Consider the following 454,111-nt stretch of genomic DNA (forward strand, 5'->3'; position numbering starts at 1 on the left):
CATGGTACATGTACAAAGTGCAATTGGAAATGACCACTGCATATTTTTGTTGAAAAACCAGAAAAAGCCCTTAAGCAATACAGAAACAGGGTTACTGTAAGCAGATAACCTGCCCTGTGTAGCCTGGTCTAGCTCCAGAAGTAGTCCTGCTTTGAGCAAGGTTTGAATAAAATACCTCCAGTCTGAAACATGTCCTAGCACAACTTTTGTGCTAGGCTGTCCTGAGGTGGGTCCCACCGTGGGCCAGCAGTGTGGTGAGACACCTGACATGGGGGGTTGCTCAGTGGTGGGGAATGCTGAGGTCTGACATCTATCCTTCACCTCAGGAAGGGCAGAGGCTGGCCGAGGACCGGGATGGTGTGCTGAGCCTTCCTGTCCAGTCTTAAAATGCTAAATATGCAAATAACTGTGAACTGGAGGTGGAGTCTGAGAGACACAGGTCATGATGCTGCCTGCAGGCCAGTGTGAGTCATCAAGGAGCACTTTCCTCTCTGTGTCAGTCCCAGCTAGCAGCTCCAGGACCTGCAGGGAGTCAGCAGCAGGGGCCATTTACCCTTTGTTGAGTCAGTGCTGGCTCCACGCTGGAGAATGATGCCCTGGAGTGCCATTTGCCTGCCCTTCACTTTACTGTGCTGATTTCAGTGTCCTACTGTGGTAAAGTCAGTGACAGGCATATGGGGAGTGTGCTCTTCAACAAAAATTGCCCTTCCCCATCCACCTGTGTTGACATCTGTGTCATGAGGAGGCTCCGGCATACATTTGAACCCCAAAGCTTAAGCCCTCCCTGCCTGGTGTTAAAACTTTCCTAGCATTTCATAGCAGTGGTGAGGTGCCAAGGAGTGTCTGACTGACTTGACTGTACTCTCTGGGTTCAATTCAGCATTCTGTGGCTGTTTCCAAATAGCCTTTGCCTTGTCCTGTCCTGTCCTGACTGGACACGTGGGAAGTCTGCACTCCTTTGAGGGCAGGTAGTGTCCCCTTGCCCTGCTACTGGCCAGCATGAGGTGGGCTTGGAGACTGCAAGTGGCATTCAGGGCTGCTTTGGTTAAGGGGCGAAGGGTAAGGATCAGCACAGGCCATTTACAATCTTCCTGTCTTTACAAATCTGTCTTTGAGGATATGAGTGGGGTGAGGAAGCTCTGCAGGGCTGGGGAAGTTTGTGCTGCTATTGCAGTACCACCTGCTGGGACAGCCTAACCAGAACAGCTCTCCCTAAAACCTCCCTGTGAGAAGGTTTTACTACATCCCCCTCATGTGCATGCAGAGGATGTGGAGGGAAACAGCTTGGATCAAGTAAGAGTGGCCCTAAGATTACAACATGGGTCTGTGTGATTTTACCTGATAGCCCCCATAGTTGCTTGGTGATTATGGTTGTTTTCCATTTTTGTGCTTTTTTCCCCACTCCCCTCATTCCCCCTTCAAAAGAGGGAGATCAGGTGCATTCATCTCACTGGGCGGAGTAGCCAAACTGAATTCAAGGCTGTTGAGAGCTGAGTGATCCTTAGAACTGGAAATGAACCATGAAGAATTGCTTCTGTGGGGATGTGTTATGTGACCACAACCTTTCCATGCAAATCCCACGCGCAGTTTATCTAAGAAGGTAAACGTCACAGCCCTGCCTCTGAAACAGGCCACTGGGATCTAATCAGGACTTGGATCTGGCCCAGGTTTGAAGTCAAATGTGCCACTGTGGCAAGCAACTGCAGTATGTGGACCTGATCTCCAACAATTTCTGGCCTTAAGACTTGTGACTCAGATCCAAAAGAGGAAGGGGGCAAAGGTGCAATGTTCACAGTAATGGCACAAATCAAATTGTGAGGTAAATGTACCTGAATGTGTCCTCAGTTGGCTTTGACTGGAAAATTTATTACTTAGGGGAAATAAATATATTTTCTCTTCTGAAGAAACAATCCTGTGTTAATGATGTATGTAAAGAGGTAGACTGGGGCTGCTTATCTCTTTGAAGATTCCCTGGATGCTGTTCTTCTTTCTGTTATTCTTTCCCTTGTACCTGGGGAATTTTGGTAGCCTATCATCACAGCCGGACACATGACTTTCCCAAATCTGACTGAGTTTCAGCTCTCTCAGCTCACATAATTTTGGAACGTGGTCTCTTCTGCTTGAAAACAGCTCTCACTAAACTTGGCAGAGATGTGGGCAGGGGAAAAATGCAGAAACACTTTTGAGGTGGAACAATTCTTTCTCGTCTCTTCTACTTTCCTTTCACCATGTTCTGCATGGTACTGTAACCATGGCATTTTGGGAAGCTGCTGGTCTCTGTCAAGGTACTAGTGTCACTCTAGGTGGTTTTGCTCAGGACATCGCAGTGTTGCTGCTGACTCAGGCCTGCCTGTGGTGAAGTGCTGCCACCTGCCAGAAACTAGTGTGGCTTCACAGTGCTGCCTTCTGCTGAATCCATCCCAGGCATTGCTCTCGCCTCCCTTTCTCACTGTCCATTCAGTACTTCCCTGTTTTCTCTTCACCCCTGGATGCTGGCTCAAATGTCCTTTTCCCTGAGTTTTCATATAGACCATTTTTTCCTAGTTCTCCTGGCAATCTGTATGGAACCCTGATTCACCTTCTGTGACTGCTCCTGCAGTAAGAACTGCAGTATCCTGTCACCTGCCTTAACCAGTTCCTTGCAGCAGGGTACACATGGGATCATTTGTTGCTAGATTCTCTCTGACTAGCCAAATCCCTCAGGGGCTCTCAAGGAGTTTTCACTAACTCAATCCCTTTCATTAGGTATCTGACCTCCCATACTAACTTCTCAATATGTGGCCCTAGGTCCCCATTTTCTGTGCTCCAGTGCCTTTTTATGCTCTTCCCTTGGCTGCTCTGCTCTCCCTGTATTACCTCCATGGCCTTAATCTGTAGAGAGAAGCAAGGTGGTCTGGAGAGGGAAAACCAATAAGGTGTCATCTATTCACTTCTGCCTCTTTTCTCACACAGGTGCAGGGACAAAAAGCTGGGTTTTGGTTTAGGCTTTTATCTAAGTGATCTGATGGACTGTGCTGGCTTGAGGTGCCATAAGAGCAGATGATGGCAGGACTGTCCTATCAGTAGGCAGAGAGGGTCCAGGTGAGATCAGGGCAGAGATTTATGGAAGGACTGGTGTGCGCTCTTCTTGAATAAGGTCTTGTGGGAAGGTCTTATGGACTCTGTGCTCCATTCAAGAAACTAAACAAAACCCCACCTAAGGCTGACTGATGATACTTAGTTTCATGAATGACAGTAAATGGAGAGAATACCAATTGGCTAGAGAAATTGCCCTACTTCTGTCTTTCTGCCTTTCTTGTTCTCTGCTTTGCTTTCCAGAATGCAGCAAACTGCCTTCCCTGTGTTTGTGCTCAAGGGCAGACCCACAAGTGATATAACAGCAGAGCTGTTCTCCCTGGAAGACTGATCTTTTACCAAAGGTTGCCCCCCAGCAGCCCAGCTGGCTAGAGGAGCTAAAACAGACTCAGGATGAGTCACATCTGCACCACCCTTCATGCTGCTGGATACAGAACCTCAAGCTGTGCTCTCAGCATCTGTCTCCACCTGATGGATGCTTTAGACAAATCATCTAAGAAGGGCCATACTGATGTCTGTACCTAAAGAATAAAAACAGGACAAGCATATAAGATTCTGATTTCCTTCTTTGCCTCATCCTGTAATCAAAATAGGAACTTGCCAAGTAAGGTATGGTTACTTTCTGTTGAGTTAACCCCCAGTGAATTTCTCTACCATTATGTTTTCCCCAGTTTCCACCTTTCAGCTAGGTAAGTTTCCAGGATGCCCAGCATCCTGGCTTAGGGAGTCCATTTCCACTTTCCACCACGTTGCTCAGAGCCCCATCCAGCATGTCCTTGAACATTTCCAGGGCTCAGGTGTTGTTGTTACAGTAAAATCAAAAGTGAGCAATTCAGATCTATAGAAAACCCTGTGAGACTGAGCTATCAGCCAGAAGCAGCAAAGAGCTCAGCTGCTGCTGGCTGATAGGGAGGTGGTTTACTCCCCAAGAATTCACATAGTGGGAGTTCACAGGACTCTGCAGGTGCACGAAAACAGCCTGGGTGAAATAATATAAACATGGGACTTGTGAGAGATAGGTTTTAACCAATTGAAGTATCTGGCATGGTGGTGTGTTAACTCCTTTAGCCAATAAGCTGTAGTCCTAACCCCATATAAACTGTGTGCTTTGTGTAATAAAAGGTCTTCACTATAAACTTCATAAGCTTGTTGGTGAAGTCCTTTCTCTAAGCCGAAAATTGTTTACTTTAAGGTGTCAACAATTTCTCTGGGCAACTGTGCCAGTACCTCACTATCTTAATGTGTTGGTCATTATGTGGAATTCATGATACTTTTTTTTCAACTTTGCCTTTCTCTGAATCCACTGTGCACTTCTTGGGATCATATGAGTTACGAGGGCATAACAATATACTTCCATAACAATATTTTCTTTTCTGTGTGCCTTTTTTTCTCTATTCCTGTTGTTTGATTTGCTATTCTTTCTGCCTCTGAACTCATACAGCTGCTGTAATCTGACGTTTTTATTTACCTGTGTCAATAGTTAGCTCAGACCCCATTATTTTATGTGTGAAGTTAGGACTGATTTTCCTAAAGTGCATTGCTTCATTACCCATTTCCCTGAAAAGCATTGCTTGCCTACACAGAACTGTATGTCCTTCTATCACCCTGATGCTCACTCTCATCCTTCTGCAATTCTTTGTGACTGGGTCTTGAATAACTGCCCAGAATGATTTGGTATCATTAGTAGATTTTGTCACATCATTCCTCTTTGCCATGTTGTTTGCAAAAATCTTAGTGTGTGTCCTATTAGAGGCCTGGTCGAGTTCTGTCTCCAAGGAAGGAACTGACTGTTAATTCCTACCCACCTTTTCTGTCTGCCTACAGTGAAAAGGTCTGCCTTCTTATCCCATGGCTGCCTGCCTTCCATGGAAGTGTTTGCTGAGGAACTTCACAGGTAGCTAGATTATTCTCATGCATGTGGTTATTGATCCCTTCAAAGAGATACAAGAAGCAGGATTTCCCTATAAGAGTTATATTGACTCTCCTCAAAGTAAATAACAATTCCACAGGTGTCCATTAATTTCATTCATTTGTTATATTAACCTGGCTACTACAGATGTCAAATTTTTAACTCCTTAAAACTCCTTAGACTTTCTCCCTCTTTGATATCTTCTTTGTCATCTTGTGATTTGTTGATTTAAAGACAGTTTAAGGCAACATACTTGACAAAACTAGTAATATACCAGCTAAGAGTGGGGACCCTGTTGGCACATGACCCTGGATGGGTCACTTAAACCACCTTCTGATACTGTGGGCTGTTCAGTGGGGTCCCTTTACCAGGGCACTGACAGGCTGGTCAGGCACAAGGGCCTCATCTTCCCTGTGGTTGCTGATAGATTGATAAAATATAAAGGGCTCAAGGAAACCCACTCTTTAACCTGACATGTTTGCTTGGTTATGGTTTTACACTTACTGGAGGTCATGATAATTTCAATTTTCCTCATTTGGATGTGAGGTCAGCTTGTTGAAAAATGAATACTGATAATCCATTTGGGTAGACATTTTAGCCATGTCAGCTTCCTTTTGCTTTTTGTTACATCTATACAGGTTCTAGGTATCGACTTCGGGCTGCCAATGTGATGTCACTGTGTAACCTCCATGTTACTTGTGATGACTCACAAGCCCTCAGCTCAATCCTCTCATCTGCACCTTTTCCATTCAAACTGATTTGTAAGAAGCATCTCACTTCTCTGCAGTTTCCAGTTTAGCTGTGCTCAGCTTCAAAAGGGGATTTTTTTTTTAATCTCTGGGATCACAGCTTTAGGATTCAAGTCCTTTTCTTTGCTTCTAAATTCAATTTTAACTCAACTGATTCAGCTGGATTTTCAAAAGAAGTAAGGCATGTGCAATGGCGCTGTCTCCTCTGCTGTGACATGGACCTTCTTGCTGAAGTGAGTGACACCAACTGTGTGGTGAAAGGCTTGCAGATGCCACCTTATTCAAACCTCACTGACAGGTAGGGGAGAAAGAGCATTAGTTCCTCTGTGCTTTGTCTTTGAGTCAGCCAGCCCCATGGAGCTTGCAGAGCAACCAGCAACTGGAGCATGAGTAAGCAGGGAAAGCAGGACTGTTGAGATGAGCAAACACGAGAGTCCTAGAAAGGAGCTGGGAGAGTGGGGGATATGTAGCAGTGTGAAGTAGGGTGGACCTGGAAGGTGTCTGTGGGGAAACACAGGTATTGTAGCAGGACAAGGGTGTGAGCAGAACCCAGACGGGGGGAAAGGGAGGAACTGAGGAGCAGCAGAGGGAATGAAAAGAAACAAATTGAGAGTTTTGGGGTTATTTTTAAGCAAGGTGTTATTTTTCTTCTTTTTTTTCTTTTGTTTTTTTTTTCAGCACCACAGCGAACTGCAGGGCCCAATTGTTCCTATCTCCCACCCATTTACATGCCATCAGTGCCCGTGGAATTCAAAGGACAAATTTTATCTTCAGGAATATCAGCTCACTGTTGTTGCACACTAGCTTAGCACTGCATCCTATGGAAGTATGATTCAGGCTTGAATTTTGATAGCAAGCAACAACTGTGATGGCTGAGAAAGAAGAATTGAGCTGTCTACTGATTTTTGAGTGCAGGCTAGTGTAACATAATAAAAAGACCAGCTAGAGCCTGAATTTGCATTTAAAATGCCTCAACTGTGTTTGGAGATGTGTTTCAGTGGAAAAAGCTCATGAAGCTACTCTGTGACTTCCTTTTCTGTCTGCTGATTGTATTTCCTGTTTCTTCCCAGTGGAAATCTTGAAACCCTGTCAGGAAGTAAGCCTTTTCCCCACAAGACTGGATCTGTTGAGACTGGATTGGGTAGGGACAGGGGGAAGCATGCAGAGGATTGCTCTGATATCTCAACATGAAATTTGAGGGCTTAACTAGATTTCAGCAGACACTCAGGGAGACTTAATTCCAGTGAGAGGGCAAAGCTTGAAGGCAAAGATACTGCTCGAAAGATGTTGGAATAAAAAGCAGGCAACATGCATTTCTCAAGGGACCAGGCTTCTGTCCTGCTACTGTTCTTATATAAAAGTCACCCTCTATGCACACAATACAAAAAGAAGTAAATCCAGCTTAGAGCACACAAGACATGAGGTAAAAAATCAAGTTACATATGCCCCACTCTCTTTAGGGGCAATTCTCTGTAATTTGTGTTCAGATGTCCTTTACCTTCTACAATATTGTGGTCCTCTGTTGTCTGGTGCATGTCCTTCCTTGTACTGCCCTATCTCACCTCCAACTATTCCCTGTGTACTGTGTGAGCTCTCTAGAAGTCCTGTGAGCATCTCATCTGCTCTGCCTTAAGGAAATTCCAACTAGCCAAAATAACCCAACAAAGCTTCCTTCTTATTCCTTCTGATTGTTTAGGAGACCTTGTGGCTTTTCAATACTTAGTTGGGGCTTAAAAGAAAGATGGAAAGAGACCTTTTACCAGCATCTGTAGTTGTAGGATAAAGTGTAATGGTTTTAAACTGAAAGAAGCCAGATCTAGATCAGATGTAAGAAACAAGATCTTTGCAATGAGGGTGTTGAGACACTGGAACAGTTTGCCCAGAGAAGTTGCTGATTCCCCTTAACTGAAAATGTTTAAGACCAGGTGGGAGAGGTTTTAAGCTGCCTGATGAAGTGAAAGATGTCCTTGCCCATGGCAAGTGGGCTGGACAAGATAGTCTTTGAAGGTCCCTTCCAACCCAAGCCATTCTGTGATTTCTAGTTCTGCTGATCAGTGAAACCTTCTCATTCTGCCTGACTCACTGGCATTTCTTCTCAGAAGTCTTTCTGATCTAGCATGTATTTCAGCAGCCATTTCCCTTAATTGTCTCCTTTCAAGATCTGCCCCAGCTTGAAATCACACTAAACAGTAGACTGTTATTTTGTCCAAGGTAGTATCAGAGGCCTTTAGCAGAAAGCAGATAAGGGAGATCATAAAATCATAGAATCAATTGGTTTGGAAAAGACCTCTGAGATCATCAAGTCCAACCCTTTGTCCAACTCCAGTCCCTTTACCAGATCATGGTACTCAGTGCCATGTCCAATCTCAGGTTAAAAACCTCCAGGGATGGTGAATCCACCACCTCTCTGGGCAGGCCATTCCAAATGACAATGTTTTAGCAGAAAAATATAAAACATTCGTTTTCAGCCTCTGAAATGGAGCCTGAACCAAGCATTGCTCTGAACTTCCACAGGCTGTGAATCAGGTTGTGATAGAAAGGTCTCTGTGTGTGGTCTTTCCAATAACCTCTTAAACTATCAACTAATTTATTTTTTTAATTCCACTTTGCTTCCACGTCTTATCCTTCTGTTTCTCCTTGGATATATCACACTTCTGATTATTTTTATTCCTCTGCCTAAGGCTGCAAATCCCTAGTCTCATGTCTAAGTTTGAGATTTGTTCTAAGTGTTAGCTCCCAACTGGGACTGACTTCCGAGAATGAGACATAGCTGCAACATTTGATGTAGCAAATGCAGCTTAACCACAAGGGACAAGTGACGGCAGGATGCATTTGAATGGGACTGCAGGTTAAAGTGGGCTAGGACCTGTGATTGCTGCAAACCTAAGAACAATAGAAGAATTAAAAACAGACAAAGGAAGCCATGAAAATATGGGATGGGGAGAAAGTTAAATAAGAAAGGTAAAAAAACTAAAAGAAAAGCCTAAAAATATCTGTAAAAGGAAGCCTATCAGCTGAGAATTGGATAAGGGGAAGGAGAAGTGCAACTTCCTTTTCAGTTGCTAGCTTCTCTTTTTCCTTTTTCTTTTTTTTTTTTTTTTAATGTCTCGGAAGTCTCCATAGTGCCACAGCTGTATTTCTCAGCTAAGAAACTGGAGATCCATTTGGAGCATTTCTGAGCTCCGAGAAATTCTGAGGTTACTGCCAGTGTTCAGCACAGCCTTCTTTTATGGGCCTAAAAAGACCACGTTTTATGTGGCAAAATTAAGGGCGGGGTCAGTTGTCACGCTGTGATTAAATGGCATCAGAAATCACCTATGCTGAGGTGAAGTTCAATAATGCATCACCAGCTGCAGTGGTTGAAGGTAAGGAATGGATGGGTTATTCAGGGGAAAGGGAGCTGGTGTGAGGGGGGACTGAAGAACCGGGAACAGAGGCTTTTCCTTCTGTCTACCACTAAATATGCAGGAGCCTGGAGGAATTTTGAAGTAAGAGGCTCAAGGAATGTCTGCAAGAGTAAAGGTGAGTTGGAGCTGCAACATGAATAAGGATGAGTACTGGGAGCACAAACAGTAGGTTTCAAGTGAATATTCATTAAGAAACATATTTGGGCTCTCTCAGTCCCCTGGTTGCAACACCAACAGTGGAGAATGGTAGTGGGTGCAGAATAGGCACTGTACAGAAATAATGCCTAGCCCTATTTCCATGCTAGTGGTAGCTGCATCCTTACACATTATGTAGTCTTGAATGAGTAATTTTTGGACAATACTGAGTACCAACAATAGAGGCTGTGGTTTATTACAAACAATCTGATCTGTCACAAAGGTGGAAGGGCTCCCAAAGCAGCCTTGGCTACTATTGCCCTTGTCTCTGAGAGAGTGAGACTACTGATTCTTGCTTATGGAGAGGTCAGGTGTCTCCTTACAGTAGAGCAGTGAGTTGTACTCTGCAGCTTTGTGAGAAGTGGTACTGGCTGCAGAAACTCATAACCCCATTGTCCATGGCTGATTGAGAAATGGCACTTGGAGAAGAGACCCAAAACTTGAATGGAACACCCAAAAATATACAGAAGAAGAATTATTTAAGTTCTGGAGGAAGATCCAACTCTGTTATTGATGCTTGCCCCTCTTGAAAAATAATTAGCACACCAAACAAACAAATTTTTATTGCTCTTAAAAATTACAGTGGTAAAATGTTTTTGGGTTTTTTTTGGTTTTTTTTTTGTTGTTTTTTTTTTTACTGGACTTTGTGTAAATGTAAGGCGTATTCTGATCAGTATGTATTCTGTAGTCATTATGCCACAAGTAGGGACACACACACAGAGGTTCTGTGTATGGCTCATTGCTTCTGCCCAGACATACAGGATCATGCACAACAGCAGGTTTCGGGGGGGTGAAAGTGTGTGCATAAATCAATGAATTTTTAAAAATTAATTAAATAATTATTGCTGCTAAGGAGAGTAGATTGCTTATTTACAGCTTTGCTTCAGTTTTACAACCCCAAACAGAGCAGACATCAGTTCCAGGCTATTCTTTGCCTACTCTGAGTCATGGAAATAATTGACTGTCTTGAAAGCTCTCTGTTTTTGATGCACCAAGATGAGTTGATTCTGGATACAGCTAGCATTTCCATCGTGGTGAGGTGGGAGTAGTGGAAATTCCCCATTGTGTTCCTAATGCTCTATTCCAAAGACATCTGATTCAGCCATGTTTGCTTGAGCTGTGGGTGCCAGGCTCATACTATAGGTTTGGGTGTGTGCTCAGGGTCTGATTTTTGGTGTGCCTGTTCAAGTGATCTCACACTGGTTGTAGCTTCTACTTGGAGTTCAGAGGAGTGGCCAGTAGTACCACTGCACACAGTTCTAACATCTCTCACAGCCTCACATTATGCTCATAAGGTGAGAGTTATGATTGAAAATTAATGAAAGATTGAGAGAGTCTTGCTGCTCTGTTCTGAGTGATTGCTCTGGCCACGCAGAATCTATGTTGGAAATGGCCAAGCGCACCTGTGTTTTCCCATTTCCCAGTCTTCCAGTTGGGCTCTAGAGATACCGAAACTGGCAATCAGGAAGCTGGAAAGGAGAAGGCACCAGCTAATCAAAAAATACATGAACTCCGGCAGGAAATGGCAGAGACTATCAGGGTGTGTTTCACACCACAGTGCAGTTGAAGTTCCGCATTTCCAACCAGGATTTCCCAAATAGAAACACGGGCATCTGTGCTGCACCACACTTACTGCCTGTGACAAGGAGATGTTGGATTTTCACACTGAATAACCAGCATATGCTCATCAGGTTGGTTGTGTTGGGATTATGCTCCACAAGTTACAAGCATGCAGAACAACTGTTGAAATCATTTTGCAGGAGCTCAACCCCCTGAGTGTGCACAAGATTACTAGTTGTGCTGCTGAGGTGCATGGCATGCGGTGTCCCTGTGCCACTTGGGTGTGAGTGTGGAATGCTCAGACCTGACTGGGCACAGGTAGAACAGTCAACCTCTGGATGTGCTGCACATCAAAAAAATAATTTGGATTGATTAGATCCATTGTCTGAAGTAGGTGGCTGGGACTCCAGATCATGAGCCAATTCCTTGTTTTCACTACAGACAAAAGCTCTGTCTAGAAAATCATTATTTGACCAAGAAAATCTAGATCTTGTCTGTCTATAAATGTTTCTTCTCCAGATAATAGAAGATGTTGCCTTTTGCCCTGCTGTAGCCTTTGCAAAGTAGTTAGAAAGCTTCCACAAAGAGCAGGTTTCTGGAAGTCTTGCTTACTAGGCATGGCTTGCAGGTACACATGTCTGCTGACAGTCTTGAGAGTTTTCACGTTGAACAAAAAAAATTTGTCATTAATATCAGTCTCTCCCAAAACTTCTTTACTCTTATCCTGCAGTGAGTGCTGCTGTCTCTTCATCCTCTTATTTGCTCTGTCTGCTGTACCTGACACTAGCTAGAACAATCTCCTAAAAAATGTTTGCTTCTCCTTCCTGGTGACCCACTCTCCTGCCTACTCTCAAATCTCCTCAGTATTGGCAAAATCCCTCTGCACAAAAGTTAGGTCCTGGAAAGTCCTAATCTGAGTGTGTGACTTTACTCAGGCTGCTGGACAGAGCCTTTTTCCGCCCCAGGTATCCAGCCTAGCACAACCTATTACAACAAGTCTCTCAACTCTGGATTCGAAAGCAGAGATGGAAGGGAAAAGTGTATCTTTTAATCTCCCAATGATTATGAGTCATCATAGCTTTGCACGTTTTTGTCTCCTGTCCTCATTCATCTTACACCAACCTTCTGCACAGAGAATCCAAAAAGCTAAGAAGGAACTAAATCAGTCATAAAAAGTTTTCTGGGGAGAACTCCACATGGAATCTTTGTGTGAATGTCTCTAGTATTAGGGATAGAGCAATGTTGTATTTGGCAGCTTTGGGATCACTGTAGAAAAACAGAGGCCGTGTGAAGGCCTCACCCCCAACCAACAACCATTAGCATTGTTAGCTCACCAGCTGGGCTGGGACTGGAAACACTGTCACTGAACCTGATCTTCTTCAGAAACCACAGAGGTCCTCTGCTCTATCCCAGCCTGCCCTTCTCCCCAGCCATGTTAACTTCCACATCAGAAATGAAATTGCTTTTTTATTTTTCTGAGGAGCTCTCTCTTGAGTATTGCATCCCTGGTATGTGGACTGTGAACTGTGGACTGACTGAAGCATAGTTGACTGTCCTATTTTGTCTGGTGTGTTCCTTTCCTTTTAGCACCTCCTGAGATGAAGAAGAATGACCACCATCCCCAGAAATACCCTCCATGGCTCCCATGGCTGATCTCACTGCTACTCCTCTTGGCATGCATTGCCCTTGCTGTTGTTCTCCTTGGTGAGTATGTGCAGGCTGGTTACAGGAGAGAGGTCTGGGGGAAATGCTGGGAGAAAAGCAGAGAAATCAGAGCCCAGAGGGAATATCTTGCAGCCAGGGAGGGCTTTTACTAAAGAACTATTGTGTCACAAGAAAGGATGCAAGCACCAGCATCTGGGTTCAGAAAACCCAAATGCTGAACATTTGAAAGGTGTGTCTTGAAGCAATATCTTTCCTGACTACTTAAACTTTGGGGATTTCAGGGTACAGTGGCAACATGACACAAACTTCTCTCTTGCAGGCCAGCCAAACCAGAGGTTATGGCCAAGTGCCATGTAGGAGTTAGGACTACTCCAGCATTATGCCAGGTGGTTCTGTTATACCCACCTTCTTTCTGAGAATTACGGAATGAGTTAGGCAGGAAGGGGCTTCTGGAAGTTTCTAGGCTATTGCCCTGTTTAAAGCATGACCATTTTCAGAACTTGTCTGGGCTTTGTGTAAAGGTCTCAGGTTTTCTGCCCTGACTTTGTATATGTCTGTGTATATCTCCCGGATCTTCCACTGTTTACTTGGGCCTTTTCAGTGAGCCAGATTGTACATTCCCATCTTTCATGGCCTCTTTGGAACTCTGGAACAATTTTCTACCTTCATACCACACAAAAAGAACTTAGTTACATTTAGCAGAGGGGGAAAAGTGGAGATGGAAGCACAAGGGTCTATACAGACAGCTGAATCTGCACTTAGGCTCTCTAAGGTGCTTGGACACACTCCATGTCCTAATGGAAAAATTGTGGAAAAATGCCACAGACCTGGCATCTCCAGGATAAACTGCACAGTGCTAACTCTCACACCTGTTTAGGGTTAATTGCAGAAAAATTAATTAAAGGTTATTCTTGCACATGCAGTTTGTGGAGACTGTGATCACTGTTTCATTCTCATTTTCTGTTAAAGGTCATTCATGGTATGTTTGCACAAATTGTCAATAAACATGATGGATTCTGGAAGAGGGCATATTTTTAGGATAAATCACTGGCTTTCCTTTTCCTGTCATTAGTTCCTAAGTCCTGAAAGTTTATATTGCTTTGTCTCCAAATGTGTAACTTTTCACAGTACTTGGCTGAATGTTTGGGGAGTATTAGGGTGCAATGTTAGAGTTTGATACCTTCTAAAAAACATGGAAGGTTTAGTTTTTAGTGGCAAATTCGCTCACCCAAGTTAATTGATACTACATAGGATTTTGGTTTAGCAGAGTGATACAGCAATGTATTGCAATGTAAACTCCAGTACAAATTGCACGTAGAGAGTGGCAATTGCAGTGCACAGATGAATCTCAATATAACCATGATTTTCATTACTGGTCATACAAGCATAGAATCGTAGCATCATTAATGTTGGAAAAGACCGCTCAGGTCATGTAATCAAACCATTAACCAAACACTGCCAAGCCCACCACTAAAGCATGTTCCCATGTGCCACATCTACAAGTTTTTTGAATGCTTCCAGGAATGCTGATTCCACCACTTCCCTGGACAGCCTCCTCCAGTGCCTGACCACCTTTCAGTGAAGAAATTTTTCCTAATATCCAAACTAAACCTCCCCTGGCACAACTTAAGACCATTTTCTGTTGCCCTGTCACTTGTTACCTGGGAGAAGAGACTGATCCCCACCTGCTATAACCTCCTTTCAGGAAGTTGTAGAGAGTGATAAGGTCACTGCTGTTCCTCCTTTTCAACAGGCTACACAACCCCAGGTCCCTCATTCACTCCTTGTCAGACTTGTACTCCATAAGACTCACCAGCTTATTTGTCCCTTTATTGTTGTTATGAGGGGCCCAAAACTGAACACAGCTCTGCAATGTGCTTAACATCAAGGCATTGACTGTCCCCACAGACCAAGACAAAATAAAGTGAGTTAAAGCCAACTCAGGCCCAGTGCATTCTTCAGGTAAGTTTTTGGTAGTCATTCAGTATTTTACACTATTTTGGACCAAGACACATATACACTCATCCCATGCTGCTCTGGCTGACTTAGGAAGACACTGCCCTCATTTTGATCTTTACAGGCATGCACAGTTACACAGCTGGTCAATTCACTCAGCTGAGCTAAAACAAAGACTGTCTGTCTACTTGTCCCCTTTTCTATAGCAATAAGGTCACCTTTCTTTGCAACAGTGGTGGTCAGTCCCTCATCACCCTTGCCCTTCTCCTCCAAGCATTCTTCTATTATAGGAATTTATTAATCAGGCACTGAGGGCACCATGAGGCATCACCTTGAGTCCCATGTGCAGTTTGGGGCACTACAATATAAAAAGACATTAAGCTATTAGAGAACTTGCAAAGGATTGTGAAGGGATAGTGAAGGGTCTGTAGGGGAAACCTTATGAGGAGCAGCTGATTTCACTTGGTTTGTTAACCTGGAGAAGAGGAGCCTGAGGGGAGACCTCACCGTGGTCTTCAACATCTCCCTGAGGGGAAGCTAAGGGGAAGGTACCAAAGAAGTCCTTGGGGTTGTGGATGTGCTGTGTGAGGAGGCAGGAGGAAAGGGTAATGCTGCCGCCTTTCCTTTCTCTTTCCAGTGACTCCCTTCTCCTGCAGCAGTGACCAGCCCACAGCCCTGCAGGAGAAATTCACAGCGTGGCAGTGCGACTCAGTGATGTCACAAGGCAAAGGTCAGTAGGGCTGGCAGGGCTACAGGAGGTCTTTGGGATGGGGGCAAGGAATGGTGGGGTTTGCCCTGACATCAAGTGGCATCAGGAGAAGACTGGAGATGCAGCCTCCAGAGAAGGGAAAGCAGGGAGAAGGAGAGCGTCCTGCTGTGAGCTTAGGGGGAGGAGAGACCCATGGTAATGGAGTGGGTCCAGAGAAGAGCAGCAAGGCTGGTGAAGGGACTGGAGCATAAGTCCTATGGGGAGAGGCTAAGGGAGCTGGGGTTGTTTAGCCTGGAGAAGAGGAGGCTCAGAGATGACCTCAGCACGGTCTAGAACTACCTGAAAGGAAGTTCTAGCCAGGTGGGGGTTGGTCTCTTCTCCCAGGCACTCAGCAATAGGACAAGGGGGCACGGGCTCAAGCTCTGCCAGGGGAAATTTAAGTAGGATATCAGAAAATATTCTTTCCAGAGAGAGGAGTCAGGCATTGGAATGGCCTGCCCAGACAGGTGGTGGATTCCCCATCCCTGGAGGTTTGTAAATGCAGATTGGACGTGGAACTGAGTGCTGTGATCTAGTAAATGGACTGGAGTTGTACCAAGGGTTGGACTTGATCTCGGAGGTCTTTTCTAACCCAGTGGATTCTATGATTATATGATTCTATGTCCTGGAGGGCAGCGTGGCTGTGAACTCTGACAAAACCATGGGGACAGCATACAGTGGCAGTGGGGAGACTGACAAAGGAGCAATAATCAAAGTGCAGCTGCAGTCAGGGAGAGAAGCAATATCCCCTGTTTCCAGGGGGTAAAGGCCTCAAGGAGGGTGTACAGGAAGAAGTCTAACCAGATCACAAAAATAAGTTAGTCATTACTTGAGATCATCTTGCAAGGAGATCACCATGGCTTTGTGTACACAAACCTCACTGGTGATCCTGAAAACAATGGGAAGAAATATCTGCATTCTCCTTACATTTTCAAGCCCTTTCTGTCAGGAAAAGTGACTAAGGGGAACATAAGCACTGCCCTGGGAGAACTTGGATCTTTGCAATCACCATCTCGCTTGTTATTCCTTTCTGTGGTGTCTTCCCACACAGGCCGAGGTTGGATGTGCTGCCCAAAGGGCTGGAAAAGGTCTCAAAAAAGCTGCTATTTTCTGTCCCCTGATGCCTTGTCCTGGGTTGAGAGTGGGCAGAACTGCACTGGGATGGGTTCCCACCTGGCAGTGATCAACAGCAGGGAAGAGCAGGTATGTGCACAGGGTTGAGAGAGAGGCAGAGCAGCCACAGACACAGTGCTGGGCCCTGGAGGGGACTCAGAGTCCATCCTTGTCCTGCAGGGAACAAGGAATGTCCAGTCTGTGCCCATACAGCACTCTGCCATCAGCCTCACCCCACAGGGACTCTTGATGCCTCCTTCTGCTCAGTCCTGCAGCTCATGGACATCACACTCTCACTTCCAGGTTTTCCTCTCTGACCAGATAAGAAAAACCTCAAAATATGTGAATTTCTATATTGGTTTGAGAGCAAGGAGTGCGGACCAGTGGCAGTGGGTGGACAAGACTCCCTATAATGCGTCAGCAACGTGAGTATCCCCGGATGAGGGGTGATTGCTGTGGCTCCCGGGAGCACAAGAAGTAGGAGAGATGTGAGGGTTCCTGTTGGTGCATGAGAGGGAGGTGTCTCAAACTTGCCTTGGAGGCAGACATGTGACTCTGATGGGTGTGAAGTCCATGGGGTTACCAGTTCTCACTAGCAGGATGGAGCAGGGTCGTGTTGTGTTGGAAGCCTGTAGGAAGAAGGCAAGTTTCCGCATGACATCGGTGCCAGTGAGATACCAGACTGAGGAGAAAGGGTACTGCTTCTGCCCATGAATCAGCATTTCTCTCCTTCAAGTCTTGCATCCCTCTGTGTCTTTTTCCGGCTGTGCTTTACAGTGAAAGCTGGAGAATAACATGTCTGTCTCTGTCTCAGATTCTGGCGGGAAAATGAACCAAGTGATAGTACGGTCGAGCCCTGCGTTGTAATGCATGCACCTGAAAAAACCCTCAAAAACTGGAATGACATCAAATGTGAGAAACATAATCGAATTTGTGAAGCTGCAGCAGTAACTGTGTGATGGAAACACACTCATCCTGAGTAAAACTGAGAGATGAGCAGTGGGCTGGGAATAGTGCAGCGCTGTGCTGGGATGGGTGGGGAGCTCTGAAGCCTGCATCCTCACTGTGCTGGGTGGGACAAGGTGAGTGGAAGTGATATGACCCTTTGTGCAGCAAGCCCAGTGCACAGACTGGCTCAGGGAACACATGAAGGCTCAGGGTCCTCAAAGCAGGTCCTGTGTTCTTGTGTCCTCTTCTCTCTGAGTGGGTCCAGTGGCCACTGGCTGCAAAGAGATGGAGTTCTCCAGGAAGAAGACACAGGAATGGAAGACAGATGTCCAGAGCTGTACATTGCTTTGTCTCCTTGATCATGGATATCTGCTTTCTGTTGAGTCACAAACAGAGTGTCCTCTGTGTGCACTGGTTTTGCTGAACAAATTCTGAATTCTTATACAAGAGAAAACACAATATTAGACCAATGAAAAACGTCTCCGTGCTGTGCGTGTAGATCTCTCTCTTTCCATCTCTAAACTGCAGGGGTATAATCCGTTGTGCTGGTTGAAAGGTAAACTGGCAGGAGAAATGAATCCAACTCAAAAACACATTACAAGTCACAGTTACAATTTAATAAAAAGATTACAATAAGTACAATGATACAGAGAAAAAAATTGTTTTAACCCACAAAACCCAGGTGTATAACCCAGCCCCCTGGGGCACGAATAGAATGGTGTTTCTCAACCACTGTGATGAGCGCCATGTGGACCTGCTGAGTGCAAAGGGAAAGGAAAGAAGAACCTGTTGGTGATGATGATGGTAGCTGTCTGGTCAAGAGTGGCGGTCTCAGTCCTGTTGAGGTTCTCGTCCTCTGAATCTGACTGGTGGTACCAGAAGTCCCCAGACCACAAGATTATAATTGCTTAGGTTCAGATGGGAATGCTCAGTACCTCCCCTGGGAGGGGGAAGTTCCACAATGGGGTGATCTAACTCTGTGAGTCATGGGATAATTTTGGAGTCTTTGATGGCTCATTAGCAGACATGACTACTCAGGCTGGATGTGAAGGTGCTGATGCCTCCCCAGAGGGGAGTTATTATAGCTGAGACACTGATGTGAAGACAGGAACACTTCCAGATCTCACAGGTTTCTGTAACACCCAGCTTGTAGCCTGAGGGGTCAGGTGTGCCCTGAGTAGCTGCTGCACATGATCCACCATTAACAGTCCATGCGACATGATCTCGAGGGTGTAGAATACACAGTTTTGGTTACATCCATACAGTGATAAGCTGGTCCCAGATGCTCTAACTAGGACATCCTTGAATCATAGAATGATTTGAGTTGGAAGGGACCTTTAAAGATCGTCTAATTTCAAGCCCTAAGTCTTGAGCTGGGACACCTGCCACTGCAACATGTTACTCAAAGTCCCATCCAGCGTGGCCTTGAACACTTCCAGGGGTTGGGCATCCACAGCTCCTCCGGGCAACCTGTGCCAGTGCCTCACCAACCACACAGGAGAGAATTTCTTCCTGATCTCTAATCTAAACCTACCCTCTCCCATTTTAAAACCCATCACTACATGCTCCTGTCAAAAGTCCCTCTCCAGCCTTCCTGGAAACCTCCTTTAGGTACTGGAAGGCTGCTCGAAGGTCACCATGGAGTCTTCTCTTCTCTAGGCTGAACAAACCCAGCTCTCTCCGTCTGTCTTCAAAGCCAAGGTGTTACAGCCTTCTGTCTCCATTCCCAGTGTCTTCATCTTTGTGGCCCTCCCTGTGGACTTGTCCCCATGGCAGAAGCCATGCACTCTGGGCCTTGAGTGCCACCTGGAGGAAGAAGTCCTCTTCCCAACTCCCAGCTGATGCCAGGCTCACCTGATGCAGCAGCACTGCTGGAAGGCCAAATCCTCTGGGGTGCCCTTGTAAGGGCATGCCTGCCCAGGCCAGGTCATGCTGCAGAAGAGGCGGGAAGGGGCAGGGCTGCTCATGCCCATCAAGTCCCTTCCAGAAGTTCATTGCCATTTGAACAGCCTTCCTGGCCAGGTGCAGACCATATGCCACCACTTATGGTGGATCTCACTTTTTCTCCACTCTTTCCCACTTCCTGGACCCTATATCCTCACTTCTGTTTGCCCCAGGAAACATCATCTGCCTAAGCTTGCCTGACCAGTTAGTGCCAGCTCCCAGCAGGGCATTCAACTGGATGTGCAATTCCTGGCTGTGCAACTCTGTCTTACCTGTGACAGGGAATCCTGTCTCTATGTGCCAAAGAGAGGGGAGAATTCATACCGGAGACAAGGGGATTGGGAGAGTTGGTTTCCTCAGCCAATCACTGGCAGCAGTTCTAGGAACAGCAGTGTGTTTTCTGCAGCTCCACATCTGTAGCTCCAGACATTAGTGAGCATGAGTGTGTGTATAATATGTACATATAGAGATGCATATGGGAGTAAAAGGATATACACATATTAAAATCACACAGGTCAGCACAGGCAGAAAGCACTGACACCAACTCATACAGCAGCCTGGTGCTGTTCCCCTCCCTGGCTGGAGCAGCATGAAAGCCTGCCAGCAGAAAGATGTATGTTTACACACATACGATATGGACCTGTCCAGCAGTCAGGTTAGTCATTCAGTCTGTCTGTATCTTGCCCCTGCGTCTCTTGGTCTTTCCTACACTTGGTCTCATGTCAGGCACGAAGAGAAAAAGGTCTCTCTGGCAGCTGGTCAAGACTTCTGGACTTTCTTAGAAGGTGCCTCTCAGACTGCATGGTCTTCCTGGGAGCTGGCTTGGACACCTGGGCTCCTGCTCCATTTTCAGTGATGTGCTTCCTGGAGTTCATAATTGCCTGATGTTGTTCTGTCAAGTGGGAAAGAGTCTGAAATTCTTTTTTGAAACTAGCCACCCCCACTGGTTGACAAGGGCATTTCCACAGATATAAATTGATCTTTTTAGGGATTTGACATAGTTCCACAGGATACAGTCAAGAAGAGAAGAGGTTATGAAGAAGTGTCTCAGATAGCTGTGAGAAACCAGTGGTCAGCAGAGACCTGTGGTTGCATCAGGGAGCTGGAGAAGTGCAGTGCTGCAAATAGCTTCCTTTCCCCTTTGTGGTGTCCTGGTCCTCTCCAGCTTCACAGTGCAGATGTGCATCTCATGGAGAACAAAATCCTTCTCTGCTACTATTTGAGTTAATGTCCTTTGGTGTCCTGTAGTGGGAACACGACCACTGTGCTCTTAATAGCCTGTTTGAGGCTGAGATGCTTCTGTCTTCCAATGGCTTTTTTCCCAGTGCCAAGCCTCCTCTTTCCTCACAAGTCCTGCTGAACATATTCCTTTACACCATTTCTCTTTCTTTGCCTCAGACTCCTCCCATTCCCCTCTGGCACTGCCTAAGCCCAGTGCTCTCACATTTACCTCTCTGGCCCTATGTCATACAACAAGCCGCAGAGTTAATATGCCAGTCCTGGAGCGCTGATGCTGGAGAAGGACTTTCCTCTTCTGTTCAGGGAGTTTTATGAGAGTTGAGGCCATCCCCACAAAGCAGCGTTTTAGTCCCTTCTCCCAGAATTTATTTCCATGGTGGTTTTCCTCTTCATGGTGTAATCAAGTCCATCTCCCATCTCCCTTGCAGTGATTTTCTCTTCTCTGTTTTGAGTTAATTTCTCTACTTTCCAGATCCCTTGTCCTCCCACCTTGTTTCCTGGCCTCTTGAAGTGTCCCATCTCAAGTACACCCTCCTGGCCCTGCAAGTGAGGGCCTCTCCACCTGCAGCCTAAATGCTGTGCTATGTAGTGTCACAGCTCTTCCCAACCCCATCCTGGGCTTAGGGCTGCCTGGAAGTGACCTCCTGGCCTTGGATCTTAAGCAAGATTCCCACTAGATTCCCACAAGACTTTTGCCATGCAGGAGTCCCTGTTAGCCCTCTCTGTGTGATAACTCTTGGCACACAGGGATGACAAGGAGCAGATTTCCTTTCTTCCCTCCTCCAGACAAGAGCCATACCAAGACAGGGAGGGTTAGGCTTGCAGAGGTAAAGCCATCTGGAGGTGCAGTGCCCATGAAGGACAGAGCTGACCAGCAGTTCACCTGGGGTGGGCGTGCAGTGAACAGCACCAGCTGCCAGCTCTGAACAGGGCCCTCTCATCTTGGCTGTAGGAAGAAAGCAAGTTTCCATGTAGGACTGACACCACAGTCAGTGGTGAAGTAGAATTACAGATGTGATTCATCCAGGAGGCTCTGGATGAATCAGCATCTGGAAGAGACCATCCCCATGTCCCCCTGTCCCCTGAAAACACCAAGTCCTGCTCCTCATCTTTTGCTGCAATGCTTGACTAGGTCATACTGGAGGGTAACATGTTTCCAGTTCTGGAGGCTTGAAGATATGGCTAATATGAATGATGAAGCCTATATTGTAATCCACCAGAATGCACAGGTACAACAGAACTGGAACAAGCTTCTACAGGAATGAGAGCCATTATCTCCAAATTCATGAATCTGCAGCACTAACAGTCTGATGGAGGAAACCTCATCCTGAGGAAAACTGGCAGACCAGTAGTTACCTGACAAGAACACAGGAGATTTTTGAAATGGTTGTGAATGGTGGAGCCTGCACTTTCACTCTGTTCTCTGGTCTGAACAGTTGTAACTCACTCAGCCTCTCCTCTTATGAAGATGCAACCAGAAGATGTTTCATTTGCCTTTTCAACAAGAGGGAACAATCCAGCATTGGCTCCGTGCCTCTGGTGACTCCCCAGAAAAGAGGCCATATTCCCACTCCTGCCTTGGACACAGTCACTTTATGTCATGTTATCCCTATCAGTGCAATGCTGGATGTGCTGCATGATGGGCTGGGGATGCTTTCAAAAATGTTGCTACCACATACTGGCAGAACAGATGTCCAGGAATGAAAGCAAGGACACAGGCTCACACACAGTGGTGATCAACACAGAAGCAAATGAAGTAAGCGGGAGTCTTCCCATAGGAGTCTTCCAAACAAATCCTCAAATCATCGAGTGTTTGCTATCCTGAAGACTCTGATTGTGATCCTGAATTTTGCCCTGCTTCCTCCTCACAAGGTACTGAATTCCAGCATCTCATTCTCACCAGACAAGCTTTCCCCAGCATTTACTTCCCAAGCAGCTCTTCCTCATTGGTAATTGTGAGACCCAGCACAGCACATCTATTTTTGGATGCCCCATTGATTTAAAGAAAATCTCAGTATTGATAGTAAAGCACCATTTTATTACGGCCTGGCCACGGCTGGGGTCATGCATGGGGCCCATGCCCCCAAGTACGTGTCCACCAGATGTACAAAATTCAGCCCTTTTAAGCAGATAGCTCTAAATATTATCTATTACAGGCAGTCTGTAGATTTACGTCATAGAATTATATATTTTGTTGTTGATGCCGTGAATGACCCTTCCCCCAAAAACAGGACTTCGAGCCACGTTAGTGTAGGGTAAGATAAAAAGTAAAGGTCCTTTAATAACACAGGGCCTACAGCCCACAGGAATACAGGATGACATGCATGTGTCTCAGTTCTTGTTTCCATGGCTTTTATAATAAGATCCTCCAATCATTGCTTAACACGTTTCTCAGTTCAGCCCCAGTCCCACTCCTGGTCCAACCCCCAGAATTGGGTCTGGGGTCGTCAAGACCCTCTGTCTTCATCAACTTTTCTTCTTCAGGCACACAAAGGTCTCTTGGAGTTCATCCAATTCTGGTTTTTGGGTCACTCTGACCTATGTTTATGTTTCATTCTGTAGGCCTTCTGATATCCTTCAGCTCTTTACCTTGGAAAGGAGTCTAAACGAGATTAATTAACTAAAGGAATTTGAGTTCCCTGTTCTGGGACAGGGGTAGTAATAGAAAGGCATTAAACTTAAACTGTTAGAAATATTAACCCTCTAAAAATCTACAACTACTGTGTTCCTAAAATCTACAAAATGTGAAAATCAGAACAAAAACTCCTTTGGCATCATGTTTATGTCTTATGTTGTTAACTATTCTTCACCCCCCCTCTGTCTGGGTTCTGCTTCCCCCCTCTGTGTTAGAAAGCAGTTCTCATGTGCTTCAAGCTGCTTCTCCATTCAAGCAAGTCCTCTTGTCTTCGTTGAACATACTCAGGTTAGCCCTAGTTCTCTTTTTTTCTTAATTGCCCACTGCTTAGGCTGGCCCTACTTGCAAACAATTACATTACATTACATTTTGCAAAGTCTCAACAAATTCGAATGCTAGCAACAGTATAGTTAAATTTTACGCCATATTATTTTGTCTTTGTTTCACCATAACCTGTGTCAGGAAATTTTGGTAAGGAGCATTCCAGGATCCTCCTGGACTGCTTGTACTTTACTGCTGAACACAGCTCAGAAACTGCAGCACAAGCTGCTAAGCCTGACAGCTGCCTCTGGGAGCTGCCCTCACACACATACTGCTGGGGCTCAGCGCAGTGGAGCTGGTTTTCAGTCTGTGACAGTGTAAAGCACCCAGGCACATTGGGATCCCACTCCCTGTGGGGTGAGTTCTCTGCCTGTATTATCACAGCTTGTAGCACTTCCTCACTGTTTTCTGCCTTTCTCTTTGTTAGTATTTGCTTCTAGGCTACTTGCCTTTATCTGACCAGTTCAGCTAAGTCTTTCCCTTCAAATCATTCTGAATTCAAGAAAACTGGAAATCAGGACTGCCTGCAGGATTCAATGGATGGAGAAACTGCCATCAACCTAAGAGAAAAAGAGAACTAGATCCAGCAAGTTAAATTCTGTACATGAGCACACTTGCTGTTCTTCGTTGGTCCTTGCAACCCTCTCAAGCATTCTTCATCCTGCTTCAGGAGGCTGGTGCCTTCTAAACCAACGCACCTTCGCTGCTCCCAACATGGGCTAGGATCTGTTTCTGCCTCCTAAATAGGAGCTCCAACTGATTTATTACATGGTATAGTTTGGCAGAAAAGCTGATGAAGTTTTATCTTCCAGCTTGTGGTTCTCAGTTCTCAGATCCTGAGTTCCTCTGAAAGAAGTGCATTCTATGCCTTTTCCTGCAACCTTGAGTCCTGGAAGACATCTTGTAACTGCAGTATTTTCCATAGCTCATGTCCCTTTGATCTTGTCTGTATCATGCCATTCTTGTTGACTCTTGTCTATACTGCAAGGATCTCTGGAAGTAGATTCAGGGTTCTCCTTTGCCTCCTCTAGGAGGGCACTTTTAATGATCAAGTAGCACTGACTTCAGTGTTTCAAGATCATGGGTTCCTGGCAATTCTGCACTGCCAGGTGCCACTCTGTTGTGCCAGCACACTGATCTGACACATAGATTTGTAAAGTGAAAATATCAAGGGTCACTCATGAAGATCTTCATGACTGGAACAGATAGGAAACCACAGAGAATCTTTACTTAGACAACTGAGGAAAGATGCACAGGAAGATAGAGATCACTGGTACATGTTCTCCGCAAGCATGTTGCCCATGTTTATGCAGCAGGACAGAGAAAGAAGTCACTGCTATTTTGGAGACATTGCATTGGTTTCAGATCCTTCCACCAATGAGGTAACCTCTCCCATCACTGTTCTCAGCTGCCTGCCAACAGGACTAGTAAGGAATTTCTGTGCAGTCTAGTGCACATTTTGGTTACCTTCATCACTTTGAGACTATTTCCAAGTTAGTCATCTGAATGCTGTAAGATCAGCTATTGATTAGCTGAGAAGAGCAGATTGGTTTCTGATGCTGAAAAGGCAGTCCTTTGCTGTCCCTCTGCTTTAGAGCCTTTGAATACACCCAAATAAAATTTTGTGGAGCTGTTTCAACAGACCTTCATGTTGGTCAAATGGTCTGCATAGTAGCAAGGGAGAAAATAGTAATGTAAGTGCAAAAGGCCATGTGAATTGAATATCCCAAACTAGTCGAGGGGGCACAAAAAGCACTGCTGTTAAAGAAGTACAGGACTACCAGGTTAAAGATAATCAAAGAAATAGCAAAAGACTTCTGGGACACAGAAGGAAGTTTGAACACAAAGTTTAGAGCAAGCAAAAACATTATTAACACTGAGAAAATAGAGAAAAGGAATAAAGTGTCAGTCAATATCAGGCTGATCTGCAACTTTGCAACCTCTGTCTGTAGCAGAGCACCCTCATCATGGATGCCGTGGGTGACCTGCCCTCATGGCTGTCAGTGCTGCGACAGGTACAGACCCACACCTTCAGTGTGCCTGTGTGACCCTGTGCTGTCTCACTGGCCTCTGGGTCAGTGGGCTGTAGGAAGTGCTGTGCAGACACACAAACCCTACATCTCCAGCAGGGAGTGTGTGAGACTAGTGCAACCGTGCTTTGAGAAAAGAGGATGTGGACCTGCACTTCCTCTGGTGCTTGTGGTCAGAGACTGGAGACTGCACAAGGAGATATGTGAATGTGTTTGGAAGGGTTAGAATTTTTGGCCCTTAATTGCGTAAAAGTGTTTAGAAATTCAGGGTTTAACTCTGCCTGCAGCCTGTTGGGCACAAAAGGCATACCCAGAGTATATCTTCTACACACAGATTAAGATTGTCCTCACTTGTAACCAATTCTGTGCCCTGATCTTTGACGCTTCAGCCCACATCCCTCTGCAATTGTTACGAGCTGTCCCATTCGCTCCTCACTGCACCCAGCCATGCCTCTTCACACAGAGAAACCAGCTAGTGAGACAAGGGAGAGCAAAGGCTGTGTACCCGCCTCAGTTCATTAGGGTTGCAATGAGATTCAGTGGAGATTCTTTATCCTCAGATGTATCCCTATGACACTATTGTGCATGATTTTCAAGTTGCCTTGAGCAGTGTTAGAACAACGATGTATGGCTGTGCCTTTTGTAGTCTTGACCAAGTAACCCTGCATGCTCTGTAATGCACAGGGTCTCTGGCACTGTCTAGTGATCCTTTCTGACCTCCAGCTTCACAATAAGAGGTCATATGCAGCCCCTCTGCTCAGAGCTCCATCCTCTTCCCTGAGCAGTGAGTTAAAAATAATGTTGGCAAGTTCTTTGTTGTGCTCTGGGTTACTGGGCTCAGACTTCATATGGGCACTGCCCAGACTGAGTCACAGATATGATTTCTTGCCATTTATTTTACTCTCCTTTGCAGCAGATTTAGTCTTTTGCAAGCAAACACCAAATATACAGACTAATATATGTATTTTCACACACATACTCACTGATTGGGGAAAGAGCAATGACCAAAGAGGGAAGGCCACTACCATGTCCTGTGAAACTGCTTGAGTATTTTCAAATGGAGGTTGTTTGAGCTGGAATGATGCTACTCTTCATCTGTTTTCTTCTGCCTCTGTGACCCTGAGATTAGTTTTGTCGGTTAAAAACTTGGTTGCAATAATGACAAGGTCATGGGTTCAATCTCCTGTGTGGGCCATTGACTTAAGAGTTGGAGTCGATGATCCTTGTGGGTCCCTTCCAACTCAGAATAATCTGTGATTCTGTTTCTGTGTTGCAATGAACATTTTGTGAAATCTTCTTGCATTGCCATGATGAAATGCCTCAGTCTCCATGTGCTGTGGGGAACACCCAGGATATGGCTTTTCCTGCACACCAGATTAGAAACTGTGAATACTCCTCACCATTGTGGGTGTTGCCCTGTGTAGGAGGAAGACTGCATTTGTGGCCACACTGGTAATGTGGACACTTGGAGAAGAGTGATACTGTGGTGGGGATAATGAATTGCCAAGGAAGAGTCAGTCCTGGAACTGCAGGTAACCACCTCCCTTCCTTCCTGTCCTCCTGTAGAAGAATTAAGAGGTGGGGGAAAATACAGGGCAGGGATGGATAATAGACATGGTATGCTGGCTTTCCTGGTATTAGGAGAAGGGGCTTAGGACGAGAGCAGTGCAATAGATGAGGGAACTGTGAGTTTGGGGTGGGAGAATGAGCTTTTTTCTTAGAGCCAGGGGAATGAAAGTCCACAGGGGCAATGATCTGCCATCCTTTTCAGATTTCTTTACTGTAAACAATGAGACTGAAGAGTGCTATCCTACTATTATTACCCTGTTAAAGCTGTCTGCATCAAGCTGAGCACAAGTCACTGCTCCCATCTCTGGTATCTCTAAGGAGAAATAGGCAGGGATTCACCCAAGAGCTTCTAAGTGCCTTTTTTTAACTGTAGAAACAAGCAGAGTGCAGTTCGGACAGAATACAGGCAGGTCGTATGACAAGCAGTGAAATAAGAAAGCAGCTTCAGGCTACCCCCTGTGTTGCTCTGCTCTGTGGATCTAACCCACTGCTACTGACAAGCAACAGGATCTGCTTACAGGACTTGTGGGGCTTCACAGTCCATGCAACAAGGGTACCAGCCAAGTGTTGGGGTATGGAGCCATCTGGGTTATGCCTGTCCTAATTCTGGGCTGGAGGATTCCCACTCTTGCTTTGTGTTTTTCAGCTCCAGTAGAAGAGAGAAGGTGTTCCTGGCTGAACCTCTGGCTCTTCCTTATTTCTATTGTTGTCATCAAAACTACCTTTGTGATCGTTCTGGGTGTGTTCCAGGGTCTCTTTATTACTCGGGGATGAATTGAACCATTTCCACACTTATTAAGCCTATCCCATGAGTTCTTTGTCCCTTTCTTGACTCCATCCAGAATTGATGTCCAAGCTGGATTTGTCAGCTGGGATAATGAGTCTCTCAGCCTGCAGAGGTGAGAGAAGCTCATCCAAGGGTGGGAGTGACTGGTAATGGGAGAAATGGCCTGCTGTTTCTCACCTCCTTCCTCAATACAGATTTCAGAGCTTGGTCACACAACAGAGTCTCTGTGGGGTCTCTAAGCCAGAAGGTGGAGGATGAGAAAGGTTGCCTATGAAGGAGGAGGAAAGGATGAGAGTAGCACTTACCTTCTTGTTCCTCTCTTCCCAGTTGTTTTACTTCATGGAAGCCATGGCCAGTACAAGACTCTGCTCCAGAACTCTACTGAATGGCACTGTGTTCCCAACATTTCGGCAAACAAAAGTGAGTGATGTTGAGAGTCTCATAAGCAACACAAAGAACTTCATCAGCATATAGTTTGGTGTCACTCAGCCTTTGAGGTTGGGATTGTCATTGTCAGTTAAAACTGGATTGTTTTAAGGCAGGAAGCTGGGGACTTGAGGCATAAAGATGCTGTACTGCACAATTTTACTATAGGATGCCATGAAAACATGTTCTGAGGCTGTGGAAGAGGGTGGGTTGTTGCATACCTGCCTTAGACCAACCTTTCCACTCTTCTGCTCCCACAATTCCCCAGCTGCTGCTCTGCTTCCTTAACTAGATGAAAGTGCTTCATCCTGGATAAATCCAGCTCCAACCTCTGTGCTGGCTCACTGCTTGTTCACACAAACATCATGGTTGTTCACCCCTGAGCCCATGGGGTAGTTCAAGGGTACTCATGAGCCCTCAGCTCCCTCAGTGACTCCTCATCAGATTTCTGCTCCAGATGTGTTCCAGTGTCCTTCTCTGGACACCTTTCATCACCTCAATATCTTTCTTGTTATGAGGGGCCCAAAACTGAACACAGCTCTGCAATGTGCTTAACATCAAGGCATTGACTGTCCCCACAGACCAAGACAAAATAAAGTGAGTTAAAGCCAACTCAGGCCCAGTGCATTCTTCAGGTAAGTTTTTGGTAGTCATTCAGTATTTTCCACTATTTTGGACCAAGACACATATACACTCTTCCCATGCTGCTCTGGCTGACTTAGGAAGACACTGCCCTCATTTTGATCTTTACAGGCATGCACAGTTACACAGCTGGTCAATTCACTCAGCTGAGCTAAAACAAAGACTGTCTATCTTCTCGTCCCCTTTTCTGTAGCAATAAGGTCACCTTTCTTTGCAATAGTGGAGGTCAGTCCCTCATCATCCTTGTCCTTCTCCTCCGAGCATTCTTCTATTATAGGAATTTATTAATCAGGCACTGAGGGCACCATGAGGCATCACCTTGAGTCCCATGTGCAGTTTGGGGCACTACAATATGAAAAGACATTAAGCTATTCGAGAACTTGCAAAGGAGGGATATGAGGATGGTGAAGGGTCTGTAGGGGAAACCTTATGAGGAGCAGCTGATTTCACTTGGTTTGTTAACCTGGAGAAGAGGAGCCTGAGGGGAGACCTCACCGTGGTCTTCAACATCCCCCTGAGGGGAAGCTAAGGGGAAGGTACCAAAGAAGTCCTTGGGGTTGTGGATGTGCTGTGTGAGGAGGCAGGAGGAAAGGGTAATGCTGCCGCCTTTCCTTTCTCTTTCCAGTGGCTCCCTTCTCCTGCAGCAGTGACCAGCCCACAGCCCTGCAGGAGAAATTCACAACATGGCAGTGCGACTCAGTGATGTCACAAGGCAAAGGTCAGTAGGGCTGGCAGGGCTACAGGAGGTCTTTGGGATGGGGGCAAGGAATGGTGGGGTTTGCCCTGACATCAAGTGGCATCAGGAGAAGACTGGAGACGCAGCCTCCAGAGAAGGGAAAGCAGGGAGAAGGAGAGTGTCCTGCTGTGAGCTTAGGGGGAGGAGAGGCCCATGGTAATGATGTCCTGGAGGGCAGCATGGCTGTGAACTCTGACAAAACCATGGGGACAGCATACAGTGGCACTGGGGAGATTGACAAAGGAGAAATAATCAAAGTGCAGCTGCAGTCAGGGAGAGAAGCAATATCCCCTGTTTCCAGGGGCTGAAGGCCTCAAGAGGGGGGTGTACAGGAAGAAGTCAAACCAGATCACCAAAATAAGTTAGTCACAACTGGAGATCACCTTGCAAGGAGATCACCATGACCTTGTGTATACAAACCTCACTGGTGATCCTCAAAACAATGGGAAGTAATATCCGCACTCTCATATTTTGAAGCTCTTTCTGTCAGGAAAAGTGACTAAGGGGAACATAAGCACTGCCCCTGGAGAATCTGGACCTTTACCATCACCATTTCTCTTGTAATTCCTTTCTGTGGTGTCTTCCCACACAGGCCGAGGTTGGATGTGCTGCCCAAAGGGCTGGAAAAGGTTTCAAAAAAGCTGCTATTTTCTGTCCCCTGATAAGATGTCCTGGGTTGAGAGTGAGCAGAACTGCACTGGGATGGGTTCCCACCTGGCAGTGATCAACAGCAGGGAAGAGCAGGTATGTGCACAGAGTTGAGAGAGAGGCAGAGCAGCCACAGACACAGTGCTGGGCCCTGGAGGGAACTCAGAGCCCCTCCTTGTCCTGCAGGGGACAGGGAGTGTTCTCTATGCACCCCTACAGCACTCTGCCACCAGCATCACCCCATAGGAACTCTTGATGACTCCCTCTGCTCAGTCCTGCACCTCATGGACATTCCATTCTCCCTCATTTCCAGGTTTTCCTCTTTGGTCAAATAAAACAACCCTCAAGAGGAGAAAACTTCTACATCGGTCTGAGAGCAAGTAGTGTGGACCAGTGGCAGTGGGTGGACAAGACTCCCTATAATGTGTCAGCAACGTGAGTATCCCTTGATGAGGGGTGATTGCTGTGGCTCCTGGCAGTGCAAGAAGAAGGAGAGATGTGAGGGTTCCTGTTGGTACATGAGAGGGAGTGTCCCAAACTTGCCTTGGAGGCAGACATGTGCCTCTGATGGGTGTGAAGTTCATGGAGTGAGTGGTGGTGACCAGTTCTCACTAGCAGGATAGAGCAGGGTTCTGTTGTGTTGGAAGGCTTTACAAAAAAGGCAAGTTTTCACATGACCTTAGTGCTATTGGCATACCAGAGTGAGAGAAAGGCTACTGCTTCTGTCCGTGAATCAGCAGTGGGAATTTTTCTCTCTCTCCTTGAAGTCTTGCATCCCTCTGTGACCTTTTCTGGCTGTGCTTTACAGTGAAAGCTGGAGAATAACATGTCTATCTCTCTTTCAGGTTTTGGCGCAAAGGCAAACCGAGTGATCACAATGATGAGAATTGTGTTGTAATGTATAGGGATTCAGAACTGCCTAATAACTGGAATAATGTCAGATGTTTGATCTATCATCGAATTTGTGAAGCTGCAGCAGTAACTGTATAATGGAAATAACCCCACCCAGAGTAAAACTGAGTGATGAGCCGTGGGCTGGGAATAGTGCAGCACTGTGCTGGGATGGGTGGGGAGCTCTGAAGCCTGCATCCTCACTGTGCTGGGTGGGACAAGGTCAGTGGAAGTGATATGACCCTTTGTGCAGCAAGCGCAGTGCACGGACTGGCTCGGGGAACACATGAAGGCTCAGGGTCCTCAAAGCAGGTCCTGTGTTCTTGTGTCCTCTTCTCTCTGAGTGGGTCCAGTGGCCACTGGCTGCAAAGAGATGGAGTTCTGCAGGATGAACACATAGGAATGGAAGACAGATGTCCAGAGCTGTACATTGCTTTGTCTCCTTGATCAGAAGTGTCTGCTTTCTGCTGTGTCATGCACAGGGTGTCCTCTGTGTGCACTGGTTTTGTTGAACAAATTCTGAATTCTTATACAAGAGTTAGTTCAATATTAGACCAATGAAAAAAGTCTCTGTGCTGTGAGTGTAGATCTCTCTTTCTCTTTCCATCTCTAAACTGCAGGGGTATAATCCTTGAATCATGGAAAGGTTTGGGCTGGAAGGGACCTTTAAAGATCATTTAGTTTGAAGCCCTAAGTCTTGAGCTGGGACACCTGCCACTGCAACATGTTACTCAAAGTCCCATCCAGCATGGCCTTGAACACTTCCAGGGGTTGGGCATCCACAGCTCCTCCGGGCAACCTGTGCCAGTGCCTCACCAAACAGACAGGAGAGAATTTCTTCCTGATCTCTAATCTAAACCTACCCTCTCCCATTTTAAAACCCATCACTACATGCTCCTGTCAAAAGTCCCTCTCCAGCCTTCCTGGAAACCTCCTTTACGTACTGGAAGGCTGCTCGAAGGTCACCTTGGAGTCTTCTCTTCTCCAGACTGAACAAACCCAACTCTCTCCGTCTGTCTTCAAAGCCAAGGTGTTACAGCCTTCTGACTCCACTCCCTTTGCCTTCATCTTTGTGACCCTCCCTGTGGACTTGTCCCCATGGCAGAAGCCATGCACTCTGGGCCTTGAGTGCCACCTGGAGGAAGAAGTCCTCTTCCCAACTCCCAGCTGATGCCAGGCTCACCTGATGCAGCAGCACTGCTGGAAGGCCAAATCCTCTGGGGTGCCCTTGTAAGGGCATGCCTGCCCAGGCCAGGTCATGCTGCAGAAGAGGCGGGAAGGGGCAGGGCTGCTCATGCCCATCAAGTTCCTTCCAGAAGTTCATTGCCATTTGAACAGCCTTCCTGGCCAGGTGCAGACCATATGCCACCATTTATGGTGGATCTCACTTTTTCTCCACCCCTTCCCACATCCTGGCCCACGTGACCTCACTTCTGTTTGCCTCAAGGGACATCACCTGCCTGAGCTTTGTTAGGGCCAGCTCTCTACTGGATGTGCTACTCCTGGCAGAGCACCCTCACGATGGATGCTGTGGGTGACCTGCCCTCATGGCTGTCAGGGCTGCGACAGGTACAGACCCACACCTTCAGTGTGCCTGTGTGACCCTGTGCTGTTTCCCTGGCCTCTGGGTCAGTGGGCTGTAGGAAGTGCTGTGCAGGCACACAAACCCTACATCTGCAGCAGGGAGTGCGTGAGGCTAGGGCAACCCTGCTTTGAGAAAAGGGGATTTAATGAATGGATTTAGCCCTTTAGTAGGAAATATCAACACCCTCGTGTGTACTTTCACCCACATACTCCCACAGCAGGAAAGAGCAAGTACCAAAGAGGGAAGGCCACTACTACGTCCTGTGAAACTGCTTCAGTATGTGTAAGGGGAGATTGAGCTGGAACAATGCTACTCTTCACCTGTTTTCTTTTGCCTATCTGAGTCTCTGTCTTTCAACGAATATTTTGTGAAAAGTCCTTGCATGGAAATGATGAAAGTGCCCCAATCTCCACGTACTGTGGGAAACACCCAGGATATGGCTTTTCCTGCACACCAGATTGGAGACTGTGAAGTCTCGTCACCAGTGTGGGCGTTGCCCTATGTAGGAGGAAGACTGCATTTGTGGCCACACTGGCAACGTGGACTCTTGGAGAAGAGTGAAATCTTTTCATACTGGTGGGGATAATGAACTACTAGGGAAGAGTCAGTCCTGGAACTATAGGCAACACATCCCCCCTCCCCCCCCCTTCCTTTCTGTCCCACTGCAGAAGGAAGAGGTGAAAATAGAGGCCAGGGATGGATAATGGGCACGATAAGGTGGCTGTCCCCATACCAAGACAAGGGGTTTAGGACAAGAGCAGTGCAACAGATGAGGGAATTGGGAAGTTCCAGGGCTGGGAGAATGAGGTTTTTCCTGGAGCCAGGGGGAATGAAAATCCACAGAGGCTATGGTCTGCCATCCTTTTCAGGGTAAACAATGAGACTGAAGAGTGGTATCCTACTACCATTACCCTGGTAAAACTATATGCATCAATCTGAACACGAGTCACTGCTCTCATCTCTGGTGTCTCTAAGGAGAACCAGGCGAGGGGTCATTCAAGAGCTTCTAAATGCCTGTTGTCGCTGTGGAAACCATCACTTTTGTGTGCCTGGCTGTGCAAATACTGAGCTGGACAGTCACTCCATTGGGTAATGTTATGCAATTGCATGAAGAAGGTCATGCTATAGAGATACAGTAAAGGTAGCTGAGAGAAAGGATCTCTAAAGGGAGGTGAAGAGGAGAGAGGTACTGAAAGAGCATTCATTGAATGACAGGGATCATGGGGGGAAACAAGGAAGATGTGTTGAGGAGAAAGGAGGTGTGATCATACAAAGGAGGAGTGAAACAAAAAAGCAGCTTCAGGGCAGCCCCTGTGTTACTGTGGTCTGTGGGTGTGACCCACTCCTACTGACAAGCAACAGGACCTGCTTACAGCACCTGTGGGACTCCCCAGTCCATTCAACAAGGGTACCAGCCAAGTGTTGGGGTACAGAACCATCTGGGTTATGCTGGTCCTCACTGTGGGCTGGAGGATTCCCACTCTTTCTTTGTGTTTTTCAGCCCCAGCAGAAGAGAGAAGCTGTTCCTGGCTGAACCCCTGGCTTTTTCTTATTTCTGCCCTTGTCATCAAAACTGCCTTTGTGACCATCACCCTTGGTGGGTTAAAGGTCTCTTCCCCCAGTATGCAGGGATCATTTCTCTGCCTTTTCTCAGATGAGAAAAGAAAAAATCCTAGTCTCTCTGCCAGCACACAAATCTCCTTAGCCAAAATGGCACTTTTCAAACTCAAGCCAGAGATCTGTTCTCACACAGCCTCATGCTTTGTGAGAAGATATCTTTCTGCTTTTCACTTCATTGTTTGACTTTCTGGTTATGAGCCACACCCCATGGATAACTTGGCTGCATAAGGAACTGTTCATAGTGGATCCAAGGGTGTTAGGGCAGTTTACTGTATATCTGTCAGTCCACATGAGTTGAGAGCTTGGCCAACACCACTCTGATAGATGTGTTTCTGGAGGATTGCAAGACAACTCCTTCCTATCTTGCTTCCTCAGAAGGGGTAAGACAGAAATTGTGTCTCTCACCAAACACAGGTTGCAAGGCTAACTTAGTGATCTTTAGAGGAATAAATTCTGCAGGTCAATTCAGTCAGGGGAACTAAAACAAAGGCCATCTACCTTTTTGTCCCCTTTGTGTAGTGATAAGGTCACCTTTATTTGCAAAAGGGCTGGCACTCACTTATTGTCCTTGCCCATCTCCTCTGAGCCTTCTTCCAATAGAGGAATTCATTAATCAGGGACTGAGGCCGCTATGATTACTCTGCTCTCTGCACTAGTAAAGATAGGTCTAAATGAAATGATTGATTAAAATAGACATCTGTATTGCTTACTAAATCCTGATCAGTTTCCAGTCAATACCTCTGAGTGCCTGAGTCAGGAAGAAGTCCTTCAGGTTGTGGATGTGACCATTCACCAATACTGCATTATTCCCTAGAAACTGGGAGCTAGGAATTGTAAGGATTTAGCCTCCATCCTGGTTTCAGCAGCTCTAGCTGTATGTGATCGCCCTCACCTGCACTGTCTGTTGCTGAAGAAACAGGACCATCTGATGTGCTACCCCTCCAAATTCCTGTTGATGTCTACTTTAGGAAGTAACAAAATTTGACACTAAAGTGCTGCTTTTTCTTGACTGATTGTACAGAGGTTTAAAGGGGTAGCTTGGCTGCAGGTATGTCCATGGTAGAGTGGCTGTGGTTGGCTGCAATCAATCCTGCCCTGCCTGACATGTCCTCAGTGTGATGTCCTTCCAGTGGTCCTTGTGCTGTGTGACTTGGAAGATTGTCTCTTTCTGGCTAGGAAGGAAGCCCTGCCACTTGTTTGGGCCAGGGGAGGTGATGAATGGCACAATTCTGGTGGGGAAAGGGAGGAACGAGAGTGAAGATGCTGTGTGAGGAGGCAGCAAGAAGGGGTAATGCTGCCACCTCTTCTCTCCCTTTCCAGTGGTTCTCTTGTCCTGCAGCAATGACCAGCCCACAGCCCTGCAGGAGAAATTCACAGAGTGGCAGTGTGACTCAGCCATGTCACAAGGCAAAGGTCAGTAGGGCGGGCAGGGCTACAGGAGTTCTTTGGGATGGGGGCAAGGAATGGTGGGGTTTGCCCTGATATCAAGTGGCAGCAGGAACAGACGCTGGAAACGTAGACTCTGGAGGAGGGAAGGGGCAGAATGGGGGTTTCCTGCTATGAGCCTAGGGGGAGGAGAGGCCCACGGTAATGATGTCCTGGAGGGCAGCGTGGCTGTGAACTCTGACCAAACCAAGGGGACAGCATACAGTGGCACTGGGGAGATTGACAAAGGAGAAATAATCAAAGTGCAGCTGCAGTCAGGGAGAGAAGCAATATCCCCTGCATCCTGAGGCTAAAGGCCTCAAGGAGAGTGTCCAAGGAGAAATCAAACCAGATCACCAAAATAAGTTAGTCATGACCTGAGATCACCTTGCAAGTAGATCACCATGGCTTTGTGTACACAAACCTCACTGGTGATCCTCAAAACAATGGAAAGTAATATCCGCACTCTCCTTATATTTTGAAGCTCTTTCTGTCAGGAAAAGTGACTAAGGGGAACATGAGCACTGCCCCGGGAGAACCTGGACCTTTACCATCACCATTTCTCTTGTAATTCCTTTCTGTGGTGTCTTCCCACACAGGCCGAGGTTGGATGTGCTGCCCAAAGGGCTGGAAAAGGTTTCAAAAAAGCTGCTATTTTCTGTCCCCTGATAAGATGTCCTGGGTTGAGAGTGAGCAGAACTGCACTGGGATGGGTTCCTACCTGGCAGTGATTAACAGCAGGGAAGAGCAGGTATATGCACAAGGTTGAGAGAGAGGCAGAGCAGCCACAGACACAGTGCTGGGCCCTGGAGGGAACTCAGAGCCCCTCCTTGTCCTGCAGGGGACAGGGAATGTCCTTTCTTCTCTCCTACAGCACGGAGTCCCCTCTGCCATCAGTCTCACCCCACAGGGACTCCTCATGCCTCCCTCTGCTCAGTCCTGCAGCTTATGGACATCACATTCTCCTTCATTTCCAGGTTTTCCTCTCTGACCAGATAAGAAAAACCTCAAAATATGAGAATTTCTACATTGGTCTGAGAGCAAGTAGTGTGGACCAGTGGCAGTGGGTGGACAAGACTCCCTATAATGCGTCAGCAGCGTGAGTATCCTTGGATGAGCAGTGTTTGCTGTGGCTCCTGGCAGTGCAAGAAGAAGGAGAGATGTGAGGGTTCCTCTTGGTGCATGAGAGGGAGGTGTCCCAAACTTGCCTTGGAGGCAGACATGTGACTCTGATGGGTGTGAAGTCCAAGGGGTTAGTGGTGGTGACCATTTCTCACTAGCAGGATGGAGCAGGGTCTTGTTGTGTTGGAAGTCTGTAGGAAGATGGCAACTCTCCATGCAACACTGGTGCTAGTGGGATACCAGATTGGGAGGAAAGGTACTGGTTCTGTCCCTGAATCAGCATTGGGAATTTTTCTCTCTCTCTCTCCTTGAAGTCTTGCATCCCTCTGTGTCTTTTTCCGGCTGTGCTTTACAGTGAAAGCTGGAGAATAACATGTCTGTCTCTGTCTCAGATTCTGGTGAGAAACTGAACCAAGTTATGACACGAACGAGCCCTGCGTTGTAATACATGCACCTGAAAAAAACCTCAAAAACTGGAATGACATCAAATGCGAGAAACATAATCATATTTGTGAAGCTGCAGCAGTAACGTTGTGATGGAAACACGCTCATCAGAAGTAAAACTGAGAGATGAGCAGTGGGCTGGGAATAGTGCAGTGCTGTGCTGGGATGGGTGGGGAGCTCTGAAGCCTGCATCCTCACTGTGCTGGGTGGGACAAGGTGAGTGGAAGTGATATGACCCTTTGTGCAGCAAGCCCAGTGCACAGAGTGGCTCAGGGAACACATGAAGGCTCAGGGTCCTCAAAGCAGGTCCTGTGTTCTTGTGTCCTCTTCTCTCTGAGTGGGTCCAGTGGCCACTGGCTGCAAAGAGATGGAGTTCTCCAGGAAGAAGACACAGGAATGGAAGACAGATGTCCAGAGCTGTACATTGCTTAGACTCCTTGATCATGGATATCTGCTTTCCTGTGAGTCACACACAGAGTGTCCTCTGTGTGCATTGTTTTTGCTGAACAAATTCTGAATCCTTATACAAGAGAAAATACAATATTAGACCAATGAAAAAAGTCTCCATGCTGTGTGTGTAGATCTCTCTCTTTCCATCTCTAAACCATCTGTTGTGCTGGTTGAAAGGTAAACTGGCAGGAGAAATGAATCCTGCTCAAAAACACAATACAAGTCACAGTTACAATTTAATAAAAAGATTACAATAAGTACAATGATACAGAGAAAAAAATTGTTTTAACCCACAAAACCCAGATGTATAACCCAGCCCCCTGGGGCATGAATAGAATGGTGTTTCTCAACCACTGTGCTGAGCACCACGTGGACCTGCTGAGTGCAAAGTGAAAGGAAAGAAGAACCTGTTGGTGAGGATGATGGTCGCTGTCTGGTCAAGAGTGGCGGTCTCAGTCCTGTCAGGTTTCTGGTCCTCCTCTGGATCTGACCGGTGGTATCAGAAGTCCCCAGACCACAAGATTAGATATGCTCAGATGGAAATGCCCACTACCTTCCCCAAGGGCAGGGAGTTTCACAATGGGGTGATCTAACTCTGTGAGTCATAGGATATTTTTGGAGTATTTGATGGCTCATTAGCAGACATGACTCCTCAGGTTGGGTGTGAAGGTGCTGATTCCTTCCCGGAGGGGAGTTATTATAGCTGAGACACTGATGTGAAGACAGGAACACTTCCAGATCTCACAGGTTTCTATAACACTAAGCTTGTAGCCTGAGGGGTCAGGTGTGCCCAGAGCAGCTGCTGCACATGATCCATTATTAATAATTCATAAGACATGACTTCGAGAGTATAGAATACAGTTTTCGTTACATTCATAAAGTGATAAGCTGGTCCCAGATGCTCTAACTGGGACATCCTTTGAATCACGGAAAGGTTTGGGCTGGAAGGGACCTTTAAAGATCATTTAGTTTGAAGCCCTAAGTCTTGAGCTGGGACACCTGCCACTGCAACATGTTACTCAAAGTCCCATCCAGCTTGGCCTTGAACAATTCCAGGGGTTGGGCATCCACAGCTCCTCCGGGCAACCTGTGCCAGTGCCTCACCAAACAGACAGGAGAGAATTTCTTCCTGATCTCTAATCTAAACCTACCCTCTCCCATTTTAAAACCCATCACTACATGCTCCTGTCAAAAGTCCCTCTCCAGCCTTCCTGGAAACCTCCTTTACGTACTGGAAGGCTGCTCGAAGGTCACCTTGGAGTCTTCTCTTCTCCAGACTGAACAAACCCAACTCTCTCCGTCTGTCTTCAAAGCCAAGGTGTTACAGCCTTCTGACTCCACTCCCTTTGCCTTCATCTTTGTGACCCTCCCTGTGGACTTGTCCCCATGGCAGAAGCCATGCACTCTGGGCCTTGAGTGCCACCTGGAGGAAGAAGTCCTCTTCCCAACTCCCAGCTGATGCCAGGCTCACCTGATGCAGCAGCACTGCTGGAAGGCCAAATCCTCTGGGGTGCCCTTGTAAGGGCATGCCTGCCCAGGCCATGTCATGCTGCAGAAGAGGCGGGAAGGGGCAGGGCTGCTCATGCCCATCAAGTCCCTTCCAGAAGTTCATTGCCATTTGAACAGCCTTCCTGGCCAGGTGCAGACCATATGCCACCATGTATGGTGGATCTCACTTTTTCTCCATCCCTTCCCATATCCTGGTCCATGTGTCCTCACTTCTGTTTGCCCTAAGGGACATCATCTGCCTAAGCTTTCTTAGGGCCAGCATTCCACGGGGAGCGCAACTGATGTGCCACTGCTGGCAGAGCACCCTGATCATGGATGCCGTGGGTGACCTGCCCTCATGGCTGTCAGTGCTGCGACAGGTACAGACCCACACCTTCAGTGTGCCTGTGTGACCCTGTGCTGTTTCCCTGGCCTCTGGGTCAGTGGGCTGTAGGAAGTGCTGTGCAGGCACACAAACCCTACATCTCCAGCAGGGAGTGTGTGAGACTAGTGCAACCGTGCTTTGAGAAAAGAGGATGTGGACCTGCACTTCCTCTGGTGCTTGTGGTCAGAGACTGGAAATTGCACAAGGAGATATGTGAATGTGTTTGGAAGGGTTAGAACTTTTGGCCCTTAATTGCGTAAAAGTGTTTAGAAATTCAGGGTTTAACTCTGCCTGCAGCCTGTTGGGCACAAAAGGCATACCCAGAGTATATCTTCTACACACAGATTAAGATTGTCCTCACTTGTAACCAATTCTGTGCCCTGATCTTTGACGCTTCAGCCCACATCCCTCTGCAATTGTTACGAGCTGTCCCATTCACTCCTCACTGCACCCAGCCATGCCTCTTCACACAGAGAAACCAGCTAGTGAGACAAGGGAGAGCAAAGGCTGTGTACCCGCCTCAGTTCATTAGGGTTGCAATGAGATTCAGTGGAGATTCTTTATCCTCAGGTGTATCCCTATGACACTATTGTGCATGATTTTCAAGTTGCCTTGAGCAGTGTTAGAACAACGATGTATGGCTGTGCCTTTTGTAGTCTTGACCAAGTAACCCTGCATGCTCTGTAATGCACAGGGTCTCTGGCACTGTCTAGTGATCCTTTCTGACCTCCAGCTTCACAATAAGAGGTCATATGCAGCCCCTCTGCTCAGAGCTCCATCCTCTTCCCTGAGCAGTGAGTTAAAAATAATGTTGGCAAGTTCTTTGTTGTGCTCTGGGTTACTGGGCTCAGACTTCATATGGGCACTGCCCAGACTGAGTCACAGATATGATTTCTTGCCATTTATTTTACTCTCCTTTGCAGCAGATTTAGTCTTTTGCAAGCAAACACCAAATATACAGACTAATATATGTATTTTCACACACATACTCACTGATTGGGGAAAGAGCAATGACCAAAGAGGGAAGGCCACTACCATGTCCTGTGAAACTGCTTGAGTATTTTCAAATGGAGGTTGTTTGAGCTGGAATGATGATACTCTTAATCTGTTTTCTTTTGCCTCTGTGAGTTTCTGTGTTGCAATGAACAATTTGTGAAATCACCTTGCAGAGAAATGATGAAAATTCCTCAATTGCCATGTGCTGTGGGGAATACCCAGGATATGGCTTTTCCTGCGCACCAGATTGGAGACTGTGAAGATTCCTCACCAGTGTGTGACCTGCCCTGTGTAGGAGGAAGACTTCATTTGTGGCCACTTTGGTAACGTGGAGTCTTGGAGAAGAGTGATACAGTGGTGGGGATAATGAATTGCCAATGGAGAGTCAGTCCTGGAACTGCAGGTAACCACCCCCACCCCCCCCACCCCCCTTCCTTTCTGTCCTGTAGAAGAAAGAAGATGTGGGGAAAAATAGAGGTCAGGGATGGACAATGGGCCTGGTATGGTGGCTGTACCCATACCAGGACAAGGGGCTTAGGACAAGAGCAGTGCAACAGATAAGGGCATTGGGAAGTTCCAGGGCTGGGAGAATGAGGTTTTTCCTGGAGACAATGAAAATCCACGGAGGCTATGGTCTGCCATTCCCTTCAGTGGTTTTTCTGTATAATATGAGTGCTGTCCTACTATCATTACCCTGGTAAAACTGTATGCATCAATCTGAACATGAGTCACTGTTCCCATCTCTGGTGTCTCTAAGGAGAACCAGGCGAGGGCTCACCCAAGAGCTTCTAAATGCCTGTTGTCCCTGTGGAAACCATCACTTCTGTGTGCCTGGCTGTGCAAACACTGAGCTGGACAGTTACTCCACTGGGTGATGTTTTGCAATTGCATGAAGAAGGTCGTGATATAGAGACACAGTAAAGGTAACTGAGAGAAAGCATCTCTAAAGGGAGGTGAAGAGGAGAGAGGTACTGAAAGAGCATTCATTGAAAGACAGGGATCATGGAGGGAAACAAGGAAGATGTCCTGAGGAGGAAAGAAGTCTGACAGTATAAAGCAGGAGTGCAGTTTTTGGAGAGTACCAGCAGGTCTTGTGATAACTAGTGAAACATAAAAGCAGCTTCAGGGCAGCCCCTGCGTTACCCTGGTCTCTGGGTGTGACCTACTCCTACTGAGAAGTACCAGGATCTGCTTACAGCACCTGTGGGGCTCCCCAGTCCGTGCAAGAAGGGTACCAGCCAAGTGTTGGGGTGTGGGGTCACCTGAGTTGTGCTGGTCCTCACTCTGGGCTGGAGGATTCCCACTCTTGTTTTGTGTTTTTCAGCCTCAGCAGAAGAGAGAAGCTGTTCCTGGCTGAACCCCTGGCTTTTTCTTATTTCTGCCCTTGTCATCAAAACTCTCCTTGTGACCGTCTCCCTTGGTGGGTTCCAGGGTCTCTTTATTCCCCTCACATTAAACCTTTTGTCAAATGGAAAACAATATCTTAGTCTCTCTGCCAATGGAAAAATGCCATTCATCCAAACAGCCCTTTCCACCTTTTTTAGCTTTTCTTGTCCCTTTCCTGGCCCCATTTTCAAAAAATGTCCAAGCTGGATTTGTCAGCTGGGATAATGAGTCTCTCAGCCTGCAGAGGTGAGAGAAGCTCATCCAAGGGTGGGAGTGACTGGTAATGGGAGAAATGGCCTGCTGTTTCTCACCTCCTTCCTCAATACAGATTTCAGAGCTTGGTCACACAACAGAGTCTCTGTGGGGTCTCTAAGCCAGAAGGTGGAGGATGAGAAAGGTTGCCTATGAAGGAGGAGGAAAGGATGAGAGTAGCACTTACCTTCTTGTTCCTCTCTTCCCAGTTGTTTTACTTCATGGAAGCCATGGCCAGTACAAGACTCTGCTCCAGAACTCTACTGAATGGCACTGTGTTCCCAACATTTCGGCAAACAAAAGTGAGTGATGTTGAGAGTCTCATAAGCAACACAAAGAACTTCATCAGCATATAGTTTGGTGTCACTCAGCCTTTGAGGTTGGGATTGTCATTGTCAGTTAAAACTGGATTGTTTTAAGGCAGGAAGCTGGGGACTTGAGGCATAAAGATGCTGTACTGCACAATTTTACTATAGGATGCCATGAAAACATGTTCTGAGGCTGTGGAAGAGGGTGGGTTGTTGCATACCTGCATTTGACCAACCTTTCTACTCTTCTGCTCCCACAATTCCCCAGCTGCTGGTCTGCTTCCCTAATCTAGATAAAAGTGGTTCATCCTTTTGTACAGGTTGTTTCGATGATACTCCATCCTCCATGCTGGCTCAGTGCCTGTTCACACAGGTGTCATAGACAGTGGGAGGGACAGAGGTTGGAAGATGTTGTTAAGTAGTTCAGAGTAACTGGAGAGCTGGGTTGCAATCACACATGAAGTGATGGCAATTTCTAGTGCTAGAATGCCTACAGTGGAAATTCCCAAACTCAGATCAGAAATCCATTCTCATGTAGACTCATGGCTTTTTAATCCATCATGTGACTTTCTGGCTAAAAGGCAGATCTCTAGGATAACATGGATGCATAAGGAACTGACTGTGCTTTCAGCAAGGTTGTCAGAGCACTTTACTGTATATGTCTGTCAGTTTGCATGAGTTGAGAGCTGGGAGAATACTTCTCTGATGGAAAGATTTCTATAGGAGCATAAGACAACCACTTCCCATCTTGCTTCCTCAGGAAGGATAAGGCAAAAGCCACATCTCTTGCCAGAGAGAGGTTGCATGGATGTGGCAGAACAGATAGGGAAAGGGAAAGGCCCTTCAGGCAGGGGCCTTGTGACAGAAGCCTGTCAGGTTGTAGACATCTTCACTTGGGGAGTGCAGAAGAGAGCACTGATCTCTGTCCAGACTAAAGGTGTGGTTCAAACCCCTCCTCAGACACCTGGGACCCTATGCTGAACTCACAGAGATGAAGGACAGCACACCTTGTTCAAAAGCAGGATTTTTTTTCCCCACAGTGGAAGGCTGGATGTGCTGCCCGAAGGGCTGGAAAAGGTTTCAAAACAGCTGCTATTACATGTCCCTTGATAAGATGCCCTGGCATGTGAGTGAGCAGAACTGCACCAGGATGGGCTCCCATCTGGTCGTGATCAACGGCAGGGAAGAACAGGTATGTGCAGAGGGCTGAGAGAGAGGCAGAGCAGCCACAGACACAGTGCTGGGCCCTGGAAGGAGCTCAGAGCCCTCTCTTGTCCTGCAGGGGACAGGGAGTGTTCTATTTGCACCCCTGCCACGCTGAGGCCCCTCTGCCACCAGCTCACCCCACAGGGACTCCTGATGCCTCCCTCTGCTCAGTCCTGCATCTCATGGACCTTGTATTTTTTTCCAGGAGTTCCTCTTCAATTTGGCCAAAGAAAAAGTTACAAACGCCTATGAAACAAAATACTATATAGGCTTAGCTTCTTACAGAAACGGGCAATGGCAGTGGGTGGATCAGACTCCATATGAGAAGATACCCACGTGAGTATCCTGGTGGAGTGGGAAAGGTCCTGTAATTCACTCCCCCTCTGTCCAAGTTACCAATACACTCTGTAAGGTAGGTATGTATCAGATGGGGATTTCTGTCTCCAACTGCCCTGTAAGTCAGAAAATTTGATTTTCTAGGCAAAACTGTGGCTCCTGATTTCTATCACAATAACCTTTCCTTTCTCTTCCACAACTGTTTGAGGTGACTTCACTTCCACTGTCATGCATGGTAATGTATTTTCAATAGAAGAACTTTCTTTTTCAGGTTCTGGAAACCTGGAGAACCCAATTTACTCTTTGCAGAGAGATGTGCTGCAATTCATGTTAAGGGAAACAGAGACTCCAACACTTACAGTAACTGGAATAATGTTCTTTGCTTCACAAGTTGCTATCGCATTTGTGAACTGGCAGTCAAATTTGTTTGAAGAAGGAAGCTCCACTTTGGATGAAGGATCTGAGTGAGTATCCTTGAGAAAGGCCAGCTCAGGAAAGCTGACGAAAACAGGGCCTGAACTCACACGAATACTTTATCTTGGAGTATAGTATGAGCAAGCCTGCCATAAAATCCTAGATCTGAAGGACTTAATTCGCCAGGCTGTACTTCTGCATCTCTTTCCACCTGAAGATCAGTCCTGGATGAAATAGCTCAGTCTGATATCAAGGCCCCTTTAGACTCTCCTTCTTCATAGATGAGGGTCCTGATTCTGCAACACTTCCCTTGACTCCTTGTTCGGTCAATATCTCAATGATGTGGAAAAAGCCATCTCTGTTTCATGAAAGGATACTGGTTCTTCAAATCGCTGGAGCAGAATTTGAAAGAGGAGGATTCAGTGGAGTGTTCTTTTCTCTCCTCTGAAGGGAAAAATCACTCATAGCTTATCTGTAATGTTCCCTTCTTCCTTCAATGTATTCTGTGTTGATACACTAGAAAGCATATTAATAAATGTTAATTCTGCGCTTTGAATGAGGATGTCCTCTGAATGACATGTACCAGATTTCCACAGCCCAGCCTCCCTGTATGGAGGTTTTAACTTTTTAGTGTGTTTGGCACCTGTAGATGAGAATACTGCTGTGAGTGAGCTGGACTGGCCAGGAGCATAACCAAGTGTTCATCTGCAGAGCTTGTGAGAACAGCTCTGGACACTTCTGGAGAATCACATGTGAAAGCAACAAAGCAGGCTGTATAGTATTCAATGCCATCCCTTGCCCAGGATGTAACAGAAAGGAGATAGATTTTGGATATTCTGTTGAGATGTGTGGCAGGATGGAGCATGGCAATGAAGGGCAGAGAAGGCAACTAAATATCAACAAAAGTATAAAAGCCAGAGTCCCCCAAGTCAGGATTTCTAATGTGAAAAAGGGCAGAAGACCCATATCAGAGGCATCACTGCAAATCAGACTCTCAGAAGTCTTGATCAAGTGCTCTGCTTCTCTCAAATTTTCCAAACCTCTGTCTGTATGTTCCTCCCCTTTAATCAATGATATCCACCCTCTTTGAAGAGTTAGTAGTTTCCAATTTGGGAGTGAAAATATATCCTGAAAAACCCATTATGGGTCATTTTTTCCCCATCAAAATCTGAATACAAATTTGTGTTTTTCCTACCTGAACTAGTGTATTTTCCACGTTTCTGGTTTAGCCCGCAAAAGTTTGGCTGTTGCAAGGTCTTGGCCTCCTACTTTTTAAAGTTGCTGTGATACTTTCACAATGGAGAAAACTTTTTTGTCTTGTTCAACATGACAGCAAACACAAACATTGCAATGGACTTCTCTTTTTTATTTCCCCAAGTCATTTCTGGAAATTACAACAGCATGGGTTTGAGGAAGAAAAAGGGACAGATAAGACACACAGAGTAGCCAGTGTTTTATAAGAAGTTTTAGTGGCAGCTGCAATTCTGGCTCCTGGAAGGTGGTATGGGACAGAGCAAACTCACACGATGAGACTGGTTTGCAAGAAAATGTTTCTTGCTAGAAACAGTTTCCAGGCTCAGATTTGGGACATAGAGTTTTTCTTGAGATGTCATGGCAAGAGAGGGATTTAGGGAGTTGATGCTGGGTTTGCCTGCAGAATTGCTGAAGGGAGATTCCTGATCCCTTCTGTGATACAGATTTGTCTGAAAGGGGTACCTTTTTCCAACATGTGAGAATCAGTCTTTATCTCAAATCTGTCTTGATTCAGGAGGCAGCAGATGTCATAGCAAGGGGCAGAGGTGAAGATACACAGTCAGGTACAGGAATTTCAGAAAGCTTCACAAGGACAATCCTACATACTGAACCAGGAGATTGGGTGGAAAGGCCAAAATATTTATCAGATTAACTTACTTCAAGTTAACACCTGCAGTCCTTTTCAGGTGGACATCCTGGCCACATACCAACTGACCATCAGAACAAGACATGGATGCTCGCAACTCCTTGGCACATTAATTTTTCCTCTTAAAAGGAGCTCAGGTCTGAGGGAAGGAGCCACAGTGACATTCACTTCTGAGAATACATACATCATGGAGTGTATGTATCCTGACTGCAGCAAAAAAAATTTGTTATGGTTCAAACTTGAGCTAGCTTCTGCTTTTTGTTAAGAAAACTCATGATGCCCAGCCTTTGAGATGTTGTCTTCAGCTGGAAAAACATCCTTAGAGCCTGGCCATCATTAGGACAGCCTGGCAATATACCTCATTCCCCTGCACACTGCTTCTTTTTGCAGAAGAAAGCACCGCCATTTCTCCTCACTACCTCAGTCCCACTCCGCAAGTCTTAGAAATTTCCCAATGGGAATCTTGCTGTGGGGAAGAAGATGATGTATCCTGCTGGTTTTGTCCTACCTGCTCGGATTACAGCCCAGGTAGAAGGGGGGTTGGTTTCCTTTATGCTGTTGTCAAACACTATATCCACTGATGGCATCATCAGCAAGAGATGGAAAGAAAATGCCAGGCATTACTAGGGAGAGAGAGAAGTAAGAGTGGGAAAGAAACAGTACTGCATCCTGTTTTCAGAAAACATCTGATAAAAATGTTTATACCGTATGGGCGTGAATATTTCTTCTGGTGCACCTATTAAAGAAGACATTCATTGTGTCCATAGATGGCATTAAGCAAGAGAAGACAAGACCAGTGCAGGTGCCAACATGTAGCTCACAGGATCACATGGAAGACGAGTGGTGGTGGTGGTGCAGGGTCTACCACAGTAACAGTGCATTCACCCTCTTAAAAAAATTCCCTACTGCCTTGGCAAGCACTGGCATGTGCTGGCTTACCTTCCTTTTCTCTTGCTGAGAGATGTGAGATCAAGCAGGTAATACTGACATCAGTTGGGCAGCAGACATGTAAAGCTGTCAATGTTGATATTTCCCCTGCTCAGATTTATTAGTTATGTCTGTGCACTGCCCATACTGCTTTCTCTATGTCTAGTTCTGACAGCTTATATATTCCTTATAGGATTCACCTGACTTTCTTTAATAAATGATGATCCTTGTTGAGCCCAAAAGTGAAATGTATGTGCTTTTCATGACAGTACTATTTTTTTAAGGTCTTTTCTATAAAAATTTCCTCCAAGGATATCTGTTCTCTCTTTTTTTTTTTTTTTTTTTTTTGGCAAAGCAGATAATTATGCCCCTACTCTTTCTCTTTTTCTGTTTTATCCAACCTCAGATTCTTTCATGTTCCCTTACAACATTTCTCCACTTCTTTATGTTTCTTTGCACTCCTGCTGTCTCTCATGATGTTTCCCTCTTTACTCCTTTTTTTTAATCCTTTAAATTTTGCTTCCTTTTACCTTATCTTACTAGACCACAGATGAGGACCATACAATGTTGTTTGGGGAAAATAAAAGAGAGAAATGTCATTTAAAGAAGTTCTGACACTGAAATAACATTTGTTCTGTCTTTTAAAATTTTATATTTAAGAAACCATTTCCTAATCCATCTTGCGTTAGGTATTAGTAGTAACTCAGGTACTGCTGGCCTTGCAAGGTTCTTGTTATCCAAGAGATCCCCAAACCTCTCTTCAGCTGTTTAGTTCATGCTACTTCCTCATTGTTTATCTCACATATTGTCTAAGACAAATACTATGACTTTAGCCTTTATGTCTCCACCTGGTTACAAGTAAATGCAAACTTATTTTGTATTTTATATGCAATCAGTCCACATACCTGAGCAAGTTTTTTTTCTTTCTGCTGCTTAATTATAAATCACTTATCTTGACTTGCTTTTGGTTTCCTGTTTTCCTATTTTCCTGAAAATAACTCAGCTGAGAGGTCCAGCACTTCTCTTGCTCACAGCAAGTCACCTGCCACTCTTTCAGTGTCATTGTGATTGATCATCTGAGGGAAATGTACATATGCTGGGGAGAATGAGTGGTGGAAGACTTTAGTGGTGAGGGATGAAATACATTGTAAGGGTGTCCTAAACAGCAGGGACATTTCTACCATTCTGTAACCTCAGGGCTTGATCTTTGCCGCACTCTGGTCCTCCACGCTGCCCATATTGTCTCACGTCACCTGGTTCACAATGAGATGGCTTCTTTCCAGGAATGAACTTGAGAGGAAGAGACAGGAATAAGCCAGTATCTACCCTAGCAGACAAAAAATGAAATGTTTGAAGCTCTTAGTTTTGCAGACTAAGTTGGATTCTAAGCTCAGCTGCCAAAGGCCAGTGTGGTATCCAGCAAGAACACAGCAGCAGTATCAGACTACTGTAGTAAGAGTGAGTTAAGCACTGTTTTGCCTCTAGAAGGTCTATTGATATTATAGACAGATGACATCCAGTCATATCTCTCAAAGCAGCCATGAAATCTGAGTGATGTTTGGCCAAGAAATCCTGAGGATGAGGAACCATAGTGCCAAAGCAATGCAGTTTCTTTGGGAGACAGTTGCTTTGTAAGGTGATTTCTTATCTACAGGTTCTGTACTGTGAGGGTACAACATGAAGCTGTCCTATTATTTGGTACCTTTGATGGATCCTAGAGCACTTTAGGTGAGATTGCACATCTGGATGTGTTTAGTCCTGCCCACTGGTAACACCAGGGCTATCTTCAAAACTACATGAAGTTGTTTAGGCCATTTTACTGTTAACTTTGGACAGTCTCAGGGATGGAGATCCCACAGTCCCTCTGGCAACATGATCCAGTGCCACACCACTCTCAGAGAACAATTTGGGCTTTTTATCTAATGCATCTTTCTTTGGCAGCAGTGCATGAAACTGCTTTTGCTGTTCTTCAGCGTACTGACTTGGTCAATGTGGGGGAATGTATGGGTTAATGAGCTTATGGAGAAGGGGTACCCATATCCTGAACCTTCTCAGCTCTACTTACATGGAGCCATCAACACATATTTCCTGAATGTCCAAATCTGTTCACTATTTTAGAAAATGAAAAGTCAAATAAAATAAAAATATTTTTCTCTCTTCAGCCCAAGAAAATATAGGAGAAATTCACTGCACATGATCAATTGGAATTCCAGGATCCTTTTCTTCCACCTCAGAAAGTCAGTTAGTTCAGACTTTTTACAGTGCTCAATTGCTCCAAATTAGGACCACTGGATAAAGTAATTTCCAGCTGTGTGAAATTATAAGCTCAAAGCAATGACCTAAGGTACAACTAAATTTATCTTCCAAACTAAAATGAAATAGCTGGATCCTTACAGCTCTTCCAACAAGGACTATGAGTCTCTGGGGAAAAGGGACAAATACCTTGGCTAGAAAAGGGTTTATATAGAAGTTGGGACATTGCCAAAGAGATGTGAGGGGCCCAGAGCTAAGGGAGCAAGTAGTTCACAAGGCAGAGTTCTCTTGGAGCACAGAAAGCAAGAAGTCAGTTGTCTGCAAGGGCCTTTGGCCAAGGGGCTGGCATGCCTTCCCCTTGAGCTGGATGTTGCTGCCCCACAACCCTGCCTGGGGCGTGGTGGCCAAGGCTGCCCTACAGGGCTGCGACACACCTGTGCTCTTATGGGGCAGGTGGGGAGGAGGTGGTGGAGCCTGGGTGGGATGTACTTGGCAGGAGCCATGGGAGAGGCTGCTGGGGAACAGGAGGAGCTGAAGAAAGCAGGGAGGGGGCTTGTGAGACCTGCAGCTGTGCCTGAGGAGAGACAGGGAAGGGAAGCAGGGGTGGAGGTGTCTGACCAGGATCTGCAGGGTAGAAAGACTCCCTCCGTGGAGGAAATGCATCTTCCTGCTTCCAGAGTATAGAGACAAGGATTTCTGTCTCCTCCCTCCACCCTTTCTCAGCATCTGCCAGCCCTGGGCCATAAGCCTGTGCCAGAGGGTGTAGAGGGCCAGTCAGGGCTGAATGCTGGTGCAGCTCAGGTTGTCACCGGGACTGCTGGGCAGCTGTGCCACATGGGGAGCAGCTGCAACTTGTGACATGAGAGCTGTGATGCAGAAAGTTTCTCCCACAGCTCATGGCCCTGAGGAGACAGCTTTGCAAAGCTTCAGCAACCAAACACTGCTGCTTCACATCGCCAAGTTACCCCAAAGAAGTCCTGCCTCCTCAGCAGGAACTTTCGTTCACAGAGGATAATCACAGAACCTTTCCCAGGCTTTAATTTTCCAAGGTTTAAGCAAAGTCTGTTTAACAAAACCATTATTAAGGCTATTGCTTCACTCCTCCTCCCCATTATCTCCTGATTTATTTCAGTTTCAGTGTATTGTAAGTTATTCAAGTTACTAATATGCCCAGATATTTTCCTCGGTGCTGTTTCCCATCAATAAGCTCTTACCTTAGAAAAGAAGCTCTTGATAAGGAGTTCAAAACAGTTTTTCCCTTTAAAATTTCATCTTATGTCTCATACTACCATCTTCAATTACATCTGATTATTTTCAGGTAATATTTGTACACTCTGTACCAACAATGCGCATTTTTATGGCATCAATAAGTCTTACTAGCATGAGATCATGATGAAAATGCTAAATGAAATTTGTGCCTAGCATAGTTCTTAACACTCTGCTGGTGTATTATGAAGGAAATACTTCTAATACCTTGGATATAACCACTGATGTGTTAACAATATGTTATCTTACCGTGTACAAACAGATAGAACAATCAAAAAGCCTTTATTAAAGACACCACAAAACACCCAAGGCAAAGAGAGATTCTAAAGAAACATCAGATAACAGTGTTAAAAGTACAAAATTTGAAAGGACATCCTTTACTGTAGAAAAGGAAGCAAGTTCAATTTTCTGGGATACTTAAAACTAGCTTTGTGGAAATTTTGCAAACATTGGGGTTGAGGAGATAATAATGCACTGTTAGTTTTCAATTCCTGGGAATCAAATCATAAAGTCATTGTCTCTTTCTCACCTTAGAATCCCCAAAACTTCAAAGCAGAGTAGTTGTGGGACTTCAAGAGAAGAAAATAATTGTAGCATCATTTGGCTTCAAAGTATAGAATAAAGATTATCAGGGTCAGGATGGCTCAGTGATTTGAGGGATCTTCCTGGGTTATTGGATGTACATGTGAGCAATTTGTAGTGTTATTAGTAGAGGTCACTTCACTGACTTTGGATTATTCATAGATTTGACATATATTTATCTGGGTACAGTGAAAAGAAATTATTGATCCTTATATCTCTTACTTCCCATCTCTTTTGATGATGAATCTGCTCAGCTATGGCCTATGAGATCAGGAGGAGTTGCAGAGAGTCTGACTCTGTCACTGTAGTCCCTTGTAGTGCATCTGTGACCTTAACAGCAAGCTCAAGAATTCTGTAACATTCACTAGAAAAAGAAAGCACAGCCATAAGATAAGCAATTGCTTGTCTCAGGATCCTGAAATGCACCATAAAAATTGGCTTGTGCAATAGTCTGTATATTAACACTGGAGAAGTTCAGTGTAGCATTTTAAGAATAGGCCACTGGTCTGATTATTTAGATAGAAGATCAAAACAAACCATTGTGAATATACTCCAGTGCCGCTTTCTTGTCATGCCATTCAGCCCTGTGAGGTGCGGCACCTACTGCCTTGGATCTGCAGGTAGACTGAGTTGCCATGATTTTAGGTTCACTAGAGGTCTGCAAATTTACTCTAGCTGAAGATCAAGGAGGTAAGTTCTCTGCCAGACACTCTTTTGCTTCTGACATGACCTAAAGCTACCAATCCTGAAAGCAGAGCATGAAGGCAACCCCTTTCAGAACACTAAATACCAATCAAGGCCTTTCCTATGCTGTCCATCAAGGTTTTTCTTTAAATGATTATTCTCATTTCTTGTTGCTGTAGACATAATTTTACCTGAGTTCTTCCATTTATTTCTAGATTTATAATTTCCTGACATGTCTCTATTTTTAAAATTACTTTTTTTCTCCTATTCCTGCTTGGATCCCCGTGATCTTAATTAACAAATTTTGCATCCCTGAAACCTGAGTAAGTCTGGAACAGAGAACCTACTGGAGATAAGGAAACAGAGAAAGAAAAAAGTGGGAAGGGGTGTCTTTGCTTCATAGGTATTAAGACAGCAAATGTTTCCCCTTCTGTGGTTAAAATGACTCCTGTTAGGAAAGGAAGTAGTGGGACTCCAACACAAAAAAGCAGACTTTGGAGGGAGCCAAGAGCAAACTCTTGTATAACTTGTACAACACAGAGCTACTTCTCAGGTTTCTTATGATACCATACTATTCAGACACCATTTAAAAGTATTGCAGAGCACTGGCCTTATGACAGACAATCACATTTTCATCAGCCAAAACCTGCTTAGGAGTTATATTGCTTCATTGGATCATCTGACCAGCTGGGAAAAGAAACAGCCAGCTGCTGGGGAAGGATTCTCCTTGATTGGATATCCACAGGCCTCAAAGAAAGGAGTCAAATTCCTCCTAGCAGATAAGAAAAGGTTTCTGCCTGCAAATTCATTTTGGAACCATCATCATCTGGAAGCTCAGGAATATTTTGGTATTTAAAACATATTTTAACAAAGCTTCCCCACCCAAAGGTCTCTTGCAGTTATGAATCATAAGAATAGAGACATGGGACAAAATACATGTGTGGAAGTTTAGAATTACTCCACCTGAATTTTTAACAAAATCTTTTACTAAATTCAGTTACTGATCTTTTTTACAAGGTATTTTTCTTTATTTATTTAATAAGTGAAGCTACCTCAATAATTCTGTCTACTGAAGAACCAGAGTAGCCCTTTAACACCATAAGACTATTCAATATGCTCATCTTTTAAAAGTCCCCCAAAACCAAAAATCAAGTGTTTATATAAGTGCTTTTCATCCTGAAGGGCATGGATGTGCTTACAGGCCTGATCTCTACTTTCTTGTTTTACAATTGTTACGATTGTTCAAAACAACCCACCTCTGCATGCTTCTAAGTATGAATATTTAAAACATCTCTATGTACTTTTAGTGCATAAGACTCTTTTCTCTCAGCACAAAATACAGGCTCCCTGCTTGGTGACTCTGAACACTCGGTGTTTGTACTGTTATTTATTCCTAGGTGCTACTGAATGAAGTATTGTACCAACAAAACTGAAAGACTGGCTTAAATTTATTATTAAAAACAATAAAAAGAAACAATTTTCAGTGATCAAAAGTCATATTTGGGAATATCCAAAAGCTGTGGTTTACCATTACATCCCAAACTGGTACATGCCATAGACCTTTGCACTGTACTGAGATCACAAATCATTCAAAATAAGTACATTTTTTGAGGACTGCTTCAAAAACTTCTCACTGCAGCCCTGGGTCTGAAATGTGCTACTCAGAGACAGATCAGGACTGACTCATGTTGGTTTGTCGAATCCTGTGAGCTGGCACACACACGCACTGCTGCAGACTAATAGTCAACAGAGGGACGTAATCTGGGGTAGGAATCAAGTGGTTGCAAAAAATGAGGAAAAGGAAAGAAGCTGCCCTGGATAAAAACGATCAGTTTAAAATCTATTGCAACCTTAATTTGCCTGCAGATTACCTGCAGGTATGTCTCAAGGGCAGTAAATACTTTCTAGTCCTTCAGCTGTGCTCCATTTTCAACGTAATCTTGAATCCTCTTCTTTCTAAATTCTCGTGCAGGTGCATCATGGGCCTTATCTCTTTGGATGCCCGACGCAGTCCCATCCACACAAACAGACCAGAGACTGCAGGTGGCTTCCGTGGTGTGAGGAGAAAGCTCCCATCCTGACCCAGCTCAGAAGTGGCATTCCAAAGGCCATCAGCTTGGAGGGACTGCACATCTACCATTTCTGTCACTGACTCCAAATGATGTGTGAATGGGTACCCACTGTGCCTCCATCCTGTAGGGAAGGTAAACTACAAACAGTCTCGGCAATCTATCTGCAAAAGCTCATGGGATGCAACAACACAGAGAGAATAATACAATTAATTCTCTTTATGACTCATCCTTTGAGTTGTTTGTCACAAGTGAATGCTGCTCATTATGTGCTTCCACTCCCTCTGCTGGAGTATCAAACATATTGACCACAATCAAAAGCTGAATGTGTGTGTCGTATGCCTTTCTGCTACACTTTCAGTCTCCAGTGCCAAGAGCAAAAAAGGCCAAATTATTTTGCCACAGCTACAGGCATGGCAGGTGACTGTACTTGCACCTCATCTTGCAAGAACAGACAAGGAAATCTAATTCTGTCAGTAGAAGAATTTTCTGTTGACGCTGGTGATTTCTTATTTTCAGAACTGGCAATAAAGATGCTGTTGCCAGGACAGTTTGCATCCTTGTATAGTTAAATAACTGTGAGGTTTGCATCGATGAAAATTACCCCAGAACCCTATTCAATTCACTCTAGAAACTCTGCAATCTAAGTTCTGACTCTGGAGAAAATACATGGGTTAAAACTACCTCATGATAAACAGCAGGCAAAAATAAAATGGAAAATAGATTTTTTTCCTTGAAGAGCTCCCAAAGAAGCAGCAGATTTTCACCTTGAAGGCAAAGGACAAAAATGTTTCATTGTGAAATCCTGTGTCAGAGTCCTGAGTGGAATAAAAGTCCTTAATGGCCTTGAGCAGCCTCACCCAGGCATTCCACCTACCCCTTCTGTGGATGGCCCCAGGCATCACATTTCAGTTCAGCCCTAGGCCATCAGTCCCTGCCTGAGTATGTTGAGGGTATGCCTGTCTCCAGCTCTGTCATAGCCATGCCTGTGTCTGGCCACAGACCCGGTGGATCTAAACCCTGATCCATGGCCTGACTTTCTTACTTGATTTCAGATGTTTGTCATCACAATGGGCCTGCCTGGTAATCACTGGACTATGTCTGACCTTGGTCACTGTCACTGGACCTGACCCTGACCTGAGGATTGATTTCCTTGCTTGACCTCAGACCTGTCTCATCCCTGAAGACTTGTCTAGCAATCCAAAGACACTGCTGAGCAGGGATGTTGTGCCAGATCTGCCCTGCTTGTCTCACCCAGGTGTTGTGGGATGGCCACCAGCTGGTAAGGCTCTGTCCTGCTGGCTGTGTTACTGCAGCTTGTTCCTGGCCACCTGACCCTCAGGGAACAGTCAGCATCCACTGTGCCCTGGCAATGTCTATTGCACCAGAAAGCAAAACATGAACTGGGATTTATTTTAATTTTTTAAATGTTTGTGAAGGCAGATTCTTATCAGGGGTTTTAGTAAAGCAGCCCTTAACTATTTGTCATGGATGCTAAAAGAAAAAGGGAAAAAAATTCTTGCTTGAATTTCCCCCCTTACCACCATGGAAGGGGGAAGGGAGGGGCTGTTATTTTGCCCCCTTGCAGTAAGCAGGGTCATCTTCAAACAGATCAGGCTTCTCAGAGCCCTGTCTGACCTGATCTTGAATATTTCCAGGGGTGAAGCATCTACTACTGCTCTGGGCAACCTGTGCCAACATTTACACTTGAGCCAGTCCCACTTGGCCAACTGCAGCTACACCATGTGAGTTAAGCTGCTAGTGCTGTGGATTATTTGACAGAGTGACAGCCTGGGCAGCTGATGAATTTATCAATTCAAGTGGTAGAAGACACCTCTAGTGCTGCAGTCAAGTAGAGCTGAAAGTACCTGCCAATTCTACTGAGAAAAAACGCAATACTTGAATAAAGACTGATTGAAAATAATGCTAAGGCTTGGCCTTTTGGAGCCTTCTGACCACCCATAACAAACTTCAGTTCCACTGGCCTAGTGAATGTTTTGAAACAGCATGTTTCTTAAATGATACATAGAAAAATGCTGTTTGCAATAAGCGCTTACCCCTATCACTGCCCTCACTTCCCCACTGATGTAATGGCTATGCCTGCTAACATCACAGTCTTATTGTACAACAGGTTGCTTGTGTGTCTGTTACATGTCTTAACTTAAGTAAGTTTCAAAATCTCATTTGTCTTGCCTAAAACAACTAGCTGTGTTTCCCTTCTTTCTGTTGCAATTAGCACAAACTGATTCCCAGTAATAAGGCCAACACGACACAGAACACCACATGTCATTTGGTGGCCAGCCTGTCTCCCTTAATTGAGTTTTACCCTGGGAGGGGGTCAAATTTGCAGAATATGTTATTTTTGCAAACAAGCTCTAAAAATTCACAGGAGATTCTTGCTCTCTCCAGCAATCTTCTTGAATATGGTGCAATTAATCTGCTGATATGAGGATCTGCATGGTCTTGTGACGATGTTACTGCCTTGTGTATTACGAGTATTCACCACAGACAAAGACAAAATGTCCCAGTTACTATATTTGCCATGAGATATGTGGACATCTGCCACTAGGCTTTGTGGCCTTGGAAAAGTTGCTGGAATGGCTGCTGGCTTGGCTATTGCATTCATCATCTTGTTCCAGATGGAAAGCAGACTCTCTGGGTTGTCCATGTGGTCTACATCAGCAACTGGTACTGTTAGGATGATGTTCTTGTCAGCCCAGTGGGGCCGGTGCTGACAAATGGTTGACTATCAGGCAGAAATGTCAGTTTCCCCTAATTCAGCACTCAGGTGAAAAATAGCCAATTTTAAAAGTTTTAAGTTTGAAGAAAGAGAAGAATCACCATGGCTAAAACTTTTTGCATAGCCTCAGAAATAATAAAATAATCTAGATGTATCAGTGTTTTACTGACTCATGGGAAGATCCTGGGTTCTGTCAAGGGGTCCAGTCCTCTTTGGTGGTCCCATGTCCGTTGCTGCTGCAAGGAGTTGATTATACTCAGTTTTTAATATCAAGATTCTTTAAAGGTGTCTCAGACATGCTTATACTGGAAACTTGGAAAGATATTAATTCTTAAATGAAAGTCCAATCAATATACTTTCAGTACTGAGAAATGCAAAGTTTTATGCAAAGACATTCCTGGAACATTACATATTTTGACATTTTCTAAATACATGACCATAAAAAAAACCTAAAACCAAAAACCAAACCAGGAAAATATGGCAAGGCATAAATACAGAACTGATTCTTTACTGCCCTGCTATAGTTAGGGTTTGGGACCATTTACCAAGTCCAAAGAAGGGAGCCTGCACAGCTTCTTTGATTGTGACTGATACTTGGCCTAATGTGCCTCCTTTGGCACTATGATATATTGGAGGCCACACCACAGACTAGAGACTTCCATGGTCATTTTTTCCAACTTTCAACTTTCACGTCAGCTCTGCAGAATAGCTGAGGTCATTAGTGTGACAGCAAGGAACAACAGTCACCAAAAGGTGCTGCAACTTGGACAGGCTTGGGTAGCTCCACTCCAAAGTTTGGAGCTACCACAGGCAAGAAGACACTCCTGTTTCAGCAGGGAAAGGCAACAGTGTACTTCCCTAAAGAATATTACTGTTCACCTCGGCACAGACATCAATCAGAACAAAGTAGCTTGAAAAGATTCAAGGACAGACTTAAGCCCTATGAAGAAGAAAATGGAAATTCTGGATCAGTTGTCAGTGAAAATAGGTTTCTCTTTCTACAGCTCTGTTCGAAAGGAGGGATTTCACTGGGTTTGAAGAAATTGTGAAGCTGGTTGGTCCCAGTTTTAGATTCCTTACTTCCCATCACAGCTACCATGGCTGTGCTGATCTAACAAGATAGCATCAAGGTGAAAAGCAGAACTTATCTTGATATGAAACTAGTGAGAAGAAGCTGAGGAAGAGGATAATGTCCCCATTTATGATAATTCACCTGCTTTACATGTACTCTCTGAAACACTGTAATGCCCACACAGGCCAGCCATCAGTGGCTGAAGACACATAACTCCCTTCTTCCTAGTCTAGTTCAGCCAGTTCATCCCAAGCTTGTCCTTATTGTCCCCAAAAAGCCAACTCAACCTGCTATGTGGATCCCAACTTGCTGTGATAGTACTGTTTAAAAAATTCCCTCTGCTGTAGTGTTTATCCCTAAAATTACACAGCATTTAGTTTCAGAGTCAAGATACAAGCCTCATAGTGTGGGTGTTCATATGTTGAGATGAGAAAGGCAATAAAACTTGAAAGAAAAGAGCTTAGAAGCCTTGAAATGAGGCAGCATGATAGCAGAAGACAGCAAGGTGGGGCAAGTAATATATTTTTATAGTGGGCAGAAATATCTATTAGTCTCCTCCACATAGAGAGCATTCAACCTTATTATTTCTCATCCTATTCACTATCAATATAGGGATTATTCTTTTAATCTTGAAAGCAGCAATATAGGTATTTTTCTTTTTTGACTTTTGCCTTCTCTAACGGAATGGAGGAAGGCACAGAGAAGGTATGAGACCAACATGAGATGGTCTTACCAGAGCAGATGAAAGTCAGAGGTGTGTCCATTACAGCTGCAGTGGTCAGTCATTTTTTAGGACAGAAATGAGAGTATCACTTGAGAAATGTAGAAAGAGGTTTATGATAGGAGAAACTTTGGGAGAAATTGCTTGTGATTCATGTCTAAGTAAGACCAAGATGAACCTCAAAGAAATGGGAATGGAATCAAGGAAAGTTCTGATTGTAATGAGAAACAAAGTCAAATAAATGTTCACGTCCAGATCAGCTGCAGAAGTAGAAGCAGCAAAATGTAGAGTGGCTGTACTTCTGCACCATCTATGGACTTGGATTTACAGACACAGCCATGTACTTCGGATAGGAGAAACCAGCAGGAGGATGCTTCAAGCTGGAATTTGCTCTGACATGCAAAATCATCTGTTATGGTTTAAGCCACCTGTCACCAGGTCTTTTATACTATATATGCAGCATTGTCAGGGTCAAGCATTTCCTCTCAGACCACAGAGTTTTGGTAGGTGCCTGACTTATTCTTGTACCCTTCCACAGCACAATGACAACCATGCTTCTCCCCTCTGAAGCTGCTGCTATTTGACACAACCTTGACCCTCTCTTCTCTGTGAACATTCTGGGACACTTCAAAGCACAGCTTAAAATATACATAGAATATACATCTCAGTTGACTGAGGTCTAAAAGTTCCTTCCTCTCTTCTACAATATTAACATGAGAATGTCCTTCTGTCCTTCCACACTGTTTCTTCACTGAGCATTTTAATCCATTGTGCAGTTTGCAACATTAGTTGTTTTAGGTGCTGTGGTAATTGCAGGGAGCTCTGTTTCAAAAAAATTATGGGGTGTGTGTGGAAAATGCTTCTTTACAAAGTAGCTTAAGATTAATCTCTTGGCTACACTGTAGTTTTTATGGGATAATTTCCTCTGTTTCACACTCACATATGTTTATTTATTTCAAACCATGAGACATTCAGACACATTAATTAATCCCAAACTGGTCATGGGATTGCTTTTGGACTGGTCTAATCCTTGAAGTTAGGAGCTTGATCCCAGTTTAGTACATCCCACACATACTTTTTTTCATTCTGTAGAAGCAGCAGCAGCTTATGGATGATTCTGCACCTGGCCTTGTATTTTCCCATTTAAGAAATAGCAGTAGCTCTGCACTCCAGCTCTGTAGGATTCAGGTACATTGTTGAACCCTTACCATGAGTTGGACCACATTCAATTTTGCCTCGTGTTATTACCAGCATTCCCTCAAGCAGAATTATTAATTTCATAAAATACTGCACTAAAAGAAACTATATTTCTCCCCAAAATAGAGCTATTCCTGTATTCCTGAAGAGCTTTATATGGGGAATACAGTGGCTCATTGAAACTTCAGTTTGCTCACATAGCTTGTGCTCTCCACAGTTTCATCTGACTGTCCAAAATCTCTGTATCTGCAACAGCTTCTTTTTTTTTCTTGTGTAGCCTTAGGCTATCAACTACTAAATCCCTTGGCAATTTTTTTGTTTGACTCCTTCTATTCCCATAAAATTCCCTGGGCCCCTAGCACCTCACTGCTCTGCAATGGAAATTCCACTTATGCTCTGCTCTGGCAGTAACCAGCTCATATTTCAAATGTCACTTTCAGTCTTTCATCCTCTCCAACCATTATTCCCCATTCTCACATACATTCAGCTTTCCTATTATTATTAGCACCATTTCACCACACAAGACTGAGAGGGAAAAGTCTCCAAGTGCCCAAGACAGGTGCACGTAGCACTGAACACCCGAGGAAAGTGGTCAGAAAATCATATATGTGACTGCCATATGCAGTGCAGAGTTCACTTCCTTTCATGCTGAGGTGGTGGTTCACCTAATCCACCTCAGAAGCAGGCAAAGCCTCTGCACTCTCTTAGGGGATGAATTGCCCTAAAGGGAGCCTTAGGCGAGCAGCTCACATTGAGATGGCCGATACTTGGAGGCCAAACCAAGGCAGATGAATCCCACTTTATCTGTTCCTGGTTTGTGGATTACTTCCTAAAGTTGTTGCCAGAGAATAAAAGGCTGAAGTAATCAATACAATTAGCAAAAATTTCTCTAGTAGTCCAACTAAATTTTGAGAAACAAAATTAGTAGAGCCAGTTATTAAATCAGCAGCTCCTTCAATACCACTGAGTTCTTTACTAGTAACAGAGGAAAAGCCATATTTGAAAACAATTTGCTGCTAGCCAGAAAGCTTATACAAGAGTAGTTAATAGAATTGTCCTTGAAGAGGTATTGTGCCTCAGTGTGTTTCTCCAAGTGCCTTGACAAGTCTGATATCACCCTTAGACTGATAATAAAAGCCTTCATCAAATCTCTGTTGGGCTTCCAGCTCTCTACTAGCAGGAGGGATTATATAGCAACAGCAACTTTCCATTAAAAGCAAACTGACTGTAAAAATGAAGCCACTGAGTCTATCTGAAAACATCACCACTGAACCCACTCATTTTTAGTTTATCACAGCATGAAAATCTGCTGCTTCTGGTTTTATTTTTGCTAAGGTCCATGTGGCCTCCTAATCTAATTTACTTTTTTTCCACTTCAGCTCCTGCTCAGGTCAGTCTCAGATGTGTAGTAGGATTTTCCCAGACTGAATTGTTCTGTAACTGCTGCTTGAACTACAATTTCACAGAAATTATTCAATGTTTCCTGTGTGTCGTGGTTTAACATGAGCTGGCAACTAAGTACCACATAGCCACTTGCTCACTGTCTTACCTTGGAGCAGGTTATGGGGTGGGATGGAGAGGAGAATCAAAAAAAAAGGTGAATGTCATGGGTTAAGAACAGTTTAATAACTGCAAGTAACATATAACAATAATAATGATGATAATAACAACAACAATATTTGCAATCAAAGGCTGAGAAAGAGACACAGAGAAGAATAAAGCTCAAGAAACCTGAGTGGTGCACAGTACAGTCGCTCACCACCTGCTTGCCAATGCCCAGCCTGTCCCCAAGCACTGATCAGTGGCACCTAGCCAGCTCCCCTCAGTTTATACACTGATCTGATAACAGATTTGATAATACTTTGATACATTTTGTACATTTTTTAAGTGGACATAAGCCAAACCTTTAAATCATAAACTCATTAGGGGTGAAATCTGCTTCTGTAGGCAGGGTCAGGTCTAAATCTTTATACCATGTAAGTTTTTTACTGAATCTCTGAACCAGTACTGAAACATTGTTAAACCATGATTAGCCACTGCATTAATCTTATTGGGAGATCAGCTCACACTAGTAGTGAATAATAATGGAAAAACGTTTGAAAGACAAAGCAAAATATTAGGCTGATGAATCATTGGGAAATCAGAACCACATCTAAGTCAACAAAAATAAAATGAAAAGCTATTGTAACAAGCCTTTGGGTAATTTCTATTCTAGTCTTTTTTTACTGTCTGTCTTCATGAACTGTTGCCTTCCTTCCCTCTGCTCTCTCATGCTGTCAGCCTGCATTTTAACCTGTGATGAATTAAACCATTACTGAGTACTATCAAGTCACACCCCCCTATCTCCATTGGCATGTATCTCATTGTCAAGCTGTGGTTAAGTGTAACAGCTACAAGTTATAATTGACTTATTCGCTAGGAAAAAACCTCCAGAATTTCAGTATCAGATATATATTTTATAACCTGTATATATGCATTACAAGGTCTCTTTCATGATAGTAGGTGTGGAAGTTCTGCATAATTAAGGGAATTAAAAATTAGGGATTTTAGGGGAACAAAAACAATAGTGAAAATCTCATGTCACTGAGATTGTAACTGAAGAATACAACATTGTGGAGGCTACTATTTGCTTTAAAGATCCATATTCTCTTGATACAGTCCTCGAGACTGTTCCAGTTACTGCTCCACCCTGAAAACTTCCCTTTCATCAGAAAAAGGTTCTGTAGGAACTATATTATTATATTCGTCCTGAGATGAAGAACCCAGAACAAAGCTCACTGATTATTTAACCCTTCAGAAGATAGCTGAGATGGTTGCTGATCTGCAGACAAGTTCCTGTTGAATTTCTGTTGGGTTTGGCCTCCACTGGTATCACTAGAAAGAAGAAAGGAAAAAGGAAGAAAGAAAGGAGAAAAAGGTAGGCCATAGCTACTGCAAGAATCAAGATGTAGATAGTTTTCCTTTATGGTTTATAGGATCTCATCGGGTCCTCTTCCCAGCTGGGTAAAGACGACAGTTCCACAGAGAGCTCTTTCTTGATAGGCCATCCCCAGGCTGTGAAGAATGGAGCCAAATTCTTATTAACCTGCTGAGAAAACTTCCGTGCCCACAAGTTCATCTTAGAAGCATTGTCTTTTGGGATGGTGGACATTTTCTGGTAGTCAGAGAAGAGGTGGGTGAAGGGATCCCAACCAAACCCTTCCTGCAACTGATGAAGAAGAAAATAGTGTAAAAACAATTAAGTTATCGTTTCACTGGCATTATACTGTGTTACAAACAATAGAAGATTCCATATTTTCCTGCAGTGTCTCTTAGAATTAATGTAAATTTATATGAAAGCTTCCAACTTTCAGGCTTCAGAACATAACCAGAGTACAGAAAAATACCTTCCCATTACAGTGGCCTCCCAAAACAGAGATGAAAGATGCATTGGGAGCAGCCAGAAATGTCAACAACAAGCTGCTGCTTTGGAGAGAGGAAAGTTTCTTGTGCAATGAAAAAGCATTAGAGAGGACACTGAGAGGATACCTAGAAAGGAGTACAGGAGAACAGGGAGTATCAAGAAAACTGGAAGGAGAGATTGTGAGCAGGGCACGCTTTGGCTGGGAATAAGAACAAAGGGGATTCATACAGAAAAGCTGCTGTTGCAGAATTGTAATTGTTGTTTCATGTCACATTTATTCCAGCAGTCCTGTTAGTAATGAGACAGGAGATGGAAGATCCCAGCCTCTAAGTGTGGATGAGGCAGGGGGACACTGGCTAAACTGCCAAGGTATTGTGGGAAAATTTCCCCCTTTGAAACTGCTTCACTCTGTATAACTATTTTGACGTTTGTTGCACCAGAAAAAAACAAAGGTTTACTCTTCAGGTTGATAATTCAGGTGCTTCTCTGGGATGTGGAAAAATCAGGATTGATACCTAAATATTTGGTGCTCATATAAAATGTGAGAGCTCTCAGACAAGGGGGCTGAGAGATACTGACCTCACAACAGTCAGTATTTTTATCCATCACAATGGACATCTGCTTTACAGTCCCCAGTTAAAATCAGGCTGAGTGCTCTATCCATTAGACTATTAGTTGCTAAGAGGATTAAGGGAAAGGAGGAAATCTCTCTTGCATGCTTCCCCAGAGAATGCCCTTTAATTTAGGACAGCGTTCAAGTTCTACAGTCATAAAATCATAGAATTATAGTGTCACCTGGGTTGGAAGAGACCTCTGAGAACATTAATTTCAAGCCTTGATCCAACACAACTGTTATTACTAGATCGTGGTACTAAGTGGTGCCACATCCAGTCTCATCTTAAAAACCTCCAGGAATGGCAAATCTACCACCTCTCTGGGCAGGCCATTCCAATGTCTGATTACTCTTTCTGTAAAGAATTTCTCTCTAATATCCAACCTAAATCTTCCCTGGCAGAACTTAAGCCTCTTGTTCTACTGCTGGTTGCCTGGGAGAAGAGACCAACCTCCACCTGGCTACAACCCCCTTTTAGGTAGTCTCATGTTTTAGCTCTCTTTGGAGCTCAACCCATTGTCTTCCTACCTGATGGACTACACTGGCTCCACTCAGTGCACTGGCTGATATGAACTCCCTGCTCTTTGCATGCTTTTTAAAAAGGAACCTGGCCATGTCACTCACCAGGTTACTGCTCAAAACCTGGCTCTTCTAGACACTTTACAATGTCAAGAGCTTTTTTACCAACTAGCCCAGTGTTCCACAGGACATCTGCAGTAGATTAAAGAACGGTGTCCAAGTTTGATCACTCTTTTCCTATGCCATATAACAACCAACAGTTCCTGTTTCACTTCTAGGGAGTAAGATTAGTATATTGCACTAAGCTATGTCCCTGAGTGGCTAAGACCAAGTCTGTCAAGGGAAGGTTTCAGGAGACACCAGCATTGAACACTCTGCCTATATACCTCCTTTATGCTTTCTGAGTCCAAGATGAACTCAGAAGAGCAAACACAAGCCTTGACAGCTACAAGTCACCAGTCTGCAGAAAACTCTCTGACACAGGCTTCACTGACTTCACTAAGAACACACACACTTTTCCCAGTTACCTGCAGGTATGTCTCCAGAGCAGTCCACACGTTCCAGTCTTTTAATTGAGCCCCTTTCCTCAGATACTGTTTTATCCTTTCCTTCCGACACTGTGACTTAAGGGCCTGATGGGCCTGATGCCTGGGAATCCCCAGCACTTCCTCATGAACATAGACAGACCAGAGGTTGCATGTGGCCTCTGTGGTATGAGGGGGAAACTCCCATTCTTGCTTCTGTTGATTGTGTCCCAGCTCATGGATAGGACCCCAAAGACCAGTAGTTTTCATATGCTTCACATCTAACATCTCCTTCACTGAATCTAGGTGGCCCATGATGGGGTAGCCAGCATGCATCCAGCCTGCAGGAAAGACAGGTACCAATACATGTCACTGATTGCTCACCTCAGTGCCTCTCAGACATAAATGACTCTTTTCTTCTTTATGTCTTAGTGACTTTCCTTTATTTCACAAACCACAGTGTATTACCATGAATGACCAGTTTTTCTCTTTGTGAGATAAGGAAAAACATCAAGTTTCACCATAACAAGTAGACAAATAAGCAGTGTAAAGGTAGGACTACCAGTTAAGCACAGTTTCAGCTGCTTTTCCTCTTTACACATAAACATACACTTATGGTTGGACTGAGGTTGAGATTTTAGGATGAGGGGAAAGGCCTGACCATTGCCCAGAATACTCGTAAACTGAACACTGTTGATGCTGACACAACCATGTGATCCAGCAGTCTTCTATGTAGAGTATGGGTACTGCAGATCTGCACTCCAGTAATCAGTGGTGTGGATGAGACACATAGAAAACACAGTTTGTCCTGCAAAGCTTGTCGTACTTAAGCCTGGTCTTAACCTTGCAGGATAGCTGTTCTATAAACAACTTCCCACCATGTTGCTAAGTAAGAATCTTGCACTGCAAGGGATTTTACTTATGTTTCCTTCATGTCTTCATCCCTAACTGGTCCTCCTTCTTGAAAATTCCCAAAACTTCATACAGAGTCATGCCCCTAAACACGAACACCTGTTGTAACAGGGGATAAGCAGCCCTTTACACTCATTACACTGGGTGCCTACACAGCTGACTTTGAACGTGCAGTTTGCAGACAACCCAGGTTGGAGAACAGGAATGGCAATTCCCTTCCTGCAGAAACCTGAATGTTGAGCTTCCTCTTTTTTTAACAAGAGGGATGCATGCATTTAGCAACCACTGGCACTCAAGAAGTTCTAGTCCAGAATGTGAATGAAACCATTTAGTCCACTCAAACCAGAAAGGAATTTTAAGTTTGTAGACTATGATCTTTTTAACTGTCATTACCTCAGGACAGCAGAACTTAACACTCCCAAGATGTGCCATAAATTCTTTCCATGTGGCTTAGAAAAGGGTTAGAACATCAGGGTTCATGCCAAGCCCTTGTCTCTTTGTGGGATGATAAATTTAACCAGTATATTTTGAAAAACAACTGAACAATCTTTTTATTACAAAGTTCCACATTTACCATATAATTTGACTCTAGAACAAAAGCACTCAGTTCTCAACTGGAAAAGCTGGAGTGGGGGAGCATCAGCTGCAAAAATACACACTCATGGGCTTTGACAACAATTCCAGTTCTACTCCTCCATTGCCGTTCTCTCAGGCACACATTTTTGGGCTAAGCTTTGCCCACAGTAACATTTGTAGGGCTACTCCAGCAAGTAGGTACACAAAGGCTTAAAAATTGTCACTGAACACATAAAAACGATCCTGTGGCTGAGGCAGAGAAAAAATAGAAATCAGGTCACTGTCTCCCAGCTGTACTGGCCCTGCAATACATTCAGGAGGGAGAATGAGTAACTCCATGTGAACTAAAGCCACTTCAGTCAGCAGCTCTGCATTTTAACACACCAGACAGAAGAACAGCTGAGGAGACAACACCACTTTTGAGAGCAGGGAGTCATCTGAAAAGGTCAGCATGTTTTTCAAGCCCTGTCTTACCACAGTTCCATCCTGATGGAGTAGCTCACAATTATGCAGGGGTTCCAGTCATTTAACACCTCACATATGTTCCCTGACTGCTTTTAGCAAAATGACCTTGAAGGAACAGACACTGCTGCTAGAGGCCACTTGCCTCCCAGCCCTTAAGAAGGTCATATGGCAATGGACCTACCACAGGAGATCTGGACATCTGTTACAATCCTCTCTGGCCTTGGGAATTTTGTTGGTATGGCTGCCAATTTGCTTATTGCCACCATGATCTCATTCCACAGGGTCAGCAGCGGCCGTGGGTTCTCCATGTGGCGGATGCTGTCAGAGGGCACTGTCAGGATGAGATTCTCAATAGCCAGCTCTGACCAGGGAGCAGGGTAGTGCCGGATACAGGCCTTCCACTGGCTTTCACAGGTCTCCCCTACATCAACAACACACAAGAGAGGTTAAGAGCAGCTCTGACTTTTGAGCACACTCATAGAGGTCAAACTTGGAGAAGGAGATCATGGTCATGAAATGTTAATGGAAAACAGTTTGTAGTAGTTGCATGACTGGGGCTGGTGGCTGTTAAATAACCCATCCTCATTCTGTGCTTGGGAAGTCTCCCCAGGCTCTCAATGGACAGGAAGCAGAAAGACAAGGACTGGCATGTAACAGAGTAGAATGGCAAGAACAGATCCCTGTTTTTCATCAGAGAACAAGAAGCATTAAGTGTCTCATTTCTTCTTCTCCAGCAGAGAATTGCTGTTTTACAGAACAACCGTGGTTCTGTTCAGCCTGAGGAAGGAGAAGTTGCATCCAGGAAGAGAAGAGAACTGTTGGAAACACAGGAAATTCAGCAGAGGTTTATTGTAGGGACTAGAGGTGGCCCTATGGGGGCACCGTAAAGCAGGCAGAGCACAAGAGATGCTCTGTTGTGGCAGAGATCAGTCTTCCTCTCTCCAACACAACCATTCCATCAGAAATGACAACTCAGCCTGCAAGAAATCCTGATATGGTCAAAATCTGCTCATTTTGTGAAAGTTCTTTCACCTACCTCCAGCCACGCAACAGGCTCAGAGTGACTCAGTGACTTACCTAGAAGCATAGATTCATAGAATTGTAGAATAGTTTGGGCCCAAGAGGCCTTAAAGGCCATCTAGTCCAATCCCCTCGCTATAAGCAGGAATATCTTCAACTAGATCAGGTTGCTCAGGGCCTTCCCCAGTCTCACTTTGAATGTTTCCAGGGGTAGAGCATCCATCACCTCTGTGGACCACCTGTTTCAGTGTTCCACTGTTCTCACTGTAAAATATTTCTTCCTTATATCTAGTCTGAATTGGTCCTCTTTTAGTTTAAAATGATTACCCCTTGCCTAATTGCAACAAACCTTGCTAAAAAGTATGTCCCTATCTCTCTTAAAGGCCCACTTTAAAGGCCACAATAAAGTCTCCCAGGAGCCCTCTCTTCTCCAGGCTGAACAATCCAAACTCCCTCAGCCTTTCCTCATAGGAGAGGTGCTTCAGCCCTTCAGTAATCTTCATGGCCCTCCTCTAGACCCACTCCAACAGGTCCGTGTCTTTCCAATTTTGAGAGAAGGATGTTGTGGGGGACCATGTCAACAGCCTTAGAGAAGTCCAGATAAACATCGGTAGCCCTTTCCTTGTCCACTGATGTAGTCACTCCATCACAGAAGGCACTAGGTTGATCAGACAGGACTTGTCCTTGTTGAAGCTGTGCTTGCTGTCCTGAATCACCTCCCTGTTCTCCATATGCCTTAGCATAGCATCTAGGAAGATCTGTTCCACGATCTTCGCAGGCACAGAGCTGAGGCTGACAGTTCCTGGGGGCCACCTATCTACCATTTTTAAAAGTGGGTGAAAAAATGGGAATCCCAGAGGACAATATTGTAAGGAAATTAAATCTGGATATTCCTATACCGAAGCATTTCTAAAACAGGACCATCTTTACTTTCAATCACAGGGATGGCAGCATCTGTGAGCAGCCCTAAGGAAAAAAACACCAAGGTAAGCAAACCTACCAAGCTTGAAGAAAGGAGCTCTGACTGCCCCTTCCACTGTGATGGGCACATTCCCGAGGACACTCTTTGCTGGTACTATGATGTAAATCAGGCCACCCCAGAGGCAGGAAACAGACTGCTTCTGGCAGGCAACGTCGCAGGTCCGTATTACCATCGGTGCCCGTTTCAGCTCTTTGGCATGAGAGAGGTCATCCGAGTGACAGCCAACCTGCACCTGCCAAACAGAAGTGTAGGAACAGCTGGTCACATGTGTCCAAGTGTGACCTGGCAGACTGACCTCAACACCCTGAGCTTTCTGCTGCAGCGCTGTCCCTGTAGACCACGCACACAGAAGCAGCCTTCTGACTCCAGCCTAATTCAAGCTTTCAGCCTGTGATGACCAGAAGCAATAAATACAATGAAAAGAGTTGATGAAGTTCAGTGCTATCCCAGTCTCAGACAGTTACAGCTATACTCCCATTATTACTGGCTCAACTGCATCTTTTACCAGCAGGTCAGGGTACTGCACTACTCTGTACTTGCACTGATCATTCCTTCACCTTTCACCAAAGTCACATCCTGTAACACAGGAGTTGGAGAGATGTGATCACAGCTGACTTCTTTCATTGTGCCTCTTCCTTGGACTTCTTGCAGGAAAACAAACAGCATGTGGCTGCAGGATCAGACAGATCACTTGAGTTAACTTTGCATTTCAGCTTCAGGGAGGTCACCTTAAATAATATTCAAGCAGGTTAACATTTACCTGTGTCAGATTTTGCGGACAACAGGATCCCAAATAACAATGTATATCTGATCTGGATACATGTACATGAGCACTAGTGACAGCACTGTCGAAATAATTTACGAGAAGTCTGAAGAGACGGAATCAAGTTTGGTGCAGAGAAGTGTCCAGTTCTCTTTGCACAGTAACAGCAAAACCACAGCTGCCCTGAGGCAGCAGCCACACTCAATTATCCCTCCAGCACACAAAAGCAGGAGGAACGCAAAAGAGAGTGAGGATACAAGGTGAAAAAAATAATGACAAAGCATGGGAAGTGCCACAGGGTGGCAGCAGCAGGAAAGGACTGAAAAGGTACCAAAAACCGTTGGGGAGAAAACCCTTCGCGCTATTTTTGGGCGCTCACGTGACAAATACACAGGTGTAAACAAAAGCCAAACTAGAGAGAGTTTACCTTCAGACCAGCACCAACCACTGGGCAAGGACATGTTATAACTGCTGTGTGCCCTTCAGGGAGGTAGAGTCCTGTACTCCTCCAGGCTGTCTTACCTAAGAGGCAAGAGAACACAGTCCTGAACAGTAAGGTGCTTCTATGTCCTGACTGTTACAGATTCTGGAGATTTCAAGTTGCAACAGGGGAATAATTTTCCATCCCTTACTTTTCCCTTGCTCTACACTCACAGAACCATCTTGCATTTTACCCAACCTGTCATAAATACAGTTTCAAAAGCAATGGGGTAGCAGCATGAACAAGAACATTGCACCATTAATAAGCAAGCCCATACAAATTTGAACTTCTGGAAATGCCAAGCTTGAATGCATTTACTAGTATTTTTTAAATATAATAAATAATAATAATAATAAGGAACACAAAACTCCTCCCCCACTCAGATCTTCCCACCCTAAAGCCCCCCTAAGAGATGCCAACTATGGTGGCATTAAACATCATTGAAGTTGAAATGGTCATAAAATATTTCCCAAATAACAGACGGACACTCCCCAGTTTTGATATTAAGTTTACTTAGGCCTGTTTCAATACAAACACCAAAGTCCTAAAAAGAGTTAAATTGTCAAAAAGTACCCAAATTACAACCTTTCCTGTCATTCAAGAAAGCAAGACCAGTTTTGTCAAGCAAAACCCAATCCACAGAAAAATGCAAATTAGACTATATGACAGTGTTTTACCAGTTCATTTCAGTTTTGCTGAATTTGCACCGAAGGCAGTTTTGAAATGGTGTTCAGGGTTTGGTAGCATTTCTTTCTTTTGTTTTTATGTGAAATGACACAAATACTGAATATTTCTGGCCAAATAAAATAGTGTTCAAGCCAATCCATTCAGTTCAGCCAACCCTAACATTTTCCCCTTTTGTCCTGACTCATTAGTGCTAAAACCAATGAGCAGTTATTCCACAACTTTTCTCTTTGCATAGCCTCTGCACTCAGTGTTACTCCAGAACAGTCTCCTTTACCTCATTAGAACAGTTTGGAAGCAACTCTTCTAAATCACATTCTAATACTAATAAAAAAAAAGTAAGAAAAATCAAGTTTAATCTGTCCAGGGGATAAAACCTGACTAATGGAATTAGCCTCGAGTATAAACATATCAGTTGTGAGCAGGAATCTCAGCAAACTTTCAGAGATACAAGGCCTAAGCTTAGACAAATCATTCATGATGTAATTACCAAGTATCTTTGCTTCAGTGGTGGTGTCAGCCCAAGAAGTTCTCACCACACTTCCAGCCTCTTGTTTTCACCCCCCAAACCAGATCTTCACTGCACTGACTGTGCTGATGCAACAAGATGTGAGACTGTGCTACAACTCAGGCTGAAATTTTCTAGGTAACTCCTCTCTCTTTGTAGGATAGCTCCATAGGTGGCTGTATCAGCACAACTATGGCACCAGCAACCTGCAGTGTAGAGCATAGGGCTTCTCAAAGAATCTTTCCTGCCAAAGCCATTGACTGTGAGTACCCTGAGGTACCACTTGTTAGGTGGTTCTTCTCCCTCAAGTGCCTGTGCACCAAGAGTGAGGAAGCAGGACTTTCACAGGGTGTTTCAGAGTGCTGAAATCAGGGCTGGTCACAAAACAAGCCTGTCTGCCACTACACAGAGGTCAGCCTCCTCTCCAGCCCACAGTGAAATTGCACATCTATGCCTATGTTCAGACATACACAGACAGATGTGCACTGAGGCAGCACACCACACTGACCCCAGCAAGAGGATGCAAGAGGAAGGGTGATAACACTGCTCACCTGGGTTTGTGCCATCAATTTCCACAGTGATGGGAAGGGCACAGATCTCGGCAACAGGTTTCTGCACCAAGGCTGCACTGTCTGTCGTGGTGAGCGACAGCTCCGTTGCCATGCACAGAAGGAATGCCTCTTTGGAGTTGCTCTTGACAGGGCAGTGCCTGCTGACCTGGGGGATCCCACGTCTCTGAAGCACTTTGGTCAGGATGCGGTGGAGCGAGGCATACGCTGGGCAGTCATGGGCTGGGATGTGCAGAAAGGCAGTGCAGTCCTGCGCTAGAGTGTGCAGCCAGTCCTTCAGGGGCGCCGTGAGCTCCTCACAACTGTGCACCTGCGTGCTGAAGAGCAGCAGTGCCCTGCGGAAGTGGTAGTGCTCCCCAGCACCCACGGGTCGGTACTTGGCCGCCCGGCCGCTCTGCCCTAGGATACTCAGCCCAAAGCGGTTCAGGATTTTGTTGCCGGGATATTCTGCCACAGCAGCTTTGCCACAGTTCTTGGAAGCCCAGTGCCAGGCCTGTCCTCCCATCAACAGGCCACCTCCCTCTGCCACAAAAGCGTGAATCCTTTCTGCATCTCTGCTGCTGTAAGAAGAGCAGCAGTACACGCTGAGGTCACCTGTCAGCTGCGACACCTGCGATGTCACCCCTTCCTGAGAGAGGAGGCTGAACAGTTTCTTCACGCTGGGATCCACACCCACCAGTCCCTTTCTCCCAGCATCCAACCAACAGACAGCATTAAGTAGGAATTTGGCCAGCTTTGGGGAGAACAGGTGGCTCTCGTGGGTTGCCACCACAATGCGGCCTCGGCCGTAGCGTGCCGCAGCCAAGAGGCAGTGGTGTGAGTTGTCCAGGCAGAGTGGGAAGGAGAGCACACCATGCACCAGCAAGGTGGAGGGTGTGCCCCCCGTTATCAAATCCAGCTCCGACACACCACGCAGAAGAAATTCAGCATCAAGGCTGAGGTTGGCCTGGTGCCTGCAGAACCAAGACAAGCCCAGGTTATCCCCCATCCTTGGCTCAAAAGCCAACCTCATCCATCCTTGCCTCTTCTTCCTTCCCCATCCTAGTATAACACGTTGTCAGTACTTTCATTAAAAAAAATTCAGCAATATCTCTTTTTTTCCCCTTTTAAACCCTCAGTTTTTACAGCCAAACAAATCTGTAAGAAACCCAGTACTCATTTAGAAAAAGAATAGGTAAAAGGAAGTTTCTATATCTCTGATTTTGAAGAGCCAGTTAAAAATCTAAATACATTGTAGAAACTCAAAAATCAGACCCTTCATATTTTTAAATTGCAGGTTTAAACTGCAAATGATGTGGGAAGTCGAAAATCTCCCATAACACAAACTTTCTCCATTTGCGCCACCCTAGTCTTTATCAACTAAACAAGCCCAAAAGATTTCTCTGTGCCTTTTCCCAGCCTCTGCCCTTGGTGAGAACTGAAAAAAGGACAGCTGGGACAGATGAGCTAGATGGATTGGCAGACACACAGCTAGACAAAGAATGAGTGACTAGACATTGAATTAGAGCCCTAACACATAGACCTCACATTACCTCACATTGTTGGTCTCCACAATATAAAGAGATTAGGCTGAGCAAGGCCCTCTTATCTCTGCTATTTCCATATAACTACCTTATGTCACTGTGGAGATAGAAATGCAGAATGACTCTCATTTGCCTTGTGTGCACTTTCTCCTGAGTCTGTCAAATATAGTTTTACCCCAACACCTGTAAAGTATCTGTTGTTAAATGGCCATTGTAGCCAACTTAAGAATAAATGATGTGGGCCTTCTGCACAGTCATATCACAGGAATTAAATCTGCAGCCCTCCTTTGGTTACTGCTTCACTGAGACCCTTTGTCACACGGAATATGTGCCCTGGCATATGTCACAGCACCTGCCTCAGACTTCAGGCTGATTCTCTGCACACAAAGCTGGCAGCAAGGCATGAATGCTCAGAGCTGTTGTGTTACATGGAAATTAGAAATCCAAATTTCTCTGTGGCTCTGGATTGAATCAAAACACCACAAAAGCAACATATACAAGGTATATTTCACCCTTAGTTGCCATATAAAGTCCTGTTAATTGCACTGTGATTTTTCTCTGCTGAATTCTCCACCCCTCTACATCTTCTGTGCACTGTGCACAAAGCAGTGGGAACATGCCTGTACAATGCAGGTAAGAACAAGAATCAACCAGCAAATTTTAATAAAAACTTTATTTGTTAGCTATGTTCTAAGGACCTCACTGAATTCAAAGGGTGAGATTTCTACTACCTTTAATGGCAAATAAATTGAGCATCCAGAAAATACCAAATCAAATGGTTTGAAAACATTAGAAATTTAGTACTATATATCCACAAGAAAAAGGCTGTGAAGGAAAGACTCGCAGGGAATTTTATTGCAATTGTGGCTTTCACTACGGTGCAATGAAGCTGACACACAGCAGAAGCACAGCAGCATTTATCCTCCTTGGAGAACCTGCTGCACCTTGTGTAACTGAGCAGGAAGTGGCAGGAGGCACAGCCTGGCACAGTCACTGGCAAAGGGAGGAAGATGGCAGAGCAATGCCCAGGACCTCAGTGCCTGGTCAGCTGTGTGATATGATTCATAACAGCCCTGATTTTTACACCTGATGCTCCAGGACCCAAAGGGCCAGGCTTGAATTCCAAATAAACCCAGTGAGCACTGAGATTTCCTGTCCTCAGCCTGTGTCAGAACTGAGGAGGGAGATGGCACCCAGACTGCCTCCTCAGCTCTGGGATGGTCCCAGGCTCTCAGTGCAGAAGCTGAATTCCTACAAGTAACAAGCTAAACAGGTTTAGCCAGAGTCTGGCCCAGAGGGCTGGCCTGGTTCTTCATCTCCAACCTGGTTTTCAGCTGTGGGAAGATCATCCTGAATGTACACAAGTGGGGAGAGGGAAAGGCGTTCCTCCTCCTATCACTGCTCTGCTGTGTGTTGCACTTAGGTACACTTAATCAGGCAGAATGCTCTAAAAGGTAGCTCCCGTCATTTCCTTCTGCTTGAACGAATTCCCTGGGCCTGGCCCAGCTGCCCTGGAAGCAGTGGAAAACCCCATTCTTTCCAGTTGCAAAGAGTGGGAAAGTCCCCTTTAAACTGGAACATGCAAGTTGCATCCCATCCTGGCTATTAAAGAACCAACATTCACCATCATCATCACCTTTCACCTCACAAATCCGTAAACAATTCACCTGCAAAGTCTGATGAGTTGTTTAAATACAGAGCAATTCAGATACTCACGGGACAACTAATGGGATCTTGGGAATTTTCTTGGCAACTTTGAAGACGCCTTTTTCCACAGTGTTTCCTGTGAAGTACACACCTGCCACGCTGGTCACCTGATTTCCAGGGAATTCAAACAGCACCTTCTCCTTGCCATGTTGACTAGCCCAGTGCCAGGCTTGGCCACCAATGAGCAGCCCTCCACCCTCTTTCACAAAGCCAACCAGGTCTTCTGCCTGTGAGCTGTCATAGGCATGCACACAGTACACCCCCAGAGAGGGGATGAGCTCTGCTCCTGTCTGTACTTTGGTGCCAGCCCCTAGCAGCACCTGGGAGAGGGAATCCAACCTTGGATGAACCCCAACCACGGCCTCAGGGCAAGGCTTGAGCCACTCCACAGCATTTTTGAGGAACTGGGAAAACTTGGAGTCCTTCAAAATTCCTTCATGGGAAACAATCACCATCCGGCCCTTCCCATACTGCGAAACAGCAATCAGAACCTGCTTCGTAGCACTCAGGAGCACAGGGTAGGCATCCTCTCCAACAAGTAGCAGCTCACAAGGAACAAAACTGCCAGTGAAGTCCCATGGCCCAACACCATCCACTAACAGCTCATAGGTGGCAGAGGGTTTCATCTTCAGGAAGGTCCTGTCTGGTGGAGAGAAGACCAACAGCCTTTACAGCATGGCTCAGTAATAAGGTACAGCTCTAACAACCCTGTGGAGTGATTTAGTTGTCTAGTAGGAACTCCAAACAAACAGGAGTCAGCTTTGTGGACACAACTGTTTCAGGGATTTGATAGTTTTTTTGTTTGCTCATTTGGCTTTTTTATCACAGTATTTACCATTTAGATATAAGTGACAAGTATATCAAGAAGATAGAGGCAAAGAAAATTACTGTTTCAACAAATTCTGCTATGCACTATGGAGGAAAACAGGGAAATAAAAGTATTCATTTTTCCATTAACAATTTATTTGGAGAGGGAGAGTGCCAGAGGTTGCAGGAAGTCTACTAGGAATTTGCTTGGTAGAGATGATTCACATGGAAACAGCCATAAAATGAAGACTGTATCAACACAAAACACAGCATAATTCAAACATGCAGTTCACATTTTAGCTCCTAATTGCATATGTACAGGGCTACACATAGTTGCTGGAACATGCTATTCCAAAGTTGTACTTTTCTAGTCCCACTTAGGCACTATAAGCCCTTGCTTCATATTAAAAGGTGCTGGGAGGGGGGAGGGGCGTCAGCGCAAATGATGGAGACAACCAGCTCCCCTGGAATAACTCAGTTTAAGTCACACAGTACTGAGGAGAGCAGGTCTGGGCACAGGAGATTCATGCCCTAGTTCCCTGATCCAAACTGCTTTGCGATCTCAAGAAAGTGATTTCCCCTTTCCATAGCTTTGTTTCATCTCTTTTCCCATTTTCAAAGTAAGGAGAGTGGTACTGACCTTGATTTCCAAGCCCTTTGCGGTCTCTGGGTGCCACGTACTCTATTAAGCCTTCCTCAGTTTGAAATTTTGGCTTAGCTTTTCCCTGAGTTTGTCTTTTGTTGAGCTGGAGCAGCTATGACTGTGCAAATAGGAAGGCTTTGAGTCAGGGAGTACAGCCCAGTCCCACCCAGTTTCCTCATTCCGGAATCAGAAGAGTGACTTGGAGCTCAACCCCTAAGGCAAGGAAAGATGCTACTCCGAGGGGGCGTGGCCCTTTCCCCGGCAGCATCCTGTGCCAACACTAATCTTCACATGCATTTCATATTTGGCTACCCTGAAAGTAAATCTGTGTCATGCAAACAGGAAAATGGCAAGCCCTGGGTTAGCTGCATCCTTGATTTGGATTTGCCACAAGCCCCAGGGTGCTTAGAAACAGCAACCTGATCAAGAATGACAGTATCATTTCCATTTCTTATCCTCTGGACATGCCTGGAAGCTCTGGTTTTCCACTCAAACTATCACGAGACTCCACCGATGTTTTATGTTACAAATATTAGTCAAACTTGCTGATTAACATAGGATAAAAACTACACTGCCCATTGTGCAGTAGGAAAATTAGCCCCACTCAAGTTGCCTTCTTCCAACAGCAGAGGAAACACTAGGAGAGGCCACAACCTGGAATCACAATTGTACTGAAAAAGTTGCAGTAACCACAACAATATCAATAATAGAGGGCACAGAAGAGAGAGTGCTCTATCCACAAAAGTGTATGCACCACCAAACAAACAAAAACACTTCCCAAAGAGAGGTGTGGTTTTCTCAAAGGCAAGGTGGCACCTGGCCCTCTCACCCCCTGCTGGACCATGCGGCTTGGGGGAACAAAAGCAATGGGGAAAACAAGTTTCTGCAGTTTTACGTCCTTACCCCAGCCCAGAAATAATAGAAAACAGGGTCAAAACAAGACCCGGGAAGCTATTTCTTCCAAGTAAGGAGTGATGCTGCCAAGCTATTCACTTCACTCCACTAGACCAGGTGCTCAAAGCATCATCTAACCTGGCTTTGAACATTTCCAGGGATAGGGCATTCACAACTTCTCTAGGCAACCTGTGCCAGTGCCTCACCATCCTCTCAGTAGAGAACTTCTTTCTAACATCTAATCTAAACATGCTCTCTCTCAGTTTAAACCCATTCCCCCTTGTCCTGTCACTCCATGTCCTTGTAAAAAGTCCCTCTCCAGCTCTCTTGTAGCCACCTTCAGATACTGGACAGGGCTTTAGGGTCTCCCCAGGGCCTTCTCTTCTCCAGTCTGAACAGCCCCAACTCTCTCATTATGTATTTATAGGGGAAGTGCTCCAGCTCTCTGATCATCTTGGTGGCCTTCATCTGAACTTGTTTCAACAGGTACTTGTGCTAGGGACCCCAGAGCTGGACGCAGTGCTCCAGACAGAGTCTCACAAGAGTGGAGCAAAGGGGCAGAATCTCCTCCCTCGACCTGCTGGTCACACTGTTTTTGATGTAGCCCAGGACAAGTTTGGCTTTCTGGGCCATGAGTGCACATTCCCTGGTCATGCTCAGTTTCTTGTCAACCAACACCCTCAAGTCCTTCTTAGCAGGGCAGCTGTCAATCAGTTCTCCACCCAGCCTGCATTTGTGCTTGGGATTGTTCCTCAGGTATTCTGAATGAGGATTACCCTACAGGGCTAGGTTTGAGGTAAACTCAGCAAACTCCTTAGCCCCCACCTTTCTTATTACAGGATCTGAAAGCTAACTGTTGTCCTGGAAGGACTGCTGCTCCCTGGTATTTATTCAGAACAAGGTGTGGCTGCCTTGGGAAGGATTTTAACTCTCTCTTAACTGAAAGCAATTGTCACCATATAACAGAATTCCCAACGTATGTATAATCACAGTTTCTCTATTCCAAGTGTATTAAGCATTTCAGTATGGAGAGAAGGAAGTGCACTCATTAGACCAAGCACAGACAAAACTACAGATATCTTTTTCAAGAGTGAGAAGTGAGAAAAAACAGCAGGGACAGAGAACAAACATGGCTAACAAAAAGGGAAAGAAGCTGCAGAATACTGAACTGTATGTCTTTCATGTCAGTCAGGAGGAAACAACTACTGGATCTGGGCACACACAGAAGGAAGGGGAAGATCTTGGCTCCTAGCTGCCTTCCTTCTTAACGTGGAAGTACAAATTCTCTATGACAGTGTCTCAAGACAGATTCTTGATCCCTTGTCTTCCTTCCTGCCCCTCTTACCTCTCACCTCCAGACACCTCCTACTCCCCGCAGAGCTGAGAATACTGAAAGTAGGTATTGAAGCATATATTTTAAAACCTGCCAGATTACTAATTCTCTCCTAGCCTTTCTGTCTCTGGAAAAGGGACAAAAATGCACCAGGAAGGTAATTGTGTTTCATTAAGTTCAGACTTGGGATTCCATCATCTACTGTCCAGAAGCCATAGCACACCAGCAAAAGAGATGTGTTACAAAGAAAGGAATACCCCTTAGCCCACTCAGCAAGAATATCTGTAAGACAGATGACCTGGGGGAGTTCTAAGGGTGAATAAAGGGATAGATTTTATGTGTCAAGTTGTCAGTCACTTTGGGGTGAGTCTTTAAGGTCCCTGCAAATCCTGTAAGGAGGTCCATGAGTCAAAAGTATGGGATTGTGGAGCACCTGTGAGGAACAGGACAAAAGACACAGGGCAGTCAGTGGGGTGGATCACCTGTTAAGAACACAGGCAGCCTGAATGAGGAAGACACACAATTCCTAGGGTTTTGGCTGTTCTTCCTAAATAGAGTGGACCCATGGCTTTCCCAGTCTTTCCTCTCTTTCAGATTTACAGTCTAGCTGCCTTCTGCATAACAAAAAACCAAGTAGGCTGCAAAGTCTGTAGGCAGTAAAGAATTGGTAGAGTCTTACTTCTTCAAGTTTATTGACAAATTGAGCAGTGAAAAGAATGCTGGCATTTGACATTTGCTGAAGAGACAAAACCACATTAATTATATCTGTTCATCATCCAACAAGGTTTTAAACTGAAAGAGTGTAGATTTAGATTGTCTAACATAATGAAATTTTTTACGGTGACAGTAATGAGACACTGTAATAAGTTGCACAGAGAGCTGTGGATGCCCTGTCAGTGAAAGTGTTCAATGTCAGGTTGGATGGGGCTTTGAGTAACCTGGTTTAATGGAAGCTGTCACTGCCTTATAACAGGAGATTGGACTAGATGATCATTGAAGGTCCCTTCCACCCAAAACACTCTGAGATTCTGTGTCTCATGTGCTGTGTAGCACAAATACAAATTTAACATAAAACCTGCAAGGATACTTCAAAGTTCTATGGCACATTCTTATAAAGAAAGGCAGTGTCTCCAGTGCAAGACTAAGCTCTACAGCTGGTCAAAGCACTCACGTGAGAGCCTGGGTTGATGTTAGGGTTGTAATGTGCTCAGGCTCTGCACTACTGGAGGATCAGGAACTTGGTCTTAGCCAGAATGTCCTCCCACACAAACGGCACTATGAGGGTAGCCCAGTTGTGAATGGGCTCAAACTTATGTTACCTGGACATGACAATTCCCAGAACCAAACATTCTTTGCCCTTTTCAACATCTGTGAAAGTATAAGCACCCTGAAGCTCAGTAAGCTAAAGCGACAAGCTGTGAGATGCAAAGATCAAGAAATGCGCAAAAAAAGGTGGTGAGATGAAGCAATGAATTCAGGTGCGGTTGACTGCACACAAAAGAGAACACAATAGTTAAACTTGGACAACAACCTTTCTTAAATAACTGCTCAAAACTATGGCAAAAGAAGGCACCTAGTGCAGATCATAAAATCACAGGACACTTCAACTTGGAAGGGATCCATAAAGATCATCAAGTCCAACTCCTTGCTTCTCACAGGACTACCTAAAATTAAACAATATGATTAAAAGCATTGTCCAGATGCTCCTTGAACTCTGACAGGGTTGGTGCCTGACCTAACACCGAATTTGAACTTTCCCTGATGTAACCAGAGAAGAGAGATGGAGAAGTTGGAGGCAACCAAGCAGGAAAGTTTGCAGGGGAAAGGAAAAAGTAGAAAAAACATACATTAAAAAAACACAAACCTTTCCAATGTTATATAATAAAAGTAAAAAACCAGAATCCAAACACATCTAAGGGAAATAGAGTCAAGGAAGTAGATTAGGTTGCAAATTAATGAGAATTCTAAAATTAGATCGAGAAAGCAATTAACAACAGACATTATTGTATTTATTTATTTATAACAATTACAATCCTAAGAGTAATTATGAAAGAGATTGAAATTAATAAAACCTAAAAAAAGGTATTTTTTAGTAAAAGTACAGCAGAATAAATCAGGCAATTGTCATCTCTAGTTACTGTTATTGGTGTTATTTTCATATGACACTTCACAGCAATCAATTACAAAACATTATAATTTCTAAGCCTAGTAAAACATTGCTGTGCTTTAAGAAAAAAACAAATATGAATTATCCATCCTTTCTGGCGGTATTAATATACACACATTAGGGTAGATTCACAGGATGCAAAGAAATATAAAATATGAATGCCTAAACATACATTTGTCCAGTAATCTTGATTGCTTTTAATGCAAAAAAAGAACAAAATGAAAGCAGCTGACAAAACATGACTAGGTATTTTAAAATAATTTTGCATTTGAAAAGGTAAATAACATCTTGATTAAAATTAATTTTATTACCTCACTATGAGCTGAACGCAGGCTGATGAGCTATGATCAGTAAAGACAGGGATATGCTGAATCAGAACAGATGTCTATACAAAAAAATTGCTGTTCAATCTTTTTGAAAATCTACATCTGTGATCAAAAGAGGACAGTATATATACCACATAAATGAAATTACTAGAAGACAGAAGGTAATGTACAGAAGCACAAGAGAAGAAACCATAATCGTACTAGGAAACAATTTTTTTAAAAATGAAACCTTGTCTAACTGCAAGTCCTATGGCCAGTAGTTTTAGAAAAATGTTGACATCTGTTGGCGAACAAGGAGCAGAGCAGCTCAGAAATGCCTGGGAAGTGCAGATACAGAGCCCTTTTCCAATCTGGCACTGGAGGGTTGAGTCTCATTTGCATGTCTGCTACACAACAGCTCAGATCGCTCCCCTTGAAATGTTGCTCGGTTTTAAAGCAGGGGATGAGTGTAATGCCCTTTTCATTTGAAAAGGAACAGAAAAGAGGTCTGATGTTCTTTGCCTACAGGCCACACCAATCTGTTACAGTCTGCAGATGTGGTAAAGGATAAGGAGAACCAACAACTTCATCCCTCCTAAACTAAAAGAATGGTGCAGGACTTGGTTTACTATATACTGTCTGGAAGCAAGGGAAAGCAGGGATACTGGGACAGCTCAGTGAAGCCAACGGTATAACTCAGGCTGTAAGCAGCAGCTGACATTCTTAATGGCCTGCCACAGACATGTCATACAAAACAACACTGTAGGATTAGGCTGATGAAGGTTTGTGCCTTACTGTGGACTTCAAGGATAGCACCACTTACTACAAGAAGAAAAAGTGCAATTACATACCTTGAGCATCACTTCCACCTCATAACTGTTATCTTTTATAAAGGAACAAGCAGAAGTAACTACAAGCTATTCCTGATCTCTTAAATCATACTCTTTTCCAACTCAGTATTAAGTGTTACACACCAACACAGAAGCATCTTGGGTTTCTTTTGGATTCTGAGATTTATCAAACAATCCCTCAGAAGAAATGTATGCCAAGTTAAAAAGCCTAGCAAGTTAGATCTTCATTACTGCTGCTAGATAGATATTTACAATCAATCAATGTTTTAAAGCCTTATTTCAAATAACACGGGTGCACAAATTTTCACTCTCACCGATGTCTTCTGAGCTCCCTTTTTGGTATTCATTTCCCCAGGAATGTCTTGACTACACTCAAGTCACACTGGGTTCAATATTGTCTTCCCTTGCAGCTGGCATCAGGGGTGCCCCTACTAATGACTAGGCTGTCAGACCATCTACAAGCTGGTGGCAAGACCAAGTCAATACAGAGTGTGTGGCTCCTGCCTTTATTTCTTTGTTACACCCTGTGCTCAGTGCTTTCAAGACAGTCAAGCGTGAACCCAGTGCTCATGATGCACTTTGGTTCAATTCCTGTTCCAATCACAAATGAATAGCCAGGGTCATTCCTTTTTTGGTTATTCTGTTTGCTGTTATCTCATAATGCCATCTTTGAGCTTGTACAGACAGACATTCCTCACTCCTTTTCCCAGTTCCAGTGAGTCTGCAGTGCCAGCAGGATCAACACAGCTGGGCAAGTGAATTTCCAGGCCACAGCCTGTCTTGGTGGGGCTTTGGTCAGCACAGTGACTCGAACCATGACATACTTGGGAAGTTGACCCTTTGACAGCAACTTAAAGGTCATCCCTTCTTAATGGGCTATTGGCCACCTCAAGTCCTGCCCTGGCCTGTGTAGGACCTGCCAACAAAGTCACAGCTGAGCTGTGTTGTCTTACACTATCTTTTATGTTTTATGTTCAAGCCTTGTTATCTCTAACAAGTCTTTGTATAAGCCTATTCATAAATCTAGCATGACGCTGACCAGCTTTAGATTGGCTTCATGTCCTGGGAGGCTGTTCCAGACTCTTGCTGCAATTAGGTATTTTTCAAGATGTTTTACTGTTCGCTATTCTTTGCTGCTTTAGGCAAACATCTCTGAAAACTATTGCCAGAATTTTCATTTTCATTTCGTCTAAGCATACCCATCAAGTTCTGAAATGTTTCCTTTAAAATCTCCCCATCTTGCTTAGTTACTGTCTTTAGTTTCAAAATTGTCTCTACAATGTATTTTCTGAGAACAGGCCTGACACGAGACTCTTTTACAATGTTGTGGCACTATAAACATGCCTTGAAAGAGACTTAAGGACAGAGGAGACTTCTCTGACCTACCTTCCCCCCATCCATATCCTAACAAAATCATTGTGGCATTGACAACACTTCAAACACTCACTGTCTTTTTGCTACTGTCTTTGCCCCCTCTTTCATAAAGTATTGAGCCATACAGTGCTTAAGAAAGACCTTAAACTGTATCTAAGTAGTCTTTGAAAAGTTACTAAGGGCCATAGCTTGCAGTACTTGCCTTAATTATGTTTAAGACTTTGCAGTGCTATGCTGAAAACAGGGAAATAGCTGAAAATATTAACTATATAACATTTGCAAGTGGTCTCCACTGAAAGATCTCCTTTCCTTTCTACTATTTATCAAACATCCTAGCATGTTTGGCACTTGTAAATAATTTGGCATAATTCCTACATACCGCAACTATTAAATGCTGGATTATGACACGTACAACATGGCTGAAAAAATACCAGTCCTAAACAGGAACTTCTTTGCCAAACAGAAGGCAACGATAGTTGGTTTGTTATTAGAAAATTTAGATGAAAAGGAAGATCTGATGAACTGGGAATTGCAGGGAACTTGTGCCTTAGTGCTGACTGGAGAATGTAAATTCAGTGCCATACAGACTCATTAGATGAAGAAGTATCTCCTGTGATTTTGCTGTGCCTCCCCTAACAAGACCTGCTAGACCTGCTGGACGAGAAGCAGCTTAGATGCTCCTCTCCATGTTCTTCAGTTTATCAGGGTCTACAGTGTATGCATAGAACCTCCCACTGATCTAATCTGCAATCAAATAACTCATCCATGTTAAATTGCAAACTGAAAGCAGCTAGAAGCTTCTAGACCAAATGTACACAGAAACTACTATTCTTTCCTTCTCCACCTTCCCCCTACTTACTCAATATGAAAGTGCACTAAAATTTATGTTTGCCTGGGGTTGAAAAGCATGTTCTTCCTCAAGGGAAACCTGCAGATTTCACAGTTTACAACCACCTGCTGAAGTAACTACAGGTTCTTTATTTAGGCTCTATTGTTTCTACGTTCCTTTGGCATCAGCAGAGCCCACCTAAGGCTGCTGGAGTGCACTGTGCACAGATACAGGTTTATGCTGGCACAGACCAAATCCAGGTTGTCTGCAGCCTCAGGACAGGTGCTACATGCATACTCGCAGAGCAAGCTCACACACTGCCAAACTTGCTGCAGCCTTTCCAGGGGTCCCTTCTGAACTTAGAGGTCTGCACTGTACAGGCCCGTGCCACAAGACGACAAAGCATTTTGGAAAAGCAACTCTGAAACACTGCACGCTCTCCTGCGAGCCTCTTTCCTTTCACCCTTAGTAACCGCTTTTGTTACCGAAGGCTCAAACATCAGGTTGAAGATGCAAAGGTGGAAAGCGTACAAGATGCAGTCGGCTGTCCATCGTTCCACCGCACAGGGAGCGTCTGCGGTCCAGACGCATTTGAGCAGCCCCGGCGCTTTTTTGGAGCCAGAGGCACGGAGGAGAGTCTGCAGCAGGTTGGCAGGCGGGGCTGCGGTGCCCACCCAGAGTCCAGCACCCATCGGGAAAGCGGAGAGAGAGTGGAAAGTTCAAGAAGCGCCGGGAAAAGTGCCACCCTGTGCGGGAGGTGGGCAAAACTGCACGGGGCGGGCGTTCTTAATGGCTTGGAGTGAAAGGCTGAATTCATTTAATGCTCTTGCTTTAGTTATTTATGCCCAAGAAGATGGATAGGGTTCTGGTCTGATTTTACATCACTGGAGCTTGCAAATGATTTGGCCAAGGATACCATACCACTAGTGAGGCATGTACGGATGCCGAGTAGACAGGAATTAGACTGGTCTGTTAATCCCTGCACACGTGCACTCATGTTTTTTCATATTCACAGAGAGCATATATTTTTTATTTATGCATCCTCAATTACTCTAGCAGTGAGTTGAGGAACAAAACGGTGCTAACTTTATCCAGATGGACAAACCCACAGAGCTTACACTCTGCGCTCTAGGCATGTCTTCACCTTTTCTGGTCCTGTGTAACAAGTTTTCAAGTAGGTGACTCCTAACGTGATCCCCAGCCCTGCAAGCCAAGGGATGTCTGAGCTCTCCAGGTTGCAAGCTCGCTGCCGCCACGGTGCTTCTCTGCCCGCTTGTACCTTTCTTGTGACCGTCCACGACCGCGTGGTGGGCGAAAAGAACACAAGCCAATGCATCTGCACGGGGCAGGAGGATTAGTTTCACTCTAAGTGCAGCTTACAGCAAAATTTGCCCAGGGCAGAGCAGGGCGCAGCAGCTCCTTCCCGGTGTCGGACCGGGCACCCCTGCATCACCTACGAGAGGTGGGCGTTCCAGCCCCGCAAGTCCAGCGCTGTAAAAGCGCGCCCTCCCTCCTGTCATGAATAATCTATTCCGCTTCCTCCTCCTCCTCCTCTTCTTCTTCTCAGGCCCTGCCGCCCCGGGCGTGTAACGCGACCAGGCGGCTGCCTTAACCCTGTCCCGCCGCCGATGGCCTCTCCGTCCCCGGGGGCAACGCACACTTTCACCCCGGCCCCTGGCACGGCCGGGCGCTTTGCGGCAGCCCCGCGGCTGCTCTAGAAACTTCTCGGTCCCTCCCTCTCCCCTCCCCTTCCTCCTCCTCCTCCCCCCCGCCGACCGAGGGCCGGCGCTGCGGTGAGAGCAGCAGGGAAGGAGAAGGAGGCGTGCGGCGCCCGGAGCCGGAGGTTTGGCGAGGCGCTCCCCCAGCCCCACTCCCGGTGCTCGGCCCGGCACTGACCCTGCGGGGCGCCCCTTCCCTGCGCAGCGGTGGCAGCGGCAGGCGGGATGACGGCGGAGGAGATGAAAGCGGACGGGGCTCCCCTAGAAGGAACGGACATCACCCCCAAGCAGGATGAGGGCGTCCTCAAGGTACCAGGCGGCTCTTCTCCATCCCCACCTCCCGCGCCAGCTCGAAGGGATCCCCGCGCCGCCGATGGCGATGGGGAGCGTTCCTCTTGGCCTGCGAGCGGGTGCTCCCCGGGCGCCCTGGCCCCGTTGTGTCCCTCGCGGGGAAGGGGACGGGGCGGTCCCCGGGCAGCCCGGCGGGGCTGACGCAGCACGGGCGATCAAACATCGGCGGCGGCGAGCGGGGATGGCGGCAGCGCCCCGGCTGCGCAAGCGCTGCCCGCCCGCCCGCGGGGGCTCCCACGCGGCGGTTCCCCGCTCATCCCGGCGGCTCCCCGCTCATCCCGGCTCATCCCGGCTCCCTCCTCCCCGGCCCGGGAGAGTAGCTGCCCGCCGGGAGAGCCCGGCTCGCAGGGGGGCTGCGCAGTGAAGAGAAGCTTTCTCGCCGCGTTCCCCGGGTCTGCGGGGTGGGGATGCGGGAGAGGGGACCAGGCCGGGCTCCCTGCCCGTCTCGCGTGGCGTGGCTCTGTCCACACGGCAGGGTTTGGGGGTCCGGGTCCACCGCCCGCCAACACGTGTTTGGGGATGGGAATTAAAGATGGAGCCCCGGTAGGGCACATGGGCTTGGTGCGGGTCCCCGCTGGTGCCCGGGCGGTCCGTGGCCTCGGTGCGGGTCCCTACTGGTGCCCGACCGGTCCGTGGGCTCCGGTCACGGGTCCCTGCTGGTGCCCGGCCCGTCCGTGGGCTCGGTGCGAGTCCCCACTGGTGCCTGGCCCGTCCGTGGGCTCCAGGCACGGCGCTCTCCCGGGGCACGGCAGCTCCCGGGGCCGCGCGTTCTGACGGAGCCGCTGCTCTCCTTTGTAAGCCGGGAAGCGATAAGGGCAGCAGAATTTATACCGTGAGGGGGAGTTGCACGAACTTCCTCTGTCAGACGTCGCCTATTTCCATATCTCTAGAAACTTCCCTAGTCTCTGCTAAAAACCTTTAGCGATCGTTAGAAACGTTATTCAAGCGCACTGAAATTTCGGAGCGATGGTATTCCAAAGAAGAAAGTGGCGCCACAGGAAAGGCAAAATTCTAGTCTTAACCTTTAGAGCCCTCTGGCTTTGAATTTTAGGTTCGTCATGAAGGCGCTGTCTCCGATTCAGGAGAGGTATCAGGGACCAAATTGTAGCTATTGGCTTCTATACTGTTGCATTCCCATGTTTCCTGCTAGCATGCTTTGGTGAGAATTTCTGGGTTTGCACAATAACCAGGCCAGAGTTCTCATCTGCAAGGCTGCCCAGAAGGTGTCTGCAGGTCTCCCACAGCTCAGGTTCCTCGAGCATGGTGGAAGGCAGTGGCCTTCTGCCTAATCCATGCAGTACCTGTTTTGATGATGGAGAAGCAGCAAGTGTTTTGGGGGTTTTGTTTTTTTTTTTTTTTTTTAATTTACTTTAAACTTTTTTAAAGAAAATACTAGTAAAAGAACTGAGGTTGTGAAAACCACAAAAAAAGGAGGGATTATGAATTGATATGCAAAATAATGTAGAGCTCATTAAGTCCAGCCTTTATGGCTTTTATTTTTCTAGTAATTTCTGGAGTGCAGAATGCACTCATTGAAACCAACGGTCTAATTCTGAAGTAACCTATACCAATTTTGTACTGCTATCGTTGCACTTTTTCCAGGAGTGTGTTTATATGTTCATTAGCTTTGTATCAGAAAAGTATCCACGGGTTTTTACCTGATATTGTTGCATGTGCTTGCACTATTTCTAGTGTAACTACTAAAGTTTAGAAACAAACTGTTTGAAATCCACAATATGAACTGAAAAATCCTGTTGCTCCATCTGAAAGGGAGATGTCTCACAGAAAATAGGGTTGCTATATTGAGAATATGAAAAAAGTGAAACTTGGGTCTCTTAAACATGAAATAAGTGCAAAAGAGTAATATTGTATAAATAATGAAAACAAACTATTCATTGCTATAGGATAGCTTGGTACGACACTACAAGAATGTGGTATTGGGAAAAGCTTAGGAAATTTCACTTAGTCAGTTACTTTTTCAAAGTGACTTCAGACTGGCTGCCTTAAAATAACTCCTTTGGATCCACTTTACGTAGATACGTATCTAAGCGTTATGTACGTTAGGTTAATTACCAGATTCACGGGTTTTTTTTCATAGGTCTCTGTTTCCTTGTCTCTGTTTCCTTATCTCTGTTCGAGTGGTTGCTCGAGCTGTTGCTTTCCTTGGGAGAGATACCAATAGATTAGTTTTGTAATGCTAAGAGCTTCTGTAGCACTGAGGCGCTGAGTTGGTGCAGGGTAAAGGGATGGTGTGCTATGTGAGGTCAGGCATCCTTTTTCAACACTGAGCATTCTCTCTTTAGGAACGAGCAGGTAGTATTTTTTTTCCGGGTTTTGTTTGTGGATTTTGTTTTATGCAGCCAGTGAGGTGCTTTCAGCTTGTTAAGAGTCTGACACACTGTCAACATTTCCTTGCTTTGGATGGAGCATCTGACTTTTCAGTTGTATAGTCAGTTGCAGGGATGGTGGGATGCAGAGTAGGAGATTGACAGTGGTGGGTTGCAAGAAGTTGAAATTTGTGAAGAAGACTCCCAAAGGTTTTCTTCCTTCAGTGAAAAACATCGTTAGTGTAGAAGCATGACACTTTTAGAGCTTTTCTTTAAAGGAGGGATGCCAATCCAACTCCTACTTTTGAGTAAGTCCTCTTGAATGAACGTTTATCTTGTCTGAACAGTGTGTTTTCAAGACCTCCATGATCCAAGCAAATAGGGTTCTCCCTTGGTCCCCTTTTGCCTAGTTGAAGTAATGCAGAACTTTGGCTTGGAACTAGATGGTTTCAATCAGTATCGGGAAAAATTAAAATCTGGACTTCAGGAATCCTGTTACGGGCAAGGCTTCACCTCCTTGCCTATGAGGATGTCACTATTATTCTATATCTTTATACACTTTTCAAAGGAACAACAAAGAGATTGCTTTTTGAATAATGTAGATTTAGTTGATACCAGTCTTGCTTGTCAGACTGGGAAGCCTCTAGGAGGAGATCAAATCCTTGCAGCTGTATGTGAGATAGGGGTACTGGCAATCCATGTCAGATTTTTGTGGAGACAAAATTGATGTGCTATAATAGTTTTTAAGTGTTGCTCTGTAGGCTTATAGAATTAACCTGTTCTAGGGTGAGGTTCTGTTAACCTTTGTTAAACTGCTTGGTTTAACTGAAATAATCTCAGATTACATGTCAATACAGACTTTGCATGAAAAGAACCACCCTGTTTTCTTCCTGAAATCCTTTGCCCGGGCGCTGATCTCTGATGTAATGGTAGAAAGGTGGTGAAGCAAATACTTGAATCAAGCAGAAAAAACTGCCTAATAGTTTACCAGTTTTAAGATTCAATAACATTTAAAATCTTACAGAGGAACGGTAAGTGACATGGCTAACTATAGATGCAGATATCTGTAAGTTGGTGCCAACTGTTGCCAATTAAGTTCTTGTATCACAGCACAGCCATCTTGAGGTTCTGCATTTGCAGCATTGCTGATCTGCAGATGGAATAGTCAATCCATTTCCACATAACTGGAGTAAACCTGCAAATCCTTTATCTACTGAAGATGGTAATGCATGTATCTAAATAAATGGAAATAATGTCCAATAGGCAGACTTAGTTTCCATGATCTTAATGTTGTTTGTTTAATGTTTTTTCTCAGGTTGTCAAGAGAGAAGGCAGTGGGACTGAGTCTCCGATGATAGGTGATAAAGTGACTGTCCATTACACAGGATGGCTTCTTGATGGCACGAAATTTGACTCCAGTCTGGACAGGAGAGACAAATTTTCATTTGACTTGGGGAAAGGTAATATCTTGCATTTGGTATTGATCAGTTTTGGTAATAGCTGAGTTGGGATTTCCTTGCATGTGTGTCTCCTTGCCTTTTGAAGTTACTTCTTAAACTTGTTTTCAGAGTTTATTCTCTCAGAATGGCCCGGTCAGAAGGTCTTTGAGATTTTTCTGAATGAGAAAACTGTTTAGCCCCTTTAGAGGCTTGAGGAATGATTTACAGGCCTTAGACAAAGCACTGCAGGGAAGCAAATCTGCCCTGAAGCATAGTGACAAAGGATAGTTAATAGCAAGAATACGCATTTTGTTGGTTGTTTTTTTGTTGGTTTTTTTTTCAGACTCCAGTTCAAGAGTATTTAATTGTGACCAGATACTGGGACAGGGTGCACAGAGGCAGCTGTCAGCTGCAGCACGATGAAACACTGCCTTTTCCACAAAGTTCCCAATTTAACCTAAATATGAGTCTTTGAGCAGTGGATTTCTTCATTATCAAAATCCTACATTTTTTGAATGTAAAAATCCAAGAATCCTTGTTCCAGCAGATCTTATTACTCAGTCTTGTATTTTCCCCTGTCATTTCCTTACCTGCTGCTTTTAAAAATGGATAATATATTCTTTTTTAAAAAGAGATTAATTTATTGTACTGAAGTTTAAGATGATATTAAGTATACCTATTAATGCAAGACTGGTATAGCGTTCCTTGATTGAGTTGAAAGGAGCAGCAAGTAGGAGAGCTTGAATAAGAGAGATGATTTTGTTACAGCTTCTACTCCCTTTTTGGCTTCAGAAGGAATACTATTTCCACTTTCCTCCCTCTTCTGTTACAAATGTTTGTAACTTTTAGTTACCACTAGTGCTGCTCTTTGCCAACTGATAAAGTACAGAGAGAAAAGGCTGTTGGTTTGTATTGTTTTCAAAACATGAGCAGGCAATCTCTCACCCTGAGACCTTCCTCTCGGAAGAGTTTATTGTTACTTCCTCGCGCTTGGGACTGTGCCAGGCACTTCAGTCTGTGTCTGAGTTCAGAGGGCTTGTATTCTCCATAGGGAAGGAAGTACAGTGTCCCTGCTGCTGGCAGCAGGGTTGGAACTAGATGACCTTTCAGGTCTGTTCCATCTCAACCTGTTCTATGAGTCTATGAAAAGAGTTGCTAGACCTGGAATGAAGACGTATAACCAAATTTGTCCCCAGGAAACTTTAGAATTTGATTAGGCTTAAAACTGATACACGCAGAGGAGAGTGAGCACAAGTCCTTCAGTGTTTCTGCTGTCTTAGCTTTTGTGTACCAAAAGTGATGATGCTGAGTTTCAGCTGATTATGCCTTTCATGTACGGCTTGCAATCGTTTGATTGACGTTTGACTTGTGTAGGTGAGGTGATCAAAGCATGGGACATTGCTGTGGCGACTATGAAGATTGGTGAAATCTGTCGGATTACATGTAAACCAGAATACGCCTATGGCTCAGCTGGGAGCCCCCCAAAAATACCTCCCAATGCTACACTGATTTTTGAGGTAAGTGAGAGATGGTCACTAAAACCGTATGCTCAAAAAACAAGCAAAAGTCATATTTCACAGTAGAAAATGTGTGATGCAACATACTTTCAAAACAGGATTGTTTGGTTTTCTAAAGAAAATAATACAGTCAGTATTGGGTAGTGTGGGCAAAATTTTAGTCTGACTGCTACTGATCTGCAGTGGCTTAAGTTCCTTGGGGGTTTTTTTTGAGTTTTTAAAATAACTTGAATGCTTTCCATTGTTCAGTTTTCATGTTACAGTTATGGAGTGATTTGCAGTAGGAAAGTGCAGGTTGGAAGGGTGGACTCTCTCAGTGACAGACCCTGAAGTAGTGGAAAAAATTAAATGGAGCCACTTACCATCGTTGGTATCTGTTAGTTATCCTTAGGGGGATGGGGGAGAACTTGTTTCCTACTGATCTTTAAATCATTTCCCCATCCCCTTCCCAAAATGGGTGGAAACAGCAGCTCTCTCTTGTGTGTTATTTCAATAGTGAGAATCGTTGCTCAGAATGTTGAGATTTGTGTTTGATTTTTCCCTGGAGGATGATCTTAAAGCTGTTTCTGGAGCATCCTCTGATAATCTCAAGTGTTTGGAGAGGAAATATTTTTCATACTGTTGAAACAGTTCAATTTTCCAGCAATTACTTTAAATTCTACCTGAGAGAAGGCAGATTCTTTGTAAGTCTGATTTTTAAAATTACTTTGCTCTAAAATACTTAACTGAATGGACTCCTACACTGGGGGCAAAAGGAAAGTTTTAGAACCGATGATTGCTCTAAGATTGAATGTTTTACTAATATCTGAGGAAGGTAAAACTAGTTCATGAAGTAAAGACTGAAAGTCTATTTAGATTTTATTGGAAACAATGAGCTTGTGTTAAGGGTAAGTTATGCATAGAATCATTGAATCATTTAGGTTGGAAAAGACCTTTAAGACCATTGATGCCAATCTTAAATCTTACAATACCAAGTCTAAGTGCCACATCTACACCTAAATACTTCCAGGGACGGTGACTTAACCGATTCCCTTGGCAGCCTGTTCTAATGCAAATATCTGATCCAAACCTCCTGTGGTGCACCGTGAGACCATTTCCTCTTGTCCTCTGACTCTACTTAGGACAAGGGACTGACCCTACCTCACACTACAAACTCCTTTCTGGTAGTTATAAAGTGCAAGAAGGTCTTCCCTGAGCCTCCTTTTCTCCAGGCTGAACACCTCCAGCTTCTTCAGCTGTTCCCCATAGGACTTCTTCTCCAGACCCCTCACCAACTTTGTTGCTCTTCTCTGGACACCAGCACCTCAATGTCTTTCTTGCTGTGAGGGACACAAAACTGGACACAGTACTTGAGGTGTGACCTCAGCAGTGTCCAGTACTGGTGAACAATCACTGCCCTGGTTCTGTTGGACACATTATTCCTGATACAAGCCAGAATGCCATCGTCCTTCACACAGTTGGATATTGTACATTTTTTTTACATATGGATAGTGTATTGGCATTTCCTTTCTTTTTCATGGACTTGTGAGTAATGTGATTAAAGATTTTATTTTTTGCAGAAGGATTTAAAAAATAGCGTTGGCATAGGTAGCGTCCACTTAAGAGGTGACAACTTAATAATTTTGAATACATCATAATTAGTGCTGTTATTTCTGTAGCTGGCTGTTGAAAAATAGGATCTTGTAAAGCTGTTTGTAAACAGCACTTTCGTGTGTATGAATCTGAAGTTACTTATGTTTTACTTATATTCGATCAAACTGCACATGTTGGAATGCCATGTGCTTCTCACACATGCAAGTGATACTAAGTCTAATCAGGGCAGGATTAGAGGTAGAGAAAAAAATACTGAGCTGATGATTGAAATGAAAGCTAAAAGCTCAAGACCTTCTACCTTGCCAGCCCAATGGAGCATTCTGAAAGGCTTAGCACTAGTACACAGGAAGTGCATGGACAGCACAAAGCAGAAGCTTTCATTGACCTGCAACCCATTGTTTTGATAAACAAAAACATGAATAGAAGCAAGATGGGATTTGTTCCATCAGACTACTACTGAGTCTATCTGAAGTAGTCATCCAGGTTATTCACTTCCCACTGTTTCTTTTTTTAATGATGCCAGTCTGACCTTTCCATCATTTTCTGGGTAAGCGTTTCATTCAAAATCCTTGATATGCCCTAATGCTTTCCTAAGCAGTAACGTGAAAGGAAGGAAGGGCAGCTTTGGTGATTCTTTTTCTTTTTATGACGTTTTTGTTCTTCCCTAACAAAATAGCCTGGAGCTGACTGGCTTCAACAAATAAGTAGTGCTGGGTGTGTCCTAATTGAGGGTGTAGGTTGGAACTTAGATCCAGAAAGTTTTCTTAAGTGTCATTAGGTAAAAGTAGTTTCTGACTAGTATGACTCTCAGGCACTTAAGTCTCCAAATTATCCACTTTTTTAGTTTTCCTTCCAGGTTTCCTTTTGATAATTTGAAACATTGTCAGCATGGGTCCTCTGCAAGTGCATAACAACGTCTGTACAAGTTGCCTTAGAAAGGATTCTGTAAACTTGCATTAAAAAGTTTTGTATCTGTGTCATCACATCAGCATTTCTTTGCCTGAAATAATAGATGTCCTATGGTTTGTCTTTTTGATCTGGTGGTATTTTGTTTTTTTTCTTTCCTCATGATTGTTTTTGCAGAGCAATATAAATAGGTAGATTATTCCATAGAATACTGTTGTTCAGGTTAAGAAAAAAGGGGGACACACACATACCTGTATGGGCATTAGTAGAATGTTCAGAAATTACTTTTATCAGACAAATGGAAGAGAGAGACCAGAATGTTATCCATTAGTACGTGTCCATCAAAATAAAAAGTGTAAACACTCTTTGTTGTAGTGGATATTCAATTCTTTTTACATTCCAGGTATCTTAAGTCTGGCATCAGGAACCTTCAGAGCATTAGCCCTGAACTTTTTTTTAAAATTATGTAGTCTAAACAATGCTGATTATAATGGCTTGCTCTTTTATGCTGTTTTTACTATTGTTTTACTCAAACATAGGATAAAAAGTAGCAGCAACAACAAATATCTTCTGTGACTAGACTGTTTTTCCATCACATCGTGGCACTGCTATGTGAAACTATGATTTACATTAGAGACTTGGGAGGGCATGTGAAGATTCAGACTGGATAACTATTTCCTACATTAACACCAGCTCTTAAAAATTCTAAATAATTCCTTGAATCTGAGTTTGGATTAAAGTGGGCTGGGTCATGGTTTTGTTGTTTTCTCATTCTTCTGGAATTATTATTTTTTTAATGATCCCACAGTACACAGCGACATGGCAAGACTAGAAAGGAAAATGTAACAAGTAAAAAGAGAACACTGGCTCTGTCCAGGCATGCAAGGGAGAATGTCACAGAAGTTTTGAAACTACTGTCCTGTGGCACAAGAGTAGGAGGACCTAAAAATGGCTAGGGAATGGCTAAAGTTTACAAAGTTATTTTTGAATTTGTTTTAATGTTGCAGGACGAGCATTTGGAATCAATTCAGGCCCTTTAAGGTTGATGTGAATTTGACCATTGATGGAATTAAGGGTCTAACTGTGAATTAAGCATAAGGATTACATCTTTGTTTTATTGTCCTGCTCCTTTTGTCCTTGCATTACTTAAAAACCTTCCTGGCCCATGGATGCAGTGACACTACTGGTGATTCTACTTGACTGTAGAGTAAGAGGGTGTCACAGCTGATCAGTGTGGTAGCACTGCAGAGTGGCAGATGACAGCAAGTTCTTCCTGGTTTAATGTGTTCAAAAGGCATTTTCCCTCATATTAGAAAAAGACAAACCTCAACCCAGAAAAACAACTATCCATACTTCTGCCTGAAGACATTAGCAAAAATAGTATTAAAGAAGCCAATCTTTTTTTTTTCAGTCAACCCTCAACATTGTGGCTCATGTACGGTTTATTCAGAAATTGGGTCACAGTGCTTTCATTTAAAGGATCTAATTTTTAGGGAGACCAAGATTGTTGGAGAAAAATAGCTGAGAAGACCTGAATATAATCTGAGATTTGAAATAGGTTTCCATCCAATATCATCTTCAGAGCCTTGGCTATCCAGTATCTTATAGGACATTATCTAAGATGGTGACTTCCTGAATAGATGTAGTTTCAAAGATTGCTGGAGAACAAATTCTGTGAGTTACTGAATCCATGTAACAAGAATAAATGGAAGGCATTTCTTCCCTCCACAGATAGAACTTTTTGAGTTCAAAGGGGAGGACCTCACTGATGAAGAAGATGGTGGCATCATCCGAAGAATCCGTAAAAAAGGGGAGGGCTACTCCAAGCCCAATGAGGATGCACTTGTAGAGAGTAAGTTTGTTGTTACACAAATGGTAACAATATTTACCATGTGGGTTGGCAGAACCTTTTTCAGTCTACAACTCGATGACCTGAGAGAGAAATACGTGGCTGCTCTTTCCTTTACCAAGTAACTTAACAACCTAGAGTAAGATTTCATTCTCTTATTTCTAACAAGGTTTAGATTTTCCAGCAGCAACTGTGTTCTCCAGAGATGCTGAATCTGTTAAAGTGCTTATCTGATCACAAAAGGTAGATGAGTCTAATAAAGTATTTCCGTTGGCTGAGGAACAAGAGGGGAATTTTTCTGGACCTGTCGTTGGAATGGGAAAAACAAACTCTTAGATGAACAGACAAAAACTTTAACAGCAGAAGTTCTGTTTTCCTGCCAGTAGCCACCACACATAGGTAACTCTTAAAAAAGAGTGTTTAGAAGGCCTTGGCACCCTGTATGTACTGCCTTCCTACGCAGAAACTCCCTGCGTACTCCTGTGCTATCTGCCCCTTCCCATACATAGGCATCTTCTGATTTTAATCTGTGTTGTGCTCTTTTTTGTCACCAGTCCAGTTTGAAGGCCGATATGGAGATCGTGTTTTTGACAAGCGGGAATTGCGGTTTGAGATTGGAGAGGGGGAAAGCTTTGATCTTCCTCATGGTCTGGAGAAAGCAATTCAAAAAATGGAGAAATCTGAGGAATCCGTGTTCTATCTCAAACCCAGGTATGCTGTTCCTGTTCTTTTCATACTTCAAGGGCCTTTACTAAGAATCTCTCAAGAATGTAGTGTTTTGTTATGATGCTTTTCAGCTTTTCTCAGTGCTGTGGTAAAAACTTGTATCAGCCCCAAAAAATTGATGTATGAGAAATATCGAACTAAGATCGCTTTGCCACTTCATAATGAAGTAGTAGCACTGCAAAAGAAATAAGTTTTACTTCAGTCTCTATGGTGTTGATTTCTGTGAAAGTTTAAAAATATATTGTTGCTCTATAACAGATTTTTGTGGTCCTTCTTAGTTAATACTTACTGTACAACAGTGCATATGTAGTTTGGATATAAGCAGAATCTTCCCTTTACAGTGAGAACACATCTGAAAGAAGTGGAGTTGCACAGATTGTTTTCATCAAATGTTAATTTTAATTGAAATTTTTATTTTTTTTTTAAACTGGAACTGAACCTGATGAGAGCAAAGCAATCTGATCTTGAGGGTTTCCTGCTAATATGCAGCTTCTTACTGGAGTTGCTTCACAGAACCTTTCTGTAGGCATCTCCTGTTTTATCAGCTTATTAGCACTATGTTAAGTGTTCATTTGATCTTAGTATTTATTGTCTGTCTTTGCTTTTCTAAGAATGGTATTAAAATACAGGTGCTCTGAAGGAAACAGTCAGTTTCAGACCATGAATATAAAGCAAGATGTATATAAGTTGGAAGTTGGTTGTTTCATTTGTTTGGATTTTGTTGGAAAGATAACTTACTTTTCCCTCACCTAAGCTAAAAATGCCAGTAAAATAATAGGCACTGGTAAGAGATTAATGAAATCAATGCTAGGTTTCTCTTGCTTTCTTCTACCCTATGCTTGCTGATTTTAGAACTGTATCTAGAACTCTTGAAGTCTTTGTTTTGTAATAATGATATATGGGCATCCCAGATTTGCATGGGGTTTTTGTCTCCATCTTCCTATGTAGAAAATATAGCTCGGTGGACAGTTCTGAACCCTTTCCTTAATGTTTGTTTCTCCCTCCCCACTCCACCTCAATCTTACAGCTATGGTTTTGGAAGTGCCGGGAATGAGAAATTTCAGATCCCTCCAGATGCAGAGCTGCAGTATGAAGTGAAACTCAAAAGCTTTGAAAAGGTGGGAACAAGAGATAAAACCCCAAATTGGTACTGGGGGGGCAGGGAAAAAGTATGACTGCAGCATAAACAAGGACGGTGGAATCCTTGACTGACGGTCTTAAATAAGGAGGCCACTGTTGCCAGAGATGATGACATGCTGGGAGCTCTTGGCTGAAATGGCCCTTATTCTCATTGTCCCTGTCTGTTGCTGTCTGTCGTGCACTAGGCTGGTTTCCAGTAGCAGTGCAAAGCTCTGCAAAGTCAAACCTATCTCTGCCTCTCTGTGGGAAGCAACATAGCCACTTGATTTGCCTAGAAGTTGTATTGTTGTATTGAAGTTCACTTGAACTATTCCTCTTTGGGTAGGCTAAGGAGTCTTGGGAAATGAACACTGATGAGAAGTTGGAACAAAGCTGCATTGTGAAAGAGAGAGGCACTCAGTACTTCAAGGTAAGTTACAGTCCCCAGGTAATAATCATAGCATTTCTTAGTCCATATCATGAGCTGATAATGATGATTACAGCTTCTGTCATTTCTGAGTGGTGTTACTCATATTCCATAAGATTTTACAGGGAGAACTGGAGGGGAAGTTGTCTTAAAAAAAAAAAGTCATTTGGATTATCCAAAGAACTAACTCTGCAGGATGTTCTCTGTTAAAGCTGTTTGCTGTACCTACAGATAACTTTGGGCCATACGTGGAATAGTAGCAAGGTTACAGTAGTCAAGTTTCTGCTGTGGGATAGTGCTGTGAATGAACAACATTCATTTGGGTAGAGATGTGTGGAGAAGGTGTTTCAAACAATTTGATCAGCTAAAGGAAGACTTTCCCATTTTCTTCGTAACACATTTTGAAAATGCCCAATCTTCCTTTTTTTGTATCAAAAGTTGAATATAAGGTGTGAGTTCAGAGAGAAGTATCAATGCTGGTATATACCCCCAGCTTTACTGGGGAACCAGCAGGTATTCTTAAAGATTTTCTGATCCTATGCAGGAATGGCTTTCAGAAATAGTATGTTGATGATGATAGAAGTTCTTTTCTGATCAAATGGGTTTTTTCAGGTCTATTGCTCAAGGTAAGCAGAAGAGGCAAGAGGGATATAAAAGTTACTGTGAGCTGTGTGGTAATTGAACTGCCCTGTTTACAGGAGGGAAAATACAAACGAGCAGCATTACAGTATAAGAAGATTGTGTCGTGGTTGGAGCATGAATCAGGACTCTCTGATGAGGAGGAATCAAAAGCCAAAAGCTTGAGGCTTGCTGCCCACCTTAATTTGGCTATGTGTCATCTCAAGCTGAAGGAATACTCCCAGGCTTTGGAGAACTGCAACAAGGTAGTAGGGGTTTATTTGTTCTTAAACTGTTAGACTGCTTGTGCAGTTTATCTTCTGTTATAGAAACGTGAGGGACAACAGGCCATGTGGTGTTGGGCTTTTCTTATCAGCTGGCATTTGGATAGTACTGAATACACTAAAAAATATCCAGCAGATTATTTTCATAATTACTATCCTTTGAATATATTTTTCTAACTCACTGCTCCATGGAGAATATTCAAGTATTTAGAAATTAGAAACACTTGGTGGAGGTAGTCATGTTGGCAAATGTCTTTCAAAGAGCTGAATTAGAGCCAGGACTAAATCTTAGACTTGCTGGTTCTCTGTCAAATAGCCTACTGTATTCATTCCTCTATGTACTAACTTCTACTGTGTTCCTCTCACCTTATTAGTAAGCCCTGACAAGACTCGTAAGTCTATATCAGAAGGTACAGTTCCTAGTGGTCTCTGGTGGTCTGACTGCATGTAATTTTTATAAAAGAGAAGTAATTGTTGCATGTGTTTTGGTTTTGTTGTTTTAATGCAGGCACTGGAATTGGATAGCAACAATGAAAAAGGCCTCTTCCGGCGTGGAGAAGCCCATTTGGCTGTCAATGACTTTGAACTGGCCCGAGGAGATTTCCAGAAAGTGATACAACTTTATCCAAGTAACAAAGCTGCCAAAGTGCAACTGGTAACTTGTCAGCAAAAAATACGGGAGCAGCATGAGAAGGAGAAAAAGATGTATGCCAACATGTTCCAAAGGCTTGCAGACAAAGACGTAAAGGTAAGTAACAGTACTCCAGAAGACTACAAGTGGTGGTGTCATGTGTTAGACCAGCAAAAGTGGTTTAAGTATTCAGCTTACTTCTTAGAACAGATAATTATAGCAGGAGAACATTCAAGTAGACTCCTTTGGGGAGCAGAGGTTGAACTCCAAATAGCCAACAGTCCAAATTGTTAGACCATCTTGTTTGAACAAGGAGGTAGCAGTACTGAGCACTGGACAGAATGCTTTTACTTATGTTAACTGAATTTGCAACAAATGAGTGTTAACCAGAAAGCAATTGAAGTGATGAGATACAAACATGATAACGTTCCAGCTAAAAAACCTGTTCTCCTTGAACTAGTTGTTCTAAAGAGCCTGTTCTGGTGCCTGGGTGACCCATCTAGTGAGACCTTAAGTCTACCATACAGATGATGCTGAGCACCATTTTGCTTCTCATGGAGGCTCTAAGATGTGGTTGATGGTCTCCATTTCAAGTGTCACAAATTGATTATGACGTGTCAGAAGACTGATTATTCTAGGAATGCATGGTTTTCCTGATAAGCTTTCACTAGAACTTCAGTAAGTACTAGTTCAGTTAATAATGGCAGTATGTGAATACAGGTTATAACAAGATTGTTTCAGCTAACAAGAAACATTCCAGGTTACTGATGAAAATCACATGTCCGAAGGAAACCTTGTTTCAATTCCTTAAATCTAATGGTGCAGAGGACTAGGTAGACCTGTAACTTTTAAGATAAATCTGGGATTTATATCAAACTCAAATTTCCTTAGTAACATGGGGAGTGCAGAAGCTTGCATCTTGTGAGTTTATTTTCACAGATCTTTGTGTCTACCTTTCCAGAATATGCACGGAGAATATAAAAAATTGTCAGATGTTGGTATGCCAATTGCCTGTGGTTAGCTGTGTCATTGAGTCTTTTAAGAGGCCTGGTGTCCTCAGATGAGTGCATCCTGACAGTTCAGTCATCTCAGACTGTCAGCTGACGATTTCCTACATGAAATGCTTCACAGCCATCTCTTGTTTTTTTGGCTAAAGGCAGCCTGATGTAAACAGTCTTTGCTTACTGGAGCCTGGAATAAAGTATCCTGTCCTTCTAGGCATAGTGAGGTACAGCTACATGGTATCTTAATTTTGGTAGGCTTTAATGAAAAGCCTCAGGAAGATAAAGATACAACTAAACTAGAATTATTTCACTTTTAGGCATCTTCACTTTTGAAATGAGGGATTTAATTGCCAGCTGTTGGGCTTTGTTGTGAACGTTCCTTTCAGCTAGCACAGCTGCTGGGAATCTGTCTTCCTCCGCTAGGATGGGACACAGCAAGATCTGCTGTAGAGAGAGAAAGAGTGGATTGCTGAAACAAACTATACCCAATAAAAGTACAAAAGGGCTGCCTCTGTGCTTTCCAAAATGTGCACTTTGGGTCCTAAGACAGATAATTGGTAGAGTAATATTCTTGGCAAAAGGCAGACTCAGCCTTTGCACTGCAGACTGTTTGAGATGCTGAAAAGACATGGTACTTAGGTCCAATTTCCCTATCTGCTTGGGCTAGAATTAGCTTAAAGTCGTAAAATCCTTTAGGTTGGAATCTAACCAAATGTAAATGAAAGATCTCAGCCTAACACTGCCAAGTCCACCGTTAACCCACATCCCTAAAAGTCACGTCTACACCTAAACACCTCCAGGGATGGTGACTCAAGCACTGCCCTGAGCTTCTGTGAAAGTATTTTTCCTGGTATGCAGTTTGAGCCTCCTCTGACACAATTTGGGGCCTCTTCATTTTCTCCTGTCAGTAGTTGCCTGATAGTAGAGTCTGATCCACACCTCGCTACAACCTCCTTTCAGGTAGTTGTAGACAGGCTCTTTTTTTCTCCAGCCTAAACACCTGCAGTTCCCTTAGCTGCTTCTCATCAGACTTGTGCTCTTGACCCTTCCCCAGCAATGCTGCCCTCAGGACATGCTCCAAGCATCTAAATGTCTTGCTTAAAGTGAGGGGCCCAAAACTGGACACGGGACTCGAGGTACAGCCTCAGCAGTGCCCAGTATAGGTGGACAATCACTGCCCTGGTCCTTCTGGTGCAAGCCAGGATGTCACTGGCCTGGTGAATTCTTTGCAACAAGTGAGATGATCTTGGGAACGTGCATTGTTGGGTTTTTTTCTCTGAGCCATCTAGCCTATTTTGAATTGATATAATTTTGTATGAAATGGGATTGATAGAACTCTAAAGGACACTTACTCTGTAGGTCAGTCTGAAGGTCATTTTCTTACAAGAAAAACTTGTTTTCCTGTTAATGCATTTAGAATTCTGCTTTACTCTACTTCCAACAGTTTCTCCATTAGTCCTGGTAATAGAAGTTCAAAGTTCTGGAGAAGAGGGTTTGTTTACCAGATGTCTTCTGATTGGTTCTGAAATTCCTGACGCAGTGTATCTTACACAGTCTATTGAATTCAATATACACTCTTGTATCAGTAGTTTGTTTCACAAATTCAAATAGTTCACATATGTAAAGTGTGGATTTTTAAAGGTCAAGGATGTTTGTCACCTTATGTTAAGCCCAGGATTGCTAACTAAAAAGTGTTCTGTAAGAGAAGATTTGGCTCCTATATGCTTTACAGAATGCTTCTAAGGATGAAAGGTTAACCTGTGATGTCTGGAAGTTCTTTTGATTGTGGTTTCTTGTTGCAGCCAAATTGATGTAACATTTAAGGATTCTGCCCCTTCTTCCTTTCCTACTTACCTCTCCCAACATTTCATGCTTAAGACTTTGCTTGGTTTTGTCTGGTTCTCATCCAACATCATAATAAAACAGATGGTTCAAGGTGCTAGGCTGACAGGTGGAATAGCAATTTCATTGCACTAGTTTTTGAGATGAGAAGGCCAAGATATTTTTACCTCCCTTTACTGTGTTTGAAAATTTTTGCAAGATCAGGATGTGCTGGTTATGTCCTATTGTAAAAGCTAACCTTGGACTCCTGCCACATGGCACTCTGCCTTCCACACCTTTTCATGTGGACTGGAAGATGCAGCAAGGAGAGAGGGCTTTAGAGCAGCCACTCTGTCAGATCGTATTTTCTTCCAGCTAGGCTCTTACAGAGGACATCCAAATCAACTGTTGTTGAGTTGAAGTCACTCTTCATGAAACAAGTTGTCCAACAAAGATATTTCTTCACATGCTAAGTCCAAGTGTGCCTTGTACAGGTTGGGGGGGGGGGTGTGAGCTGTGGGAATGGCTCAAAATAAATCACATTGAAGTTGAAGCAGGACAAAAGCAGTTCTGTGCAGAATCTTCATAAATGAATTTCAGTTAGAGGACTTTTCTAAGAAAGTGTTGTGTGGCAAGCGTGTGCAGGCGTTATGAATAATGCCCATCTAATACCAGTATTATATATCAGTCTCTTTTAAACTGCTTCTGGTTTCTTAGATGCATGAAAAATGAATAGAAATTTTGGGTTTCTCTTGGCTGAAGATCCTAATACATTAATTCAGTCTTACAGGGGAGACTAGGTTTCCTAGTGATAAGAATCAAACAATGTTTGTGCTAGAAGTTTTATAATTCTATTATATTAATATATTTTCTTTGTGTCTCCATTTAGTCAGCTGCTACTCTTCAGACCAGCCACACTGAAGATGCAGAAATGAAAGATGAGCAGAATGGAGTTGAAGATAAATCAGAAGTTGAAGCAGAAGCATAAAACCAAACCCTATTCCATTAATTTTGTAAATGAAAGAATTTCCAGTGAATTAGACCTTTATTTTTCTACCTGATTGGATAGTGGCTTCAACGGAGCAGAGGCTGAAGCCACCATGCCACAGTCAGTTACAGCTTTATGGGGCTGTTCAAGAAGCTGAGTGGCAGCATAAATCTGGTTTAACCCTAGTGACTTTATTTATTCATTCAGCCTCTGTTACTGTTTGGGTTCTGTCTGGATTTACTCTGCTTGCTTTATTTGCATTTTCATAGAATCGTAGAATGGCTTGAGTTGGGAGGGACCTCAAAGATCATGTAGTTCCAGTTCTTCTGTGGTGGGCAGGGACAGCTTTCACTAGACCAGGTTGCTCAATGCCCCATCCAACCTGACCTTCCAGTGATGGGTCATCCACAGCATCTCTGAGCAACCTGTTCCAGTGCCTCACCACCCTCACAGAGAAGAATTCCTTCCTAGTATCTAACCTAAATCTATTCTCTCAGTTCAAAGCCATTCTCTCTTGTCCTGTCACTACTTGTAAATAGGCTCTCTCCATGTTTCTTTTAGGCTCCCTTCAGGTACTGGAAGGCCACAATTTGGTCACCCTGAAGCTGCTTTTCCAAGCTGAACAATCCCATTTCAATCAGCCTTTTCTTGTAAGGAGAGGTGCTCCATCCCTCTTGGTGGCCTCCTCTGGCCGCCAACAGATTGTTTTCCTTCCTTTGCTGAGGACCACAGAGATGAATGCAGCACCTCCAGGTGGAGTCTCACTAGAGCAGAGCTTTTGATGCAGCCCAGGACACAATTGGCTTTCTGGGCTGTGAGTACACATTGCTGGCCCATGTCCAGCCTCTCAGCCATCAGTACCCCCAAGTCCTCAGCGGGACTGCTCTTGATCTGTTCATGCCCAGCCTGTATTGACACCAGGGGTTGCTGCAACCCACGTGCAGCAACTGGTACTTGGCCTTGTTAAACCTGATGAGATTCCCATGGGCACACTTCCCGAGCTTGTCCAGGTCCCTCTGGATGGTATCGCGTCCCTCACATGCATCAAGTGTATCACTCAGCATAGTGACATCTGCAAATTTGCTGAGAGTGCATTGTCCTTTCATCTATGTCATTAATGAAGATACTAAATAACACTGGTTCCAATTTGAACCCCTGAGGGGCACCACTAGTCACTGATGTCCATCGGGACTCAGAGCCATTGACCACTACCCTTTGGATGTGACCATCCAACCAATTTTTTACCCATTTAACAGTCCACCCATTGAATCCATCTCTCCAATTTTGAGAGAAGGATGTTGTGGGGTACTCTATCAAAGGCTTTACAGAAATCCAGATAAATGACATCTGTAGCCCTTCCTTTGCCTACTGATGTAATCACTCCATCACAGAAGGCCACTAGGTTTATCAGGCAGGACTTGTCCTTACTGAAGCTGTACTGGTTGTCTTGAATCACCTCCCTGTTCTTCTTGTGCCTTAGCATAGCATCTAGGAGGATCTGTTCCATGATCTTCCCAGGCACAGTGAGGCTCACAGGTTGGTAGTTCCCATTTTGTCATTGGAGTTTGTTTCTTTCTGGTTCCAGCTTACTTGAACCCCAGCTTCTGCTTTCTACATTTATTGCCTTGATTTCTTTCAAGTAATCAGCTTTTTCCAGGAGTCCTCACATAAGACTAAAGAACAAATTGGCGCTCCCAGTTCTTTTGCCTTGGTGTTGCCCTCTTTCCCCCTGTTCAGTAGGGAGTCCCTTCCATTAAATATTGTAACCGTTCTTGTATGCCTCCTCTGCAAATTGCTGAAGGTGAAGACTGAAGTCATGGCTTAAGTAATAAAGCTCCAATTAAACTCAAGAAAACTGAACTTTTTGTGGGTTTTTATTGGAATTTGCACAGAATTCAGAGAATTTATTGTCCTTCGATCATTCAGCGTTTTCTCATCCACATAGCCACAGTGTCTTGATTATTTTTCTATGTTGTTTGTTCATGACCATTGAAAATTCTCACTATATTTGATAAAATATTTACCCATATATTGACCAGAGGAAAAAATACATTGGAGAAAACTGTTCAAAAAGCAAGTCTGTAACCTATGCATAGAGCTTATTATCTGTTCATATTGCTACCTTCCTCTTTGCCCACCAAATTGTAAAACTGGACCAGAGGAAAAGAAACTCAGTATTTATACCTGAAAGTGACTGGCTTTGAAGAGAAAGTAAGTGATAATGGTTTACATATTACAAATACTTCTAAATCCTAATGAACTACAAACTCCTGAATGATTCTAGTGTCTGCTTATCCCCATCTCACAAGAAAGCTATTACTTGGTATTCTGCTTCTTTCTGCAGTTTGTGTGTCTTATTTGGGGGTGGGTGTGCTTTTGGGTTTTGTGGGGGCTTTTTTTGGGGGGTGGGGTTTTTTGTTTGTCTGTGGGCATGGAGTGTAGTACTCAGACTCTGCTGTTCTGTTTATCCTGTTGTGTAGTGTTAAACTCAGCATATCCAGTGTCCTGTTCTAAGACCATTCTAGCAGCAGGGGCACTTTTTGCCTGCTCTGCAGAAGGAAGGTCGATAATCTGTTCTGCTCAAATTAAAAAAAAATGGTTTTTTTTTTTTATGGTGAGAGAGATTTGCATGGCATGCAATGAGCTGGAAGTATGTGTATATTGCAGAGAGTATTCTTGTTTTAACATGAATTATGTTGGAAATCTTAGTTTGAATTCCCGGTCTCCTTTCCTGAGACAGAAGTACTGCAAAAGTGCTTACTTGTGGGGTTCTTACAGGCTGGGGTGTTGCCAGTGCCTGCCCTGCAGCAGTGCCAGGACATCTTGGGCCCAGCAGCTGTAGAACTGGACTGTCACCAAGGTGGTAAGAGCTGCTTGACATGTGCTGCCCCTGGGCCTGACATAAATTCACCACCTGCTGCTGTGCTGGCTCTGGCTTGGGGAGCTGTGAGCTGCACTGCTCTCTGCACGGTGTAGCAATGCCCTAAGCTCCAGTGGGGTGGGGGTGGGATATGTAAGAGGCAGGATAGATTGCTTTGTAGGTCATTGTATATTAAGAAATGCTGATTTGATTTGCCTAATAAAATCTTAGCATTGCCAGGTAATGCAGGTGATTTTCATGAGTTCTGACTTGATAGTAACAGCCCTGTGTATGTGAAAAACTTGTACCAAAGCATGACCACCTCCTGTGAGAAACAACACAGTGTGTGTCAACTGGAGTTACAACAAGGGCTTAATGGAGCTGGAAAAGAGTTAAGGGAGGGCAGGAATACCATGCAAGGATACTTTTTCTCCAGCAAGTAAATACTTTGATTTGTTGGTAATTATTTCTGGAAGTAACAGCCTTTGACTGAAACTCTGTTGCTGGTGGAGTAAGTGTAGCACCAGGTCCTATTGGTAACTTGTTGAACAGCAGTTTTCACACATCCTCTACAGGAGTCACAGTTCCACCTGTTTCTGAAAGCAAAAAGTGAGATGATTTTTGTAGCATATCTGAAAAATTCTAGAGTCTGTGGTGGGTATGTTAAGTGTGAGCAGTCCTGAAAGTACTACTTTTTGCCCTCGTTGTTACTACATAACAAACTATGAAATGTTTAAGAATGTGAAGCTACTAAGGACACTAAACACGCTTTATTCAGGCGGCTGAAAGGATGCTCCGTGGTGTCCTTGAAAGAGGGTCTAGTTGCCAGCAGAAAGTGGCTACTAGTGTTTGTGAGGTCATGCATGTAAACTTCATATATAAACTATTCGCTATGTATGTCCTTAAAGAAAAAAAAATGCTTAAAATAAACAACTACGATACTGACTTTGTAAACCACACTCATCTGTCTCTCTCGGTTTATAAATCCTTTATGCTGCGCGGCGTTCCGGCGGTGTGTTTGGAGCGCCGGGAGGAAGAGGAAGGGCCGGGCCTGTCCGGGCGCTCCTCCCCGCGCTGCCGTCACTCCCGCGCTCCAATCGTTCCCGCGCTCCCGTCACTCCCTCCCGCGCTCCCGTGATCCCCTGGCACCGCTCCCGTGGGTGTACGCGGCCGGGTTGGGCCGGAGGGATGCGCTCGGTCAGCTACGTGCAGTGTGTGGCGCTGGACTTCGCCGGCAGCCTCTTCCCGCACGCCATTTGCCTGGGGGACGCCGACAACGACACGGTGCGGCCCCGGGACCGTGTGGGGAGCCCCGGCGGTGCCCCCGCGCTCGGGGGTGGGCGGCGGCGGCGGCCTCAGGAGGCAGAACGGGGCTGAGGGGAAGCACTGAGAGGCTGGAGCGGCCCCAGAGAGCTGGAAGGGCTTCCACTCCCGGGAAACAGCGTGGGCTTGGCCGTGTCAGAGGCGCAGAGTTAGCGTCAAATGCCCCCCTCGCGTTCCCCTGTGAAGGAAATGTTTCCGTGGCTCGGGGATGCGGCCAGGAAGGGCTTGCATCGCCGCCAGAGTCTGGTCACCCCTGGCGTGGGGCCTGGATGGTGTTTATCCAGAGGAGAGCTTAACTTTTGGTCCCAAAGAGAGGCCGTCGGGGTGGGGGGGACTTAGGGATGTGGGGAAACACTTTGCTGGGGCACAGCGGGTTACAAACAAGGCAAAGCCTCAGTGCCTCGGATGGATGGATGGATGGATGGATGGATGGATGGATGGATGGATGGATGTGCGTTGGGAATGTTGCTATCAGCCCCCACAAATCGTTGGTTTTGGTGTGGCTGATTTGCCTGTACCTAGGAAGAGGTTAGCTTAACTAGGGATGTGCAGACTGTTTCTTCTCAACAGTCAAATTTTATTACAGCCTTACCCTCAAAAGGGCCGTGGTTAGTAGTGTGGGAGATGATTAAACGAGTTTTTCCATAAGAAGTTATGTTATATGGGATAAGGTGTGCAGGGAATTATGAAATGCACACGATTTTAATACACAGAGACATGATGCAGGAAATGGGATGATGGGAGCAGGCTTATCAGCAGGGGTGGATGATGACTTTTAGCAGTCATGTTTGAAGAAATAATTACCATTCTGAAAGACCTTTGCTCTGTCATCAGTACATGGAATGCAAATCTTATGTTAAGTGTTCTTGCAGCCTCTTTCTGAGTGGTTACATTTTCCTCATTGCCATCATCTTACTTGGGTGATTAAAGTCAGTCTGGGTTGGAGGATGGAAGATGGGGTGATGATGATTAGCGGAGCAGGATGTTAAAACAGTCAGTGTCATAACTCTGAAACAGTGGCTAATGGGATTTTGCTCTAAGAAGTCACTCTCCATGTCTTTTATCTGCAAAAAAAGTAGAGCTTTTATATTTTCCCAGACCTTCCCTACTGATTCAAGACTGCCTCTTTAACTCTTGTTTTGTTTTGCTGCTTCTTCCCACTGAGTGATTTTTAGATGTGCATTCTGAAATCATTATTGTAGAGGAATTGTTACTGTAATTGTGGACTTCTTCCTACTAACCCAATTCTCTTGTACAGCTGAATGAACTGGTGGTGGGAGACACCAATGGAAAACTCTATGTTTACAAGAATGATGACAGCAAACCCTGGACTGTGCGATCTTGCCAAGGAATGGTCAGTTCTCAACAAAATTTCTGAATGGTTGGGCCTTTTGGTGTATGTGCAGCCAGCTATCCTTGTCCATTGCCTGGGAATATGTGGGCCAGATGGGAATGGCAGCCTGAACTGGACCTGCTGCCTTTCATGTAATTATGCAGGACCCTGCTTTTGCCTGCAGCTGGTCCCATGGGCTGGAAGTAACGAGCTGAACAAACATAGAAACTGGGCTCCTGTCCCACCTCGATCCTGCTCTGTGCGCTCTGGATTTTGACCCAGGGCTCTGACCACTTGTGTGACAGATACATTTCTGCCCCTGACTCTGCTCTTCTTGTCCTTCAAAAGGCTGTTTAGAGTTCAAGAGATGCTTTATGAGAGAGGAGGGGTAAGGCAAAGGCTTATCCCAAAGTGCTGGTTTGGGTTGCCATTTCTCATGTATGGCCTTCTTTTCTTTTGCAGCTCACCTGTGTTGGTGTGGGAGATGTATGCAATAAAGGAAAGGTGAGAGAAGCCAAACTCTTCCTAACTGTCTGTAGAACATGGTGCTTAGGAGATTAGGGTCATGTCATGTACTGAGTGTGGAGGACCGTTTGTAGGTGCTTTCTCACCAGGATCTGGCCTTGCTGGTAGAATTTTAGCACTACTGTTTTTAAACTATTCTGTTTACATGTAACTGGTATCTTTCAGTGAGCCATATGCAGGTTTTAATGAGTAAGGAAATCCATCCTATATTCAGAGAGTATTACTGATTTCTGTGTGCCTCTGTGTGAGCTCCACAAGGCTTTGGTGGTTTGAGGGTTGCTCCTTTTGCTCAGTGGCTTTTGCTCTGCTTGGGTTGGTGCCTGCTGTGCACCATGGCCCTTCTGCCATTTGGCTGTGTGCATTTAAGGTCATCTAAACATGACTGAGACACAGAATAGTCTGGACTCCCAAGCAAATTCCATTGGCTTTAATGTGACTTCTTTTGTTGGATTTTGTTTCTGGGGGTCCAGCCAGGACCAGTGAGTCTGAAGGTCCCAGTTTAGGCACCAAGCCCAAAATACTGTCACTGTGTTTGCTCCAATGGGGAGCAGTGCTGACATGAGCATTGACAAAGCCACATATTATCTGGGGATTGCATACACACATCAGCTTGATAGCACAGTCTGACAATGATGGACCAGAAGTTTGGACCCTTCCAGTACCTGAGGAATTTGTGTGCTGGCCAAAAACCTCCTGTTCGCTCTACAGCAGTCATTGATCTTGATGGATCTACCCTTGTATCTGCCCTTGCCCTGCTGTGGGACAACCTCTGCATGTTCTAAAAGAGGAAGAATCAAGAGGTTTTTCTCATCCCTCACAGAATTTCGTTGTGGCAGTGAGTGCAGAAGGCTGGTTTCATCTTTTTGACCTGACCTCTCCGAAACATCCAGATGCTTCAGGCCACCATGAGTTGGCAGCAGCAGAAGAGCAGAAGCCAGTGTTCAGGCAGCACATTCCTGCCAACACCAAGGTCATGCTGATCAATGACATTGGTAAGCCACAAAGATGGTGTGGAAATGCAGGGTGAGAGAGTTTGTGTGGGGGGCGAGAGGGAGAGAAATTGTGGAGAACTTGCAGAAGGAAATTATTATCTTGCTGAAATAGATACTGTAACAAACCACAGCCAAGGCACGGAGGAAACAAGCAAGAACTTCAGGAATTGTTCTGAATTGCAAGTTTTCATTACAGGATTGGGATCCTCTCAGGGATGCTACCTGTAGAAACCAGCTCAGTGGTTTCTGAATGTCAGGCTCTTGGGGCTATGAAAGCCTGAGAGAGTCCATCTGTTCTATTCCCTGCAGATGGAGATGGGAAGTGTGAGTTGGTGGTGGGTTACACTGACAGGGTGGTGCGTGCCTTCCGCTGGGAGGACTTGTCAGACAACTCAGACCACGTCTCTGGACAGCTGATCCTGTTGAAGAAATGGCTGCTAGAAGGTCAGGTAAGGAAAAGGGATGTTCAGAGCAGCACTTGTCATACAGTCTTTAACAGGTGGCTCTTCTAAGGGAAGAAGCACAAAATCTCAGTCCTGTGAACAAAACAACTGTTATATTGATGGCTTGAAAGGGGATTTGCCCAGTGGTTGTCCTGTACATGTGGAACAGCTGCTAGGAAAGTTATTCTAGCCCAACTAGAGGGCATTAGTGGAAAGTACTGGTGTTGTTGTTCTAAAGTGGTAGTTGAAAGTACTAGTGTTGTTCTAAAGTGATTTTTTGGTAGGGAAACAAGTACTGAACTTGGACGTTTTGCTTCTAGCTGAATTTGTTCAGCTTCTTCTCAGATCTTATCAGAAGGTTTGCTATATTCAGATTTAGGTTGAAGGAGCATGGTAAACCTTTGGGAGGTGTTTAAAGTTCTCAGTTCTTGCCTCTATCTGTGTTTTGTCTCTGCCAGTACAGGTGGACAGCCTCTCTGTGAACCCGGGCCCGGATGGCTCCCCAGAGCTGATGGTGTCACAGCCAGGCTGTGGCTATGCCATCCTGCTGTGCACCTGGGACACGGAGCAGCGGGACACAGCCGCGGGAAGGGACAGCTCTGCCCCAAACAGGTAAGGGGTATTCCTGTGAGGGCACGGGAGGAGGCCCATCACAAGGGGGTGCCACCACACCACTGTAATGAGGCAGCAGTGCTGTCACTGTCCTTGCTTCACTGTCCTGCTGTACTGCTGGCAGCTTGTCACTTAAACCCACCTGCACCCAAGCTTCCATGAACACTCTTCATGTCTGTCACAAAGATGAATATACTACTGCTTTCTTCTCTTTTAGATTGGGCAAAGAGAGTGGCAAAAAGAGATCACTGAGTGGGGTGTTACTGGGAGCTAAGGCAGGGGAATGAGTGACCTTGATCTCCAGAGAAAGGGCAATATGCAATCCAGTGACCTATCTCATGGTGAGAAGGGTAACAGCTGAAAGGCTGGGCAAAGCCAAATTAGTCTGAAGCCCAGAATGAAACTCTAGCTTTGTTCACTTGGGTTTTTTTCCAGGTGAGGCAATTGGAGCCTTACCTAATGAGACCTCTGCCAGCCAGTCCTATAAATCACAACCAGAGCAATCAGAATGAGTAGTGAGGTGTTTGTTATTGTCTTGGTGCTGGAAGAATCCCAATGGGGAATTGGGATGCTTTTGTGGTGTTCTGTAAGACTTCAAGGCAGACACAGGAACCTGCAGCAGGAGGGGAGCGAGGCAAGTCTTCTTGATGTCTTAGAGACCTCAGTGGCATGGTACCCTCCTAGCCAGAAGCCAGGCCCAGACATGGTCTCTCACCAGCCTGTTCAACCCTGTGCAGGTGCTTCTTGAGTGAAAAGCAGCCAGGGTTATGTGTCAGTAGTAGAATTAAAATTGTCTTTTTTTTTCCTTCATTGAAACACATGCTTTACTTTTTTTTTTTTGAGCTCTTTACAGTTTTTTTGCTGCACAAAATCATTGTGATTTTGGATCTTTCAATATTAGCATTTTCCTTTTATACCTTGAAGTGGCTCATACCCTTTTACTTAGCCCTTACCTTTAAAGGGTTAACCTGTTCACAAACTGTCAGTTTCTGGATTTGTAGAACCTTGGAGAACACTGCTCTTGAGATTGTTCTGGCACAGACCAGGCATGGTTCCCTAACCTTTCCCTGATGTCTTTCCCTTTTCACTAGTGAGGCCCCTGTTCGAGATGTGATTCTACACCAAACATCTGGACGGATTCACAACAAGAATGTCTCCACTCATCTAATTGGTAGCATTGCCCGAGGTGAGAGATTAGCAGCCTGGGGTCTCTGGACCAACAGTGGCTCCTGATTTTCAGGAGACAGTTTTTCAGTATGTCGGTCCAAGATGAAATCAGATTTTCTGTAGTTGAAAAATAACAGTGGGAGGCAATTGCAAGAACAGAGGGATCTTGACTTGTCTTAGCTAGCTCTCAAAGAAAGACAGTTGGATTTTTGCATGTGAGCTTTTTATAGCCTTTGTCCTTCCCTAGGTAGCCCTTATTCTTCACCTAGCACAACAGTTTCTCTGCAGATTCTGCTGACCTGCATTTATTCAGTCTGAATGGCTGCTGTACCATGCTCCTACAGATGTCCTTGATCTTTGCTTTTGCATGACTGCAGCTTATACCTTCTTCTTATTCCCTAAATGCATCTTGTCCTTCCAACAGCCTCATCTTTGTTACTGCTTTTTAGCTTTTGAATCTCAATACCTGACAGTTATGTGCTGCTCCTCCTTCCCATATGCAGTCCCAGCCTCTCCAGAGCTGCTTCCTTATTTCATTTTTATCATTGTCCTCTGTCCCCTTCCACTGTGTCCTATTCAGTTGTTGTATCTGAACTCTCCACAGCTGTTGGCTTCTCTCAGCCCTGACACTCTGCTGTTGTGTCTGGACTTTTCTTACACACTGCCACTGCTTCCCTCGTGTAACTGCTTTGTGCTCTCACCTGTTCCTGGTGCACCTGCTGAACCTTCTCTTGGTACCTATGGAGAACAGGCAGCTTTCCCTCCCCCTTGGAGTGTGCGGGCATAAGAGAAGGCAGAAAATTCCAAGTGGAGATCACTTTTTCTTATTTTCTGCCCAAGTGTCGCCTCATGCAGTGATGCCTGAGAATGATATAGGCTGTCCAAGGTAATTAGAGCTTGGGGAGAAGAGCAATCCACTGCACCCCACCCCCTTCCCCTTCCTCAGAGTACCTTTCCTCCGTGATTCCTAAGTTTGCCATGTTTTCAGCATCTCTGATGCTGCTGTGAGCAACACAGTCAACAGAGCATGAAATCAATTATTTCACTGTATGCAAAGCCTTGCATTTATTGAGAGATGTCTGTGAAAAATGAAGGCACACAGAATGAGGGATGAAGAGAAGGTTGTATAGAAGCCCACTGATGCTGGACCATCAGTAAGGAAATAGCTGAGGAGTGCCATGTTGACCAGTTTATAAGGGAGACATGGCAGGTCTTTTGGATCAGACCCTGTCTGGGTGAAAAAGCGACAAGGGGCAATTGAGCACTCAACCAGCTGACTTTGCTTTGAGCTTATCTGTGGAAACAGGGTGGTTTGCAACCCAGGAGTGTGCAGGGGGCTGTAGCTTGGAGCTGTCTGTGGGCAGGGGAGGTAGGCTTGAATAGTTAAGTTATTCTGGGGAAACTCCCTATTTGCTTCCAGCTCTGCTGGCATATCCCTGACTGCCAGGTATCCTGGGTTCCTGCAGATCTCAGGGAGCCAGTGTCTCTCCTGTGTTGTCACCAAAAGGATTAAATGCATCTTTAGTTGAATACAGTTCCAGTCCTCTCTCTCCAAGTGTGATAACATTTTTAAAACTTGACCTTGCATGTCTTTCCTGACTGGTAGCTAGGCAGATTTACTGAAGGGGTAAAGCAGCCCAGTAGTCAGGGGAGTCTCTTCTTCAGATTTAACTAGTCACAATTGTCAGTGCTGTCCTGCACACAACTGGGCAAAAAAAAGGAGGCAAGATGCATCAGCTTGTTCTGGATATATTTCATTGTTTTCAGGAGGTAGAGGGGACAACGCATATAAAATGCCATCAACTCCAGCAATTTTCTTTTGCACTTACAGGTGGCTCTAGTGAGAACAGTGGCTCAGGTCTCTTTGCCCTCTGTACTCTGGATGGTAAGTCCTACCACTGTCCTGGAAGAAAGGCCTGTGGGGTGCACAAGGCCTGTCACTAATTCAAAGCTAGAAACCAGGCATTCAGTGCTTTTGGTCTTTGAAAGAAGGGGAACCTGGGCTTCAGAAACCCTTCCTGCATGAGGCAAGAGAGTTTGACCCAAAGAGTCCTTCTGCTGACATATTTTTTTATGTAGGCATAGAGGGCACTATGAGGGTAGACACATGTTTGTGTTTCACCCCTGCCCAGTACTGTCACAGTATATCTGGATAATAGAAAAATTGTAAGTAAAGTGAAGTGTCCAGTATGGATTCAGCAGCCAAGAGACTGTGCCAATGCAATTAGCAGCCAACTCTCAGCAACCCTGACTGGAAGGAGTGTGTGGGGCCCAACATTAGCAAACATCTTCCTCCCTTTTAATGTTTTCAAGACTGCTTGGGTTTTTTTTTTTCTTCAGGGACACTGAAACTCATGGAGGGAGCAGACAAGCTGCTCTGGTCTGTTCAGGTTGATCATCAGCTGTTTGCTCTGGAAAAGCTGGATGTTACAGTGAGTATCTGAATAGGGCTGGAAGGTTGAAGATAAAAACTCATCATGCCTTTGTATGTATGAATTTAGGAAGGGCAGAAGGAATATGACTCAGCTGAAAGAGGCTGAGATTATCTCAGCATGACACAGAGTGCTCTGACTGTGATGATACATTCTGTGCTCATGTCAGTCTGTGTACCTGCAAGAGGTTGAACTGTGCCTGCCAGTTAGACCTAGTGAGCCCAGTTTCCATGGATCCATTCATAAGCTTTTGTCCCCCAGCTGCTCTTCTATCTTATTGCAGAGTTGAATGGTTTTGCACACTGCTAATACCCTTATTGTCTACAAGCACTTAGGATGTGTAAGGATTGTCATAGAGAAGAGAGGTGATCTCAAAGTCCAGAATGTCTGGGGCAAGTGTGAAATGTCTGGACACGATGTCTGAAAGTGACCTCTTGTTCAGACATTAGTGTTCTGTTTCTGAACAAGGAAGAAAGATTCTTGACTCTCCCTAGGAATAGGTGATGTCTGTGCTAATATGCAATCTTATGGTTTCTGCAGGGCAATGGGCACGAAGAGGTGATTGCCTGTGCATGGGATGGTCAGACGTACATCATCGACCACAATCGGACTGTTGCCAGGTTTCAAGCAGATGAGAATGTCAGTGCATTCTGTGCAGGTGGGGAGCCTGACTGCAAAGCCAGCCCTCAAAGCATTTTTCCCTCAAAACTACTACTCCCATCTGGGAGACCTGGAATCCTTTGTCTGCAGTGGGGAATAGTTTTACTTTGTGTATACTGCAGAAGGCCCAACTAGTCTTTCCTCTGGTGGCATCTGGGAAATGTAGGGGTTGAGAGGAGGTGATGCCAAGGTTTGTCTTGATGGTTTGTGGTTTTTTCCTGTCCTTTTTGGAAGTGCTACAGGAGTCTCTTGTCTTTCCCACTGCTTTTTTAATTTACAGGCTTCTAAGCTGTTCTCAAGTGGATGTAAAGAGCCCCATAGAACCAGCCTGAGCCTTGGCTTTGCTCAGTCCCCTCTATCACACCTGCAAGAAACAAATCCCTAAGCTTCATGCAGTTTAGAGACACTTCTTGGATTGTCTCAAAGGGACTTTGTATTCCCAAGCCCATCTCTGCTCAGGTGCTTGCTGTTTTCTTCTAACAACTTTGGTACCTAATAACGAGACATTAACTGTTTGCTTTCTCCATCCTTTTGGAAGTAGTCAGATCTCCACACTTTGCTTTTTGCAGGCCTCTATGCATGCAAAGAAGGAAGCAACAGTCCCTGCCTGGTTTATGTGAGCTTCAGCCAGAAGATCTACATCTACTGGGATGTGCAGCTGGAGAGAATGGAGTCCACCAACCTGTTGAAAATCCTGGATGGTGACCCAGAGTTTGGATATCTCCTGCAGCAGCTGGGTGTAGGTGAGTGCAGAAAAGTTGGAGGGTGTACAGGAGGAAAGAGAGGGAGGGCTGCTGGCAGGTGATGGGCTGGGAACTAGAGCTGCAGGTATTTTTTGAGGTAGAAGCTTTCATACTGCCTGTTGAGAATCCCTAACAGCTGTTTTTCTCTCTTTTCTGCAGATAGAAATGACGTTTCTGCTGTCAGAAGTCTGATTCACAAAACACTTTATTTTCCTGAGAAATATCACCTGAGCAGCCCCTCAGAGTGTCAGGATCCTGCTGGAACAGATTCCTCTGCCCACTGCAATGTCACCCAGGATCCCTTATAACAAGTCACGTGGAGTCTGACTACCAGCGCTGGCTCTTCTGCAGCTGGAACGGGACATCTGATGAAGATGACTGTTTTTTTCCTATCTCTGTCAAAACTTCCAAACAGGAAAGGGTGTACAGGCTGTGGAGGGATGTTTTTGGCTGTAGGCTTGAGTGCGGGTGGTGGGTTGATTTGCTGTTAGCAGAGGGAGCTACCAGACACAAAGAGTCAAGGGTCTTGCTTGTTGGCCTTCCATTACCCGTTTCCATAGTCTTTGCTACCTAAAGTGCTTTATGGATCACTGTGAAGGAGCACTGAGGACACAGATGGAGAGAATAGCTGAGCTCAGTCTCCATTCTGGCTCCAGTGATTACTTCGGAGTTCTTAGCAGGATTACAGTGCAGGAATTGCAGATGGAGGAATTGAGCTAGGGAGTGTGCAAGGGCCTTCTCTCACACTTAGGTGTGTGTTAAAGTAGACCTATGCATTGATTGCTCTACTAGCAAGCAGCTTATCACAAATCGCCTGTTCTGGGAAGCTGGAGACAGATGTGAGGAGAACCACAACTTGCACTAATAAGGTGTGGAGAGGTAACAGCTCCAGCAGACTCCATCTGTACTCAAGAGACATTGCTTGTCTTCGTCTTCTTGGGCTGGGTGATCCTAGAGAAGGCTGTGACTTAACAAAGCAGCTGGGAAGTGGACTGTAAGAGGAATCTGACTTAAGCATGGACCTGTGGTGCTGTGAGAGCTTGGCCAATCTACAGTAAACAGTGGAAATGCCACACTTGCCTCTTGTTGTGGAGAGTGCCATGCTGTTTTGAGTCCTGCATAACTGAAAGAGATGGACTGGAGTTGATGTTCCAATGGCTGGCATGAGGAGTCTGAAAAAGGGCTTTGCTCACACGGACTGCTCATTTGCAAAGGGCCAGGCACGAACCTTCCCACATGCTGCTGGTGTTGTGCTTTTCCCTGTCTTGCTTGCCTTTTGCCTAATTCAGCAGGCTCACCTGCTGGTTTGCATCTATTATCTCCTCTCACTGTGTGATGTTTTACTGGACATGTGCAATGGAGGGAGCTGTCCCTTCACCCTTATGGCAGCCTGAGTCAAACCAAATGGAATTCAGGGATCTGTAGCAAATGGCACCATTTAAAGATCTTACAGGCAGTTGAAAACCTGCTGTGCTGTACTCTGCAAAGGACAGCCCTAACTGGGGGAAAATACTTTGTATAGAGGAAGAAAGTGTCTTGCCCTTGGGTCAGAATGACTTGTTAGAGTAGCCCTTTGTGGTGGAAAGGCAGGATCTTTACATAATAAGCCTTAGGTATTCTTTACAGTTTCCATCTCTAGATTATATAAGCTTTATAGAGGACGAATGCTGTCCTCTGCCTTTGGTTAACAGTGAAAGTTAAAGCGTGGAACAGCAAAATGGTATGACCTGCTCTATATCAGCTGGCTTGTATCTCAGGCTACAGTATCCTCTGACTCTCTAACTGCAGTGGAAGTTTCTCCATTTTAATGACCTCACTGAGGAGGATTTTGAAATGTTCCCCTGTCATACTAAGTGCAGAAGCTTTCAAGTCATAATAGAGCTTATTAACAGTGGTGTTGAGAACAGCAGGGCTTGAGTCTGTGAGCTGTGGAGAGCTGATAGCATAGGGACCATCTACTCATAGGTTAAAGCAAGGAGTTGTCTTGAAACTTATCAGATCTAGACTAACCTTAACAAATTGTCAGTTTTCATGATGCTGAGATGTGCAGCCACCCACCCCAGTAGGCAAACACCATTGTTTCCGGCAAGAAGTCAGGGCCTAGCAAGGAAACAGGATTGCCTACACTCATAACAGAGAACAACTCAGTGCTGTCTGTCCATGCCAAATACAAACCTTTATTAGCAACACCAAATATAAACCTTTATTAGCAACACAAGCACGAGGGTTGTACGAATGGCTGAAACTGTTTTGTGCAAGACAAACTTGGCTGTACAGGTCAAATGATTGCCAAGGAAGGAAGGTTGAACTGATACACTGTTGGACTGTTAATTGTTGAGAAAGATAGGGAAAGGGTTACCAAGGAAGAGATGTCATTTTTTCAAACAACCATCTTTAAAAGAAAATGGGACAAAACCACTGTGAATGTTGGGCAGGGGCACATGTGCACCCTGGCCCTCCTTTGTTGGCCTCAGGATAACACTGCTGTGTGCTGTGCAAGCCCAGGCAATGTGCACTGTGAAAAGCAGAGGTGCGAAGATATGGACACTACAAAAACATCCATTCCCCAAACCTCTTCAGCTCTTAAAAACCATTGGAGAGGAAAAATACTAACGTTTAAGGGTTTCCCTGACAGTTTTACATTGTGTGCAGCACATAATAACTAGCAGATGCATTTTGCTCCTGTGCCCCTTGTGCACATAGAAGAATGAAAAGTGTCTACAGAAGAATTAGTTGAAAATCTGTACTGTTCCTTGGCCAAAAGGTGACTTCTTTTTTCCTGCCCTGAATTCAAAAGTGCCAGATAGACTGGCTACAGCCAATACTTCCTGAAGTCAGTGCTTCAGGCAACAATTTCCTGTGAAGTCTATATTTTCTCAGGAAAGGGGCCAGTTAAGGCTCTGTCTTTGGACTGAGTTACATTGTAACTAATTCTTCTTTGTCCTTGCCAGCCGACGCAAGCCACAGAGTTGGAATTAGAAGTGGTTCCTTCCCACGCAGCAGAAAATGTTTGCTGTATCCTAATCCGTAGCAGATTGGCATACCCACTGGTGCTGGGAAGCTTTTCAGCAGGGCAGGATTTGCCAGACACCTTAGTATGTCCCAGTGCCAGCACGCAGCATGTGAGGAGTCTGACAGTATTCTTAGGCACTGGGGGTATTTGCAGGTAAATGATTAATGGCTTTGGTTGTGATGGTCAATTTACTAGCAAGAAAATAAAGAGAGGGGTTTGCCTTATTTTCCTGAGACATAATAAACCTGCTGGCCATCCCTGCCCTCGTTTTATGATATTTTTGCTGAATTTGGTTATTTTTTTTTAACTCTTCAGTTGTATGTTGGCATTTGCCAGTGGAGTCTTTTGAAAGGAGTTGCTGCAAACATACATATGTGGTTCAGTGGTCTTCATTTCCATAGCTTGCCTTCTAGTACTGAAAGAAGGAGCAGTGCTCTGGAAATATGAATGGCTGGAGCTCTCATTCTGTTCCAAACCAAGTGACCTCAAGCTCCTGGAAATGGTCCTGATTATGGCTTTGGCAGAGTGCATAATGTGGGGATAGATTTACCTCTTGCACACAGGCCTTGGAAGGGGCCTTAGAAGTCCATCTCCCCATCCCTGGGCAGTTCAGCCACAGGTATCTCACAGTTGCTTCTCTATTTCAGAGATTTGCTTTGACAAATGTTTCGCTGCAGAGTGTTCCACAATGGGTAAGCCCACTCTGATGGAAAGTAGCCCTAGTAGAGGCTGATCACCAAGGCAGTTGAAACATATTATCCCTCAAATAATAACATTCCATTGTTTATATTGAAGGGATGGGCCTCATAATGAGAAAGCCGGAGTTGGACACATACAGGATGTGCCTATGCCCTGCTCTGAGCTGGCAGTTTGTACTGAATTTCTACTTTCCTTATGAAAGTAATAGTATTTTTCATCTTCAGTGGAAAAGACCTTTAGATAGCTCCTTAATTCCCTTGTCCATCAAAAGCAATAGAGGTGACTGGGATTGGGAATAGGGAACTCTATAATAGGCTTTCCGAAAGAAATGGCAATTGAGACAATCTTCAGCCTTGCCAACCCACTCAAAAATTGCTTACTGGGCTCCCCAGTGCTGGAAGACTTTTAAAAATTACCTTTTTTGTAGATGGGATTGAGTTGACTTCTTTGAGATGCTGCAAGTTCTATATTCTAATCACATTTTTTAAAGCCAAGACTTCTTTCTTTCACAGTGGAAGCTGAGATTCCCATGTAACAACACAAAAATGCTGGTCTTTGGAGAAAACACCATTTGGGCTAGAGTATATGCATCAAAAGTCACTACCACCATGTCATTTAATGCCAAGGAACTTTGGGAGATAGAAACCTTCCAGAAGTTCTGTTGATGATGAAAGCAGGTGCTGACACTGTAGGATTAGACTGTGATTTAGGGAATGAGTTTAAGTAAGGTGTTTTTATGGCATTGTCACCTGCAGTTCTCAGTCATGTAAGTGTGTTTTTCTGCAAGCTCTGCCTGCAGCAAAGCTTGATCATAGAGTCACAGAATGTTTGACTTGGAAGGGACCTACAAGGATCATTGAGTCCAACTCTTAAGTGAATGACACCTACGGGGATCAAACCCACCACCTTGGCATTATTAGCACCACACTCTAACCAAATGAGCTCATCTCAGGGAGATGGGGATGTTCCAGGATAACTGTTGGCAACAGATTCCTCAGTGTCTGGATGAAAAAGACCTTTACTGTGTGGATCTGCATGCTCAACTAACATGGACAGGAGGAAGGTGAAAAGCATGTCTTCTGCCCTGGAGCTGATTTTAAAGCTGAGAGGAGAACTCTCACATGCTAATTCAGTGTTTTCTTGGAAACATCCTCTCTGTGACTTAGAAGTGGCAACCAGGGTACAACAAAGTGTTAAAAGGATTATCTAAAAAGGAGAGAATTCCTTTGAAAAGAAGCAAATTTGTCACTTAGTAGTGTGAGAGGAAGGAAAGAAGGATGCGAAGAAGGATTCATTCTGCAGAGAAGAGAGAGACAGGGCTGGGGATTTTCACCTACTGTAGCACATTAATTCACAGAGGAACCTGAAAGTGATTTGAAAAATGAGGTATGGGAATCACAGAAAGGCTTCAGAAGGACTGGAGGATGCTCTGAATGTGAGCAAAGGCAGAGTTATCCCAAGACAGACATGTAGGAACAGCACCTAATGAATTCAGATGGCAGCTAGTATGCAAATATCTGCAGGGCTGTGGCAGTCATCAAAATAGAACTGTTAACTCCAAGTCATGCCAATTTTCTGTAGAATCCCATCCAACACCCTTCAAATCATTGGCAAGATTCCTGTTGGCTCCAGTCTGAAGACTCCTACCAACCTACACCCTCGTGTAGTCAGAGCCTAGCTCCAAAATGGACACCCGTCAGGCACAGCTCTCACAAGAAGGTGGCCAGGATTGAATGCTATCATTGACCCTTCCCTTCCCGTGACAGCCACTTGTGAACAGCAGCAAAGCCCAGCAAAAGCTGTCAGACACTTTGGAAGGCAGCAGAGACCTGCCTGAGCATCAGCAAAGTCCAGAAAAAGCCCTGCCACACTCCAGAGGGAATTGTGATCCCATATAAACCTCACAAAGGCTGGGAAAAGCCCCAGGACACTGGAAGGCAGCAGCAGGCCTTGCAGGCCAAAGCAAAACCCAGCAAAAGCCCCAGGGTACTCTGGAGGGAAGCAGGGCCCCTTGTGGGCACTGACAAAAGCCCTCAGATAGCATTAGGTGGGTGGGGTTACGTATAGGTTTAGGGATATGCTTAGAGTTGGGATTAGGGATTTGGTTTAGTTATACCATTTGGGGTTTACCGTTAGGTTTAGGCTTTAGGTTGAGGGGTTGGAGTTAAGGTTAGTGATTAGAGTTTAGGGCTGGGATTATGGTTAGGTTCTGGGACTGGAGTTAGCTCCTTCACGACTAGCTTTGTGTTTTGAGTTAGATAGAGCTGGGATTACAGGGTTAAATTTAGGCGTCTGTGTTTAGTATTGTTTTATAGTTAGGAGGTAAGGGTTTGGTTTAGGGATTAGGGTTAGCATTAAATTTAGAATTAGGGTTTGATTTAGAGCTTGTTTAGGGTTAGGATTTAGTGTTATATTTAGCCTTGTGGGTTAGATTTAGGGTCATTGTTAGGATTTCGTGTTTGAGTTAGGGCTAATGTGAGCTTTAGGATTATGGTTTAGAGTTTGCCTTTTTTTTTAATGGATCAAAGAAGTTAACTGATAATAAGAATTTCAATAGTTATGGTATCTGTCAGATAATTAATATTATTTGTCCTTGTTCCACGTGCCGTTTTTAGATGTGAGTGAGAGTTGGAAACTGGGTTAGTTGCTGCACATAGGAACAGGCGTTTCATCTATCACAAACAAGAATTTTTTCAGCATAATTGATCCAGGTGCAACATAGGTTCCAGCAGACACACAGGATGGTTTAGTACAAGTCTGAACTGTCATAAAGACCCGTGGGTTTGAGAAGCCAGTCAGTCATGCAAGAGATACAAATCCAGAAGGAATTACTGGTACTTTGGAAGACAGGCTCATCAAGTAGGCGTGTTTCCTGAACAAATGAGAAAACTGTTGGTGCCATTCAGGAGATTCATGGAAAGAAGTTCATGCAGCCAGAAATAATCAGATGCACAAATATAGGAGTGGCCAAAAAGTCATGGAACAGGTCAGAAGCTGCAAGATATCAAGACTAACAGTAAAAGTCAGTAGTCTGATGCTCCATGTAGGAGCAGCAGATGCCAGTCACACCAACTAACACTGGTGAATCCCAAATCATGTCAGCCAGGCTGTACTCTGATATTCTTAGCATATTATTCTACAGCATACAGCATCTGATGTAGGAAAGAACTTACAGGGAAAAAAGCAAAAATGCATGCACAACTTCTTTGAGAAGCACACAGAAACAATGAGCAGTTTGATAAAAATGGAAGAGAGTTGGCAGTATTTAATCTGGGTAAGTAGGCAAGATTGGGATGTCCTGACATTTTAAGGGTGGAAAAAGGTACATTGTGCAGAGTTTGGATAGTGAATCAGTAGCCATGAGGCACAGAAAAAACCCTGATCTAATGCATCTTTCCTAGAGCTAGTAAAGAATAAATTATATTTATAACGCAGTTGCACTCTAGGATGGAAATTACTAAAAAAACCCCACCAAACAATTATTAAGTGACTTAATAATCACCTTTGACATCCCAGATGAGTTCACAGTTCTCTGACCTGAATAGATACTGCAAGGAAGTCTAGTTATTTCATGCAGGAGTAGCAAAGTTGATGGGCTCTGTGATGCCAGGACTTGAGGCCGATGATGTATCTGTCTTCAATCACTGGATTTCAAGTTGAAAGAAAGGAGCTGACAGAGCAGGAGACTTGATGCTGTAATTGATTGCAGCATTTAAACTGAGCAATAGTATCTCTGAGGAAGTAGCAGAGGTAACAGGAATGTAGCTCTAGCAGCTGGAGTGCAGAGAGGAAGGGCCTGGTCAGAAGAACAGGGTCTGCTAGTCTGGGTACTGTATAACACCAAGAGATGATAAGCATTGCCATTCATATAATATAGCTTAGTTCCCAAAGATGAAGTGGCAAAGCTCAAGCCCCTGTGTGTACTTTAGGCATCTACACTTGGCATTTCTGCAAAGGTTTTCTAGAACTGAGAACTCTTAAAGTGTTCTTGCTGCAAAGTTTTCCCAAGAAAATACTTCTGCTCTGCTCTGAGCCTGCAAAAAGTTACAAAATCCAGCTTCCCAGAGTACAGGCGAGGGGAACAGAGCCCTTCCCACAAAGAAATGGGAGTGGTGTCCACTCACATTGAGGCAAAGAGAAGGGAAACATTCATGGCAATCTTTGGAGGTTTTGGGGGAAAGCTCCCTCCTCTTGTCCACAGAGCAACTACAGATTGTTCACAGAGACTCTCTTGCCTCATGAATAGAGGGTCTTGTCACTAAAGGGGTAGGGTAAATTTACTACAGAAACAGAAACTGGAGTGACTAGGGACAAATAGAAAAACAAGAACAAAATGCCCACTTGGCACATTGGGACAAGCAAGAGGGTCCACTGAAAGGAGGGGCATCTCTGAGGCACTCCCAGCAACAACACCTTCCAGCACTCACTTGCCTTTTTCTCACTCCCCAGTGAAGGCCTCAGCCTAGAACTCCGCAAGGTCAGGGGCATGTGAGCCTCACCCTCATCCTTCTTTCATGACAGCAAGTCTCCTCAGCCCCAGACATGAGGAACAGCCAGTCACTGGCCAGGCTCTTCAGAGGCATGTAGAAAAGGAAGCTCTTGACTCAGTGCTTTAAATCTCAGGACTCCTTCCTCCAAGTCGATGCAACACTAAATAAGGGGAGAGCCAGTTACTTGCTGGACATTTCAGATAGCAAATCTGATGATGTCTGTGACTGGCGAAAACCTTTAACAGCACTTTGGGCTTGGACAGACTTTAGTTTCCCTCTCTGCTCCCCATGCTGCCTGCTTGCTCCTGTTTCCTTTAATGGATTCCTCTCCAAAACCTTCAGAGCACCATTACCCTCTCTTCTTCCTATGACTCCCTCTGAGCTGATGTCCTCACATGACTCAGCCATTCAGCCCAATGCTTTTCCTATTTAATGAGTCTGACATATGGCTGCAAATACGTGACAGGCAGGAGCCAGGTTGCTGCACCATATTCTGAGCCACCCAGGAACCAGGCTCGGCAGAACATTAACCCTGAACCAAGCTGGTAACAGGAGAGGACTCTTTCCACTCCTGTCCAGCTAGTGTTGGACAGTGAATGAGATTATACAGCTCATATGGCTTAAAGCAAAAGGAGAGCTTGTTCACATCAGCTTTCAAAAGGCAACACAGGTCTAACTTGTGACAGTGTGCCTTGCATTTTCTTGCCTCTTCTTCAGTTTCCTCTTCCTGTTTGCAACTTGTATAGTCAGGAATATAAAGAATGGGAGATTTTTTAGTATCCTATTAGGAGTTTCCTTTCTTAAAAACTTCAAAAGGGACTGGAAAGGAATCAATGACTCAGAGCATACTGCAGCCAGTCAGGCAGCTGTGTGACTGGCATTTCCCTGAAAGACCTGGACATAAGTATTTCTGATGCCTACAGCAACCAGGTCTTGGAGAACTTCTCAGGAGGAGCCCTGCAACAAGCAAGGAACTGTTCCTTACCTTGAGAGACCACAGAGTCTGGAGACCAATGCAAAACTCCAGCATTTCATCATCTGAGAAGAGAGAAGAGACTGATCAGGCTTAATAATACTGCCCCTCTGAAGAAAGTGTGTCTCTCCTGTAAGAGGGTATGGAATACAACAACATCTGATTCATAAAGTTATGTGGCTGTGGTCTCTTCAGTATAAAGTAGATAGCAAATAATAAGGAAAGTGATGAATTTAACATACATTAACTAGCAGGTAGTAACAATGACAATAGTAAATCAACACTCTCTGGCACTGACTGATAAGCCATTAAAGGAGTTATTTCAGCACAGATCTAAATATGGTCAAAATTAACTTTTGTAGCTGATAAGAGGAGGATATTTTTATTATCTTGACTATTATAAGATACTTGAGGAGGGTTGTGGGCTTGTTTGAAACTTAGCATGGGCTGTCAGAGGGGGGTTGTGGGATCCCGTAAAACTTACTATGAGCTGTGTAAGAGAAGGACCAAAGTCAGGAGAAGGCAAGCAGGAGGGTAAATCAGTGAGAATAAGCATGGAAAAATGGAGAGGAGAGGGAATAAAGGGGCCAGTCACATGCAATCAGACAGCTGCTCAGTTCAGTTGCCTGACCAAACCCTGCACCTTATGGCCACAATCTATCCAATCATCTTATTAGATGATTTTACTAAGTAATTTTTTTTTCTGTGTAACTTCCCTATCCTACATTTGACTGGTGCAAGTCTTCAGTGTCAGTGAGTGTAGAAGATGCGATGGGTTAAAGGGTAAACAGCTCTAGATGTCCCTGAATTGAAGGACTGGCAAGGGAGGTGCCAGTAACTGAAGGGACTACAGGCCATAGGGCTCACAGGTGTGTGTCAGCAACTGGAGTGAAGGATGTAGCACACAGGTGCCAGCAGAGACACCACTGTACAAGAGTCTGGGTGCCATAGTGCTTATACATCTGGGTGCCAGCAACTAAAGGGATTGCGATGTGTGCTGCAAGGTCTGAGTTCAATAACTGAAGAAGCATTATGTGTCACAGATCTTGCAAGTCTCCGTGCCAGCAACTGGAGAGTTCAGCATGCACAAGAGCTCTAGGTAGCAGCTCTCACTGGGTTCACAAGAACCATACGTTTGTAATTCGGCAACTGAAGAGAACAGGGCATGTGTATGAGAGGTCTAAATGCTACTAACTAGAAAGACTTGGATGTGTTTATGTTTCCCCAGGGAATTTGATCCTGTGATGTTGTGGCTTTGCACATACAATTAGCTCCCAAACCTCAGTCTGGTCTAGCCAGTGAGTGGAAAGAAACCTGCACCTGAAAAGACTCAGGGTCTGAGTCAGTGGCTAGGCAGGGTGCCTAGGGTCCAGACGTGGGTATAAGACAGACCTAGAAGCTGTGCTGTTCTTTGAAGACTCAGTGAATACAAGTGTGCTTGTGAATCTAGAGCCTTAGGATGTGTGAACTTCTGCTAGTGAACTTCAGTCAGCTGGAGAAGAGGACCAGAACTGGGCTATCTGCTGGTGTTTATGTGCTTGCTGGTAAAGGCACTGCTCGGCATGTGGTCATCTGTGTGACTGGCCTTGTCTGTGTCCTTTCTCTATTCCTCTCTGGAATATACATTCAGCCTTGCTACTATCCAAACCTGACACTAAGAACATGCATTGGACTGGGGAGTGACCTCCTGGGTCTTAGAGTCACCCATCTGGACCTGAGTGGCAGCAACGAGGAATCCACAGGTCCTGGAGTCTGCATGAATCGGAAGCCACCAGTAACATCATTAACACCTTCCGTGTCTCCTGAATGCCTGCTTGCCCTGTAATGAGTGGCTGTAATTTATAATTTTTTTATAACCACATAAGCGAGAGCACTGTGTGCACAGGCACATGTAAGACACAGGAGAAGCAATTCTACTGCTTCCAGGCAGCCATTTTCACATCCCAGCAAATGAATAGGTACTACTGGGCTAAACTCATCCATGCTGGTGCTAATACAGATTCCCTGTGTAGGGCAAGAACAAGCAGAGGGAAAAACAGTAGAGAAGAGTGAGCTGGAGTGCGTAAGAGGAGGAAGGTCTGTCTAGATGACTAGGATTGTGGAAAGAATGGACATGAAAAGAGGGAGCAAGGGAGGCCTTGGAAGGTGAATAGTACTCATCAAAGAAGAGGAAACAGATAAAAGCGAGAGGGAAAAGCTGAAAGATTAATAGGGTTAAAGAACAGGGGAAAAAAGACAGACAACTAAGTTGTTTTCAGCATATGCACAGCTTGATGTGAATGTGAAACATGCAGCCTTTCTGTTTTCTGGGCATGCCTCAGTGGCTGCTGACTTGACCTTTTCTTCTATGGCTCCTTCCTTCAACGGATCCTGCTTCAGGACACTGTGAAGGAGGGAGACTCGGCACTCTGTGGCTACCAGGTTCTCTCAGGGTGCTCCCTGCAGCAGAGGCAGATGAGTACACAGAGAAACACTCTGGGGAATAAGCTGTATGTACCCTCTGTTGCTTTCTCTGATGACTTCCAGCCAGCCAGAGATACAAGTGCCCATTCAATAGGAGAACATTGGGCACTAGAGGGCTAATCAGGCTGTCTGCATAATTTTGAGAAAAGTCCATTTTAGAATGGAAATGAGAATTTTTCACATCCTTTGTTAAGACCAAAAAGCAAATAATTTCTCCCCACTTTCAATGTCTTCTGTGTTCTCCATACTCTTCCTATGCCCTTTGCCTTTGATTAGATTGAGGGTATTCACAGCACATAATGATGTTTGCCAGCAGTGGAGGTGACCGCAACACCAACCTCCCACCATGTCATGCTTTTCCTAAAGGTCCTTCTATATGCCCTTGGCAGGGTGAGAGGGACACAAGAAAAATAGGGGAGAGGAGAGTCTGGCACTCACCTACAACCAGTGCTGAACACAGCACTGTCTCCTGACCAAATTGCAACTCCATTTCTTCTATTCGGCCAACAACACTGGGGATGGGAAGAGAAAGGTCTCCACAGTCCATGGCAGACACTTCTTCCAGCCTGTGGGACACAAAAGGTGTTATTGCCTTGAGTGGAGGAAGAGGAGGAAACCCAGGACTTCTCACTGATGGCAGTTCTTCCTGGTCTCACTGGGAACAGGCCCACAAGAGGAGGAATCTCTTCCATACAGTGTGTCTGGAGGCAGATTCAACAAGCTAAACCTCACCACTAGCCATCAGCCAGACAGCTTTGCCTTGTAAACACACAGACAGGATGACACAGCTCTACCTCCCAGTCTGGGGTCTACACACAACTTTGCCAACACTCCTGATGCCTTACCCTGTATCCCACCCTCTGCACCTTCTCCTAAACAGCCATGTACACATGCAAAACTGCTAGTAATTATCATTGGGACTGGGAATCAAGAGTGCCTAGGTTCTTGTCATAGGTTTTCTTTTAGCCATCTCTCCTTTTCTACTGTGCAAAGACTTACCCCAACTGGTTTAAACAGCTCTTGGAGATGAGGTTTGGTAGACACCCAGTGTTAACAGTTGCTTTCAATACCTGACCTTGGCACTAGAAAAAACAACAACAGGTAATTACTGTGGGCTCAAAATGGGCATACTCACTCCTCCAACTTTCTGAGCAACACAGCCAAAGAGGTTGTGTTTTAGAAAGCAGTCAGAAGGCAGGAGACTCATCCAAGACAATGATGATCTCTGCAAACCTCTGCCAAAGACTTCTTTTTGAATTTGTCTTGTTTCATTTGTATTTGATTGCCCAGACACTTATCTGTTATTAGTGACTTTATCTTAGCAGTGTTCCAGTCAAGAGATGCATAATTAGTGAATCTGTTCCGAAAACCCCCATGGGGCTTTATTAGCAGAGCAATAATTGATATGACAAAAACGTCTAAAGGAATGCAAGCATTTGCTACAGTCGTTGTCATCTTTCTGTTGCACGTAGCAACACCAGTTGCAGGTAACAATCAATGTTCTCAGGTGAAGAGCTTCCAGAGGGAGAAGCCTGAAACAGGAGCACCCAGGACAAATACCCCTGACATGAGCTGACAGATTCAAGTGACTCCTGAATCCAAGCCACAGCCTAGTCTAGAGGTGTCTGTTTTCTGCAGGGCTTACATTATATTCCTATACAGCTCTTCAAGGATATATAACATGGTACTGCAACTACAACATTCACAGCTGGTGTCACTCAGCAAAGGGAGAGACTGAATGCCCTGCAGCCCAGTCACCTGTGCATGATCTTGCTGGAATTATTTCCAGTGCCTTGCTCACTTCATTTCTTCACCCCTTTGCACTTGAAAAGGAAAAGGAAATGTGGTTGCCATGTGTTTTCTGTTCCCTCTATACAGAGGTCCTTAATAGCAGGCCAGAGGCGATGAAGTGACAGCAGGTCTCACATATGTTAGGGGTCTGAAAAAATAGGGTCACCAAGGACATCAATAAGAATTATATTCAGGGGAAAAAAATAGGAATTGGACTTAGTAAAGGAACTGAAAAAGACAGAGTAACTGCCCTCTACAAAATAGGTCTTTAACATACCTATAGTGCCTAATACCCATTCTTGATGACCTAGTTCTTCAAGGCTCTGTCTTGCACAACACCCAGAAAAACCCAGGCACAAAGTTTCCCTTTTGGGAAGCTCTTTTTTCCCCCTATTATCATTTGTGTTTTTCCTGTGATTCCCTCTCTTCCATCCTCTGTGGAGCTCTGCGACATGAGCTGCTCAGAAGCAGCAACAGACCTCCCACTGCTCCTCTACCTTTATACTAATTTCTGACAAGTTTAAATGCTTAAACACCTTAAGCAGATGGGTATTACTATGAGGGACTCAGTGCAGCACCAGCAGGGTCAAGGAAAATGTCTCAATTTCCTGATTTTTAACTGAATTTGTCTATGATTACTAATCATCACAGAGCGCTACATCCAGTATTTCCAAGATTTCATTTTCAAAAATGAGCTATTTGTGGGTAGTTAAGAAGAGAAGAAGGATAGCAGTTGCTAAGGAATCACTTTGGGAGCAGACAGACCTGAGATGCATGAGCTGTTGTTATAATAAGCCTAAACTGCATCACTAGGCAGATTCTTAAATTTTGTTTCCGAGCAGGCTGGGAAAGTTGCAAGTTAGAAACTTGCTAGGATATAACAGGGCAGTAATTATTCTGTAGAAAACAACATTTAATCTCATTCAGTGTAAACAGCCCATCACAGTTATCAGCTCCAGCAGCCTCACAAAATTACACCACTAACCTCACCTTCAAATTACACCACTAACCATTTGCACAGAGAATTCACCAGGAGCCTGAGGAAAGTCATGGGTCCAGCACACACAAATACAGTGCAAATGTGGTAAGGAGTACACAGGCAGCTGGTGAGCACTGCAAGCCTTCTTGGACTAAGAAGACTTTTCGTCACATTACCCACTCCTATCTCTGTTACAGAATTTTCAGTTTGTTACTACCAGTCACCATTAGTCTTTATCCAAACATCAGTTATGAGGATTTCTAAGAAAGAGGGGAAGGGGAATCAGTAAGGATCACCATTTATGAATAGCTGTGTGTTCTGAAATAATGTCAGTTCCAAAGTCAAGAAGCTGCTTTAACAAACAAAAGGTTGATTAACCCCATGTTGCTTTAGCATAGAGGAAAAGTAGCCGGGCAGCAGTGGAATCTTTCAGCATTTATTTCCAAGTCAACAAGAGATAAGTCCCACAAGAGAAAAATAACAGCTTGATTTTATGATGCAGCTACCAGTCATGATAAGCTTTCCAAAGTGCTTTGCAAAAACTGTCACAAAAAGGGGCAATTCTGCTAAAATACCATGTGGGCAACCCATCAAGTAAATAGAAGGGTGAGTCACTCTGCAGTACAACTCTTATAGATTGGGTCCATCTCTGATCTCTGAGACTTCAGGAGGCCTCAGGCACAGGGCAACTATAACCTGTTAGAGTGAAAACACTTACTGCCTGAATCTCCCTGTAGCCCTGAAGTCTACCTATATTTGGGCTTATTCCCTAGGCAAGTTCAGTTACAAGTTAGTTGATGCATTTGTTACCACTTTGAAAATTTCAGCGTGTCTGTCTGCATGTAAATGTCAGCTTTATTCTGCTAGACCATCTTTTCTCAGGAGATGCTGTCAGGAAAAAAACACTTCACTGGGGTCGTGTTCCATTTCTAATAAAAATTGCATCATAATCAAACAGCTCTCCAAAAGGTACCAGCTCACCTCTCTGGTTAAAATGAACTGGCAGCCTGAGTTCTATTTCCTGCCACAGATCTGTTGCTGACAGGAGAGGCTTTTTGAAGTTCACAAATGAGAACATCAAAAGCAGCAAGACTAAAAAGAAGGGGAGGAGAGCTTCCTTCCTTCAGTGTAAGAAGATTAAGTGTGACAAACAGTGACTGGCTCTTAAGAAGGGCAGAAAAAGACAGAAATGCCTATGCAGAATTCAGGGAGAGTTAGACCTATTTCCTTGACTGTGATGTTCATTACCTGTCCTCTGGGAGGGAAAATAAAATGTGTGTGACAGCCAGCATTCATTCCATTAGAAACACAAAAGGGAATGACTACTGGCCCCTGATGCTGACTTAGCTACTGCTCCTGGGATACAACACCTGTACATGCCTGTCCTTGCTCAATGTACATGCCTGGAAAACCCTCACCATTTATCACTGACTTTCCTCTTACAGAACAATAAGGAGTGGTGATTAAAGAAAAAGAAACACCTTTATTTGCTCAAAACCAGGCTTCAGGTATTTGAAGAAATTACACTGAGAGCCATTTATCCTACTAGTCTGTTCCCAAGTACAGTTATGTTAACCTAGCTACATTAACATCTAAAACCCAGGGTAAGCAATGTCTGACTGCAACAGTAAAGGCTGCAAAAAAAACCAGACAGTGGCTTTGCTTGGTATCTTTCAGATACTTGCTGCCAGGCTGTGTTCATATTATAATTTATTGTGCCAACTGAATTCTAGAGGCGTATGTGTTTTACTTTGAAGTGTAGCCTTTACACTCTAATAGGAAAGATGTTCTTTAGAACAAGTAACTGAACTAAAAACAGCTTTAAAATGTATTTTGTATCCATTCTGTACCAGGTCTTTATCTTGGTGAGTCTCATATCTGTCCTTTTACTCCTGAGAGAATCAGACCAGATTAGATCCAGTAAGTGTAAATCAACTATGGTCACTTGTCTTCAAGTGATAAGGAGACATTCCTTGCTTCTGTATACAATTATGAAATACCTCCTATCATGGGAAAGCTGGCCTTCAAAGGAAGGAGATGTGATTTAGGTAATTTATCCTCAAATATGAACAACTAGCAGAAAGGCTTTCCTCTGGCTTTTGGAAGACCTGAATCCAGACTCTAAGAGAGGCCATGCATGAAATCTGCTGTCTCTGGCTGCACTGGCTTTGCAATTTTTAATTCAGCATGGCCCTTGGGAGGGGGGCAGCTGGCCTCTGAGCTTTTGCCATCACTGTGAAATCAGCAGCACTGTGTTGTTGCCTTACCTGGCACTGTATTAGCAGAAGTGAAGTCTCTTTTCTCCTGTCCTCTCCCTTTTCCATCTTTTCCTCCTGGTCTTTTGCCAGCGGAGATTGAACCCATGCAGACTGAACCCTGGTCTCACCCCGCAGTTTGTTCAGATTGCCTTCCAAGAGCCGCCGCTGGACCACACTGTGTGGCTGCTGTCTCCATCACAAAGAAAGAGAAATCCCAGCTAAGTATGGAGCTGAAGACAAGGACATTTGCTAGCTCAGGGAAGCAGGTTGCAAATGCTTGACCCAACTGATCATCCTGATGAAAGACAGGCTTACTCCAAAAAACTTCCTTAAATCCCAAGATTTTTTCTGTGGCTACTAAGGTGATGTTGAAGTGATGGAACATCTGTGACAGGCAGGTCTCTTGGATGCAATTACTGGAGGAGAAGAACATGCCTGATGCATGCTCTGCCCACACATATCTGTTCCTTCAGCTAAACATGCACTTGGCAGTCTCACACCTGTTCAGGTACTGCCGTACACTACTTGGTGGGTGTGTGCTGACATCGAACAAGGCACATTCATACCTTCTAATGTGGGAGGGGACAGGGAATGCAGCATGTGTGTTATGTGTACCTGTGGGCAAGAAGGCAGGATTCTAGAAATTTTAGGTGTACAAACAATTATTTGTCATGAAGCAGGAAGCTTCCCCTGAAGAAGAAACTAAAACTAGCCTTTAATGTTCTTTAGAGTTCGTCTCTGCTCCCCCCCATCAGACAATCTAGCTTTGGCGAATATTGGTCCAGTATCTCCACTCCCTGCACAGCTACTGAATCAACAATGGGCAACACCAATGAAATAGCCTTGTTGGAGAAAGCTTTGTCCATTCTCCATGTATGTGGCTCCATGGCCTTCTCCAGAAGAGCAGCTGCTCAAACCTGACCATGGCATTCTCATTAACTGCCTAAGTGAAGAAAGGCCAAGAATTTAAAAGGGTTAATGTGCTACAGCATAAACTGTTGCTTTTATCTTTCTTTAAAAAATAAAAGATAAATTAAATCCCAGATGGTGCAGCAGCTTGATGTAGGATCTTGTCAATGTGCAGGCTAAACACGTGGATAACACCAAACGTGCCAATGAGTTGGGCTGTATTAACCCCACAGGGTATGTGTGCTTTGGACTAGCTTCATGCTTGGTCAGAGGCTGACACTGCCGGGAGGAGTGTAAATTGCCACTTGAAGCACACTGACTTGTCAGATATGCCCAGTGGTTGGAGCAGGACAGCTGTTATGGGCTTTTTGGTTGCACTCAGTGTTGCTCTTTGCAAGATCCCAAGTCCTTCATGCCTCTGTTTCCTTGTCACTCAAGAAGTGAGAGTCAGATCATTCACATGCTGCTTGAGAGACACTGCAGTAGTTGAAAAGTGAGGTAAAAATATCCCTCTGTTCCTGGTCTTTTCCCAGCCTACTGTGCCGGCCCACAGCACAGCTGGCCATGGGACTTAACTCCCTAAATACTCTGAGCACAGTGCCAGTTTGGCTGCCAGCTAACATCTGGGCCATGGGAAAAGGGCAGGGAATAAACAGCAGGTCTCCAAATTCCCATCCTCCCTCCTATCTCACACAATCTGGCATGCAAAGGACCTTTCCCTCTCCCTGAAACCTTTCCCACAGAAACAGCAGGCCCTTTGCAGCTACCACCTCTGTCCTCTTCCTATCACTCAGGCTGGGAGATTAGCTGAACTTTGGGATTGTGGAAGCATCTGATCAAAACCAGACTCCTGGGGCCCTCCTTATCTTCTGTCTCCCCAGCAAGATGGAGAAGTGAATACCGTTTTCTCTCTTGGACTCAGTAACAATTAGATTTAGAGGACAGCGAGGGAGGATCTGAAGGGTGTTGTGGCCAGCAGCTGAAAAGGAGGCCCTCTCAGGGCACTTAGAAAGATCGAAGCAGATTCCCATTGCAATTTGGGGAAGGTTCAGGCTCTCCAGTGTGAAATCTCAAGGCCTTGCTATGATTAGTGACACTGTATGAGCTGGAGAACTTGATTACTGGGAGGCAAGAAGCCAGCTCTTCAGACCTTTTTGGTACTTTCAGAATATGTAGCTCATGTAGCTACTTGCTTGTTTTGCCATTAGGAGAAAATAAATCATGCTTGTTGTTACAAAGCTAGAAACATGAGGTCTCCACCGAAATGTATAATTAATCATTTTTGGAGACATGATGAGTCCATCAAATCCTAGACACTGCTGGTTGTATTGCATAAGCTTAATGCACACCCAGAATACACAGAGAGGAATGGCAAAAAGTAACAGCCTGTGCCTGCAAAAGAAAGCATGTATTTAGTTTTAAATTACATGGGGCCTTGCTCTAATTTTAGGACTTTGGGGATGGCCACAGCTGAAGTAACTGGCACTGTCAATGGAGACCTGTTTTGGAGAATCAGTTAAACTCTCCTCCCAGTGTAAGTGCTATAGGACTCCAGGGTGTTTTGCTCTCTCTCCAAAATCAAACTCCCCAGCACTTTCTACTGCTGCTGGTTTTAGTACATTCCTTTTTTTGTATGCCTGTCCTCCAGGAGGGATCCAGATCAACTTAAGAAACATATATGGGGTTTTCATAGGGCTGGAGGAATGCCTGGAAAAATATGCCAAAAGCATATTTTGAAGTTTAACTTGTAGTCTCGAAAACATCACAGCAATATCACAGTGTCCCATCAAGTTGCGGGAACTGCTGAATTGCTCTTGGAAATCTAAGGCCTGGTTCTCTTCTTGCTCCAAGGTAAAGCAGAAATGGAGGTATCACATGAATCCCATGTATGTAAACTTTGCAGAGGGACCAGACTTTGTTTTGTGCCCTCTAGTGCCAGAACAAAACCTCAGTGCCAGAAAAGTTGCTATGCTTTATTTACTGCTCCCTAGTTCCATGGTAAAAATGTTTCAGCTATTGTGTTGTGGTTCAAACATGAAGCATGCAATGTTTTGCAGTGACTGAATGCTGTCTGCACACAAGGAATTCTCCTTAGAGTGGTTAATTCAACCAGGAGAGATGCTCGTGGTGAGAAAGCACGAGAAAGCATTTGTGGCTTCAGGGTGCCAGCTGTCACTCTGGGGCATGGTGTGACAGGAGTCAATTCCAAAGCAAAGGAGATAGATGTGTTTCTCTCTGCCTTTGTGGCTGGGGTCAACAAACGTGCACTAGAAGACTCAGAAGTGGCTCCTCCCCAAACCCTGCCGAAAACTGTCCTGGGACAGGCCTGGGGTGCGTCTGGCCATGTCATCCTGAAAGGATGTTTGAGCTGCAATGCCTCAGGCCCTGAGGGTCAGTGCCTGCCATCCTGTGCCACAAGTCTGAGCAGAGCCCTCCGGGCTCCAGTGTGGCCAGACCAATTTCCCTGCGGGAAGGACAGTCCCTGTTCCTCACTAGGGCAACACTTCTGTGACTTGCCTCTCATACCTCAGCAGTGTGCAGGGCCAGAGGGACACTCAAGACCAGTCCCTGCCCACAGCCATGTGTGTGCAGCTGTGAAGGGCTGGCAGGACATGAGGCGACAGCTCGGGGTGACTTTGAGGAGTCACCCTTTACCGTGTTGAGACAGGGACTCGCAGCATCTGCTGAGGCAGCTGTGGGGAGGGTGGTGGGAGGCAGGAGAGTGTGCCAGCATGGGTATGTGGCACTGACCCCTCATCTGTAAAGGGCAGAGTCACTGCACCCGAAGTGTTCAGCAAGGAGGATAACTCCCAGTCAGGCCACCCAGTGCTGAGGACCCTCCCCGTCCCACACACATGTGCTCCTGTGTGCCTTGCTGCCAGCAGCTGTGGGAGCTGGGAAATTATGGGAGACAAACACACATGAGCATCTGCGGTGTTGTGACTGTCTGATGATACAGAGGGAAGCCCAGACTGTAAGGAGGGGCAAGGCTTTTATGACACCCACAGGCACAGATGCAATAAGTGGGTTGTGCCCCCACCACAACCAGACCCAGGCCCTCTTTTGGGAAAAAGGTTTAGACCTCTGCATCCTTGAGCAGTTAAATACCACAGCAGAGAGAAGAAATTGGACAGCAAAACTGCCAGAGCAAGGGGATTGTGTGTGCAGTTAAGCCAGCAAGAGATCCCATGGGGAAACTGCTTCCAGCCTTGGGGAAATCCCTCCAAACCACAGACTGCCCAGGCTCCTGGAACAGATCTCCCTCCCTGATGCTTCCTGCTCCATGTCTCCACAAGGAGATTCCCATAGGCCTCATTCCTGTGCCTCCTCCCCAAAGGTATGATCCACAAGTGCCAGGCACTGCATCTGCCTGCATGCCTGGCTAGTGATCCTGCCCTATGTTTGCCTCTCCGCAAATGCAGAGAGTGGGTTAGAGAGAATAATTCAAAAAGGTGACAAGGTCAAACATAAGCCTATCTGAGAGTTTCATGAATTGTTCTTCCCTGCCTGCTGAGTCCAGGAAGCAGTCTGCATTCGAGCTGGATCATGCAGGAATACATGGAGGTTTTCAGAGATGTCCCACATGGAAACATACATGTCACATGAACATAATATAGGTAATGGGTGAGTGGAAACTTGGATCCTGGAGAGTCCTTCCAGTTCATGGCTCCCTGCCCCTGTGAGGAGTTTAGTTCCTAGTAGGATGCATAAGAACATAAATTCAAATAAATAAGTGATTCATTCTTTCCCTCCACCTGACCTGCTCCTAGATGATCCTGAAGGGAAGTTTCATCTTGCTGAACCCAGGACACTTTCACAAAGTCTGACAACAGTTCTCAACTGGGATGAAAGCTATTAGGAGGACTCCCTTCCAAATGGGGTCCCACTGGACTCACCAGATCTTTGGAGGTGCCAAGCCTTGTCAAGCCATCCAGGGGCAGCAGATCAGCCGAGTCCTTGTGCACAAACTGGGTGGCCTGTTTAAGCCGCCTCTTCTGTTGCAGAATAGCTTTGTTCCTCAGCTCCATCTCACACTCCTGTCGCTCCAGGTCGGCAGTACCCTCATTCTGCTTTTCCTCCTGGTCGCCTTGCCCCAGTGGCAAGGGGCAACTCTTCCTTGTGCTCATGGTGAAGATTCAGACAGAACAGATCCTCCTTGGTATGCTGGGGTGTTCCCTGGACTCGTCTCCCGGTGTTTGCCCTCTGGAGGCTGACTCAGTCTGTGATCTCCTTTCCTTTCCCCTTCCCCACAGCTCTCCTTCTCTTCCTTTCTCTGACTTTCTTCCTGCTCTCTTAGTTATAACTCACCCATCTCTGAAGTGTCTCCGTGACTGTTTCTCGCCCTGCCCTCTCCCTGGCTCTGTGTCCCTCCGCTCCCGGCCTCTTCCTCTCCCTCACTTCTCGTGCCCTGACTGCAGCTCTGCCTCCTCCAGTCCGTGTGTCCCTGTCGTAGCGGAAAAAGCCCAGCGTCAGAAACCGATTTCCATAAATCACAGCAGAGCCGGCAAGATGCTCCGGCTGGAAAAATCCAGCAGTAGAAGGATGATGACCCGCTGTCGGGGGCCGGACTTACCTCCTCGGGCTGCGCGCACGCACCCGTGCGTGTGCCCGTGTGTGATTCCCGTATTCCCTGTCCCCGGCACGCTGGGTACACTCTAAACCTGCCAGCGGCAGCGTGCGCGGTCTAGCGGCTCTGCCAGGGGGTTTGACGCATCTCAGGGTGCCTGTAAATACTGGCAGCAACACGGTTCAGCCTGAGAGATGATGCAGTGCCTTGGTGAATGGGAGAGAGCATCCTCCTCAAGGCTCCTGGCAGGCATGCCCAGTCTCCTTTCTGCAGAGAGTGTCATGCGTTAGGAACAGGCTGCACTGAAGGATTTTTCTGTGTAACTTGGAACAAAATGCTGAAGGTCTGGTTTCTCCTTCCAGCCAGGGCAAATGTATTGGGCCTGATTCTGCCCTCATTTTCACCTTTCTCCATCTAGAGCAATACTCTCTGATGTTGCAGAAGCCTAAAATCACTGGCTTGTCAATAGAAGTGGACTTGACTCCCTGTATACACCAAGGGAGTGCTGACACTGCTTGCAGTCTGGGATGTCTGGACTAGTGCAGACATCCCTCCTCTCAGAGCAGAGAGGACGTGACAGAACTCACTTTTTCAACTTCCCACCTCCATATTGTCCTGCTTGAAACAGAAGATTTCAGCATGAACTGAAGCTGCTTTATTTTGATTCCTCTTCACTGGTTAATACACTGCCCATTAAGCGCCAGTTCTGACATCATGTACAGAGGAAGAAACAAAATTTTACTCAGCTGTGAAGCTGAAGACAGCACTACGTTTCCATGAAAGCCAGCAAGGGGTGAAACAGCTTTCATGTGCAACACAGAAGGAATAACAGCAGCTGACTAAAGTTACCACAAAAGAACTTCTGTTGCTTACTTTGTTTTGTTTTCTGGTTTGGTAGTATGTAACATTCTAATATTACTAATACCAATTATCTCTATGTTTTAGATTCTATATAAAAGTATAACAGTGAGTTTGCAATATTAGGAAGTAAATCCAATACGAAGATCCAAAGTTAAGTCCTGTCAGCGCACTGCAAAACCTCACTTGTTTAAAGCTTTCTCTGCTCCTTCATGCCTTCTGCTCTTAAGAGCAAGTTGTTTAACTTTTTCTATCCTGTGATGTGTTGGTTCCAAGATATGGCAAAAAACCCTTAGCTTTTTTATGGACATGAAGTCAGCTATCTTCTCCCTTCAGAGGCTTGCTAGGTTCTAGGTCAGTTTTTTTCTATTCAGCTATTACTTTTTCCATCCTGTTCTTCTTAAAAAGAACCCATTTACTAAGTCGGTTAGGTGTTTTCTGTTGTGGTTTTTTTGTGGGTTTTTTTTTTGTGTGTGTTTTTTTTTTTTTAACAGAATGGACTCTCTTAAAGCTTTTCTATTGGAATATCAGATCACAGTGCAGCAAACTTAAGGATTTTTTGCACCAGTTATTCCTTTCCCAGTCATCTTTTGTAGGCCCTGAAAAAATAGTCTGACTCACCAAGAGCCTGTGTTAGAAAAATAAAACTTATTTAGATGAAAGTATTGATACACAGTCCCATACACACTGGTAGATTATTTTCCATTCTTGATCCAGTCACATACAATAATCATAACCCATTATACCTCACCATTCTGCACACTTCATACAGAAATCCTTACAGAATGTGTATCAGTGCTGTTCAGACAATAGAAGGACCCCACTGCCTCCACAGAAGACAAAAGCCCTTCTCACTTCTCCATCCAGCAGCTTGGCCTTCTAGCTCAAACTGCGACAGATCTGGGGCAAAAGGTTCCTGGTTGTAACCACAAAACTACAGCACTGTATCCATGTTTATGGATGTTGGTCCCTGATCCTGACCACCTCCCTGTCAGAAACACTGAAGAATTCAGAAGTAGTGCCAATATATCTAAGAAAAAACACTGAAAAGCAGCATTTCCCAGTAGCCAGTTTGCCCAGCCAAGAAACAAGAGAGGATCAATACTCCAGTCAACTACTCCTTTGTTGGAAGAAATTCATGAATAGTACCTGGAGTAGTGAAGAGGAGAAATGGACTCCTTTGCAACATGATCAGCAACTTACAGATGAAAGAAAGTGGCACCAATATTTTATTGAGTACCCCTGTTTGAGGAGCTGCTCTGATGAGGGCTTTCATTGGTTTGACTTTAAATTTCACAGGCTGAGGTTCTTTCACCAGAGATTTTCCTTGTATCTCACTTCTGGGAAACTTTACCTGTTTACTATTTTTTACTTTTTTTTTTTTTTTTTGATGACTAGGTTAAATTATCCCCTCTATAATATTCTCCTGCTACTTTGGCAACTTCTAATGGTTGTTTTTTTTCTTAGAGATTTCTCTTCAGCTTTGAATTTTCCTCTTTCAACGGTTTGGAAACCATTATTTTGTTCTCCTGAGAGCTGACACACTGCAGGTGCAAGGGTGGATTGTGGATAAAGAGATTTACATTACTTTTGTGACCAAGCTGGGCTGTTACAGAGCTCACAATAGCTCCCACATAATGTAACCAGCCCAGAGGGTGTCTCTACATTACACCAGTTTCCAATGCACTGTCTCAGTTTGGTAATGTAAGCTTCCAGTGGGCATGAAAGTGACCCTGGGTGTAGCAACTGTGTCAAGGGCAGGAGATTTCTTGTGATGGCCCAGCGCAGGGTCAGAATGAGGTGACTTTCTGTTCATTCTGTTTCATTGTCACAGCCTGTGCACAGTCTGTGGATGCACAGATGGTGCAGAGGAGTGATGAGAGGACAAACCTTACTCAGGCAAATCATGCCTGCTTCTCTCTCCCTTTCCCTCTTTGAAAAAACAAAAGCTTCCTCTGCTTTGAATTCCCTCCAGTTTGTCTATTGGTATAATAAAATATCTTCCTATTTTAGAAATAATAAGTAATAAATTACAGTATTTGTATCAGTGAATTTGAATATGTCTGGCAAATTTCCTTGAGATAAATGTCATCTCAGATGTACATAATATTTAGCTCAGCTGCTGGATAGGGAAGTGTGTCCTGCCAGTAGGGTCAGCCAGAAAATAAAAATTTCCTTAATTAGGTAATTCAGGGTAAAATCTCTGTAGTCATCTGCCATATGGGCTAGAGTTACGCTTACACCATAGCAAACTTAAAACAACGTTGTCCAATATGAAATCCCTCTGCTGTATAAATATTGCCTGTAATTGTTTCTATTGATTTCCTTGCTTGAGTTAAACTGCAATGAAAAGCGGCCTTTTCTGGTTGGTTAGAATAGTTAGCATTGCCACAAAACAGTTGCCAATCATGCAGCAGGCAATACAAAATTCTCCCTTCCATTACACAGCTTCATGAATTACACTAGAAGATTTTGGCTTTGTTTTCACAAGGGGAAAGAATATCCATTTCAGAGTGCTAATGCACATTGCAATGGCAACTGTCTTACTCCTGCTAGAGCTTCTCTGTGCTCTTGAAGAGGTTTAAAGCACACAATAATTTCTGGCAGTAATATGCTTACCAATAAAAGTATGTAAGAATATGAGATGAAGGATAGTTGTGTACTTAAGGCCAATAGCAAGTCCTTGGAAATATGCAGTCTCAAAGATGTCTTCAATGTGTGTCTCTGGGTAGTTGCTTTCACTTCACTGTCCTTTCACTTCTTATCCATAGGGAGAAGAGTGCTTCCATTATCCACTTAGCTTGAGGCTAAGAATGCACTTGTTGTTATCAAAAACAATTTTTAAAAAGTTTCTACATAATGCCATAAAAATAATAATGAAAATTTTACACATTAAACTTCCTTTCAGAGGATGTCCTCAAACCTGAATACTCAAAGAGTAAAACCCAGCACAGTTAGAGCTGCCTTGAAAAGCTTAATTGGGTATGTGTATGTATGGGTCTGTTACTAAAGTCTTGGCAAGGTGCTTTGAGTAGCTGTCCATGGATTCTGCAAAAATCTACTTTTTTCATATAAAACAACAGCGAAGAAAATTTGCAACCACCTATACACTTTTTGCCTGTGTCCAGCTAGCTGTAGAATCAGAGCAGACTTTGTCTTGCTCAAAACGAAGTCCAGTCATAGTACTTGAAAGGTAAGAATCTCTGTTGGCTGCCTTTGCCTCCAGTCTCATTTCCCTTGGAGACAGGTTTTACTTTTAGAGTCCACCATCACACACTGCAGAAAACTTACCTACCAGCAGTTGCTAGGTGTACAGAGGTGTTTCCTGTCATGTTTGTTTGTAAATCACTTGTTTTGTATCTTACAGCAACAGAGATCAGTCAAATTCTTGGTCAGCAGTATAATTTGCTGAAATGAACTATTATCACTTAACCAGGTGTATTTGTCGGTATACACAGTTGAAGCCATGTATATTTATGGGTGTAGCATGTCTCTGGTTGCTGCAATGTGACGAGCAGTTCCTGTGTAGCAGGGCTTCTCAGACACACTGTTCTAGGGGCAGTCAGCTGCTCTAAAGGGCATTGCAGCCCACCCCTTGTTCTCTTGTTCAGGCAGGCTCTTATTTAGAGATGCAGTTACTCAAGCGTTGGTGCCTGCTGACTAAATCTTTAGTCATGCTGAGGTTGTGGATGGTTCTTCAGCAACAATACCTCAGTACTGCTTAGGGAATCGCACCTTTTTCACACTGTTTTCTCCCAAGGCACTGGACCCATCCCTTGTAAACCAGTCAAACCCAAGACCTGAAATAAGTATTTTACATCTGTTCTGTGGTACCTGTTCATTTTGCCCCAGCCTTAACTTGAGAACTGAAGAATCTATGACTGTGGTGGTCCTTATCAAGCCTTCTTCTGTTCTCTGTTCTCTCAAACAGACTCAAGTTGTTTTAGGTGAGGTTTAAAATGGATATTAGGAAAAATTTCTTCACTGAAAGGGTTATCAAGCATTGGAAAAGGCTTCCTTGGTAAGTGGTTGAGTCACCATCTGTGGAGGTATTTAAAAGATGTGTTGATTGTAGACATTAAGGGAAATGGTTTAATGGTGGGCTTGGCAGTGTCAGGTTAATGGTTGGGCTTGATGATCTTAAAGGTCTTTTCCAACCTAGATGATTCTATGGCTTTATGATTCTTTGTCTTATGAACTCACTCTCTCTTTGAGTCTTTGAGACATCTTCTCATCAAGGTCTTTCTTTACATTATCCACCCCCCAAAGCCCTGTAGAAGTCCCTAGGACACAAGAGAGCTCATGTTGCCCTGCTCAGCTGCTAGCAGGCATGAAAAGCAAGTTCAGAAAGAAATTTCCATACACTCCAGCAAGTCTGTGCTAAGAACACTCTGTACTGAATAAATCTCTTCTCAGACTTCAGTTGCCAGCTATGGCTGGGGCTAAGGATGTGAAAGAAATTTTTAAAAAAAAATGTTTATAGCAGCCAAAAATTGAAAAATTTTCATTCAGCTTGCAAAAAAGGAAACATCAAAGCCAAGAAGGACACCCTGACAAAAGCCTTCCAAAGCAGGGAAGCCCTCGGTCTCTTCAAGAAAAGATTTGGTATAAAGGGTATTTTCATTCTGAGCAAAACATTCTTCTGCTCTCATTTATAGAAGTAATTGGGCTGCTTGAACTGCCTTTCCCTGTGTTCCCTGCCCCTTCTCTCCCCAGTGGAATAACTCTACCGGAGGCTGAAATTCAGCGTGGGTATTATCTGCTCAGACAATTCAGGATTTTATGATGGAATCATCATCACAGTAGAACTTTTAGTACAGAAACAGCTTTGTGTACACAGTGCAGTTACAGTGTCAGGAAGACAGAGGGATGTGTTATCACCTCAAGGATTTGATGGGTAGCAATGATGCTTTAACAATGTAATTTTATTTTTGATTATATAAATACTGATTGGGGCAGTCCCGTGGTGTAATGGTGAGCACTCTGGACTCTGATCACAAGGTCGTGAGTTTGAGTCTCAGTGGAGACCATACCGGGCAGTTAAATGCCACTGAGTTCAAGTCTCGGTGGAGACTGTACCGGGCAGTTCAATGCGTCCCTGCCATCCGATCCCATCAGATCTTGGATGCTCAGTAGGGTCAGACCTGGTTAGTACCGGGTGCTGTGACAGTCCTGAGGACTTCACTGTCACCGTCCAAGCTCACTTGGCCGTGGCAGATGGACCTTGGGACTTAAACGGTGGGGCCAGTTCTGTTCACACTGTGCCTCACCTAAAAAATCCACTGTGCAGGCTCGAAGGACACACACCCACGTGGGGAGAGCCCTTCCCAAATCTTCGTTCGCGAAGTTTGGCCATAGATAAATACTGGTTTCATTTAGTTTTGTAGCCTTTAGGATGCATTTGTATGTGCACCAGCTGTTTGTTACAATCTTGATAGCTAGGCCTTGGCATGATTTGAATGACATTATCTCATGATCTTCTGACTCCAAGATTTTCATAAAAACAACAAACAAATAAAAACTGAGATTCAGCCATGGGAAATGGCAAAACAGCTCTAGCCACTGTGGCATTCCAATCCCATGGGCATGCTTGCAGAGTGCAGACTGTCAAGAACTAGTTAGCTACAGATTAAAGCTCCAGATCAGACCATGCTGTGTCATTGACATCATTACTTGGAAATACTTGGCAAAACGAATTGATGTTGAAGGCATCTTCAGTGATCCCACGTTCCAAGTGATGTGCTTTATGGTTTCAGTTCTGCTGCAATCCTGACCTTTCTTCCCCTCCTGGAGGGATTGGATTAGATGCTAAATATATCAAACACTGTTAATTGCCCAAAACTTAAAGACTGTCATGACAGCAGGCAAAACTTGAACTGCTCCAAACAGAAGCTTTTGTAAAGCGAAGCTTAAAGTGGAAAATGCATCTTGATAACTCAGGACAGATTAGACCACAAGACTTATATAAATACTCCTAAATCCATGTTTCTCTTTTCAAATTGGGTGCATTAAAAAAAAAATAGAGGCAAATGGGGAGGATAAATAATTCTGATAATTTATCTTCCATGCATACTGTTCATCAGTATGACCTATATAGTGACTTCCCACAGATATTGAGGTGGAGAATAGAACCTGCTTTGCATAATCTTTTGCCTGCATTGCCTGTAAACTGTGTATCATGGTATTTATGATCTTTATTTTTCCAGGTTGTATCTGAAACTCTAGGACAAATGCGTCATTTGATCTGAATCAGCAGTTCAGAATCATGGTCTTTGCATTCTAAAACTCTGCTTGTTTCAAAGCAAGAAACCAGTCTGAGATGACTGGTAAAGCAGGACATTTTCTTAATTTCAGGCAGCTAATGCTTTGTTATGCCCTACCCAGTTGTAGCTCACCCTGCCTGAAAAAAGGGGAGGTGGGATGGAGGCTGTTTCTGTTCAGGAACCAGCTCACATTTTTCAAGCCTGTCATTTTGCTCTCTGAGTCCATAGTGCATTAAAAAGAAGTAGTCAGACATTTTACTGAAAAAGAAGTTTTCACCTTTCTTTAGAGCTACTCTGCCCTCTGGTAGAAATAAAGGCCTGACACTATCACAAAAAGACTGCTGCATTGTAAAAGATGTCTACTCTTCCATATGGGAAAGAGATTGAGCTCTCCTTCTACCAGCCAAGATGCAAAAGCAAAGGTGGCAATCATCCTTGCTCACCTCCTGTCAAGGGGCATTCAGTCCTTTTCAGCTGATAAAACATAGTAGGAGGAACCCCACTGAACCAATGAAGGATAATTACCTTCCCCTTTACATCTGTCACACTTCCTGCCAGGTACAGAGCAGAATTTTCAGAGGGTCAGAGCATCCACAGCACTTGCTGGCTCCCTGCAGACTTGTGTATCCCAGGTCTCTTAAATTAAAATTGTATCTTAAATTAATGTTTACTTTTACTGGCTAGAAAATGTTAAACAGCCTTCTCTGTTATCAGAACTCAAGGGAACTCTTGGATGCTCCTGGTACATTAATCAGAGAAGAACTATGGAGTGCTACGCAAAGAGTGTGAAAAATTGTGCCTACAGGCTCTTGAGCTGCAACAGGTTCATGAGAAGACAAAAACTATGTCTCTGCTTACTGAAAGAGAGTGGACAGAGACATCCACTGTCTCACAAGATCACAGCTCTACCCTTTAATCCAAATACTGAGCCTGCAGAAGGACAGGTGATACCTACCTTTCCTTAAGGAAAGGATACAGGCAGAAGATTGGGCACAGATGGAGAAATAAATATTTTGTGAATAGAACTTCATCAACTGAGGCTTTGAGCTGTGTTGGCCAAAACAGTGGGAAATTTGTTGTGGGAGCAGGAGGTAGATTTGCGTATGGAATTTTTTCTGTTGTTCCCCCCACCTTTTTCATTGAACTGCCTTCTAGCAGTGCTCTCACTGGAATACTTAACAGGAGGGGAAACTCAACTTTGGCACTACTATGTTCAAAATACAACGCAAGGTGGCTATCAAAGTATCTCAGCTGACAGGGATAGCAGGGGTTCACCTGCCTAGAACTGATACCAGGGACAAGAACATTTCATTATTTGCAGGAGACATGACCCTTAGTTAGCTGGCTCTCAGATGTGTGCACACACCGTCTCAGGAGCAAGAAGTGAGATAAAAGGGAGAGAGGATGCCTTGAGAAAGCTGAGTGTTGACAGCTGTGTAAGATGTACCAGGAGAATGTGTGCCACAAACCAGGCCTCTTCTTCATAACCATAGAAAAACTGAAATAATCACCATTAAACCAAAGTTCTTGCAACATCTGAGGGCAAATAACCTCTTAACAAGCACCTGAGAGAACTGCAGTTCTGAAAACCACACCCATCTAATGCTGCTTTTATAGGGGAAGGTAGAAATACAGAGACTAGATTAAGGTTTGTTTTGCGTTTACAAGATAGAGAAACTAGTCTGGTGGTGGTGGTGTGATGTTTTAGAATAAGATCTGACCTTTAAAGTCAGGATTTACCCACAAATAGCAGGAGAAAATGCACTATATAAAGTGAGGGGTTGAGTAACCAAATCTAATGTGGTTTGGTCAACATGGTCTGAATAATACTGAAAATGTCTTAATGATCACTTACTCAGTGACCACAAAACACACACATGAGATATGCAAAATGGGTTGCTCATGCCATGGCCCAACCCAAGCACACTGCTAAGAGAGGTACAGATAATACTCAGCTGTGTTCCCACGGCAGCTTTATTGAGTATGTAGATACAGGAGTCACCATTTGTTTGTAAGCAGAAGCATCAGATCTTTTCCATGGCAATGTCCTCTTTGACATAATGAGAGAACGGGGAGGAGTTGTTCTGTTGCAACAAGTGATAATATACCTTGTGTTTCCAGAGGTCACTTTTCAGTGGAAATATCAGCATTTGCGTTATTGGTTCTTCTTTACAATTTCAACTGATGACTGTAATGAGAGGAGCTTTAACCATTTAATAGAGGTCTATCTTACTGCAACAGTGTCTCTACCTAGTTCTCTAGTACATAATAGGACTCTGGAATCAGAAGAGCTAGATGACCTGATCTGAGCTCTTCTCAATTCCAGCCTGGACAGATGAAGCCAAAGCAAGATTTTATGCTGCAATCCAGATAACAACCTGTTTCAGTTTGACTTGGGTCACATAGAGGCAATTTTTTATACCTTTGCCCAGGCAACCTTGAGAACAATCTAGACCAATGTGTTTCTGAATTAAAAAAAAAAAAAAAAATTTGAGTTCTTATCGAGGGTAGAATCCAGGAGGTGTGGAACATATGGACAACACTCTAGGTCAATTCCTTACTGGTCCAAATATTCCCATAACCCTATAACAATAAAATTATTGTTATAATTAAGGGCTAATTTAAGAAATGTACAGTATTTACAGCCATTAAAAATAGACAAAAGATACTAGGGGAACAAAATAAAGGAAAATTAGGACAGAGCTAGGATGAGGTTCCCAAGCTCTTTCCTGAGAACACACTGAGGAAGGAGTGTGTTCTTTTTCCTCTGATACTTTGAGTAGCAAATGCCATTCAGAGCCTACCTAGATTTCTCTCGATAACCTCTCTCCAGGAATTCTTATCTCTAGCACAAGGTTAGAGAAGTTCTATGTCGTTCCCCACGAAGTCTATAGCATCTTATAAAGGAAGCTCATAGCAGCTGATTTGCCTGTCTCCCAGCTTGGCAGGAGTCAGTAATGCCTTCTGTTCCCATGGATGTGGGAATCAGTCAAAAGCAATTGCCTTAGACTACACAAATGGATCTCAGAAGAGTGCTTTCTGTAACATCAGAGCAAGCTAAATTCAGTCCTCAGGCCAGTTTACTTCAACTCGGGTATCAGCTGAGACCAGCTAATATCTGTACCTAAATTTTCATCCTCAAGGCCAGGAAAGCTGATATCTAGAAGGATTTTGCTCAGGCTGTCATTCATGGTGTCCAGGATAAGGCCCTCCATGAATGACCGGTTTTCAGTAAAGCCAGAGGCTGCCAGTTCAACTGATGATTGCTTAGCAGGCTCACGAACAAGGGCTGGAGAGCTCGCGAGGGGGTCATGAACCATGTCACTGGACTCTGTATTAAGCAGTTCCTGAGGAGAATCAAAGAGCGAGTTTTTAAGGGGTGTGCAGTTAAAAGCCAGCAAATCCTGGTTATCCTGGAGGGGTGTGAATGGCAACTGAAGGGTTTTCACTGGACTGAAGTCCAGCTCATGACTTCCCTTGGCTAAGGAAGCAGACTTCCATGTGTCAAGGCCCTCTAGTGAGGGGGTAGTAGTGGCTGAGACTTTACTGGGAGTGGAAGAAACTGGCAATTTGGTGAACACCTCCTTGACTGGTGTTTTAAAGGCTCCCTCTTCTCCCTGTGAGCAGCTGAGCTGTGATACATTTTCAAGAGGCTGGGTTTCCAGCGGGAAGGGCCGGCCTGCCCCTAACCGGAAAGGGTCAAAACTGTTACTTTCTGGCAAAACAAGGACAGGCTCTTCTGAGCAAGGCAGTGCTAGGTGTTGTTTCCTTCTGGATCTGCCCATTTCCCGCTTTTCCCGCCTCTTTATAACTAATGAGTCAGAAACAGCCTTAGGTGGGGACTTCAGCATGGTGAAGTGTTTCTTCTGCTTTGTGGATGAGTCTGGGAGGAACAAACCTGGCTCTTCCTTTACCGTTATGCTTGAGGCAAATGGGGACAGCCAGTCATCTATCTGGGAGGGTGCTTCCTCCTTTATACAGACATCCTCAGGGTAGGAAGCCAATTCCTCACCAGGCTGGGAACTGTTTTCCTCTAGGGAACGGGTTGGGGAAAATAAGCCTTCATCACATTGACTCTCTTCCTTGATAGCAGCTGTGGGTAAAGAGGGTGACTCTTCTGTAGACAGTGACAGCTACATAGAAACACAAGAGATGTGCAGTCAGTAAACAAGGATCTAACCCACCCAAAATCCAAATAACAGTGAAAAGAATAAAAGAAAGATTGGCACTTTGGGTCAGCAGATGAGGTAAGAGGAAGAACTTCAGAAAGCGGTAACTATAACAACAGATAGAGATTGATCTTGATAAAGTCGATAGAAGCCTAAGGATCACATGGGAAGGATTTTAACTAATTGACAAAGTCATACCCTTCATAGCACTACTGCTATATGGAACTTCTAGAAGTACAGGCAGAAAGATAGCTGAATATTTCTGGGAAAAATGTAACGCCTTTGATTTCTTCTTACACTGTCTATATGTGAATAACAAAATGAATGAGGACAACTTTCCGAGAAACCAAGGAAAATGAAATGAAAAAATTGAGGTTACCAAAACAAAAAGAGCATAGGAGGAAGACAAATCATGGTAGGAGAGAACATAAAGCAGCAGGCACACAAAGGAAAATAGGATTATGGTTAGATTGAAAAAGCTAAAGCTTCACAATGTCTAAGCACACAAGAGCAGTCAGTGAGATGCCAAGAGAAAGATTTGTTGAATAGCTGTATTTCTTGAGCCCAGAATAACTGGGAACTTCAGAGAATTAGCAAACAGCAGATATAGAAAACCTCTGGGAAGAAACTACATGAAATAAATACTCTTTCAGAAGTTCTTTATGTTACATGTTGCTAGAACTGTCAAAAATATGAAATGTTTAAGCATCAGAACAAAGACATTTCTCTCACTGTTCTTTCTTTGTATCCAAGCACTAGAGAAAAATTGTCTTGACCAATTCATAAGTCCCTTCCTCTAGTGAATTATAGATGCATCCTTATAGCAAGCAAAGTATTAGGTAACAGTAGCTTAGAGACAGTAAAGGATAGCAAGGATTACCACTGTTAGTTCTTTAACACAGAGTTTCAGAGCACCTAGAAAAGATACACAAAGAACCATACAAAGAACAGGTCCACTGAAGGTAAAAGATAGAGTGGGGGAGGGGGAGGAAATCCAAAGAAACAAACAAAAATCAAAACCCACACCCTCCCTACCCACCCCCCCTCACCCCACTCTCCCCCCACCCCCCAAAAAAAGAAAGCCTCGCAGAAACCGACCTTTGGAGCAATGCGCACACGCTTGTTGCTCTGCAAAGTCTCTGAGCTGCTAAGGGATGCTCCCTGTGCCATGGATAGAGGAACCTTCATAGAAGGCTGCAAGACAAGAGGCTGACTCAAAGGAAATTGAATTGGAACAAGGTAGGAGTTGACACGAGGAAGCAAAGGCTTCATCTTTCGGCCTGGAAGGGAAAAGAATGGACTCACTCTTGTTCTCTACTGTTACCTCTTGAAACCCTGGCATCTGACTGAAAGTCCTTCTAAATACCCCAAAAAAACCATTCGATCAGATAGGCTCACCTGCCTTCTCTGAAAATTTTGAGGATACAAATACCAAGCCAGAAGGCCTCATGAACATGAAAATAGTCCTTCATAATGATCCTAGCCCTCAAGTTGGAGCTCTCACTCCATCTGAATACTGAATCCTCACCATCTCCTCATCACATCCTCTCTCAGATACAGCAATACTGTCCTCAATTTCAAACCTGACAGTAGGGAGGATAAAAGTTGGCAAACCTGGATAATAAATTCAACTGGTATTCGTAAAGGAATGTGGGAGAGTACCCCAGCTTTATTGAACTGATTCTCTTTGGCCTAAGATGATGTAAAGACTTACGTGAATTCTGGGGTTCAGTTTTGCTTCCTATGTTCTTCAGGGGATCTGGAAGACGACTCTTTTGTTGCTGCAGTAATTGTGACATAAGTAAGAGAAGAAAAGGAAGAGATTAGAAGAGAAGAATCCACATTTTTTCTTCTGCTTCATTCAGACTGAAATCAGAAGTCTGGGCTGTGCTAATGCAGAGAGAGCACTTATGCCAGCATTAGGTCTCTGTTGCTTACTCTTTTGCAGCAATGCCATCCCAAAGCCAGTTGTCAGCCCAAGGCTGTGTAGAAAAAGCAATGACATGACAGATCTGCTTGAGCTGCAGATTCTACTGCAGAAGGTTTTGGCGTCCTCAGTGTGTGAGGTACAGTGAGTAGAATGGCTATAAAGCCATTGGACATTGGGTCTCTGTACAAACCACAGACCAGGTAGATGTTCAAATGGAATACTAAAAGCAACAGAAAAATCAGAATTCTGAGCAGATGGAAAGAAGGTCAGGGTTGTAGCTGTAACAGAAAAGTGTTTGACCAGATGCTTGCAAACCCATCACCATTAAAACCTGCTGAATGCAAAAGCAACAGCAAACAGGTTCATCCTTCTGAAAGTCACAATGCAGTTGATTCCAAAATGAAAAGGCAGCACAGATAAATACTATTCTCTTTAAATCTGAGCCCCAGAACAGACTGGGACTCCTGCCATGAAGGTGATCATTTTGCCATAAATCTGTTTGGGCTGGTTCTCTGAAGCCTATTGGTGTCCATTGCAGCCTATTTCAGCAGTAGATTTCCAAGCTGCTCAAGGCTGTACAGCTCTACCAGCTAGAGAGAGAGAGAGTCTTTTATCTGAAGGTAGTTAACCTTTGGGTCAACCTCTTTCCCCAAAAAGGGTGTGCATGGGGCTGTATGACTGGTGCCACAGTGACCCAGTCCCCCTCCCCAAACCCCCTGTGCTTTCCTTCAGTGACTGGCAATAAGAAAATGAAAGATCAAGCCCCAAACCAGAGCATAATTCTTACTGATTCAGAGCACTCAGGCGATGTTGGTGACCCCAAGTCCTGTGGCTGGTGGCAGAAGGCATTGAGAAGGAAAAAAATTAAGATATGTTATCAACCAGAGAGGGGGACAAAAAGGACATTTAAACTTGTACAATCTGAGCAAACATAAGTCAATCTGCCCTCTCAGCAAAATACAAAGGAGTCTAAACACACTTATACCAGGTTCACGCGCTCTATTTCCCCCTCAAAATGGCACTTTCTAAAACACCTAGTTGGGATAGGACAATTCCATCCTCTGGCTGACTTATCAAACAGCATAGGAACACCTGGTTGGTTTCAGTGAAAAGTTTCTCATTAGGAATTTAAATCAAGCCCATAGGAAGAAGTTGAATGGGCTATTACATTTGTCACAGCACCTGAATCATGAACATATCCCACAGAAGCTCCAGGTCAAGAGCACAGCCACAGCACCTTTTCTTTCATATGCAGAACTTGTGTATTCGTCAAAAAAAGCGACTGAATACAGCTTCTACAAAAAGGCTTATGTCAAAGCAGCTTAACTTTACAGTTAAAATAATGTTCATCTGACTACTGTGGCATTTTGAAACTGGATAATCTGTCCTATTTTCTTTGCATAAGGCAACTCACCTTAAATACCTGGTCCAATGTTAGGCAACGATTTGCATCAGGGTGGATAGTCCAGAATGAGATTTTGCCATTAGCAGATGTCTCACGGACAAACATGTCATGAAGGGACAGGTTGTGCCGAATGGAGTTCTGGGGAGAAAGCATGAGGGGAGGTTGAAAAGCAAGGCCTACTTCAAACATGACTGCAATAGCAGAGGGATTACATTCCAAAGTGTAGACAACATTGAACCTTCATATTCACAGCCAACCTTGCCATCAGTCTCTTATCTATTTACTAGTGACATCCCTATTCTTACTCCAGTGATCGAACATACCATCATCTTGCCCAAGTGAAATGAAACAAGGGATACAAGAGGTGGAAGAATGAACACCTGGAATGAGAGGGTATTTGGGGTGGGATGTTTAAATGAATTTCCATCTTGCCCTGCAGGCTGGGGAACAACTTTACATTTTGATCCAAAAGGCTTATAACATCACCCTGTGACCCACAGCAACTTGAGGGCCTGCTTGTTACCTTCCAACCTGGCTTAGCTATATGTTTAAAATAAGGGAAATGATCCTCAATCCAGGTATAGATGTCCTTCAAAGTCATACGCTTCTTCTCGGTGCTGTTGATGGCAAACTGGATCATGGCCATGTAGGAGTAAGGAGGTCGTTCTGACACTGAATCCTGCCATGATGAGGAGGCAGCAGCAGCAGGAATGGCAGCAGCACTTTCTTCTTCAGACTAAGAGACAGAAGGAGGGATACATGAATACTCACAAATTTGACAAGAAGGCCCATGGAACACGCCTGGATCCTCCAGGTTCTGCTATTCAAATCAGTAAAGGCCAAATTCAGGTTACACAGAGATAGTGATGCCTACTTCTTGCAAGTCTTCTGATCCACATAGACTACTTCCCTATCAAAAATTTTAGCACATGCTCTTGTCTTCTCCTACTTACCTTGATTTTTTCCTGTAGAGGCATCTGGTTCTCTTTCTCTGTGTCTTGCTTCACAGAAGAGGGATTCAGCCCATCAGATCTCATCTTCCCCAGCCACTGGATGTTAGTGAGACTATTGTCCAACACAGAGCTTGTTGTCTCACCACTGCCTGTTGGGATAACAAGCCCATATTACAGAATCACAGAATCATTTAGGTTAAAAAAGATCTCCAAGATCAAGTCATACCTTACAACAAACACAACCATGCCAATTAAACCATGGCACTAAGTTCCACATCCAGTTATTTCTAGAACACCTCCCAGGACGGTGACTCTACCACTTCCCTGGGGAGCCCATTCCAATGCTTGACAATCCTTTTAGGGAAGGAATTCTTCATGATGTGCAAACTGAACCTCCCCTGGCACAGTTTGAGGCTATCCCTTCTTGTCCTGTTGCTAGCGGTCTGGGAGAAGAGGCCAAGCCCCATCTGGCTAGAGCCTCCTCCAGGTAGTTGTAGGGACCTATAAGGTCTCCCCTGAGCTTCTTCTTCTCCAGGTTGAACAACCTGTTCCCTCAGTTGCTCCTCATAGAGCTTAATCTCTAGACCCTTTATCAGCTTTGTAGCCCTTCTCTGAACACACTCCTGCACGTTATTGATCCAGCCTGTCCAGATCCGTCTGTAGAGCTTTTCTACCCTCCAGCATATCAACACTCCTGCCCAACTTAGTGTCATCTCTGAACTTACTGATCCCCTCATCCAGATCACTGATACAGATATTAAGCAGGATTGGGTCCAACACTGAGTCCTGGGGAACTCCACTAGTGACCAGCCACCAGCTGGATTTAACTCTCCCACCCTCTGGGCCCAGCCGTCCAGCCAGTTTTTAACCCAGTGAACTCTGTACATGTCCAAGCCATGAGCTGGCAGCTTCTCCAGAAGAATGCTGTGGGACACAATATCAAAGGCTTTACTGAAGTCCAGGTAGACTACATCCACAGCCTTTCCCTCACCATAGCTCTGCATACTTACAAGTAACCCTCTTAACCCTTCATATCAACTGTCAAAACGAAGGCACTAGTCACACTTCAAAAAGACAGTAATGCAATGCTAATGTTGTGGAAGGAATTCATCTTGAATTCCTAATTTCCTGTGAAGTTGCCCAGTTTCTGAAAACAGCTGCAGCTTTAAAAAGGAATACCCAAGCCAACTATTGCTTTCAACAAAAACAGGACAATGTTGATCTAGTACTTCAAGAATATCTTTAGCTAAAGAATGAATTTAGTAAGCAAAGGCCAAGGATGTTGATGACAGACTTTAACTGAAAGATGTAGCACTGGACCCAAGCTGGAAGCTCAGATGTCTTCCACCAAAAACATATGCAATAGAATCCTTCGGGTTTCACTATGTATGCAAAGCTATGCAGAATATTAGAGTCAAATCTATAGACTATTTTGTAATTAACAAAAATATTACTCATTACAGCACACTGAGATCAAAACACTACACTCATTGGCCCACTTTAAATGTCTTTGTAAAGACATAAAAAAAAAAAAAAGTAAAGACCACATACTGTTGCTCTCCTGTTCCTGTCCAACTGCAGAATCAACTCCTGAATGCCAGAGTGATGTCCTGCCTGCAAGACCAACTGTCTGTGTAACATTCTTGTCTCTTTCTTGACCACCTGCAGCCTTGATTGTTGCACTGGCTTTCTTCTCCGATGGGAGATGCTGCAATGGTGCTGGACCTGCTGAACGGGATGTGCCCCCGCTGCTAATGAGAATAAACTTGTTGGGTCCATTGTTGCCACATTCTTTTCCTTTTGCTGTCAATGCCTCTATAATGCTCTGGATATCAGCATTTGTAGGGATGGCCACGACTTGTGTGTTGGGCATGGTAGGATGGTCAATTATCTTTATTCCTGCTGGGAATTTCTGCAGGCTACAGTCCTTTTTGTCTCTGGGTTGTCTGTTGTGCTCATCCTCCTGGCTGTGTTCCTGCTTAGGAGTCCTTTCATCCCAACCTCTCTTCTCATCTCTTGCTGAAGTGCTGGATTCATCCTTCTGTGGGAGGGTCAGTTTCCGCCTTTTGAGAATTAAGGGCCTGCGAGGACTGGTCCTCATTATTGATCTACACTGTTGCTCTCCATTGAAAGGGAGAGGAACAAATCCTGCAAAACAAAAGATACAATAAAAAAAGTGCAGCAAATCATCACAGGCCTCCCACAGAGCACACATTCTCAGCAGTAGATACAAAGCCAAAAACACACAAGGAAAATAAAATTGGAAACATTTAATAAATTGATAAGGCTACTGAAAAATTTTACCCACACCTTGTGCAAGCAGGAGAGGAGATACATTTGCAAGGTAGATAATTTGTATCACAAAGTACATAATAATGAGGAAAATGTGTATATGTGCTTTACAGAAAGACTTAGCTATAAGACTTCACCTGTATCAGCCAGCAAGCAGGAGTGGAGAGAAAGTAGAAGGTAGAAATAGCAGTCCTAATTCCTATAGCTGATTGCTATAAACAGCAGATTGCACAACCTGAGTGAAAAGGGAATTTACAGATGGTTTAAGATCTGGGAAGAAAAGATTATTCCCAACACTACAAAGGCACACAATAAATGCAACACAAGTTAGGTACTTTAAAATAGGTGTAAAGTTAATGCTCTGGTCTTTCTTTCTGCAGATTGATCTAGAACCAGACAAATTCATCACTGAGCAGAATACTATTTAAATGTCAAACTTTTGGACAACAGGCGATTTAGACTATAAATCAGGAAGCAGAGAAAACAGAATTCATGTATACTTCTTCCAGGGTAAGATGCAGCGAGAGTACTGCTTGTAATGCCATCAAGAATTAGGTGAAACCTGTGCCTTTCAGCAAACTGTAACAGAACAAGAACACACAAATTGCACTTGGCGTTTATGATTAGGTATACCAGGCAGAATAGCAACAAATACCAAAAAAGCAGAGGCCTTTCCCACTGCCAGGCTTGGCTGGGCCAGCACGTGAAGGAGGTGACTCTCAGTAAGAGCCACCTGCGCTGACACAAAGCAGATGCCGGCAGAGAACAGGCCGACCCGGCGCCTCCCGCGCCGGGAGCAGCGGCAGCCCCGCGGCGATGGGGACGCTCCGCACCCCACGCGGCCCTTTGGGGCCTGTCCCGCCGCTTAACGAGACGCCCCGGCGGGGCAGAGCCCAAGGAGGATCTTCCCAAAGGCCGCGCTTTCTCCGGGAGCACGCGCCGCTTCCCAGCCAGGCCTCGCGCCGCCGCAGGCCCGGGAGCGTCCCCGAGCAGGCGCGGTCCCGGAGTCGGCGAGAAGGGCAGCGCCAAAGGGCTCCCCGCTTAGTCCCAGCCCCCAGCGCTGCCGGTAAGGCCGCCTGCACCGCCGGGGTCCCCCCGCCCCGGGCCGGGCCTAAGCGCTTCCCTCTCCCGGCCGCACTATGACTTTAGCGCGGCCCTCCGGGGGTTGTCGACCCTTGCGGGGGAGATGCTGTCGGGGGCCCGCACGCAGGTGGCGACTCACCAGCCCCCGGGCCGGCAGGGCCGACGGGCGGCAGCGGCAGCTGCGGTGCTCCCGGGGCGGCCCCGGTTTGAATTTGGCGCTCGGCGCGGCCCCGGCCGGATCACGTGCAAGTCTGGGCCAGTGAGCGGCGGCGGGGGCGGGGTGACGGCAGCGCGGGCCAATGGAGGGGGCGGGGGCGGGGCGGTGGCAGCGCGGGCCAATGGGCGGTGGCGGCGGGCGATACGGCTGTGCCGCGGGACCGCGACCGGACTGAATCGCTCCTCCGGCCCCGGCCTGTCCCTGTCCCTGTGCCGGGAGAGCCGCTTCCGCCCCGGCCGGGGCAGTCCCGGCAGCTCCCTGCCTCCTGTCGCTCCCTGGCAGCAGTGCTACGTTCCCGGGTCGCTGGCCCTGCGCTGACCCCCGCGGAAGGGCCGCGGAGATCCGCCGTTTAACGCGTGTCGCGGCTGTACCGGCCGCGGGGCCGCAGGACGCCCCGAGGAGGCTGCGCCTCTGGTAAGCTGCCAGGCTGCTACGTTCGCATGCATTTCTCGTTAAATATTCTACTCAGAGTTCCTGTTCCGAGATGACCTCAGGCCGCCTGAGCGTGAGCCAGCAGTGCCCAGGGCCAAGGAGGCCAAGGGAATCCTGTCCTGTATCAAAATGGGATGAAGTTCAATAAGGCCAAGTGCCGGGTCCTGCACTTTGGCCACAACAACCCCATGCAGCGCTACAGGGTGGGCACAGTGGCTGGAGAGCAGCCAGGCAGAAAGGGACCTGGGGGTACTAATTGACGGGAAGCTCAACATGAGCCAACAGTGTGCCCAGGGGGCCAAGAAGGCCAATGGGATCCTGGCCTGAATCAAAAATAGCGTAGCCAGCAGGACCAGCGTGGCTGGCAGGACCAGGTTACTTGGTACTTTGTGTTGGTGAGGCCACACCTTGAGTATTGTGTTCAGTTCTGGGCCCCTCAGTTCAGGAAAGATATTGAGGGCCTGGAAGGGGTCCAGAGAAGAGCAACAAGGCTGGTGAAGGGACTGGAGCACAAGCCCTATGGGGAGAGGCTGAGGGAGCTGGGGTTGTTTAGCCTGGAGAAGAGGAGGCTCAGAGGTGACCTCATCACTGTCTAGAACTACCTGAAGGGAAATTCTAGCCAGGTGGGGGTTGGTCTCTTCTCCCAGGCACTCAGCAATAGGACAAGGGGGCACGGGCTCAAGCTCTGCCAGGGGAAGTTTAAGTTGAAGTCAGGAAGAAGTTCTTTGCAGAGAGAGTAATCAGGCATTGGAATGGGCTGCCCAGAGAGGTGGTGGATTCACCATCCCTGGAGGTTTTTAAACTGAGGTTGGCCATGGCACTGAGTGCCATGATCTGGTAAAGGGACTGGAGTTGGACCAAGGGTTGGACTTGATGATCTCGCTCTTTTCCAATCCAACTGATTCTATGGTTCTATGAAAAATAGATAGTGAGGCCAGCAGGGCCAGGACAGGGATTGTCCCTCTGTGCTCAGCACTGGTGAGGCCACACCTGGAGTGCTGTGTCCAGCTCTGGGCTCCTCAATACAGAAAGGACACTGAGGTGCTGGATCATGTCCAGAGAAGGGCAATGGAGCTGGTGAAGGGTCTGGAGCACAGCAGTTCAGAGGAGCAGCTGAGGAACCTGAGATTGTTCAGCCTGGAGAAGAGGAGGCTCAGGAGACCGTATCGCTCCTGACAACTCCCTGAAAGGTTGTTGCAAGGTGGTGCTTGGTCTCTTCTCCCAGTCAACGAGTGACAGGACAAGAGGACATAGTCTTAAACTGTGCAGGGAAGGTTTAGGTGGACACTAGGAAAACTTCCTTCATAGAAAGGGTGATTAGATATTGGAATAGGCTGCCCAGGGAGGTGGCGGAGTCACTGTTACTGAAGGTGCTTAAGGAAAGATGTGGCACTTAGTGCCATGGTCTAGTTGACATGGTGGTGTTTGGCCTCAGGCTGGACTTGATGATCTCAGAGGTCTTTTCCAACCTACCTGATTCTGTGATCCATTTTTCAATGAAAAATTCCATGTTGATTCAATTAAAATTTATCCATTATGTTAAAAAAAATCATGGAAGATATGTAGAATACAGAAGGGAAATGTCAAGTCTGTTCTGTTTAAAAAAATCTCAAAAAACCCCCAACAAATGCCACAACCTTAAAAATTCCCGAAATTAAAATATATTTAATTAAAAAGTAGTCAGCAACTAAAAATGAAAAGACTTCTGGTTACCTTGGCCTTACAGTATCTTCTTGGAATTACAAACCAGATTAAATAGAAAAAGAAAGCAAGTTTTTCTGATTGTTTTTGATAGCTGATTTGATATAGCTGGATCAGAGGGTTGACTGCTTCAATTCCTGCTGTGCATTTCTAGATCTACCTGAAAAGCAACAAAAAGTTCAAAAACTACTGGTAGGAAAAAGTCTGCCTAGAGACTTAGAAGCTCTACTGTTGCACAAATGTTTTACTTTTATTAAAAACTACATCTGAGGTTTCCAAACAAGTCTATCTTCAAATCCATTTATTTGCCTTCTACAGATTTGAGAGCCCTTCAGCGTCTCCTTGGGGTGCTTCCCTCTTTCTCCAACGGGCTCGAACAAGCATCATGAGGTTTCTAAGTGGTTTGACCATATCTTTTGATGCCTCCAAAGAAGAAATGTACCCACAAGGCCAGGAAGGCAGAGCTGGTGTTCGTTGAGAGGCCGCAGGTGGGACCCACCCATTGCTATGAAGCTCCTTTGCCTGTGGCTCAGAAGCCCAGATGTGTGCCTAGAAAACCTGTGGACTGGAACACCTCTGCTGCTTGGGTTGGTACAGATTATTCTTCCTCCTGCATTCCTGTCTCGGTTTGAGGGGAAAAACCAAAATGTTTTACCCACAAGCAGGGGAGGGGCCTCCTCCACAATAATCACACCACTCTTTATCAAATTTAAGAAAAAGAATTTTAATACAAGAAGGATAACTGCTATATATATATATATATATATATGTAAACAGACTAGTGCAACCCACTTCCCCAACACCATAAGAGAAAAAAAAAAAAACAAGAACAAAACCCAGCAGGTTTTCCTCCGGGAGAAAAGGTTATACTTAAGTGTCCTTGTCACAACCCGGCTGGCTGCAGAGTGAGTTTCAGTCCCTCTCCAGCGAAACAGACGAGCAGTGGGCTTTCAGATGGACTCAGTCTCTTCCCCCTGTGTTCCCCGTCCAAGAAGCAGAAAGGTACGAGCAACCAGCAGCAAATCCAAGGCAGGCAGCAGCACGGCAGGAAAAGGTAGTCCGAAGTAGGCAGCGGCAAGACAGCCAGGGAAAACCCCAGCAGTAACCAGCAGGGCAGCCTGCCTCCTTGGAGCCCCCACTCCCCCGTTCCGCCGAGCCAAGACTGAGGAGAATATCCAAAAAAAAAAACCAAAAGAGACAAACCTGCCCCCACCCCAGCGATCACAGTTAACTGCTTCTTTTGTTAACCGCTGGCCTGGGCAGTTAAGTGGCAGGGGAGAGAATTTACATAATAATCCCAAACTACAACATTATCCACCCCTAAATTCTCTTCCATGCCGATACTCTACATTAAACTTAAATTTTCTTTCAAATAATTAAGTGTTTACAAGTACAGTAATATGAGTCGTTTACCCAGAGATAAGTTCCCCTTGAGGTACACATCGTGTCTCTCCATCTTCCTGCATCACCCACCAGGTGGAACCAGATCCTTGAGCAAAGACAACCCCACGAATGGGTTTGCCTTTGCCTGAGGCAGGGTTGATCCAGACTGTTTTCCCTAGCATACCTCTCAGGTGTATTACAGGAACTTTGTCTCCATCTACAGTGTGAAGGGGTTCTGATTGGGCAGGGCCGGCTCGATTGACAGAGCCTCTAGTGTTGACTAGCCATGTAGCCTTTGCTAAGTGTTGATCCCAGTGTTTGAAAGTCCCTCCACCCAACGCCTTCAAAGTGGTTTTCAACAGTCCATTACACCGCTCAACTTTCCCGGCAGCTGGTGCATGGTAGGGGATATGATACACCCACTCAATGCCATGTTCTCTCGCCCAGGTAGCAACTAAGCTGTTTTTGAAATGAGTTCCATTATCTGACTCAATTCGTTCTGGGGTGCCATGTCGCCACAGCACTTGTTTTTCCAGGCCTAGGATGGTGTTCCGAGCAGTGGCGTGAGGCACTGGGTGTGTCTCCAGCCACCCTGTGGTTGCTTCCACCATGGTGAGCACATAGCGCTTGCCTTGGCGGGTCTGTGGCAGTGTGATGTAGTCAACCTGCCAGGCCTCCCCGTACTTATACTTATCCCAGCGTCCACCATACCACAGGGGCTTCACTCTCTTAGCCTGCTTAATGGCAGCACATGTCTCGCAGTCGTGGATAACCTGAGAGATAATGTCCATGGTTAAATCCACCCCTCGGTCTCGTGCCCATTTATAAGTGGCATCTCTGCCCTGATGGCCCGAGGCATCATGGGCCCATCGAGCCAAGAACAGCTCTCCCTTGTGCTGCCAGTCCAGATCTATCTGTGATACTTTCACTTGCGCAGCTCGGTCTGCCTGTTGGTTGTTGAGATGTTCCTCATTGGCCCAATTTTTGGGCACGTGTGAGTCTACGTGGCGGACTCTCACAATCAGCTTCTCTACTCGGGTGGCAATATCTTGCCATATATCGGCAGCCCAGATGGGTTTCCCTCTGCGTTTCCAATTGGTTTTCTTCCATCGGTCTAACCATCCCCAGAGAGCATTGGCCACCATCCATGAGTCGGTGTAGAGGTAAAGCTTTGGCCATTTCTCTCGTTCAGCAATGTCCAGGGCCAACTGCACGGCTTTAAGCTCTGCAAACTGACTCGACCCACCTTCTCCTTCAGTAGCTTCTGCAACTTGTCGTGTGGGACTCCATACAGCTGCTTTCCATTTGCGATTAGTCCCTACAATGCGACAGGAGCCATCGGTGAAGAGGGCGTAGCGTATTTCCTCTTTTGGCAATTGATTGTATGGTGGAGCTTCTTCCGCACGTGTCACCTGCTCTTCCTCTTCATCTGCTAGACCAAAATTTTCACCTTCAGGCCAGTTTGTGATGATTTCCAGGATCCCAGGGTGATTTGATTTTCCTATACGGGCGCGCTGCGTAATCAGGGCAATCCACTTGCTCCAGGTAGCATCAGTGGCGTGATGTGTAGAGGCAGCCTGTCCTGACAACATCCACTTCAGCACTGGTAGTCGAGGTGCCAGAAACAGCTGTGCTTCTGTGCCAATCACCTCTGAGGCGGCTTGAACTCCTTCACAGGCGGCTAGGATCTCTTTCTCTGTGGGGGTATAGTTGGCTTCAGATCCTCTGTAGCCTCGGCTCCAGAATCCAAGTGGTCGGCCTCGAGTCTCACCAGGCACCTTCTGCCAAAGGCTCCAAGACAGGCCATTATTCCCGGCGGCGGAGTAGAGCATGTTCTGTATGTCTGGTCCTGTCCTGACTGGTCCGAGGGCTACAGCCTGAGCAATCTCATGCTTGATCTGGTCAAAGGCTTGTTGCTGCTCAGGGCCCCAGTGGAAATCATTCTTCTTACGGGTTACCAAGTAGAGAGGGCTTACGATCTGACTGTATGCTGGGATATGCATCCTCCAGAACCCTATGGCACCCAGGAAGGCTTGTGTTTCCTTTTTGCTGGTAGGTGGAGACATTGCTGTGATCTTATTGATGACTTCTGTTGGAATCTGACGGCGTCCATCCTGCCACTTCACTCCCAGGAACTGGATCTCTTGGGCTGGTCCCTTAACCTTACTCCGTTTGATGGCAAAGCCAGCTCCCAAAAGGATCTGGATGATTTTCTCTCCTTTCTGAAAAACCTCTTCTGCTGTGTCCCCCCACACAATGATGTCATCAATGTATTGCAGGTGTTCTGGAGCCTCACCCTTCTCCAGTGCAGTCTGGATCAGTCCATGACAGATGGTGGGACTGTGTTTCCACCCCTGGGGTAGTCGGTTCCAGGTGTACTGCACGCCCCTCCAGGTAAAAGCAAACTGTGGCCTGCACTCTGGTGCCAGAGGAATGGAGAAGAACGCATTAGCAATGTCAATAGTGGCATACCACTTTGCTGCCCTGGACTCCAGTTCATACTGGAGCTCCAGCATGTCCGGCACAGCGGCACTCAGCGGTGGGGTAACTTCATTCAAGCCACGATAGTCCACAGTCAATCTCCATTCTCCATCAGACTTATGCACAGGCCAGATGGGGCTGTTGAAGGGTGAGTGGGTTTTGCTGACCACCCCTTGGCTCTCCAGTTCACGGATCATCTTATGGATGGGGATCACAGCATCACGGTTCGTTCGGTATTGCCGACGGTGCACTGTCGTGGTGGCAATTGGCACTTGCTGTTCCTCAACTTTCAACAGTCCAACAGCAGAAGGACTTTCTGAGAGACCTGGCAATGAGTTCAATTGTTCAATCCCTTCTGTCTGTACAGTGGCTATTCCAAAAGCCCATCTATGCCCCTTTGGGTCCTTAAAATATCCATTCCTGAGGTAGTCAATGCCCAGGATACATGGGGCGGCTGGACCAGTCACAATGGGGTGTTTCTGCCAATCTCTCCCTGTCAAGCTCACTTCAGCTTCTAGCACAGTCAACTCTTGAGATCCCCCTGTCACCCCAGAAATAGAAATAGTTTCTGAGCCCACATGTCCTGATGGCATTAATGTGCATTGAGCGCCAGTATCAACCAAAGCCTTATACTTTTGTGGGTCTGATGTACCAGGCCATCGAATCCACACAGTCCAATAGACACGGTTGTCCCATGCCTCTACCTGGCTAGAGGCAGGGCCCCTCTAACACTGATCCTGGTCATAGCGGTCAGAACCTTTTCTCGATGAGTACACCTGGGAGGTGCCCTCCTGTGGGTCAGATTCTTGCCCGTGGGAAACTGGGACTGCACTTACTCTCACTGACCTTCTTCCATTCTCCTTCAGTTCTTGTACTCGGGCTGCAAGGGCACGGGTGGGTTTCCCATCCCACCGTCCCATGTCTTCTCCATGTTTGGCCAGGAAGTACCACATCTCAGTTCGTGAGGTCTGTCCACTTCCTCTGGCTGGGGGGCGTCTGGCTCTGACTTCAGAGGTTCTCATTCGCACTGGTGCCACTTGGAGACTTTCCCTAATTTCCTCTCTGATCGCTTTTACCTCTGCAGGCAGCGTCTTGAGACTCTCAACCAATGTCTCTACAGCAGAAATACGGGCCTGCATTGGGCTGTGGGTCATGCCTTCATATATCCGGAGCTTATTTGCTATAGCGCCCACTGTTTCTTGGTTCTCTTCCCTATACATGGATGCCAGGAAATCGGTGTATTCAGCTGGCCCCGAGCGTGAAAGGTTCCACCACATATGTGGTGTGCATCTGACCTTGTCAGGGTCATTATTGGCTTGCCCACCTCTTCCAAAAAGCACGTCCATCATTGCCATCTCCCTCAGACGTAAAATTCCTTCTTCCATCGTCTTCCAAGTCTTCCTAATATGATGTTCCTGCAGGATTTCTCTATAAACAAACTTCTCTCTTACACTCGTTAGAAGTCGTGCCCAGAGTGAAAGGGGCTTTGATTCCCTCACGAACACCTGTTCAATAGCCACATCCTGGGCCAGAGCCCCCAAAAACCTGGCTTCAGCACCATCCAGTTGTAAGGTTTCACCCATAAGGTCCCAAACTCGGATCAACCAAGTCAGGATGGGCTCACCCGGGTGTCGAGCAATGTCTTTCCGCAAACTACGGAGATTATCAAATGACAATGACTCAGTGATGATCTCAGGCTCTGGGTCTGCTTGCTGTGGAGGTGCAGCAGCCCCCTCATCGTCCGCTGGATGGTCTAATTTGGTCTTATATTTCCTTTTCTGAATAGGGGCAACTTCCATAGGCTTGGCCTGTCCTCCTGGTTTAGCCTCATCCTTTTCTCCCTTCACTGTGGCATCAGGGGTTTTATTCTCTCGCTTTTCCCCCTTCACTGGGCTAGGTTTCTGAATGCATTCTGGAAAAACCCTGGCCCTACCTTCAAACATTCTGTAAGCCGCAGGGATACAACCTTGCAGAAAAACCATAAAGAGCAAGATATCTCTGGCATCCAGGGAGAATTTAAACATCTCAAAAGCTGTTGTAGCAGACTTGAATGGGGAATGGACAAAGGGTTGGGAGAAGAGATTCCCCTTTGTTCCTTCCCAAGGGTCCGTACTATTATCACTGAATCCCCAGAGGTAGCAGCTTAGGTTGCGGCAGGAAAACAGCCTGGAGAGCACCACCCACATGACATCCAAAGGCATCGAATTCATGGCACCATAAATCCAGAGTAAGAACTCAATAATAATTGCGGCTATTTGAGTTTTGCTCATTGATTTGTTGATAAGACTTAAACCTGCCGCTCCTTTTGGCATGAATTTGTACCAACAAAAAGCCAATATATTATACAGGATGGTCCTGATGAACCCTAAGCTCAAGACCCACATGGTGCCACAAAATAGCAGTTATCCTTCTTTGTTTACAAGCCCCACGTTGGGCGCCAAGAAATGTCTCGGTTTGAGGGGAAAAACCAAAATGTTTTACCCACAAGCAGGGGAGGGGCCTCCTCCACAATAATCACACCACTCTTTATCAAATTTAAGAAAAAGAATTTTAATACAAGAAGGATAACTGCTATATATATATATATATGTAAACAGACTAGTGCAACCCACTTCCCCAACACCATAAGAGAAAAAAAAAAAAACAAGAACAAAACCCAGCAGGTTTTCCTCCGGGAGAAAAGGTTATACTTAAGTGTCCTTGTCACAGCCCGCTGGCTGCAGAGTGAGTTTCAGTCCCTCTCCAGCGAAACAGACGAGCAGTGGGCTTTCAGATGGACTCAGTCTCTTCCCCCTGTGTTCCCCGTCCAAGAAGCAGAAAGGTACGAGCAACCAGCAGCAAATCCAAGGCAGGCAGCAGCACGGCAGGAAAAGGTAGTCCGAAGTAGGCAGCGGCAAGACAGCCAGGGAAAACCCCAGCAGTAACCAGCAGGGCAGCCTGCCTCCTTGGAGCCCCCACTCCCCCGTTCCGCCGAGCCAAGACTGAGGAGAATATCCAAAAAAAAAAAACCAAAAGAGACAAACCTGCCCCCACCCCAGCGATCACAGTTAACTGCTTCTTTTGTTAACCGCTGGCCTGGGCAGTTAAGTGGCAGGGGAGAGAATTTACATAATAATCCCAAACTACAACAATTCCACAGCAACAGTTTTCAAGGTTTCCACGTACTTCTCAACAAAAGTTGTCTGGTGTGGTTACTGAGAATTAGTAGCTCAGAGTAGAATTCATTGTAGCAGCTTAAAACACAAGTGCTTATGATTTGCTTCACAGTCTAACAATAACCACCAAGCTCTTGGTAATTTGAAGGTGTAAAATGATGAGTACTGATTAATATGACTACTTCTAGAAAAGAATTTCTCATCAGGAACATGCTGTTTTCTATGGCAACTGAAAACCCTGCACACGATAAACATTAAGAGGTTTATTATTGGCTGCTGCTTAAAGTACTGGGTACTTTGTTTCAATCTCCTAAATTTAGACAACACAGGTTTTCACTTCAGGATTATTAGTTCTCACCTGCCCTCTGTGGCATTCTGTGTCTTTTACATGGTTTCTCTCTGTATCAATCTTCTGATGGGCTCCTTTTCTGGGAGCAGTTTCCTAAGCTACTCCTCTTATCTTGTAAGGATGGGTCACTTTTAAGCAAACAGATGCTGCAATGACAGACTGTTCTTATACAACAGTGGCCATCATTCACCTAGGGGACTCGGTTTAAGCATTACTGCTGCTTCACTCTGCTCTTCCCACAGCAAGCTCAGGAAGTGTATTTTCAAACCTGGATGAGACATTCCTTTGTTCCTGGTGACCTGGAGTTATTTTTGTGATGCCTTACCCTTGAAGTAGAACATGTTCCATCTTTTCCTCTCCAACTTTTTTTTTTTGGTATATGTTTGAAGGGATCCTGTCCTGTATCAAAAAGAGCATGGGCAGCAGGACCAGAGCAGGGATCCTTCCCCTGTACTCTGTGTTGGTGAGGCCACACCTTGAGTGTTCTGTTCAGTTCTGGGCCCCTCAGTTCAGGAAAGATATTGAGGGGCTGGAGCGGGTCCAGAGAAGAGCAACAAGGCTGGTGAAGGGACTGGAGCACAAGTCCTATGGGGAGAGGCTGAGGGAGCTGGGGTTGTTTAGCCTGGAGAAGAGAAGGCTCAGAGGTGACCTCATCACTGTCTAGAACTACCTGAAGGGAAGTTCTAGCCAGGTGGGGGTTGGTCTCTTCTCCCAGGCACTCAGCAATAGGACAAGGGGGCATGGGCTCAAGCTCTGCCAGGGGAAATTGAAGTTGGAGATCAGAAATAAATTCTTTCCAGAGAGAGTAATCAGGCATTGGAATGGGCTGCCCAGAGAGGTGGTGGATTCACCATCCCTGGAGGTTTTTAAACTGAGATTGGATGTGGCACTGAGTGCCATGATCTGGTAAAGGGACTGGAGTTGGTCCAAGGGTTGGACTTGATGATCTTGGAGGTCTTTTCCAACTCAATTGATTCTGTGATTCTGTGAAGCAGTTAGTTCTGTGGCTTCTGAATTACTAATAACTGCTGTCAGTAAGTATTCTTTTTGTTTGAAAAAGCTGGAAATATCCACACTGGTAGTTCTTTGATTCCAAACATACAATAATTTTAAAATTTGTTTGAAGCTACCAGCACTGAAACTGTTAGATATTTTTCAATTTGAAAACTGTGGTAGGTTTGTAACTTCTGGAAGCTTCCTCTGCACAGCGTCTGTCAACTTGTTTGAGTGACAACTGATTTTCTGTTCCTCTCTTCTTGATGTTATCTAAGTTTTTCATACCTTCTCAGCTGCTTGGCTCCTGCATGGGCAAAACCTTCCCTACATGTTCTCTGAAGCTGGGAAGTCATATCCTCAAAGTCAGTGATTGACCTGTGTTAAGATATGCCAGGATAGAATTATGGAATCACTTCTCTTTTCCTGCACAAAGGCTTTGCATTCAAGCAGTTCAGTTGCACAGAGGACAATGCTCTCCTTAATTAAGTGCACTTAGTTTTTTGAGGAGTTACTATGTAGTAACTTTGGAATGCTGAGGAGATTGTAGTTATTGTAGCAAGAACACAGGTTGGTGTCTCTTGGGGAAAAACAAATTGCACTTTGAAACAGAGTCTAACTCTTTGCTGATAATCAGGAAGATAAAGATCGGAGTTAAAAACGTATTTCCAGGGTTTGAGTAAGAGTCCAGAATCTTTCAAAGAAATGTAGATTCTTAAGCTTGGACCAACCTGCTATAGAAAGCTCATTTTAGAAGTGCATTTTGGATGATCTGCTACTCCAGAAGTCAGAGATTAACTATGTTTTGAAGCAAAGATGTTTGGGGGGGAAATGATGAATATTGTATTAACAATTCTAAGGGGACGGAGCTAAGTGAGTGCCCTTTAATCACTTTGTATTGCTCTCTCAGTTCAACCTCTACCTGTTCAGGGAGACTGAGAATTTGGTTCATCGAATCTATTTGGAGTTATGCAAAGACACTGAAAGAAAAAGGATTCATTTCTGAACTGTTTTAAACGTACAGGGATTACAGGAGTAGACACCAGTTAGATTTCCTTAAAAATCCAAACCTTGAGCTCTTTCTAAGTTGCCAGAGAAGAGCTCACCTGCACCCCAAAGACCTTTCAGAGAAGAATGGCAGAATGTGATGTTCATGAGGCATCTCCTGCATAGCAGCTTTCTTGGTGCCTCACTTGCTTTGCAGCAGACCAGATTACTCACTGAGTGAACACAGTGAAAAAGGGACAGGTGGGGATGCAGAATCAGGTTGGCATTATTTGTCTGGAGAAAGTGGTTGGGTTTCTACCTTATTATTTTGTCTTTTCCTACAGGTGAGCCCACAATTTGAAACAACTGAGTCAGTGGTGTTGAAAGCTTGCCAGAAAAAGCCTCGTGGTCCACACAAGCCTCAAAATTGGGATGCCAAACATGGTTCCCTTCATGCAGGAGGAGCTTCTCGAAGATCTATAGCCTGCAAATTCCCTCCTTTAACTTTTGAGAATGCAGAAGGACCTTCAGGCCACCCCTTGCATCATCCAAATCACTCAAGGAAGGACACACAGCACTCTCACAGCCAGCCCAACAAAGGGACAGCAGCAAACTCCAACATACAAGTGAAGGGTCCAGAGACCTGTGGGGACCCTGCTCCCCAGCCTGTGGAGCAACAAGTCTTTCGTCCAACAGAGGTGGAGGCTCCACAGGTGCCTTCCCTAACGAGTAGGAGATGCAGCAATACTCTGGCACAAAGCACTAATGTCTGGCATCCAGAGAAAGAGCTGGCATTTGGTACTGACCGCTGTGGGAGAGGAGAGTCGGCAGCAGTGCTGGTTACAGACACTCCCGAGCATGAGTATGGAGTAAAGGTCACTTGGAGACGGCGGCCTCACCTAATGAAGTACCTGCGGGAGCGAGGGCAGCTGAGCGCTGCCGACATCCTGGTGAAGGCAAGCCTCGAGCTGTCGGAGAGACCGGCCAGCGCCTGACCCGGCGGGAGCAGAGGCCACGCCCGAACACACATGTCACTGCGGGGGCTGAAGAGGGGACACGATTTCAGCCAGGCCCCATGTGCGGGTGGCCGGGGCGGGTGGGGAGGGGGAGCGCCTTGGCGATGGGGCTCTGTTGGGCCCGGCTTGCTCGAGGAAAGGCGTCCCTGGGCAAAGCTGCGCGTCCCACGCGGCTCCTCTGGCCCCGGCGGAGGCGGAGGCGGCGGCCAAAAGGGGGGGGGCGGCCATTGCCTCGCTGCGCGTGCGCGGCGCCGCGGCCAATCGGCGGGCGGCGTGCTCGCGGCCCCGGCCAATGGCGGCGCGCCTCAGTGCCGCGCGCCGTTGCTAAGGGCCGCGACAGGGGGAGCCTATAGCAACGGCGGGGCCGCGATGGAGGGAGCGGCGGGAGCGGCGGGTCCCGCCGGGCACAGGTGAGGAACGGGCTGCGGGGCCGCAAAGGAACCACCCGGGGCCGGGGCTGCCTCGCGGGGCTGCAGCAGCAGCGCCCGGGGCCGCGATGAGCGGCCGCAGCGGGGCCCGGGCGGGCGGCGCCGCAGGGCAGCGGCCACGCGTGTCGGCGCTGCCCCGGTAACACCCGCGTCCCGCCGCCCTGCTGCTGGTCTGTGTGTTGTTGTGTTCTGTGCGCTTCACTCTTCAACCTTGGCTCTTGTGCACCTTGTAAATAATTGTAGATTAAACGCTTCTGTGGGGTCTCGGTGCACGCTTCGTTTCTAGGCGCGGCTGCGGAGCGTTTTCGCGGTGCTGTCGAGCCATTTGGTTCGCGTGGAGCTCTTGTGGTGACACGATCCGTGTGCCTTTGCAAGGGAAAGGAGAAACATCGGAAAGGAGCTTGGCTGATGTAATAGGAAAAACAGCTGTGAACTGCGGAGAAGAGATTTTGGAAAGACTTCGTGCTTGTGGCACTTGAGTAGCTCAAACCCGACATTGTTTGAAATTAAATGTGAGTTTACAGGCTGGCAGTGAAAACGGGTTTTGACAGGATTAGTGTGACATCAGAAAACCTGTCTCTTGTGCCTCTGATGTTTGGATAGGGAGACAAAAACCAAGGAAAGAGAGAAACCTAAACTTCTAGTAGTTGAATTATAATGAACATGGAATAGAAGAGAAACAGTATTTAATACATCCATTATTACATCTTGTAATTTTAGTTGAGGGTAAAAAACAGCAAAATAGTTAGAAAAGGTCCTTTAACTGTACAGGTCCACCAAATACACTGTGAAACTCTACTGGATTAGTTCTTTGTGCAGACTTTAAAGGCTGAGGGTTGTGTACCAGTTCTGGAAAATACATATGAAAATCTAATGAGCAGAGACATGTAAATATTCTTGCATAGGTATTGGACGTTTAGATTGGACAGAGTAGGAGCTACTGGAAAGAATTCTGCTTTTCAGATACCTACTGATACAATTTCTTTCTGCTAAGAAATTTGTTTTGTGTACTTTTTTGGGAGCCCCACAGAAATAGCCCAGCAATAATGGCAGTTCAAGTGAGAGCTGCTTCCCTCCCACCCCAGTTTATTAAACAAACAATCCATTTTTTAACTTTCTTCATGGTTAAGGTAACTAAAGAACTAAAATATATGAACTTAAATAAAAGGGCGTAGTTTTAAAATAGATCCTTAAGGCTTATTATTTTTAGGGGTCTGACTCTGAACTTAGAATATAATCAGCATTGTAATAAACTGGAGGAAGACAAAAATCTATTCTTGGGAAGAATCTTCTTTTTCTGAGATGAAAACAGTGACATTCTCCCTAAATCACTGATTTAGTCACTGGAACTCTTATTTGGTAAAATAATTGTCAGTTTTCCAAACAGTGGGTTTTATAGGAGAAGTCAGTGGGATACAGAGTGACAGTTCACAGCAATGAAAACATTGCATGGAAAGCTGAAAAAGGCTGTACATGAGAACTGAGTGGCAGCATTTTTTTTGCTCTTTTTTCCCCACTGCAATGGAATATCTTTACTATTGAGCAATATGTAAGATACACATAAAGATATCAAAAGTATTTTATTTCTGGTGGATAGAGGGGAAGGGTACAAGTCAAAAATAAATGCATACAGTTGTGTAAATGTGCTGTGGGATACATGATGATGGATGAAAAGGAGAGATCTTTTTTAAGCCATCTCTGGAACAGACTGTCCACTGAAACTCCAACACTGTGTTAACCTATTTGAGTTGGCTGCAACTGAAATTGTTCAAATTCATTTTATTCTGAACTTTGATTGACTTTCAGGGGGATGTGACCCAACTATCTTAAAGCTTTAGGGAATTATAAGATTGAAGGTGCTATTTCGTAGCTTTGATAAATACTGTACTTTTTCTCTTCATTTGAAAAAGTCCATTTTGAGGCTTAACATGAAATTAATAATGTTGAATACAGTAGAAACATTCAGATAAAAGTAATTCTAAGTAATAGTAAATTTTTGAAATACTGAGAAGGAAATTTTGGTTCTTATGGTAGTATTGGATTGTATAGCCAGGGTTTGGGAATGCAGATTTGGGCAGGGCTCTCCCCATGTGCCCTTCCAGCCTGTGCAGTGGACGTTTTAGGTGAGGCACAGCGTGCACAGAACTGGCCCCACCGTTTCAGTCCTGAGGTCCATTTGCCACGGCCGAGCGAGCTTGGACAGTGACAGGGAAGTCCTTGGGACTGTCACAGCACCCGGTACTAACCGGGGCTGACCCTGCTGAGCATCCGAGATGTGACGGGATGGGATGGCAGGGAGGCATTGAACTGCCAGGGGACGGTCCCACTAAGACTGGAACTCAGGACCTTGGGATTCAGAGTCCAGAGTGCTCTCCTTTACACCACGGGACCGCCCACTCCTATGGCAGTATATATTGTAGAATCTGGGAGAACAATGGTCTTCATGTTTTTGCACACTAATTACACTGGATACAGGAATACTTAAAGCTTCCCAAGTGCTGCATTTCCAAAGTGCTTCAGCTTCTGTCTTGCAGATGTCACGTGTAAAGAACATGATTTTCAGGGTACACAAATCTTGGTGTAATCTACAGAGACTACAAAACTGGATGCCAACTGCAGCAGTCCTGCCATCATTTGGATGCATCCTGTGGAGCTAGACATGCATGAGTTTGTGGCTTTTGGTTTGTGAACTCAGGAACTCCATGATACTTCCTAAGTGTCTTCAAAAGTTAATGAAGAAAAAGAGCCTGTTAATAAGCTCAATTTCCACAGCCCACAAACTGAGAAAGGTTCAAAACTAATTTCAAAAGTAATATTGGTGTCCTACTGAAAGCCCTTTCCATACTTGAAAAACCTTCGTGTAGTTGAGATTGTCAGGAATCTCAGTGGCTGCTGGGCCTCAGTGTTTTGTATAGACACGCCATGATTATAATTTTGTGGAAAAAAAGACAAAATACTTACCTAATTATTTTAGCTGTACTTGTAATCCAGAGGAGACAGAGTAGTTTAAAATTGCTTTTAAAAGCCTCTCAGCATCTCTGCCAGTCCTTGAGTATTTTTATTTGGCCACCACTGAGCTGCTTGAAATTGGCAAGTGTTGTTTTGTAGGACTTGTAATTCTGCAAATCCTGTCCTTAGATAAAAGAGAATTGGCTTTATATCTTGTTTGCTTCCTTTTCAACTCTAAACATTATAATCAACAAATGTGTCCAAAGTGAGATAAAACTGCAAATATTTTATAACTGTGGTTTGTGTGTACTCCTTGGAGTGTAGATTGAACAGAAAACGTGTGATCTGGTGCTGCTGCTGTTGGTGTGAATGAAGGAATCCCTTCACTTCCTGTGGTGTAACAGCATTGTCCAGAGAGAAGATGGAGCAACATTGTGTGCCTAAAATTTCCAAATACAATTTGAGATTCACCTGGTAACTGCAATTACAAAGAGGTGTCTTAAAGCTGAACCTTTGAATTGTCTTTTCAGTTTCTAATAAATTCTTCTCTCCAAACTTAGATTTTAGGGTACTGATGACCCATTTTTTATAGAGAACTGTTTTATTTTTCTCTCCTGCTTTTCTGAACACTTTTAGCATGGCATCTGAAGGAGGGACAAGTGCCCTGATTTAATATAATTATGACTTTGTATGTGTGAAAACTTCTGCAATCAAACTTGCACTGGGATGGCTCCAGACTCTTGTTTTGTCCCCGAGGCACAGCTGAATGATCTCTAGAATGAAACTGTTGATTGTCTTGCAATTGGGTCATGGAATGAATTCTCTTCTTAGTGGATTTGCTGATATGTCCACAGATGTTGTCTTGGACTGCTCCAAGGACATTGACCCTTACTCTTTAAAACATATTTGTGGGATGTCTGAACTCATAATTGCCTGTGTTATTGTTACAGAAGTCTGTGGTTGCTTTTGCACTCCTTTCCAACTTTGCATTCTTATGTGAAATCCAAGGCAAAAAAAAGGAAAAAGAACCTAAATCTTGCAGTGGTATCTTGCTGAGTCACCCACTTTGGGATGGAAATTACATTTTGCTGTTTTCACCTCTTTAATGGCTTCCCCTTTCAGTCTTTTAAAACTATGAAAAATACTGGACTGACAATAAAAGTTCACAATCACTTCTAGAGTGTCAGTTCAGAAAATTTCACATTCTTTGCCTGTTTTTAGTTTGAAAGACTATAAAACAAGTTCAGTTTGTGGTGTGAAGTGTGATCCACTTATTTTCTGGGACCTTTGAGTTTTGTTGCCTGGCCTGGGTTAACCACGTGCTGTTTGACTGCTGACTTTGTTGCTAGGAGAGAATGGTGACTGCTCTACATTTCACTGGTTTCTGTTGTAATGAGGTACCACATCAACAAAGGTGACAGTCAAAGTTTAATAATTTACAAACAGAAGATCACAGGAGTCAGAATCCTAAGCCCTTGTTGATCTTGCCTTTCCTTGGGCAGAGCTGTTTCTGTAAGTGAAATGACCATGGGGGGATTCAGAGCACGTAGTTGAGAGGACATCAAATAGAAAGCTGGTATTCTCCTTGTGGAATAAATGTCTCTTTCTTTTCTTTAGGAGAAACTAAGTTTTATTAAGCTCACCTGAATAAACACGATTTTGGAACCACAGTGCTCTGCATCTGTGAGGGTGGGAAGGAGCTGGAAAGTCCTTACTGAAGGAGTCACCATCTCTGAACTCTTAAAGGAATGTGTCTGGCAGGAGGTTCCTTGTTTCCCTTTTCTTGAAAGTATTATGATAAACCCCCCGTTTGCCTACACACTTAAAGATGAGTTTGTGTGAAAATTCTCGTGGTTGTCTCAGTCTGTAACACCCTCTCAGCCTCGGCGATGGCATTAAGTGTTAATGGCTACTGTGGATCTCTGGCTTCTCTTTGCCTTCCTTCCAGAAAAAGAATACTCCTTTCACTTTAGGTGTGGCCAAATTACTTGAGACTTTGCCTAAGGAAAACAAGAATCTCCTTTCTGTTTTCCTGGTATAGTATAGTAGAGAATTGCACAGGTTTTTGTTTGCACTCTTCTTTATAGTCTAAATAGAAGATACACAGGCTTCTGTCCAGAGAGGGCTGTTTATTTTCATTGCTGTGTTCCCTCGTTCCTGGGAGGAGGAGCTGAGCTCTGGTACTTGATGAGTCAAGGTTTTGAAAGGCATGTAAAACACTAAGCAATACAGTAGACAAAGTAGTTCTGAGCTTAGAATGTAACTTTTTCATGATACTTTTGTTCTTGTTGCATTTTTTTTGTGATAGCTTGTGTTCTTTATGGTCATCTAGTTTGTTCTCTCAGACTGGAATATAAACTATCTGTGTTTATCTTGTGATCTCGAGAACAGAGATAGAAGCACGGAATCGTGAAGGGTGGAAGGGGCTTCATGAGGTAATTGTAACAACCCCATTGCCTCAGAAGGGTGAGCTGGAACAGGTTGCACAGGATGGTGTCCAGCTGGGTTTTGAATATTTCCAAAGATGGAGACTCCACAACTCCATGAGCAACCTGTTCCAGTGTTTGACCTCTCTCAGTAGTAAGTTTTTCTCGCTTTTGGACTTTCATATGGTTCAGTTTGTGTCTGTCACCCCTTGCCCTGTCAGTGGGCACCACTGCTTTATTTCCTTTACCCCATTCCATTGGGTATTTGTGTGCATGGATAAGCTGCCTCCTGAGTCTTCATTTCTCTTGAACCAGTTCTTTCGGCCTCACCTCACGTAAAAGATACACCAATCCCTCAGTCACCTTTGTGGCCCTTTGATGGACTTGCTCCAGTATGTCTGTGTCTTTCTTGCACCAAGAAGCCTGGAACTGAACAAGGCACCTCATGTGTGGCACAGAATCATAGAATTGATTGGGTTGGAAAAGACCTCCGAGATCATCAAGTCCAACCCTTGGTCCAACTCCAGTCCCTTTACCAGATCATGGCACTCAGTGCCACAGCCAGCCTCAGTTTAAAAACCTCCAGGGAAGGGGAATCCACCCCCTCTCTGGGCAGCCCATTCCAATGCCTGATCACTCTCTCTGGAAAGAATTTCTTTCTGATAATCCAGCTTAAATTTCCCCTGGCAGAGCTTGAGCCTGTGCTCCCTTGTCCTACTGCTGAGTGCCTGGGAGAAGAGACCAACCCCCACCTGGATATAACTTCCCTTCAGGTAGTTCTAGACAGTGATGAGGTCACCTCTGAGCCTCCTCTTCTCCAGGCTAAACACCCCCAGCTCCCTCAGCCTCTCCCCATAGGACTTGTGCTCCAGTCCCTTCACCAGCCTTGTTGCTCTTCTCTGGACCCCTTCCAGCCCCTCAATGTATTTCCTGAACTGAGGGGCCCAGAACTGAATACAATACTCAAGGTGTGGCCTCACCAACGCAGAGTACAGGGAAAGGATCACTGCCCTGGTCCTGCTGGCCTCACTATTTTTGATACAGGACGTGTCACCCTCCTCACTCTGCTGGCACTGCTTTTCCTAGCGCAGCACAGGATGCTCTTGGCCACCTTGGCCTTGAGGGGGCTTTGCTGCCTTGTGCCAACTTGTGCAAGGGTTGAGTGGGGCTCTCCAGGTCCTGGGGCTTAGCCTGTCACCCAGAGGGGTGAGCTCCCCTCACTGCCCCCAACCAGGTGGCCCCCAGGGAGCCCACAAGGACCATGCAGGGACCACAGGAGAGGGACAAGAGAGAGAGAGAGAGTAATGCTCTGGGGTGAGGGTTTATGTGGACCTTGGAGGGATCCAAAATCTACCAATGGTAAGAGAAGGGGGCTTGGCTTTGTGCCAGTAGGAATAAGGGGTTTACAACCAATAGAAAGGGGGAGGTAACATTCAATGAGAACACTTTTTGTAAGTTCCTTCCAGACCCCCAGATACATTCCTCAGGGGTGAGTAACAGTTCTCTCCAGGGATTTTGGGAAGGAGAAGCAGTGACTTTGCAAAAAAGACAATAAAAACCATTTTGTACATTTAAACAACATTAAAACCCTCAGTTGTTAAGGCATTAGAGGCGGCTTCTTCATTTTCTTCACCAGTCCACTTCTGACAGGACTTTTTCCATTCCAGATATTCTAAGTTGAATGCTCCAAACTTGCACACTAAGACAACAGCAATCCATTTCTGAAAAAGGAATCTCATCAAGCAGCACATACTTTATTCTTTGTTTAACCATAATTCAACTTTTCTCCTATGGACCCTTCATTTCTCAATGTTCTGTTACTTTACTAGCAGATTCCTCTCTAGTCCACCTGAGAGTTCATTCTTCCCTTTTGAGGATGTGTTTTGTGTAGGTATCTGAGAGTCCAGAGAATATCCCATTGAGTTTCTGAGATGATCATTTTATCTGTGCTTCCACAGATACCATTTTGAATCTGAAGGCAGGTGTGATCTGTGAGTGATCCTTTTACTTTGCCTGCAGTTTCATTTTACTTTATGAAATCACTGGAACAAGTACTGTGAAGAAAAGTTTGTCTCCTGTACTGGTGAATCCTCTTCTCTACATTGACTTAGCTCTGCTCAGTCAGTACCAGACCCTCATTATTTACCCGGTTTGCATCTGATCAGTCACCCCAAAATGGATGCAAGTGTGGAGAAGGATGGGTTTGGATTACATTCTCTGCTTTCTTGGATTTAGCCAACAAAAATAATTACCCTGTTCATGTTTTATAATAAAAGAATTTTTGTAGCACGACTTTCAGATTAGTTTTTTCTTGAATTCCTTTCTTTAGCACAGTATTCCTATTGCTGTGTGTTGTTGGGGCACACAATAAAGGCAAAACATATCTGTGTGTGTATTTATACAGACAGATATCTCTAGATAGATAAATGGACAAAGAATATATATGTATATAATATGTCTGGGGTTTTTTAATTTGTCAGAGCACTGACCTTTCTGAGGTTGTTTTTTTTTTCCAAGGGGTGGAGGGGTAGTGGATGTTCTAATGTGGATGTTTTTGGCATGTTTCTAGTTCATGTGGCTTTAAAGAAAAGTACCTGATAATTTCACATCAAAGGTCAATTTTTAAACCTGGACATAGGTAGCAGAAGAAATCTTAAAATACTAATTTGCCTTTTTGTTTTTGCATTTTGGATATTTTTTTGTAAGTTGTAAATTGTTCAGATGGTTGGTCCAAGTTATTGGCAGGAACATGTAGATAATTCAGGTGTATTTTGAAGTTAAATAGGACATACAGATATCAGTGCTTGTCTAGATGCTCCCTTCATCCATACTGGTCTGACATAATTTATTGTTCTTATTAGTTAATTTTATATTTATTTTCAAATATTCTGAGATAAGTCTTATGTGATCTCTATCCCGTGGGACAGAATTTCTGTATTAAAGCATATCCAAGGCAGTCTTTGTTCATAACGATTTATTGACTCATTCAGAATTGCTTCCAAAATTAAGTGTTAACTGTTGCTGTGTCATTGTTCTCATAATACATTTAGTAGTGTGAAGCTTCCAAACAGAATTTGTGAAACCTTTCTCAAATCAGCTCTTGGCATTAGTAATCTGTGGATGTTTCTTGGGGTGGGGAGATATCAAAGGTAAAACTAATTTCACTGGGAAAGGATTCTTTCTGTAAAAAAGGCAGACAGAGACTAAAATTTGCCCTTCTTGAAATATCAACTGCTTGAAAATAATTTATAAAGGAAATGTTGATGCAACCTTGGCTGTGTCACTTAGTAATAGGTGTGGCATTTTATGGCTGATCTGCAGCAGATCCATTTACCCTGGAATGCTCACTGCTAGTTAATCACAAAGCAAAGAATACCTGGTGTTTGCCAAAAAAATCCCACTTTTCTGCATTGGGAAAGGCAGAAAAAAACTGATAATCCTCACTTATGGATGCTTTTCCCAGAAATATGCAATTACAATTGTGTCAGTGGGACTCCTCCCTTTTGTAGATTGGAAGGTGCATTACAGATAAATTTTGCTCCTCGACCATTTCCAGAGACAGTATTGCAGTTTTTGTTTGGAATGTGTCCTGTATCTTTTAAAATAAAAGAATCCTTCTTCACCTGATCTGTTCTCTACATCTTCTGTTCTCCTTTATGGCCATAGTTCACATGAGGACAATCCCCAGGAAAGACCTCTGGAAGGTTAAGAGTGAAAACACTTCCACACCAGCTGACTCCACATTTCTTACTGAAGCTGCTTTTGCTTGCACTTCTACAGCCAAAAATAAAGCGTAGTGGACAAAGATGTGTGCCACAGGCCACGTTCTTCTCATTCCCTCATTCTTCAGTTCTGGAAGTCTTGCTCACAGACAGAACTGCAGCTACCACATTAATAAACTGCCCTGCAGAGGCAAAAGGAGCTACATGGTCTTCATAAGGCTCCTGGTGGAAGGATTACTCCATGAAGTGAGAAATGGAACATAACGTGTTGGGAAATAGTGGATGGAAATGGTGTTATTGTCCCTTGGAGTAGGCAAAGAAGTAGAGCAATAGAAACAACTTAAAATTTAAGAATCTTGAATATTAATGTATAGGTTCCTATTCTCATTTAGATAAAAATATTTTGTTTGTTAAAAGGATTTATGCATCAGACAGATATAAAAATACAAGCGTGTTTGTAACAAAGCAGAGTAAATTCCAGATCACTTTAAAATGAGCTAGAAATTTCTGCTGGACAGTTTCCCTGAATCCCTCTGCCAAACTACAGACTATCTGAATCTTTAATACCTGTGCACAAATAGGTAATAACTCGAGTCCAGGAAAGAGCAACAAGGCTGGTGAAGGGACTGGAGCACAAGTCCTATGGGGAGAGGCTGAGGGAGCTGGGGGTGTTTAGCCTGGAGAAGAGGAGGCTCAGAGGTGACCTCATCACTGTCTACAACTACCTGAAGGGAAGTTCCAGCCAGGTGGGGGTTGGTCTTTTCTCCCAGGCACTCAGCAATAGGACAAGGGGGCACAGGCTCAAGCTCTACCAGGGGAAATTTAAGTTGGAGATCAGAAAAAAGTTCTTTCCAGAGAGAGTAATCAGGCATTGGAATGGGCTGCCCAGAGAGGTGGTGGATTCCCCATCCCTGGAGGTTTTTAAACTGAGATTGGCTGTGGCACTGAGTGCCATGATCTGGTAAATGGACTGGAGTTGGACCAAGGGTTGGACTTGATGATCTCGGAGGTCTTTTCCAACCCAATCAATTCTATGATTCTATGAATTTCTCTCACCAAGAGTTTGGTGCACATACAGTGCTAATACAGGCTCTAAAGATGCTGAGAACAATTAAAAAGCAATACAAGCTGTCTTTGCTTCTCTTGGATTAGAGTTTCTTATGAGTTTGAGGTGGGGTCTGTTTTTATCAGCTTGTCTGACCACCCTCTTAAAAGAGGCAGGGACTCCATAAAGCCTTTGCAGAATAGTTTTAACTGTCTGGGAACGTCTAAATTTGGGAAGCCTTGTTGCCTCACTTGTTTATGAGGAAAATCTGAGTATGGTATTTCTTTAGTGGACATATGAGGAACGTACATTTTCTTGAATGTAAGAAGAGATTTTATGATGGTGTTGTTTTTTTTTAACACATTTCAAATCTGTCTTTCCAACGAGTTCTGTCTTGTAGAACATTTTCTCTCTACAGGCTGCACTTTCCTGTTGCTTTTCTTACTTTCTTTGCTTCTTGCCTCTCATTCACAGCTGCAACTGGTCAATTCCTTGCAAAACTCGTCCATGATAAAGGCAGTTTGTTTTGCTTTGGGGTTTTTTTTTGCCTCCTTATCGCTTCAGCAGTCAGTATATAAAGGGGACTTAATTGATATAACTTAAGAGAAGAATGCTGAGCTCTCCTGTTCTGTGGGATAACCACACCTGAAATCTGAGGTAAACCAGAGCCTTACTCTGTGACAGCAATTTTTAACATTATATTCAGCCTTGATTAAAACTCCTCACTTTCTGTTGAAAATCTGCAGCTATATTAGCTATCCTAATGGTTAATTAGTCAGTGTTAAATAAAAAATTTATTTGCTCTCTGAATTTGTTTAGCTTCAGTTATGGATGACTCGATTTTGTTGTCTTCTCTCATCAATACTCATTTGTGGCCTCAATTCCATGGAATACCGTGGAGTGTATTGATTTTCTTTTGAATAAACCAGTCCTTGGTCAATTTGTTCAGCTTTCTGGTGAACCTTCTTCAGAAACCTTCTCTTAGAATCATAGAATCAGTTGAGTTGGAAGAGACCTCTGAGATCGTCAAGTCCAACCCTTGGTCCAACTCCAGTTCATTTACCAGATCATGGCACTCAGTGCCACGTCCAGTCTCAGTTTTAAAACCTCCAGGGATGGGGAATTCACCACCTCTCTGGGCAGCCCATTCCAATGCCTGATTACTCTCTCTGGAAAGAATTTTTCTCTGATCTCCAACTTCAATTTCCCCTGGCAGAGCTTGAGCCCGTGCCCCCTTGTCCTATTGCTGAGTGCCTGGGAGAAGAGACCAACCCCCACCTGGCTAGAACTTCCCTTCAGGTAGTTGTGGAGAGTTATAAGGTCTCCCCTGAGCCTCCTCTTCTCCAGGCTGAACAACCCCAGCTCCCTCAGCCTTTCCTCATAGGAAAGTGGACTTTGGACAGAATGGAAAGACCATTTTCAGGCTAGTGGGTGGCTTTCTAACCCTGTTACCTACATTTTCCTGCTTCAATATCAGGGTTTTTCCTTGTTCTCAGAGTTGCATTATACTGTGAGTTTGATTTGGCTGATTCAATGTTAATTATTGCCAAGTGTTTAGAACATAACTCATAGAGTTTTTTAAGTATAACGTGTTCAGACACACAAAAAAGTTGCAATGAAAACAAGAGCGTTAACTCTGCCTTTCCACAGCTTATGTTGCCAAAATTGCAGTGTTGTGGAAAAACAGGGTGTCCATTCTGAAAGAACTGTCAATAGATGCAGTACACCTTTTTGACAGAAAGGAAAATATAAACTACATAAAAAGGAAGCCTTAATTGCATATATGAATATCTGTTAAATAATTTGTGAGTTACCTATTCATTGTGGGGGTTTGATATTCTGAAAATGGTTAGAAAAGACCAAATAAACACAATAAATTTGTCACATATTCCTATTGCAACACTTCAGTGTCTATTTCTGCAATGCAAACCAGGCTGATTCTGATTTCATCAGGAATTTGAGATGCTGTCAGTTGAAAATAAAACTTTCTGCTTTGTGTTGGTCTTTGTCCAATCTGGAAATGGATCTGTGAACCCCTTTATATGTTGCTTTCTTCTCCCGCATTCAGACATGCTGTTGTACCTTCTCAATTGAATGTTTTTCTTAAACAGTTGCTTTCCCACTCTCATTTTTATTCTGTATCCTGGATTATCATTCATCTTTTCTTGTATGTTCCATTCTGGGTCATTTTTCCCTTCTCTGTGGCACGTGCATTACCTGTCACACAGCTTTGTAGGATTGCTGGTGGATTCTGATAAACATTCCAGAGGAGTTGGGGGGTCTCTTGTGCTGTGGTGGTTGGGAAGAGGAGGATCATGACAAGCTACTTGAATACTTTAATTTCTTATTTATCAAAAGTAAATGGGCAACTGGCTTGGTGGTTATAGAGTTCCTTCCTATTTTGAACTGTGTTGTTGTAGGTATGGAATTGCTGCTTATTTTTCCTGTTCCTTCTGGATATTTAATTCTTCTTATTGCATGTAAACCCTTCAAACAGAAAAGCAAAGATCGCAGTGGTTTTGTGTGGGCACGTCGAAAGACACTGATCACAGAATCATAGAATCGATTGGGTGGGAAAAGACCTCCGAGATCATCAAGTCCAACCCTTGGTCCAACTCCAGTCCCTTTACCAGATCATGGCACTCAGTGCCACGGCCAATCTCAGTTTAAAAACCTCCAGGGATGGGGAATCCACCACCTCTCTGGGGAGGCCATTCCAATGCCTGATTACTCTCTGTGCAAAGAATTTGTTTCTGATCTCCAATTTAAATTTCTCCTGGCAGAGGAAGGAAGATTTCTGTTTGTAGCCTGCAGCTGGATTAGCACACGACTTGCATTCCTTAGCAGTGAGTTGCAGGAGAGACTCTGGAACAGCGTTTTCCTGTTAAAGTTTGTAATACCACCAACTGTGCTGTGTTGGGTTAGGGTAAGTTTTGAAGTGTGGGAAGCTCTTTTTTTCTGGTTATTATGTTACACTTTCATGATGCTCAAGTGCTGCAGGAGAGGTTGCAGGAGGAGAAAATAAAAATACTGTAAAGTTGCTTTTTTTAGCAACTATTCATAGTGCCACATTACTCATGACTTTGTTTCTTACTTTTACTCATGTGAATCTTTGCACTTCAGGGTGGGAGGGATTGATGGCTGCTGTCACTTTGTTGCCTGCTATGGGGCAACTTTGGTCTGTGTTTAACAGCAAATTGTAAAAGAGAACACTCGTGTAATCTTCATCAAGCTCTGTGACCTGTCAGAATCTTTATGTATTTCAACCATTTTGCGTGTCAGTGCAGCAGCCAGAGGTGAGTCACTGTGCAGTCTGTGTTATGCCTCTGTTACATTATGGTACTGTATTCCAGTGTGGGTGTGTGCTGGTTTAAAGGAAAACCGGCAGGAGAAAAGAACCCAATGCAAAAGAGATTGTAAGTCAGAGTTACTATATAATAACAATATTGCAATAAATGCAATGGCACAAAGAGAAATTGATTTTAACCCACAAAAGCCAGACATATACCTGGCACCCTGGTGTTTGTTGGCCCCTGTGCTGGGACTCGCGTGGTTCCCCAGAGTCCAAAGCAAAAGAAGTGAAGAACTTGTTAGTGCAGATGATGGTCGCAGTCTGGTCGAGAGTGGTGGTTTCCTCCTGTTGAGGTTCTGGTCCTCCTCTGGATCCAACAGGTGGTCCCCTGAGGTCTTCAAACCCCCAGATTATGTACCCTCTGGCCCAGGTGGGAATGACCAGTACCTCCCCCAGGGCGGGGAGTCACACAGTGGGTGATCTGACTCTGTGAGTCATGGGGTACTTTGGAATCACTGATGGCCCATTAGCAGACACGACCCTTCAGGCTGGGTATGAAGGTGCTAACGACTCCCTGGAGGGGAGTTATCACAGATCTTATCTCACAGGCTTGTTTAATACCCATCTTACACCCTGAGGGGTTGGGTGTGCCCTGGGCAGCTGCTGCAAATGGTCCATTGTTAACAGTTAATGGGAAATGAATAGAGGGAGTAGAATACACAGCTTTGGTCACACCCACACAGTGATGAACTGGTGCCACCTGCTGAACTAGGACAGGGTAGAAAATAACGTAACAGATGAAGCATATAATTTTCATTGAGGATTCCTGCAAGATGTGTATGTGAGTCCTGACATTTCAGCACTTTGTTGTCTTCCAGGTAAAAAGAAAAACTCAGAAACTTATTCCTAAAATGGTGGTGTTTGTATTTCTTTTTATTTTCTGAAGAATAGACTCAAATTGGGGATGCATTTTCTATTAGGAAAAGCAACAAACCCACAAGTAGCAGCTTTTATCTAGGCAGAACACATTTGAGTCCATAAGAATGACTATAAATGTGTACTGTTGATCAGAGATACACAGATTTCTTTATAACAAACTCTTGACTGCAGTTAACAAATATCATCTATTTCTTAAATGAGTAGGTGTATGAGAAGCAAAGGAATATTCCCCCTTGGGTTTTTTTTTCTTTTTCCATGAATATTTTAAGTGCAGCTTTCAGGCATTTTTCAGACTTTGCTCAAGATGGCCTTTTCCATCATCTGTGCTATAAATAATGTCACATTTTATGCTGAAGTTTCATGCAACAACTATTGTATATCTTGCTGCACTCAGTAGCTTCTGCTTGTTTCTTTCTTAAATTGTGGCTGTTTTCAAGTGAAGACAACTGTGTTACTGTTGCTTTGGAGATGTGCAATAGCTCTTCATCCCTCTTCAAGAAAGCCACTAGTTTTTCCATGGCCTCCATTGCCTCTAAATCTAACACATTCTGTATTGCAGGTCCATGTGACCAGTAATATCAGTGTTCAGAAACGAGATGTTTTCAAGGTCCTAGACCTGTTCTGTGATGATACTTCAAATGCATTAGAAAAAAAGTATAGAAATAAGAAAAAATGCAAAGTAAGAAAAAAAAAACAACAAAAAACCACAAACAAAAAACCAAACAGTGGCAGTCATAATAACTTCTTTAAAATACCATTAGTTGAAAAATTAGTATGAATTTTAGAGTATATAAGTTATTATATAGAATCATAGAATCCATTGGGTTGGAAAAGACCTCTGAGATCATCAAGTCCAACCCTTGGTCCAACTCCAGTCCCTTTACCAGATCATGGCACTCAGTGCCACATCCAATCTCAGTTTAAAAACCTCCAGGGATGGTGAATCCACCCCCTCTCTGGGGAGGCCATTCCAATGCCTGATTACTCTCTCTGGAAAGAATTTTTTTCTGATCTCCAACTTCAATTTCCCCTGGCAGAGCTTGAGCCCGTGCCCCCTTGTCCTATTGCTGAGTGCCTGGGAGAAGAGACCAACCCCCACCTGGCTAGAACTTCCCTTCAGGTAGTTCTAGACAGTGATGAGGTCACCTCTGAGCCTCCTCTTCTCCAGGCTAAACACCCCCAGCTCCCTCAGCCTCTCCCCATAGGACTTGTGCTCCAGTCCCTTCACCAGCCCTGTTGCTCTTCTCTGGACCTGCTCCAGCCTCTCAATCCCTTTCCTGAACTGAGGGGCCCAGAACTGAACACAACACTCAAGGTGTGGCCTCACCAACGCAGAGTACAGGGGAAGGATCACTGCCCTGGTCCTGCTGGCCATGCTATTTTTGATACAGAACAGGATCCCATTGGCCTTCTTGGCCACCTGGGCACACTGTTGGCTCATGTTGAGCTTCCTGTCAATCAGTACCCCCAGGTCCCTTTCTGCCTGGCTGCTCTCCAGCCACTGTGCCCAGCCTGTAGTGCTGCATATACAAAACTCTTTTTCTGCATATTTCAACCTCCCAGAGCAGGGCCTGTGTTGGCTGGGGTATTCTGTCTGCAAGGGCCTCTGATCTGTCATCTGCTTGCCTGGAAGTTGGATCAAATGTGGGTTTACTAAGGGTTAAAGGGACTCTGTCTCTCCTTAGCTTTTTGTGCTGTAATCCAATTTCCATGGCAGAAACCCCAACCTTTCTCTCTCTCTATCTCTCTCCATCTCTGGTTTTCCTTGTTATGGTTATATTCAGCACTGTCTGCCAACTTGTGACTTCACAGCATTGGACATTTATGGATACCTAAAGCAGACAGAATTTCCTCTTTAAACTGAAATTTTGGCTTGCCCTGCTTTTCTGTGTGCTATTAATAACTTATATGGTGTTTGTCAGTTTCCCACATTAAGTATCTTCTTCCTGATGCTTTCTCACTTCCAGAGAGGTCTTTTCCAAAGCTGTGTTGGGGGAATGTGCACAACTGTGGTAGGCAGAATATGTGCTTAATTGTCAATTAACATTCCCCTTTTGTAGGGTTAGCTGCTCTAAATTGCACTATATGAGTAGTCCATTATCATACAAAAGGAAATGTGAAGTCTGTATGGAACACAACTCAGAATGAAAAACTAGAGTTCTTATGAAAGTTATTTATAAAACAACAAAACAAATGAAGTAAAATTTTTTTATCTGTCTGAATTAATATCAGATGTTGCAGATACAGATTCTTTCAGTTATTAGCAGTAGTTCTGGGAAGTCTGATAGGAAGAGAAAATTATGTAGGTTCACTCCAAGACAAGATTGAGTTAATTTAAAATAGGGTGTCTTATGAAGAAGCAGGGACTTTACTGATTCAGATTGAACTGTGTTGAGGCTTCGGATAAAAATTGTCTCATGGCCCCACCTCAATAGGGAGTGTCTCAGTTAAAAAAAAAAAAGGTGATTGTCAAGGAAAGTGAGGAATCTTCCTGGACTAGAAAGAGAACTTCCTTCTCCTCGTGCCAGCACAACCTTTGAAATTAAGAGGCTTTAGGCAAAATGTAGAAAAGAGGATAACAGTTCTTTGCTACAAATGTATGTATCTATGGCCAGACTTTGGGAACACAGATTTGGGCAGGGCTCTCCCCACGTGCCCTTCCAGCCCGCGCAGTGGATGTTTTAGGTGAGGCACAGCGTGCACAGAACTGGCCCCACCGTTTCAGTCCTGAGGTCCATTTGCCACGGCCGAGCGAGCTTGGACAGTGACAGGGAAGTCCTCGGGACTGTCACAGCCCCCGGTACTAACCGGGGCTGACCCTGCTGAGCATCCGAGATGTGACGGGATGGGATGGCAGGGAGGCATTGAACTGCCAGGGGACGGTCCCACTGAGACTCGAACTCAGGTCCTTGGGATTTGGAATCCGGAGTGCTCTCCTTTACACCACAGGACCGCCCTTTTTGCTACAAATACATAGAACAAAAAGATCCAGAACAAACAGCACCCGAGACTTGCAGTCTCTGCGGTCCCGCTTTGTCTCTCGCTGCAGTCACAGCCACAGACAGCGGGGGCGCTGCTGGCCTCGGGAGCGCCGGGACTCGGCCGAGGGAGCGATGCCGATTCCAGAGCACCCGTGGGAATGAATGGCACAGACGGGCTGAGGCCTTTCCCGTGGGCAGCTCAGTGACCTCTCACCGCCCTTTTCCCCCAAGGCTTTGGAGGGTTAGAAACTTCTCTGCAGATGGCGCCGACCCCCCGATGTGTCTGGAGCAAATCCAGGCAGTGGTGGCTTTCCCCTGGGAAGGAACGCGGGATGTGCGGAGCGGGAGGCGGCCCTGGCAGTGCTGCTGCGGGTCCGAGCACCAAACACATGGAACCAGGGGCGGGTGGGCACCGGCGAAAAATGAGTGTGGTGATCCTTCCCCTGTACTCAGCGTTGGTGAGGCCACACCTTGAGTGTTCTGTTCAGTTCTGGGCCCCTCATTCAGAAAGGATATTGAGGTGCTGGAGCGGGTCCAGAGAAGAGCAACAAGGCTGGTGAAGGGACTGGAGCACAAGTCCTATGGGGAGAGGCTGAGGGAGCTGGGGTTGTTTAGCCTGGAGAAGAGGAGGCTCAGAGGTGACCTCATCACTGTCTAGAACTACCTGAAGGGAAGTTCTAGCCAGGTGGGGGTTGGTCTCTTCTCCCAGACACTCAGCAATAGGACAAGGGGGCACGGGCTCAAGCTCTACCGGGGGAAATTGTAGTTGGAGATCAGAAAAAAATTCTTTCCAGAGAGAGTAATCAGGCATTGGAATGGGCTTCCCAGAGAGGGGGTGGATTCCCCATCCCTGGAGGTTTTTAAACCGAGATTGGCCATGGCACTGAGTACCATGATCTGGTAAAGGGACTGGAGTTGGACCAAGGGTTGGACTTAATGATCTTGGAGGTCTTTTCCAACCCAATCGATTCTGTGATTCTGTGACCTCTCTGACCACTTCCCAAGCCAGGGAAAAAGTGACATGACCAGAAAAAACACCCAAATCTTCCCTCATCCATTCAGACCTCTCCCTCCAGTGCTTCTCCAAGCCATTAGGCTGGGATTTAAGAGACTGTCAACTACCCTTGTGTTTGCCTTGGTCACAGGCTGTCCCACGGTGGTAACGGGAAAAATTCAAGCAGGAGTTTTTAGCACCAATGACAGTAATGAAACCTTTGGTGCTTACCAAATGTTTTCAGAGCAGTTTACTAGGGGGATTTTGTCCTATTTCTGACAGAATATGAAGTATGTTTTATTTTTAATGCTTTGTATCTTGGTCTTCTCGTAGGATAGAAGTAATGTCTAACAGCTGTTTTTAAGTTTTGATGATGTAGTTGTAGTCTGAGAATGTCATGTGCTCTTGTAATGGAAACTGTTAATTAGCAATAATTAATTTGTTTCTTTCCCTTTCCCAGCATCTTTGAGGATGAAAGCATGAAACTACGACAGCTGAAACTACAGAATCAGGTAAGTGATAGTACTGAAGCTGATAAAAATAAGTATAGGAAAACAGCAATCTAGTGACTTGAGAAATGGTGGTGAAGTGCTAAAACTGCTTGGTCCAAAGAAGTCATTGCTAACATTTTTCTTTAAAAAAGTTCATGATTTTCTTTAGTTTTAGTCCACCTTGCCATAGCTTGTAGATTTCATGTATTTGATACATTTATTTTTCATATGTCCTCTTGTTTCATTGGGATTGAGTCTCCAGAGTACAGGTATGAATCAAAAGATAGGAAGACTGCAGGAAATTACCAGTTTTAAGCATCAAAGCAAAAGGAAGTTTCCCTAACCTACAGAAAGATCTCCTGTTGGGAAAGATTTACAGAACCTTTTCAGCTTTTTTGTTTCCTACAGAGAAATATTTACAGCCAAGCATGGGTGAAATGTTAGGTTTTAGGTCTCAGTTTTTGGACTGCTGGTTGCTGGATGCTTACATCATCAGATTCTTGAAAGCAATAAATTATCCATCCTTAGTGTTCTTTCTCTGTGAAATTTCAAATGCTTATAAATAGATTAGAAGATGTAAGATTATTATGATTCTCTAGCTGGCCATTTCATCTGGACCACAAATCACTGTCTTACATTAAATTCATCTTGTTCAAATTAAAGTATGGTTTTAAGAAAGGCTTTTTCTCAGCTGAGGGTTTTTAAATCCAGACACAACAGTCTTCAGGGAACTGTTGCAATGGCGAATAATCCTCTTTACCACAACTTGTTCATTATTTGGACTCTGAGTTTGTTTAGCTTTGACTTCAGACAGTGAATTCATTACCAACTTTATCTGTGTCTATAAAGGCTCTTACCTAAAACACTTCAGAGTCAAGGGGTAAAATTTATCTTTGATCATAATTATGGAAGCCAGGGTAGTCCTTTACCTGTAGACTATCAAGTAGCACTTGCTTAAAAACAAACAAAAATTTATTAAAAAACAGAAAGCATTAATTCAAGTAATCAGTAAAAGAGCAGTAAAATGCCACTTGGTAAGATGTTCCAAAACTAAGGATGGTCTGACTGCACAATGATGAACCTCAGTGTTTTAGGACGATGGTCTTGGGTGGTAATCACTGTCTCCTGGTGGTGGGCACTGCGATCAGTGTATGCTTGGTGTCAGATCTTGCCATGGGGACACATATTTGTTCCACCAAAACAAATGGCTGGGTGGCATCCCCTCAGAGCAGTGCCAGTTGAATCAGGAGATCAGTTTAAAAATTTATTCCCTTTTGCAATTTTGTTTCTGTCTTTCTTGGATTTGGTTGAGGTTGCAATCATCTGCAAAACTAACAGCTAGAAAATTTCACTAAAACGTGTTTTTAAAAGGCTACGCCTTGCAGCCTTGCAATGAGATTTGTTGAGAAATGCTCACAGTCTCCAATTTATGGTTTTGTAATTGGGTTTGAATATTACTTTTAAAGTCTACTTGTACATGAACAGTATTATGCCTTCTGAAGAAGCAAAGGTCAGTAGAAATCACTACCAGATATGGTGGACTCATTGGTGGTTGTAGCTGATTCCTTGCTTGATTAATTTGTCATAAACATTTATAGGATTTGGGATAAAATAAATGCAAAATGTTTTAATCCAGCAGGATCATGTATAGAACTTTTGGTCATAAAGGGAATCTGGAATAAGCATTTGCCTCAGCAGAGACATATTCCTGTCATCCATCTTTATAATGGGTTTGGAAACCCTGTAATTGCAGTGAAGTATTATTTGTAATAGTGCATGACATCAAGTTCCATCTGTGGGCCGGCTCTGCCTGCCGGGATGCTTTTTTTCTCCTGGACTTGAGGCAAGAGCGTGTGGTTGCTCAGGCAGAGCTTGCTCCTTCGTTAGTAGAAGGTTTTAATGTCCTTCAAGGTGCCTGCAGTTCCAAGTGCAATGCTGCCATCTCCCTGTGCGGGGGAAGCACAAAGCCTGACATGTTCCTGAATGCACCTGGTGTGGTGCATTTACTCTTGACACAAAGTTTCGTTAATGCCACACCATCATTAGCGTTGCCACTGCTGCCCCAGAGTGAGTTGGAGGAGCAGAGAGGATGTCTCCGACCTCGGATCCATCCTGTATGGCATAGAATCATAGAATCATAGAATCCACTGGGTTGGAAAAGACCTCCGAGATCATCAAGTCCAACCCTTGGTCCAACTCCAGTCCATTTACCAGATCAGGGCACTCAGTGCCATGGCCAATCTCAGTTTAAAAACCTCCAGGGATGGGGAATCCACCCCCTCTCTGGGCAGCCCATTCCAATGCCTGATTACTCTCTCTGGAAAGAATTTTTCTCTGATCTCCAACTTAAACTTCCCCTGGCAGAGCTTGAGCCTGTGCCCCCTTGTCCTATTGCTGAGTGCCTGGGAGAAGAGACCAACCCCCACCTGGCTAGAACTTCCCTTCAGGTAGTTCTAGACAGTGATGAGGTCACCTCTGAGCCTCCTCTTCTCCAGGCTAAACAATTCCAGCTCCCTCAGCCTCTCCCCACAGGACTTGTGCTCCAGTCCCTTCACCAGCCTTGTTGCTCTTCTCTGGACCCGCTCCAGCCCCTCAATATCTTTCCTGAACTGAGGGGCCCAGAACTGAACACAATACTCAAGGTGTGGCCTCACCAACGCTGAGTACAGGGGAAGGATCACTGTCCTGGGCTTGCTGGCCATGCTATTTTTGATACAGGACAGGATCCCATTGGCCTTCTTGGCCACCTGGGCACATTGTTGGCTCATGTTGAGCTTCCTGTCAATCAGTACCCCCATACTAAGCATACTAAGGTTAGGACTGTGCCAAATAGTGAGTAGTGCAGTGTTCCACCTTTGAGGGTGGAATGGTTGAAAACTTCCTGTCTAACATCTTCCCGTCATCACAGTTGCAGATAGAATACTAAACTAGTTGTCGTACTATTCTGCTAGGATATATTCATCTGACTTCTTGACATGTTGGAAACTCATTAGAACAGGAACTGGTGGGGTTTGATTCTTTAATTTTCCTATATTCTGATGTTACTCTTTTCTGTGGTGCAAAGAAAATGTTTCTGAAAGTATTTAATGCGTGGAGTTCACAAAATCCTGAACAAATCACGATATTTAATTAATGGTTTTTGTGTTCTGCTGTCCTGTTCATGAACTATCTGAATTTGGTGTTGTAATATTTTATGACTTTTGACTTTTAACACATAGCTGGAGGAAAAGGATAGTTAGTAGACAAAATGAAACAAAATACAGTTTCCTTTTTTATGATTCCTTAGTGGAATAAGGCTGGGAATACATGGTATGGAAGATCAGGCTGCCACCGTATGGAGAGGAAATGAACTACTGTTTGCTGTCCTGTCAGTGGACTTGTAGATGCTTTTTCCATCTCAGTAAGAAAAGTATTAGAAAGAAGCCTTTTTAAAATAAATTAAATTGCTCTCAACTTTTGCCACTTTGATTATTCTGAAGTTCTTGCAAGAAGAAGGTTGGTCACATCTACCAGCAGTGAACTGTATGTTTTAATATAAACTGATCCTGTTGGATGGTGAGTCCTAGAAACTCTGTGATGAAACACAATGCATAATTCTACTACTACTGTACTACTAATAATAGCCTGTGACCAGTGAAAGGTTTAAAAAACCTTATGTAATAGAAGAATCCATAAATAATTCTTTAAAGCTATTATATCCTATCAAAATTCAATTTTGCATTCTAGGAGTAGCTGTGTATTTTCTTACTGCCTTTAGGGTGTGTCTGTTTTGTTGGCTTTTTTCTTGCCTATTTGTCAGTGAGGGAAGCCTTGACAAGAGTTCTTCTCAAATCCTTATTCTGAGTATAATGTTTTGATTCTTGCTTTTCCTCTCTCCTTTAGAGATTTATCAACTATCATGACATTTCTTACTTTTCCTCAGCATTAATTTAAAAAATAAGCAACACAAATCAATGTAAATTCTTCTGGAAGGTCTGAGCATCTTTCCAGAGAATGAATCCGTAATTGGCAGTTTCTAAGAAATTGGCTTCTACTGCTTATTTTTCCTCCAGACCAATGTGATAAATGTGATAACTGTAATTTTTGCTCTGCACTACAATCCTCACAAATAATTCTCCAAAAGCAAAGACCACCTGTACTGCAGTCCAGTCTTCAAAGTGTAATTCTGAGTTTAAAGATAAAACAGTTAATTTGTTTGAGTTTTTCTTGGGTTTTGTTTGATTGGTTTGAGGGTTTTGTGTGTTTGGTTCTGTTTGAGTTTTGGGTCTTGTGTGTTTTCTGGGAGTTTTAAAATTTTTTTGGAGGGGTGGTTGTTTTGGGTTTTTTTCTTTTAGATTAGCGGTAAAAGCGGAAATAATAAAGAGCCAAGGTCTGAGTTGTGTCGGAATTCCTCAGGGAGAGGTTGTCTGAAAAACTAATCTCACTGGAGATAAAAAGTATAATAGGAGAGGGAAGAACCAACATGAGAAAAAGAATAACAGGAGCAGAAAGAGATCCAAAGGTGTGTCTCAAGCAGATTGAGTTGTTGGTACTGTTTATCTCATGAGTCCATTGAGACTCCGAATAATTTGATGGAGAAAGGGTTTCTGTCATCAAAAATAACTTCCAGAGATGTTCAGTACCTAAGAGGCAGCCATGGATAAAATGCATCTACATTAAGGGTCTACCACATTGTTTGCATAATCACAGAATCACAGACTATTCTGATTTGGAAGGGACCCACAAGGATCATCGAGTCCAACTCTTAAGCCAATGGCCCACATAGGGGATTGAACCCATGACCTTGGCATTATTACAACCAAGTTTTAACCAACTGAGCTAATGGTGCAGAATGTTAAAATACGAGTTTTTCTTCTTCATGCATCACTGTAGTTTTCTTTTAAGGATTAGGCATGTCTGTTTTTAAAATGGTGCAATGTCTCCATTTGCCTTGATTTAAGTCTAGAAGTTGCTTCTATTCTTGTTTAGTAGGAAATTATAAATATCAAATGTATATGTATCTTGGAAAATGACTTTTTATTTTTTTAACATGTGGATTTACCATTCTTCACTTTCAGTCCTGAATTATATGAAATGGTTTTGCAAGGTAGATCAATTTTCCTTTTAGTGGATCATTCCTATTTTAATTACTGTTGCTTATTTATTTGCTTGCCCTCTCTAAGTTTTATCTCTCAACATTGGTTTCTGGGAACTATTTGCTTTAAGTTCTACCTGTTAGATAACTTTTGAGACAAAAACCTTTTCCTTTGCAAGTCCTGACTATTTCATATTGGATTATAAATGAGTGCTGAATTTGTCTATTTGTATTAATGATTGCAGCAGCTTAGAATGGATGAAAGGATTTAACATTATCTACTGGTGGTCTCAGGATAGATCAGAAAATAAGCAGGTGTCCACATCACCCATCAACCCCTCGTGGAGAATCAAAGGCAATATCTCACTCCAAAGGCAGAGTGATATCTGTGTCTAGGATTTTAGGAAGAGATGACAAGAATATTTCATGTTTATTTGAGATTCTGATCAGTGACATGTCATTGCCAATGCCTGAGACATGGTTTCTGCTTCTCTAGATGTGGTTGCTCATCTCTATTTCATGCTTTTCTTTATTCCACAGAGAGCTCTTCTAGAGAAGAAGCAGAGGAAGAAACGTCTTGATCCATTGATGGTACAGCCAAATCCCGAGGCAAAGCTGCGAAGGTCAAAGCCCAAAGGGTGTGAGGAGCAGACTCCTTTAGTAGAAACTCCTACCCCTGTCCACAGTGATGTCATTTTACATGGTAAGGAATCAATGTCATTGCAACAAAGTTCCCCAAAGTGCCAGTAACTGCATTATATGTCACAGATGGGCACCTACATTGCTCTGGCAGTGGTCGAATGATAAACAAGATTGATTACATACCTTTCTGTGTACAAAAGTAGAATTGTAGTCCAGTCTGGTTGAGCAAGACTAAACTGCAAAAACAAACAAAAACCTTGCCTTGAATTTTTGTGACAGCTGGAAATCTTCATGTAAGTAATGTCTGCCTTGTGTTAGGCTAGAAGAACTGTAGAAATGGGCTAGGAATTTCTATAAAGGCAGGGAGACACCAATCCAAAGTAAGAAAATCTTCTGAAGCTGTAGGACAAAGAAAAGGAAATAATTCAGTAGTGACTGCTTGTACTTTTCCTTATGGTGTCATGGCACTCCATCTCAAGATTGTGTTCAGTGTTATGGATACTGAATTAGGTCCCTGATTGTTTTTAGCTCCTCTGTTGTTCATTGTGGGCTTCAGTGAGACCCCTGAAACATGACAAACAAGCTGGAGTGGTCCACAAAGCCACAAGCACAAAGTCATGTAAGGGCCAAAGGCAAAAACTTGGTGGTCTCAAAACAGTAAAAAAATTACAGTAAAATAGTGACCATTCTTTTAGGAGTAAAAAGAAATACAGTATTGAGAGTCGTAAGACTCCCTTGTCATTGGGAGCAAAAAACAACAATTAAATCCTTACACTCCAGTGGAGGTGTCAGGAAATTTTTTATGAGAGCCAGGATCCCATCAGCCCCTCAGAAAGTAACAGAAAACATTGTAAGGCTTTGAGATGTATGTTATTGCAGGATGTTATGATACAAGCATTATAGGAATAGCAAATTAATATGCAGAGTAGCATTTTGAAAACCCAAATAAACCAGTATTAGCTGGTTTGAAGATCACATTTGGAACTATGTTATCCTCTCTGAAATATTTTTCTCATTCTCCAGATGTCTTTCAGGATCACAGGATGGGGAGGAAAGTGGCAATGTGCATGGTAGCATTTATGTGTTTAAAATCAGGTATAAGAAAGCTTCTATTAAAAGACAGTTTCAGGTCAAAAAGAGAGTGAGGGAAAGGATTTATGTAACTTCTAAGGTGGGAATCTTCAGTAATACTGAAACAGAAACTAACTGCTCACTCACTAGCTTCATAGTTCTGAGGCTTCCTCAGTGCAAACAAATCCTGTAAAGAGTGATAACAGCACTAAACATGTCAGAAATACAATGACTGGATAAGGCAGTAAAGGTTTAGAAGGAAAACAGTGGGAAAGTAAGAAATCCAGAGCTGGAATTTACATATTGTCTGCTACACAGATGCATATTAGGTATTATGACAGACTCTGACATCAAGATGTCTCCACCAGTTAGGAAACGCATGTTCAAACATGGACATTTCATTTCTAACAAAAAGATAGAGGGCATCCATTTACAGGGTTTTTGCCTGTGGCTGTGAATATTTTATCAAATTGACTTATGATGTTCACTGTAAGAGCCCTCACTGGCACTAGAGCAAACAAAGAACATGAAGGAAGTTGAGTAGTTGCCTGTAAATAAATTGAAGGATATCAATGTGCATGACAAATACAACTTATTTTAATTGTTTAAACCCTCATAAAAAAGTAGTTACAATCACTATATTTATGTCCAGAGAAACTGATGCTTGGTATGTTTAAAGTAATAGGCAGTCTGTACCAGAGGCCTGACTCCTCCCAAGTCTTCTGACAAAAATTGAACAAATATACTTCAGTACTTTAAAGAGGTGCTTGAGCAAGGGAAGATGAAAAGAACCACTATTCTGGGATACATTCTGAGCTGTCAAAAATAGAATTCACAATTCTGTTTCATTTGGCCAGCAGGCATTGACGGACCAGCTGCTTTCCTGAAATCAGAAATGCAAGATTTGGAGACCAAGCTCCAAACTCTCTCTGCTGGATCTACTGGAACAGAAGAAAATGCAGATAAGGAAAATGATGGAGAGGCTCTAACAGACACAGCAGGCAAGCTAGATCTGCAAGAAATCTTAGAGAAACGAGGTAAGAGTTAATAATGGGCAAATGCCTTTGCTTGGGCTCTTCTACTTTTATAATGTTTTCTAGTAGCATTAAGAAACCTAAAAAAATATGAGGAATCATGGAACAAGTGTCTGTAGGATATGCCTTTTAAATGCACAGCAAGTAGATATTACATGTGAAAGTGCAGTACTGTAGTTCCTTCCTGTGATACAAATTGGAACGTACTGTTTATGTTTTAAGGGTTTATCAATGTGCTGTGTAATTTCTGGCCTTTTCCAAGGAAGTTGCTGACAAAATGCTATACTTCACATTTTGCTAAAGTTTGGGTATTTTTATTCCAGATATGTTATATCTGGGTAAGATGCTTGACTATTTTCAGAGCAGCAGAACCATCTATAGCCAGTAAATGCTGTAATTTAATACTTTATGACACTTACAGGAAGGGTATTTTTTCTGAGTCAGAGGCTGTCACAGTCAATGGGTTTAGAGCTTTATATTCAACAGTTACATCCCACTGAGTGGTTCCCTAGTGGAGTGTCAAGCTCTGTCTGCCAAATATCTTAAGTTACTGCCAGTACCACAAGAAACCTTTTTTGTTGTATGCAGCCTAAGCACTTTGCAGCAAAATATTGGTTAGTGTTTAATATTGTACACAGCTTGTTTTTGTTTTGCAGAATGTTTTTTGTCTCCCAGAATGTTTCCAATACACTTACAAATTGAGGTACTACCATATATAGAAGTACTCCCATCCAGTTGTCAGATGCCACAGCTCCTTACCTATGGACAGCAACATTAGACAAGAGTTAGGGAAGGAAGCAGGAGAGAATATCCAGTAACTTCAGGGGAAATTAGTGGAGGTAGAACATAAACACAGAATTTTGAAATTGGCTGGGGTACTGGGGTTAACGCTGTTCCTCTTCCCAAACGTCCTTTGGGAAGTTTACTGACAGGTTGTTAAGACTTGATTTTTCCCTTTTATCTGAGACTTCCAGCAGTGCCCCTTCTATGCAGTGCCATCTTGGAGCACTGTTATAACACGGTCTGTCAGAAAATAATTCAGTTCAGCAGGCTGACTGTGTTATTTTTCTGTGATGCTTTTCCATTCTACAGCCAAATTAAATAATGGAATCAAAGAACAAAATTATGCAGTTCCAACTGGAAGGAAACACCAGTGATACGTGCAGAAGTTTTTTATAAATACAGTCATCCAGAGTTATTTTAGTTATATACCCTTAGTCATCTCTACATAACTGTGCTTAGGTTAAGATTAAATTAATAAATCCTGGAACTACTCAGTCTATGTTTCCATTTTAAAAATCAACTCATTAGTAATATTTGTGAGACCTTAGTGATGTTGATATTGATGTAAGAAAAGGAGGGGCTCTTACTGAAAAATTAATGTACTCCATTTAAATATGTATAAGACTAAGGAGAAATGGTAAAAAAGGATATAAACTGTACAGAGTCCAATTTACAGGACAGACATCAGCATATTGATCTGGATTTACTTTTTTTCAATTTTCTTAAGACATGGAGGACTTTGCATGAAAATAGGCAAAATCAATGACAATGTATACTAAGCAATATGTTACATCTTGTAATATCATGTAAAATACATATTAATAAAAGCCTTATGGCTGCTTAATCATCTGCACAGTGACAGCTGCAAAATATCATTATAGATTTGAATTACAAGGCTCAGGAATCAATATAGCACATGATGAAAATCAACAGTTGAAACAACAAAAATCAATTGAATGAGTAAATAGCTATTCAACAGTAATATATGAATTAGTGATGCCATGAACTCATGACATCTGCTTTCAGAGATTACATGCTTGATCCTGTATTTTGACAGGAATTTCAGGCAGTTTGAATTTTGATGAGGAGGACACAGAAGAGGAAGAAGATGGTAAGAGACCAGCATCTCATTCACCACACCCTGAATCTGAGAGGCCCAGTTCTGCATCCAGCGAAAAATCTTCTGCAGTAAGTGTCTTGAAATCCGTTTCTGATAAGTGCTGGACACATGCTTGGTTTTAGTACTAACTTGAGCACTGGGTTAAAATACAGTAGTTGCAGTTACAGTAGCCAGCATATTAATCCCTGGAGGCAGAGGAAGGTCCTGACTGTCAGGCTGTCTGACTGAAGGGCTATTGAGTTAAACACAAAGACCTAGCAGTGATCAAAGGAACAACGGTGGGTGGAGGATCCCAAGTCCTGCTCTAATCAGTGAAGATGGGAGCACTATGGCCCTCAAAGGAGGCAGATTGGGCCATTGTCTCTGGTGCAAAATCCACCAAAATGACTCAGAGAAACTCTGAAATGTCATGCAAATTTAAAAGGGATCATTTCCTGAACGATTATAGCTTTTATTGTCAGATGCAAGGGGGAACAGAATTTTGGGATGAAACAGAGAATGCTGGGATTGGGACTACATTTTATGGAGTGTTTAAGAAAAGGAATTTAGGTGGGAAAAGAGATGTCAAGGTGAATCAGGGAGTAATAAGCATGGGAAAACAAGGATTAAAGGGTGTAAAAGGCATCAGATGCATGTAAAAAGCTGCAAGACTGTGTGCTTGCCTGCCCAAGTCTTGTGCCTTATTATGTTCCACTATCTTAATAGATTCCATCTCTAGCTATTTCTTGTGTGAATGTGTCCTCCTGTGTGTTTGTGTGTGTGAGATACATACATACATACATACATATGTTGACAAATTATATGCTGTACTAGCCAGTCAGTTGGAAGACCCAGGGTCTGAGCTAACTCAGACCAGATAAAGGGTTTGGACATGGATGCTGGACACCCTTAAAAGTCCATGCTACTATTCAAAAGACCTCTATGACTATATTTATGAGGTGACTGTGTGTATGTTGTGTTACACTAGTGAAGAAGTAGTACAAGTGGCCTGGGTGTCAGATAGGTGGGAGACTGGGCTGTGACTGCAAACTGCTGGAGTTTCGGGGTGAGGATGCTGGAGGTGGGAAGGGATGAGAGCCACTAGTGAATTTCAAGTCTATGTGCATGTGCCTGTGCTATTGACTCAGGCTTCCTGCTGTCTGTAGCTGGCAACAGGGGTAAAACTGCAACTTTATCTCCAAGGTCCAGTAAAGGAGGAATCTCTTGGGTGCTACAATTCACAAGGTTCACCTACCTCTAAGAAAAAATTACTTTAATGACCTATACCAGATTTTCGTTGATCCAACTCCTTTGGTGACCATAACTTTGCATCCTGACTGTGTGTATGGCTCAGCTTCGCGAACACAGATTTGGGCAGGGCTCTCCCCACGTGCCCTTCCAGCCTGTGCAGGGAATTTTTTAGGTGAGGCACAGTGTGTGCAGAACTGGCCCCACCCTTTAACTCCTGAGGTTCATCTGCCACGGCCGAGCAAGCTTGGACAGTGACAGGGAAGTCCTCAGGACTAGAACCTACAGCCCCTGGTAGTCCCAAGAGGTCTCCCATCCAAGTACTAACCGGGGCTGACCCTGCTGAGCTTCTGAGCTCTGAGGGGATCAGGTGTCAGGGAGGCATTTAACTTGCATCCTGACTGAACACATTGTTTTAAGGCTCTTCCAACATTTAGTTGATATGGTTCCACCAGCAGCTTACTCTGTTTCTGCCACTGTTCTGAACCAACATAATTTCAGCATTCACTTCAGTCACAGAGATTCCAGCCTGTCTTACTGCAGCATCCATCAATCCAGCTTTACCATACTGCCTTATTTCACACAGAGAGTCTGAAGTTCTAAAAGCAGAGAGGCTCTTTGCTTAGAATATTTACAGCATCTTGTCCTACCTTCCCCTTCCTAGAATTTGTCTGGTTAGTGGGTACTTTTTCGCCATTCCTCTTGGAGGGTTAGTGTTTCCTCAGAGCAAAAGTCTTCAGCCACTTTCTTCAGAGAGACACAGGTGGTGTCTTGTTTAACCTTCCTTTTCCCAGTATCTTCTGGTTATGATTATCTTGTGTTTCATCAAACCTTTATTTTCTTGGGAAATACTAGAGTCTTTAGTCGGATATTAATTTACTAATATGATGCTTCTTCCCACAGGAAACAGGTGCTTCCTGTAGTCCATCCTCTCAGGCAGATGCACAGCTGGGAGAAGTAGAGAACCTGGAGGATTTTGCATTACGCCCGGCACCCCGTGGCATTAGTGTCAAGTGTCGAATCACTAGAGACAAGAAGGGAATGGACCGGGGCCTCTTCCCTACTTACTACATGCATCTGGAAAGGGATGACAACAGAAAGGTACTGGAAGCAGCACACATTGTCTTGGCTGTTTTACTCCTACCTCAGGTTATTTTTGGTGCCAGGGAGAGCTTCTGGTAAGAAACCAGTAGCTGAGGAAGGCCATCATGCACTTGAGGACAGCTTATATTTGGATAAGGCAGTAAGGAGGAAATTAGCAGGTTTAAAATATAATAAATTGTAATATAATGTAACTGTAATATAATGAAAAATGAAATTAAGAAAGTATAAAAATGGTAAATTTTGAAAAAAGAGCAGGAAGACTGAGCTGCTCCAGAAGAAAAGAAGGGAAGACTAGAAAGGATGGTTGCAGTAAATTTAGACTGCCAGGTGAACTGACTGGAGGAATAGGATTTAAAAGTGTGCACTTTGGAAGAGATCAAAATTATGGAGACAGTAATATCAGCACAGAACAAAAAGGGGAATGGATATGAGATATGGAGAGATAACAGTTTGGATAGCAATTCCTCTGCATTCTTACGAAGCACCAGTCTTAATCAAAGTTTTATATTTCCAGACATTCCTTCTTGCGGGGAGAAAAAGGAAGAAGAGCAAAACATCCAATTACCTCATATCAGTTGACCCAACTGATTTATCCCGGAAAGGGGAAAGTTTCATTGGGAAACTCAGGTGAGAATCACTGTTGAAAACTATAGACAGGCAAGATAGGATTGTTGTTTTGAGTTATGGTTATGACTGGCATTCTAGTATCATTTGAGACATAATGAACTTGCCTTGTTCTGCTGAACATAACCTGTATTCACTTGAGTTGGCAGCCTTCTTCAGTGTTACCATTCAGGAAATTCTGTCTAGATGCTTTTCCAGGATAGGTTATGGTCTTAGTTCGCCGTGGCACTGCATGGAAGCTCCTTACTGAGCTGGGAATAGGAAGATTCAGATGACAGGAGATAACGTGTTTTCACTGTGTGCACCAATACCTTCAGAAGAGGACAGAACTTTCCACTAATGCCTGTCTTTCTCTGTTTTTCCATAACCTGACATTAGGTCAAACCTCATGGGAACTAAATTTACAGTCTATGACCATGGAGTTAACCCAACCAAGGCACAAAGTCTAGTGGAAAAGGCTCATACAAGACAGGAGCTTGCAGCTATTTGTTACGTAAGTACTGCCTCTCCCTTTTAGTCCCTCTCTTCTTTGTGCAGGTTACTGAGGAAATGGGGCTTAAAAATCATGCTTCTGTCAGGCTCCCCCACTTAACTTTGAAACCAAGTAACTAATTTCAACCAGATACAACAAAGGGCAGAGGCCTCAAAGATAAGTTCTTAAGAGTTTAATGAAAAAGAAATCAATGCCAGAAATCTTCTGTGAGAGAGAGAGACCCAAGCTAACCCCAAATGAGCTGCCCCTTGCCCAGCTGGTATCTGGCAGACATTGAGAAGGAACTGGGAGAACCCTATGAAGTAGAATTATTTTTTGCAGAACTAAAGGCATTTGGGGGGATAGGAGGGAGCTGGTATTACTGCTGTAGCAGATTGTTGTTAGTAAGGATGTGGTTCTAGGGAAATCATGATTCATTAGTTATGTCCTAGAGATATTTTCTTCACTTGTGGACCACCTCAGGCAAGGCTTCAGAGTGAGTAGATGCTTCAGGACACTCTGGAATTACATGAGGGTTCTCATGTCACATTGTTTCATATTCCAGTCTCACAGTTTGAGTAAAATTTGGGTTTCTCTACAAAATGATGGCTGTCAAGTGGAAGGATTTTTCCTTTCTTACAGGTATAGCAGCAGAAATTTAAAGATGCATTAGCCTACTGGAGCATCATCTTGGTTTTTTTGTTTTTGCTGTTGATCTTAATCGCACTTGGGGGAAAAAGAAATTGATGTGATAATTGCAGTACTATCCTGTTTACAGAAATATTACTGGATATCCTCTTTATATACAGTATTCTTCAGTTCCCTACGCAGCTGGACACAGCAAGATGTTAAGAGGACAGCAGTTAATATAGCCATCTTTTCAAAATTCTGAACTTACCTACAAGAAGTTTTGTAAAGTTTATATACGAACTAAGTCTGTACCCTCATTCTTATATGTGAAATAATAGAAGTTGCAACTCCAGAGACCTTTGTCTGTGTCTGCAAAACACACTGACATGTTAGAAGAAGCTGTACCACTTCTATCAATCAATTCAGTACTCCTGAAACACTCTGGATTTTTAATTGGTCTTTGGGAATTTTACAGGTTAGCACTGATATTGTTACTGAACACTTTAAATGGACCTCTGGATTTTGGCTGCCATTATTAAATGTATGATTTGAGAATACCAGGACTTTTTTCCTTTGCTTTTTGTACTCAATCCACTTGGAGCAGTGTCCTGCAGTACTCTGAAAAAATCTGCTTGACTTAAGGTTTGACCTTGGATAGATGCTAAATACTCCCCTTTCTGAGTCTGTTCTTAGTTATTTACAAAACAGCATAATTTGAGAGAAAATCATAGGTATTCTCTTAAACACAAATAACAGCACAGAAGATGAATGTAGTTTATTGTTCAGGAATGTTTTCGACTAACTGGTGACATACAGACAACATAGACTTAGGTCAAAGATATTTGCCTTTTAGCATATTTAATGCCTGTTCACTTGCAAGATTTTGGCATATTATTGCCTCAAATGCAAAAACTTAAGCCTGGAAATTGCACTTGTTTAATTTTGTTGTAAATGTTTCAATGGGAAAACAGATCTCTCTAAATTATTTCATACCAAATATGTCTCACAACACTGTTCTCTAAATGTGAGAGAAAGCAGTTCTCAATGACTAAATACAGTTGAAGTTAATAATTACTACTAGAGTTGTAGTCAGCAAAACTCTAAAAACTAATACAAATATGGACAAGAATTCAGTTTTGCTGTCCTTATTTGAGATGGAATATCTCATTTACTGAAAATAATGTCTTCCCGTGTCTTTCAGGAAACCAATATCTTAGGATTCAAGGGTCCCAGAAAAATGTCTGTGATCATTCCAGGGATGAACATGAATCATAAGCGAATTCCAATCCGTCCACGAAATGTGAGTTACACAGTTTGTTCATGTTTTAGATTTGAGGAAGAGGTTACAATTTCCCTGTGGATGTCTGGATGTTACTCACCATCAGAGTTTAGAGCAAGGTTGTCAATACCCACAGGTCTAGCAAGTGTAGTGGAGAGTAAATACTGTGTAGCCTAAATGTGTTGATTAATTAATTCTTGCCTTTTACTTAATCTGTATCCTTCCGATTAATGTTTTTATCCTTCTGATTAATGTTTCTATCCTTACTTGTCCTTTGATCAGCCTGAATATTATTTTCTTATCTGCGTGTTGTTGCTATTTCACCTGCAAGCCATCCTCATGGTTGTTCCCTGAGAGCTGAATGAACACAGGACACGCTTGCTTCTCCCAGGAGCTTGCACTCTCAGCCAGCATATGAATTGCAGCAGATAGGTAATAGATAAGGTGGAATGCTGGGGTAGTAGCAAGACAGTAAGTATGTTTTTCATCAGAATGCTGTCAGCCTCTTTGTAGGAGTCACAGAAAAGGAGGATTCTTTAGAAGAAAGAGGGATGAGGAGAAGGATGGAGTTATAACTATTAGAGAGTATTTCTCATACATGTGCAGGACATTATAGCCAAAAGCTTACAGAATTGTATCTGAAGATATATTAAGGTGTATGATGAAAAACAATCAGTTCCCTTAATGTGGATTTCATAGAATCATAGAATCAATTGGGTTGGAAAAGACCTCGAGATCATCAAGTCCAACCCTTGGTCCAGCTCCAGTCCATTTACTAGATGATGGCACTCAGTTTTATGCTTCATATACTAGAAGACAAAAGGCAGAAATAACAGGTGCCAGCTAAGACATGGCAAATGTTTTAGGATAGAAAATGTTTTTTGCAGCCATGTTGTGAGTAGATATGAGTAGAACAGAATGTATTTCTTGAGGTCAGAGAAAAAAATCTTCAAGAATAGAAATTCAGAGTCATGAGTACCTGGAAAAGAGACTTAATTTTGCAAATGGGCAGGAAAATTATATCTTCAAATGGTCACTTATTCATTGCCTTTCAATTGGTATTGCTATTGCCCCTGTCAGTACAGTAATGATTCCATCACCCTGCCTTTATTTTCCTCCCATATTTTCCCAACTGTTTTGCTATCAGAGAAACATACTGACAGTGGACAAGGCTGTGCTGGTTTAAAGGGAAACCGGAAGGAGAAACGAATCCAGCTCAAGAGGGATTATAATTCAGAGTTACAATTTACTAAAATGATTACAATAAATACAATGATACAGAGAAGAACTGGTTTTAGCCCACAAAGAACAGATGTGTAACCCACCTCCCTGGGGCACAAACAGTATAGTGTTTGTTAGCCCTGTGCTGAGCACGACGTGGTCTCCCCTGAGTGCAAAGTAAAAAGAAAGGAAAACCTGTTGGTGAGGATGATGGTCACTGTCTTGTTGAGAGTGGCAGTCACAGTCCTGCTGAGGTTCTGGTCCTTCTCTGGATCTGACAAGTGGTACCAGAAGTCCCCAAATCCCAAGATTATACATGCTTAGGCTCAGATGGGAATGCCCAGTACTTCCCCCAGGGTGAGGAGTTTCACAATGGGTGATTTGCCTCTGTGAGTCATGGAATATTTTTGGAATCTTTGATGGCCCATTAGCAGACATGACCCCTCAGACTGGGTGTGAAGGTGCTAAGGAGTCACTGGAGGGGAGTTATCATAGCTGAGTCACTGGTGTGAAAACAGGAACACTCCTCTGTCTCACAGGGTTCTTAAACACCCATCTTGTAGCCTGAGGTGTCAGGTGTGTCCTGGGCATTATTAACAGTCCATCAGAAATGACCTGAAGGGTGTAGAATACACTGTTTTGGTTATACCTACTTAGTGATAAACTAGTCCCAGGCCCTGTAACTAGGACAAAGGCTGAAACAGAAAGCTGTTCTGGACAGCTGGCAAAGCTTTCAGTGTAGAGGTTTAACTCTGTTTTTATCCTTTCTTCTCTGTAGTGTGATGCCACTGATTAAGAAATATTGCTCTTACTTCAGAGGAGTAAAAATGCACTTTGTTGGTGCCAGTAGTCAAAGTTATTTTGTGGATCTTTAAAAAATAAATCAAGATAAAATCAAAGATATAAAGTAACTAAACTGAACAGTAAGTTTTATTTACGTTATACTCAAAAACCCATTATCGTATCTGTGGACAATACTAAAGCAGGTACTAATAGCTGTATCAGTCAGACCTACACAACAGGTTGTTTTCTGAGCATTTTCCCCTGTTAATAACTTCAGCTTGGATTCTTTTTCTTGGGATAGATTATTTCAGTTTGAATTTATTTGTTGCAGAACTTAGAAAATTAAATCATATGTCATGTTTCATTACAACTTCAACCTCTTTGTGATTCATTGTTTGTCAAATATAATGCAGTGGTTTGGTTCCTTTTTGTAATTTTTTTGTTTTATTTCTCTGGCTTTCATACTGTGCATTGCTTGTTAGACCCAATAGGATGACATTTAACCTTACAGCCTGCAGCAGCCTTTGGACTGTGTACTGAATCACATAAGGGCCTGGCACTGTGAGGTAACTGTAGATTATTTTCTTTTATTTTGAAGTTTAAAATAAAAATGGAAGCTGGATGCAGCAGGATCAGAGAAATCTTATGACACTCAGAAGGGATTCCTGCCAACAGGATTGCAGTCATCTGTGGCTTGTGAAATGCTCCTTTTTCTGTACACACACACACATCCTTCTCTCTCATTCTTTTTCCTTTTTATGAGTGGAAATATGGTGATAGCTCATAGAGTGGAAAGAAATGCTTGGCTTGGGAATCTGTGAAAGTGTCTTCCTGGTTCTTGCAGGAAATTTTCAGTAGGACTAAGTTTAAGTGTCGTCATTGTATTTCATTAAACAGGGAGTGGTCTTCAAGCGACAGAGTGCACACACAAGAGAGGCAGTGCTCGAAAGCAGAGCAATTCCAAATCTAATAAATACGTTTCTTTCTTCTGAACAGGAACATGAGGGTCTGCTGTCAAAATGGCAAAATAAAAATTTAGAGAACGTCATTGAGTTGCACAACAAGGCTCCAGTCTGGAACGATGATACTCAATCCTATGTTTTGAACTTCCATGGGAGAGTCACTCAGGCCTCAGTGAAGAACTTCCAGATTGTCCATGACAATGACCGTAAGACTGATGGAGAGTGTGTGGGAGAACAGGGAGAACGCAAATAATTTCATGAGGGTTGGGAGGAATAGACAGTCTTCCTGAGAAAGGAAAGTGGGTGAAGGAATTTAGCTCAGGATTACTGGGGACTTCTGAGCTGTCAAGAAAATTACATAAAGGACTCCCTTTTTTCTGGGGTGGGTGCAGACATTGCTCTCCATTGCTGCAGCAAAAGATAGACCAATTGCAAACTTCCTGAAGGGAAGGAAAAGGATTAATACAGTCTTTTCAGCCTAGCAGAAGAGTCGTTTGAGCTTTGGATCTGAGAAGAAAAGTAATGTCTAAAACAGCACTAACTCTAAAGAACAGTTTTCAAGGCTGCTCTGGTGGGAAAGGATGGAAACACCAACCACATATATTTGGGACTGGCAGATGTGTGGGTATTTGTGGTTGGGTGTTTTGGTTTGTGGGGCTTTTGGGGGGGGTTGGGTTTTTTGTTTGGTTTTGGGTTTTGTATTTTTTCTTTTGACTTCGCTCTGAACTTATTCATCCCTGAATCTTCCTTTTCTCCCCAGCTGACTACATTGTGATGCAGTTTGGCCGTGTAGCAGAAGATGTGTTTACTCTGGACTATAATTATCCCCTCTGTGCTCTTCAGGCCTTTGCTATTGGACTCTCCAGCTTTGACAGTAAATTGGTCTGCGAATGAGAGACAACAGACGTGAAACATGGAACTCACTCCCATGCCTGCATCTTGTAAGAGTTCCAGATGTAGTAATGAAGAGCATATTGGAAGGGAAATGGAAGACAAACTTCTAGAGGCTTATTAGAAAGCAAATTCCAGCCCTCAGAGCAATGTGGGTGTTGACAGTAGACCATCTTGGGAGCAGTCTCTGTACACATTATGGAAGAAAAGAAAGATAGGTGATGATTTGGTCATTGATGTTGATTCTGCTTACACCATCTTTGTTTACGGATGCTGCAGGAGAGTGGGCTAAGCCCACTAATTGAAACTGCTTGCAGCTAGGATAGAAAAATAATGGCTAAGTGTTCATATACCTGGAAACTTCCACAAGACCTGGGAGATGATGTTACTCATGAGTTTCTGATCAGTTGAATTCAGAAAAAAAGAATAGCTGGAATAAGACATTGGCTGTAACACTTCTACTCTGTGAGATAATTCTCTGCTTAAGGCTGATAGTCCATTTCCTTTTCAGTATTCTAATTGCTCTTTATGCCTTGACAGTCTTTTTACCAAATAAAGAACAATCAAATCTCAAGAACTGTCTTTTCAGATGGTGATACTGTATTCATTGATGCTTCTGTTAAATTGAGACTGAATAGATGATAGAATCTGACTGAATTTGACAGAAGGTAGTACTTTAACAATATACACTACTATTCCTGAAAAAACAGTGTTGTGATTGAGTTGTCCATTGCTCATAAAATTTGCTACATTTCTAGGAATAGGTTTGTGACCAATTTAATTTTTTAATGTGAGATTATCTCAAGTCATGACATACTAAAGTAGATTTTATATAAATAATTTTAGCCTGACTATAAGGAGTTACCTCAAAAAGAGATTACAGGTATTTTCAAAGGCATCGTTAAGTTTAAAGCCATTGTATTGTGAGGCTTTGCAATGTGTCCTTCGAGTGTTCCATGGATGTACAATATGGAGACTGTAGGTCACAGCACAGACCACTTCTTGATTCAGGTGGCCTTAACTCATCAGAGTGGATTGCTGCACAGTGTGACATGGAGGCCTCGTAGTGTACACACCTGTTGTGTACTGAAGCAGAGAATAGGTCTTGTCTTGCCTGTTTCATAGATATTACACATATTCATGGTGGTCCTGGAAAAGACTGTCCCTCTATTGAGACAATAATTAATTGTTCTCCACTTTTGGGTATTGTCCTTGTCAGCAGACTAACTGTTTCAAGCTGCAAACAGCAGATATATTGCTTTTGGTCTCTGGAGTCTTTGCAGTGTATCGCTCCTTCACATTAACAAAATTTTGTGGAGACATTTTCTGATATTTCCAGAAAAAAAAAAGTTATGGTAATCACATGTAAACTCTGTATTTAACTGTCAATTATGAATTGATGCTGAGAAGTCCATCTCAGGTATCTCTCATATGATCATTCTGCATTAGCTGGTGAGCCATTGTCTTCAGATGATCTCATCAGAAAAGCAGTCAGTGAAGAGAACTTGAGTCGCGATGGATCTCTTTTGTGCCTTTGTGTACTTCCTGCTCATCAGGCTGGGGATGAGACCTGGCAGTGCTTTCCAGTTGTGCTCTTCTGAAGTCTGGGCTGATGGTTCTGCATTCCTGCTACCCATCCAGAAAAATGAAGTCAGTTTGTGTACCTGTCTGATTATTTTTCTGATTAGAAATGTGTGAAAGGAACTGCCTTATGTTTTGGGATGACCTGAAGGTAGAATGCTAGTTTCCAATTTAAGGTGACTTTCTGTATGGTCGGAAGGCCACAGTAGCCTTTAAGCAATTAGGTTTGTCAGGAGTGGCTCTTCAAGCTATTGTTGACATCAAATGATCCCGTCAGGGCCTTTCATTCAAATTATACAGACAGATGAACTGATTAAATGCTCTTTATCAGATACTGTTTTACATTAATTGTATTTATAATTTTTATATCTAAATGAAAATAAACTAATTTATATATTAAAAAATCCTTAATTCTCGATGAGCTGTTTGTTGGTTGGTTGGTTGGTTTTTTTGGGATTTTGTTGTCACTTGTGGGTGTTCTTTGTTCCTTCTGTATGAAATACTACCTCAATTTCTCCCCATCTTCTTGAATCTCATCTCTTCTTACTCTCTCTTTTCCTTTGTAATTCTCAGTTATCTTTCTTTGTGTTGTTGGTTTTTTTCCATACACTTAGAAGTCTGGGAATAAACATAAGGTTAGTTTCTTATACTGTCCCCTCCCCCATTATCAGGTCTTCCTCTGTAGTTCTTTGTTTTCATTTGATTCTATCTTGAAGCTACTTCCACTTCTCTGTCCCATGAGTTTAATGTTTCTCCCAGTGTCCAGTTAGGGCATTTGAGATGGTTTTTAATGCATTTTCCTACATTCCATCTGAACCCATTCATGCATCAAATAAGATTTTTTTTCTGAAATGAGAACTGAAGTAATACAAAGGTAGGAGGAGCATCAAGTCAAAGTGATTATTTTTATTTATTTCCACTGAGGTATGTATAAACCTCAGGAAGTGGAGATATGGTGGATCTGATAATCAGAAACAGCTCTGATTGTGCAAGCCCTATTCTTCATGCACCTCTGTTTTTTCCATGATTTTCATTTGAGCCAAATTAGTCTTAGCTAGGAGAAAAACTAAGCAGGAGATACTACTGGGCATTTGTTCTTAGAACAGCAGTATTAGTTGCACACATGCAAATGCAACATTCTTGGAATCCCAGAGAGATCTTAAAATAAAGAAGGAAGCATATTAAACTGTTAAATATGAATCCTAAAGGCAGGCCTAGGGGATGGAAACAGCTCCTAGCCTGCTATGGGCTCTTTGGCTCAGAAACATAAAAGGCAATGATCTCTTGCTCTTTTAGAGGTAAGTCTGACTCTCACTGTAGTTCTGTTGCTGAATTTGGTAGCAGTAGAATGGAGTTTTGTTATTGTTGGCGTAATTATTACTTTACTGTGCTCCTCTACTTGCTGGTATTAATCTCTCAGTTGATATTGAATTAGGTTTCCTGTTCCTGGTACAGGAGAAAAGCAAAGCCTTCTCTGTGATTTACAAGTTGAGCTGAGAGCTTGTGAGTAGTCTTGTGAAACGGAAGTATGGACAGATTCCTTTTGTGTCAGAGTCAGGAATCTCATCTTCTCTGCCACAGTGTATGTAACAAGTTCAGAACTAAGAAAGACCCTGAAGTTATCCTGAGGCCAAGAGATTTGGCCCAGGGTATAGTTTTGAAGAAGAGTAGAAAAGTAACACTGGTGTAAGGACTTCCTTCCTGACAGGGAAAACAGCCGGTTACAACTATGAGGGGTACAGAATTGAAAGCCCTGCCAGGAAAGAAGGCAGAAACCCTGTACCATTGTTAACTCTTTTATCTCTTGAACTGTACAGGCTATGGAGTTTCTGTCTTCTCATTCCATCCCTTAACATGTTCTATATGGAATTATTTTCTCACTGGAAGCTGGAAGTCACTTCTTTTGTCCCAAAATGGGAGGAAAAAACCCAAGAGCAAACTAACTTCACGAGAATGCATTAAGGTAAAGGCTGTGGTAATTTAGCATTTAATTTAGAGAATACATAAATGGATGGATGTATTCCAGAGGCTGGAATTCATGATGATTTACTTTGATTCAATTAACATTTCCAAAAAAAGGCACACCATTGCACTGTCTGCAACAAAACAGCTGACAATTATGGAGAAAGCAAATGACTGATTTTTTTCTTTAATGTTTGAGTCCTTTATTAAAGGGAAAGGAATACTAATTTACTGTGAAGAAAGGCTTTCTTTTATAAGCAGCATAACAAAATTATTCAGATAGAATACAAATAGGTTTGAGAATTAACTCTGGTAAGTTTGCCCAACTCGCTCTGCTTTCCAATTTAAGTGGAGTAGTTTGCTTCCACATTACCTCCAGTAAAGAAGAAAAACCAACCCACCACTAACAAACTTGTATGCTCCTGAGTGAGTTTCCATCTGCAATTGACTGGAGTCCTGCAAACAATCTGTGTGATGATTCACAGGAAGGAATAGGTTTCAATCCCTTCTCTTTGGGCTAGGTTGATTTGGCAAGGAAATGAGAGCAAAACAATATGTTAGTCACATAATTATGAGACCTGAACTAGAATTCACAGTGAATATATGTGATGAGAAGTGATCTACCTTTCATATATAGTTTGTATTAAACTGCACGTTTTTAAATAGGGCTTAGTAGAAACAGTGGCTAAATTAAATCATCACAGGGTTTTATATAACAAAAATTTTTCATTGAATTTTGTAACATTTATATTGTGTATATACTCTCAATTCCTGCACTTGTATCAGAAACCCTTATTTTTCTGAAGTTGATAGGTTTTGCTATTTGGTTTCTGAGTCCTTACACCATATTTAGGACCTATTTTCAGAATTTCTTTTCTTAATCCATTTGTTCAATATACTGAAGTTTTAAAGAAAACCAGTCATTACTCTTCACAGGTCGTTTAAAGGTATCTGTGAAAAAGTTACCTGCTAGAGCCATGAAAAAGTTTATTTTTCTGATGGAGCCGCATTCCCAGAGCTGCTATTAGGATATAGTTACATTTACTAAACCTGCTGGTTTACTACTGCTTTTTTTTCGAGGAATGTGGCTTTCCAACCCTAGCACAGCTCTCAGCCTGGTATCAGCATTTTCTAGCGATGCACAGGAACGATAGGAACGACATCGGAAAAGAGCAGCTTTGACGTGAGACAGAAAACCCACGAGGGACATCCCCGCGCTGATCGGGGAGTAGTTCGCCGCCGGGAATACTCGGGACAAACACTCCGCCGTGCTGGGGTTGTGTTTCTTTCGCAGGGGCTCAGCTATGCCGGATGGAAATTACGGCACATCCCTGAGTGGCTCCGAAGCCGCGCTGCCGGCGGACAGGGACCGGCTCGCAGGGAATACCCGGGGGCGGCGCGTCCTGCGCGGGGTGTCCCGGCACCGGCGCCCCCTCCCCGGCCCATCGCCGGCGTCCCGCCCCTGGGACGGCACCAGGCAAGCGGCGGCGTTCCCAGGGATCTTCCCCTGGCTGAGGCCGGTCCTTCCCGGCCGCGGACTGCAACTTCTCCTGCGGGCAGGCGCCGCGCCCGCTCTCGGTTCCCGGGGGCGGTGGCGGCGTCCCGCCCGCTCCCAGCGCTCCCGTGCCGGCCCCTTCCCCCGCTCCCGGAGTTTCCTTTCCCCGCGCCCCCTCTTCCGGCCACTGCCCGCTTTTCCCCCGCCCCGGTCACACACGGCCCCCGGCCGGGGACTGCCCGGCCCCGCAGGGTTTTGTTCCCAACTCCGCCTCGGCCCTTCTGCCGCTGCCCCCCCGCTCCCCGCCAGTCCCCTCCCAGCCCCGTCCCAGCCCCGTCCCAGCCCCTGCGCTGGCCGGCAGTCCCCTCCCTCCCTCGGCCGCGTTCATTTCATACCAGCTCTCATTCCTCGCATTCCTCACTTCCTCCTTTCAAACTCCAGGGCAAATAAAAACCCTCCCTTTTCCTCCCAAACTCCTGCCCGACCGCCCTCCCCGCCCCGCTCGCCGTCCCGCCGCCGCTCCGCTCTCCTCAGGTGAGTGTGCGCTTTGTGCCTGCGCTCCCACCGCCCCCCCGCTCCGCTCGCATCCCATCGCACCCCATCCCATCGCATCCCATCCACTCCCGCCCGCCCGGCCCGGCATTGTTCGCGTCTCCCCGCGCCGCGGAACCGAAGAAGGGGGAGCCCCGAGGGCCCACCCCGGAGCCGCTCCTCGCCAACTTTTTGTTTCTTTCTCTCCTACTTGGTGGCGGCGATGCTGAACGGGAGTCCGACCCGCCCGCTCCCCCTGTCCCAGCCCCCGCTCCCACCCCTGCGGGCTCGGGGGTGGGGATCGGGCGGGAGCGAGGGGCAGGCGCGCAGTAACAGCACTCAGTGCTCTTTTGGCAGAAAGTCCTGGAGCTGAAGGAGGATTTGAAGCCTGTCTCCGCTGCCCCTGCGGAACAGCAACCGCTCTTGCCTCGCTCAGGTTAGAACACGCTGTTCCACGGTTGCTTTCGCGCGGGGAGAAGGGGCTCGGGTGCCTGCGGGAGGAAGGCTGGAAGGGAGGGTTCGGAGCCGGTCATGTGCGACAGAGGAGGCTCGGCCGTACAAAGGAAGCGATGGAACATCCTCAATGGAGTCTCCGGTGGCTTCTCCCGTCGGGAAGGGACTGCCGGCGCTGGCACTTCGGGAACTCGGGCTCTTGTCGCATCGGCTGAAAACTGCAGCGCTAATAAGGGTGGCGGGGGGAAAGGTTTCTGTGTTCTGTACCGTTCGTAAAGATGTGCTTGTGGAGGATGGAGAGGAGGAGCAGTACTTTCTGTAATAAATTTTAATGTCAATTATGGAAGATGTTTTTGGGAAAAACAAAAAATTCCTAAGGAAGCCCATCCGTAAGAAAGCAAGTGAGTTGTTGCAGAGTATTTACCAAAAGGTGAGGGAATAATGTTTTTCCCACTTTAGTTATTTTCTGAAGTTAAGAGTTCAGTTTTAGTGACATACCGTCGGAAAGGATTTTAGAAAAACAAACCAAAACAAAAACAGACATAAGAAAACCCTCCAAACAAAAAGATTTCCCAAGTAATCCTTTATCTTATGCAGATAATTTAGTTTAAACCATTTCTTGCATGGGATGCTAAAGATCGGGCTTTGTTGCAGAAGAGAGAACGTAACTCAACATCTTTAAGGACTTCTGTAAAGTATTTTATAGTGAATGGTCATATATAAGATAAAAAAAAAAAAACAAAACGCAAAACCAACCCCCCAGAACTAACCACAACTAATTATCAATTGTTTTTACTTAACCTGACGTTACACTCATGTTACTTTCTAACCTTAAGAATTCAGTTCTGCGACTCTTCTACAAATAAACAGCAAAAATACTTTTCTAACGTGGGGGGCTGGGTGGGAGAGGAGATTTAGAGGTGGGTTTTTATTTTTCCTGTTACTGGGCACAGATCAGCTTCCCCAAGACCTGATTGCGATGTCTGTGTGCAAAATGAGTGGAACATTTATTCACCTGTCTGTCCATCTGTCTGTGTAGATGTAAGAGGTTTTATTGTTCTCCTGCAGAAGGAAGTGGGCAGTAGGACAGGACAGAGAGTAACAGGGAGCAGCGAGAGGAACAGAACAAGAGGGAAAGCAGAGTGGATATATGGCAAGTGCCAGGACTGGGTTGAAGCTGCTATATTATTACCTATGTAATTAAAACCTTTCGGATTTGATAGGTTTCTTTCTTACGGCAGAATAGCCTGGATCGTCCTGTAGTAAATACTGGGGGGGTTTCTTTATTAGGGCTGCTGGATGCTGAGGGACTTTGGTTTTCTCTTGAACTTGCTTTGGCAGAGTGAAGGACAGCCAGTCAATGGGTGCAGTCACCTTTTGGGGTTTCACTAAATCCCACTGTGGATGACTCCCTCAAACTCAAGAATGCAACAAAGTATCAATCTCTAAACTGGACTATCAGCTCATTGTTCTTATTCTTTTGGAGGTGATCTTGAAAGCAAGTAAGTGTGCATGAGAAGGGTGCTAGGAAGTTCTCTGCTGTCTTGGTTCCTGCTACCTCCTTTGATTTTTAAATAAATTCTACGGAAGGCTTTGAATTATTTTAGATTATTATTGTGGTGTTTTAATGTTGGTGTATTACAGAACATCTATTGGGGAAATGGTATGAAAATAATATTGCCAAGCTTAAAAGAAAAAAAAGACTCCATGGCACCCACTCTTGCTTTTGGCTTATACAAAATCACAGTTGCTGTTGACTTTCTTCCTCAGCTATTTGTTTCACAGAATTTGAATACAGTAAGCAGAGTTTTGAGGGTTGCTGAAAAGTACAGTTTCCAAGAGATGCTACTTTCATCTCCGTTTGGAGTGACGTTATGGTCATTCACAGCTTTCCTTACTTAGGATTATGGATACTTTTCTGATTGTACCTTTCAGCTCTTGGTTCTGTCCCAGCATAATCCAAATGGTGGGTCCTCAAAGACTTGAGGCCGACACTGCTGTGGGCAGAACCTGCCTACACAGCCTCCAACTGTCCATTTCCTTACGTGTCACACCGCTGTGCTTTGTTGCTGGCACGGACACTGGCACTGCTGTTCACTGACTCGAGTCAGGGGGCTGATCCAGATGAAAAGTAACACTTTTCAGCCACATCTGTTCGTTCTCTAGTCAAGTTAATCTTATGGTCACATGCTATAGTGTCTGAAGAAGGGGGTGAGCAATGGGGGAAGAATGGGGATATTTTCTTAGCAACATTGCCATTTTCCCCCACCTTAAGCAGTTCCTTGGACCATGTTTACAGTAGCTCCTGTGACAGTGAAATTTTTTTTTCTGGCCACAACTGTATCTTCAGAAAGTGAAAATTCAGAGTTACCTTTCTTTAAAGATCTGTTGTACTTTCCCTTTAGCTCAGGTTTGTCTTTTGTTCATTTGTTTGGTTCGGTTTGATTTCCACTCCTTCACGTTCTGTGTAAAATTTTTCTTGGGCAACTTTTTCATCATCTAATACACTTAAACATCAGAAAAGTTTTCTTACTCTGTTGGAACAGTTTTGCCTTGCTGTCTGTTTCTCTGAAATGATTGCTTATTCTGTCTCTGCATTTGCATCTTCTAAGATCTTAAAGCTACTACTGAGGCTAAAATGTTAATGTTTTTCAATGTCGATTATTCTAGTCCTAATTTTTTCTTTTATACTCTTCACTTTCTTCTGTTTATCTGTGTTCCTTTTACAGAATGAGATAGGATATTCCACGAGTTGGAAGTGATTCATCTTTCTTTGTTGCCTGAAGTGATATCTGAGCTCAGGCAGATTAAAGTCACATTGGTCATTTTGCAGAAGCATTTGCTTTGCAGACAACTCTTGCATGACTTTAGCTCTTGTTTCTGGCAGGGCTTTTTCCTTGATTTTATCTCTAGGTTTCTTTCACTGTTATTTCTTCTTTTTCTTTGCATTTTCCCCACCTAGTCTTGTTTGTCTCCCTTGCTTTTTTCAGTTGTTTTTACACTAACACCCTTTGAGGTGTTTCTACCCACTGTTATTTGTAAACTTCTTTCTGTTTCACTGACATTACCTTTATTTGGTCTTAGATCTCTAGTGAAGATGTCAAAGACAACTGGACTAGCAAAGATCCCTGCAGCAACCCAGTCGGTGCCCCCTGTACCTATTGGTTCCATTTGTATATCATTATACATCACATCTATAATATATATCGTATATATAATTGTGCTTATTTTTGAATCTGTTAGTTGATTTTGTAATAATGTGAGCAATACTCTCCAAAGCCAATTTGAAGTAATTTTTAGCTATGATTTCCTTAAGGTGTAACAAATGCTATTCTAAATCTAAATTTATTACATCTTTCACCATATCCTTTTCTTTCTCTACCTTCATGGCAATTCTATCTTCCTTTGAACACCAATCAAATTTATTAAGATTTGCAGTAATGGATGATCCTCTCTCCAACTTCTGCCAACCACCATGTTTAGTAAATACCCAAAGTGTTCCTTTGTAGAGCCTTATAAAAAAAGCTATAAGTTTGCGTGCATGAAGCTCATTACAAGATCCAAAGGTACACGCTACACGCTTAGAAAGAGTTCTTCAGGGTTTGGAGGTGGTGTTTTGGGTCTTTGGTATTTCTTAGGAAGGTTTTGGGCTTTTATGGGTTTTTTTGTGGGTTTTTGTTTTTATTGTTCCTGCCCCTCGGGTCCTCCTTTTTCTGGAGATGATGCAGTCACTCCCCTTTGTTTTTAACACCATATGAATTAGACGTTTTCCTGCTAGGGAGGGGCAGGTTTTCCAGTTCCTGGTGCCACTGGCTGAGTCACTGGCTGCCACTGGCTCTGTTTTTCTGTTCTGTTGCAGGTTTATAATTACCTTGTTCTTACCTTTGTTAGAATGTGATTGCCAAAGGGTAGGTGTTTTACTTTGCTGTATTTCTGCGCCATGAATGCCAGTGGCTTTCAGAGCCTGGGTACAAACTTTTGAAGCATCTGCTTTGCTATTGCCAAAGAGAAAATAAATCAATGGAGTCCTCAAAGTGCCTTTTCCTAACAGTATGGTAACCATTAATGACAGATGTCCAGACAAAGTTTAATCTTTTGTAACCCAGACTGCTTTAACTCAAGAAGGAAATGTCAAGAAAGCACAGAGCATGTGTGTGCTGAAATGGAAAGGGAGGATTTGCTGATGTGTCTTAAGTTCATTTTACCTGCTCATATGTCTCCATAGCTGGTCCTCAAAATCAAGCTCATTGGTACCAGATTAGCAGGATTTAGACTGGTCTTTTGGTCTGAAAATCTTGTCAGTTTAGGGAGGAAAAAACAGAGAGGTGTGAAAGAGACGTTTGCATAAGAAGATTATCTCCAAGCACACTCACTGCTCTTTGAATTATCTTCATAAATATAAATTAATAAAATCCCATTTATTTCTCTCTCCCCATTTCTTTGTGAGGGTTCTATGTGGTCAGTAGAAAACAACTGTGCAGGGGAAACAATGTAAATCTCTGTTTCTATCAACCCAGTAGGCTAACTAAAAAATAGAGAAGTAGTGTCTTTTTCCTCGGCATTTGGTCACAGGTTTTACTTGTAAGAACTTGCTTTAAAAACTAGAGTCGAGTCTGTTGCTGGCTGTGTCCCTTTAAGAATCTAGTTTTGCTTGGCTAGCTGCCCCTGTTCTCCTGTAGATTAATCCAGCAGAAGGTATATAACCTGTTGACCTTCCTGGCGAGAAGGGTCTGGAAGGGCAAAGAGATAATTTAGAAGGTTCATGCTTTCCTGTAATATCTGAGGACAAGTTTAACTGTTTTTCAGTTTTTGACATTTTGTTGTTTTTGTTTTTGATTTCGGTTTTGGTTTTTTGTTTTTATTTTCTATTGGTACTTCTCTGAGAGCTGGAGTTGTAATTACAAATTCTTATTATTTTCATTTGCTTTCTGTGAAATCTCTCTGTGTTCAGCAGATTGGAAATGACAGTGTGTTTATGCCATATTTAGAGAGAGGAAAGAGTTCTGAACTCAAAATTACACTAGTCTGAGTTGAGAACAGCTTCATTGTCCCATGATTCAAACTAATAGGAGAACTGGAATCTGGTTAAAAAGGCTAGTCCGTTATTGACTGTAAAATTTCTGGCTTTTTACAGAAAACTGAAACTGTTTGACTTTCCCCAGTGTCAGCCTTAAGAAGTGACTATGTTAGCTGTAAGCTGTAAATGTTCACCTGCTGCATCAGTTCCAGATGGAGCGTGTACTCCAAACCTGAGCAGGGGTGGTGAGTGAATACCCCAAGAGAGTGCAGCTTGGTTGGTAGCCATGAGTAGGGTTCATTCATAGGATGAAGATGTTTCATCACGTTGTTCTTAGGCATTGTCTTATCACAAGCTTCAAACTCCTTTGAGCTTATGTCTGACTACTACTAAAAGCACACGTGTAATTGGTGGACTGAAGGACGAAAAGTCAAGAGAGCACTAAGAATTGCTCCCATTGCTCCATTGCTCTGCCTGTTTGTGGGTTGCATTTATCTTGAGGCTTTAGTAGAGGGCTTATCCCTGGCTGGACAGGTAATTCCCACTAAACAGACCACCTGCAAGCACTACACAAGTGGAAATCTGACTTCATTCATGGCTTGCGTGATCACTATCTCTGTCTATTCTCTTGTAAGTCCCTTAGCCCAGGTTCAGCTATTTCTTTTCTTGGAGACTGACTATACTTTTGGAGCTAAACATTTTCACTGCTTTGGATGAGATTTGCAAACATATGTCTCCTGCCTGAGTTCATGTGCAATTCTGCCATTAGTGTCATGGGAAGCTAAGTATGTCACAGTTGTGAGGTTTTTCGGGAACATCTCCCTTTGAGTCCTAGACAAGAGATTGAAAGATGTCATGAACAGCAGGCAGGATTAGGAAATAAGGATCTGATTTGGATATCTTAAAAAGGGCATTATGAGCCACAATTCAGTGCTGCTTAGCAGTAAATACTCAAAAGATGCTCCATTTCCAGACAGTGTTAAACATGAGCCCCTCTGAAATTACACCACTTGCAATTGCAAATCTCTTTTTAAGTTAACCTTTTCTTGTCTGGAAGTTCTTGTCTAGATTTTAACCCCAGTCTGGTTTTGCCATTGGGTGTCTCACTTATGTCTTTGTGTAATACTTTTTTCCATAGGTAAAATGAGGGCTTTAGAGCCCGATAGTGAGATTTGCTGGACAACTGAGTTTTGGTGGGCTTAGGGGCAACATTTTTTTTTCAGATTGCAGTTAAAGGTTCCCTATCCTCTAATATTTAAGTGAATAAAAGTCTTTGGGAAGATGCTCAGTTTCATTTAGTTCTGTCTCTTACTTGGTTTGGTAAGACTCAAGTAATTTTAATCAGTCAATACCTACCCTTGTCTGTACTTAAAGGGACAGTTAAAATTTTAACATGTTAACAACACTACCAGTGATTCTGTGATAGAAAAGGGACATGATTATCTGACTTCCCCCTGGGTCGTTGCTTTCTAACCTGCTCTGTGCTAGATGGGAAAATGACTCCTGGTGACTGCTGCTGCCAGCACGAGGGTGACTAACCATTTTCACCCTGCCCCAACCTTCATCTGTTTGGGAAGCTGTGAAACACATGCTACATGTCTTGGAAAGTCAGGGAGAATGGGAGCTCTGGGAACAGTTCCCTCATGGGAGATAACAGTGACTTCCCAGGAATTCCACTGTTCCTTTGAGAGCTGGGGCCAGCCCACTGTGTGGCTCAATCCCAGGACAACCTGGCAGTGTCAATCTCTGCTGCCCTTGCTGGCTCATTTTTCTCTCCCAGCTGAGACATAAATCATGCAATAGTCATTTTGTCAGTCTGAGCCTGGTGGCCTTATGATGTGTCCTGTACATGGGAGCTGTGCATGCATTGCCCGTCGCTCAGGATCGATCCCCAAGCTGACCAGCCCTAGACTAGTGGGATCAGACTCAGTCCTTGCGTTTTGTTGTTGGGCTGTGGGGGTTTTCTCTCTCCTGCTTAGGGCAGCAGGGCTCTGTTCTGTTTCCTTTATCGCAAATGTAACTGATTGGATGGTGTGCAAGGCCACACACACAGCCTTATCTCATCACATCCTGTTTGACTGCATTATCCAGGGCTGCACTGAGAGAAGTTCTCCTCTATCCTTGCTTTGATTTATATCACTCTGCTGGACACTACATCCTCTCTCTGTTTCAGCCAGAGCTAGCTACTGCAATAATTTAAGAGTTGTTTTGCTTTGCTCGGGAAGTCAGGTGCCTTTTGAACAGCAGCTGCTGCAGGCAGTTTCGGTGTAGCAAACAAACCGAGCTTGATTTTGTGTTAGGCAGTGTGACAAGCATTCAGCTGGAGCCCAGCCTCATCTTGGATATGATCTGAGACTAGTGCTTGGTCCTTTGTAAACCAGTCTTATTCACGGGTGAGACAGACAAAAACCTCACCATGCAGCCGTAGATGTAATGAGTATATTACCTTGCCCAATACATAGAGGAAAATCTCAGTTTGCCTGGCACTGGTGCCAGCTGGTAGCTTTTGCTTCACTTACGACAAGTAACACTTATCTCAACTGGTTTTATTCATGGGATTATGCAGCATTACTCTGGTGCCCTGGATGTATAGGGCTATTAGCAGGGAATAGCCAGCATTGCTCAGGATTGTAGGAGGCCTTGGGCAAAAAGTGAATTATAGCCAGGCTCACCTCTTGGCTAAGCTGCCAGAGAGTGCTTGAGTAAAGCCCCCTCAAAAGGCTGAGTGAACTGCACCCACCCATCTGCACTGCTAGATCTTCCGCTGGAACTGAGTGGCTCTAGCTCTAGGCTGAGTTAATGATGGGAGTGCAGCTTCTGAGGAGCCTTAGGAACTGTTTGCTGTCTGGTGTTACAAAAGTGCTGTTACATTCCTAGATACACCTGAGTGCTAATTAGTCTTGCTACAATTGCATCTTTATTTTTCTCTGTAAACACGTCCATGATTTTTGTCCCCTTTTGCTTGTGAACTTTAACAGATCCTAGTTATCATTTAATAGCTACTTTCCCACCTTTTCCCTTTCCAGTGTGTTTTTCCTGCAGTCTTTGGGTTGAACCTTCTTGGGGCTACTCACCTACTGATTGCACTCATTCTTCTCTTTCAGAGGAACTAAGCTATTATTGTAGTGCCCCATAGAATTTCCCAGACTTCTTCCTCTGGTAAGTCTGCATACTGTCTTCTGTCTTGTACCTTGCGCAATGGGTTTCTCAGTATTCCAAATCGTTGTTTTCCAAAACCCAGATCTCCTTGTATGACTGCATTGTGTAAGTTCATTTCTTAGCTGTCCTGGATAGAAGTAATTGTTTGTTCTTGTTTCCAGGTTTTCTTACTGTTATAAACTACTCTATAGCTTGAGCAGCAGGAAATCATCTGTTCTGACTGAACTGTTTTGTTTTGTTGTTTTGGGATTTTTTAATTCTCAGTTTGACTGCTGATCAGATATAAAAATGTTGTGGTTCAGATCCTCTGTAGTAGCGGTATTTGGCTCGTGTTACCAAGTGTAGTGAGTACCGGAACTGTTTGGTTTTGTTTGCATTACAATGACACCGAGGAATACCTGTCAGGGGAAACAGTCCCTGCCCCCACAGCTTGCAATTCCATGGAATGATACCAAGGATGAAGGGATGTTCTTAGTAAAACACTGACTCTCTCTGAGCGTGGCCAGCTCAGGAGCAGGACTCCACAGGGCTGTGCTGGCAAGCGTCCTGCCAGGGAAGGGGGAGTGAATAGGGATGTCTGGTTAGTGTGTTGTGATCAATTCCAACAGGGAGAGGGGGTTGCCATGGAGTGGGGTGAGTTTTTTGGACAGAGCAGCTCTTAAGAAAACCGAACAACTGGAGACAGCTGGCTGCAATTTTTCAGATCCTCAGGAAAGTATGATTTTGTGTTGAGCAGCTGCTACAAACACTTAAGAGGGAGCTGTTACCAACAGTAATGACTGAGGGATTAATATTAGAAAGCAGATGTGTCAGACTATGGAGTCTGTTAAAGATGTGCTCACTGTCAAAGAGACCTTGCTGAAGGGCTCTTGGCAGCTGTCTAGCCCTGCAGGATCTCTGAATCTCAATGAGATACCGTGTGTGAAAGGAAAGACAGTGTTCAAATCACCAGAATTGGAACACACAAACCAAAGCTGCTGGAGCTGAAAGATTTTTGTGCTTTCTCCATGGTTTTGCTTTCCTCAGACCCAAAGCCCTGCCTTTGTGACTGACTCGTTAAGAGAAGGGCCATGGCAGAAAGAACAGGGCACAAGAGTGAATAAAAAACAGGAATTTGACAGAGGGAAACATTAAGAAGGAAATAGAGATACTGTGGTGAGGAGGAAAATGTGCTGTGAGGGGCATTGTGTCTTTGATGCTGAGACAGAACCCATGACTTGACCCAACAAAAAAAAGATCATCTCTGAGTAAAATAAGAGTGAAATTAGAGTAAGAAAAACTGTAAGGTACAATTGCAAAAGCCCAAGAGCCAAGGAATGGGGCATAAGTTCTAACTAAGGGAATCTGAAGAATACAAACACCAAGCCCTGTGACCTCTGGCAAAACTTGCTGTTATGAGAATGGGACAACATCCTCTGACTCCTGGTCCTAAGAACTGTGTCTATCAAGGGAATTCAGATGGGGAAGAAGTTGTCTGGGCATGTCTGTGATGTCTGTTTAGTGCTTTCAGAATCAAATTCCCTCCACATGAGAAGAAAGCTTTGTGATTATAAATTCTTCCAAAGGCAGAACTTAAACATAAAAGTGCTAAAATATTTAGCAATATTAGAACACTCAGTAATACAGACCACCATTAAAGCAACCAAGCTGTATGCATATAGTTACCATTGATTGGATGTTAAATGAAACATTTGTATTTTTAAAAGTATTTACTAATGAATATTATTTAAACCTTTCTTACATATAAGACATTTAACATGCTCCTGTTTCTGAAAAAAATGCTCCGTTTTTCATCAGGTTTCTCATTCTCTGGGAAGTAACTCCACTGCCAGTTATTCAATTTGCCACACTAATAAAGCCATTTACCATAGGGTTTGGCCCCCAGATTCTTCAGTTTGCTTTTCTTAGTTTAGTAAGTGTCCACTTTGGTCACCAGTGAGTTCAGATCAACAGTGCAGGAAAGAGAAGGCCTGAAGTGTTCAGTCAAAGCAGAGACCCACAGATCAGATAGTACCCAACCAGGACTCCCTGAATTACTGTTTATTGCCTCTGAGTACAGGGTATTGCTTGGGACTGCACATGGAGCATGCTAGTTAAGTAACATTATTTAAGCAAACTTTGCAGGCCCTTTAAGCCTTTGGTATCTTACTGATCTAGTGTTTTAAGGATTTTCACTGCCATTTCAATCTATGGAATTTCCTCAGAAGTTGTCAAAAAGAAGTCCAATTTGTGTTAGTGTCTGGGTGGTTAGAGAGGTTTCAGCTGAAGATGGCCATACATACTTGATGTTGTAGCCTGTTAAGTCCCACTTTTCTCATCATCTGTCAAAAAGAGTTTTAGTACCAAGAAGGAAAAGCAGGATCAGACCCCAAGGTGTAGTAAAGTTGGAACTGGCCACAGTAGCACATTTCGGTTCCTGCTGCCCTGGCTGTAGCTTGGGACAGGACTAATATTGTTGCTCAAGGCACAAAAAATAAGAAATGTAAAAAAAACATATCTAGTCACTTCAAGAGTTATATAATTTCTTTTGTCACTGCTAGTATGTTCCACATCTCCCTTGATGTACACCAATGTGAGAGAAAGCTCACATCTTCTGTCTCTTGCTTAGTGGACTTACATGAATGCACTAATCCCATCTGCTCAAGTTGGTGCAACTTTTCTTTCATGTTTGGAGAAGTGAGTCTGGAGAGTTGACACTAAACTGAATTGAGAGTGTGTTCTCCTCCAGTTATTCTAGAGCTTGGATCAGAAAGGACACAGTTTCCTTTGTCACCCAAAGCAGTAAGAGCAGATGCAGAGCCTTGTAAAACATGAAATGATCAGGCAAGGACTCCTGGGGTGTGAATGTGGCAGGAGAAGGAGGGTTATGCTTCAGATACAATTACTTAGTTTCAGCCGAGGAGAGTGCCATGGTGAAATCATCTGCTAGGTATTCATCTGTGTCAGCATGGACATTAGAGAGATGAAAATAACTGGATTCAAAGTAGGTGCTTTTTATGGTCATGATGGTCCTCCATTCCCTACATGACTTTGTCTGCTTGTATGCATTGCTGGGGATTTGGCTTGACAGCAGAGGAGTAGCTTCCAGTGACCATGACTGTGGGGGTCACACAGTTGAGCAGGCACAGAGTGTTTTCACTTGGAGTGGAGCCTGCTGGCTGTTGTGAGACTGCAGCTCCCAAGGCAGGTGGTGTGATGAATACACACTGTCACACCTTAGGTTACTTTCTGAACCTTTCTGTCTCTCAGTCATTCAGCCTGAGTTAAAACTAGTCTGTGCCTTGTGTTTGTGGAGATTTTAATGTGCATTAACTACGGTGGTCTTGACAGCCTCCAGGGACTAGGGATGCTTGGGGAAATTTTAAAAGAACGTTCGGAGCATAGATTTCTCTTTCTCTATCAGTCTCCCCGTGGAAAGCTTTCACCTCTACACTGATTCTCCAGCAGGACAGTCTTTTGAATACCCATTCAATGTTTTATTAGCATGTGTCAGTGAAAGGTGATGTGTTGGTGACAGATTCTTGGTGAGGGAAGCAACTGTTACCCTTCATTTGAGGGCCTTTTAAAGTCACATTTCCTGCTTTGGTGCCATCCACAGTGCGCTTGGGATGTCTATCCCATTGGTAAAGGCCAAGTGTGAGTTGCCCTTTTCTGCCCTCCTCACCACCCATTTTATTCTTTCTTACCATGTTCATTAGAGCTCTGAAAATATACCATGGATAAAGAAGACTGAAATAATCTAATATAGGGGCTTAAATGGATGAATGGACAGTGGTTCCTGTGTTCCAAACATTCTAACAGGAAAGAAGTTGTAGATCAGGTTTTCTAAATGTCTTTGTGAAGCACTTGTTAAATGCTGCACAGTACTATGTGTCTAGAAATTATTCGAAGGCTCAGTGTTGTCCTACTTGTTTCCTTACCTTTTGGTCTCTTATGGAGACATAAAACATGTATCTGCTGCTGTCTAAAGTCATTAAGGAGCAGAAAAACCTTCTGAGAGCCAGTGTTATCAAATCTTTTTACAACTTCAGCTCTTGAAATGTTAATAAAGGATTTCAGTTTTTATTAAAAAAATCAATCTCGTCATTATGGTCTTGGAGAAGATTTTTGTAAATACAAAATCTGAAAAGGTAAGAAACAAACAAACAAACAAATTTAAAAATCTTGATGTCAAAAAAGTTTCTGTTGCCATGACCCCTGACTTTTTGAACTTCTGAAGTGTAGTGAATGGACCTGCTTTTCCTCTTCATCAACCAGGGCATTGCTGCATCTTTTTATTTCTAGCTAGTTTTTGTCATAGACCATGGCCCAGTTTCTCCCAAGTCCCCATTTTCTCTGTGATACTTCTGAGCTAGATACTTGGCATGTCAGAGCTCTCTCCTTACTCTCTTGTTCAGTGCAAGTTTGATTCTGTTTCTCTTGTAAAAAAAAATCCTTTTTATGATTTTCTTGCTACCCAGCTCAATGTGGTGACACTCAGGGAAGTTTTGAACTCTAGGTGGATTCTCAAATGCTGACTTGTGAACATTCTTTGTAACTCAGATAAGAAAACTATTAAAATGGTAGACGAGCAGCTTTGGGATTAAGGAAGAGGAATGATCTGTGTCTTTAAAAGCCATTTCTCTCCGGCATGGTTGACTGGAAGTGTCTGTGTGGTCTGAAGTCTTTCTCAATGAGTGTTTCATCAGCTCCACTCAATGGCTTCAGCCTCTACTGTAGGCATTTATAAGTGGACTGTAATTTATTGTAGTTTTCAAGAGCTAGCAGCTGCCTGCTTAGGTTCAGTGAGAAACCAATTTCTGCTCCTGTCCAGTGGCAAATCTAATATGCTGGGACTTGTAAAGTATAGGGGGGACAGAGAGGCAGAGGAAACTGAAGGAATTTGCTCAAGGTCGATCTGAAGATGAGTGGTAGCAAAAGGATAAGCATTTATGTTCTTGACCTGCAACATAGTGCTGTTATCCCTTTACTTATGGTGCCTTCTCCTCCTGCCAGGATATGGTGCTGAGATTTGGGAGACATTGCATTAAACTCTCTGGCTCCAGGAAGGGCTTTTTAAAAGCACAGATGATCCTTGAGAAGAAATGTCAGTGTTAGAAATGACACCAACTACTAACTCTGATCCAGTGAAACAGTATCTAAGGAGATTTTAACCTCAGTGCTCAGCAATGACTAGATAATTCATCACTACTCTATTTTGTATAGTCTTTCACACAGACTGAATCCCCGTATGTGAGCTTCAGAAAGTTAAATAACAGTTACACAGATAAAAACAGCAGAGGGAGAAAGAAATTAGGAGATAAAGATGCAGACAAGAAGATGCATCTGAGGAGAATTGTAAAGTGACAGAGAGTTAATGAGCTAAAGATAGTTGGAGCAGGTTTATTTGTCAGAAGGATTTGTAGAAAAGGTTTTTGTCTCAACATAAATAGAAATTAAGCACATAGTTGAGTTACTGTTTAAGGTAAACTTGAACTAAACCCCCTCTTTACTGAGGTTTTTATTTTTTTTTCTTTAATATCTCCACATTTGCCTGGAGAGGAAGATTTCTAACTGACATGGGATGTGCTTGCCATTGCAGGTTCTGAGTCTGCTTCTCCACGTGGCACCTTGGAGTTTCTAGCTGGCACCATTACCTCCAACGAGTGGAGTTCTCCCACCTCCCCTGAGGGGAGCAACGACTCGGGGGGCAGCGAGGCCTTGGACAAACCCATTGACAATGACGCCGAGGGTGTGTGGAGTCCGGACATCGAGCAGAGCTTCCAGGAAGCGCTAGCCATCTACCCACCATGTGGTCGGCGGAAGATTATCTTGTCAGACGAAGGCAAGATGTACGGTAAGGAGAAGGAAAGGACACATCACAGCACTCCAGGCAGCCTGCCCTGTGCAAGCCACTCGTCTTGTACCAAGGGATGTTCTGAATGAATTCTCCTCTCTCAGGTGTTCCCAAGCTGATGCAGTTGGTTGCTTCAAGTTGTATTTAGGAAAGTTGGAGAAGATTTGGACATTCACATATCAGAAAGTTACAGATCTTTTTTCAGGGGACTATCAATAAGGTAGATCCCAGAGTAGGGCGTACTACTGAACTAATCTTTAAATGCATATAATCTAATGGCTTCATGATGCGCTTACTCTTTTTTATGGTATGTCTTGCTTCTGTCTCCACCTTTCTTGTCGGAGGTAAGAACAGGTGATGGTCTTCATCTCTGGTGCTACAGGGGAGAAATTCAGCTCCTGTGCCCTTGAATGGCTCAGCTGGTGTGCAAACATGTATGGTTTATTAAGTAGCTACACTTTTCAGACCTTAAGAAGGGCAGAAAGCAGACCTGTCTGTCTATTCCCTTTTGCTGTAGTCTGCCTTCTCGTTGTCCTGGCACAAATATCTTTCACCTGTGCGTTCTTCTCATCTAGCTAGCTGGGTATCCAGCCCTGAATGCAGAGAAGCACTGGCTTGCAGCTGTAACAGAATACAACTTTGTATGTGACACACATGTTTTTGACTTAGACTTTTGACCTTTTCCACGGTTGAAATTTCTCTCTTGATTTTTGTCCACGAAAAGCTGTTTTGGCCTGGATTCTGTAGTTCAGCATTGGAAGAAGCCACTTGGTACTTCTATGGCTAAAAAGAAAAGCAAAGGCTGAGTGCCCAGTATTGGGCTGAGTCTCAAGTCTCAAAGCAGTAGCAAGAATCTGATGGAAGGCAGCCCTCTTCCTAGCCAGTCAGTGCTTTTTTTTTTTTCCACCTACCCAGTCAATGCTTGCTTCCCCCCACCCCCACAATGGAATCTGCATGTCTTTGCAGGTCCCATTATGGGATGCTCCATGCATGCCTCGAAGCTTCATATGGGGCACTTCACAAGTCATTCTGCAGGTTTGTGTCCACCCATCAGGCCATTGTTCCCTGAGAGAGAATACTTTGCTCTTACTGTGGGGGCTTGGGTGGGGCTTGTTTACATGGCCTTATCTACAATGGATGGTTTTACTGGGCACACACACCTTTGTGTCTGGAAGGAGCAATGTATGTTGGGTAAGGCTGATCACCCTGAGGCTAAGCAAGTGTGTCAGTGTTCTCAGGCAGACATCAATTCCTGCTCTGGGCTAGCACACACGTTTTTCTGGTTGTGCTATGGAATCAGCCAGGGAGGTGATCCAGCTTAAAACTAGCACAGCCAGAAAGGGGAAAGTGAACTTTAATTTGGTTTCTGCCCAGCTGCCTGTGTTGGTACAAGGATGATGAGAGTGGGAATGAGCAGCCATGGTTGAGGTGAGGGTAAGATTGCTTCTACTGGGATCAATACTAGCTTGAAATATCACCTAAATTAAAACATTACTTGAGAGTGCACCCCATGATTTTTAAGCATAAATTAGTGACTTAACCCCAGTTGCTCTGTGTCTGCACTACTCTTCATGACGGGTGACTTTTAAAATTACTGGTGAAAAATGACAGTTGTGTTTTAAGACTGTATTAATTTACTAAATATTCTGCATGACCCCTGGAATAGTTCAGCTTTGCAGTGAGTATGTCAGAGCAGAGAGTGAAATGGACCACTAAAGAAATGAGTGACAGCAAACAGGAAGTACAGTGGGCTACAGAAACCAATGACACTTGACTGGGGCCTGACTAGCACGGACTAGTGTTTAGTAGAACACATCTAGCTGACTGGACTGGTGAGCTGCAGAAGGTCAGTAACCCACTTGTAGGGTGAAAAGTTTGGGGTAGGCTCCGGGAGAAGAAGTGAACAGCTTTTCTGCAAACCCTCCCCCACTACTCCAAATGGGACAGTGTCCCTGCTTGCCTTCCATGCACCTGTTCTTAGTATGGATGGTGGTTCAGTGTGCTTGTGACAGAACCCGAGGCAATGATTTATGCCCTCCTTTGCTTACTAGTCTCCAGGATCCAGTCCAAGGAAGCCCGGGCCCAGCCTGGGATCTATAGAAAGATATGATTGGGCAGGGAGAATAAATATAGTTCCTGATTTCATCTTCACTACTTACAAGCCGGCTGGTGGAACAGGACAAGCTTGGTGTGGAGCTGGCCCTGCCTCTGAAGAGGTGGTAGTTCAGCTGCCCCATTAACAGTTTGCAGAGAACTTGCTGAACCAAGGGGCAAGGTGTTACAGATGTTATGCCCCTCTTTCCCTTGACAAAACTGGAAACATTCCACTTTTTTCCACTAAGGAGTGGCTTGTGTGGTACTACTATTTTGGTCAAGATGTCTAAGGTCCCAGTATCTCTTTTATGTGCAATTTATATACTTCTCACCTGTTTAGGAAACCTGTTGTCAATTTGAAGTTAGTAGCTTTTACCAGAAAACATTCTGAACTAGCTAAAATACAGTGAGCCAATATGAAGAACTGGCACTGTTTTGTTTAAATACATTTAAAATTGCACAGAAAGATGTGCTTCTGCATATGCAGGAGCTTCGTGCTCCTGTTTCCATGACTCTTCAAGGTCAACTTGTTTACTGCTCTTCAGATGACATTGCTGAGTGGACATGATTCCTTCTTCACCTGAAAGTCAGCCATGCTCTTCTCTTTACATTGATATAAAGAGTGTCTCGATGCCTTTGTTGCCTTTGCTTTCATTATCTCTTTCCATCCTAGACATGTTCCATTTCTACATGGAGGCAACATCCTGACTGAATAAGCTCATACCACAGCACAGCTCCAGGTGCAAGCCCTCACTGTCTTCTCCAACAGCCTCTGCTTACCACCTGCTTAAAGCACAAGCAGCTGTCTTGTCTGATATGGAATGCTGTTCTTTCTCCTAATCATTGTGTTGACATTAGAAGCAGTGAGTCTGGGGCACTTAATGATCTTAAGCCTTTTGGTACCACTGAGGTCTTGCTGAATCGTATTTTATATATGTTGTCTACTAGAATAATATAGGGGTATTACAACTCTGTCGCTTACATTTTCCAAGTGTTTTTTCTCATGGGAGATACAATGTCTGCAATATTTGTATGAAATGCCTAGCACCACATTCTGTACTGACTAAGAGAAAGAAGGAAAAAGTTTGGTACCTTTGGGAGATGTGCATGGAGGTGCCAAATAGACCAGGTCTCCCAATGCTACTGAGGTTAGAGAAATAAAAAACAGTAACTTGAAAAGTGATACTTATTTTGATAAAACACTGCTGCAGCCTTGATTTACAAGAGAGAAAGCAAGAGCTTGGAAGAAATGATCTTCTGCCTTAGCTGTCCACTGTTCACTTCTGCTGCACAAACACCTGTCTTGGGGCACCTTTTTTGCAAGAGGGCTAGAACTGGTGGCTGTCCCTACGTTAGATTGCTGTTCTAAAGGAGTCGGTAGTTTAGCAGCTGCTTTACAAACAGCTTAGCCATTTCTGTGCTGAGCAGGGAGGGGCAGACAGCTGGGAGCAGTCATCCATCTCCCAGGCTGCTGCCATCTGTTTGTGAGTTGCTGATAGGAAATACTTCAAGATGTCCAAAGCTCAGAGACTGAGTGATAGAAGGAGGATACACGTTACTAGTTAAATCCTGGAGCAAGTAATGGACCACAAAGAGCTTGTAGCATGACTTAAGATGGGCTAGCAGGTAAATTTGATGCCAAAAGCTGCAATGTCATTGCTGGTCCCTCCCACCCCTGTTCTGAAATGACTAGGTAAATTTGCAGGATAATGGCTTTATCTCAAGGGGATAGGTTATCGTTTCATGTTTTGCTTGACCTCAAAGAGTCACTAAAAGTAGAACTGAAAAGCAAACACATAAACCTGAAGGAGCATAAAAGATACACTGCCTGTCCAAGTTCATAAACGGTTCTTGAGGGGAGTGAGGGGCATGGTGGCTGTCAAAATATGAAAACCTTCAAGGTGTCAGTGTTCAAATGCTTTCTTCTATATTGTAGTTTAGCATCTCACCTGATGGTGTTTCAGTCCAAGCAATTGGAACATGCTGAGAATGTACTCAGGTGGTAAATGGTATGGTCCAGGTAACTGCAAAATTAGTATTTCAGCTGTGATACCCTCAGAGAAATACTTCTGAAGTTCCTATCCCTTTCATTATTGTGACCTAGTGAATTGTAAAACAGCCCTTTATTACACTGTCTTGGTAAAAAAAAATTGAGTTCCCATTTTAAACAGCAGAATGTGGACAAAACTTGGATTCATGGACAATTGGTCAGGATGCAGACTTCTCCCTTCCCTCTGGTGGTACATGTGATGCTTTCAGACCTGCTCAATAACAAGGTTTTGTTTCAGTCATCTTTCAGTTTTGCTTTTGTGTGGTTCCAGTTCTTTGTTTTTGATTAGGTGAAGGCAGATTTCTGGAGACATTTGCAGTGGGGTGAACTTCTGCTGGATGCTGTCATGTTTTTCATTTTATCTCCTTTGTAAGCTGTGTTTAGGGTTGTTTGTGTTAAATTGTATGTCAGTTTAACTGATGTTTTCTCCATTCAAACATAAAAAGAAATATTTTTCCATGCATTTGAAGCATTTCCTCGATACTGAGAAATTTGCCACTTGTAATGCCAAAGAACCAGGAATCTGCTTGCTATTACAATTATTAGAGTTAATAGCACTGGTTGTGGCATCTTTCCTTAATATGTTTAATACTGAACATAAACAGAGTAACAACTTTATTGTGTACTCCATGTTATCAAAATTACTGTGACTACTTTTTTTGGAGCTTCATTCTGTTGTTTCAATAAAGGGCACACACTTTTTCCTGTCCCTTTTGATTTTTGGCAGCTTTGTAGCCCCATATTTATCTGTCAGACTTAAAACCAAGTGTGCTGTTTAATACTACATTTTCCTCTCTGCATTTGTTTGTAGCCACAGAGTTTTTGTGACGTTCAAGTAACTTCCTTCATTAGCAACATTGCATAATTCTCCAAGAGTTTATTGGTAGTGGTATATTATTAGAAAGGCATTTAGTCTGATTTTTTTTGCTTTGTAGATAACACATCCAGTTTAATTGATTTCTAATTTAGTAAATGAGCCTTGTTTTGTAGGTGTATCCACTCATCTGCCTTGTAACTGAGAGACCATTCCTGTTTCATTTGTCAGCCTTTTTCCTTGTTTTGCTTCTGCTCTTCTTCTGGATAACTTTACGTATTTCCAGTGGTTTTCTGAAAAGTTTAGTTTTGCATTTTAAAACCCACTGCATTCTTGCAAAATTGGGTTCAGATGTTATCAGTTGCTAATCTGCTCTTAAATATGTCAAATGTTTATTAACATTTAAGAATTTAGATTAAATTAAAAATCTGGAAACAAAATCAGACATGGCAAGTGAAAAATAATAATGTCAAGTGACTTGGGTTTCTTCTGCCTTTAAAATAAGTGCATGTAAAGCTCTTTTCTGGACAGGTTTTTGCAAACACATTACCAGAAACATCTCAAAAACATGGAGTAAGTTCTGAGAAAAGCAACAAGCATACCAGACTTAACATTGAGCTCTGGAGTTGAAGGGACTGATTTAGGAGGAAAGATTAAAGTTGCTAAATATACATAGCTTGGCTAAGCGATGACTGAAAGGTGGAGGGTGGGGGGACACATAATAACAGTCTAAAAATATTTGAAGGGTGTTAACATTTAGGAGGGAGAGGGATTTTATGTGGGACATGTGAGCATGACTAGGATTAATGGGGGAGAAAGAAGGAATATAGGATGGATATCAGCAAAGGCTTCATGACAGCATGGTGCTCAGTGCTCAGGGATCTCTAAGGAGATAGAATGTAAATGCTGTTGTTGGGGACTTTTAAAATGATATCAGACAGAACTATAAGGACTGTATTTGTAAAACTAGTCCTAAGGAATGAGGTGTGTGTGCATGTGTTCGTCTGTGTTTTATACTGAATGAAAGGTGCATGCCAGATTGGAAGTGCTGGGATTTTACGTAGGAAACAAGACAACAATGGCCATTAGGTGGCTTTACACTCTTAAGTATCAGCAGTTTTTTTCTAAATTGTTAGTGCTGTGATTCATACTGTGTTCATATCTGTGTTTTTGTGATATGAATATGTTTGTGAGACTGAATGTGTTTATTGATGTAGAAGCATTGGGTAGAGAAGGGTGATAGTACTTCTCAAGAAAGGGTGTGCATAGGCATAGAGAAAGCTGATAAGTGTCAAGACGCAGATTGTGTGGAGACTTGGCATAGGAAAAAAAAGGAGCTTTCTTACACAGTGCATGTAAGCAAAACCTATTATATGAGCTCTCTTTTAAAGTCTCTTTCAAAGACTTTCCTTAGGCAAAAGCAGTATGAGACAACATAAACTTTCCAGGTTCTAGTACCGAAAGGGATGTCCCAAAGTGAAGGGAAAGTGCTTGTTCAGAAAAAGACAATATTACAGCTAAAAGGAAAAACAATATTCTCATTCGTGTAGGATCCAGATAATGAGCACAGGAGAACTAGGACTGTCTATTGGTTTAAACAGTTGCTCATTAGCTAGTCCATAACAAGCCCTGTATTGTCTGTGTGTGGTGAAGATCTGGGCAGCAAAACTGGGAAGGCTGTGTGCAGTTTGTGCCCAAACAGATGGTCTTGTAAATCTGTTGGTCACTGGCAGAGCTGACTTAAACCTCTGGGGCCTGGGTACACCTGCTGCTGAAGGGTGCACAGCCAGCAGCTGTTCCTCATTGCTGTCACCTTGAACTTGTGACCCATCCGGGTACAACTTCAAATTCTCAGTCTTGCTCTTTGCGCATACACTGGCAGAGGTTTGCTCTGTCTTTGGCTTCTTGAAGAGGAAATGACACTGTTTTCTTCTAAAATGTCTTTAGATGATATCACTCTTCTTTCCTCTTGAATGTGATTTGTACAATAATTGCAAATACCTTTCAGGAGCTTAGATTGGACTCTGTGGGCTGAAGTGCAAGGATTGTAACCAATGCTTGATAAGGTAACCCCATAGCAATGCTCCAAGTTGTTGACTGCAAGAGCTGTAGACAGAGGCCTGCTCCTAAGCATGACAAGTACTACAGGGAAACATGTGCATGTGTGGCATTTAGCACAATGTTGCATTCAGCCTTGACTAGGGATTATGAGCATTCCTGCATCATCTTTAGTTGTAGAATCATAGAAAATTGGTTTTGGGAGGGACCTTCAAATACGATCTCGTCTCCTTCTGGGCCCAGAGGCAAATCCAGTTCTACTTAAGTTGTTCATGTCTGGTCTAATCCTTTATGGCTAAGGCTGGAGGAAAGTGTTTTGACAAATTCAGATACAACAGCTTTCATTTAGAAGGTAGTTAAAGCGCCTAGATATTTGCAAATTTACTTCTGGATCCATATGCATTATTAGGTATGTCTCTGCAGCTTAAATAGTTTTTGTCATCCTCTTGTTTCCGCTCTCTTGTCACTGCCTGAGTCGTGGTTGCCCAGCTATCTGTCAGACTTACACTGTAAACCCAATTAGGGAACAGGTGTTGTAAGAATGTGGAGCAGAATTGCACCAGTGCTAGGAGCAGAAAGAAAGTGGGGCAGGAAAGGGGAATATCACAAGCCTCTGTAAGGAAATTTCATGAGCTTGGCCAGAATTCAGTTATTATTCAGTTCCTGGGAAGTCATTCAATTATGAAGTCTGTGTTTCTGCTGGGCTTTTCTGTCCACATTCTCTTTCACCTGTTACAGAGTATCACATCTTTTACAACTCTTCTTTCTAATGTTTGGATGCTGTAAAACTGTTCAAAGTTGAGACCAAGAGCATATTTCCTTCAGAAATAGTGAGATGACCTAACAATTCACTGCAGAGAAAAAAGAGGGAGTTGTTGCTCCTTGTTTCCTTGCTCTCTCCTGCTCTGCTTCCAGTTTTGTGCTCCCACTCTTTAGACTAGCTTCAGTTTCTAGCAAACTCCTTGTGGTTCCATTTTAGCTTGCAAACTGTTGGCAAACTGTTGGCAACTGATAGCAAACTGTTGGCAAAATGAGCTGAACAGGTTTCTGCCAGATTAGAGAGTTCAACAGTCTGGTGAGAGGGAGGGAGGGAAGGGAAAAGGCAACCACTTTTTTCACGAGTGTCCAGCCATTTATTTAAGCTGAAGCTATAACTTAGTGGTTTAAAGTCATCACAGACAATGACTGGATTCTAAATTATGACGGCAAACACTGAAGCTGCATGGGAGCAGCCATTCCATTTAAAAAATCAGGATTAATTTATTCACATAAAACAAGAACTCAGAAGTCTCTGGGTTCTTTTGCTCTCCTTGAAGCTGCTGCATAATTTCCAGTAATTTGGCTGGGACTGGCTTGTGGTGTAGTTTTATGCGTTAAGCCATCACGACTCCTCACAGGAATAACCCAGACCAGACCAGATGCCTTGAGAACTGCATGGTCTGTGCTAGTCATGCAGCAAGTAGCTGCATAGATCTCACAGACCCCTTTTAGCTCCAGTTTATGACATAGCTGAAGCTTTGAGTCCTTGGTCAGGCTGTTATCTGGGCACATGCACAAAGTTAGTGCTTGGGGCAAAAATCTGTGAGGAACTCTACTATTGGTGCTGGCAGAGGCAGCTGACCACAAAATCAGGGGTGCTGAAGTTTTTGTTGTCCTTGGAGACATCACCCAAGATCACTGGGAGTTGCTTTCAGATGCCCTGCACCTATTGGAAGTTACCGAAGCAGACATTTATCGATCTAAGGAAAAATTTAGCAGATGCCCAGGTCTGTAATGTAAAACTTGGACTGATGGGAGCTGGATAATGTTGTTACAGTTAAGCATTGGCTTCAGTGCTACCTTCAACAGTCATATTTCTCTGAACCTGGGCATTAGGGAGTAAAGTATCTTTGTGCCTATATAAGGTTGTCATTCTCAGGTGATCCAAGAGACTGAAAGATGTTTGACACCCCTTTCCGTGTAGGATGGTTATTGGTTCTTTCATCTGATACACTCCAGCATATGAAGGACTCATTACTATATGAAGCTGCTTTGGTGTTATTGTGGGATTTCCCAGCCAAACTGAATCTAAACTTTTTTAGTAAGATTGTCATCAGTCTTAACTCAGGGAAGCACCAGAACAAGTCCCAGCTCTGTTTCTTTTGCTGCCTTAATGAGTACGTGGAGGAGTACTTACTGGGTGGATTAACTTACATTTCTGTGGCCTGAGGCGATAATGTGGGAAAGCACAGCTGATGAGGACATTCAATTTATGCACTGAAAAGCGCTATTAAAGACTGAGGTGCGGTGAAGAACTCCATAGCCTGGAGCTTCCCAGTAGGCTGATGAGGAGGGATTGCTGCCTGCATACATTGTTGTACCTTAGTTAAAACTCGTCTTTACAAGGAATAACTCCACGTTCCTTTGGGGCAGTAATTAGAAGGCACTTTAGCGCTCTTTAGCCTTTAGACAAATGATGCAAACGCAGGAAGTGTCTTGCCCATTATCTGACCAGCCTGTGAGAGTGAGGATTAGGTGGAGCACAGTTACAGGCTACAGTTTATCTGGTGGCAAAACTGGTTTAAGTTTTGCACTGATTCTTTCTCTATTCTCTCTGTTGTGCTAATGCAGTGGTAGTTGTGACCACAAAATGAATCGGTTCACCAATCCAATTAAAAATAAGCTGATGGGGAAAACCAAAACCAAACCAATAACAAAACTCAAATAATGTGAGAAGGCTTTATTTTTAATTATTGGTAATTAGAGTGTTACATGACAATCTTTTCCCCCTGCCCCCTCTCCTTCCATCAATTTAGTTGGTACAGCTGCACACAGAAGTTGATGGAAGAGGAATAACCAACTAGAGGGAAACCTCTTCAGATTGTTTCACTGATGAAAAATTTGTGGCTGTAAATACGTCCACTGTCACTGACTTCATTTTATCTCCACTCCTTGTTGGGAACCAATAAGGTGCTTCTCCAAACCTGTGGGGTTTGCAATATTATCCCTTAGCCATACACTCTTGTGTGAAGCCTCTTAAACTGACCATCCAGAGACAGAGGTTTCTAAATGCTGGTAGCACTTCTTGTGTTTCTGGCTCTGAGTAATTTATACAGTGGGAAAGTGGAGGAGCAAACACAACCTTTTCAGCAAAAGGCCTTTTACACAGCAGGGGGTTGCAGTGTTGTGCTGGTTTAAAGGTGAACCAGCAGGGGAAATGAACTCACCACGAGAGAGATTATAAGTCAGAGCTAAAATTTAATAATAATATTACAATAACAACACTGACACACAAGGGAAATTGCTTTCAACTCACAAAACCCCAGCAGTATAACCCAGTGTCCTGGGGCACAAACCCAAGGGGGTTTGTTTGCCCTTGTGCTGAGACCCCTGTGGTTCCCCCAAGTCCAGAGCAAAAGGAAAAGAAAAACCTGTTGGTGCAGGCAAGGGCTGTGGTCTGGGCGAGAGCGGGGATCTCCTCCTGTCAAGGTCCTGCTGCTGCTCTGGATCCGACGAGAGGTTCCCGAGGTCTTCTTACCCACCACTTATGTACCCTCAGGGAGCACTCAGTCCCTCCCCCTGGGCGGGGACTCACACAATGGGTGATTAACTCTGGGAGCCAGGGGGTGTTGAGCTGTTGATGGCCCATTAGCAGCTCCGCCCCCCTCAGGCTGGGTGTGAAGTTGATAATGGCTCCCTGGGCAGCTGCTGCTAATGGCCCATTGTCCTTGGGGAATGAATAGAGGGGGTGGAATACACAGGTTTGATCACCACCACACAGGGTTAGCTGGTCCCTCCAGCTGAACTAGGACAAGTGTTTAGACCAGTTGGTAAATGAGACAACTACCTCAGACAGACTAATCACCCGACTGCCATTTCCCCATGTGAGGTGCTTGACTGGCACATTCTGCCCAGCAAATAAAGCTTCAACTTTGTCATGTCAGAATAGGAAGGAGCTCAGAACTTGCACAGTCAAATGATGAAAACAGGTGTGTTGAGGAAAAGCTGACAATGTAATGGTGCTAATCACTTCAAGACTGTGTTTTCAGGGATGTGGCTGGATATTTTTCAGACATACTGGCTCATCTTTCTCTGATTGTTTATCTGAAAATCCCCTTATTGTAGGGACTGCATAAGCTCAGACTTCTTGTGGAAGGTTAGTCTTGAGCAAAATCAATCATGAAATAAATGATAAGAGTGAGGAAATTTTGCCAGCTGAATATATAATTCACTGGTTAGTGTAACTGCTGTGGGAACTTGAACCTGACTATTGAGCACTGAAGCTCTGCACTGGTAGAGTCAGGGATGTCATCATAGGATAAACCAGTGCAGTAAAATGTAATATGGTTTTCTATGGTCTCTTTCATGGGAAATGATCACAATATGATAATCACAGTGGTGTTCATTTATTGTCTTCTGAGTACAGGAACCTGGCAAAATCTTCTCACCAAGGCTTTGGTAAGAAGCACTGGTTTGTGAGGAAGGGAAAGTCTAATGAAGGCAGGACTAAAACTAGATTATATCAGTAAGAGCTGAGTGTCTGTGCATCTCGAGGAAAAGATGGCATTAGCTATCAGAAAGACAAAATGTGTTTTCTGACACATCTAGCCCTATTTCTGGAACAATTGATGTCCAGGAAGGCATTTAGCATAGCTGGGAAGAGGAAGTAGTGGAATGAGTGATAGGAAGTAAGGCTGTGCAGGGAGTTATGCATGGGGCAGACCAGATAGCCCCATATGCACATGCAAACACACACTGCTTTTGTTGTAAGACTTGGCTGGCAGTTCGTTTTGCTTTGTATGCACAGAGAAACACTGACATTTGGTGGACAGTTGAGGTGCCCTTACCTTCCCTCTTTTCTCTAGTTTTATTTGTCTGATACACACAGTTCATTTTGCTTATGTTGATTCTAACCAATAGTTAACTACTCAGGAGGTATCAAGTGGCAAAAAGAGATTGAAATGATGGTTGAGATGGCTTTCTTAACCTCACTTTGATAAACCTTGCACTGGATACAGCTGGTTAGTTGCTTTTGTAGTTCTCTTACAAAACTACTTATTGTTAGTTGCATATATCTGCTTTGGGTACAGAGAAGATACAGTATCTGCCAAGAAACACATACTTTCATGCAGTTTCCTATTGCAAGGATTTTGTAGAAATCACTGAGTTCATTTCTCTACCCATCACAGAAGAGAGGCTTTTGGTTCTACTTTCTTTGGCAACGGGTGTATGAGGAAGTGTGAGTCTCAGAGACACTGTTTACAAGGGGCAGAAAAATTAATATACCTTTACCAACAGAAGGCCAGTGTGAAGCTTTGAGGTAGAACTGAGAAACGCTTTCTATGGTGATGGGAATTCCCTTGATTAACCCCTTTCCTTACAGAAAGACACTTTGCTGCTATACTGAAAGGTGCACAGGTGTAGGTAGAATGGAGAATCAAAAAGCTTCCTTGCTCACTTCTTTCTGCAGCTCCTTTCTGGACAACTACTGAACACAACATTTTGCAATTTAGTATAAGACATAATGGGAGCCAAATTGATGTCCTTGGAAATTTATCTACTACTACTTTTTTTTAATGCCATGCTTCCAAGGGGAAGGCCACAGGGAGGATAAAGGTGCTGTGCTGCAGTTGGTATGTTGGCTAGAGCTCTGTGAAACCCAATGCGAGGTTTCAACAGAGGAGTCACAACTGTTGGCAGGTTCTGGTGACCGTGGCAGACCTCAGCAGGAGTTATTCTAAGAACACAACATATGATCAGATTACTGAGGGACACTTTACATGGCTCTAAAAAATGAACTATCTGATGGTTTATGACAGCTCTGCCTGTTCCAGCCAAGAGAGGAGTGCTCGTCTTTGCTGACCCTGCAGCCAAGGTTGTGAAACAAAGGAAGTTCTCTCCAGAGGCTTTGAGCTTACAGACTTCCAGCCACATAATACCTGCTTACATCCAACTACTGATAAGAAAAACAAAAGACAGTTAGGACTTGCTTTTCTTGCAGTTTTGATTCATGGTAACTTAATGCAGTCTTGCTGCAGTTTACTGAGCTTGGCAATTTGCATAGTTCTATATTTAGCAATCCCTGTGATGAATGTCTTTGTAGAGTGAGCTGTTTGTTTATTGGTTTGAGGGTTTTTGTATGTGTGTGTGTGTGCTACCAGTACTGTAATTAGTTTAATATAACCTGCTACTTTTCTGTTTGTCTCTCTCTGAGGACACACTTGGAAGACTGTATGAGAAGGGATAACAAGTTGGACGTGAATTCTAAAACTGGAAATTTTGAGGATCTACAGGGAAATTCTCTCTGTGGAGTGTTTCTTTCTAGAGAATTTCTGTGCTGGCATCTAATACCTGCAATTTTTACACCAGTTTTCTCTCCCACTAGTCTTTTCCAGTGAAGTACATGGCCTGATAGAACTTTGCAATTTTTGCTGATGTTGTCAAAGACAAATAGTTAAATGCACACTTATGGAAACAACTCCTGCTTTTCCAGGCTTGACTACAGTTTATTGTTTCTCCTCCCTGCTTCCTACCCTGTTTCCCTTGTTTTGTTCTCTCTAATACTTAGTCCATCTTAAATATTTTGCTGAGGTTCTGGATGACGCAGGAGGTCGGTATCACTGTGTAGAGGTTCTTTCTGCCAGTTCCTGCCTTTTTGTTGTTGTTGTTTGTTTGGGGTTTTCTTGTTTGTTTGGTTTTTTTTTTGGGGGGGGGGGGGTTTGGTTTATTTTGTTCTGTTTCTCCTCAGGTGCTCCTTGTTTCTTGCTTCTCCTCTTCTCTGCATGTGTTTTCAATAGGCTGCAGTCCTTTCAGGGTTGTCTCTGCTCTGGCACGGTGATGCCTCAAAGTGTACTTCTGCTGTGGGGTGTTTGTTGTGGAGCACCACATTCCAAGAGTACTTTTCCAGCCACGTCCCCAGCAATATCCTCTACCATGTCTCCTTTTCTTCAAATTGTTTTTTTGCATATCTTACATTTCTCCTTCTATGCATCCTCATGTCTGCTTTTGCAGTTCCTTTTGTATCTCCTTGTGTGTCTCGTGTCCCTACTGCCTCTTGCCCTTTCCAAAATATACTTGAGCAAATGTACCTTGTGCTTCTCTGAGTAGTTCTAATGGATTGATTGTCATTTTCATTCAGTTTGGAAATGGCTGGAATTGACTGTAATTGGCACAGAGCTGTTCGTGGCATCCTCTCACACAGATTATTCCTTCATCCCTCTGTTGCTGAAGCAGAATAGTGCTCTGTCAGACTGCTCAGTCTGTATGTTTTGTTTTTTTTTTACTTTCATGGAAACACAACAAAGCTAAATTTGCTCCTTAACACTGATTGTATCTGGTTAAGAATCCCTTGAAATTAGTTTTGCAAGGATGACCCATAACTGAGCCAATGTCTGGAGAGTTCCCATATATTCAAACTTTCAGCATAGCCTGATATGTACCCTTTAATATTTTGCCTGAAATTCTCCATATCCACTTCTTCTCAAGACTAGTTTTTCATCTCTCTTCCACTCATTCCCCTTGCCCCTCAAAGGGTCCTCTTGGTGTACAAAAATTCTTCTTGTTTCTTTGTAGATAATAGGGTTTGAGCACCGTGTTTTGTTCTTTTGTTCTGCACATTTCCCACTTCTCATGTGTGTCAAACTGTCCTTCTGAAATTTCATATATGTTGGCATCTGTGAGAAGAATCTCTTCAGTTGTTTCTTACCTTTCAACTTGGATCGATGTCTAACAGGCAGAGCCTTTGAAAAGCCATAAATACTATTGTTGGCATAGAGTAAGGTGGTGTGGATATGTGTTCCTAGTAATTGGTCTCTGCTTTGTAAAAATGATTACTTGGGTTGGAAGAGCAGTCAGGTGGGAGATAGCGTAACAGCATCTGCTCCCATCAAACTCTCCTGGACATGTCACCATGCTAATGCTGCAACTGTGGAACTGAAGAGGTCAGTGGTTACATGCTGAGCATTATGTTTCTGGCACAGAAACAGTTCCTGATTGATGTATACAGGAGCTGGAGATGATTTCTCAGCTACAGACCTTTCTTCTCCCAGGGGAAGAAGGAGAGCTGCTGTAATGTTTCCATTAGGAAAAGATTAGGAAAAGATTAAGATCTGTAAATGTAAAATGCTTTCCCGTCCCTATGTGTGCTTTGGTTATGTCTCATGCACATGGCTTAACTGCAGTCATGGACATTTGCATTCTTCTGTTTCAGAAACAGATGGAATTAGGAGGTTTGCCAGCCCTTCCCTAAAGAGTTGAGTGGTCAGTTCCAGCATAGAGTCTTTCCTTGCATAATTTTTTTCAGGGTTGAGTGAAATAACAAAAACAAGTGGCAGCTTTCCCATGGAATATTAAACTACTGGCATAAATATTGCGTCTGATTTCAATGCTTGCTTTTTTATGTCTGTGATATCCTCATGTGTAAGTTCTCCATTCCACCCATAAGCTTTCCATAGACAATACTAGAGTTTTATAATTTTTTTATAAAAAACTTCACAAGAGTTGTGGTTGCTTCCCACTTCATTCCTGTGTCAATCTGCAAACACTTGCAGATTGATATAAAGATGTCTCACAGCCTTGCAGTTCCCACTCCCATCTTTTTAGTGAGGTGTACTGTATTGCTACTGGTGTGGTCACTGTGAATATATTATTTTGCATAGCCTGCTCTTTCTGTCATGTTTTCTGCCTTGGACCAGTCAAGAGTTCAGATGCATAGCTACTGCCTTTCAGTTTCTGCTCTTTATTCCTCTGTCTCCAGGAAGAGAATTAAAATCTGTGTGGCTGCTGATACATGGGAGCCCGTGTATGGATCCTGGATAGTCTGCCTGCAAGAGCCTGAAAGCACTTGTAATTCACTGTATCATGAGGCACTGATAAGTTTTGTGTAACTGTTTCGATGTACTCCGCCATTGTTGCTTATTTTCTTGTACTTAGATTCACAGAATGACTGTTTTGCTTGGAAGGGATCTCTTCAGGTAACCTAGACTGGCCCTACTGCTCAGGCAGTGTCAACTACAGCACGCTGCCCAGGGTTGTGTCCAGCAGGTTGTGACTATCCTCCTAGGATGGAGACTGCAGCTTCTCTGGGCAGCCTGTGCCAGTGTTTAATCACTCTTTTGTTAAAAAGTTTGGGGTTTTCCTTTTTTTTTTTTTTTTTTCCTTCTTTTTTCTTCTTTTTACACAGAATTTCATGTGTGTTAGTTTGTGTCATTTGTTCCTGGTCCCATCACTGGGTACTACTGAAAGTAGGGTTGTTCCCTTTTTTCCTTCATTGCCTCCCAGACAACTTATATAATACTCCCAAGTACTTACATGCATTGATTAAAAACCTGCCGTGAGTCTTCTCCAGGCTGAACAGATCCAGTTCTCTCTGGCTCTCCTTATGAAAGATGCTCCAGTCTCTTAATAATTTTTGCTATATTCACTCCAGTACATCCACATCTTTCTCATGCTGAGGAGACCAGAACTGGACTCATTACTCCAGGTGTTGCTGCAACAGTGCTGGTAGAGGTGAAGGATTAGTTCCCTTGATCTGTTGGTAACAATCTTCCTAATGCAGACTGGGATTTGCCATAAGGGGTGCATTGATGGCTCATTATCAGGTCGTTGTCAACCAACACCTCATCCCTCAGCCAATTTTCAGTCCACTCCCTTGTCCAGTTATGTAGCCCATACTTTGTCAGTTTGCCTGTCAGGATGTTATGGAGAAACTGTTCCTAAAACTCAAACTTCTGCCATGTGAACTATTAAGTTAATTTCTAGGAAAGAAAATAATATGACAGAGAATCATCCCACTACTGATCTCTATAGATACACAATGGAATTATCCACCTTTTTCACTGGGATCATAGCCTTCTAAAATTGTATTTGCATTTTTACTTTTGTTTCAGGCCGAAATGAGTTGATTGCCCGCTATATTAAGCTGAGAACAGGGAAAACACGCACAAGGAAACAGGTAAGTGGAGTTTTCCCCATAAGAATAAGTCTCTTTGGACCACTAGACATTGTGAGGGCTAATGAGAGCAAACTCCTTATTGTTCTCTTGTTATTAGTTTCTGGCTTTGCTGGAAAGAAGTTGTCATGCTGTACTGTTTAATAAGAGTGGCAGGAAGAGCCAGCTCAGACATTTTACAGTTGGATTATAATGCTCATGTCTCACAACCACATAGTGACCCACAAGCTTTTCTACTGTTAAACAGTGCGTGATTTTATTTCCTTGGTCTACTAGTGAATGTTTCAGTGAACATCAGTGGTTCTCTACACGAAGATTCTTTGTTCCATGCAGGCAGAGAGACAACAATGCTGATTTTGAAAATACTTGGCACGCAAAATGAAAGAGGAATCTCTGATTTGAGAATGACAGTCCAGGCTATGCTGAACAAAGCAGTTAGCAACATAGACCTGCTTTGGTTAGAGAGCTGGTTGCGGACATTCAGAAGTTCCTTCCAACCTAAATTATTCTATGATGTTATTCAGCCCACATTAGATATGGAGAAGTTATGAAAGTCATTACATAGCAGCAGAGGTTTCCCCCAAGAGTAGGCTAAGATTGGAAAACAAAGAGATCAGAACTCCCAGTTCCTAGATTTAAGGATGTGTTCTTTATTTTTAGAGGAGGTTTCAGGTTTGATAAAGCCATTTGAACTGGAAAAAGCCCTTAAATGTCCCATCTTTAGTGACCCTCCACCCCATTTCCTGGCACTTTTGTTCAGAAAAGCAGTTCATTTCTACCCTCAGCACCCCCTTCCCCAACCCTAAATATTTCCCTATTACACAAGGTGCTTTAAGTATGTTTATTTCTGCAAGAAGCTACCAAGTATTCCTCTGGAATGAAGATTGATTTTGTCTTTCAATGCAGGTATCTAGTCACATCCAGGTCCTGGCAAGGCGGAAAGCTAGAGAGATCCAAGCCAAGCTCAAGGTATGATGGGTATCCTTTAACATATCACACAAGTCAGCCATTCCCCTAAAAAATCAGGAGATTAGTCACTGAAGTGTAGTAAGCTGGAGAGGAAAAGGTACTTCCCAGGAAGTGTTGTGCAAACATTCATTATTGTTGAAGCTCTCTGACGTCTGTAGCAATTCTATTTAAAGAAAAAAGCAACAATAACTTTTTAGATGTCACGTGTCTTATTTCTGCTTCTGGTTTATGCTCTTGTCATCCAAGTCTGAAAGACCCTTAGACTTATGAGTATTCAAGGAGTGCTTACCTGAGAAGGAGGGGTTTATGGTTACAAATGCTGGCCAGTAATTAGTCCTTGGTGTTGTGGAAAAGGTAGCCCTAGAGTTCCCACAGCGTCAGTTCCACCTCTATTAGAGATAATGCCATGGAGCTGTCCATGTAGCCAGCTGGCATCTTCTCAGGTAAAATGGTGCCAGCTGAATAGACTTCACCCTGTGATTAATTCAGATCTTAATTAATTTAGCTCTAAGATCTTGCTAATGAACTGATACCTCTTGACATTTCCTTACACTTGGATTTGATGCAGGGAGATGGTTTATGTGCTCAGACAGAATTGCCAAAAATATTGAGAAGGTCAAATGTGTGTGTGACAATTGCACAAGAGGGTATCTGTCCCCTGTTAGAATGTGAGCTATGCAGAAAGGTCTTGATGAGCAGGATGTGATGTCTGGGCCTTGTTCCGTTTCACTAAGACAGCCAGAGAAGGAAGGTGAGTGCTGACTTCTCTGTTTGGTATGGCAGTAAGTAATCTGGAAGGAAGAGTGTGCGCTTCCCTGATTTTCCATTCTTCAGGTGGCAATGATCTTGGCAGCCCATTCCAGCCCTGACTGTTGAGTGGATGGCTGTTGGTGTGTACTTCCTCTTGGCTGTCAGGACAATTCCTCGCTGGGCACCAGGGGAAACAGACTGTCCTGTGTGTGAACTGTTGGCACTCAGTCTTGACCAGTGCTGAAGTGCATGCAGCTTTATTGCAAGCAGTGATTCCCTCACCCTCCACATCCCATCCCCAGCCCCATTTTAGAAAACTGTGCTATGTCTGTTACTAGCCTGCTGTGTTTCCAGCTGCTTTGATAAAGAGAAGGAGCCACAAATTACAACTATCTAATTCAGTGCACCTTGGTAGGGCTGCCTAAGCTTGAGACCTGTGGTGCTGTTAAGTGGTCAGTTCAGGTGGAGACCTGCTGCAGAGGCAAGTTACAGCGAGTAGGAAACAACAACTGCCTAGGGTGTTAAAAGCTTTACTGCTGCTTATATCTGTAACCTCGATTCTGCCTCTTGCATGTCACAGCTCTGGGATTTGGCATGATTGAAAAGCCAGTCAGCCGAGCCTGTTTCCACTTAGCACACAGGAGCTGCCTGGGTTTGTTCTCAGGGAACGAAGGTGTCTCAGGGTGCTCCATGGAGCCATTGGCTGTTGTCTTTTTCCATCACCCCGGCCATGCTGTGAGCTGTGCCCAGCTGCCTGCAGTGAACCCTTCCCCAGAACCAGGCTGTTCCTTTCCGCCTGCAGAGGCAAGTTGGTAGCACTGATTTGACTCATTTACTTCTTTGTTTTGCTGGTCATTTCCATAGAGCAAGGAAATGAAATCACAGGAGATGCTGCCCTTCTTCCAAGTTCCTGCTGATAGCTGTGTTCATCTATCACTGTTCACTTTTATAAGTTTTCATATTTTTATCCTAGACATCAGAGCAGCTACCTGATGTCTTTTCAGAGCCATCACTTAATTATTCTGTCTCCACATGAATTCATGTGTCTTTTTAAAGTGTGCACTGTGTCTATAACAGATAGAGATGGGAAATAGGGTAAAGCTTGAAGAAAAATCTATTCCCTAAAGTCAGTAGGTTTTCCATGTCCTGGGTGGCTGATACGTGTCCATGTATTAAGGAAAAAGTGCAAAATTGTGGTATTATTATTATTATTATTATTATTATTATTATTATTATTATTACAAAAAAAAGAAAATACAAACATTGCAAATGTTTGGTAAAAGTTTTTATTGGATTTTTTGTTTGTTGGTTGTTTAGTTTGTTTTTTGTACTGAAAACGTGAAATGAATACAGAGTGTTACCTGAAACAGAAGGGAGATTCCTTTTAAAAAACATGCTTTTTCCTGCAGTGTGTCAGGCATTTAAACAAAACAGGAAAACACAACAGGGGTTAACAGGTAAAATTAATTTTGCTTTCCTTTTAACTTTAATATCTCCACAAGTAAATTGCCCCATAAACTCTTATATAAACTCAGACAATTTTTCCAGTGAGAAAGCAAGGGAAGGGAAAAAACCCTTTTTTCCTATGGCAACTGGGAAATGGTCCTCATTTATGTTTTGAAAAAAAAACAAAAAAATTCCCTTAAAAATGTAGGTAAGCTTTGAATTATTCCTTAAAGCATCATTTAAACTGGATTCTGAAGAGCTTTCCAATAGCTTTGGAGAATATTAGGAACTTTCTTACCAACTTAAATGTTTCCCTTTTGTTCACTTAAATAGTACTAACAGGAGTAACAGATGCTCTAAAAAAAAGAAGATATATACATTTTGCCTGTTCCTACTGATCATTCCACTTGAACATTAGCATTTATTCTTGAAGTTTCTTTATGCCTCCTCCACATGATTTTTTTGTTTTTGATGCATTAGAATCCCTGGACTTCAAATTTTAGAAAACTAGATAAATTGAAAGGGTTAGAGAGAATGGGACTCAAGGGTGAGAACTTACTGCAGGTCAATAAATGCAAGTATGAAGTGAGAATTCCTGAAAAGGATGGCAAGAGAGTACCTCCTTCAGCAGTCCCTACAACCTATGAATTCTTCTGTGCCATTGCCATTGTAATTACAACTGCACAGATAAATGTGGAGTGTTTGAAGGATGAGGATTAATTGTAGGGGATGTAGGAGGAAAGGCTGAATGTGGGGAAGTGCTTCTGTTTGTCTATTTATTCCTTGGAAGAACAAATGAAGAATGCTATCTGTTTTATGCATACATCAATCTCACTAGTTGGTGCGCTGTCATTGTCTGTAAAAATGTGTGTAAATCCACAGTTCTGTTAAAATGAAAAAGGGAATGTCCTTGCATATGTGCCCTGGAGATTACTAAGGTTTCAAGTTTCTCTAGAGATGGGAATAAAATTTTCCATTCTACCTGGTACTATTGCAGTCTCAAATTAAGGTAGTCTTTTTTTGCAGCGATGATGACAATGTGTTTTTGTGAGCTTGTCTTCAGAGGAATTTTTTTTTATAATAAAGAATCTTTCCCATTAAATAGTCCTACCAATTAATAATACACAAGAGTTAACTAGGGTGGTATTGACCACAACAAAACACTTTTCAGCTATGTGGCTGAAAGCTATGGAATGAATAAATGCTTAACAGTCTTTAAACCAGCATTTCAGAAAGGATGATTTATCACCTCTGAAGCTATAGTAATAAGTGAAAGACTTACATGATTTTCAGAGTTCTTAGGACTATTATTGGTGAATTTGCTGCCCAGGTTTTCAGAAGTGCTTTTTCCCTATAAAGAAGCTGGTGAGAATACTCGTTATATGCCATTAGAGTAGGCAACTTGTTAATCATTATAATAATCTTGATTTTTTTGTTTCTACTCTTACCCATAGGATCAGGCAGCTAAAGATAAAGCCATGCAGAGTATGGCTACAATGTCATCTGCACAGATTATCTCTGCAACTGCCTTCCATAGTAAAATGGCCTTGCCTGGTCTCCCACGACCAGCCTACCCTGCTGTTTCTGGGGTGAGTGAATCAGTGTCTTGGTGGAGTTTGGCTGAAGACTTTTGAGTATTTGAAAGTGTGTTGGAACATGCTCAGGAAAATCCTGAGAACATCAGACAGAATGGGTCAAAAGGCATTGTCTTTGTAGAATAAATCTGTCATATGGCTTCGACAGTGTGGGTCTGAGTCTTTGCTCACACTGACGTAAAATAATTGTTTCACTATATATGTTTCTTAATGATACAAGTAAGAGAACAATCATTTCCTTTGGCTTTTCATTTACCTGAAATGTTTTTAGGCATCTGTATCACTTTCTTAGTATAGGATCTTGTTGAATTAAAACAGTTGAGACCATCCTGACCCTTTCTCAAAATTGTAATTCCCAAGCTCATCCTGAGTGGTTATATCACAAACAGATGGCCCTTACACAAGATCCTTAATGAGGAAGCCCTGTCAGCATCCCCTAAATTATGATTTGGGCCCAGTGAGCTTTTGCTGAGCATTGGTATCTGCCAAAATATTTCCCAGCTCTCCTAGGGAAGATGGTCCTTTCAAGCGAGTGAGTATCATTAAAGTTTTGGAGCTGGAGGCACAAGGTACATGAACAATATTTAACATTAGAGAGTGCTATCAGTTTCTTGCATGTCAGCAGTAGTAGTGTGCAGAAAGAAAGCAAAGGTGAGTCAGTACCTCCATAAGAATGAAACCAGAAATGTAGAGAGAAGAAATACAACTCAGTCACATCTTTAAAAGTCTGTGTTCTTACAGTTTATTTCCTCAGAAAGGAACAAGCCTTGCTTTTTATCTCTGTTCAAAGAGTGATGACTTTTTGTCTGTATGTTGTTTTGTAGTTTTGGCAAGGAGCTTTGACAGGACAAGCTGGATCTTCCCAAGAGTAAGTATTCCTTCATGTGAGCACCCAAATCATATGCTTCTGCTGCTTTCTCTGCTACCTGAGGAACGCCATTAGCTATTACAAGATCTATAAAACACTAAGATAATGTAGTAAGGCAAATGCCTTGACTGTGGACCTGAGACTTAATGCCCAGGGTTGAAGATAAACTTGAGAGTCATGAAAGAATCTTAAATAGATGAAACCCTGTGTCTTCATATTGTACCTTCAACATGGGTTACATGCCTTACCAATCCCCATGACTCAGGCAGCCTGAAATGGGTTATTTTAGAGAGCTGCTGAATGTGGGAGCCTGCTAGAGGTGAGGGTATTGCAGCTCCATGCTCCCATATTCCACCAGTAGCAACGCTGAGCATGTGTCCCCAGTAGGCACACACACAAGTGTGCACACACATTGCACACACAAATTCCTGTACACATGTCTGGCCACTCAGAACAGCACAGACAACACTCAGCACTCCAGCAAATACAGCACCTGCTCATTCTGTCCTATCTGGCTGATGAGGATGAAGGTGTGTTAGTGGGAAATAAACATGCCCTGTGGTCCCATGCAACAGCTGCCCCTGAATCCCTTGTATCCCTGTGTGCTGGCACACAGGCCAGTGAGCCCCAGAGGCTTCTCACTCACACACACAAACACGTGGCCATAAACACACAGACAAACACACACTGGATCTCTCCAGTAGCTGGGCTTAGAAACACAGTCCACCCAGTAGTTGCATCTTCTCTTTCTCAGATGTGCCTCCCACAAACACTCACACAGACTCATCTTTCAGTTGACCTACAGACTCCAAAGTCTTTCTGTCATTTGGCCTAAACCTCTTGGTGCCTCTGAAAGCACTCTTACCCCCAGAGACACACAGAACTGACTCCCAAACCATCTACTTGCTGTCTAGTCTGGGTCATAATCTCTAGTGATCACACCCTCACTTGCTGTTGCCGTTCCAGAAACAGTCACACATAACTGAGAGCTCTCATGAAGGAAAACAATTAGAATTCAGTGTGAAGATAGGAAAGACTGCACTGACAAGGTGTGGGGCATGCACAGACAACTGGCACCTTTTATTGGCATGTTCTCCCTAAACATTCTCATAATGACTCTTGCACAATCCCAAAATGCTCTTGCCTTGCAATCCTAACTTGTCCCATACCACCTAGGCAGTAACCCCCCTCAGTTTACAGGGTGCCTGGTTTGTGAGACTCCTCAACTGGCTATCTAGGTCGGTTTCACAGCTGGAGACGAGCCTTTGATGCGCTGATGATTCACTAGACTTTTAAGGGCCTGAGTGCAGTTGGCCGGAATGTAATTCAGGTTGCTCTGCTTGTTGTTGTTTCCCTGAGCTCCTTTGTTTGTAAAGAGGCACCCTTTTTATCACATAACCTACCAGGAGCAATTTAAGCCAAATTTAAGAACAAGCAGCTGAAAGGGTGCATGTTCTTCACCCAAGCCATGTGTTCTTGCTCTTTTGTGATGCTGTTGCTAATGTTTGTAGAGCAGATGAGAAAACAGATACTAAAAAAAATATCTCATGGGGAAAATGTATAGTAAAAGAGTGGAAGCTATCCCAGGAGAAATAAAAAATGGTATTTATACCTTTAGCTAGAAAGCGAACATGGAAGCATCAGTGTGAGAGGTTCTTTCAAAGTCTGAAGGTTCTGCTACCCTGCTGTCAGATGATGTCTCCAGATCTTCATTTTTCTTGCAGTAGTGTAAAAAAAATGGAGCTGAGCTGTCTTGAAAGCTGTTGTGGGTGTTGAATGTCTCTAAATTTGGGTCTAGAAGTCTGAGAGGCATCGAGCCCAGACCTATATCCACCTGCATAACTTTAGTACTATTTGTAGTTGAAAGAAAAGGATAAATAAATGGGCACTAGTGTATTAAGAGGCTGATAAAAGGATCTCTGGAAAACAAATCTAGAGTGAGACACTGCTGAACACCTGCAGGGAAATATTAATCAGTCCAATCCTGGCCCCTTACTGTTTTTTGAGTCTTTCCCCATGACCCTCTTTTGCCTACACAGAAAGATAATTTCCAAAAGACACTTATGCCACTTTTTCCCTCAGGAGAAATACTTGATCTAATCTGTGGAAACAGCTGGTCAAAAATACATGGTTTTGTTTGTTTTTTTTATTGACCACCTCTTTTTGTGTACTTCTGTAGTGTGAAACCTTTTTCTCAACAACCTTATGCTGTACAGCCTCCGCTTCCATTACCAGGTAGGTAAGGAAATGTAATATTTTTGAAATTATATTCTAAATTCAGAAACAGCCAACACTGTTAAAAGTTTGAAATTTAAGTAAAGGAAATTACTTATTGAAGCATTTCAGTGAGCCAAAATTTAGTTTTTTATGATTTCCTCTTATTACCATTCTTTTGCTGAGAGAGCTGAATCTTTTTAATATTGTTATCTTTTACAAAACTTTTTCCCCCTGTTTTTTATTGGTTGTGTTGGTGGATTTTTCCCCTCCTGTTCAGCAGAAGATAAAAGTTTACATATCTCTGCTGCTCTTCCACCATACTCTTGTTCTAGACCACTTCTTTCCATCATAGCATGATTGCCTTCCTAATTTCTCAGTAAGTGGAATAACAAATGTCTTTTCCTTCTCAGCTTCCCTGTTTTGAGAGCTTAATGGTGACGCTTCATTCTGATACTACATAGTTTATTTCACTGCTCCTGTAGGGCTTGATCTAGGTCCTCTTAAAATTGCTGAACATGTTTTCTCTGGTGTCAAAACCAGGTAGATTGTCTTTTATGTCATTATCTACCCTGATAGTGCTGTCTTAGCAGATTAAGAAGACATTTAGAGCAGAGGTAGACTGAAGACCTTATGAATGATATTTTTGCATGATGAATGAAGTTATAAGAAAATATAATGAGTCGACTTTGACAGTAGGCGCTCTATTGGAAAGCTATTACAAACTTTTCCTAAATTTTGTTACATAAATCCTGTGTGTTTAGGGTTTGAGTCTCCTGCCGGCCTCTCGCCTTCCCCATCAGCACCAGCTTGGCAAGGACGAAGGGTTGCTAGCTCCAAACTTTGGATGTTAGAATTCTCTGCATTCTTGGAACAACAACAAGACCAAGACACGGTAAGAAATACACCTGAATTCCACCCCTCATTAATTTTTGGTCTTCAGGTAGCTGCTGTTCCTCATGGATATGTTACACTACTCTATGTGTATGGAAATATTTGCTTCATTGCTCTTCAGAGAATAGAAAGCCATCTTTGGGAAACACCACAAATCCTTCTCTTATAGGACAGATAGAGATAGAGCCAACTCTGTGCAATGTGCTTCTGGTCTCCCTGTTCAGGGTCAGGAATGTGCACACACCAGAGCTCAAGGCACTGAGGTCATAAGCCCCTGCTGGCCTATTCTAGTTGTCCTGTTCAGCCTTGTAAGATACACTGCAACAGAGAACCCAAAATCAGATGATAGTAAGATCACATAAAGCCACTTATTTCTCTGGTGTGCTAGCAACTTAAGTTTGGGGCAACTGGGATGAATTTGCATCAATGTGTTTCCACAGTGCCATCTGTAAAATAGAAGATTTGCCTGTCTCACTAAATCCTGTGGTACTACACCTTGAGATACACTTTGATGATGGGCTGAGATAGGAAAGTACAGAAAAGGTAAAATTATTTGGCTGGTCCCTTGCTGTGGAACTTCAGGCTCTTAATAGGACAGAAGCATTGGTGTTTGACTGAGTGACCTGTCACAGGTAACACTTTGTATCTCAGGTTATTTCAGACTATATAGCAGCAGCATGAGGCAATGCCTTAGGAGTGAATATAGGAAGAAAAGAAACAATGATAATGTTTCAGAGTAGGAAGAAGCACGGATGTATTGATAGGAAGGAAAGAACAGCATGAGCTGGTATTAACAGAGAGATTTCTGTTAATTTTTCCTGTGCTTTTAGAAAATGCTGTCAAATCTTCAGTGACTTCCAGCAGTCTTCTGTGATGAACACTAAATGTTCAAATGTACTGAATGGTACTGAACAACTTTCTAATTCCATGTTTTTCCTCTTCTTGCAGTATAACAAACACCTGTTTGTGCACATTGGGCAGTCAAGTCCCAGCTACAATGACCCCTACCTCGAGGCAGTGGATATCCGGCAGATCTATGACAAGTTCCCTGAGAAAAAAGGGGGCCTGAAGGAGCTCTTTGAAAGGGGGCCAGCTAATGCCTTCTTCCTTGTCAAATTCTGGGTAAGAAAAGGACCCTTATTAGGGTCTCCATTTGCTCTGAAGTTTCCACTTTAAAAGCAGTGACCTCGTTAGGTGCCTCTCAGTGGTTTTTCCCCTGTGCAAGCAACTTCATAAACCATGACCATCACTGGACATCTTTCTCTAACTGCACTAGGCACACTTCTTGGCCTGCAGCAAGATGTATCTTTTACATTGTCATCTGTAGAGTTGTTTTTGACTACTGTCCAGAGATTGTATTTGCTAATGGTGACTTGGGCCCTTTAGAATTTTTATTTATGTATAAGTAAGGAATTCAGAGGCAGTTATTCTCTGCAGACTCATATGTGTTCACTTCTCTCAGTGTTGTGTAACCTCTCAATCAGAAGCAGTATTTTTCCATATCTTCTCCTGTCTCATTAGCTGCATTTTGGATTTTTCAAGTACTAATAATTTACAGATGCATGTTTACTGCTGGCACTAGGACAGACAAAAGATAAGAGAGACATATAATGAAATTGGACTATGCTGATAATATATTACTGAAATGATTTCTGGTAAGTTGGCAGAAATCAGCCTGGCAAAAGCTGACTTACTCAATTTGGATTTTTGTGATTTAGCTGAAATTTGCAAAAGCTGTGCCACTGTGCTTCAGGGTACAAACAAAATAGCTTTGGTGACTGATATTATCATAAGTATTACAAAATTAAAAATAATAGCATCTTGGGGCAGTTGCATGCTAGATGACTGAAGGAATGTGTAATGGGATTTGGAGCCTTGAGTTTACTGCTTGTAAGTCAACCTCAGGTCAGAAATGAGATGATGAGAAATGAGCTTTCATATCTCATATTCTTCATACAAACTGGTGCTAGAAAGCCTCCTAACTGGTGCTTTCAGAAGGAAAAATTAAGTGCCTTGAGATGCAACTTCCCAGCTGTCCCAAGCTGGTTTCTTTCCAGGAATGATTGGAGAATGTTGGCTGGGAGTCTGCTGCTCAGGTGTCTGTGCCTAGAATGTTGATTCCCCGTAATTCTTGGAGACAATTTTACTATTTCCAGACTCTGTTCTTCTGAGCTGGGTCCCTCTTGGGATTAGCCTCTGTCAAAGTACACTGAAGCCTGCTTGGGAAGGTGAAAACAAAAGGTGACAAATCAACTCTGTTCTGCCTCAGAGAGACAGCAGCACCTTGCTGAGAATTGGATCCTCTGGCAGGGGACCTTTGAAAGGTAGTGATTACCTTCTGTGCTTAGGAAGTTTCAGGAACTGAAAGGAACAGCTTAGGAGATGTTACATAGAGAGAACAAAACACTTTAAAATCCTTTACTTGAAGAGAGAGAAATCATCATGAAATTGTGATATGGTGGAACTGCAATTTTATTTATCAAAACTGACCATGCTTTTTTTGCTTTTGTGGTTCACTTTGGGGATTGTGATAATTTCTTTTTTAGTATTAGAAGGATAGATGTGGCCTATGCATCATGTTAGACCAACCTATATCAGGCTTTTGAAAGATTTACTAGGTGGGATGTCATTAAGTTGGAATCTCTCTGGGCCCATGTGAGGTATTTGGTGTTCAGAGAGTATCAACTCACTGGAATTTGGACAAAGAGATGTGACACAGCATTTGAAACACCTGTACTCCAATGTGCAATTCTGCATTTGTAAGGACAGTAATATTTCTGGGCTTGGTGTAATATTTTGACATTCTGATTCTTCTTTTGGTACCCTTGCATTGTTGAATCCCATCTGGAGTAACATTGTATTTTATTGGTGGCAACATTACAGGTTGTCATTTAGAAATAAGCAAAGTTTACAAATCAAGTCATTGGTTGAATGGAAGCCTCTAAGGCTTTCAAGAAATAAATGAGTAAACACTTTTCACAGATAAGGCAATGTGATTTAAAAAAAATTAACAGAAGAAAACTAGATTTCAGCAGAAAATTTTATATCCCTCTGCATTTTTATAACTGTAGCAGTATGTGCTAGGGTAGCTTTTCATCTTACTGCCTGGTAGCTCTGGATAACTCTACAAATATACTAGTGATGTTCAAAGATGTATTGGATAAAGCAACCACTACACGGTTGAATTTATAGAATCACTTTAGGATAAAAATATTATCCAGAGTCAAATTACTGATAACCTTAAACTTAGTGAGTAGAATTAAATACTGGGAGGAGTGTTTTGAAACATGAAGATAAGATTGATTTTTCAAAGGTTCTGAGTTGAAGTTGTGGTTGCTGGTGACAAAGACTTTAAAAATCAAGGAATTAATAAGTTGGGTTTCTATATACGCAGTTTTAGGCTTAAAGAACCAACCTTATACTCAAACCTGCCATTGCTGCACTAAGCATTGAATATACCAGTTGATCTGTTGTGCACCAGAAGCCCTAACTCCATAATCACCAGGGTTGGAGTTTCTTGACATCACTGGTAGCACTTGGAATCTTGTATGACTGAGAAAGAAATGTTCACTGTTTGTTCACTGGTGCTTTATTTATACAATAGCTAAAAGTTGATTAGTTTGAAACATAAGCAGTGTTTGCAATTCTTCCTTGATTTTGGCACTGAAAATTTGGTACAATGAACTAACTCTTGGACTTGCATTGGCAGGTTGTGTATATGACATCTGTGTGACATTTCTCTGTGCTCCAAGTGCATTCTAGCACATGACAATGAATGTGAGACATTAGCCTCCCAACACATGGGCAGTGGCAGCTCTGCTCTTTTCCAGTGTAATATTATCTCAACCACCTGTTACTTGCTTCTCCCTGTGAACTCCTCCTATATGCATCGTTATTAATAGTTTGGGCAAGAGGCGTTTTCGGGGCTTTGCACATTAGAGGAATAGTGCACTTGCATCTTAAAGCTTTTGGTAGTTGTGAGACTCTGGATGGAGGGCAGAAGGAAAATGACAAACCAGGATTTTAGGAGAGGCAGTACTTTGTACAGAGTAGCCACATGCAGAGGAGTGGATCAGGGGAATTTTGTGGGAGACCTGTCCTGCCAATATACGTAGTAATTTCTTCTCAGTGATAGACAAGCTGAACCAGTCAAATCACTGAGTGATTTTCTTCCAGCTAAATATATTATACTTCTGTGGAAGATGCTGCAGGGGTGGCCTGGAGACTGATGTTCTGCACTTGGCTTCTCTCCTGTTGCAAGCAAATCCAGTCAAAAAAGCAGCACTGCAAATTTCCCTTGGCACCCTGCCTTGCCCACTATATGACTTCAGTCCTGACCTGGCAGATACTGTTTGGAGAGCAAGGAGGTGGCAATTTTGTCCCTATGTCTATTCTGTCCTTGGTATTCCTTCTGAGGCAGCAAACAAGACAGCAGCTAACAACAGAGGTTTTTATGATCTTTGCACACACTGATTTCATCTGCCATCACCAGCACCACCTTATGGTGCTGCCTTATGTAAGGGGACTCTGCCAATGGCCCTTCTTTCACCAAAGTTATTCCGCATAGTGTTCAACAGTATAGAGATTGCTGGCTGCAAAAAGCAGATTGAAAACAAAATTGCTGAGTGAATCTATCTTCTGGGTGTCAAAATTGCACAATCCTGCTGGGCTAGCTAAATCACAGCTCCCCATACTGTTAGTAAGGCTAACTTTGACTAGCTTGAGAACTCTTCCCTTCCCTCTTTTTTGAAGGTCTGAAGCTGCAGTGCCTCAAGTTTGGACTGTTCTTTAAAGAATTGTTCAGCATATGCCTTTCCATTGACCACATGGTACCTGTGTCAAGATACCAGCAAGCTATTGTTTCTCATGGCATTTAATGCCATTTGGACTCTTGTCTAATCATTGCTTTTCAAAGCCTCAGATAAACTGAAGGCCAGTTCTCAAAGGCCACATTTCCCTTCGTGAAGAATTTCAAAGAACTTTTGAATCACAGGCCCATCCTAGTGGGAATGAGGCCTTTCTCAAAATCAGTTGTGAAACTCACTCCCACCAAAGAACAGACAAAAATTTTGGTTTAATATGTGGTTAGGACAGTGCACAGTGTCATCTTTTCTGTAGTTCTTTCTTGGGGTTGCAGAAGTTACTTGATACACTCAGAACTGTTTTGCTGAGGGACTCAGACCACCTAAGATTAAAAAAAAAAAGATAAGTAATACCAACATGTTGAGGGATACTATGCTTTTCCCTGAACAAATCTCTTCTCTGTCATCTAGAAATCTTGTCTTGTAGGTATTTAAGAGTTCTGCTTACTTCTCTGGAAAGGAGAAGATCTCAGGTGTTGCCCTCAAAACAGGTAGATCACTCTTGCATGCAGTATGTAGATCTCTGAGACGTGCTGCATCACAGATACCTCAGTGATTATAGTTTCACCATGTTGGGAATTCATCAGGGAGGTTATGGATAAGTGTGTCATCTGTGCTGAGCTTGCACAGTAAGTTGAATACATCCCAGATGTGTCAGATCGCTGTTACGCCAGAGTGTGCACAGGTTTGTGCATCTGTAAATTCTTGGACAGAAAGCAAGAATCTTGAGTTTGTCAGATAAAGTGGTATGGTCCAGCTGGTGGCTCATAACTCAGATTTAGCTTGTAACATGCCTCATCAATTTGATTGTCTACCTTTGTCCTTAAAGAGATGGAGAATAGCTGTTTGACTACTGGACACCAACCAACAGCCTAAATGCTGCTGCTGCCCCTGCCACAGGCCTGCCCTGCTGCTAGCAGTGGCTGGTAGGAGTCTGGGGAGCAAGGCAGCTCAGCCTCCTCAGTGAGAATTTCCTAAATTCTGCCTATGTCTCCTTTGGCTGCATGGGTTGGGGTAAGGAATTTATTCAAGAGTTATTTAATTTGTTGTTGGACATATTAGTGCATTTGCCAATGAAGAGCTGAAGCACCTGGAATCTAGTCACATCCAGTTATGTATTAATCATGTCCAGGCATTCCCAGACTGTAAAGTGAAGATTAACCTTGCTGCTTGATGGAGAGCTGGAAAGATGAATTTCCTTTGAACCACGGTTGCTGTTATTCCCTTGCATCTTTGAGGGATGAAATGTTCTGGGCAGAGTAAATCAGACCTTACTGTGCTCATCCCAGGATTGGATGCACTTTGACACAAGGTTTTCTTTAGAGAAAGAAACTCTGAAAAGTGAAAAGAAAGGGAGAGTATTTTCCCAAAAGCAGCAATGTGTCTCTAGTCCTGATGGCCTAGGTGTGGTGGGGAGCTCATAGGAATCTAGGCATGAAGGCCACAGCATTTTTAGAAATTAGGTTAAATGCAGTAGCTCTTTTGGCCATCAGAGACCTCAGGGTGTGCAATAAGACCTTGTTCTCATGCAATCCTGAGAAGTTTAACTGAATCCATTCATGAATTACCTCAGTGTGCAGTTGACATTTAGTAACTAGTATAGCTATGGCAGATAATAGTGTTCTTCCTCAATTTTCTGCCCCATCTCTCTTCAAGTGGTAATCATCTCCACAGCAGGGAAAGCTAACAGATTGGAGTTCCACTCCTGAGCAGTTCTTTGGTCTCATCTTCATGTACATCATTGCCATTTTCAGTTTGCATGAATAAACTAGGTTGATGTGTGTGCTAAATAATCTCTGGTATGGGGGCAGTACCTTCCTTGAGAGGGTGGGAACCAGTAATTAAATGAGCTGTAACTGCAAAGCCAGTAGGATGTGTCTGGAGTGCTGCAGCTCCATTCTCCTTGCAGACATGAACTGCAAGCTGTTATTGTCATTCCCTGGAGTTGCTGAAATTCCGTGTGTATATTTATGATCTGAGATTTTCAGAGGTGACAGGTGTTAGGTATGCAGCTCTTGATGACTGACCACCTTCTGTCTGACAATCCTAGCCTGTAATATGGAACAAGCTTTAGAATAAAAGGTGCTGTGTAAATGTCAGGGAGTTCCAACATGATTCCAATTGCTTCACTGCAACAGGGCTTCCAGGAGTGTCATTGTACATAATATCAATGAGTGGTGAGGACTCCTTAATTCAAATAGTATTACCACAGTTTTTCCTACTGCCAAATGGTTTAATGTTGATAATTTAGTTGTTAATTGGCTATGAAATTCTAGTCCTGCCTTTTGATGGGGGACTTTTCAAATTGTGGAAGCACTCAGAGTGGCTTCTTGGAGCTAATGAAGCTTTCCTCATGAAGTGGAATTAGCCCCTTTCTGCTTTTCCTTATATTGACTCCATTTATTTTTTAATTTCCCAGTAAGTCTTTAGGAGAATGTAACCTTAACTTTACTGGCAAGACCATGAAAATGTCTGGTTCTGCAGTGAGACTCTGCTATGTTTATGTAGCAATGGTCTGACCAAGCCTCTGTAGCCTTGACCCTTTGCTCTTTTTGACTCAGTGGGAGAACTTCTTTGGAAAAGTGAAATTGTGTCCATACATTGTGTTTATCACTTCCATGGGAAATAGCTGAAAAATATTGTGAAGGACTCTTAGTCTAGTTCCTTTTTGGATAAGAAAAGGAATTAATCTTTATTCAGACAGTCAGAGTGTGGGTGAAATAAACAATTCAGTTAGTTGCATTGACATGGAAACGAGTATTACAGTTCTGCAGTACAGTATAGCAGTAACTCAATAAAACCTAGACCAGAATAGAATAGTGCTGCTGTTCTCTAATACATGTACATTTCTGGTACAAAGAAAGTAGCTGCATAACTGTAGTTATTTGATTTGATGTCAAGGTCTTCAGCATGACCATAGTAATTCACTTGACATCCTGAATTATGATGGAGTCTGTAATGCCTATGCCCTGTCTTACCAGGTAAAGCTAGCCTGGATTTGCCCACATAGGCTACTGCAGTGTAGGCAGACCATTGGAGCATAAGACTTTGTTACAGTCATTTAGGGGGTATGACAATGTACAAAGCTGTTGTTTCCAAGTTTTATGCTGTTAAGAGCCCTATGAGCAGAGTGAAAGCTATGTCCATCCCTAATGCTGCCAGCATAGATATGAAGATAGGAACATTCTGATGTCTTGTCTGGACAATTACTGTTTGATGGCAGCAGTTAGTGAGTGTTGTTGCACAGAGATGGTCTGGCCTGACTGTCTAGGGACAAAACTTTTAACTCAAAAAGAGTGAAACAAAGTGTGGCTTCTAGCAGGTTACTAGTAACTGCTGTAGTTATGCAAACCCAGCATTCACTAGAAGACGCAGTCCTGTCTTCTGCTTTTTCTATTGCTGCTCATCCTCTCAACACACGTTCTTTGTTTGAACACACACAACTGCTTCTGAATCAGGCCAAGGAACTGACCCCTCTGAAAAGTAGCTGAGCAATTCCTCAGTGAGTGTTGTAATGCAGCTACAGAAACGTGTGTCAGTACAGGAGGAATGGGGAAGCACAGACTACTCTGGAACAGTGAGACTGCTCTCTTTGTGTCAGGACCAGCCTGGCATGATCAAACTACAACTCTGGAGTGCATTTCTCAAAAGACTCAAGACAACCTGAGTAGGTGTTGCTATCAAACAAAATGGGCAATCTTTGTGTCCTTAGTTTTTGTGGTTTGCACAAAGGCAGCAGCAAGATCATGTGTCTACAAGTGGGGAGAAAGCTTGACTGGCACTTTCTAGATTGACTTAAACCTTTTGTGAAGTTGCTGCTTAAGACAACTAAGCTAACAGAGACAGAGAAGAGATAGGTATTTTGCATGGAAAAGAAAGGGGCACATTCATTATTGTGGTCCAGTTCCAATGCTATTTTGTGTCCTAAGTGCTGCTGTAGGTATCAAATAAAAAAACCCTTCACTGACATTGGCTAAGAAAACCATCCTAGAATAGCATCTAATGCTGTCCTATTTGCACTATATCCACTGTAGCAGGAACACACTTTCTTCAATTTCCTCTTCCCCTTGGTTCATCTGGAACAATAAAATAGTCTGAAGTAGCCTGTGGGAAGTGATCCTGATGTAAACTGGCACCTGGGTTTGGGGAGCACAGAGAAGCTCTACCCTTTCAGTTTTGAAAGGGAGGAAGCTGAGCTAGGCATTCCCACACACCCCTTGTGTTTCCAGAGCTTAAGGGAACCACCTCTTCTTTTCATATCTGTGGTTCGAATGACCCCTGGTGGAAGCTTCCAATAGCCAGGATTTTTAGGAGTTAGGAGGCTTTGGTTGGCCAACCGCAGGCAGCCACATTTGAAAACTGAGGCTGCTAATGGAGATGGGTTTGCATTCAGGTGAAACTGGGCTAGATCCATCAGCAACCTACATTCCTTGTTGTACCCTGTCTATTTACACAGTACCTGAGCCTAATGTATGTGTGCGCGTGTACTCACACGTTCCTTTTCTCTGCTATTTTCCCTTACTTTCGTACATACCTAGGAGGGAAAACACTTTCTTGCTGTTGCTTTACCCCTGTTTTCCTTTCTTAGTGAGGCAGCCCAGTCTAGCCTGTCTGTTGCACTGCTCTGACTCTGCAGTGCCTCCTGTCTGCTCTACATGCTTTGTGAGTACCTCCAAGCTGTGTCATATCCTTTTAATGGTAAGAGGATATTCCAACATGTGTGCAAATCCCCATCACCATTTTTTGAATGGGATTCTACTGTATACTCTTCAGATTCCCCCATTTGCTTGATGTACATTGATCTGCTTAAGGAGCTTGGGTCACTCCAATACTTTACTATCTATGCAAGGTAATGCTGATAAAATGCCACAACCATCTATTGATAACCATCTGATTTTTTTACCCCTTTTTTTTTTTTGGCAGGCTGATTTGAATACCAATATTGAAGATGAATCCAGGTCTTTCTATGGTGTTTCCAGCCAATATGAGAGCCCAGAAAACATGGTCATTACCTGTTCCACCAAAGTGTGTTCCTTTGGAAAGCAGGTGGTAGAGAAAGTAGAGGTAAGAAGCAGACACCTGGGTGCAAGGCTCTCCCTGGTTGCTATTTTGTCACTTTAAGTATTTGCATCCTGCATATATCACAAGGTAAAATACATTCCATGCTTCTTGTCAGGGAGGTGGATGCTACAGATTGTTATTTCTGAGACATGCAGGTGTAAGATCACTCCAGCCCCTGCTACATGCCTTGTCTTAGGACTTCATGGAAGTTTTGGTAGAGTTTGTTACTTTTTCCTTAAATCTCAGTTTCTGAAGACACGTAAATAAGTAAGACTCTTAACTTGATGCTTCTTTTTTAGGGAAGCAAAGGAAAGCTAGGAAATATAGACCCTTGCTTTGTAGTCCAGAAAGGTGAAAACAAATAGGCAACACCTCACTTTCATTAGTGTTTTAAACAGATAATTTATAGACTATAGCCATTAATTAACTCTAATAATTTACAGACTGTAGTGTTATGGTTTTATGAGACTTAGAGCTTGTACACTTACAGCTTATGCTGAAAAATTATTTATAGGTCTGGCATTTAAGAAATTCTTGCTGATGTCACATTCAGCCGCAAAGAGAGCTGCTTTGACATCCTTCCTGCTGCTGTAAATTCAGGAGAAGCAGCTTTGTGCAGAACACCAGGTGTTCTTGTGTCAGCAGTCAGTTCAAGCTGCATTCCTTCCCCTAGACCCATCTCGAGTCATGTGACAGACGTGCCTGAAGTCCAGTTAAGTATTTGCAGATGGGATAGGTAGGCCCAAGGACAGTGTTGTGCTGCACGGGAATGGAGGCCAAGCTCCTGGGGTGAAAGTAACAGGCATTTAAGGGTCTGCTGTGAAATGATAGAATCAGCTTCTGTTCAAAGGAACGTGAAATATACAGGAGCTAAGATGTGAATGTGAACAAAAGAACCCTCTGTGTAACACTAGCCACACCCTCTCCCAAGGTGGGAAGCAGAGATACTGTTTTCTCTCTCAGGTACCAGAACACTTTAGTCTTTTCCAGCTGAAATTGTATCCTGAACATACAATTACCATCATTAGTAGAAGCTTCCTGGTCTTGCTAAAGCAGTAATGCTTAACTTTTTCCATTTATTCACACCTAATGTTTTTCCAGTAGAGATGCAGACCATAGTATAGGTGAGAATCGGTCTGTTCCTCTTAGTTACCTCTCACAGCTCCTTGATGGTTTGCTGCTTGTAAGCCGGAACACAGTGTTCTAAAGAAAAAAGAAATCAAGCTGAAGAAATTGACTCTCAAGGGGACTGATCTTGTTGCAAAGTACTATAGTTACTGATAGTAAAATTAGTTGAAATTGCCATTGTAATTTTTCTGTTCTGAATCCTTGTCTGTGATTAATGTTATTAATGTACCAACATAACCCCACATGGCCCTTTTGTGTTTTGCATTGCAGACAGAGTATGCACGCTATGAAAATGGACACTATTCCTATCGCATTCACCGTTCCCCTCTCTGTGAATACATGATAAACTTCATTCATAAACTCAAGCACCTTCCTGAGAAGTACATGATGAACAGTGTGCTGGAGAACTTTACTATCTTACAGGTGGGACTTTCAACTGTTTTTGTTGCAACTTGGCAATACCTAAGCCCCATGCAGGAGTTCACTGTTGTGAGTCAAAGCAGATTTCCTTTTACAGCTCAGCATCTAATTGAACTTAGTATCTCTCATGGCTATTGCGCTTCAAGACCATTTATGGAGCTCTAGAGGTAGTAGCTCATGCAGAGAAACAGCAAAAGAATTTGAAAGACCTGAGTAAGGGAGGAAGAAGAAAAATGAAGAGAGAGTTGATGAGGCAGTGAGATAAATGAAGGAGAATGATGAAAAAGACAGTGAAGGAAACGCTTATTTCAATATTGGACAAACGTTGAAGTCCTTTCTGTGCCCTGGCCCTTTTTGCAAGGTAGAAAACCCACAAGAGCACTGCTGAGCGGCTATAAAACTGTTTATGGGAAGAGTTCTTCACTTCCCAGATGGGGGAAAAAAGTAGTTTCCTCAGGACAATCCTGGACCCGGAAAGAATATGGAGGGATGGAAACAAATAGGCATGTCATGATACCCTCATGAATCACTGCAGCCTCTAGGCAGGGCAGTACTACAAGACTACAGCAACTAGATTTGCATTAGTGTTTTGTTATGCCAGGAGCATTTCCAAACTCAGATGCAGCCTAAATTTGGGAAGAGGGCAGACAGCTTAAAACATGAATTTTTCTAATGGACTGAATTATGTGTTCACCTCTATAAGAGGCATCACAGATCTTCCCCCAGAGAACCTGAGGCTGGGTAAGTAGAAGAGATGTTAGCAGCTGCATGAGAGAATAGAAATCAAGTGGTCTTCATTCATTCTCTGGACACCCTGGAGAACTTCAGGTGACTAATTTCACTGCTCTGTGGCTCAGATACATCATCTATGTAATACAAGGTTAATAATATACCTCACAGGGCTCTGGGAATTTTAGGAAGTTTATTCTTTCATGAACAAAGATTTTAAACATCTGAGAGAAAGGAGGCCTATCAATACTGCAAGTTCTTTTAAATGAGCAAAAGAATGAAGGGGTCAGGGACAGAGATATGGAAGGCCTGTGTGTTGTAATCCATACTGAGGAACAATGTGACTGCTTTCTGTGTGATTTATTCCTCAGTCAGGCCAGCAGTTCCCAAAAATTTTATGAAAAAACTGACATATAGTTCCTCTGGGGCTTTATGTTTTGAGTAATCTCATGTCCTTCCCTCATCTTCTGTCATAGAGAAGCATGTCTCATGGGTGCTGGCACAGCCTTTTATACATTGCCTTGCAGTCCTGCTCCCTGAGCAGCAGGCTGAGCATTTTCCACTCTCCTCTGGGGAGCTGAAAAATGGATATTGCATGGCATGTTGCTAGTCCTCAGTCCCCACTACCAACTTCTGAGACCCTTCTAGACCCTTTTATGATCTTAGATACACCTAACCCCACAAGCATGATTTATCTTGTTTTGCTCATTGGTCTGGATATAGCACACCAAGACTTTAGTGCCCATTTTTCAGAAAAGGGTCTGGTGCCTTACCACACCAGGATGTGTATAACTCACTACAGCCTGCACAATGGAGGAGTTCAACTGCAAACCCAATCATGAAGTAAGAAAAGAAAACATAATAGACCAAAATCAGATTGCTAGAATTAATAAGCAAGTTTGACAACAATTATTTGCACAAGGACAATTGGGCTTTGGTACACTTCAAGCCTCCATCTGGAATGTTTTTCTTCTTCAGCTGAGTTGGTGCTACTGCTGATAAAAATCTGTTTCCTCCAGCAGGAGAGAACTTTAGCACAAACTCAATTCACAAGACTGTGCAAAGCAGTGGCACTAAGGGAAGCTGAGCTAGGAGCTCTGGGTGCAATATTTTGCTTGTCCCTGGCACCTAGTACATGATTCTGAAACTTGGACAACGCTGCTCCTTCACCATGCTGCTGACACTAAGTCATGTAGAGAATCTAAGTTTCCTGAGGGACCACAGAAAGAGAAATGGGTAAAAAGGAGCTTCTGGAAGAAGGCATGAATGTAGCAGCCATTCTCCTCCAGACATCTACAGTGCATGGAATGGGAGGTGTAATGGAGTCAAATCTACAAGTCTCCTGTAAAATCAGTTATACTCTATAATCCTTGTGATCTGTGTCCACCACTGACAAGCAAGAGCAGATGGAGGGAAAGAACTGTTTGCAGTTGCGATGCATCAACATGTATGTGAGCAGGAGTGGATGTGCCACAGGAGGGGACTTCTCTATACCTAACAAACAGCAAAAAAGAGCTTTATAGTGAAACACTTTCCCTTTGCTGAAACCTGCAATACCAGGAGGTGGAGAGAAGAGGACCTAGTGGACCTGTTCCACTGATGGAAGAAGGCCACAGTGGACTTTTCTCCCCAGTGGCCTCCGCTGACCTCCCTGTCTCTTCACTGCATTGTAGTTCTGATGCTGTGAAAGTGCTTTTCTTTGGTGTGTGGGCACACAGACTGGGCATTGCGGTGGCCAAGCTGCGTATCAATCCTGCACTTCTCTGTTCTTTGTCTATTACTGACTCTATGTTAAATGTGTTGGAATATGTAAGCAGAGAAACAGCAGTTGTCATCTCAGCTTCTTCTTCCTTTCTGTCTAGGTTGTGACAAACAGGGACACACAGGAGACCTTGCTGTGCATAGCATATGTTTTTGAAGTATCAACTAGTGACCATGGTGCCCAACATCACATCTACCGGCTGGTGAAGGACTAGAGACTCTGCCCTGAGTTGTCCATGGAGTGCATGTATAAGAAAAAAGCCTGTGCTTGAACAACCCCTGCCCCCTCATACCAAACTGAAAAATAAACTGCAGATATTGTGTATTTTCAGAAAAGTACCTCTGAGCTGGTTTGTGATTGATAGAGTCAAGTTTGTATCTTCAGGTTTGTGCAAATGAGAAAAAGACTTGGATTCAAAGAAACAGGAGAGTGACTGCTTAAGGGTCTCAACACAAACAGCATCCTGTGAAAAGCAGTTCCCATAGAGAACACACAGGGTGTGATCATACACGTAAAAGGAGTGGCATGCCTCTGGGTATACAGGTATGGCAATGGCAGCAACTTCCTCAAGTTTGACCACATATGGACAGATTGAAAATGTTTGTGCTACATCTGATGTGTGTGCACTCGAGTACATTCATTTGCTGGTCAACACATGCACAGACACGATTACCATACATTTATATAGATGTCAGTTAGACTGGCATGTGCATGTGTATAGAGATAGCACATATATCCTACACAGCTGTCCATCTAGCTGTCCATATTAGCCGAGGCACCATCACAGGCTCATTCAGCCTTTCTCTGTTAGAGGCTGGTTCCTTTTTCCACGCCTTTTAAATGAAGTTACGCTTAGAAGACTGGATATGTTAAATCATGTTGTCTTGCCCAGCAGATTTCCTCTTATGTATCAAGCCTGCTGACTTGACTAAAATAATGCTTGTTGCTTTTGCATCTGTTTTCCCAGAACAGCTAACAATGCTCAAGGAGCTACACTGTGCTCTTTTGTTGGGCACCAGGAAAATAATTGTTTTCTGAGATCAAATTGTTCCACCTGTTAGCTGCAGACAGTGAGGTGCACAAGCATTGTAAAGAATGCCACTTGGCCTGAAAACTGCAGGGAAAGGAGGAGGGGGAATAATGAAAGGGCTTAGCTTTTCATGTTTCCAAGGCAATCAAACACAGCCTCTCTGCTTTACTTGTAAACAGGTTGTTTACTCAAGAGTTACTGACAGGCAATATTGCTTACTACAATGCTGCTGATGTGGGGGGAAGATCCAGCCATTCATGTTACACTAAGGGAAGAGGTGTGCTGCATGATGCTTTCTGGCAGGCACCAAACAAGAAATTTATTGGGTAGCCTGGCACAGTCCCTTGGCCTGGACAAACAGTTTGATGTGGAATAGGGACTAAATGACTCATTTCCTCATTAAGCCAGTTGATCTCTTGTAACTGTTTAAGTGCAGATTTCTATTTGTGTGTCAGAGGTCTCTTATAGGGATGAGTCTTTACCAGGTATTATTGTGGAACAGCTGACAACTTACTGCCTTCAACATGCACACTGCACTTTGCTGCTCCTGGCCTGTGTCTGGGTCATAACCTGTGCTTGGACACATGGAAAGGAAAGGATATGGGTAAGGAGGATAGAAAAGATAATGCCATGAAGTCAGAGCTGGAGAAAGGTACTTTATTTCTTGCTAAGGAAAGAGGATCCACTAATTTTTTGTATCTAGTGAAGTATTTTTCCCCCCAATCCTGCAGACCCTGCACTTTCAGAGGCTGCTTTTAAGGAATGTGCAGGGCTAGTGCTGTTAACCTTCTCTGTGCAGGAGCCAGAAGTGGATGGTGAAGGACAGAAACTTTCTTTGCACCTGCTAAACAAAATCTACACCTTCGTCCTGTGCACGAAGTTTCTGCTCTGCCTGTTCTCTCCAAGACAAAGAAATGCCTTGAAGTACTGGCTTCCAAACAGCAATACAGAACACAGATGCCAGCAGCTTTCCATAAGATCTGCATGACTGGTAAGCAGAATCAGTCAAGCTTGGAGAAAGACAAACCAAGCACTTTAAACACCTAGAAAACAAAGCATCTTGAAATGCCTGCTGTTCTGTGCTACGCATGAAAAAGTCATGCAAGCACAACCTGTTCTTGCCCATCCATCAGGTGTTATTGCTGGTCACAGCCAGGTGATCAAACCACCCAGGAGTGAATTAACTACATCTCTGCAAACCAGCCAGCCCCTCCAGTTGGCCACACAGGTATGAATGGCACTAACTGGCTACAGTCCACTACTGATGCATGCTCTTGCCTACTTCAGCCCTACACATTCTCCTTCCTGACCTCTGAACTATGTGTGGAGCAGAAAACAAATCAAATAAAACCTTGCTAATATAAAACAGACTGTCTCTTGGGAAAAGAATCCTTGGTCAACGCAGACAAATGTGTTTTGAAATGGAGCCTGTAGGGAGAAAAGGCAGAGAAAGTCCCCAGGGATGGAAAATTGCTTGTGGTGTGTATTAGTACTCTCCTGCAAACATAAGCCTGGTGCCTTGCATGCAGGTTTACAGCACAACAGCAGAGACCCCACAGAGTAGTCCCTGAAGGAGATGAGCCCTAGAAGTCCACCTAGTCCATCAGCTGATCATGAATAAAACTGCAGTAGCAGTTTTAAGATGCTATCAAAACAATGAACACAAGCCAACAGGCTGAAGAACGGATGAAATCTTTGGACAGTTGATTTAGAGACACTCACGTGGGAATTTCTTTTCACTTAATAGCAATGAAAGACTCTTCCTTGGCACTATTCCTTTCTACTCTTGCTCTTGGAATTCACAGCTCCTTGGTGGTAAACAGGGCCAGCAAGAGACATCTGCCTACCTTTCAAACTCAGCAGAGAAACCAAAAGAAATTTCATGTGTCAGAAAGAACTCACTTTTATGTAGGCTACCCGATAAAGAAGATGTAAGAAATCTGTGAGGCAAAAGAAGTACTGGAAATTTTGATCTGGACTAAAAGGCTTCTGTCCCCTTGCAGAATGGGTGAGATCCATGTAAAAGTACTTCAAAGACTGAAAGGACTGTAGATCTCTGTCCCTAAGGCTTCCTTTCTTGGAATTTCACCAGAAGAAACCAGACAGTACAGCAGAAGTAAGAGACAACTGCAATTTTGCTAAAAATAAAGCAAAGCAAACATCAAAAAGCAGCATAGGTTAAAAAAGAGATAGCCTAGTTTGAACAGGAAAGGCTAAATTGAACTCTAAGGAACCAAAAACAAATGAAGATGTCAGAGTGTCTTATAAGTTTAATTTCTGTTGGGGCAGAAATACCTGAAATATTAACCTCAGCCTGTAAGAACTTGCTCTAAAATCAACAGACAAAACAGCAAAAGCTCATTCCTCTGGTCACTTTACAGCCACTAGGCTGAGACAACTAGATAAAGTGACAAAACAGGATCTAAGTAACTGTTTTTATATAAGGAAGCACCTCAAAAGTTTCCATTCAACTATGACTACTTTTTTTTTCTAATGTACATGCTTCAGTTTAGCAGCCCTAATTTGGGCAGGTACATCTTGTGGAATCATGTCAAACTGAATTGCTAAAATGTTTCCACTTAAAGATAGTCTTCTGAGATAAGTCACAACACACTATGGATCTGAACTGTGCAGAATGAGGGAAGACAGAGCCTTCCCTTTACTTCAAAGCCAAAAGAAACACTTCAGGTAAGACAAGTTTGCTTGAATTAATTAATTTATCTGTGATGAGGGGGTGGTAACTTCTTAAAGCTGACATTGCCAACGAAGAAAACATGCAGATAGGCCTAGAGGCAAAGATAGGGATTGAATTTTAATCTCTTTCTACTGCAGTATCTAGACCCAAGGTTCATTATTTCCTTGATTATTACATGTGATTTAGCTTTTAGTGCAATGGTTTCTCAGTGACTTTTCCTTCCCCATTATCCACCTCATTTTTATCTTGGTTCTTTGACTTCTTGGACAAGATAAAGGAGTTGAAGGACTTGAGTGGTAAAAGCAAAGTGTAAGAACTAATTCACACATCTGAGAACACCCTCAAATTTGCTCTAGAGATGTAGAAGAGGCAGGAAGAACACATGCTGAGCCTCCAAGAAACTGCCAGGGAGTTATGCTATTTCATTGCTCGTGCAAGCACAGTTACATCAAAACCAAGCAGAGAGGCAGCAGACAACTTACATTCTTGTAATAGTACAGCAAGATCATTGGCTACTCTACACAGCGGAAGGATAGCCCGAAGTTTATGTTGACAACAGCTCTGTCAGTGACCTCACAGACTGGGGTTTAATCCAAATCCTCTTGGGCATTAGATCCATATCTACTGCACTGGTAGCCACGTTTATCTGCATTTGGGTGATCTAACATGCTGATTCAGCAACTAGTCAAGCCTCCAGATCTGTGATCCATACCATTTTTGGCCTCTTAAAGGAGCCACAAAAGTACAGGTGCTCATTCTGAGGAGAACAGAGCATCATTAAAGAAAACGATCCCCCTCAGCTACTTCCAGTAGATGATACAGCAATAATGATGGAAAGAACCTGAATATAGCAAAGCTAGAGAGTCTAGATGATCTCATTTGGTCAAAAAGAGTAGCATAGACTTTCATTTTCAGCCTTCCTAATTTCTCCACAGTTACTCAGCACTGTTGCCTTCCTATCATTTCATCTGAAATTGGTGGCTGGGATGCAGAGCTATAAACTTGCTATTACAGTAGAGGGGGTATATCCTGTGAATCAGTGGAGAGCACGCATCCATTTTTAGATGCCTCAAATGCAGCTACTTAAAGCTGTTCTCAAAAGCTGTATGTAGCCTTTAGGTTTGCTGGTCAGATGCTATGGATTCAAGTATGCTGCTGATGAGATGCAACTCTTTCTGTTCCTCACTGTATGTACAACACCAGAGTGTGCCCATCTTAGGTTGGGCCATGTGGAAGACAACTCTTGAAACTGAAACAAAAGTCTACTAAGATTACTTTCCTAAACTTAGTGGTATAATTGAGAAGAGACTTGCAGACTAGTGCAGTCTCCTTGGCAGAAGAATGAAGCTGCAGTATCAGCCACTCTAGTCCCCAGTTTCATAGTGGTCCTCAAACTCTTCCCTTAATGATCAAGTTCATAGAAAGTTCCCATATATCTTTTATCTCCTCTATGTGGATTTTTAACCTTCTTTTCAAGGTAGACACCAAATGATGACTTGATTTCACATATTAATTTTGCTTTGACTTGAACTACAGAAATCCCATATACCTGGATATAAAGCTGCTAGTGCTTATGCCAACAGATGAACACAACGTCATGCTGTTTCTGTTAAGAGTAAATAAACAACAAAACAACAATAACATCACCACCAAAACTATCAAATGTGCTCATTTTCTGCAGACTTCCTGTGCTGCTTGTCTTTGAGGAAGATGTTCTTTATCTCCAAAGTTTGAGTTATTTAAAGATTGACAACAATTCTGAAATGAAGATCCTTCAGTTCTCAGGTACAATTGGAGTTGCTGCATTAGAGCTACAGCATCCAGGAGATGGACTTTTTTGGAGTCTACAACCAAAGAATCAAGTGAAATTCTCTCCACAGACCTTTTTATCTCCTGCTGACATATTTCCTTCATTGCTTGCTTTAAGGTAAACACACAGCAACATTTGTGTACTTTTGTACATAAATAAATGAAGAACAGAGAGCTGTTGCACATACTTCTCTTCTGGGAGAGAGAGAAACAAACATTCAGCAGATGACAGTTGTGTTGCTGGCAGCATTACCACCAGAATGCTTAGAATCTGTTGAACCAGGCAGTTTATGAAAAATACACTTAGGACAGAATGGAAGGTATGAGAAAATGTATTTGATGTGAACATGCCTTTGAATTGAGAAGAGTGACAGCAGCAGCAGCACCAGGGAAGGAAATGACAATGTACAGAGGACTGAGGAATGTGAAACAGATCTTCTGCAAAAACATTTATGGAGAAGCCTTGAGTTTCTCTTCATACACGTAAAATATAGTTCCTCTTCAAAGGCCCATGTCCATAACTGCACTGGGCTACTTCTGTAGGCATCTCCGCCCCAATTCTAGGCCATTTCCTCATCACACAATACTTTGCTTAGTAGTTCCTGACAGAACCTTCTCCTGTTGTGTTAAGAGGACTTGAGAGACTCTTCTGCTGGACACAGTGTTTGAAGCTGACTTCATTAAGTTTTTGTTGCACTTACACTGGCACCTAGGGGAAGGCAGGTGGGGAGTTTCCATATGATCTCCAAGGTTCTCATGGCCCTGTCTCACATAGCATCATAGATAAGAGTCATTAAGATTGGAAAAGACCTCTAAGATCATCGACTCCAACCATTAACCCAGCAGTGCCAGGTCAACCGCTAAACATGTCTGAGCATCATATCTACTCATTTTTTGAATACTTCCAGGAACGGTGTTTCCACCACTTCTCTGCGCAGCCTGGTCCAATGCCTGAACACCTTTTCAGTGAAGAAATATTTCCTAATATCCCATCTAAACCTCATCTGGCACAGTTCAATGCTGTTTCCCGTCGTCCCAACTTGTTACTTGGGAGAAAGGACGGATCCCCACCTGTCTACAACTTTTACGACCGCAGAAAGCTCAGACGAGCACTCTGACATGCCTACCCTCTGTGCTAGAAGCCACAGCAATATAGTGGCAGTCGTGGTGGGACCACTGAGCATCTTAGTCTGGATTTGCCGTTTGCAGCAGCGGTCCAGGCGCCAGTGGGCTACACTCACCCCGTCCTGCCCCTGCCATCCTGAACCCGGAGGAGACCTTCAGTCTCGGGCCCCTCAGGGCAGGGGGCAGCTGAGGGGGAGGTGGTAGATGGCCCCCGCTCCGGTGCATCCCGCCAGTTCCGGGAGGGTGCTCCGGGGATGTTCCCGGCGCCCACCCGGGAGAGGGGTCCCGGAAGGTCCCGCGGGCGGCAGAGGGAGCGGAGCGGACCCCGGGCGACCCGGCTCCACGCCGGGCTCTGGGAAAGGGTCTGCGGTGGGCGCAGGATGGGGTGGATGGGGCGCGCTGGCGGACCGGGCCGGCAGCTCTCCCTCCCTCCCCTCCTCCGCGGGGCTGGAGCCTCCCCTGGGCAGCGCCCCCAGCTCCTCCCCGCTCGGTAGCGCCGGTCCGAGCCCCTCCTCCCGTTTCCGCTGGCAGGAGCTGGGGCCGTGTCCTGCCGTACCTCCGCCGCTCCCCCTGCACTCGGCCCCATCCGGCCCGGCCCAGGGACGCGCGGGTGAGCCCGGGGCGAGGGGTGGCGGGGGCCGGCGGGCGCTTCCCGGCCGCGGGAGGTGGGAGATGGGGATGGCAGGAGCGGGGCGGTGGGGCACAGCCGCGGCGGGAGTGCCGAGGGGTGCCGTTCCCAGGGGCCGGGGGACGCCGACCCCGCGGCTGAAGATGCTGGGGACCGGCGTCATCCCGGCGGGATGGGGTCGCGGGTGTCTCGTAGGGATGAGCAGTGTTTGGTGGAAACAATAACTTCCCACCCCCCTCCGGTGCCAGCGTGATTTTTGCGGAAACAGGAAAGTTAGTTCAGTGGGATGAGGCGAGCCCAGCGGCGTCTGCGTACGCGGTCCTGCGCTCCGCCGGGGAGCCCGCGGTGCCCATCCCTCGCTGGAGCGGGAGGATGGCTTCGGCTGGGCACTGACTTCTCTCCGCCACCGCGGAAAACAGGCGTGGAACAGCGCTGCTGACAGGCGGGGGGCTGCCTTTCTTGTGGCTGCAGCGGGGTGTGAGGAGGTGGGAGAGCAGAGAAGCAGGCCGGGGGCGATGAGGAGCGAGCCCACGGTGGGCTGACAGCTCTCCTCGGCAGCCGCCCACGGAGGTGGTGCCAGCAGTTCCTGCCTTCCCCCTTCTTATGTAAAACTTGACTCCAGCTTTGCCTTTTCCCGTTCAAGCTTTTGGAAACTTTTCTTGCTGAATCTTGGATATCTGCCTGTCACCGCGCTCCTGATGGGAGGTGGGAGCTCCGTGAGCTCTGCCTCTCGGAAAGGCCTTCAGCTCCAGAGATTTCTGATGGGCAGAGAGGAGGAACTGTGGTATGGGGATGCTGTGTTGGGGGGAAAACTAGACTACAAGGGTGAATAAAGCTGCATTTCTCTACTTAATCCTTTTATCAACTCTTTTGTTCTGTGCTTTTACTCTGTAGTTTTGTGGTTTGGGCCACAGGACTAGTAATGGGAGCACCTGAATTTCCTACTTGACTGCACTGAACTTAAGATTGAGAGGTAACTCCCCTGAGACATGCCTGGGATAAAGTTGAATATTCTCCAGAACAGCCATGAATCACGCAGTATGTTTGGGCTGTTACTCCACAATAGGCCTAAACTTTGCCTGTGGAAACAAAAACTTAACATGTTACTGTAGCAAAGCTCTTAGTAACAGGTGCCACGAATAGTTTTAATGGTTTATTTGTTAAGCTGATAGATGGAGCTTTTTGTAGCCAGGATGTATCATTGCAAAGGTAATAGCCACAGAAGAAATGCATTCATATGAGTTCTGTTGGCATAGAATATGGGGCCAAAGTTAGCACTCAATAACTTTAAAAATATCAAAAGATAAATTATCAATGTGATGTTGAGAACACCAAGGAAAAAACCAGGCCTCATAGTTCTATGTCCTTTGCTTCTATTTTTCATTTTTCCTGAGTTCCAAGGAGCTAATATAGCTTCTGCCTCCACATCTTTCCCTTTCATAATTTTAGACCTGTGATGATCAAATTGCAAATCCTACATATAACACCTTTTCTATAATGGTGCTGTAAGTCTTACAGCAAACTTGGTTTTGCATGCTTGCACTTTCTTTAAACCTAATTCTCATAAATAAAGCTGCATAAGACCTTGGGGTCAGAACATAACTAATACAGAATCATCTGCATTACTTAGGCAAAGCTCTGAGGTTAGAATGATCCTGTTCATCTCTCTTGGGCAGCGTAGAGGGTTAACTCTGAAAGTCAGTGTTATCTTAGCTGCTGTGGTTATTTTAACAGAAAATAGCTATCAGACATGCATATCCCACAGTCTTTGCTTTCTGTGCTATTTTAAGTTATTTTCTTCCAAAGCATGCCAAACCTCAGCCTGTCCATGAGGGTATTTCCAACACAACTGGGTATGTTTAGTGTTTAACCCCTTTCTCCTCACATACACAAACTAAAAAATGGCAACGGAAAGTGAAGCATGGAAGAGCACAGATTAAAATAGCAAAACAACACTGAAGCAGCAGCTCTGTTTGGAGTAGTTACTTTCACATTTGTGTCACATATGAAACTAGCAAATTTGCACTAGAGAATCCAAAACTTTGTCTTGGTATGACTCTGTGGGAGCTGGTATGGAGCTGGTTGGGCCCTGAGCAGAAGAGACTGCTTGTTTTAGAAGCAGTGTGTTAAAAAACCTGAGGCATTGAGGCTTTACAGTTGAAAACTCATCTCAGTTTTTCACTTTTGTGATGTTTCAGAATTGTGCTGTTTGCAAGTCACTGATGCCCTGTTAGTTTTCTATGTTGCAAGAATGTAGCTAGATTTATTGATGCATAAAAGAAAAGAGATGAGATGCTTTAAAGAAGCTGAACATGAGCTGGTGTTGTGCTGTGGAAATGAAAACAGCTGACAATAGTTAGGGCTATTTTAATGACTGCAGCCACTATATGAAAGGAAGTGATTATTTCTATGTACTTGTTATACAGAGCCTAGCAGGCTGCATCCAGTTTTCTGCCTCCTCAGAGCAGAGAAAGGTGTGGATAAAGTGGAGCTAGTCCTGTGGAGGGCCACTAGGACCATCAGTGGCCAGAACATGCCAGAACAGCTGGCCCATGGTAAGGGATGGGGAGCTGGGAGCAGAGTGTGGTAACCCATCTGGCAAAGCAGGTGCCCTGTCAGCCAGTCCTGTGGTACCAAGTTTGGCAGTCAGTGCCAAGCAGGAGTCTGGATCACTAGGTGGGTTTGTGATGATAAGGCAGGCCCAAGATCAAGTTCAGATGTGAATCAGCGGATCAGGATCAGGCCCAGAGATGGTAATTAGGGTCAGACACGTTCACCACTGAGGAGCTCAACAGTGATGCGGCAGGTCTGAGGTCAAGTGGGAAGTAAGACCATGGGTCAGGGTCTGGATCAATAGGGTCCATGACCATACAGATGCATGGTTCAAGGCAGGCACACACCTACAACATAGGTTAGGCTGGCACTGAAGGCCACAAGCAGAGCTTAAATGCACTCCCTGATGCCACAGACAGAGAGCATGTGAGGCTAATAAGGGTATTTAAAGGCCTTTCAGTTCTCTCAGAGCCCTGCTACCACATGAGGATTGTATGCCGATCAGCCTGGAGATGAGAAGACTGATGGAACCTATAGTAACCTTTTAGCAATTAAGAGGAGGTTCTCAAGAAGTCAGAGTCAGGCTCTTCACTTTGGTACATAGTAGCTGCATGAGGGCAAACAAATACAAGTTGAAACAAAAGTTTCAAGATAGATGTAGTGAAAGTCTCTCCTGCAATGAGGACAGTCAGATGTAGGAACAGATCACCCAGTTGTTTGCCCTCACAGGCTTTCAAGACTGGAGTGGAGAGTATGAGAGTTAGAACCTCATAGCTGGCCCTATGTACAGTAGATCAGGATGGAACCCCCTCAGATCTTTTCCAATATGAATTCTTTGATCCCGAGATCAAACAGCCGTTTGCTCTGAGAAGGAAGAAGGGGTGTAAAACTATGTTTCCTGGGGAACATCATCACATCTTGTCTTGTGGGTCACTTTCTCTGGTTCAGTGACATGTTTCTGTGGTGTGTTTGTAATGAGGCAGGTCGTTGTTCTCCAGTGAAAGACACTGGATGCTTTCCTCATTGCATGGGTGTTTCCGGGTAAGTCATGTTTCATGAGTTGCCTGCTACCACAGTTAGGCAGCACTGTTGCTTAAACATCTTTCAAACCCTACCTCACCTTTCCTCCTGTTTTTTCTGATATTCCAAGCACTTGCATTCATTACTGTCAATGCCATTCTCGAGGGCCAGAGTTTGTAGAATAAGGTGTGATCCTTGGGTACAGCCCAGCTGCTTTTGGTTTGTCTGCAAGCACAGTAGAAAAGGAGGCATCTGACCGTGCTTCACATGGAAGAAAGAACAGATAGGAAATGTGGGATCTCCAGTAAAAAATGAGCTGCATTTTGATGCCAGTGAGTTGCATGAGGCTGTGAGACTGCCTGTTGAAGAGGGGTGAAAAAATTCTGTTATTGAAAAGCTTTTAAAATCAAGAGTGTAAAACAGACAGGCAGGCTCTAGAGATAGCTCCAGGCAGATGAGGCAGACTAAATCTTATTCATAGGCTCCAAAAAGCCTTGAGGGGAACAAAGGTATTAATTAAGCTTAATATTTCTTTGCAGTCATGTGAATATGATGTTGTAAGATTATGGAAACACCAAAGTAGTAACATAAATTTAAAAGATTTGAAGTTTGCATTAATTTTTGTTTCAAAAGGTATAACGGAAACTTTTCCAAGTTCTTTTGAAAGCATTTCCCCCTTTTGCTGTCAGAGTTCTTCTTTCTATTGCAAATGCTGTCATAATGTTCTAATGCCTGAAATTTCTGAAGGTGGAAGTGACTAATAGCTAGGGTGTTTATTTCCATGATCTCTGTTACAAATGCAGAAGAGGAAACAAACTTCATTAACTAGTGAAAAGCTGATTATATTTTTGAGGCCAAGTCGCTGCATGTCTAGAATAAGCTGGACTGTGTTAACTGAGCTTGGCTTTTACCCTGATGTTGCTCAAGTACAGCTGCCTTTGTTGTGGGCAGTCTTCACTGATTTGCAAATGTTTGGGCTGGTCTGTGTAAACTCATAGTAAGGATATGATGGAGTATATCAACCTCATGCAGACGTAGGACCACAAGAGCTGCATTATCCATATGTGCCATGTCTGGGGAGGAGGCAGGGTTAGACTGGCAAAGAAGCTCAGGGAAGAGTGAGTGGGAAGGCAGGAGTCTTGAGGAGGCAGTATGTTAAGGGAGAGGAAGTCTACATCCCTCCCCTGGGAGGAAGGGCTGAAAAGGAAGGATGAGGTGGTACACTGTACAGAGAGCTGGAATGTCACACTCAGCAAGTCTGAAACAGACTTAGCTCAAAGTTTTGAGACTCTGTCCTAGGGATCAGGGATCGAGGCAAATCATAGAGTGCAGAGGACTCTCTGAACTTTTCTGCATTTGGTGTCCTTCAAGTTCACTCCTAATGGCATTTATTTTACCTGAAGGATTGAGGGAGGCAAGGCTTGAAGCTAAAGGACTCCTGGGCTTAGGACACTGATGGGAAGGACTTGTAGGAAAGAAAATGTTGTGACAAAGCTAGACAAGGAGTACTTTCTTATTGATAGTTTTATCTCTGTTCAGGGTCTGCACTGTTCTCTATAACCTGTAGGTAATCATTACTAATTTCCAAATGAATATGGCTATAGAGGGACAAAGTCTGAGAGGCAGCGCTGGGGACTCCAGTGTTACTAACCCAAGTTCCTCGTCCTGTGCAATTGGTTAGTCAGTGCTGTCTCTTCAAGTGCCTTATGGCACTATGCTGGCAAACACTTTATGGTGATTGCAGCTATACTCGAAACTCATGTTGAGCACAGGCAAGGAGAATTTCTATTTTGATTTGCACATTTCTAAAGGTTAAATAATTCAAGAATGCTTTTGAAAGGATATTTTTCTTTCTCTGTCTGTTGCTGTTTTTTACTCATAAGTCCACATACAGTTCAGTGTAAGGTGGTTCTGCCTAGGATGTTCACACAGCTTTATTTTAGACAGTTCTTTGATTTTTTTAAATATATACTTATCCTAAAATCAGTTGTGCATTCCATTTTATTTTAAGACTGTAACCATATGTGAATGGGGGTTGTTACTTGACTTGGTCTGAAGAAAGTGCAGCTCAAGTCATGAAGGATAGAAAGCAGCATTCTAAGAATGTCTAGTGTATTGTTTCCACTGGAGGACGGTCTGCACAGTATTGTTTATATGTATTTATATACATGTGGACGAAATACCATTCAGGGAATGGGATAATGGTTCTGGCAACAGAAGAGACCTGTACTAACATGCAGATGGGAGCGTCTCCTTGTAAAATAAAAATCTAAATGGCCGGCTTAAAAGCCTGTAAAGGAAACCTTCCAAATATAAATAAAATTATTCTCTTTCATACATCAGAGCATGTGGATCTCTCCAGTGTTGTTGTGCTGTCTCACAAAGTTTTGCCAAGTAACAGTGGCTCTGAGTGTTAAAAAGGCACTTGCTGATCTCCTTCCCAGCAATGGAGAAAGCAGCAGGACAGGCAAGACTTTGCATTCGTAGCACCTGGGACATTGTGGACAGCAGCAGAGGCAGATATGGGAAGGATATAAATAGTGTTGACACCTATTACTGAACCATATGATGCCATCAAAGATGAAGAGCAAAAGGAAAGAACTGCAACTCTGGAAAAATTTCCAATGTATTCCCTTCACACCCACTCAGGATGGAAGATGGAATAAATCCTACACTCTGAAATTTCTCATGTTTCAGGTGGGTAACAGGGAAGATCCAGGACAGTATTTCAGGTGGATATGGTCATAGATTAGGATAAGAAGGCCATGGTGAAGTAATTGCTGAGATCAGTGATCCGTAGAGGGATATGATCATGTGTAGAGGAAGAGACTTCATTGCGAACAGGAGCTTTTTGGATGTGTTCTCTATTTCAGTTATAAAGAAAGGAAAGCGAAAAGAACTGTGAAGCAGAGAAGGGATCTTCTAGGGAAGACTAAGACTAGGAGGAGGAAATGAAAACAGAGTCTTAAGTTCCCACAGCAATGTAAATTCATCTGCATGGCTTTCAGTTTTCCAAGTTCCATGTTATCCCACTGTTTCCTGGTGAATGGTCATCACAAAGTATCCCCCAAAACTTACACAAGAAATTCTTCCCTTTCATTTTGTTTTTCTTAAAATAATTTCTCAGGACATCTGTTTGAAAGCAGTCAGTTTTCCCTGAAAAATTCACCTTCAGTTTCCTATTCTTCAGGGACCCCAAGAAGCCCCTATTGCATCTTGCTTCTTTTATGAAAGCAAAATGACCTGCTCGTGTGTCATCATAGGTTAGTTTTCCCACCTATGTAGTCTTTATCTTCAAGTGTTCCTTCTTATTCTGTTCTCTATCAATTCCTCTTTGAAGAGCTGAGGAAGTTCGTTCTATTCTAAGACAACCACAGATTCTGTTTCGCTGTCTTTAGTCCGTTTTTTCCTTGCTGTTTCTACATTAAACCACAGCAAGGGAAACAACCAGTCCAAGTCATTTAGATATGTGACTGTTTTTCTGAACTGCTTTTTAAAGAGTTCTTTAAAGAGAAATGTTGCTTAATGCAGGAATCCCCACCATTCTTCCTGCTTTAAGAAATAGTATTTATTTAATTCATTTTTAGAATTTTCTTAAATCTCTGTTTTGAAGGTGCTAAGGCACCCCTCTTAATTTACTCTTAAGGTCATATTCTGTGCTCAGTATTCTTAAGTCAGTAAGAGATCACTATCAGTTTCTTCTTGTATCACTAGACAGATTCTATACAGATTCTATGTAATTTCTATTTCAAAGACCTGAATGTGGTTAGATATGTAAGTTTTAATTTTGTTGATAAAATTCACCCATCCCTTCTTTCAGGTACAAAATACCCCCACAGCAAACTCAAAACTATCAATAACAGCCATAGTAGGTATTTACCTGGTGCTGAGGACACCTAGTGCTTAGTCCAAGGCAACAGACTTCACTTCCCCTTGAGACATGATTTAAAGAATTGAAAGACAAGTATGCTTTATTTTAGAGGATGAAGTATGGTCATATAGCTAACAGTTATCAGGAGAGAAGTGCCTACCAATTACTGAGCTTTCTGGAAGAGAAAAGATCTACATTTTCTTCTAGGTTTTTCTAGCCTTCTTGTTGTAGGACTTTTCCTTCGAAAGGTAGGCCTGTCTCCTACTTACTTCTGCTGCAAACTGTGGATTGGACAGGTTGCCTGGTTGCTGAGTACATTCCCTTCTCATGTAGACAATGAATGTGAAAGATACAAATTGCTGAAAGATGTGCACAGTGGCCGTTACTTACATCATAATTCGTTTCAACAACTTTGTATGCACCTGAGCCCTATAGTGAGTCTTCGAGGTTGTAAACTGACCTCTTCAGTTGCATCTGCCTGTGAATTTCCATCTTGCCAGTTCTGGTCTATCACAAGGTTCTTGTTTCTTTGAGTTTGTTATCAATGTTAACAGCAAGACCTCTTTCCTCTAACAGTATTCTTTTAAATATTTAATTTTCCTTTCTTAATTTTACTGTATAGACCAGGTTTTGTCAGGCCAATCAGTGTCTCTCTGATGTGGCTAGCACTGCTACCTGTCACAGCATTACATGACTTGAAGTACTCCTCTCAGACTATTTCTGCCTTTGCTACAGATCATGCTGTGTTCATAACAGTCTTACATCACTGATGAATGAAGTCCATCTTTAAATGTAGTTGACAGCATATTGTATGTGACATCAGTTTGACTAACTAGCCAACATCAATAGTTCCATCAGTGGAACTATGGGAAACTTGGATTATCTGAATATTTTTTTAAATTAGTTTTTAGTTTTTATGTATTGCTAAGTTAGATTTGACTTCAGTATGAGTAATTCAGTGGCTGAAATTGTCGTCACTTATGTCCTTTGGGAGCTAGCTGGGTTGGGTGGATGACTGCGTGTGCTTTACATAGTGCCTGACATCAGCAGAGAGCCTAGTGCTCACATAGTATTAGTTCCCTTTCAGGAAGATATCTAGAACTGATGTGTATGATATATTGAGGTGTCCATGTGCTCAAGCAGGTAAATAAATAGACTGTGTGAAATCAACATCAGTATTTCATTACCTTACTTGATACAGTGAAGCAGGCCAAGGGAAAGCATTCATTTAAAAAGCAATGGAATAATAGCAAGATTTCTGGTGCCCAGGTTTGGTGAATAATCACTTTTTTTTTGAATGATTAGTCTGTCTTTTTTTGTATGCAGCTGCAATTATTTTGATGGGCTTTTAAACACTGGAGGTAGCACTGTTCTATGTCTCCTCCATGTGGCTGGAGGAAGTCCTAGTCTGACTCAGCTGAGTTTGCTATTTTTGTAGCACCCTTCTGATGTTGGTGTGATGTTGTTACAGCCCTAAAAGTCCCAGTATGAACTGGAGAAGCTGAGGTGCTTTTTGTTTTGTGTGATTTTCACTCGGGCAGTTTTGTTGTGCCAGAAGCAAAGGTGAGACCAGTCAGTAACTGGTGCTAATGCTTAATTTCTGTTTTCACTGCTGTAGGCAGGTTGTCAGGTGTCATGGTGATAATAGAGGACCTAAGCTCAAAGGGGTGGAAGCACGAAATTTTTCTGACTAGTATTTCTGATTTAATTGACACACAACTTTTGTTTTTCTTCATGATCTCTGTTTTCCCTTTAGCTTCTGTAAATCTGTTTTAATATTTTGCCTATTGCTGTTATTTAAATTCAAGTTTAAATGAAATTAGTATATTTTGCCCTGGAGACCAGTGTTTAGACTTACTCCTTTTATTCAGAAGCAGGTGAAATTTGATATACCTTATCCTGGGGGTTTTTTTGTGTTTATTTTTTTTCTCTCTCTCAATCTTTTCTTTCTGTCCTCTGTAGCTAATTATGGTTGTGGTGAGAAGTGGGCCCAAAAGGCAGAAAAGTTAATTTTGTTCTTCTTCTCTCCAGGTTTGGTCTGTGACTTCTACCTTGGTGTACATTCTCAATTACCTCAAGTAAGTAAGTAATCTCAGTGCAGGATACTTGGTGTCAGTCAACCTTATCTTTAATACTGCTCATATTGACACTAAGGGGAGATGAGTTGGTCCAACACTAAGCCCTTATGAAACCTTCTTGTAAGCCATTATTTTCTTGCCACAAATGCTGAGAGTCCACAGTAACATGGTTGGTTGTGGGGTTGTTTCCAAGTGCTGCTCTAAGTACTGAAGGAAATAAACCAGAAGAGTAATTCTCTTCATTATATGAAAAATTTCTCCTTTCTATTCTTACCTGTCTGTGAAAGGAAGCAGGGAAGAACGAAACAGGGTTCCGACTAATAGCACTTTCATTAGTCCATCTAAGTTTTATCCTTTTGTGCAAGGGTAATTCTATAAACAGGTTTGGAAAAACAGACATCACGGAGGAACCCACTGTTACCCTGGGATTAGTTGTCTTAGTACATCTGTAGACCCGTTGCTTTGTGCTTTTACATTCCCTGTGTTTTTCAGGGATTTAGCCTTGGATAGAAGTGAGTGGAAGATGTGGCACTGCCTACTTTTCATTGTGTTTCTGATATAGAAGAGACAACCTTTGCTCTTTTAGGGAAATTAAAAATTGTGAGCCACCTTTCTGCTGAATGTCATGTATTTTACCAAAAGCTTCAAGGAGTACAGGTTGGTAAGTCCAAGCAATAAGAGCAACAGAGAGATAATAGTCCATTCTTGTACTTGGTTTGCCAAGAACTGTTTCATACTTCTGGTGTAAAACTTGTAAAGACAACTGCAGGCAAAGAACAGCTACTGTTGTACATTTTGGGATGAGTGATAAGAGATTATGGTCTGTGAAGGGAAAGAATCTCCTTGCAATTTGGAAAAGCTAGGCACTTGTTAGGTGAGGCTAAGAGAAAGGAATACTGAAGCTTTCCTTTACACTTGTGTAAATCATCATTACAAGTGATGCCACACAACAGCTCCATCCTGGGGATATGGCAAAGATGCATCAACCTTGGAATACTGTTTAAGAGAGAACTGAGAAATACACTGAGAGGGATTTTTCAATGTCACGGCAATAGTTTTATTGTCTAACTGATGTGGAAAATTTCACTTGTAGGACCTGTGTGTTTCCAAGAGAATTAAGGTGCATTAATATGAGGTATACAACTATCTTAAAATCAGTACATTTGATATGGGACATGGTTGTAATTTAATCCCAGTCAGCAGCCAAGCCCCACCCAGATGCTCATTCACTTCCCCACCCACAGGATTGGAGAAAGGATCGGAAGGGCAAAAGCTGAAAACCTCGTGGGTTGAAATGAATATAATTAATAGGGAAAGCAAAAGCTGTGCACACAAACAAAGCAAGGAATTAATTCACTGCCTCCCATTGGCAGGCAGAAGTTCATCCATCTCCAGGAGAGCAGGGCCCCATCACAGTAACTTGGAAAGACAAACACAGTCACTCCAACCATCACCCCCTTCCTCCTTCCTTCAACTTTATATACTGAGCATGATGTCATATGGCCTGCAATATCCCTTTGGTCACCTGGGGTCACCTGTCCCAGCTGAGTCTCTTCCCAATCTCCCATGTCCCCCCAACTTGTGACAGCATGGTAGCACAGAAAGCAGAAAAGGCCTTTGCTCTGTGTAAGCACTGCTCAGCAGTAACAAACATTCTGTATTATGAATAGCTCTCAGATATTTCTGTGGCAAGACAAAGAATGAAAAGATAGTTGGGGATGTTAGGCATTGATACAGGTAACATCTGTATCTGTAGTAGATGAGACACAATGTTACAGTATGTAAGATAAAGAACCTATGAAATTTCCTGCTGTAGAATTTAAGATTGTTATAAAGAGTCTTGGCTTAGTCATAAAATGTCTCTGCTTGAGGCTGCTGTGTATTTACATCTTGCAACGATTTTTTTTGATTACTTTTTGCATGTGTGCCATGCTCTGAATCATGCAGAGTGGTGCTCTGTTGATTTCTGCGTCCTGGGAAAGCTGGGTGATGGAGGACTCTAGGGAAAATGATAGTTGGGGAAGATTGAAATGGTTGTTACTTCTTCCAGGAATTTTCTTTCTGTTCATGCTTGTGCCACTTGAAATGATTACTGTGTTGTGAGCTCTTTCTTCTTGTTTCCACACCTTTAAAATTTGATACTGTAGAAATTAATGTAACATTATCTTTAATGTTTGAATTGCCTCCTGTTATGAAAGTGAGAATTCCCACAGCAGCTTTAACTCTGTCCCCAGAAGAGAAAGCAAATCAAGTGAGTGTCTTAAGTTACACCATTGTGTAGCACTGGGCACTAGGATGTACAGTTTGATAAATATTTACATTTCAGATCTGGTCCAAGTCCATGGGAGGAATGAAATATCATATGTTAATTATGCTAAATGATCATATTACACTGGTAAATGGGAATAAGCTTGATTCCCAGAATGCTGATCTGTGATTCACATCATCAAGGAGTACAAAAGAATCCACATCCCTTAGAGAGGGAAGATAAATAGGGTATTTCAAACACTTTTCTTGCACTGATGGTAATATGCAATTTTTTGCCTTTCCATTATATTCCTGAAATCAGTTTCACAGCAGATTGAAATTAGTATTCCATCTCTAATAGTAGTTTAGAAATTACTTCACTTTCTTTACCTTGATGATCTGTGTTTGCTACTAGATTTCAGATACTCTTTTACATTAATATTCAAGGATTTTCTTTTCAAAGTCATCCATGTCTGCAAAGAAGACAGGACTTGGATATGATGAGCAGAATGGAAAAAGTGCTTTTTGGTTTCTATGAAACATATTCATATTAAAAAGCTTGCCAGACTTGAATTTCTAGAATCTGAACAATAAACTGTTAAAGTGATTGAATGCCTTGCTAGCATGCGGTGTTGAAGTTGAGTGAAATACTGCTACTCATCACTTAAAAATTAATACAGTGTATTACAAAGCTATTGTAGGAAACTGCTCAGTAGAGAACTCAGAACTAGACTGAATAGTGGAGATGGTCTTCAGTGATATCTTAAAACCACCACATACTGTGGTTTTTAAAAAATGTCCATAAAACACGGAGCCTGAATTGTTTTCACTGTTGTGCAGTGAAATCTGAAAGGGTTTGTGAGATGCTTTGTGATGGTATGTTTTTGGCAGGCAGCCTCTCTATGGAAAATGGACATTTTAGCATACACGGTGTACTAAATAATGGGTTTTAAATGTTTAAGGTGCTCTTGTATGGGAACAAGTTGGCACGATGCCTTATCCATGTGGTGGACTGTGAAATCTTCTAGGGTGACCCTGGATACGTCATTGGGACAGGGCTGTTTTTCCATTTGTGTAGTTTATTTTGGACTGTGAGCAGGGTCATTGCTCCCAAGTTCTTTATACTGAGCTCAACAGAGTGAGGAGCAGAGAGGAGGGCCTGGAAAGTACTGCACAAATACAAACTGTAAAGTTTTACTCAAAAGGAGATTAGACTAGCAAGATGAGAAAGAGAAGTATGGGAAGAAATTTTGTTTATTTATTTGGCTGTCTTACAGTTACAGAAATACTTTAATGACCTGGTTGTGCCAAAGGTACATATTTGAAAATGTGTGAAGTGTGCTGGGGTGTTCCACAGTTGGACTAACACCTTCTTTGTGTCTGATTTGAATGACTTCTTGGTATCTGTCTCTGTTCTTTGTCATAAGAAGAGCTTGTCCAATTAAATGGATAATGTTAGATCACGCTTTCAGGAACATTATGAGAAATTATGCTAAAGTCGCTTGAGGAAAAGAAAGTTGCTGTGTACAGTGGCCTTGGGGCTGGCTTTTAGCCAGGTCAGGATAATTTTGTCTACAGAGTTCCTGTTTAAAACAGAATCTCTGTTTTAAACTGGATTCTGGGGCCTTGAGGCAGAATTGTAAATGATCCTGTTCTGTAAGTTACTAAGTAATATGATATAGCTAAACTTTAATGTGCCATAAACTTAAATCCCCATATATGAGAGCACCCTACTGGCAAAAGATAAATTAGTTATGGAGAAAGGAAAATTATTTGTCCCAGAGATACAGCTGAATTAATTGCTGGCTCTTCTCAGGTTGCTTGAACCTGGAATATTTGTCCCAGTCATTAATTAACATGTTTTCTTATTACTTCTGCTCTCTTGAAATATCAGATTTCTGGCCTTCTCCCATGAGAGGATTTTTATTTAGTGTTTTTAAAACAGAGAAAGATTTTCACTTGAGTCCTTAGTGGCATGTGTAACCAAAACTCTGTATGAATGATAGGGTGAGGCTGTTTCTTACTTGCTTATCATGGGAGAGAGGGCATGGAGGAAAGTGATCACTGGTAGAGCACAATTTTCTGCTCTTCCTGAGCTTGTTGTCCCTATTGCTTGACACCAAGCTCCCATAGAGCTTGTGATCCACAGCTGCCTTCCATAAGGCAGTTCTTGGGAATGGCAGCCTCTGGAAGCAACTGGGGAGTCCATCTGTCTGGTCTGAGGTGGTCCATGGTACCTGTTTTGTTGCATGCAGCATATTGTTCACATCTCTGTGATGAAATGAAAACCCCTCATTTTTAATAGTGATGTGTATATGTTCATATCATAGCCTATTGGAGAGCTGTGAACTAAATTCAGTTTCTTAAAGCAGTAAGTTTCAGTTTTTCTATTATCAGGCCTTTAATATTTTCTGCTGGAGAATCTCTGTATACTAAATTCAAATCCACTTGGATTTCTGATTTATCAGCTGCGGTATTTAAATTGTTTACTCAGCTATTAATTTCTGCTTGGTATATCATACTCATGTAGATCTGCTTCAGAGGCTGTGAATGGTCAGGCATTTGTCTTAACGAACCAAGAAAGTGAACTTACTAGAGTACCAAAACTTTGTCAGTGGGTTTTCCTTTTCCTTTTTCTTTTCCTTTTCCCTTTCTTTTCCTTTTCCTTTTCTTTTCCTCTTGTAATCCCTGAACAGTTTCTTTCAGTGCAGGAGAGAAATCTGTAGATTCATGTTGTTGTAGGTGGGAATTTCAGGAGCTGCACTACTTTCCTTGCTAGTATCCCTGGTCTCCCCCATTGTTTGCAAAGGGATACCTCTGGCACTCAGCAGAGGCATTTGTAGTATCACAGAGGTTAGAGATGGCAGTGAGGAAAAACCACAAAACTTTCCAGCCCTCTGTAGAACCAATATCAAATTGCTCTTTATTAATGTGTTTCTTGGCACTTGGGTTCAGTTGCTGCAGGTTTTCTGGTAGCTGAGTACCCCTCAGGCAGGTGGGTTTCCCCGAAGCAGAGACACAGAAGTGCATTCCTAATACACTCGATACTTTTTTTATAGTGTATCATTATGGACTGGAAAAATTATTGCCAAGGCTATTGCCGAGCCCATTGCTTAGGCTGATAGTTCAGTGCTTTTGAACAATAGTTGGGGATGTATGTAGGTACCAAGGATAGCTGTTAATCCTCTTTCTTTTCCTTTAATCCAGCTAATTACTCACTCCTCCTCTTTGTGTTCCTACCATGGCAGTACTGGGAGGCTGTTAGCTTGTTCTTGATTAAACTATGCTGCTCAGCTGCTTTATATTTGCCATCCTGCCAGTTCCTTCACTGCCTGCCTCTGTATTGCCCTCAGGCTGACGTGCAGATTAATTGACCTAGTAATGTTTCCTTTTTAAAGTCCCCACTCCAGAAGTGTTGAAGAAGGAGCATGGGGGAGTTAGGTAACAAAGAGTTGGTTAGCTGGCGTTTGATGTGCAGTATCTGAGGACAGGTAACACAAAGCAATATTGCTAATGGGAAAAGTATGGCATAAATGCACTATTGCTATATGGAATGCAGGATGTGAGAGATGGAAAGCCTGTTCTATTTCCTCTAATTTCTCCTCAGTAGTGGGTTTCAGAGGCTCATGCAAAGATTCCCTGAGGTAACTCATCAGGAAACTTCTATCTCTAAGTGGTCTGTATCAAGGAAAGCCCAGAACCTTACCCGATTCGATTATTTGATTGAATTGAGGGCTGACAGAATCTATTTGGAGCTTGATAAGGTATTCCGTAACAAAACCAGATGGAAACTGAAAGGACACACAAACTGACAAAAGCCTGTCAAATGGACCGAGAGCAGCAAACATTTTGAGGTGGCCTCTGATGTTATGCAAGAGGGGTAAAATCTGAACCCAAGGCTGTTAGCATTTGGTTTGCCTTCATATGTTTATTTTTGCCTTCTGTTCCAGGGAAGCGCATTAAATCAGGCTTGACTGTACATTGCTAGCAGTGGTAAGAATGACAGGAGATGCTGTGGGCATGGAGAGTGAACCATGCATGGCTAAGAACAGAGATGGAATTTGATGCCTGTGACTTGAGCAGGACAGATAACACAGATTTGTCTGGAGCAGTTATGAAAGCACCAACTCATCCTTACAGAAAAATTGGTTTGAATTTAGGAAGAAAGTAATCTTAAAGCACACGGGCTCTGTCTCTGACATGAGTGTTTATACACGGAGTGCTGACACTGTAGTTATTTTAGATTATTTAGAGTTTAAACGAGCTAAAGGATGATAGATTTGTCACATAACACTGCTGAAAATAAGTATGTTAATACCATTTTCTCAACAGAACACATATAATCATGTATATCTTTTTGTCATAATGATTTTTCTAAACTTCTTAAAGTGTTTGTGCTATTTAAGGCGAAAACAGGAAACTAAGTAGTTTTAGATATCATTTTTAAAAGTGGTTTTGATTTTAAAATGCATTTGCTTTTTTATAAGCATACTTCAAAAGTATGAAGTCTAGCAGTTATATTGTCTCTGGAGATTCATTTTTAGGCAAAAGTGTTTACGTATCTTATTTAGGTTTAGGTTAGGCTTCTCTAACAACATTGCCTGCTTGTTTCTTACATGTCTTTCATATTAAAAAAATATAGAAACAGTCGAGAAGAAATTAGTGAAGGCTGCATGTTGTGACATGTATGGTCTTTTCACTGTTTCAATGTTAATTTTTTAATGGTTACGATACAGTTTAAACGTAAAGCATCATAAACAGCGTTTGTTGAAATATGTGTTATTAAAGCTGCTTTTTTCTTGTGGCTTGTGATTGTAAGTTCTGTTGACCTGTTAGAAAGTAAAGATGTGCCAAGAGCCGATTTTTGCATTGGATGCCTCACACAGAAAAAGTTTCAAGTGTGCTCTTTGTCCAGCCACATCTAAGATAATGCTCTTTGGGTCATTCCAGAGACATGCAAGATAGAAGGAGGACTCCAGGAGTAAACTGAATATTGATATTTTGCAGCTTTTAATAAGTAAATCAGTATGCTAGTAACCTGCCTTGTAATTTATTATTATAACCTTGTTACCTAATTAAAAAATAAATTCTGGAAAGCCAGTGAGTATGGCTGTAGATGATATTAGTTTTTGCCTTTTGCATTTACTGACATTTGTACAGATCTGGCCTTCAAAGCTAATGGCTGATATAAAAATCTCAGGGACAACAGTGACCTTTGTTAAGATTTTTTACTTGTCACAATTGTTTACTGCTTTAGTCTTCAGTCTGCTCCGCTGTTTTTTTTTTTTTCCTTTTTTTTTTTTTTCCTAGGGGAGGTGTCTCATCGGTTGGTTTGGTTTTTGTTTTGTTCTTTTGTTGTTTGTTCTTGCTTTAAAGCTGCTCACAGTGCACCTTTTATTTTTTGGTGTGATACACTATGCAATGGATACTTGAGCTGGCAAAGAGCTGGTGCCACAGAACGCTCTTTTTTACTGTTTCCTGCTTTTGTGTTTTCATGCGAGTGCTTCCTTTGATAGCAGCACAGAACAATACATAGCCTAAACTCTAATATTTTTTTTTAGCAATTGTTACTTGTTCAGGAACAGTAGTTTACAGTTGGCTAGTACCAGTCATCCACAACTGGTGGATGAGGGTGCAGTTGAGGGAATCCAGCCAAGCTCAGACAAATTCCTGTTTGTTAAAGCATTCTGAGCTACCCAGTTTGAAATATATTAAAGAAGGCTGATTAACCTTTGATGAATATAGAAAAAAAGAAAGTAGTTCGGGAATGGAAACTTTCTCTTTTAAGGGAGGGTGTGTAAAGAGAGAGAAAAAGACTAATCTTCAACATTTGTATAAGTCAAAATACTATAGTGACTTTGTCTGCTTTTTCCCCACTCAGTTTATGAGCTTTAGAAAGCTGCATATCTCTTAGGGTACCCTTGTTTCAAAATAACATCTGTTAATTCACCTTAGGCACTTTTATTTGTGTTATCATAATTCACAATTAAAATGAACATATGAAATACTTAAAATTGAAAATATATAGTATTATTATACATGTCATCCTGCCTTTTAATTTGGTAGCCACCCAAGATTCTTAAAAGAAGGATAGGGAGGGCCAGTGAAACTCAAAAATGGGAAAAACAATGAAAGAAAATTGTGTGGTTCTTGTCATGCATTGTATCATCATTATGGACTGTAGAAATCATCATCGAGGTTGATGGCAGGGCTGTGAGTTTAGTGCCTTTAAAACAGTTTGGGAGTAAATTAGGTAGTGAACACCAAGTATAACACACAAAAAATCCTACATGATGAGAGATATTAATTACCCAGTTTCAGCTAAGTCTCTTCTCCACCTATTAAGTTCAATTAGGGATTTTCAAGTGTGAACAATTTCTCTTTTTACTGACTCCTCTGAGATTCTTATCCCTTCCTGTTTGAGCATAGAACTTGGCACTTCCAGACTGTACATGATCTAATATTTTCTTAAGTGAGGCACCAACAGACTGTACATCACGGTGTGTCTGCTCTGATCTGACCACAGTGCCCACGAACAGGAAGTTTGTGGGATCTGGTGACCTGGTGCTGTAAGGACACAGAACATGACTTTGTCACCATGTGATAGGAAGGTTGTCACGTTCAATTGAGGCATGCTTATTATTCAGCAAAAATGGAGGCATTTTCCTCCCATTTCAGTAACTGCTGTCATGAAATGATATGGGAGTGTCAGGAAAAAGAGAGCAAGGGAACAGACTGCAGGCCTCTGGGGAATTAGTCTGCCCACAGCTGTGGGATGGTCAACAAAGATGATGGGAAATTGCCTTGGATTAGATGAGCTGTTTTGTAGAAGTGGATGGATGCCAGACTAGATGCTGTATGAACTCAGTGACTCCCAAAGGATGGTACGTGTGCTGGTTGTGGTATCTGAGCATGCCCATGTAGCAGAATTGTATAATCATGCTGAGAATGTGCATGAAGCAACAGCACTGCCATGGAAGTATGTAGCTGACCAAAGTGATTTTGAAACCTCTGTATTTTATGAACTCTGGTCTTCTTTAGAGACTTTGACATTCCTATCAAATATTTATAAACATCATTCTCTGCTTTAAAACTGTATTTGTCTTTTTTCCTAAATATTTAACTGTGCTTCAAAGATCCAGTGTGCTTGCTGTGATGTAATGCCTACTGCTGATACTGGTGTGGAACAGCACTGAATTTTTTGACAGATTTCACAAAACTGCTGAACAAAAGTATCTGTGTAATGTGGGTGACTGTTACTGTATGTGTAACTGAGAGTCATGGGAGCAACTGGAAGCCAAGCATTACATCAGACTCAACATTCCAGGCACTGATTTGGTTTGGCCCTGCTGGATTATTGCTGCTCTCAGAGTTTGTGTCAGCAAGTTTACTCATGATTGACATAAAGCTTTAATTCAGATTAATGATATTAAATGTGGGCCCTGTCATTGCTTACTGTGATGAGATACTTGACACTACTCTACGACTGCCTTCATGTTACTGATGGCTCTTATGGAGCAGATACAGTGAGGATAATGGCACTACAGAGGTGATACACAGGCCAAGGGCAACCATCTGTGTCATGGAAGCTTTCCAAAGACTTACTTCCAACCTGATTAAAAGTTTGTGTCTATACAACCTCTTGTTTCTTGGTATCCGTAGCAGTATGTTTGTACTGAAGGGAACATATGGAGAGAGTGGGGACACCATTGTAAATTTTCCTGAAACAAATGCGGCTAACTGAGCACAGAAGCTGTGGGTGAGCAGCTCAAACATTCCTCAGTGCTGCAAACATATGCTAGCACTCCATGTGCATTGCATGTAGAACAAGAAACCCTGGTACAGGCGTATGTCAGATGTTAAAGCCGTTTCAAATACCATTTTATAAAACTACGTTTATAAAAGCAGTTGCTTCAGTGGTGAACTCCCAGCTGTAAATAAATATTGATGTTTATGAAGTTACTATCAGAAAGGGCATTGATTCTATGATACTACAGACTCCCTTGTGCTTGGGTTTATCGGGTGATGTCACTTGCAGAATCATTCAGATTGGAAGGAACCTCCAGGGGTCATCTAGTCCAGCTCCTACCAAAGCAAGATCAGGACTGACTTTAGATTAAGTTGCTCAGACTTTGTCCAGGTGGTTCTTGCAAATCTACATGGATGTAGACGCCACAGCCTCTCAGATACCTGTTCCAATACCTCAGAGCAGTGATTTTTAATGTCCTGTGGCAGCTTCAATTGTCTCTTGTTCTCCAGCCACACACTGATGAAGAGCCTGGCTTTGTGTTCTTGGTAACCTTCTGTTCAGAACTGAAAGTCTGCTACTATGTTTCCCCAAAACCTTCATAGGAAAAACAAGCCCAGTTTGGTAAGCCCTTCCTCACAGGCCCAGTGCTCTTTACTCCCTGAGCAACTTGGTAACCTTTTGTCAGGAGTTGTTCAGGTTTCTCAGAATAGTTTGAGTTGGAAGGAACCTTTTAAAGGTCATCTAGTGCAGCCCCCTGCAAGGAGCAAGGGCATCATCAACTAGATCAGGTTGCTCAGAGCCTTATCCCACCTGACTTTGAATGTTTCCAGGAATGGGGCACCTTCCACCTCCTTGGGTAACTTGTGCCAGTGTTTTATCATTTTCATTGCAAAAAATTTTTCTTCTATCGAACCTAAATTGATTTTCCTCCAGTTTGAAACAATTTCCCCTCATCCTATCACTGCATGCCCTTGTAAAATGTCCAGCTTTCAGGCTCCCTTTAGGTACTGGAAGGGTGCTATATCTCCCTGAAGCCTTCACTTCTGCAGGCTGAACAATCCAAATTCTCCTCATGTCTTCATCAGAGAGGTGCTCCATCCCTCTGATGATCTTCATGTCCCTCCCCTGGCCTTGCTCTGACAATTCCACATCTTTTGTCAACGTCTTTCTTTTACTGAAGGCCCAGAACCAGATTTAGTACAGTATTGAGTAAAGGAAAACAATCACTTCCATTATCTACTGTGTATGCTTTTGTGGATACAGTCCAGTAAGCTTTTAGCCTTCATTGCAATTCTGAGTCCTGTTTACCCTTGTCTCCACTGGTACCCACAAATCCTTTTCAGCAGAAGTCTTTTCCTGGTGCCCTGTTTCTCTGGCCTGTCTAGGTGCCTCAAGATGGTAGCTCTGCCCTGGAGATTATTGACTGCATCCCCTAGTTTATTATCTGCAAATTTGATGAGTACTGTCACCTTCTCCAGGCAACTGATAAAGGTGTTAAACAGGATAAACATCAAGATAGACCCATGTATTACTCTACTCATTGCTGGCCCCCAGCAGAGAGTATGACACTTCAACCACTATTCTTCAAGTCCAACTTTCTAAGCAGTTTTTTACCTGTCTAGTTGTCCACCCATGCAAAATGTGTGTTGTTACAAAGGCACTGTAAGAGACTGTTAAAAGATTTGCTGAGGTAAATGACATCCAGTGCTCTCCCTTTGTCCACAAATCCAGTTGGTCAGGCATGATTCATCACTGATTAATCTATGTTGACTGTTCCTACTCACCAGCAGCATCTGCATGTGCAGAAATGTGTTCCAAGAATGTGTACCTGCTTCATGCACCAGTACATCCTGTGGGCTGACCCTCTGGAAAGCAGCTCTGCAGCTGATGCCATTGATGACAAGCTGACCATGAGCCAGTAATGCACTCTTGTGGCAAAGGCTGCCAATGGCATTCAGGACTGCATTAGGAGGAGCATTTCCAGCAGTTTGAGGAAGGTGGTTCTTCTCCACTCAGCACTGGTAAGCCACAGCTGGAGTACTGTGCCCAGTTGTGGGCTTCTCAGCAAAAGAAAGATATGGACGTATTGGAGCTAGTCCAGCAAAAGTCCACAGAAGTTATTAAGGGAGTGGGACACCTTTCATGTGAGGAGTGGCAGTGAGAGCTAGGACTGTTCAGCCTGCAGAAGAGAAGGCTCAAGGGGGAAAAAAAATCTTACCAGTGTATATAATACCTCATGGAGGTGAGGCGAATGAGGAGGAGAGAGCCAGACTCCATACTGCCCTTTGACAGGACAAGAGGTGGTGGTCACAGCTTAAAACCCTTTTTTTAACTGTGAATGTAGTCAAACACTGGAATGGGTTGCCCAGTAAGGTTGCAAAGTGTCCATCTTGGGAGGTACTCAAAACCCAACTGGACACAATTCCAAGCAACCTGCTGTAGCTGACACTGTGTGAACGGGGGGCAGGATGAGAGGATCTCAAGAGCCACCTTCCAACCCCCTTGATTCTATAATTTTCCAGGGATCCCAATATCCCCAATCTTTCAAAGACACCAGTACACATGTAATGCCATAGACAGTGTTCAGAAAATCCCTGGTTATTGCTGACTGAAGTATTACATACCTGTGGTGTCATGTGGAGGTATTATCTGAGTCCTGAAAGAGGAGTAGATGTGTTATTACAGTGTTACAGCTGAGCTAATCACCCTTATCTCTCAGCTGAATTAATTAGATCAGGAACAGCACTGTCCTGATGTGATTACACTGTCATTGGTTCTGCAGCAAACTTGGTCAGTACTAGCTCAGAGTAAAAGCTTTGTATTGCATGGAACAAATCCACCCATGAATAATGGCTCTGATTATTTCCAGTGAACTGTGTGCATTATATCCAGCTTTAGACTGGGCCCTCGCTCCCTCAGTAGTAATGCTCGCTGAATTTGATGGGGCAATTCAAGTGTGGTGGTGACTTCTTTTCCTAGTCATTAATTCCCTGATCTGTGTTTTCCTATTTTAGCCCATTATATAGCTTATCTATTAGATCATTTCTCTTTCTTCTATCACTACCTAACATTCTCACGAGTCTCACTTTTTGTCATATTAACTTTGTTTTGTTATTGGTGCTCAAGATATCACTTAATTTGCTGGTAAAGGACTTTTGGACCTTCAGCGAAGGTTTCCCTCTGAGCTTTCATTGTTCTGCATGCTAGTTAAACTGAAATTAAAATTTATATGTAGAGCCTGAGGAGGAAAAGGAGAATTTTTCAGCTGTGATTGTTTGTAAACAGTTTATTTTAAAGAAAGTGAATTATAAAAGCCAGTATTTCTGCTTTAGTTTTAGTATTTGCTTATCTTACATCTGGGGCTATAGAAATAGATGATTGGTTCTTTTTTCTTTTAAAATTCTATTAACTTCATTTTTAGCATCAAGCAGAACTTTTCCTTGGACAGTGTTTCCAGTTTTCACAGAAGTATAGGGCTGAAGTTGAGCTGAAGATCTCCCATAACTTAATTTCTGCTGTGGGGCAGAATTGCAGATAACAAAATAGGTTTGAAAACCTTCAGTTTTAAGACAGACGTGCCCACTGGTATTTTAAAAATCTACCTTTTAATTTTGAGCTTTACAGTGGTTAAAAAGAAACCACTAATCACTAGATAAATGTCTTAACTCAAGCATCTTTTGAGCTTTCCTCTTGACTTGCCTGTGCATTCATTTTAACACTAGAGGGCGGCTGAAACACTTGAGTTCTTTCAGAAAACCAGCTTTAGGAGAACAGCTTTCATTCTTCATTATCAGAAGAAAAGAATTTTGTTACCTGCCGATTATGTCATCTTTATTTTTAGCAATTAATTTTCTTTAATTCTTTCAGCCCTTTTAAAACCTAAAAATCTAACTTTTAACTTTCTATCTTTCTTTTTGTCTTTATAGCTGTATCATGCAGTTAGACTGATCAGTAGTCAAGGAGGGAGAGTAGTTTCACATTCTATTAACTATGAAGACATAGTGCCTGTATTTCCTATCTGACGAGTATTTTAAACAACCTTTTTTCAGAAGCAAGGAGAGAGATGCCAGAGATGAGAATGTGTGTAAGATCTCTTCTGTTAATTTTTCTCAAGAAAGTAAATTAAATTCTGAAATAATTGAGTTGATCTTTTCTTATCCTGTTCTTTGCTTTACAGCCACATTTTTTCCCTTAGCAAACCTGCAAAATGGCAACTCTTGCCATAGATGTTATTCTATCCTCTCAGCAACTAGAAAACACCATACAAAGACTTTAGAAAGCAAAGGTCAAAACAGTTCAAAATTACTCTTTTCACAGCTCATGTGAAAATTGCCAAAGGAGCTCTTCTTTACTTAAAATTGGAAACATTACATGTTTTAATGAAGAAAGTGTGGTGAAATACATAATGAAATGTATAAGTTGTTTCAGAGGTGTATTGTGATAGATGTGATGTTCATATGTTCTAATTCTAAAAATAAGAATCTATTCCGTCTTTTGAGGTGTCTGCTTTTGTATCTTTTTGGGTTTTATTTCCTTTCTTCCTATTTTGAATCCATTACACTTACTGCAAGTATTGAACAATATTTTTCAGCAGCTGAGTAATCAAAGGTTTATTCACCTTTGAACTTTGAATGATGTTTGAAACCGTAACAAAATAGTCTCACCAAGCCTTTAAGAAAGGAGCTATGTCTCTTATGATTAGGGTAAGAGATTAGGCTGATTTTTCCTTGACTTCCTGGAGTCAGATATTTGTTTCTCTCTCTACAAATGATGTGATCTGAAAAGTAACCTGCACCTCTTTTGGGGAAATCTTGCACTTTAGCAATTTTGTACTGCTGATGAAAACATAGTGTTTTCTCTTTCAAGCTAAGCTTCTGGAACTGTGTAATTATAAGGAAGTCTTGTCTGTTTTTGTCAAAAGCTGTTCTTTAGCTTCAGAGGTGGAGAGAAGAATTACAGTATCTAAGGTATAGACACAAGCAATAAGAGAAAAAAAGAGAAATATTTATTATATTGGGGAAAAAAAGGATGGGTTTCAGACAGTGGTCTGTGTGGTTTGATTTGTGATGCTGACAGTGATGCCAAACTACGGGTTGCATTTTTCCCATTTGAGGAGAAAAAGGCCTGAGCTGGAGTCACTTTGATTAGAATGGCTTTATCACTTTTTGTTGTGGTATCATAAAGGTGCTGCAGGTTTTGTGACTTGGCTTGTTTTTTGCTATCATTTTGTTTTTATGTTGCAGAGAGCGTCTGTTATCTCTTACATTTTTTTGCTAGTTTTGGACATAACATAAGCATTCATGCCAGCCTATGTTGATTGATAGGACAGATTTCAAAAAGGGTGGACGCTTGCTTAATTTTTTCATATGGAGTTCTGCAAACTGCAGGGCTGCTTGGCTTTTGGACTGTGCCATACCATTGCTTTAGTAAAAGCTGGATTTCCATAAAATTCTAAAAACAAATGTAGCAGTACAGGTTTTTTTCTCTTATTGGCTCTAAATCATGAGAAGGAACCAATTAAAATGAGCAAAACTGCAACATTTTTAGTTTGTTCCTACCTGCCAGTCTTGCAAATTGAGAGATTATAAGTAGGATTTACTTACAAACAGCAGAAGAGAAGTTGCTGAGGGCCAAATTTCCTCCCTGTGAGGCTGTGGCTGTGGGGTTGTGGCTGTGCCCCAAACTGTCACTATGCAATCTCACTGTTTGTTGAGGTGCAGAAATTAAACCAGCTGTAAATTGTTTTGATGATTTACAGTCAAGGGTAAAAGTCTGCTCTCTCTCTCTCTCTGAACTGTACTGCCTTCACAGGACACAAAGGAGTGATAAACCTTCATTGGCTATTTTTATCATTATATTTAATAGATGAAACTGTGGCTGCATGTTACGGAATAGACCTGGTGGAAAGACACTGCTCTTCTGATGACATTTGAGAGCAGATTGCATTTGAGCTTGACTGCTTAATAGGCCACCCTTCTTCAGATGTGGCTCTTGTAAAAGAAATCACTTTGTAGTAGGTGCTTTCTATATGTTAATATTAAGGTTTCCTATTTCAAGGTCCTCATAGATAACTAAGCTTTGCTTTGGTATTTTCCCCTTTCTGCTTTCCTATTTAAAATATGAGTGATTGGAAGACTTGCCTCTTTGAGTAGCTTGCTTCATCTTGTGCCTGGTTATGCAATGTCCTGGCAGCAGTTACTTTGTGCTCTAGGGAGAAAATTTCTTACAGAAGTTCAGATTTTGTTAGTCCATTATAGCTTTCTCTAGAGTGTGAGAATTTAAAGGAAAAAGTACTTTTCCAAAAATATAAAGCTTTGATGTTTTAGACATGGAAAACTATGCTACCATTCTTTCACTACCGCTTACCTCTCCTGCACCACTGGCTTTCATTTTGATCTTGTTTGAGCTGTGCTGATCAGCACAGTACATGGCCTAAGGGCAGGCTAGACCAGAGCAGTCAGGAGTGAAACAAATCCAGGTGGTGAAAAAATCCTGTAGTAGTCCTTGAGTATTGTTCTCTTCCACCTCAAATGTCTTCTCAGTGAAGTGTGAGGAAGACGTTGGACATCTTCCTGCAGTCTGTCTGGGTGGGATGAGGACAGTGGAGGAGTAGCTGTTTTTCCTCTGTTATGCGGTGTGGTGTGGCTGTGTATGAGGAAATCATAGTGGTAAAATATCTGTGGAAGATCAGGAGCTGAGAAACAGTCTCCCAGAGGAAGAGTTGCAGCAGCAACAAAGTACTGCTTGTTTGCCCCCATGCTTCTTTCAGTATAAAATGAATTGGACTGCTACCTGTACCAACATCACTGCATTGTTTTGACTGGTAATCTGAATAGCTTAGATTCTTCTCAAAAGTTGGTGAAGTCCGAGAGGAACTAATGCAACAATCTCTTCCACACTAAGGGTGTCAAGATCCCAAGAATAAACATGAAGGTATCAGCAATAACAAAAGCCTCTTTCTTGTTCCAGTTAATTTTCGTTTTCTGACAAAGAAGCATCTGGTGCAGCCTTTAGCTGTCCCTTTACAGGCCATAAGTCCTGATACGTTGCCAAGTGGCATAATATTACATTTCATTTTTATAGAGGATTTTGTGAGGGGGAAAGTACACAATAGGTTTATTTGTTGCACGACAAGGTCATTCTTTAAGAATGAAGTGAAACTCTGAGCATTTTATTTTTGATCAGCTTTGACTCGTGATTAGTTACAGCTTCCCACAACCAATGCTGTCATAGTAATTTTTATTCTGGATCATAAACAATGATTGTAAACCCTATTGAAAGAAAAACAGCCAAAAAAAACCTAAAAAGAAATGCGTTTTCAAGAAGATTTATTTCTGACATGAGTCACACAGTTCATGAACTTCTCACAGATGAACTTTGATATGGTTGCTTAGTGTGTTTTCCATATGTTATAATGTGGGAAATCATTAGTAGTAATGCTGGTATCTAAACCACTCAGAAGTTCCCTGCTCCTGAGTGATATAGGGTGCTGTGTATCAGCACATCTGCACTGTGCAACTGTATTTTTAAAGCAATTCTATAGATCCTTCCTTCTGTACAAAGCTAAATCTGCTTGCAATGTATTTATCCAGCTGCTTAAAACCTGACCCACATGTCTTTTTAGTTGTAGGAGGTACCTTAGACTTCAGGAAATATCTGGGATAGTTTTTTAACTGCAGGTTATAAAAATGAAGGAAAACAGAGAGAATTGTTTTGAATGAGAAGAAAAGAATTCAGTTTTTTAGTAATGAAAGTTGTTTTCTGCAGTATCTAAAAAGATGGTATTAGAAGATTTGAATGTAGAAGCATTTGAAGATTTATCAAGAAGTAGGTTATTGCATTTTGATAATACACTAAATGGCATGTTTTTAGAACAGGACAGATTGGCAGTGGCACCTCTCTGCTTTTCCTGGATATGTAAACTATATTTCATGTTGAAAGGGGCCATTATGTTCTTATGCATAAACCAGGAAATGAATATATGATAGGGATGGGTAATGTGTGATTTATGTCCTAATGATTCCTTTAGTGATTTTGTGAGTTTCTGGTGGATGCATTGGTTCAGAATAGGTTTAAACATCCTTAACTGGAAGTAACTAAAGCAAAATTGGCAAGACTTTGCAAAACACATTTCCCAAAAACCCCAGAACTAAAAGTGACGATTGTCAGAGAGGAACTACTAAGTGAAATTCTGTGCTCTGTTACTTCTTCAGTGGTCAGTTGAGATGTCCAGAATGTCTGAATATGTCAAGGGATTTGTTAAAAAACTTTTGCTTGATAGAGACCTTGTTGGTGGTTTCTTGGTTTGTTTTTTTTTTTGTTTTGTTACTAACAGCAATGCTTATTGAAAGCCTTTAAGATATTTTGTGGTATAGTTCTTTTAGTTGCAAGTGAAGTGCAGACAAAAGGACTGCTTGTAGTCAGTCACCCCTCACCTCCCATTCTTTTGCTGGAGTTTGGGTAAGGTTGGAATGAATGAGAAAGCATGTCCCTGTGTAGCCAAATGGATTTAAACTGTGCTGAACTCTCATTGCCATGACCAAACCGAATCAAGAACCTGTCTTCGAGACCTCCCTCTTTGGTGTTTTTATGTATCTCCAAGGCCAAGTTGCTATGCCAGCAGTTGTGAGCAAGGCTCAATTTCTTGGATAATTCTCTCTCAAGTAATTTGGCTGTAATTATTAAAATCAGAACCTTGAATTTACAAGTACAGACCATTGAAACACGAGCCCAGTGTGCTCAGGTGGCACCAGGCCACCTTGTAAATGAGCCTCAGCATTCCTTGCCAGCTGCAGGCATGAACGGCATCGCCCATGTAGCTCACAGCAGTCCAAGTTTGAGGTGACAAGTTCATGCGTCACTGTAGCAAGATGTGACAGGCAGTGGAGTACAATGAGATGAAAATGAGAAATATTTCTGTTCACTATAGCCTCTAGTTGACAGATGTTCCTGTCAAAGTCTTACTTTGGTTATGCTTAAATACCCAATATATTATTCTAATAGCATTCTTACAGAACTGGGTGATCTGAAAATTACTCTGGAGTTATCAGCTTATTAGGAGTTCTAGTGGATACTCTGGTAAGAATCTAAAATGGAGATAGTACAGCTTTATGCTTTGTTCATTATAACTGGACAGGGATGTAGGATTTTGGGAGACTTGGAAGAAACTTAAAAGACAAAACTTAAAATAGAAACATGGAATGGAGTGGAATGGAATGGAAGGGAATAGAATAGAATAGAATAAAATAGAATAATTTCAGTTCAAAGGGACCTAAAGCTATCGCCTAGCCCAACTGCCTGACCACTTTGGGGCTGACAAAAAGTCATGTTATTATGGGCATTGTCCAAATGTCTCTTAAACACTGACAGGAATGGGGCATTGACTGCTTCCCTAGGAAGCCTGTTCCAGTATCTGACCACTCTCTCAGTAAAGACATGCTTCCTAACGTCAAGTCTGATTCTTCCCTGGTGCAGTTTTGAACCATTTCCAGCTTTGTTGCTCTCCTCTAGATGCATTCAAGGACATTTATATCTCTCCTGCATCATGGGACCCAGAACTGCACCCAGCACTCCTGGTCTGACCGGCTGGTGATGCCGTGTTTGGTGCTCCCCAGGATGGGGTTTGCCCTCTGGGCTGCCCAGGCACACACTGCTGACTCACCCTGAGCTGCTGCCCACCAGCACCTCCAGGGCTCTCTCTGCAGGACTTCTCTCCAGGCAGATTCTCCAAGCCTCTCAGCAATTGGATAAGAAGGAGAAAGAAGCAATGAGTGAAAAAAAAAAAGAACAAAACCGAAAATGTTCATTTTGAGAAGTACAGATAGCTTTCATAAGTACAGCACATGCTGTTTTGTGTGGGCTTTCCCCCCTTCCCCTTTCTGTAGAACTGGCCACCTACTTTAGATATAAGATGTGGAACATGGTAGATTGATGGGCATTTCAGCAAATCTGTGTAATCTATTAGTAGTCTGTATGTCTGAGGCTATCAAAAAGAAAACAAAACTGCTTAATTTCCACAATGTTAAAACTACTGATTTTTAAATTTCTTTTAACCAGAAATTAGACTGCATGAATGATTGACTCAAAAATCACTAAATACTGAAGTATTCAAACTGTCTTCAGGGTCATGGATAATTTAGCCATAGCTAGGAAAACTCACAGTATTAGTAATACTATTAGTATTAGTAAAATTTTAAGTCTTGTCCTGGTTTTTTGATCTCTTGTTTAAATTTTTTAGTCACATTCATTTGTCCTTGCAGCACTCCATAACTGGTGTCTTTCTGTAAACATCCATAGCACAGAAGTATTCAATTTGGTTTTAGCCGCATTCTCACGAGCAGTTGGCCAGGAACTCAAAGGCTTCACCTAAATTGCCTATTGCTGAGAATAATCTCACTCTCAGCTTTTCATTGTGTTTTACTTAGACCACCATTTGCTTTTTACTGGGTGAAGACAAGTAGCAGTAAGTGGTGGTATCTCTAATTCATATAGTTTGCATCTTCGTAGCATGTTTGGAGGGAGGTACCATTTCTTAAATAGTCCCTACTGAGAGAGAAAGTACTGGCTGTCAGAACATGATAGATCATCCATAGCTTCAGCTGTAATTTAGCAACAGTCTGATTTCTGCTCATTTAGAAATCCAGTGCAGGTTCTATCCACAATAATTCTAATGACCTGGGTGGGACATACGGTCTCATCAGTGTATTCACTGACCATGGCGTGAGGCTGGATGTATTTGATGTACAGGTGGGAAGGGCTGGTCAGGAAAACAGGCTTTGTTCGGACAATGATTTAGACACACTTTATATTACTCCTCAAAGTATCATCAAGAGAAAAGATTTTCTCAGGTGAAACACATCTTTGCTTGGGAGATGGAAAGGTTTTTTAATACTCTGTGCTACTTATTTTTTTAAGTGTAAGTCTGTCCTCCCTGATGTGATGGAACAGCTTAAAATTAGGATTTCTTTTTGTTTCTGCAGTTAGGTCAGTGGGCGTTATTTTCTGTTGGTGTTGCAGCTCACAGAGGGGGCTTTTAAACAATGATTTTGAAACACTTGAAACAGCCTATCTGAACCCATGCCATTGCAGGACTTCATGAGCTGAGCTTTGAGGAGAAATTGTGAAGACTGACATAAAGACTGACAGCATAGAAATTCCTCAAATCCCAATTAGTTACTCTTTATTCTTGGGTAAATTTAATGAAAACCAAATTTCTGTCTTAACAGAAAGGCATGTTCTTGTCAGCAGGATAATTTTGACTTTTGATGAGAAAAAAGAAACTGATTATCAAACTTCTAAGTGGGATTTTTTAAAATTTCTGGGTGCCTGATTATCAAGAGTAAAGAGCATGTATAGGAATACCTGATTTGGTATAGGCACTTCTCCCTCTGCTTTCCAGTAATCTGTACATGATTCACCTTGAGTGAATGTAAACTGAACCCAAAGCACACCTTGTGCTGTCTGTCTTCTTTTCTCACCTCTGCCTGCTGGGCATCTTTTTCTTTAATTGTGTCAGTATGCAGAACTGTGGCACCCTGATTTGTATAGATTTAAACCCTCTACCACCCCAAAGTTAGAAGGAGAGGATCCAGAAGTCTTGTGCTTCAAATCAGATGGGTAGCTTATTGACCAATCTGGTATCCAGCTAGGCAAGCCCTAAGAGCCTGAGAACAATCAGAGATAGAAGGTAAATTTCCAAGAGTAAAGGACAGCAGCTTTGGGGAAGTCTCAACTTTCTGTTTATTGTGGATGAAAAACTGGCAAAAGCAGACTAGGGAAAAGTCTGTTATTTGTGTTCCTTTATTAGGGATTTAAAGATGGATATGTACTTTAAATCCCTGCATTTAGTGACTGCTGCTAATGTGCTTTTTGGGACCAGCAGTAACATAGACATCTGCCTGAGAAATGCTAAACCTGCAGCCATTATGTTTTGTGAGCTTCCCAAATGATGAGATGCCCACCTTTACTATTTGTATTTGATCAATGTCTTGACTTTTCCTGGAGTGAGACAATAAATTAATTTGCGTCCTTGTATTTCCTATCTGTTGATCCATCAGGACCCTTTCTAATTGCACCATAATGGAATATGGAAGCAAAGAGTTTAGTTGTTTATAGTTAGGGCTGTGTTAGCTTGTCTAAGTAAGATAGGAAGGCTGTGAAAGCTTTTAGGTGTAACAGAAGACTGAGGGAAGTGCTAAGTAGATAAATGCACCTCTCAGTCACAGAATACAAGCTCAGCTGGATTTGAGAGCAAACACAAGCACCAGGACTGGTTTGTGGGAAGAAGAGACCTCAGGAAAAGTTAGTTAAATCAGCCAGCAGGCAGTGTAGGAGTTGCTACTTCACTTCTGCCTGTATGGTATTAATGGCAATTACAGTTAGTAATATAAAACAAATAAAGTCACCCCATAAACAACCAGGTGGATTTGAAGATGGGCTAGCGAGCTGCAGCTGATACTTCTGAACTCCATCAGGTATATGGGGAAAGCAGAATGCCTGAGGACATATTTAACCTTTTCAACAGTGACATAAAAAGCCCTCACGTTTGCTGCAAAGGTTCATTTTTGGCTCACTGGATCTGCTGATGGCCACCTGTTGTGCCCAGTGCTGGTTTATTTTGCCAGTGGTTTTATTTAGTGGCTCTGCACTGAGTGGACATCAGGTTTTTTAGTAACAAATTGAAATTCGTTGATTAAGCTTCTTCTCAATACTGTCTGAGTCAGAGAAAAGGGGTAGCTGAGTGTCAGCAAGATTTTTTTGTGAATGGCCCAGATCATATTACATATGTTACGTGACTAATAGTTTCTTTGGATTTTCTTCACAATTAGATTGCAGTCTTGCCGTTCTTCACCATTTGCTTTCTTGAAAGTGTAAAGTTCACATTTTTAAAGTTCACAGGCTGGATAAAGTAACTTTAAAGCAGATAAGCAACAGTCAAGGTTGTGTAGATGACAAAAGAAGCTGGGGTTTGCTAATGGTTCAACAGTACTAGGCAACCTGAGAGAAAATTCAAAGTTAAAACTTCTCAGAAGAGATGAGATTATAAAGAAAAGAATTTGTTTATGTTAGAAGAACTTCATGTTTTTACAGGTAAACAGGAAAAACAGGAGGCTTGTGAAGACTGGAAAATAAGTAATTTGGTGGAATGTCAGTAAGCTACTTCAGAGTAACTGTGTCAGCTACGTGAATTATGTTTCAGGAGCTGCTGTGCAAGAAGTGGAAGCTTTCAAATTCGGTTTCATGGAAAAGAAATTGGAACTCTAAGAGGTGGTGTGGGGGGGGAGCGTAATGCTTTAAATGCACTGTGAATATGCAGTAATAGCCATACGAGAGCTCAGTATTACAGCTTATTTATTATACTGTAAGTCTTTTTATTTGTAGAGGTATATCAGTAAGTTTCCTGCTGGAGCTGCAGTTTAAACCAGTTCTTAAGTGGAAAGATATACAGTGGCAAGTTGAATTTTGTGATGACACAGTATAAATTTCCAATCTGTGTCAATGTAAGGGTGGGATTGAGGCAGACAGCATTGTCTATTCTGGCAAAACTGAAGTGTAGACAAATGACCCCAAGTCTTCATTGGCCTATTGATGGCAGTACTTGCCTAAGTAGTGCTTTGTGGTCAGTAGACTCTGCCCATGCAGTCAGTACTGCTCATTAGCTCTAGTCTTGCTTTCAGCTTCCTGGATTTCTTTGTTTCTGTAAACACTGTTAAAAGGCATTGCAGGCAAAGACTGTGGCTTGAAGACTGTTGGTACAGGGGAGGCTGGATCTGTGCTGCAGAATACAGCTCTAAGTAGGGAAACTTGAGGTTATAATAGGGTCTGTAGCTTTGGACTGTGACATGGTATGTCTTGGTGCAGTCAACTGCTTTGATGTGTGTCAGCTACAGCCCAACATTTCAAACCTGTGTCAAAATTAAGAGCTTCAGAAGATTGCTCTTCCTCATTTAAAAACAAAATAAAAGAGAAAAAGAAGAATTAAATTGTTGACACCAAGAGGTCCAAGTTCTGTTGAACTTAAACCAAAACTGAACTCTGGCTCAGTGGAGATGAAATACATAAAGGGGTAGCTGCAGAGGTGGAAAAAGTCTGTAGTGAAAATAGTCTCCAGCAATCAGCTGAGGATACTGTTGAGCTCTTGATTTAAACTCTAGTATTTCTCTTCCTTATGTAAATCCTGCCCTCTGGCCAGAGGACTAATTTCCATAGTTGCCATGTGACTGGTTCTCCAACATACAATGTACATGGACATTGCTGTTTTCATTGGCTCAAAATTTCCAACTGTTTGTCAGCAACAAAGATGCTGCATCAGCTTCTTACTGCAGCTGGAAGAGGGATCTGCCAAACCACTCTTGGGGAAAAAAAAAAAAAGCCAATGCAAATGTGGTGTCCAAAGAGCTGATAAGAAAAAAAGAATCACTTAAACCTTCCATGTCCCCCATTTTCTTCTCTTTTTTCCTCACTCTTTCCTGTACACTGACAGACCTTTAATTCATAGATGTGGGAAGGACAGGAGCTGTGCTGGTGTGTAGAACTGAAGATCCCTAAGTGTGTTATAAAGAAGTGTGTTCATCACCATTCCCCTTCTAGATGTGGGATCCCAAAGCATTGGCAGCACTAAGTGACCTGGTGTAGCTGCCTGTAAAGTCCCTGTTGCAACTAAGAAACTAGAAATCTCATGCAGCCAATATGCTGTGGTTTCTGACTTGAACTATTCTAACTTGAACTGACTTGAACTATGTTAAATCACATAACTTCATTTGAAGGTATAACATCTAATTAAAAGCTTATTCACTCTTCACTCTGCTGCTCTTGTCTTCTGTTTTTTTATAGCCTTGCTTTTAATAATAAAATTATGTGCAGGACCTAGGCTATTGCGGCTTTTCACAAGAATTTTACTAGTACCTAAGTGCTAAACAGTACCTCCTTGTTTTGAAAGGTGAAGCAACAAGGAATTATAATTTAGGGGTATTTCTTTTTAGTGAACATGTTGCACTACATTTATATGTCTGCTGTGGAGTGTCATCACATGTTCCATAACTCAATGTCACTTGCATCAGAGAACTACAGTGCAGCCTGGGATGTGTTTTATCTGTTGGCTACATCTCTATAAGACTACGCACTGATCCTTCATCTCCATTTGGGGTAGGAGGGCAGTGGGAGCAAGATGAAGTGTTGCAGTCCTCATACTTAATCCAGTTCCCAGAAATGACAAAAGGCAATATGCCATCTGATACGTTTTATGCACAGCGGTACCAACCACTAAGGGCCTGGCTGATTGCCAGTGAGGACCTGAGCAGGGCAGGGTTTCAGAATGTGCTTGGGGTGGTCATGAATGTCAAGTTTCTGATGCCTTTCTGAAATGAGATGTAGTAACAGCTGTGCATTCCTATCCTGCTGCAGAACAGGAGTGGGATTCATGTTCTGATTCATATTCATTTGCTAGAGGGAGCTTCTGATTGCCTTCCAGATGGTGGTCAACTGAGTGTCACTTGGGTGTCTTGAAAACTGCATTACATCAGGAAACTTCAGGAACTGGGAGTGAAAAAAAAGGCAGAAGAATAGTCAGGAGTCTTCAGAGGGCATTTTCCTGGGAGCCTGGGCTAATGAGTAGTTTGTTGGCTGTATAAGGCAGCTGTTACTCAGTACAGAAGGATATAATCAAGGGGAGTGGGGAAATTCTGTTCCTAGTTCTTTAAACCTCTTGATGATGTTGGTACAGTAGTTTTATCAGCCTTTGTTTCACTATTTCCATCTGCCAGATGGGATAATGCTTGCAAGATGCTTGAGCAAAAGAAGTTCCTCTCATGGAGCCAGTTACTTGGAATTGTATTTTTCTATTATAGGTATGTGTAGCCAGTGTGCAGGAAAAGGGTGTTGACATGAAAAAAAGAAGTAAAAGATGGTGACTTCAACATTTTCTGCTTTTGTTTAATATAATGCATTTTCCCCACTACTCATTTAATAGCTTTTGAACAAGCTTTTGTTCCTACCAATAAGATGCTGACATTCTTGTGGGAATTATGGTATTTCCCCCACCAACCTGATGATTCAGAAGTGTCTCCCTTTATCTTGTGTTCTTTCATGGCTCTATCTTTTCTCTTCCTAGGGTCCTCAGCCCAGTCTCATTACTGACAGTGCAACAGCTGCTGCCTCTGCACTGCTGAAATCTCTGTCTGTCCATTGGAGTGAATTCCCCTCTCACATCCAGGCTCAGCTCAGAGATACCCTCTGCCTGTACCTCTTTTTCTCCCGCTAACTAAAGGCATTAAGCATTTTGATGTACAGTTTGCATTAATAAGGTGAAAACAAAAATTGCCTCACAGAGAAACAAACAAGCACTGAAAAAACTGTACTGTGTGAGACAGTGACTCATTTGGAGCCTTATTTTGACAACCTTAGATTGGGAAAAAAAGTCCCACTGTGCATCTTCATGTCTCACTGAACTCTTTCTTTAGTGAGTAAAGATCAGCTCCCTTTCCCGCCAGCTCATTGTTTGATCAGGAGTGTGCAAGGGTCCAAGATGCAGAGCAATACAAAGAGATGTTGTGTCTGCTCATGTAGCATAAGTATATATATAGGGCAAGACAGCATAGTCTGAAAATGTAATTAAATGTAATTAAAAAAAGGAGTGGCATTGAAAAACATGAATGCGTTATTCTAATCCTGCTCCTTTCTTAACAAAGAACAAATGTGGCTGCTGCTACTTCAGTTGCAGTCTGTTTTTCTTAGTTTATATGCATGCATGAGAAGAATCAATTCAATGTAAAATCACAAAATAATCACCATAATGTGTTTAAGGATGGCCTCCTGTAAGCTTGCTTTCTTTGCTTTCTTTGTCCACTCTAAAGCTCATATAATAAGTATAATATGAAAATAAGAGATGGAAAAAAAACCTGAACCAATCTGTATTTTGCTTCTGAGCTGAGTGTTTCTTTTATATATTTTGTTTACTTGGGTTATTTGTTCTTCGACATTAGAAATTCAGATGCACCAGCAGTATAGTGGAAGCAAGTTGGTGTTTGTACGAAGTGAGGGAAACAGAGGTGGGAAATAAAGGGATAATGGGCACATTAAAGCCTTGTCCCTTCTCTCTGCTACTGGTCCTCTTAAACTGCTTTGCCCTTGTTTTATTTCTCATTACAACTCAGTCTTTCCAGATAATTTTTCACAGCCCTAGAGACCAGAACCAGAATCTCCAGCCCCTTCCCACTCCTCTAACTTTACTAGTGCAAACTTGAATTTAAAAAAAAAATTCTTCAATTTCAGAACATACAGCACAACTGAAGTTGCCAACAGGAGGTAACACTGGATGTGTATACTGGTGCATCTGAGTAGCTGATGCCTAGTATTGCACACTTGATTGTATAGAAGTAACCATAAAGTTGACTCTTCCATTCCCTTTCCTACCTGTTCATCAGTAGATGATGGTTTCCTCTGTTCCTACTTAAATATGTTGTCAACTTGGCATATTAGAAACATGTTGGAACTTGCAGGGGACACAAATATTTACATTGTTTCCTTGTCAAGAGCTGTTTTTTGGCTTTTGTTTTCATAAGGCAGAAAAGGAGAGAGTTGCCATTTGTCTGTGCTTTCATGATGACCTGAACATATGAGTCCCCAAGGGTGCAGCCCTATTGTTCCTGATGTAGACTCACTCACTGACATGCACAGACAGCCCCTCACTCCTGCATCTCCTGCATGGGGAGATTGTTAGCCTTGGACACAGAGTCCATCCAGTAGTAGGTCTTCCAGCTGACCTCCAGGCTTGAATCTCTCCAAAAGTTGGCCAGGACCACCCCGATTTCTCCAGAAGCCAATTCTTGTAGTTGTCTCACTCCCGGAGACATACACACACACACACCTGTCTGCCAAACCACCTAGCTTAACTGCTTGCTTAGCCAGCAAATAGCTGCTGGCTATTGTGGCTTAATAGTTCCTAGCAATTACACACTCACTGCAGTTGCTGACACCACAGATACATGGACTCTAAAACCTGTAGTCCCATCCAGGCAGCAAACCTGTTTACACGTGACTGGCCCATTTTATCCTCTTATCCCTCTATCTTCCATGCTTGTTGCCTGCTAAATCACTTGTACCTATTCCTTCCCCTGCTTTTGTTTCCTAGCATAAACATCCTATAATATTTCTTGTGCAGTTCCAAAAGTGTATTCCTCTATATTCCATAATGTGTTCCATACTGCTGTACAGTAACCCCCCTTAGCCTATCAGGTGACCCTGAGGGCTTCTCCACCTAGTGGATGTGACAGCTGGGCAATGGGGCTGGTGACTCTTCTGGGTCAGCTTTAGCAGGGGGCTGGGGCTTTCTCTTCTGGGCCGAGTTCTTCTAAGTTCCCATGCCTTTGTGCTCATATGTATGTGTGTGTGTAGAAAAAAGCCTTTGATGGGGTGATCATTCTCCTTTGATGGCCCTGGGAGTACCTGCCCAAGATGTTTCTGGGATTCCTGACCTGTCCTTGCCTCTCTGTGCTCCTGTGTGTGTGTTTTGTTATCACATAACCAAATCATCACCATCTACAGGAAGGTAAATGAGTAGGCACCAGCCTTTGGATAACAATCATTCCCACACAGAGTAGAAAAAAATTTATTTCTGTCCCTCTTATTTCTCTTTTTGTATGACTCTTACTCAAGAATTCTTAACTATTGGGTAGTTGCAAAACCTCTTTGTGTAGGATATGACAGTGATTGATGCTTGGATTTCTGATCATCTTTCCATTAATTTTTCTGTTAAGGGGCTTTCTGCCGTGCTTAGCATCAGTGTATTTACCTGCTTATATAAAGAACATTCATGATGTGATGAATGATGACCTGATAGGGTTGATATGAACAATTCTACTCCATTTATTTATGCACTACTACTTTCTTTGCTGTAACTGGTAAAATAAAAGAGGGATGAAAAAGATGTGGGAACTCCAGATACCTTTCTCTTATGCTGTTTTTACCCAGCTGTTAGTTTGGCCCCAGTTCTTCACTATTCCCCCACCTCTCCACTTTCTTTTTTTCCCTCTCCACCCTCCAGTCTGCTGCAGCTGTTAGAATTTCATCATTGTCTCCAAATAGCACATTTCCCATTAGCACCACAGCCACTTCTGTGCTAAGAGAATGTCATTTGTGTGCCTTGCATGTGTATTATTGTTAGATGATAAACAGTACTTATACCTTTGACAGCAGCAAGGCTGAATTCCCTGGTAAGAGGCACACATAAGATGCATAAATACTGAAGGATGAGACTTGCAGACTTGCTAGCAGAAAGTGGCTAAGCCTTTTTGTTCCTGTGCTCTGCTTTTCACATGCCTTTGCACTGTAGCCTTATCAACATTTGATTTAACACTGGATGCCAGCAAATTTATTCCTTTTGGCAGTTTTAGTGCCATGTCAGTCATTGACTGTCACAGTTGTGTCATATATTAGATGGCTTATCCTAAAATATGATTTTCAGGTATGAAACTGCTGCTTATTTTAATATATTTTATCAATCTGTTGTGGTTTTATTTTCAGCTGATTTTTAGGTTTGTGTGTTTTGAATCAACCGCTTTTGTGAATTTCTTTCTGCTCACTATCTTTTGATATTTATGATTTCCATTTTGCACTTATCTTGGCTTCACAACAAAAATCTGGCAATGCTCTTGTTCTTTCTCTGCAGACTTCTGTGATTACTGTAAGCCTGGCAGTGCATCTTAATTTGGACTTGGGGTCATCTTGGAGTTCTAACTTACTTGTGCCTTGGTTCTGTCTTGCTTTCTTGTTCTTTGTATCTACGCAATTCTTAGTGAATCATTTGTGGGTGGAAGAGACCTTGAGCAAGCCATTAGGCTTTTCACATGTGCAGTATGAATTGCATATCCCACAAAATGGCCTGAAAGAGATGTTAATTATAGTGTTCCTTTGCCACATTTATGATCCACATGACTAATTCCCTCTGGTTCTCTTTCAGAGAGATCTTATTTCATCAGACTACAATGCCTGTAGATTTAACTTACTAGACCAGTGGGAGGAGAACCTCATTCCAGGAAACGGAATGGGCCTTTCAGTCAAAATTGGTAGGAGGCACATTGGTATGTACCTGCACGTGTAGCCTATGTATGTGTATCTATGTGCCAAAATGAACTGTATAAATTGGAGTCATGGGACATCTGTGATCATTGATGTAAAGCTTCTATTTGCACCCCTGAAAGCTGAAAGCATCTGTGTTCAGTGTTACATGTCATTGTGTGTTGCCTCATTTCTACACTGGATGCATATTGTGAATTCTGTTGTGCAAATATAACCTTACTTTGTGCAGTCTAAGACAGTTTAAAGCAAAATACTTCTGACTGGACTTGTCATCTTCTATTCTTCCCTCTCAAAAAATGGCAAGGGTATTTGCACAACATTGACAATTCCAGATACCTTTCTTTCTGCTGTCATGTTTGTTTCATTAAATCCTTTGCAAAGAGATAGAAGCTGCAGCTCCTTTTGCAGTGTTAGTTCTCTCTTTAATGGGTGTAGGATGCTTTCCTAAGTGCAGGAGTTGCAAAGCTGAAGTTTTGCCAGAGTGCCATGTTGAACACTGGTATTGGACTGGGGTTCATCACAGGTTCAGTGAGGTTGAAGAGGACCTCTGAAGATCCTTTAGTCCAATTCATTTTCTTAAAGCAGAGTCAGCTAGAGCAGGTTGCCTGTGTCCAGACAAGTTTTTAATACCTCCAAGGATGGACATTCCACAGGCTTTCTGGGCAATCTGTGCTAGTGTCAGATCACCCTGAGAAGAAAAAAAGACTTTTCTTACATTTAATCAGAATATCTCAGCATCAGTTCTTATGGAGGATGTTCCAGTGCCCTTTACTGGAGTCACTTCAGTATGTTCATGTCTGTCTTGTACTGAGGAGCCCAGCACATGCCATAGGACTCCAGCAGTGCTGAGTAGAGGGGAATGGTCACATTCCTTGTCCTGATGGTGGTGTTGTTCTTAATACAGCCCTGGATGCTCCTGGCCTTCTTTGCCTCAAGGGCACATCACTTGCTCATGTTCAGCCCATTGTCTACCAAGACTTCCAGGTTTGTTTCTGCAAAGCTGATTTCCAGTCCATCTTCTCCCAGCATATACTGGTGCATGGAGTTATTCCTTTTCAGTTGCGAGACTTTGCATTTCCCCTTGTCACTTTTCATGAGGCTCCTGTGAGGCCATATCTCCAGCCTGTCAAGGTCTCTGTGAGGGTGGCACAACCACCTGGTGTATCAGCCAATCTTCCCAATTTTGTATCATCTGTAAATTTGTCAAGGGGAGACAATGGAATTGGCAAATACAGCATCATAAAATTCTCATTTGCTTTGGAAGCTCAGAGTGAAAGCAGGATCTTGCCAGGTGGCCTGAGGAGAAAGAGTGTTTGCTGGATGCAGTATAACTCCACTGCGTAAAGCTCAAAAGAGTTTTCCTCCATGTCAGGGTTCTTGGATTTCTCTGCTGATAAGGACTGTATACGACCTTCTTGTGTTTTAATTATTCAGGAAGGATGTCCTACACCACAGAGTGCCTGCTCATAAAAAGTCTGAAATGTATACTTCAAAAGACTACTTTTGATACTTACTTTATATCCTGTAAGTCAAAGAGATCCTAGCTGGAAATCCATGTGAGACTCTAGGGAGCCCTGAGGGCTGCAGGTGTCATTTCCCAGAACATAAGTAATGCTCTTCACATTTGGAGTTAAGGCAAAAGTGATTTTTTGTAAGTAAATATGGAGTAATGACTGCCTTGGATGGACCTTTCTGTTTCTTGCTTTTACTAGTCAGGAGGTACCAGCCCTCTTCAGCAGTCTGCAGCTTGTGGCCCACCTGATTTTGATAGGCTCCATTCAGAACAGAATGCTCACCCCTCCTCCACCTGGTGTTGAATGCCGTTGGTTGAAAATCACATCTGCTATGGCTAACGTTCACAGTAAGCAGTCCTGAAAGCACATTTTAACTTGTGTGTCTAGACCTAGAGGTTGTGGGGAGATCACTTTATATGATGTGTTTAAACTCTGCAAGTCCTGGTCTGAAAACAGGTGTTGAAAACTGATTGCCAACTTGCTTTGGGGATGTGGACTTAATTGGTTCATTCTGTTAACAATGTTTATAATGGATTTATCTATTACAAGTCTCATCAAGTCCTCTCTGCTTTCTCCTGCCAAATAAATATTCCCTAATAATCCCCAAATCTGTTCCTTCATTTTCATTATTTATTTGCTTGTTTAATAAATTAACTTTTTTTTCCTCCCAGAAGCCTAAACTGACTTAAACATGAGCTGCTCCTTGGCTGAACCACATAGCAACTTCTGTGTAGTGTGCTGTGTTTGTCAGTGTTCTTTGAAGAACCATTGGTACTCCAGAAAATCAGGAGTACATAGTGAAGTTTCTGAGGTGTGTGAAGGTGTCTTGGGAGAATAATATGGAATAGGTCTTGCTTGTCTCTGCAATGCTAAAGGAACAAGGAAACAGTTAGTTCTGAGCTTCCTACATTGTACTGAGCTTCTCATTCCTAAAGCTGACAATGAAATTCTTGGCTATTTGCAGGGTATGACCTGGATCTCCCGTAGAATCCCACTGCAAGTGCCTTCCTAATTGACAATAAAACATTAGTAACTCGTAACCAGTTCATTTAAACGGTTACCTAAGCATTGTGCATAATTATTTCATAAACAATCTGAATAAACATTTTGAATAATCTTATTTTAAAATTCCATTTATCTAATTTATTTTCCATAAGTATATCTTTTAGAATAGAGCCGACTATTAAAGCTGGAAATGTATTTCAGATAAACTTCTGCTCTGTCAGCAGCCTAATGGAGGAATTGCTCACAGGATCTGCAGCACTATTCTCAAGGAAAGAAAAGGAAGGAAATGCAGATTTGCAGATTTTGTCCATGTCAGTCACTCAGAAATAGGTCCCTGCAGAATAATAAAGAGCTTCAGTGTAATTGTGATTTTTTTTTTAGCTAAATAGGCATAGGCTTCACATCTTATAAGGTTCATCTAGCTGGGTGCCATTTTAAGAGAGTTCTATATTATATTACATGTTTCTAGCTGATGGTTCAAATTTCTAAAGTGGGATTTTTCTGATTACAAGGTAAAGTTTGAGTTTCCAGCCCCACTGAATCCCCCTCCAAATCTGCTGACTCTGTCAGGCAGACTGATGTTTTAGTGGATTTGTTAATGTTCAAGCTACATTCTTACCATTCTTTTCTCACAGGAAAATATCTGTAAATAACTCTGTCTAAAATTTCTTACTTTTCTGGGTTTCCTGTCAGGAACTGTAGTGCCTTCATTATTTTGAGTGTTAGTATATCTCTAAGACTAACCAACTGTGGGTATGATGATAGATCACTGCCAATTGGGAAAGGAGCATATGCTCCTTTCCTACCTTGTTTTAAAGGTACATAGTATCACTTTATCCTTGCATGATTTTAGGAAAAATTTTATTTCTAGGTTTTAATCTTAAAGTAGGATTATTGTATCACTAGTTTCTTCCTTCATTTCCTGCAAGAGTCATTAGGTCTGTTAAAGTTGAGTGCTTGAATCTCAACCAAAAGCCTTTTTTCCCCGACAATTCCAAAGTTTTCCACCACAAAAACTGATGTCAAAAATTATATTGCATGTAGTACATCAGGAACAAGAGTCCAGGTTAACTGGGAAAAAGTTGTAAAAATCTTACTGAGTATAAAAGCTACTTGTGATCTTAAAATTGAATTTAAATCTTTCTTTCAGTTTAAGACAATTGGACAAATCATATTAGTCTCATTTTTACTTTTTTGTCTCACTCCCAAACTACTCTTTGTAGTTTCCTTTGATTCAAAATAGATAAAATAATGAACTCTGTCAATAGATCTGTGTTTAGGCCAACATTTTCGAACTTTTGCACGTAAAATATACGGACTTGAATATATGTATTTTTAAAAAATTAAAAGCTTGTGTACAAAGATTGTGGGTAATCGACAGTTTTACAAATTGACCTGAAATATGAATTTCAGAATTTTAAATCAAATAAATTTCAAAAGTTAGTCAGTATTCTTTGTTTGGACCACTGCCAATCCTCATTAAACTTGGGATATGAGGTATCTACATTATTCTGAAGAGTTCCTGTTTGACATTTTTACTGGTTAATGTCTCTCAGACACCACCCCCTCCTCCCCCCCGCCCCAAATCATCTATGTGTTACCTGGTTTCAAACACCTGATAGAACATCCAAGAAGTGCTAAGTAGTTCACATTCATCATGGGTACTACCTTGAATATCTGATGTATTTTTGTGAATTTTCAATCCTTTTAGTGATTGCTGTGGGAGTCAGCCAGCAAACTAGTGAGGACATTCTACAGCACTGTGCTGGGACAAGAACAAAATGGGTTATGCCTTGGTTTGAGACAGTTCTGTTGAGTCAGTGTTCAACTGCAGTGTAGCAGCATGCTGGCCTGTGTCAGAGGCGTGGGTGTTCCAGTGCAGTGAGCTGTGTGTTATGTGTGCTCCAAGCATGGGAGGAGTCTCCTTTTTCTCCATGTCTGAGTGCCTGAGTTGGATGAAAGCTTTATCATATGTCTCAGCTGTTAGGGGTTGATCTTCCTTCATTGAAAGGGTGGAATATCTGGAGCTCATGGAAGTCCTGAGCATGGAAAGTCATGGTCTTTTTACAAATACCATCTCAGGAATTTCAGCTTTTTAGGTTTTCTCTCTCAGTAGTCAACCCTGAAGGTCAGACAGCTATATGTAGAGGGGAATGTGTTGTGATTGTGTACTTGCCTGTAACAGGTAGGCAAGTGCATGCCATACGTATGACACAGTAACAAAAAACTACAAGTGGTAGCTGTTTTAAGGTAACATCTTTTAGCACTGGTTGGCTGGCAGTTTGGGCTTAATTGGAACTTACTTTATTATTGTGATAATTCATATTAAATTTAAATGCTTTGTACTGGCTGATAGGAATATTATAAATGTAGCAAATCTTCTGCTGGATAGTCTATAATACAAGGCATTTTAAAAAGGTGGCAGGTTTTGTACAGGCTGAATTATCATGCAAAATGTCTGGAAGCATATGATTTATGCCAAAGGTGCTGTAAGATTGCATAAATTTAAGACTTTTATTCTGAACTATTGCATTCATGTACTAAAGTAATTATAGGGTACTGAGGATGCAGCACCATTTAAGAAAATGAATGACTTAATTTTACTTAAGTCTATTGTTAGAGATAAAACTAAGCTACTGCATTAAAAAAAAAAGAAAAAAACCTCCATAAGAAGATGAAATGCTGTCAAGTCATAGATCATAACATTGCAATTGGTAGTTGCTCTCTGTGGAGACATTGTATTGGCTTTACCTCCTTTTTAAAAGAGTCTTTCGCTGATCAAACAGTTAATTCAAATGTTGAAATTTGGTGAGACTTCTGTTGCTGTTAACTATTCATATTGACTAAGACCATGGGCAGTGGTCTGATCTGAACTGACTCACTGTTAAACCTGCCATAATTATTATCATTGTCTGTGTTTGGGGGGTGGGGATATCACTATTTCTGGCACAGTGATGCTCAGAAGTAGACAATTACTCGGTCTTGTGTATGCACATAGTATCACAGTGGTTCACCCAATGGTTAATTCTCAGGTGTGAGCACCTACACCATGAAGTTGAACCCAAGACTGTGTGCTTTACCATGTTCTGTCTGGAAACCAACTTCCTTTCTGCGTGTTTATGGGACCCCTGGGAAGACATAGGAATCCAGACTATCTTCTGGACAGTAGAAGCGCTTGTCTGTCCACTTAGGCAGGGGATTTGTGAGGCCTGCAGGGGAAGGAAGAACTTGACAGGCTGTTGGCACAGAGGTCAGTTCTGTTGTCCTCACCCTTACAAACATGTTGGGCTTACTAGCAAAGTACTTGTCTTTCTTTATTTTACAGATCAGATGAAAAATATTAATAAACTATGAAAAAGACTTAAGGAAAAAAAAAACTTTAAAAATCCCAGCAAGTTATATCTGCTGTGAAGAACAGCCTGAAGAGGTAACTTTGAACCAAAGTGTGTGGACAGTCAGTTGACAGGACAAAGAAATGATGCTAAGAGATGACCCATTTTAAGCCATGTGTCCAAGTCTGTGCCAAACTGAGAAGTAGCACCCACCACTCAGCGGTCCTTCCTTGTGCAGTGCTGTGGCTCATTAGGTCCTAATTCTCATTAGTTACATATTAGTAATCTACAGCTGTGTGGCACTTTAGTATAAGGCTGGGTTTGGTGTCCCAAGCAGAAGCAGTGAAGCTGGAGTGGAGGACCTGCAGGGAAGGATGGGTGTTGCAGACATTTAGTTGTGCTGTTTCTTGACTTCCTGTCAACATAAGGATGCCGAGTGCAAATACAGTGTTAGCAAGAGAAGTCTATGATACATCACAAGTAGTTGCCCCTTCATCTGTTTCTTACTCACCATAAACAAGGAAATGGGAAATGGAAAGAAGTGCAATGGGAAAGGAATAATAGATAAATAGCTGATGCTATTTACTAGCAGTTCTCTCCAGGTCACTATGACACTGACAATCCAAGTCCTAGTCATGCTAGAAATTTTTGTAAGAGCTCAGACACTTAATATTTGAGGTGACCTTTCTAGTTTTAGTTGTGATGGATGTATCTTAACAATTTTTCTTTTTTGTGCTTCACATCAGCCAGTTTTATTTATCATATTTCCAATTCTGAGCATTCTAATCTTCTTCTTTTTAAAGTAAACCTAAAGTATTTATCTGTAGCAGTATTTATCTGCCAGAACAGAGTGGTGTTGATATAAACAGATATACTGGTGCTCTGTTTTCCCAGTCTTCCAGAAAACTGCTATTCAGCAATACCTACAGTGAAATATATGGTCTTCAGGAGATTTAAGTGAGGTGTGAACTTAAAGGCTTTTGTGGAATTGTGCTGAATTGTTCTAAGATAAATTTCATTTCAACTTCGAGAAAACAAGTGAGGGAACTATAAAAGGCTTGACAGTTGCAAGAGGGTGACCTCTAAAGAAGGAAGAATGAGCAGCCTCACTTTTTTTTTCTCTAATCTGTGCTGCTTAAAGAATGCTTGGACAACTATTTCCATGTTTCTGCCACTCATAACAATAGAAACTCAGGTCTGGCTAAGCATGAAAAGATATTTTCAGTAACTGGAGAGTAGTGGCATTTCATCTTTCAAATGAATTTGGAAAAATTTTATTAGTTAAAGATACATATATTTTTTAATGTAAAACACTTCCTGAATTCATTGAGAAATCTAGGGATGGAAGAACCACAAGTCCACAGAATTGTCTCTTTTCAGAAAACAGTGAAAACCAAACATTATCATTCTGCTGTATTAACGATATCCAAAAGTCCAAAACCTATTGAGAAAAATGCCCTTTAAAAAATTTATGATAAGCTAAATAAAATGTAAATCATCCGGTTTAATTATTTTTTTGCATTATTAATTTAGTTACCATCCTCTGTGGAAAAACAGATTTGATATTAATTTTGCTAGTTTTGGCTGGGAAAGTGGAAAATAGGAAAATAGATTTATTACTTCTCATCATATAATGAATGGTCCATTGATTAAGAATTTTAATTTCCATGTAGTTGCATTATGTTAAAGAACTCAAACATTATTTATTAGCTGTTGTAATATTTAGTTTAGGATTATGTAAAATTGGATGTGGTTTGAAATCTGGAAATAAGTTAAAACTATAAAAAATTGTTCTATGGTTATATAAGACTGCATTAATTGTGCTGGAGGCTTAAAGAATAATGTTTTCGAAAACATGCTTCGCATATAAAATTAGCAGTAGGGCAAAGTATCTATTCAATGTTGAAGTTTGTTTGTTAGTCACCATGTTAAAGTATAAAAATGAAACATCATTTGTGTTTTAGCATTTGAGGGTTTTTTTGTTAGGAAGAAGATATTTTTTCCCTTTTTCTTGTTACTCTACAACTTCATGTGAGGTGGTATTGGGGTTTAACCCCAGTCATCAACTAAGTCCCACGCAGCTGCTCACTTGGTCACTCCCCACTAGTGGGATGGGGGAGAGAATCCAAAGAGTAAATGTGAGAAAACTTATGGGCTGAGATAAAGACAGTTTAAGAGGGAAAGGAAAATCCAAGCACTCAAGCAAAGCAAAACAAGGAATTTTTTCACCAATTTACGTGGGCAGGCAGGTCTTCAGCCATCCCCAGCACAGCAGGGCTCCATCACAAGTAATGGTGACCTGGGAGGACAAACACCATTACCCTGAACATCTTCCTTCTTCTTCCCTGAGCTTTTCATACAAAGCATGACACCATATGGTGGGGGTGATCCTGTGGGTCCTGACATGTCCCCTCCCAACCTCTCACACACCCCAAGCCTCCTCGCTGGACGGGTGGTGTGAGGAGCAGAAAAAATCTTAATGCTGTGCAAGCACTGCTCAGTGATATAAAAAGAAATATCTTTGTATTATCAGCACTGTTTTCAGAACAAATCCAAAATACAGCCCCATACCAGCTACTATGAAGAAAATTAACTGTACCCAAGCCAAAACCAGCACAGGTGGTGATGAAACAGAACTAGTTGTTTAAGCTGGAATGAGAACAGTAGCTTCTCCGAAAATGTTGCTGTTGTCAAAGGTGATATCACCCAGTTCTGTTCTACGCTTCATTTAACAGCAAACCTGGAACACTAAAATATGCCTATCTAATTAAAAATATTTTAATAGCTTTGCAATTTTTAGATCTTAGAAGTTGTTATAACTTGTAATTTTTAGTAATTTCATTTTAGATGAAAATATATGCTATATTTGCAGATGTATCTGGTTTACTTAAAGCACTGAGAGGCAAGGTTGTCATTTGTCATAACCAGCACGAGTTCACGAGGGGTAAGTCCCTTTATGACAAGGTCACTCACCTAGTTGATCAAGGATCAAGGGAAGCCTTTTTTTTCTTTTTTTACATTTTAGCAAAGCTTTTGGTACTGTGTCTCACAGTATCCTTCTGGATAAACTGTTCAGTACACAGATAGACAACTCCACAGAACACTGAGTGAGCAACTGGTTGTCAGGTTGAGCTCAAAGGTTATAGTATATGGGGTTGTGTCAGGCTGGCAGTTGGTCACCAGTGGAGTGCTCAGGGCTCAGTTTTAGGGCCAGTGTTCTTCAATGTCTTCATAAATGATCTGGACATGTACACTAAGCAAGTGTGTTGAGGAGAAGGAGCTGTGGGCACCTTCAAGTGCAGAGGCCTTACAGAGATCTGGAAAGCCTGGAGAGCTGGACAGTCACCAACCATATGAAATTTAGCAAGAGCAAGTGCTGGATTCTGCACTTGAAATGCAGCAATCCTGGTCCTCTCTCTGGTCGCCTGTGACAGGACATAAGGAAATGGAGTGAAGCTACATTAGGGAAATTCAGCTTGGACATTAGCAAAAGTTTCTTCACTGAGGGAATGGTCAGTCACTGCAACAGATTCACCAGGGAAGTGGTCACAGCATCAGGCCTCTCAGAGTTCAAGATATGTCTGGCCAATGCTCTTAATCATATGGTCCAGTTTTAGGCAGTCTCGTGAGGAGCAGGGAATTGGACTTGATGTTCCGTATGGGTCCCTTTCAACTTGAAATATTCTGTAATTCTGTGATTCATTCTTTTACCTACTACGTGGAAAATGACTTGGCTCTCATTTAAAATGCAGCAACCACCTGCCAAGTTGTTAACAGAATTTTAATGAATTCATTTTTCTTGAGTTACTCTGCACACCTTAGCTTTTTCAGTCTTTGTTTTTAAAAATTGGCTGCCTGCATTCACTTATGATGATGTAGATTTTTGCATTTGAAAGATGAACAAAGATCTTGGATAATATTAATTTCTGTAAGGTCTGGTGTAGAAGTGCTGAAATGTATTTTTTCGCTGCTCTGCGAGACTTTTGGAGAGGGTAGTTTCCCATTAGGGTTTCAATTTCAGAATGGAAAAGACACATGTAGAAAGCAGTCTCTGCGTTACCATGTTGCAGAAGAATCCCATAACGTGAGGTATCTGCCTGTAATTCAAAACTTCAAGAGGGATCCAGCTGAAGCAACAAAGGTCCCACTTTTGGCATTTGTGCAGCAGCTGCCTGGGCATTGTGCCATTCATCAGAGGCAATACACATTCCGTCTCAATCCTGCTGTGATTCCCTTCCTCCCTCCTGTTTCAAATGCTTTCGAGAGCTGAGCAATGTGAACTTTCATCAGAGGAGGTGAAAGTGGTGTTTCTCATTCTGAACATGTTGGCATGGTTTTCCCAAGTTCAAGTCCCGGTGAAGGTTTATTCCTGTTTTTCTCCTCACGGTTGCTCCCTTTTAGCCTTACAGTTGACTTACTCTTTGGTGTAATTACATGAAAAAAGTTAAGAGCCTTTTTCAGGCAAAGAAAATTAATGTACTTTTATACTGAGCTGTAGTGCATTACCAGTAATCCGGTTATGTTCGGTCCTTTGCAAATGAAGACCATAAAAGACAAGCAGCTTTGATCCATCTCAGTTACAATTGCCATGATATCCCATCCTTGGAGTCAACGTGGAGTTTTTTCAGCAACAGTTGGTACAATTAAAGAATGTGGAACTTAATTTTCATTGTTACATGATATAAATGATGGTTGGGGAGATTTTTATTACATCATTTTGTAAGAAGCTGTAGCTAAACACATAAATATCATCTATCTGTCTCCTGGAAAAGAAACTTGAAATAAAACCAAAATTTTGTCATCATGAAATAAGCCTTAGAAAACTCCACACAAGAGCAGCTGTGAAAGGGAATACCGGATGGGTGGTCTCTCCATCAGGGAAATTCTCTCTCTCTTTCCCTCTCTCACAAAAGCCTTGCTGATGTGAGGAGTTTGGTGAGCATTTAGATGAGGTCCTAAGGGATAAACCAACTTTCCATTTTAATATATAGTGTGGTAAGATTGTTGTGTTTAAAACTTGTTTCAGATGTTTCCCATGTGATCTTGTTGGCCATGTACTGAATTAAGGAACTGGTGTGATAAAATAGATGTACGAGTAATGCTGATTATGAGTAATGATAACACTTGATGGTTGAAAGAGCCTCTTTGGGTCACCCTTGCCCAAGAAGAGATTCCACACACAGAATCCTGAAGATAGTTGTCTGAATTGCTCTTAAACTCTTTAAGTTGTACAGCACTGCAGCTTGCCTTTTGACCTTTCCCTTAAGCTCATCCTTCCAGTGTTTAAGGGAAAAAATTCCAAGAGGACAGATGACATGTATGTCATGATCTATAATACTTTCTCCATATCCATATCACTGGTTTGCATCCAGCCCAGGGATAGCTTTCTGGTGGGCTTTGAGAAATGAGCTCCCATCCAGGACTTAGTAAGTAGAGACTTCCGTAGCAGAAATGCAGTTTCGCTGCTTAGTACCTATTTGTAGTGTCAGCAGAGGTGCTGATGCAGAAAGAGACCCAGGAGACTGAATTCCTTTGGACTTATGTGGTCCAAAAATAACTGTGTTTCAGAGGAGACTGTAATGGAGAGCTATATTACCAATAGACTTTGTACAAACTCAACAATTTTGTTTGCACATAATAAGGTGTTGAAAGCAAATGTAGTAAAACCAGCAATAGGGATAAACTATACTGTATTTACATACTAAGCAGGAAACAAAGGATAGTACTGAGGCTGGTAAAGTTATGCACTGATAAGAAATTAAAAGCAAAGGGAGCTTGTGGTGGCTGCTGTGACAGTCTTGGCCTGAGAAGGGTGGAGAGCTTCCAGAATCTGAGGCTTTTAGGAACATGTATTTTGTAAGCTACTTAGATGGAGAAGATGGCTTTGGATAGTGAGTGGGTATTTCTGCAGATATGTTGAGGTCTGGCAGACATGAAGTATTTCCCACAGAACTGTGAGAGGTAGTGGGTTTTTTCCTCTGCTGCTCTCTTGGGAAGCAGTTACAGGCCATCTCTGCTGTTTTCCAGCTGTGAGTGTGGCATGAAGCATCTGGCAGAGCTGGAACTGGGATGCAGCTTCCTGCTGAGCAGATGTCTGTGTCTGTTGATACTGTTTTTGGAGAGATGGATGTACTAAATGAGTGGTTGAGCCTTACTTGGCTGCGAGTCTGATTCTGTGAAAGTTAGGGGAACAAGGAGGTTAAGGTACATGACTGTTGGTGAATTGCCTTATGTGGATTAAGTGTGATGCCACTTTACGAGTTCCCTGAGATGCCACCTCAGTGTCTTCAAGGGGAGTGTGCGGCACCAGAGAGTCAAAGAAGCACGTTTTGCTTTTTACTCATTGTTCAGTTGTAATTACTGTGTGCTGCTTTAACTCCACTCTGAAGATGGCAGTGACCTTATTGTGATGATATTGGAGTGCTTCATAAAATTTTAGGGCCTAATTTTTCAGAGCACTTGTTTGAGGGAAAGTGGAATGTTGCAATTTCTCCATTGTAATGCATGGGAGCTGAACACAAGGTTCAGAAAGCTTTTCTTTTCTGGCTGCCCTGTATTTTTTCAGGACACCTTGTGTTAAATAACAGCCTGTGTTCATGGTGCAGGTCCCACTGTAAGTGCTTGGCCATTCTGCCTGCGGAGCAACCTTGGTCTGAAGAAAAATATCTAAGGAACAAGGAATGTGACTAGTAGAAACACGAGTATGTGAAGAATTTTGCTATGCGTTGCAAAAAACTCTGTGGTAAATGAAAGGATCGTGTTGGATTTCAAGGACAGAGTTTAACTGGTTTGACATTCAGAGCATTGTTCCTGGCCTTCACCCCTGCAGGACCTGTATCCTCAAGTGTTATATGATTGTGTTGTACACCATACCTGGGTGTGCTCACAGAATGTGAAACCCACTTTTATTTTCACTGAGAAAATAAACCTATAACGCATGAATGGACCTGCATTGGGCTAATAGGGGTGGTTCGCAGTGTCCAGTGAGTGAATTGGCAATGAATATTAATTGGCAATTTAACATGAAAAACAGCATATTACTTCCTAGGTTTAAAAAAAGCAAACATTATCCCCCCTCAGCCCTTCCATGTGCTGCTATCAGGGATGGCAGACAGGCAGTTCTAGATTCACAGCCCTCACCTCTGCCCCTTTTGCTGATGGCATCTATTCCAACAGTGTTTCCCAAGTGCTTGTCTTCTGTGCTGGTCACTTTGCCTTTGGGCTTTGCAGCTCTTAGTTGTGCACTGGGATATTTTAAAAGGCAGCTGCGCTCTGTTAAGTAGTGAGGTTTTTCTTGAAGGAAGTTCCCTTTCCCTCAAAGATAAGTTTGACTCTACTATCAAGTTTCAGTGGTGACTCGTGTATCTGTGGTTTTATTTTAGTCACCTTCTTCTCCTTTGGCCTTTTCGTGTCTCTTTGCTCCACAGATTTTGTGTTCTTATTTGTTGTTGATCTGTGCCACTGGGATTTCTGAGGGCTTTCAGTGTAAGCAGCTGGGTTTTCCACACCATTCTGGTGAGCTTTAGGACACCTCTTGCACAGTATTTGACAAACCACAACCTTATGTGAAAAGTAGACATGCAGGAACATGTCCCTGGTATTTTTGAAGACAAAGAAGCGTTTTATAAACATATTTACAAATAAATGTATTGCTATTTTCATCACTGCAAATATGGCCTGCTCTTGGAATTGATTACAGTAATGAAGAAATTATTGGCTTTTCTTCACTTGTCAGGTTTTTCTCATTAAATCTTGCCATAGATACCTTCTTTTCTTACCTCTGGAGAACATTTTGCCCGAAGTGTCCTTGTACATGAAGATAAAGTGGTGCTGTTTTGAATGGTCCTTCCTTGTTCATGAGGTTGATTCATTTAAGTCCCTAATAGTGTTATATGTTCCTCTCTACTTTCTTTTAGACTCTAAGACCAACCTGCTGAGTACTTCTGCTGTCTCATAGTAATTTCATGATACTTACTTGCACCTTCTGTAGAGGAAGCAATCTCTAGTTTTGAATTATTTTCTTCACTACTTCCTGCTTTTCTTGGTGGTGTTCACCTGGACTTGTGTTCTAGCACACATATAATCAAGGAAATACAAAGAAAGAGAAAAATATTCATTAATTATCTAACACCCTGTTGTGTCCAGAACTGATCTTATAGAGAAAGTGAAAATTTTTCATTAATGATCTAAGACCCTGCCATGATCAGATTTGAGCTCTATATGCTTCAATTGTAGAAGATTGTATCAGCTGATGAGAACAACAGATCCTTACTGCAGGGGCAGCATGACTCCCATTTTCTAGAAATAGAAATGGAAAGCTGCAATTCCCTTGTCAGTAGGGTGTGAGAGCTGGGATGAAGATGTATCAGTATTCCTATAATGTATGTATAGCCTGAACATTCATAACTCATTCAGGATGTGACCTTCAAAGCAGTTATGCACTAGAGTATACAAGGTTTGTTTTGCTTCATTTTATTTTTGAGTGAGGGCTACATGTACGAATAGATTTTGTGAAGTGTATTAGTACTCATGTGATGACCTCAAAATCTGTAATTCCTGTCAATGTCTATTGAGGTATTAAGTTTTCTATGTGAAAGAGCTGTAAAAGGCTTTTGGACTGTGAGCTCTCTTAAGAATCTGAGTTTAAAATAGGGGCTTTAATGCTGCCTCCCCTGTCTTGAAGAATTAATGGACGATCTTCGCTGTAGCTATTTTTTAAAAATTAGTTTTCTCTGTGGATTTTATTCTGGTATTTAATATGCTGTGTCTTTCAGTCTAAGGCTGTGAGATGATTTCCAGGCTCCCTTATAAAATTTCAGGATCTGCCTTAGTGTTTCCTTTCCTCTTTTAGACTAAAGTGCTTGTTCATTCTCTCCCCACCCTCCCTGCCCCCACTGCCCTGATTTCCCACTGCTATCTCAGGATGCAGCGCTCCTGGTGCTTTGATATGCTTGGGCTTACACTTTCTATTTGAGCTGAGCTCCCTGTCATGGGATAGTTACAGGCCACATTCCTGTGCTGGAAATAGATACTTTTTGCATAACCTGCTTCCTTATAGCCTTTAGCATCTAAAGCCTCTGGTAAAAGCACTGTCTCTACTACCATAGATGGAGCAGGATGGGAATCATCAGAAGATGAGAAAGGTGACAGGGAGAATGTAAATGCTTGCTAGGTTCCTAAGAGGTAGAAGTTCAGAGTGTCTGTTTGTTGTGAGATATCTTCACTGTACTGTTACTTTTATTTAAATTAAATAACAGAACCCATCTTTTTCTTATTAGATATAGAGATAGAAAAACCCAAATACCTTATGAGGCATAGAGTGACGTGATGCACAAGCACTTGTAGTCTCTTCATTCTCCTCTGTGCCCTTAATAGGAAATTATTCAGCATGTTCTGCTTTTGATTTTGCCAAAAGATACCTTCTCAAGACTCAAGCAGCAAAACTGAAATATTGCTCAGAATGTGTGCTAATGATCATCAGCTGTCTGTTTTATCCCTCATTAAAAAAACAAAACCCAAACAACCTTGATTAAAGGTTACTTTTCATTTCAGGTTTCTGTAATATTAGGCAAGCACTGTCTTGTAAACACAGATTTATGTAGTTCTGAATTAATTTTTGCCTGTGGTTCTGTCAACAACTACAACTGACTTTGAGATAATCACTTTTCTCGTATGTGTATCTGCTTCCAATCTTTAAAATAGCAGTCCTTTGTCTCTTAGGATTCCAGCTCTTTGCTGCAGAGATAGCTTCAAAGTGACAGTGTCCAGTTGTTGGAGGAGGCCTTCCTTGAGTCATGACAAACCTAAGTTCAGCTTCCCATTCCTGGCAAAGTTTCCTGTGTGAGCTTTGGAAGTTTACTTGACATCTCTTTGCTGTCCATGAAAATGGATAATAGATAATGCTGTGCTCCACAAGAATATCCAGGAGGTACACCTTCAAAAATCAAATTTCAAGAATTTAGGTTGTGGTTACAGAGCTTTTGAAACTGACCTTTAACTGGAATTGCTGTGACCCACTCCTGCCCTCCTTTTTCCCTGAGTTTGCTTTCCTCTGTGTGCTAGTACCTTCTGGAGCAGCCCTGGCCAGACTGATGGTGCTTTTTTTATAGGGATAGTTTGCAGTCAGCTCAGCTTCTTGAAGTGTCTCACTGAATAGATACAAATGCCAGCAGCTGGGAAGGGTGAGGTGCTGCAGTGGAAGTGAGGAGACCAGAGGAACTCAGAGATTTGGATTTGCAGTGGCTTTAAGTTGCCCAAACCCTGCAACCTAGAAAGAGACTGCAATGTCTCTATGTGAAATACTGATGTTGAATGAATAGTTACCAGGACAGAAACACCTTGTTCTCCACAAGCTTCATGTGTGGATCCTCCTTGTTGAAAGCTGGTACTGATTAGTATCTTAAAGTAAGATTCTTAGAACTTTCTCCAGCCCACCCTGAGTATGTTGAGAAATGCTCACCTTCCACCCATGATCTGTATTTCACTCAGTCCCAGTGTTTCTTGTTGAATGTACCTCCCTGTGCTGTGTCTCTTCGAATTACTCTTCTATGCAGTTCATAGTATTTCTCTCTGATCTCCAAAGTGGTTCTTCTTCCTTTGCCTTAGTCATTTTCTCTTACAGGGCAAACCTAACCCTCTTTCATGTTGTTCTTAATATGTAGGAGGTTAACTTCCCTTTCCCTTTCTTTTCCAAGATAGCACAACAGGTAGGTTCAGATTAGATACCAAGAAGAAACTCTTTACTGTGAGAGTGGTGAGGGGCATGGACTACAGAAGCTGTGGATGCCCCATCCCTAGAAGTGTTCAAGGCCAGGTTGGATGGGGCTTTGAGCAACCTGATCTAGTGGAAGGTGTCCCTGCTCATGGAATAAGGGTTGGAACTAGATGGTCTTTAAGGTCCCTTCCAACCCAAACCACTCAGTGATTCCATGAAGTGCAACCCCCACTCCCACAAAAAAACCCAACCAAACAAACAAAAGGCAGGGAGGAATTAAAAGTACTTGATTTGACTTAGTCTTTCAGACTTTGAAGCAAGTCCTTCTAAAGGCATGGGAAAGTGTGTTGATAATGCACTGCTTCACTGAAGAGTACGTAGTTCCAAAAGACATTTCATACGGAGCAAAGCACTGGAAAAAGTAACTCTGGAGTTGTAAATTTATTTCTTTAGTGTCCCTGCTGGCAGACAGCAAAATACTTTAATGCATGTCTAATATCATTCATATATACTGTAATATATATATGTGTGTATATATATACATACACACACACAGGCACCATAATTTCAGTGTAGGGCAGGATATGAACTTTTAAGAGCAAGGTCTAAATTTTAAAGTTTGTGTTTAACAAAGGGCTTAGATTGTTTTCATCAATTTGCTGCATGCTTGTGGTAACCCTGCCCCTGTTTTCCTTGATTGATTCTGTGGGAGAAATAAGTGCAATGGTTTAGCATAACACATTGTTAAATTAATTTATGCTAAATTTCAGAGGATAGTGGTAAGTTATAGGATAAAAGGGTCATAACCATAAAGGAGCAGAAGGTGACAGAACACGACCAACCTAAAGTCATGCAAAGGGAATACCCTGATCTGATTTCTCCCCAGACTGCCACATGAGAGGGATCTGTCTGTGGTCTGGGTGGAAAACCCTTTAAGATGAATCCACGTGAGAGGCTGGTAGGTACATTTGCAATCATCCATGGCATGAAGTTTCACAGACACAAATGCTGGATTCTACACCTGGGGCAGAGTAGGATCAGACACAAGTATAAACTGGGAGAGGGAGTGGCTGGATAGTGACCTGCAGAGAGAGCCCTGGGGGTGCTGGTGGGCAGCAGCTCAGGGTGAGTTAGCAGTGTGTGCCTGGGCAGCCCAGAGGGCAAACCCCATCCTGGGCAGCACCAAACACGGCATCACCAGCCAGTCAGATGAGGGGATCGTCCCACTGTGCTCAGGTGTGGCCTCACACAGAGTGCTGGGTGCAGTTCTGGGTCCCACCATTTCAGAGGGGTGTGAAGGTCCTGGAGTGAGTCCAGAGGAGGGAAACAAAGCTGGTGGAAGGGGTGGAAGGCATGTCCTGTGAGGAGCAGCTGAGGACTCTGGGCTTATCTGGTTTGTTTGCCACTGGCAGGATGTGGGGACACGAACCTGCAGCCTTGCCTATATAGGGCTGTCAGATTTGGCAGCTCTTAACAGGTTCTATTTACCCTTTCTAATTGGATAGCCAGAAATCCAACATTTATATATTGGTGATGGGAATGGGAGTGAAAAGGAGGTTGGTCAGGGCTGTATGGTTTTTTTTTGTTTATGTTGGACATTTGAGAGCAAAATAGTTCTCAAATAATTTGGTATCTATTATATAAATGAGTCATGACACAATATTCTTAGAGATTTGCCTGTGCTAGCAACTGGGACTAGACTTGCACTTAAGTGTTAGTCCCTGTACCTCCTTCTCTCACTTCCAATTGGCCTTTCTCCATCTCTGCAACTTGCTGTTGAATAACAGCTTTGGTCTGTCCCCACTAAACTTTTCCAGGGCACAGAATGCCTAAACTCTTGGGCATCCTAATAAAATGGCTTGGCTAATCTAATTATGAAGGCAGGCTGCAGAGAAGTACACAGCTGGTTCCACTGACAATGCAGAATGCTGTTACAAGTGCTGAAAAGTGATAAAAATGTATTTATTTTAAAATAACTTCTAGTGGATTTTGTGTCATCCACTTACATTGTGACTCATCTTGGTGATCCTGAACTGTGAAGCTGTAATGTAAAACCACTAGATACCACTTTATGTACTTCTTGGTCTCAAAGATCTCCCCTCTCAGTTGTCAGATCCTGTATTTCTGTTTCTCCTGGAGCCAGAACTGGCATTCTGTCTGGCTTCTCAAGACTCTGCTCCAAACAGCTGGCCTCTTGGAAGAGAGGGACCTTTTTTACCTTGTAATTTGTGTGGCATATATACCTTGTTTCCCAATAGCCTTCAGATGTTTGCACAGAGACAGTTTTTTAAGCCATTCTGTTTTCTTATTGTCTGCTTTTTTCAGCTTCTCTGTTAAGCCACTAGATGAATGCAATAAATATCCTGAAAGCAAAATTGAGTCTGCATTACTCCTAAACTATAATAGAACTATTCTGTGTTCATCAGGCCATTGCTGTTAAAACAGAGTGGAAAGCAGTGGCTGATGTATATATCTGAACACAGATCCATGGACTGAAATTGAAACCCAAAAATCTTGTACAATCCTGGTCTCCTGGCCAGCACTGCCCTTTTATTTATTTTCTGATGCCACTGGAGTCATTGATCTGTGCTGTGTACCAGGACAGCATTAACTTTGTTTTTTCTTCATTTGTGACAGAGAGTATATGTGAAAAAACAGACCCTTCATGCATTTATCTTCTCCACCTTCCATGTTCCCTGGGATATGTCCAGTATTGAGAAATCTCTTTCACAATCTCATATGAACTACAGCACAGAAAGTGTTTAAAAGTGGAGCCAAGGTAAAGCTTTATCTTTCTGGGCTTTAAGCATACATGCAAGAAGGTCTTCAGTTTTGTATGTATTTGCCATTTCCTGCCTTACTAAAATATGAACTTTCTGAACTGACTGAATTGCTACACCTGTGTGCTGCTGTCTGCCCTGCCCTCTTCTCCCTCTTGTACTGCTTTTCTTCAGGCATAACAACAAGTGTTTGCACCTTACACTGTTGCTTTTTGTTCTCTTGTAGATGTTTGCACTTCTAGGAAATTCTAGGTCTGAATTCCCATTTATCCTCTCTTATCTGGCCTGTTTGTTGCAGATCTTCTCTCTGTCACTCAGCCTGGCAGCTGTTTCCATTACTGAGACTTGCACATCAGGTTTTCCTCTCTGGACGCTGATGAGCCTGTTTGCAATTCCTCTGTCTTTGTTTCTCTTACACTAGGGTACAAATAGGAGGTTTGGGTCAAATATCTTCTCCTCCATATGTTAGCCACTTCCAAAAGCTGCTTTTCACTGTGCTCAATTGTTGCTCACCTGATGGTGGAAAACTGGTTATAAGCATATAGAAGGTTGTAGAGATCAAGTGCAAACTTTATAATTTGGTTTATTAAACAGTAGCTTCAGTGAATGCATCAGCTCAAAGACTGAATTTTTAGTGTAATTAGAAATCCTTTGCATAGAGTGCAACAACTGTTGATATTAAAATTTACCACTATATGAAAACCTGTAAAATTGAGATTGAGAAACTGCAGTCAGACACCTTGTAATAGCAATGGGAAAGGAATTATCTGTTTCCTGCTGCTCAGTACTCATGAGGCCACATTGGGAATGCTCTACCCAGTGCTGAGCCTCCGTATACCAGGGAGATGCTGCCAAGCAGATCCAGAAAGGGGCTACAAGGAGACTCTTAAGGATGTAGAGCACATGCTGTTTACAAGACATAGGTAGCTGGACTCATTTAGATTGAGGAACAGACTGATTTGCATAGTCTTACTTTAGTTAGAGAAGGTTGTAGGGAAGGCAGGTTCTTCTCAGAGGTGCACAGGAGGGACATGAGGTAGTGGTCGCAGTTGGTGCCCAAGACCCAAATGGAGCTGAGGAAAACATTTTTCCTGGGAGTGCTGCTGTGGGAAGAGGTTACTCTAAGAAGCTGTGGAATCAGCAGCTTTGGAAGTTTTCCAAATTCAGCTGGACAAGCTCTTGAGTAATATGATACAGCTTTGAAGTTTGCCCTGCTTTGACCATGGGGTTGGACTAGGTGATCTCAAGAGGTCCATTCCACCCTGCATTATTCTGCAAGTCCAAACAGTATAACTGAGTGCTTTTTTGTAGCAGAAAACTAACTGCTAAATTTCTTTTAATGTTAAAGAGTGTGTGAAAAAAAGATTGATTTTTCTCTTTCTCACCTCTGGGTTTAAATAGTTTGTGTTCAGTGATCCTTCTTGCAGTGCCAGTATTGTATGATTATTGTTTTTGTGAGATGGTCACAAAATGAAGTGTCAGTGTGAATGAAGGCTGGCAACTATATTGTTGACCTTCAAAAGAAAGTTGAAGTTTTTCTTAGCAATTCCTGTCCTGAAAGTATAATCACTGGTAAAATAATGGGCCCGTTATTAAAAGAGTCTGCAGGGTGACAGAATTCTAAGCAATAACAACATGTGTTCGAAAAGAATAAATCTTGCCAGGCAATGGAATTGCTTTTTTTGATAGAATTGCAAAATGAATGATTTTAGAGAATCAAGAGGCAAGTAGGTATATGTTTACTTTCTAACATGAATATTAATTGAAATTCGCTTGGGTAGGAAGAGAAAGTTGGGTGAAAGATAGTAAACAGGAGCTGATTATCAGCAGCAGTGTAATGGTTATGTAGGTTGGGAGCTAGGCTGGTGTTGTGTAACATTTCTGTTAATGATATGACAGAGGGAGAGAGAAAATACTCTTAATGAGCTTTGAAAACAAACTGGGAATTGTGAGCCTCAGAGCAGAAAAATAAGGGGGCGAAGGGCTCAGATACATAAAGAGAAAATATAATGAGATTAAACTTGGAGAACTGTTCAATCAGGAGCATGTATGCTATCCTAAACTGAAGTGGGAAGAGAGGTATTTAAAAGGGACACCAATCTGTGGTGCTGAAAATGGCAGCTGGAATCCTAGTACCCCTTTTGAGCAGAAAACTCAGTCTTTCTCCTGCCACCGGGCAGGGCAGCTTTAAACCCTCTGCCCAGGCTGCTGGGCTTGAACAGCAGTTTGCAGAAACTCACTTTCTGCTGCTGTTGTGATGAGTGCATGAGGCTCCTCCATGCGCTCTTAGAGGTGAAGGTGTGACTGCCCAGCTCCAGTTCTGTCTGTTACTGTTTAATATTCTGCCAAAAGCAGAATGAATGAGTTCTGATTTCCTTTTGGACTTTGATGGTTGAGCTCATTACAGACATCTCCCTTCCTTCCCTGTCTTCCACCCTGCCCAGACTCCAAGATCTCCTGTATGTCCCTCTGATAGGGCTGGGCAGGGTAAAAGCACAATGCACAGAATGTGAGCCCGGAGTCATGTGCATGCCTGTGCTCGCTGCAGGCTCCAGGTCATCCTCGCACACTGCTCTGCTTTGCTGCTATTGATACTCCAAACACATGCTGCTGTGTCTTGGCTTGGGTTTCCAGGACTCATACAGCACTGTGCCTTCTCCCTTCCCTCAGGTTTCACTGAAGACAATCTGGATGCATAAATTTTATTTCTTTAGAAATCCAGAGTGGAAGTAAGTTATGGAATTTTGGGGAAGGAAGAGTGACCAGGATCTGTTACTGTTGCCATATTGAAACTTCATTTATAGCAAAGGGGGAGGATTTTTTTTCTTCAGTAAGTGGGGAGAGAGAGGCCACCAGGATAAACTAAGATTGACCACTGAATGACTTAGCTTTATCACTGGCCGTATTTCTTTTAGAGCTTAAAAAGGAAGTTCAACTAATTTTCTGTATGTTCATCTTCTTTGACTCTTTTAACAGCTTTTCATGCGCACTTATCCGTATTGACATGCTGAAACAAGACTTTTAAAAATCTCAAGGAGATCTGATACTGTTAGGAACAGAAGAATTGCTCATTACTTCGTAAATCTATAGGCACTATACAATGGGGTTTTCGTTTGGACTGGAGCAAGTTTTTCCCTCTGAGATACAGTAGGCAATGTTACTTTAACACAGAATATGTTCACTTGCTATGGGAAGAAACTCAGTTGTCAGCCTGTCTGGCTAGCCTCAAGGTATGAAATTCATTAGATTCTGGAAGAATGAAAGGAATGTGCAATACTTCGAAGGTATGTATGTAGGATTCTTTAACTTCATCCTCAAAATTAATTGTGTTTTATAGTTACGTGAGTCCTGGAAGTTGGGAAGGTAAAAATATTTCTGTTCATTCAGCAATTCTATCAAAATAGCTCTTTAACATTGTTAGCATCCAAGGATCAAAACCATGTTTGTTCGCTTTCTTCATATTTTATGCTCCTTGTGATATAGTGGCATAGTAAAGAGAGGAAAACACTGTAGAGGAGATGTTTCCGTGTGCTAATGCTTGCCATTAGAACAGCTCATTACAAAGAGGTTAGAAACAATGTGACTAGTAGCCCTCCAAAATCCCAAGGAAAATAATGCACCATGTATGTCTGATGCACAATGAAACTTTTAGGGGGGCTCAGCACCATGACAAGATTGTCCGTAACTGTTAAAGGCTCTAACAAAAAAACAATTATTTGGGGATGTGGCCAGATGTAACACCATTTTGGCTTTTTCCTTCAAAAGACTAGTCCTTTACTCAGTCTTTTGATGAAAAGCTTTAGTAGTCAGACCAGTGTGCATTATTTGTATACACAATCTGCTATCTCCTTTAGCTTAAAGAATCAACGGCTTCTAAAGTCAGACTTCTGTCCAGAAAGTTTTATTCACTCTTACTACAGTAGCATCTGAGATGCTCTGGACTAAGGTGAGTGAGCAAAATGATTTTTCTCCCTCCTACTTCTCCCATCCTTTCTTCTCTCTCCCCTCATCTCCAGTGATCATTTTTGTGCAAAGTTTCATGGACTCTCCTTTCTCTGCAGTGGGGCTATAAGAAGAAAACAGTATGATAGGAAAGATACAAGGAGAGACTTGCAACACAAGATGTATCTGAAGCAACTTTCTATACTGTATAGACTAGAAATTATTTTATGTTGATAATGCCCAGTTAAGGAGATGAATGCATCTAAAACTGTATCAGCTTGTGAGATCAAAGTCCTTAAATAGCTTCCCACTATCATGACATAGAGGCAACACCAATAAAACCTCCAGCATCTCTGTACTCAAGGATCAAGCTTTCTTCTCCTTCATAAATACCTTCAATTTGGAGTCTTTCAGATTTTTACTCTTGAGATTAAACCAACCTTTCATCTCTGCAGCCAGTACATCTCTAAGGGCAGATGGATTGCCTTTAAATAATTGCTAATGCCTGTTTTTTACATTCCTTTTGTCGAGGAAGGTGCTTTATTCTGACAAATACACTCTTGTATGGAATTCACACTCCAGTAGGAAAAAAAAAGCAGAACATGGTGATGGGAAAGACTGGAATTTGTTGTGTCATTTCTTTTGTTAAAAAAGAAATTTCCTCTTTTAAAAGAAGACAGTAGTTAACAGATTGGAAAGGATAACTACCAAATTAAGTCACACAGATCAGACAGGCTTTATGATCTGCAGATACTTAATTGACAGGATGGGAATGCTCCTAATTTGTAATATCTAACTATAATAAGTAACACAACCTTTTTCCCTTCTCATTATTGTGATAGCAATTTCATTTTGCCAGTTTTTCAGTACATACAGTTGTACTAGTACTAATCACTACTAACTGCTCCAACTAGTTCAGTGTCTATCTTTTGCAGCCTGAGGAGGCATTATGCTGTGATAGGGAATTGCACAGCCCATCTTTGGGGTCAGTGGCTGACTCAAGTATTGGATATTTAAACAAAATGTTAGAATAACAGCAAAGTCTAAGTTGGAAGTAGATGCTGGAGAGTGTGTGGTCAACCCTTTCATGGAAAGCAGGGGCCCAGTTCAGGTTATCCAGGTGCCTGTCAAGCTGAGTCTTGTATATTTCCAGTAAGGGAGAGTCTACCATCTCTCTAAGCAGGCTATTCCAGTGGGGTTTTTTTTAACTATACCAGGTCAACTTTTCCCCTGAGCAACTTATTGCTATTGCTTGTCCTGCCAACATGCATATTTGTGAACGAAGCACCATCATCTTCTGTAACTGCTTTTTAGTTATTGAAAGACATTTTTTGGCCTTCTGGAAAGTGAGAGTCTTTTACACATTCGACAGCACATCTGTCCCGAACTAAGTGTCTGCCTAAAGCCCTAATATTAACATTTTATGAGGTGAAAGTTTTATTTCAGAACAGTATACAACATCTCTTGAGGGTATCTTAATTTGGAATTCTGTCCCTAAGCACGTAACTTTTCTCTTCTATAATAGAAGTCAATGCTTTAAGTTTTCCCAGTGTTGAGAAATGTGGGTCAGTAACGTGTATCTGGCTTTTCATTTTGAAGGGTCCCTGGTTGCTTTAAAAATGTGGTTTACAGATTATAAATAAGGACTACTGGTGACCAGCCTGTGAAATCTGAGAGGGAATCTGGTTGACAGAACTTTGTAGCAGTGTACCATGTCAGGCCTTCAGTAGTCTGAGGGTTTGGGGTTTTTTTCACTGCTTGAGAATGCAGAACACTGTAGAGAAATCTGTTCTGGATTATTTGGCTTTTAAGCATTTGTTCTTTATACTAAAAGAAAAATAACTGGATCTCAAATATGAAGGATGTTTAAATTGCATGAAGATAGTTCTGTACTAGAGATTTTGAAGGCTCTGGTGCCTGGGAACAATTTGTTAGGGAACAATTCATAGAGAAGAATTCATTATTCCCTCCTCCCCATTCCCTGCCTATGGCTTGGTATTGATGTAGTCTTTTAGACTCAGATATCATCAATACGTGATAGAGCCTATATAAACACAACAGATACATTAGGTAGGGACAAAAGTAGGACATCCTTATAAATGGAGCTAAGAGTGCTTTGGAACAGCAATAGACACTCCTTGGGAGGCATTGAACTGGAATAAGGTTTCTTGGAAATAATCAAGACATTTTCTTTCTTTTTTTTCTTTTTTTTTTCCCAATGTAATACATAAGCCTGTCATCTAATTACAGGACAGGTGCAAAGAATCATTATGTTTGGAAAAAATATTCCATGTAAAAAGAGAAACTCCACCTTGCAATTCATCAGTTCTATTTCCTTTGTACGTTCAGAGAGCCATAACTCCTGATTCTGTTGATTAAGCTTTTATGTCTTTTTGTTTCCTTTAAGCCTAGAATTCCACTGGTACACCTGTCAGGGAGCGAGAAGACTTATTTTCTTCTCTTTTATTTTCCATCCCAGGCCCAATTACTTACCATGTTACAGTAAAAGTTTCTGAACATTTGTTTACTCTGTATGGGGCAGAAAGCATCCAAATTGATTTAAAAGAAAAAAACACAGGGAACTGAGTTAATTTAGCAATCCTTGAAATACATGAAACATGGGATTTCAGAGTGCAGTTCATGCAGTCAGGTTTTGGATGGAATTATGTATATTTGAGTACTGCATTTCCTCAAGAAAAGGCAAACATAGAATCTTTTCATGATTGTATCTGCCAAATTATATGGCTTCAGCTTGCAGTAGAAGAGAGTAACCTCATTACTTATAGATGTTTAATATAGCATTTTCCATGCTATTGGAATAGAAACACTAAATCCTATACGGGAGAGTCCTGTATTAAAACCATCGGCACAGGAGGAAGTGGGGGAGAAAAAGACTGGGACGTGGTCAGTTTAGAAAAGTTGGGTTTCAGATATGGGGTAAGACAATGAATTTATAAAACTCTTCTGAAAAGTGTCCAGGTGGCTTGAGAGAATTTTCTGTGGCTTCTGGGCAGATGTTTGGCAGGAAAGGGACAAGTGCATCATAAGAAATGAGTATATGAGAAAAATAACACAGAAGGAGTACCTGTTGGCTGGATAAAATCCAGGGAACAAAGTATCTTTCTTGTTAGGGGCAGGGATCTGCATGGATATAGGCACTTGCATTATAGAGTTAAAACAACAACAAAACCAAACAAAACATTACCAATGGATTATACTATTGTAGATTTACTATTAGCTTGTTCTCTTGAAGGGGAGAAATCTGTAGTGCCTTCTCAGCAAATTATAGTTTATGTTTAAAATTAGTCTAGACTTGGACATTTAGGAGAAAAGAGAAAATTATCATATACATATTGTTGCTATGAACTGGACTCCTACGTGGCATATTTGGACCCAAACTAGCACTGTCTGCTCTTACATGATACTGCATTTTATAAGCCCTTAGTTTAATTCATGTTGTTTAAAAACCCGGTCTGGATACACATCATTAACTAAGCATTTATGGTCGTGTATTTGATAGATTCCTCTGAGCCAGTGTGCAGAGCGTAACGTGAAACATCATGTTGGTTGCTTCTGAAATAAAATGCCAGCATCCCAATTAATTTGTAAATGGAAAATATCTGCCTGTGATGAATTAACAAAGTGCTGCTTCTAAAGGCCAATTGATATTTCATACTAGAACTACTGCATACTTGTGACATACCTAAGTAGATCAGAGTAGATTGAATGACACAAATAGTTCTCCCCTTCAGAAGTTTGGTTTGTTGGCTTTTTTTTTTTTTTTTTGTCTTTCAAATGTCTCTATGAGGAATTTTTGCAAGGTTTTTAGTTTCTGACTGCTGATCAAGGGTATCTATCTTGGTTTTCTCATCTCTGAGAGACACTGATGGTACAATTAAACTTTTTCAAAACTGAAGTGAATGTGGGCTTGGCTTTTGGGAAAGAGTCAAACATGCTTGCATCCATTCTTTACATCCTGTGTTAGACTCTGAATGCCTGGTATTGCAGCTCGCACACAGCATTCTCCAAGTGTAAACGAGTCCTCTATGATGCCGATAAGGCCATAAAAAATATGTTTCGCCATTATACTTCTGCCTTTACAAAAGCTCATTAATTAATATAGTGTAAAAAGTTAAGTAAGTTAAGTAAAACTACTGTAAGTCAGAGAATTGAACTGCTGCATGGTCTTTTTGTGGCTTGACAGACCCGGTCATATCAAACTGTACAATGATTTTTTTCCCTTTCCTCCTTTGTCATTTTAAATCTCTCACACCCTTGTAATACGAGCTGACACTGATCACAAAGCTCATGAATAGCAGCACTGTTACATAAACCTGCTGGATTATAGTAAGAGGTTTACCTTGTTTTCATTATTACACCCTTTCTTGTATCTCATGCAGAATAGATGAGAACCATTTAGCCTCGTTCTTGTGAGATGAGTAAGGTGGCTAAAATATCTGCCTCCTCTTGGGATTTAAATCTGACTGTTGGCAAAGCAAAAAGCATTAATTGCATGACTGTTATGTTACAGGCACATCCTATTTTAAATGTTAAAGTTTACCGCATTCCACCGTTCACCACACAACATGGAAGAAGCTTTATTGTGAAGATAGAGATGCTTTATTGCAAGTGTAGATGCATATGCTCAGATAGGATTGTTTTTATAGATCTAAAGAGCTTCAAGACAGGAAGGAGTTTGTGGACTTTGCTCTGGGTAGAAATTGTGGCAGTTTGTTGGAAGCCATAATAGGAATGATGAGCAGGATGGAAAGTGACTGTCCTGTTGTGGTTTACTCAGAACTTCAGAAGTGCTGTTAATGGCAGTTAAGGTATTGTTCCTCTTACCTTGAATTACTCAAAAACTGTTTCACATGAATTCAGGAATGTCTACCTTCAGAGGCAGAAGGAGGTATGTGCAGGGAATTGCTGGGCAATTGTCATAATTGGTATACCCCAGGGAGGGCCAGGGGTGGGCTGTAGAGACTAGATGCCACCCTTGTTTCCAGACATTTTGCTTATGGGTCATGTTGGGGACCCAGCAGAGGGGAACCTGGTACAATGACTTGAACTCTGACTCTGGGCAGGTACTTATTTCATTTGACAGTTTGACTCCTTTATGAAAATTGTGTCTGTGGCCTGAAGGTGGGACCTGGAATCAGGTTTTGCTTGGAAATTCTGCTGCTAGACAGCTCTATGATAATTCATACACATCTGAGGGATGTCTCTTCAGTAAGGTATTTGGTCTGCCACTTTCAGTGAGTCTTAAGGCTTCAGGCTGAGACTGGTGATGAGTTAGTGGGGAAGGAGCCTGAAATAATGTTACGAGTTTGCTGCCCATTGAAGACATCTGGGCCTTTGCCAGCCCTGACACAGTGGTTTTAAATGTCCCATTCATAGAATGGCACCTGTTTATGCTAAGTGCCAAAAATTGAATATTTTAGCAATGAGGAATTCACTCAATTGTGAAAGGAATGTGCTTAGAAATGTTACTTCATCGCATAACTGAGCAGGTTTCAGAGATGTGTGCTGCCTGTTATAAATGAATGCTTACATCGTCCTCTTGGTTCTTTCTTCACACAAAGCCATTTGGATGAGCGTTTGTTTTTTAATTTGTTGGGTTTTAAGTTTAATAATTCTGCTAATACATAGACACCAGCTGTCAGTTAATTCAAAACAGCAGACTGCTGGTGAAAGACAGCCTCTTTGGAACAGATGTTAGAGGAAATCCACCTGATTTTGTCTGAGGGACTTGTACACATTTGACACAGTTAGAAGAGTTATTTTAGTAATGATATCCTGCTACACCATCCAAGAGGAAGAAGGGAGGCCATCTCATGATAGAAAAAATCATTTGGCTATTTGGTAGCTTTCTTTAATCTGTAGTCAACACAGAAGAAGTAAAAATCTAAACTGTCATTTAAAGTGGGAGTGGAAGAGAAGCATTCAGATCATGTACTTTACCTCTGCAAAATATGGGTGTTAAATAAGAACCCTTCTCACTTCCTCGCCCCTGCTTTCTTTTTTTGGTCTTTAATTTTTGAAGCATGGTTTTGGAGATCTGATTTGTGATGTTTCATCCTATGGGGGTATCGGGGATATGATGTTGCTTTCCTGCCACTGGTTGACAGCTTTCTGGCTCTTTGATCTTATACTCTCTGTATGTGAAGTAAAAGGCACTTCATTGCATATGTACTAGGAAGGGACAGCAGTTGTAGTGCATATTTATTTGCATCATTGGTGGCTAAAGCTTGATTTGGCCTATATTAGTGTCTTCACAAGGAGTTCTAGTCTTGAAAATGGTCTTACTGATGACTTTACAAGGAATCATTATTAAACTAATGCTGTTGTAGTGAGAAAACTCCCTTTCCTCCTGCAGGTAAGGTACAAATTTAAGCTACAGGGGTTTTACTGTTAGGCTCTGAAAAGTTCAACGTTTCAGAGCCAAATTTTCAATCTGAAATAGAAAAGCAGAATTGGGATTATAAAAAAAGGTCTGTTGAATATGAGTAACCTTACTCTCATAAAGATAAGGTGTTGATAGAAACAGAATTGATTCAATTAATCTTGAATTTGAATATTAACTCTTGTGTCCTTTAAAAAGAAATCAGCAGATTGGGAAAGATTATGGTATAAACAGAGCTCCGTCAGAAAGAAGCCCTAAGATGGTTAACTGAAATTATTAGGGAATCAGAGAGTTTTCAGTAACAGGAGATGCTGAAAAGATGAGTGCTTAGTTTAATGAAGGACAAATGACATGAGATGTAATAGAGGATAACATAATGATGAATTATGGGATGAGGATGAATACCAGGATAGAGGACAGAGCAGGAAGGCTTAATAATGATGGTGAATAACAGGAATATGCTGGATTTTTTTAACATAATGCATACCTGTGGAACTCACTGTCCTATGGTACTGAGGCTAGGTTCTCAGCAGAATTTAAGAAGGATCAGCTGTTGATGGAGATGAAACAATGTATGAGTTGTTACAGAAGATGAGATAAACACCCTGTAATTAAAAGGGATACAGATTCTTATGCTAGAAGTCATAAACAGACTGTTCCAAAGCATCTGGTGTGCTCTGCTGCTTGGCAGGAGAGGTGTGTCTGCTTGGGCACGTGCTGTTCTCTTGCCTTTCTTATTTTGTGTTTTTTCTCACCTACTAGTGGGAGAATTGGTAAGGTAGTTTTAGGACTTAAGAAAAAAGTCCAATATAGTTGGTTTTGTATTTTTTTTCTGACACAGCTATTACAATCTGTTTTTCTGCCTGAATTGTACTTTCTGTTGTATGGGTTGATTTGCTCTACATACTGCCAAACCTAAGAAGACTCTGATTTCCAGGAATGCTCAGAGTCAAAAAAATACAAAGACTTTCTGGATTTTAGTTCTCAAAGGTGAAACTAAGAATGAATTGTATTCTAACAGAGTATTCAGAGTACTTCTTTCAAATCTACCAGATTTCTTGATGTTGTTTGTGAAGGGCAAAGATTGCTGTATTAGTGCATATGTTTTCATTTAAAAGCTTTAATGTTGGTAGTAGGACTTCTATTTTCTGTTCTATTTTTTCGTAGCTTTGGAAACTCAGACATTCTGCTCAATCAGAGGGCTCCTGAGGGACAACTGATGTGAAGGTGTGACTTAACCACAATTTCTTAGCTTTCAGACCTCATATTGCGCTTCAGTCCTCATGTCCCATATCTCCTGTGCATTAGCTTATCAAGTCATCATCTGCATCTGATCACAGTGCATTAAGGTTCCTGACATGATTTGCAGCTAATTCCTTTGCACAATTTTGAGACAGAATCTCTGGTGTGAAATCTTAAATTAAAAGTCTCACCCACATATGCATTTTTGGCAGTAAATGGAAGTCCCAGGGACCAAATGACACAGAATGTTTGGCACAGTAGAAAGTCTTACAATAGGATCTTATTTTCTTGGCCCATGTAGAAAGGGTAAACTCTTATAGGTATATGTTAGTATAAACTAATAAGTATTAATTTAGGCCCTAGTAAGTATTGATTTAGACCATTCAAAGAGATTTTCCCTCTTTTTTACCTTTTTGTCTCGGGGAGGCAAGGAACATTACTCATCAGAGGCAATCATGAGCCGTTATGCAAGTGTCATTGTGTCAGAAAAAACATTAATTTTCTTTCTAGAAACAATTTCAAGAATACGATTTCTCTCTGTGAAAAAGTCATGGACGAAGTCAGGACTGATGAAGGTGTTGAATTGAGATGGCTAGACACTTAATTCCTGTATCTGTAAGAAGAGATTGATTCCCTATAGATCACTAACTCAATCTCTCATCAGGCATGCTCCTTTACTCGGTTCCTGCATCCTAGAGTGCTGTCCTACTCCTCTCTCTTTCTGCCAGACCTTCCTTTCCTTCAGCCATGCTAGTGCACAGTGGAGACGCAGAACATGGAGCCCAGCCTCTAAGAATCCATCTGAGTGTCTGTGTTTTCCTGCCAACTTAAGCTGTGTGGACATTTACCTGTCCCAGATACCGGGTCTCTGGAGGTGGCTTCATTCCTCAAGTGGAATCGAGGATCAGGTGATGCCTGTTGGACACTCTTGGTTCTGCTACAGAGTAGGGCATAAGCTTGTTGTCTGTCATCTCTCACAAAACATTAGAAGAGAACTGTTTCTGGTCAGACCACAGGCATCAGCTGTGAGTAAGCCTGTTTCTTCATGAATCCAGTCTTCCCTCCATCAGCTGTCTGTCCATCCAGTGCCCAAGGAAATGGTGGTTTTTTGAAGGTATGAGAAAAGTCTGCTCTTCATATTAGTAGGGAAACTAAGTCTACATTTCACTCTTCTCTGAACACTTAGTAGTGATTCTTTTTCAGGATTTATAACAAACAAGCTGTTCATATATGCTCTGAATAATGTAGGAAGCTATGATTAGAGATTAGAGACTCCAAAACTGAAGTTGCAGTAGTCTGTCGGTTTCTAATGGAATACTTCTCTTCTTGCAAAATGAAAGTGTGTCAAAGATTAACTATGGTTGGGGATATTTGGTTCGGAAAAATACAGGCACGTTTCAAAACTTGTCTACTATACAAAGCTGTCCTTGAAACCTACCTTGCTTCTGTCCAATCTCATGATGGGCAGAATGCCTTGGATTTACAGGATGCAGGCTGTGAACTTGGAAGGCACTATGATATGCATTAGAACACTCAGAGTATCCATGGTTTTGGTTACAAATCCTGTAGCCTTGGGACACCTGTGAACTCCAGGTATTTTTGACTTGCGGGAGTCTGGAAGCTCTTTCTTGTGGAATCAGGAACATGGAAGTCCTGAGAACCCCAGGACTTCCTAATTTCAGTGCTATTTTTTGGACATTCTTTTCTCTTTAAGTTTATTCCAAACCGAGTGTTTTTGGTTTTGTTTGGGGTTTTTTCCTAATCTGAGCTTTCAGCTGTATACAACTGCATGCCAGAACCACAAGCTATTCTTTCCAACTCTTGTTCCATATCCCTTTCTCATTGCCTTCCAGGATTTGTAGCAGTGACCGAAAAGCTGTAGACACTGAGTTTATACTCAGCAATCTTGGTTCTTTGTCAATTTAGTGTACCCTGAGAAAGGCTTGCATAATTGAGTTTTTGGTCAATATAATTCAAAAGAAAAGAATGAATTTAAGAACCATATCCCTCTAACATTTGGTGGTGTATGCATTTGTCTGTCTCTCTGCAGGGCTCATTATTGTTCTGAAGTCATGTGGCAGGGTTTCTAAAACTCATGATTTCTAAAAATAATTAGAGAATGCAGTGGTTAGTGCTGTAGTGGAGGACATGTGAGGCAGAGATTCAGTTTGCGTCTCTGCCAGCAATTTCCTATTCATCTGCAGCAAATGTCTTGGTCCTCGGGTTCCCCATAATTAAAATAGTGACAGTAGCATTATCCTATCTAATGGAAATTGCAAGGTAAAATATATAATAAGTTGTAAAATGGCTTGTGTATTGTGGTGACTGGAGTTTTTATTCTCTTCAAAAACTCCTGGAGTTTTATGCTTTCATATTCAGGAATCATGGGAGACATAACAAAAGCTTAAGATATTTTTGCTCTATCTTCAGTATTTGTTCCTATTCTTGCCTATTGTAGTCCCTCTTCCTCTCACTGAGTCAGCAAGATCACTTAATGTCTTGTAAGATGGATTCAAAACTTCTAAAAGGGGAAAAATAAGCATATTTTTATATATTGCTGATGTACATTTTATATCTGTTTTGTTATTACAAACACATGGTTATAAATATGTGTATAAACTTGGTCAGCTTTTGCTATCTTTTTTTTTTTTCTCTCTTTTGCTTCCACAGGCCGGTTGTGCAGAAATAGCTGGGGAAGGGAGAAACAGAGGGATTCAGGAGCACTGTAGCTGGGCATAATTGCCACTGAAGTTCTGATGAGATTAAGGGTTGAGAAAAAAGATAAAGTATTTTGTGACTTCCGCTAGAAACTGAAGTTGTTGGGATCTGTACTTTGAGGACTGTGGTAGACTGTTCCCAGGAGGGAATCAAGTAAATCAATTTCAGTTGGAGAACCAGCCTGAGATTTTTTGGCCATATTACTAACACACTTCCTTTCCATTTTTTGACTACACCCATTGTGACATCCACTTTTATATCTGATATCTGAAAGTGGCCTAAATTTTTACCCTTAATACTTGACAGAGCCATTTAGATGCAATGGACTGAGGTTTATTGCCTTGTCCCAGGCATGTACGTGTGCAACTGAAATTATTTTCTTGATGTGGAGGCATCACTCAGCAACAAAATTCTGTGATTCAGTTATCAAACATTAATGATGTACAGAGTGAGCTTTTGAATGTTTTTCATGCCCTGATTACTAAACAGAGGTAAGATCTGTAGTGAAGCAAAACGTGTTTGTCCCCGTGCTGAGGTTACACTGTCGAGTGGGACTACTCCAGGGTGCTGTTGAATGCCCTGCAGCAACACCTGCCACTGAATTCTCCATCAGAGGCAGAGTTAAGTGCAGTGGCTGGTCAAAACACAGCTGGACGGACTGGTTACAGCTTTCTCACCATGTATTTTTTCAGCAAATAAGCAGTTCTGTGTGATTTATTAACTGAGCTACCTGAACACTGAGTTAGAGTTCCAGCAGGAGGAAGTGGCGTCTAATCTGTAAAGCTGCTCCATGGCTGCAAATTCAAGTGGCGGAAAGTTACTGAAGCTTGTAAAGTGTCCCTGGTGGCAACCACATAACCATAAGAGAGTCATATGTTTTCTTGCTACACAGCGGGAGAGGAGGCTGATCTGGAGCTGTGTTTTCCCTAGTGCTTGTTGCTCAGGCCTGGATTTTGAAGCTGGCTATTGTCTTTATGTGTGTCTTTGATTGTTTGTTGTGAAATACAAACTGTTCTGTAGGCCAGTCATGGAGATCTCTTAGTGGAAGATGCATAACAGGTAATGATGAAGTAAACTATTATTTTGTTGTATTTGGAAGTAAAAATAGAAAACTGGCAAACTTTAGTGAGGCCTAATAATGAAAACTTGAAAAAACTAAGGTTGGAGGTATAGTTGTTTCACTCTTATTTTTTTTCCTTTTTAAACTACCAGTAGAAAGTTTCCATATTAACAAAGAAGGGCTGGATTTGTGGAGATTTACTTTTGTTTAATACAAAACATTCTTTTTTTTTGACTTTGAGGATGGATTAATTATTATTGTCATATAGCTTCAATGGGAAGGCAAATGTTTATATTGCATTAGTATTCACAGGTGCACAGCAAGTCTTTTTTTCTGTAGCTAGTCTATCAGTATAAATTTTATGGCAAAGCAAAGGGTGCAACAGGAAAAAATGCTTTAAAATGCTTGAACACTCCTAATACTTTGTCTGACAGCTCAGTTTTGTGTGAGAAGTGAAACCCATGAAAAATATCTAGCTGCAGCATAGTTTTGCAGTGGTGCATCTTGACACTTTTAGTGAGGGAATCTCAAACAGAAGAGCCTTTTCTTACTTCTAAATCCATAGTCAGACATTTGCCTTGTGTTTGAATGCAAGTTATGCTGCAGGCTCCTCTGTCCAAGGCAGGTACCTGACCATGACTTACAAGTAACTTTCATGTTTTTTTTCTGAGAAAGTTGGTTCTTGATGATGCTCAAGTTTGTATGTGCACTACAGAAATGCCCCATTCTACCTTGGTCACTGCTAATTTATCTTTTTCTATTTGGGTGTTTTGTGTATAGCCTTTTCTCCTATCATACAGAGTGCTGAGCAATCATCTTGCAGTTTTCTTTCTGATGAACATATTTGATGCAGGTAGTTCTGAAATTACTTTTAAAAAGCAAAGTGAATAAACACCATTGATACAGGCTTGGTACAGCCTGTTGTTAAAATGTTTTTCTATAACAGAAAAGATGAGGGAAACATATTACACATTCAAATGCTAGGTATTTCATGGCATGAAGTACTTTATGGTGGAGGGATCTTTTCATGGAAAAAGCCTGTCAAGAAGGGTACAGCAGTGCTATAGGGTGATGATTCTGATGTTGTCACATAAAAAGTACATAATTTTAAGAGCCCTTTGGGCATAGATGTCCAAGACTGAAAAAATGTCCTATTGTCTTTTCTTATAGATACCTGATATAATAATTAACAGTGCATTTTAATGTGCATATTGAAAGGGACAGTTGAAAATGGTGCAGAATCTTGCTTATCCTGGTGGCTGTATTTCTGCCATAGTGGCTTTCTAATGTAGTTTCTTTAGATACAAAAAGAAAAGAACAACCTACATTTTAAATCTGCTATAGCACTTTCCCCATCAGTGCACTGCCTTTACACTTATGACAAAATGACAAATTTGGAAGCACCAGGCGTGACCTGAAGTATTTCTCTTCCTTCCCTTCTGGCACTTACATGCTTATGCACAGATGCACATATGCCCTCTCTGTTTCAAAGTCCTAGCGGGGATGTGCTATTATGTGGAAAAGAAATGTGGCATTTGGGTCAGTGTTTCTAGTTCACAGACAACCTGTGATGTAAGATGGCTTATTGCTGTATAAAAGAATAATCTCTGATATACTAGTTAAATAGAGTGTAAATAGCTGCAGGTTCAGATACCTTTGCATTTCAGGGATTTTAAGAGTTGATTGATGACTCTGTAGCAGGCAGCAGCTCTGCTTTTCTGGTTATGGTTAATTATATCACAGGTGATGCTGTCACGTTTTGTGCATGTATAACTGAGACATGTGCCTATTCAGTGTATGCTGAGTGCTAGCCTATTCCAGTTCCGTGTCCCATGGCATTTGTTTAAGCCAGAAAAAAAAAAAAGTAAGTTACTGCTAACTTAATGAGCAGGGAGAGGGTAACACCTGTCTATCTAATCCATACTTTCCCTGTATTTTATAGCACTGAAGGAATATCACTGCCTAACAGTTCCAGCGCATAAACAGCTAAACAGTACTTGACATTTAAAGAGATTTTCTGTTGTGCACTTGTATAGTCAAGAGTAATTCTAATCCTATTAAAGATATTATGTCATGGAGGCGTGCCCTGGAGGAGAAGGCTTCTGCTAACTGGCCCGATGGAAAGCAGAGGGGAGGGGCGAGCAGGAGGGCGGATTTATTACTCGATAGTTAGGTCAGGGATTTCTGTGGGAAATGCCCAGTGGTTGCAGTTGCCGATGATTTCACGGCAACAGCAGTGAAACACAGAGTGTGCTCCGGTAGCTGGTTACTGAATGAGACACTGCAAATGGGTGGAAAGGAAAAGGACAGCATGTGAGAGAGAGTCAGAGAGACACAGAGAGGAAAGCTGAGAGCAAGGAAAGTGCTCCGGCTCGAGGAGAGTCTCCCAGGTGTACTGCAGAAGCTTTTTGGAAATGGATGCAAGGACCATCTGCTGCCTATAGATTAGAGGGCTGTAGACTAGGAGTGCAGGGAAAGAGCTTATGGCTCTTTTAAATAAAAATCAAAGTTCTGCATAACTGATTCATCAAGATAAATCATGAGTCTTCTCTTGCATGGGATATTAATGTATAAATCCATGCTTCAGATAGGCAGAGTACAGCCTACATTGCTTTAAAAAATAAACCCAGCAACAATGCAGTGAATAAATTCTGCAGTGATTATCTGATTTATGTACGAAGAAAAAGAGAAGCAAAGCACAGACAGCTCTTATCGCACTGTGGCATTTGCAAGGCACTGCATTTAATGCTGAGAGATGCTATACATTAAATCTGACAACTGTGAAAAGAGAGATCATGGAGAAGTCAAGTAGTGAGGATTCTTCAATTCACCGGAGTCCATCTTTGGATAGCAAAGACTCAGATTTTGCTAAACCTTCTACCTCAGGGAGGCAATTTGGTCGAGGTTTTACTGCAGGAGCTTTCTATGGTACAACTGGATCACGCACACAGAGCCACACTGGGGTCGGAACCGGGACCGGCGCTGGGACTGGAACTGGCGTAAAAAGTGACAAATACAGTGCACCCAAAGGCAGCAAATACGTGGTCTTTTACCTGGATCTATCCTTTGTTTTCCTTTTAGAATTTAAGAAGTGCAACATGGCAAGAGGCTGCCTGTGTTGTTTGAAATACATGATGTTCCTTTTCAATTTAATATTTTGGGTGAGTACTGCCTTTTCAGTTGCCTTCATCTGTTAGCGTATCCTGTACTGCTGCATTATGTGTATGGTGCATCTTTGAAGCAGTACAGTAAGTTCCCTCCTCCCCTCCCTCTCTCTCATACCTGCTTGGAATATTTTCTGTGTTAAACTTGTGTCTATGGGGAAAATGCACATGCTTTCTATATCTTTATTGCTACCTGATTACTGTAGTTTGGCTTTTAATCACTCAGACTTGCTATTCTAATGTGCTTTGAACTCGGTTTTCTAAGAAAGGGCAGAATTGTTGCCCTTCAAGAAAAAACAGAATTATTGTAGCATTAAAATCCTGCAGTGGCTGGATTTTTGCATTCTGCTGTACTACCTTGTGTTGCAAAAAGCTGCAGGTTAATTTTTGAAGTATATTGTCATTGTCACTATAAATCTCATTTGCTTTTTGTAAACTTCATTTGACAAACTGCTTTTTCATTTGAAGGAAGTTCTGCTCCATTTCCCCAATTAAAAGCAGTAAATCATGTATATTCTAACCTCTTAAGGTCTCAGCATAAATGTGAAATGTCTGGAATGGTGAATTAATCTGGATTCAGTTTCAGCTGCAGTTGTACACGTTGGTGTATGAAGTTGGAGACTTGCACTTGCTTCTCAGGGATGAAAATTGATTTTCCTCCATGAGCCAAGAGTCATGAGGAGTTGTAACAATGAATGCCTCAGCAAGCAAGTTAAAAGCCTAATGGCTACTTTAAGCAAAGTATGGTCATGTACAAGAGAGGGAGGAAAAGTTAAATCATCTGGCAGCGAAGCATCCTTCTGTACAGTATTTTTAAGGAAGTCTCAGGGTAATTGAAATATACTGAGAATGGCTGAATATAGCCCAATATGAAATGGTTTGCTTAGTTTGAAAACAAAGGTCACTGCTTTTCTAATGGTTACAGAGCTTGGGCATGTGAGCAAAATCACTCATGGTTGTGATCCAGAAATGTACAGTAAGCTTCATAAATAAATGAAAACACCGTCCCTGGATTTATTTTGGAAAAAGAGGTATTAGCAACCTGGTTCAGGTAGCTACCTCTGGTGTATAGATATCATTGTTCAAATTAGGAATCTTACTAGCAGGTCCTCTGTTTATCTTGACCCACTTACTGAAATAACCTTTAAGAGAAGGAGTTAATGGGAGATTTGGTACAGTGTTGAACCGCTCATGCAGCAGTAAGCTTTTATCAGTAATAGACTGGAATGGCACAATTACTGAACTTGTAGGCATCTTATTGAAATAAAAAGATAGAACTGATGATTGAAGAACATCTGATCAAAATTCACTTATGAGTTTTCTTTTCTTTTTCTGTACCCAAACTCTACTGGAAAGTTGCCTTAACTACTTCTGGAATAAATAAACACACCAGATTGGTATCAAACCAGATATTTGACCAAATGCTGCATTACTTTGACACCTTGGAAGTATTTTTTTTCATACCTATATGTGGTGACTAGTTTTGGAAAAGCTTTTTTCTGATACCATTACTCATGTCCTCTGTAATCAGTCATTTAGGTGTCTCTTATCCCCTCATCTCCTCAGATGCAACATCTTTCTTTGATTTTATTTTCTTCCCAAGGAGCAATTTTCTTGACCGCATCAGACCTTTAGAGTCCATTTTTTCCATTTTTTGAACTTGCAAAAATATTTCAGACTTCATCTGTGTGCTCATCTCTTTCTGCTCAGCTCCCACTGGACTTTTACACAAACACATTGCTTCTTAGGTTAAAATCAGCCTGCCATCTGGAACAGTTCTCTTGTGTCCTGTGCTTCTACAGTTCTTACTCTTACCTCTTAATCCCCTTCACACTCTTTTCACCATGCCTTTTGTTGTGAAGCTTATATCACTTTTCTGTCTGTTATTGAGTTTTGTCACCACATCTCTATCCAATATTTTGAAAGTGCTTTTTTGTATGAGCCATGCTATACTGAATGAAAATTATACTCTGGCATGGTGAATGTCAGAGATTATACAAAAATGCTAAATGCAAGATGTCAGGTACTCTTCAAAGTAGTTTACAACAGAAATTTGATCCTCCAGCCTGTTTTAAATTGTTCAGAAGTCTGCCTTTCTTCAGTGTAGCTGGCTTTTACTCAATTTTGCGAGCCAGAATCATGTTCCCTTGCATACTCTCCCTCTTGCTGTAGTCTTACTTTTTTAAAATTGAACTGTTTTATTGTTTTGAGACTTTAATAATAATTATAATCTCTTTTTATTCATGGAAGCACATCCTGCAGGCAGGTGTTGTGTAGCTCACCACATCTGGCTTCATACTTGGCATCTACCTTAGTCCTGCTATCCCTATCTGACAGGCTTTGAATGTTTGGCTCTGTACAAAATGCTCCTTGCTGATGCTGTGCACCTGCAGGATCTCTCTCTTCTGCCCTGAGCTCTCCTTCTAGCCCAGCTCTGGACTCCCCACACACCTCTGCCAGTGTCTTTCACTCCTACCCTGCCCTGAAGCACTCCCTGCTATTTCACTCCTGTCTTTCTTCTTACCCTGTTTTTTCCCATTCCTAGGTTTTTCCATTCTCTCTGCTTCCTTCTGAGTTTCTGTCAAGAAACCCAAGTCCAAAATCATGAAGTTGTGGCCTGTTTTTGAGCCGTGACTATCATCTTTTGTAATGCAAGGTGGTTTATTTTTAAGGAAAGAAAACTCGTTTTTAAACATGAAATTTTCTGAACAGTAATTTAAAGCAGAATGAGATTCCTGGTCTTCAGAGGTGAGGAGACCACTTCCACACTGTTTCTTCTGGCAAAGGCTGGTTTTGGGCTGTTTTAGATGCAGGAGCTGGTTTAGGCAACTGGAAACAGAGGTGGGAAAACTGTTTCAGGGAGTCTTTAAACAGGTGCCAGTCCAGCAGCTGTACAGCTGCACTAGGCAATCTGGCAGAGCAGCTTGGTTACCACAAAGCTGCATTGTTCTGAGCCTGCAGGAGCAGAAAGCCCATCTCATAGGAAGCATTGCTCTGCCAGAGCAGAATGGAGTTTGTGAGATGCTTCCTCTGCAAATGAAAACAAGAGGTGTCCTTTGGCCTCCCAGAATGCTGGGCACCATTATTTTGAATTATTCTTAGTGTTGGCTCAGAGGAGGATGTTCTTCTGTGGGAAAAGAGGAACTTTTCCCCATAATTTTCTTCTTGACACAGGGAAAGAAACTGAAATCAAATCTGTCCCTCATGGGCCAATGAGCTGTACTAGTCTTTCAGCCTTGCAGCTAACTTATATGTATTTGAATACCAATTATATATCAATATTATATATTATACACATTTTTATGTAGAGTATGTTTCACTTCTTTTAATATATATTCATGGATACATATACACATGTATAGATTTTCAAGTGATGGAGAAGTGCAGTGGTTAGGGGATTCTCTCTGTATTTGGTAGCCAACATACTGTCACTGTGATAACTACAGTCAAGGCTTGCCCTGTATTGCTTTTGCCCAGCAAAAATTCAGTGTTTGTGAATTAGACTACACAATTCAGCTTTTGAAAATGAGTAGTGTGTGTATTAGTTAACCTGGAAGGATCACATTGGAGTTGTGCAAAGCAAATTTATCTAAGTGGGGCCTAGCAGTAAATTGGAACAGAAGGTGCTTCTCCATCATATTACCAAGAGCTTCAGGTATTTCTCTGAGTCCCTCTGATTCTTAGCAGTTGTTCATGGCCATCTGGCATTGCTTTCTTTTAGAGATTAGGAGAGTCTGAGCTGAGGGTTAAGGAAGCTTATAGTATTTAATTGTGTGGCTAGGATGATGATTTACACTGAATTCATCCTAAGTGCATAATATGTTTTGCAAAAGGACTGGACAGCTACAAATGTTAATTGATTTAGTTTGCCTTCAAGAATATTTATGTGCAAACATATAGAGATTGCAAAGTAGCCAGTATCACTCTGCAGAAGAAATAAAGTATTGATTTTTGCTTCTACAGATAGCAGCTAAATTGTCAACAAAGGTTATTGCCAAATGCAAACATTAGAGTATACGTCTTTCTATGGTAGATTTCACTTCTCTGTTATTAGACAGAAGAATTACAGTAATTATTTTCACATAACGTGTCGGAAAAATCTTACTGGTTATGAAATGGAAATTCTATAAAACATGAATTTTTAAAAGAAATTTTGCTCATGAAATGAGAATTGCATAGGGTCTTAAAAGGTACATTTTGAAGTGAGTGGAATAAGATAAAAAATTAACTGGAGAACTTCGCAAGTAGTCAATGGTCTTGGTCATGTTTTGGGTTGTTCTATTAATTTAACTAAGGTTGTTGAGTCCACATAAATTAAAATGTTCATAATACACCTCTTGATAGTTTTTACCATTACTTAATTTTAGTATAAAATGCATTTTTAGGGGGAATATATAGCAAGATTATTAAATCTCTGATCTTCTATATTTGAAGAAGAGCCAAGGAAAAGCTAACCATAGTCAAGAAAATCCTTAATGGAATTTATTTGTTAAAGTGTTTACTTTTAAACTACTAAAAGAAATTCTGATAGAAATAATACCCATGTATTAATGTTATAAGCAGAAGTTACAATTTCTCTAGGTTAAATGGAGTCCAGTTTTCAAGTTCAGTTATTTAATACTTGGTTTCAAAGTAAATTTTGTTATGGGTTTGGAGCATTTTCCTTTCACTGAAACATAAGTCTAGAAGAGAAGAAGTTGGGCTGGAAACTTAATGGTCCAGCAGTAGCAGCAAAAAGCCAAATACAACAAACTTTTTACAGATAGTCTCTTATTACAATAATGGATACTATTGCTCCTGAAAAATATTTTTCTGTGTTGTTTGTCTAATTTAGTCTTATAGCAGGAGTAATTAATATTTTTTCCTGTAGATTAAAACCAATGTTGTGTGTTTATCCATGAGCATAAAGATGATAGTACAGCAGCCATGCAGGTCATTTTTACTAAAGTCTCAGATCAGACTAAAGCATGTCTATTCTCTGTGTGTGGCTGCTGTCAAAGCTACTGGTACTGTACAGCAGCTAACAATTTTGGGATGGTTTACATAAGGTAATCCATATTTATTTATGCCAAACTGGAGTAAATGCTACAGTGCACTCTTTAGTTTAAAGTACAGAGCTCTAATGCCCAACTGGATCTGTTGGACAGACAGTTAAATCATGTGAAGAGACTTTGTCCCTACACATATCTTAAAATGAATCTCTGAGGTTTAAAAGGGGTGTACAGTTTGTCCCTTAAATGGGAACAAAATTTCTAACTACAGGCAGCTTAGAAAAGGAAACACATTAAATTTCTCTCTCTTTTGTAGTGTTCCCACTGGCTGCGTTATCTGATATTCCCCATTTTCTGACATGGGATAATGACAAGGGGAGACAATGAGTGGCCCTGGGATGCTTGTCTCTTGACATAATAGCGGTATTTAGATATTTACTTCTGTTGTATTTTGACTCTGATGACATAAGTGCTTGACAGTTGCCATACAGTCCTGTGAAAGTAAGACTATTCAAAAACAGGCAACCAAAAGCAAACAAAAAATCCCAAACAAACAATCTCTTCCCCCCAACCATCCTCTCCCCCACCCCCCAAAAAAAAAAACAACCAAAAAAACAACCCAAAATAAACCTGCAAGACAATGAGTTCTGGAAAAACTATGTTTTCAGTGACATTAGCAGGAGAGTAATTTTTTTTTAATATTTTTTTTTACATAGGGATTTGAAAGGCTGTGAAAAGATCCCAGCTATTAGTTTAAGTTTCCCCTGCAAATGGTTTAGCACTGTTGGGGTCCCAATGGAAACATGCACCGCAGTGGGGGAGAACTATTAGATAAACATTTTAGCATGGCAATGTTTTGGCTGGGAGGAAAAGGAAAGGTAATATTGAGTTCAAACAGTGTGGTGTCCTAATGAATATGATGTAAATGAAGTCCATTTGTAACCTGCATGATGACATTACAGAATAATGTTTAAACATTATTGGAGACATGAGACTAGTTTCAATTTAAATCTGCGAGGTTTGCTTGAGAGCTGAGTTAGACTGGTTAATCCAGGTGGAGAGAGCCCCATAACTGGTTTTAGGGTCTAAGCTGTTTCAACTTGATGGGGAAGGCATGAGATATGGCATCTTTTGCAGCCATCCTCTGAATAGCTATTCTTTCCTAACACCATATTTTATTCACGTTGTTTTTAAGTGTATGGAGTTTTTAAAATTATTTTTTTGTTTTCCTTCAGTGTGGAAGTGTTTTTACTCTAGCTGGAGGTTGGTGTGAGAGCCATTTGTGTCTGTTATTTTGGATAGATGATGAGTTGATTCATCACTTAAGCAGATTTTTTCTATACCACTGTTACACTGCAGCTTGCTGGATGGTTTATTCATTTGTATATGAGGAGGTTTATGGTCATTGAAAGTGAGAAGTGGAGTAAGAATTTCAAATTGGAAAACAAATTACAAATTACTCCCCTCCAGTCCTCCCTGCCCCCCAGTACTCTCAGAGTTTAATCTTTCTTTAAATGTATGACTCAGGTTCTGTTCCTCATATCCTTTATCTGTATGACATTAAGCAAATTTCTTCAGCCTACTGTGTCTCAGTTCCCCTAACTTTAAAAACAATGATGTATCAACTTTTATAAAGCAATGGTTATAATCATGGAGTGCAATTATTGTTAACTTTGAATAAGCCTAATAACTGTAATATTTCCTACTAACTTGTGGATTTCTAGACCCCTTTCAATAAGCTGCTTGGTTGAGCCTTGGTTAGCACATTCCCTTTTTTGTCTGTTCCTGCTAACCACCAGGTAAGTAGGACTGCAAGAGGCCCATCCAAGGGGGTATAATCTTTCTCATGCGAGTAGAGGATGAGCTTGTAACTCCATTTCTGGCTGTCCAAGGAGGCATCTAATTTGTTTATTTAAATGCTGCTGACACAGAACAAGACCTGGGTAGAATGCATTTCAATTTGTGAAAAGTAAGGTGTGTTTTGTTGGGGTTTTGATGAACACAAAGTTAGGATATTCCTAGTGGGCTGCCAAGGCACCACAGATACTATGATATACTATAGCTCCTCTGTGTTTTATAATTTGTGGATTTACCCAACCTTTCAGCAACTTACGAAAACTGTGAATGAAAGGAAGAATCCTGCTGGATATCTTGGACTTTGCTTTAAATATCTTGCAGAAATAACTAAGCCCTACCTCATATGGCTGAATATGTGTTATTAGACAGTGAATGTTTGCTGAACTTTTTGGCAACGTGTCATATAAAACTTAATCATTTTAATACCACTTTACAGAAATGGCTGCAGATACTGAACAGAATGCAATTTCAGAACTTTCTGAAACAAATTAACTTTAAATCAACTTAGATCTCCACTCAGCTCAGTCCCTTGCTATTTAGGAGCAACTTAAATTGCTGAATTTACTCAGTGGAGATAATTGAACATCCAGTTTTTTTGAAATTTGACTGGAATGATTGTTCTTTCCTGCTGCTTTTATTGAACTGGGCCAAAGTTTACATGGCTATCCAACCCTTTTTCATTTAACTACTGCATCCATTGCAGCAAGGATTGTGAATATTCTTGGGACCTACTGCCAGTTTGAGTTTTATAAGTCACCGCCCGTCTTCAATAATGTCTTTTAAAACTTGGCATGATGGTAAATAGTTTTATCACTGCTCAGGTAACACAGGTAGGGCTAGGTTTTCCACAGGGTTACAAAACATGCTGTCAGTGTTTGGTTTTGTCCTTAATATTAAGTCATAGCCAAGTCCCTACAATTTTAGTAACCAATCTGAGTCCATATTTAAATGTATAGTTACGCAGTTAACATGCTGCCTCTTGTCCCCTCACCTCAGGGGAACAGAGCTGATGGTTACCCCTTTGAAAGCAATGCATCCCTTGGAAAGGGATGGAAATGAAAGCATGGGAAGACTAGTTTGCCATTTCTTTTCTTTCTTTGCTTCCTTATGTTTGCTGTAGTTTTGTTGTTAAATGCAGGAGATGACAATTAACTTTTCAGATTCAAAAGAACTAGTTCTGTTTGAAAATACTGCTTCTGTTTTAGTGGGGAAGGAATTCTGTCCTCCTGAGTTCTGTACAATCTACTTGGTCCTTATAGCAAGCTGTCCTTGGTATTCCTGTCTCTTTTCTGTCCTCTGACTTTCCTGAATGAAACCCCCTTGTTCTGTTTCTAATCAATGCATTGGGAATATGAAGTCTTGAAAATAATTTAAACTAGTGTCTTTGTGTCTTTCTTCTCATATAACAGTGGCAAGTCATGAAGCATCAGAGATTGAATTTGTATTAGTTTTATTTCTTTTGTGGATTTCCCCATACTTCTGTTTTATGTGTACTTTGATACAATTTCTACTGCTGTAGGTACAAATTACAGGTCTGCAGTAGGAAATGATTGCGTTGCTGTTGATTCTTAAAAGTGTATGACACGTATTGAGAGTTACTGCAAGGAATTGAAACCAGCAGAAACTGGTATGCTAATAATTTGTTACAAAGTTATTAATTTCTAACACTGTATTGTGTTGTGACTGAGAAGCATTTATTGTTTTAGTAGAATAAATGGCATTTAATATTTTTATTTTTTTTTCATGATGTAGAAGACTGAAACAAGATAATGGGCTATGGATGAAGATAAGATTATGAACAGATGACTATAAACTGTAGGGGTTCATCAGCTTAATGAATTACTAGTCAGTAGCAGAGATGCATTAGTTGCTTCTGTGCATGTTTCTACCATGTTGTATATGAGATGCAAAGCATGTTAACTTAAACCACACAGTTTGTTCTGCAAATAATGTATGTAGTGGTTAACAGTGGAAGCAGTTACCTCAGAGTGTACCACAGTGTACAATCACTGAGTTTGAAAAGATGAGACAATGAAAAGATGAGACAAAGAAATTGCATTGTAATAATCAGTGAAATTTCCTCACTGACTTTACTATGGTAGAGAACTGAAAGTTACTTGAAGGGCTACTTCTAAATCAGAGGTTTATTCTTTCAGGCTTTTTAATTGATGTATTAAGCACACTTTGTTTTAAATGGGGCTGCTGAATATTTACATTTTGTTGGTAACTGTGTCACTGCTGAGTGGCATGGATTCTTCACAAGACTCCTTTCTTCCTCTGTATTGTCTTGGAGAGTTTACAACTAGTTATGATCTTAAGCAGGTAAGAGAGGTATCTGTGAACGGATTGTAATTCAGAAATGTAAGCATCTCATTTTGTGTAATTTTGTAGTAGTGGTAAACTCAATTGGCGATTAAGAATATTACCGTCTTTTACTTCTGTGCCCACCTCTCACATTTTCACTTCATCTAGCTATTGCTGTGTTCCAGAGTTTGCCTTTTCTTCTGTGGTGTCCTCTGGATGTAGAGATGCAGTAAAATTAGAAAAAAATAAACCTCATGTTTTCAACTGCTCTTTTCTTGGAGTTTTGATTGCCCTGTCTTCTCTATTTTCACTGCTTAAAGGAATTGATATTACATCTGTTGCCCTAATCCCAGAGTGCCTTAGGACCACTTAATGTATTTATCCTCTTGACACCCTGTAAGTATGGGTAGTGCTTTTATCCTCCTGATACAGATGGAAAGCTGAGACACAAAAACAAAGAGAATGTCTGCACTGGAGCACAGGGTAGAGGGCTGAGAGCTATTAGAGACCAGAACTAGCAAGTTTTCATAGTTTAACCTTAGTCACCAACTCAGATTGCTCATTTCCCCACCCCCCACCCCAGTGGGATGGGAAGGAGAATCAGGAACAAGGTAAGTGGGTTGAGATAAAAGGCGTTTAACAATAGAAATTAAATGTAATAATAACAATAACAACATAATGACAATTGTAATGAAAACTGAGACAACAAAAAGAGAGAGAAATAAAACCCAGAAATCCCCAGGTGATGCAGAGTACAGTCGCTCACCACCCAGTGACCCAGTCGATCCCTGAGCAGTGATCAGCAGATCCTGGCTGAATCCCCACAGATTATATACTGAGAATGATGTTCTGTGGTGTGGAATATCCCTTGGCCGATTGGGGTAAGCTGTCCTGGCCATGCTCCCTCCCAGCTTCTTTTGCACCTCCTCGCTGGCAGAGCGTGAGACACTGAAGAGTCTTTGATTCGGGGTCAGCGCTGCTCAGCAACAAGTGAGGAACAAGTTGCTCAGAGAAGCTGTAGACTCCCCAGCACTCGAGGTGTTCAAGGTCAGACTGGATGGGGCTTTGAGCAACCTGGTCAAGTGGAAGGTTCCCTGCCCATGGCAGGGGGTTGGAACTAGATGATCTTTAAGGTCCCTTCCAACCCAAGCCATTCTGTATTATCAACATTCTCTGTTACCAACATTCTCACATTAAATCCAAAACACAGCACTGGACCAGCTACTGGGAAGAAAATTAACTCCTCAGCAAAACTGGGACAGAAGTCCCCATGCAGCAGACTTCAGCACAGAGAGGCTTGTATTGAGTCCTGCATGGCAGTGCCCATGAGCTCAGAAATCCTGCTGATCACTTATCTTGAGCTCAAATGTCTTTGCAGAAGTCTTCCCTGCACTTTCGTTTCCAGATTAGCTTGGGCAGAGGCAGCTTAAATCTGTCTATATCCATGGTGTAGATGTGTCCTATTAAGAGACTTGTACAAAGTTAAACTGAAATTGAATCTGGATCTCTGAAGTCCCTGGTAAGTGTCTTAAGCAGGAGACCATCTGTTATGCACCATGCCTTGTGAGAGACTTCAGAGGCAATGACACACTTGTGCAGCGTTGTCTGCAGGCACAAAACTCTTATCAGATTTAGGACCTACCATCCTTTTCTTTGGCTGTGTATTCCAGAGGTCATCATGCCACTGACATCCAGAAGTACCTAGAAGAGTGGAAGGTTTCTCATGACACAACAAAAATCCTAAACCTCTCTACCACCTGCAAAGTGTCACTAAGGAAATTGAAGTTCTCTTTTTGAGACTGTCATGCAATGGATGACAGTCAAGGTGAAGGCTTGGCTGTGGGATAGCTCTCTTTATGTGTATATGGTAATATTTCTTTTTGTGACTCCAAACCAATAAATATATTCCAAAATTAATAAACAAATAAACCAACATAGGATCTAACACTTACAGAAGGTAGAGATAAGAAGACAAAAAAGTTATCTGTTGCATGGCTGGCAGTAACACTTCTTCCTGCTTTCCATAGCCCCTCAAGCTGTATATTTGTCTTTTACTGTCTGAGCAACGTTTGTACTAACAGCTTTTTCAGCATGGGGAATGTGAAAACAATTCGTGTGGGATCTCTTTTTTCTGCTCTCGGCATCTGGGAGGATGTCAGGATGTCTTTTAGTGCAACCCTGGTTTTGTGTCTTATGGGATGTACTTTAAAATGTGGATAGCTACAATTTTATTTGTTCCCATTTTGCTATTTTTGTGTTTAGGCTCTTTTTAGGTGTTATCTAATCTGCTCATAGAAGTGGCCTGTGGAGGTGGCTATGATGTATGACCTTAGTGTGATAGAGCTATCTGTTACTTTGACAGGTTGGAATCCCATTTTCTTTCGAAATTTAAGTCTGTCTTTCTGCCATTAAGTAGAGCTGGAAGCTGGCACTGTTGCTGGATTTTCTTCTTGTTTTTTTTTCTTAGCCTGTTCTTCCATTTATGACTTAATTGAAACAAATAATTGTTGTGCTTTATGATTTACCATGTTTTAGTGGTAAGGTTTACCTTACTAGTGGTAAAGTTTCTGTCGTTCTGTTTTGAGTATTTAAATTCATGATCCAAATAAACTGTAGTGGGGTTATGACTTAATGTGACTGTATTGACTTCCGGTATTTTGATTTATCTCCCATTCATGAGACTCATATGCAAAACTAGATATACTGGATCAGACCAAAAGTTTGTATATCCTGTCTTTCAAAGTAGATGATAAAGAATGCTTAATAGACACTAAAGGATTGAACAAATTCATGGAACTCCTTTCATTTATTCAAAATTCTCTAGCAAAGTTCACTTGTTTAATTAAGTGTTCTGTGAAGAGGCACTTCCTTTTAAGCATTCTGCTTGATAATTTCAATAGATGGTGACAGGGAACCATCCTCCTTTTGATTTGTCATTATTGGGTTTATTTTTTTTTAATTGCTGTAATGGGAAGAAAAATCAGAGAAATTCTAATTTAAAATGTGTTTACTGCAAAAGTAATATTTAACAGCGCTTCGCATAGCATATGTTTAGATCACAGAATCATAGAAAAATTCTAGGTTGGTAGGAACTTCTAGAGAACATCTAGTCCAACCTTCTGTTAAAGGGAAATCCTTAGATTATATTACCCAAGGCCTTACCAAGATCAGCACTGAGTATTTACAGCATGAAAAATTCCACCGTTTCTCTTGGTAATCTGTTCCAGCTCATTCAGTTTGTTCTCAGTTTTCTTTACTGCCACACTAAAAATCATTGTTTGTCTTGGTGGAACTATGTGTGATGGTCTTCAGTTTCCTGAGCCGGAATGACCAAACCTGGATGAAGTAGTCAGAGTGTGGTCTAACAAGTGCTGAGTAGGGTGGAGTAATCACATCTCTTGATCTGCAGGATATAGTCTTGCCAATGCTGCCTGAGGCTGTATTTAAATGGTTACACTAATATTTATGTTGTTCCGTGGTGTAGCTTTTAACATCAAGTTTAGAGCAGCAGTGGGCACAGAGCTCCATGTAGAGTTCATGGTGATGGAGAAGCTCTGTTGTGAGGAGAGGTATATTTTCTTCCTCACTCCTGAGCGTGTACACTCATATTACATTGCTGCAACTAAACACTTTCAACCTTTTATTGTTTTTCCCTCCCAAGAGTGGATCTGACTGCCCTCCCTTGCAGCCTCCCCTGAAGTACCCTTCAGCTAAACCACTTCAGCTTGTTTGAGCCATTCAGCAAGTTTTGTAGCCCATCCTGCAGCTCTGTCACTGTAAGTCATACTCACTTTTAAACTCCATCCAGTGCAAGTGCTGACAAGAACAGAAACATTGATCTTATCACTCCCCCATCCAATCGGCCGCAGCATATGATGGTGTTCTCTGGTACGGTGTATTGATTTTATGCATTGCTATATGTGTTACATGGATTCACAGTATTACTGGAATTGCTGACTGGTTTTCTTGTTCCATGTTTCTGGTCTGATTAGGGCTCCTGAAGTCCACCTAGTGCTTGTTTTCTCTGTAATGTTTATTCTCATTAACGGAGCGTATATCTCAGAATAATGAGATTTTAGTAGATCATGGTTTTTACCAGCAGGGCTGGGAGTGGGGCAAGTTAATAGTTGTGGGGTTTGTTTGGTTGGATTTTTTTTAAAACAAAATGCTAATTTTTATGTGTGTGCATTCTCATTTGTGACATTATTTGAAATTATACTTTTTATTTTAGACTTACATTGAGGGAGCCTGGGCAACAGCTAAACCTTGAAAAGAAAGTGCCTGTATAAAAAATAGTCTGTAGAAATAGTGTTGTTTTTTTAAAAAATGTTTTATTGAAGTGCAGACTGCAGACAACTCTGATTGTTTCCTGCAGTGTATCTGTTCTGACATGTGTCCTAGTTTTAGACCTTTTTTAAGTTCATGAGTGTGTTTTCTTCAGAGGGCTATATTAAAGTCTAACAGTATTTCTTTCTGAACACTTCATCTTGCTTGTCCTCACAGAACTAGCTGGGATCAAGCATGTTTCCACAACACACACTGTTCTGGAATGTCCAAGAATGCAAGTTTCTTACTTAAAAGCTTCTGCAGCTGTGTACGAGCAGTAATAAATGGTTGACACAAGCCTCTGGGGACAGCTTTAAATGGGTGAACTGTTCCCTGTTTCAGCAGTCTCAGGGATTTTTTTTTCTCCACTGGTTGGATGCTATGCTACGAGCCTGACCCAATCCTTAGTGACAGGTTGTCGGACTGATTAATGTAGACTCCAGAGAATAGCTCTTTGCTCTCTGATTGATTCATTTTACCAATAGAACTCACATTCCTGCAGTGTGAATAATAAACTAGTGATTTAATGAGTACTCCTCAACCTATTCCAAATGGCATATCCTGGTTGAAGCAGTGCATGCTTTTGAAAAGCTGAAATACTTGCTGTATGTTACATGCTGAAGATCCTACTTCTCCCATGAATCCAGATTACAAAGTTACGGATTAATTTTCTTCTGTGCCATACCATTAGGCATGTTGTCAAAAATGTCACTGATATTTAAATTGTTACTTCTTTCTAATTTTTCTGGTGCTTTACCACTAATTTTTTTTCTCTCAGCTTCCCACCAAGGAATGTGTTTCTCACGAAACTGTTCTCTCTTTGCAGTATTCTGCAATTTTTATCACAAAAGGTGACATGCAAAAAGTGGGAAAAAAATTAATTCTTCCTCGAGGCCGTCCTTATCTTCTGCATCCTCCATGTTGGTACTCTTTGGTGGTGTCCCACCTTGTTCTGTGATTTTGTGTATAACTTTTCATTCATAGGTATTGGTTCTTCCAGGTCTTGCATTGTGGGAGACTCTCAGGAGCATGAAGGAACAGACAGCATTACAGCACTGCAGGAGGATAGGAGAGTGGAGCCAGAGCAGTGGAAAGAAGGGAGAATTTCTTGTTTGTGTCTGGATGGTTTCTCTTCCCTTTCAGTAAAGAACTCTTACTACTGCAATTATGAGATCCTGACTCTGGATCTACAAAGATCTCTCCAACAAACATATTGAAGGAAAATGTGCATAAAATTAATGTGAAAGGAGGAAAATATTTATTTACTTGTAGGAATATATACATAGAAGTATTTTTGTCTTTTAAATCTTTACTGTATGCTTCCTAAAGAAATATGAGGGAAAACAGGAGAATAAAAGCCAAATTAATTCCTCTGCTCTATCCCCTCAGTCTTTTTCTTCTTTCCTTTCTTTTGCCAGAATCCAAAGCACACCATCTGTTTTTGCCCTAAGTTTAGCTGTACACCTACCTATCTGTTCTCCATGCCCAGCCTTGCTGGTACTAATGTCATACCTGCTCTTTTGTGATTCAAAATTTGAGTAACTGAGTGGGGGAAGCAAGGATCATGATGAGGTTATGATCAGGTTTCTGAGGAATAACAGCTGCCGTCTTACTTGTTTTCTTTCCCAGCCTCCATCAGAGAAAGCTGAGAGGGTTCATTTGCAGTTGTGTGAGCACCGCTTTTATAATTCTGTAGCACTGCGCCTGCATGCACAGTTCTCTCATGTGACTTCACGTTTTTGAGTGGATAATTGAGAGATGTTTTTCTGTTTTCTGTTGAAAGACGCTCAGCGCCTTCTAAAGAACCTTCTTTCTGTCCTCAACTTACTTGTAAAAAGTTCTAAAAGCTGTAATTACAGTATTGCCTTAATGACAGTCTCTGGCCTAATTTTTTGCTTCATTGCAGCTTGGGGGAGAGAGGGAGGCTTCTTCCTTCACTGTTCCTGCCCTGTAGTGTCTCCTGCCTCTGTCTGTTCCTCCGACACCGCAACCTGATGTGACATTCATTTCAGCAGTGGCTCTTTTTGCTGCAGTATCAGCGTAGATTTATGTTTGGTCCTTGACGCAATGTATTTTATGGGTAGTCAGCTCAAGGTTTTCTGTATTATAGGATGTGCTGTGGGCAGGTTTTGCAAAGAAAATGTTCAAACTCAAAAGAATGAAGAGAAAAAACTGGCTTATTGAATTATGTCTGCCTAGGATTATATAGACTGTATAGATTTAAGATGTGTCTTAGGGCTGAAATGAGCATGGCAGTGCTGAAACAAAAGGCACTATAAAGATTCAGGAACACATGCTTGAAAGGAAAACCTTAGAAGCACAGTGTTTGTCACAGAGACATGACAGTGTCGTCACTGTGTTGGATGATCTCTAGTTTTTTGTTTCTCTGAAGGATTAGGTGGTATTTATGGTGGCTGTTTTGCTTAATTTAGGTATGTCATTATTTTAATCTAAAAAAGGCTAAGAAACAGTGGCAGGCAGCATGACATTACATATGATCCAGTTTGAGATTGTTCTAATGATAAGTCACAGCTCAGCTCCTTGAGACTGAGCAGAGGCAGCCTTTTGCCTGGCACTTCAGGAAGGAGGAAGAAGAGGTTGCAAATACTTTAGTTCTCCAGGGTGAAACAGTGGGCATTGGAGAAAGACCGAGTACTCATGAATATGCCCACTTTGATTTAGTTTTGAGTTCTTGACAATAGTCAAGCCCCATTAAAAATGCCTTTTTAATAGACTGTATTGGTTTTGGTAAAGTTTGGCTTCTGCAACACTTTTGCTAGCTCTTGGAAAATCAAACCTTTCTCTGTAGTCCTATCTGAAGTCCATTTTTAGAAAATTATAGCTGAGCTCTCAGTTGCAAAAAACCCTGACAAAAGGAGCAACCAAAAAACCACTAAACCAACAACTTCCAGGGATGTCCTGAACTCAAACATTCATAATCTAAAGTAGGATTTTGAAAGCTTTCATCACTGGCTGGGCTTTGCTGCTGCTGGAGTCAGCTCTTTGAGAGAAGAATGTGTTGATGGCCAGTTTTCAAGCTCCCAAATGCCTGGTACTCTATTCAGTCACTCACCAGATGCTAGTGCCTGAGGATTTGTTAAGCTTGCTCTCAACAGCTTGTGACAGAGCTCTTTGTGTCATTGTCATCAAAACTCCATTGTCTTTCTAGCTTCATGGACCCAAGTCATCTTGCCTTAACTATCTGTCTAGGACAAGATATGTCTACTATGAATGCTGCAACTGGGAGATTCCCCAAAGGCTGCCTTTGCAGGTGACAGAGAGGCTATGCCTAAACTTGTTCCAAGGTAGATGCTGCAGATCAGACAGATACACATGATTACAAGTTTCTACAGTGTTACTTGGTAGATGGTTAAAGCAAAGCGTGGTGGATCTTAACCTGAATATTCAGTTTAGCATGTTTCCATTTGCAGACTCCCAGGGTACATTGACTTGTTTTAGCATTTTTTGCTGTTATCTTTTTTGGCCTTTTTTTTTTTCCTTTCTCTTGTTGTTTTATTTTCTCTGAATAGAATTTTCTGTCATGCAGTGGGAGACTTAATTTAAAACGTCCTTGGCATTGAGCAAAAACTCCTACCTTGATTTAGTTGCTCTTAAGACACATGACTCCAAATTATCTCTGTTTAAGGTATTAATTAGGAAGAGACTGTAAAAGTTATTTTCAAAGCCTAGTCATTCAAATATAGCAATGGAGATAGAAAATACATTTCAGCTGACAACTGACATGACCTTTTATTCAACATCTCATTCAAAGGTACTGAATTGGTAAGACCTGCTTAAATGAATCTATTCTTCTGCCTTCAGAATAGTGTGGTTTTGTAAAAGAGATTCCTGCTCATTTTGGACTGATATGCCCATGTGATGCCATGGCAAAAGCATAAAGAGCTCTGTTTATTCATGACTTCATGGGGACTTTCCACAGTGAGTGCAAGCCAACAGCACAGGAACACTGCCATAGCTGCCACTGAACTGGAGCCTTCAGGCAATTTCTTTACAGAGTTTTCCTTTAATAGCTTTGCTCACAAAAAATGCCTGGTGGTGATGCCTTCCAAACAGGCTTGGGATACATTGGCAGAGCATGAAAGCATGAAAGAGTCGTATCTCTGCTGCAGATGAATGACCTAGTAGTTTTTAATTTTCCTAAGCAAAAACTGGGGGTCAAAAGTGAGAGGAGCCCAAGGAACAGGCAGACACCATGTTTGCTTTGTGGCTCTGTGCAATTAGCTTTATACTGTGGCATTTCATAAGCGTGACTCAAATAAATAAATAAATGAAGTCAAGACTCATGAGTGTTGCAGGCAGAATGGGAGCTTCAGGCAAACTTTATTAAAGATGCCCTCCCACTGAGTCACAAGGTACACAAAAGACCCTCTTGCTTTCTAAACTTCTCAACGGGGAGTCTAGGTGCAGCTGCATTCAATCTTGGCCCCAGACTTTGGCAGTGGTTTATGTCTAAAGGATTAGATAGGTGTAATGTAACCTTTATAGAACTGTGTCCTCCAAGATTAAGGATGGCAACCTCCACCTCCCCCCCACCCCAAAATAACCAAATGCAAAAACCATATATATATATATATATATATACACACACACATATAATTTTATGTTTATATATGTGTGTATATATATATAAATAACATAAAATTATTTATTTACGTTTATTATGATAATTACAATGATTTGACTAAAAGATCTTAATCTGGACTATTTACTACATGGTATAGGTAGCTATAACTACTAGTATAGTGGACTATTTCTGAAGCAATATCAAAGCAATTATATTAAAGCTAGCAAACCCAATTATTAAAAAGAGATTGGTTTTACTCACTGATACTGGTGACCATGGGCAAATCTCTTTCACTCAGCCTTGAGGAGTAACCTTGAGGGGCATCCCCACTCAAGGGAGGAATCTCCACACACTCTGAGAAAGGGGTATGTTAGCAAATGGACTTCTGTAGTATAAAGTGACTGACTGTCAGTCATATATCTCCAGGACAACTGCGTCAGCTCAGCATCTTTAGATAAGTTTTAAAGAGTAGCACCTGTTGGTCCCTTTATCAGGTATTTTATCAGATATTTTGTTCTTCCCCAGAATGTTTAGCTTTGAGCTTGATGAGCCAGGCTGGCTTCAGCATTCTTCAACACCAAAACCAGCGCACCATCCCATTCTCCATTCATCATTGATAACTTTGCAAATAGAAAAGTTGCAGCTGATTTACCCCCATGCTAGGCAGAGCATCCTGCTACATTGAGAAGCCTAGTACTTTCTCTCTGATAACTCTCCTGAAAGGGAAACTAAAAAAAAAAAAAAAATCCAAGATGAAGTTAGGGACAAGGAGTGCTAATACACATTTCTTCTTCAAATTTCGAAGCCCTTTATTAAGGGTAGGCACCTGAGATACAGAGGATTTGACTGTTTTAATAGGGCCATGCAAGAGGACATCTCAGACCTGAGATCAGCACTGTACTTCCCTTCTAGTCAGGCCCCCTGTCTGCTATAGATAATCTCTCTGCTTTTTTCCCCTTTTTGTTTTTTTTTTTTTTTGCTGTAGTTGTAATGGCCTCTGAAGTAGCAAGCAGATGAGATGACATTTTATTAACTCTGCTGTTTATGTTTCAAGAGCTGTATAAAAGTAATGCTTAATGCAGCCATTTGTATCTTGTAGGTGTCCAGCTCTTCTAATTCTTTGAGACATAAATGAAACTTCCTAGCAGTGGAATGCTACAGGGTACCTGTCCATATTTAAGAGAGCTCTGGGGAAGGGAGTTTCTATGAGTAATTCAGGAGAGTGAGATGACAACAGCTTCTTACAGGTCCCTTTGCTTGGTTGCTGCATGAGGCTGACCTGGGTATGTAGTCAGATAGGGCTGACCCCTAAGTGTTACCTGCACTCCAAGCATTCAAGCCCTGCATGGCTCAAATACTATAAGCTGGTCACCCGTGATGCATGTAGTCACACTATTGATTTTGTTGATTAAGGTAACTTGGAGAGCTTTTACTTAATGTTCCTTTAGTGCTTCTTCAGCCCAGAAGCAGGTCTGCATGTTTCACAGAAATAGTGGTTTTGCTAAGTCTATGAAACACTCACAGTAGAACAGAACTTGCCTGTGAAAATACTGCTCTGAGTGAAAGAGTGACAGAAGAAAATAGCTCAGTTTGTCTCTAAAACCCAGGGCTGATACTTCAGGATTCAGAGTCAGCAAAAAAAACCCCATCACATAAAACTGTATTTGATAACTGCAAACCAAACACGACTGATGCAGAAAAAATTGAGAAGTAATGTAACACTGGACCTCCCTACTGCTTTTTGACATTGACTTTTGGCAGCAAGCCATGCTCAATGCAAAACACTGGGGAGTATGAGTGGTTTAAATTTTTGATGCTCAGGACAGAAAATCTATTTGCTTGAAATGGAAAACAGAGCTCCCTGTAAGAGGGATTGTGTGTCATCACTGCCACATAAAATAATTTTGCCTTGATAATTATAATTTTCTATCTAGGAGTCAGACCTGACACTTGAAAATATCTGTTTTTTACTGTCTTGCAGTCAGGTTTTTGCTAGACCCATGGGAAGTTTGAAGTAAGTGAAAAATTGATAGAGGAGCTGCAGACTGAAAAAAAAAAAAGGACTTAAACCCTGGTACATTGTATGTACCTGCCAGCCAAGAAATTTGTCCTGGGAGGATACTTTAACTTGCATTATTGTCTCTCTCTGTGTGACTCTACTACTCCTCCCATCACCCTGCAGGTAACCTTGAGTGGAGCACAGTGGGGCTCTGACCATGTTGTTATATGCAGACGTACCATCTCAGAACACCACTCAGCAACTGAGGTTCTACTTGATGAGATTCTGAATTAACAGACAGTTAAAGGTGCTCCCAGTAGCTGAGTATTTGTGATCTGAAGTGGGAAATGCTTCTCCACACGTATTTACGGATGGTGAGAGTGATTTGTGAAAGAACTGAGAATTGAACCTGTGTCTCTGGAGGTTTGATTAAAGGTGTTGTTTGCAATACTATCCTTCCTCCCCTTAGGACCTTTAGATGTTGATGGTCTTTCTCAGATGTTAGATTTTTTGAGTCAGTACTTCTGCAGACACTTTCAATAGTCCACAAAGTCTCCATTTTGAAGTGACACTGCATCTAAAATGGTCTGTAGGGTTGGTGGGAAGGTAATGACTCCTGAAAAATATATGTCTGTGTTGGCCCTCTGGCTTTTCCAGCTGGAGATGGGGAAAGAAATTGAAGGAAGGGGAAGCAGTAAAATTAGTCTGTGCCTTTGTAAAAAACAATCCTGCTAATGTCTCCCTAGTTTGTGATTGTTGTGTTCTGTAATTATTGTAGAACAGTTGATTGTAAAGATGTTGACAGCTCATTGAGAAAAGTACTTGAAAGGTGAAGAGAATATGAATCACACTCAGTGAATCCTCACAGAAGACAGATGACCTTCACATGCTTCTTAACTAGGGTCTATCTAGACCCCCACTCTTGGGGTTCTCAGACTTAGTGAATGGTCAGTCTGACTGTCTCGGGGAATCTGCAATCCAACCCCACTCAACCCCAGTATAGAAATTTACTATATTTTTTATTTTACTGTCTGCTGTTTATCATTAAACAAAGCACATACTCATCAGAAAAAGTGAGCCAGAGCTGTCGTATTCTTGGAGGATGGCTAATGAGAATGGAGTTTTTAATTACAGTGGATCATTACCACATGTAAACTGACCATCTGTTAAAGGACAGTGCTTGCGAAGGAGAGAAAAAGGACATAGTGTGTACCTTTCAGTGAGGATGTTGCTCACTGATAAAACAGCACTAGATGTTAGCAAGGAGTACTTCGGAAGTTTCACCCTGTTGCTTTTAGTTGCTGAGTTGTCCTTGTGAAAGGAAGTTTCCATTTGTGTGCTTCCAAATAGTAAGGTTTTCCAAGCTGGCCAAAGTTCTCATGGTGAAGTCTGGCATTTTGTTTAGCTCCTGCAGTCTTGCCACTTCAATAACCATTTCGTAAGTGGTTCTTAGACCAGGGTGGAGGACTTACCTTGCTTCTTTTCGCTTCATGAGAGTGAATGCAATTGATGTCATAGGAAAGAAGACTTTAGAAGTCATGAATTCTCAAATGGGTTTTGTGCAATGATTTTCACAGATGATGTAGCATGAGGCTGTCATGCATCCATGTAGCCTTCAAAAGGGATGAGGATTGCAGAAGTGAAGAGTGAATGCTCAGCAAGCATTCTGGCTAGAAAGCAAACCAAAAATGTACATTGCTGTAAAAGTATTTCTTTACATTATCATTAATGTTTTTATGAAATAAAATTAAATAGTCAAATTATTTTAATGATGGTTGCAAATAGCAACGTGGTTGCGTGTGTACGTGAAGATTCTGTGTGCAGTGATGTGCTCATTATAAGATGTTGCTGTAAGAGAAGTTAGCCCTTTTTTCTAACACAGGAGTGATGGAAGGTGAAACTTAGCTTTGTCTGTTGCCCTTCCTTACTGAAATAACAGCATTTCTCAGAGAATGCTGATTCTTCACTTCACTAACTGTTGTTAATGAACCCATGCAGTTAGCCTGTTCTCTGAAAAGTCCATGACCATTCCCTGTCTTACCTTCCTCCACTTTTTCAAGCCATACATAAGGGTAAGTCATGCTAAGATGACCTGTTTTGTGGCTAACTTGTCTGTGTTTTGCATTTCAATGCAGTTTTCTATTGAATTTGTTTCTTGTGTCTAAGATTTTAAAAGTGAACACTTTTTTTTGGTCAGATTAATAATATAGTAGGAATCTATCACATTCCTGTTCACTAAGTGTCTTCAGCTATGCTCTTTGCTAACTCTAACTGGAACTGTTGTACCAAGACCTTTCTTGATCCATTTAAGGCCAATACCTGTTGATGCTAAAGAAAATTAAAAAACTTCTATGTATCCAAGCAATTAAGCAGTGTTGTTTTGTGGGAGGAAAACAACTTTCCTTTATGAGCCCTGATCTCATACTTACTGAAGCAAGAGGTTTGATTGCCCACATCTTAGGATATAGAGCTGCATATTAATGTATTTTATACTCTTTTTCTGTGTTTGTGCACATCATCCTAACTGATCTAAAGGACAAGCAGGGCTTTTTAATTTCCAGTTTGCATGTTCTGTTCAGTCTTCTAATTGCCAAAAGTAATATTAAATACTCTAGAGAGAAGGTCATTTATCAGGAAGGGGAGTTTTGGGGCTGCTGAAGAATTAGGTTATCTTTACATTATGAAACCACAGTGTCAGAATTAGGTCACTGTTTTCTTTAATGTCTCTGTGTAGCTGGCTGAAAAATCTACAGAAAAACTAAGATAGCTAACGGTGTCTTTTTGATGAACTAGGGAACAGCACTTGGTTTTCTGGGTTGATACTGGTCCAGTGTGCTGCTAAGGGATGAATTGATGCTGCAAGTCATTCAGGTGGATCAACAAAGACACGTTTCTCAAATCTGTGTAAAAATGATGCCTCAGATAGTGTTTGGGGGCCATCTAGCAGATGATGAGTTTATTTCCTTTGAATGAGAGGCAAAACAGCCTTCCTGGCCACTTTTCAGAAGTGTTGGAGTGCTAATCCTGGCCTCCTAGCCAAGACCAGCTTGGGTAATCATGCTTTGCCTTCTTAAATTCCACATCATGTCTGAGTTGGAAGACTAATCTTCAACTCACGTCTCAAACATGGTATCACAGGTACTTTTCCTCCTGTGCCTTGTGCTGATAAATGTGGACCATATAGTGCTGCTGCTATTGCTTTTGGCACCATTATTATTGTTCTCTTATTATTGTGTTGAGGTTTGTAGAAAGACATGTTACCTTTATTTGACCAAATAGCATAGCTACAGAGAAAAAGCCCTAATATAAGTGTCAGAACAGCGTCTAGAGACTAGTGAAGACCCGGGTCTGGTTGTGCAAGGTGTTGTGTAAATGCAAATTTACAGTCAGGATCTTTTCTGAGAGCTTACACACGTGGCAAAATGAGGCAGGTAAAGGGATAAAAACATGCAAAGAGAGGGATTGATGTGGTGACGTTTGCTGGTGAAACATGAGTAGAATTAATTCTGGAAGTGGTGAGTTAATTCACAAGATATAAGAAGGGAGAAGAAATGTAGGAGTGATAGGACAATGAGCTAGTCTAAAGAAGATAGGGAAACCGGTAGAGCAAAACTGAGATTAGCAAATTGTACAAGCTGGTGTTGAAGTGAGTGGCTGATTGGAATAATGGAAGTTTCCAGGCGAAACTCTATGTGATCATCAGTACCATTTTGCTTAGTGTGGAACAAACTGGGATTCATGATCTTTGCTTTGTCTCTGGTCAAAGTTTCTGGTGCCTGGTTCTGTAAGGCTTGGGGTGAGCCTGGGTGTCTACGGTTGAGCGTCTACAGTTACAAAAGTGGGAATAGTACTTTGTTCCAGAGCTTAGGTTTAAGATGCATTGGGGAATACAGATAGTCCCACCTTGGCCTCTTCATTCATTTCCCACTGTTCACTACTGTGTGAATCACATGGGGTGGAAGGTGCTGAGTTGAAGCATCTCACGTAATTGGACATTGCTATGGTCAGTGCAGCTACTCTGCCACTAATGAAAACAGTACAGAGCTTTTTAGGCAGCTTAGGTGGCCCAGCTTTTTGTGCTTTGTCCTCTGTCTTTGAAAGGAAAGAAAAGGGGGCTGTTAGCTTCAGATTCATGTTGATACTTTGAGAGGAATATCCTCTGATTGGAAAAGTCCTAAGATGAGAACCGTGGACTGTTCTTCAAACCATCTGCTTGCAAAATGGCTCTCTTCCAGCTACTGTGGAGGTCTCTCTATTTGTTTGTGATACTGGGGAGCACTTGCCATAAACACATCTGCTGTTTATGTTAGTGTCCTAGAGTAGAGTTATTTTTTACAATGCTAGATTATATAAAAATTATCCTTGCAAAAGTAGATTTTTTGTTCAGTTATTCCCTACATGATTTGCTGACTGCTTGTCTTTGAGCTACCAAAAAATAAAAAGCAAAGTGTTTTGTCATTTTGTGTAAATTACAGAAACTGTCCTGCCAATGGCCCAGCAGTGAGGTAGGTGTAAGATCTCTCCCTCACTGCATTCTCATGGCCTCCATACCTAATGTGAGTACAGGTGGCATTTGAAATAGCCTGGCCTGAGGAACAGAATAATTCTTTACTTACTGCAGTACCTGTGCTGAATTAGCACATTTTTCTTAGTGCTCTTTTTTTCATCAAACCCAGACTGCTGACAAAATGCACAGATCTACATTTATTTTTTGACTGCTGAGTGGAAGTAAGTTTTATGTTTTATTTAACTATGTTCTTGCAGAGATGAGCCATCCTAGCAGATGATGAGTTTATTTCCTTCGGAGGAGAGGCAAACCACCACATTTTCACTGCTTCAGCTACTCAGGCTCTCATTTTGTTTTTTCTTTTATTATTCTTGTCCTCAGATCTGAATCCTTAGTTACCCCAGTACTGAACAGCTGAACATGATCACCCAAGAGAACAACTTTCCACTTGTTTGTGTTCTGCGAATGTTGGATTTTAAACTTTTAGAAGGATATATTATGTTGTAATCTTGTAATGTTCAGTGAGCAGAGATGCAGGGAATGCAAAAAGAGGAGGAGAGATGAGTTTTTATAAACAGGAGAGTTTGGTTGGTTTGTGTTTGAAATTGCTCATAGCGTTCTGACTAAATTACGCAGTGAAAAGTCTCTCAAAGTTGTGAAAATAACCAAGTTCTATTAAACCCTTGAAGTAATGAATTCTCATTTTGTGCTGTTTGTTTCATCAGTGTTAGTGTGATTTTGTTTTGCTGTTGGGCCTTCTTGTTCCAAAATAAACTCCTTCTCTGTGCGTAGTACTTAATTTTTATTAGGAAGTGTGTGTGCTAGCACTGTATGGGTAGATAAGAGATATGTCATGATGTTACCTTTCTGGGCTGGATTAAAGCTCCATTTGAAACCACTAATGGGAGGACTTCACCAGCAAATGATGAAATAATGACAGAGTTAGAAATTGAAAGATTTAAATATTGCCAAATATTGGGACTTGAAATCTCCAGTTAAGGCCTTGATCCCAGAGTCATGAGATTATTAAAATACTGGCTCAAAAGCAACCAAACCAAAGTGCTAGACAGATCATTAGGCCTGGCAGATTTGGAGAAAAATTTGGAAAAAAGAGCAAAAACTGTAGGGGGAAAACTAAAGACAGAAAAATAACCCAGAACATATAAATAAAAAATAATTGTAGGTTTGTTTCTTTGGTTGGGGTTTTTTATTTGTTTGTTTTTTATTTCTGTTCTGGTTTGGTTTTTTGGGGTTTTTTTTGGGTGGTTGGATGCTTTTTAGGTTCTTAGGTACAAGTTTTAGAGGTACCTGACTATTAATTTTTACTGTAAACAAAGGGTGTAAAGGGTAAAAGATGAAAGCAAGTGGTTGGACCATTGTAGTAACAGGAATTGACAAGATGTTGGAAGTGAAAGAGGCTTCTCTTATGATAACAACTAGACTTCTAAGTCCTTCCATTGACTGATTATGCTCAGCTCCTTGTATTTTCAGGGAGTTGAGTGATGACTCAGCACTTTGCTGTCTTCTGTTCAAATTGATTCATTTATCGAGAGAACTGAAAAGGGTGTTCAGAGTGAGGGAGTTAATACAAAAAAAGCAAATTAGGAACTCTAGAGGTCAATAAAATGTTCCTGCTTGTAATGGTGAGGAGCAAGTTTTAGCTGTGGAGGAGACAGCAAGGCAATATACTCCAGATTTTATCAAGTAACTGCAGCACTCTCTTGAAATGCTTCCTAGCTCTTTTTAGTTGTTCTATGAATTGAAATTGCAGTGCCTGTTTCATGTGGAGGTTTTGAAGGCAAGAGTTCTGTCTGTCATGCATTAGAACAGTGCTTTCCCTCTCATGGGTGCTATTGCATGCAAATAAACAGTAATGCCAGTAAAGTAGAACTTGTTCTCTCCTTCTCCACACACAGCAAAATTTCTTGCAGAAACCTAAAAGAGTCTGGTTTTGATTTTTAAACAAACCATCGCCTGTGCTGTGTTACTTTTGAACTCTGTTTCACAAAGAAGCAAACAGTCAGCACCTTTCATGCTGACTAGGAAAATACCAGGGAATAGAGATGTATAGAATAGAGAATAGCAGAGATGTATAGAGATTGGTGATGTATAGAATGGAGAATACCAGATGTAGTGCTTGTCTGTCATACATGTTAGCAGCATCTTGAAAGTCTCTAAACAGAGGTTAAATTTTGAATATATTCATGGGATTGGTCATTTGTTCAGCTATATCATAAGGTGCTTTGATGCTGTGTCCAGTTGTGTGCACTTTTGGAAATACCCGAATTAACAGGGAGATACAATTTGTTTCAAGCCAGAGTCGCTCGCGGTATACTTTGCTAAATAAGATAAGCCTGTTACTGCTCTCTCTGGAAGACTTTCTATTATTAGGAAAGAACACACTTGCCCAGTATCTATAGCGTATACTTGAGGACAGTTACTCTGCAGCTCTGAAATACTTCAAGATCAGCCACTGCCTGGGATTTAATCATGCAGCCAGAAGTGAGCTTCTGGCTGACCCAGTCCCTGCCTGGTCATTCATTTGGGGAGCTGGTGAATCTGACATCTGGAAATTATGGGGTGCATCTATATGCAAAGCCAAGCCCTTTGTGTGTTAGAGAAGTGAGCTCTGGAAAGCCGCTGTTTTCCTCATGTTTTCTGCTCTGTAGTGTCATGATAAATTCAGAAACTGCCATTTTGCTGCTTGTTAGGTTATGACTGGCTATTCTGCAGCAAGGGGTGTCTCAAACTGGTAGTGAAGCAGAGGAGAAATTAACTTTCCCCCAAATGTTGTAGGAATGGTTTCTTAGAGAATTTTCTCTCATTTATGACTTCTGTCATATATGTCCAGAGAAGGGGTTTCTAATCAGAGGGTTTGTAAGAACCACTGTGTAACCCCTCCTGTATCTGATGTATGCACAGAGAGGAGTCAAAGTCATGATGTTGCTGGAATTTGGAAGCGTGATCGTCCTTCAGCCAACATTTCGCAGGGCCACATTAATGTTTCCTGGTATTTAAACAACCTGAGAGGAGGACAAGCTTTTAGATGATTTCAGAAAGAACTGACTTGAATCAGCCTTTCATCTGTCACGAGTGCTTGTGTGCAAGAGTTTGGAAAACATTTGAATAAGGTGGTGTTGCTAGAAGAATAGGCTGAGCTAATTTTTTTATCCCCATGAAATGGCAATTTCTTTCTGTTCTTCTGTGTTGAAGCTTGCAGTATCAGAGAAAAGTTAACTGTCTGCTAGCCTTAGTGTAAGCAGGTTTTTAGCTGCAGAACGGAGGAGTTTGAGTTCTGTCAAGCAAGTTTCCTACAATTGTACATCCCACCCTGATGGTGTACCAGAGAGAACTGACTGAGATAATCTCTGTGCTTGGTCATCCCCTAATGTTGCTGATTAGATCTTAGAAAAGCTGCCAGTTGCTGTGGGCAACGTGGGGACTGGAATGGGCAGACACGTCCTTTTCTGTCAACTGGTAATTTTTTCAATGTTTCAAACTGTTGACCTAGATAAGGTGAAAGAAGGAATATCCCTTGACCGGCCTGTCATCCCATCTGGCTCCTTCCCATCCATCTACATTTGCATTTATTGTTCAGATGCTGAAAGATTGGATGGTGCCTTGCTTTAATGCCTGTATGCACTAAATGGATAAAGCAAAAAGCATTTATTAAATGACTTTCTTAACAACCTCATTTAAACTTAGATGAAACTTGACTCCCCAAGTTATTACTAAATTTCTGGTATCCTGTTAAAACACTTTTCTTTTAAAGGAACATTAGTAGTGATATATGAGCCGGGTAGTGGAATGGTAGGAGCTCAGGTATTCTGAAGTATTGTACAGTGACCTGTAATGGCTGCATGGCTCAGTGAAGGATTTGGGACTATTTTTGGTTTTAATGCCTCAGTTGCCAGGGAGTTTGCAATTTTCCAGCAAGCATTTTAGAAGTAGACTAGTCAAAGTTTCCTACTTGGAGCCAGTAATTTAGCTGGATTAAAAAAGATGAGACTAGCATTACAAAAAGGCTTACAGCAATTCTTGATAGTGCTTGCTGACTCTGTTTGTGTGTGCACATGTGTGGGTGTATGCTTGCAGAACAAAAAAAAAAAAGAAGAAAGACAGGGAGGAATTGCTCAGATGTCATGTAAGCTTCCCAATGAACACCTGCTTTGGCTTTCCTGTACCTCTCTGCTGGTTTTATCACTTTGGTAATCTTTGGTAGAACCCAGTAAGTCTCCCATTGCAGTGGTCATTAGAAATGAAGACAAAGAAAACAGCCCTTGCCTCCTGAAGACTGTGTTTTAAAATTTTGATCAAATGCAATAGATGATGCCCAGACAAAAAGAGAAATTAAGGGAAAGTAGCAGGTTCACTGGTGTGTATTAAGTACTTAGTGCTTTAAGTTTTGGTTAGTGACAGTTAATCTAACTGGGGTCAGTTGGTTGCTATTTTTTGTGAGAGCCTTTAAAAGAAGATCAGGCATCTCTCTCTTTACAGTTTTAAGTGTTGAATTTATGTCATGCAGTGCGGTGCGGTTGACAGAAAAAAACAAATAGTGTTTGGAAGATAAAGGTACCAGTGAATGCTTAGGTGAACTATACATTTTAAAAACATGATAAAGGAGTATTTACAGTAGAAGAACAGAGATGGTGAGTTTTGTAGGGATGTGTTGCCTACTGAAAGTGTGGAATGATGTGAAGGTACCTTATATAATAAGTATGCTACTGCATGCCTGCTGAGCTGCAGTGGCATTGCTTCTCACAGAAGCAATTTTTTATTAAAAAAAATCACAGAATCCATGATCCAGTACTGAGTGGTAGACGCATCGTCCTTGCTTTTATATTGAGAGTTGTTTCATTTGTCTGTGTTGACACATAAATTACTTCTACATTTAGAGTTAGGATCTAATTAATTGGAAAATTAAGTGCCTTGCAGTCATTGCCTGGTTAGAGTGCAGCAACAATGTCTTCTTTTCTGGTACTGACACTCAGAGGAAATGTGCTTCCCCGAACTTCTTTTTTTTTTTTTTTTTTTTTTTTTTTTTAAGTAGGATTTTGGCATCTGCATTCCTTGAGGACAACTTCTTCTGTCCATCTGCTGGGACCATTGAAGAAAATATTTCCTCTCTTTCCAGTATATCTGATACACTTCAGAACTCCCCTTTTGGGAATTAAAAAGCAGCTCCATGTATTCTTCCCACTGAGCATGGCTTGGCTGAGTGGCTCCATATGCCTCCGCCCATGGCTGTGTGTTAGCCACATGTTTGAGAGCACCACAGCACCTTTCCATGTCTGTGGAGTGTCCAGGCAGATCCAGTGCAGTGCTTGGGTTATCTTCAGCTGCGTACCTCACGGAAAGAGAATTGTTGACACCTGAGTTATGGATAAGGCAAAAATCAGGAAGCTAGCACATCTCTTAGAACCATGGCGTCATGTTGGAAGCTGACAGGATTAAAAATAAGCCTTTCATTTTTTGCTGGACACATTTGCTCAGGTGTGGATGACAGGGTGTCAGAACCTAATTTAAATGGGAGTCTTTTTCTGACTTTATTGTCTATTTCTTAGATACATGCTATTGTCAGCACCACAAGTTTAACAATAAAATAGTCTTCTGGTCAAGAAACTACTAAAAATAATGAATTTTTGTAGTTTCATTGGCCTGACAGGGTACTGGAGGTTTGATCTGTGCTGTTATGTCGTGTTTTGTTACATTACACAGAGAGACTAATCTAATTAAATCTTAGATCAAGTAATTATGACTTGCTTGTTCAACATCCTGCTCTTCTATCATTTTTTCATGGCACAGTGGGTAGAGATTTTAACACCATTTCCACTGTAAGGCTGGATGTGCAAGGCTTGTAATGTCAAGCAAATGGCTTTCTTGTGTCTGCACTTCTTAACCTTGCAGAAGGAAGAACCTGCAAGTCATCTTCAGTTCTGTGTATATGGACTAACCATGAGGGACACAGCAATAAAGCTACTGTCATTCAGCGATTCTCCTTCTATGCTGTGTGAATGACCTAAAGCACAATGTAATGGGTGCTAAAATCCACAGGTTTAATATATGGAAATCTAAAGACAGATCTCCATACTTGTTCTCTATTAATTTGGTTGTGTTTGGCTCAAACAGTGACTTTAACAGTTTGATTTATAGTGCTGATGTTTTGCTTACAAATTGGAGACGTTATTGCACTAAGTCTGCGTTTAAAATCAATGCAGAGTAATTGCAGTGTGCTCATAGTTTAAAGACATTAACAAGAGAAATGTGCTATAGCAGCAATACTTGGCACAAACACAAGCTATTAAAGCTAAATTCCATGTCCATTTCCAAGCTAATTTGAACAAATTTTTACAGTATAGTTCTTAGACTTTTAAAGCTTGTTACTATGGGAAAAGGGGTGAAAAACATCAGGCTGAGCTATCTTGATTAACAATATTGCATCAGCATTCTGCTTAAGACCCCATATGCTCTTTATCTGTCCTCCAGATGCAGTATTTCAGATGTCTCTCTCGAAGTCACTGCTGTCCCCCCCTTTTTTTTTAAGTATAATGTCTTTGGTCATGTTGAGACTCCTTAGGATGTTATGTTTTGTATTCTGTGGTAACATTACCATTTGGCCCCATCTTGCTCCTATTAGCCATTTTAACAACTCTGCTATGGAGAAATGTGATCAGTTGTATTTGGTATACATACATCAACATATTCCTAAGCTCTCACAACAATTGGCACATTGCCTACTAACAAAATGAGGTGCTCAGTCTAATGGACAGTTTTCCATTATAGAGATGTGGGGTTTTTTATTTGCCTAGGAGAAAGTTTATGGCACAAGCAATAAGAACGTGCTGTTACATCTCTTTCTTTGAAGGTGCTTATGGGTCTTCTTTAGGTAGACTAATAATCAATGGTAACTGCAGATCCACAGAAGTAGCGGAAGGCCTCTGGAGGGGCTGCTGAGGGATTGGAGATGGCCTCTGAATTGGACTGTTGCATTCTGTCTGGCAAGACTTAATGCTGCCTGAGACTCTATGAGTATTTACACTCCTGGTAGGAAAGAAGCAAGTGGAATTTCACTTGTAATCTCCTGCCAGGTATCAATTAAAGTGTAAGAAATGTGCACAAGAGTTGTCATGAAAGCACTGAACTAGTCTGTAGCTTAGAGAAAAGGTTGTATGTTCTTCAGCTGGTGTCATAGTATGGCCTGATGTTCTCTGATGCATGACAGACAAATAGTGACAGCTGTCACAAAGCATTTAATTTTAGGTTTGGCCTGATTCCAAAGTCAATTTGCCCAGCTATGTTTCTACACACCTCCACTTAGCAAAAATGTACAAAATGGAAGTTACTTTATAACTCTGTGAGGTATTTGTTCAGTTTAGCTGTACAGAAGTTTGTGTGTGTATGTGTGTGTGTGTGTTACGACTTCAATGTTAGATTGAAGTTATGGTGCACAGCAACTCAAATTATTCTGTTAGAAAGGTAAAGGAATATTCTCTCTAGATAGATAGGAAGTTAATAGTATGAATGTCAAATATATAAACTTAGAGCTAAGTGAGTATGTCAGTAGTTTAGCATATTTTTTCACTGCTTGAATTCCTTTTGCTCTTTGGTCTCAGTTGGTGAGGAAAATACCTTGATTATTACTCCTAGTATTGATTAATGTTAGAAACTGTAAAAATGTTGAATGTTAACACTTGAGGAAAAAATGAAAGGGCTCTGTTTTGATGTGAGTTAAAAAATTTCAATTAAAGGTATTACACCCTTCATGTAATTGCTAGTTTTCTTGCAGCACTGTTTCTTGGTTCCGATGTCCTGAAAAGGTGCTTCGAAATTCAGGTGACAGTAACTTCATGCACACATTAATAACATTTTCCTACCACATTATACTTCCATAGAGCCTTTCATCATGGTACTGTGACATGTTTACTGTAAAAATATTTGGATTTAGTGACTTCCATTGCCTGAGAATTACAAGCACTGTACTAGTAAGAAAGATGGGAATTGCTATGAGGTGGCCGGGATCACACAGCAAGTTGCTGGACATTAAATATCAGCACCAATGCTGGGTGCAAGTGTTAAGACTTAGTGGTAGACTTAAGTACTAAAGTAAGAAGCTGAGGATGGAAGTATTGACTTGAACCTAGCCTACTTTAGGCCTTATTATCCTGCTGAAGTTTTCATACATTTAATAAATTTTACACTTGAGAAAACTAAAGGGCTTTAATAAAGAAATGCAATGAGCCTGTCATTGTGAAAGGGAAAGATGAAGGATATAAACAAGTTCATGGGAGTATATAGTGGGTGCAGGAAGGAACTGTAACACTCAATGTCTGCATCACAATATGACATCATTCTGTTTTGCAGCCCTTAAAGTTCTGCTGGCTAATAAAATGGTAGTAGTGATCCACTGGTGCATCAAAAGGATGTGTGGAGTATCCTAAGAAATTAATGGAAGAGACACATTCTTTAATTAATGGGTGAAAGTAGGGGAAATAAAGCACTTTTATCTTTTACATGAGTATGTGTATGTAAGAAAGGTGACCAAAAAAAGGTATGCAAAGACAGGATCTCTCTCTCACTGTTGGCATCTCTTGTTGTGCTCAAATGTAGGAAATTCCTGAATATTTAAAAAACCTGCAATATCTAGTGCCCATGAACATTTCTTTACAGATGATGATGGGAAGAAAGGAATGGGTCCAGGATGCCCAATTCTCTAGAGGAATGTAGTAGGTCTTCCATCTGTTGCAAGGACAGGGGCTGGAGGTGACATTGAAGTGATAAATATAGGTGAAAACTCTCATCTTATTCTAACAGTGTGGAAAAGTGTCAGAGGAAGAGATAAGAAGATTCTTTATGGCTGGCTTCTGTTCTAGATGAGGGTTAAGAGTTGCTAGAGGAAGTACATAGCTGGAATGAATGATCTGGGGACCCTTGGGGTGCTTTACACAAGCCAGGTTCCTTTAGTGGGGAAATTACTGAAGCAAATTGAAAGGATTTTAGTGAAAAACAATTTCTTGTCACACCAGATTGTAAAATCTTATATCACACCATGGTGGGCTAAGCTGATCTCGCAATCTGTGCTGGAGTTGGGCATGGTGAAGGGTAATCCTGAAGGGAGGCTGCTTACTGTAGGATTTGATGCTGGGAATTAGCAGATGCTGCTCTGTGTTCCCATTCAGAAATAGTTAAATATGCTGTACTGCAGTAAGGCACAAGGTCCTGATGGGAAGTTTGCTGGAATGATGTGTTTCCTTATAGCTGCCATATTTTCAGGCTGAATTATTTTTGTCACTCTGTACAAGTCCTTTTTTGACCTGTCTAGTTTTCATTCAGGGGGTTTATGTATGTTCCTTTAAGCCTTCTCTGGCAGAAGAAAGAGCCGGAGAATAGTACTAGGTTCTAATCTCAGTGCTTCCATTAGTTACATGTGCTGTCTCAATAACAGATGTTCGAATTGTGCTGCTGATTTATGATGTACTGGGAAGGGCTGGCTGGTCAGCTTAATGCTTGGTTACATTACTGTCAAGGGTGTGAAAAGATCACACACTGGCTGTACTATGATGTAGCTCCTGCATAAGCTGATTTCTGTCTGGTATGAAATGAAGGTATCCTCATGATTTTCTGCCATTATGAATTAGAATTTTTTCCAAGATGGTCTGTCTGATGGGGAAAGGGGGAGACATTCAGCTACTGTTTGAATCTGTGTCTTCCCCAGGACAGCCTGAGCTATGTCATCCCCAGCCTGTGCTGCTTCAAACTCCTTGTGTGCCTCTGATCATTAAAAAAGAAGCAGTGCACCTGAGAGGTGCTGCTTGCAGCTAGCTCTGAAAGCTCACAGATTATTAAATGACACGCTGATTTCTTCATCCTCCAAGTTATATGGACATTTGTTTCTGGAGTCCTTCTGTTGGCAGATTTGGTATGGATGGGGTGAGCCCACTTCAGGCACTTTCTCAGGCTTGATGACGGGATAAGAACTCAGGACAGAAAAAGTCCAGCAGACTTGTTCAGGCAGCCAATGTGTGATATGTGTATGGTGCTGAAAGGCTTGTTGAACACACATCCATAGGCCTGCCCTCCACTTGTGTGAGCCATAAAACACTCAGGTGGATTGAATCAAACTAAAAGTCTTTTTGCAAATGATGAAAAATATTAAAATGCCATCACAAGCTTCATGAAAGTACTAGACTTCTAGGTCTGTACAGTAGTATGGATGTTGTTATTCAGAAATGACCATGTGCTCCATTTGAGTGGATAGTCCTACAGAGTAACCAAATTGATCACATGGATTCTAGAATTCCTGCTTCAAGGAAGAACTCCTTTCTAAGTCTAAATCTGTGGTTCAGTTTCCTTGGCTTTCATAGTCAATTTGCACCCCTAATCTTCCTAGTAGTTTCTCTGTGCTAGGAGCACTACAAGTCCAGGAAGTCCATGTTTTATATTTCCAAAGAAACAGGATGCCCATCAAAACCAAGCTATAAATACTCTTGCTTACCAATGTCATTCCTAATGTTATCAGGCTGTTTGTGGTGGAGGAATTTCTAATACAAACATTGTTTTTTCCTAGTGGTCTAGGATGAAAATCAGGGTAGATTAGCATTATGGTATTTTGAAGGTCAGAGGCTACAAGCAAGCAATGTTTTGTAGGAAAACACATACCTTTTATTATAATTGATTCCCCACCCACATCCCCTAAAAAAAAAAAGTAAAAAACAAAAAAAGAGATGATTTCAGGCATTCAACTTCTTTGTTACATTTGAGTACCTCTTATCCCCATGTTTCTTCAAATCCCCCATAGATTTCATTAGGAAGCAGTTAGGTGTGACATACACCCATCCTGGATTTGAAGCTGATGAAAATTGATCATTCAGGGCAAGGACTCTAACAAACTTCTGAATTGTAGACTGATGTCATCTTTGTTCCTAAATGCTATAAACTCAGTATGAGCTGCTGCAGAATTATTTCTGCATGATGAAAATAGCCTCTGTTACTCAGTTCTGTCACAGCCACCAACCACTGGCAGCAGTAGGGATTGGTGGGACTATTATCATATAAGTATTTTGCTAAGAATATTAGGGATAAATGTATATACTAATGTATTTGTGATGGCATGACACAGAAAATCTTAGCATTATTAACGTTTTATGGTTATTTCAGTCAAAGGTAATAATTTTGCTTCAAGCTTGAGAGCTAAGGTTATGTTACTGTTTCTCATTGACTTCTCAGCCAAAACAGCATGAGAGAAAGGACAAGCATAGGAGAAGACACAGCCAGTCTGTAATTGCAGAGATTTCTGATCTGATTATTGTTATTTCATAGCCATTCAATGGTTGTTTCAGACTTTCAGACTGACCTTCAGCAGTGCACACCATTCTTTTGTATATCTGTTCTTCACCTCTCACCTGAAGATAGTCATGCTTATTTTGCAAGGGTATTTCCTGGGAAAATTTATGGCTACCTATAAAATGCCTTAGTAGCCCAGTGAGGGAGCCATATAAGTACCTATATAGATAAATAAATGCAAATTATACTACCTACAAATGAGGTTATCTGGATACTCACAACAGATATCTCATTGCAACATCTTTGAAGTCTCAGCATGCATTAATGTAAGTGTGCTGTAAGATACAGTGTGATGTGTGCACTTCTAACATTATTTTAAGTATCAAGGATGTTACTTTCTGTGATGTTAGGGATTTATGCCATAGGAAGAGAAAATAAAGGTTTTGTACAACAGTCACAAATTTCTTATAGGTTTTACTACCATACACTCAAGCTGCATATTTACCCCTGGGAGCAGGGGAAGGAAGCAAAAGAATGAGGTGATACTTGCTCTCTCTTATTGGCTCTTGAACAATAAATATAGTTGCAGAAGGGACAACTCAATTCACTTGAATTCCAAGTGCTTAGAATATGTATAGGGTCCAAATGGCCCATACTTGTCTGAGCTTAATAGACTACTCCTAACATTATTTAGAAATAAGCCAAATAGAGCCTGTCCAAAATTTCTTCTGAAAGCCTCTGGAAGTAAGTGAAGCTTTTGCACAATTTTAGTGCTCCATCAAGTAGAACTGGTCAACTAAATTCTGTTACAGTAGCTGAAGAATTTTGCTAGAACACCCAGTGCTCATTTTCAGGCTATCACAGCTTCTTAGAAATAACAGAAGAATAAATACCGCTGAACAGAAATTCGAGTCTTGGGTAATGATAAAGCTGTGGCACACTTCAGATCCTGCAAGTGCTGTTTCTAATAAAACAGATGTCTTTAGTGAATTGCTTAACCATCAAATAAGTGGTCTGTTTCTCCTGCAAAGGTGCTGAAATTGTAATCTGATTGTACAACACTGATTGTAAAAGATGTACTCAGTGTTTAACACCTAACTTATTTTCATGGTCCTGTGCCAAGCAAGAAAAAAGTTGGACTGTTCTAAAGTTGCTGTTATAAATTAGTTGAGTCTGTTTAGCTTTCATGGTTTGAAACAGCTTTGTGTTATTTTGTGGATTAGTATGCAAGTACACAACTGAAGAACACAAAGTAGAGCTTCTTTGATGAGAAAACTCTCTGAATTAGAGGCAAAAGATGCAGTAATAAGTGCTCCTGTGGACTTCAGAAATGTCATACCTTCTATATTTATCATCTCAAAATTTGTTCCTGCAACATCTATCTTACTGCCTGGGAAGAGAAAATCTTGGGTCACATTTAGATGCATTTGGTTTCCTTTGGAAGTAATGGCACCAAAGTCGGTACAAAATCTACCTTTAATGGCATCTTTCCAGGTATTCCTCCTTTTGACAGCTTCTTTTTGTGCTGTCTAGGAAATGAGATGGACTCTTCAATGAGTCTCTGAAAACAAGTCTCCAGTTGTTTCACAATCTAGTGTGTAATAACAATAATATGCAGACTTTGTCTAACTTTCATATAAAATTCTGATTTTCTTCTATATGAGGAAAAAGTCTGTAGTTTAATATTGAAAGTGTGAAGTAATTACACAGTGTTTTAAATTCAAAGCCCTTATTAACATTGAAGATCATTGTAAATAAAATGTCAAAACATTTTTTGAGAAAAAAAGTTCCTGTTGTGAGGAAAGCTTGTGTTTCATATATAATGAAAATGCACTGCAAAGAGCTGTTGGTTACATAGCTGAGACTTCCAAATGCAACCTTAATTATGCAAGCTCTTATCAGTTATATATAGAAGACAGTCCATGGATAGAGCAATCTAGTGTGTCTTGTGACAGCAATGACTTTATTAAATTGCATACTCTGGTGGCATTCTGCCAGGCAAATGTAAAATTGAAAGAATAAGATTATTTTAAAAGGCTAAATCTGTCCTACACCCATTTGTACTTTATCTCTCTAGGGATAGAGCTGGATATGTTCGTACTGAAGGTTATACAAAGCAGGCTTTGCATCCCAGAGCAACAGTAGCAATATTGCTTTTATGCCATAAATGATGACATTCTCTTGGTATGATTTACACATTTGTTAATGACATTGTGGCAGTGACAGCTGGCTCAATGACCCAAACAGCTGAGGATACCTGTTTCCCAGGAAAATTTTGGAAAACATCTTGTTTAGAGAAGATACTTCACATTAGCTGGTTATGTATTCTCAATATGTGCAGTTTCCCCCCATCTGACTGTGTAAACCACATCCATGAAAATAGATTTATTGGCATGCTATTCCATTTGCTTTTGCTTCTAGGACATCATCTGATATACCTATCCTTTCCCTGGGGTGGTCATGATTTGTAGAAACTGTGAAGTTTAGAAAGTCTTGAATAGTGTCACAAATGTAGAGGTAAAAATTAGTAAAAAATTACTTGCTAAGTATGCAACTTCTGCCCTGAAAAGAGTTGCCTCTCATTCACCAAATAAACTGAAAATTCAAACATGATCTTTAGAGTTGATGTGCAGCATCTTTCTCTAGTGCCAAATTTTATTTTGGCTTTCAGGGTTGGATATCACCTAGAGAACCATTTCACTTGGCCTGCCAGCTTCCCATCTGTAATACTGTGCAGAGAAACACAGAGCAGAATGCAAAGTGTGCCAGTCAATAATGATTGCTTTTCCTTTCAAAGACATAATCCCCATTTTGTGCTCGTGTGTTAGTTCAATGGAGGGAAAGGAAAGTAAGGAGGGAGACTTTATTAGTAATTCTAATGGAGTTAACTTGTCTAGAGATCAGTCAATCACACTTATGATAGGTATGGGAGGAAAGGGAGTTTGATTCACAAAGGAAAATTTGTAATTTTTTAATGTGCATCTTCTACGAGGGGAATGTGCATCCTTCTGTGTAAATAATGGCGTGCTGTTTGCCCAGAGATTTTTTACTATTTAATTATCAACTGAAACATTGCCTCAGCAAAACTTTTGAACTGAGTGACAAACAGTAAACACACTTAAACTTTGCAAATTGTGCAGGGACATTAAAAAAATCCTGAAAGCACGATCAGAATTGTATGAAAACCTGCTCAGTGAATGCAGGTGCTCTGAATGGAATGTGGCTTCATTACTTCCTGCTCTACTTCAGACAGCTGTGGGGGAATGATTGGAAGACCATTCAAGTGGTGAATGGATAAAAGGGTTCCTGCTTTATAATTATGTTTTTTATTATAAAAAAAAAAAAAAAAAAACAGAAAAAAGAAGTGAGAGAAGTCCAAATAGAAAACTCATCAAGAACTTTTTCATTTACTCTGTTTGAAAGTGGCATCAAGAACTTTTTCATTTACTCTGTTTGAAAATAGCATCAGGCCTCTCTGATGTTCTTGGGTATTTCCATCTGTCACCAGTGGCTTGAAAAACCCATCTGTTCCTCAGGTGTGTCTTTTGCCAGTGCTGCCACCATCTCCATGCATACAACTCCATCATTTGCTCTTAATTTCTTCTATCTTTCTGCCCTCCTTTTTTTTCTAACTAGCCTGAGACCTTAAGCACTGCAGAGGATGACAAATTCGTTTAATTTTGGAACATGCAATCATATAAAAAAGGAAATTTTTTTTTGTGATGGGGAAGAGAAAGGATCTTGGGCAAAAGCAAGTGAATTTTACAGGTATATTTATTTGTGGACTTCAGAAATATTGTCTGTATTTCTGCGCATGATTAAGTCAAGTACTCTCAGAAATTGATTATTGGTGTTGATCCATTAATTTCTTTTCAGAGTCTGTTTCATCTCCAGTGTTTTGCTGCTGTTTGTCAGACCTGTAAACGCCATGTCTAAATCACCAACTTTCTCGATGCGGATTCACAAAATGAAGTAATCTAAATGAAGTAATCTTGTGTCTGCAGCAAAATTCTTCCTAAGATATAGTGATTGTAATGACATGCAAATATTCCCTGGTAGTTTAGTAACTACTCTTCTAGTAACTAGCCTTTTAGAGTGCCAGAGCAAGCTGAGTTAATTTTTACTTTGTCTGTGCATTTCAAGACCTGCTTGATACTTCTGCATATAAAATAATTTTCAGTATTTCTGTTCATGGGACCTCATTTTGATTAGTATTTTTGTGTGTCTCGTAGACTGAAGCATAGTTACATCTTTACTAAATATAATCCTTTTATCTGTGCATTGATTTCCTCTGAGTTTCTGGCTTTTACTTAGGTGTGTAGATTGTAGATTATGAGGGATTTTATTACCCTGAATCACAAGACTTCATTGATTGCATAATCAATGTACAATAATCACTTGGAAAATGATGAGCATATCCATATCAATTTAATTCAAGCTAATGGGCTGACATTAAATGGCTTAAATGGTAGTGCTTCTGATTTGGATGAGAACAGTGTGGCATTATTTGTGCTCAGTCAGACCTGTGTTATTCAGCATGAAGGTTATATTGTGTTGTACCTGAAGTGCTCGATTTGGAATGTCGAATTTATTTGACAGCTTTTGTACCATACATTATTTCTAGCTTACATATTTATAGCCGAACTTTACTGTTCTGAAGCATCAGCTGGGAAAAGGAAGTTTTCATCCTATGCCCAACAAACTTGTAAAATGTGCAGTTAAACTCTGTGTTATGAAACAGAAAGTAACACTGTAAAGTTATATGAGTCTTAGGCCTGATCTGAATCACTTTGAAATTATGAGTCCTTTAAGTGCTTTTCTGTATTTGGAGACTTCTCATGTTTCAGGTTATTGCACATTTCAGGTGCACTGGGGAACATGGAGCTGCATGGACCTGAGCAAAGTGCACAGTGGCCTGGGAGCAGGGAGAGCAGGCTTATTGGTGGCCATTTGGAGGTGTGGGGCATCTTGCATTACAGCTCTTCCAAATGTATAATCTTTTTCTGCTTGTCAGGGATAACTTCAAAAGGAGAAATGGGGCATCACTGATTGGTATAAATAGGAAAAGAAGCAGGGTTAGGACTCCAGTCAGCACATCAACTGTAATTCTATTTGTCCTTATTTGGGAACAGATGGTTTCTGTCATGTGAGGACATACCTGCATAAGGATTAGATCTAAGGCAGCTATTGATGTTGGTGCAGAATTAAGTGATCCCAAGGTAATAGTTATGATAGAGATATAGACTGGTATTATTTTTGCTAGCTATGAAATTCTGCAAAGGTGTGATTGCTGTGGGTACAGCCTCCCCATTGGCACCTCCCTGTGCCTTGCATGTTCTCCTTGATGCTTGAAGGTACAGGTCTTCCCTTCCTGTTTCTCATGAAGAAGTCACATCATGGCTAGTTCCATCTAGTCCCAGGGTGATGAAGGAGCTGACAGAAGAGCTTGCCAAACCGCTCTCCATCATCTTCCAACAGTCCTGGCTCTTTGGGGAGGTCCCAGATGATTGGAGGTTGGCCAATGTCACCCCAATCCACAAAAAGGGCTGCAAGCAGGACCCTGGCAACTACAGGCCTGTCAGCCTGACCTCCGTGCCTGGCAGGGTTATGGAGCAGTTCATCCTGAGTGCAATCACACAGCACCTTCAGGGTGGACAAGGGATTAGACCCAGCCAGCATGGGTTTAGGAGGGGCAGGTCCTGTCTGACCAACCTGATCTCTTTCTACGATCAGGTGACCCACCTGGTGGATGAGGGGAAGGCTGTGGATGTGGTCTCTCTGGACTTCAGCAAGGCCTTTGATGCTGTCTCCCATAATATACTCCTGAAAAAGCTGGTAGCCCATGGCTTGGACAAGTGTACCCTCTCCTGGATTAAGAGCTGGCTGGAGGGTCGGGCCCAGAGAGTGCTGGTGAATGGAGCTGCATCCAGCTGGCGGCCAGTCACCGGTGGTGTTCCCCAGGGGTCTGTGTTGGGTCCAGTCCTGTTTAACATCTTTATTGATGATTTAGATGTGGGGATTGAGTCCATCATCAGCAAATTTGCTGATGACACCAAGTTGGGAGGGAGTGTCGACCTGCTGTAAGGCAGGAGGGCTCTGCAGAGGGATCTGGATAGACTTGAGAGATGGACTGATTCCAATGGGATGAAGTTCAACAAGGCCAAGTGCCGGGTGCTGCACTTTGGCCACAACAACCCCCTGCAGCGCTACAGGCTGGGCACAGAGTGGCTGGAGACCAGCCAGGCAGAAAGGGACCTTGGAGTACTAATTGACAGGAAGCTCAACATGAGTCAACAGTGTGCCCAGGTGGCCAAGAAGGCCAATGGGATCCTGTCCTGTATCAAAAATAGCGTGACCAGCAGGACCAGGGAAGTGATCCTTCCCCTGTACTCTGCATTGGTGAGGCCACACCTTGAGTACTGTGTTCAGTTCTGGGCCCCTCAGTTCAGAAAGGATATTGAGATGCTGGAGCGGGTCCAGAGAAGAGCAACAAGGCTGGTGAAGGGACTGGAGCACAAGTCCTATGGGGAGAGGCTGAGGGAGCTGGGGTTGTTTAGCCTGGAGAAGAGGAGGCTCAGAGGTGACCTCATCACTGTCTATAACTACCTGAAGGGAAGTTATAGCCAGGTGGGGGCTGGTCTCTTCTCCCAGGCACTCAGCAATAGAACAAGGGGGCACGGGCTTAAGCTCTGCCAGGGGAAATTTAAGTTGGATATCAGAAAAAAATTTTTTACAGAGAGAGTAATCAGGCATTGGAATGGGCTGCCCGGAGAGGTGGTGGATTCACCATCCCTAGAGATCTTTAAATGCAGATTGGACGTGGCGCTGGGTGCCATGATCTAGTAAATGAACTAGAGTTGGACCAAGGGTTGGACTCGATGATCTTGGAGGTCTTTTCCAACCCAATCGATTCTATGATTCTATGATTCTGTGATTCTATGCCATGGATCAAAGCGATCTCCATGTGTGTGGGGGCTGGGCAGGAGGAGCATACATTTCACTTAATATGCTATTTCTTTGTTCCCAAGGCACAGTTACCTCATTGGTTTGATTTGGAATAGAGCAGAACAGAATGATAGATCACTGTATTTCCAGTTGTAAGGGACCTACAGTGACCTCATCCAGCTGCCTTACCACTGCAGGACTGGCCTAAACTTAAAGTGGGTTATTAAGGGCATTGCCCAAGTGCCTTTTAAACCCTCACAAGGCTTGAGGCATGGACCACCTCCTCTAGGATGCCTCTTCCAATGTTTCACCACCCTCTCAGTAAAAATATGCTTCCTAATGTCAATTCTGAGCCTCCCATAAGGCAGCTTTGAACCATTCCTACGCATCCTATCTGTAAATATCCCTTTTCCCTGTTGGGTAGGAATTATCAAGCATTATTTAGTGGCAATGCAGTCTGTTCTGCAGTGGTTTGACATATGTGGATAGGCTTGTACCCTAGAAAACCTTTTAGGACAAAGGATTCTGGGATCTAACTATTGTGAAAGCAGTCTGCATTGTAAGAGATACAAATAAAGCAAAATACTGACTCTTTTTGACAGGGAGCAGGCATTTACTTAACAGTTGGCATTGCAGTAATGTTGCCCTGAGTTGATACTTGGTCTGGACCTGGCATTCTGGAAATTCACTGATCTGTAGAGTTACTGAAGATTTTTTTATGACCTTTCTGTGAAGTTCATGAATATGAGTTACATCAGAAAACATGAGTTCTGAGAGTGGGACTTCTTTCTGCATTTGCCTGTGGAGTCTTTCTTTGCAGAGGTGGTCCCACTGGAACCAAAGGCTTCATTATCCTAAGTAAGGATAAGATTTCTTCTTTTGTGCTCAGACATATTATACATTATCTTTCTTTGATAAGAGAAATCTTCAGAAATTTATAAATGAACATCCTTGAAAGATAAAGAAGTTTGGAGTTTTCATATCAAATGCATGTTTTCTGACTACTCTGTTTTCAGTTGGGGATAATTTTGCACAGGAAGGGATTTACTTGTGTTCAACTAGATGTGACTAGCCATTGCCAGAGGCAATCAAATTTTATGGCTGAATAATTATCTGATAACTTAGACAAATCCTGCTTATAATGGAAGCAGAGGAGTGTGAGAAATGCACGCTTATTTTGGCGCACGAAAGTCTAGTCCACATTTCATTTTCATTGGTCATTTATTTATTGATTTTAATGCAGTGTTTAGGAAAGAATGAAGAAAAGATTGTCAGAGAAGGTACTTAGAATCACAGAATCATGGAATGTCCTAAGTTGGAAGGGGCCTACCAGGATCATCAAGTCTAGCTCCTGGCCCTGCATAAGACAGCCTGAGAGTGTTGCCCAAACACTCCTTGAACTCTGTCAGGCTTGGTGCCATGACCATTATCCTGGGGAGCCTGTGCCAGTGCTCAGCCACTAGTTTCTAGGGTGAAGATCTTCTTCCTGATTTCCAACCTAACCCCCCATGACATGGCTTCATGCCGTTCTGTTGGGTCTTATCACTGGTCACCAGAGAGATCAGTGCCTGCCCCTCCACTTCCTCTCATGAGGAAACTGTAGGCTGTGGTGAGGTCTCCCCTCAGTCTCTTCCAGGCTGAACAAGCCAAGTGACCTCAGCTGCCCCTTCTACGGCTTCCTCTCTAGACTCTTCACCATCTTTGTGGCCCTCCTTTGGGTGCTTTATACCTTTCACATATTGAGGCACCCAAAACTGCACACAGGTGAGGCTGCACCAGTGCAAAGTGGAGCACTTGATGAATTTACTTCAGCCCTCTTACTTTGTGATTGTACTACTTAGCTTACGTAGGATGTGGTCATATGAGATGTATGACAAATTGATTTTTTAGTAACCTACTGAGCATGTTTCTATTGTCTGGTGTAATGAGTTATTATCTTAAATGACTTAAGGAATATGAGTACTTAAGTTGAACCGATGTTAGAACTAATTTTATCTTGAAATCTAATTTGTTGATGTTAGGAGTCAAATACATTAGAATAATATCATTAATTATAGCAAATATACTTTCTTAAACTAGGATTAGATCTTGTAGAAGTCTATAACTCATGCTGAATGTGATGAACCCAGATGCAGTTTATTCTTAGTGATCCTCTCAGAAGCATAACTGAATGCACTAGTGCTGTATGTCCAACACAAGTGTGTTTTGTCTAGTCTATGAATAATATTTTATGGTATATTTTTGAGATGATGGACTGAAGCTCTTTGGAAGGCAGATTTTGAATTAGTTCAGTTTTGCTTTGTTCTCATTTATGTTTTCCTCCACATTCTTTTAGATTCTCAGATATAAGAGTAGTATGGTTGTCCATAGCTTTTACAGATTGCCTTGAAAGTGGATTCCATCCAGCTGTTTGTAGTTCACACAGCCAGCTGTTGCAGTTGGGCTGAAAGGTATAGCCATTGCCATCTGTGACAGCTATGAATTTTGAAAAAAATCTTTTTAATAGTGTTTGTGGACTGTAAATGTGTTCTTTGCATGATGGAATTTGAAAACTGAGAAAATAATTACCTATAAAAAGTACAGGTTCCATATGAACCTCTTTTTTTTAATAGCTCTCTCTAGGTTGTTGTCTTGAGGGAGGGGGGAGGTGTGTTTGCCACTTTCTTCCCCCCCCCCCCCCCCCCCAGCTTTTGGTGCCATAGACTGGTGATGGAAAAGACTGAGGAGAAAGAAACATATAAAATGTGTTAGCATCATAAAAGAAGTCTCTTTATATTTTTTGCATTTGTAGCAGGTATTTTTAAGTGACTCATGACAGTATGCAGTAGCTTTCTAGATGTTTTGCCCCTTTTCTGCTTACCCTTATGGGAAGTTCTCGTTTAACATCATCTGCATGCAAAAGACTGTTCTTAGAGATAAGGTTTTGGACTAATTCTTTGTGGGTGAAGAGAAAATTATCCCTCTTTGGTATGTCACACTTCAGAATTAAATAGTTCTCATGATACAGTGTGCATGTAGAACTCTGCTTCAGCTCCGCTAGTCCAAGGTGGTTTAATTTCAGCCTTGCTAAACACTGACAGTATTTATGTTCTGGTTATTTTACCAGTGCAGCTGTTGTGACATGTTTGCCTAACTCCACTGCGTAAAAGCAGCTAAAGAACATTCACTGTAACTATGGCAAGAGCACGGATGTATTCAGTGGCTTTCACAAGGAACCCCAGGTCTGTAATGAGGGCCACAAGGGAGGGAGGATGTCCCCACAGCCTGCCTTTCTGTCCAGGGTAGAGTTGTTAATTCCCTATTGGCAATTCCCTTCCCTTCCCTTTCCTTGACCTGGCACTTGGGATTTCTTCTGCCCTATCTAAGAATTATTAACAAGTCATGTATCTGTGCTAGCTAATTACCTTAGTAAAAGACAGACAGTTTCATTCTCTCTTATGCAAAGCAGTCACATAATGTGTGCTGAGGGGACAGAGGATTGAGGCAACATGTGAAGTATTCAGAAGGGGAAATGGAAAATGTTGAGTGCCACAGAACAGTAAAAAGCATAAGGGAGTAGAACTGCAGCAGCAGGTTTGGGTGGTATAAAAGAAAAGAGGAGGGAAAATAGGAGGAGAAGAAGAGAAAGGTATTGGACAAGGCTGAGAACATGAAAGGAGAAGGGATGGGGTCAACATGATCCTTTTCCCCTTGTTTTCTTGAAGTTGCTTTTCCAGGAAATAATTCAGAGAGGCTGGCATGCCCTTGGGTTACATTTTGAAATGGGAAACTTCAAACACATCCTTTTTTTCTCCCTTTATAAAGCTTAATAAAAATATAAACTCGCTATGCACTATAGCCGCACCCACCATCCTCACTACTGGATCAGTGGTTTGATAATTTAAATACAATGACTTTTCTTTTCAGTTCATGGTTGTCTTTTGAACTGAAAAGCTGGGAAGGGAGAAGTGATTGATGGGTTGCGACTGATGTTAACTTCACAGATCTGGTGTCTCACAGCTCTGTTTCAAGCCCCCAGACCCCTTCACCCTTTTGTCAGCTGGTTCAGGTGCTGAGCTCTGGCACTTCTAAAAGCCATGTGATTTTAGTTATCTGTTTCTCTATACCTGTATCTCCGTGCTGTCATCTGTAGTTAACCACTTTGTTCACAATGTGGTATGCTTAGTGTCATGAAGTGGCTAGATTTGGTTGTTCTTTTCTTGTATCAAGCCCATTGCAGCCTGGGAGAACTTAGTTTATTCCCAGTGTGTCCTTTAGCTGCTCTCTCACTCCTTCCTTCTTCAATTTTTAACTCTCTGCACATGCTGTTCCATTTTACAGTCCTATCAGCAGGTGTTCATGGGTAGAATTTGATACAAATGGTGTGGTATTTTGGTATAATTGCTGAACTCTGTTGTTTATACCTGCTGTGCCAGTGCTGTTGATGTATATCTAGAGGAAGATAACATTTCTGTCTTAGCCCAAGTCAGATGCACAGAGAGAAAGACAGTACAATACAGTATACCTAACATTTACTTTGCTTTCAAAGCAGCACCTGAATTTATTGCTTATCACATCATTAGTACCTCCTTCTTATTCAAGATGAATGGAAAAAGGACCAGGTAGAAAATAAAATACAGAACTCCCTGTTTTTATAAGAAGGCAAGGTCGTTTACATGAAAGAGAGGGCTTTGTGCACAGAGAAGATGTGTTCATATGTCTAGTGTGACTTTAAGTGTAGAATTATGAGTAAAATTGTGTGCATAAATTCTGGTTTATGGACTAACTATATTCTGTATTGCAGGCAAACTCCAAACGTGAACAATTCAAGAGGGGAGAGCAGCAGTTGTCTGGCTCTACATTTTCTTCTTGAATGGACTCTGCTGTAATTATAGATCTCTGCAGGAATGATTCTCCATTTCTTGCTGATAAAGCACATGTGTAATCCAAGGGTTGGATGTGTACCTAAACATCAGAGAGGAGCATAAATAATTCACAGGAATTAAACTGGGAAAGCTCTCTTTATTAAGGCATGTCTGTTTTACTCTCTTAATGGAAGAAAAAGGGTCTGCAAGGGACTTGTGTGCTTTCTTAGTGTCATCCCTGCTCATTGGGAATAATTTGTATGTAATTTAAACCCTATAGTAAAGAACTTCTGAAGCATCTATCTGAAGGGCAGCTGTTTGGTGGTGTGCAAAGAAATAAATGGGACTGAATTTTTATGAGGTGGATGATAATATTGTGGCTATAGAGCTGTTTAAAAGGTTTAACTGCAGTCATTTGTATATGTACCTGCACCGCTTGGGGGTGAAGAATCAATCAGATCCACATGGAGTATTACATGGAGTATTTGTCAGATTGTAGCTCTGGAAAGACAGGAAACTTCAGGTGGAGTGCCTCAACAGGAGGTTTTCCCCTGCCACTGTTAAAAGGGACAGCTGCGGAGGTGACCTTGTTCCAGTAGTGAAGATGGAGGAGAAGCTGAAATGTCAGTCAGCTGGTAACTTTTCACATGTGACAGTGCAGCCACAAATCGAGTAAAGCAGCAGAGCTAACCCCAAGACCACCAGAAATGGGCTTGGGAAGTGAAAGACAATTCAGTGACAAAGCTGTACAGGCTGTTTACAGAAAGGTTGAGAGCTGCTTTTGTATTCTGTCCTGCTCCTTTCCTTTAATGAATGGTGCCTACCATGCTGAGAAAAGACTGACACATCAGTGGGGTAAGGAGAGAGGAGACAGTCTGGTACAGAGTCCTTTGCCATTATGTCTTTCTCTCTCATTCTCCTCCCTGGTGACCAGAGCAGGCAATGGGGGATTAATGAAGAGTTTGGCTGCTTGCTTGGGAAAATGTTTTGGATGAGCACTTGAGTTTTGGCTACAAAGTAACTCGTGCTGTAAAGAACAGGACATCTAAGCATGATGTATGACCAAAGGACCACACACTTCCAATCCCTATAATACTTTGGAGTTTTTGCGTCCTGGATTCTCAGCCTAGGGTTTGGTTGGTTGGGACTTTTTTGTCTGTCAAAAAAATGCCTCTTAAGAAAAACCAGATCTCTCAAAATGTGCCCAGCATTTGAATTCAATTATTAATTAAAGATACTCAATTCCTCCCACCTTTTTGCTGAATGACAGACTCCTTTCAGTCACAAGTAACCAAAGTCATCACGGCTCTGAAGTTTTCCAGCGCTCATTTTGTCTACTGCTTATTTGATAGAAATTGCTGTTATTTCTTTTTTCTTCATCTCCTTAGGACAAAGTAAATCTTAAATTTAACCTTTCTGCACCATCCTGATCAAACTGGATTCCTAATTCTGTTTCTGTTGACTAATGGGTAAATGAGATTTTCCTTTCCCTTTTTTCAGTAAGCCTTCCACGTTCTGAGTAGACCTCTCAACTGTGCATATATCATCTCTCCTTTCTAAATTTGTTATGTTCTTGTAACCTCACATTCACTGGCATTACTCAGCATGGAGTTAGCTTAATTTAAAAAAAGAAAGACTTGCTTAAGGAAAAAGAAATGAAAATATGAATTTCTAAATGCAGGGCTTTTGCTACATTAAGAAAGGCAAAACATAAAGACTAGATAGTGAATAATACATAAATTAGTTATGAAAGGTCAGGGCAAAAGCAATATAAAGAGACTTGTACAAGAAATAAGTATAAGCTTAGTTGCACTGCTGATTTGATTTTCATCTCTAGGAGTTTTTCAAGTAAAATATTTACTGAGATTTCCAGGCGTGAATACCTAGGGAGGCACTTTGGCTCCAGTATTTGGGGAGCCAAGCTGTCAGCCTGCAGCCCCAGCCTATGCTGGCTCCAAGCAGGCCAGCAGAACAACAAGCCATCTACCTTCTGGTTGCTAAAGAGGAAATGAAAAACAATTTGTCATACACTTCCCTTAAATTTCAAAAAATAGTCTAGCCTGACACATTTATTTATGTTTAAATAAATAAATAAACATCTTCATGTGTCATCAGTGGAGATTGCTGTCCCCCCCTGCCATTTTCCATTTTGGGTAGATTATCATCTTGATATTAAAATACAGTATTCAGTGTTCTCCCAGTCTGAGGAATAAGATCTGTCTGTGTGGAACATCTGCCAAGCCACTTAACCCCTGTTCTGTTTTTGTTCATCAGAAAGGAATAATCACTGTGAATCACTTCCCATTTGTCTCTATTGTAGTTCACTTTAATTCTTTTCTGTCCTCTCCTTCAATCTGTCAGTTTTATTACTAGATTGAATGTTAAGCCTAAGCTCCTTGGCAGTATCCCAATTTTGAAGGTACATTTTTATGAGATGGGTGTAATTTTAAAATAAATTATGAGAAAAGCCAAAACCTCTCTGTTCTTTGAAAACAAAAATCTTATTTTTTTCTTTACTTCTACAGCTCATGTCAGTTTAGAATTGAGAAATAAATTTGTTCTAGTCTTTTCAAAAGTTTGCAGCTCAGACAGATAGAATCCTTAAACAGTAGCATAAGGTATGTTAGCACAGAATAGTATTTTTGAGTATGGCATTTTGAAATATGTATTGCTAGAGGATTATTTCTCAATTTGTTCAGCTTAACCTCTCCATAATTGCCATGAACATAATTTATGCATATCTAGTTTTAATTATTAATGAAGCTTAGCCCAGCCTTTCCTTATTGGAGTAAAGGACCAAAAAAGACAGAGAGAATGCTTGTTCAGCATACACATCCCTGGCACAGGACAGGTTTCGTTTTGCTGGTATTTCACCTCTGAGTGCAGTGCAGGGGAGAGAGAGAGAGACTCAGCTTCCAGGATTCATTGCTGTGGTTTATGTCACCACCTGAATATAGAACAGAATTCTGCCAAGCGACACAGTAATTCCTATGTGAAAATAGATGCTGTGCTGTACTTTCAGGCTAGCAGCTGCCTGCTTTGATATATGGGCTTCAGCAGCGAGGTAGTCACATGACCTTGATATAAAACTGTCCAATTCCTTGAAAAAGTGCTCTGTATTTTCAGTGGATGTCAGCATATGAAGCCAAGCAGCTCTAGTTCAAGAAAAGAGCAGGAAAGAGTCTGTGATACCATTTTGGTATAGTTTAACCTTGTAGTTGTCTTTCTGGTTTGTTTTTCAAGCTGCTGGCCTTTAAAAACTGCTAGTTATCACTTACCTATGCTCAAAAAAATATTGTTTGTCTTTGAGTCTTTTGGAATTGTGAATTGCAGAGGTTGTTCGCATTGCAGTTGTAACTGTTCGTGGTTGACCGAGAATGTGTCATAGTGAGATAATATGCTGATCTTTGTGCTGTGCTGTCTAATGCTCAAGGTTCATCTGTACTGAGGACAGGATGGATATAAGGCTTTCACTTCCTAGATGAAGGGAGGGTCCAGCTTCTTTTCAAGGATACTTTTGGCATTGAAGGGGAAAGCTTGCTCTGTTCTTCGCTTCAAAGAGATACAAGTATGAAGAGCCTGAGTAGATGGCTTAGAAGACTACGTTTGTTGTAGAAATAAGTTGAATGATGAAATTACATGAGTTGAATAAATGACACTGTAACAGAATGCAAAAAAACGAAACTTGACAGAGAAGGGAATCTGTAATCTGTCTTCATCTTGTTTCATAGAACACAGTAAATCAATATGCAAACCACTTGAAACGCCAAAATTTACCAAAATCTGCTCTCATAGTACTTGTTTTGGCTGTGGAATTCACAGCTGTAAGATGATACAAAAAAGATTTTCAAAGATATTTTGGATTTCTCTGTGAAAAAATTGTCCACAGGTCAAATGTCAGAGCAAAAAAAAAATTTCACTTGCTATGTGACTTAATCTGACCTTTGCCTCTAGGGCAGCAGTTGACATTCTTAAATTGACTTTCATGGGTGCATTTTGCTTATTGGGCTTCCTTTGGATGTGTCTGGTTTTCACATATTGCAGGATAGGGTGTGGTGGGAACTTAACATTTTATCTAGTATGGCTGTTCTTCTGTAATAGAATGCTAGAAATTATGCTACTGGACTTGGAATACGAAATATGATTGGCAACTACCCCATGCTTTCACACTGCTGTATGACTTCACTTCACTGGTAGCTTCTGATCCCTGCTGGATTGCCCAGCCTCTGTGGTGTAGTTTCAGAGTACTTCAGTCATTGATCTTGGCAAAGTCCTACGCTGTTGATAGTGATAAGGGAAAGGATCCTGGATCTTGTTTTCTTAGGCACCAGTAATTGCTATTAGGGGCAATCTAGACTAAGACTGTTTCCATTAAGATTTTTACAAGTAGTGGTAGTGCAGCCTCTGTAACACAGAATTATCTAACACAGGAAGAATGCCATGGCCAGCTAAGGTACTGTCAGGCTAGAGCATCCCTGTTCTTTAGCCATGGAGAAACAAAGGTATCATTTCTAGCAGAATTCTCATACTGGCTCTGGAGCAATGCTTTCACAGTATCACGTACTTGTCTCCTGATGCCCCCTTGAATTTATAAAATGATCCTGTGTGTATATTTTAAAATAACACTAATTAAGAAGGATCTTAATAGAAAAAGAGGGGAATATATATCCTTTGAATACCTTTGTGAGAGAGCATGGCCCAGAGTCATTAGAAGTAAAGTGCAGTGGAAGAGAAGAGTGAACAAAGTGTAGTCATTTTGAGGATGTCTCTTTTTCTTCTATTAAAATACAAACAGTAGAGGCTCAGTGATCTTTTTTTGTTCTTGCTCTTCATTATTTTGGCCTTTTTTAATGTACTACCTTATTTTTATTAAATAGGGAGGAAAAAGTATTAATTTCTATGTTTATCCTTCATCATCTCTAGCTTTCTAAGGTTCTTATGTAGTTACTTTGCTCTGAAGGTTATTAGCTACGCAGGACCCTAACAAAGTTACAAATAATAGTTATGGTCTTCAAAAATATCTTTTTTCATAATTGCAAGAGTGGTTATTTAACAGTCTCGCTGTAAATAATTTGGAGCCTTTTTGTCTCTTTTATGACTCTCTTATGGGACTTCTGCATGTGTGGGAGCAGTAACAATGGGTTGGTCTGTAAGAGCAGGTGAACTTGGAACTTTAATTTCAGTTACAGGATTAATGTAAACTGCTTGCGAAACCAAACTAAGGATGTACTAGCAAGGTATTGAGTGAGCTGTAGATGAAGATACTGAAACTATTGTGAACACACTTGGGAGTGTAAGGATTGTATCCTCACAGAAGGACCAACAGTTGGTCATTTCATAAAAGGAAGAATGAATTTCAGGTGACTAGGATAAAAAATCATGCTATTCTTGCACTGGAGCCTTTAGTTTTATAGGTTCTTAAAAGCTGGTGGGCATCACTTCCACCATGTAACTTACTTTTAATCAGTAAGTATATAAATGAACTATAATAAAAGCAACTTTAGCTGCAAGAATTAAGGGAGACTGCCAAAGCTGGAAAGATCTGTTTGCTCGTCTTTCATTCTTTATTGTATGGGCAGAGAGTGAAAAAATCAGGATTATTTTTCCTTCTTAAAAAGAACTATCATGATATTAACTTTTGACAAACTAAGACTGATGACTCTGTTGTTGACTGCCTTTGAAGATGTTGGAATCCTCTGACTTTCTCCTTGGCTGAGGAGAAAATGCAAAGCTATTAGAAAAGGGAACTTTCCTTAGCACATTTACAATGAATTAGTTACACAGATGTTAACAAAAGGAATTAATGATTAGATGTTGAAATTTTCTTAGCCCTGTGGTTAAGAATGTTGTTGACCTTTGAAATAGCTATTTCTTGTCAACTGTGTGAATCTATTGAAATGGAAAGTGTAATTTCACTTTCTAATTATGTGCACACACATTTCTTGTGCATGCACAAAACAGACACAGGGATAGATTAATTTTTTGGTTGGTTTTTTTTTTTGGTTTATTTCTTTTTTTTGACAAAGCATATGCTTACTCATTATGTATGCATAAGCCTGTGTGGGTAGAGGGGTGAAAGAGAAGACAGAAAAAGGACACCAGCTGCTTGGGTTTTCTTGACTTGTATTTGCACTATCATATTGCAATAATGTTTCTATTCTAATCCACGGCAATTTCTACACTCTCCTAAATTTTATGGAAAATATTTCAGGTGTACACTTCAATCATCATAAGGGCCTTTCAGGCAGTAATGCAAAATGAAGACCAGTAATAAGCCAGTTAGTTAGTCCTCTAGTAGGCCTTAGAGACTTGGAAGTATCCACATGCTACTGAGATGTGGGGTTTTGTGTTTTTTTTTTTTTCTTTTATTATGATCTGATCATGCAAGTACAAATTGTCCATTATCAATATTTGTCTTTGTTAGATGTGGTCTCCACAGCATTTTCATGGAGACAGACATCTGGCTGAGGGTACAAGGCAAGTAAAGGGCAATGTATGTCTAGGTAATGAGGTAAGATTTAAGAAAAAATATTAAGGAATACCACCGCAGTATTTTATTTTAAAATTTTTGAGACACAGGAAGAAGGGATCTGCTCATCTGAGATACAAAGCATTGTATGGCAGGTCATAGTTTACAATCTAGCCCAAGCTATTAGCAACAGCTCTGTTTCCATCTAATTTATATCTTCTGTGTATAAAGACTTGGTGAGGAGTCAGCCCAATTCCCATTTAAAAACAGGATATTGACAATTTCACTTTCATTTTATGGAGCAATTAAGCACGACTGGATCTGATGGCTGTGTGGATGACAGATCACTTAGAAGAACTTTGCTATTCATAAGAAGTGGATGAATTGATTCTCTTTCATTTTTAGTACTGCAGAATAGGGTAAACCTGTGCAGGGACTACTGGACTTCACATGGTTGGGGTTTGCTTTTTGATAATCAAGTAGCAAATGATTGTCTTGATTAAATCTTTTTGTGATGATTACTGTCATCATACTATCATAATTTTGTTTTCATTGGTGTAGAACCATTTACTCCTTTGTAGGTCTTTATTTTACAAATAAATAATCAGAAAATGAGTTAGAGTGATTTTTGTAATGGTTTTCAGCAGCAGATCAAAAAGTGCTTTCTAATGAGTTAAATATTCTGACCAATTTTATTAATGGAGAAATCAAGTTGCAGGCAATGAAATTACTCCTTGCATGCCCTCCCAGGAGACCAGCATCATGTTGAGGATAGAATCTAGGTCTTGAGGGTCACACTGTTCTTCATTCATTTAGTAACAGATCAGGCCTGATTTACCAAGGAATCTATTGCCTTCACTTTGTTTTGATTTCAGCCAAAGTTCTGAATACCCAATATTTAAAAAAATGAAGCCCAGCTTATCAAAAATGCCCACAGCTGCTGGTATTTTGACATGGAAGGCTGTGTTCCCTTTATGAACTACTGTATATTTTCTGTAAATGGTTGAATATTGGAAGTGTTCATGCCAGAGATGGATAGGATTTATATGCATGTGCTGTCATTCCTATTGTAAAGGGTAGAAAGCCATTGTGAGAAGTGGTGAAGGTTTTGGAACCCTTGTCCAGAAATGAGGTGATAGTTGTAATCAAATCTATACTGTGAAATTAAATATTTTAATAGATACAGTACTAGCACTATGTCTGACTTGTGATTTATGAGTGTTAATAACATGAAAAATCAGATGGTACGCTCCCTGTGTTTTCTTATTGTACATGTAAGTCATTCATCAAGTGAGAAAAAAAATAATTTCTCTGAAAGCAATCACTAATGCTTATAAAGAAACAAGAGGCTGTTGCTCTTTCTGGTTTCTCTTCATTGATTGATTCTTCATGCAGATACTGGGTTGATACTAGAAATTCCTTTGGGACTAGAAAAAATTTGTGAAGTTTTTGCAAATAGCTGTGTAGAACATCTTCATTCTTCTACCTAGCTGGTAGGAGAAAAAAAAGATAGTTTGCTTTTATGGTCTTTCTGGGGCTGCTTTGCATAACTTTGCCCACAGAAAGAGCCATAGATTTGGACATGGTCACCTAGAGCATGGTCAAAAACCTTCTACTTCTCTCTTGGCTGCTTGTATAGTCCACAGGGAAGATCTAAAATTAGGAAACTGCAAATAAGGTCCTGTCAAATCTTGTACCAATCTTAACACCTCTAGGCAGGGGCTAGCATTTAGGGCCAGAAAATCCAAACTATTGATGTGAGTATCTATTTTAATTTGATTCCCTGAATATTCTAAACAGCCGCATTGGGAATGGAAGGGTATCAGCTGACCTGAGAGGGAGAAGTTACAGAAGTAAAAATGACGGGCTAGGGTGAAGATATAAACTAAGACATGAATTATCCTTATGTGTTACAAATACATTTCTGCATTACTTACAGTAGCTTTTAATTCTACTACAAGGCCTAAAAGGAACAAATTTAGATCTGATATGATGTTTTGTTCATTCAGTTGCGCTTTTTAAGTGGAACAATTGGTGCCCTCCTCTGTCAGTTTTGTAGCATAAAGTTTGTTCATTCAACGTTCTTGATCCAAAGCTACAAACTGTAGGAAATATGTGGTCATTTTCTATTATATTTAACCAGGGTACAGCCACCTGACAAATGTAGTTAATACATCTGAGCTAGCACTTGGCAATCCTTCATCCTTCAGTAATGTTTGAAGTTCTCTGAGTGTCACTAAGCACCCATATTACAGCAAAGCCGTGCCATGTAGATCAGCAATTCCATGCTGGTTTTGCTCTATATCTGTATTTGAAATGTCTGGGTGTAGCTGCTTTTGCTTTTGTCTAGCTGTTAATTGTTGCACTAAAAATCTAATGTGTAACTTTTCCCTTTTGAAAATTGTCAGGAACATGCTAAGTAGAGATTAGGCCAAGATCTTGGAACACATTATTGCATTTCTATCTTGGGCTTTCTTGCCAAAAATCCTCCAAGAAGCAAGGTCATTACACTCACTACTCTCTACACCATGAAGAAAATAAATAGCTACATGTTTGAAGCTGGGTACGTAAGAGTAATTTTCTATGTCTGTTTTTATGAATCCTCAAGATTTTTTTCTTAAAAGTGGTGAGCAGGACATAATCTACTTCCTGAAAACCTGCAGTTCTAACTAATATGGTGAGAACCTTATCTGTATGTTCAGAAAAGGGGCAGTTATGTTAAGTGGGAGCCACTGCCACCTTTATTAACAAAATATTTAAGCTTCTTCAAACCTTTCAAACATTCGGGTTGGACTAAAGGTCCCTTCCAATGCAAACCATTCTATGATGGTATGATTTCATCTTTTTAAAAGGACTGTTAGAAAATGAACTAACAAACCCCATCCTCCCCTAAAAACTTTTCTGGAATTTATGAAGGAAATAACCTTTGGAAATTTTTGCTGCAGCAGAGAAATCACCACGTACTGCTTGTCATCAAGAAAGGATTCATTTAGCCAGAAATGAATCCTGAGCTGCCTCCTTATAAATGTACTTAGATCTAATTCTTGTGAAGCACAAAGCAAGTGATGCATAAACAAGAATCCTAGTTTATTTCATTTATGGTTGCTAACCCTGCATCATTTCTGACCTTTGTGTTCCTTCAATGTTTTATGTAGTGTCAACTGTTCAGTCTGAAGTCTTAGTGGCCATTTTTAGTTTCTACCTTTTTTGCAGACATTACAGAAAAGTGAGAGAGCTGTCTCTGGTGGTGCAGTTTAAACTTGGCTATGCATCTACTGGCAGGTTGTTTAGCACATGTACAAAATATTCTTCATGGGCTGAGAATGAATGGAGAAATCTCTGCAATGGCTTTGGAAAACAGCATAGAAAATGTTTCGCTTATAGTGGCAAGGCAGGAAGATATTATTATTACACAAAAATTTGTGTTTAGCAAGTTGTCCTTCTTAAGGATTTCCCAGCAACAGGCAAGCTATGCTGGTCAGTAAAGTCAAACCAAAAGACCTCTAAGTTAGTGTTGGTCTGTGCTGCTAAATACCCTTGTAACACAGCACAGCCCTCCTGGCCCACATCTAGAGTCAGTTTAATGTAACAATTAAATTGTCTGAATCTGGGACATAGGTGCCCCACATGCCCAGTTCCTGAGGCAGCTTGCATAGACTGTGCTGTCACTGCACAACCAGTGCACTGGAAGGTACCTTGGATTGTCTTCTTGCATGGGGTGAGTGGAGAGGAATGAGCAATAAACTGAAGGTATTTGACAGAATGATCAGCGACGTATGTGCCTATCCACATCTGTATTTCAGTTTTGTTCAACTCTGAAGTAGTACATTAAATGTTTGAGGCAGTTAACATGCTTACAGGGTGATAAGGAAGATGCTTTGCAAGTTCAAAGATCTTCTAGTTTTACAGGTCAAAGAAAGCAATACATCTAGCTCAGATTGTGAACTGACTAGTCCGAGGTCATATGACATGTCAGGAGAGAAATTACAAGCTGAGTCTAAGAATGCCATGTGCCTGATGTAATATATGGACTCTACCATGACATTTGGGTTGCATTTCTTTGCAACAATTACGTTGCTCTTTTTGTGTTGCTTAAAATTGGGCAGAGTAAGAATGGCAACATGACTAAGAAAGACCTCTGGGTTCATGGCAAGTTGAATGAGTCAGCAGTGTGCTCTGGCAGCCAAAAGGGCCAACTGTGTCCTGGGGTGCATCAGGCAAAGCATTGCCCGCCAGTTGAGGGAGGTGATTGTGCTGCTACTCTGCACTGGTGTGGCCTCATCTTGAGTGCTGTGAGCCATTGGGGGTGCCTTTATTGAGAGGGACTTCAGACTAGCGTTTGTCCAGAGGAGGGCAACCAAGATGGTGAATGTCTCAAGGGCAAGACTTAGGAGGAGCAACTGATGTCAGAAAGGAGAAAAAGAGAAAAAAGACACCACCAGTCCTCGTTCCAGCATTGATCCACCTGATGGGATGTAGATCCTGGTTTCAGCATTGATCCAGTTGATGGGATGTTTGGCATTGATCCAGATATCTGACAATCCTGATTTCAGCATCAGTCCAGCTGTGTTCTGGAGTCCCAGGGATGCTTCCTGGGCTTGGATGTGGTACTTTTCTATGGATAAGTTTCTCTGCCCCAAAGACAGGTTTCTTGCTTTCTATGCAAAGTAGTTGCCATGTTCAGTCCATTCTATCAGGGCTTTCTGGAAAAGGGTTGGATAGCTTTGGGGGTCTTTGGTGGTCTTAATCCCAAGTCCATGCTGACTTCTTAGTCTCATTCCTGCACTTGCGCTGTACTGTGTTGTGGTTCCTTCTCGGGGAGAAGTGCTGCCATGTCTCTGCATGGCCCCTTTCTCCAGCAAAATCTTGGTTTTTTCTCACGGTGTCTTAATATCAATAGACCTTGTTTAATATCAACAATTCTTTTCTGTTGTTACTAACAGTCTTTGGTTGGCTCCACAGTCCTCTGCTTATCAGTTATGTTTTAGACATACACATTAGCCCCTTACCTTCTGGGAATCGAGAGCCCAAAAGGATCTCACATTGGACCTCTGTTTATTGGGTTGCAAGAGAGTGGGCTTTAGTCATAGCAATTTTCCATCCTGGCCACTATTTGAGTCAGTGAATTTCTTTGAAGGTTCAGTAACAAAAATATTATTCCACTTGGGTTATTATTCAGGCAAGAAAAATAAGTTTCCAAGGTTGTTTGTTAAAAAGCAGGTGCTCGTTAAACACCTGTTGGTTCCTGGGAGCAGACAGTGTTTCTGATAACCTCAGGGGGGCTTCGCCCAGGTGCAGTTTGTCAAAGTTGAGGCTAACAAGCATTTATCAGATTATAGTGCACCACCACAATCCACCCCAGGACTAAAATCAACTTCTCTGAGCCTTTACAGCAAGCAGTTTCTCTTTGTGAAGACACAAGGGCAGTAACAACTGGCTTATTGGTGGCAGAGGTCTTTGTGTGCTCTGCCCTGCTAATATGCGTGATACTGCTCTAATTTGCAGTTTAATATTGCTTTCTAATACAGCTTTAATTTGTAACATCATGATGGTATAGCTAGAGCTACTGTACATGGGAATGACCCATAAAACACTTGAAACAGAGCAGTTGTGAACTCACAAACACTATCATATACTTGAATATAATTGTAAACGAATAAAGAAATCCATTGATAAAGCAGAATACGTTTTCAGAGGGAGAGGAAAATGAGTACCCCACGGTGGCAGTCAACACTTTGCTGGATATTCAAAACAAGTTCCATCTGTAGCTTTGAAAAGTGAGAACACTACTGCCTGTTTTCCGTGTTTAAGTATACAAATAATGATGACAATGATGGTTTGTGACACTATTCATACCCATACATTATCATTCATCTAAATATGCTTTTTTATGGTGTACTCAAAAGCAAACTGAACTTACCAGTGACTTTTTGATGCCTTCAGAGGTCTGTGAAGATGGCATCAATACAATTCTGTAACTTTGCCTGTTTCAGTAAGCTGATGTCAGAACTAGTCAAGTTTATGGAGTTGTGGAACTTCTCACAAAGTCTGAAATGTAGTTGAATATGCGGATCTTGTCACATTAGGAGGTCTGTTGGAGGATAGCAAAACCCCCCCCTTGATTATGTATTACCCAAAGGATCTAAAAGCAAATGTCTGGCTAGCAGCTTCTGTTGCCTGAGAAGAAATCAAATCTTTGCTGCTTCTCACTTTTTTTTTTGACTGCCTAGGACGGAATTAGTGTAGAAATGAAGGGAGACAATCAAATTCAAGCCAAAGTTCCCCAAGGAATTTCTGTGTGAAGCAAACAGTGGCAAACTCCAGGAAGTGGGTTGCAGAAGTCAGCAGAACTGCTGAGAGCTTGGATGAGTGAAACAGGGAAGTCAAAGGGATAGATTTACATGGCCGCTTTGTGTGAGTGGCTGTTGGGATTTGGGACAGAGAATATGTACATATTTTGTTTGATTTGTAAGTGCTGCAGACACTTATACATCTATCTAATACATCTATCTAAAATGTCTTATGTTGGCTTGAAGTGTTTGCACAATATTGAGGCTGAAGGCTGTTAGGATTAGAGATATGATGGCTTCTGTCAGCTTTTCTGTTTCCTGAAACAAACGATGGCTTTTCATTGAGTTAGTTTTGCACACTGCAAATCTGAGCTCAGTTAGTATACGCCTGCAGGCATACATGGGCTTCTGAGATGCTTCTGCAGATTCCAATTAAAAAAAAAATCCCTAAATGGAAAATGTCCAAAATGAAGACATTTCAGCCTGCAGGCAAATTTCATGCAAATTAGTCAGTAGGCATGAATGACTGTCTTGCATTGTTGGTGGTCTTGGCAAGTCAGGAATAACATTGGGAATGGCTGTTGTCCCATGTGTGATGAGACGGGTGGAACATACCACCCTCTGGTTCCTGCACTGTCTTTGGCCCATATATAGTAGCTCTTGCCATCAGATGGCAGTTTGGCTGGGTCAGGCTGATGTTTTTAGTAGGCCTGGGACAGGACAGCTACATCACTTACCGTATGATCACTGTAGCAGACATGCATGAGCTGCTTAATGACAGACCACTGCAAAGGCTCAGTTACGGTGCTTGTTTGGCAAGAAAGTGTTGTAGTTTGGGATTATTATGTAAATTCTCTCCCCTGCCACTTAACTGCCCAGGCCAGCGGTTAACAAAAGAAGTAGTTAACTGTGATCGCTGGGGTGGGGGCAGGTTTGTCTCTTTTGGTTTTTTTTTGGATATTCTCCTCAGTCTTGGCTCGGCGGAACGGGGGAGTGGGGGCTCCAAGGAGGCAGGCTGCCCTGCTGGTTACTGCTGGGGTTTTCCCTGGCTGTCTTGCCGCTGCCTACTTCGGATTACTTTTTCCTGCTGTGCTGCTACCTGCCTTGGATTTGCTGCTGGTTGCTCGTACCTGTCTGCTTCTTGGACGGGGAACACAGGGGGAAGAGACTGAGTCCATCTGAAAGCCCACTGCTCGTCTGTTTCGCTGGAGAGGGACTGAAACTCACTCTGCAGCCAGCGGGCTGTGACAAGGACACTTAAGTATAACCTTTTCTCCCGGAGGAAAACCTGCTGGGTTTTGTTATTGTTGTTTTTTTTTTCCTCTTATGGTGTTGGGGAAGTGGGTTGCACTAGTCTGTTTACATATATATATATATATATATAGCAGTTATCCTTCTTGTATTAAAATTCCTTTTCTTAAATTTGATAAAGAGTGGTGTGATTATTGAGGAGGAGGCCCCTCCCCTGCTTGTGGGTAAAACATTTTGGTTTTTCCCCTCAAACCGAGACATTTCTTGGCGCCCAACGTGTGGGGCTTGTAAACAAAGAAGGATAACTGCTATTTTGTGGCACCATGTGGGTCTTGAGCTTAGGGTTCATCAGGACCATCCTGTATAATATATTGGCTTTTTGTTGGTACAAATTCATGCCAAAAGGAGCGGCAGGTTTAAGTCTTATCAACAAATCAATGAGCAAAACTCAAATAGCCGCAATTATTATTGAGTTCTTACTCTGGATTTATGGTGCCATGAATTCGATGCCTTTGGATGTCATGTGGGTGGTGCTCTCCAGGCTGTTTTCCTGCCGCAACCTAAGCTGCTACCTCTGGGGATTCAGTGATAATAGTACGGACCCTTGGGAAGGAACAAAGGGGAATCTCTTCTCCCAACCCTTTGTCCATTCCCCATTCAAGTCTGCTACAACAGCTTTTGAGATGTTTAAATTCTCCCTGGATGCCAGAGATATCTTGCTCTTTATGGTTTTTCTGCAGGGTTGTATCCCTGCAGCTTACAGAATGTTTGAAGGTAGGGCCAGGGTTTTTCCAGAATGCATTCAGAAACCTAGCCCAGTGAAGGGGGAAAAGCGAGAGAATAAAACCCCTGATGCCACAGTGAAGGGAGAAAAGGATGAGGCTAAACCAGGAGGACAGGCCAAGCCTATGGAAGTTGCCCCTATTCAGAAAAGGAAATATAAGACCAAATTAGACCATCCAGCAGACGATGAGGGGGCTGCTGCACCTCCACAGCAAGCAGACCCAGAGCCTGAGATCATCACTGAGTCATTGTCATTTGATAATCTCCGTAGTTTGCGGAAAGACATTGCTCGACACCCAGGTGAGCCCATCCTGACTTGGTTGATCCGAGTTTGGGACCTTATGGGTGAAACCTTACAACTGGATGGTGCTGAAGCCAGGTTTTTGGGGGCTCTGGCCCAGGACGTGGCTATTGAACAGGTGTTCGTGAGGGAATCAAAGCCCCTTTCACTCTGGGCACGACTTCTAACGAGTGTAAGAGAGAAGTTTGTTTATAGAGAAATCCTGCAGGAACATCATATTAGGAAGACTTGGAAGACGATGGAAGAAGGAATTTTACGTCTGAGGGAGATGGCAATGATGGACGTGCTTTTTGGAAGAGGTGGGCAAGCCAATAATGACCCTGACAAGGTCAGATGCACACCACATATGTGGTGGGACCTTTCACGCTCGGGGCCAGCTGAATACACCGATTTCCTGGCATCCATGTATAGGGAAGAGAACCATGAAACAGTGGGCGCAGTAGCAAATAAGCTCCGGATATATGAAAGCATGACCCACAGCCCAATGCAGGCCCGTATTTCTGCTGTAGAGACATTGGTTGAGAGTCTCAAGACGCTGCCTGCAGAGGTAAAAGCGATCAGAGAGGAAATTAGGGAAAGTCTCCAAGTGGCACCAGTGCGAATGAGAACCTCTGAAGTCAGAGCCAGACGCCCCCCAGCCAGAGGAAGTGGACAGACCTCACGAACTGAGATGTGGTACTTCCTGGCCAAACATGGAGAAGACATGGGACGGTGGGATGGGAAACCCACCCGTGCCCTTGCAGCCCGAGTACAAGAACTGAAGGAGAATGGAAGAAGGTCAGTGAGAGTAAGTGCAGTCCCAGTTTCCCACGGGCAAGAATCTGACCCACAGGAGGGCACCTCCCAGGTGTACTCATCGAGAAAAGGTTCTGACCGCTATGACCAGGATCAGTGTTAGAGGGGCCCTGCCTCTAGCCAGGTAGAGGCACGGGACAACCGTGTCTATTGGACTGTGTGGATTCGATGGCCTGGTACATCAGACCCACAAAAGTATAAGGCTTTGGTTGATACTGGCGCTCAATGCACATTAATGCCATCAGGACATGTGGGCTCAGAAACTATTTCTATTTCTGGGGTGACAGGGGGATCTCAAGAGTTGACTGTGCTAGAAGCTGAAGTGAGCTTGACAGGGAGAGATTGGCAGAAACACCCCATTGTGACTGGTCCAGCCGCCCCATGTATCCTGGGCATTGACTACCTCAGGAATGGATATTTCAAGGACCCAAAGGGGCATAGATGGGCTTTTGGAATAGCCACTGTACAGACAGAAGGGATTGAACAATTGAACTCATTGCCAGGTCTCTCAGAAAGTCCTTCTGCTGTTGGACTGTTGAAAGTTGAGGAACAGCAAGTGCCAATTGCCACCACGACAGTGCACCGTCGGCAATACCGAACGAACCGTGATGCTGTGATCCCCATCCATAAGATGATCCGTGAACTGGAGAGCCAAGGGGTGGTCAGCAAAACCCACTCACCCTTCAACAGCCCCATCTGGCCTGTGCATAAGTCTGATGGAGAATGGAGATTGACTGTGGACTATCGTGGCTTGAATGAAGTTACCCCATCGCTGAGTGCCGCTGTGCCGGACATGCTGGAGCTCCAGTATGAACTGGAGTCCAGGGCAGCAAAGTGGTATGCCACTATTGACATTGCTAATGCGTTCTTCTCCATTCCTCTGGCACCAGAGTGCAGGCCACAGTTTGCTTTCACCTGGAGGGGCGTGCAGTACACCTGGAACCGACTACCCCAGGGGTGGAAACACAGTCCCACCATCTGTCATGGACTGATCCAGACTGCACTGGAGAAGGGTGAGGCTCCAGAACACCTGCAATACATTGATGACATCATTGTGTGGGGGGACACAGCAGAAGAGGTTTTTCAGAAAGGAGAGAAAATCATCCAGATCCTTTTGGGAGCTGGCTTTGCCATCAAACGGAGTAAGGTTAAGGGACCAGCCCAAGAGATCCAGTTCCTGGGAGTGAAGTGGCAGGATGGACGCCGTCAGATTCCAACAGAAGTCATCAATAAGATCACAGCAATGTCTCCACCTACCAGCAAAAAGGAAACACAAGCCTTCCTGGGTGCCATAGGGTTCTGGAGGATGCATATCCCAGCATACAGTCAGATCGTAAGCCCTCTCTACTTGGTAACCCGTAAGAAGAATGATTTCCACTGGGGCCCTGAGCAGCAACAAGCCTTTGACCAGATCAAGCATGAGATTGCTCAGGCTGTAGCCCTTGGACCAGTCAGGACAGGACCAGACATACAGAACATGCTCTACTCCGCCGCCGGGAATAATGGCCTGTCTTGGAGCCTTTGGCAGAAGGTGCCTGGTGAGACTCGAGGCCGACCACTTGGATTCTGGAGCCGAGGCTACAGAGGATCTGAAGCCAACTATACCCCCACAGAGAAAGAGATCCTAGCCGCCTATGAAGGAGTCCAAGCCGCCTCAGAGGTGATTGGCACAGAAGCACAGCTGTTTCTGGCACCTCGACTACCAGTGCTGAAGTGGATGTTGTCAGGACAGGCTGCCTCTACACATCACGCCACTGATGCTACCTGGAGCAAGTGGATTGCCCTGATTACGCAGCGCGCCCGTATAGGAAAATCAAATCGCCCTGGGATCCTGGAAATCATCACAAACTGGCCTGAAGGTGAAAATTTTGGTCTAGCAGATGAAGAGGAAGAGCAGGTGACACGTGCGGAAGAAGCTCCACCATACAATCAATTGCCAAAAGAGGAAATACGCTACGCCCTCTTCACCGATGGCTCCTGTCGCATTGTAGGGACTAATCGCAAATGGAAAGCAGCTGTATGGAGTCCCACACGACAAGTTGCAGAAGCTACTGAAGGAGAAGGTGGGTCGAGTCAGTTTGCAGAGCTTAAAGCCGTGCAGTTGGCCCTGGACATTGCTGAACGAGAGAAATGGCCAAAGCTTTACCTCTACACCGACTCATGGATGGTGGCCAATGCTCTCTGGGGATGGTTAGACCGATGGAAGAAAACCAATTGGAAACGCAGAGGGAAACCCATCTGGGCTGCCGATATATGGCAAGATATTGCCACCCGAGTAGAGAAGCTGATTGTGAGAGTCCGCCACGTAGACGCACACGTGCCCAAAAATCGGGCCAATGAGGAACATCTCAACAACCAACAGGCAGACCGAGCTGCGCAAGTGAAAGTATCACAGACAGATCTGGACTGGCAGCACAAGGGAGAGCTGTTCTTGGCTCGATGGGCCCATGATGCCTCGGGCCATCAGGGCAGAGATGCCACTTATAAATGGGCACGAGACCGAGGGGTGGATTTAACCATGGACATTATCTCTCAGGTTATCCACGACTGTGAGACATGTGCTGCCATTAAGCAGGCTAAGAGAGTGAAGCCCCTGTGGTATGGTGGACGCTGGGATAAGTATAAGTACGGGGAGGCCTGGCAGGTTGACTACATCACACTGCCACAGACCCGCCAAGGCAAGCGCTATGTGCTCACCATGGTGGAAGCAACCACAGGGTGGCTGGAGACACACCCAGTGCCTCACGCCACTGCTCGGAACACCATCCTAGGCCTGGAAAAACAAGTGCTGTGGCGACATGGCACCCCAGAACGAATTGAGTCAGATAATGGAACTCATTTCAAAAACAGCTTAGTTGCTACCTGGGCGAGAGAACATGGCATTGAGTGGGTGTATCATATCCCCTACCATGCACCAGCTGCCGGGAAAGTTGAGCGGTGTAATGGACTGTTGAAAACCACTTTGAAGGCGTTGGGTGGAGGGACTTTCAAACACTGGGATCAACACTTAGCAAAGGCTACATGGCTAGTCAACACTAGAGGCTCTGTCAATCGAGCCGGCCCTGCCCAATCAGAACCCCTTCACACTGTAGATGGAGACAAAGTCCCTGTAATACACCTGAGAGGTATGCTAGGGAAAACAGTCTGGATCAACCCTGCCTCAGGCAAAGGCAAACCCATTCGTGGGGTTGTCTTTGCTCAAGGATCTGGTTCCACCTGGTGGGTGATGCAGGAAGATGGAGAGACACGATGTGTACCTAAAGGGGAACTTATCTCTGGGTAAACGACTCATATTACTGTATTTGTAAACACTTAATTATTTGAAAGAAAATTTAAGTTTAATGTAGAGTATCGGCATGGAAGAGAATTTAGGGGTGGATAATGTTGTAGTTTGGGATTATTATGTAAATTCTCTCCCCTGCCACTTAACTGCCCAGGCCAGCGGTTAACAAAAGAAGTAGTTAACTGTGATCGCTGGGGTGGGGGCAGGTTTGTCTCTTTTGGTTTTTTTTTGGATATTCTCCTCAGTCTTGGCTCGGCGGAACGGGGGAGTGGGGGCTCCAAGGAGGCAGGCTGCCCTGCTGGTTACTGCTGGGGTTTTCCCTGGCTGTCTTGCCGCTGCCTACTTCGGATTACTTTTTCCTGCTGTGCTGCTACCTGCCTTGGATTTGCTGCTGGTTGCTCGTACCTGTCTGCTTCTTGGACGGGGAACACAGGGGGAAGAGACTGAGTCCATCTGAAAGCCCACTGCTCGTCTGTTTCGCTGGAGAGGGACTGAAACTCACTCTGCAGCCAGCGGGCTGTGACAAGGACACTTAAGTATAACCTTTTCTCCCGGAGGAAAACCTGCTGGGTTTTGTTATTGTTGTTTTTTTTTTCCTCTTATGGTGTTGGGGAAGTGGGTTGCACTAGTCTGTTTACATATATATATATATATATATAGCAGTTATCCTTCTTGTATTAAAATTCCTTTTCTTAAATTTGATAAAGAGTGGTGTGATTATTGAGGAGGAGGCCCCTCCCCTGCTTGTGGGTAAAACATTTTGGTTTTTCCCCTCAAACCGAGACAGAAAGATATAATTAATATTGTCATTGCATAAAAGTCAGCTGTTCAGTAGTCATGTTAGCTGCCAAATGTTACACGGTGCAGATTCAGAAATATTTCATCCATCTGCCAATGCTTTCAAATCATTCTGGCAAGGTTTGTATTTCTATTTTAAACTGTGTAAAGGGAAATTGTTCTCATTCTCTCAGTGCTAAGGATGGTGCAAGCCTTACCCTACCTACTTTTAGAGAAATAGAAAATGGGAAGAAAAGTATTAGAGGTCATCACAGAGGTATCATTTAGTGTCTAAAATGTACTGGACATATGTCAGAATTACCAGGATGGGTTTGGTTTCTTTTTTTCCAGATGGGGGAAAAGAGTGGTGTATCTCAGGATCAAATAATGTGTGCATCCAGGAAACATTCCACAAAAAATTGAGAAGTAAATTTATCATTGTGTATTGATAAAACATAGGAATTTTCATTTTACACCTTCCATTAATGCTGTGAAGCAAATGAATATCCTTTTCAGTTAGGTCCTGCTAATTCACTATGCTAGGTATTGAAGTTTTATTTATGCAACTTTGATTATTTTTCTTTATTTGACAAAACCCACAAGGGATTTCATCTACATGTCCATTTTTATTTCTCAGATATGCTAAGCCAGTACAATCTACAGTGTTCTCTTGGTTAATAGTGGCCATAATGGAACTGTCACTTGCAGTTTTCCCTCTTCTTCCCCTTCTGTTCCTGACTGTACCTGTAATCACAACTTTTAAACTGCTCCATATGGCTACAACCAATCCTTTAATATCAGACATGTAAGTTAGCAAGTGAAATCCCTTAACTAGTGAAATGATACATAAAACAATGATACAAAATTCTACAAAGGCCAAAATATATTAATTTGATTACTTTTGTTCTCACTATGAATTACAAGCTTATGTGATCTCACCTAGGTAGTCCCTACTACTAGTTTTTTCAGGTGTTTGCTGTATAATAAAATGATTCATTTTTTTGCATGTAAAATCAGTGTTTTAAACTCCTGCTTATTTGCATCTGAGGAGCAACTCTCTCTGGTTAATGCAGGATCTGGAATGGATTGAGAGCAGAATGAAAAAATGGAAATAGCAAGAATATTTTTGCTGTGGAGAAGAAGGAAGAACTTTCACTTTATTGGTGAATGAACTGAATGCTAACTTGTGGAAATGCTATAGTATTTCCAGAGCACTGGGTTTGCTTACATTTTTAAGGGGCAGATGGTTCATACTGCAAAATTATCACAGTTGTCTGGGACAAAAACACACAAGCAAACTGAAACAGTGCTGTTCTGGCAGTGAGAGAGGAGCCTAATAGACCAAAGTGTCTACATGGCCAGTGTAGACTAATGTCTTTACTGTTATTCCCAGGTTGCTGCTTCTTATGGAAATATTTTTCCTTGCTTGTTATAGCTGAGTGAATTTGCATGTGATATTCATTTCATGCTGCTATTTTGACCATGGCATGAAGAGATATTGTTCCATTGCTACTGCAGCGTGAATCCATAGAACATCTCTGTTATCTTTTTGCCTTTCCAGCACAACTACTACTGGAGATGGGCTTTTATTACAATAAAGAAGAAAGGTGGGGTTTGTTTGTTTGTTTTTTTGCTTTTGGGGGGGTGTTTGGTGTTTGTTTTGTTTGTTTTTAAAGGAGGACTTGAATGAATAGGTACAACATAAAGAATTACCAGAATTTCTTCATGCTTTGCCAAGAGAGTTCGCTCCATTTTTTACTAATTGTTAACTAGCAGGCTAAGCTGGGATAGAAAAAAAAGATACCTTATAATTTACCTCCATTTAACTCCTTTTGAAAAACTAAATCCATTCAAAATCTTCACAACACATTTCATTACTATAATCTCTGAAAATGCAAGTTAAATTAAAACATTCAAGGAGTGGATACTGCTGTCAATTTCTGCAAAGAAAGCAAATAGAAAACTGGTAGAAGTCTCAGCAGCTGGAATCAAAGCTGACTGAAAGACTAAACCAGTTTTTGAAAGCCTAAACCAGCAGTAGCTTTCATTTCAGATTATTCATTTAGTTCTTCTCAACTTCTAGTTCGTTTAGTATTGAAAAACTGGCAGCTGAAAAAGCACACAAGCTTGCTTTCTGTTTTTGAGCACATAGAGAATAAGGTATTAGCATATAAGAGCTAAGTTTCTACGTTTTTAATGAGTTTGGTCATCCAACTGTTCAATTCCTTAACTACAGGTAATTATGCCACTGTTAAATCCATTGAAAATGAAAACTATGATAGATTCTTGATAAGAAACCATCCCATCCCTGTTTCTTATCCGTAGAGCTTACTAGACATAGTACTATATAATTATTAGTGTATAGCTTTGAAATGTATTGTGACTTTTGATTGAATGCCAATTTACAAAAATTCAGTTACTATGGGAAAAAAATGTAAATAAAAACATATAATTCACTGCTTCCTGACTTACTAAAAAATCCCAAAAGATCATTAAGCATATAAACATATTGAAAAAAGATGCATTAATTATCTATAGAAGGAAGTAAATAAAGGATACAAAACAATGCAGGCTAAAATCTGCGACATTCAAAGTGTCTTGCTTTTGATTTAAATTATTATTGAAGTTGATATTTTAAATACTTGTGACTTAAATCAGTCTGCATTGACCCTGACACATTAGAAAAGCATTTTTGATAACTGTATTCACTTCAAAAGGTTCCTGATAGAAGCATTCCTGAAATATTTCTTTTCCACATCTAGGGAGACTGGTGAATTCTTTCTCCAGCTGCAACCATAGGCTGTTCTGGGTCTAATATTCAGGGCAGACAAAGCTGGACTTCATGTCTTGAGTGCAGATACATGAATCTTTTTAACATATATTGTCCCATGCTCTTGTTTTTATTTCATACTTAGTTTACAAGCTCATTCAAACTGTTGAGCACTCTGGTCTTCATTGACCTCTCTTCTACAGCAGATGGACAGGCAAGAGCCTCTTGCAGATAGCTGAACTGCCTTCTAAATACAAGAGAAATACAAAGCCAGGTAGATACAAAGCCATACAAAAATATCAGCTGCTAATCCATGCTTTTCCTTAGCCCTGCAAATGCAAACAGGTGGTTTGAGCAAAATGCTCTGACTCCACACAGGAGTAGAAGTCTATTCAGAAACTATCACCAACTTCATTTTTTTATTGCCTTCCATTTTGTACCTGACGGGTCTGTCCAAGTGTATTCTAATTTCTGTAGAAAATATGAGCTTGGAAGTTTATGAGGGCAAGGCACAGGACTCAATCCTCAGTAAGAGATACATTGGGAACAACAAAGCAATCACTGCATAGGTTTCTGTATTCTTGTAACATGACTGAGGTCAGAGGATAATTGGAGAAATATGTCAGCACATATGAAGTCAAATTGGGAATTAGATTGGTCTTTCCTGACTTTAAGGTCTTGGTGGATGGATTTCACAATGGCAACAATAACTGAAGGCCACTTTAGCTTCTCTTCGATGTGTGTGGTAAGAGAGATGGAAGCATATGGGAAGGTAGGTGAGCAAGGACTGTGTTTTTGGATGTTCCAGCTGAGGCTCAGGGATCTCCCTAATGTATGTAACTACTTGACAGGAGGATGTAAAGAAAACCAAGCTAAGGGTTTTCAGTGGTGACCTGTAACAGCCCAAGAGGCAATGGGCAAAGCCTGAACATCAGGAAACACTTATTTTACTGTGAGAGTGGCCAAGCACTGGAACAAGTCACCCAAAGAGGTTGTGATTTCTCTGTTATTGAAGACATTCAGTAGCCACCTGGATATGGTCCTGGGCAACTGATTCTAGGTGGCCCTGTCTGAGCAGTGAGGTTGGTCCTGATGACCTTCAGAAGTGCCTTCCAACCTCAACTGGTCTGTGATTCAGTGATTCATCTTTGTGTCATTTTGAGTATGCTGTCTGCATATAATCATAGATAATTCGCAAGTCTAAATATAGTAAATGAGCAGCCTCAGCACAATGCAAGGTCCCTCCAGATGATCTTTAATGTATAAAGGCTCATGACTTAGCATACCCATATGTGAAAGGACATTCTAGATATACCAGGCTTGAAAGGATGACCAGAGACAAAACTGTGAGAAGCTGAAGATCAACAGACTCTGATTTTGGAAGTTTCCTTTTCTGGACAACTGAATTTGTGCTATGTAAGTCAATCACTGAAAGTATAGAAGGTTATCTACTATAAGACATCAAGAATTCAAACTGATGTTGACAGTTCCATCATCTGTTGTCATGTAGAGCTGTATAAACAAACACATTTCCACATAGTGGGTGTTATGAATTGTCACCTTCCAGAGAATCCACTAGTCCTGTTACATCCACACTGAGGTATCCTGTAGCAGCCAGTAAAGACAAGTAAGCATACTTCCTTTGCAGCAGTAAACTCAGCTATTTTTTTAAGAGACTGGCTGGTTTTGGGAACTGTGTACAGCCATGCATTTCCAGTGTCTTCATAAAGGAGAAACATCATTCTGGGTGAAAATACATATCAGAGGAAGAATGTTGGTGGTGGGTCCAGCCTTAGAATGAGTTTAGCATGAAATGGTTTCAGTTTTTCGCAAGAAAAATTTAAAACTTCATTTTGATGGAGAGTATTCTTTTCGTTGTGATTTAAACTCAAAAAGGTATCTAAATATGGATTCAGGAGCCTGTAGTTACATTTTGCTTTATTTTAGGCTTCTTTGACTTTTCATTTCTCCACAGGCCTCAGCCATCCACATGGTTTGCATGCATCTGTTCTTGTATAAAGTCAGCAAACCCATCATTAGTAACAAGGAATCAGCTTGCTAAAATGACTTTTGATAGCTAGTGTTGAACATTAGCTTAGCCATGTAAATAATGGGCCAAACCCTTCCCCCCAAATGGCACCAAGAATAGAAGCATCGAGAAAATCTAGGGAGTGAAAGAATGCTGCTCAGAAATTGTTCTTAGTGAGGAGTGGTCCTTTGAGATGATTCCCAGTGTAAGATTCATGAAGGCAAGTAGCATAACTAAGAATAGGTATGTCTTATCTCTTGCGGGATTCTATGCTCAAAGTTTGTAGGCACAAGTAGGGAAAAAAAATCCCCCAAAAAGCACAATGTGTGGGGTAATAAGATGGAAATGTTTGTATTTCATACCCTGTGAATTCTGGTTTTGTTTCCAAGTTTTCCCTGGTTTATTCTGGTGTTTTAATTATTTCCTTTTCCTCAAAAGGATGTTTTAATTAAAGAAAGAAGATATCTCTGTAGGGTAAAGTGTTATTTTCTAATCTTCCAAATGGGGAATCTTTTATTTCAGAAATAATAGAAGGCTTTTGAGTCACTTAAGTCACAGCACTTACATACAATAATGTCTTTGTTCTCATTAATGGCTAATTTATATGCAGTATCCAGATTGATGGGAAAAATTAAAAGATGGATGTGAGACTCCAAATGCAATTCATACCAGTCTGCTTTACACAGGGTCTCATAACATTTAACTGAACTATATTTTTTTATTTCTGTCTGCATGAGTCGTGTTACTGGTAGAGGTGGAATACAGATACTTCCAGCACTCCAAATCAGCATGCTTTCTGAAGTGGGGCATGTTCCACTTCTAGTTCCATCTGATACATGTTTTATGATGTAGCTTTGCAGTTTTACGGCACAATTTTATTTTAAGGCAACAAAACTGGTATATGTGAATGGTCTCTGCTTATGGGCTCTGTAGGATGCTCCTACCCACTGTGTGCATATCTACTTCTGTGTGGTGTAAGTCTTTTTCTGAAGGTGCACATATTTATACCAGCAGCCCAGAATGATGAGGCTTTAACTAAAGCGCCTTAGGAAATACATACAACTATAGGATGGAGAAATTCTGTTTTGCCAACAGTAGGGACTTGAATTGAGGTCTCCTGTGTAAGCTGCTGAATCTTTCCATGCAGTGGAATGCGACTTCTGTAAGAGGTTTGTTTATGTCTTTAGGTTTGGTCCTTGAATCAGCTCCCATTTGAAGGCAATACTGCCCTAAATGTAGATGTTAATCTTCAGGGTAATGAAGCTTTTTGCTGAGGAATAATCAAAATATATGTATTTCTCTTCATCATGGATATAATTTTTGTATCCGAGTAGTTCTATTTGAGTTTCATGATTAGAGCATGAAAATGTGATGGCAGATTTATCATTAGCAGCTGTGAGTCTAGTCAATGCCATAGCTACAGAATATTTTCATAGCCTGACAACTAAGGCAGTTGACTTTGGTAAAAATTGAAGTAATGTAACATTGCAGTTGTGCTTGTAGATGTAAGGAGTAGCTGTAGTTAGTCTTGTGTTAGGTTTTTATCAGTTAATTTTTTTCATAACAAAGTTGAATGAGATACCAAGAAGGGTGATACATCCTTTATTTGGAATAAATATATTCCACTATAGGGGTTCATAAGTCATATGACTATATTTTGTTGGTTTTCTTCTTGGTGGTTAACAATTAACTATTTCTGACACCAGAATAAGTGCATCAGGTGGCTTGGTCTTAGTAACAGGCAGGTCAAAGAGATCACTGGAGAGTATGGTCTGGACTTACTGAAAGAGAAGCCTACTCTCTACCTAAGATATTTTTTTTCTTGATAAATTACTTACAGGTGACTTGCAGAAATGAGAGGGAAAAGGTGCTTGGGAGCAGTTAACTTGTGAGTAAAGAATTAGAAGTAGGGAAATTGGGGTGTTTTTAGGCCATACTTAAAGGATTTAATTCATTCCATCTGTTTTTCAGTCAAGCATCTGTCTAAACCCCAAACAAATAGTACCCGGGATAAGAAAAAATCAGACCTAGTGCATGTACTTTTTGAAATTACCTTTGAGGCTAACCTTCACTCTATATCATGAATAGCTCTAAGTGGCTGTCTATTTTGGATATCTGCATAATGCAATGGATGAAATTCCATTAACAGTCTTATGTTTTTTCAGTAGAACGTAATTTACATTTTAATGAATTCTGCAGGGACAGAAATAACACTGAAGATGTGACTGGATAGGGTGTACAGACCCTGCTTCCCTTAGAGGAAGCTTGCAGAATGAACTCCAGCTTTACTGGATGCCAAAGAATCCACACATGAGCAGACTGTTCTACATGCCCTCTAAGAGGGCAAAGCATTGACAGAGGTTAGTTCACAATGGATCAGAAAGCCAATATTCCAATCATGAGTCACAAATCTATGGGAATCTATGTTTCATTATGTGTTCTGTGGCAAAGTTGTTTGCTTTTTTCAGGTCACAGTCAAGTGAGTATGAGTTGTTAAGGACATACTTCCCTCCTGTAAGCTAAAATAAATAAATCAGTCTGAAGAACTGCTGGGTGTTTTTTGCATGTAGAAAGAATCACTCATAGGAAATATTATATTGATTCAGTGTTTGCATGGAATACTTGAGACCTTAAGAGTCAACTCACTGTACCATATTCAGATGTAGCTTGTGGGCACAGCTTTTGTTCCTTACAGTATCTGAATACTGTTTTTCTTTCTCTGTGTGCATATGATGCAGCTAGATAATGATTTTCTCAAATAGTGAAGCTGCTGCTTGTATCAATGTGCTGTTACCAGTACTTGAGCCTTTTAAGGAGTAGAATATGCTGACACAGGGCTTTGCATTTTACCTTTCATTTCTGGTATTTGGTACATATATTTTGGCTTTCACATATGTGAAAGTGGCAGAGCAGATAAGAGGTTGAAGGTGTTGTGGTTAGAAGCTTTTATAATGTTATTCTGAAATATTTTGTAATGGAGCGTGTCTTTTGTGATCTTCATTGATTCTTGAAAGGATATTATAAACTGCAGTCAGCTATGGGGGTGTTTTAAGGTAAAAGCACAAAGTAAACCAAAATAATTTTGAGTGCAAAGCCATGCTCTAGTAAGTATTAGTACATTTTCTAACTCTTGTCAACACAAAAGTTAGGGGAAATTGTTTTTTGCTACTGCTGCTCATCCAGTAATCACCTTCTGTGTTGATTGGTGAATTTTATTTGACTTGCAAAATAAAATACACTTACTCCTTTCAGTATGGCTGGTGTAAAAGCTCTGTAACTGTTCTGCTCTGCGCAGAAGTGCATATAAACAAATACTTGAGAGAACAAATCCCATTCCAGTGGGATGGAACTGTCTTCTGTAGTGCCAGTACTTCTGAGCTGTGTCCACTGTAGTCTTGTCAGCATGTTCGAGTGTAATGCTGTCAGAACAGCAGCTTTTGTCTTTAGTGTTCTTGTGTGGTGGACAGACAGACTCACTGAAAGAGAGCAAAGGGAGAGGCAACACCAGTCTCACTTAGTCTTCCAGCCCCCAAAATGAGAACATATGGGAAGTCTGTGGAGAACCTGCAGAAACCAAATGTTTTTTTGTGTTACAGTGGGAATCAAGATCTGTAACTTTACTTTACAGATTGCACGGCAGGTTATCTTTAGTTAAGATTTTTGAGGTATTTTTGAGAATGTAAATTCCTGTTAGAACCAAGAGTTTTCTAGTACATTTATTTCCATTGCATTTGTGTAATAGAAGACTAAAGTGCAACTGGACTCCAGTGGGAAGTGTTTTTCTCTGCTTCACACCAGATTGTCATAGATTGCTAAAGGCACAGAAAATACAGAATGTTTTCCATCTGAAATATTTCATCCATTGGTCATGTTAGCAGACTGAACATGTAGTAGGGAAAGGACAATCTAAACCATAGATAGCCTCACACTCCTTGCACTTTTTCCTCTGTATCAGGGACATCAGGTGTCACTGTCATATGTACTGCTTGCAGAATCCCCCCATATTAATATTTGAAATGGTTTTATTAGTTGTGAATCCTCGTGGATTTTTCTTCGCTAACCCAATTTCTGTTCAATCTGGCATGTGGAAAAAAAGAGATCCATGATCTTGCACTTCTCGTATGGCCCTGTTTGTCCTTCTGTTCTAGTCGCTTTCTCTCACCTTCTCAAGGCATGCTGCTTTTAGGTTTACCTCCTAATTCTTTTGAAATCCCTGCATCACAAATTGTGCCATCTGTTTTATTAGCAGTGCCTGTCTAAAGACTAAATATATACATATCATGAAAATTCATTTTTGGATACAGTAATTGCCAGAGCTATTAATCATTACTGATATTTACAGTTGGTTGCTAGACATTCTTTTGTTCCAGTCTCATTTTCCAGCATTTCAGATACCAAGATAACATCACAGCTCATACCTGGCAACAGTGACTTCTTTCCTAGCTTTTCTAATACAAAGATTGTTCTGTCATAGTATATGAAAAAATTACCATAATGGTGATGAAACAGCCTCATGTCTGTCTCACCCTGATGGTAACTGGACCATGGAAATTAATCAACACTGAGCAGGATCAGATGTGACCTCAGCACTCCCTTAACTAAACCACTCTGGCATCTGTTCCTCTGCAGGTTCCTTCTTCTTATAGTGACTTTGGCATGAAAATGTTGTTAAAATGTTCTAGATATGAATTGGAGCACTTCCTTTCTTTCTTCCTTCTACAATAAGTAGTCCTCAGCCTCCTTTCAGACAAGTCAGTGAAAGCTTTTAAAATGTGTTTTCTTAGAAGCCATGCAGGACTCAAGGACAGTTGGCAGCATGCATCTGTATTTGTTAAGTGGTCTAATGCCACTGCCCTGTCTTTGATTTGGGATAGCAAAGTCCACCTGTAACTGGCTAAATTTTGTTATTGAATTTTCATATTTCTTCCTGAGCCAGTGTGATTGCCTGTTTTTGATTTCCCTAAGACAGATATCTGGATGGAATGGAAAAGGGAGATTCAGTTAACTGTCATCTGCCTACTGTGATGCTTGTAACTCTCCTTACTGTAGCTCATGGCTCTCCTACCTCATTTTGTTTATCTGATCTGGCCCCTTTATAATATCAATCCTTGTTAGTCTCTCTGAAGAGAATTCGGTTCAACCTTGTAGTATTTCCAGCAACCTGCAAGTGAAAGGTTTCATTTGTCTGAGGTTTTTTACATCTTGGAAAGTAACAATGATTCAGGCAATGATGGATACCATATAAAGTATTTTTAATTTAAGAACTCTTGACAGAGTATTTAACAATAAGTTGGAGGTGTTCCCAGTTCCCTGGGAGATGTTATTTGCCAACTATTATCTTCAAAATGGAACATATTAATAGAAAGAGATAAAATAACTTTAAATACTATCAAAGAAGTTTTAAATCTGCACTGAATTAATTAGTTTTAATAGTTTTCTCTTGTATATCCAATAGAGTTATTGATTTTTTTCCTAGTGACAGCTGAGCAAAAACATTCATCCTTTTATTATCATTGCAATTTCACCATTTATTTATTATTGCTGTTTATTATCATTGCTATTCACAAAATTGTACTTCAATACCAAGAAGAGCAGATAACGTGGAGGACAAAGAACTTGTTTTCCTGCCTTTGTTCCTGTTATCTGTTGTATTTGAATAGTGGCCTGTTTGTTCTGCTCAAAGCTTAAGTAACACTAGAGTCATTGGGAACTGGAAGCCATGCTACTACCTGACATGAAATGAGTAAAACTGGAAGTCAGTTTTACTCCTTAGTCAGTTATCAGTGGTGCCAGAAGATGTACTGAATTAAAGAGAGGACTGAATTCCCTAGAGTTTTGTGCTGTTTTAACATATAAATTGACTGAGTAAAATACTTACAGTCTAACAAATACAAGGTTTACTTCATACATATACAGTGACTGGTTTACAAATAACTACTGTAGGTAATTTCTTCCCACTGATTCTTTGCATATTTTCTCTGAATTGCCTCCATCAGCTGAAAGAGAAGGACACAAGTGGATTTGCAGAATGTAGTTTAAGCCCCTTTTGAGCAGATGGAGAACACTAAGTGTTTGAGATGGTGTTCTTGGTTGTAGCCTGTAGTACATCTTCAAGAGAGTATCTTAAGTCATGGTAACTTCTTGAGGGCTGGATAGTTCCTCAGTTCTTTCAGACAAATTTGGATGAGGATTGCTCCTTTGGACATCTTTTTTTTGGGGGGTGGGGTATGTGTGTGTGTGTGGGTTGTTTTGTTTTTACTGCTGCTTTTATTTGGTATTTAAGAGATAGAGCAGAATTAAGCAGCTGTGGTTAAAATAAACAAAGAGGATAAAGTGGCTTCAGGGGAATTGGCTCAGGAAAAAAGAGACAGATTAACAACATGTGACCAACAGAGGTGCCTTGATTTCATAAAGTTATGCTAGTGGATGTTAAACATTGTAAATGTATGTTTGATGGTGGATTGACCAGAATCCGACTGTGCTCCTTGTTGGGCAGAAAATGCCAATAAATAAGTAGTAGGAGCTTTCATCTCAGAAGAAAGTACTGCAGATGCATGCCCCTGCATTTGTGCAAATATATAATGTATAAATTTAGCCTATAGTTTTAAACAGCCATACAGTTCTATTTTCAAAAGAAAATGTAGTAATGTAGTTGCCCAAAAATTAGAGCACTGAGGGAACTCAGCTGATAATGATTACATTTGTTTTTCTGTCTACTAACAATGCAATAAAATATGACTTCCTGTCTTGTTTAATACATTTCTCTTGGGGCTTTTGTGTACTGGAACTTGGACTGTGATACAGATGTGCTGTTTGTTACTCTGAAAACTGTCTTGGTAAAACTGTCTCTTCCTGTTGACATCTGTGAAGTAGTAGAAAAGTCTCTTTCCAGCTTTCAAAGCCTTGAGTGCTGGTTTTGAGTTTGTGAATAACATGGGTTTGGAAAGAGGTTTTAATAATGAGGCAAACCAAGACATTCTTATTAGCCAAATCATGTCTGATAACATGTTAAAATCTTGTACTTTGTTATTCTTGCACAGGGATTAGGAATTGCAGTAAAATATTCTCCAATTTTTTCCAACAACTGGAAAAACAAAATTCACTTCTCTTTCTGTTCTTCAGGTCTAATGGGATTAAGCAGCAACATACATTTGCTTTTGCTACCAAACTCAGATCAAAATGTTTCTATGGAGCAATGAGTTCAGGAGATTTTTCTGTCCAGCTGGTTTTCAGATTGGATTTTCATTTCAAGCAAAATTAACTTTATGGAAATAAATGGGAAAATAAAATAAAAGCATTTTAAAATCACTGCAGATTTCCATTTGGCAATTAATGTTATTATATAGGGGAAAGCCCTAAACTTACATCTCCTGACAAGTAGCTTCAAAAAGTTGCGCATTAAAAGACAGCATTGTAATTTGCTGTCTGTTTTCAGTTTGAAGTCTATAGATAGGGTCATTTGCAGGAATTAAAGAGAGACTGATTTTAATCCCCAAACTTTGCATTTCAGAAAGATATCTTTTCAGTTATGTGTGTTTAGGAAATAGGTCTTAATGCTCAGAAGTGCTTTGTTAGGCTGATGGATTTTCAGTCATTATGATGAATTGCTTAGAGAATTTTTCAGCTCTTATCCCCTTGCTTACTAATGAGAAAACGGTTTAATGTGAAGATTATGTATAATGCTTTGTTGCTATATTTTAAATGAGCTATTATTGTCAGTCTGTTACCAAGGGCAGCATAACTGCACATTCTAACGTATGCAAAAGGTTAGTGTTTCTGTTGGAACCACAAGTCCTTTATCGACTTTATGAAGTATATAGCCTTCACAAATTACATACCCTTTATGAATTATATGTCAAATACCCTTCCAATCATGCTTCCTCTGTGGAGTGACTGCATAATTCCTTCTTCTGTATTATTTATTCTCTGGATTTTATATGTATTGTCTTTGACGTTTTGAACTCTCTTTGGTCTTTGATAGTTTTTCAGCAGGTGAGTGACTAGGGTCCTGCCACTCCTTCTGATTTCAGGAGTCTTGGTATTTTATCTATAATTTTTACCTTTTTTTTCTTCTTTTTCTAATACTGTTTCCAAGTTCTGCCTCTATTCTCCTTCCTGCCCTCTGAGTTTAACTATCACTTAGATTGTTGTACACATTCTAAGCCTTCTTCATACATCACCTCTGAATCCTCTTCGAATGTTCAGTCTTTTTTCTTGCCTTCTGCACTTTAGGCATTGTGTCTTATATGCAAAAAGATTATAATGCTGACACTGGCACAACTAAATTTGACCTTTCACAGCTGCAGGCAGAGTCAGTTTTGCTGGTTTTTTTGATTTGTTGCCTTTGTGCATGCCACTCAAAATAGCTGTGAAGTTTTGGGAGAAGAAATACTACAGTCCAAACTAATGTCTCATTTGATTTGACGCTTTGCTTTTTTATATCAACTTTTTCCAAAACATCTTGCAGAAAGTCTGGAATATTTTGGAATATCATTCTGCAGGGGTATGTTTCCTTTAAATTAATCCTTTATTTCCTTTTTATTGCTACTTTTCTCCACATTTATGTTTCACACGCTGACAATTTATCACCTAGAAATTTCATGAAGAATATGTTTACCCCCTAATAATTAATGACAATCATTAGCAAATCAGTGCTGTGCTTCTGTTGGACACAAGCTTGAATAATGAAGGGAGCTTATTCCTTACCTGCTCAGGCAGACACTGGGTATTGGAGAAGAAAAGGAGGGGTATGTGTGCATAGTGGAGAATAGAGCTGGCAGGTAGTTATTGTTATGTGAGAACTTATCTCCTAATGGAATCATGGAATAGGTGTGGTAGGAAGGGACCTGTCGAGGTCATCTAGACTGCCACCCCTTGCTCAAGCAGAGTCAGCTAGCACAGGTCACCCTGTACAGTGTGTAGTCAGGTTTTGAGTATCTCCACAGATGGAGGCTCCACAACCTTTCTAAAGTTGAGTTAACATCAGCAGCTCTTTCCTTATCCACCAAGTTAGTCACCTCATTGTAGAAGGCTATTGGGTTACTTAGGCATGATTCTTTCTTTGTAAATCCATACTACATATCACCTTCTTGTCCCTCATGTATTTGGAAATGGTTTTCAGGGTTAGTCGCTCCATCGTTTTCCAAAGGATTGAGCTGAGACTGACTAGTATATGGTTTCCTGAATCTTTCTTCTTGAAGATAGGAGTGGTATTTGTTCTCTTTCAGTATTTTCAACAACCTCTCACAATTGCCACGACGTTACAAAAGTAACCAAGAGTGCCTTGCAGTGACATCTCTCTCATATATTCCGTCAACATGGAGAAGCACAGATTATAGCACTTCTGCCATGCTTTTTCCCACAGTGCTGTTTCGAAGAAGGCACATTTGCTGATGTTATTTCAGCTGTGTAATTTCCATCAGCCCCAGCTCCAACATCCAACGGAGTTCTGGGGGCCTTCTGAGCTGTACAGTGAAGTTCAAACTGTTGTTTTGTGGCAGGATACAAAGGCCTCTCAGTCCCACTTGAAGGACTGGGCTCTGCCTGTGACAGGCTTTGCCCTGGAGCCCTTTGGTGACCTCCCAGAGGGGGTCTGTAACCCTTGGGCATGTTTTAATTTGTCTGTGTCCATCATTCTTTTGGTGCCCTTCCACCGTCTTGAAGTGTTCCCCCACCTCAGACCCGTCACGGCTTGTTCTGCAGTCTACTAAAGTGGGGGACCCCAAAACAGCCTTTTACTTTTGTTTATATTTGAATTTTAATTATTCATTCTATTAGCTTTTATTAGAGAATGTTTTATCCATTTTATAACTGTCTTCAGCCAGTCACAGAGTAATGATATTTAACAAAATGACAACTCCCAGCCATAAAATGGCAGTGTTATGTCAAAACAGTGGCCAAACCAAAGCAGTGTTCCCTGTGTACATATGCAGGCATACACACGACTCAAAACTCTGTACTGACTCCTCCTCATCCTTCCCAAGGCAGAGTGCTGTACATTTCCACTGCCCTCTCACATAAAGTGCAATGTCCCCTCCTTGTCTTCCCAGCCTGGTCTGCCTAAAGAGCCTGTTCTCCATCACAGCACTCCAGTTACATGAGTTATACCACTATCTCTGTTATAGCCCTGTAACAGTGCTCAGATGTACAATTCCTCCTCATTGTGTTGGTGTACAGGCATTGGAGACAGACAAGTGTGCTGATTCCCCAGAATGGGCAAGACAGCTCTCCCCATAAGGTTTCCAAAGGTAACAGAGTTTATTAGAAATGACATGGTTGTTGAATTTTTCACAAATGAGGAAGAACATGGTAGCTGAGGAAATTGTAAAATCATAGAAATGTTCCTTGACAGGAATCTCTACAAGTCATACCAAGAAGTACAGTTGCTAGTGCTAGTTCAGGTCAACCATAATTCCTTCTAGCAAAGCATTGCAAACCTCAGTGACTGGAGATTTTGACACCTCCTTGGTAACTTCCAGTGTTGTACTAATTTCTCAGTGAAAGTTTCTCCTAATGTGCAACATGAAGTATCCAAGTTGCCCTTCAACTAAGTAAAGAGTTTAAGCTGTTATTGATAAACCAGCTATTGAAACCCCAGCTATTATAACTTCCTTTTACAAAAAATGTCCTGTATTGAAAACTCCAGTGTGACCAGGGAGGAGCACCCAAGCCAAGCTTAGGGCATCTGGCTGCAAATTTACACATTCCAAAACTTCAGATTGATAAAAGTGCCAGAATTAAATGCTCCTCATGGTAGCTCTCCCTCTGCTAGCCCCACAAAAGATCACAGTCTCTGATACATCATTTCAGTTTTTCAGGAGCATCCCAGAAGTACTGCTGGGGGAATGACTACGAAGATGGTAACGGCTTTCTCTGGCAGATGAATTAAGGAGGTTGAGCATTTGCATAGATTCCAGTTCTGTAATGTCTGTTACACACAGGCTGTCATTGCAGCTGTTACAGTGCTAGACTCAAAGAAGAAATCAGAATGATTCCCATGTCTTTCATCAATGTCCAGTTCATAGGAATGTCATAGAGGAGTTTAAATTTGCTGTATTGTTATAGCAATAGCACTAAGTAGGTATTTTTAAATATATTCACCTGCTTCCATACTCCATTGTAATTTTCTAGTTTATGGCTGAAAAACTTCTCAGATTTTGCTGTTCCTGCTGTATTTTGGATCATATTTAGAAGATGATCTTGCTTTGAAAGAAACCTCTGAGATTGTCAGCTGTTAAACTCCAATTTTGATTAATCCCATGGATTATCTGGGCAGTGTGGGAAATTTATCTGGTCTTACCTGAAAATCTCCTTTAAGCACCAGCCCTTTCCAGAGACGGATTAACCACCCAAATCCAGAGAAGGCAACTGGCATCCAAAAGCTTAATTTGCAGAAAGCATATATTTGTTTTGGAATGTGTTTTGAAGTGGTAGAAACCATGTAGTTCTCATCCATGCCTCCTTCCAGAACTTTATTGTGATCTGTAACTCAGGGAAGGATAGTGCAAAAGCATCTCTGCCTGATGGGAAATGGATGGAATGACTCTTCTGCTGAGCTTTCCCAGACACACACACTTTGATTAATATTGTGCTCTCAACAGAGCAGTTAATGCACTGTGATAGTTTGAAAAATCCCATTATTTGTGGTGATAATCTGCTTGGACAACCAAGTTAGTATCTTCCAAAACTTGGGTTAGTTAATGTGCATTGAAACAAGACCAGGGACCCCTATGTCGTTTGATACAGGGTGATGGTTTTCTGAATGGTATCTCTTACTGTTTTGAATCTCTATACCAGGCTGCTTCCAAATCAAGCACCAGATCCAAAATGCACAGAACTCTTTCTGCTGAAGAGTCTTTGAATCAGGTTGTCAGCTGCTAAAGAAGATTATGTCCATCTTTATGTCTCATAGAAGTTTTCTTTAAGATTTCCTGTATGGTAAGAAAGAACAGCCTTTCAAACATTTTTACAAGATGTGCTACTTCTTAATTCCATAGGAACCCTGTGAGCTCATTAAGATATCATAAATGAAGGAGAGGGGAAAATAAAAAAACCAAACAACCCCCAAAACACAAAAACAAACCCAAAACCCAGGATCAGAGTGAGAAGACTTTGCTGCTTCATAGGGGCCAGTCTTCCTTATTTCATCTGCACAGTCTGAGAGTCAGTTAGAGAAAAGGTAGAAAAGCTCTCTATCTTGAAAAGAGAAAGCTAAGATAGGTAACCTTTATCTTGTAGAACTTACCAAACAGAAGGAAAATACTACTGGCAGCTTTTCCAAAGTGTTGCTGACACCATCGAAAGGAGGGTTTTAAGACCCACCTGAACACTGAAAAACCTTTCTATGCTGGGCTTTGGCAATGCATTCTGCTTGTTCACATGGCTTTTTCATGCGTGTCCTTTTGGTGCAAGTCATCTTCCTGTTAATTTTTTGTTCAAACAGAGGCCCATCAAAGCCTAATTCCAAGTGTCTTTCTGTCTCTTCAGTTATCCTGAAATCAGTTCCCAGCACTAACACTTGTTTTTGTAGTCATGCTGTTAGTATTTCCTCGTAACAAACCTCCTGTGCTTTTTGCCACTTTATGGGGACCATATTTAAGCTGTTCCTTGTAGTTTTCATTGTATCATTTTTGCTTCAGGCAAGATTGCCTGTTTTCACATAGCACAGAGGAAGGTGGAGAGCTTTCTGTTCTCTGTAACTGGGCCACAGACGGCCCAGGGCATGTTATTGGAAGTGGAGTACAAACTGAGACACTTGCTTCTTCTTTTTGTCCCTAGTGGTTGTCTCTCAGTATTTGGTTTCTAAATGTCTCTGTTCTATTCCAAGTGCATTAACAGCTCTCCTGGTGTTTAACCAGCACTAAAAAGTCTGACGCCAAGAAAAAATTTTCCCTCCACTCTTTCTCTCTCACCTAGTTGTGCAGCTTTTCTATCACACATTTTGTGCGTGGAGTGGAATGACAGCAAAAGTCAAGAAGAATATGGCCTCATCCCTTTTCCTTTGGCTAGTGCCTTCTTTATCAGATCCCTTTTCTTGATGCTGTTCAATGACTTCAAGAGTAAGTCTATCAATATAATTCTATTAACACACCTTACCAGAATGGCATTTCCTACCCCTTCTTTACCCCAGCTTGTTTGCTGCTTGCTAGTTTTGCTGGATTCTGCATTCATTATGTTACTCTGAGAAGCACAAAATGTCATTATTTATGTATATGCTAAGAAACTACAAATGTTATTACCAATACATAAAAATCTTGCCATCACTTATTGCATAATTTATCAATTTAGTTCTCAGTTACGTGAAGCAAAATATACTAAAAATACATGCTAAGAGTCCCCTTGTTCCTGTTATTGGAAAAGACTGAAAAGACAGGCTGTTTGGTTTTCATACTGACCTCTGGAGCTGTGAATATTTCATTCACATCCTGTCTAGTGTACCTCCCAGGCCAGATAATCCTGTGCACAATCTCCTTCTGTACAATGTGTCAGCCTTGGCATACCACTGACCATCTGTGTTTCCCTTTTCTAGGTCTTGTAAACTCTTCTGCATCTTCTTTTGGTTAAGGCAACTAAACCTGTATATGGTGCTGTATTGTGAAAGTTTGTATTGTTATTTAGTTACACAGTGCTAAAAAATGCCGAATAAAATAAAAGAGCCCCTTTCCCACTCTGCTGATAGCACTTGTCAGGGAAAGGGCTGCTCCATCTCTGGGTTTATTTGGACTTCTAATTTCTTGTGAAGCATTTGAGACTCTTACTGTTTCTTAGAATGCTGTAATTTTTCTGGGACCAATGATGATTACAGGTAGATGTTGAGATACTGAAGAGAATTCAGATTTTGATCAGTGAAATAGCAAAGTGTGGGAGAACCTGTGAGGAAAGTTGGCGTTCCTTTTGTTTGCTTTTAAGCTCAAAATATGTGTACCATAGCTTGGCTAAATTACCCTATAAGTAAAAGTGACTGACTTTATGATAGTGTTCTGCAGTGACATAAACACCAGGGGAAGGAGAGATTTGATGGTTGCCTGGAGGATGATGATTTCTAATCATGAGAGGGAAAGAAGCCAACATTTTTTGAGAAGAAAAATCCAGTGAAATTTATTATGCTGTTGAACCATTTCTCTAGGGAAGGAATGTCAGTGCCATCACTCTCACACCATTAAATACCAAGCAGCATATATTATTTAATTATATGGTGAAAAAGGAATTAATAAGATGACTTGATATATTTTTTCTGCTTTCACTCTTCAGGATTCACTTGTTCCAGACAGAAAGAGGTGGATCCTGTGAGAATAAATGGCTGTCAGAGCATTTTTTATAGCATTCATGTTTTATAAAGAACGGGAATGGTATAGAATAAAGTGTCAGGGAAAGGTGTTTTATTGCTAGAATTCTAACTAGCTTTGGTTGGTATGGTTGTATACAATTAAGTCCCATGTCAGTGGAATTATTTGGGTTTTTTTAAGAAGCACGAGTGAAAAAAGCATTTGTCATGGGACCTGAGGTTTAAAGCATAAATTTTAGCATCAACAATGCTGCTACTCAGTAGAATGTCAGAAAGAAAAAATGAGACGAAAGCACACAAATTGAGGAGCTGTGGAAAGAAATACTAAATTTGTCTTAAATCTTAGAGCTCTTTGGTATGGGATGCCACCTTGTGGAAGTTTTTAGGATGTCATGTCTTTTATCAAATTGCAGGTCTTCCTGACTTTCTACTCTCTTCAGTCTCTGTAGATAATCCCGCTTGCATAGATCAGCCTTTGTCTTTAATAGCCCCTCCATCACCTGATTTATTATGTAATCTGAAATTTCAGTGTAATTTAGGGGTGGAGAAATTTTACTTTAGGAGGTAAAAATTCCGTGAAAAGGAGAATTTAGCTTGGAAATCAGCCATGGTGAGAGCATGATCAGTGCAGATACTGTGGTGAAATTGTAATACTGCTCTAAAGAAGCGTTTTCACAAAGCTCTGGATAATACTGCAATCATATTGTGCACTTTAGCACATTACCCAATCACTAAAATGGAAAGTTGTCTTCAATGGGAAATCAGAATTGAAGGAAGAAATAGAAAATGTTGATATGTCTGAAGCCTCAGATGTCATATAATTCATTTTGAATTGTAAAGGACTCTTCTCCCAATGTGTTTGTATGTCTGGCATTCAAATTACATCTCCATAGTGGTCTGCCTAGGGACAGCACTAGACCTTTGTTACAAACATTTCACATCAAGTATCAAATGCTTCTTCTCTGCTCAAGGCATTGTGGAAAGGTCAAGGTGCCGGTGAGCGGTCTTCTGACATAAAGCAAAGTGTTTTGCTCCTGAGTTTACCAGAATACTGGTGTGGCTACCACAAGCAAGTGAAGAAACAATATGACCTGTTTGAAAGTATATATATGGGTCTCCTGAACTGCAAGCCTGTCCAAGGGACAGAGGCCATCTGTTTTTCTGCTCTCCAGCTTTGATTCTTCTCCCGCTCCTGGTTCTTTTTTGAGACTTCATGTCGATCCCATGAAGCACTAGTGGGTCTGTCACTTTTCTGATTTCCTACACTTGAAGGTACCTCTCCCTTCTCTCATCTTAGCAATTACCAGCTTCTAACTTTGTCTAATTAAACATAAACATGAGCCTCATAGTGTAATTTTTGAGCTACCTTTCTTTTCTAGACCCAACCTCAGTCAAGATTGTGCTGCAGAATTTTTTCAAATGATAAAGAGATGCTGGTAAGGGCTTCTTTCTTCTATGTCTTTTGCTACTACTTCATAATTGGTATTGGATCCTGAGGTGTGACTCTTTTTGGGCTGATCTTGCTATTGATCACATGTGCCCCTATTTGTTCTTTACTTGCCCTTCCTCCATAAGCATTTTGCCTTAATCTTGCTCTTACCACCACCTTGTTAATCTACAATGTTCTATTGCTTTTGGCCGGAGGATTCCAGAATTCACTGCACTCTTTCAAAACATTTGAGATAGGGCTGTAATTTCTGAGCCTTATAAATTCTAAAGGTCCAAGGAATGCATTTTTGAATGACCTTTAAAGTCTGAGTTCAGGTTCTGATGGAAAGCCACATTGAACAATTTCAGTCTTTGGTAAAACTTCTTTGGAAACATATAAAGTCATCTATCTCATTAAGTCATTGATTGAAGTGCCATCAGCTAATGGCAATGGCAGTTCTGGCAGCTTAGAAATGCCATTTAATATCTTAAATGAATGTTGTGTGGTTAGAGCTGCTTCTGACCTCCTGAACCATTAAGGTCTCAGCCTGAGCAACTGCCTGCAGTTCTCATCTAACGGTGAAAACAGCTGAGCCACAGAGTGGATTCCTGAGTGAGCTTGAGGCACCAAAACTGCAGCAGTTCAAGGACAGAGTAGATGAAATTTAAAGCAGGAGCAATAGGGTGGCTGATTCCATGAACTGCAGACAGTTTGAACCTGTGGCAATGTCCACTGGATCCTGCAGCAGAATATGATCAGGAGGCTTCTATTTTGCATTCCCCTTGCCCCCAGCTCTTTACTAGTCTAAGTTAACATTAACCTTGCTGACATACAATGAAAGGCAATGAGAAATCAATTCAGAACTATTAATCAGAGTGGACAGATTTGAGGGAAGAGGTGAAAGTCCTGTAGCCCTCTCCTGCTACATGTGTGTGTGTATGTTTTGTATCAGTCTTTTCATAGGGATAGTAGATGCTTGACTTTCTTCTGCCACACACACTCATGCTGCAGCTGCATTCACCTTTGCTACAGGGAACAGATGTTGTGATATTCATGCACACCTAGTGATGCAAAGCTCCCCAGCTCACTCTGGGGAGTTACTGTGTGTTGAGTTCCACAAGCAGAGTTGCATTTCAGTCTCCTTACAAGAATTCTGAATATTTCCTCTGTGTTATCCAATGCGTGTGCTTGTGAGCTTTAGACACCTGTGGTGTTTTTCTCCAGATTGCTAAACTAAAGCTTAGGTGCAAAGGGGTATGGAAATGACTACCAATGCAGTCTAGTTAATGTCCACCTTTCCCTCATTCTCTGCCTGTGTTTTTGTGCTTGGTACACTGGGAGATCCTTTACTCTGCCTTCCTTGGGAATGCCTGTGAACATCTTGCATAAGGCCTACTCCTGGTCCCAATTTTTCACTGAATTGATGAATCTCCTTAGACCCAAAGGAGCTTCAAAAGCTTCAAGCAAACTGGGAAGGAGGCTCAGAGGGGACAAAAGGATCAAAAGGGAAGTAAAAGAAAATAGCCATGCATATGATTATAAAAACATAAGCCTATCTCATAGACAAGTTGATGCGATTGCAAGAAGATACTATTCTGGTTTCACTTTCACATGAAGCAGCGAAACCAGAAGCCAGTTGTACCCTGAACTATCAGCCCTGCTGGAAAAATCACCTCAGACACGAGCAGGGATATTTCCCTAAAACCTGAGGTCTGTAGCTCTACATCATGCCAGGTTGGTGCTTATCACAAAGCAAGACTAAAGCCTGGTTTAGTGGAGGTGCAGTTCTCTGCTGATCGGTTTCCTGCTTGAGTAAAAATATGCAAGCACGATGGGGTGGTCTGGGTGCAGGGAACCTGCTAGAACTCATGTTCCACTGCTGACAGGTGAACCACCAGCAGCTTTGGGATATCACTGTGAGTAATGATTAGGTGCAGTTTTATTTTTTCATACAGTGGTCCAAGTAAATTGGAGCAGCAATATTCTGAGTTGGGGGCTGATGGGTTGTGCTTTAATCCCCCTGTCAGCTGAAGATGACGTGAATTTCACCTCTGACCTTGGCAAAGGCTAGATTTGGTGGGAAACTAATAGTACTGTTGAGTAGCTCACAGATTTAATGAAAGTACAACTAACTCCTACATCAGATTTCATTGCAAAGTGATCACAGATCAGATGTGAAGTTGCATAACAGCCATTTTGAGCAATTACTAAAAGATAGCCAGTTTAAGGCCCTCTGTAATGCAAAACTCGGCCTTTGTTTTGAAGACCTGCTGCATGACTTAAGATGGGAAACCTTATTTCCTTAACCAGATATGATACTTTTAAGAGTGAAAAGCAAAGTGAAGTTAATCTTATGTTTTATTGGCAGCTCTGCATTTCCTTTGGGTTTTTTCACTGACAAAGAGTAGCTGAAGTTGAGCTTCATCTAGATAATGAATGTAGAAATATGATTTTTTTGACATTGAAGACAGGCAAACATCACTAAAGCTACAAGAACTCATACTAAAACCCAATCTGGCTACTGGGACTGGGCATTTTATGACAAATATTTATGGAAATTATGCTATTATAATTTTCCCAGGACTTCCTTGCCTAGGATGAGGCAATAGAGGGCTGAATACTCTTAGACACTGCAGATGACTGTAGAAATAAGTGCAATGGAGCATTCTTTCAAATAATACTTTTATGTTCATTCAGAAAAATTGCATTGGGTTTTGCAGTTGGGAGGTCAATGAATAGCCCTGGTTTCATCTGTTAAGTCTTTAAAAAGAGAATTCTGCCATCCAGTGGCTTTTAAATAGAATTATATGTATAGATGACATGACCAAGTCTAAGTAAGAACATTTAGTTTTTCTTTGTGTCTGCACTAAGCCAGTGAAAGCATTACTGCACAACACTTACCTGAGAATTTGCTTGTGAAGTTCTTTATTTTCAGAGTTGCTGCAAAAGGAGACAGTGACATTTTTTTTAATGGTTACACCTTTTTTTGTTTATCTCTTTGCAGTTATGTGGCTGTGGTCTGCTGGGTGTGGGCATCTGGCTGTCAGTCTCTCAAGGAAACTTCGCCACATTTTCTCCCAGCTTTCCATCACTTTCAGCTGCCAACCTAGTCATTGCCATTGGCACAGTGATCATGGTGACCGGCTTTCTGGGCTGTCTAGGTGCTATCAAAGAAAACAAGTGCCTCTTGTTGAGCGTAAGTCATCAGTACTCCTTCTCACTAAGAGTGACTGTTGCTTTGTTATTTTATTTGAATGACCAGTGTAAAGTAGCCTTGTAGCTCACTGTAACATTGCCCTTGGCTTTAAATCTTCTGTATGCTTGCAGTATAACATCCCATAGCTTTGGTCACAGTGATACCAATTGTGTATTAATGCATGTACCCTTGTTACTATGTACCTTAATGTATTAGATAGCATAGCAAACTACTGTCTATTACCTCTGCATGAATTGTAGGATCAACCTGGATAGCCCTTCTGGAAATGTCTGTTATAAAGATTGTCTGAAAAAAATTTTAAGCATAGAGTTGCTCAAAGCCTCTTGTTGCAATTTCCTACAATGGCCTTATTTAAGGTCCTTGTCAGAGAATGGTGGAAAACATCTGACCCAAAGTTAAGATGTCAAGGTCTCTGCGAGACCTTATCAATTGAAAAAAAAAAAGTCTGATCCTTGCCAGTCTTTGTTCAGAACTGAAGCATAGAGCTTGGGAACCCCTCTCAGAAAGCACAGTATGGATCACTCCTTTTGCATAAACCAGGAAGCTTCATCATGCTTCTCCTCACCCCAAGGAGAGAGGTATCGTGGCAGAGGATGAGAGGAGGACTTCCAAGTAGACAGCTTCCAATTCAGTCACAGCTTATGAATACAGATGCTGTGACATTCAGAAGCATGTTTGCCTTGTGCAAAACTCTCCCTTATATGATGCTGGGGAACAGCTGGGCAGCATTCCTTGGATCATCTCAGAGAATTAAACTGGAGGGAAAATGTCCACCTGGTTTTTGCTATCTGATTGCTTGGGTTATATGTTTTACATCTAGAAGGGCAAAGAGAGAATAGCAATGAGGTCCATGTCATTCATCCACATAAACTGCAACACCAGCTCCTTATTTTTTCTTTTTAAGAGTGTTTACATTCTTATAAGGTTCTGCAAAAGTCTTTTTTTACTGTCATGGCTATCATGAATTTCCAGTTGGAGAGCTAACTGTGCTGCATACTGCTTCTTCTCTTGTCTGAGGGGCTGGTGCCATGCCAATCTGACAGTCTGCTAGGACACAAAGCCATTAAAAAAAAGGTATAGTGAGCATGAAAAGTAGTGAAAAACTACTAGAACTCACACTTTGGATGCCCCTGCAGAGAGAGAGATTTCAGATACAAATAGTTGGGAAGAAGTGCTGAGTAATATAATTACTATTCCACAGTTAGATGTGGTTAAAGCCCACCTGCCAGCGAATCACTTCTGAGGCACATCCCATTGATCTTTGTGGTAAGGGGGTCAGCATCTGTTCTGTAGTTTGTATGAAGGAAAGAGTGCTGTGTGATGTGACCAGCAGTCAAAAGGAGCAAGACAAAAGCATGGCTGAAACCTGCAAACTGGTAGTAGGCCAAACCCAAAGATTTTGCGAATGCTTGACAGTGAATTTCCTCATTGATGGCGAGACCATCAGAAGCTTTAGTGGCGATATAGTATCTATAAGCCTGAATAGTTTGAAATCAAACTTGCGTGTTTTTGGCAGTAGAGGAAAGGTTTAGAGGACAAGGTCCATAGTCTTGATATAGTTTCTAGCAGCTCCAGGTTTGCTCTCTAGTTGGCAAGTGTGTATACATTGTCTGTTTTTTCTTTGTTCTAGTTTTTCATCGTTTTGCTGGTAATTCTCCTGGCAGAGCTGATATTACTCATTTTGTTCTTTGTTTATATGGACAAGGTAAGCAAATGTGCCATATAGATTAATTATCTGTACTAGCATGTAAACCAGGTTCAGTTTGTTTTTGTTTGAGAGGTATTCGTGTTCTCCTTGATCTTCAGCTTGGTTAAATCTTGGCTGTTTTCTGTAAGCTGCTTCTGAAGGGGGAGGGAGAGGTGAGGAGGAGAGCAAGCAGGAGAGAAATCCCTGAAATAAGACCATGATGCAGGGCCTCCTTTTTAGTCTTCTTTGAAAATCTTAGATAGCCTTCAACATAGCTCTTTAATGTCTGCAAAAAGCTGATCCTCTTGTGGACCTGAGTTGTGGGAGGTCCTACTTAAAACCTGGTTAGCTTCTTAGGGGCAACTCTTGGAACAGGACTGGAGGAGAGAGCCATGGGGTATTTGCATATTATTCCAGATGCCACCAGTTGTCTCCTTTGACTAGGTAGTCCCAGAAAGTTTGGCAAGGATGCAATATTGATCAAGAGGCAGCTTCTCATAAAGTTCATCTGTAAGAATCTGCTATCTCATAGAGACTAAATGAAGTAGGCACAACTGGCTGTCCCATTATATATATAAGACTGGAAAAGTGCCTGGAGAACTGCAGAACTCTGTTAAACACAGGGCAGAACCTGACAGTATAAGCATGTCCAGATTTATTTTAAAACAGCTCCTACCAGACCTTTATCTGTTCTCAGGTTGTCACTATGATGCCTGCTACTTTCAGGGAGCTGAGGTGAATTCTGATTTTGACTGGGACGTCAAAGAGGGATGAAATAGATCTTACAATATAGTTGACCTTCATGCCAGGACCATAATTATTTCTCTGCTGCCAGATCACTACTGTCAGAGGCAAGGTGCATCCTTACCTGCACCTAGGACTCCAGGCTCAGACTGAAATTTTTGCAAGAAATGGGACAGCTCAGATTTCCTGTTAAGATCTCCAACTTTATCCTCGAAAGAAAGCACAGCTGAAAATCATAAATCCTACAAGCCTATTCCCACATGGAGAACAACAATAATGTCTCTTTTAAGTAGATTTTGTATTGGCTATGTACTATGACCTGCAAGAAGCCAGAACCCATGCAAGAATAACTCTGTTAGGGTTAGGAAGCTGGGACTCTGGTTTTATGATACAAGCAAATTCAAGTAGGCCATAGGTTACAGGCAGGAGAGGCTGCTGTGGAGTAGTGCCAACAGCTATTTTATCTACAGTAAGCTCAGCAGATTCATGCTGTTCATTTTCAGTTAGCTTGAATCAGATGATTACTCTGTGATGGACTCTTCGCAGAGGTCTCCTATCACAGGAGAATTAATCCAGTAATTTGCAGTGGGAGGGAGGGACTAGACCTTGGCAGCTGCTTAAAGATCTTACTGACTTGTGAGAGTCTTGAAGCTTTTCTACCCACATTAAGTTTATGGTGTGAGAAGTTAAGAGGCAGACGTTCTATATGTGTGTCTGTACCATTTGGTCCTTTCCTCTGAACAGCATTGACTTTCTCTATCTTTTACATGGTGCAGGTCAGTGAGAGTGCAAAGAAGGATTTGAAGGAAGGTATGAAGCTATACAACTCAGAAAATAATGTTGGACTGAAAAATGCATGGAATATCATTCAAGCAGAGGTAATATATTTTCTCAATTAAAAATATCAAACCAAACCAAACCAATTTGCTCACCAAGCCTGCGACAGTCTGTTAAGTATGGAATTTGTGCCATGTGTAAAAGATGGCTAATGCAGGTTTTGGTTTCTGATTTTGCACTGTTGAACATCCAGGATGTTCTGTGAAACTCAGGATCAAAGTATACTCTGTAAGGTGACAGACACTCACCTGTCTGAGATTCTCTGTGCCTATCATAGGCATAGAGATGATCTGAAACAGCAGAGTGGCAGCAAAACCTGCACAGGTGGAACTGAAACTTTGGCAAGCTTTTGTTGTTAGCAGTTGTGGGCAGATTACCTTGTGTTTTGGTCTTTGGGTTTATGTCTCTGTCACAAGAAGACTAACATACCTTGGGCATAGAACCATATATTTTCTTTGGTGTTCTTTGTGGTTTTAGGTATTTGCTTTTAGTGATCAGAGACTACAGAACACTTCAAAACTGCAAAAGTCTTGTGGCAGCATTTTGCAAAATACAGAGTGGTTTAGTGGAAGTAAAAGTTTGTGATTGTGTGTAATTCACAAATTGTCCCAGTTAATTTATTAATCATTTACTTTTGCACAGATGAAATGCTGTGGTGTGAACGACTTTACAGATTGGTACCCAGTCCTGGGAGAAAACACCGTTCCAGACCGATGTTGTACAGAAAACTCCCAAGACTGTGGACGGAACTCTACTGAATTAGTGTGGAAAACGGTAAGGCTCACTTTGCCCAGGTCAGGTCTTAGGTAGGGGTGGGAATGGAGAAAATAGAGGGAATGCACATGAAAGAAAATGTGACCTTGGGGTTTTAATTTTCATCTTTCATCATTTCAGGGATGTTATGAGAGAGTTATGTCCTGGTTTGATGACAATAAGCATGTCCTTGGTTCTATTGGGATGTGCATCCTCATAATGCAGGTAATACTGGTACAATGTTTGTCAGCATGGCTTTGATTTGCTGTCAGCATTCTTGATTGTCCTGTGTGAAAAGTGATGCTCAACTGCTTTGAGTTGGAATATTATTTCAATAATGTCAGATTTGTTTTAAGAGTTCATTTAAGGCCATCTGCTCAAAAAGGAAGCAGGTCAGTAGTGAGTCCTGTAAAGGTGACATGCTGCATTGGGGTTTTGCTGTTTTGACTTCAGAGTTCCCATATTTAGCCATTTGTTACACTGTCCCTTAGGGAACAACCTTATGGCTGTTCTTTGATTTTGGAAGCAAGTTCTAGAAATTACCAAAATGACTCAAGTTTGGCCACTGAACAGAGTAGGTCAACATGTTTTTAAAAAAGAAATGGAGGGTTCCTGTTCCAGGGAAGTGGTCACGGCACAAAGCCTTCCAGAATTCAGGAAGCATTTGGACAATGCTGTCAGGCACAAGGTCTGATTTCTAGGTTGTCCTGTGCAGGGCCAGGAGCTGGACTCAATGCTTTTTGTGGGTCCCTTCCAGCTCACGATATTCTATGATTCTCTCACTGCTATACTTTTGGGGGAGAATACCTGGATCTGATATTTTTAATCACAGTTAACTGGTTAAACAAGCACAAGTTGTTGGGTCAAAGGGAAGAGTGAATCTTATGTATTGATTCTGAAAAATTGTTGCACATATGACAAAGAGCCCTGAGAGGTTTTTCCCTCCATCTGTGTGCTGACAGATACAACTCTGGACATCACTGTGTGCCCGAACAAGATACATTCAAGTTTATTGCTCACTGTTGAAACATGAGAAATATGGCTAGTGTAGAATGACTGTTAAAACTACAGCTGGGCCATGAACACAGGTCAGCAGTGCAGTTTTGGCAGGCTTCTTATACTAAAGCCCTTATTGTTTGTTTTCTTTTAGATTCTTGGCATGGCCTTCTCCATGACACTCTTCCAGCAGATTCACAGGACTGGCAAAAAATATGATGCCTAAAGCCTCTGAAACATTATCACATCAACTCTTCTGTCTCATCATAAAAGTGAACACGAGGAATGACCACAAGGAGCATCACACTTAGCCCTGCTGAGGGAATCCGTCCCATTGACCGATCCACTTTGTTGTTACTTGTCCAGTTATTATCACAACTTATTTGACTCTTTTTTTTTTCTGTTTCGCATTTGCCATTTATTTGCCAAAGAGGGGGAAACCCCGCCAAACAAATGGATTTTCTACACGAAATCATAGATCTGCTCTAAGAATGTTTCTTAACTTAAGAAAATATTTTGCTCTACTAATCCATGCTATATGTGCAAAAATTATTACATGTGTTCGACTTCAAGGGAGAATTCTTCAAAGTCTTCCATTAAGTTTTCAACCCTTATGTCCAATTTACTGGAAGACTCAGAAAAGCCACTCTGAGAGTCCTAGGAATTGGAGCTGCTTTGCTTTGCAGCTTCTTGTACCTTATGGTGTATACTTTTTTATTATGATAATGATAATGATGATGATGATTATTATGATGGACATAGCTTAGAATTTAGTTGCCTGACTTATAACTTCTTACTGTTTTGGGTTTTACACATTTATTGTACATTAATTTGGGAACCACTGTGCGATCTCAAGAGGACATGTTTTTCAAAGTTGGCAGTTGGTGCAGGCAAAGACATGAGTTTTCTCAAGTCCATGAGGAGGCATCATCTTCCTTTATCAGGGCCTTGATGCCCGTACTGTAACAAAGGTGTTTCCTTTAAAATCAGAGATTCTTTCCTCAGATGGAATGCAAAGCCTTCCCATGGGATGAGATGATAAGCCTCCTACTTCTGTGAGGCAAAATCTCCAAAGCCTTTACTCACCCAAAGCAGTGCCTGGCTGCTTTGATGTCATGCTACTTTGAAAGCTAAAAGTACTGACTAAGCAAGTTACTGCTAACACAAAGGAGAGAGATTGCAGTCTGACCTACTGCCAGCAGACTTCACAGATTGTGTTGTCTGCTTCAAAAAGGTTGCCCAAGGCATGGCATGCTGCTGGATGTGAAGGAAGGGGAGGGCAATTTGATGGCAACAGTGTCATGCCATACCCTTTGTTGTAGGGGTTTCCTCAGGCTAAAGACAGCTGTCTCCCGAGCTAGAAAAGGTGGTTTGATTAAAGGTGACCAGATAATGCAGGAAAGGGGCAATTTCCAAAATAGCACTCAGAGATGGTATATGTTGTCACACCTTCAGCACAGAAGCTGCTGACAGGTTGCCAAATCCATCCACTGGGGTAGTTTACTCAATACATACTTTTACCCATATTCCTCTTAGAAAACTTGAACATAAATTTCTCTACTGTGAATGCTTCTTCATTGCAAGGAGTCTCCAGTTACCCTTTGTTCCAGGTTTTTGATGTTTTGTGAAGGAAGAAGGAAAGGCTCAGACACTGGAGGATGTTCTGACTAAACTGTAGTCAGGGCTTGACTCAGGTCTGAAAGAAACACAGTTTTTTTGCATTAGCAGCTATGAAAAGGGACCTTCAGAGGTTGTCTTATCTAATGTCACTCTCAAAGGGGTACTGACACATATGTGAGATGGGGTTCATTATGACATTAATGGGCTAACTTTCAGAACCTATAGAGGATGGAGATTTTGTGCCTTTCAGAGTCATGCCATGTCAAACTATTCCTTTGGTAAATAAGTTTCTCTTAATGTCCAGTCTGAATATTTATACTTTAACCTCTAAAAAGATATAATTTTCATTGTATCATTCAGCCTATGTTTTCTTTGTGGGCTGAAATAGCTGTTGAGCCACTTTATAACCAGAAAGTTTTAGTCCCTTGTTTGTCTTCCTAGTAAGTCCTGCATGCATCTGTACATCTGGCAGCAATAGTGTTTTGTGTGACCTATGTGTCACTTTTTTGAGTTCCTATGAAATCAGTGTGACAGGAAGGAGTGTGAATGTGTGGGAGATAGAGATGAATTTAGGTGTTGCAGTGAAGAAGGTTACTATTCTTACAGCACAGTCCTTGCCCATATGAGCACAATGCCCAAAGTTCCGCAGGGCTTCTGTTTCCCACTGAAGCAGACAAGGCCATATGGGTTCAGATGTTTCACTTGGATAGCCCTTGAAGGAGTCAGGGAAGAAGCAGAGGGAAAGCACAGAAACTGAATCCAGTTTTACTTCCATTTCTAACAAAAATTGGGACCAGGAGCATCTGAGCCTCACTGGAGATGGCTGTTCCATGTTGAAGAAGGGGCTCTGATGCCCAGTGTATTTGCTGCTACATGTAAGACTGTATCCAAAGTTGCTAAGATGCGTTCCCATTTTTGCAAGAAAAGACAGGATGATTTTCATCAGGTGGCTACACTGCATTCTCCCTTTGGGCAGAAGTGCTTAGCTTTCTCTAGCTTTCTCTGGTGCTTAAAAAGAGCAGGGTGCAAGACTGAGCAGGAGCATCATCTCTGTCCTTTGGGGTCACACAGTGGTACTTGCCACATCTTGAATTTTAATCTGCAGTCAGTTTTTGTACAAAAATGGTAAAATATATTAGTGAAAGTAATAAGGAAATAAAAAATGTTTATGAGTAACTCAGAGATGAAATGTGTAGTTGCAAACTCAGCTACTTTGCCTTCCATTCAAACTTATTTTTCTAGAATGCTTCATTCCATTTCATGATCTAGCAGCATAGATCCTGAAATCTTTTTTTAATGACTACTTTTGGCATTTTGAGCACAGTATTAAGTGAGATAGTTACATGAACTTCATGTATTCATCTCTGTGAAGCCACCAACAGGAGAGGAGTCAAAAGCAGGACTGATTTGTGTCTCTAGCTGACTCTCTGATGTGGGAGGTGATGACAGACATCCTCAAAGATGCAGAAAGTAATACCATTTTCCAAGCAGCAAAAAACAGCTCTGGAAATTGTGAGGCTGCATTAGTCAGTTTGTCAGACAAGGCACTAACTGTCCTGCAAAATGGTGAAAGGGAGCTTTGGCTCATGTATGTATGCACTTTTTCTGCTTATGCTGGTGGGTGGCTATCTGTGTGTTTTTCCCAAATGTCACTCTGATTATTTAACTATAAGTTTTTAGCATGTTTTTAAATAAAAACTGATACTGAGTAAAAGTATCTTTAATATACACAAATATTGATTTGTATAAATACATACCTCTCTGTATCTCTAATTCATGAAAGCACAGTTCAAGTCTGTGAAAGTGCTGTTTCTCTGAGTGTTCCTTCAGACTGTAGCATACCTGCTGTCTTACTATCCTTCATGCTTGGAAGCTGTAATAGAACTTAAGCAGAGACAAAACAGGAGAACTGCCTGAAGAACCTCAACTTGAAAGCTGATGAAGTGTTGGCAGTGAATTCTGTTCCCTCCTGGAGGTACCAAGGCTGTTAGTCACAGGAAGCTCACGTAGAAGGTGCTCAAAAAAATGTGCCCATGGCAAAGTAGCATGTAAGATGATAAAAAAATGACAAAAATGTCTCCAGAATGACAGAAGATGCCTTGGATATGTCATGCATTGAGTTCCTGGACTATGGTCACTTTAGGACAACTCTTCTATCCTGTGTCCACCCCCCATTTGTATGCATGAAATACAAACTCACACACAGGAAGGGTGCAAGCAGAGGGCAGCCAAACTGATCCTCATAGTCTTTCTTGGGCAACTATTGGTCAGGCATGGAAAAGGCACGGAGGTAAAGGATGTTTTCCCAGTAGATGGTTTTTGGGAGCAGCATGGAATAGGCCACACATAATTCTGATGTAACTTCTTTCCATAGAGTTGAGCAGCTTCATCCTGTAGCTGGCATGGGGAAACCTGGAGATGTCTGGCTGTGGGCTAGCCATCTGTTGTGCAGTAGATAGTAGACACTAAGAAACAACATGCCATTCCCACCGGGTGATGTTTGCACCAGTGTTTCTTCTATGCAATACCTACTTTCGCCTTTATATAAAAGATTTTTACTAGGATGATATAAAAATAAAGGATTTTTTAAAAGGTGACTCTTTGAGCTCATTTGTCTCCTAACCCCACCACCAAAACCAAACAGGGATGAAAACCCCCCCAAACTCCAAAAGGTGACTCAGAGAGATCTATTCTAGCTCCACTGCAGTTGAAATCCAGAGTTCTTGAAGCTGTTGCATCACTAAAAAGATTCCCCTCCTCCCCTCCATCCTCTCTTATCCTTCAAAACAATACTCTAATGGAACAGAAGTAAGTGTGAAAAATCCCCAAAGAATGGAAAAATAATTTTGAGAGCC

The 454,111-nt window shown here is 42.3% G+C and overlaps 12 protein-coding genes and 1 long non-coding RNA gene across 26 annotated transcripts; 10 read left to right on the top strand and 3 right to left on the bottom strand.

Moving 5' to 3' along the window:
• Positions 1-8,617: 8,617 nt before the first annotated feature.
• LOC139672935 (C-type lectin domain family 4 member A-like) lies at positions 8,618-31,928 on the top strand. 7 transcript variants are annotated; one of them, XR_011698012.1, is made up of 8 exons: positions 8,618-9,098; positions 9,202-9,255; positions 12,483-12,599; positions 15,154-15,246; positions 16,316-16,467; positions 16,681-16,802; positions 26,919-27,026; positions 28,178-28,243. XR_011698012.1 is itself a non-coding variant. In XM_071557718.1 (8 exons), exons 2-8 carry the CDS (start codon positions 26,990-26,992, stop codon positions 31,290-31,292), a joined length of 735 nt encoding a protein of 244 aa, XP_071413819.1. In that variant the 5' UTR covers positions 16,741-16,802; positions 26,919-26,989; the 3' UTR covers positions 31,293-31,928. The 7 variants fall into 7 exon arrangements, 5 of the variants coding, with proteins under 5 accessions (XP_071413843.1, XP_071413809.1, XP_071413830.1 ...); XR_011698011.1 differs by lacking the exon at positions 28,178-28,243 and adding an exon at positions 27,710-27,857; XM_071557718.1 differs by lacking the exons at positions 8,618-9,098; positions 9,202-9,255; positions 12,483-12,599; positions 15,154-15,246; positions 16,316-16,467 and adding exons at positions 27,710-27,802; positions 29,544-29,636; positions 30,247-30,398; positions 30,616-30,737; positions 31,148-31,928 and having other exon boundaries at positions 16,741-16,802; positions 28,178-28,270.
• A 1,435-nt stretch (positions 31,929-33,363) lies between these two features.
• LOC139672957 (C-type lectin domain family 4 member E-like) lies at positions 33,364-37,935 on the top strand. The gene is given in 6 exon segments (XM_071557766.1): positions 33,364-33,400; positions 34,286-34,375; positions 35,719-35,811; positions 36,423-36,574; positions 36,801-36,922; positions 37,338-37,935. Coding segments are annotated over 6 exon segments (639 nt in total). The 3' UTR covers positions 37,483-37,935.
• A 3,139-nt stretch (positions 37,936-41,074) lies between these two features.
• LOC139679790 (C-type lectin domain family 6 member A-like) lies at positions 41,075-54,220 on the top strand. The gene is made up of 7 exons (XM_071571840.1): positions 41,075-41,111; positions 42,033-42,128; positions 42,556-42,648; positions 43,695-43,846; positions 44,066-44,196; positions 44,468-44,660; positions 54,195-54,220. Exons 1-6 carry the CDS (start codon positions 41,075-41,077, stop codon positions 44,625-44,627), a joined length of 669 nt encoding a protein of 222 aa, XP_071427941.1. The 3' UTR covers positions 44,628-44,660; positions 54,195-54,220.
• Positions 54,221-61,625: 7,405 nt separating this feature from the next.
• On the bottom strand, positions 61,626-76,946 carry TCAF2 (TRPM8 channel associated factor 2). Of its 2 annotated transcripts, none has more exons than XM_071557788.1 (8): positions 76,718-76,946; positions 75,280-75,909; positions 72,023-72,993; positions 70,226-70,320; positions 69,054-69,267; positions 67,215-67,454; positions 65,084-65,421; positions 61,626-63,229 (listed from the first exon to the last, which is right to left on the bottom strand). In XM_071557788.1, exons 2-8 carry the CDS (start codon positions 75,894-75,896, stop codon positions 62,984-62,986), a joined length of 2,721 nt encoding a protein of 906 aa, XP_071413889.1. In that variant the 5' UTR covers positions 75,897-75,909; positions 76,718-76,946; the 3' UTR covers positions 61,626-62,983. The 2 variants fall into 2 exon arrangements, with proteins under 2 accessions (XP_071413889.1, XP_071413881.1); XM_071557780.1 differs by having other exon boundaries at positions 75,280-75,913; positions 76,718-76,945.
• A 9,287-nt stretch (positions 76,947-86,233) lies between these two features.
• FKBP4 (FKBP prolyl isomerase 4) lies at positions 86,234-107,610 on the top strand. The gene is made up of 10 exons (XM_071557803.1): positions 86,234-86,500; positions 90,185-90,329; positions 91,683-91,825; positions 96,056-96,176; positions 96,728-96,884; positions 97,927-98,017; positions 98,365-98,448; positions 99,144-99,329; positions 99,856-100,095; positions 103,693-107,610. The coding sequence occupies exons 1-10, from the start codon at positions 86,417-86,419 to the stop codon at positions 103,789-103,791; spliced, it is 1,350 nt and encodes a 449-aa protein (XP_071413904.1). The 5' UTR covers positions 86,234-86,416; the 3' UTR covers positions 103,792-107,610.
• A 176-nt stretch (positions 107,611-107,786) lies between these two features.
• On the top strand, positions 107,787-120,171 carry ITFG2 (integrin alpha FG-GAP repeat containing 2). The gene is made up of 12 exons (XM_071557816.1): positions 107,787-107,935; positions 109,233-109,328; positions 109,770-109,811; positions 110,653-110,824; positions 111,134-111,273; positions 111,731-111,879; positions 112,971-113,065; positions 114,878-114,931; positions 115,387-115,478; positions 116,019-116,136; positions 116,708-116,881; positions 117,041-120,171. The coding sequence occupies exons 1-12, from the start codon at positions 107,840-107,842 to the stop codon at positions 117,187-117,189; spliced, it is 1,377 nt and encodes a 458-aa protein (XP_071413917.1). The 5' UTR covers positions 107,787-107,839; the 3' UTR covers positions 117,190-120,171.
• Positions 119,039-139,029, bottom strand: NRIP2 (nuclear receptor interacting protein 2). 3 transcript variants are annotated; one of them, XR_011698025.1, is made up of 7 exons: positions 138,353-139,029; positions 133,557-133,733; positions 129,519-129,601; positions 128,958-129,085; positions 126,069-126,121; positions 125,093-125,243; positions 119,039-124,389 (listed from the first exon to the last, which is right to left on the bottom strand). XR_011698025.1 is itself a non-coding variant. In XM_071557838.1 (6 exons), exons 1-6 carry the CDS (start codon positions 138,581-138,583, stop codon positions 125,151-125,153), a joined length of 765 nt encoding a protein of 254 aa, XP_071413939.1. In that variant the 5' UTR covers positions 138,584-139,029; the 3' UTR covers positions 119,039-125,150. The 3 variants fall into 3 exon arrangements, 2 of the variants coding, with proteins under 2 accessions (XP_071413939.1, XP_071413930.1); XM_071557838.1 differs by having other exon boundaries at positions 119,039-125,243; XM_071557829.1 differs by lacking the exons at positions 119,039-124,389; positions 125,093-125,243 and having other exon boundaries at positions 125,922-126,121.
• A 9,080-nt stretch (positions 139,030-148,109) lies between these two features.
• Positions 148,110-158,176, bottom strand: FOXM1 (forkhead box M1). Its single transcript, XM_071571855.1, has 9 exons — positions 158,116-158,176; positions 156,153-156,749; positions 154,602-154,750; positions 154,172-154,384; positions 153,658-153,786; positions 153,031-153,075; positions 152,028-152,094; positions 151,412-151,593; positions 148,110-150,277 (listed from the first exon to the last, which is right to left on the bottom strand). Exons 2-9 carry the CDS (start codon positions 156,700-156,702, stop codon positions 149,225-149,227), a joined length of 2,388 nt encoding a protein of 795 aa, XP_071427956.1. The 5' UTR covers positions 156,703-156,749; positions 158,116-158,176; the 3' UTR covers positions 148,110-149,224.
• Positions 158,177-158,521: 345 nt separating this feature from the next.
• On the top strand, positions 158,522-170,669 carry RHNO1 (RAD9-HUS1-RAD1 interacting nuclear orphan 1). The gene is made up of 3 exons (XM_071557877.1): positions 158,522-158,607; positions 160,645-160,913; positions 170,019-170,669. Exons 2-3 carry the CDS (start codon positions 160,746-160,748, stop codon positions 170,667-170,669), a joined length of 819 nt encoding a protein of 272 aa, XP_071413978.1. The 5' UTR covers positions 158,522-158,607; positions 160,645-160,745.
• On the top strand, positions 170,610-210,855 carry TULP3 (TUB like protein 3). Of its 2 annotated transcripts, none has more exons than XM_071557856.1 (11): positions 170,610-171,100; positions 189,927-189,978; positions 195,572-195,734; positions 197,602-197,781; positions 199,619-199,749; positions 201,812-202,009; positions 202,527-202,639; positions 203,015-203,129; positions 204,940-205,038; positions 208,018-208,189; positions 208,744-210,855. In XM_071557856.1, the coding sequence occupies exons 1-11, from the start codon at positions 170,703-170,705 to the stop codon at positions 208,875-208,877; spliced, it is 1,755 nt and encodes a 584-aa protein (XP_071413957.1). In that variant the 5' UTR covers positions 170,610-170,702; the 3' UTR covers positions 208,878-210,855. The 2 variants fall into 2 exon arrangements, with proteins under 2 accessions (XP_071413957.1, XP_071413965.1); XM_071557864.1 differs by having other exon boundaries at positions 197,605-197,781.
• Positions 210,856-214,797: 3,942 nt separating this feature from the next.
• On the top strand, positions 214,798-228,742 carry LOC139679812 (uncharacterized). Its single transcript, XR_011699250.1, has 3 exons — positions 214,798-214,879; positions 223,018-223,072; positions 228,654-228,742. It is a non-coding gene; the product is annotated as an uncharacterized lncRNA (long non-coding RNA).
• Positions 228,743-228,830: 88 nt separating this feature from the next.
• Positions 228,831-268,870, top strand: TEAD4 (TEA domain transcription factor 4). Its single transcript, XM_071571867.1, has 11 exons — positions 228,831-228,908; positions 245,791-245,855; positions 246,759-246,821; positions 250,472-250,606; positions 251,437-251,480; positions 253,660-253,715; positions 254,459-254,589; positions 255,537-255,710; positions 264,374-264,514; positions 265,910-266,062; positions 268,651-268,870. The coding sequence occupies exons 1-11, from the start codon at positions 228,902-228,904 to the stop codon at positions 268,762-268,764; spliced, it is 1,083 nt and encodes a 360-aa protein (XP_071427968.1). The 5' UTR covers positions 228,831-228,901; the 3' UTR covers positions 268,765-268,870.
• A 6,850-nt stretch (positions 268,871-275,720) lies between these two features.
• Positions 275,721-453,853, top strand: TSPAN9 (tetraspanin 9). Of its 4 annotated transcripts, XM_071557890.1 has the most exons (10): positions 275,721-275,819; positions 285,313-285,359; positions 315,311-315,431; positions 353,221-353,300; positions 444,407-444,598; positions 446,250-446,324; positions 447,827-447,928; positions 448,530-448,661; positions 448,782-448,865; positions 449,791-453,853. In XM_071557890.1, the coding sequence occupies exons 3-10, from the start codon at positions 315,395-315,397 to the stop codon at positions 449,860-449,862; spliced, it is 774 nt and encodes a 257-aa protein (XP_071413991.1). In that variant the 5' UTR covers positions 275,721-275,819; positions 285,313-285,359; positions 315,311-315,394; the 3' UTR covers positions 449,863-453,853. The 4 variants fall into 4 exon arrangements, with proteins under 4 accessions (XP_071413991.1, XP_071414010.1, XP_071414001.1 ...); XM_071557909.1 differs by lacking the exon at positions 315,311-315,431 and having other exon boundaries at positions 285,313-285,363; XM_071557900.1 differs by lacking the exon at positions 315,311-315,431.
• The last annotated feature ends 258 nt before the right edge of the window (positions 453,854-454,111 follow it).

Source organism: Pithys albifrons, chromosome 1, assembly GCF_047495875.1.
Source record: "Pithys albifrons albifrons isolate INPA30051 chromosome 1, PitAlb_v1, whole genome shotgun sequence".
In the NCBI taxonomy this organism is placed as follows: domain Eukaryota; kingdom Metazoa; phylum Chordata; class Aves; order Passeriformes; family Thamnophilidae; genus Pithys; species Pithys albifrons.

What these genes read in the sequence shown, in the direction of transcription:
- LOC139672935 (XM_071557708.1), top strand. Translation starts at nt 9,032, where the DNA reads ATGGCATCAGAAATCACCTATGCTGAGGTGAAGTTCAATAATGCATCA. An exon ending in GAATGTCTGCAAGAGTAAAG is followed by an intron (nt 9,256 to 12,482) that starts GTGAGTTGGAGC and finishes CTTTCCTTTTAG; the next exon opens with CACCTCCTGAGATGAAGAAG. An exon ending in AGTGATGTCACAAGGCAAAG is followed by an intron (nt 15,247 to 16,315) that starts GTCAGTAGGGCT and finishes CTTCCCACACAG; the next exon opens with GCCGAGGTTGGATGTGCTGC.
- LOC139679790 (XM_071571840.1), top strand. Translation starts at nt 41,075, where the DNA reads ATGAATTGCCAATGGAGAGTCAGTCCTGGAACTGCAG. An exon ending in AGTCAGTCCTGGAACTGCAG is followed by an intron (nt 41,112 to 42,032) that starts GTAACCACCCCC and finishes TGTGTTTTTCAG; the next exon opens with CCTCAGCAGAAGAGAGAAGC. An exon ending in TCAACGGCAGGGAAGAACAG is followed by an intron (nt 43,847 to 44,065) that starts GTATGTGCAGAG and finishes ATTTTTTTCCAG; the next exon opens with GAGTTCCTCTTCAATTTGGC.
- TCAF2 (XM_071557788.1), bottom strand. Translation starts at nt 75,896, where the DNA reads ATGAAACCCTCTGCCACCTATGAGCTGTTAGTGGATGGTGTTGGGCCA. An exon ending in AATTGATGGCACAAACCCAG is followed by an intron (nt 70,321 to 72,022) that starts GTGAGCAGTGTT and finishes CTTGCCTCTTAG; the next exon opens with GTAAGACAGCCTGGAGGAGT. An exon ending in AGCTCCTTTCTTCAAGCTTG is followed by an intron (nt 67,455 to 69,053) that starts GTAGGTTTGCTT and finishes TTGTTGATGTAG; the next exon opens with GGGAGACCTGTGAAAGCCAG.
- FKBP4 (XM_071557803.1), top strand. Translation starts at nt 86,417, where the DNA reads ATGACGGCGGAGGAGATGAAAGCGGACGGGGCTCCCCTAGAAGGAACG. An exon ending in ATGCTACACTGATTTTTGAG is followed by an intron (nt 91,826 to 96,055) that starts GTAAGTGAGAGA and finishes TTCCCTCCACAG; the next exon opens with ATAGAACTTTTTGAGTTCAA. An exon ending in CTTTGGAGAACTGCAACAAG is followed by an intron (nt 99,330 to 99,855) that starts GTAGTAGGGGTT and finishes GTTTTAATGCAG; the next exon opens with GCACTGGAATTGGATAGCAA.
- ITFG2 (XM_071557816.1), top strand. Translation starts at nt 107,840, where the DNA reads ATGCGCTCGGTCAGCTACGTGCAGTGTGTGGCGCTGGACTTCGCCGGC. An exon ending in TGCGATCTTGCCAAGGAATG is followed by an intron (nt 109,329 to 109,769) that starts GTCAGTTCTCAA and finishes TTTCTTTTGCAG; the next exon opens with CTCACCTGTGTTGGTGTGGG. An exon ending in CATGCTGATCAATGACATTG is followed by an intron (nt 110,825 to 111,133) that starts GTAAGCCACAAA and finishes TATTCCCTGCAG; the next exon opens with ATGGAGATGGGAAGTGTGAG.
- NRIP2 (XM_071557829.1), bottom strand. Translation starts at nt 138,583, where the DNA reads ATGAGCACAAGGAAGAGTTGCCCCTTGCCACTGGGGCAAGGCGACCAG. An exon ending in TTCTGCTAATACAGTGCCAG is followed by an intron (nt 129,602 to 133,556) that starts GTAAGGCAACAA and finishes TGTTTTTTCTAG; the next exon opens with TGCCAAGGTCAGGTATTGAA. An exon ending in GTGTTCAGCACTGGTTGTAG is followed by an intron (nt 126,122 to 128,957) that starts GTGAGTGCCAGA and finishes CTCTCTTCTCAG; the next exon opens with ATGATGAAATGCTGGAGTTT.
- FOXM1 (XM_071571855.1), bottom strand. Translation starts at nt 156,702, where the DNA reads ATGAGGACCAGTCCTCGCAGGCCCTTAATTCTCAAAAGGCGGAAACTG. An exon ending in ACAGGAACAGGAGAGCAACA is followed by an intron (nt 154,751 to 156,152) that starts GTATGTGGTCTT and finishes TTATCCCAACAG; the next exon opens with GCAGTGGTGAGACAACAAGC. An exon ending in GTGTGCGCATTGCTCCAAAG is followed by an intron (nt 150,278 to 151,411) that starts GTCGGTTTCTGC and finishes GTTTCTATGTAG; the next exon opens with CTGTCACTGTCTACAGAAGA.
- RHNO1 (XM_071557877.1), top strand. Translation starts at nt 160,746, where the DNA reads ATGCCTCCAAAGAAGAAATGTACCCACAAGGCCAGGAAGGCAGAGCTG. An exon ending in GGAACACCTCTGCTGCTTGG is followed by an intron (nt 160,914 to 170,018) that starts GTTGGTACAGAT and finishes CTTTTCCTACAG; the next exon opens with GTGAGCCCACAATTTGAAAC.
- TULP3 (XM_071557856.1), top strand. Translation starts at nt 170,703, where the DNA reads ATGTCACTGCGGGGGCTGAAGAGGGGACACGATTTCAGCCAGGCCCCA. An exon ending in CAGTGATGTCATTTTACATG is followed by an intron (nt 195,735 to 197,601) that starts GTAAGGAATCAA and finishes TCATTTGGCCAG; the next exon opens with CAGGCATTGACGGACCAGCT. An exon ending in GATTGTCCATGACAATGACC is followed by an intron (nt 208,190 to 208,743) that starts GTAAGACTGATG and finishes TTTTCTCCCCAG; the next exon opens with CTGACTACATTGTGATGCAG.
- TEAD4 (XM_071571867.1), top strand. An exon ending in CAAGCTGGATCTTCCCAAGA is followed by an intron (nt 251,481 to 253,659) that starts GTAAGTATTCCT and finishes GTACTTCTGTAG; the next exon opens with TGTGAAACCTTTTTCTCAAC. An exon ending in GCCTCCGCTTCCATTACCAG is followed by an intron (nt 253,716 to 254,458) that starts GTAGGTAAGGAA and finishes CTGTGTGTTTAG; the next exon opens with GGTTTGAGTCTCCTGCCGGC.
- TSPAN9 (XM_071557890.1), top strand. Translation starts at nt 315,395, where the DNA reads ATGGGCCTTTCAGTCAAAATTGGTAGGAGGCACATTG. An exon ending in TCTTTGTTTATATGGACAAG is followed by an intron (nt 446,325 to 447,826) that starts GTAAGCAAATGT and finishes TACATGGTGCAG; the next exon opens with GTCAGTGAGAGTGCAAAGAA. An exon ending in GGAATATCATTCAAGCAGAG is followed by an intron (nt 447,929 to 448,529) that starts GTAATATATTTT and finishes ACTTTTGCACAG; the next exon opens with ATGAAATGCTGTGGTGTGAA.